General features: G+C 43.9%; 8 protein-coding genes across 28 annotated transcripts; 5 read left to right on the plus strand and 3 right to left on the minus strand.

Moving 5' to 3' along the window:
• Window positions 1-192581: 192581 nt before the first annotated feature.
• Window positions 192582-201515, minus strand: S1PR1 (sphingosine-1-phosphate receptor 1). 7 transcript variants are annotated; one of them, XM_083619326.1, is made up of 2 exons: window positions 201376-201515; window positions 192582-195828 (listed from the first exon to the last, which is right to left on the minus strand). In XM_083619326.1, the coding sequence occupies exon 2, from the start codon at window positions 195680-195682 to the stop codon at window positions 194543-194545; it is 1140 nt and encodes a 379-aa protein (XP_083475452.1). In that variant the 5' UTR covers window positions 195683-195828; window positions 201376-201515; the 3' UTR covers window positions 192582-194542. The 7 variants fall into 7 exon arrangements, with proteins under 7 accessions (XP_083475452.1, XP_083475454.1, XP_083475451.1 ...); XM_083619328.1 differs by having other exon boundaries at window positions 201226-201451; XM_083619325.1 differs by lacking the exon at window positions 201376-201515 and adding an exon at window positions 199977-200992.
• Window positions 201516-207567: 6052 nt separating this feature from the next.
• On the minus strand, window positions 207568-281559 carry LOC310765492 (glyoxal reductase-like). 6 transcript variants are annotated; one of them, XM_083620521.1, is made up of 9 exons: window positions 281430-281539; window positions 261557-261648; window positions 259390-259638; window positions 253884-253985; window positions 230827-230918; window positions 227314-227496; window positions 225610-225669; window positions 220473-220591; window positions 207568-207856 (listed from the first exon to the last, which is right to left on the minus strand). In XM_083620521.1, the coding sequence occupies exons 2-8, from the start codon at window positions 261624-261626 to the stop codon at window positions 220496-220498; spliced, it is 852 nt and encodes a 283-aa protein (XP_083476647.1). In that variant the 5' UTR covers window positions 261627-261648; window positions 281430-281539; the 3' UTR covers window positions 207568-207856; window positions 220473-220495. The 6 variants fall into 6 exon arrangements, with proteins under 6 accessions (XP_083476647.1, XP_083476643.1, XP_083476644.1 ...); XM_083620517.1 differs by lacking the exon at window positions 261557-261648 and having other exon boundaries at window positions 281430-281559; XM_083620518.1 differs by lacking the exon at window positions 220473-220591.
• A 73-nt stretch (window positions 281560-281632) lies between these two features.
• DPH5 (diphthamide biosynthesis 5) lies at window positions 281633-312594 on the plus strand. The gene is made up of 8 exons (XM_083620524.1): window positions 281633-281730; window positions 283319-283522; window positions 283607-283731; window positions 290802-290910; window positions 295893-296013; window positions 303668-303707; window positions 306349-306452; window positions 309167-312594. The coding sequence occupies exons 2-8, from the start codon at window positions 283388-283390 to the stop codon at window positions 309376-309378; spliced, it is 846 nt and encodes a 281-aa protein (XP_083476650.1). The 5' UTR covers window positions 281633-281730; window positions 283319-283387; the 3' UTR covers window positions 309379-312594.
• On the minus strand, window positions 310504-346085 carry SLC30A7 (solute carrier family 30 member 7). Its single transcript, XM_083620504.1, has 12 exons — window positions 345710-346085; window positions 343349-343771; window positions 342672-342773; window positions 337703-337816; window positions 335254-335341; window positions 334142-334268; window positions 331879-332040; window positions 329282-329332; window positions 327203-327338; window positions 317971-318061; window positions 315624-315773; window positions 310504-314415 (listed from the first exon to the last, which is right to left on the minus strand). Exons 2-12 carry the CDS (start codon window positions 343426-343428, stop codon window positions 314368-314370), a joined length of 1149 nt encoding a protein of 382 aa, XP_083476630.1. The 5' UTR covers window positions 343429-343771; window positions 345710-346085; the 3' UTR covers window positions 310504-314367.
• On the plus strand, window positions 345718-357534 carry EXTL2 (exostosin like glycosyltransferase 2). 2 transcript variants are annotated; one of them, XM_083620514.1, is made up of 4 exons: window positions 345718-345956; window positions 349877-350304; window positions 351944-352014; window positions 353750-357534. In XM_083620514.1, the coding sequence occupies exons 2-4, from the start codon at window positions 349911-349913 to the stop codon at window positions 354239-354241; spliced, it is 957 nt and encodes a 318-aa protein (XP_083476640.1). In that variant the 5' UTR covers window positions 345718-345956; window positions 349877-349910; the 3' UTR covers window positions 354242-357534. The 2 variants fall into 2 exon arrangements, with proteins under 2 accessions (XP_083476640.1, XP_083476641.1); XM_083620515.1 differs by having other exon boundaries at window positions 345762-348751; window positions 349718-350304.
• A 4740-nt stretch (window positions 357535-362274) lies between these two features.
• Window positions 362275-461914, plus strand: CDC14A (cell division cycle 14A). Of its 8 annotated transcripts, none has more exons than XM_083620448.1 (16): window positions 362275-364715; window positions 365253-365343; window positions 376203-376278; window positions 378012-378104; window positions 382763-382842; window positions 395340-395406; window positions 397778-397840; window positions 400196-400283; window positions 402466-402696; window positions 404339-404477; window positions 409868-410030; window positions 411477-411592; window positions 412416-412463; window positions 414663-414794; window positions 415396-415720; window positions 461735-461914. In XM_083620448.1, the coding sequence occupies exons 1-16, from the start codon at window positions 364601-364603 to the stop codon at window positions 461765-461767; spliced, it is 1860 nt and encodes a 619-aa protein (XP_083476574.1). In that variant the 5' UTR covers window positions 362275-364600; the 3' UTR covers window positions 461768-461914. The 8 variants fall into 8 exon arrangements, with proteins under 8 accessions (XP_083476574.1, XP_083476575.1, XP_083476579.1 ...); XM_083620449.1 differs by lacking the exon at window positions 461735-461914 and adding an exon at window positions 420554-422802; XM_083620451.1 differs by lacking the exon at window positions 362275-364715 and adding an exon at window positions 364784-365070.
• Window positions 431893-434741, plus strand: GPR88 (G protein-coupled receptor 88). The gene has a single exon (XM_083620159.1). The coding sequence runs from the start codon at window positions 433314-433316 to the stop codon at window positions 434427-434429; it is 1116 nt and encodes a 371-aa protein (XP_083476285.1). The 5' UTR covers window positions 431893-433313; the 3' UTR covers window positions 434430-434741.
• A 17386-nt stretch (window positions 461915-479300) lies between the features above and the next one.
• Window positions 479301-488732, plus strand: VCAM1 (vascular cell adhesion molecule 1). Of its 2 annotated transcripts, none has more exons than XM_083619654.1 (7): window positions 479301-479438; window positions 480854-481129; window positions 482528-482848; window positions 484110-484376; window positions 485008-485274; window positions 485567-485953; window positions 486745-488732. In XM_083619654.1, exons 1-7 carry the CDS (start codon window positions 479381-479383, stop codon window positions 486903-486905), a joined length of 1737 nt encoding a protein of 578 aa, XP_083475780.1. In that variant the 5' UTR covers window positions 479301-479380; the 3' UTR covers window positions 486906-488732. The 2 variants fall into 2 exon arrangements, with proteins under 2 accessions (XP_083475780.1, XP_083475781.1); XM_083619655.1 differs by having other exon boundaries at window positions 485609-485953.
• Window positions 488733-514244: the final 25512 nt, after the last annotated feature.

The raw sequence follows: 514244 nt of genomic DNA on the forward strand, positions 1-514244 counted from the left end.
CAAAGGCCTTTTTGGCCCATCCTCTTTCACACAGTGGTCAGCCAGATGTTTCTAGAAAGCCTCCTCTGTCCTCAAGTAGGAGATGCTGCAATATATACCTTCAACTATGTTTTACAAATGTCAGTTTGCACAGTTATATGTAGCAAGGGATTTTGGGTTGTATTACTCTGATTCTGGTCTGGAGCCACAAAAATATCTTGCAAAAAAAATCTTGGTCCAGTAATGTTCCCTGCTTTCTCTCCACAGGAGGCTGGAAAAGGCGTGCCTATCTTCTTCCCTTTCCTTTCATTCCCTTTCCTTTTTCATGTCTTCTTGTTGCTGAACTGTTTGGTCCTTCACAACAGTTGGTAAGTCACACATTTGTAACATCTTGCTTAAGCATTTTGTTACCACCATCCTTCTCCCTGAAGTTTCTAGTTGAAAGGATCTCAAGCATCAGAGTCGAGGAAAGCCTTTGTCTGAGACCCCATCTGCAACCTTCATTTAAAGCAGTATCTTACCACTTTAAACAGTTACGGCTGTATATTGTTCAGGGTGTTGAGAGTTGTACACTGATGTAAAAAAAGGTAAAGGGACCCTTGACCATTAGGTCCAGTCATGGCCGACTCTGGGGTTGCGGCGCTCATCTCGCTTCATTGGCTGAGGGAGCCGGCGTACAGTTTCCGGAGGTCATGTGGCCAGCATGACTAAGCCGCTTCTGGCGAACCAGAGCAGCGCACGGAAACGCCGCTTACCTTCCCTCCAGAGCGGTACCTATTTATCTACTTGCACTTTGACGTGCTTTCGAACTGCTAGGTTGGCAGGAGCAGGGACCGAGCAATGGGAGCTCACCCCGTCACGGGGATTCAAACCACCGACCTTTCAATCGGCAAGTCCTAGGCTCTGTGGTTTAACCTATAGCGCCACCCGCGTCCCATACTGAGGTAGATAGACCACTAAATAGGCTTAGTCGGTATTGCAGCTTCCTGTCATTCTAGAGTGTCAGTTTGTCCATTGCTCTTCTATTAAGGCAACTTCATAGGTTCTCATCATTATCAGAGATTATTTCTAGAGCACTTAAAACCATAAAGCTATAATATAGCAATAATTAACAGGGTCCTGCTCAGAAGTGTCTAATCCAGGCCAGGACTTTTTTTTCAGCTGGAACTTACCGGAACTCAGTTCCAGCACCTCTCAGGTGGCAGACCCTCCAAGTGTCCCTATTTTCCAGGGACGTTCCTGATTTAGAGAAGCAGTCCCAGTTTCTGATTTGATCCCAGAATGTTCCACTTTTTCTTAGGATGTCCCTATTTTCATTGGAGAAATGTTGAAGGGTATGGTAGGATGTCCCTGTTTTCATTGGAAGGTATGGAGTTATCCGACCCCCCAAGCCGTCTGAAGGCAATCCTGTTTAGGGAAGTATTTTTGTAATGTTTAATGTTTTCTTATGATTTATATATGTTGGAAGCTGCCCAGAGTAGCTGGGCAACCCAGTAAGATGTGTGGGGTATAAATAGTAAAATTATAATTATAGAATGGGACGTCCCTATTTTCATTGGAGAAATGTTGGAGGGTATGAGGTGGGCACCTTGCCATTATAGGAGAACAAGGGAGGCATTCATGAGTTCTGGCATCTCTTTTTCTAGAAAAATAGCACTGATCCAGGCAGACATAAAACTGGACAGCAAAGTAAAGCTTTGCTCCAATTTATCACTTTAAAAAACAATAATACCTTGTCCTCCCTCCAGGATGTGTAATTTCTGAAAATCGGAGAGGGGGGATGCAATTGTTCTGCATTCTCGAATTCAATTACCACTGCTGAATTTTTTCAACAAAGATGTCCTCCTCTTCTCTCACCATTAGTTAACTCAGACTTTTAATGAATTTTGGCATTCCAGATGATGGTATGTGGCAGGGGTGGCCAACTTCCTTTTTTTTATTATAATAAATTTTTATTGGTTTTACAACATATATTAACACACAAAACAACTAACAATTCACAACATAACACATTAACAAACAAACATATAAACACATATAATTTCTTAACCTCTCTTTCTTAAACCCTGTTTCAACGACTTCCCCATACCTCCCTTTTCTGCATCCCTGTTTTAAATTTTCCCAGCAACCCCTAATTTCAATACTTGTAATACAATTTCTGATCTTTTTTCTCTTATCCAGTTACTTATCACTGCAATTCTATTTTACATTACCCATAACATTTTAGCACTCAATAATTTTACAACAGTTCTTAAGATAAACTTTAAATTTCTTCCAATCTTCTTCCACCGTCTCTTTCCCTTGGTCACGGATTCTGCCAGTCATCTCAGCCAGTCCCATATAGTCAATCACCTTCGTCTGCCACTCTTCCAGCGTGGGTAGTTCTTGTGTCTTCCAATACTTTGCTAAAAGAACTCTTGCTGCTGTTGTAGCATACATAAAGAACGTCCTATCTTTCCTTGACACCAATTGGCCTACCATGCCCAGGAGAAAGGCCTCTGGTTTCTTATGAAAGGTACACTTAAGTACCTTCTTAATTTCATTATAGATCATTTCCCAGAAGGCCTTGATCCTTGGGCACGTCCACCAAAGGTGGTAGAAAGTACCTTCAGTTTCCTTACATTTCCAGCATTTATTATTGGGCGTGTGATAGATTTTTGCAAGCTTGACTGGGGTCATGTACCACCTATAAATCATTTTCATAATGTTCTCTCTTAAGGCATTACATGCCGTAAACTTTATACCGGTAGTCCATAACTGTTCCCAGTCAGCAAACATAATGTCATGACCAATGTCTTGTGCCCATTTAATCATAGCTGATTTAACCGTCTCATCCTGTGTATTCCATTTCAACAGCAAGTTATACATTCTTGACAAATTCTTAGTATTGGGTTCCAAGAGCTCTGTTTCTAATTTTGCAGGGGTGGCCAACTTCCAAGAGACTGTGATCTACTCACAGAATTAAAAACTGGCAGTGATCTACCCTTGTTTTTTAGGGGTTTAGGTCAAAGTTGGGTGGGGAAAAGCCCCATTTTAAGGGGCTTCGGGAAGCATAAGTTGCTTAGCTTTGTGAGGAGGGGCAATGTTTTTACATTATTTGGGGGTCAAAGAGGAACAGCAACTCACCCAAGGATTGCTGGGGGGGAAACAGCCTTGATTTGTAAACTCTGTCTTCCGTTCTCCAACAATGGAGGGTGGGGTGGGGTGAGAGGGCAGAAGGGAGCCAGCGATCAACCACGATTAACCAAAACCTTGCAGGGATCAACCAGTAGATCGCGATCGACCTGTTGGACATCCCTGGTATATGGGGTTTTTAACAGCAGGCAGTTTTTGAGCAGCTGACCCTGCTCAAACAGAGTATAAAATATCATCATTGTTTTATTTGTATGGCGCCTTTCCATAGTTAAAACAATGTTCAAGGCAGCTTACAACGTGACAAGATTTATGGTACATAATTAGCAACGTAACAAAAGTCATAAGCAATAAATAAAAAAACACACAACCAAATGGAAAACAATTTCCACATAAATCATAAAATCTAAAACTAAGAATACAGCATTAATATCAATTTCAATTTAAAATGACATAGATAAAACACAAAAGCAATTTTAAAAAAACCAGAGCCCTCACTGCCCAGATAGAAGGAGGCAGGCAAGGCCCTTCAGGCCCTCAGCAGCAGGCGGGTCCCTCGCTGGGCAGCAGCAAAGAGCCACAGTCCTTATAGAGCCCTCCATATTGCGCATATTGACTCAGAAGTGTGTCTACAGTGTTCGGTGGGCTTTACTTCCCAGTGAGCATGTTTAAGAGGGCAGCCTAAGTGGTGTGTCAGGAATTACTTAGTGATCTAGCCATGAAAAAATTATGAATGTCACTTCCTGCATTTGAAACAGGAAGGGAAATCATAAGAAGTCTTTTTTTAAAAAAAAGATTGCCAGCATCCTATTTTTAGGGAACATTTTACAAAATAGCCAGATGTGTTTCAGCCCATTAAGTATGCCTGAACCGGCTATGGATTTCTCCCTGCTCATTAAAGACTTGCTGCACAGTCCCCATTAATTGGTGCTCTGAAAATACAGAAGGATGGGGGAACGGCAAGCCGTCATCTCGCGCACTGCAGTCATGCGCCACTAACAGACTTTATAAACAAGGAGCTGTATCATTGTCCTCCTCTCCAATTCAATCAAGAAACATCATGCTCTTCCCACCCCCAGCCGCCCTAGCACTTTCCACTTTGCCTGCGGTTTTCCTTCTCTTCCTTCACATTTCAGCAATTGGCGCTGCATACTGAGCAGGTGTGGGAGACTCCCAACACCTTTCTCTCATCATTTGTGCCTTGTGCCAATTTGGTTTGAGGAAGAATGGTGTTGCATGGCAAAACACAGTTGCTTAATAAGCAGGTGGTATCTGGCCATGATTCACATGTCAGGCTCTCATCTGTGATGCCAGGAACACAGAGCCAGTTCATTGGCTATTGGAGAAGGCACACTGTGCCCTCGGGACCCTCCTCAATAACTCACAAGGTGCCTGTGAAGTTTTTTTTATTATTATTATTCAAAGAAACAAAACAGCTCAGGCCTAGTGAGCACAGCAACTTTTCGTCTTACCCCAATGAGGCAGTTGCAATGTCTGAAGGTCTCTGTCAGTTTGCATTTCTTAGTATAGTGGTACCTCGGGTTAAGAACTTAATTCGTTCTGGAGGTCCGTTCTTAACCTGAAACTGTTCTTAACCTCAGGTACCACTTTAGCCTTCTCCCACTGCCACCGCACGATTTCTGTTCTCATCCTGAAGCAAAGTTCTTAACCCGAGGTACTATTTCTGGGTTAGCGGAGTCTGTAACCTGAAGCATCTGTAACCCGAGGTACCACTGTACAGAAAGTATTGATCTGATGTGTAGAGATCTTTTCTATTCTACTTAAGAGAGTTCTGGAAGCTTCTCTGTGTGAAAGAAGCTTTATGATGTTTGGGTTATTCCTTCTGAGAAGCTGAGTAGAGCTGGTTTAAACTGGTTCTGTTATCTCTTTCTGTCAAGATCATGCTGACTATAATAGTGAGGTCAAAAGGAGCCTGGGTCTCACTCTCTCTTTCTGTCTCTCTTTCTTTCTGGTGTGGTGTTCTGTATGTAGTGTTAAGGTTTAGTCTTATTATAAGTTGTAAGTTTAAGTTAAGCCTGCTGGAACTGGATTTTTATGGACAGTGCCAATCCTGAATGTATTGGATTTGTCGTATCTGAAGAAGTGTGCATGCACACGAAAACTCATACCAATAACAAACTTATTTGGTCTCTAAGGTGCTACTTGAAGGGGAAAAATATTTTATATTGTATTGGATTTGTGACCATTATGCTCATTTGCCTTCAGTAGCAATAAAACTCTGCTGGATGAAATGCCTCTGGTCTGTTTTTTGGGAATCCTGCAATGTGTTTAAGTTACCATATTTTCCGCTCTATAAGACGCACCAGACCATAAGAAGCACCTAGTTTTTGGAGGAGGAGAACAAGAAAAAAAATATTCTGAATCTCAGAAGCCAGAACAACAAGAGGGATAGCTGCGCAGCCTGCATTCGCTCCATAAGACGCACACACATTTCCCCTTACTTATTAGGAGGGAAAAAGTGGGTCTTATAGAGCAAAAAATATGGCATTACTCTGCTAACTAAACATTGAAATCTACTCTGGATCAATACTGAGTAGAATTTCAATGACAGTCTCTGCCTTCCCACAACTCTCTAAGTCTCCTCTTCCCCTAGGTCCTTCCCGAGCAACCTGAGATTCCTTCAGCTTGTCTGTCTTTGCTCCACTCTCTTCATACCTCTCTGAGTTCTGGTAGACCAGTGGGGAGGGGAGCTGATCACAGCAGGAGGGGGAGACTCCCTGGCTGCTCCAGCCTCCACTTCTGCCTCTGATTCTGAACTGCTCTCTGCCACAGATTCTTCCCGCTCATGAAAAGATGTTGCCTCTTCAGCTTCTGATGCTTCTTCCCCACAGTCTGCCCCCTCTTCTCCCTCATCCCACCACCACTCCCCAGGCTCTGAGCCTTCTTCTCTTGTGGGTTTCCCAGCCTCCCACCATGCCTCTGCATCCAGGAAGTCCAGGACACCAGGCCAAGCTAAGGATCACCATCTGGCCCCTCTGCAGCCCGGCCTTTTGGGAGGCAGCAGGGCAGACAAGCAACAGTGCTCGGCCTAGTAATGAGAAGAGAAGCACTGGGCAAAGCAGCTGCAGCCACTTTCACTACTTTCATTACCTTGGAGGCGGACAGAGAAGGCATTGCATAGTAAAGGGGATGGTGGAGACTGCATCTCTTCTCTGCTGGAAAAAGAAACAAAAATGGGATGGCAGTATCAGCCCCATGCTCATGGGCTCTGACATTTGCCCCACCATGTCAGGTGCTGACACCAAACCTAGGTACTGGTAGCTCATTGTTGCCACTTCCTGAAAACTGAATCATAGAGTGAATGGTGCAAGAAACGTTCACATCGCCAGCTGTCTAGCAATACGGTATAGACATGGGAACTTTGCCGGTGACCTAGGCATGGATTATTCAGTTAGCCAAGCATTGGCAGGAAGGATCCATAACTGGTTAAGGAACAGGAAGCAGAGAGCAAGAATAAATCGGTGGTGGGGAACCTCTGGTTCGTGGGCCTAATTAAGCCCACCAGGCTTCAGAGGTGAGTCAGCCAGAACGTGATGCCAAACCATGCCCACCTTTCCTTGTCCTGACAATACATAATATATTGGACACAGGAAAGTTTGGGCTACAGATTGAAATTTCAAGCTGCAGCTAAAAGGAGGAAGAGGGGGAAGCACAATCAAAGTGCAGTTCTGTTCTGAGCTGAGCCAAAAATTGATGCTTTCTTTTTTCCATTTCCTTTTTCCTTTTGGCCTCTTTTTTGTTGCCCTGCACAGTTAACAGAAAAAGGTGCCAATTGCAGGCGCCAACTTTTGGCAGCAAAGGAAATACCTGGAGCACACTTAGAATGCAATCCTGATTCCTCCTTTGCATCCCAGACTTGATTTCAAGCCAAGGATGCAAAAGAACACACAAACACACACACACCTGCATTGTGGCTTGAATTCAATCTGGGAGACTCATTGTTTTTCTTTCTTTTTTCTGAAGTGTTTTTTCTTGACTTTGTGTGTGAATAACCTGATTGCTACTATAGTCAGCTTGTAGGCACCAATCCTAATTGTGTCTACTTAGTTCACTGGGGCTGTAATAGTAGACATAATGCACTTCCTACTGTGAATTTTAAAAACCAGTGGAACACATTGTTTATTATTGTTCTTTTCACATGGAATGTCTTCATCTGTGCTCCTCACTTGAAGGTCTGAGGAATTCAAGCTGTCAAACATGATAACACGTTTACTACAAATGTTTAAAAACATACATTAGATTGAACGTGATGTTTCAGCAAATGCACATGCATAACCATTCTCTGTATAAAATATGCATTTGGGAAATAAAACACTGCATTATAAAAATGCCTTTTATGAGTGGCATTAGGCTGCCTATAAAATGTTTAATATGACCACAGGAATTCGTAGACCACAGGACACAAAGAGCAAAATAGAGAGAGAGTGTTAAGCCGTCCTTCCCTGATGCCGAAGTGAGAGAAATGAGACAGGATGGATGGCAAGTTCATACTGAACTGCAAAATCAAACCAGTGAGATTGACTGCCATCCTCACTCCACTTACTTGGGTAAAAAAAGGTAAAGGGACCCCTGACCATTAGGTCCAGTCGTTACCGACTCTGGGGTTGCGGCGCTCAACTCGCTTTATTGGCCAAGGGAGCCGGTGTACAGCTTCCGGGTTACGTGACCAGCATGACTAAGCCGCTTCTGGCGAGCCAGAGCAGCACACGGAACGCCGTTCACCTTCCTGCCTGAGCGGTACCTATTTATCTACTTGCACTTTGACGTGCTTTCGAACTGCTAGGTTGTCAGGAGCAGGAACCGAGCAACGGGAGCTCACCCCATCGCAGGGATTCAAACCGCCAACCTTCTGATCGGCAAGTCCTAGGCTCTGTGGTTTAACCCACAGCGCCACCCGCGTCCCCCACTTACTTGGGAGTACGCCCAATTGAATTTAACAAAACTAACCCCTGAATGGACATGGTCAGTATGACAGCCATATATAGCTTTAGCTTTGTGATGGACCATTAGTCATTTCATTAACTTTGTCTTCAAGCTGTGTATCCACAGCACTGACCAGAGGAGAAATGACCACTGGGAGGAAGGCAGAGAGAAGAAGAAATGCCATGGTGCATCTGCATCTGCACAACTGGATGCCTTCATCTGTCCCAGCTGCAACAAAACATGTCTCTCCCGCATTGGTCTCTACAGCCACAGCAAGTGCTGCAACCTTCTAACTGCTTGACCTCACCCCCAAAGGCACACTCCTCCGTTGTCTCTGGACACAGATGGATGCCAGCAAGGTACCACAAGCTGTGTTGGTTTTACTACAAAAGAATAATAGGGCTACCCTTCTAGAAATACACTAACTTAGAGAAGGCAATTGATTTGTTCATATATGTTGGTGGCTGAGATATGCATGCCTATCACATGCTACCATGTACATAAAGATACATATGTTTCCATATTAGCAGACCAAAAAACAGAAGACTGACTCGGGGAAAATAAGCCAACTGCGGTGAAAAGGAAAATAGCAGATGAAAGGGCCAATGAATGTTGAAAGATTTTGAGACATGATCGTACATCCCTGCCAGCAAGTCTCTTCTTATGTGATCCAGCCACAAGAAACCAGCAATTGAGTGACAGCCATGTACTGCATTAATTGACCAGTTAGCAGTGCCCAGGAAAAGGGTCCTCCACAGAACACGTGTTGAAGCACTCAAGGCGCTAATCTTTCTTCAAATTAGGATTCCGAGATGTTCTTATTCCTGATCAACACTTTCAGGAAAATTACATGGTGCAGTGACTGTGCCACTTCAAGTGCAAGTAAGGTCATTACATATTTGAATACCTAAAAAAAAAAAACAACCACCATAAACACCCACATTCTCACATCACAAGTATAAAGCTTAGGAACTCGACTGGAACAGCTCCCTACAATATGTTAGCTTGTCACAGAGAGGTAATTGAGTTGTGTTTTGTTTTGTTTTTACATAGAGGAGCATTCAAATGTGCAATCACCCGCTTGCACTCTCAAGTGATGCCATTCAAGAGGAGCTGAACAATATGCTTCTTGTCTCCTGTCGGAGATCCGCATTAAGATAAGCCATCAACCTTTCAGATAAGAATGGGGCTGCCCACTGCTTTTGCAAAGGAAAGGGTAGTAGCTCAGTGACAAGTCATCTGCTTTGCATTTAAAAAGTCCTGGGTTCATTTACCCAGCCTAGTTAAGGAATTTCGCGCTGTACATTTTTTTGAAATGTTTGACTTCTTTATTGATTTCATTTGCTATATTTTATCTCTTTAAGTCATTTTGAGGCTGTCTTTGAGTAAGGCATCTAACAAATGTAAATAATGCTAATACAAATACTAATAATAGGTAGGGAAACAGGTGGTGCTGTGGTCTAAACCACTGAGCCTCTTGGGCTTCCCAATTGGAAGGTCAGTGGTTCAAATCCCTTCGATGGAGTGAGCTCCCATTGCTCTGTCCCAGCTCCTACCAACCTTGCAGTTCAAAAGCACACCAGTGCAAGTAGATAAATAGGTACCACTGAGGTGGGAAGGTAAATGTGTTTCTGTGTGCTCTGGTTTCTGTCACGGTGTCCCATTGCACCAGAAGCGGTTTAGTCATGCCAGCCACATGACCCAAAAAGCTGTCTGTGGACAAACGCTGGCTCCCTCGGCTTGAAAGTGAGATGAGCACTACAACCCCATAGTTGCCTTTGATTGTAAAGAAGAAGAAGAAGAAGAAGAAGAAGAAGAAGAAGAAGAAGAAGAAGAGTAGTAGTAGTCGTAGTTTGGATTTCATATCCTGCTTTATCACTACCCTAAGGAGTCGCAAAGCAGCTAACATTCTCCTTTCCCTTCTTCCCCCACAACAAACACTCTGTGAGGTGAATGAGGCTGAGAGACTTCAGAGAAGTGTGACTAGCCCAGGATCACCCAGCAGCTGCATGTGGAGGAGCGGGGACACGAACCTGGTTCACCAGATTACGAGTCCACTGCTCTTAACCACTACACCACACTTCCTCTCCGTCAAGGGGTCCTTTACCTTTTTACCTTTAATAATAGCAGCAGGATCAATCCTGGAATCTCTAGGTAGGGCTGAGAATGTGCCCTATCTGAAACCGTGGAGAATTACTGCCAGTCACATAGACCAATAGTCTGACTTGGTATAAGGAATTTCCCATGTTTCTAAACCCTACGTCCTATTTTCAGAAAAATTGTGGCAGATTATTTCCAGATTTTGTTCGATATTGACAACTGCTTGCTGAACTCTCATGGATTGCGCCAATATCGGGACTCTTGTCTACATTATTTCAAGGTTCTTCTTAGCCTCAGGATTTGCAACTAAACCCAATGAGACTGTACTGGAGTAAGTGGTAAAAAGCCTGCTCACATATGATACAGCCATATGTATAGAACCCACCAGTTTGGTTTCTGCACGAGCAATTCATTTTGCAGCAAAGAACACTGCAGCTGCACTCAGAGTGAAGGGCTTTACAAAAATCAATGCATAACACCTGCCATTTCAGTGCCGTCGATGCAGCCCCAGGGAAATCGATATCTAGAAGAGTTTGGTGGGGTGGGGAAAACGATCGGATCAATAACAGACTTAAAACTGAAAGCACTGTGAGATCTATGAACGATCCTATTGATAGTCACTGGTAGGTTCTGATTACCGCTGTACTCTAAGAAAATGAGTCATGCCAATTAGGACAGTTAATACATCACCAACATTTTAAATAGGGGAACCTATATTCGCCTCTCTGTTGGCATTCACCTGAATACCCATCTGCAGGAGATCGTGGAAAAACACGGAGGCTGCTTGAAATCTGTATCGACCATAACATTTGTGGGTGAGGAAGGAGTACAGCTCAGGGGCTGTATACATGCCTTGAATACAGAAGCCACAGGTTAGAGTCCCAGCATATCCGCTGCTTTTCTTCTAGAAAAAAAGGTACCAGTACTGCATACCCTTGAGCACCCCCAGAAAATGTGGCTGATATTTATTTAAATGTGGCTGATATTGTTATGTTTGTGGGGTGCCTAGAATCCCCTTCTAATTTATGGACCTCCCCCTTCTAATTTCTGGATGCCAGATGCTAAATTTAGCAGTGTCAAAATACTGGCCGAACCAGTTTGCTGGAGCCTAGGAGACCGTCTGGGAGAAGAACCATCATGTAGAAGAAAGGAAAAGTAACAGGTGATTAACAAAACAGTTCCTCTGCGCCAGACAGCAGAGTGGTGTGAGCCCCTCCTTCCACTAGGAGAGACAAAAGCAGAGCAGAGTTTTTGGCTTTCACTTGGAGATGATCCAAGCCAAGGAAAAAGGTGTCAGTCAGTTAAATGCGGCAAACTGGAGAAAGGGGATCATAGCATGATGTGGGCTGGGGAAAAATAATTTCCGTCTGTAAGTGGCAAGTAGGAGGGAGAGACTCAGAGCCATGGCTGAGGTTGCTTTAGATCCAAGGTTGCAGCTCAGCTACGGGAGAAACAAGAATCGTCTGGAGTGTAATGTTGTGGACTCTTCCATTGTAGGCTCAGGTTGTATATATGTGTAAATAAACCATATATCCTAAAGACAGTCTCCGCTGTGCCTCATTTCCAAAGGAATAGTGAATCCCAGGTAGGCCCCTAGAACTTCTGGAATTTCACACCACTTGGAGATTAAAGATATCTCTCTGTCTAAGACTCAGGAAAGTTGCTGCTGGTCAAATACTGAATTAGAAGGGCAAATAATCTGGCCTTGTATGAGTAAGCTTCCTAAAAAGCAAAACACTCTGCCCTTGATACTTTACCCATTGGCTCATGAGGGCAATAGTGTTGTTCCCATGGGACTTTCTGCTTTTAATTATAAAGAGAATTGTGATTGCCTGCTGGGGGACAGCAAAACTGTTGTTTGAAGCTGTGGAAAAACTTTCTTTTTTAAAAAACTACACCCCCTGAAAACAAACAAACAAACAAAAACCCTCTCACATCTAGGCTTCATACAGACAGCACTTTCTCCAATGCTACCTTACCTTATAATTTCTGTGTTTTATGTGATATTTCACACAATGTAAAAGCCACTTCTGGGACTCTAGTGTAATCTAGCAGGAGTTTAGTGTTCATTCCATGTTAATTGCTTGCAGGCAGGCAGGCAGGCAGGCAGGCAAGAAGGAAGGAAGGAAGGAAGGAAGGAAGGAAGGAAGGAAGGAAGGAAGGAAGGAAGATGATGCCATGTGGCGGGTGGTGACATGCCCAATGACATCTGCTGTTGTGTCACACCACGCCCATTGGTGTGAATGCAATTTAGCACAACATGGTGGTGTGTTGATGGGGGAGAAACACTTTTCCATAACACTACAGGTAATTAGAAACCAGGACAGAAGCATTAGCCTTCCAACCACCCAAAAGTATCTAGATTTTGCTCACCCATGAAGATTAATCTAATGTTCAAGGGGCGGTTTTCTCTCTCCCCATCACACCAAAAATAACAAAGTCCAGGTTAAAGTATTTAGCCCCTTAGGAAAATTAAGTGGCGTTGTAAGGGGCAGGATGTAGCCCACAAGGAAGCTATTGACATGCCAGTTTGATAGCCCTCACAGGTCATAGAACTAGTAAATGACTAAGAAAATTCATAGATGGATTAAAAAACTAGATCTGGCATGCACACACTCCAAATTTCTTACCACATTTGGAAAGCATGGTCAGTTTTCAGGGGTGAGGCAAACATTTGTGAGGGGGCTAAATACAGCAGTTTTCATTCTTCCAATATGCCCCCTATTCCTTTTTATAAACTGTAAACAACACTAAAAACGAGGGGGGGGAGAAATACAGTTTAAAAAATGATTTTTTTAAAATTATTTTTTTTCAAACCACTTGAAATTTTTGCCCACACCCCATATCCAAAATAGGCCCCTTCCAGTTTCAGGATCTCAAAATCAACCCCTGGAAGAATTTTAGGCCTAACATTTTAATAACTCCACTTTGTTCTGGCACTACACTCTAATTTGGTTCAGTCTGGCAAAGCTGTTGCTGCTGCAGCACTGATACAGTTTTATTAATGTGCTTCTATATATACATTTACCTGGGGTTTGGGAGGAAATGGAGGCTTGTTATATTACTGAATAAGAGGAGTCCATTTGGAACTGTTAACATGGCTTTATGGTTAACTTAATTCCTCCCTCTCAATATTATGTTAAATAAATCTTCACTTGTTAGCTCTTTATGAACCCCACATTACTTATTACCGAGTGCATGATATGCAGAAAGGGGAATCTTAGAAGGATCTGAAGAAAAGGAAGAAAAAAGAGGAACACAGAAAAGCATGCAAAGAGCTGAGCTAATCAATGCCGTTGAACACGGGATGAAATGTAAATGCTGGCCAAGGGACAGCCAAAAAAGAAGGTTTGAAATCATCTTTTTCAGCACTGCAAGGCTGCATTTGCAATAGTTTGCAGCCCTCAGGAAAAGAAGAGCAAATTTTTAAATATAGCAAAGGAAAAGTTTGAAGAATACCGTATTCCAAAAATAAGGGAGAGTGCTGGAGGTATATCTATGGTGGTATGTGGTGAAATTTTTCATGGGGGAACACTTAGGGCTAGAGATGCCAGCTTGTGAGCATCATGCCCTACCTCCCTAAGCTTGGTAGAATCTTCCTGGACTTTGGGAAGCTGGTGGGAAAACTCTTAGACCCACCAGAGTATCACAGCTCCCTCCCTAAGCCAGGCAGAAGCTTCCTGGGCTTTGGGCACCAAGGGAATATTGGGGGACTAGCCTAGTACCCCTGTGGGACACAGGTGGCGCTGTGGTCTGAACCACAGAGCCTAGGGCTTGACGATCAGAAGGTCGGTGGATCGAATCCCCGTGACGGGGTGAACTCCCATTGCTTGGTCCCTGATCCTGCCAACCTAGCAGTTCGAAAGCATGTCAAAGTGCAAGTAGATAAATAGGTACCGCTCCAGCGGGAAGGTAAACAGAGTTTCCGTGTGCTGCTCTGGTTCACCAGAAGTGGCTTGGTCATGCTGGCCACATGACCCGGAAGCTGTACGCCAGCTCCCTCGGCCAATAAAGCGAGATCAGCGCCGCAACCCCAGAGTCGTCCGCGACTGGACTTAACGGTCAGGGGTCCCTTTACGTTTACCTTTAGCCTAGTCCCCCTAGCCTACTGACTGCACATCACTGTATCATTTTCACATGAGAAAATGGAAAAAGAGATAAAGCTGGCAGCTGTAGACATTATGGGGAGGGGGGAACAGAAGAGGCAGGAGGGTCAATTCACTATTTATTGTAGGAAAGACTGGGTCTGTAAGGTTGTATTTAGATCCTTTGTAAAATAGAATAAATAGTGCATTAAAAACTTCCCAGTTGCTGCGACAAAAGAGATCTTTAAAGATGTGGCAGAAGCCCGATTCTTTTCAACTTTTGATGCCTTTTCAGGGTCCTGGGAAGTTAACTCAGAGCAGAATAGTATAAAGGGATGCACCTTCAACACATATCATTGGGAAGGCAATACTCCCAGAGGCTTCCCTTTGGTTTGCAGAATGCATTTGAAGTCTTTCACAGGAAAGTTCAACAAATATGTGACTGCATGTTTCCATGGGCTACGGCATACATCGATGATAAACTGGCCTGAGGAAAGACCATTGAAGAGCATGATCAGAAATGGAGAGGGGGAGCACCAGGAAGAGACAGAATAAAAGGGAGAAAACTGAACAGGCAAAAGGGTAAGCTCAGAACGAGAGAAATAATTCAGGTGAAAATATCTGGGAAAGTGGTGCAGATCAATCCTGATATGGTCAAAACTATAATCACCCTAAAGCAGAGACATCACCTTGCCAACAAAGGTCCGTATAGCAAAAGCCATGGTTTTCCCAGTAGTGATGTATGGAAGTGAGAGCTGGACCATAAAGAAGGCTGATCGCCGAAGAATTGATGCTTTTGAATTATGGTGCTGGAGGAGACTCTTGAGAGTCCCATGGACTGCAAGAAGATCCAACCTATCCATTCTGAAGGAAATCAGCCCTGAGTGCTCACTGGAAGGACATATCCTGAAGCTGAGGCTCCAATACTTTGGCCACCTCATGAGAAGAGAAGACTCCCTGGAAAAGACCCTGATGTTGGGAAAGACTGAGGGCACAAGGAGAAGGGGATGACAGAGGACGAGATGGTTGGACACTGTTCTCGAAGCTACAAACATGAGTCTGTCCAAACTGCGGGAGGCAGTGGAAGACAGGAGTGCCTGGCGTGCTCTGGTCCATGGGGTCACGAAGAGTCGGACACGACTAAATGACTAAACAACAACATAATCACCCTAGAAACAAAAAGGGTGCAAAAATCCTGAGTCGATTCTTCAAGGCTTATAGCAAGGCTTATAGCAAAAACTGGCAGATGTGTTAGAATACTTAAAAAAAAAAAACACAAGGCAAACAAGGTAACAGACCCATAATATTCAGGGAAGTTTTTAATATGTAACATTGTACTGTTTTTAACACTTGATTGGGAGCCACCCAGAGTGGCTGGGGTAACTCAGCCAGATGGGCGGGGTATAAATAATAAATTATTATTATTATTATTATTATTATTATTATTATTATTATTATTATACTGAATTTACAGAGGGCCTTCTCGGTAGTTGTGCCTGCCCTATGGAACGCCCTCCCATCAGGTGTCAAGGAAATAAAAAACTATCTGACTTTTAGAAGATGTCTGAAGGCAGCCCTGTATAGGGAAGTTTTTAATGTTTGGTGTCGTATTGTGTTTTAATTTGTTGGAAGCTTCCCAGAGTGGCCAAGGCAATCCAGTCAGATGGGTGGGGTACTACTACTACTACTACTACTACTATCCACCCCTAAAGGTAAAGGTAAAGGACCTCTGGACAGTTAAGTCTAGTCAAAGGAAACTATGGGGTTGGGGTGCTCATCTCGCTTTCAGGCCGAGGGGGCTGGCATTTGTCCACAGACAGCTTTCCAGGTCATGTGGAACACCATTTACCTTCCCGCTGCAGCAGTACCTATTTATCTACTCACACTGGTGTGCTTTTGAACTGCTAGGTTGGCAGGAGCTGGGACACAGCAAAGGGAGCTCACCCCATTGCGGGGATTCGAACCGCCAACCTTCTGATCAGCAAGCCCAAGAGGCTCAATGGTTTAGACCACAGCATCACCTGCGTCCCTTATCCATCCCTACTCGCAGCTAGTAACCTCAGTTCTCTTCTGTATCAGCTCCTGCTCAGGTGAACCACCACACATACCAAAGATTCAGTTCATTTCTCTATTGGAATGCTCTAGTGTAGTTGTCCTCCTGGCTAAGACCGCAAATGCTTGTCATAAGGCATATCAGCAGATTAGGAGGATGAGGAGCAAGACATCTGATCCCAATAACAAGCGAGATAAACAAGCAAGTGGCCATGGCAAGCCTACTTGGGGGGGAAGCAGGCAGTTGTGTAATTTTATCCAAGTTTGTATTCATGGGAGTCATTGCTCATTTACTGCTAAACCGGTTTTCCTGTGGCCTGCCAAGCCACTCTTTTCAAATTAGGATACGTTGACATACATTGACACACAAATTGGTCACACTGGCAGGCTGGCATAGGATCTTCTCCAACTCCAGTGAGCAGCAGAGGCAGCTCGCTTTGGTCTTCCTTGACACCAGAGCAAGGCAAATATCCAAGGCTAATGAATCAAAAGGCTTAAGCACTCCAATTCTCTAGGCTGAATTCACTAGACTTAACCATCCGAATTCTCATTCCTGAACAACTGTTTTAGAAAGGGTTAATTATTCCCACTAAATGAAGTTCCCATAATTCTTTGAGGGAAGCTATGACTGTTTACAGTAGCATGGTACTGCTTTAAATGTATAGTGAAGATGGAACCTACAAAAATTATGAACTATATCAAGCATCTGTAGCTCTGTAAGCCTTGGTTAGCAGATTCTCTCCTGAGATAATTTGCTGCATTTTAATCAATATTGGGGTAGAATCATAGAGTTGTCAAGCTAGAAGGTGCCCTGGGGGTCATCCAGTCCAATCTCCTGAAAGGCATGAATAGGTGAGAGTGCAATATTTTGAGAAAAGTCCCTTTGCACCACACTCCTGATCAAGATGGGGCAAAGGACCTTGCAGCAGCTGTCTTTAGTTTTAGAACCAGCCAGATTGTAATTGTAATTCAATTAAATACAGTGATGCATTGAATATGATGTACAGTTTGGTCCCGAAATCCATTCATCTTAAGCCCCTGTTTGCATTCTAGAGCCAAATGTGATCATACATATTTTTTTTAGCAGAGAAGAACAGAAAAGACTTCAGGGAGTCTTTGGGTGGTGGTACAATCTTCGTTTTTTTTGATATTGTGAATTGTGGTACAATTCACAATATCAAAAAAATGAAGATCATGGCCACTGGTCCCATCACCTCCTGGCAAATAGAAGGGGATGAAATGGAGGCAGTGAGATATTTTACTTTCTTGGGCTCCATGATCACTGCAGATGGTGACAGCAGCCACGAAATTAAAAGACGCCTGCTTCTTGGGAGAAAAGCAATGACAAGCCTAGACAGCATCTTAAAAAGCAGAGACATCACCTTGCCAACAAAGGTCCGTATAGTTGAAGCTATGGTTTTCCCAGTAGTGATGTATGGATGTGAGAGCTGGACCATAAAGAAGGCTGATCGCCGAAGAATTGATGCTTTTGAATTATGGTGCTGGAGGAGACTCTTGAGAGTCCCATGGACTGCAAGAAGATCCAACCTATCCATTCTGAAGGAAATCAGCCCTGAGTGCTCACTGGAAGGACATATCCTGAAGCTGAGGCTCCAATACTTTGGCCACCTCATGAGAAGAGAAGACTCCCTGGAAAAGACCCTGATGTTGGGAAAGATGGAGGGCACAAGGAGAAGGGGACGACAGAGGACGAGATGGTTGGACAGTGCTCTCGAAGCTACCAGCATGAGTTTGACCAAGCTGCGGGAGGCAGTGGAAGATAGGAGTGCCTGGCGTGCTCTGGTCCATGGGGTCACGAAGAGTCGGACACGACTAAACGACTAAACAACAACAGCAATTGTGAATAGGACTGCTGGATTTGGGGATGAAGAAAAAAATACTGGCAGGGCTCTGCCTCATCTCGCCCTAGTTTGATAAACTCCCATGAGAGGGGTCTTGGAGGGGAGGGACAAAAACGTTGCTTGGGAGGCCTGCTCTGGCCTGCAGACTGGGGATTAGCCATTCCTGATGTAAACCGAATCTTCAGTTTTATTCCTGACAGAAGAGAGCTGTGTTCCAACTTTCAGAAGTTGTGAGAACTTCAGTCCTTAGATCTTGCCTCCCCATTTCCCAATATTATTCCACGCAGCCTTTAAAGGAGAAAAAGGAGAGCTCCAAAGATTAAAAACAAAATTAATATGGACCCTTCTCTAATTACAGGATAGTCATACTACTGTTCAAAGTTGATCAGGCCTTGTTTGTGGGACCTTTGCTAAAGAAATATTCGTCACTTAGCATTATTCAAAAGTCAGGTGCTCCTGATTCAAAGCAAATGGTTATTTTATGGTCTGTCTTTTTGATTATGAGGGTAGGATTTCAATAGCTAATCACTTCCTCACCATTTGGCCTTTCCACACAAGCCACTGGCGATTAAGCTTTTGAAATTTCTCAGCCAAATAACCTACTTGGGATAATTAAAAGCAGAGTCGCCTCCTGTCAGTAACTCTTGTTTACAAGCGAGGCATGAATCACGATTACAAACACTTAGGGCGGCAAACAAGCCATTCGTCTTTTAAGCAGAAAGATACATTATGTTCTGGTTAGTAGCTAGGCATGGGAAAGCTGTAAAGTGTGAAGCTTTGGGGGAAATGTATGATTTGTGGAGTTCTGTTTAGTGACTTCCCCAGCGATTCCAAAATGAAGGTCTCTCTCTATCTGGAGCTGCCAGCTGTCTAATTGTTCCTGTGTCTTTAACTGCAGCTTGACGTACAGATGTGGAGCAAGGGAAACTTTTCACGGGCATAAAGTGACAAGGAAGAAACACAAAAGGGCTGACACCCATTTTTACAAGATGCATACATTGCCATATGTTAATGGATCTCAGGTGCATTCTAGCAGCAAGAGGATTTTTGTCAACTCCAAATAATATTTCTGGGGATGCTACTACACTAGTTGTTTAGTCTGGAATTGACATCCTTGTTCACTTACTTTTGATAGAGAATTCAGACGATGTCCTTGCATTCCAGCACTTACCTGTTTTGCTCTCCTTACTTTTTGTTTTGTTGTGATTTATTCATTTTTTTAATGTAAAACACAGTAGCAGTTCCAACTTGTCTGCTGAAGACTCATAAGGAGCGCTCAGGCTTTCTAGGGCTACTGTGTCTTTAATTAAAGCCATTTTCACCAACATGTGCACGTCTATGGACACAGTACCTCAGTATACGCAGTTTTCATACACATTATTTGGTGGGAGAACTTCATTGCAAAATTCAGAGAAGCGGAAATTCTGTGTTTTGCTATATATATTGTTTCAGAAAGCGTGAATTAGATAGCTTTGCCTTTAAATAAGATCAGACTCTATTTCCTCCTCCTGTCTCTTGTATTTCTCTTTGTCATAAAGTTGTGCAGGGGCCCTTCGAGAAAAATTGGGCGACCCTATTATGCATCAGTGCCTCTCATTGTTATCCTTGTCACCAGATTTTTAAAAGAGAAAGGTGGAGAATTCAAGTTTGCGGCATTCCACCTTTCTCGTGGCAGAAAAACCGAAAGCAGGTTTGGTTTCTCCTGACTGTGAAATTCTGGCATGCCCCCGATTTACCTCCTCACTTCAAAGCATTCATTTAGAGGAAAGCAGATGGAGCGTGGCTGGGAAATCACCTTCTAAATGAAGTCAATGTACCCACCGTTGAACAGAAAATGTAGACTGTAAAGACTTGAAGAAGACTGGTCCTTGGTGGTTTCCGAACGTTTTACACCTGACAGACGTTCTATCCTTCTTGACAGCTGACCTAAGCAGTGGTTAATTGTGCTCTGCTTTGCCAGGTCCTTCAAGCGTAAATTCACAGAACATATTTTTGAAAAGTCGATATGGGGTGGGGGAGAATAGAAGAACTTCAAAGGCCATGGGCACCTCGGTGCATGCATATGCTCACTCTGAATTCAGAACATGAACTTTTACAAAGGTATACATAACAATTAATTTGTGGCATAGATTTCTGGGTTTCGTCTACTCAGCCTGGAGCCAGGCCTCACTTTATTTTTCTATATGCCAGAGATTTCAAGTGTAAATGCTTGCTGGAAATGTCTTTCAGAAAGAAATTCCCCCTAGAATTCTTGCATTAAGTTCAAGCCTTTTATTGAAAGTGTCACTAAATCCTGTTAAATCCTATTTTCACTCAGTCATCAGTAGCTCTGTGCATATATAGACAGAAATAATGCTATAAGGGATTATGCTGGGGGAAAGGAGCCTAAGCTATCCTCGTCACTTCATCCGTTACCAGCAAAAGAACTTGCTGATTCTTTGAAAAGTTCGCTTTAAGCTTCCTGAGTCAAGAGGATATTGACAAAGCAGCTTTTTCAAAAAAAGTTCGTGCTAATGCCTTACAGAAGAATTTTAGCAGGATCAAACTGTGTTTAAAAAGTTGGATGGGCTACTGCCTAAATGTGCAAACTGGAAGCCCAGTCCTATGCATATTTATTCCAAAGCAAGCAACAGGAAGCTCAACTAAATGCAGGGAAGTACCGTATTTTTCGCTCTATAAGATGCAGCAGACCATAAGACGCACCTAGTTTTTGGAGGAGGAAAACAAGAAAAAAAAATACTCTGAATCCCACAGCGATCCCTTTTGCTGTTCTGGCTTCAGCGAAAGCAATGCAAAGCCTCCCCCTGCCCTCATGGCTATCCCAAAAGCTACTCATGGCTATCCCAAAAGCCAGAACAGCAAGAGGGATTGCTGCACGGCAATCCCTCTTGCTGTTCTGGCTTCTGGGATAGCTGCACAGCCTGCATTCGCTCCATAAGACGCACACACATTTCCCCTTACTTTTTAGGAGGGGAAAAGTGCATCTTATAGAGTGAAAAATACGATACATAAAAACAGGGGCTGCCATACATCTGGGTTTCCCTGGACATGTCCAGGAATTTGGCCAGAAAATGGCATCTGGGCGGATTTTCGTCAAATCGGCAAAATGTCCAGAAAAAAAGCTCATCAACTTTGTCTGGATTTTCACTTTGGGGAATATGGCAGCCCTATGCAAACAGTACTGAGATGAGCAGAGAGTTAATCTCTGTCTGCTCCCAAGTGTAAGAAGGAGAGCTCTTGTTGTTAAGATGGCTGACTGTAGTTGAAGGCTTTGGGCCTTAGATGTGTTTTCCTCCTAAAACAAACAGTGTAGCTTCTTTCACCGTAGACCCTTCCAGATATACTTTTTGTTATTCATTCATGAGGATTTGTGCTCCTGGTGATTCTGAGATGGCTATAGGCAATACTGTTTTTAATACTGCACCTGCAAAAGGTTTTGTGGTGAACGTATTGCTTCATTTCCACAGAGTGCCTCTCCCATAACTTCCTGCTGGAATCCTGCAACTTTTTCTATCACAAATGTTCTGGGCCCTTTTTTGTCCCACTTTTATTGTGATTTGGGGCCTTTCTATACTTGCCATTGGTATACTTAGTAGCTAGGGTTTTTTTAATTTAAAAAATGGCATGCTTCCACACAATGTTGACATTATTCAGCTAGTATTCTGGAAGGATGCACTTTAAAATATTCATGTTTTTATTCTACCACAAAAAAAATCTGACTTTTGTGAAAGATCCAGAATGGATCCTCAGTATATTCATTTGTGTGCCATGCAAGGCCGACCAGCCCATGAGGCAGGTGGAGGCAGCTGCCTCAGGCGGCGGAAGCCCATGAGGCGGCACCCCTGCAGGCACTCTTTCCATCCCACTGCCTCTGCCGCTGATAACGGTGGCAGTTTCCAGTGAGATCTCATGAGATTTTGCCAAAATATGCAAGATCTTGCTGAAATTGTCAGTCTACATTTCTTAGTACAGGAAGTAGTGCATGTGTAGAGCTCTTTCCTATTCTAATTAATTCAAAAGGGTTCTGGAATCTCCTGGAAGCTTCTCTGTATGAAAGAAACAAGCAGAAGGTTCATGGTGTTTGGGTTATTCCTTCAGAGAAGCTGAGTAGAGTTGGTTTAAACTGGTTCTCTTATCTCTTTCTGTCAAGGTCATGCTGACGATAGAAGTAAGGCCAGAAGAACCCTGGGTTTCACTTTCTTTTTCTATCTCTTTTCCTTCTGGCATGGTGTTCTGTATATGGTGTTAAGATTTAGTCTTATAAGTTAATGTAAGTTTCAGTTACCACATTTTTTCGTGTATTGGACTAGGCTTTTTGACTCAAAAATCACCTCAAAAAACTGGGCTCGTCCAATACACGGATAGCAGTATGGCAGGGGAGAGAAGCACCGCGCCACCAGCCGTTCAGTTGGCGGGAGCACGGCTTCCCCAGATGCCACAGCGAGTGGGGAGCGATCTGGGGGGTGTTTCCTGCCCACAGCTGGGGGGAGGAGAAGAAAAACTGCATGCCACCAGCCAGCTCTTTGGAGGGAGCGCAAATTTTACTCTGGCAGAGTTTTACTCTTCACCCACTATGAAAAATATCTCTGTCTGGATATGCATGTACTTAAACCCACAAGGATTCTGGTGCAACATCTTTCCATTGAGGAAAACAAATTTGCAATGACAGACTAGATTGCAGGAAAATCCAGTTAATTAGAAATGGATTTCCTTTAGATAAAATAGTGACTGTATTGGGATTTTCCTCTGACATGTATCATTGTAATTGAGGCTTAGTTTCCAAAGTATCAACATGTAGAGTCAAAATATATAGGTTTTTTTCCAGTGACAAACTAAAGCTGCTGTTTGATTGTCTTTTTACAGAGACTCAAGACTGCAGACGGTTTTTTATTTTTAAAAAATGCTTCAAATTATGTCAAAAGAAAACAAGAGTCCACAAAATTGCACACTATGGGGAAAAAACTAATTATAAATGTTCCAGTACAATGTTTAAATGTCTGATTTGGAAAATAAAGAAAGACCAGCTTTTTTATTATGTATGTAGCCTGAATACAGTTTTATTATATCAATGGAATATGATAGTTTCTCCCCCCAAATAGTTTTCTACAAGAACTTTTTAAATCAAGGCATGTATATTTTTTTTAGTGATGTGAAGTTCCTTTTCTCGTTTTGGTTCAAGGAAGACAAAAATGAAGATAGACTACAGCATATCCTTTCCACATATTCTAAATAAATTAATTTTTACAGTACCTCATTTCTTATGGTTCACCCTTTAGTAAATCTGTGAGTACTTTTTAGAATGCACAAGGGGAAGTACATTTATAGGAACTAATATAACGCTTTCCCTTTTAAACATGTATGTGGCTGTAAGGAGAGAAAATCACGGACGACATCCATAATGCCCTCCCCATTTGCACAATGGAAATCCTGCTTGTGCAAGGGGAATCCCCTTCCTTCTTATATGTAAGTGTGTTTGCTTGTTTCTCTCTGTGTGTGTGTCAATGCCTAGAGAAATTTCAGAACACCCAACAGTTGTTAAACAAGTGGCTAGAAGGGGGACGTTTCAGTGCCATACAGAGTTCCTTGCCACTCCCTAAGCCTAGAAGACAACCACATTGAACTCAGTAGGTACCCAAACTGGTCTGTAGACTGCCAATGGTCCACAGCCTTCATTGAGGTGGCCTGCGGCATATTCACATTAGATATTCATAGGGACAATTATCTCAGTTATTTATTGTACTTTATAGTTTACTTTCCATGGAATGTGTTTGAATCCACACCTGGCAGCCTGTTTTACCAGGATCAAAACAGCCTCAAAAAACAAACAAGTGTGCCCTTTCTTCAGCTCCGCCAAGATAATTGTTTCCCAAAGATCAAGAGAGCTTTACCTGATTTATCTACTGATCCCACCAATTAAAGGTTGCAGTCCTAAACTAATTAAATAGTCCTAATATATTCACAACCAGGGTATCTATCTGGCCGAACTAAACATCGTTGTCATTAGAGGATAAACTTGACAATGTAATTATCCTTTCCTCCCCACCACGCCATTCGATTGAATACTTGTCCTTTGGAAAAATGGAAACTGAAAACAAATCTAGAAATGGCTGCTATCAGAATTTCTGAAGCCACAATCTAGGAGTAAGACCTATTGAATTAAATAAGACTTACTTCTGAGTAAACATGCATAGGCTTGCACTGTGACTCTATTAATTTAACAACTTCTAATTTACTCCAAAGTCCTTCAGAGCATTTAGCTAACAATAATTCAGCATGTTGAGTATGATTATTTCTTCAATACTGGGATGCCCGCCAACGATTTTTCCCCCCTCTCTCCAGTGGCAGTGTAAAAATTCAAATGCACAATAGTTTCATTAATTTAGACCTTTCCTTTTGTTTGTTTCACAGTGGGAGGGGGGACTATTAGTTGTAGGACTAAAGGTATGGATATATTTTTTAAGCGTTGGAAGAATTCATAGCCAACAATTCTTTTAAAAATAAAAAGCAGCAGACTCTCTTCTTGGTGCTTTCTCATTTCCTCCAATTTGCGTCTTTCCTATAAATTCACAGATGCCGACAATAATTATGGGAACGTTTTATGCCTCCTCCATGTCTAATGTGATAATGCAAAGTATCTTTTGCATTCATATGCAATGTTTATTCATCCCTTCTTCGTTTGCATAGCTGAATGAAATGTTAGATGCTCATTTTATGAGAATAGCTGCAAACCTCAGGATAAAGACTCTCCTCCCTGAAAGAGAGGGGAGTGGTTGTGGGCGGGAGCCCGAGCACCGCCCAGCAGGGGGCGTTGCCCCCTGCCTCCAGCTCACCTGGCTGGCACTCACGCACCCCCGATGGCCACCCAACCAGGTGCCGTGGAGGGGGCGTGTTCAGCAGCCTTTTGCTGCAGTGCCAGCCTCTCCCTGGCCTCATTCCTCATCAGCGTCCCTTCGCAAGTCATCAGCTAGGAGAGTCATCACAGAGAAGAGCCATGAGGTTTGGAGTCGGGGGAGGGGTCTGGTTCCTTGCATGCCTTTTAACTTTAAGAGGCTTGCGTGCGCTCATTGCTTTACTGCTTTTAAAAACCCAGGCATCCAGGTTGGCCTTGCTGTGTCCTCTTTTCCGTGTAAAAACCTACATTTAACCTTCTATTTCCCCCCACTCCTGGTGCTTTTAATTTTTGGCCAGGATGCTTGTATGTTTTCCCCTCTATTGCCCTTGCCTGTCCACCTGCATGGCTGGTCTGGGTGACTGAGAGGGTTTGCCTTACATTTAATTTGTTGGCCAGGGTGCTTATGTGTTTTTCCCCCTCCATTGTCCTTGAGAGCCTGTATGGGACAGTTAAATATTTCTGCATTGCTGGGGTTGGACTAGATGATCCCCAGGGCTCCTCTCCAATTTTAAGTCGTGCGTGTGTGTGTGCTTGCAGCGTGTGTTTGTGCCTGCCGTTTATTGATTATTACTCTTCTAGTGTGGGTTTAATTTACCCTGCCACCCCTTCCATTGGTACCACTTAAATCGGGAGCCCACTGTAAAATTTAAAGGCTGCTGGGGCTTGGAATACATTGTGCACTTAAACCTCACCCCTCTTGGTTTCTCTAAGCCACCCCCCCCCCCGCTTGATGTTTGGGGGTAGAAATAAGGCAGGGCTGGGGTGGACAATTCAGGGTTTATGATCAGGGAACCATTCCTCAGCACTGCACGTTTAGAACCTTTGAAGGTGTGCCTTTGCCTGGTTCTTGTCATTGGCTGCATTTGGCAGTACAGGCTCCCTAAAGAAAACTGCTTTTAAAGTTCCAAGTTTTATTACGGCAAAAGCCAGTGACACTAAACACCACAAGAACTGCTTTTAAACAACAACAACAAAAAAGGTTTTGGCTTATAATACCTTACTAAAAGTCCAGGTTAACTCACGGTTTATATTTCAAACTTTTCCTTGCCCCGCATCGTCATTTTACTCATTTTACTATAAATTTTACTATAAATTCACAGATGCCGACAATAATTATGGGAACGTTTTATGCCTCCTCCATGTCTAATGTGATAATGCAAAGTATCTTTTGCATTCATATGCAATGTTTATTCATCCCTTCTCCGTTTGCATAGCTGAATGAAATGTTAGATGCTCATTTTATGAGAATAGCTGCAAACCTCAGGATAAATGTTTTGCCTAAGGAAATAAAAGGTAAAGGTGGGGAAGAATATTTAACAACATATTACAAACAATACCCCATGTCTTAAATGTACTACAGGTAAATTGCTTGTATACCTGCTTGTGAAACCAGATTAAATCTAGAATGCACAGAGGTGGAAGGTTGCTTCAGGCTCTTGACATGTTATATCCTGGCTTTTAAGTCTAGTTTGTCTGGTGAGATCAGAGGCGAGGAAACTTCTTCAAACCAAAGGCTGCATTCCCTTGTGTGTAACTTTCTGAGGGCTGCATGCTAACAGTGGGAATGACCCAATCAAAAAGTGGGTGGGATCAAAAGTAGGTGGAGTCAAAGCCATATAAATATTTCATTTGTTCACACACACTCATACACAACTCAGTTACACAAAGCCACTTCCGCCCTGCAGAGGAGGTGGGATTACGGGCATCACAGCCCCACCACGCACGCGGCGGCTGGAGCCCAGCCCCCGAGCGATCAGGGGAATCCCCGGGCGCATCATCCCCTGGACAGCCAATTGGCTGGCTCGGGGGTGTGGCCTGCCAAATTTAACGCAGGGGCGGCCGGGGATCTCCCTCTTTTGCCGCCTCCAACTGCTCCGGTTTCCCACCCACCCACCCTTTAAGGTTTTGTCTTTGACCTTGCTATGGACCTTGGTTGGTTGCCGTTAAGGGGCCTGGTAGGAATTTTTCCCACTTAGCAAATTGGCACCAGCCACTTGGTTTTTCGCCTACCTTGTAGCAAATCGTCACAACGTCCTTGGTATTGGCGGTTAGGCATTGGTATTGGTATTGTTGTATAGATGAAGGGGGGAGGAAGCGCCATCACCTCCCCTGCATATTGAAGGGTAGTCCGATAAAGGATTCCGGGGGGCGTGGCCCTGTCCAAAGCCTATGGAGGTGTGGGCCTAAGGCACGCCTCCGAGGGGTGACGCCAGGGGAGATCCTAGTTGATGTGCATCAGCAGGACTCCCCCTACTGGTGGTTAACCCTTCCCAGACTTCAAGCAAATGGGCTGAAGCCGGATAGTCGGTTAGGACCAATGCCTAAGCTAATGCCGCTCATCACCTATAACCAATAAAGTTGTGGCCTTATTTATAATAATAATAATAATAATTTATTATTTATACCCCGCCCATCTGGCTGGGCCGCCCCAGCCACTCTGGGCAGCTTCCATAGAAACCAAAAATACAGTAAAATATCACACGTTAAAAACTTCCCTGAACAGGGCTGCCTTAAGATGTCTTCTGAATGTCAAGTAGTTATTTATCGCTTTGACATCTGCTGGAAGGGCGTTCCACAGGGCGGGCGCCACTACCAAGAAGGCCCTCTGCCTGGTTCCCTGTAGCTTTGCTTCTCGCAATGAGGGAACCGCCAGAAGGCGCTGGACCTCAGCGTCCGGGCAGAATGATGGGGGTGGAGACGCTCCTTCAGGTATACTGGACCGAGGCCGTTTAGGGCTTTAAAGGTCAGCACCAACACTTTAGCCCATTAACCTTAATTAATTGTGTCATGTGTGTTTATTTCCACTGGGGGAGGGCGGGAACTCGCCACACAAATCCATCCATTCACATCTACGCAGCCCATCAAAACACGTCTTTCCATTCACACACAGAGTGAAATCTAATGAATAGTTACATTCCAATTGTATATTAGTGTGGGAGCTATGGATCAGATTAGTTCATACTGGAATTCACAAAGCTTGTATTTCTCAAGGACATGATTTAGTGCAGGCATAGGCAAACTACAATTCCCATCATCGCTGACCACTGGTCCTGTTAGCTAGGGATGATGGGAGTTGTAGTCCCAAAACATCTGGAGGGCAGAGTTTGCCTATGTCTGATTTAGCAGTATAGGAAGGCGCTTGGGTGAATTGCAGGCTTGGACACTGTCTTCTTCCCTTTCCTCTGATGCAGCCATGACAAAGAGATCAGAAACAGTGTTTCCAAGGCTAAACTAACCGTTATTTGTTGTTACAGCTAACTACAACAAACTGTAGTTAGTTCAAACTGTGGCTCATTATAGCCAGGATCAAACAATGGTTCCTTTACATGGTTTTTCCCCCAACAAACCCTAGTTTAAACCAAGGATAACTCCTTAGTTCTGGTCCCAAGGAGGAGCCCATGAGGCAAGGTGGGTTGGTTCTCACAGCACCAAGGAGAGCTCCTCGTGTTGGCTGGAAGTAAAGCTGGGCCTTTTGAGCCACTGCCTCCAGTCTACCTCTTCTATGCTCTGTCCCCTTGAGTGGACCACTAGATTCTCTTAAAGGGTCAACCCTTTGGACTGAAGATGTGTGTGTCTCATTGGATCCATGGGCTCCTGTGCCAGACTAGCAAAGTACTGTGAGAGACCAAAGGCCCAAAAAGATTGTCCAGTACATTCTTAAAGCTTTGCCTTCTGCTTTGCTTTGCTTCCTTTCATTTCTGTTGCTGTCTCCTTTTATAAACTCCATGTAAATAAGTTCCACCTGTGCTGAAAAGGCAATGTTGAGCTTCCCAGGAAGTAAGCATCAGGGTTGTGCTATTGCACAACCAAGCTCCACTTAAGATGCATAGAAAGCTGTCTTGAACCAGGTCGGACTAGCTTCAGTATTGTATCCTGTGACTAGTAGCTGTCTTCATTGCCTCAGACAAAGGACTTTCTCATTACCTGCTGTCTAATCCTATCTATTTCTTTTCTTTTTTCACAAAATATACTTACATGACGTGCACAGAATTTGAAACACTTGTCAATGCGGCTTACACAATGCCTACAGAATTTGAAACATAGGTTTCAACTCCAGAAAATAAGAATACTAGAGCAAAATCCTCCTGGAGTCAAGTCCTCCTGAAATAAAACTGTTTTGACCTGACATCTGAATCTTTTCAGTGAAGATGCCTGCCTGGTTTCTACTGGGAAGGAGTTTCCTAGAGTTTGGTCCACTAACATGACTCCTTGGTGATGCAAGTCGTGTTTCTGGACCATGGTGGACAACAAATAGTGCCCCCCCCCCGAATCACTGATTTGCTTGGGACGTAAGGGGCAATATCCTGGGCCTAAGTTGTTCAGAGCTTTGTACACTAATAAAAAGGTAAAGGTCCAGTCGTGTCCGACTCTGGGGTTGTGGCGCTCATCTCGCTTTACTGGCTGAGGGAGCCGGTGTACAGCTTCCGGGTCATGTGGCCAACATGACTAAGCCGCTTCTGGCGAACCAGAGCAGCGCACGGAAACACCATTTACCTTCCCGCAGGAGTGGTACCTATTTATCTACTTGCACTTTGACGTGCTTTCGAACTGCTAGGTTGGCAGGAGCTGGGACCGAGCAACGGGAGCTCACCCCATCGCAGGGATTCGAACTGCCAACCTTCTGATCGGCAAGCCCTAGACTCTGTGGTTTAACCCACAGCGCCACCCACGTCCCTTTGTACACTAATACAAGGACCCTGAACCTTATCTGGTGGTAGATGGGAGGCCAATGCAAGCCTTTTGACATTGATGTTATTTGATGGTGGTACCCTGTTCCCATCTGTTCCCATCACCAGACAACTTGCAGCATTCTGCAGTAGCTGAAGCTTCCAGATTAGACCTAAAGGTAACCCCACGTAGAGCTTAGAGCAGAAGTCCTGTCTTGAGGTTACCAGTACTGCAGTCAGGTTGTCCCTGTCCAGAAACTGGTGGTGTTGCGAGGACAAATCATGGGCTATATCATTAAGATATGGTCCTTCTCACTTCAGAATGCTGCTTCTATGTTCTTCTGAACAGATCCTCAACTGCATACAGTTTCTAAATTTGGACGGCCTCATTTTCCATAGTTTCTGACCCCTCTCCACAAGAAAGTGGAAATACTTTGGCCAGCCTATATACTGCAAATGCAACAGATTTATGATGTCATGTTGATGCTGGCTGGAACGCGTGTGATTATCCAAGCCATTTTAAGTTATTACTGCCCAGCAAAGTGACTATCACTGAAGCGAGTCAAAAAAGGGCACAAATGCCATGCAGTTCAACATAGCCTCCCCGGATTGCCTTATTATATTCTGAGAAGCAATTTGAGTCACTACTGGGAATGTGTTAAACCCATATTAGAGTAGCTTAAAGTAAATCCATGCCATTATCTAGTGAACAGGAGAAGTTGCTAAGTAAATACACAGCAGAAGGATAAACACATTTCATCAGAGAGACGTACAGAATGGTCATCTTGCCACTCACCGCAATTTTACTTTCCACTTCTACTGTGCTCACTCGTTAATGGTTCTCTGGATCTGATATTCTACACAAAACTAACCCCTTCAGTCAATGGATAAATATGTGTGGGTGGGTGGAGGGGGGTTTGCCACGAAACCATTCCGAACCACATCCCAACTTGTATAACTCAGGACGGTTTAGACAGGACACTTGCTGCATTGAGCATAGGGATGGGGAAGAAAGTTGACTGAGTTCTCATCTAAAGGTGAAACTACCTGAACTACCTAATCTGCATGTTCCGAAACAATACGCAAACCGAAACAGAGAAAACCTTTGAAATCATCACTTCTCTGAATTTTGCAAGGCAATTATTTAGCCAACTAAAATACACATATAAGGGAGGGTAAATGCAAAAATGCTATCAATGAGGGACAATGGATTTTCACCAATGTGCATATTAAGCAAAATTCCATACACAAATATTATGAGAAATTTGCATTTAAATGCTGGTGAATTAAATGCAGGACTATTTTTAAAAAATCACAGTTTTGGAACTGTTAAGAACTGAACTTGAGAGACACGGAGAGAGACTGAAAATGGCAGGTTTCCTGGGTTGTAGCACCTGCATGAAACCTGGGGCATCTGACACCTCCACTTGGCAAGAAATTGCTATCATGAGCAACTTGTGGGCAGGCGTAGGACCCAGTGTGTAAATACTGTCAAACGACTCTGCAAAACCTGGAGACGGCCTTCTTGTAATCATAGCCACAAGACGAAAAGGCAAGCCACTTGAAGCATTTAAACTGGAACTGAAGATAACCATTTGAGAATAATCAAGCCATGACTGTGGCTGGGTGGTCCCAAAGAGCTCTTATTCTTGATAGTAATTTCACTAGTAAAAAGTACTATGAAATCCTACTTACTCCTCCACTGTGCTATAACCCCCTAACTAATAAAATGAATCTTTAGCTAAGAAAATGGCATTATGCTTCGAGGCCCCCAAGCCCTTCCCTGAAAATAACTTCATACTGACACGTAATTTTAGTTTAAGTTATTGGGCAAAATTTAGGCCACAACTTTATTGATTACAGCAAAGTGAGCAGTATTGGCTTAGGCATGGGCAACAGACTATAACTGACTCCTGCCTCTCTGGCTGGAAGTCTGAAAGGGTAAACACCAAACGAGGGAGCAACATCGATGAAGTCCGACCGAAGCTCACCCCGGGGTTCCTGTGGTCCTGGCATGGCCCTAGCCCCTCGAGGACTTCGGACAAGATCCAAGACCCCCAGATTCCTTTACTGGAATACCCTTATTCATGGAGGGGCAGGTGATGGCAGCACCTCCCCTCCCACACACTTCAATAAGCCAATACCTAACTGCCAAACCTTACAAAGTTGTGACGATTGCTAAGGGGGTAGGCAAAAACCAAGTGGTTACAGCCAATCTGCCAAATGGAAAAAAAATCCTACCCAGCCCCTGCTCCAAAGCAGGTGACCCAATACAAAGCAAGGCCAAAGCAGCAGCACCTAAAATTAGGGAGGGAGGGCGGGTGTTCGGCAGCATGAATCAAGCGGCCCCAGTTACATTGTGCTGCTGCTTTTAGAGGCCCCAGGAATCGCGCCAACCGCCCTGATTGGCCCAAACAGCCTGGCACAATCCTGGGGCCTAACAGTTAAGGCTTGGGCCATGCCTTGCAACAATTCTCCCAGCGGGGGTGCCTTAGGGGCCCATGCGCAACCAGGACCCTCACTAAAGAGGATCCCATTTGTCTCTAACACTCTCTAACCCCCAAGCTAACACAATAACCTCCTAACTAATCAAATGGCTCCCTAACTGATAAAACGGCTCTCTTTCTCCTCCACTCCCTCTCTCCTTGTATCTCTCTCTCTGCTTCCTCGCAATCTCTTTCGCTCTCCCTGTCTTCACTATTTCTCTCTCTCCCGTGTGTTACGGTTACTGTAGCTGCCATGATTAATACAAACACACATTGTTCCTCTTCATGCAAATTTTTATAGCTGGATTAAGCTGCTGCTGCTGCTGCTGCTGCTGTTGTTTCGATTTTTATTTATTTTAAAGCTCTTCTAGGCCACTCTTTTTCTCATGGCTTCAAGTCAAATCGTAAAATAAAAACTGCCTCCAGACCTCAGATCACCACTTTCACTGCCTGTCCAAATTCTGATGAGAAGGACAGGACTCATTGACTATTTATTTATGGATTACCCAGCCTTCGTCTTAAGGTTCCAGAGCAGGTTACAGTCTTAAAAGCCATTTGAAACCATTTACAACCATAAACATTAGCTGGGTCCTAAACACATACACCTCAAGTGTCAAAAGCCAGGGTAAAGATGTGCTTTATTTAAAAAAAAAAAAACAACAATGGAAAGCTAAAAGACTAGGGCCTCTGTTGGACTGGAGCTGAGTTTGTGTGTAGCTCCTTATCGTCAGCCCTGCCTGCTGTAATCAAATGGCACATTCCCATCCACTCCTGGATTTCAGAATCTATAACATTAACCATTCAATTTAAAGCCACAAGGATTTATAAAGACTTTATATTCCCTGCTGTTTTTTATGGCTGGACATTGAATTTTTAATGTATGATTAACTGCAATAGTCTCATTGGAGATCTACAGGCTTTTCAGGCAAATATGTTACAGGCACTGTCAGCATGTGATGCTGATAAAATCTTATTTGCATTTTTCATCTTAGAAGGGAGTATTGTTTTCTTAACAGTAAGAAGCCAATGTGTACAATCTCTGCAGTGGAAATTAATGTAAATCGTGGCAGATGTAGACTTTTGTTTGCTTGTTACCCAGGGGTTTCTGTGGTACTTAAGAACAAATGGGATTAATTTGTTCTTAATCTAAAAAAACACACCTGTGTTTTGAAATACATAAAAAGCTGCTTCTGTGCAGTTTAATGAGTCTAACATTGCACAAGTGTTCTCAAGTAGCATCGTTGGAGGCAGCCCATCAAATCAGCAAATGTGTTCAATCTACAATCAAGTTGAGCTAGGGATCAAGTCTACACATACAGCAGAATGAGATGAACGAATGCTAACACGGGACGAGAGGGCTATACCAGGGGTCAGCAACCTGCGGCTCCAGAGCCACATGTGGCTCTTTTACACCTTTGCCGCAGCTCCAGGGTGGATACTAGCGAGGGGAGGAGGCGCATTGTGCGCCCCAACACTCCCCACTGTGGCGGGCGCTGTACTGGCTGTGACGTCGCATGGGGGCGGTGCGTGCGTTAGTCACGCACCGTCCCGGCGTCACCTGCCCGCCCGCTACATTGTAAGGGGCATGTACACTGGTCACTGCATTGAAAGGGGGCATGTACGCTGGTCACTGTTTTGAAGGGGAGTGAAGAACACACACACAAAAAAGGGTAACTTGTTAATTTAACGTTTATTTCTATGAGGAGGAGTAATTCTGAGGGGTCAAACAAAGAAATAATAATAAAAGTGACAAAAAAGTTATTTTTATAATGACGAGTTTTTCGGCTCCCAGTTTTTTTTTCTTCGGAAATGGGTCCAAGTGGCTCTTTTTGTCTTAAAGGTTGCAGACCCCTGGGCTATACCATACAGGTGGGAGGTGCCATTTTGTAGTGCACCTTGAGATTGAAAATTCCTGGCAAAGCAGAAAGAACAAAATTAATTAGCACACGAGAGAGAGCGTTTCTGATCTTAGCCTATAATCTGAAATGGTACTGCTGATTCACCTCAGCTCTACCACCTCACTCCACTGTAAGCGCAGGTCAAGCCTAAACCAGCTTGAAATTGAGTGTTTCAAGAACCAGTTCTATATCCCAGTGGTTAGCAATCAATAAACCTGACAGTCCCATGGTTCCTCTGAAACGTAATGCTTAGCTTGGTGCTGGTGATCCTGGAGGATAGGAGCCCCATCAAGAGCATAGCCAAGTACAGTGGTTCTTTGGTTCTTGAACTTAATCCATTCCGGAAGTCCATTTGACTCCCAAAACTGTTTGAAAACCAAGGCGCAGCTTCTGATTGGCTCCAGGAGTTTACTGCACTCAAGTGGAAGCCACGTCGGACGTCCGGCTTCAGGAGCCAAAATGTACTAGCACCAAGGCATTTGAGAACCAAGGTATGACTGTAAATAAATAAAAATACTTAACTAAAAGTAGAATTAATCAGAACATTTGAAATTGAATGCTCAGTGAGCTATCAATGAGCTGTGCTTACTGAGTGTGCACAGCAAAACTGCACTGGAAAAAGTAGGAATTTGAGAAAGGTGCTGAAAAGGTTTTCAGCAAATCTAAGAAAACTTGTTTTAGTTTAGCTTTTTTAAAATAAGATGGAATTTCTTTGTAATTTTGAAAAAAAATACTCATTAACCGCATGAAAGGTACACCTCAGTGTTTGTTTGTTTTTTAAATTAACTTCTTAATTTTCAAGTGACTAAAGATTTTCAGATTTTTCTAAGTGTCTAGGTTCAAAAGAAAGTAATTTTAAATAACTGCTGTTGAGACGTTTCATTGTCCAGGCCCATAAAAATATTATTCAAACTTTTGCTGGCAGAACTTTTCAAAACAAAACATAAGTATCAAAGATACAACCAAAATATCTATACAATGTCTTGTGCTACCCAGCACAAGCTCAGCATCTTAGAAAATATGAAATAATCCAAACAGACCTAGAAGCAGAGGGTCATCTCTTCCCACAGACTGCATTCCAGCTTCCATTGGCCTTAGGCTGTTTACTCTCCCTTCAGGAGAGCTTCATTTACATCTTTCTGTTCTCTGTCATGTTCAGAGAAAGACTAACAGCCACCACCCTTTCAGGGTGGCAAATTTGTAACTCAATAGCCTCGTTGAGTGATCAAAAGTTACATGCAGCTTAGAGCAACAGAAAGCAATCAACAGGTAATCATTAACCCATTTAGACGCTCAGAGTTCTTTAGAAAACAACTGTAGAAAACCCCAAATATTAGCAATACACATTTAGCCATTTTCCATTTAAAACCTTTATTAATACACATATATTTTTCATTACTGTGTGAATTAAATCAATTATATTTAACTGTCCTGACCCACAAAGACCACCAGCCATTCTTGACTTACCACAATCTTCTGCACAAACAGGGGTCCTAATAAATTAAAGCTGGGTAGTTCACCAGTTGCTCAGAGTTCACTTAAGATGACATGCACAAGGGAGACGTCACAAAACATGGCAGGATGCCAGCTGTCCAGTATGATCTCACAAGCACTATGACAGACAGAAGCAGCAGAGTCAATGTTTATGGCAAGAACACTAAAGCCAACATTTATGATGAAGTACCTATCAAGTAAAACCCAAGTATTCTAGCTTAACTAGTTTGTGAAGCAGCCTTTCAGAAAGAAAACATTATGTTGTCCGTTTACAGGTTTGTTTGGTTATATATATATATATATATACACACGCACACCCACACACCTAATAACTATTTTCCCCCTTTACCATCCACCTTGCAAACAACCCAATCTTATTTCGGTTTGCTTTAGTGGCTGCAAAGCAATATCCTGGTAAGAATATTGCTGGGAGCAGTAATTGAGTGAAATAGGCTATGAATTCTTCTCCTGTCCCGGTCTAGCAAATACATGGCATTAAAGAATAATTGTCTTCAGTTTGTGGCAACATCAACAGGAGTACTTTACTGTTGAAAGCAAAAAATATGAGATAAAAAAGCACCCGGTACTTTTCATCACCGCTCAATTGCAGCGATGTCACATTTTCTCTATCACCCTTTAACAGTTTTAGATCCAATTCTGGAGAGTTACACTTGGGCCATTTCAAATCAAAGTGGAGTGAAAGTTATAGAGGGAGGGAGGGAGGGAGAGGGGCAGCCAGTGCCAGTTTATGATACCTGGGCAAGTTCAAGAGTGTTGTATTAATTTACAAGGGCCTTAACAACTTGGATCCAAGATCTTGGCTGCCTGATTCCTTATAAGGTAAAGGGTAAAGGGACCCCTGACCATTAGGTCCAGTCGTGGCCGACTCTGGGGTTGCGGCACTCATCTCACTTTATTGGCCGAGGGAGCCGGCGTACAGCTTCCGGGTCATGTGGCCAGCATGACTAAGCCGCTTCTGGCGAACCAGAGCAGTGCACGGAAACACCGTTTACCTTCCCGCCAGAGTGGTACCTATTTATCTACTTGCACTTTGACGTGCTTTCGAACTGCTAGGTTGGCAGGAGCAGGGACCAAGCGACGGGAGCTCACCCCGTCGTGGGATTCGAACCGCCGACCTTCTGATCAGCAAGTCCTAGGCTCTGTGGTTTAACCCACAGCGCCACCCGCCTCCTGATTCCTTATACCCCTGCCCAATCACTGAGATGTTTGGGAAAGTCACAAGATCGTATCCTTTCCACTACCACATTGAGCTTCTCTTGCACAACATAATTTTCCCCTTCTCTCCTCTGCAGGCCCCCATGCACCCTCAAGATTTGCCCCAGAGTGTTGGAGGACCCTCTGGAGCAGATTTTGAGAGTGCTTGGGGAGGAGAAGAGAGGAGAGTCCCATTGCACCCAAGGCACTCTGCACATGTGCAGCATTGGCTGTTAGTTAGTGGTCCCCCATGTGTCTCATGTATGACTCATATCCACCAGGAGCTATTCATTCAGTATTGTGGCCAGGGCCGGATTTAGGTTTGATGAGGCCCTAAGCTACTGAAGGTAATGGGGTCCTTTATATGTCCAGCTATCCTTTGTCAACAACAAATTGTCGCTGTTTTTTGTGTTGAATATATGCTATGTGGGAATTTATGGACCTAATAGGTATCTAAAGCCATTGGCACATAAAAAAATATGTCCCGTATTTTATCAAAGTAATTGTTGAACTGAAATACATTTAAGGAAGAAGTATATTAATAGTGAAATACAATTAAGAAGTATATTGGGGGGGGCAAGAGAGTGGGGCCCTAAGCTATAGCTTGTTTAGCTTATACGTAAATCCGGCACTGATTGTGGCCCAATTCTGAGGAACTCTCTCTTGGTTGAGATTGGACAGACCCCTGCCCTCTTGAAATTCCAGCACTTATTGCAGACTTTTTAAATTTCAACAGGCATTTCCAGTTATTTTTTCTCATTTTATGGTTAATTTTAACTGATTCTATGCCATAGACCTCCTCAACGCCACTTAAAATCTGTGGTAGTAACATAAACAAGCTGTTTTCCCTGTGCACCCTGCCCTTCCTTACTTCCCCATCTGCTTTTGTGGCACTATCTCCTCACAGTGCACAGTCTGGGTTTTCTCCTAGGTCTCTGCAAAGCTTACAGCATCTTCATCAGTCCGTGATGAACGTTTGAACAAGTTGGCCATTGAGTCCAGTGGAGACCAAATTCAAAGGCCAGGCAGGCCCTTATCCTTTATAAGAGGCACAAGTTGCACCCAAGATTGAGGGGGCCTGGTGCACGATGTGCATGCATGATATCGTGTGCAATGCACATTGTGTGTGTGTGTGATGTCATGCGCCCAGCATGCACAACATCGCATTATCAGGAGGGGGCTGAGCGTGGAGCTCCTCCTCTCTCATGCTCAGGAGGAGCCAGCCACAGAAGCTACATTGTGCTTAGCTCCACACTTAGCCTGTTCCACCCCCTCAACACTGAGGGGGCCCAGTCCCTTCCCAACAGATATTGTGGAGCCCTAAAACACCTTGGGACACTGGTGGCGCTGTGGGTTAAACCACAGAGCCTAGGACTTGCCGATCAGAAGGTCAGCGGTTCAAATCCCCGTGACGGGGTGAGCTCCCATTGCTCGGTCCCAGCTCCTGCCAACCTAGCAGTTTGAAAGCACATCAAAGTGCAAGTAGATAAATAGGTAGCACTCCGGTGGGAAGGTAAACAGCATTTCCGTGCGCTGCTCTGGTTAGCCAGAAGCGGCTTAGTCATGCTGGCCACATGACCCGGAAGCTGTCTGCAGACAAATGCCGGCTCCCTCGGCCAATAAAGCGAGATGAGTGCTGCCACCCCAGAGTCAGCCACGACTGGACCTAATGGTCAGGGGTCCCTTTACCTTTAAAACACCTTAGCCACATAGAGTTGGCACCCTTGTCCTTTGCTGTAGCTTGGCATTTTGAACATTGAGGGGTTATGTCTTACCTGAGATTTCATCAGATTAGCCCAGAATTGGCTGCCATTATATTCTCTTCAGAGCCTCGCTACCTTGAGTCCAGTTTGCAGCCCTCCAAAAAAGTGCTTGATGGCTTTATCTGAATTTACTTGTGTGAAAACATTATTTCCCGCCTTTCTAGTGCTCTTGCAGCTTACAACAATTTTGAAACACAATGCTATATGACGTATTAAAAATTTAAAAATATGCAACATTAAAATACAGTTCAAAAGCAACAGTAGCAGAGATTGTACTTATGATGATGTGACCATGTGATGAGCAACACGGTACACAAAAGTACTGCTTCTGATTTATTAATTGTGTGGGGGGTTCTATGTGTATTGCTTGCCTTAGTAATATTAAATAATATTTTTATATTTTTATCCTGTTTCATGCTATTGGGGTCATGTTGCTGCTTTAATTACATTTCGCCACCGATACCATTTCCTCTTGCTTTCTAGCTCAGTCACGTGGTTGATCTTGCCAGTAAGGAATCACATAGCAAATGGAATGATGTCATAACACCAAGTAGCCAATCAGATGTGTCTGTCTCATGACATCAACTGAGAGAAGGAGGGGGGAAGCAGTGAGGTTACTAAGTGAACATGTTCACAAAGGAATTGTTGCCCCAAAAAAATAAATGTTGGGGAAAGGAGGTGGTTTTTTGAACTGCTGAAAGTGTTCAGAAAACAGTCAGTAGTTTCAGCTGAGTTTTAGTTAGATTATTGTTTCATAAAATCAGAAGAGACAGGAAGAGCAGGAAGATCTGACTGGTGAGTTATATGATATCATCCCTCATGCTTCTGATCCGTAATTGCTACCTATGGACTCTGAGTTTCAGGTGCTTGTCTGCAAGATGCTGCAGGTGGGCAGGTCACAGGCTATTCCCTCCACCCATATTTCTACATGTCATAGTTCAGTCTAAGCCACACTGTCTAAATTAAGTCCTGTCTGCATCCAGTCACGTCCTCTATTTTTAGGGTTCATGATATCACCTGCTTCATTTTTCATACCCCTAGTGTGAAGAACAAAAGTCTGCTCCCGCTACATGCAACAATAAAACATAGTAAATTACAGTTCTTGGAACAAAAACTTTTAAAGAGTGGCAAGAATTGAAAGCATGAAGCAGGTATTCTTCATGTGATGAAAAGGTATTCTGGACATAACCCACCAAGACCTTCTCACAGAAAAGTGAGATGAATGGAAATTAGAGGAGAGCATGTTTATTTATTTCTAATTTTAGTTCGCCTTAGGAGAGAGCGCACGTACAATTCTGCATTCATTGTGAGTTGTTACCATAAATACAATACATTAGCAAAGCTGGTTTTGAGTTTGCTTTTTAAAAAATAAATAGATGCCGTATTGTAAATATCAAGAAACTACAAAGGAGACGATAACTTTCTTAATGAGGAAAGCAGACTGTGGGTTGTATTCTGTTTTGTTCCATTCAGAGTTGTCCCACTCTGAGTGGAACTAACAATGGCTACAACCCACTATTGCCAAGGCATCCAGCTGAGGGGATGATTTGCATAAGGACTTTGCAATCGTGAAGATGAGGATAAAGTTTGATAGACTGAGAACCTAGTGAGATCCATAGCTTGACCCAAGCCAGCATGTCATGGATGTATAAGGAAGATGTCCAAAGTACCGCTAGCTCATTTTTAGACTTTGACTGCCCTGATGTTCACAGCTTGGCAATAAAAAGGGAAAAGGGGAAATTGGGTGTTCCAGCAAATGCCACGGATTGGCTTGAAACATTGCCATAAGCAGGAAAGCTGGACCAAGGATGTTGGGAGAGGTACATAGCTGGTGGATAACAGCACAGAGCCATGATGGACACCAAGGACCACACTGCCCTGTTTCAAAATTGGAGAGAGCACTTAGATTTGCTCTGGGCCCCTCTCCATACCTCTGCCATTCCTCAAGATGGAGTGTGGTGCAATACAAGTCAGGACATTAGTCACCGAGGTCAGCTGAAGTTCCTGTTAACTATGTGGAGAAATACATGTTGTGGTCTTAAAATTAAATATTTCATCTAGAAGCCAAAGATCAGGGGGTTTTTAAATTATCATTCTTCTGCATCACCCTTAAATTGTACAAGTATAATTGAGTTCTTGGCAGTTGGTTTCTCAATAAAATTTAATCATGAGAACATAAGAGGCATCTAGGTGGCCACTGTGAGGATGCAACATTGGAGTAAATGAGCCTTTGACTTGATCTAAGAGTGCTGCTCTTATGTTCTTCAAGCTGCCCCTCTGATAAAGACTGTTCCTTATAGGACCCAATGCTGATAGGATGACAGGCACCACCTTATTCTTGGTCAACAGGGAATTTTCCATTGCATTTGATAACAAACATGCACCTTGTAGAGCAGGTGTAGGGAACCTTTGGCCCTCCAGGTGTTGCTAAACTATTATACCCATCTTCCCTGGCCATTGGTTGGGGCAGTTCAGCAACATCTGGAGGGTCAAAGGTTCTTCACACGTCCTGTAGACAGAAGAAACCAGTGGCCCTGAGATGGCAAGTATTAGATTTAGGAGAATGGAGCAGGGAGACAGAAAGTACACTGCATCTTTTAAAGAACTCTCAGCTGGAATCACAGAGAGAAGAGAAAAACATGGAAACAGTCCAATTTTTTGCCATTTGGTTTCTCCCCCCCTCCCCACCCCCTCTGGGAACAGCATAGCTATTTATTATTCAGGAAGTGTTGCATTCAGTACGAATATCTTCAGGGACTCAAGGCCTTGAGAACAGAGGATGCTGGTTTTTAAAAAGACAATGTCTTTCATTTGCTCAGAAGTGACCTTTCAATCCCGTCGGCATAACAGACAACTTCGGAAGACCTGAATGCAAATCGGACCATCAGCACCACTGGGTATAAGCTCTGCTATGGGTTCCTAGCAGCAACATTCACCTACGTATTTTTTTTAATATAAATATGTATCTTGCCTTTCTTCGCTGAGCACTCCATGAGACGAAAAGCAGAAATGTACCATTACAGAGCAAATAATATAACAAAAGTCAACAGATAAAAATGGGGGTGGGTTAAAAGGACAGCCTGCTAAAACCCACATCTGGAGAAGGATAGGGAACCTCCAGTTCCCATCAGCCATAGGTGGCATGACAAATGGACAAGGGTGATGCGAGCTGAGATTCAGCAACTACTGGAGGGCTGCAGGTTCTCCCCCCGCTGACCTAGGTCTTAAGCCACCCAAGGAGCCATTATAGCAGCCTGGTTGAAGCGGATGTTTAGCCAAGGACCAAACAGGCATGAAACAAGGCATTGGCATTCTGTTTTCAAGCTCTATGGGAGGGATTTAACCAAGGAGCTTCCCCTAATGGGTCAGATTCAAGGTGCTGGTCTTAATCTTTAAAGCCTTTGTGGCTTAGGGCCCTCGTATCTATGGGACTGTCTCTCCTGGTATGCCCCGCAGAGGACCTTAAGGTCCATGTATAACCATAGTGTAGAGGTCCCAGGCCCTAAGGAGGTCAGACTATCCTCCACCAGGGCCAGGGCCTTTTCAGTGATGGCTCCGACCTGGTGGAATGCTCTGTCCTATGAGACTAGGGCCCTTCAAGATTTAACCTCCTCCTATAAGACAGAGCTATTCCGCCTGTCCTTTAATTTGAATTCAGCCTGATCTTTTATTTCCCTTCTCTTCCCTCCCCATCCTTTTTTATGAAGATCACCCACTCTGAGACCCCACAGCTAATTCTCCCCTGGCCTCCTCGCTGGCCTAAGTAGGAACAATTCAGCCAGCAAGCTCTGGGCATTATCTAATTGATTTTTTATCTTTGAATTTTATTGTTATTCATGTTTTTATACTGTATTTTATGCTGCTTTTATAACTAAGTGTTTTAAAGTGTTTTAAATTTGTTGTTAGCCGCCCTGAGCCCAGTTTTTGAACTGGAAAGGGCGGGGTATAAATAAAAATGTATTATTATTATTAATGCAACAGGATCAATTAGCACTAAAACAAGCCTTGTTATCCCAGGTGGTATCTGTACTGGATTTGAAATTTATTTTAGAAATGTCATTGTTTTATCCATAGTTTATAGCACTGCAATTCACTGCAATAAGCCTCAGAGGAAACAATTCAGAAATAATAATAATAATAACAACAACAACAACAACAACAACAACAACAACAACAACAACAACAACAATAATAATAATAATGGCAGACCATTATGTTTCCATGAAGAGAATGGCACCTGGACTTCTTCTTTTTTCTTTTAAGGAAGCAGGGTATGAAATTAGATGGCTCTACTGGGGCAGATAGGGATGGGACATTTGGCATTTGTATACCAGAGATATTGCATTGTGCATTCTCTTTCCCTTCCTACAATAGAGGTAGGTCTCAGCACTATCACTGTGTCAAAAGAATTTGCATTTTCATGAGATTTCATTCCCTGCCAATGTAGGATGTCTGTAGCTGCGGCATTACAAACACAGCATCAGATTTGAATTGCAAATAGGATCCTGTTGCCTCCTTGTTGACTTTTTTCCTTCTTCTCTTCGCATCCCTTCCTATGCCAGCATGATCCTCTAAGCCTTCCTCATATATGTTCTCCACGCTCAGGTTTGCGAGAGCTGTACAAAGCAGTGGGACTTTGCACAGGATGAAGGGATGAGAATTATCAGCATGAGCTATACAGGATTTGGTTCCACATTCTCATGAAACTTTTCATTTCTAGGTTTTTGGTTTGTGTGTGTGTGTTTAAAAAGGGATTTTCATTTTTATGGCAAGACCCATCTGTTCCCCTGTTCTCTATTTTACACACTCCTCAGACAGGAAGATTCACACTGAGACAAACAGCAAGAGGAGCACTTGATAATATATACTGTCCACCTAAGTGAAATTGTTACTTCAAGCTGTTTGAAAGTTGAAGAACAGTTGTAAGAGATGATTGCATTACATTACAGAGGCTGGTTGTCGGGGAGAGAGGCGTTCAAGCAAGTCTTTGGTGATGGGGGTCATTTCTATTTCTGGAAGTGCAAATATGACGGATATGAGAAGAAAAGGCTTGACTTTGTCAGCTGATGTCTAGAGGACGGGCTAGAAGTTCGCTCCATCCCCTCCGTCTCAAACCTTGTATAGTATTTGCTGCTGCAGAACGAGAAATGGAAATGATGTACATCACAATAACAAACGAAGGTTTTCTTTTTTCCTGATGAATATAGGTGACCTTTTACATGCTAAGCTACTGTCAGGGACTGGACTGAAGGGGACGAGATTGAGGAGAAATGGTGGACATCAAACACACACACCTTTTGACGCTTCCAGAGAAGAGGAAGGCAGTATTGAATTATAGCAGTGGTTTGAGGAAGGTCACAGCTCAGAGACAGGAGAACAGAAGAGTTGGAAGGTGTGGGAGAAGAGAAGGCAGAGACAGAGTCAGAGCAGAACTCGGCGTTCCCTGAGAGTACAAGAGCAAAGGACTCAGAGACAAATAGCCCCTGGTGGCCACTGTAAGGGGAAGTGTCGTTGCTAGGAAGGGAGGGGGGGTTAGGGTTAGGGTCATTAATGGGATACAGATGGCATTAATGGGATACAGGCGTCATTAATGGGATACAGATGGCATTCCTTTGTCTCTCTCCGTGATGATTGAATAAACTCAGTAAGAACTCTTTTTTGTTTTTCTCTGCTTCTTGCTGCCACCAGGGGAGGGATAGAATTTCTCGAAACCTGACAATTACTTATCATTTATACTCTCATGCCCTACTGATGGGCGTGGCAACTCCCATCATCCCTAGCAATTGACTGTTCTGACTGTGTGGCTGATGGTAGTTGTAGTCTAGCAATACTTGGAGGGCAGCAGTTATGGAAAGGCTGGTCTAGCCAGCAGTGAGACTATATTTACAACCTGAAACAGGGAGACCTGTTTCCGTCTGGAGCATTCTATCCTGCTATCCTACATTCAGGGTTTCTGAGTCCTCTTGAACCAAGGACTCAGCAGTGCATCACTCTCAATTGAAGTTCACAGTCTCTTCTTGTCCCAGCATAGGACAATGGTTGCTTCCTCCGCCTTATATACTTCTCTCCCACTGACACCTGAAGTTTTAATAACAGACAGCCCTATGACAGCCCTTTAATAACAGACAGCCACACACACACACACACACACGGGTCCTAATACCTGTTATATCTTGCTCTTGCCTCCCTTAACATATTTTTTTAACCTCTCCACTACTTCACCCCAATTTCTGACCAGTGTAAATGGCAAAATTCATTCTTCCACTTACAGGCAAGCGGCCTAACAACTGCTACCACACACACTGTGGGAAGTTAGTCATTGGCAAATGGTTATCTGTGTTTGCCCATAATGTGTCACTCCAGAATCCTTGGTGGTTAGCCTTGGTTCCTACTTGTTGCCACTCCTTGAATTTAGAGGAGAGCTTCTTTCTGTGAAAGACCATCTGAGCACTTGATCTTTCTCTCCTGATTCAGTATCATAGTAAATCAGCACCTTGGACAGCGAACAGCAGGGGAAGCAATGTAGAGGAGATTTAAGCTTAAATTTGGTAATGGAAGATGAATGGGAAACCTGTGGCCCTGCAGTAGTTGTTGAACTACAACTCCCATCAGCTCCACCCAGCATGACCAATGGTGAAAGATAATGGAAGTCCAGAGTTTCCCTATTCATGCCATAATGTATTTTGGCTCTCATATGGTCCTAATCCCCTGTTAGCCCTCCATGTGTTTGGTCTAAGCAAAGAGGTGGGCATATGACTAGGGCTAATAAAACCCTCAAATGACAATTCCATGAAGTCTTACTTGGCAGGAAAGAAGTGGAACCCAGCAGCAGATCTAGGTTATTCCGGCCCCCACCCCTGGCATGATGAGTCCACAGTCTCGATTTAGTGGATTCATAACCCCTAAACCCACAGTGTTGTGGTCCTCTGTGCCAACTGGAGGGGGAGGAACTTGCCAAATCAGAAGTAAAGTCTGAAACAACTACTGATTTCTGGTGGAGAGAGACATGTCCACTGCTAACTAGGAAATGGTCCAAGGAGTTTTGGCACCTGAGGCAGGATATCTAAATAGACCTTCCCCGCATAGTGGCAAAGTTGTGATAATAAAGTAAATAACTGGGGATCAGCTGCCCTTTAATAGTGTCCCCTAATCTGGACCCTAAGATAGCCTATTATAGGATAGAGACGGACCTGAAACTAACCCCTTCCCTCCAGACACACACAAATGCTATGTTGTATCATCTTCAACTCTGCCAAATTTGCCCCTCCTCCAAGACTAACCCTCCTGTATGAGAAGATAATATTTTATTCTGCAATCTGTCTTCCCAGATATATTCCCCCCCCCCAACTCTTATTCTGCTGATCCTTGCCTCTAATCATTTCTTTTAAAATAAATAAATCATTATGCATTAGGAAGGGGGGGAGCTAATACCCTACCCTAAGGAAAGATAATGAAAGTGACAATCTTGGAAACCTCTACACAACTTATTCATATCAGCCGATCGTATCATTGATTATTTGTGGAGATGCCCATGACACAGAACTACCAAGTGATGAGGGGGGACCACGTAATTAATTTCAATGGGGGTATATGTGTATGGTTTCTCTCCGCAATTAACAATTAGATGTGCTTTTGTGAAGGTCACCTTGTTAACACAATAAACACGGCCACGACACCCTGTCTCTTATTAATTCTCGGCAGAGCTGCACTTTCTGAGATCTTCCTCTGGTTTCTCTTTTTAGTATGGGGAGGCTTGAATCCCACTAACAAGCACCAATTTTCAAGTGCCCTTCGGAGTAATCTGGTCACACACGAGAGCTGCTGCGTTAACCAGAGTGTTTGCCATTCTGAATGTAAGTGTCTTTGTACTTAAAGTTCGGTCTTAGAAATCAGGACACTTACCTTCTAACATAACTCGTTTCACATAATAGTGTTACCGTTTGTGATGCGCAGATGCCCACGATACAAAATAATCATATATTTATAGCATAGGCTCGAGCGCTGCCTAAGACTGTGATCTGGGAAGTTGAAGCTGAAAGAATATCCCCCCATTCAGAGATAGCCAACGTAGTGATGTGCAAACGTTGTCGGACTACAACTCCCATCATCCTTAAGATGGAGATAGTAGCCAGGTCTCTGCAGCACGCAATTCTGGATCACGGCCTTGGGGATCCTGCCATCTTCCATTCTGTGAACATGACCAAGCCAGCATAGATGTCACTGAGACAGGAGTGTGAATATGCTGGGAATGTGGGCTTGGGAGGGCACATCTTGTTTGAAATTGTCCTACAGCTTCTGAAGTCACATATGTTGTTGTTGTTGTTTAGTCATTTAGTCGTGTCCGACTCTTCGTGAGCCCATGGACCAGAGCACGCCAGGCACTCCTGTCTTCCACTGCCTCCCGCAGTTTGGTCAAACTCATGCTGGTAGCTTTGAGAACACTGTCCAACCATCTCGTGCTTTGTCGTCCCCTTCTCCTTGTGCCCTCCATCTTTCCCAACATCAGGGTCTTTTCCAGGGAGTCTTCTCTTCTCATGAGGTGGCCAAAGTATTGGAGCCTCAGCTTCAGGATCTGTCCTTCCAGTGAGCACTCAGGGCTGATTTCCTTAGGAATGGAGAGGTTTGATCTTCTTGCAGTCCATGGGACTCAGTGGCGTAGCGTGGGGGGTGCAGGGGGGGCCGGCCGCACCGGGCGCAACATCTGGGGTTAGGGCAAATCCATGGGTTAGGGGGCGCAAATCCACGGGTTAGGGGCGCAAATCCACGGGTTAGGGGGCGCAAATTACTTGCCTTGCCCCGGGTGCTGACAACCCACGCTACGCCACTGATGGGACTCTCAAGAGTCTCCTCCAGCACCATAATTCAAAAGCATCAATTCTGCAGCAATCAGCCTTCTTTATGGTCCAGCTCTCACGTCCATACATCACTACTGGGAAAACCATAGCTTTAACTATACGGACCATTGTTGGCAAGGTGATGTCTCTGCTTTTTAAGATGCTGTCTAGGTTTGTCATTGCTTTTCTCCCAAGAAGCAGGCGTCTTTTAATTTCGTGACTGCTGTCACCATCTGCAGTGATCATGGAGCCCAAGAAAGTAAAATCTCTCACTGCCTCCATTTCTTCCCCTTCTATTTGCCAGGAGGTGATGGGACCAGTGGCATATGCACAAATACACACACATAAACACAGGCTGTCCCTGATCTGGGTGGCTCTTCTCTCAAACTGAGCGCCCCACCCCGGTTCCTGCAATCCACCAAACCCTCTGACTTCATTTTTAGACGGACTTTGGAAACTTTTCTTTTCTGGAAGACTTTTTTCAATGCCTGATTTATGCGCTTTTTATATTGGTTTTGCCAGTTTTATGCTAACGCATGCAGATACGTGATTGATTTCTATTGTTGTCCTATCGTTATGGCCGCTCTTGATTTGTTAGTCACTTTGGAGCCAATTAATTTTTTTTAAGTGGGATATAAATGGATTAAAATAAATTAATAAATCAAAAGGCTCGCCTGTTTTTCACAGCTTTTGCTACGATTCACTGCAGTAGTGCTTGTCGAGCATTTTGAAGGGCCGTTATTACCATTGGCAGAGAAGCTGTGCTGTAAAGACTTCTTCGGGAATTTATTTTATTTTATTTTTTTAAATAAATCCCTTAGTTCTGTGCTTCCCTAGGGCCAGTTCGAACAGTGATAGTGGGAGATCCTGTCCACACAAGAGGGGATCATATGCTGTACATGCAGGAGATCCCTGGTGTAATCTCTCCAGCTGGGGATGGTATTCTGGAAAGTCATTGCCACTCAGATGAAAGTCCCAGCCTGGTGGAACATTGGTCTGACTCTGTATAAATTCTATATTCCATGGGCCTCAGTCTAGCAACCAGGATTGTGTCTTTGTTTGCAGCTATGTCAAACAATCAGCAAACACCCCAGTCAGCTGTTTGTTGATAAGAGGCAAGAGGACTTAAACCTAGCTTTTTACTGCTGCTTTTCTAATAGGGCTACTGGTTTGCAAAGTGAAGATTACGGGTTCAATTTTGAAGAGCAAGTGCCAGCCAGTGTAGACATTGGACTACTGAGATGCGCTCTAAGTGGGGCTACCTTTGAAGGTAACTTAGAAACTACAAGTAATCCAGAATGCAGCTGCCAGATGGGTGACTGGGAGCGGCTGCCAGGACCATATGACACCAATCTTAAAGGATCTACATTGGCTCCCAGTACATTTCCGAGTCTAAGTCAGTGTCGGTGCTGACCTTTAAAGCCCTAAATGCCCTTGGCCCTATATACCTGCAGGAGCATCACCAATCTCATCGTTCAGCCTGGACATTGAGATCCAGCTCTGAGGGTCTTCTGGTGGTTCCCACACAGTGAAACGTGAAGCTACAGGGAACCAGGCCTTCTCAGTAGTGGCACCCAACCTGTGGAACGCCCTCCCATCAGATGTCAAGGAAATGAACAACTATCTGACTTTTGGAAGACATCTGAAGGCAGCCCTGTATCAGGAAGTTTTTAATGTTTGATGTCTTACTGTGTTTTCATTTGTTGGAAGCCGCCCATAGTGGCTGGGGTAACCCAGTCAGGTGGGTGGCATATAAATAAATTGTTGTTGTTGTTGTTAATTATTGGCAGTCTGGTGCACTGTAAGGCAACACCTTATCTTTCATCTCCCTGAGCGGAAGATGAAGACTGTACACACATTCAGATCTGAACAGCCTTTATGTAAAAATAAAAATAAATCAATGTTCTGAATTTGTTTCAGCTAATATCATCACCATCACCATTGTCAAAAGCCTTTAACAGCCTGGAACCAGTTTGCTTGAAGGATCACCTTACCCCATATATGCCCATTTGACCACTTCAGTCTGAAAAACTGGCGTTTTGACAAGTCCCATAAAATGTTCATTCTGCCCTTGTAAGGAAACAGTCTTTTAGTGTGGCAGTTCCTACACTCTTGAATTGCCTGCTCAGGCATCTTTGCTGTGTTCCTTTTGGTGCCTGCTTTTTGGCAAGGCTACCCTAAGTTTACCAGATTTTTTTCAATGATTCCGGGGACACTTTTCAACTTCAGTAGGAAAGATAGGGTTTTGTATGGGTTTTGTAAATCCGGGGACTGTCCCCAGGAAATGGGGACATCTGGTAACCTTAGGCTAGCCAAACATAAAGTTGTCGTGTATTTTATGTAATTTTAGCTTATACTGTATATTTCTAACTAAGGGATTTTATTTGTGTCTTGATTTCTTTAAAAATTCTTGTAACTTTGATTTTCATCGACAATTTTAAAGCATGTTTTATCTTCTTTGTAAACTGCTTAGAGGTTTTATTTACAACTTAGTGGCATAGAAATTTTGTCAAATGAATAAATTATTATTCCTGTTGAAGGATCAACCCCTTGATGCCAGCCCAAATACATAACCAAATGCACATTTCACTTACAATGCACAGCATGCTAAGATTCAATAGCCTCAAAGCAAGTCACAATTTCATAGAAGATTTCAGAATAAAAACCTTACTGAGACAGCTCAAGTTAGAGGGCTCTTATACTTATCATGTCAGGGTTTTAAAATAAATAAATAAAAAGATGCTGCGTTCGAGGCAGAGGGGTGAAAACAGAAAAATGTGTTGGACTACCTTTGCATTTTTTTGAAAAAAATGTCATTCTATTGTGTTCATAGGAAATGCTGTCATGTTCTTTTCGAAATGTAGGCCCACATCACAGAAATGTCCTCCTTTCCTCGATTGCTTTTTTTGTGCATATGCCAAATGCTGGCATGCGGGCCACCCTGAGGGAATAGTATTTCAGCTCCAGAAATTTGTTAACATAAGGCTGAGCATGTACCATGCCCTTATTATGACAGCTTGTTCAAAAATGGAAAAGGCGAGACAGAACTGAGAGAAAAAGTTCCTAGCTCTCGCTTCAGCTACATATGCTTAGCCCCAAGAATACAGCAATCCGAGAAGCCAGCCAGCTTTCATGTTGGTGGCTCATAAGACTATATAACAAAGGACTTCCATGTTCACCTTTGTGCTTACTGTTCCTGTGGCAGAAGTTTTCAGACTGTGTTCTGGGAAACTTAGTAGATTCGTAATGGCAAAATAAGTTTCCACGAAAGGCTTAGCTATACACACACACACACACACACACACACAAGCACACACATCTAATCATCTCCAAAAATGTACAACCAAAGCATTTGGACTACCAGAATATGGCCCTCAAGAGGTTACCAATACAAGAATGAGACCCTCAGGCTGAAAAGGTTTCACCACCCTTGGCCTAAATGGACTCTGGAACTTGAATTTTGCGGAGTTGTTGAGAATGCTCATAAGCCCTTTCCCTGCATTACAGATGTGGCGTTTGCCTGTTCGTTTAGAAAATGTTTGAACGGGGGGGAGAGATAGGGTTAAAAATATAGACCAATAGGAAAGCTGGAGGCGGAGCCTACCTGTGTATAAAAGGGCTTAGCCCAAGGTTTGAGTTAGTTGTTGTTGGGAGTTGTTGGTGGGTAGTTGGTTGGTTTTAGTGGGTTGGCTGGTTGGGAAAGGCAGTTGGAGAAGCAGTTGGCAGGCAGTTGGAAATAGAGAGACAGTTAGGGCAGCCGGTTCTTGAGTGAGGAGAGGGAGAAGAGATAGAGAGTGGGAAATAAGACTAAGAAAGTAAAGAGTAACAATGTTTGGAATGCTGTAAAAGTTTGTTTGTGTCTGAAATAAAATACACTCTTCTTTATTTACTTGACAACCTGACTGAGACTGAAGTGATTTTACCAGGGAGGACCTGGTTGGTGGCAGCGGATTAGTGGTGTACGGGTCAATAGTCTGTGAGACGACCGGGGGCTCCATACGAACGTCACAACTCTCAAGGTTCTTTGGTGTCAGGGACTGGTTGGATGAAGAAGAGTGACGGGAGCCTTCCTTCCAAAACCACCCCCCCCACACACACACACAAAGGAAGATGACACAGAACCTGGAACCTGGTGGTGGGACATTGAGGAGCAGTCAGCAGAAGGGATGAACTGGGAGCTGTTACAAGCAGGAGACTTGAGTGATCCAGGAGGCGTTCAGGAGCCAGAGGTCTTCCAGGACAGGATTAGAAGCTGGGAGTCACAGTGTGCATGCAGATAGTTCCTGTCCTGCTGACTCTCCTCCCCCTCTGACCCCCCACTCAAAGAGGATCCTGCACATTGCTGATCAACAAGCCATACAGGCCCAGAGGAAGAGCTCACCCCCAACATGCAGCCTACATCTCCTTGGGAGGGATCCAGAGTGAGAGGCTAGAAGGGAGGAGCAAAACTAGAGCTTTATTTCAGCAGCACCTTAATTGAGTTAAGACAAACCATGGGCATTGCTGTCTTGTTGTTTTTCTGCTGATAAAAAGCTAATTGCATTCCATACCTTCCATGTGTGTGCCTGCCCTATGGATGACCTGGCTTGTTGGCAGCTCCTTCACACCTGGGAAGAGTGGTTGTTAAACTTGCATAGACATGTATCACATTTGTCTACATCTTTGATATCATTCGATATGGCCACAGAAAGAAAGGTCATCTCTTTACCAACCATGCTTTCCCCTCCTGCTAAATGGCCAGCATGCTGCAACGGAGAGACATCAACCCAAATCTGATCTAGTTGTCCCTTAAAAGGGGGGAAGAATCATTTGGCAAATTTCAAATTGTACCTCATAGGAAGATAGGAAGCTGTCATATATCAAGTCAGATTGCTCGTTCATCTAGTTCAGTGGTTCCCTGGGGTTTCCAAAAGGGTTTCTTTCAGCCATAGAACATGGGTGACGCTGTGGTCTAAACCACTGAGTCTCTTGGGCTTGCCGATCAGAAGGTTGGCGGTTCGAATCCCCGTGATGGGGTGAGCTCCCATTGCTCTGTCCCAGCTCCTGCCAGCCTAGCAGTTGAAAAGCATGCCAGTGCAAGTAGATAAAGAGGTACCACTGTGACGGGAAGGTAAGTGACATTTCTGTGTGCTCTGGCTTCCATCACGGTGTTCTGTTGCGCCAGAAGCAATTTAGTCATGCTGACCACATGTCCCAGAAAGCCGTCCGTGGACAAATGTCAGCTCCCTCGGCCTGAAAGTGAGATGAGTGCCACAATCCCATAGTTGCCTTTGACTGGACTTAACCATCCAGGGGTCCTTTACCTTTACCTCTTCCAGCTGTACCTGGAGATGTTGAGGATTGAACCTGAGACGTTCTGCATGCAAGACAGATGTTCTGCCACTGAGCTATGGTTCTTCCTTGTGCTCTTTGCCCTTGTTCTGACCTTTATATAATCTCAGCCTTTCTGCAAGGCAATTTGTAGAACATGCTCCACCAGCCCTCGGGATTCCTGCACCACAGAGAAAGTGGGACCTGCATGTCCTTCAACGTCACTCCTTGCAAGGAACAAAGGCTTTTTTAATGTGCAAAGGACTTCTTAACAGCTATGTTTTGAGTAAGCTAGTATTTAAAAAAAAATATCTAGAGAAATTATGCATAAATTTGTTTCTCCTGCCAATGGAGATTTTGAACACCCTGAGGCAGCTCATTTTTGCAGAGTGTTTGCTGTCAAGAAGCAATGAAGTGCAAATGGAAGCCAATTGAACTTAGCAATTTGTTTACCCGCGAAGACAACAGCTGGAGAAAAATGGAGGATTTTAATAATTAGCCAGTCACATTAGATAAGGGACACACGAGTATATGATCTCACATTATAATAAGGATACTGCTGCAAAGGGATTAGACAGAATTAGTAATTAACCTCCTTCAAGATCAAAAATGTGTCTCAGTGGATCTGCAGACGGCTGGAGACGAGCTGCGCTTAGCCCAAAATAGTACACTTTGTTGGTTTTCCTGACCCCTCTGGCAGTTTTGTACTTACAGTTCTCAATATTAATGTGAAAAATGAACTCCAACAGACCCACTTTTTCTTTTCTCGCCCAAAGAGAAAACTTCATCAAAACAGGAACAAATACCGGTACCTCTTGATGATCTATCGGGAATCCTAAGACATTCAAATGGAGCACGTCACACATCTACACTCCCCCCCCTCAAAAAAAGCAAAAACCCAATACACAAACCAAAATGCAGTTATCCTTTGAAACTCCCAATGTGTGTATTAGAGGAGAGTGTACATTAGGCATCTGTTCACAAAAATGACAGGCGAAAGCGCATTCTGTTACGGGAAATTGCTTGCCAAAATCTGCATATTAGGCAAAATTGCATACAAAATTTAGATATTTGGAAAAATGTGGGATTCTCATGAGGACTTTTTAATTTTTATATTAAAAAAAAAAATGCAGATTGGTGCAGAAATGTGAAGCGAACTTCAGTTTGGGAAAACGGAGAGACTCCAAACAAGACAGGTTCATCCATCCTTACTCATTAGCAACAGTTTCCAAGATGACTGAAAATGCTTTGAGAGATTTCACTTCCCTCAGTACAAACACATTTCTTATGTATTATATAGGAGGGTGGTTTTGTGGGGGTGTTTTTGTTTTTGTTTTTTTGCAGGACTGGGGAGGGGGTTCTGAAACACTCACTAAAACCTCTTTGCCCAACAAACAAGCAGTTGACAGAAATAAGGAATGTGTTACCTGCCCTGCTCTTAAGGCATAAGATTGCTTAGCAAACAATATCATCTTCTTTTTATAGCTGTTTGCAGCCGGCTTCAGGATCCTTTGTATGGAGGGAGCTTGAAAATCTTGCAAGTGATTCCACAGCCATCAGGCTACAGGAGAGGGAGAGGGAGGACTGCAGGGTTCTTCTATTAGTTCTCCTGAAAAACTAGCAATGTTTGGCTCATTCTCGCCAAACCTTTCCATCCCAGCTGGTGGTCACTACAAGGACTCTGTAACTAACAGTGCCTGAGGTTGTTTTCCCACCCTCCACCCTCCCAGTTCCATTTCCTTTTGTGTGGTGCATCTTAGATTTAAGCCTGAGGGCAGGAGCAGTCAGATCACTGATATATGTAAGTCGCTGTGGGAGCCTCTATTTCTTCAACTTAAGAGTGGGATAAAAGATTTATTCTACTTATTTATTTCAAAGTTTGATCTGCTCTTTTCTGAAACATAACAAGGTGGCTTACAAATAAAATACAATAAAATCAATCTATAAATCTATATAAAATGCAATTTAAAACAGCAGCAGATATGGGTTGTTTTAGAGAGAGAAATATATCATGAAGGCCTGTCTAAATAGTACAGGTTTCAGAAGACATCAGTCTGTCTCTGCTAAAGCAGATCCTCCAAGTGTCCCTTTTTTCCGGGGACAGTCCTGGATTTACAGAAGCTGTCCTGGTTTTTTATTTGATCTCAGAACGTCCCTCTTTTCCTTAGGACATCCCTAATGGGAGGATATGGTAGGAAGTCCCTATTTTCATCAGTCATGGAGTTATGCAACATCATCACCCCTCTGAGCCAAGGAGATAAGTAACTATACAACTTTAGAAGACATCTGAAGGCAGGGAAGTTTTTTTAAAAAAAATGTTTAATGTTTATTATATTTTTATATATGTTGAAAGCCAACCAGAGTGGCTGGGGCAACCCAGTCATATGGACAGGGTATAAATAATAAAATTGTTCTTGTTGTTGTTGAGGAATAGGACGTCCCTACTTTCATTGGAGAAATGTTGGAGGGTATGCTAAAGCCCTGCAGCCAGGGCATGGCCTCCTACACTAAAAACTCAGTCCCTAGTGGGTGGCAACCAAACATCAGAGGTGTCAGGAACCACCAAGTTGGATCCAAGGAAAATTCTGCTTCCTAAGGCCTGTGTCAGAGACTAGGTTGAGGAGTACTGCTCTGATGAGGAATGGTGGGAGTCTCCCCATCCCCCTGCTCCTGAACAGGATCCTCAAGCTACCCAGGAGCAGTGGAGCAGTATAGATTTGGAACAGTGGTTTGCAGAGGGGCATAGTTCTGAAGACAAAAGTTGGGAAGAACTGGGTTGTGAACAGCAAAGTGAAGAAGAACTGGAAGAGAGAGAGCTAACAGACTCTCTCCCACTGGAAAGTGTCCAGCCTATCAGCCCAAGGTCACATAGAGCAGATAAGGTGGCTACACAAAAAGCACGGTGGTTGCAAGATCAGGTTGCAAGACTTGGAAGTGACATGGGGGGAAGTGGGGGGAAACCTTATTTGAGAACACCTTCGTTCCGATAATGGATGCTTTGTTTTTTTGCTGTGATCATTGAAGACTCTTTAAATGGTTGCGTGGCAAGACTCTCAAGCCGACCCCCCATTAGGGTAAATAAATTCACACAGACATGGATATTTGGTTTAATGTTTCTGGTAAAAAATTTGGCCACAACTTTATTGATTACAGGAATGAGAGCGGTATTGGCTTAGGCACTGGCAAGACTATATCTGACTCCTGCCCCCTTTGCAGGAAGTCTGTAAGGGTAAACCACCCAAAGGGAAATTGCTTTGGGGGAACCCGCCTGCATCTCCCCTGGTGTTCCCAGAGGCCTGGCATGGCCCTCACCCTTCAAGCGGACTTCAGACAGGAACCAGGCCTCGGATTCCTTTAACAGAATACCCTTGAAACTGGAGGGGCAGGCGGTGACCAACCTCCCCTCCCCCATTCACCATAAGCCAATGCCTAACCGCCAAACCTTACAAAGTTGTGATGATTGCTAAGAGGTAGGCAAAAACCAAGTGGCCCGTGCCAATTTGCCAAATGGAAAAAATTCCTACCCAGCCCCCGACTCAAGCTGGGCAACCAACCAAAGTCCAAAGCAAGGCCAAAGGGTCTAAATTAAAGGGAGGGTGGGCTGGTTTTGGCAGCGTGAAGCAGGAGCCAAGCACACGTCGCGCTGCCGCTTTTATACTTTCCCCCACTATCACCCTTTGACATAATTGGGCAATAGCCCTGGGTGATTCCAGTGCCACCCCGGAGTGAGGGCAATAGCTCCACCCGCGCCAGGGTGGGGGGAACCAGGTTGAGAGCCTGCCCGCAACCAGGACCATCCATTAAGATGATCCCATTAAGTGACTCTTTTCACTTTGTCCTGCTTATCTACGGCCAAAGGAGGGGAGGAAGTCAAGTCCCCAAAGCCTGCCATCCTGCCATCTCACACCGGTCAGGGTAGAAGTTCCACCAGAATTTTCCATCTCCCTGTACAACCTTTTCAGTTGTCCTAGTGTTCTTTTTTGCATTTCCAGGAGGTGCCAACAGAACAAGGGAGCTTGGGATTCTGTGCCTCCCAAGATTCCACTCGGACCCCCCACCCATAATGGCCAACTTATGGCACTACTGCCTTCAGAGCATCGCCAGTAGAACAGCAATAGCGCCGGCGCTTTATTCTGCTGCGCTGAATTCTCTGCCCACAGATGTCCCTCTACAGAATATGAGGCCTGCAGCATCCTATGATCCCCTCAGCCACCTTCCCAGGAAGCCATGGAGTATGGGACTGTTGCATTGAGTTGCAATGGTACAGACTACAGTTTACACCACTTGATCTAAAACTGCCTATTTAATATTAACTGCCTATTCAATATTCTGTTGCTCAGCAGATAATCAATGCTTCTGATGTATTTGACATAATTTCAGTAACAAAGTGGGGTGATGCAAGCATGCAAGAATAGCAGTATTTTTACAGGCATGCAAGAAAACAAAAGAGAACCTCAAATAGACCAGGTTGTTGTTTTTAAGTTAGTTAATAATATAACTAGATATAAATACATTCATAGACTAACATACTCCTATCGAGTTACATAAAAACAACTTGAAATGACTCAAATACCATCAAAGATGTCCATCGGATCATCCCTAGCAGCAACAGGCTTTTTAATAATAATAATAATAATAATAATAATAATAATAATAATACCTGCCGTAAAAGGAATTCCTTGCAAAAGGAATCTGAAGTGTCAAAAAGGAAATGCAAGAGAATGAAATATGAGAAACCGTCAAGTTCAGAATAGGAGAAAAAAGTACAAAGTGATAAAAATCTGTATAAGAATTGGTGAAATATTCATCGGAAATGACAAAAGAAAATGGGAACACAGCCAATTACGAGGATGGGGAAACAAGCAAACAACTCTGCAGAACCTGAGCAAAGGCAAAAAGTGGAATTGTGACATTTCTGTGAATTTCAGTCTCAGAGGAGAGCTTGTGTCATGTTCAGTACACAGTACATTTATCACGAACAAACCTGTACAGTGGTACCTCCGGTTGCAGACGGAATCTGTTCCAGAGCTCTGGTCGGATCCTGAGGTTTCCACAACCGGAAGGGCCACTTCTGTGCAAGTGCACACAGCAGTAGAGTGCTTCTGTGCATGCGCGCGCAGCAAAAACCCAGAAATATGCTTCCAGGTTTGCCGCTTACGTATCCCAAAATTTACGTAAGCAGAGGGATACGTAAGTGGAGGTACGACTGTAATCCATAGCAATTATGGTAGTTTGTTTTTATAAGACCAAAAAAGCCACCCACATTTAATCTTTATGCTGAATTTGCACCATTGCAGTCATTCATCACAGACATCTCCTTCACATCATTTCACTAGGCAGATGCTAAGTAACAGGTTATTTCAGAAACCTGTATCTTGCTCTGACCTGTCTGGAACTATGTGTGCATGGTCATGATGACACAAATTCAGAGCTCAGTAATTCACATTGGAAGTTTGCAGCCGCAAGCCAGTGCTGGATGTGGTTCTGGTATTGGAGAAACCGACCAGTTATGGTTAGGTGACAGTGAAATCTAAGTTCTGTGGGTACATGTAAAGGTAAGCTAAAGGTAAAGGACCCCTGGATGGTTACGTCCAGTCCAAGGCAATTATGGGGTGCGGAGCTATCTCACTTTTCAGGCTGAGGGCCGGCGTTTGTCTGCAGACAGCTGTCCGGGTCATGCGGCCAGCAGGACTAAACCACTTCTGGCGCAACAGAACACCGTGATGGAAACCAGAGCTCACGTAAATGTTGTTTACCTTCCCACTGCACAGGTACCTATTTGTCTACCTGCACTGGTGTGCTTTCAAACTGCGCTTGAGCAGAACGTGGTGGCTCTGATGCTGAGATTCCAGCAGCGCGCCCTGCCCCGCCTGCTCCTGGAGCAGCTTGCCCCGCCCCTGTGCATGGCATATGCGCACAGGGTGTGCACACTGTGCCGGGCACCCAAGCAATTAGCTATGCCATTGCATGAGATCTCATGAAAGTTCCACCAATAGTAGGGGGGACGGGGCAAGGTGCCTGGCACTGCCCTATGGGATTTCACCACCTGAGGCAGCTGCTTCAGTCCGCCTCATGGGTGGACTGAGTGTGTGTGTGTGTGTTCATTCATTCTCTGTTTTCAACCAACTGGAACAACTACTCTGCCTGAAGAATTTTTGTTGAATGTGAGGCCAATGTTCTTTCTGCATCACAGTGCCTATATAGCATACCCTCCAACATTTTTGCAATGAAAATAGGAACATTCTATTCCATTAGTAGCAGCAGCAACAGCAGTACACTGCATTTTATTATTTATACCCTGTCCATCTGACTGGGTTGCCCCAGCCACTCTGGACAGCTGACAACATATATAATAAAAAATTAAACATTAAAAAACTTCCCCATACAGGGCTGCCTTCAAATGTCTTCTGAAGGATGTATAGTTTCTTATCTCCTTGGCTTGGGGTCGCCTTACTCCACACCCTCCAACATTTCTCCAATGAAAATAGGAACGTCCTAAGGAAAAGCGGGACATTCCGGGATCAAATCAGAAACCAGGACAGCTTCTGTAAATCTGCCCCTGGGAAATAGGGACATTTGGAGGGTCTGGTGTAGTCCCCCCCCCCCAGTTTGATTAACAAATGCTCCTTCCTCCTCAATGGTAATAGCATTTCCTACTCATTTTCATGTCCGTCAGACTTGTCTACTTGGACTCTAAATCATCTCATGTAAAATGACCCAGAAGGCCTCAAGTCAAAGTAACACCAAATTTGTAAATATCACTAAAGGTTGGTAAGCCAGCTAATGACAGCAGATAGTAACCCCCAAGCTTGTCGCATTAAATATGACTTTTAATAAAATCATGTTTTCACGTTCTAGCAAATATCAGTGTTGGGCACAGGTTATGTATTTTTCCACCCACCCACCCACCCAGAATTGCATAAAGTAACTTCATGCTCTTATGACGCATTTAGCAAAAGACTCAGGTGGCGTGGACATGAAACTTCCTTGCAAGGCAATGGAAGATCTCCATGAGGGCAGACCATCCCCTACCTCTGCAGAGGGAAAAGGTGTGGAAAGTCTAAATCTCAACAGAAAGTGATCTGAGCATGACAAGGGACTGATGTCAATACCTCCCACAACTTTCAGATCACCCTCTTCCTGCCCAGTTGAGAAAACAAGGTCCAGAGTATAACCTGTCACATGTCTTGGGCTGGTGAGACATTGGGACAGCCCCCATGGTCATCATGGCAGCCATGAAGCCCTAAGCTGCCCCAGAGACAGTGGTCCCAGCAGGGATGTCAAATTCTCCCAAAACCAACCTTCTGGGAGTTCTCGAGACCAGCTGTGTCAGCTCAGACAGGGAGACAACTGGGCAGTAAGGTAAACCAGCAAAATCCCTAATCTGTCCTGATTGCCCAACACCAGGAACACACACTCTAGATTTCCCCCCAACTGAGTGGCTGGAGAGAGAGAGATGAAATCTCTATAGATGACAGCAAATCCCCCTTCCTCACCTTCAAGTCTGCCTTGATGCTGCACCGAGTACCCAGGTGGTCACAGCTGTGTGAGACCAACTCCACCATGCTCACCCACCCAGGTCTCAGTGATGCAGGCCAGATCAGCCTCCTCATCCCTAATCAGATCATGGATGAGGGAAATCTTACTCAGATGTGACCAGACATTCAGCCACAACAGACACACCAGTGCCAGATTAAACCCTGTGGAGACCCTTAGGCAGTCGAAATGGGTTGGGGGGGCTCACAAATTATCTCCCAAGACTTGATTGTAATTTTCTTTCAAGATCAAATCAATATTATTTTGATCCGTTATCACAAAACCCCTAAAAGGCATGGGGTCCATAGGCTGGTGCCCATTCTGCCTATTTGGTAATCCAGCACTGAGCCACAGACCCGAGACCTGGCTGATAGGACAACCGCAATTCCCCTGGTTGGAAGAGAGGCTGACACAAAGCACAGTCACTAACTGCCTGTTTCCCTCATCCAGCCTGCCTCACCCCCAACCCCATACCTCCCCTTGCCCAAAACCACTGTGATTGGGGTTGCCCCTGCTCTCCCTAGCTCCCTCCTTTCCCTAGGTACATCTTACATCCCTTAATTCAAATAACAACAAGCAAGCACAAATTTAGACACACACAACTTAAAAAGCAGCTAAAGGGATTTCAAAGAGTTTAAACAATTAGGGCAATAATAACCGGGGGGGGGGGTTCAGCCAGAACTCACTGGCACCTCAAAAACTCAACAGCTTTGGTTCTGTTACCGGAAAAATCCGAGGGCTCCCTTGGACAAAAAGTAAAGACACCAACCAGAGTAAATTGGAGCAAATCAGCAGCCTGTAGGCTTGGCCTTTATTGAACTGTTGCAACAGGGTGCTCCCCTCACTTGCAGGAGAGAGGAAAGACACAGAAAAATGGTGTGCAAGGCCTTATAAAAACTTTTGAAATTCCCACCCTGTAGATCAAGACCACCCCCAGAAACATCACACATACATTACAGAAAGGAGGGGTTGAGGGAGGAGTTGTGGTGGTAACCTGAGTGTCCTGTCACCTGGCTGGTTCCCTTCTCCCCCTCCCCATGAGTCATTTTCAGAAGACAAAAGGTAGTCACAGTTTCCTGCCCCCTGAGGGAAGATCTGATCATTGTCCTTTGTTCCAGTCCATGCTGAATCCACTCCCATATGCAATTTCTTTGTGATCTTGATTGTTTTCTGTCTGGGACCATCAGGGTTGGCATAGCAACTGGGCAGGGCTCCTGTGGATGTGCTGGGATGTTCAAGGGATTATGGCTGGCCTGTGTCAAACCTTCCCCATTTTGTAGTCCTTCCTTCGTGGAGTAAAATAAAAGTGGAACTGTGCAAATCCGATGTATGGTTGATTTTCTATGAATTTATAACGGAAGCGTAGCGTATGTAGTGTGCGAGTGTGAGTGTGTGTGAAGTTTGTACAAACTGAATGATTGGGGGGGGTTTCCTGCTACAGTTCTGACACCTCCTTTTCTAGAAAAAAAAAGCCCTGATAATAACAGCAACAGAACCCCCAACAACCCCCCCCAAGTAATATCCCAACCTAGTAACCTAGTAACTAGGTTAACAACAAAGTAACCACAATGAATTTTCTTTCAAACTTTTGTCTCAACTTGCTGAGCCTTCTCCCCTCCCTTGCTGAAATCTCTTTCCACCCTACCTGCCTTCTGAAATCTGAAATGGCAGCTCCTCCGAGACCAAAACCAGGATTATCCTGTGGTTTCGGGAATATGTGATGAGAATGCAACCTTCTTCTGCTCATGCTGGAATTATATAGTATTTTGCCATTTACTTCAGCAATTTACTGATTGCGTTGGGTCATAACGCCCACAAAACATATTGCTTTCTTTCTGTGAAATATTGTACTTGCTCTTTGCTCTGGAGAGATCTAATATTTTCTCCCTTTGCACAAGACTCTACAGGCAATTTTTACTTTATCTGATTTATGGCCAATACAGCCCCATGAGAGTTTCGTGGCTTGGCACAAGTGTAAAGAGCAGAAAACTGTAGCCTTCTGTCTCTTGCTATAAATAATGCCCTAAATCAATGCTGTGTAAATGCTAATTTGTGGTCCTGATTCTGCAGTCTGTGGCAGTCATGGATTCTGGCGTGGCTCCAGCGACGTCAGTGGGATTCTTACATCCATATAAAAATCAGTCCGGCAGTGCCAGGAGCAAGGCCTCTTGTGGAAACAGAGGAATTTGACATTTTAGACTTTTTAACTTTGTTCAGTAACTTACCCCCCCCCCTTTACTATCTTAATGAGTTAGCTGAGCTAATGAAGTGTGATATCCCATTAAGCACGTTGGCTGACAACAATTAATTCCTAGGGGCACGTTCTCCATTGATTGATTACATTTATCATCATGGGGTAATTTAAGAAACATGGACTTCTTGTGGGAATACCAAATGGTGGATCTTTGTAAACTTTAATTAAAATGAAATTAGAGGTAGCCATAGGTTAGCGTAGGCAATCATAACCAAGGCTTGCACTGCTTCAGTGATCGACAAAATCTTGTGGGGTGACCTTATTAAAAAACATAACAACCCGTTATCAATATCCTTTTCACAAGCGCAGTCTGCCTGACATCATTTTTTTTTATTAAAAAAAAATCTGTTTGTCAAATGTGATAAATTGTCTATACAAGCTGTAGCTATTTTTTTCCCATGGAGAGTTTAGGGAGAAATGGCACAGGAGGAAGGAATCAGCTGCAGTCTCTGTTAAAGTTACCAGAGGCAGCTAATGCCCTTCTTACAAGTTTGGGATGGAAACTGATCAGTGGAAGCTGGCCTGCTAGGGCAAGTGAAACGCCAACAAGTTTTTCTGATGTTTTCTCCAAAATCTCAATGTCACATTCCTTTTCTGTCCCACAAATCCAGTTAACTGAGAGAGGCCCTTTCTGCCAATCTCCCATTAGTTTTCAGCACTGCTTAGCCAACCCCCGTCCAAAAGTGATGCTATGGCCAGAAGGTCCCCACCAAGCAGAAAAAGTATATGATTGTTTTGGTTTTTTTAAGAAAATCTTCTTAGAGCTACTGACTCTTAGTTGTGGTTGTAAAGTTTTCCCTCCTGTCATCATATTGGCAATCTAGCCATTAAATCTAACTTTACCAGGTCTACTGGTAGGGGAGACCCATGAGCCAATACAGTGGTACCTCGGGTTACATACGCTTCAGGTTACAGACTCCGCTAACCCAGAAATAGTACCCAGAAAAAGAACTTTGCTTCAGGATGAGAACAGAAATCGTCCTCCGGCGGCATGGCAGCAGCAGGAGGCCCCATTAGCTAAATTGGTGCTTCAGGTTAAGAACAGTTTCAGGTTAAGAACGGACCTCCGGAACGAATTAACCTGAGGTACCACTGGACATCTGTTCTGAGCATGCTTGGATCTGTTTCCTTGAAGGCCACACCTGCACAGACTGATCCCAAGAGCAGGATTGTTCCCTGTTGTTTGCTTCATGCCCATTGCCTTTTCGTGCGAAGGACCACTACTGGACACACTGTGTGTCTCTCGTTAGTAAAATAAACTTATTTATTTTTTAATTTATGCGGTGTTTCTTTTATGGATGAGGATATTAGGAGGTTTTTATTTTAAAAAAACAACAACATGTGTTTGCTGATCCTGCAGCAGTAAAGCCTTACGCTGAAAGAGGCAGGGCTTTCTTCAAAAACACGCTAAGACTGATCTATCTACCAGTGACAGGTGTGGGGCTCTAAAATTTCAGTGGCCCCCTTTTCAATGCACCCCCTCGCCTCTCGCACTCGGTTCTAGAGCACTGTTGTGGAACCCCCTGCAGCCCAGTGCCCAGTGCACCCGAACCAATTGCACTACCCTAAAACCACCTCTGTATCTACAAAGTGTGGATTTTGATGGATGGCTGTGTTTTTGTTCACATATTGTTTGGGAAAGTGTGGATTGTAGGTTTGCCTTTTAATGAAGACTAAATTCCTGCCTACTCCCACTGCAAATTCAACCATCGTCATGGGCACCAAATGCAATTGGGATGTTGGAAATTCCCTTCAAAGCATTAAGGAAGTGACCTCATCCAGTCCCTTCCATATTGAGCCGGGAACTCTATGAGTGTCAGCCCCTCATGTGCCTGTCTGGCAATCATGTGTTTGTGATTCTGGCCGGAAATCCCACGACCATAACCTTTAGAGGTAGGGAGAAAGGACCATGATACACCTCCAGTGAGCCACTCGCTCACAGTCTCATACCAATACCGTCCAGCTTCCATCCCTTCCTCAGCTCTAGGGCTCCCCCTGCAGGGGGAAAAGAGGACATAGAACTGTGGAATGCGCAAGACCTTCAAAACATTACTTGCTTGACAGCTTCAGATTAAATTGCAGGAGTACCACCCCCACCCTGCCCTGTTTTGCCTTAGCTCTGTTTACTGTTCAATCAATGTTGGTTTAATAGGGCCAGACAATAAGCTGTCATTGCTTCATTGCTGTTTCTGGCCATGTTATGCCCAATTGCATTATAAAAACAGCAAGATCAGTCCCTCAATGGCATTTTAACAAAGTCACTTAATATGCACACACTGAGATCATTTATCCAGCGTTTAGGATTCCTCCAGGAATTAATCCACTTAGATCAGGAAAATGCAGCATCGCAGGGAGCTAAGTGCTTCCTATACACATTATGGGCCAGAATATACTCTTAGACCTCAGCACCAGCAGCACTTTTGACAGATCATCTGTAAGTGTCCATTGATGAGGCATTAATTCCTTCTTGAGAAGCAAAACACTCATGTTTCCTTTTATTAACCACGGTGAAGTCATTTAATATGTTATATTTAACAAACTCACAGGAGAGCTTTTCCCCCAGCCTCGGAAACCATTTTCTTTTTTTTTTTTAAATGAATATTTATTAAATTTTCCAATTTTATATAAAGACAAAAAGAAAAAGAAAAAGAAAAATATTAAAAACAATTCAGTTTCAATAACAATTTTCAGTCACATGTTTCTTTGACTTCCTCATACCTCCCCTTCTTGTTCTCTAGTTCAATTTGTTAATTCAGCAAATCCTAATCTCTTAACATTCCTTTTAAAATATCACCTTATTTTCCACTCAACTTTTTTTTTTAAAATTTAGTAACAGAAACAATTATGATCCCCATTGTCTTTATCATAACAGCTGGAGACCACCAAAGTTCAAACCAACATCTTTTCAAAGTTCATTAATTTTATAATATTTCTGTAGATATTCCTTAAATTTCTTCCAATCTTCTTCTGCTGACTTTTCTCCCTGGTCGCGGATTCTGCCGGTCATTTCTGCCAGTCCCATACAGTCAATCAACTTCATCTGCCATTCTTCCAGAGTGGGTAAATCTTGAGTCTTCCAGTGCTTTGCAATAAGTATTCTTGCTGCCGTTGTAGCATACATGAAAAAGATTCTGTCCTTCTTTGGCACCAAATGGCCGACTATACCCAAGAGGAAAGCCTCTGGTTTTTTCAGGAAAGTATACTTAAATATCTTTTTCATTTCATTATAAATCATTTCCCAAAAGGCCTTGATCTTTGGGCACGTCCACCATAGGTGAAAAAATGTACCTTCCACTTCCTTACATTTCCAGCATTTATTATCGGGCAAATGATATATTTTTGCAAGCTTGACTGGGGTTATGTACCACCTGTATATCATTTTCATAATATTCTCTCTTAAGGCATTACATGCCGTGAATTTCATACCTGTGGTCCATAACTGTTCCCAATCAGCAAACATGATGTTATGTCCAAGATCTTGTGCCCATTTAATCATAGCTGACTTAACCGTTTCATCCTGTGTATTCCATTTCAGCAGCAAGTTATACATTTTTGACATAATCTTAGTTTTAGGTTCCGGAAACCATTTTCTTTCTGAAAGAAGCAAACGTCTTAAGAATGTGCCGTATAAACTACAAAGAACTGCTTTTGATTGAGAAAAGCAGCCGCGAAGTTGAATAACGGCAAAATTCAAACAGGAAAGAAGGCAAAAACAGGAAGGGAGTTGTGTCCTTGACTTTGTACTGCCAAATGTCAGGCCACTAGCCTGGATTCAGATGAAAGGGAAGTTCATTGTCAACTGAGAAACTTAAGAAGTGGGGAGCCATGCTTATTTTGAGATGGGTGGGAAATGGAAGTGTCAGAGACAAGCCCAGCAGAGAGGAATCTCCAGAGGCAGAGGAATTGGCTGCACCTGAGTCTCCACCATCAGAGGAGGAGGAATTGGCTTCAATTGGCTGAGTCGCCAAGAAGTAGGAGACGGAGCAAGCAATTAGAGCAGAGGCGGGCCAGCAGGAGGCAGGGGAGGACGTGACGTATATCTGGTCTTGGGAGGGGTCAGAAGCCAGTCAAGTCAACTGACTCCAAAGGTGAAGGATGAGTTGTGGAAGCTTGGACTGCAGTAAGCCTGTTGTTGAGAAATAAACCTCAGCTACTTAAACTGGACACTTAAACTACCTAAAAGGGACACGGGTGGCACTGTAGTCTAAACCACTGAGCCTAGGGCTTGCCGATTGGAATGTTGGCAGTTTGAATCCCCGCGACGGGGTGAGCTCCCATTGCTCAGTCCCTGCTCCTGCCAACCTAGCAGTTCAAAAGCACGTCATAGTGCAAGTAGATAAATAGGTACCGCTCCAGCGGGAAGGTAAACGGCGTTTCCGTGCGCTGCTCTGGTTTGCCAGAAGTGGCTTAGTCATGCTGGCCACGTGATCCGGAATCTGTACGCCAGCTCCCTTGGCCAATAAAGCGAGATGAGCGCCGCAACCCCAGAGTCGGTCACGACTGGACCTAACAGTCAGGGGTTCCTTTACCTTTACCTTACTTAAACTGCCAGCGTTCCATGTCTTGTGTGGGAGAAGCACTAAACCTGGCAGCAAGTCAGATGGAGACAAAAAATGGTGCCCCTCCCTTTGCCATCACCTGTTGTTAACATGGCAGGGAATGGGAAATAGGACAGCTATTTCCATCCAGTGTAACATACCTGGACCCTTCCCTCCTACCAAAGGAAGCCACTTTCACATCATTGAAAAGGAGAAGGAAAGCATTGTTCCAAAAGAGGACATTCATTTGCATAGACGTCTGCATATGCTAATTTATATGCCTAGATTCAAAGTTAGAAATAATGGGGGGGGGGGAATCCTCTGATCATGCAAGACAAGCTGCTGCCTCAGCCAAGTGGTGTGCAGCATTGAGCCCATAAGACAGCAGGAAACATAGGAGCCAATTCCTAGGGGCCGAGGTCTCTATGGGCCTCCCCATAAAATATTTGAGGGGGGAGGGGGCCCCAAAGATAATGGGCATTGGCATTCAAATGGTGGGTGGGTGGGTGTGCACGCGCTACATCTTGTGATTAATTACAAGGGGCAGAAGAAGAGTTTGGATTTGATATCCCATTTTATCACTACCCAAAGGAGTCTCAAAGTGGCTAACAATCTCCTTTCAATTCCTCCCCCACAACAAACACTCTGTGGAGTGAGGCTGAGAGACTTCTGAGAAGTGTGACTAGCCCAAGGTCACCCAGCAGCTGCATGTGGAGGAGGGGAGACACGAACCCGGTTCCCCAGGTTATGAGTCTACCGCTCTTAACCACTACACCACAGTGGCTCTCTTATCTGGGCTTATCTGGCCCCTCAAATATTTTATTCAAGTTGGCACATGTCAGGCGTCAAGGAATCTGATCCCTCCCACAGTGGGCAGCCAAGAATTAGATAAACAAGAAGAGTTCTTACCAAGTCTTTTATTCAATATTCACAGAGGCTTAGAAAAGGTGCCTCTCTTGAAGTAATGGTGTTGTTCCAAGTAAAGCCCCACCCCTCCGCCTCTCCTATTATACGTCATCCCTATATTGGCCAATCTGTGCTTTCTGCCTCTGAACTTTCTGTTCTCCTACTTTCAATGCTCACCAGATTCTGGGAGAGGGAGGGTCTGGAATGCTTTCTAAAGACACTGAGTCTAGCAGCTGTCTCTCCCTGGTGCTTCTTCTTGTTCCTGCTCCTCTCCCAATATTTCCCAGCTTCTCCCCTCTGCATCTGGAAGTCACACAGGTTCTCCAAATCTGACTTAGCAGGACAACACAGATGACCAGGACAACTATATGTATTCAGAGGGTTTGGAGTGCTTCAGAGTGCCAGGGAAATTGCCCCTTTAGTTTTCAGAGGGTCAGGTTGAGCCCTCTCACACATAGCTTTTCAGTCAAGACATAATTAAACTGTCTTAGGCTGCATAAAAAGGTAACGGTAAAGGACCCTTGACAGTTAAGTCCAGTCGCAGTTGGCAGGAGCTGGAACCCAGCAACAGGAGCTCACCCCGTCACGGGATTCAAACCACCAGCCTTCCAATCAGCAAGCCCTAGGCTCAGTGATTTAGACCACAGTGCCACCCACGTCCCTTAGGCTGCATACAACGCCACAAATTTAAAGCACCCACACCACACAAAGAACCCTGATAACTATAGTTTGTTAAGGGTGCTAGGAACTATACATCTGTGAAGAATGAACTACAGTTTCTAGGATTATTTTAGAAGGGGTGCTTTAAATGTATGGTATGCATACAACCCCAGTACAGTGGTACCTCAGGTTATAGACGCTTCAGGTTACAAACGCTTCAGGTTACCGACTCTGCTAACCCAGAAATACATCGGGTTAAGAACTTTGCTTCAGGATGAGAACAGAAATCGCATGGTGGCGGCACGGCGGCCCCATTAGCTAAAGTGGTACCTCAGGTTAAGAACAGTTTCAGGTTAAGAACAGACCTCCAGAACGAATTAAGTTCTTAACCCAAGGTATCACAGTAGTTTGAATCAGTTAAATTTGATAAAACATTAATTTTTGCTGCAAAGAACTACTACATCTCCAGCATATAACTGCCACAAGGGTACTTGGGGGAGTCCACCATTCGTACCCTTTACTTATTTTAGCACACTAATGTTACACCTGAACGTACTTTTTTAACCTCTCCTAATATGAAAAGCAATTCAGTACGACAAAAAGCTCTGACTGCAAAACCCATGCTTTCCCTGTGCAATATTTTTAGATTCTCAGAGTGACCCACTTCTTTTGTTGTCTTCTAGAGTGGGCTCGCCAGAGATAGAAAAGACAATCTATTCATAGTTTACCTCAAATTAGCTTCACCTCTCAAGAACATAATGTGTAATGGCAGCCTCATCTTCTTGTCTTTTGCAAATGCTTTTCATACCACAGGAATTAATTGCTTCCAGATAATGTCCGTGCTCATTCTGAGAACTGAGATGGACAGGCTCACGCATGTTTTCTCAGAATAACGGCAGTAAACATTGCAATTCTCTTCTATTCTGAATCGGTGTAATCCGTAGGACGTTCCTTTACTCAGGGGTAGACCACATGGTGCCTTTCAGCTATTGCTGGACTCTACCGCCCATCAGCTTCAGCACAATGGTCAGTTGTCAGGGCAGATGAGAGTTGTAGTTCAACAACGCCTGAAAGCCTGCACATTCACTATCCCTATCCCAGAGCCGGCCCACATTTGAGGCAATGTGAGGCAGCCACCACACAGCCCAGGTAGGAGAGACAGTGGTACACAACACATTTCCACTGCTCCTCAGGCAGCAAAACATGGCATGTCGCCCCTGCCTATACCAATCAGAAACAACTCTATGGCTTTAAATGTTTATTTGTCATCATGTGTTGTAGGGGGATTACTTATCTCTGTAAAAATATAAGACATGACACACAGATGAAAACTTAATGCAAAGCACGTTAAAACTTGTTCTTAACCCACACACCAGCTTTTGCAATCTGAGTGAAACCGTGCAATGAGGAAGAGACGAATGTAAAAATGGACAGCTGGGAACTGGATGAGTTGTAATTTGCACATGCATGGTTGAACACTGATTACTGTGGGAATATTTGGAGATACCATGTTCCTCGGCATGCTCAGATTGGCTCCCTCCACTGAAATAAACAATGTAACTCACTGCTGGTACTACATGGGCATGATATTGAAAAGTCTGCCACAGTCACTCCAAATTAAGGTGAGCCATAATTATTCTTATATTTTTGGTTTCATTGTTATTGAAAAATACCCTTTTTAAATGTGCTTCCAGAATGTCCCAGAAGAAAAATTCTGGGTTTTTTTGTTCAAGTCCTAGATCAATGGGAGCTTTGCCAAAAAAAGAAAACCTCTCTTGAGCTTGTTCCCAAGAAAGAAAGAAATCGAAACTCACAAAAAAGTCAGCTCAATCATCATTTCTGATAAAACAGTTAATGAGTTTTGTTATACAGTTTTAAATTTCATTTTGGAAAGTGTGGCTGTTACAGTTACCTAGCAATAACTCCTGATTGGCCAGAGTTCCAAGGGAGGCACTTGGGGTGGAGTGAGAGACTGTGTGAGAGATTCATTCGGTCTATGAGTTGGATTCTGTCAGGAGAGTTCGTTCTGACAGGTGGTAGAGCTGAGGAGAGCTGAGAACTCTCAGCATATGCTCTAAGGTTCTGGATCACAGAACACTGTTAAAATAGAAAGGACACAGTCCCACACGGTGTTTACAGGAAAAAGGGGTCCTCAGAGGGAATACTCTGACAGGAAAGGGCAGGAGTGATTCCGAGGCCAAGGAGGATTTGGGGGTCTGTAAGGAAACAGTCCAGTTGAAATCCTAAGTTCCTGACGTGTGTGTGGAGAAGTCTGATCTATGAAAGATGTGTAAAAGAAAGAAACCTGAAGCCTGAACAGCATACAGCCTATAACTTGAAACAGTATAAAGGTAAAGGGACCCCTGAACATTAGGTCCAGTCGTGGCTGACTCTGGGATTGCGGCGCTCATCTCGCTTTATTGGCCGAGGGAGCTGGCATACAGCTTCCAGGTCATGTGGCCAGCATGACTAAGCCACTTCTGGCGAACCAGAACAGCACACCGAAACGCTGTTTACCTTCCTGCCAGAACGGTACCTATTTATCTACTTGCACTTTTAGGTGCTTTTGAACTGCTAGGTTGGCAGGAGCAGGGACCGAGCAACGGGAGCTCACCCCGTCGTGGGGATTCGAACCGCCGACCTTCTGATCGGCAAGTCCTAGGCTCTGTGGTTTAACCCACAGCGCCACCCGCGTCCCTTAAACAGTATACATTTTAGTTTAAAGCAACAGCACTGTGCCGTGAATAACCTCACTGTTTGTTACATTTCTGTGGAAGAAGAGGAACCAAAAGTTCGCTTGCAACTTGTCGCTTGTGATTCATTCTCCATTGGGGATTTCGCCTGAGGGAAAGGGAAACAGAGGGATGGCATAGTCAGATGGCATCCCAGTCAGGGGTGCTATCTGAGGGGGGAGCAAAGGAGCACCCACAATTTTTCTAGGAAGGTACTGGGCCCCCTCAAAATTCCATGGCAACCGTGCACACGGAAGGCACCCTATACATCCTCTGGCAGAGACGCGATGGGTTGAAACGTCTTTGCTTCGGTGCGTCTTTTTCACGATTGCCAGGGCACCTTCCAGGAAGGTGATCTCAAAGGAAACTGTCAAAGTGCCTCAGCAGGCCTCTTGGAGGGGGAGGAGACAGCCTCAGGGGGGCAGGACCCACCCACCCCCACATTGTTAGACACAGTTCAGCGCCTCTGCTCCCAGTCCTAACCTAAGATGCTGGGAGTTAACCTGGAACCTCCTGCACTGCAAAGCAGATCCTTTAGCAGGGTTCCATGGCCCTTCCCTTATAAAGAATAGTATTTCTTACGGATGATGCGGCTCACAATTTGTGTCAGAATGGCATTAATGCAGATCCACGTAATATAATGGCTGCAGAAGCTTTACAATCAGGCTCCGCCTGGGGAATCTAACAGCACAGCCCTTACCTCCTTCAAGTTAAGACTCTCCTGAGGAGTTAGGAAAATTGAGAAATGTGGTGGCAAGGAAAGGATTACAGCGGCTCTCCTGTCCTCCTTAAGTAGCTTTAAAGATTAACACTTATTTATGACACAACATGTTACCATGGCAAACTTAACAAAAACCTCCAACAGGAAATCACTTGTAAAACCTGGGCATTTGGTAAGTAGTTAGGGCTTTTTCTTCTTCTTCTTCTTCCTCAACTTGGTGATGCTTTATCATTTCATTTTCAGGCCATAAGCTGTTTCTAATCCTATTAGTAAAAAAAAAGAGGCAGTAAAGCAACCATTCCCCAACAGGCATTTTCCCCCTCTACCCATTCCCTGTGACACTGGCGCTCGGCTTGCTCAAAGAAGATATTACTGTGAACGAAGTTTCGTGATGGGCCTTTTAAAGAGCAACAGATGAACTCAACGACAGACAATGCAACTCAATTTTACAGCAGTTGTCCCAGACCTCTATTTCCACCAGATTACCACTAGCCCTCACTACCCCCAGCAAGGATGCAGGCAGAGTGGAGACAGACAGCAAAGGAAATCTTGAGGAAGAATGACCTGCATAGTTGCCCTTTTAAGTTACAGGTCAACACTGCTGATAGCTGCTAGTTATATAGCCCGGCAGAGTTGCTAATGGGAAGACCCATTGCAGCCCTAGAGAAGAAACTCATTCCAAAGCAGCCTGACCTAGGAAAAAACTTACCTCCTCAGATTGCTGTCTTAAAAGGAGTCGTGACAGTTTCTGTAACTGTCACCGCTCAGTGTGAGAATTGCTGCATTTTGAGGTGGAAGAGAAATAGAGTTTACATCCAATTTGACAGAGACAAGAACTGGCAGCCTTCAGCTATTGTGCAAGGAAAGCATGGAGCACCTGGTTAATATTCTGTTGAGATGTTACCTGTCTGATATAGAATCATAGAATTGTAGAATTGGAAGGGACCCTGAGGATCATCTAGTCCGACCCCCTGCAATGCAGGAATATGCAGCTGCCCCATACGGGGATTGAACCCACAACGTTGGCATTATCAGCACCACACTCCAACCAACTGAGCTATCCAGGAGAGATCTAACCTGGAATCTTTAACAAAAAGGGCCATAGCTCAGTATTAGAGCAGGTAGAGCATTTGCTTTACACATACCCTCCAACATTTATCCTATGAAAATAGGGGCATTCTATTCAATAGTAATAGCAATAGTAATTTCATTATTTATACCCCACCCATCTGACTGGATTGTCCCACCCACTCTGGGTGGCTTCCAATAGATATAAACACATAATAATACATTAAACATTTTTTAAAAACCTTCCCTACACAGGGCTGCCTTGAGATGTCTTCTAACAGTTGTATCTCCTTGGCTCAAGGGTCGCATAACTCCATACCCTCCAACATTTCTGCAATGAAAATGGGGATGTCCTAAGGAAAGGTGGGAGATTTACAGGATAAAATCGGAAACTGCGACAGCTTCTGTAAATCCGGGACTGTCCCTGGAAAATAGGGACATTTGGAGAGTCTGTTTGTGTGCAGAGGCCCAGCTTCAATCCTGACATCTCCCAGTAGAGCCAAGAGAGGCCACTTGTCTGAAATCACGAAGAGCCACTGCCAGTCTGTGTAGGGAAGAGGTGGCCAGTGTGGTGCCCGCTAGATATCACTGGACTCTGCTGCCATCAGCCTCAGCCAGCATGACCGGTGGCAAGGGATGAGGAATGCTGGAATCCAACAACAGTTGAAGAACACCACAATTGCTAGATGGAGCAGTGATCCACCTCGGTGTAAGCTAACTATGTATAAGCCAACATTGTCTTCCCATTCCTGAGAAAGGATGATCACTCAATGTAGACGTAATATGAATACCAACAAAACCCAAGCCCAGGTATTGAAAATCTTGCCTGAGTTTGGGATGGGAAAAACTTCCATTAAGCTACATTTATTGAAGTGATGAGACCTAATTCTCAGCTCCAAGACTAAGGCATGGATTTTTATTTACTTTTTAGTTCCACCAATTAATTTATTCAGGAAAGTTTCTTCAGTAAGAGTACATTGACTGTGCTGCTTTCCGTTGCTTCCAAATGCTTGCTTCCACCAGGTGTGATGACAGGTGTGCAGATTCTGTGAACCGACCACTCTATCAACAATACTTTCATCTGGCAGAATTGGGAAAAGGCAATTGCAACCATTGCAAATCCACCTGGGCTACTAAGATTTGCGCAGCGGGGAGGTTTCTTGCATAGATCACAGCAGCGGTAGTTCAAAAACCCTTGCAATAGGAAGTACTTATTTTTTTTTAATGGAGCACCTATTGTTTTAGGGTTGTCTTGCTATGGTTGCTCCTCGCTATGACATTGGGAAGCACCTGTAGCAAAATGAAGTAGCTAATCTCTGAGGCAAGTAGATAAATGAAGGGTACAACAGGCCCACACAATGGGAAGAAATGGGGGATGAATGCGAATCAGCTTCTATTCGCATGATAGAACTCCCAAACAAAAGCAATGATAGAATCTCCAGAACAACAACCTTTCTCATTGTTTTGCCTATTGTAGCTTTCCTTAAGGACGCATGGCACTGCAATCAATTCCAAAACAAAAACAAAAACGCCCGCATCTGGTTTCCCTGAGAACTTTCAATCAAATCAACATTTGCATTATAAAGTGTCCTTTGTGCAGACATTCCAGGGCACCGAACAAAGTCACAGTAGAAAATAACTGGAATCAAATATTAATAAGCCAAGCCAAACAAATACGTCTTTCAATGGTGTGTGTTTTTAAAGGAACAGCCTTCTGCATTTCTAATAACAATGGGGAATTGAGTCCCTGAGCTGTGGATCAGAGTCAATAAAAATTTGCTCTCCTGACACAGACATAAAGTAAATGGCAAGCTGAAAGAGTAACCCGGTAAACAGAGTTACGGAATATTGTCTCAATCCAAGGCAGCTGTCTGGCGAAGCTGTTAAAACAACACGAAACACCTAGCCAATTTATTTGTCGTTGCTAATAGCCATTAGATTACCAACAGCCAGTCTGTGGTGTTTAAAATAATTTCCAGATCTACCCATGGAAATAGTTAAAGACCAGTTCTGTGGGCCAGAAGGCTACCCAATAAGCAATTGGGGTGGACGTTATGGTCAGTGTGCCAGGTCACTGCTCTGACCCATGGAGAAATGCCAGCATGGCAAGCAGAGCAGCATTTTGTGAGCTATTCCATAATCCCCATTGTATTATTTTTTTAAAAAAACACACACACATTTAAAAACTAATTAAAATCAAGTTAAAAGCTCATAAAACTTATGGAAGTCTGGTTTGGCTTGCCTAAACAAAAATGTTTTAAGCAGGCACAACATATTGTGTAGTTAAGGCAGAGAGATCCATAGAAGCCAACTCCAAACTACAGAAGCTTGTCAACACTGGCTGGAAGTAGCCCCCAAGGGTTGCAGCTACAGCAGGAGCAAAGCAGGGGAAAGTCTGGGGGCTATAGCCTCGGACACACAAATTTTAAGGGGTACGAGCCAACCATCCCCATGCAGGGATCCCCATTCTGCCACCAGGGGTCTGGGCCCCAAAGCCTGGCCTGGCCTCGCCACCGCATCTCCAGCCCCCTCACTGAATCGCCGCCTGGCCGGCATTGGGAGGGGAGAGATTTGCCCACAAAGGGCAGCATTGGCCGGCCAAGCTCCTTGCTGCACGGTGGGCAGGGGTGCAGCAAGGATCCATAAACCCTCCACACCCCATGTGCGTGTACCCGGCAGCGTTGGTAGCGAGGACGGGGCTGGTGTGGTGGGTTCTGTTGACCTTCTGCACCAGGAAAGGACGCAACACCACTGAGCTACAGGGGTCTCTCCAAGTCCAAGCTGAAGATGCTGGAGATGGAACCAGGAAGCTTTTAGAGAGATTTTGGATTTGATATCCCGCTTTATCACTACCCTAAGGAGTCTCAAAGCGGCTAACAATCTCCTTTCCCTTCCTCCCCCACAACAAACACTCTGTGAGGTGAGTGAGGCTGAGAGACTTCGGAGAAGTGTGACTAGCCCAAGGTCACCCAGCAGCTGCATGTGGAGGAGCGGGGAATCAAACCCGGTTCACCAGATTACGAGTGCTCTTAACCACTACACCACACTGCATAAAAGTGCAAAAATGGGCCCAATCGAGCCCAAATTAAGCACTGTTAAATCCCATCCATAGCAACTGGGGAGTAAAGAACATGCCACTGAAATCAAGGAGACTTTAAAGTGCTTAACTGCGTCTGTCATTGCAAGTATCTGTGTGCGTCGTGAAAAATATAGAAAGATGGTATCGTATGTTCCTCAGAAGAGAGCAAGAGGTAGAAGGAAGCACACTAGTTCTCCTGCAAACTTTGGCACACTAATGAGAAACTGCCGAGAGCTAAGAGCTTGAGGGTTACCACCTAGCCAAATGAATCACCTCTGCGCTGCGCCGAAACATCAGAGGAGACCACAGCCGCCAAAGCGAAGCAGCACAAAGGCAAGGAAGGAATCCCTGGTGTGGCGCTGTGGAACGACTGCAGAAATCCTGCCTCGCAACTTCCTGCCAGGCAGACAACTTTGCACTCGGCAAGTCTTCTAATCTTACAGTGAAATAAGCTTTGTGTGCCCTGAGGGAACATCATAGAGACCAGCAACAAATAATAAAAGGAAAATGGTGCACAATTCTTTTATTTGTTTTTTCTCCTCCCATATTCCTGACTCCGTCCCCTCCTCCTCACCACCACCGCCACATTCTCTTTTTCATGCTTGGGAACATGCGTTGACTTTAGAAAAGGCGACCCTTAAACAAGCTATAAAAAGGGAGCTTCCTCATTGGATGCCTCATTCGGCTGTCATAAATTGGGACAAGCCATCGTGTCTCTCTGCTGTGGGCAAGAAAGCAAGCAGGATGAGCAAGAGAAGAGCTTGAGATCTCCCAAGCCCCCGTTTTAATTAAATGTGTTTTGAAAAGGTTTCCGGTGCAAAGCGTATATTAAAAGCGGGACACGGCTCTGCACCCTTAAGAAAGGGCTTTTACACGACCTTATCGTCGTATCAGACAATGCGTTGGCAGTGCCATTAGGACAGTTACACAGTGCCAGGGAAAAAAGAGGGCAAAAAGAGAGCACAGATTTACATGCTCATTTATACGTCACGATGCACACTTAGAAATAACTGCTGTAATTGAATTGGAAGTGGAGAAGGCTGCGGCCGGGTGACCTGAGTCTGCTCTACAGGTGTTAACTCTGGGTGGACAACTTCAAATCCCCTCCTGCTCTCCTTCCTTCTGCATAGTTATCATTAAGCCAGGCTTAGGTTGGGCAATCCTTCAAACAGAGGACCTGTCCCAAGAGAGTTGTCCTTCAACAGCCTTTCAAATAGCCACCCTGAGTGCCAGGGAGGCGGGTGGCGCTGTGGTATAAACCACTGAGCCTCTTGGGCTTGCTGATCAGAAGGTCGGGAGTTCGAATCCCCACGACAGGGTGAGCTCCCATTGCTCTGTCCCAGCTCCTGACAATCTAGCAGTTTGAAAGCATACCAGTGCAAGTAGATAAATAGGTACCACTGTGATGGGAAGGTAAATGGCGTTTCCATGCACTCTGGCACTCTTCACGGTGTTCCGTTGCATCACAAGCGGTTTAGTCATGCTGGCCACTTGACCCAGAAAGCTGTCTGTGGGCAAACGCTGGCTCCCTCAGCCTGAAGCAAGATGAGCGCCACACCCCATAGTCGCTTTTGACTGGACTTAACCGTCCAGGAGTCCTTTACCTTTTTTTACCTTTACCTGAGTGCCACTCTTCTTCTAGACACACTGGAAATAAATCCTGTTGTGTGAGCCATGAACTTCCTTGGCCAGGTTCTCCAGAAGAATCCCAGGGCAGATCTACACTCATGGTTTTTAATGTTAAAAAAGGGTTTTGGTAACGTAGATGGACATATGACGTCCTCCTTTTAACGTTAATGATGCGTTATTACCTTGTCTTTTTATCGCTTAATTTTTAATAGTTTTATGCTGCTATATTGGTGAAACACTGCTCATATGTCCCTGTGTAGTGTCTTCCTTTTCTTTACCAGAGTGGTTATCCCCCGCTTGGACTACTGCAATGCGCTCTACGTGGGGCTACCTTTGAAGGTGACCCAGAAACTACAACTAATCCAGAAAGCGGCAGCTAGACTGGTGACTGGGGGTGGCCGCCGAGACCATATAAAACCGGTCTTGAAAGACCTACATTGGCTCCCAGTACGTTTCCGAGAACAATTCAAAGTGTTGGTGCTGACCTTTAAAGCCCTAAACGGCCTCGGTCCAGTATATCTGAAGGAGCGTCTCCTCCCCCATCGTTCTGCCCGGACGCTGAGGTCCAGCGCCGAGGGCCTTCTGGCGGTTCCCTCACTGCGAGAGGCAAAGTTACAGGAAACCAGGCAGAGGGCCTTCTCGGTAGTGGCGCCCGCCCTGTGGAACGCCCTCCCATCAGATGTCAAAGTGATAAACATCTACCTGACATTCAGAAGACATCTGAAGGCAGCCCTGTTCAGGGAAGTTTTTAATATGTGACATTTTAGTGTATCTTTCATCTTTGTTGGAAGCCGCCCAGAGTGGCTAGTCCGACCCCCTGCAATGCAGGAATATGCATTGGAATATGTATACCCAGCCAAATGGGTGGGGTACAAATAATAAATTATTATTATTATTATTATTATTATTATTATTATTATTATTATTTACTGCATTCTAACTCCAACCCCCCTCCAATGTTATTTGAGGGGTGGTGTTCAGGCAGGAAGGGAGAGGGAGGGAGGAAGAATTGAAATACAATACCAGAGGATGGAGCAGAGCAACCAGCAGCAAGAAAGAAACAGCATTTTGGGAAGTGGTGTGGCTGGGTATTACTTACAATTGACGGGAAAAGCCATTGTTAACATTTTGATTAACAAGTATGCCCTATGACTTTTAGAGCAACATATCTAATACCATTCTAAGAGGGGGGAAATAACATTAAATAGGTCAGTGTAGATCCAGTCCCATAGTGCTTAGCAGTGGTGTCTTTACCCCCGCTCAGTGTACAACCATGGCTACAGGTGCAAATAACACCTCCAGCTAATGGTAAGGTAAAGGTAAAGGGACCCCTGACTGTTGGGTCCAGCCGTGGCCGACTCTGGGGTTGCAGTGCTCATCTCGCTTTATTGGCCGAGGGAGCTGGCGTACAGCTTCTGGGTCATGTGGCCAGCATGACTAAGCCACTTCTGGCGAACCAGAGCAGCGCACGGAAACGCCATTTACCTTCCCGCCGGAGTGGTACCTATTTATCTACTTGCACTTTGACGTGCTTTCGAACTGCTAGGTGGGCAGGAGCTGGGACCGAGCAACGGGAGCTCACCCCGTCACGGGGATTTGAACCGCCGACCTTCTGATCAGCAAGCCCTAGGCTCTGTAGTTTAACCCACAGCGCCACCCGCGTCCCTGTACCAGCTAATGGTAGGGCTACACATACTTCCCAATGGCCCAGCTGGGTTTCATCAAGTAACATGAGCTTTAGTGAACAGACTCCTGGCTCCATTACCTGCCCTGGATGGCACGGTCTGCACACACAGCCATGAGCACCTGTTGAGGTGGAGACAGGTGGTTATGTGAATGAAGGCGCTGAAGATGTAGCCCTCTAAATGGTATTGAACTATGGCTCCCTTCATTCCCAGCCATTCACCATGCTGGCTACAGCTGACAGAAGGTGGAGTCCAATAGCAACTTATTCATTCTGGCACTAAGTGGAACAATGCAGGCCACAGGAATCCTCTTTCAATAAATCCAGATTGTTGCAGGGTGGTTTATCACGTATCGGAGCTTGCCAGCACAGTTATAGGAGCAGCCAGAGCCCAAGGCTGAGCAAAAGAGGAAGCCTGGAAAGAGGTATGGAAAAGCAAGGCCAATTCATTATATCAGAAACAATGTTGATGGTTTTGGGGTTTTGGTTTTACATGTCAATATGGAGCTGGACCAAGACATTTTGGTGCCTGAGGTGAAAGACAAAATGGCACCCTCCCTGTTCCACACATAGAATCCAACCAGACTGACAACTGAATCCTACTTCAATGTTAGAAATAGGAGAAAATTCTCCACCATGCGGACAGCAGGTAACCTTAGAAGGGTCATAGCAAATGAGCTTAGGGAACTCAGCTTATGTGGGAGGACTTCTGCCACCCCCCTAACATCCATTCTTAAGGAAATCAGCCCTGAGTGCTCACTGGAAGGACAGATCCTGAAGCTGAGACTCCAATATTTTGGCCACCTCATGAGAAGAGAAGACTCCCTGGAAAAGACCCTGATGTTGGGAAAGATGGAGGGCACAAGGAGAAGGGGACGACAGAGGACAAGATGGTTGGATAGTGTTCTTGAAGCTACCGGCATGAGTTTGACCAAACTGTGGGAGGCAGTGGAAGACAGGAGGGCCTGGCGTGCTCTGGTCCATGGGGTCACGAAGAGTCGGACATGACTAAACGACTAAACAACAACACCTCAAGAGCAGGAATAACATAAAAGTTTCCCAGAATGACAGCTTAACCCTCCATCACAATGTGCAGCCCCCAGGAGAGCATTCAGGGGTACTGGGTCACTGTCAAGTCAGTTGGGGATGACAATGAGACTTTGCACGGACCAAGCGTTCAGTCTAAAACACTTTGCAGAATCTTCTACAGGGCACAAGGGCTTCATCAATGCAGGTAGAAAGTGGGAAGACCATTGCTTTACATTTACCAGTTATAAATATAGGCCATGTTTGAGCCAAAGTTGAGCCCCATTTATTTTAACAGGAGTCCCTGGAATCAATGGAACATATGACATGAGGTACTTTTTTCCAGCCTAAGGACCACATGTACTTCTAGGAAATATTCTGGAGGCCACATTCCAGTGGTGGGCAGGACCAGAGGCAAATGTGGGTGGCAAAGTTTACCTTTGTTGACAAGGCTGGTTTCTACAAACACACACACACACTCTCTCTCTCTCTCTCTCTCTCTCTCAACTCTCCATTCAGGGAAGAAAGAGATATTATCAGAGTTCAAGGGTACATTTCAGCCAGGCAAAAACACTCAAGGAAGATGTAAAGCAGGGTGCCCGGGCTGGTTCATCTGCAGGTCAGCACAGAGACAAGCAGTAAAGTTCATTCTTTATTCAAGGAAACAAAATACAAACCGAGAAACCTACGGGCAAGACTGGTCCCAGTAAAACAATTGCCAGAACTGACGATCTGTGTCTCCCACTTTCCACTAAATCTCCTCCCCGTCCAGCAGTCTTAAACTCTATGCTCTCTGAGCTCTTTACTCTGCTACATGCAAAGCCCTCCGTGCTCTTGGAGAGCTGATTACCGAAAGACCTGCAAGCTTCTGTGAATCTGTTGCAGCCTTTTCTGCTTCATGTCCTGGGTCTGCATTGCTTTCTGCATCTGGCTCCTCTCTCTCGCTCAAGCCTGTTGCTTGTTCAGCATCCAACCATTCTGCCCGCCCCCCCTCCCTTCATCCTTTGAGCTGTCCCACCACCCACCACTCTCCAAGCTCTGAGCCTTTGTCCCCTGAGGCTCCCCTAGGGGGTTCTCTGGCTGATGCCTCCCACCACTCCTTTTCATCCAACCAGTTCCTGACACAAGGTTCAGTAGGCTGTGTGGTTGAGAAAGGGGTTTGCCCTGGAGAAGTCCCAAAGCTATGTAAAGAGGCTCTGAAAACCTGAGGTTACCACCCTGATATAAAGCTGTATTTTTTGGCTGGATAGCATCCATAGATGCCCCCTGCCCCCACCCCTTTACTAGCTCCCTCCTATGAAAACATTACAATTTATTTCAGCCATTGCAGGCTTCTCCATGCTGTTTTGCTTTCCTGACACTTGCTTCCATCATTGTGTTTTAGTTATATAGCATTTTAAGCTCTTTTGGAGTCCAGGGAAAAGCCTACCTGTCAATCTGGCCTGGCTATAATGCTGGTAGATTAGTTTTTTTTAAAAATGAAGAAATGATCATTTTCATCAGGAGAATTCCTTGCCACAAATAAACAAAAGCTGCTAAGAAGAAGATGCGGGGGGAGAAATAGCAAGGATTTACAAAGGAAATCTTTTGGGGCAGAGACGATGAGTCAAAATATTCCTTAAAGTACAAGAAACCTTCAGGGGGGGAAAAGCCTGAAAATGCCATCTGCACTGGGATGCGGATGCTGAACACAAATAGAGAGGCAATTTGCAGCCCCAGATGTACTAAACAGTGAATTGAATCAAGTTGTCCACACACAAATCATTATGGATGTCCCATGCTTTTGTGCAATGAATGTGCAATGCTGTCAACGCACCTGTATCCACTTAGTTTGCAACAAATTAAGATTGTCCACCAGTTAAAGTCTCATTTAGACTTTCACTGCAGCCCGCAAGGACAATTTACCAGCACAGCATGGAACAGCTTCTCTAATTGTCCCTGACATAGGTCAAATGCCTTCCAGCACTGTCGTCAGGCTGTCCAATTGATATGGAAGCTATGGCTCTCTCGCCAGCAAAATATTCAAATCCTGAGGTGCAGACTGGTGTTATCATGGCCTTTCCCACTATTTGGTAGATGTGGTGGGGGGTCTGTAACAGAGTCCATATGCCTGGCACCCCCCAGCAGTTCCTGAAAAGACTGGTTTGCCGACATCTAAATGCCCCACCTTTGAGGCCAGTATTAAACCCACAACTGAATAACCCAGTGCAGAGCTACCGCTTCCTACTGAACATAGAGCAGTAGGACTCTACAGCAGCTCCTAAGTATACAGTAATTGTTTAATTGTACATTGAAATGGAAAATAACTCGGTATGTGCCTGTTTGTAGACAGCACAGCAGGCATGGAAACTTCCACTGAAGCTAAACAAGAGTTGCAGAGAGCCTAACAGTTAATGATTAAGTGGGGCTGTATCTATGCTGGCTCAATCACACGAAAAATATACTGTTAAAAGTCTAAAGGTAAAGGGACCCCTGACCATTAGGTCCAGTCGTGGCCGACTCTGGGGTTGCGGTGCTCATCTCACTTTATTGGCCGAGGGAGCCGGCGTACAGCTTCCGGGTCATGTGGCCGGCATGACTAAGCCGCTTCTAGCGAACCAGAGCAGCACACGGAAACGCCGTTTACCTTCCCGCCAGAGCGGTACCTATTTATCTACTTGCACTTTGACATGCTTTCGAACTGCTAGGTTGGCAGGAGCAGGGACCGAGCAACAGGAGCTCACCCTGTTGCGGGGATTCAAACTGCTGACCTTCTGATCGGCAAGTCCTAGGCTCTGTGGTTTAACCCACAGTGCTACCCGCATCCCCTTTTAAAAGTCTATGCATATGCTAATCTGCAGGTCTGCATCTTGGGTTTGTTAGCTCTTTGTTCTGAAGCTACTGAAGAGAAAGGACGAGCTCATTCTCTCTCCAGGAAGACAGCCTCAGGCTAATGGAGGCTGTTTGGAAAGGAGAAGCAGAGCTTTGATTTTGAAGCTCTGGATGGAAGATATTCATAATCAAAGATATTTTAACCGGGATCAGTATTCTCGAATGGAGCAAGCTGGGGCAGTAGCCCCGAGTATACGTGTACACACACACATAATTTTAGAGTATTCTCATTCAAAATTAGGATGCATATCCCATGCTTTTCAACTCTGGGAATTCAGAACTTGAGCTGAGAATTTTGTTCCTCGACTTATATCTCCCCTTTATTTGTGGAACCGTTTCGCACTAGATTCCAGAGGAACTGAGGTAATAAAGAAGAAGTTTTGGCGGCACTGCAAAAGGGTATTCTCCCTGCTCATTTCATCATAGATCACTCAGCAGCCGGTCCAGTAGGTCTATGGAATTGATCACTCTCCCTCTCAGCACAAAAGCTCAGAACAAACGTGCAGTTTGGGTGTTATAAAACGCTACCTAGGCCAGGCACATATATCATACTCATTAAACTACAATGGGAAAGTTACAATGGCTCCATAAAGAGCAGAGGCATCTTTGGCTACATACAGATGCAACATTTTCAGAATTAATTCCACCACCCCAGCCGCCGCTGCCATCCTGACACAATGGCTGCTTCAGTTGCTCGGTGAACATACAAATGTAGCAATGTTTTGATGACAGGAAAGGGTGGGGAGGAGCTAACTTAATTTCAGAGCATAAATTCTGCTTTTTTATATATAATGCGAGTTTTTCATCATACAATAAAATAGCAGCTACCCAAAATGCAAATGGAATAAGCTGAATATGAAGTCCTCCCTTAAAAGAAGGGTTGCCATGTTTGTCCTCTTTTTCCAGGACACCTTCTTTTTCAGTGGTTAAATTTGAGACGCACTGCATTCATTTGCTTTGAATGGCTTGGACTACTGCAATGCGCTCTATGTGGGGCTACCTTTGAAGGTGACCCGGAAACTGCAATTAATCCAGAATGCGGCAGCTAGACTGGTGACTGGGAGTGGCCGCCGGGACCACATAACACCGGTCCTGAGAGATCTGCATTGGCTTCCAGTACATTTCCGAGCACAATGCAAAGTGTTGGTGCTGACCTTTAAAGCCTTAAACGGCCTCGGTCCAGTATACTCCACCCCCATCGTTCAGCCCGGACACTGAGATCCAGCGCCGAGGGCCTTCTGGCGGTTTCCACATTGCGAGAAGTGAGGTTACAGGGAACCAGACAGAGGGCCTTCTCGGTAGTGGCCCTCCCTGTGGAACGCCCTCCCTTCAGATGTGAAGGAAATAAGCAACTATCTTCTCTTTAAAAGACATCTGAAGGCAGCCCTGTTTAGGGAAGCTTTTAATATTTAATGCTGTATTGTTTTTAACACTCGATTGGAAGCCGCCCAGAGTGGCTGGGGTATAAATAAATTATTATTATTATTATTATTATTATTATTATTATTATTATTAACATCATAGCATCCTCTTTTTTGCTCTTCAAAATATACAACCCTATCTAAAAGTAATGCTTGACCATTGTCACCCACTGAGGTCAATAGCTCCTCTCACTTTTCACCTTGGATTTTTTCCTTTCTCCTCCCAGCCTCTCACCCTCTGAGAACGTCATTTCCCTGTCTCTCACCCGGGGGCCTCCATCTACCACCCCATGAGTATACAATGTCTGGACTTGAAGAAAGGCCCCAGACACAGGACTCCAAAGAAAAAATAAAAAGAAGAAAAATAAAGAAGAGAGGTGAAAAAAGAAAGCCTGTTTTACAGGGCTTTTGAAATGAAAGAAGTGTCAATCATGAGGCAGGAAATCATTCTGCATATTAAAAAGCGGCTTCTACAAGATGTAAAACAACGGCCTTGGATGTACACATCTTGACTTATTCAGCCAAGGTATGCATGAGCTTTTTGCCCATTCATTCCACCTTCATGCTGCCCCTCCTCTCCTCCAACTTCAAATGGCCATTTTAAGATCCTTCCAACCATAGTTTACTGGCTGAGACATAACAGGAAAACTATGGTTAGCTGAAGACTTCCTGGACTAACTGGCCTGCAAAGAAGGGAGGAAGAGAAGGCAGAGCACACACGCACAATACTCATGCACATCTCAGCTTAATAAGCTAAAAATGTACATCCAAACAATGTTCCTTATCTGAAAACAATGGGTTGGATTAAACAGAGCCTTTCCATTTGCAAACAGGCTTTTGATCCAGTAGTTGCCCCACTAATGGAAGCAGAGGGAAGGCACACCCCCACCCATTCTCCATTTCTCCAGTGCCCCCTAAAAATCTTTCCTCAAGAGTTCAGAGACCCTCCAAAACAGCCTGGAAGTTGGTGAGAGAATTGCAGGAGAAATGAGTGAAAATCACCTCACCTCCTATAAGCAAAGATCAAAGACTCTTCTGCAAACAGAAAGACTTCTACCATCTGCATAAGGAGCACCATTGGCTACAACCCAAAGAAAGGGTTTAAAATTTTATTTTATTTTTTTGCTTTAGAACACATTGTTGATTCTCCCACATGAATTTATGCAGATTGGACTATTAAATTAATGGAATAGCCAACTCATGCAACTAATTGACCAAGACTCCTATAATGGGGTGGAGCGGCCGCCCTAATGATTAGATTGCTTTTAGATTACAATAACATCTGGATATCGATGGTGCAACCAAAATGCCATAAAAATACTTGTGGTCATTTTGTCAGAAGAGAAGCGAGAGGAGGAAAAAAAGCTCTCTAACCATCATTTTTACAGCCCCTCTGAATGACTCTATCCTATGTACTATGCAGAAGCCGTCTGGATAGTAAGAAAACCATAAGTGGAGATATATATATATATACAGTGGTGCCTCAAGTTACATACTCTTTAGGTTACATACGCTTCAGGTTACAGACTCCGCTAACCCAGAAATAATACCTCAGGGTAAGAACTTTGCTTACCAACAGCAGTGGCAGCGGGAGGCCCCATTAGCTAAAGTGGTGCTTCAGGTTAAGAACAGTTTCAGGTTAAGTACGGACCTCCGGAACAAATTAAGTACTTAACCTGAGGTACCACTCTGTGTGTGTGTGTGTGTGTGTGTGTGTGTGTGTGTGTGTGTATTCATAATGTAGCTGGGTTGGAAAAAGAAAATTTAAAAAAATCCTAACATATTTTCTAGATTACCCTTTGGAATGTCTCCTGAAAGTATCTTGACAGCCGGCTGTAATTGATGAGCTGAATTCCTAAGTGTGAGTGCAGAACATCTTTCACTCACACCTCACTGCATCTATGAGTTATGGGGCTTTCAGTCTTTTTCAGAGTAACTTCCACAATCCACTGCTATCTGCGGAGAGTCTCCTGACTTTGCACTCTTGATAAAGCAAAGGGAAAACAAGAGGGCAGAGTAATCATACCATCTGGAGAGAGCGTAGGTGAACATACACACATACACGCACAACCACCTCTGATTGCTATTCCGTTCGGGAGCTGTTGCCTCACCAATATTGTCTCTCCAATTCGGCCACTGGCAAAAAAAAGAAAGAAAAAGGTTTAAGCAAACACCCTAATCCAGCAAGGGATATCCTGACGTAGAAGTTTCTTTTATGCATGAATCCCTTTGCTCGACTGGGAACAACATCTCCAGATTGCATCCCACTGCAATTCACATCCCGGCTGAGATCCAAAGACCTGCTTGAGATGCATCCAAGGGCTTGGGTATGCCTGGTAGGATTTTATTTTTATTTTTTTCTTTGGAAAGCAAACTTCCAATTAGCATCGCCGGTATTCAAATATCCTGTTTCCAGCCAAAACGTCACTCCCAGAGCAGCTCACAGCAATTAAAGTCCAACATAAACAGCACTTAAAATGCAACACAGTGCGTTTATGTGATACATAAATAGCATCTGGAATGCTAGGGGGTTCTCAGCTGGGGTCGGATCCAGACACGGTGGTGTCTTTCCTCCAGCGATGGGAGTAGCCAACTGCAAGCAGTGCCGGCAAAATAAAAGGAAAATATTATCAGAAATGTATAAGATAGAACAAAAACTAATCTGTATTAAAAAAATTACCCTCAAAGGTCAGTACTGTTCCCCTCTGAGATCTGCAAACTATGTAGCTGCCTAGTTGCCATCATGACAGCACTCATCCTGAGTCTGCAGGAGAAGCAGTTCTTCACTGGAACTCAAAATGGACACTTGGTGGGGTGGGGCTGCCTGGCTTCCCCTTCTCCTCCAGTGGCCTTCAGCAATCCTAAAATGTTTGCGAAAGTCACCTATAAGGTTTCTCTGGCATCAAGGGTTGCTGTTCGAAAAACACAGGTCCCCTCCCCTTAGTCACACAGCCAGTGTGGTGTAGTGGTTAAGAGTGGTGTACTCATAATCTGGTGAACCAGGTTCGCATCCCCGCTCCTCCACATGCAGCGGCTGGGTGACCTGGGGCTAGTCACACTTCTCTGAAGTCTCTCAGCCCCACTCACCTCACAGAGTGTTTGTTGTGGGGGAGGAAGGGAAAGGAGATTGTTAGCCGCTTTGAGACTCCTTTGGGTAGTGATAAAGCGGGATATCAAATCCAAACTCTTCCAAACTCTTCTTCTAATTGTCTGGATCACAGCTGCAGATTAAAGGAGAACTACATGTTACTCTCATTAACGTGTGTTACAGTGTTGTCATTTTTTTAAAAAATCTGTTTTGCGGTAGAGGATGGTCCATTAGGGCAAATGGGGCACTGCCTCACAAACCTCAGTCTGCCCTCATCCAGACCCCACCTATCTCTCTTCTTACTCTGAAACAGCCCCCATTGGGGTGTCACCAGCTTCCTCCTTCTCAGCCTCCGTGTTGCTTTTGTAGAACTCATCAGGGAGAAGGTTGGGGACAAAACTATAATTTGTTGGCTCCGCCCATGATGAGCTCTAACTCCGCCTACTGCTGGCCTCTTTCCTTCCCTTCCGACCAGCCACAATAGGCGACAGCCATTACTGCCACTTTGCGGCAGAGCTAGTTTAGAATGGAGAAGTGTGGGGAGAAGGGAATCGTGAATGGCATTTCCCCGCTTCTAATCACCCCATTGGTGGCGCCTTCTGCCCAGATACCCCACACCCTGTGTTTCAAATGCAGCCAAAGGTTGGCAGAAATATCTAAGCATCGCAAATGGCTCCTAGAAACATAGCCTGTGTACGGTTCACCTGACGACAATGGCAGAGCCCTTACTTGGATTTAGCATTCTGTTGCAGTACAATAATAAACTCGTTTAAGATGGCGCTACATAATTCAAAAGCAGTGAAAAGTGACTGCACCGCGGAAGGCAAATTGTATAATGTTGCAGCTTAATGTATTAGAAGTCAGCATTATCTGCTTCTGTCTAATCATAATTCCAGCCGTTAAAGCACCAGGGATACTATCAACATAGGCACTATTTTCTGACTCAATTACATTATGCATTAAAAAGGGGTGGTTTACAGCATCTATTAGACTGCTTATTACCCTTGTGCCATACTCAATTGACCAAAAGAAGGAAGGAGGGGGGCACCCAGCCTCGTCTCCAGAGGGAGGGGGCACTGAAAAGGAAGTCATTGTAGCACATAAATAGGTGCTCACAGAAAGAACTATCTGGGATTCAGTTCATTTCTCCCCAAGATACATTTAGAAATATATCAAAATAAACATTGTGCTTCATCACCTGGTTCTGTTGTTCGTGCTACCCACATAAAGAATTCAAGCAATTAAAGGATCCTCCACACTTTTGCTCAATCCATATTTTGATTGTATAGTGTGCCAATTAATTCCCCAAGGCCCAAGAGCTTTCATCGTTGTTCCATGGCTATGCCTTGCGAAAATCTGATCTTATCCACTGAATCAGATCTTATCAGATGCATGGAAAATCTGAAGAGAGAATTTGTTTAACCGAGCCTCAAGTTGAGCAGGTAAAGTCAGATCTTTTGCAAGGCACAGCAAATAAAGTAATCAGAAGGAATGGTTTTACCTAGAAAGTGAATCCCTTTGGTTCTCTTCTTGCCCCCCCCGGGGGGGACCCATTAAAGCTACCTAACTCAAAAGCGTCTGGATTTATTTGACCACAATTTGACAAATTTCTTACGCAGGCTCACCTTATTCATAGCTGCAGAACAATTGCCCATAAATCAATGGTGATTAAGGTCGTTTTTGTTTTTACCTACCCCAAAACTGTAATCATGGCCCTCGTTAAAAAAACTGTTACAGCTATCTTTCTGAAATTGACTAGGATTTAAGGTGTTAGAAGAGGTGACATTGCCTGCAAATTTCATAATATCTTGCCTCAAAATAACTTTTTGTTAAAAGTTATAGACATTTGCTTAAAAAAACTACAACCTAACTTTAAATGTAGCCAGTCCCAAAGTCCCTGGACCTTTTTTTGCCATGCTTTATTCACTCTGGAGGGGATGGTACACCTGCAAATTTCATGCACTTCTGCCAAAAGGAAAAATGGTTATAGCTTATTCTTATTTTCTGATTCAAGATCCAAACCAAATCTCGTAGTCAGTAGTGTTGATGCAAACATTAAAGAATGATTATTGCCATTATTTGTAGGGTCTTATTTTAGGATTCTTCCCCCCCCCCCAAAGTATGAAGAAAATAGAAACGTGTTAATGGAACATTACCTCTCTTTTTTCATTTTCCACCCATTTTATTCACTCCAGTCAACATTTCAGCAGATATTTGAACTACCACAGGGCATCTGCTGGGCCATAGCTGACTTTTGGTGTAATGGATGTTAGGTGTGATCTAGCAAGACAGCTCTTATGCTCTGATGAAAGTTTTCATTTAGCACTTGCCTAAACCTCTGCTTGCTGAAATATTGGATGGTGCGAATGAAAAGGATGATAAATGAAAATAGTAATGTTCCATTACCATCTTTCTATTCTGTGTACACTTCATTTAGAGTCCTAATTTAAAACCCTACGAATTGTCTTGTTGGAACAGACCGAGGGAAAGGTCCACCTAGTCCAACACTCTTTCTGACACAGCAGCCTGCCACAGATATTGCTGGCAGCTCAGACATAGAACAGAAACAGTGTTTTCCCCCATCTGTGCAAGAACCATGGCTGCCAAAGCACTTCCAGAACAGACCCAGAACCTTCTGATCTCCGGCGGGCTAGGGACAAAGGTGAGAGCTGTTTCCTAGTTCTGCTGGATCTCTCAGCGGCGTTTGATACCATCGACCATAATATCCTTCTGGACCGTCTTGAGGGGCTGGGAGCTGGGGGCACTGTCATACAGTGGTTCCGCTCCTTCCTCCTGGGCCGTGTTCAGAAAGTGGTGGAGGGGGATGAGTGTTCAGACCCCTGGGCTCTCACTTGTGGGGTGCCTCAGGGTTCTGTCCTCTCCCCCATGCTTTTCAACATTTACATGCAGCCGCTGGGAGAGATCATCAGGAGGTTTGGGCTGGGTGTTCATCAGTATGCGGATGATACCCAGCTCTACCTCTCTTTTAAATCAGAACCAGTGAGGGCGGTGAAGGTCCTGTGTGAGTGTCTGGAGGCGGTTGGAGGATGGATGGCGGCTAACAGATTGAGGTTGAATCCTGACAAGACAGAAGTACTGTTTTGGGGGGACAGGAGACGGGCAGGTGTGGAGGATTCCCTGGTCCTGAATGGGGTAACTGTGCCCCTGAAGGACCAGGTGCGCAGCCTGGGAGTCATTTTGGACTCACAGCTGTCCATGGAGGCACAGGTCAAATCTGTGTACAGGGCAGCTGTTTACCAGCTCCATCTGGTACGTAGGCTGAGACCCTATCTGCCTGCGGACTGTCTCGCCAGAGTGGTGCATGCTCTGGTTATCTCCCGCTTGGACTACTGCAATGCACTCTGCATGGGGCTACCTTTGAAGGTGACTCGGAAACTACAACTAATCCAGAATGCGGCAGCTAGACTGGTGACTGGGGGCGGCCGCCGAGACCATATAACACCGGTCTTGAAAGACCTACATTGGCTCCCAGTACGTTTCCGAGCACAATTCAAAGTGTTGGTGCTGACCTTTAAAGCCCTAAACGGCCTCGGTCCAGTATACCTGAAGGAGCGTCTCCACCCCCATCATTCTGCCCGGACGCTGAGGTCCAGCGCCGAGGGCCTTCTGGCGGTTCCCTCATTGCGAGAAGCAAAGCTACAGGGAACCAGGCAGAGGGCCTTCTCGGTAGTGGCGCCCGCCCTGTGGAACGCCCTTCCAGCAGATGTCAAAGCGATAAACAACAACCTGACATTCAGAAGACATCTTAAGGCAGCCCTGTTCAGGGAAGTTTTTAACGTGTGATATTTTACTGTATTTTTGGTTTCTATGGAAGCTGCCCAGAGTGGCTGGGGAGGCCCAGCCAGATGGGCGGGGTATAAATAATAAATTATTATTATTATTATTATTATTATTATTATTATTATTATTATTCTCCTTTCCAACAGGAGCCCACTCCAGAAGTAGAGGGAGGTTTCCAAAATTAGGAAGGAGAGATCTTTTCCTTTGCTGCTTGCTAGCTTAGAGGCCTTGGACAGGGTGAAGCAGGGTTGAAATGAAGTTCAGATCTCTGAGCTGCACCAACCTTCAACTTTGTGTCTGCTCTCCAGGACAGACAGCACACCCACCCAAACACCTGATCCAGCATGTTGCCTTTACCCAGATCCATCCAAGTGAATTTTGTGGAAATATGAATTTTCGCAGAGCAGAATAAATTCATTTTGCTCTTTTCCAAAACCCAGAGAAGTGAAACCAGGAGGGGCATCTGCTGATCAGAACTGGCATCATAAGCAGGGTATCTGTTTGCCCTGATTGGCAGGACCTTTCAGGGTTTAACCTTGCTGCCTTCAAGATCTTTTGACTGGAGATGCCCAAGTCTGAACCTTAGACCTCCTAGACGCAAAGCACTATATAGCTAAAGCCTATATATTATCCAGACATTTCAGGCTCATTATAACCCAGTTTTTGCTCAGGCAAGCAATGGTAAAACAGCTGGCCATTTGAGGCAATGTAACAGGACAATGGGGAAATGAATCTCTGAAAAATAGAGCAGCATCTACTGCTTTTCAACCACCCACCCCACCCACGTACCCCCCTCTCTTTCGTTGCCTCAGGCTACCTATTATGGTGCTGTTCACCTGACCAAGTTGGGGCCATCTGTTTCCTTGCTGCTCGTGTTCCTTTCAGAAGTACATTACACAGTGTATAGAATTTCTTTTGCTGGTTTGTTCATGAGAAAATGTCTGCTTGATAAATGCCCCCTACCTTTAAGAAAGAGAGAGAGAGAGAGAGAGAGAGAGAGAGAGAGAGAAAGCGGAATGCCATTTACAAATGGCAACTACTTCTAAGCACAAGAGTTTTATAATGAATTGGTGCCTTGTGAATATCCATCGATCAACACCCTTGTGCATGGACCCGACAGCTTGCTTAAGTGGAAACCTATTGCAAAAATTCCTATGGTGCTGGAAGGGCTTTCAACAGGAATCCTTCATCAAGTCCTCCGCAGTTGGGTTCTACTTGTATTACATGTGGCACGGGCATGTATCTTCATGGAGCACATTTGTCCATGTGCTGCATGCTAGGCAAGCAATTTCTAAATAGTCACACACAAAATCTGTGCTGCATCAACAGCTTGAGTCCCTGGGAATTGCTGCAGTTTCCCAGAGCATTATCAGGGCAGGTTGGCATCCTTTTAATCAAGTTCTTTTAAAATTTATTTTTATTGAATTTATATACCACCCTATACGCGGAGGTCTCAGGGAGGTTCACAAAAAAAGATTGCAATATATAAAATAAAAATAAAAACAATAACCCAATAATACCCCCCCCTCCAAAGAGCCACATTTTAAAAAGGTATAGGCTGTTGATCAGGTCAGCCCAAGGCTTGTTTTTGCCTGGTGGCTAAAGGTGTATAATGAAGGCGCCAGGCGAACTTCCCTGGGGAGAGCATTCCACAGATGGGGAGCCACTGCAGAGAAGGCCCTGAGCCATATTGAGGTCCTGAGCTGCATGGATTACAAGACCACAACCCCTTGGCCTCACTGATGTGATCAAAAGGAAAGCAGAGCACCAGCTTGGTTGGAAGGAGGCGTGCAAGATGCCATCCAACTGTTCTTAGGGAATCCACTCCAGATATGTGTAGGGTTTACTCCTTAGCCTTCTGAGACAGACAAGCTCCACCTGCCCCTCATTTCCTCAACAGCATGTGCAGAAACTGCCTTCTTGACCATTGGACCAACTATTGGTCTCATCCACTCAATCCTCTGTAGCCTATCTTCCCATGCAAGGGAAAGGGTAAGGGTACATGGGGGATGCGGGTTAAGCACATTCCACAGTATGCAACAGGAAAGGCGAACCTATGCTATACATAATTTCTATTACTGGTGCGTTCGTCTGATCAGTAAAAACTTTCCACACACACATTATTGCTTTGAGGCTCTGTTGGTTGTGGTGTATAATTGTATGACTATAACAAGGAATGGATGCACAAACACATTAGGATGTGGCTTTCCTTATAGCGATGTTTTGCCTCTTTCATTTTATTAAGTGGCACTTCCTCAGTATGTCAAAACTGCATCTACATTGGGAAGAAGCAAATGCATTTCTATTTAAGCTTCAAATTCTACACACACTTGCCCAGGAAGCAAGTCCCATTGAACTCAATTGCACTGCACCTAAATTCATCCATTAAAAAGGGCAGGTGGTTAATCAGTTAGCTTTGAAAACCAGGGCCAAAAAAAAAAAAAACCCCCTCAGTTGAAAGCCCTCCAATTTGGAGCCATGCATAGAATCATTATCAGATCTGCTACCTGCACCTGGAGAAGATAGCAAAAGAACTGGTTCCTTATCTTTAAAGGGCTTTCAGTACTTCTGCTCTGTACGTAGATACCTGCCTAATTATATTCAGGGGAAGCAAGGTGCAGAGATTAGGGTGGCATGACCCCCTCTCTTTATCCTATCTTTCACTTCTACCTTTGCTTAATAAAACCCATTCAAGGCAGTTCTTGATAAGCAAGTTGAGACAAGAGGCAATCAATTGTGGCATTTACACCTTCAAAACTATGAAATATGGCAAAGCTAATGAGTTAACTAACAATGGCACCTGGAGTCTAGGTGTTGTATTTTTGACAACCTACTTCTCTTCCGTAACAGATTTGCTGCCCGTCTAACTCAATAACTGCGCCATGACTGTAGCGAGAAACATTTGGGTTATCTCCTTGATCCGCCCCTACCCTTACAGGCAATGACTTTTATCCCATTCTTAATACTGTTAGTGTAGCCAAAAGGAATATCGTGACTCTTTTCGTTCTGTGTGCCATTTGTGTTATAAACAAGGTGACTGTCAACTGCTGGGAAAAGGAAAGATGCAGTGAGTCTTGTTTTTTATTACTGTATATTCATTCATTTTAAAGGGCATCAGGTAAACCTTAGTCAACCACATCCAGTAAAATAAAAAGTTACAGGCCAATGTACTGGGGAAAATGTGTCCGAATTGCTTCCTCATACATATCCCATCAAGCTGCAACTTGAGTGACATCATCCATAGCTGCTGCTACCAAAAGCATCTGCTGTGATCACTATGCCCAGTTCTGCTGATGTGGCTCAGTAACTCCCCATTAAATTCATGCTGCAACATGCTCAAGGGTTTTGAGTAGCCACCGAGACGTTGTAGATTGGCTTTACATGAAGAAGGAGAACACTGGGTCTTACATGAGCTGAATCAGCACCTACTACACACACACACACACACTATGAGACAGAGACAGAGCTGTATGACACCTGGGCTATCCCCAGCCTTACCATAGGATAGGGTTCCCCAGACTTAGGTCTCTAGCTGTTCTTGGACTACAACTCCCATCATCATTAGCTAGCAGGACCAGTGGTCAGGGATGATAGGAACTGTAGTCCCCAAACAGTTAGAAACCCAAGTTTGGGAAACCCTGCCATGGGAGATGTTTGCACAGTGGTGGTGTATGCAAACTGGCATGCAAATTCCATGCATCATGGTGTCCCATTTCCTTAGTATTTCCTTCCTACACTAGGCTGTCTCTTAGGGCAGACCCAGGTCATCATCCACAGCTACCACCCATCATGGCAGGCTGGGAAGGATGGCAGGATGAGACCCACTGGTGGCAACAGCAGCAGATACGTTCAATACTTATGAAAATATTTTATTCTCTTGCTAATCATGCTGTTTTCAATATACTTAATTTCCTTTAGTAATGTTTTCTTTTGAAATGCTTTGCAGGGTTCTGCAGAGATTCCCAGATGTTAAAACAATAAAACAAAAAAAGCAGAAGATCGGCAGCCTGCCATTTTGCTACAAAAAGCAATGCGTCGCTGGTGTCTTCTGATAAATACAGCAAGAATTCCGGAATGCACTTAGCAAAGTGAAACAGTGGGACTGGCCGTACATAATGTTCCCTTGACTTTCTCTCACAAAAGGAATACATTGGTAAAAGATTACGTCTCCCACACTTGAACTTCCAGCAGAAAGGTTGATTCATTCAGCAAAGGCCAAAAGGCAAACTCTTAGTGCTACGGCTGCTGAAATTCCAAAAGAAATCTAAAAGGTTCTGAACACTTCACAGCTTTTTTTCCCCATGGTACTACAACCCCAAGTGCAATGAAAGTTCAGAAAGATACACGGCTGGACTCTGACAGCGAGCTGGGCATAAATCGGCAATCATGCTCAGTTTGCATCCTATTTAATTTGTGTTTTAATTGTGTCTGTGACCAAAGCTCTCCAAGGTGCTGCAAAATAAACATCATGCTAAAACCACAGTTTAAAAAAAGTGTGGTCATTAATGAAAATAAGATCTCTGCAAAGATTAGGGAGGAGTTTTGTGTTCACAGGGAAAGTAATATAGTGGAGCTATAGTACTCTGCATTTTGAACCCCCAAACCTACTGTTCTTTTCTTGGAGGGGCAGGGTTTTTCCACAAAATATATTCCCTAGGCATGTGCAATTGCTCTGTGCTGGGGTCAAATAATGAGGCAAGTTGGGGTGATGAGCATAGCTGTCAACGTTTCCCTTTTTTAAAGGGAAATTCCCTTATTCCGAATAGGATTCCTCGCAAGAAAAGGGAAAAGTTGACAGCTATGGTGATGAGGAATGATGTTTATGCTCCTGTAGTCAACCAAACACCCCTAATCAGATCAAGGCCCCCACAAAGTCGTCTGCCACTGTGTTGCTCTGGTTTTCTGTACCATAGCCCTGTCTGTTCTATGTCTCTGTGTTTCTGTGCTCGTAATCCATGGACTTTGCAAGAAGGGAATGTCAGGGCTGGTTCAGATGCAGGTCAGCACTCGAGATGCAGAGACAAGCAGAAAAGTCAGCTCTTTCTTCAAGGAAACAGCATACCAGGCAGCAATGCCTGCAAAGAGGACCGGCCCCAGTGAAACAGTTGCCATACTGAAGGTCTTTGCCTTCTGCTTCACATTAAGTCTCTTCCCCAGACAGATGTCTCCCAAGCAGCCTTAAATTACACAGGGAGGGGCCACACAGGTTGTTGGTTCTGTTATATGGAAAGCTCTCTGTGATCTTGGAGACAAAGGGGAGGGGAGCTTGCTACAGTAGGAAAGGCAAGCTCTGTGGATGTTTCTATAACCTCTGGCCCCTCCTTCTCTGCTTCATGTCTTGAGTCTGCACTGCTTTCTGCATCTGGCTCTTCTCTCTCACTCAAACCTGTTGCTTCTTCAGCCTCCCACCATTCTGCCCCCCTCTTTCATCCTCTGACCTGTCCTCGGTGTCCCATCACCACTTCCCGGGCTCTGGGTCTTCCTCCTCTGAGGCTTCCCTAGGGGGGGGTCTCCGGCTGGTGCCTGCTATCGCTCCTCTTCATCCAGCCAGTCCCTGACAGTGAAGCTACTGAAATACTCTTGCATGTCTAGACCCCGCAACCACCCCCTCGTTGAGCTATAAGCAAATCAACACACTAGGACACAGAAATGAGGTTAATTGTTATTGAGCAAATTTTGGCCACAACTTTATTGATTACAGAATGTGAGCGGTATTGGCTTAGGCATTGAATGGACCCGACTATATCTGTCTCCTGCCCGTTGCGCAGGGAGTCCAGTAAGGGTAAACCACCAGAAGGGGAAGCCCCATCAATGCAGACCAACTCGAGCTCCCCCAGGTGTTCCTGATGGGGTCGTGTCTTGAAGAAGAGAAGAAGAGTTTGGATTTGATATCCCGCTTTATCACTACTCGAAGGAGTCTCAAAGCGGCTAACATTCTCCTTTCCCTCCCTCCCCCACAACAAACACTCTGTGAGGTGAGTGGGGCTGAGAGAGTTCAAAGAAGTGTGACTAGCCCAAGGTCACCCAGCAGCTGCATGTGGAGGAGCGGAGATGCAAACCCAGTTCACCAGATTACGAGCCTACCACTCTTTTTTAAAACAAATTAATAATATTTATTAAAGTTTTGAAGGTTACAAAAAGAAAGAATAGAGAACACCATATTAAACAAAAACAAAACAACACATCACAATAATGAAAAAGAAAAAAAAGAGAAAAAAGAAGAAGAAAACACAATTAAAAAACACAACAAACCTTCCCATAACTTATCATTCATTCACTTGTTTCCTTGACCTCCTCACACCTCCCTTTTTTGTATTCTAGTTCGGTTAGCTATTTCAGCAAATCCTTTCCATCTTTTCCAATTTTTGTCCTTATCTTAATATAATGTGGCTTTACTTTCCCTCTTTTCACCAATTAACAATCTGTGTTTTCTTAATCCCTTATAACATTTCTGCTAAAACCACATAACTTCATTCCAACATCCTTCTAACATTCCTTAATTTTACAATGTTTCTGTAAATAAACTTTAAATTTCTTCCAGTCTTCTTCCACCGACTCTTCTCCCTGGTCTCGGATTCTGCCAGTCATTTCCGCCAATTCCATGTAGTCCATCACCTTCATCTGCCATTCTTCCCGGGTGGGTAGATCTTGTGTCTTCCAGTACTTTGCAATAAGTATTCTTGCTGCTGTTGTGGCATACATAAAGAAAGTTCTATCCTTCTTTGGCACCAATTGGCCGACCATGCCCAGGAGAAAGGCCTCTGGTTTCTTCAGAAAGGTATATTTAAATACCTTTTTCATTTCATTATAGATCATCTCCCAGAAAGTCTTAATCCTTGGGCATGTCCACCAAAGGTGAAAGAATGTACCTTCAGTCTCTTTACATTTCCAACATTTATTATCGGGCAAATGATAAATTTTTGCAAGCTTGACTGGTGTCATGTACAACCTGTAAATCATTTTCATTATATTCTCTCTTAAGGCATTACACGCCGTAAACTTCATACCTGTGGTCCATAACTGTTCCCAGTCAGCCATCATAATATTATGTCCTACATCTTGTGCCCATTTAATCATAGTTGATTTCACCGTTTCATCCTGAGTGTTCCATTTCAACAGCAAGTTATACATTCTTGACAAGCTCTTAGTTTTGGGATCTAACAGTTCTGTTTCCAATTTTGATTTTTCCACCTGGAAGCCAATTTTTTTGTCCAAATTATACGCCTCCATTATTTGATAATAATGGAGCCAGTTTCGCACTCTATTTTTTAGTTTTTCAAAACTCTGCAGTTTTAATCTATCTCCCTCTTGTTCCAAAATTTCCCAATATTTCGGCCATTTGGCCTCCATATTGAGCTTTTTCTGAGCCTTCGCTTCCATTGGTGACAACCACCTTGGGGTTTTATTTTCAAGCAAGTCCTTATATCTTATCCAAACATTAAACAGTGCTTTTCTGACAATATGGTTTTTAAACGCTTTATGTGCTTTGACCTTATCATACCACAAATATGCATGCCACCCAAATACATTGTTAAATCCTTCTAAGTCCAGCACGTCAGTGTTTTCAAGAAGCAGCCATTCTCTCAGCCAGCAAAAAGCGGCTGATTCATAATAAAGTTTGAAGTCTGGCAGGGCAAATCCACCTCTTTCTTTAGCATCAGTTAATATCTTAAATTTTATTTGAGGCTTCTTGCCCTGCCAGACAAATCTAGAAATATCTCTCTGCCATTTCTTGAAACAATCCATTTTATCCCAAATTTGCAATGTTTGAAACAAAAACAGCATCCTTGGCAATACATTCATTTTTATCACAGCAATTCGGCCTAGCAATGATAGCTTCAAGTTTGACCATATTTCTAAATCCTTTTTCACTTCCATCCAACATTTTTCATAGTTATCCTTAAATAAATTCACATTCTTAGCAGTCATATTAACCCCTAGGTATTTCACTTTCTTAACCAGTGTTAATCCTGTATCCTTCTGAAACCTTTCTCTCTCAGTCACTGTTAGGTTTTTCTCTAAAACCTTAGTTTTCATCTTGTTCAACTTAAAACCCGCTACCTGACCAAATTCTTGAATCAGTTCCAATACTCTTTTAGTACTAGATTCTGGCTCCTGTAATGTCAATACCAAATCATCGGCAAATGCTTTCAATTTGTGCTGTTTAGCTCCGACTTGTATACCTTTAACCAATTGGTCCCTTCTAATCATGTTTAAGAGAACCTCCAGGACCGATATAAAAAGCAATGGAGAGATTGGGCAACCTTGTCGTGTTCCTTTCTCTATCTTAAATTCTTCCGTCACTACATTATTCACAATTAATTTAGCCTTTTGTTCTGAGTAAATTGCACCTATACCATTTCCAAAACCTTGACCCATCCCCTGTAAATTCTTCTTCATAAAACTCCAAGAAATATTGTCAAAGGCTTTCTCCGCGTCCACAAATATCAGAACTGCTTTGGTATTAATATTCACTTGTAATTTTTCCAAAATATTAATTATGTTCCTCGTATTGTCAGACAAGTGTCTACCCGGGAGAAAGCCCGCTTGATCTTTATGAATTTCTTCTACTAGCACCTTTTTTAGTCTTTTAGCCAAAATATCTGCAAAAATTTTATAATCCACATTAAGCAAAGATATGGGGCGGTAGTTCTTAAGCTGTGTCTTCTCAGACTCTGTTTTCGGTATAAGTGTAATATAAGCTTCCTTCCACGACTCTGGGGCCCTTTTCCCTTCCAATATTTCATTATAGTCTTCCTTTAATGGCTGTACTAACCATTCTTTCAGGGATCTATAATATCTTGAAGTCAAACCATCCGGTCCTGGAGATTTACCTAATTGCATATTCTGGATGGCCCCTTCTACCTCCTGCTCCGTTATTTTGTAATTCAACATTAGCTTATTTTCTTGAGAGATTTTTTGTAGTCCATTTGTTTTCAAAAATCGGTCAATGTCCATTTCTTTCTGGGTCTCCTGTGTATATAATTGTTTAAAGTACCTCTGGAAGCACTTTCTGATCTCCACTGGGTTCTGTATATTCTTTCCTTCCACTTCCAAATTCGTAATGGTATTGAGTTTTTGTCTTTTTTTCATTTGCCAAGCCAGCAGTTTCCCGCATTTATTTGCCGATTCAAATGTCTTTTGTCTCATCTGTTTAATTTTCCATTCTATTTCCTGGTTCATCATTTTCATATATTGTACTTGATATAACTTTATCTCTTTCAGGATCTCCTGCGACTTTGGTTTCACTCTCAGTTTCTTCTCTCCTTCCTTTATTTTCTCCAGAATCTTATCTTTTTTCTCATTTTGAGCTCTCTTCTTAATTGCATTCTGTTGTACCAGAAATCCTCTCATAACCGCTTTGCTTGCGTCCCAGATTACTCTTTTTTCAACAGTGGTGTTCATATTTATCTCAAAATAGTCTCTCAAGGTTTTTTGGGCCTTCTTAGTCACTTCTTCGTTCCTAAACAAGGTGTCATTCATCCTCCATCTAAAGGAACCAATTGGTGTTAGTTTCATTTCCATCTTCACTGCATTGTGGTCGGAGCAAGTTTTAGAGCAAATTTCCACTTTTCTAATCTTCGGAGCCAGCCCTCTAGTTACCCAAATTTGGTCAATTCTTGTCCATGTCATTTTGGCCTCAGAGAAGAAAGTTCCCTCTCTTCCCAGAGGGTTCTTCACTCTCCAAATGTCAACTAAATCTATATTGTCAGTCATATTAAAAAAATGGTTTTGGTAGTCTACCATCCTTAGTAACTACCTGTCTCTGTGCCTTGTCCATATTTGTAGAGACCACTCCATTCATGTCCCCCATCAAGATCATATTGTAATCCATATAGTCCATCGGAGTCTGATGTAACTTCTTGAAAAATTCCGATTTTCCCTCATTTGGTGCATAAATGCCTACTATCAAAAATTTCTCTCCTTGTGTTTGAATTTCAATTGCAACAAATCTTCCTTGGTCATCTTTAAATATAAATTTCGGTGAGAGGCTCTCCTTTGCATAAAGTACTACTCCTCTTTTTTTAACTTTGTCTGATGAAATAAATTCATGGCCCAGTCTTTTATTGTTCAATACCTTCCTGTGTAGCCTTATCACATGTGTTTCTTGTAAACAAATCAAGTCCAATTGTTCTTTTTTTAATAAATGAAAGACTCTCCACCTTTTTACCGGGGAGTTCAGTCCATTCACATTCCAGCTTAATACTTGCAGTGCCATGATGTAGTTACTCTGATTTTCCTCCAACTGCGCCCAATGCTTGCTCTTGTTCCGTCAGTGGTGTTGGTGTCACGTTCACTGGGCAGTCCAGTCCAAAGGATAGTGTTGCTATGTCCACTATTGGTGATCTTCTGTCCTATGCTTTTCGTTCTAGTCCTCTGTCTGGCGGTCTTCTGTCCGATGCTCCTGGCTCTTTTCCAAGTTCCTTCTGCAGATCTTCTTCGTAGTTGTTCAGAAACCTTTCTTTATCCTCTACTGATCTTATTTTTATTTTCCTTCCTTTAAAACTAAAGGATAGGCCTTGGGGAAATTCCCACCTGAAGATGATTTTATTCCTTCTCAGCAGGACAACCAAATCTCCATAATTGGACCTAAGGTCCAAAAGATATTTCGGGATATCTTTGAATATTTCCACTCTTGACTGTTGTATTACCAAAGTCTTGTGGTAATGACAACCCAAAATTCTGTCTCTCTCTTCTTTAGATCGGAGGGTAATCAGACAGTCTCTTATTCTGTTCTTCTCTTTCTTCCCTCCTCTTCCCAATCTAAAGGCCCTCACAATTTTAAATTCCTCTTGTTCCAAATCCCGCTCCCAAAATTCTGCAAGTTGCTGCGTGAGAAAGTCTATCAAACTGTCCTTCTCCAGTTCCGGTACAGCTCTGATCCTCAAATTTGTCTGTTTTTCCTTAAGCTCAATCATAGAAAGCATCAGCTTATGGTCCTGAAGTTGCCTCTGTAGGTCTGGGACTCTCTCTGTTTCCAATTGTGTTACCTTAAATTCCACAGCAGCAACTTTTTCCTTAGCTTCCTCTGCGGTCTGTCGTGTCGAGTTAGATTCCTGTATCAGTTTCTCAATGGTTTCTGTGTTAGTGCTCACCTTTTGTCCCAAACTATTTATACTTTCTGTATTTACATCAATTTTAGTAACTGCAGCATCCACTTTTGCATTTGTGGCGTCTGCTTTCTTGTTAAGTTGTTCCAATGATTCATTTATCTTACCTAATGCAAGCGCTAAGGCTTCTTCTGATGACATTCCTCTTGATTTAGATTGTGTTGGTACAGCCGCAGATGAGGCAGAAGGGCCGGATGCTGACGCTCTTCGCTGCCAAGACTTCCCAGACCTTGTTGTTTTGTCTGGGAGTGTCAAATCTACTTTTTCTTTCCCATCTGCCATAACAGTTTAAAAAATCCAAGGTCAGTCCCACAGTCACACAGTTTTATCTTACAAGTGGAAAATTCCCCTGGTCCAACTCTTGTAACAGTTTCAGAAACTTCCTCTAGAGGGAAACAGTTGCTATCTGTACTTGTATTAATCCAAAATAACACCTTTTAAAACACAGCTCAAGCAAGAAAGTTAGTTTCAATTTTTAGTTACTTTCCCTCCTTTTTAAGATCAGAAGGGGACAGCTGAAAACATTGTATCTCTCTTACTCAGCTAGCTGTCAGCGGATGGTCTATTCACAGTCAATGCGCATTTCAAAGTACGGCAGTCTTATTGTCCTATTTGCAGCCTGTTCCCAGGTTCTGAGCGGCGGAATTTTAGCTTCCTTCCCTCTCTCTTGCAGGTATATATGGTCCAAACTTCCCCCCCCCTCTTCTCCTGCTTCCAAGGGGGGGGTTCACTATTTTTTAGTGTTGGAAAATTAGTCCTTTCCGATCGACTTTCCAAGACTTTAGCTTGCAGGCTCTTTGCTTTGATCTATTTACAAAAGCGGAAGGCGGACTTCCTGTTTGAGCCTCCCCGCTTCAGTACCAAATTAAGTCTTTTTTCCCTTTAAAAACTTCCAATTTATTCTACTCATGGGTAGTTGCTTTTAGAATTAAATTGTCCACAGGAAAAAGTCAGCGCTCTCCGGCAACGGCTGTGCGGCTTTGCTCCGTGGAAAAAGCAGTTGATTCACAGCACTGCACCACTCATCCCACTTCGCTCCGGAGCCCCGAAATCGGGTTTCCCCAAGAGTAGGGGAGGCGCAAAAGGTGCCCGCCGAATCCCACGTTCACAGGCTTCACCCACCTGCGATTTTTGAAGGGTCTCCGCCTTCGTCGTGGCGGCCAGACCCGGTTCCCACAGAGCAAATTCCTCCTAGTCAGAGGAGTTCCGCCATTACCGATGGCGCTAACCCGGAAGTCCTCACGAGCCTACCACTCTTAACCACTACACCACACTGGCTCTCTTGGCCCTAGCCCCGCCCCGGGCTTCCGACAGGATTCACACCCCTGGATTCCTTTAATGGAATACCCTTAAGCTTGGAGGGGCAGGTGATGGCCACATCTCCCCTCCCCTTCATAAGGATACAATGCATATCCGCCAACCTTACAAAGTTGTGACGATTGCTACGAGGTAGGCGAAAACTAAATGGCCCCATACCAATTTTGCCAAGTGGAAAAATTCCTACCAGGCCCCTCAACGGCGACCAACCGAGGTCCATAGCAAGGCCAAGGAGGAAAACCTGCAAATAGGATGGGATATGGAAGAAGCGAGCCAAGAGGAAGCCCCCTGGCTTTCGCCTGAGATTTTAACAGTCCCGACCACGCCCCCAGCAGCCAGCGGATTGGCCAGTTGGTGGCTGACGTGGCTGGGATCCCTGGGCAACGTGGGACTTCGTCCCCCACCCCCAGAGAGAGGGGGTGGCCATGCGGTCCACCGCAACTCCGCCCCACAGTGAGGTGGAGCGGATTTAGCAAAATTATGGAAAGCATTGGATGATTCCCCACCCCACCCCTGTTACAGATGACCGCTCTATTTGAGAAAAAAGAAAAACTCCAGAGCTCTTCAACATTCTGAAAGCAATACTAAGGGGAGCCTCCAATTGCAATGCCTTTTGGAGGGCATGCCTCCCCATCACAGCAAATACCATAATTCTAAGACAACTGGTGAGAAGACACTAATGTTTTGTTTTATTTAAGTACACACAAAGACTTTTTAATTATTTCTAAGGCATAGAAGAGCAAGAGAGAACCCCCACTCCTCCCCTTAAAAATATGAAACTAATATGGAGTTTGGACTTTCAGTCGGCTTAATAAAAGTATTGCCTTAATATAGGTTATGGAGGAAAGCGGCTTCCTTTTACTTCTCCTCCCTCCCAAAAATAAATAAATCCCTGAACCTGCAATTTGGCAGCTTTAATCCACTCTGAGGGGCTCCTGAGCCTGTAAGCTTCTGATTCTGGCAAAAGGGGGGAAATGATAGTAATTTTAAGGATTCCTTGTAAGATTGAATAGGCAACAAACAGCTTCATTTTACGACGAGTGCCTCAAAATGTGAATCACAAATCGAAGAAGAGAACAACCAGCAACAAAGAAAGAGACCAGAAATTATTAGATGGAGAGGGGGGGCAGCGCAGCCATTAGGTGGGATGAGCCCCCTTCCCCCCAGTGGATGCCCTGCCATCTCCACCACCCACAGGGAAGAAGTGCTGGCAGAGGTGCCAGTTTTGGACAAGATCGTGCTGATTACCATCAAGATCTCGCCAAAACCATGCAACATCTTGTGGAGCACTGAGACCTCAGGAAACTCACCTGAAATAGGTGCTGATGCCAGCTCTGCTTCTCTGCTGGTGGCAAAACAGGATATGCTACCCCTGGATAGGAAGAAAAAAAGTATAGATACAAGGTTGATTGAGGGTTCCATGCACAGCCCTTGTATTTATTTATGTAGCACATTTTGTATTCCACTTTTCTTTCAAGGATCTCAAGGCACCATAGATGGTTCTTCCATATTCCATTTTACCCTCCCAACAACCCTGTGAACAATGGCAATTCGCCCAAAATCACCCAAAGTGCAATGGCTGAGTTTCCTCCATCTTAGTCAGATCATCTAACCACACTGGCTCTCAACTGAAAACCAGATTAGCTGAGAATGACTTAGAAATATTGGAGAGTGCATTTGGTCTGATTCTCTTTCTCTCCCCCCCCCCACGCACATTGCATCAGATTCATGCACAGTGACCCAGGAATACAAGACTTATCACTTAATTGGCAATTATAATCCTATAATTAAGTCCGGCGGTGGGGGAATTGTAGATAGCAAAATGTAAGGTGCTGGGTTTTTGGTTTTTTTCATTAAAAAAAATGCTCAAGTTAACACAAACAGCTTATCTGCAAAGAAATAAGCAGATACAAGCAGGGCTGCAATGTTGTCAATTACAGTTTCGCCCTCCTCCCCTCCCCTGTAGCGCCTCCATCAAAGTCCAGCTTCCAGCATCAAGTGGTCCATGTCTCTGACAGGTAATTATAGTACGCTGCCCATCAATCTGGATACAACTATTCATTGGCAGTAACTCTGGAATTAATACGAGTGAAGGTGGAGGTGGTGGGGGGGGTGGAGAAGAGAAGAGAAAGCCCATCTCATCTAGCCACTCTGAACGCGCACCTATAAATCCCATCATTGGCAATCACTTAGGGGAGCAACAATGCAATAAATGAGCTCGTGAAAGTGTCACTTCTGACAGTGAGGCAATGGCCCAAAAGCTAGGGCTGAGTGGCATCCGTCCTGCCAATCTCGACAGAATCCTTCAGACTACACCGCAGCATCAATTATACAGCCGCGGCCACCTATGCGAGGAGGGCAGGCAGGTTGGGGCAACGGATGATAGGAAATGTATTTGATTCTTCAAACAGGATGACCCTCCAATCCGCCCTCCTTCCATTTATTTCTCAGCCTACATTTTCGCTGGTCCAGTTTTCTCCTCCATAAACACAGGTTTCCCTTCGAATCCACAAGCTAAACTTTCACCACTGGGGACCTGGTCACAAGTTACAAATTCCCCTCCATGCCACCAAAGGCAGTTGGGGTTTGATTCTGTTTGCTGAAAGGATGTTGACTCCCCCTGAACTCTTCCTCAGCAGGAGACACTAGGGCAGGAGAAGGAGTTGGATGGGCCAGTGGGAAAACTGTTGATACTGCTACAGCTCATGCAGAAGGAGAAGAAAAGAAGCAAGAGGAGAGAGAAAGGGCAGCGAGGAGGAAGACCTCAACAGTATCACAAAAAGGAGGATGGAGGCAGCAGGAAGATGAGGAGTGAGACTGTTTACAGCAGCCCAGATGGTGATCAGAGAGTGAGCTAGTGTGATCCTGAAGTGAAACTTGACTGTTTATTGTCTTTCTAAAGGACACAAAACTGGTTCTAGTTGTCATCCACAGGGCCAATTTCACGATGTGAGAAAGTATGCTCATTCACTTGTGGGGAATCTAAATGCTTTGAACACGACATGTTTTGAAAATCTAGCCCAATATACTGAATGAGAAAATGGTTCAGATAAGTGGTTTGGTTTATTACTGAATCCCACACTCCCTCGCATACTGATTACTGGAAATCTCTCATGGCCTTCCCCAGCTGGCATTTAAAATACAGTGACAAGGCAAAGGATTTTTCTTCTGAAAGATGGAGTCTTAATGACAGTAGGGAATGCTTTTAGTGATGATTTGTAATATACAGTCATGAAAGCACAACATGGACTGATGGAAGGAAGAGATTTACACATTCTTCTACTTGAAAGCCCTCCTTGAAGTTGGTTAGATTCTCGGCCCCTGTTTTTACCTGTAAGTTCTTACATTGCACAATATGTATTCAAGGGGTCATATTAGAGCTGTCCTCAGACAAAAGCAACCAGGATTAAGTTGCTTTCCCCCCCCCCATACATTTATATTCCCACCTTCTTCCTGTCATACATGTGGTCCCTAGGAAGTCACCCATCCAGCTACTGACCAGATATAGACCTGCTTAGCTTCAGCATGGTGGTGGCCTCATCTGCTTTTAGACCATACCCTGGTTTCTTTGTTTCCACAACCCTTCTTAGGGTGGTCACTTATGCATCGCCAGAATAGACGCAACCAACATAAAAAAGAAGGCATGAGTGAGCACATATCTGCATACAATATGTGTGTGCTGATGTATATGTGTAGTTGAAAATTAAGAAATCATTGCTATGCCTTAAAGAGAAATGCAGTACATCTCACCATAGTGGAGGTGACTCGGACCAGGTGGACTGTGTGCCTGGTCTCTCTGTTGTCTGGGTGCTGAGTGTTGATGGACAAATTCAGGGGCCCTGCTCTTTCTTCTTATGGTTCTTTAGCTGCTAATGGACTTAGACCAAACAGCCCTAGAAACAGAGGATTGTAAAGTAGTTGTTAGTCAATGACTGGGGTAGTGAATATGGTGGCCTCCAGATGTTGCTATTGGGGTTTTTTAATAATATTTTTTATTAATTTTAAATTACAATCCAATAATAGCCTCATTATAACAATACCAAATTATAATACAATTACTAATGCCAGTCATTCAAATATCAAATTATATGATTTATTTCTGCGTTCCAAAATCTTATTAATTTCTATTACATTCCAGTCAAAATAACAATCCCTTATACAACAACTGAAATATTAATAACTTCTGTTCATGTTGGATAGAAGTTCTATCCCTGTCCTTGGGGAAAACTTGCAAGGATAATTACCCTCAATTATCCCTGTTTTTCCTTCACCAATGATCTCCCCGCTGTCGTGGGAGCTGCCTCCATTAAGGCAGACCGGAACCGGAAGCTGAGATGTTGCTGCTACTGCTGTTGTTAAAATTTCAGTACTGCCCTTCATCCAAAGATCACAGGGCGGTTTACAATATAAAAACACAAAAATACATGCCATAATAAGAAACAAAAACAATAACACACACACACAGTTTAAAAGGGCCTACTGTCGGACATTCAATTTGCATCGCCCCACCTAGTATGACCAACAGCCAGGAATGATGGGAGTTGTATTCCAACTAGGGTTGCCTTATATTGAAAAGCAAAAAAGAGGACACATTTGCTGATTTCTACTTTTAACTATAGATCTCTGTGGCGACTCTCATTGTACATAACCATGAAAAAAGAGGATGTGTCCTGGAAAAAGAGGACATATGGCTACCCTAATCCCAACAATATCTGAAGGGCATCACATTGGCTTCTTGTGGCCAAGAAATGATCTGAGTGACAGCTTTAGGCGAGTAGAAACTAAAGCTCAAAGAACTGAAGTGTGCATGTCTTAGAGGACCAGGCATTTGGCTGTTTATGGGGGCCATAGAGCGGCTCACGTAGCAAATTTCTGCTCATGCTACTTATCGTTACACAACTTTATATGGTGGGCAGAACCTGAGAAAACATGAAGTGGAACCTAATCTGGTGGTGTTCACATGCAGCAGATGTATATACCCTCTGATGAAGACTCAACACTCCTGGTGCCTCCTCACTCAAATTCTTCCCACAGTAAAACAAGAACATTGAAGCTCAGTTATTTCTGCTAACTTGACATGGCCTGTGAAATATGCAGCAGTGACGCTACCTTTTTTCTTGCCGTTCCGTTTTGCTTTCCATTCCAGAAACGCGTCTCTTGTTCCATAGAGGTATCCCATATTTTTTCGCCCAGCTATCATGGCTTGTGGAGGTTGAAAAGCGCATTACAAATGGCCCTCTTGTCATTTCCCCCAATTCTCAGAAATCAGAATGGATGAGCAAACCGTTCCTGCATTTTTCTAGACATGCTGCTAAATCTCACATTTGGAAGGAGACAGTCATTTAGCTTATGTTTTATTGCAAATATTTGGAAGCTTACAGGCAGAAAATAAGCCCTGCGTGCTTTTCTGAGCGTGTGTCAGAATGTTGCTCACTTTCTCCTCCTGAACAGCTTTGCCTACTTGAAAACAAAGCAGTCAGTTGTGGTCCTTTTTTAAAGAAGTCCGCAGCAGTAGATCAGTGGGTATTAGTTGATGGGGAGTGCATTAGGCCTCTCATATTTGTTTACATTTGTGACTCCCAAAGGAAGCTGCTATCAACATTTCATAGATAGATAGATAGATAGATAGATAGATAGATAGATAGATAGATACATGTAAAGGTAAAGGACCCCTGGATGGTTAAAGCCCAGTCAAAGGCGACTATGGGGTGTGGCGCTCATCTCGCTTTCAGGCCGAGGGAGCTGGCATTTGTCCACTGACAGCTTTGCGGGTCATGTGGCCAGCAGGACTAATCCACTTCTGGCACAACAGAACACCATGACAGAAACCAGAGTGCACAGAAATGCTGTTCACCTTCCAGCCGCAGCAGTACCTATTTATCTACTTGCACTGGCAAGATAGATATATAGATACATATATAGATACTGTAGGGGCGTGGGTGGAGCTGTAGTCTAAACCACTAAGCCTAGGGCTTGCTGATCGGAAGGTCGGCAGTTCAAATTCTCTCGACGGGGTGAGCTCCCGTTGCTCGTTCCCAGCTCCTGCCAACCTAGCAGTTCGAAAGCATGTCAAAGTTCAAGTAGATAAATAGGTACCGCTCCGGCGGGAAGGTAAATGGTGTTTCTGTGTGTTGTTCTGGTTTCGCCAGAAGCGGCTCAGTCATGCTGGCCACATGACCCGCAGGGGTCAGGGGTTCTTTACCTTTACCTTTATAGACATACTGTAGATAGCCTAAATTTGGTCTATGGAAGTTCTTACGAAAATAACGTGTGTGGGCTTCCTGTGCATAACACCAAATAATATATTATATATTATATAATTATCCATATCCCTCTAGAGAATTGCCACTGGCTTTCGTCTTATTCTTTCTAATTATAACATTGCTGTGGCTGAATACTGAGTTGCATATCCTCTAATGTTTCCGCACATTGAGAAAATATTGATGTTTGCTTCACATGCTATGCCTTCTCATGTGGTTGCTGGCCAGCGTGTTACAGAATCCCGATATTATCCACAATCCAGCCGCTCCCCCGCTCCTCTTTTTGGCAATGTGCAGCACACATCTCAGTCTGCTGCACGAAAACAGGCAATTGGTATTTCTATGAAAGGAAGCAACAGTGAGCCAGATGCCTTTTTGACAGCAAAAAAATAAAATGGCATTGCAGCTGGGGCATCTCAAAAGGAAAGTGGGTAAAAGCCTGTACTTTATGCCCTGTTTCCTGAAGCCTATAATGTCTGAGCAGTTTCTATCCATCAGCAGAGCTCCATCTATATTTTAACATCAATCTACAAAGCAATACAGTTGTACCTTGGTTTTCGAACACCTTAGTTCTTGAACGTTTTGGCTTCTGAACGCCACAAACCTGGAAGTGACTGTTCCAGTTTGTGAACTGTTTTTGGAAGCTTTTAACGGATGGATGTCCAATGGGGCTTCCACAGCTTCAGGTTGGCTGCAGGAGCTTTCTGCAGCCAATCAGAAGCCTCACTTTGGTTTCCGAACGTTTTGGAAGTTGAAAGGACTTCCGGAACGGATTCTCTTCTACTTCTAAGGTACGACTGTAATGTAATTTAGTTCAATTGGTTTACATCAAGCTCTTGTCATGTATATATTCCCAAACGCAAGAATCATCCCATCTGTCCAATTCCAAAGAGGGATCAAACATCCTTCTGGTTTGTGTTAATGGCAATCCATTTCCTACACAGAAAGACCGGCTGGATTCAAAAAGACACAGTATGTGTGCCTAGATTGTGCTGCCTTGTGAAACTTCACTACTGGTTCAGGCAAGTGCTGGTAATATCACAGGCTTACAGTCATACCTCGGGTTACAGACGCTTCAGGTTGCGTTTTTTTGGGTTGTGGACTGCGGAACCTGTAAGTACAGGAATGGGTTACTTCCAGGTTTCAGTGGTCACACATGCACAGAAGCGCTAAATCGTGCTTTGCGCATGCGCAGAAGCCCCGAATTGCAACCTGCATGTGCGCAGACATGCAGACACAGGTTGCGAATGCTGCAGGTTGCGAACGTGCATCCTGCATGGATCACGTTCGCAACCCAAGCGTCCACTGTACTAGGCTGGTTACAACCAGGTCCAAAACAATTATTTACCTGCACCATTGTTTGTATTTAAGGGAATGGTGTGCTATTCATTCATTGGATCCGAATACACCCTTTCCTCTGTGTTTATATACTATAGTAAAGAAGTAAAAAGGTAAAGGACCCTTGGTCGGTTAAGTCCACTCAAAGGCAACTATGGGCTTTTTATTTTGCTTTTCAGGCTGAGGCAGCCGCCGTTTGTCCACAGATAGCTTTCTGGGTCATGTGGCCAGCATGACTAAACCACTTCTGGTGCGACGGGACACCGTGTCAGAAGTCAGAGCGCACAGAAACACTACCTTCCCGGTGCAGCAGTACCTATTTATCTACTTGCACTGGCAGGCTTTCGAACTGCTAGGTTGGCAGGAACTGGGACAGAGCAATGGGAGCTCACCCCGTCACGGGGTTTCGAACCTCCGACCTTCCGATCAGCAAGCCCAAGAGGCTTAGTGGTTTGGACCACAGCGCCACCCGCATCCCTATAGTAAAAAGGACACATATGCTGATGATTTGGCAATTGGTAAACACGTATAATTTGAGCTGTTCATTAATGAATGTAAAGACAGATGGTTGATCATTCTTTTTAAACCCAAAAAAACCCTACCTTTAAATGGTTCACAGCCCTATCTGTAGTCTTTTTTTCTTTTTCTTTTTTTAACATAAATCAACAAGAGCTTCCGCATACAGAGAGAGTAAAAGCTGTGTGCTGGCATGTGGATCTGTAAGCAACTTAGAGAAGTTTAGCAAATATAAACTCACTTAAAGAACCAAGGAAAAGACATCGCAATTCAAGTCAGCTTGCATTCTCTCTGAACCTAACTTCACCTCAATCCACCGGTGAATTTGCCACCAAGTTTACTCAAACCTGCCAGATATTCTAATGACTGCAGAGTATGTCACTGACGAAGCAGCCTGCTGATATATATTCAGCTCAGCAAATTAATACCCTTGTCTTTATTTTCAACCTTTCGCCCCTGACCATATCTTGACAAGCCTGAGCAAGAGCAGCTTCCCCTCAGGTGCTAGAAAACTCATTTCCATTTTTTGACTGCCAGCGAAGGGTAAAAACAAAAACAAAAAAACCCCTATATAATAAACAATGCAGAAAGTGGGAGAAGGGAGGACAGAGGGCCTAGACTTGCCCTCTAGCCTCAACTAAGCAGCAAAGCAAAAGATGAAGCTCACTATTGTTGACACAATGAGAGATCTTTCTCATGCTGAGAGTCCGTATGGCTTACTTGCAGCAGCCTGTGAAAGTTCTCCCCCCATTGTAATGTGAAAGAGCTAAACTCCCCTTCCCTGCCTATCATGCCCCCAATCCTTTTCAAGGCCCCCTGTAGCAGCTAGCTGCATCTTTTTCCTTTTAAAAAACACATTAAATGCAATAGCACCTGCAATATCATTTTCAGCTTGGCCCTGCCTCATAGCAGCTATCCACCTTTCAACAAGAGCCATCAGGGACTGAATTTGGGTCTTGCTGCTGTGTTCTGCAAGAGGCAACATGAAGGCTAAGGAGAAGGAAGATGACAGCCAATGCCATTCTCTGGACTGGTTGCAAGTCATTATTATTATTATTATTATTATTATTATTATTATTATTATGTGCTCACTGGAAGGACAGATCCTGAAGCTGAGGCTCCAATGCTTTGGCTACCTCATGAGAAGAGAAGACTCCCTGGAAAAGACCCTGATGTTGGGAAAGATTGAGAGCACGAGGAGAAGGGGACGACAGAGGACAAGATGGTTGGACAGTGTTCTCGAAGCTACCAGCATGAGTTTGACCAAACTGCGGGAGGCAGTGGAAGACAGGAGTGCCTGGGGTGCTCTGGTCCATGGGGTCATGAAGAGTCAGACATGACTAAAAGACTAAACAACATTATTATTATTATTATTATTATTATTATTATTATTATTATTATTCCCCACCCATCTGGCTGGGTTGCTCCAGCTGCTCTGGGCAGCTTTCAACAGAATATTAAAAACATGATCAAACATTGCAGCCATTTGTGCTTCCAAGGAGGCAAAGCTCCATAACTGAGGTGCCACCACAAAGAAGATCTTCTTCCAGGTCCTGCACTACAAGAATATTCATGCACCGTCTTCTACATGCGAGTCCTAATTCACATTTGGGGATCTACCAGAGCCATGGAAGCCCAAGATTTATTCACACTGCCACATGGTGCATACCAGCTATTCTCTAAGTTGTACCCATCCCATTCACTGTGAAACTAAATCCAAGCTGTCTACACGTCCTGAAAGACAATACATGCATTTTAGCGCCTGATTTTCCTCCAGTGCTGCCTCATTAACCAAGCAGGTTTCTCTCTGCCTCACTGCAGCCCATGACTGGCCACAGTATATTGTTTGCTGGTTCTCCCATTCCATCATTCACAGCTCTAGGAACAGGATCAGCTCTTGCTGTCCACCCTGTAACCTTTTCCTTTATTTGTTTTCACCACCTGGGTAGTTCGCAAAATGAGGTATAAATGGGTAGCACCTTCACACCAGCCGGAGAGAGGCACACAAGCAGATAGAGTGCAGCACCATTTGAATGCCTGACGGCTGTAATGAAATAAATTGCACAGCCCACTTCAATTCATTACATCCTCCACGAGACACCGTTATATGTAAAGTGAGCAATTTAAATAAAATAAAAAAACCATTCTGCTTTTCTCTCCTTTATTTTATTAATCCGGCGCACCGTGTCACTTTTACAGGACAAATCTGATAAGCTTCCATCTTTTGGCTGTTGAATAAATAGGATAAAAATCATGATTTTTCTGGCCCAATGAAAGATGCAAGTGGGCAACATTGAGATCTAGCAAGGCAGCCATTTACTGAGCAGTGTCTTTTGTTTAGATGCTTTCTCACGTCTGCGATATCGATGGCATTTTGTTCTGAAATAAATACAGCATCATTTTACATCCAGCGGCAGCAGTTGTATGTCTCTGCTATGACATTCAGCTCTCCAGCTGTTTCTCACTGCCATCTTCTGGTATTCTGGAAATGTTTAACCGAAAATCATGCAAATTATTCACAATGTAAATTGGTCCGTTGGACACTTAGGTGCCTCCACTGACACTGCGGGACACTCACACTGTCCCCGATCAATTTATTGTAAGCTGCCCAGAGTGCTATTAGGTTACGGAGTGGCATTTTAAAATGCTGCAAATCAGCCTTTGCCAACCATGATGCATTGGCTGCAGCCTTCATTGTCAAAATACAGAAGAAGCACCTATACTTTCTACTAGGGGATGTTTCCCTGCTCACTTTGCTCCTCACCACCTCATTGTCAGGCTTCAGGGTATTGGATTCCCTCCCCCGGTGGCAGTGATTAAGAAGATCAAACAAAAGGAGCGTTCTTACCAGAGCTTCTTTAATAATGACAGCAAGAGACAAATGAACGCATATCTCTCTCAAAAATGGCGTTGCTCCCAGTAAAGGTTCACCCCCCTCCACATCAGAAGTTCAGCCTACACTCGAGTAGGACCCTGGCAGAGACACATGCCTGACTGGCATGTTCTCTCCCTCCTGGTCGATCATTCGGGAGCTTCAAAAGCTTTCTTCAGCCCGACCGATGCCAACCGACACCGGCACACTTAGGGATCTGCAGAGTTTGCACATCATGCGTAACAGACCTCAACAACTCAGCATTTTGGCTAATCAACTTTATTTACATATAAATATACATGGAGCACTGAAACATGGCTCCCTCTCTCACTAGCATCAGACAGCAAAGAGAAAAAGAACAAAGGACAATAGTCCCACTTCACGGAACACAATAACACAAACATAATGTCTCCATCACTTCCCACTCTGTGAAGTCAAAACATATCACGTCGTGTGAAAGACAAAAATCCCATGACTGCAATCATAGATCAGGAATTCTAACACTCCGTACCCATTAATCTATCTCACTCCTACATCAGGTAATCTGAGCTTCTTGCCATTGCGCTTTCTGTTCTAACACTTTCCAAGCCCTTCTAGTCTTGGGCGAAGGGGTGTCAGGAATGCTATCCAAGGACACTGAATCTGCGGGTGTCTCTCTCTTGGTGTTTCCTCTTCTATCTGTTCCTCACCCAGTATTTCCCAGCTCTCTCCCTCTGGACTTGTGCCCTTCTGCAAACCACTGTTCTAAATCAATACTGGCCTCCTGCCCTTGGGAAGCTTCAGAAAAAGAGGGGGCACAGCTCCCACTATTCCTCCTCAGTCCAGTCCCTGACACTCACCAACCACCCAATCCCACTCCCCTGAAACATTACAAAACCTACTTACTCATGTGCACTGAGCGCTTGGGATGTTGTAGCAGGAGCAGCTGCCTTGCTTACGTATGGAACAAATCTTCACCAGGCAGCAAAGGTCCATCAGTGTTATGGCTACCCAAACTTCCATGCAGAGGAAGTTGTACAACCGAGATGCCACTACAGATGAGATCTTGCTCCAGGTTTCTGCACAAGCTACACCCATCAGTGGGACCACAAGCAGCAGCCCACCCCCCACCCCCGCTGATCTCCGGCATATCAATATAGAAAGAGACTTTCCTACAAATACCTAGGCCTTGAGTCATTGAGGGTTTTATATAGTCATCTATTACATGTGCCCCCTTCTGTTCCTGTTCAAACAGGTGTAAACTGTCCTAGGGGGCAAGCCTACAGCGTCCACAGAGGCTCACATACAAGATTACCCTAAGAGTCACTTATAACTCTTTAATTCTATGATTCTGTGATTCATTTCCAATAAAATCATCTCTTTTCTTTAGTTAGGAATGTTGAACTCTCTTTAAAAACAAAAAACCATTACTGCTGAGGTTTGTTTTATACAGGGCAAACCATGGTGTTTTCAAGCCTCTGTTTGCCATACCCCAGGGCCAAAACCTCCTAACATCTTGCAGCTGTTTATTTTTCTCCAAGCCATACGTTTAAAATAACTTGCTCCCCGCCCACCCCTTTCCTCTTTCTCTGTGCAAAACCCCAGGTCTCCAGAATGGAATACCTGGCAGGGATTGCAATGCAAGCCATTACCACCGCCGTAAATATACCGTGTGAGATACATACTCACTTCAGGTAAAGGCGGCATTAACAGTTAATGAAACCTTGAAGCTAATCCAGAAGTATATTAATGGGATTTCTATCTCATTTCACAACTAGGTGACGGTTGCCAGCCTGGGAGGCTCTGGATCTGCAAGGGGGAATCATGGTTGACAATTGCCTGCCCGCAGCTTGTTTCAGCCGCTGTGACCAGCAAAAATAATAATAATCAAACCCCATTTTTTAATATTAGTTTATCTGATAGTGCTCGGGGATGTAAATGCAAGTTTGAAAAGGCTGGAACTATTTTTCATAGGAATGCATTAAATATAGGCTCGGATGGAAATATACAAGGAGGGAGACCTCTCGCAGAGGGGCTAAATGCCTGTGTAAATGAGTGCTTAAAATGGTTTAGCAGAGCTTATTTATCTTTTTTACAGCCTTCGGTATTGTAAAAAAAATGCAGTCACACATTCTTTACTGCTGGCAGTTTTCTGAGCATTTGTGGTCTTGCCAGGGAAAATAGATTGCGCAGTAACTGTGAGCATATGTTTAATAAACATCACCCAAAAACCCCTCGCCCTCCATTAAAGCAACATTAAGGTTTTTATTCAATATGACAAAAGCTCAGAATTCACCGTTAAAGCTGTCGTTTCATTTTTAGCGCCAGGCACCCCAGGAATTGCAAGGAGGAAGGTAATACTTAATAGCAAGGAACCAAACCTCCACGACAGCCTTCAGATCAATTATTTAAAAATATGCATTGCCCTAAATGTCTGAGTTTCAGCCATCCCAGGAAACGAGAGCTCTGGCTGAAGAACCCTAAGAGGTGGCCTTCCTTGCAATGGAGCTCCAGAAACTCGTAGACCTTAATAGGTCCATAGAACAGACACCAAAGGATCCAGAAGAACATGTGTTGCAGTCATCATGAGAAGGCCACTAAAAATGTCCTGTCATGTTTTGAAACCCTTTTTCATGTAATTCAGGTGTCACACGGACTAGGGTGTGGAAACGCATAATTTCTAAGAATCTCCAATGATGGACAAGCTACTTGCAGGAAGGAGTTCTAAACACTACAGGTTGGGTTGGGATTACGTTGTTAGGAATAGTGCAAACCTAACCATGTCTACTCAAGTAAGTCCTATTGAATTCAATGGGACTTACGCCCCAGCAAGTAGTATTACGTCAGGCGTGGAGAGTCCTCCCCTCCCTTCGGTAACTTCACAGATAAGAATTAACAAGCAGTTGATGGATTTATAGTCCTTTTATTATAGCATCTGGGACATGGGTGGCGCTGTGGGTTAAACCACAGAGCCTAGGGCTTGCCGATCAGAAGGTCGGCGGTTCGAATCCCCGCGGCAGGGTGAGCTCCCGTTGCTTGGTCCCTGCTCCTGCCAACCTAGCAGTTCAAAAGCACGTCAAAGTGCAAGTAGATAAATAGGTACCGCTCTGGTGGGAAGATAAACGGCATTTCAGTGCGCTGCTCTGGTTCACCAGAACCGGCTGCCTCGGCCTATAAAGTGAGATGAGCGCTGCAATCCCAGAATTAGTCACAACTGGACCTAATGCTCAGGGGTCCCTTTACCTTTACCTATTATAGCATCATATTGTGAGCACAAATACACAGCTCTCCGCAAGGAGGGCAGTTGGCTACTCTAAACCCTCCTTCCGACCTCCGCAGCATTTTTGGGCGCCAATGGGGAGTTCCTCCCTCCCTCTGACTCCTCTGCTCTCTGATATGTTCAGACCTCTGTGGTGAGGAGGGGTTCCCCACGCTCTCAAGTGACGTCTCAACTAGCTGCTCCCTCCCTTCTGATTCTGCTGTCATTATCTCGTAACTGGGTAACTCCCCCCTAAGATGTTCAGCTCCTGTCTCTCTCTTCTGAACTTCTGAATACTCTGTGGACAAGGGGGGGGAACTCTTCCCCCTCCAGCTGTCCATCGGAGAGAAGCTGGTCTGCCATAGGATGCATTCCCCAGTCCTTGTCTTCAGACCATTCCCTGACATGTTAAGACTGCAGCATTAGTCAGTTATGACTGACTGTATGGTAGTTAGTAGGTGTCAGGGACTGGCTGGATGAGGAGGAATGGTGGAAACCACCTGACCAAGGGCCCCCCAGGGAAAGCACAGAGGGAGAGGATTTGGAGGAAGATGAGCAAACAGGCAGGTGCCCCAGCACAGAGCAAAGATAGGGATCAGACTTAGCAGCTTCGCCACAGAGCCACCCAGACAGCTTTTCTGTTGACAGCCTGCAAGCCGCCACCCCCAGAATAAGGTGTCTGAAGCATATCACAGAACAGAGAGCCAGGGAGAAACAGAGAGGGTCCCTCGGGACTCACTGTAGACAGAGGGAGGGGCCTGACACAGAGGGAATGGGATGAAGTGGGAGGCACAAGCCAGTCAAAGCAATTGCTTCAGCCAGAAAGGAGCATCCCTTCGAAGTCTCAGTGTATCCTTTGTTCTGCTTATGTAATAAAGAAACTTACTGTAAGTTAGCTGGCGTGTCACTGTCTTTCTCTGTTCTGCAAACAACCTGTTCTCTCCTGTTGGCCCTGACAGCAGCATATGTATTATCAAAATACAGGTAAGACCAGAAAATCAAAGCCAAACAATCAGGAAAGTTCAGTTTTCATTGAGGTGAGGAAACACAACGGATGGCACAGCATCCTAATTACTGGTGATGGAGGGGACATTTTAGGCTGTAGCCCTACCATGACTGTGATATACGCAGTAGTGAACAGTAGGGTTGGGTGGTTGCAGTTAACCTGACCTCCCTGCAGTGGAGTCGCTGCTGCTTCCCGAGAGGGAGAGTTGGGAGGTCAGCACTGCGCAAAAACATTGGCAGAACCACCATATTGGCTCTGGTGGTGTGTTTGCACAGCGCCAACCTCCTCACTGCCGAGCCACACCCACTGTCCCTCCCAGCAAACAGCAGCGGTCCACTTGCCAGGAGGTTAGGTAAGACCCACTGTAAGACCAAACATACAGCCCAGCCCAAATGATTCCTAATGTTTCTTCTTCCACATGGAATCTTCTTCAGCTTCAGCATCATCTCCCTTGGTTGACTAAGGTAATAGCAGACGCATCATGGCAACCCCTCCTGGCCAGTCTACAACAGCTAACCTTTTTATGTTAGTGTACAGCGGTACCTCAGGTTAAGTACTTAATTCGTTCCGGAGGTCCGTTCTTAACCTGAAACTGTTCTTAACCTGAAGCACCACTTTAGCTAATAGGGCCTCCTGCTGCTGCCGCGCCCCCGGAGCACAATTTCTGTTCTCATCCTGAAGCAAAGTTCTTAACCTGAGGTACTATTTCTGGGTTAGTGGAGTCTGTAACCTGAAGCGTATGTAACCCAAGGTACCACTGTACATGGTTTTTAGGGGAGATAGATCAGCCTTTACTGAAGACGTGTCCCAGCCTTATATTTGTGTTCCACAGTGCCCAGTTATGTTTGCTTTCTTATTTACTTACTTACTTACTTACTTACTTACTTACTCATTAATAAAATGTATACCCCCAAAACAATCCCAGCACAGGTCACAACTGTAAAAAACGACAACATAAAATCAAGCCTTAAAACCAAATAAATCTAATTAACATGGTACAGTTCACTTCACCTGTTCCTTCACAGTACAAGCCAGACAGGTGTCTGCCGACATCATCCTCCATCACCCAAAGGCCTGGAGGAAGAGGAAAATTTTCTGCTTATGAGTCACTGACGTCTCTTAAATAGGTGAAGAACCTATGACTCTTCAAATGTTGCTGAACTCTAACTCCCATCAGCCCCAGACAGCATAGCCTGTAGTCAGAGATGTTGGCAGTTGCAGTCCAGTCACATCTGGAGGACCACAGGTTCACATCCTTAGGAGTGCAATGTCCAAATTTATGCAGATACTTTGACATAATTTAAAATAGAAGTAGTGATGCTGCACAACATATTGATTATGCGTTTTTTTTATGTTCTTAGAATTGTAGAGTTGGAAGGGGCCACGAGGATGTAGCCCATGCAGGAATATTTTGCAATGCAGGAATATTTGGCCCAGCATGAGACTTGAACCCATCACCCTAAGATTAGGAGTCTCAGGCTCTACCAACTGAGCTATCATCTCCCACTGGTATTCCACAGGTTTTAACGACCCTGAGGAAAAAATGGGCAGCGGGTTACTACTGAGAGTTCAGCACATAAGTGCCCTGCTGCACAAGACTCAAAGGAATATGTAATGCAGTGGTCTGTTTTCAACAGTATCCAGACAGGGGCAGGCAAACTGATTTGACTTTCACCTTTGGTAAAAACTGGATTTGCTTTTAAGTCTTACAAATCCTTTTTGAACAGTCTTGACAATGGAACAAAAAATGTGTACACAGTGGGCTTGTGCTGGATTTTTACCTGCAGATATCTGGAAGTTTAAAAGTGAGTTTTCTTAGGATATGAGTGCAAAAACACCTTAGCTTAGGTACCATGTACTCTTTTACTGTTGTTAGCCGCTCTGAGCCCGGCTTTGGCTGGGGAGGGCGGGATATAAATAAATATTATTATTATTATTATTATTATTATTCACTCCCTATTCACAGCTGCGTCTTTCTCCAAGGTGCAGCCTTAGCATCATTTTTAGAAGCAAAACAAAATAGGGTTTTCTTATTTATATAATGACTGGAAACCAAAACATATTGTGTTTTTTAAATGTATAGTGTGATTTGTAGGTTTGGAGCTGTCAGAGCAAAAAATGCGTCCATCAACTTGATTCAAAATGGTGCCCAGCATCCAAATGTCAACAAAGAGCACTGTGCCTACCTCAGGAACCCTTATACTGAGTTTGGTGATGATATCTCAACAGGAAGCTGAACCTATGCCAAAAAACAGGTGAAGTTGCACTTAAGTGATGTTTTGAACTTCCATCTTGAATCAAAATGGCACCTGGCATCTAAACAATGACAAACTCTACCACCCTGACCTGAGGAACCCTTGTGCTGAGTTTGCTGACAATATCTTGAGAGGAAACGAAACCTATGTCAAAAAACAATGTAGACACACCAAAGCGACATTTTGGTCCACCACCTTGTTTCAAAATGGCGGCTGGCATCCAAACATCAACAAAAGTCCACAGCCTCCACCTGAAGAACCCTTGTGCCACATTTGGTGGCAATATCTCAAGAGGTGGCCAAACCTATGGAGAACAAACAAACAAGCCATTTTCCAAACTCTACAGCAGATTTCTTCTTCCATTGCTCGCTTCCTATGAAACATTTCAAAGCAATTTAACAACAAAAGCATTGAAAATCAAAAAGTATATAAAACAATTTTATAGAGAGAAAACATTACTCCACTTAAAAGGCTTGTTGAAAAGGAAGGTTCTCAGTAGGTATTGAAAAGACAACAGAGATGGCTAGTTGAATGTATACAGTGGTACCTCTGGTTACGAATTTAATTCGTTCCGGAGATCCATTCTTAACCTGAAACTGTTCTTAACCTGAGGTACCACTTTAGCTAATGGGGCCTCCCACTGCCGCTGCACCACCAGCGCGAGGTTTCTGTTCTCATCCTGAGGTAAAGTCCTTAACCTGAGGTACTACTTCCAGGTTAGCGGAGTCTGTAACCCGAAGTGTTTGTAACCCAAGGTGTTTGTAACCCCAGGTACTACTGTAATGGGAGGGTATTCCAATGGGCAGATGTCACCATAATACAGGTTCAATTCCTATATCATATGGAACAGACCTATTGATGAGAGAATATTCTTCAGAGACCACACAATGCCACAATGCCATGTCGTTTGCATAGCTGAAATAGTGACCTCACTCTGAATAGGCTGCCTGACAATGCCACATTGTCATGAAAATCTCCCCCTGTGCTGTTATGAGTAATGGAGGAAAGCTCCCATTGGTAGCAGTGGGAGATTTCCCCTTACCATTAACTGCAATCCAGGGTGCAATATTTGTTGGGATCATGGGTGGGCAAGGTTAAATTACCTCTTCCCCCATTCTGCTGTCCTAAAATTACTGCTCTCATCCTTACTATTAAAGAAACAAAAACCACTGCCTTTAGCAACCCTTAGGTAACAACGATCCAGCCCATAAATTGCAGAGAGAGAGAGAGACAGAGAGGAGGAAAGGGAGATGGAGAATACATGAATTATATATGGTTTTTTCACACCAGAGCTACTTTGCTTCAAAGTGGTACACACAAGATAAGACCATGGCAGGCACACCGTATTAGTATCCTGCCTCGTAAATTGCTCTAGCATTATTGTGCTGGACTGAATGGGATGCTGTTCAAAGTTCATTATTAAAAAGTAAGTTAATAAATTATGAGACTCCTTCAAAACTCGCACGCACAATACTCGGTTTTCAGGGAACAATAGGACGCAATTAAGCAGTGATGGTACAAACAATGCCAGCCACAACGATGGCCTTTAAACCTCATTATACATATCAAAGATTAAAACTGTCCTAATTTCTAGGGTAATTATTTTATAGACTTTAATTAGAAGACAGAAAGAGCACTATTGTGTAGCTAAAGTCCATTAACCAACGCCGTAGGCTTGAAGACTGCCAGCGTTTACACTAATGTTGGCCCTCAAGAGAGATGTATTCTCCACAGCACCACTTTACCCAGTCTAAGTCTCGGTTCTTTAGCTACAAAAAAACAATATCCATTGAAATGAATACGCAATAAAACAGTATAAAAACATGAAAGCAAATAAAACAAATTCAAAGAATCATAGAATTGTAGGTTTTGAGGGAGACCCCAAGAAATCACAGCTAAAAAATCCCTGACAAGTGGCCATCCAAACTCTGCTTAAAAACTTCCCATTGGGGAGAGTCCACCTGCTCCTGAGGTAATCTGTTTGGCTGTCAAGCAGCTATTACCTTTTCCCTTTCCCATCAGAAAGTTCTTCCTAGTGTTTAGTCGGAATCTGCTTTCTTGTACCGTATTTTTCGCTCTATAACACGCACCCGACCATAACACGCACTTAGTTTTTAGAGGAGGAAAATCCATAGGCATGCCACCCGCAGGCATTCCCTCCATAACACGCACAGACATTTCCCCTTACTTTCTAGGAGGAAAAAAGTGAGTGTTATGGTGCAAAAAATATGGTAATTTGAATCTGTTGGTTCAAGCCCTGCCCTCTGGAGCAGCAGGAAAACGCTTGCTCCATCAGGGGCGGACTTTGGTAGTCTTTTACAATATGGTGCCCTGTACAAGGCCAAAATGTGGTGCCCCCAAATGGTTCTTCTTAATTATGGATTTTCTCAATTAGGCGCCCCTTCAGCTCAGCTCCCTGTATGGCATAACTGCCCACACCACCGTAAATCCAGTGCTGTACTCCTTATTCCATGTGACTGTTGGATATTTTCTCTGTGTGAGAGAGAATCCTTTGTTCCAGAAACAGGGAAGTTTCAAGAAGCAGCAGAAGGCTGAAACCATTTGGTCTATGCAAGGATGTTTTCTGTGGGAACTGTTCTTTGGATGTGCACAATGTCACAGGAAGTACTGGTAATGGTTCTGTGTAACTTGTGAATTTCTTGCTTGCATCTTGTGGTGAGAGAAGCAGAGAGAGACTCTTGGACTCTTGTAGCACTCTGAGCATGCCTTGACCACTGCAGTGGTGAATCTCTGTATATATTTGCTATCAACATGTTTTTATGTCTGTCAGGTCAACCTCTACACTTGACTGAATCTTTATGGCATCCATGAATGTTTATTGCCTACTCTGTGTACCTTCTACCCCAAAGATGCTTCCACGGAAGGAGCTGTGTTGAGATGTACCTCTGCTGAGTATGGATACTGGCACGCACTCATAGCAAAAGTGATTCTGGACCCAATCCTTCTAAATCATCCATCAGAGGTTGATGGATTGATCCAACAGTGACAGCCCTTAGGATATTTGAAGAAAGCTGTGATGGCCTGGGATTCGGACTTGGAGGCTGAACCTAAGGAATCCCAACCAGCACGGAGTCCCTGCCTCCGGAACCAGCTGAGCCAGGGCTGGGGCTTGAGCCTGAAGGGTCCTCACCTGTGCTGGATCCTCAGGTGCAGGCACCAGCTGAGTCTGCTCTGGCTCCTGAAGTGATAGAGGACCCATTGCCTGCAGGTGCTCCACTCTCAGCCCCGTCAGGGGAAGCTGAGGTTGCCTCTGGGTCTGGTAACCCTCCAGCCTCTCCTGAGCTGCAGAGGCTCAGGGCAGAGAGGCGGAGGGAACTAAGTTCCCGCAGGAGGAGTGCTCACCTCCAGGCCAGGAGAGGCGAGTCACTGTGGACCGGGGCTGCCCTATGCCTCGGGGCAGATAAAAGCCAGCCAGCCCCAGTCCCAGGTTGCAGGAGCAACGTTGTTGGTAGCCTGTTCCTGCCTGCACCCTGTCCTGCTCTTCTGCCAGAGTTCCTGACCTCACCCGACTCTCTGCCTTGGGCCCAGCTTCACCTTTGATGGACAGCCTCCATTCCACACCCTCGACCTTGGACTGGACTCGGACCTCGCAGCACGATTAACCCTTGGGACCAGCACGCTTCCCCAGGCTGACCACACCCAACGCTCTCAACTGTTCCTCATAAGGCTTGGTTTCCAGACCCTTCATCATCTTGGTCACTCAGGAGTTGAACACACACCAATCAGGGTCCAGCCTTATGGGCTATCCTCTTTTGATCCAACCATGTAAGATCTACCTGTCTTGTCTGCCAGCAAGCGCTGTTGACTGGTGGCCTGATTCTGCCTCAAAGCAGGTGGGGAACACAGGGTGCAGTGGGGCAGTCCTTCACAGCAAGAAATAAACCAGTTTGGGAAATTATACTCATGATGTAATTTCAGGCAACTTCTCACACGGAGAAACCAACAAACATGGGAAGTGAGGCCCACGGTTAGCCCTATCAAGTGGGGATTAAGACATGTCAAACCTCTTTTAAAGGTAGCTAAGGGCGAGAAAGTCTTTTGGTGCATAATAGAGGCTCTGGCACCATGTCTAATCATGTAGTGTTCAGTTTCAAAGAGCTGCAGTTATCAGTCAGTCACACTGCAGGAGCAGGCCTTGCATAACAAATAGCTGCTTTAGTAACATGATGGAGTATCCGGCCAATGTCGAATGAGAAAATGTAGCTATGATGCAAGACAAAACAAAAAAACCCAAACCCTGATGAGTCAATACAAAAATGTGCCATCGTGGGGCAGATAATGTGTGCCAGACTGTTCATAATCAGAATGCCTTTATTTTATTTGGCTTTTACTGTGAGTGGGTTAGGTATTAGTAAAAACAAAAATCTCTGGAGAGATGACAAAACCATCCAAAGGAAAAGGAAAGCAGATTTAAAACTCAAGCAGTTTTATTATTATTATTTTTAAAAAATATTTCATTTAGTTAGACATACATACAAAACAATAATGCACGTACACTTACAGACATAAAAACACATAATGCACATATACTTCCAAACACCATACAAAAGAAAAGTAAAGGCAGAAAAAGGAAGAAATTCATAAAATAAGTAGATGAAACTACACCCTCGTGACTTCCCTCCACCAGTGCTCATCATCTTTTATTCCTTAAAATTCTTGTTTGCATTGCAATTCATATATCTCTACCTTACTTCTCTTGTTAAACTGTCATTTTTTTCTAGATCAACTTTACAAGCTTAATCTAAACATATCAACATGCTGTCTTTAGAGCACTGTTTGCTCATATACTCTTCAAACCATATCCATTGTGACCTTAATTTCTGGTTTGTTTGATATCTTATTGCTGCAGTTATTTTCGCCAATTCTATAAATTCGGATAGTTTATATAGCCAATCCTCTTTTGTGGGTGTATTGTTTCCTTTCCACTTCTTTGCCAGTTTTAAATATACGCAGACACCATTGTTATAATGAATATGTTCTCCTTGGAACTGCGGCACTTAGTAAGCAAGCCTGCGGCATAAATAAAGTTGAAACCTGTTGCAGCTGTTTTTCATGATATATTAGGGAGGCTAAATTGGTGATTTGTTACCAAAGCAGCTTCCTCAGAGCTCTTCATCTTGTCCTTCTCTCACAACATGCTGAAGTACTTCTGACACTGCCAGCCAACAGCAGTCATATTTTATGCCCGCAGATGGTCGAAAGACTTACGAGGGAACTGAAAGGACTGGGGTGGTCAATTGATAAGCCTATCAGTGAGAAAGGGGCAAGAGACACATGACACTGAAGGTCAAGCTGCGTGTTATTTTAAATGTGTGGTTTTCCCAGTGATATTCAGAATTGGTTGGTTTGTACATCAAATCTATGGGGTTCATAATTCTCAGTTGTCTTATGAGCCCTGGCTTTGGTCTAATGATTGTCAATATTTTTGCAGTTCAAACCAAGATTGATTCAAAAGTCCATTTCAATTTCCTGCATCATTTGCATGGTTGGCACAACTCCAGCAGCTAGTCTCCACCACCTTTGTGCATGCTCAATTGTTTCTGGGTGTAACCCTTTATTTTCCAAAATAAATGTCCCATTTGCAAAGTTGAACCCCAGGGAGTTTGCCTGCTGGTTTTGATCAGCACCAGCTACCGTATTTTTCACTCTATAGGACACACTTTTTCCCCTCCAAAAATTAAGGGGAAATGTGTGTGCATCCTATGGAGCGAATGCAGGCTCCTTGGCTTCAGCGATAGCAACGCGAAGCCTCCGAAGCGCAGAGGGAGCGCTCCCTCCATGCTCCGGAGGCTTCGAGTTGCTTTCACTGAAGCCTGAAGAGCAAGAGGGGTCGGTGCGCACCTGATAGCCGCCTGAAGCCTTTGGGATAGCCGCCTGAAGCCTTTGGAGCGCAGGGGGGACTCGTGCTGAGCTCCGAAGGCTTCGGGTTCCTTTTGCTGAAACCCAGAGAACAAGACTCTCCTGGCTTCAGCAGAGAGGGAGAGCTGCGCAGCGCCCCTTCAGCGAAGCGGGAGGAGAAATGGAAGGGGCTCCATTTCTCCTGCCGCTTCGCTGAAGGGGTGCTGAGCAGAGAGGGGGGGAATTTTTTTTCTTGTTCTCCCCCTCTAAAACAAGGTGCGTCCTATGGTCGGATGCGCCCTATAGAGCGAAAAATACGGCACCTGGATTCAAGCGCTGTGTTGCCCTGCAGCTTTTAATCCTGGGCCTTTTTCCTTCCTACAGCACAGAGCTTTTTACTCAGTGGCTCCAGGCTATAAATATGGATTGCGGCAACCTAGACATATTTTTTCCAGAAAGTAATCTTTGAAACCAAGTGAAGGGTCATAATAGGAATGATGTTAACTAGCACTCAGGAAACATATCTGTTGAGAGCAGAATCATGGAACATTATCCACAGCCTCTGATGAAACTGTTTGTCTGCCAAGAGGAAAAGGCAAATTATCCGAACAACAGATCCGGCTCGCACCGTTCACTGTGTCTCTCTGTGCTTCATCAGTGTATTTGAAGGGGGATATGCCACCATTAGATGGGGAAAGCAGCAAGGCAAAATAACTGCAATTTGCAGCCCCTAACTGCATCTCTGCTAACATCAGACATTATCTTCTGATGAGGTTTGAAGAAAGAAGGGGAGAAATCAAATGGGGTGAGAAGAAAAAATCAGTAAAAAGAGATACTTTTGAACAGTCACTCCTATGATTACCAGGATGATACAAATAACGATTGATGATTCCTATTTTCCCCTTGCAAGAATAGACGGAAAGTGTTTTTTGCAGTTTGCTCGGTCATATACTTTCTGGGATGGGCCAGTTGTTCCTTATAGTGTACCTACGCTGAACTGAAAGAAAGAAAATAGCCTGGAAAAACTCACTCTGAAGATCATAAAGGCAAAGTCAAGATAAGAACTTCTGAAGTTGCCTCGTGCTGAGGCAGATCATCGGTCCATCTTGCTCAGTACTTGCTTACACTGACTGGCAGAGGCTGCCCAGGGTTTCAGGGAGAGGACATTCATAGCCCTACCTGGAAATATCTGAAGCTGCAATCCCCTGCATGCAAAGCAGATGTTCTGCCCTGCCCCAGTTACTGGAAAACATCTGTTTTGAAACTCCATAAATGCCTGGTAGAAACCGTGACTCATTCAGCTTTGTCTCTAGCTTAGCAAGCCCCTGAGTCACTTCCATCTTGAGATGCCTTCAAAACAGCTCAATCCAACTAGAAACTGTGACCACCTTCCCTGAATGGCCCTTCTATTCCCCATAATTTGAGCCACACGGAGAACTGGTGCATGCCCCTGGTTTTTTCTATAGAGAACCTGGTACAACCATCATTATGTGACTCTAACAGCCAGGGTTTTTTTTGGGGGGGGGAACCATATTTTAAACAAGAGGTTTGGGTTAGAGAAGGCCTTTTATTATTACGGTCTACAATAAACAGAATACTGGCAGGGGGTGGGGCCTGGTCCCTCCCAACCTCTCTCACTACCAAGGAAACATGATAAACGAATAGAAAGAGAACCTACCTGAGTGACACCGACACAAAACCCTCACACGTTCACCAAGTAAAAGGATGTGAGTTTACTACCCCTCCTCGCCTCTCTGCTCCCCATGCCATATAATGTATACAACATCAATGTCTCACACTGAAGGTAACTGATTTGTAGAAAAGACTACAACCTGAAAAGAGAGACAATGCACATATTTTTGTAACCCTAGAAAAATTATTATACACACACATAAACACATACACTGGCGGTGGGGGGGGGGGTTGCAAGTGCCCTCCACAACATTTCGTATTCAGCCCTGGACAAGCCATAAAATCTCAACAGCTCGTTTACCCCTCTAACTCTCAAGTGTCAGTAAAAGTTTGCATATTGAATGATGAATAAAATATTTTCCCCACAGGGAATGAGCAACACCCTGTACATCAAATGCTGAATGTGTCCTCTGGCCTTCCCCTTCCTGCCTCCCCTGACATTTTTTATTTCCTCCGAGGGTCAACTCTCTCAGCGTCTCAATCACATCTCACTCTAAAAAGTCCTGTTAACTTGGCTGCCTTCTGCAGTTACTCCCAATTTGCAATGGTGCAATAAGAGCATGGACCTTGGAAGAGAATAGAGCATTGGGCATTGAAATATTGCAGAGATTGCTTCCTCTGGCAGGGCAGGGCCACCAGGATGTTGGTGTGAAATAAAGATATAATGGCCATTATAGATAACAGTTTGCAGATGTGCCGCAGTAGACCCTTTTCCAAGTAGCTGGAATCGACAGGTGCAGCCGTAAGCACCAGGCCAGCACAGCTGTTTCTTGACCTGAAAGTGGCTACCTCCAGCAGATGCAGGGTTGCCAGCAAGCATGTGGTCAAGCTGGAATCCCATAGTGAAGCCAGCAGTACAAACTGGTGCCTCCTGGCTGGAGATACACAGCACAGCTGCCATGATTTGCCTAATCACAGTGGCCCCCTTTTACATCCGCGGTGATCACAAACATCAAATATGCACAGATGGGTCTGCAGTCAAAATATTAGAGGACATGCCATGAAGATTCATTTGCCCATTGCCTCCTTCATTCATTCATCCAAGAATATTACAACACAGGGGAACAGACTTGCTACCTCTCTATCCTGCCAAGGAACTTAGAGCAACATGCACAGTGTCCTCTGCCTTGTATGATCCTCCCAGCAACTCAGGTAGGCTGAGCGAGACTGATTGACACAGGGTCATCCAGTAAACAGGTCTGAACAGGAATTTGGGCATAGTTTTCTCCAGTCTAAGTCCCACACTCCAACCTCTGCACTACACTAGCTCTCAATAGTAGCATCACTTTCAAGATCCCTGTGGTCTAGGGTTTTTAAGCCTGGCTGTTTGCCTAATGGCCTTTTATATTCCTTTGGCTAATCTTCGCTCGGCATATACAGAACAATATTGGCTTATTATAACCCTCCATCTTTACCGTGGAAACCAACAGCTGCAAATGTAGGGAATGCAGAATGCATGGATGTGCTTGTTTCGCTTTGCGCCTCTTGTCATGAACTATAAAGGCAAATGACTTCTTTTCCCCCTAAAGACTAGCAGTAATCGAAAATAGAACTAGGTCAAGCAAAGACCAGGGCAGATGGAAAGGGCTGCCAGTGATGTCAGAGGAGGTCTTGATCCAGCAGATTTGCAGAGGAAGAAGAGGGCAGCTCTGATGTGCCGGAGAAACAGCAGCACAGGGATGGAGTCCAGGGCATCTCTCCCAGCCTGCCTTCAGCCTGCCTGCCCAATATGGATCTCAGTCTTTCTTCCTCCTCCTTCTCCCCAGCAACCCTTCCTCAAGACTCCCTTTTCCTGTCACCTCCAATGCACACCCCATCACCTTGGCAACATCTGTCCCCCCCAGGCGAAAGGATTCCTCCCAGATGGCCCACCAACACATTTTCTCATGTTAACAGGTTTGCGCTTCACAAGGCCAGTCTGGCTGGTTTGCCTAAGTCAGCCCAGGGATTCCTTGTCTGGTGCAGCTCTGCAGCTTTTACTTTCTTCCATGTCCCAATTAAGCAAAATCCTACCAATTCCTAGGATCTAGGGGGTGTCCCCCCCCAAAAAAAGCACTATATCAATAGAATCAAAATTTGATTAGATCAGTGGAGGGGGAACATGCACCTCAAGAGCCTAATCCTGTCTATGCAGTCATACCCAAAATGCCATGCCCTCTGCCATTCTCTCCCCCTCTATTAAGTCCTGCTGTTATTCATGCACTCACCTGCTCTTGAGGTCTTGCCCTCATCTGCTCTGCCTTATTTGGCTCCACTTTCCTTTCGTTTCAGCTCAGTCTGTGCATTTTATGAGTGGGTGAAAAGGCACAGCTTTCAATCATTGCATTTCCATTGTTTCCATTGGTTTCCCACAGTTCAGGAAATGTCAGGAGGCACCCGAGCTCTCTGTCACTTAAAGAGAGAAAGAATGAGGGCCAGTGTGCTAAAATAACACATCGCTGAGAACCTGCTTTCAATTGCTACCAGCGGAAATGCAGCTCCCTCCATCCAGCAAGGCATCGATCTCCAATGACCTATCAACAGCTTTGCTGGCTGAAACTAATGGGAGTTGTAGTCCAAAGCTAGATGGCACCAGGTTGGGGGAGCCTCCCCACTTACCAGTTGGCATCGCCCCTTGTCTTTATAGCCAGCCACCACTGTGAGCTGTCCATGGTACTGATCACCTGAAGATAATTCCTGGATCCTTGTTGCATTTTGATGCCGCTACAGATTTCCAGCAGGACCCACATTCTGTGACAAATGAACTCCTCTGCGGCTTTATATGCATTGGGAGAAGCAAATGAATTGAATATACATAATTTTGCCAGATGTCCATAACCGGTTTAAATTGAGCCAGCATACTTGGTTTGTGTGGGTGCAGAACCAGAATTCGGGATTTCCATCCTTACAGAGCCTCCGAAGATACTCACATGTGAATGACAAAAGGCTCGTAAGGCTACAAATAAAAGGCACCATTTTGTTCTTGTTGTTTTAAAGGATGCTTTTAGCAGGGAGAAACAAATTACATTGGATGACATTTCAAGGAGTGAACAGATAATCGAAAGCCAGAAACTGTGTCGAGCAATAATATTTGTAGTGTTGCACATTGCCAGTCTCCACCATTTCCAGAAACAAAAGCCAAGAAATATGACCTGTGCAGCTACTAACTAATAATATTTAGAGGGGTTGAAGATCTGGTTCATGTCTAGGTTTGGTGCAGGGGTGTGCAATATGTTGCCTCCAGATGTTGTGGACTGCAACTCTCACCAGTCCTCGGCAGCAGGGCCAGTGATGGCAGCTGTATTCTGCAACATCTAGAGGCCACTGAATGGAATACGCCTGTTATAGTGGATTGCAGTAGCACAACTAATGTCAGCTGTCAGTTGTGCTGACAGCAGTACAGAGCATCACAGGGTCCCCTGCAAAAATTGCAAATATTCATCAATCAATAACGTCCAGAGTCATAGATCTGATGAATTGTAACAGTTTCATAAAAGCTCATTGGAGCTAATGGGAGGGATGATCTCAACAGTAGCTAAATGAAAATGATCTGCTCTGTGAGATAACCAAATCACAGCAAGCAATTTAAGTGGCTTAACTATATATATATATATATATATATATATATATATATATATATATTTGCAATAATGTAGCAGAGAATTAAGGTGGTATAAGGTATTAAGGTGTGTGTGCATGTTTGTGTGGAATCTCAAGCTGTATTGCACCACTGAAGGAAGGTTTCAATGCACAGAATGTACAATTCAATTTCTTTTCTCTCTCTCCACATAATGTAAAATTAATGTGCTAATTTTGTATGGCCTTGCTAGATTGTTTTCTAATAGCATTGCGCGCTCTTGAGCTAATAAATAATGTGATTGTGCTTTGTTGCAAACAATGACTACAATGTGCCCTCAATAAAAACTTCTAACTTCCCAAATATTATGTGCTTCATCTCATCACCCCTTTAAAACAGGTCATCACCAGACTTTCCCCAAGTACACCTATAATAGCATCTGCATGCTGGGCTGTGAAATCTTGCTGAACTCTGCCACTTTGAAGTCCAGTTAAAACATACAGAAGAACCATGTGGTACAGTCCTGGAAGGAGTGTACTACTTCAGGCTGATGATGAAACTGACTGAAGGAGAAGCCATCAACAAGATGGGTAAGCCTTAATTCAATCTGAAATGGTATAGTCCACCCTTCAGTGCTGCTGCTACAGAAGATAGAACTAGCACTCCAAAGTCAACAAGTACTTAACACGGCAAATCTGCCTTTTAGCATGCTCACAAATGGAGTAAACACAGCTTGGGATCCACCTAGCAAGCCCCCAACAGCTGAAGCCCTGTGCAAGAAATTTTGCCCACACAATGGGGCTTTCCCCCCTCTCTTGCCCCATGCTCCACACACCAAATTGGCTCTGGAGACACCCACACCCACCCAGAACAGCACACAGTGGCAGGAGAGAGGGAATTGTTTGATGCAAAACCCAAATGCTTGTGCAAATGTTCATTATTGTGCGACACTGAATTCTGTCCTCAGATTCCCACCCAAGCCAGGTCAAAGTAAGAAATTCCGTGGGATTTCATCGCTAGTAAAGGTGATGGCCTCGATTTTCATGCAACAGCTTTGCCAACAGTTGCTACCAGCCCTTGGTTTTACGCCAGAGACATTTTATTTATGTATATCACTAGCATTATTTCACATATTTCTCCCACCTTTCCTTCCCATGGGGAGCCTAGGATGACAATAAAACTGCATAAAATACTTCAAAACAACATTGCAATATACTGTGGACAGCAGCTGAAGCCAACAGCGTGAGCCTGTAAACCTGAAAAGATCTCAACAGTGGTTGGTGGGGGGGAATCTCAAAAGCTGCTGTGAGCCTAAAGGAGGAGTTCCTGTGGTCAAGTGGGTAAAGTTTGTGCTGCCTCAGTAGACCTCCAGGTAGACCTTCTAATCATTTGGAACCAAATGTTCTTACCTGTGACTTCTTTGAATAATCTTCCAAGCTTTGGTCATTCAGAACAGGCACTTTATGAAACTGTTGAGGACCAATGTCTGAATTTATATACAGTGGTACCTCAGGTTAAGAACTTAATTCGTTCCAGAGGTCTGTTCTTAACCTGAAACTGTTCTTAACCTGAAGCACCACTTTAGCTAATGGGACCTCCTGCTGCTGCCACACCGCCGGAGCACGATTTCTGTTCTCATCCTGAAGCAAAGTTCTTAACCAGAAACACTATTTCTGGGTTAGCAGAGTCTGTAACCTGAAGCGTATGTAACCTGAAGCGTATGTAACCCGAGGTACCACTGTAACTAGCTGAGTCTCTTCTGGAGGGTTCTTGCCAGCCAGAATCTTAGGAAGATGGTCCTTTCTAGCCCAGGTACTTGGAAAACCCTAATATTAACTTGAGATCTTCAGCATGCAGCATTAAGCTATGGGCACTTTGCACTGGATTCAGCAGAGTCTTATGTAGATAGAGATAATCTGGCCCTGCTAAACCAGGAGTTGATTCTTTCCATGGTTATTGAAATACCTAAGTGTCTTTTTTGTGAAATTGTTGGCACTCCCCCCCCCCACAAACACACTTCATCCCATGAATAAGCCACTTTCTGCTTTCTCCTTTTTCCATTTCGCTTCTGAGTCACCCATGCTCCATTCTAGCAACATTAATTTCTTAATTTCGCAAAATGCTTCTGAGGTCCATCACTTTGCAGTGAAAGGCACCCTTTGCCATGGTAACAGATGCTGAAATATTTCCCTAACTGACACTTAAAACAAGAATGTAGACTGTACTTCAAACTTGAAAGGAGGAAAGTGGGGGCAAGATGGCAAGTAGCATTTCTTCTTTTGTTTGTTGCATATAATTTTCTCCCTGTATTGTCTACTGAACAGCATTTAAAAAAAGAATCAGCTTCAATTATCTCCCTAGGAGACTGTCTTTCCTCCTCTTTCGACTACACAAAAGGGACAGCAGACTTTGTTGTGACACACGAAAATCCCCAGCGTACTAAATATTGTGTTCACAGCTAATAATTCAGAGATGCTATCATCACCTGTGCTGATAGCTTCTTGGATTTCAAAAGAAGCCAAATAGAGAGAAGTATGGCAACAAAGAGATGATCACTTCCTTTTAACAATCTCTCCTCTGGCCAGCAGAAAAATAGCATTTTAAGCAAGTCCCCGTGAACCTCATTCTGTCGTTGATAGCAAGCCCCACCTGCTAGGCTCTCAGACAACTGTTTCAGCGGTTGTTTGCTGGCAGCAAACTATTGTCAGGTCCAGCCTCCTCTCCACCTAAGGGCAAGAACTGAGTGAAGCAGACTGCAGACAGAAGTCCCTCTAAATAGTAAGAGCCAGGACGTTTTATAGGGGTCAGAGCTATCACCTAACTCACTAGAATGTGGCATTAGTCAGCTGGGGGGAAATGGGGGGGATTCCCCACTTGGATTTGCTCTACTTCAACTGACCACCTTTGCCTCCCTTGTAATGACTGTTTCAGTTTCTTCTGCTGGGAGCCAGATATCATAGTCTACAACCCAAAAGGGGGAGGGGGCTGGGAATCAACAACATTCATTTACAGGAACTTTAAAATATAAATGTGGTAACACAAAGCTGTGTGTTCATCCCTCAAACCACAAAAGAAAAAGAGAAGGGGAACAAGCAATAAAAACCCAAAGTGCAAAACTTTATCATCCCAACCTACATGAGTCTGCAGAGGTTTGGCATGGGCGTAGCCGGGGGGCAGGGGGACAACTGTCCCCTCAAAATCAATAAAAATCAATTAAAAAAACATAGCTAACTGAGGTTCTGTCCCCCCTAACATAAGGCCCGCCACCCTAACAAAAATCCTGGCTATGCCCATGGTTTGAGCACCAACTGTTTCATTTTCTTGGAGGAGGAGGAGGAGGAGGAGGAGGAGGAGGAGGAGGAGGAGGAAGAAGAAGAAGAAGAAGAAGAAGAAGAAGAAGAAGAAGAAGAAGAAGAAGAGGAAGAAATTTATTTATATCCCGCCCTCCCCAGCCAAAGCCGGGCTCAGAGCGGCTAACAACAATAAAAATAGCACAGTTTACATAAAATCACAATCAATTAATTAAAATACATTCTAAAATCAATTCAGAATCAAATTAATGGCAACCATTGAGCTAGAGTTCTATGAGGATTACAGAAGGAGGGGGTCAGACTCAACATTCCTGATCAAAGTATGAAGTAATTCTGTGGTGACTCCACTTAACTCTCCCTTATTGGCCTGATCTTATGGCCTTTGAGTAACTTTGGATTTGGAATTCGTTGTAGTGGGGTGGGAGAACTGGGGGGGGGGGATCCACATCTGGCAACCAATGTGCCCCTTTGGTTTCAGATAGGGTAGACGAGTCTAAAAAGCCTGTGACTCAAATTTTCACAGCCCTCTAGCGGCTATGGTGGTTCATTTACCAGAAGTAATGTATTTAGCATTGACACTGGAAAGTGTATACTCAATTCAGATGAAACAAAGGCTCCTGGTGTATATTTTGCTCTAGGGGGGCTTAGTTTGGTCAGAATCGAGTAGACATAATTCCTTTTAGAATCACCATGCTACCTGAAACCAAAGGAGCGCATGTGAAATATGTTGGCATTATTTTCAGCTCTCCTATTGATACAAAAGTGAGAGAAAAGAATGTGTGAAAAGCTAGCTGCCAGATCCCAGCCCCCCAAAAATCCTTGTACTTTTAAGTTTTCCAGCGAAGGGGATAGCTCTGATGTCAGGTGTCGGCACATTTCAGTGTCCTGCCAGATCTCGCGCAGTGCCATAGTCTCAGTGCCAGGGAAGTATGCTTTGATGGGGTTTTGCTCCAATAGGATCAAGGAAGGGGAAGAGCAAAGACAAGAGAAGATAGATGAGATTAGGGACAGCAACTCAAGGCAAGCAGCCTTGACAATGGAAAACGCAACTGACCCAGATGCCAGCAAAGTGCTCCTCCTTTCTTTTGTAAAGGTTGCTCGAAGGCTAAGGCCAGGAAGGCAGAAAAGTCAGATCAACTAAGTCCTAAACCAGGTATCATACCTGGCCAGCAGCAAAGGCTTGAAGAGGAAGATCTACCCATCTGTCTATCATCCATTCGATCCTCACTTGTTTCAGATGTTTAAGTTTCTTCACTCCAGAGTTGCTGGAGAAGACAAAGGTTGCTATGCCATTGAGTTGTTGTGGCAGGAGGTAGTAGTGATAAAAAATTAGGTTTGCCAAACATGTAGTAGACCTGTAGCACAAAACCCAATGCTACATGCATAGGTTTCCCCATCCGGTGACTAAGTAAAACACATTTCAGAGTAGATGAATTCTTATAGTCCATGCATTTCAGATCTTCCCACTTGTGTGGATTGCTTTTATGTGTGTAGCTCTTGGTTCAACTGCTTTTGGGCTTCCACCACCCGAGAGCCACATTTTATACAAGTGAACTGAGCACATCTGACCACATCTCTTCACGTGCAATCAAGTGCTCTAGCTACGTGACTCTCAGTGTTTCAGAATCTAAATTAGTTATTAATACATTTTCTTTCCTAACTTGAACATCACTTGGATGCTGCAAAGCAGCAGAAGAGAAGTTTAGCAGAAGAGAACAACTGCAATATGAATACCTTAACTAGTCACACGGCAGAACAAAATACTGGGTTTAATTTGTCCTCTCTCTTTGCAGAGGAAAGTGTCCAATGTATGCACAGTAGACATTTTTTTAATGCACCCAGAAAACTATTCCCCAGTTAAGAATCAATCCCATAGAAAATATACTTTTCAATGGAAAGAACAAGATTTGTGCTTTCTGACCTATCACTAAATTCAAGAGAGAAGGGAAAAAATCACTTTCTTTGTGAGATAACAGCACTAGAAGTGAGGAAGGGAATGAAACTATTTTACAGAAGAGCTCTGAAACGTCCGCACCCTTAATGAACTTTGTCCCTGAAAAGATCAATATGAAGAATCTGCTGCAGAAGCAAAAGAATCAATAGCTGAGTGCCTGGTAAATCAGAAGAAACCTTCAAGCATGTGTAACGTGAACATTTCCAGAGGGGGATAAGAAAAGAGCAGCAGAGTAACCTGGAGGAATGTGGAATGGGAACTTAAAATGTATATTGCCTGTGAACTTTTCGTTCAGCCACACAAACCAAAATTCCTTGGTTTCTCGAGAAGAACTAGTGACACTTCACACAATCAGTATCACACATTGCTATTTATTCAATGGCAAAGAGATACATCAGGAATGATTGACGTCCATACAAGAGGAGCAGGGAGGGGTAAGAGTCTAACAGCACCTTAAAGACTGAAAAATTTATTATCGACCAGCAATTCATTAACCAGTTTAGTTAAAAGGGGGCTTTGGCTTTAATTTTCCCATTCTGGATTCTGTTTGGCAATATGCTAAAAACTATATTTCAGGATTAAAGTCCAGCTCAATGCACACAGAGACATATGCATCCTTTCAAGAGGGAAGATGTAAGATATCAACACGATTTCTCCCCTTGAGCACTGCAATGTCTTGAGGAAGCTTTTATATTTAGTACAATTTTCCTTGCAACTTGTAAATTTGAACGGGGGGGAAGAATCTGAATCTCAAACATCGGCCAACCCATGCACTGTTTTTCATTATGAGACTGGAAAAATGCAAGGCACATTGTAGTCTCATCTCTGAAGCAAACCCTCTTGAACATTGTACTTGGAGAGTATTGCAATGGGGATGATGCACTGCACAGCTGGTCTAGCTGAGTGAAGATTATTTTCAACAAAAATGGTTTCCTAAACTTTCCTCTTCTCCCCCCTCCCCCATAAAACAGTTCCCCAGAATAATGCCATGGCTTTATGAAAACGCCATGTAGCAGTACAGTAAAGCCTGCAATCTCCTGCTAGCCATCTGAACCGGAGAAAGGGGAGCCAATGTAATTAAGAATATAACGACACACATGATGGAAAAGTAAAGGTTAGACTGTAACAGAGAACGGAAGCAGCGGAAGAGCTGGCTGCCAGGGAGAGCAAATGATCTCCCTCCGACGAGAATGTTTCTGTAAAACAGGACCATTGGAAAATATTTGTGGTGATGGCTCCAGATTTCAACCCCAGGGTCACTTTCAAAATGAAAAGCACTGAAGTCACTATCTTTTAAGACGGAGAATATAGTTAAAGGTTTAGTTTAAGGGGGAGTGAAGATAAGCTCTGGCTATGACCAGCTTCTGAAGCCTGATTAAAAAGTTAATCTGCCAGACAATGACTTTCCGCACTCATTTCATCCACCTTGGGAGATAAGTGTGTCTGTCACTTACTAGAATTTGCCTTAGCAGGATCTTTCCCTTTCCATGTTCAACCAAAGCCCTTCACCAACCAGATTAGGACAAAGTCTGGCTCATCTCATCTAATGAAGGCACCTCATACACCCAGGAGTAATTTAATCACTGCCAACTATCATAACTTATTGTGCGGGTCAATAGTTGCACAACTATTGTGCCTGGAGGCGGTTGGAGGTTGGATGGCGGCTAACAGATTGAGGTTGAATCCTGACAAGACAGAAGTACTGTTTTGGGGGGACAGGAGGCGGGCAGGTGTGGAGGATTCCCTGGTCCTGAATGGGGTAACTGTGCCCCTGAAGGACCAGGTGCACAGCCTGGGAGTCATTTTGGACTCACAGCTGTCCATGGAGGCACAGGTCAAATCTGTGTCCAGGGCAGCTGTTTACCAGCTCCATCTGGTACGTAGGCTGAGACCCTATCTGCCTGCAAACTGCCTCGCCAGAGTGGTGCATGCTCTGGTTATCTCCCGCTTGGACTACTGCAATGCACTCTACTTGGGGCTACCTTTGAAGGTGACCCGGAAACTACAACTAATCCAGAACGCGGCAGCTAGACTGGTGACTGGGAGCGGCCGCAAAGACCACATAACACCGATCTTGAAAGACCTACATTGGCTCCCAGTACGTTTCTGAGCACAATTCAAAGTGTTGGTGCTGATCTTTAAAGCCCTAAATGGCCTTGGTCCAGTATATCTGAAGGAGCGTCTCCACCCCCATTGTTCTACCCGGACACTGAGGTCCAGCACCAAGGGCCTTCTGGCAGTTCCCTCACTGCGAGAAGCCAAGTTACAGGGAACCAGGCAGAGGGCCTTCTCAGTATGGCGCCTTCCCTGTGGAACGCCCTCCCACCAGATGTCAAAGAGAACAACAACTACCAGACTTTTAGAAGACATCTGAAGGCAGCCCTGTTTAGGGAAGCTTTTAATGTTTGATGTATTATAGTATTTTAATATTTTTTTGGAAGCTGCCCAGAGTGGCTGGGGAAGCGGGGTATAAATAATAAATTATTATTATTATTATTATTATTATTATTATTATTATTATTATTAGCTACCTTGAAGATGGGACTCTGGCAGAACAACAGCAACAACACCCTAACCCTTTGTGCTAGGCTTAAGTAGGAATGCTCCAATTTCCTCCAGCCCTTTATTTTCTAAAAATGTAACTCTCCCCCTTCCCCCCACCAATGCCACTGCCCCAGTTGCCTGAACAACAGTAACACTCACTCCAGACTCAATAAACCATGTGGAGTCAACTGTACTTTGAATGTTCCAGGGGAAAGGGGTATTCGTACATCATTTATGACAAATTTATAATGGGGCTAATATAGAAGAGGAATATAAAAATGTGCAGGTCAGGCAATGAGAAATAGGGTTGTTTTTTTAAGTACCAAGTATGAGGACAATGGGATGTGGGTGGCGCTGTGGGTTAAACCACTGAGCCTAGGACTTGCTGATCAGAAGGTCAGCGGTTCGAATCCCTGTGACAGGGTGAGCTCCCGTTGCTCGGTCCCTGCTCCTGCCAACCTAGCAGTTCGAAAGCACATCAAAGTGCAAATAGATAAATAGGTACCGCTCCGGCGGGAAGGTAAACGGCGTTTCCGTGTGCTGCTCTGGTTTGCCAGAAGTGACTTAGACATGCTGGCCACATGACCCTGAAGCTGTACGCTGGCTCCCTCAGCCAATAAAGCGAGATGAGCGCTGCAATCCCAGAGTCGGCCACGACCGGACCTAATGGTTAGGGGTCCCTTTACCTTTACCTATGAGGACAATAGCTGTTGAATGGACTATGGCAAGCAGACTCAGCAAGTTTAACTTAAGATGCTGTCATACCATTTCGGTTGTTGAATAAGACAGTAGTTTTCAACCAGTGTGCCATGGTCAGGGGTGCTACGGGCAACACTGGCCTCTGTTTCTTTTTTCCTTCCCTCCGTCCTCTGATGCTCTCTCGCGTCTCTGCTTCCCAAAGGCTTGCACAGGTGTTTGTTGCAGCAGCCCTGGCTACAAGCTTCCCAGGTGAATGGTGCCTCTGGGGCTGGCCAGGGGGTGCTTCCCAGGCCCCTATGGGGCAGTGTGAGGAGATGCCTCTCTTTGGGGGGGCAGCTCAGAGACCAGGGGCGGCAGCTGCAGCTGCCCAGAGGACTCCCAATGAGAGGGTAGGGAGGAGGCTGAGAGAACACTCCGCAAGGGAGGGTGTTTGAAAAAGGGTGAGAAGCTGCCAGCTCTGCAGACAAGAAGTGACATAACTGGGCTCCAATTGGTCAAGGGAGCCAAGGACTCAAAAAGCTTGAGAACATCTGGAGTAAGAAGTAGGTCTTCAGCACCACGGTTAGCTCCCAGATTCTGCTTGCCTCTTACATGGGGTTCTCCTTAAGAAGGAAAAGTGTTGCTTCTTGTCATTATATGGTGTGTTTTAATAATAATATAATAATAATAATAATTTATTATTTATACCCTGCCCATCTGGCTGGGTTTCCCCAGCCACTCTGGGCGGCTCCCAACAGAATATTAAAAACATCAAACATTCAAAACTTCCCTAAACAGGGCTGCCTTCAGATTTCTTCTAAAAGTCAGATAGTTGTTTATTTCCTGAACATCTGATGGAAGGGCATTTCACAGCGCGGGCGCCGCCACCGAGAAGGCCCTCCGCCTGGTTCCCTGTAACCTCACCTCACAGGGAGGGAACCGCCAGAAGGCCCTCGGAGCTGGACCTCAGTGTCCGGGCTGAACAATGGGGGTGGAGACGCTCCTTCAGGTATACTGGGCTGAGGCCGTTTAGGGCTTTAAAGGTCAGCACCAACACTTTTAAGCCCTGACCTTCCGTCTCCAGATCCCCAGACTTTCCATGTAGTTTTCAGATCCAACCAATCAGTTGTTGGTTCATTGAAGTTACTTACCTGTGGAACATTTTTAAATAAATCTGTACACGTCTGGAGAACCTTACAAGGCCTTGCCCTAGTGGAAATGATGCAAATAGCACTTGTTTCCCACCAGTAATGATGGAACAGGTAGTCCTATACCTGATGGGAAGCACAAGTTTCACCAGTGATGCCAGAGCATCCACCATCTCTGCTTCCGTCCGCTATCCTAAAAGGAAAGTCAAGGTGGCAGAGACAGAACTCTTAGAGCCTGAGACTTAGAAGCCTGTGTAGTGGTGCTATCATCATTTTCAGGGAATGATTTTGTGAATTAGTTTGTCCACGTGGGTCTCTACACATGATGGCCACAATCTATCCAAAGATGAGAGTGCTTTCAAACAGCAAACATAGTGGCCATCTCTCACACAGCCTCCAGGCGGAAAGCACAGTTTAAGCCATCTTCCCCCACCATAAATCCAAATGCAGTTCTCTGAAGGCTTAGCAGTGACTATATAGGAATGGAAAAAAAACTCCAGGGTGGTGTAGTGTGCATATTGGGACCAGTGACACTGGAGTTCTAATCCTTGTTCAGCTATGAAATCCACAGAGAGATCTTGGGGCAGACACTCCTGCCCTTTCTCCCTTGCCCTAGCCTCCACCACAGGGTTGTTCTGATAAAGGATGAAGAAACCATTTATGCTTCCCTGAACTCCTTTGAGAAAGGGTGGCATATAGTAACGAAAACCTGACATAGAAATGCTAAGAGTAGAGGCTGGTCCATTAGGGAGAATGGGGCAGTCCCCAACAACTTCAATCTGCCTTCAGCCAGGCCCCACCTGCCCACCTTCTTACTTGCAACCAGTTCAGGGAGTGACTCTGCCTGTCACTGACTGTCTCCCCCTACTGTTGAGACTAATCTACACTGGACAGTTAAAACATTAAATATGTGTTGTAAACATGTGACACCAGAGGGCGCTGTAGAGTAGCGATCCATCATCAAAGGAGAATTGCATTGAGAGTTATATAACTTTTTAAAAGTGTTTTTACAGATCAGTGCAGATCCAGCCTTCCACCCCATCAATCCCTATCAACACTAAATGCCAAAGGTTTTTTCTGGAGCCTTGCTGTTTTTGTTGTTGTTTGCAGTACACACATACAACTGTCTTGTGTGCATTCAATTGCTTTATATTCCACTTCCCCAAAATGCTCCCCACAGCGTCTGTTTTGAGAGCCCCAAACGGACCCCACATATCCAGCGATTTAAAAAAAAAAGGAACCATGAATCAAGGAGATCCATGTTGTTCTACATCATGCTTCATGAATTTTAACTGAATACAATAAAAGTGAAATTGGATCAACCAAATGCTATGCTGAAACATATTTTCCCTGATGCTGTGATTATCATTAGAATTTAAAGTCATTTTCCCCTACAGGTTATTACCTCCTCCTAGAGATATCGCAGCCGTGCAGCCCCAATCAAGCCTCAATAGCAGGATATACATTATTAAAATAATAATCAGAAGCTACAGTGGTAGAACTTGTTTTCCCTGCATTGAACTTTTTGTGATGGGGGCTTCCCCATGCATGTTTGTATTTACTGGAGTGTGGCATTAATTGGGCGGAAGCAAAGATGTAACTGAGCGAGAGATTCCATTCTCCCATTTCATCTGATGGAAAGGCTTCAACCCAAATTGTCCCTCCTGAGGGAACCCTTCATAAACAATGCAAGTTTAGAAAGAAAAACCTGGTAACTAGGTAGCAGCACTACTGTGCTTCAGAATTTCATTTACAATCCGGATGTGTGTTGACTGAGCCAGTCAAATTTCACAGTGTCGTGAAATAAGACTCAAGCTATAGTGGGCAGGGACGTGACGCTGCAGCATTACTGCAACTCTAGGTCTGGACAGGGGGCAGATCTACACTTAAGGTTTGTTATGCAAAGGAAGGGTTAAAGGGTGTTTTTCATAACGTAGATGGACACATTACGTTCTGCCTTTAATAATGCGTTATTAAAATGTGACACCAGAGGACACTGCAGAGCAACCGACAGCATTCTGACAGAAGAAAACCAACAAGGTAAGAAAAACACTTTAATTTACAAATATCACCTGTGACGTTTTAGAACGATATATATATTATTGTTCTACTAACGTTAAACAGGTCAGTGTAGATCCAGCCAGGGCCTGGGTGAGAGACTACCTGGGAACCTTCTGCATGGCAGCTTGAGCTCCCTGGGAGAGTTTTCTTGCTAACTACCTCTCTTTTCTCTGTGTGAAGAACACAAACCTCCTGTCATGTGACAAAGGAGATGTTTCTGAAATGCAGGAGATCTTACAACAGCATGAGAATCATCACTACAGGGCTAAGGGTATCCTAGATCAGGTGTGGGGAATCAGCAGCCTAGTCTCATGTAGGGGAGGGAGAGAAAAAGGGAAGGGGAAAATGAAGACTAGAGACAAAAGTGATGGACCAATGGACGGGGGGAGAAGCCCTCTGAAAGTGATCAGGTCAGATCTCTGGGGGTTGGAGAGAGAAGGAGGTGGTGAGGAAAGGTGGAAAGAGGCAGAGAGAGAGAGAGAGAGAGAGAGAGAGAGAGAGAGAGAGAGAGAGAATGAGGTGACCTACCTAACACCAGCTCCACCCCTACCCCTACCCAACACAGACATGTGGCCCCTAACAGGTTACCCCTGATTGAATGTGGCCCTTGAGAGAGAGAAATCCACACACACACCATCCTAGATAAATGCTTTGCCGTGGAAGTCTCACTGTATGATCTGCTCTATCCAGAGCCCAGCATGCCTGAGAATAATTAGATCTGGACTGCGTCTTGAACAACAAGAAGAAATGGTTGCGGATACATCTGGAGAAGACAATGGAGAACCAGAGAGGACACACACAGAGAGAGAAAGCCCGCCTTGTGGGAGTTGCAGCAACTGCAGGAAAAATGACAGTAAGTTTTCAGAAAGCTCGGAGACAACAACTAATAATGAGAGATGGATGGCTGGAGCAGAGGCAGCAAGTCCAGATCCCCACCTCTCCTGGGAGCAGGCAAAATTCATCAATTGTCTTCCTCACTGTGGAAGTCAGAGAGCTTCCCGCTTCGGGAAATGCCTGTTTATAATTGATAGGCAGCTAGTTACACTTAATCCATAAAGGAACCCAAGTGGAGCCTTTGTTCACAACCGGCAGTTTCCAAATTATCCACAGAAACGACTCAGTGGTCACAGCCAGCAGTAAAGGAACATCACAAGCCAAGTCTGCAAAGGACTCAGTACCCGAGACCAGGAAAGAGCCCTAATTCATAATTAACACGATTCACAACAGATGGGAAAATGTGAGCACTCCTGTTTGTGAGATGCAATCTCCCGACATTGTGCAAAGCTTGCTATTCGCAGCAGAGTACTCTTCCCAAAGTACCAGCGGTGACTCTGCGTTAAGTGCACTTAATTTTGTTTCGGCCCCAGTTCAGACAAGTGGCCTCACTCAACTGACTGCAACAAATCTCTGCCTTTCTTCAACAGCTACGGAGTTAGCCCCGGGCTCAGAATCTCATTTGAAGGGCCTTGCAATTGCTAAGGAAAGGACTTGTGGCACTTCAAGGAGCCTTATCAAAAGAGTTGAGGATATTTAGAATTCTGTTCTCTGCCATATAAGAGCCAATGTTCATCCAGTATAAATGGCCATGCATTATACAGCATGTTTTTTAAGGGGGAACACAGTGCCAGCTGTGATGTATGCAGGAGTCATTTTTTGTTGTTGTTGTTGTTTAGTCGTTTAGTTGTGTCTGACTCTTCATGACCCCATGGACCAGAGCACGCCAGGCACTCCTGTCTTCCACTGCCTCCCGCAGTTTGGTCAAACTCATGTTCGTAGCTTCAAGAACACTGTCCAACCATCTCATCCTCTGTTGTCCCCTTCTCCTTGTGCCCTCCATCTTTCCCAGCATCAGGGTCTTTTCCAGGCAGTCTTCTCTTCTCATGAGGTGGCCAAAGTACTGGAGCCTCAGCTTCAGGATCTGTCCTTCCAGTGAGCATTCAGGGCTGATTTCCTTAAGAATGGATAGGTTTGATCTTCTTGCAGTCCATGGGACTCTCAAGAGTCTCCTCCAGCACCATAATTCAAAAGCATCAATTCTTCGGCGATCAGCCTTCTTTATGGTCCAGCTCTCACTTCCATACATCTTTTTTTAGTTTACTCCCACATAGAAATGCACATGGAAAAATTTGGGTCGCAACTGGATTTTCCAGCGTGTTGTGAGGCCCAGAGGGGGAAAAGGACTCCTGAGGTGGTAAGTGAAGAATTGTTAACCTAGGGGGTGATTGCTCAAAGTTGTCACACAGCAGGCTGTCGAAAGTAGTGTTGCAGGAATCAAAGCTTTCTTCCTGTACCTTTAAAAGTTTCATAGATAACCATCTTTACAAGTCTATTTTTTAAAAAATATGAATGACTGAACTTTCTCCATCAGCCTATTCACACAAGACTGTCAGACTTCTAACGGGGCATTTCAAAATGCAGGATTTCCCCCAATAACCATGTTCAAGTTTTCATAGATACTCCTCTCATAGAATCATAGAGTTGCAAGGCAGGAGTATGCAGCTGACTCCCTTATGGGGATCAAACCTGCAACCTTGGCGTTGTCAGCACCATGCTCTAACCATGATTTTATTCTGAACCCCTTTCCCATCCCGATACAGCATATTCTGTGAATTGAGAACTGTTTGGGCCAGCTCCTTCCCCGCCTAGCGCCTCATCCTCATTTGTACCCCAGCAATTTGTTGTTCACGTTAAGTAAGGTAAAGGTAAAGGGACCCCTGTCCATTAGGTCCAGTTGTGGCCGACTCTGAGGTTGCGGCGCTCATCTCGCTTTATTGGCCAAGGGAGCCGGCATACAGCTTCCGGGTCATGTGGCCAGCATGACTAAGCCGCTTCTGGCGAACCAGAGCAGTGCACGGAAACGCCGTTTACCTTCCCGCCAGAGCAGTACCTATTTATCTACTTGCACTTGGACGTGCTTTCAAACTGCTAGGGAGCAGGGACCGAGCAACGGGAGCTCACCCCGTCGCGGGGATTCAAACCTCCGACCTTCTGATTGGCAAGTCCTAGGCTCTGTGGTTTAACCCACAACGCCACCCACGTCCCTTCACATTAAGTATATTTGGTTTAATTCACACTGGAATGGGAAGGGCGATGTGTTTTGGTGAAAGGGTTTAACTGGTAGATTCCATTGAAGCTAAATTTAGAGCAAAAAGAGCTGCCTTGATGGGTTGATAATTAACCATTATTGTTCTCAGGTAGCTCTGACTGGTGTTTGAACCTTCGATCACAACTCCCATCATCTCTGATCACTGGCCATGCTGTCTGGGGCTGGTGGGAGTTGTAGTTCAGCAACATCTGGAGGGTGACAGATGTTGGTCTTCCCAATGTCCCCACCTTTGCAATAGATGTTGATCATATATCAGTTTCCTTTGGTATAATCATAACAGGGCATGATTTCTAGACTGATCTCTCATCCCTGTTCTTCTTGGTTCTTCCTTGGGTTTATTGGGTTCTTCCCCAATAAATAATGGCCAGTTTCCGTCATTTTCTTTTTAAAGACCAGCGTATTATTTTCTTTAGCTACTTATTTCAGGAAGATCACACTACTGAAAACCAGCACTGTAAATACCACAAAAATAGGACTTAGGAGCTAGGCTTCTAAGAACCTGAAGGAACTTTCTCCACACACAAATACCCTCAAGAGCAACATAGACAACAGATTGGCATAATCTTTAAACAGTTTGGACTTCAGCAACCTTTGCAGTGCTAGAACGTTTACTGATTTATCATTCTTGACAAGCTAGAACATTTCTCCTAATGCTGATTGACACATTGTGGCTGCATCTTTGCATTCCTCGGCTTTCTACTGAATCACCTATTTGTCTGCTTAAATCAAGAGGAAATGGAGGATTATTCTCAATAGTTTTGTTGCAGCATACTGAACAACCGACAGCTGGTTCACACGTTAGACTCTTAATGAGGTGACATGTATCGTGCAGAAGCCTCCTTTTCGTTGTACTTTGTTGGCTCATGGATTTGCAAGCCAATACAGGAATTCAGAGCTAAAGAGGCTCCAGCCCATGTCTTGCCTTGGTCTCCTGGGAATCCAATAACTTTCATCTCTACCTCATTCATCAATGGTGTTGACCCTAGACACCCTCAAGCAGCCCCACTTCATCTTCTTTTCAGGGGGCAGTGAGATCAAGGAAATGACTGCATGACGCATTTGGGGAAATGATACATAATGAGATAAAAATATGTTTAAAATGAGTATGTATATATATATATATATATATATATATATATATATATATATATATATCCCAAAATGTTTCTGCTAGGGATTATAGAGATAGAAATCACCCAAAAAATGTTTAAATTGTTTATGTATGTAACAACAACAGCTAGGGTTCGATATGTGCAGAAATGGAAGGAAGAAGAAGTTCCGCAAAAGAAGAATGGATAAATAAGATAATGGACTGTGCAGAACTGGCAAAATTAAGAGCAAAATTAAGAGAACCTGATGATGAGTGTTATGTGGAAGAATGGATGTCTTTTTTGACTAGTTAAAGAAATATAGTATGATAAACTCGTGAGCAGGATTTGAGCTATGAGCAACAGAAGTAATTAGATTGTAATATTGTGGTTATAATTTGATAGATATAGATAGATAGATGATAGATAGATAGATAGATAGATAGATAGATAGATAGATGATAGATAGATAGATAGATAGATAGATAGATAGATAGATAGATAGATATAGAGATAGATAGATAGATAGATAGATAGATAGATAGATAGATAGATAGATAGATATAGATAGATGAAAGAGAGAGAGAGAAAGAGAGAGAGAGAGGAACAACAACTCCATGGAAAGGGAGATGAGAAGTCGACAAAAATAAGAGAAAAGACGAATTTGTGTTTTGACTGTATATGTTAAAAATGTTGAAACTTAATAAAATATAATGGGGGGGAGGAAATGACTGCATTGCCTGTGTCAGGGATCATAGAATCATGGAGCTGTGTTGACAGAGGTGATCTCTGCCTCTGAATCACTCTCTAGAGGAATCTGAGACATGCCAGAGTCCTTTTATGAACCTCAATTACTCAGACACCTTTCCTTGTGTGTCTACTAGGCTGATGCGCAGGAGTGAGCAGCTGACAGAACCTTTCTTGTTGTTCACACACCGCAAAGGAAGGATTTAAAGAGCCTTTTCCTTTCATCTGAGTTCAGGGGAAAGTGGATAAGTGATGTGGTGCCCTTGGAAGTGCAGACATTTACTAATTCTCATTGGTGTTCCTTTTTTCAGATTGCCATTGTGTATTTTATTTATATTTTAAAAAATCTGTTGTAAGCTGCCTTGAATATTTTATAGAAAGTCAGGTTGTACATTTTGTTTATGATCCTGATAATGGTCTACCACCATTCTAGGCGTCATAAAATGGAAGTCTGTGAGACCAAATGGGCCCCTCAAACCATCAGTCACATATCCTTGGCGTAGGGGGAACTGTGGAGAGAAAATGGCAGGGTGGTCCAACCTGGTGTTGAGCAGGCAGGCTAGACAACCTTTGGGTTCCTTTGATCCAAACCCAAGATCCACCAGGATGCAGGGGCTGTTGGGATGCAGCCAAGGAATTGGGGACAATTGGCAGGCCCCCAGCAGGCCCAGCCCAGCGGCCGGTGTGCCAGGCAATCTCCAGTCCTTGGATCAGCATGAAACTGCAACCCTAGCTTCAGAAGCCTTCAGAAGCTGGGCACGCACACTCAGCAGAGTAAATAACGCTGCACAACAGAAGTGGCAGGGAGAGGCTGTGTTGAGCATATTTACAAGCAGTTTACTCAGCATAAAAAGGTAAAGGTAAAGGGACCCCTGACCATTAGGTCCAGTTGTGGCCAACTCTGGGGTTGCGGCGCTCATGTCGCTTTATTGGCCGAGGGAGCCGGCCAGTGGCGTAGCGTGGGTTGTCAGCACCCAGGGCAAGGCAAGTAATTTGCGCCCCCTAACCCATGGATTTGCGCCCCCTAACCCGTGGATTTGCCCTAACCTCAGATGTTGCGTCCGGTGCGGCCGGCCTCCCCTGCACCCCCCACGCTACGCCACTGGAGCCGGCGTACAGCTTCCGGGTCATGTGGTCATGACTAAGCCGCTTCTGGCGAACCAGAGCAGCGCACGGAAACGCCGTTTACCTTCCCGGCGGAGTGGTACCTATTTATCTACTTGCACTTTGACGTGCTTTCGAACTGCTAGGTTGGCAGGAGCAGGGACCGAGTAAAGGGAGCTCACCCCGTTGCGGGAATTCGAACCACCAGCCTTCTGATCAGCAAGTCCTAGGCTCTGTGGTTTAACCTACAGTGCCACCCACGTCCCTTATTCAGCATACATCAGGACAAAAGGAAAAACATGTCTTCTCCCCTTCGTGTCCAAAGCAAGCCGCTTAAAGCAAAAGCTATACACAAACATAAGTTCCCAGCAAGCTGTGCTGGAGTGTAAACAGGCATGTGACACACAACAATCATGCCTGTACTTTAGGTGGAATGGAATATCCTAACAGGGGCTTGGAATAGGCAGAGTCTGCCATACTGACTTAGCTGGAGAGGCACCAATATAAGCCTTGCCTCCTTACTCAGCCAGTGCTCAGCTAAGGAGCCCAGGTGAGAGTAAGCCCCCAAAGATGGAGATTCCAGGGGTGCAGAATGGGCAGTACAGGGCAGGGGTGACTTGCCAGTAGTCAAAACTCCTTTCGGCTCAGCCACATGACCTAGCAAGCCAACAGATGTTACAATGGCAAAATGTCAAATGCTATTTTAAAGGCTTCCATTTCCCCTGCCAGGTTTAGGCCAATTCAACCAGCAGTAGCCCCCTCCTGAAAGGAGTTAGGGGTATTTCCTTTTTCATTTCACTTTTAATTTGCATACCGCCTTTCTATATTACTATACACAAGGCAGGTTTTTTTACGAGCGGAGGAAACAACGAAGCAGACAGCAAAGATCACACACGTAATAACAATCGGATCCGATACCAGAAAGTTGCAATAACTTTCAGATCAACTACTTAGGTCAAATAAAGCAATATTCAGTAATCCATTAGAATATAATAGTAAACAGTAAAATTTAAATAACAGCAAATAATAATTAGACAGTTTACACTTATCAATTACAATAAAGAATTACTAAACTGTAATCAATAAAAATAACGGCAAGTCACAATGCATAGAATACCACAAAACGTATGAAACCATGTAAAAGGATCAAATTGAGAAACAAGGACACACAACTTATAAAATTATTTATATATATATATATATATATATATATATATATATATATATATATATATATCCCTGAGCTCCAGTATACCTGAAGGAACGTCTCCACCCCCATCATTCTGCCCGGATGCTGAGGTCCAGCGCCGAGGGCCTTCTGGAGGTTCCAGAAGCAAAGCTACAGGGAACCAGGCAGAGGGCCTTCTCAGTAGTGGTGCCCGCCCTGTGGAACGCCCTCCCACCAGATGTCAAAGAGATAAACAACTACCTGACATTTAGAAGACTTCTGAAGGCAGCCCTGTTCAAGGAAGTTTTTAATGTGTGACATTTTGATGTATTTTTAATCTTTGTTGGAAGCCGCCCAGAGTGGCTGGGGAAACCCAGCCAGATGGGCGGGGTACAAATAATAAATTATTACTGTTGTTGTTGTTGTTGTTGTTGTTCTCTCTATCCAGCTGCTTCTGCTGTCCTCAAAGTCACGATCCAGGAAAGGCTCCTAGGGTTGGAAGCTGGGGCAAGGCAGGTGAAATAAGCTCTCTCCTTCCTACAGTTTGGACTGCTCTGCCTGTCTAGGATATAGAATTGTCTGACTTTAAAAGTTGATTTCATAGTTGTTGTTGTTTTAAAAAAGAAGCAGTTCCCTAAACTTTGTATTGCATTTTAGCCCTGAAAGACTGGCTTTAATCTTTCCCATAACCAGGTTTGATTGCCGTCTAATGTGCTTTGGCCTTTCCCCAATGCACTTTTCAAATGAATTTGCTTCCTGATGTCTCTCCTTTTGTCATTACCTGTGCTACAGTGGGCAGACCGGCAACAATAAGCTGGGAGTGTTCAAGCTCCATAAAAAGTATTAGCAGCACCTGACATCTTAAATCTGTCTGAGGTCGATGCAATTAACAAAGAGCAGCGTTTCCCTGTGTGGTGTTTGGGAAATGACAAACTGTGTGTAGGCTCATCCGTCCAGGAAAGAGTTTATAAGCAAATGCTGGCAATTTAAAATAAATTACGGTTTAATTTCTATATATTCCCCATACACTCACACAATATGGAGTGATTTGTTCATTTGCATCTGGAGTTTGTCCATTTTAAGATAGCTAGACTTTCTGCACCCTACATAGGGGCAAAAAAAAATATGGTTTTTTGTAAAGGTGCCTCTCTCTCTCTCTCTCTCTCTCTCTCTCTCAAATTAAGAGACACTTTTGCTTGACAGATCAGCCTAGTTGTTGGCCAGAGCCAACTCTATTATTAGGCAAAGTGAAGCTACTGCCTCAGGCAGTAGATGCTGGATAGAAAACAGTTGCAGTCCTCTGACTGTATTTTCTAAGCCACCAGCCACTCTGTGGGGGACAGAGTTATGCGTGGTGCTGTGATCGAAACCACTAAGCCTCTTGGGTTTGCTGATCAGAAGGTCGGCGGTTCAAATCCTCGCGACGGGGTGAGCTCCCATTGCTCTGTCCCAGCTCCTGTCAACCTAGCAGTTCGAAAGCACAGCAGTGCAAGTAGATAAATAGGTACCACTGCGGCAGGAAGGTAAATGCGTTCTGGTTTCCGTCACGGTGTTCCGTTGCACCAGAAGCGGTTTAGTCCTGCAGGCCACATGATCCGGAAAGCTGTCTGTGGACAAACACCGGCTCCCTCGGCCTGAAAGCAAGATGAGCGCCGCATCCCATAGTCACCTTTGACTGGACTTAACTGTCCAGGGGTCCTTTACCTTTTTTATTACAGGTAGTCTGCTGCCTCAAATGCGGTGGAGGATGCTGCTATCCCATCACCAGTGCTAAACTAAGATTCAACTCCCTGTCAGGTCCGCTTTTGAATATGGAGTGAGAAGAGGGTGCCATCTTGTTTTCACCTCAGGCAGCAAAATGCCTTGGTTTGGCCCTACCTGCAGTGGCCATTCACTATTAAGTGCCTAGAAACTGTTCTAATAACTTCCCGGAGGGAAGTACTGTTCTGGAACATGAGTCTTATGAATGAGAGAAAATAAAAATGGATGGCGATTGGGGAGAAAGACAAGCTTTGGCCACCGTTTCCACCAGCCGAGCACACAGAAATTAGGTAGAGAAGCTCTTTCCTCTCCCACAGATGGCTTTTCTTTGCACCAGCTACGTTTCTGTGTCAGGCCTCTCTTAAATGTCCCAGAGTCTCATCAGATTAAAAAGGAAAAGGTGTCCAATCGACTAGCAGGTATGAAGTCACTTCCAGCAAGACACTGAAGAAACAAGAGGAGAGAGAATGGTAACAACAGTCGTTTCTGCCAGACAACCAGGAGCCATAGGACACAGTCAGGGTTGTGGAAAGAGGAAGGAGTAACGATGGGAAATAAACTGAATTTCCTTTACATTTAAAGGTGAAGTGAAATAATTTGAACTTCCTAAAATCATACGTGAACTGAAGCACAGCCATCCTTCTCCGAAATTTGTGATGTGGCCTTGCAGGCAAGTAATGCATGCAAAAGTGCATATACTAAAATGTACTTTAAGCAAAACCACATGCACAAACGTGTACACTGGGATATATTTGCACTAAAGCACTGACAATTTTTTGGTGAGTTTAAAAAAAATGCAAACTGGAAAAATGGAGAACTGGACTTAAGATGGGGGAAATGAGAAAGTGAAATTGACAGATTCACCCATACATAGCCCCCCCGCAAAAAAAAATTAATGCCAACCCCCACAACACTTTCAAGAATGGCATACTCCATGCATTATTTTCAATCAAAACTGTATGAACGATATTTTGGAGGACAGCATTTGCATTTTCAACAGGCAAATGAACCTTGTTTAGTCACGGGTGTGTTTCATGAGCTCACACAAGGCTGCTTTATAATCTGCTTGGCAGTGCCTGCTGATTTGCCACCATGAAACCGAAGTGTCAGTGGGAGAAAGTCATTTCAAATCTTTTTTCTCCTCCTCCCCTGGTCCCTAACTCCACTTACACTTCAGTTCCAGCTGAGTCGGAGGACAGCCATCACAAACAAGTTTTTCTTTGGGGGCATTTTGAATCGCGGTAGAACACACAGTATAAATACTGATGCTCCCGCATGCCTCTTACTTCCCCTGTTTCCTACTCTATCATTTGCTGTAAGAATTAAAATTGGATAATTGCTATATAATTTCTTCATCCTGCTCTGAATCGGTGCAAGTCAAAGCTGCTCCAGAGGAGTGGGCGGAAGAGGAGCTCATCCAAAGTGCAGCTCTCAAGGCCACAGAAGAGACAGTGATGGTTGCGGAGGGAGGGAGTCAGAACGCAGAACTCCTCACCCTGTAGCCTTGCTCAGGCATCCCAGTCCCCTTGCAGTTGGAATTGGGTGAGGGAGAGCAGGGACAAGGACACAAGCTCCTCTTCCTCCATCGTAGACCCTCTCACCCTCTCACAAGTTGGTGGGCTGAACGTTTGCAGCAGCTAGCTTCCTGTCCTGCTCAGAAAGGAACACAGGAAGCTGCCAAATCAGGCCATTGGTCCATCTTCCTCATTACGGTCTATACCAGTTGTCATGAACTAGTTGGACACAGAGGAATGGACAACTAGTTGGACACAGAGGAATCAGCTGGGAAACCACCAAGGGAAGAAGGTTCAGAGCACGGGGCGTGGAGGTGGGACGACAATGAATGTCAGGATGCTGTCGGTGGCTCCCGACTGGTTGCCCAGGAAATTATGAAGAAGAGAAAAGGAAGAGTTTGGATTTGATATTCCGCTTTATCACTACCCTAAGGAATCTCAAAGTGGCTAACATTCACCTTTCCCTTCCTCCCCCACAACAAACACTCTGTGAGGTGAGTGGGGCTGAGAGACTTCAGAGAAGTGTGACTAGCCCAAGGTCACCCAGCAGCTGCATGTGGAGGAGCGGAGACGCGAACCCAGTTCACCAGATTACGAGTCCACCGCTCTTAACCACTACACCACACTGGCACCAAACAAGTTTCTAGCAGCCCTTTTTTATTCCAAACTTTACAGAAAAAGGCTATAGAACCCAGCCTCTTGGATAATGGTGCTGTCCCGAGTGAATTTCCACACACACACCCCATCTCACCCACTTCCTCATCCGTCATCCTCATCACCTCCTCTACACGTGCTGTTAAGTGCCCTCTGTCTTCAAGCTCTTTGCTCTCCTACTTCTGGGAGATGATGGGTCTGGAATGCTTTCTAGTGACACCATGTCAGCCACTGCTGCTCCAGCTCTGCCTGCTCATCTTCTATTATTTCCCAACTTTCCCCCTCATCTGCCTCTGAGCTGTGACCTCCTGCAAACCACTGTTGTCCATTTATACTGTCTTCCTCCTCCCTGGAAGAGTCAGGATGAGGAGGCGGTCTCCACCATTCCTCCTTCTCTGCCCAGTCCCTGACAATGAGTGGTCAGAAGGAGACGTCTGGGAGGAGGAGGTGTTGAAAGCTGAAGAGGAAACAGGGTTTAGTGAGTGGGATGAGTCTGTGGCAGAGAAAAGTCCAGAATAAGAGGCAGAAGATGAAGCAGGAGAGTGGGATGAGGAAGCCTAAGAGGCAGAGATGATTCAGGTTTCCCTTCCCCTTTGTCTCCCAGAACCAGAAGAGGCATGAAAAGGGTGGAGCAAATATGGGCTGCATGCAGGCGGTGTCTCTGATTGATTGCAATAAACCCTGGAGAGGAGGTGACTTTGATGAGTGTGGGGAGGAGGGGACTTTTAGTTTCAGCAACTGATTTCATGGGTGTGGGCGTAGCCAAGGGAAGGAAGATGCCCCCCCTAAATAAAAACAAATCAATACAAATCTGAGGTTCTGCCCCCTCCAACAAAAGCCTGCCCCCCCCCACAAAAATCCTGGCTACAGGGCATGACCAGTCAGGCAGCAATTATCCAGGGTCTCTCTTTTTTTTTTTAAATAAATTTTTATTAATTTTCCAACATATATTAAAACACAATACAACTGACAATACACAAACAAACAAACATACAAACACGTATAATTTCATAACCTCTTTTTCTTAAACCTTATTTCAACGACTTCCCCATACCTCCCTTTTCTGCATCCCTGTTTTAAACTTTTTCAGCAACCCCTAATTTCAATTACTTATAATTCACTTTCTTTAATCCTTTTTCTCTTACCCAATTATTTGTCACTGCAATTCTGTTTTACATTACCCATAACATTTTAGCACTCATCAATTTTACAACAGTTCTTAAGATAAATTTTAAATTTCTTCCACTCTTCTTCCACCGTCTCTTTCCCTTGGTCACGAATTCTGCCAGTCATCTCAGCCAGTCCCATATAGTCTATCACCTTCGTCTGCCACTCTTCCAGCGTGGGTAGTTCTTGTGTCTTCCAATACTTTGCTAAAAGAACTCTTGCTGCTGTTGTAGCATACATAAAGAACGTCCTATCTTTCCTTGACACCAATTGGCCTACCATGCCCAGGAGAAAGGCCTCTGGTTTCTTATGAAAGGTACACTTAAGTACCTTCTTGATTTCATTATAGATCATTTCCCAGAAGGCCTTGATCCTTGGGCACGTCCACCAAAGGTGGTAGAAAGTACCTTCAGTTTCCTTACATTTCCAGCATTTATTATTGGGCGTATGATAGATTTTTGCAAGCTTGACTGGGGTCATGTACCACCTATCCAGGGTCTCTTTCCATCCCATCCCATGTAGCAACATGGGAGCTTCCAGATGCAAAGCTATTAAATTATACTATTATAGTCTAATGGAATATTGAATATTGCTTTATTTGATACGAGTTGTTTATTTTAAAATTACGTTTTTATTATGATTTTTTTATTGGATCAGATGGTTATTAGATAAAATTATTATTATTATTTAAAGCCCTAAACATCTTCGGCCCAGTATACCTGAAGGAGCATCTCCACCCCCGTCGTTCAGCCCGGACACTGAGGTCCAGCTCCGAGGGCGTTCTGGTGGTTCCCTCACTGCGAGAAGCGAAGCTACAGGGAACCAGGCAAAAGGCCTTCTCAGTAATGGCACCCGCCCTGTGGAATGCCCTCCCATCAGATGTCAAAGAAATAAACAACTACCTGACTTTTAGAAGACATCTGAAGGCAGCCATGTTTAGGGAAGTTTTTAATGTTTGATGCTTTATCATGTTTTTAATATTCTGTTGGGAGCCTCCCAGAGCGGCTGGGTAAACCTAGTCAGATGAATTATTATGAAGATGATGATTTTTGCTGTCTGTTTTGTTGTTTTTTCAACCGTCTTGTGTATTGTAATATAGAAAGGCGCTATAAAAATTAAAATAGAAATCAAATGAAATGAAAGCAGGTGTGCTACCATTGAACTATGGTTCTTCTCATTTCATGGATTTACTCCCAGGAGCCAACAGTCCTTGACTCTGTTGCATGTAGAGTGAAGCGTCATAGCAACACATGTTATGTTGAGCTGCTGGTTCTGTATTTTGTCTGTGTGCATGCACACACACATATATACACAGCTGTCCCTTGCTTGTTTTGAGGGTGTACGAACTAAAGATAGTGGATTATCATTAAAGGGATTGTTTTGTTTTTTAAAAAAATAATATTCATACTGTCACTGCATTCTTTTTTATTTTAAATGGCTTAGGAGCACTCCTCAGCATAGCTGCCTCTCACAATAAAGCCATACTTTCAGATTTCAGACTGGCCTGTGGAACGGAACAGCTTTTGCTTGAAAAATCTCTTTTCATGCCTAGCCTTCTTTCTGCTGACAGCATCAGAGGGGGCAGAAACTGTAAAAAGGAAAAGGGGGAAAGGTTCGGTTCATTTCTCTGCTCTCGGCTCCCTTTTCTTCTGTAGAAAAGAGCTCTCTGCTGCACTCTAACCAGAACAAATAAGATTTCCGAAAAGGAGACAATTTCATGGAGGATACACTTTAAAGCCAATTACAGCTATAGTTCAGCTTGGGTCTCCAAATTCCCTCCAAGTTAAATAACTCCTCACTGGCATCTTGGACAAAGCTCAATCACTTTCCTCCATCCCTTGAACATCTCCCTCTCTCCTCTTCTTTTTGTTTCGGAGACCTGTCAGTGACAAAATTTTAACGGAAATGAAACTTTCAAAGGCTATTTGCTTGCAAGTGGTCCTATTCAAAAACAGATCACACGAGTGAAATTATTTCTGCTTTGCAATCTACTTTGCACTGACCAGTTGGGGTTTTTCAGTTTGTGTGATTCAGATGACTCAACATAGATATTTCAGACTTGCTCTCACATAAAAGAATGGTAATCTGGCCTGTCAGGAGCAGCCTACCATTGGACAAAATGCGCCATTTGACCAAGACTCCAAATACTTATACATACATCAGTCATCATATGACCATTTCGTAGTTATGAAATGTACTGCTTGAAGACCAGGGGATCAAAAGATGATGAAAATCCAAATCAATGTGAGGTATTGCTTCCAGAATTTTCCAGACATAGTCGGTATTCAGCCCCCATAAGCAGTGCCCTGTCAGAAATCAACAATTTTGCCCACAAAAAATCTCAACAACTTTTGTGTCCAGATCTTCATTTTACATATATATATATATATATATATATATAGAGAGAGAGAGAGAGAGAGAGAGAGAGAGAGAGAGAGAGAGAGACCATATATATAGAGAGAGAGGCTGATCGCTGAAGAATTGATGCTTTTGAATTATGGTGCTGGAGGAGACTCTTGAGAGTCCCATGGACTGCAAGAAGATCAAACCTATCCATTCTGAAGGAAATCAGCCCTGAGTGCTCACTGGAAGGACAGATCCTGAAGCTGAGGCTCCAATACTTTGACTACCTCATGAGAAGAGATGACTCCCTGGAAAAGACCCTGATGCTGGGAAAGATGGAGGGCACAAGGAGAAGGGGACGACAGAGGACGAGATGGTTGGACAGCGTTCTCGAAGCTACCAGCATGAGTTTGACTAAAGCGGGAGGCAGTGGAAGACAGTGCCTGGTGTGCTCTGGTCCATGGGGTCACGGAGAGTCGGACACAACTAAACGACTAAACAACTATATATATATATATATGGGGCAACCCTATTATTGGTGGTCCTGCAAACAGTGCTGAAGGCTTTACTAAATCATTATCAGAAAGAAAGTTATTTAACATGATGCAGCATATGCCGTATATAAGAAATAAGCAGAGAGGAATAAAAGCGAAGTGCAGACCAAAGTACATGAAGTATTGCTTGTCCCCTCAGACTGCAACGTTTGCTGTTCCATTAGCACGGTGTTACACAGCTGAGCATCCATTGGTCTTAGGAAACGGCAATGCCATCTGTTGTCATAGAAGCGGCAGGCATTTTTGTGTGAGCGATACGCAAGGAGTATTATCGTCTGGCCACATTCCAGTGCTTTGGATTGAGGAATACAGGAGGCTTAAAAGCCACTGAACACCTGCCAAGGAACCAGATCTACAGCTTCCACAGGCATTTTCAAATATTTGCCCCAAGATTGTGTGTGTGTGTGTGTGTTGCATTTACAAATCACCCTTCCTCCAGGAAAAGTCCAGGACAAAGCACAATGAAAAATAAAACAACAAGATACATCAGTCAGTCAGTCAGTAAGTAATAAATACCGTATTTTTCGCCCTATAGGATGCAGGCTTTCGCTGAAGCCTGGAGAGCGAGGAAGCTATCCGCTAGCCGTGGGAGAGCTGTGTGAAGTCGCACACCCCAAGCTTTGGGCTTCACGCAGCCCTCCGCTAGCTGTGGGAGAGCTGCGCGACTTCGTGCAGCTCTCCCACGGCTTGCGGATAGCAGCCTGTTCTGGGGGCTGTGTGATTTATTGAGCATTCCCTCTGACTGGTTTTCCTTGCACTTCAAGCAAATTTCAACCCACACGTTCTTGTGCATTTCCCCATCACGTTCCTTATCATAAATAATAATAATAATAATCTGCTTTGGGGTGGGGAGTGGGTTTGTTGCACGAGATAAATCAGCTTTAATTGCACAGGCTGATTTGGCCAGTACGTGACTGAATCCCACTCAAACATAGTGACAGTCTCGGAGTATCTTAAGGAACTGACCAGGTATTGCATCAGGGCAACCCACACTGCTGGCAGCCACCCAGGATAAATGATTTTAGGAGCAGAACTGGAAAGCAAATCAAGTTTTCTTGTTTATTCCTATGCAATGAAAGGACAAGCAGGGGTTGGATTTTGTGCTCAGGATCAAGAAACATGCACCAAGAAATTGACAGAATCTGGGCGGGCGAGAGAATTAGAGTTTCTGCAGCAACAGCTGGTAGCTCCATACTTTGAAAATGGAGTATCGATTCACAATTTATGGGCATTATGAAGTGTCATTTGTCACGAGCTACTTCGAGCCCCTGTGAGAAAAGCAGGATACAAATGTTCTGAAAATGAACTGCTTTTCACACCTATACTCTACCCTTCAGTTGCCATTTATGACCATGCTGTGTCCGGGGTAGAAATAAGACTCTGCTTTTAATTGCATGAAACTGAAAAATGTGTTTAAAAACATACACACTGGAATCATGGAGAAGGATTATGATGAAACACGGGGATCTGGGAAGCTAAATAGGTCTGTTTATGCAATAAAAGCTAGCCAGGTGTGTGAATGTCATTTTTTTCTCTCTCTTAGATCAAAGAAAACGTTCTTCCCATGAATGAAAGCCAAATAAACTACCCATATGCCAGCCTCAGACATTTTTACTGCAGCTGCCTAGCTAAAATCCTGGCTGTCAGGTGAAAAACTTGGATCCTAGGCTGCCCTGTTGTGCTGGGTTTCTTACATATGTTTCTTACATCCTGTGCAATCCTATGCATGCCTACTCAGAAGTAAGCCCTGTTAAGGGTGTGTATAGGATTGAGACAGTTGTAGAACTGTGCCACAGCTGTTTACTGGCTTCCCACAAAATATTAAAATACCGTAATGCATCAAACATTAAAAGCTTCCCTAAACAGGGCTGCCTTCAGCTGTCTTCTAAAAGTCTGGTAGTTGTTTTTCTCTTTGACATCTGGTGGGAGGGCGTTCCACAGGGCAGGTGCCACTACCGAGAAGGCCCTCTGCCTGGTTGCCTGTAACTTGGCTTCTCGCAGTGAGGGAACCACCAGAAGGCCCTTGGCGCTGGACCTCAGTGTCCAGGTAGAATGATGGGGGTGGAGACACTCCTACAGAGTTTCCCACAGTTTTAATACATACATTTTCTACTTACCTTCATCGTTCTAGTGTATTTGAACTCCCCACCCCCATCCCTTCCCAGTTTCCCAATTCCTCCTTGTCCCGCTGCTTATCCAACTTTCTTTCCCTCTTCTTTCAATTTAGTATCCTAATTGTTTATTATTGCTGCTCACATTTCTAATCCTACTCGTACGTTTATCAGACTATTATACTTCTTCAGATAATCCATAAATGGTTTCCACTCCTCCCTTAGCAATGCTTCCTCTTGATCCCTAATTTTTTTACCAAAAAAATTTAATTTTTGCCATACTTGCCAGCTCTATGCATTTTGTCCATTTGTTTTGCCATTCCTTCTTAGTCAGAATTTCTTGATCTTTCCACCTTTGTGCATAAATTATTCTTGCTACTGTTGTCGCCTATAGGAAAAGATTAAGTACCTCCTTGGCAATATCAGAGTTTGTTATACCTAAAAGGAAGGCTTCTGGGGTTTTTTTTTGGGGGGGGGGAGGTCATCTTAAACATCTTTGTACTGCAACTGTTTGCCATTCACTTCTGCAGGATACAAAACTGACAACAACAGGCTCACTCTGCCTACAAGAGAGGAGGGACTGTGTAAAAGAGTAAAAGGGTATTGGGAAATAATTTATAATGAATTGGAAAAAATGTTTAAAACCACCTTTCCAAAACAACAACAACAAAAAACAGAGTCCTTTTCGTTGGGGATAATTCAGATGGAAATTCCCAGGTGTCAAAAAAGGTTATTTATGTATGCCACTACAGTGGCCCGTGTTTTGTTAGCCCAAAAATGGAGAACGAGTGAGGTCCCAACCAAAGAAGAATGGCAACTTAAACTGATGGAATATGTGCAGCTTGCAGATCTAACTTATAGAATAAGAGAACAAGAAGAACATTCATTTAAAGAAGATGGGGAAAATGTTTATTGAATATATGGGGGGAAATAGTATACACTTGAAAACTTTGGCAGCATTAAGATAAATTAAACAGTGTAAATAAGTTTTGATGGAAGTAATAATGGAATACTGAATGGTTTAGTTTATATAAAATATGCAGGGATTTATGTTATGCAAAATGAATCATTGAAAGAGAAGAAGGAAAGTCATTGATAAGACTTTAAGGTTGTTTAAATGAATATTCTAAATTGTAAAAAAGAAAAATGCAATTACATTCATATATATATATATATATATATATATATATATATATATATATATTGTCTTATGCAAAGACAGATTTTGCTGAAACCCATGTAAGGTGACTGGATGTAGCAAAGAACAGATACCCCTGTATCTTTAATACAGGGGTGAGGTACCAGTAGCCACCATACTACAGCTCCCATCATGCCTGGTCACTGACCATATTGGCCAGACGTTGATGGGAGCTGGAGTCCAATAGCATCTCGAAAGCCACAAGTACTCCATCCCTACATGACAAGGGCGATGTCACAGACTGGTTGGACACAGAGGAATGGTGGGCGGAACCAGCTGGGCAGAAGATTCAGACTGGTGGTGGGGTGACAATGAGGGGTCAGAGGGAGAAGAGGGAGAGGACTGGGAAGAGGAGGTGTTGGAAGCTGAAGAGGTAACAGGGTTTTAGTGAGTGGGGCGAGTCTGTGGCAAAGAGAAGAGGCAGAAGCTGAGGCAGAGATGAGTCTGGCTAGTGAAGAGGCACAGGAGTCTCGGCCCAGTATACCTGAAGGAGCATCTCCACCCCCATCGTTCAACCCAGACACTGAGGTCCAGCTCTGAGGGCCTTCTGGCAGTTCCCTCACTGCAAGAAGTGAGGTTACAGGGGACCAGGCAGAGGGCCTTGTCGGTGGTGGCACCCACTCTGTGGAACGCCCTCCCATCAGATGTCAATGAAATAAACAACTATCTGACTTTTGGAAGACATCTCAATGCAGTCCTGTTTAGGGAAGTTTTTAATATAAGATGTTTTATTGTGTTTTTAATATTCTGTTGGGAGCCGCCCAGAGTGGCTGGGGAAACCCAGCGAGATGGACAGGGTATCAATAATAAATTAGTATCATTGTTATCATCATCATCATCCTGTGACAAGCTCCCCTCCCTGCTGGTCTCCCAGGGCCAGGGGAGCCATAAAGAGGGCGGGGAATAAGTTAGCTTCCTACAGGCACAGTCTCAGATTGCTTGAGGGGAAACCCTGAAGAGGAAGGGACTTAGGCAACTGTGGGGAGGTGGGGACCTTCGGTCTCAGCAACTGCTTCATGGAAGCAAGACCTGTCGGAGATGAGTCGCTTTGCTCACCAGGCCTGACGCTCCTGTGGACATCCTGCTTTTGCTCATAAAGAGTTAACTCAGATTTGTTCGGTGCGATTTACTGCTGGCTCGCTTCTGTCAGGTAGACCTAAACCTTCCTCAGAACCCTTAAAGGGGTGGGGTGGGGGGAAACGGCTTGCAATTGTCCATTTTTGTAAAGCATGTTCTCCTTCACAGAGAGCACGTGTTGTGGTGGGGGCCGCCAAGACACTCCAAAGTTGGGGGCGGGCTAATTGACCGTTGGCCACTGATGCGATTGGGCTTCCCTTGTTGTTGGGAAGAAGTTGATGTTGCCATTTGTTGATTGACAGCCAGAAATGCTAAAACTCCTTGCACGAGGCTAGGGCTTCCTCTTTCCGCTAGTGCATCGGTTTGCCCGTCCCCCCCCCTCCCTAGAATTAGGGTTGTTCGCTTTGACCTTGCTATGCCTGTCATGGGGTCGTCTGCTCTTGGGGCTGATTGGCTGGGGCCATTTGGTTTTTGCCTACTGCGTAGCTAATCGTCACAACTTGTAAGGTTCGCGGTTAGGCATTGGTTTATGGTTTGGTTGGTTGAGGGGCATGGATTGGCTGTGCCTGCCCCTCTAATGCTGCTGCTGCAAGGGATTCCGTTAAAGGAATTGGGGGCTAACTATTGCTTGTCCACTCTGTAAAGGGGGCTCGGGCCATAGCAATGAGCTCCTGGTTGCATTTGGGGAGGGCTGAGGGCAGGTTCCCTGCTCCGTCACTACCCCCAAGTGTATTCCCCTATTCTGACTTTCACATCGTGCGGAATGTCAGTCTGTCCCCCATGGCGGGGGCAGATAGTCGCAACCAATGCCTAAGCAACCACTCACAAATTTGTATTTTAATAAAGTTGTGGCCAAAATTATGCCAAAAATCTTAAACAAAAATTCTGTGTGATGTGTGAGTTATTTGAAGTGGCCCTGAGGAGCTCGACACGCAAGGAGATTGACATGCAGGAAAAAATTCAGCTCAGTTCTTGAGTGAGAAGGAGGAGGTCCACTCATGAGACCATATGAATGGGAAATTTTTCCTTTTTCCCAGTGTAAGAGGAGAAGCTGAGCCAAAGCGAGGACTTGGCAGGCTTGTTTGTGTTTCGTTGTGTAAGTGCTACAACACCAGAGACCCAACGAAGGGCAACGTCCAGTAAGGGAACAAGAGCTGAGGTCATGGCTCCAGTAAATCAAAAGAATGATGCACTACAAAACCAAAAGCAAGGTATCACATGACTCACCCCTGCTGTGAGGTTCTGGCTCCTCTTTAAGAACTGTTTTCATATGAGAGTGCTTTGACATTTTTCTCTCTCCTTTCATTTTTGTTTAAAGCCACTCATAATTTATTGCTGCAATATATCACATTTGCTGCTACAGGTTTACTTATTTATTTCAAACCGGGGCTTTCGGCTTTCCAATGACTTATACGCTGTCGGGAAAGAAAAAGAAAAAGCACCCTCTGCTGGGAGAAAACCAGTAACTCGTTTGTTCAATAGGTTTAATTTTTAGCCATGCATAGGGAAGAATTAATAAACTTTATTGCACATAACCAAAGGCCTTTGAAAGGAGAAAAAGAAAAAAAAACCTCACATCTTGTTCATACATAATCTCTTTAGCCATTAGCAGAATAAAATGGGCCTTTACCATATCTGTAAGATCCATCATAATTAAAACCCGTATCTGCTGTGCATCAGTGCACCAATATATCAATTCATTAAATACCATTAAAAGGTTTTCCTTTAAAAAAACAAAAACCTTGCATGTCGTTTACTAGCTGCTGTGGCAAACAGTGCCACCTTATCAGTAATGTACCATCTTTTATCTGTTAACTATTCTATTGCGGTATCTTGTGGCATCTTACCCAAGTATACTGTACAAGAATAGCCGATCAGATTGTCCCTTGGTTCAGTACATGAAGGGCAAAACAATAAGTAACGTGAAATATCTTCAATATCCACGCACACATTTTTGCTCCTACTGTGGTATTCCTCTATACAGCTCCAAAAAACCCCACAAAAAACATGAAAAGCATTACAGTGGTACCTCAGGTTAAGTACTTAATTCGTTCTGGAGGTCCGTACTTAACCTGAAACTGTTCTTAACCTGAAGCACCACTTTAGCTAATGGGGCCTCCTGCTGTCGCCGCGCCGCTGGAGCCCGGTTTCTGTTCTCATCCTGAAGCAAAGTTCTTAACCTGAAGCACTATTTCTGGGTTAGCGGAGTCTGTAACCTGAAGCGTATGTAACCCAAGGTACCACTGTACTTGGAAGTTAGAACCAGCAGACTGGTGCAAAATCTTAACTGCTCTGGAAACACCTTGGACCTTGAGCTTTCCAATAGTACAATGCCAGGTCCTGCGTGAGAATGGGATTTGAATTCTTATATGTCTTTAACTGAGCAAATCTTCAGGTGGACTCTTTCAAGGAGATTATCATTGCCGTCTAAAGGACGGAGAGAGCCAATGCTTATCAGGTTTTGCTTTGGAAGTTGTACTGCCTTTCATCTTGGATTATAGATATTTAAAGCAGGATGGTGACTGTCATCTACCAATCAAAGCTATGGTCCAGGTAGCTTTAAGAGATCAGAGGAGCATCTGTCCGATGCGGATTAAGACTGTTTGTGACTAGGAATTACCTGCAACTGAGCCAAGACCAGCTCATGATGGCAGCCATCTCATCTGCCCACAAGGGAGCAAAATCCTGCTCCCCCTTTAACTACTGAGTCTTCTCCTTTCTCTTCCCAGTACAATTATGCTGATCACGTTACTCTAGATTCAGGAATTAGCAGAATCACGACCGGTAGCAGAGTCCAAATGGGACTTAGCAACAGCAGTGCAGCACAAATCCCACAGTGCTTTCCACCCTTCCAGTTTGCACAGCCAGCAATAGAGAGAGTTTCCACCCAAAATAACTTTTAAAGCTGATTTCCCATGAAGCTGGAGAGCTAACATGATGCCAGTGATGTTACTAGGAGCAAACTCCAACCTTGGCAAGCGGTCTTTCCACCTGCAGAGACTTTTTAAGCGGAGAAGTATTCAGCCACGTGGTGCATCCCCAGCATTCCAAAGCGGTATGTGTTAGGTTGTGGATGAACATATCAGACGGCAGCGATTCTTCAAACAGCTCTTGCTTCTTCACAGGCCCGAACAGAACTGAACTGAAGGGTTCAGCCAGCCTGCTTATATAGAGCTCCAGAACAACGTAATTGTAACAACTTTCTGTAACTATCCAATCACTGAACGTCACTTTCCATCCCTTATTTGCATTTGGACCTGAACTATCTACAGCATCCCCCTGCTGGCCCAGGGTGAGAACTTCAGTACATAACACCCCTCCCCACCGAGATAAGGCGTTAGTTACAATCGTAATGGTTTTCTTATATACAGCACTACACGTAATGGTTCAATTAGGCACAAAAGCATATCGGTTACATTTCACATGCTTCCATTAGACCAACAGTGTTACATGTCCAACAACATAGTCCTTTAAATAAGTTGGGCGCTTGGAAACTCTGCCAGACCACCGGGGACCGGTACCCAGGGCCAGGGGGGCCCCCGATCCTTGCTGAGGCTGTGGAGTGACCCTAGGTGGCGTTGAAACCAAGTCCCCTGGATCCGCTCCTGTGATACTTCCGTCAGCTCGTTGGCTTGGAGGTAGCAGTCGAACCGAGCGAGGTAGGAGTCCCATGATTCAGAGGCTGGGGCAAACGGCGGTAGAGGCACGAGTGAAGCCATAGTTCCGATGCCGACGTGGAGGCAATGGATGGAACACCATGCTCTAGCCAGAACAGTCAGCTCTGAATTGGTTCTGCTCCGTGATTTCGCTCAGTGTTTCAGCTCAGTGACTGTACCATGTGATTCTGGTGATTGGTTAGAACTGGTTCATGCTGTCTTTTTGTTGTTGTTGTTCTAATAGGAAAGTGTATTTGGTCAAAGGTGTGCTGATCTAATTACATTTCCTTTGGATATGAATATTGTTGGCATCTGTCTGTCTCGAGAGACAATAACTGAAGACAAACTGCTGTGTTAGCAGCACCTAAGTGACCTCTCCGGTGCACAAGCCTGGGCAGTGTGTATGGAGGTCCTGGACTGTCCAGATGACAAGACTCCCCAAACCCAAATAAAAGAATGAACTGCAGTTACATACCCTCCAACATTTCTCCAATGAAAATAGGGACGTCTTATTCCATAATACAGTGGTAAAGGTAAAGGGACCCCTGAACATTAGGTCCAGTCATGACCGACTCTGGGGTTGCGGCGCTCATATCGCTTTATTGGCCAAGGGAGCCGGCGTACAGCTTCCGGGTCATGTGGCCAGCATGACTAAGCCACTTCTGGCAAACCTGAGCAGCACACGGAAATGCCGTTTACCTTCCTGCTGGAGCGGTACCTATTTATCTACTTGCGCTTTGACGTGCTTTCGAACTGCTAGGGAGCAGGGACCGAGCAACGGGAGCTCAGCCCGTCACGGGGATTTGAACCGCCGACCTTCTGATCGGCAAGTCCTAGGCTCTGTGGTTTAACCCACAGCGCCACCTGCGTTCCTCAATGCCTTTCATCGAGTGGTACAGTGGCAACTCGGGTTAATAACTTAATTTGTTCTGGAGGTCTGTTCTTAACCTGAAACTGTTCTTAACCTGAGATACCACTTTAGCTAATGAGGCCTCCCACTGCTGCCACACGATTTCTGTTCTCATCCTGAAGCAGAATTCTTAACCCGAGGTACTATTTCTGGGTTAGCGGAGTCTGCAACCTGAAGCGTCTGTAACCTGAAGCGTCTGTAACCCAAGGTACCACTGTAATAATAATTTCATTATTTATACCCTGCCCATCTGACTGGGTTGCCCCAGCCACTCTGGGCGGCTTCCAACATATATAAAAACATCACAGAACTTTAAATACTAAAGAACTTCCCTGTACAGGGCTGCCTTCAGATGTCTTCTAAAGGTTGTATAGTTACTTATCTCCTTGGCTCGGGGGTCGCATAACTCCATACCCTCCGACATTTCTCCGATGAAAATAGGGATGTCCTAAGGAAAAGAGGGACATTCCAGGATCAAATGAGAAACCAGAACAGCTTCTGTAAATCTGGGACTGTCCCTGGAAAATAGGGGCACTTGGAGGGTCTGCAGTTACTCAGATTTGACCGTGCTTGGGGTCACTTTCAACCCTACACTTTTATGATTCTATGCTTCTAAGACTGGAAGGAGAAATAGGATGCTGTCACTTTCCTCCCTCGAGTTCTACCCTCCCATAAGAATCAGCACACTGGCTGAATTGCTTCGTATGGGTTTCACTTTCGCAAATAAAACCCCATGTTAACAGAAACACGGGACAGTAAAGCCTTGCTCAATAAACCATGAGACTTGGCCGTGCTCTTCTGCGTCTCACAATGTTATAGCTAATTCATTTTTAATCAAGCCTCTTTTCCTAGCCCATATCTCCAGATACATTTCTTTCCTTCAGAATGCATCCCTTATCCGCGCAACCAATAAAAAGTGCCTCCAACTGAGCGATTTATTTTTCCACATTATTTTTATGGGTTTTTTTTAAAAAAAACCTTTACAGAAAATAAAACAGGGGGAAACATATGGGTAAGCATATGGGTTTCTTAGGGTTGCCATATGTCCTGAATTTCCTGGACATGCCCGGGATTCAGCCATCGGGAACTGTGTCCGGGTGGAAAAGTCCAGGAAAGTCCTCAATAACTTTTCTATCTGGATTTTCATTTTCTGAAATATGGCATCCATAGGTTTGTATATAGCCTTGTTTTTGAAATGTTTATGGTTATGATGTCCAGATTTCCCTTTTAGGTACGGTCAGAGTCCTGTAGATGTGTTGTCAAGATCTGAAGTGCCACCCCATTGCATAGATGTGTTCTTTTCTTCTGGAGATACTGAAAGAGCAATTTAAACCAATTTAATACTTCCTTGGTTATGGGCTGGTGAAGTTGGCTGCCCCTTTTTCTCCCCTGGAAAGCTAAACGAGGAAGTTGGAAGAGTGATGTTCTTTCCCACGTTCTCTGTCAGCTCTGTGTGCTTTCCGTCACTCAGATTAACTCTACTGGACCCGACTTTCACCTGATCCATTGGGGGGGAAATAAAACTGTATGTGTGCACTGTCCCTCTTTCTGTCTCTGGCACAGTGATACCTCAGGTTAAGAACTTAATTTGTTTTGGAGGTCCATTCTTAACCTGAAACTGTTCTTAACCTGAGGTACCACTTTAGCTAATGGGGCCTCCCGCTGCTGCCACGCCGCTGGAGCACGATTTCTGTTCTCATCCTGAAGCAAAGTTCTTAACCCGAGGTACTATTTCTGGGTTAGCAGAGTCTGTAACCTGAAGCATCTGTAACCTGAAGCGTCTATAACCTGAGGTACCACGGTATGTGGTGGGGAAGGCTGTTTCACAGAAGGGATTGGCAAATATGTACATTTCGATTTCTCTCAATTCCTTATATTCAGACCTCTGCTTCTCCACATCTGTTTGAGATTATTCTTTTTTTAAAGTCCTTGTGAGAATTCATCAGCATTTTGGCAAGGCGATTCCCCCTAATATCAGACGGGTTTTTTTTTTTTGCTATCTCCACTGCTAAATGTATTTCCATGTCTGAGTATACCCGAGTATATGCATTTTTGTACATTTTCCCAGGGAAGTGGGACCAAACTGCTCTGGCAATTGTAGCTCTGTTAGAATTGTGGTCTACTGACTAATCTCAGCATCCCTAACAAACTATGAGCCTCAGGATTATTTGGGGGAAAGCCATGACTGTTCAGAGTATGATCCTGTTCAGAGTATGATCCTGCTTTAAACAGATAGTGCAGATGCGACCTTTGTGACGCAGTTCTCCAAGCAAATAATGTGTACAAAAATGGGCACAAAATGGGCATAAAAACACATATATTAGTAAAAATAACATACAATAATGCATTATATTAGGGGGAAGTGCTTGCAAAACTGTGTATATTAGGAGGGATACGCACTACAAAGCTGAGGAATCTTTGTGAGGACTTCTTTTGAAACAATAATAATAAACCACCGACTGAGGTGGAAATTTGGAGAACTGACCATAAGACTGGGAAAATGAGAAAAAATGAGAAGCCAAAACTGACAGATTCATTCAGCTCTAGCGCCTACTACCTTCTCAGTTGACAAGCTTATATATAGGGAAGTCAGCTGAGAATTGGCACCTGAAATCTCTAGGGGGCCATGCTGTTCTTAAATCAAGCCACTGGACTGAAGGTTTCCTGGCTTCTCAGTTCATTATATTCCTGAGAGGCCAGAATCTTGCCTGATGGCAGGGGACAGGAGAGTTCTTAATAATATTTTCCTTTTCTTTCTTTTTCACTTATTTTACCCTTTTACAATCCCAGTCCTGCAAAAATGTTTCAGCTCCATAGTCTCTATAGATCTGCACAGTGTGCTTTTTTTCTTTTTTAAAAAATGTTTAGGGGTACTCTCATTTTCCTACTCATATTGAAATACTGCCCCTCAATGAGGCCAAACCTAGATTCAAAAAATGTTTAGGGGTATGTGTACCCCTGCGTCCGTCCCCCCCCAGAAAAAGAAGCCCTGGATCTGTACCAAACCAGAATGGTCAGCCACTTTTCTTCAGGCTAGATGTATAAGACCAATTATTTTAACAATATATCAGCGTCGAAGCAATGATTCTTCCACATCAACTTTGTTGGACTGGTTCATGTTGCGCAGGTCTGTGAGTGCTCCAATTGGAGAACAGCCTTTACCAAAGGTTTCATGGGCTTTGAAGACACTCGAACTCAGGACGAAAGGGAGAAACATGCTAAGAGGAAGGCACGCTTGACAAATCCTCACCATGATCAACTCCCGCCTGGAAACCTATGTCCCCACAGAACTGGCCTCCACAGTCCCTTACAGACTCACTGTTAAGACCGTGTTCATGGAAGACAATCTTACTCGACTACAAGTGATTGCCAAAGAAGAAGATGGGTATCATCAAAAATATTCAGTAACATTAATTTTGGGTGACAAACAAGGGTTTCTTTGGTAATGTTTATCATTTCTGTCAAAATTTAATTCCAAAAATCTTGCAAGAGTTGACATTCCCAGCAGAAATGATAATATTTATTAGCTTATTAGTTGTGTTATTTCTTGAGTGTCTTACTCTAGCCACTAGATGGCCCCCTTGTCTTGTTATCTAGATAAAAAGCCTGTTGCTGAAAGTTTGATCAGCCCTCATCCTGATATTTTCCAACCATCTCTACTTTTCCAACCAACTCTAATTATGTCTTAATTATGCTGGAGTGCAGTTAGCTAAGCACAACAATATTACAAGGGCTTTCTTTGGTCAGTTAATTGCTTGTGTACCATCCATCTGTCTGGGACATTTTGTCTAATCTAACAATTTATTTACATGTGAGATCTCTCGTGGATTTTCCAGGAGAAGAAAAGAGCTCAGCTGCCTGCCTGTGTCCTTGCACATCATAGCAGCAACTTTCGCCGCAAACAATTTGGTGATATGGAACGGCTCTCAAAGATGTGTGCATTAGGCAGAACTTTGCTTCTACAGAGATGAACGAATAGCTTTTGTAATGTTCAAGCGTGTGTTTTGAGTCCTTTGGGGTCAAATTTTATTAATTTTAAAATGCATAGTCTGCTTTTCGTTTCATATTATTTCTCAAAGCAAAAAATGACACCCCCACCCCCACACAAAAGCAATTGAAAACAACTAGTCAATAATAGAATGCCAATAATAAAAAATGCAGCTTATCTCTAAGCCAGAAGCCCCTTTCATATGATCACTCCTAATGCAATCAAAGTTGCTTGTAAGGAGAGATTGGTGTCATGCTCACTGGCTGTGCCCCCCCATGCCCTCCTCCAACACCCATGGATTAAGAGGGAAGATCTGAAACAGGGAGTCTGCCCCATCACACAAATTTCCACCCTTAGTTGAGTCCGGCGGGGCGGCGCTTTTTTTAAAGCTCTTTTTTGGCAAAGTTGTTTATTGTTGCTGGTTTTTAGTTTTGCCCTAAATTGTTGAGCTTTTTTTGCAAAGTTTTTGAGCTATTTCTGGGGAGAATCAGCAAAAGCGACACTGCCAACACGGGCTGCAATATGTCCTGGACATTTTGCAGAAACTGCTTGCGACTGAAGCGTTCCAGATATGTCCGGCAAATTCTGGATGTATGGCAACCCTAAGCTCAGCGTTGTATTGTACGACACTCACCATGACCAGGCAGAGTAGCTCCACCTTTTGGGTTGTATCCAATGTTGCTTCAGCTCAGGGTTCAACCACACTTCTGGTTGTCCTGTGATTTGTAGACACAAGTCTGAGAGAGTTTTTTGGGTTTTTTTACCTCCTGCCACTTTCCCCGGGAAAACTTGCTATCTTACTGTTGAATTGGAACAAACCTGAATCGGATTTTCTGTGGGCTGACCTTATTCCAGTTCAGCGGTAAATGGTGGCTTTTTCCTGGGACAAAAGGAAAACCTCTCAAACCCATGCCTAGAAGTCACAAACCAAACGGATGAAATCGCGGGACAAAGGGAAGTATGGATGTAACAGCAATAAACGAGAGAAAGGAGATTCTGACTAAACATCAGGAAGAGCTGTGAACTGCCCTGAGACCTCAGAGTATGGGCAGTATATAAAATAATAATAATAATAATAATAATAATAATAATAATAATAATAATAATAATAATAGTTGTTGTTGTTGTTGTTGTTGTTGTTGTTGTTATTATTATTATTATTATTATTATTATTATTATTATTATTTTCTGGCAGTAAGACCTGTTCAATGGTGGAATGGTCTCCCTCAGGAAGTTGTAAACCTCCTTGGAGGTTTTTAAGCATGGGTTGGGTAGTCATCTGTCATGAATGCTTTAGCTGAGATTCCTGCATTACTGGGGGTTGGACTAGATGACCCTCAAGGTCCCTTCCAACTCTACAGTTCCATGAGTCTATGGACGAAATTAATGGGCCTAAGTTAGCTGCGTCCATTTATTTGGATGGGTCCTGTCTGAAGAGAAATAACATTGAATACCACTGGTAAGGTGGTATTACTTGTGGATTATCTTTTCTGTTTCTTGTTCAATGTTAAAGGTTGAACAGAATACAGTGGTACCTCGGGTTAAGAACTTAATTCATTCTGGAAGTCCGTTCTTAACCTGAAACTGTTCTTAACCTGAGGTACCAATTCAGCTAATGGGGCCTCCCGCTGCAGCCACTGCACGATTTCTGTTCTCATCCTGAAGCAAAGTTCTTAACCCGAGGTAATATTTCTGGGTTAGCAGAGTCTGTAACCTGAAGAATCTGTAACCTGAAGCATCTGTAACCCGAGGTACCACTGTAATTTCCCTCAGAACATGCTCAAATTCACACCTTTCCGTTTCTGCCTGCAGTGGTTTAACCACCTCACTGTTGCCTGAGAGCTGTTTTTGCTGAACAGCGGCTACCAACTCAGGGGGAAACACAGGCTTTCAATGTTCCCTCGCACGTGGTAACGCTTCAGCTTCACGCAAAAACTTTATGGTTCCTCGCCATATGTAGTTTCCCCCCTGTGTGAAACCGAAGTCATGAATCGGAGTGTGTGGCTTTTTATGACTGCAGAAATGAGTGTGTACCAGCCCTGCATTATCACCAAAGAACCTTAAATGCTGACCTGGTTACGTGTTTCAGGAGCCGAGCGGAACCAATAAACGTTCCGACATGAACATAGTTTTGCCATATCGGGCAGGGGACATTTGTGCCATACCTCTGGAATTGCAAAGATGATGATGATGATGATGATGATTAATTAATTAATTTTATTTATACTCCAGCCTCCCCAGCCAGAGCAGGGCTCAGGGAGGCTAACACCAGCAAAATTACAGTAAAAACATAATGGGGGACCAATTTAAAATACAGGTTAAAATGCAATTTAAAATGCAGCCTCATTTTAAAAGTATCCCATGGATCAGAACCGTAAGGGGAGGGAAAACATAAGTGTCAGACTGAGTCCAAACCAAAGGCCAGGCGGAACAGCTCTGTCTTGCAGGCCCTGCGGAAAGATGCCAAGTCCCTCAGGGCCCTAGTCTCTTGTGACAGAGCATTCCACCAAGTCAGGGCCAGTACTGAAAAGGCCCTGGCCCTAGTTGAGACCAATCTAACCACTTTGTGACTTGGGACCTCCAAAGTGTTGTCATATGTGGACCTTAAGGTCCTCTGCGGGGCATACCAGGAGAGGCGGTCCCATAGGTACATGGGTCCTAGGCCCACGTGATGCTGAAAGGACAGTATCTCTGTACAGTGGTACCTCGGGTTAAGAACTTAATTCTTTCCGGAGGTCCGTTCTTAACCTGAAACTGTTCTTAACCTGAAGCACCACTTTAGCTAATGGGGCCTCCTGCTGCCGCTGCGCCGCCGCGCGATTTCTGTTCTCATCCTGAAGCAAAGTTCTTAACCTGAGGTACTACTTCTGGGTTAGCGGAGTCTGTAACCTGAAGCGTATGTAACCCACTGTATCTTTAAGTCAGTCATTTTGTTGTTGTTGTTGCAGTTGTTAGTGCCAGGGACTGGCAGGGCTCCAAAGAGTGTGTGGCGGATGCAGGGGTTCCCAAGGAGAGGGGACCAGTGATTTATGGGATGTCACGCCAACCGCATTGGGAGGAGGGAGAGTCAGGGCAGAAGAAGGCAGAGGAAGGCAGGCAGGGTGTGGCAAAGGAAGACAGTTCAGGTGAGGGATGGATGGATCAGTAGATTCCCCACCTTCCCCTGCCCACTGTCTCCTAGAATGAGGAGGGGCATGAAAAGAGCAGAGCAGAGACGACTTTCATACAGGACAAGTCTCAGGCTGTAGGCACGCAAGCTGTCAGAGGACCATAACTTTAATAACTGGTTCCCAAGTTTGCTTCCCCATCTCTTTTTCTTTTTGTGGCATGTCTTTTAAACTGTAAGCCAAAGAGCAGGGCACATATTATTATTATTATTATTATTATTATTATTATTATTATTATTCTGCAAGTTACTCTATCTGGGACGCGGGTGGCGCTGTGGGTAAAACCTCAGTGCCTAGGACTTGCCGATCGCATGGTCGGCGGTTCAAATCCCCGCGGCGGGGTGAGCTCCCGTCTTTCGGTCCCAGCTCCTGTCCACCTAGCAGTTCGAAAGCACCCCCGGGTGCAAGTAGATAAATAGGGACCGCTTACTAGCGGGAAGGTAAACGGCGTTTCCGTGTGCGGCTCTGGCTCGCCAGAGTAGCTTCGTCACGCTGGCCACGTGACCCGGAAGTGTCTGCGGACAGCGCTATAGAGTGAGATGAGCGCACAACCCTAGAGTCTGTCAAGACTGGCCCGTACCGGGCAGGGGTACCTTTACCTTTACCTGCAAGTTACTCTGGGAATTTTTTCGGCTGAAGAGAAGGGTAAAATTATTTTAAATAAATATTCAGGACTGAATGCTCAGATGTTGCATAGCCACCCAGTACCACACATTTTCACCTCGACGACTGCAGAAAACAACAATTAGGATAGGTGCTATATTTCAGCATGAAATCATTTGAATTTCAAAGACAAATGAGCAGCCTGAGCTTGTCATATCATACATTAATCGGGCTGCATTAGAGATTTGGCAAAATTTTAACGCACTGCAGCTAAAAGAAAAGCGACACAGTAATTGTTCGTTTTCTGTCTGAAGTTTCACTTGTGCCTCAGTTGTTTTAAAGAACTTGGGATTTGATTTCCTTTCTTCGTGCCATCAATTGTTTTTATAGCAAATGTAATCACAGTTCCGGTTGTGGTCAGTTCCTACATCTGCTGCCGTTTAGGAACTATTAATTTTTTAAAAAAAATTAAAAAATGGAAAAGAAGCAATTTAATTGCATTTCCTAATTTCTTTCCTGTCCTGAACGTACAACCAGAAAACTTCTGGTACACCCTAGAGTATCAGTTGCATCAGCTGTGGTTAGGCCACATGGCGGAGTTCTGAAACTCTCCTATGATGTTAGCACTTTGGGATCTCCAGGCCTACCAAACTCCTGTTTCATGTAACCACTGTGCTGGTTCAAAATCTCGAAAGCCCCAGCGCCATTTCCTCCCAGGAGTATACCAGAGCAAGTACAGCCTCAGAGCTGGGAGAGGCACCAATTCTATGAGTCAGTAGCTGCACGAGAGATTTGCTTTTATGCAGACTTTCATTTTCTTGGTGAGGGGAGGCTATCATGTCCTTACACAGAAGATTGATTCAGCTCTCCAGTTCCATGGGTTGAGTCATACAAGGGCCATTTCCACCAATCATTTCCAGGAGCACCTAGTGGCAGGGGGCAGGCAGGATCCTGCTGGACTCGCAGCTAGGAGACATTCACACCACGGCAAACTGGGCAATTGCCATTATTTTCTCAAACAGTTGCTTTTTTAAAAAGCCTTCACAATTGCAGTGGATTGTGGGTAGCAGTCGCATGGCACACTGGTTCATAAAAACGTCATCTCCTCAGGAGAACCACCCAGCGATGATTCACCATACCTCTGAAGAGATTGCACAGGGACCGTATGGATAGACTATTCCAGAAACTTGAGGAGAAGCAAAGGGCCACCCCTACCAGTAGACAGAGTGAGGCAGCCACCTTTTGCAACTGATTGAGGGTGTCATGAAATGGCAGCAAATTATTCATTGCTTAACTTAGTGTTATTGTAATTTTTCAATGCTTCTTTTTAAAAAAAACTGTTAAAATGTTTTGCCTCATGTGGTAAAATAACTGGGTTTGTCTGGGGTACTATATAAACTTGAGTAAAGGCAGGAGGTGTAATTTACTGCTCTGACTCAGGCAGCAAAATATTGTGAGCGAGCGCTGGAAACATCTGCCTCTGTGCCTAAGTGTCTCCCTCCTTTTATTCCTCCGGTCCAACCTACTTTAGTGAGAGACACAGCACGATGCACAAAGCTGACAGTTGTGCAAATGTCTACAACAATTCTGGCAAGACCTACAAAGAAGAAAATGCGCCATCTGATTTTCCTGCAGCTTCCTGATCCGTCTACAGAAACCCTGTAACTTTATTCGTAATTTGATAGCAAAAGACATCGAAAAGGATATTTTGCAGGGAGGAGAGCTCTCAGTTAAAAAATAAACTTTAATTGCTTCGTGAACCCAGGCTGGGGTTTTTTAATAAAACGTGTTGGAATTTTGTAAGGTAGATTCTGAATCAAACACCCATGCAAACATGGGAATATAAGCAATCTTCCTTGCATCTGTGAAGCTCATGGTGCTCTCATTGCTTGCATTGAGAGCAGGGTCAATTGACATTCATGAGGGGATTTGAATGCCCCCTTTTCTTCCCCCTGCCATGGTGAGAACTCTCCATCGCAACTGTGAGTTTCAGAATGAGACAATGTCAACCTTTTTAACCTCAGCTCCACCCTGTGCTCTGCTGAAAGTTGTGGTTACCTACCAGGCTCGTCCATGTAGCTAGAAACAGTTTTGCCGTGCAGCAGATACCTCTGAACATATTAGAGTCGTCATGCTATGTAAAAATGCAAAAATAAAAACGGAGAGCAAGATTACCTTTCAGCTGGGCAGGAGAGGACTCCCCTAGATTAGAGACCATCTTCTTGTCCCATTGCAATCAAGAATGAACTTTTGGTCACATCGTCATGGCATCAAGTCATATGCTGAGAGTTCACAAAGAGCTGTTTTTATAGTAGCCATTTCACCATTGAAATTGTCCCCTTCTGGAGATTCACTATACAGTCGTACCTTGGAAGTCGAATGGAATCCATTCTGGAAGTCCGTTCGAATTCCAAAATGTTCAAAAACCAAAGTGTGGCTTTTGATTGGCTGCAGGAAGCTCCTGCAGCCAATTGGAAGCCGCAGAAGCCCCGTCGGACGTTCAGCTTCCAAAAAGCATTCGAAAACCAAAACAGTCACTTCCGGGTTTCGATCATTCGCAAGCCGATTTGTTCAGGAGCCAAGGCGTTTGAGATACAAGGTCCGATTGTACCATAGTCCTGAGCAGCTTCTGTTGTTGGTAGGATGAGCCTTTTTCTTTCCAGAAGCCATTGTACTGTGAAATACAGCAACATTTTATCTTGTTATCTTGCTCTTAAATAAAATGTAAATTTTTGATGCCTCTTGTGATCCACGAAGCAGGGGCGAATGACTTAAGAGTCTGTCTTTGTAAGATGATGGATATGCAGTGCTCCTCTACATCAGGAATGGGGAACCTGTGGACATCCATTTGTTGTTGGACTTGGTGGTCGACTTTGGGCTCTCAAATCTCACTGGCGCCCCATGGCTCTTGCGCTCTGTTCTGCAGCATTGTTGGGTGCCCCCTGCAGCGCAATGCCCGGTGCAACCAAAGCGGTCACGCTACCCTAAAACCGCCTCTGGTTGGCCTTCAGGTCCCATCAGTCCCAAGCAGCACGGTCAATCGTCAGGGATGATGGCAGTTACTCCTGGAGGGCCACAGGTTTCCACATCCTGGCACTACTTGAAAGCAAGATCAAAATGAACTGCCCCGGAAATGACATGGCATTAATATGAGACTCCAAACTTGCCAAGTATTGGAATATCCTCTTTTAGCCATTTAACTTATATGCAGACTTCGTCATGCAAAAGGCTGGACTGGGTGAATCCCAAGCCAGAATTAAGATTGCCGGAAGAAATATCAACAACCCCAGATATGCAGATGACACAACTTTGATGGCAGAAAGTGAGGAGGAATTAAAGAACCTTTTAATGAGCGTGAAAGAGGAGAGCGCAAAATATGGTCTGAAGCTCAAAATCAAAAAACGAAGATCATGGCCACTGGGCCCATGACCTCCTGGCAAATAGAAGGGGATGAAATGGAGTCAGTGAGAGATTTTACTTTCTTGGGCTCCATGATCACTGCAGATGGTGACAGAAGTCACGAAATTAAAAGACACCTGCTTCTTGGAAGAAAAGCGATGACAAACCTAGACAGCATCTTAAAAAGCAGAGACATCACCTTGCCAACAAAGGTCCGTATAGTTAAAGCTATGGTTTTCCCAGTAGTGATGTATGGAAGTGAGAGCTGGACCATAAAGAAGGCTGATCACCGAAGAATTGATGCTTTTGAATTATGGTGCTGGAGGAGACTCTTGAGAGTCCCAAGGACTGCAAGAAGATCAAACCTATCCATTCTGAAGGAAATCAGCCCTGAGTGCTCACTGGAAGGAGCCACGTATTGAGCAAAGTCTTTCTAAACTGGAATCCATTCAAGGCCAGGCACCAATCCTTTTATATATTATTTCATCGCCTCTTAAGACAGTGCAGACAACATTTTATATTCTGTTTCAGCCAGACTCTGAAGCTGAGGAGTTTGGGAAGCAGACCGGCTTGCACTGATTTATCCTGTCAGTCGGAGTTAGGCCGTTGGTGCAAACGAAATTTCGCTCAGCTCTTTCTGCCTCTTCCATGTAAATGTGAGAAGGCATCAACCTGCAATCTTTTGTAGAAGTCTTTAAACTCTGAAAATAAGCTTCAGTCCTTCATTACAGAAAAGAGAGAGAGAGAGAGAGAGAGAGAGAGAGAGAGAGAGAGAGAGAGAGAGAGATTTGGTAATGCTCCTGCCAGGATGAAAAGCTTCACCATGCAAGAGGCACACCAACAGACTTGGTACTCCCACCTCCCAGCGGTACAAGGGCACAATTGTAATAGGGTTGCTGCGGTGTGGACCCTTATGTGCTGTCATTATCTCTGATCAACCCTCCATTTCCTGGTTGCCTTCATTAAAATGGATGGCCAAGCTACACATTATGTTAGACCCCCATTTTTTTAATAATAAAAAGTCTCTCTTTTTATATATAAATATAGGATGCTATTTCAGAGCATTCTATATTCTGAAGCAGTTGTAATCACCCAATGACATTTTCTTTTAACCCAGAAAAACTTACCCGACCAACTTGCTCATAACTTTAAGAAAGTTTACTGAAGTTTTTCTTTATTTCTCTGTCTATCTGTCTTTCATGAATGTTTTAAAACTCATTTGGAAAAGCTTAGTGCTTTTTGCAAAAAAAAGCAAAACAACAACAACCTGTGTTTCGTCTACTGTTGCTCGGCTAGCATTTCACTGTTTTAAATTGAAGGGGATCTTGTGTTTCAGTCATGTAATATAAGTTGCTTTGAGGACCCCACTTGTGTCACAAAGGCATGCCTTCCAATGTTTTATAACTGAAAATAGGGCCTTGCTTGCAGCACCCCAATTATTATGCTAAGTGTCATTGCCTAGCCCATCTTCATGTACATATTCTTTAGCTTAAAGCAGAGCCGGCCCACCCAGGAGGCAAGGAGCAGTAATTGCCTCAGGCGGCCAAATCCACAGGGGCAGCAGCTCCAGCCTCCAAGGAATGGAGCATTGCCCACTGCGGCTGCTGTGGTGCCGCCAATGGCTATGACACGGTCCTTGGAGGCCGGATCTTACGCCACCTTGGCAGGCCCCACCCACAAATTCTGCCCTATAGCATCCTCTTGGCAAATAGAAGGAAGGAAACGATGGAGACTGTCCTCTGGAGGCTCTGGGCTCTGCACCTGCCCAGCAGAATTCAGAGTACAGTGGTACCTCGGGTTAAGAACTTAATTCGTTCTAGAGGTCTGTTCTCAGCCTGAAACTGTTCTTAACCTGAGGTACCACTTTAGCTAATGGGGCCTCCTGCTGCCGCCACATGATTTCTGTTCTCATCCTGAAGCAAAGTTTTTAACCCGAGGTACTATTTCTGGGTTAGCGGAGTCTGTAACCTGAAGTACCACTGTAGAGCTCTTTCCCACAACTGCCCCGTGGAGGCTGCTGATTTCCACTTCAACCAGCGGGGAAGGTTGATTCGATTCCTGCCCTTTTCCCCAATGTACAGCTCTGTTGCCTCTTAGTTCCTGATGTAGATCTTCACTTACCCCTCCTTCCCTGGCCAGGGGGAGGGGCGGCTCATTTTGTGATTAGTCTCAGGTTACCTGAGCTGTCAAGTTTTCCCTTTTCTTGTGAGGAATCCTATTCAGAATAAGGGAATTTCCCTTTAAAAAAGGGAAACGTTGACAGCTATGCTCAGGTACCAAAATGCCTTGGGCCAGCCCTGGCTTAAAAGAGGTATACTGGAAGCCAACCGCATTGTCCTAACGCATGGCTGTCAGCCGTTCAAAATATACCCCTGCAGCTGAAGCATAAATAAAATAAAATAAAATAACAAGTCTGCAAAATGGCAGCCTGTGCACTACATGGTTCCTTAGGAGTTTCATGGGCATGCTGCCATGTGCCATCAGAGACTGAGATGTACCTTCTGAGCATAGGAGCCAACTCTCTTTGGTCCCCTCCAAAAAAATATTGGAGGGGGCTGGGCCCTCCCCCCAAAGCTGATGGACATTCCCATTCAAATGGTGCGTGTGCACCATGCCATGTGATCAACTATGCCGGATGGGGCTTACCTGGGCACCCCAATAGGTTATTCAAGTTGGTAGCCCTGCTACTGAGGATGCTGTAAAGACAGTGGTGTTCTGAAGAATGGCAACCTTTGCAACTCACTCTCAGCACGTGTACCAGAGCCCAGTGTACCTGAAGTACTGTCTCCACTCCCATCGTTTTGCCCAGACACTGAGGTCCAGCTCCAAGGGCCTTCTGGTGGTTCCCTCCTTGTGAGGTGAGGTTACAGGGAACCAAGCAGAGGGCCTTCTCAGTAGTGGCACCCGCCCTGTGGAACGCCCTCCCATCAGATGACAAGGAAATAAACAACTACAGTGGTACCTTGAGTTAAGTACTTAATTCGTTCCGGAGGTCCGTTCTTAACCTGAAGCACCACTTTAGCTAATGGGGCCTCCTGCCGCCGCCGCTGTGCCGCCGCCGCACGATTTCTGTTCTCATCCTGAAGCAAAGTTCTTAACCCGAGGTAATATTTCTGGGTTAGCGGAGTCTGTAACCTGAGGCGTATGTAACCTGAAGCATATGTAATCCGAGATACCACTGCATCTGACTTTTAGAAGATATCTGAAGGCAGCCCGGTTTAGGGAAGCTTTTAAGGTTTGATGTTTTATTGTGCTTTTAATATTCTGTTGGGAGCTGCCCAGAGTGGCTGGGGAAACCAGACGGATATGGGGGGGGGCAAATTCAGGTGAATTTCCTCTGCTTTGGATGACTCAAGTCTAAGAACCCAAATAAATAAAGCATGCTTTAATTTAAAATAATAATAACAATGCAGATACATTTTAATGTGGCATTATCTCCTTCACAGAGTCTAAGATTACAGCCTGGGATCTTGACTGATGGCATTCCTTTCAGTATTCCCCATCACACACCCTTGCTGCCTATGTAAAAAGATTCCAGCGAGCCGTCTGAGCACAGATCCTCTGAAATCTCTTGAACTTGGTGGGAAAAGCCTCCGCTCACTGAGCCTTTTATGTTCGTTCATCCTATTAAAGCTCTTACCCTTTGTTGTCCTTCTCTGAACCCTCTTCAGGGGCCTCAGCAAGTGTTCTCCCTCCACACAAACAAGTTTAGTGACAAGCCAGACTCAGTGCTGTTTTGTTAATGAAGCCTAGCCAGAATGGTGATCGCAAAAGGTTCATTTCAATTTCCAGAGAAAGCAAGAGCCCATATTATCTGATATTGGAGGAGGGCTGTTGTTTTTTTGGTCTGCCTGCAGTACTTACGGATCTCTTGCATAATTATAGTCCTAAATGGAAGAGTGTTGACAAAAAATAGGAAATAATGTCCCTGTGGAAATTGTCCTGAAAGAAAGTACAGCAGCAGAAACAGTTGTTAAAGTACAGTGGTACCTCAGGTTAAGTACTTAATTCGTTCCGGAGGTCCGTTCTTAACCTGAAACTGTTCTTAACCTGAAGCACCACTTTAGCTAATGGGGCCTCCTGCTGCTGCTGCACCGCCGGAGCACAATTTCTGTTCTCATCCTGAAGCAAAGTTCTTAACCCGAGGTAATATTTCTGGGTTAGCAGAGTCTGTAACCTGAAGCGTATGTAACCTGAGGTACCACTGTACTGACAACTTTGATATCGTTGAATTTGAGGCTGGGAAACAGAAAAGAAAATCTGTTGGACATAATGAAATTCATTCGTACAACATTCTCTTCCTAAAAAGGGAGACTTCTGTGTCATTTGTCTTCCCTGCAATTGATGATAAATGTTGGGTTGAAAAGACAAATCCTTAGGGATAGCTCAGTCTTAATCTCAGGGTTCTGGGTTTGAGCCCCAAGTTGGGCAAAAGATTTCCACATTGCAGTGCTAGATGCGCAGTCTTGCCAATCTGTCCAATGCTTCCAGTTGTTTTATGCATGTGTACAATGTCATTTTGAAAAACTGTTGCTAGATAATGAAACTTTGGGAAATTATCTTTAAAACGATATATGACATGTTAACTATACAATGGTACCTCGGGTTACAGACGCTTCAGGTTACAAACTCCACTAGCCGAGAAATATTACCTCGGGTTAAGAACTTTGCTTCAGGATGAGAACAGAAATTGTGCTCCGGCGGTGCAGCAGCAGCAGGAGGCCCTATTAGCTAAAGTGGTACCTCAGGTTAAGAACAGTTTCAGGTTAAGAACAGATCTCCAGAACGAATTAAGTTCTTAACCTGAGGTACCACTGTATAGGAAAATGAAAAATAAGTCTGGCATTTTTTCATGGGACTATCCTAATGTGAATCATTTGCGGGGTTTGAAAGTAAATTACAAATGCTGTAACACAGTTGAGAAAATCCCTTGGGATATAACAGAGAATATTGCAGGAGTAATGGAAGATACCTAAGGTGCTTTTAGAATCTCAGTTCAAACATTTTGAACAAAAGCTTGACAATAAACTTAAGGAAACCAAGAAGGATTTAGAAAGTTGATTAAAGGATATTGAAAGATCCTTATTAGACTTTGAGGAGACTGAAGGAATTAACTGGTCCAGAGCTTTACGTTTTTTAGCATTTTAAAGGAAGATCAAGAGGCATTAAAGAACAAATCAAATAAGCAAAATCTTCTATAAAAAGTAATGAGCAGTCTCTAATGTGGGGAATGCATTTAATGTCTGGACTCTTGAAGATAAAGTGGACCATTTAATCTCGAGTACATGCCATAATATCAACATTAGAAATTTAAGGTGCAATCCAACAGTGTCTGTGTACTGAATTAAAAAAAAAATTCTTCAGTGCCATTTGAAGAAAATGTGGGATATAGATCGGAAGCCACAGCAGCAGAGCAGGGGAAGGAGATACACCTCAAGCCCCTTGAAGGGAAGGTGGGATAGAAATGCAATGGTAAAATAACACGTGTGTTTTAAAAGGCCAGTCGTGATGGCTGTAATCCTGGTCTTCATATGTACCTATGGCCTCTCGTACACAGTGGAGTTAGATGCATTTCTTTTTCTTTTTTAAATTTTTTAATTAGTTTTTCAATATATCATTTTCAACAACAATTAAACATGCTTTTACATCTTATATATATATTTTTTTTACTTCCATCAATCACATCTGAAAATTTTCCAATCTATTTACTTAGTTTATATTTCTTCTTTTCACTATTACATTTAAATCTCATAACTAATATCTCTCTTCTTTCTCTTCTTCGCAATATTTCATATATTTCTCCTTACAAAACTTCTTACGTCCTACTAGCGTAATTTGTTGATTACAGTTGCTCTTCAAATAATTCATATATTTCTTCCAATCTTCTGTAAATCTCTGGTCCCACAGGTTTCGAATCCTTCCTGTCATTTTATCCAATTCTGCATAGTCCATTCATTTTGTCTGCCATTCTCCTTTTGTCGGTATTTCTTCTTGCTTCCATTTGTGGGCCAACAATACTCTTGCTGCTGTTGTTGCATATAAAAACAATTTTACATCCTGTCTATTAATATCCTCATCTATAATGTCAAATAAAAATGCTTCTGGTTTTTTTAGAAATGTATATTTCAACATCGTTTTCAATTCATTATATATTATTTCCCAGAAGTTTTTTACTTTCTTACATTCCCACCACATATGATAAAATGTTCCTTCTTTTTCTTTTCATTTCCAACATTTGTTATTTGTCTTATACATTTTGGCTAATTTCACAGGTGTAATATACCATCTATACATCATTTTCGGAGTTAGATGCATTTTGTTCCACAGCACTGCGGAGAATGTTTTTCTTCCAGGCAGGTCCTCTTTTCCTGCCTGTCATACACACAAAGCATAAAGGAAGCCTGAGACAACTGAAAAGAGAGCTCCTTTCCCAACCCCATCAGTGTCCAAAAACAGCAATTCTCTGAGCGTGCAATCTATCACAATCTTTTTTGGTATCCCAACAACTTCCATACAAAAGGCTTACAGTGTAATGGAAGCAGCAAGCAGTACTGCCCTTAGATTACAGTAACACATACCAAGTGATTCATGCAGTTTGGTGGGATTGTTTAGCCATCCTGTCACACCCATCAAATCCTGGTCTGAAGAACAGAAACCTCAAAGCTACTTTGTAAGCATTCTTGACAGACAGGAGCAGCAATAGTTCAGGAAGGATTTCAGGCTGCTTATATATCCAGAACCAAAAAATATCAAGGATTTGGGGGCTCAGAGCCTTGCTATATCAGATGAGCATCTTCTCTTCAAGAATGGCCAACCCGGTGGGTCTCTAGATGCTCTCAGGCAGAGAATGTAGAGGGCAGCCCTGTGCTTTTTGCGGGGAACAATATTTACCTCGGGCTACTAACTGAGATTGCTTCCCCCCCCGCTCCCCAATCATTGTATTTAAGGTTGACACCTGGCAGGGTCAAGAGTTTCTGTCAGAAGCCAAAAGGGTAGTCGGTCGATAGTGAACATTCAGATTGGACTCCTGGAATTTCTTTTTCTGCTGAGGATAGCAAGAACAGTAGCTGGATTGCATTGCAGTGATATTTTTGCACTAATTTTTTAGTAAATTGAGTATCTTGTGTTCGGAATTTTATACCGTTAAGAGAAAAGTGGGGTATAAATATTAAACCTGCATAATTGGCTAGCAATGTCCTGTTTTTCTCCAGCACCCAAGAGGTATGCTGTTTCTAAAACATGGGTAGGCAAACTAAGGCCCAGGGGCTGGGGCTGGCCCAATCGCCTTCTAAATCCAGCCCACAGACGGTCCAGGAATCAGCATGTTTTTACATGAGTAGAATGTGTGCTTTTATTTAAAATGCATCTCTGGGTGATTTGTGGGGCATAATAATTTGTTCATTCCCCCCCCCAAAAAAAATATAGTCAGCCCCCCCCCCAAGGTCTGAGGGACAGTGGACCAGCCCCCTGCTGAAAAAGTTTGCTGACCCCTGTTCTAAAACAAGAGGACTGTTTTGGCTCAAAAGTAAACGCATACAAGATGGAAGGGATCACATACTAAGGCTAGGGGAAGTGTAAAAGGAAGCCATTTGCAACTGAATCCAAAACCAGAAGGAAATAGCTGTGGCAAACTCTGCTGGGGGGGGATCCCATAGTGATACCAGGAGAGGAAGGAGCTTTTTCTGAGACTGGTTCGTCTATGGATATGAAAGTAGGGCATGGGATTCTCTCATCTCTATTATTGTCATTTGCACAGGCACCCGCAAAAATGCCACAGAAACTCCACACAGGGTGGGGAAAACCCAATGAGGTGTCCCTGTGTTGCTCTCCCTAATATTGTAAAAAGAGATTCCAAGACTTTCTTTGGCTTCCCTCAAGAAACAGCTCTGCTTCTTATGAAAGAACATGCACTGTTTATTTGAGGAGAAAAACCACAGCTGAGGCACAGACTCTTTCACCACAGTCCTCCATCTTAGTAGCAGCAATGTGTGTTCGCCTATCCACAGTTTTTGGGAGGCGGGTGTGTGTTTGGCTGCCCGAAAGCATTTCAGTGTGAGGTGCGGCTCAGGGCTTAACATTAGTCTCTGCTGGAAGATGGGTAAATAAAGCAGATAGAGTCCAGTGGGAAATGTTTGCTTAAAAAATGAGAATACAACTTGAGCAGAATGAAACAAAGAGGTTTTGCTCCTTTTTTTGACAGACCTTGTTCAGAACAGTTAGATTCAAGTACAGTACACTTCAAGAAAACTCCTTCGCAGCTCGACAGCCTATCAGAGCGTGTTCTGCCTCTCTAAGGATCATGCCACTATCCCTGGTTGCTAGGCAACGCCTCCACCCGCCTCCCTCTTGGCTGGTTGACTTACGGACCACAAAATTAACCCTTCAGTTAGGCAGTGAATGATCTTTGCTGTTGCCCTTCTAACACCACACCCATGCCTCAGGAATGATGGGATCATTCAGTGACTCCTGAGGCCGGGGCCAGCCCAAAACATTTTGCTGCCTGAGGCAGAGCCGCTAATAATACCCCTGCCCCAAACGCACACCATCGTGAACGTGCGGGGCATCCAAGGCCAACCAAGTTATTTTGCCACCCGAGGCGGAAAATTTCACAAACCTGTCTCTTTCTCCCCGCTTGGTAGTATAAAAAAAAAGAAATTAATAATAGCTTAAACTCCTGCCTTTTCGTGACAGAGAAGATGAGCTGCCAAAAAATGGCTGCTCTGCTAAGGCAGAATTACCAGCTGCAGAGGAAACTGCCTGTTGTGTCTCTGCGTGAGTCACGCTGTAAGGGGCAGGGCTGGTCCATCCATGAGGCGAGGTGAGGCAATTGCCTTGGGCAACAGATCCAGCTTCCAATAAATCAGGGGTCAGCAAACTTTTTCAGCGGGGGGCTGGTCCACTGTCCTTCAGACCTTGTGGGGGGGCCGGATTATATTTTGAAGAAAAAAATATGAACGAGTTCCTATGCCCCACAAATAACCCAGAGGTGTATTTTAAATAAAAATACACATTCTACTCATGTAAAAACACCAGGCAGGCCCCACAAATAACCCAGAGATGCATTTTAAATAAAAGGTCACATTCTGCTCATGTAAAAGCATGATGATTCCCAGACCGTCGACGGGCCGGATTTAGGGCTCCTCCCCCCCCCCCCGTTCCTGATATAGATACTCACTCACACCTTCTTCCATACCCTCCAACATTTCTCCGATGAAAATAGGGACATCCCATTCCATCATAATAATTTTACAATTTATACCCCCACACATCTTACTGGGTTGCCCCAGCCACACTGGGAAGCTTCCAACATGTATAAAAAAAAAGTAAGAAAACATTAAATATTAAAAAGAAACTTCCCTATACAGGATTGCCTTCAGACGGCTTGGGAGGGTCAGATAACTCCACACCCTCTGACATTTCTCCAATGAAAACAGGGACATCCTAAGGAAAAGATGGACATTCCAGGATCAAATCAGAAACTGGGATGGCTTCTCTAAACCAGGGATACCCCTGGGAAATAGGGGCACTTGGACGGTCTGTTCTTCACTGGTGGCGGGGGGCACCATTTTGTGGCCCAAAATGTCTTGGGCCAGCCCTGCCTATGGGGCTGGCACCAGATGAGAAAGGGAAAAGGCATGATAGGTGGTACAGTGGTACCTCGGGTTACATACGCTTCAGGTTACAGACTCCGCTAACCCAGAAATAGTGCTTCAGGTTAAGAACTTTGCTTCAGAATGAGAACAGAAATTGTGCTCCGGCAGCGCAGCAGCAGCAGAAGGCTCCATTAGCTAAAGTGGTGCTTCAGGCTAAGAACAGATTCAGGTTATGTACGGACCTCCGGAACAAATTAAGTACTTAACCTGAGGTACCACTGTACTCAGCTGTCTTGTTTCTTCTTTTACAAGACAGACTGCAAGCATCTCGTGTCCATGTTAGAGTGACAACCCTAATTCCATCACCTTCTAGCTACAGTGGTACCTCAGGTTAAGAACTTAATTCGTTCTGGAGGTCCGTTCTTAACCTGAAACTGTTCTTAACCTGAAGCACCACTTTAGCTAATGGGGCCTCCTGCTGCCGCCGCACCGCAGGAGCACAATTTCTGTTCTCATCCTGAAGCAAAGTTCTTAACCCGAGGTAATATTTCTGGGTTAGCAGAGTCTGTAACCTGAAGTGTATGTAACCTGAGGTACCACTGTACTGACAACTTTGATATCGTTGAATTTGAGGCTGGGAAACAGAAAAGAAAATCTGTATCTGTAACCCGAGGTACCACTGTATTTATCTTTGCAGCAGTAGACTGCGTATGCCTTGCAAAGCGTTTTCTTCACAGCCATGAAAAACAGGGGGGAAATTACGAGATCACCCTTCCAGCAACACCTACTTGCCCCTATTTCATCTTGAGGGTAGAACAGAAATCTAAGAAACAAAAGAATTCAAAAAGGTCTATAGTAAGAGAACATTTTCCAGATACAGACCTGACATTTCCCTACCACCACCACCACCAAGCAAAAGAAAAGGAAGTGATCACAGATGAAATCATTGCTTCCGGTACAGGCAGACAGATGGAGAGAAATCCCAGTCTGTTTCCACTTTTTGTCTTTGGGGCATTTTTGGAATTTCCTCCAGGAAGTAAAAGGTTGCGACCTACGAAACCTCTTTCGGTTAGGCAGCGCAGTTTCCCACCATAAACGTTACAGAGAAATGACACAGCGCCTAAGAAGGTGAGGATTATCTTTGCAACCCAACTGCATCCTGTGCGTCTCGGTAAAATTCCAAGGCATTACCTAGAGAGAGGGAAGTGGAGGGGGCAGGAAGGGAGGAAACGCCAACATATGGAGAGATACAGGACCAAGAGATCGAAGTCCAAAGCTCCGAATCACTGCACAACACATCTGCGGCAGTTTTACATCTGCTACAAAACCTGTTTCAGATTGACATCATCTCAAGATGCACAAAATTAAAAGTTTGCAGAAATGTTTTAGAGCAAGAGAGAAAGAAAGAGAAAGAGAGAGAGAGAGAGAGAGAGAGAGAGAGAGAGAGAGAGAGAGAGAGAGAGAAAGAAAGAAAGAAAGAAAGAAAGAAAGAAAGAAAGAAAGAAAGAAAGAAAGAAAGAAATTTGGCTCTCAGAAACTGTTCAAGTTATCCAATTAATCAGGACTACGGGATATTGCTTGGACATTAATCATTTGCAACCAGGAAAATGATTTTTAATATAATTGTGGTGTGTATGATTAATGAGGCATCTGCAATTAAAGGAACAGTGCTGTCCTATATGTCAACTTTGAAGCAAACCCTAATGAAAGATTGCAGTCCAATTTTATGAGAGAAACAAAAGGGAATTGAAAATATTGTTGTAACATTTAACATTATTGTGCAATACATTATTAGCATTATGATATATACTGTAGATGTCTTTTTAATTAAAAAAAAACAAGATATTGAGTATTAGTGCTCTCTGCATGAAAACATCAGGTGGGGGAATATTCTGATCAAGGTGTCAATCCTACACACCACAGGTCGGAAGAAAAGACTGTTGGCCACCACTCCTAGCACAGGCAATTAGGGTAACATAAGTGTCTGTCATTGCTCTGGTTGTGAGGAAGCAAGTCTACACCCTTCTTCCCTTGGCATAGCACAAAAACAGGGCTGGGGAGAAAAAACAGGGACTAGCTTCCTTGCATATTCTTATTCCAGAGCACTGATATATCCATGCAGCAGAACCATGTGCTAATCTTCCCAAATGAACCATTCAGATGGCTGGCAAGGGCTGCTCTTTTGATTTTGTTCATTAGCAGCTTTCAGTGCTGATGTATTCACAAGATATCCTTCTGTCCCGTCTACTGAAGTGAAAGGTCCACGTGGCTAGAGAACAAAAATATACAAGCAACCGAGGTGTTGCGATAGGGAAACGGGGACCAAAAGATTTTCCTTCAATATGTCAGGACTGGAGAGTCACCGGGATACTGAAGATTCAGTTCCAAAAAGTTCTGTGTGTGTGTGTGTGATTTTAGTAGTCCGTTTTTTATACCGCCCAATTACTAGAATTGGAAGTGTTCATGAGAAACAGTGGGGCGTCCTTTGAAATGGGTTGCTTTCTACCCTTCATTACCTCAGACCCGCTAATGAGCAGCTCTTCGTCTTCTGCATTTTTCTTGTGTTGCCTTTTGCAAGCGTGGCTGAACAAACGTTCGCATTGCAAACAGGTTGCAGCTCAGAAATCGCCCATCTCCTTCTGTGTGCAATGAGGCTGTCCCTGCAACTCCCACCCTGTTCTTTCCCAAAATCTGCCACTCAGCTTATTTCTCCAGGCTGAACTGAAGCCATTGCTTCATCCGATGTTACGTTGGCCTGTGGCACTCTCTCTTGCTGCAGATGCAAGGGAAACAATTCACCCCACAGTCATCCCTACCCAGGTTTTAATGTCCTCAGTGTGAAAGTCTGTAGAGAGCATTTGCCTGCTTCTTGTGCTTTAATTTGAACCACAAACACTTCCCTCCTGCTTGAGGCCAGGACATGTTGAATGACCTAGGTCTGGCACTGTCGCATTTAGCCTGATCTTAATTGCTGCAAATGTATTGCTGGGAAAAGGGAGTTCAATTACTCCAATTGCTACCTGCCCTGGTTTGAATGCTGCCTAGTTGAACCGCTGACCAGAATTTGCTGCTCTTGACAGGTCTTTTGCATCTACGTGTTCTGTTTACCACACAAATGTTAACCTGCCTCTCCTGGGCATAGAAATAATGTGAACTGTAAATTGTCCAAAAGACCGTCGTAAGAATAGGTACAGATAAAAATGCGACAGAAGGAATGTTCACGGCAGAACTTGTACAAAACCCTCAGTTTATTAATATTTAGAGGTCAACGCAGCTATGTGCAAACTGTACAACCAAAGTCAGAATCAAGTTAAATTCTATTTTTGTTTTTACAAAAAGAATTGCACTAGGAATACTAGAATGCCGGCAGTCTTATTTTTTAAAAAAAACACCACATATATTCAACCAATATTTGTACATTAATGCATTGAATTCAACAGTCCTGCACAATTACCACAGTAACACTCTCGGACAACAACCTTCAACCGTTGGGTCTGGGCCCACATCACTGAACACCCCACTGCCAATTTCTTTTCAATGTTTAGATTTGGAATTTTCGGCACACAAAACATGAGCTCTGTAACTCAGCTATGGCCCCTCCTTCCCAAAGGAGGAAAAGAGTCACTGCGACTTTTTAACAGCTGCGTAACAAAAGTAATTTCAGGTGGCCTGGCTTTTTGCATCTGCACAACCTGCTGAAATTTCCTTTCCTACACAGCTGAAATACAGCAGCTCTGTTATCCTCCTTTGCATCCAGTCACTCTTTTTGGAGAAGATGACGGAGGGGGGAAAACTTGAGAGAGGAACCAAATAATTTATACCAGGGACTCAGCTACATTCGTAAAGATAAAGGACTTTTTATGCATTATAACACTGCAACACCAGGTAGCGCTGTGGAGTCCAGTTTTTCACCAACGGTATTTCCCACTATGAAGTTTACAATGTGTTTAACTGAATCGCTTCTTTGATGTGTTTAGAACCAGCCCAGGTCCCATGAGATTTAAGGCGAGTCCCAAATTATTGATACAAATGGAAAACTATTACTCTTAGCACAGGGCAGCTACTATCCTGGTTAGCTTCTCTACACACTGTACACACAGAATGTACACACAGAATGTGTACCCAATTAACTCGGGTCAAATATATATTTATATATATATATATATATATATTTACACACACACACAGCCCAGCAATTGATGCTGTGGCAAATTACATTCAATTAACACAACAAATACTTTCTGTGGACATCGGCAAACTTATAAACACCTTTTAAAATTGCAAACGTTCTGGGATCTAAAAGAATCTGGGGTGGAATGCAGACCACTGGCTTCGTCCAAACTTTATCCAGCTTTCAAGGCTTCAGATGCCTCCAAGAGTCATCGCTCGGCCTAAACTATGATAGGATTATTCCGAGAATAAGTGAGACAATAGTTTGTATGGCCCCTCATGCGCCGAGGTGCTATCGAAATTGCTAACAATAAATGCACCTTGTTATTGAGTGGCATATTTATCAAATCAATTTAATGCCAAGGTTCAAATGAGGCCCCTTCCGTTCCAGACACCCCCAGCCTAACTCAAGCGTAGTCCCATTCAATTCAGGGGAATTCAATGGCAGCATGCAGTGAGAGGCAGTGTTCTTCAAACTCACCATTGAAGCCCTCCATGTTCCAGTTCCCACCAACTTTTAATTGAAAGTCAAGTGGCGCTTTGGCCAATCTTGAAGCAAAACACTCAAATTCTCTTTAGATTTACCCAGAAGAGAATCAACAGAGAGATTGGCTCCCCTCGCTGCTCAGTAAGGTGGGGAGGGCTGTTACTCAAAAGAAGAAGGAAAAACCCAGTAAGCTCTTTATTTTATAGGTTCACATTTTTCTGGAGAGGAAAATAGTATTTTCCACCCCCCACCCACTCTCATTCAACAGGGGTTTTTCAGTCTTCGGAGTTACATAGGGCACGAACACTTCCAGCAACCCTAAGTCGCCTCGTTGCAATCCCAAACGACACACAACAAACTTCCAGGGAGGAAATGTTTTCAAGTCACACAATCTGTCCCCGCTCCTCCCCTCACAAGTGCCACACAACTCCCCTTCCAGCCTATCCTTTCCCTCGTCTTGGCGGGAGAGAAGTGATCAGAACCATTCCACGCGTCGGCCTTCGGCGGGCCCACGCCTCCTCCATTCGAGAGCTCCTACGATGACGAGGTGACATTACCCGAAGACACAATAGTTTCTGGAGAGTCCCCCTCGTCTTTCTGCGGGTGGGAGGAGTTGTCGGATCTGCTTCGGCTGAACTCAATTCCCCCAATGATGGGCCTCTTGAATTTGGTCCCGGAGTCTGCAGTGGGACATTTCCAGCATGACATAATCTTGACAAAAGCTCGCCGCATCTCCTTGTTCGTTAGCGTGTAGATGATCGGGTTAGTGGCCGAGTTGAGAACCGCCAGTACTAAGAAATATTCGGCCTTGAGGAGAACTGGGCAAGTCCGGACTTTGCACCGCACGTCCAGTAAGAGGAGAATGAACAAAGGAGCCCAGCAGATAATGAACACACTTAAAACAATGATCACCGTCTTGAGCAGAGCTAGAGACTTCTCGGAGCTCCTGGTGGCTTTGGCCATGTTCTTCCGGAAAGTCAGCTGACGGCTCTTGGTCCTTACCAAGATGTAGATCCTGCAGTAAAGAACCACGATAGACAACAAGAGGCCCGTGAACACCGAGGTGCAGAAGAGGATATAATACTTGTGGTAGAGGGGCAACACGGTGGAACAGCTTTGTAGACGTTGGATGCAGTTCCAGCCCATAATGGGAAGACCTCCTAATATCACAGAGATGACCCAGCAGGCACTGATCAAGAGGAAAGAACGGGAACTGTTGCTGCTGTTGTGAAGCTTCATCTTCAACATTGTAATGTATCTCTCAATGGCGATGGCCAGGAGGCTGAACACAGAGGCGGACAATGCCACAAACATGCTCCCTTCCCTAAGAAACCACTGGGCAGGGGTGAGGGTGTAGGTCTTGTGTCCGGACAGTAAGAGGTTGGCGACATAAGCCACCCCGGCCAGCAAGTCAGAGAGTGCCAAGTTGCCAATGAAATAGTACATAGGCCTGTGGAACTTCTTTGTTTTCCAGATGGTCAGAAGGACAAAGATGTTCTCCAGGATGATGAAGCAACAGATGATGATGAAGACCGCAGAACTTGCTTTGATCCCGGTGTCCGCCTTTTCATTGAGCTTCCCCGTGAAGTTGTAATGCTCTATGATGATCTCATAGTTGAGATAGTCGCTGACTCCACCGAAGGCCTTTACGTGGGGGTCCTTGGTGGAGTCCATGGTGCCAGCCTGAGTTGCAGTTCTCCAGACGGCCACCAAGAGGCGATGTGGAGCAGGTAGTTCAGCAGCTGCCCCGGGCTTCAAGGTCCAAACGTCTGCGGCTTCCAACGTCTAGCTCCTTCTGGGTAACCTCAGTAACCACAGTCCTTAAAAGCAGGAGACACAAGCAAAAAGATGTTAATTTAGGAGAAGTGAGTTATTGTTATTATACTATTGTTGCAAGTCCAAAGTGAACATTCTGAAAACCCAAACATGAAATCCTGCAAGTTTGCTGCTAGTTTGCCCACTGGCAAGTAAAATGATATACCCGATGGGGTATATTATTCAGATTTTATTGGTTAACTAGACCTCATCCAGCGTCAGCTGAAGTGCTAACAGCTTATATGAAACTGTTAACACCTATATCAGGACATAACACCTAACCGAATAAAGGTGCTGGCACTTCAACTGATGGCAGATTGGGTTTATTTAACCAATACATAACACCTCAGTAGCACAGGGGAAGGCAATGGGTAAAAAAAAGCCACACTGACATCCTCTGGTTTTGACACGTTTTTGACACATGTTCACACATTCATGCTTATAGCCATGCGAAACTCTATCTCGTTTTATATAAAAGCTGCCCAGATTTCCACACCCAAGTCATACCGTTTGCAATCAGATCACAGCAGCAAAGTGAAAACTTCTGTCCTTTTTTTTAAAAAAAGGCTCACTCTCGACATGACCGAAATCTAAAACTGCTGACTTGTCTCATAAAACCCGGGGGTAACGCATAAAACAAATTTGACTTTTGAAAGGATTAAACAGAAGGAACCGGATAATCTATCCACTGCACACGCCTACCCAGAGGTAAGCAAGGAGGTGTGTTTAGGATTGCAGTGGAAACCACCCTAAATTAGCTTTGGAAGAGAGGTTTAAAGGAAGGTGTAATTCAGGGGTGAAGAACCTGCTCCCCTCCAGAAGAAATTGGATTCTCATCAGCCACTGGGGAAAGACTGAATTTGAGACATGTGTATTGCATGCAGACATCTCAAGTTCAGTCCCCAGGTATGCTCCAGAAATACTCATCTGAAATGCTGGAGCTGCTGGTCCAGTGTTTCCAGCTGTTTTGGGACTACAATTCCCACTGTCTCTGACCACTGGTTCTGCCAGCTAGGGATGATGGGAGTTGTAGTCCAAGAACAGCTGGAGACCCAAGTTTGGGAAACACTGGTGTGAACAATATTGGGATAGGTGGACCAGTGACTCAGCTTCCCAGGTTCCAGCCCAAGTCGGCATGGCCCAAAGTCAAGGCTGATGGGAGCTGTAGTCAAGCAACATCTGGACGGCCGCCGCTTCCGCATCCCTGGCATAACTTGCAAAAAAATGGGGAAGTTGCCCTCTGTCACGAACAACAACTGAAGAAAGTGTGGTGTCAGCAAAAAAAAAAAAATCAGTAAAGCTAACAGAAAGCGAGGAAATAAAATGCAAGTCTCCCGGGACTTTCTATTTGGGAGTTGAGAAGAGATAACAGAATGGCCTTTGGCTACTGCCTTGCATGCAGTTTGGAGATTTGTGTTCCGTGGATTCCAGTAGCCCAACTCATATCTGTGCAGGATTTGCCATCTACAATTAAGTTAGCAGGAGGAGGAAAATAAATGTAAAAGGAGATATGGAATTGAGGATCAACAGAGCACAGAAGGCACCCACAACATTGTGACCACACTATTGATTGTGGTCAGTTAACTTGACAGAGGAAATAAAGCTAAAACCTTCACTAAGGCTGCAATCCTGAACACACTAGTAAATCCCAGTGAAATTATTATTATTATTATTATTAGAATTCATATACCATCCTATACCTAGGGACTTAGGGCGGTTCACAGAACAAAATCAAAATATAAAACCACAAAATATATAATCAAAATACGCTTAGGAATGCACTACAAGCTTTTCATGAAAGGGAAAAGTGAAGCTCACTCTATTCATTGGATACCCTTCATTCAAGGCTAAATAATACTGACTTTTCAAAGGGTGAGTATCATAACAAAGTCCAAATCACACAAGACCTTTCCCATTGAGTTACAAAACATACCAGTTTAAGTTACACACACACACACACACACACACACACACACACACACACACACACAAAACCCAATTTCAAATGGCATGTACCTTAAGCCTAGAATCAATAGCTGAACAGGCACGGTGTCATTTAAACGTGACGTACCGAAGTTTCAAAAGTACAAATCTGAGTCAGGCTTGGAACCCAAGCAGATCCTCACCTCCAGACCCAGAAATCATGCAGCCCTATACCAGATTGCTATCCCTAGAAACACACCACATTCAAGAATTGAAGATAATTGGGCTCTTACATAAGCCCTGTGAACGCATGAAAGAAAGGGGGGAGGAATCAGTATTTTCTGCATCTTCTTCAAACCTCCACTTAAGTTCTAAACAGGACCTAAGTTCCCACAAGTTGCACGCGCGGTCCAGTCATGCTGCCTCCTCCAGAGTTCCTAATCGTGCAACACCGATGCGCATACAGCTAGTACTTTGCCCAGGATGGGTAAGTTGTGAAAGGCGACAGCTAGCAGAGTTGAATCGTCCCTGCTTCCTGCACGTAGGACAGGCACAGGAATACCATACAACAGAAAGAGCTCTGAAGGTCATCAGATCCCGTGGACTCAAATAGGACCAAACCCTTTTCAGAGTCGATGAGTCCATATGATTGAAGCCGATGGCTGAAGGGGCTCTGGCGGACTTCGGACAAGAGTTGCCGATTGACAAAAGGGTTTGAGCAAGTAAGATGCTCCCACATACGACGAAGTGGAAAATAAACCGAGGGCATCGGACGAAACGAACAGGGTGAAAATTGCTTACTGTTCCCAGACATGGCAAGGTTTTAAACTCACGTAGCTTGAGAACAAAGCTCCTGTCCCTTGAATCCTCCAGTAAATTTATGTCCTGTTCCTTTGACATCCGCTCTCAAGTTTGCCTCCCTGCAGTCCCCCCTGGGAGGGGGGCGGGTGGAGGAGAACACCCTCTTCTAAAAGAAACAAATAGTTGTTCTAGTACCTCGGTTGCACTAAACCATCCACTAACCACTTTCTTGTTGGAGTCTGCCATTTCTAACTCGATACCAAGTACATCAGACAAGGGTCCTAATCTAACCACAGAGCTCCCTTGGGAAAGGTTTCCACAGAAAGCCTTTTAGGAGCCGAATCTTTGGCTCCTGAAAATCACTCATTTTTTTGTGCATTAAAAAAATAAATTGCACAGATATACTTGGGGAAATCTCCGTCTTATGAACACTTCCCATTCTCGAGGCCAGCATATCAACTTCTACACCATCATCAAACTCAGCGATACACCCATACCTCTAAAAAAATGGGATATGGTTTATGCGCTGCCGATATCTCTAGTACATCTTATTCATTCATTCCGATCCTCTCCTGTGCCTCGCTTCATAATGCATGGATCCCAGGCATCGCCTCCTCAGTGGAGTCTGCACTGCCGGCAGTAAAAGTGTGTGCCATCGCAGCCCTTGGAAGTTAGCTCCCACAACTGAAGTTAGCTCATTGCCAAACAAACGCAAGTTCGTTCTCAGTTGCCTGCAGTACCAGCCGCTGACTGGCATGTGGCAAGGAGCCTTCGGGGATCAAATATACAGATCAGACCCAGAACGCTTCTCAGCAGAGGAGACCAGGACCTGCAGGACCAAACTAGAGGCAGTTTGCATGCTCAACTGCTAGGCACTAAGTATGGAGAAAGTTGAGAGAGGAGGGCACTAAGTACACAAATCACAACATCCCTGGGGGAGTTTGCTGCTTCAGATTAACACAGTTTATTCCTAACTTTCTCCATCAATTCAGGGAGGCAGACTGAGGTTTTCTGGCGAGATCCCAGCAAACAGATCCAGGCCACGGCCCCCTCCCCAAGCCCCGATACCCATATAATTCCACGGTGTCCCTTCCAACTCTACCATTCTATGTTCCTGCGCATGCTTTCCTAGAGCCTCACTGAACACAATGGGGTTCGCTTGCAAGTAAGCCTGCATAGGGTTGCATTTAAAAATAAAATAAATCGCAGCCAATTCCACAGAACGCCCCCCTCCCCGCCAGGCCAATCCATTCCCCCACATTACGGAGACGCAAAGCTGGGGTTGCCGTCGAATGCACGCTGGAGAGCTCACTGACGCGAGCACTTGCAAACGCGTGTCGTTCTTACATTCACACATGCACCCAGACAAGCCGGACCTCGCCGAGACCCAGCACCCACAGCCAGCCAGTCCCCTTCTCCCAAATCTTACCTCTCTCGGGCAGGACGCGGGTCTCTCCGGAGGCGGCTGCGCTTCGCATGGCGCGCGTCCCGCCGGCCGCCTCCTTTGCAGAAGAAGAAGAAAAGAAGCCGGGCAGCTCATGGAAAAACCTTTCCCTTTTTTCCTCTTTTTCTTTTTTTTTGCAAAGTGGCGCCCACCCCTTCGCAGTTTCCTATTATTGTCGCGCTTCCCCGCCCTCCCCCTTACTTACGCGGCTCTCCCGCGTTAACTCTTGGCAAGCCTGGAGCGCACGGCGCGCAGACAACCCAGAGGCGCAGCGCTCGCTCTTCGCTTGCCAAGTCCCGGGCAAAACTGGCCGGCGGCTCTTGGGCGGCGGCTCTTAAACGGAGCGCAGCTGCGGAAGAGTTAACACCTGTTTCCTTCCTTCCTTCCTGCTCGCCCCCACCTCCCCCCCCCAAAAAAAGTTCGCGTCTGGCTCTGTGCGGGGACTGCGCGCGCGCAGCGGGAGAGGCGGATTTCACACGAGAGGGAAGTTGTCCGCGGACCACGCGGCTGCCTCTGACCCCTGCCGCCTCAGGGTTGCCATCGTCTGGTTGCAAACTGCTCCTGTGCCTTTAACAGCCTCCGGATTTGCAAGACTGAAAAGGCTCATCTGCATATCTTGAAAAGCTTTTCTTTCTTTCTTTTCTGGAGGCTACACTGCTGCACCAAACCAAGAGCCGGATTTTCCCTCCTGGCCAGATGGGAAAACTCTTACGTGGATCTGCACGTGTTTCATAGAATCCTACAATTGTAGGGGTCATCTAGTCCCACCCCCTGCAATGCAAGAATTTCAACTAAATCATACATGACAGATGGTCATCCGACCTCTGCTTTAAAACCTCCAAGGAAGGAGAGTCCACCACTTCTTGTGGCAGTCTGTTCCACTGTCCAACACTCTGTCACTCTGAGTTACTTGTTTTAAAAAAGCAACCGAGAAGCTTAATAAACAAGGCAAATCTTTCTGCGTCACGTTCACACCACACATTTAAAATACTTGTGTTCCCCCAAAGAATCATGGGGCTTTTAGTTTATTCCTCCCAAAGCTAGGATTCCTGACCATTCCCATGATTCTTTGGGGGAAGTCATGTGCTTTAAATGGATGGTGTGAATGAGACTGCCTCCCCAGCCTCTCTCTCCCCCTTCCTTCCTTCCTTCCTTCCTTCCTTCCTTCCTTCCTTCCTTCCTTCCTTTCTCACACAGTGGAACAGCTTGGAAAGGCAGAATGAAATCAGATCACCTGCCTGAATTTGATAAATTCCAGTATTTCTTCAAAATCCAATGATTCCTTGAGTTTTGGAGGACTAGAAACCTTGGTACCACACTATTTTCACCGCTATACAATTGCATTATCTTCAGATCCCTTCATCTTCACTCATCTCCTCCTTACCTTCAGCCTCTTCTTCATCAGACTCCTTCTCACTTCTTCTGGCAGAACCAAATTCCTCCTTCCCTGCTTGGTCTTTGGCTTGATCCGGCATCTCCAGGAAGTCCTTTAGGAAGGTGACGCGGCCTGTCGTTTCTGACTCTGCTTTGATCTTGGCGATGATCTCAGAAATTTCAAGGCATCTCCCACTTCCTTCAAATTCCTCTCCCTCATCATCTGGACAGTCTTCTTAGATCACTTCCCAACAACCTAGTTACATCTTGATCTGTTTTCTGGGAGGTCAGTTGCACCGAGCAAATTTTATCCCAAACACTCTGGTGCCTTTTCCTCTTGCTTATCACAAAAAAGCCCCCAAAATATTTGAAAAGCAAGTTTGTTGGGCAAGAGCTCCATAATAACTTTAATTGCACAATCTGTCTTTGCCAGTATGCGATTGAATCCCATCCAAAAATAGCAGCGGTCTGGACAGGCCCTTAATATCCTTCCTTTTTGCGCAAGGTCTTGTGGAGAATAGACTCTCAAATTCTGTGGAAGTGCAAGTTGAGCTGTCTTCAGAGCAACTCTTCAGCTGATGGAACCACTAATAAGGAGAGCAGAGGTGGATTGAAAAGTTGGCACAACCACATCCAGCGAAAGGAAAGGGTATGATGTGCTTGTTCATGCATGCATTTGTCACTCAATGATGGCACACGTGAAGCAAATCCACTGAAAAGTATTGTTCTTTAGGTACCATTGGTGACTGGGAAGTTCTGAATGTGGCATTGGAGCTAGGACTGGTCAAAGTCATCAATCATGTCTTGATAGGTAAAGACTGCCATTTTATCACACATGCTTTAATATATCTGCTCTCTTTTCCTCCGGAAAAACAATCTCTCAAAGGACCTGTTGATGACATTTTACCATTGTACTGTTGAGAGTGTATTAACTTATGGTCTGTGTGTGTGGTTTGGGAGCTGCACGGTTAGGGAAAAAACAATGCTGTCCAGGGTTGTAAAGACTGTGGAGAGAATAATTGGGTGCACTCTTCCCACCTTGAATCAAATCTACGCTTCCAGGTGCCATAAGAAAGCTGCAGAGATAGTGCAGGATAGTGCGCACCCCAGAAATGATCTCTTTCAGCTTCTGCCTTCTGGAAGAAGGTACAGGGTTATAAAGACTAGGACTAGCCACCTGAGAAACAATTTCTATCCAAATGTGATTTTGGTTTTAAACGCAGTGTAAGGAGTCTCTATGGGAGTATATTGTATTTAATTATGGGATATCAGATTTTTTAGGGGGCTAACCAGGTTGGGATAGCAGGGATAGCAGGCTTGTTGGTTTCTGAATGTCTTATGTAGATTTTTTTCAGTTTCGTTGTTCTGTATGGGACAATGACAAAAAAGATTATCGTATCGTGGTTTTTTTTAATTTTAAAAATCCTCTTTACCATTCAGCACAATGATCAATGAGATATTCCACTCTTCTTCATGGGCTGATCAAAAGGCTAGCTGCAAATACTTGGGTGGTGTCTCCCCAGGAACCCCATCAGTGGAAGTACTCCTCTCCACCCCCCATAGAGCCCCCAAATTGGCTCGAAGGGACCCCAGAACAGCATGCAAGGGGAGGAGCAGGAGGGTCATCCCATCTGGCAATGCTCAGATTAAATGTTTATAGTGCTGTGGCCCTGAATACCACCTTCTGCATCTATCCTGTTTAATGTACACACCACACGTGAATCGGACCTTTAAAACCTAATAGGATGGTTATAAAGTACGTCTTTCAAAATCCCTGTTGAAAGCAATGGGGGAATGGTGCTTAACTATTCTTCCTGCTCGGCTCCTGTTTGCTTTGGCTAGCTCTCTCCTACATCGAACAAGGCCCCTTAAATGTGTGCACATCAAGTTGGATGCTCCCCCTCCTAGCCATTCTGAACAGAGCATAGGTGCAAAGCTGCTATATACACATATATCAATGTGGAGTAACAGCCGTTCACCTGAACCCCTGTTACTACAAATCAGAATTGTCCTTACTCCGCCTACGAGTTTGCATAAAGAGTGAAAATATCAGGCGTAGGAGTGGCAAAAAAGTATTCTGATTTATCATCTTGATTTGCCAGACGAGGTGGTTAACAGGGAGGTAACAGGAAACTACTCTGTACTGTCTTTGGCAAGCTCTTCTTAAGGGGGTGTGATAAAGCCAGGGAAATTTCTTGCAAACTTGCAGACACAAATGAGGAGGATCAGGTCTTCTACCAGCAATTGCCCAGTAGGGAGCAACTCCCCTTTGGGATGTATACACCTGAACCTAAAAGTCAAATGCCCTTCCTTTTTCTGGCACCCTGCCCCACCAGCTTAGGGGGATACTGATTCACTGCTAGCGACTGTACTGGGATCTGCATTTTATTCTGGGCCAGCCTAGTTAAAGAAAAGAAAGAAGGAAAGTCAAGATGAAGCACGACTTTTCTACTCCTGGCCTCGTCTGTTATTCTCATGATCACTGATCCTAGCTGATGCATAGTGGGACTGCTTCTCTAACTATCTCTCTGCAACCCAAGCGATGGATTTGTGCACAGAATGGCATCAAAAGTTTATTTCCTCTTGTCTAAAACATCTGCACACCACCTACCACTTCATTTTGTAACAAAGTGTAAATATTTCCTCTTTCATTCTTGCATTGCTTGTTGTTTGTGCCACTCCGATATGGTCCCATATCTGAAACCATTAAGCAGCCTGATGTAATTTCCCCTTGTCTCTGATAACTGTTGAAGATCTATAAGATTATATTGGCATTTTGTGTAAAGGAGTATATGATAAAGTGCACAAGATATAGGAGAAATAGGCCTTTATCAATTTGGGGTGGATTTCTGGGGGTGCTCTTCAATATGATGTTGGAGAACTTATAAACCTGCAATCAATATATTACTCCATTTACTTTGAACAAAGGAAACAATAATTATAATCCCTGTTACTGGAAATGTAATTGGAAGGGAGGTTTGATTTCATTAGGCATGTATTGGGAAATTTTTTATGTCGCATGTTATACCATTTTTAATATATGTTGTAAGCCGCCCAGAGTGGCTGGGGAAACCCAGCCAGATGGACGGGGTATAAATAATAAAACTACAGTGGAACCTTGGTTTTCTAACGTCTCCGTTGACGAACATTTCGGAACCCAAACACCGTAAACCTGGAAGTAAATACATCCGTTTTCGAACACGCCTCGGAAGTCGAACTTCTGAGGCAGCTTCCGTTTTGAGTTTTCCTATTGTATTGAGGCTTCCGTATTGAGTTTTCAGTTTATGGACATTTCGGAACTCGGACGGTCCCCCAGAACAGATTACATTTGAAAACCGAGGTTCCACTGTATTATTACCCAGAAGACGGTTTCAGAATAAGCCACTATTGAGGTCTGCTCCTGAGTTGGAGGAGGGCAATGGGTCAAGATTTGCCTGTGCCATACCAACCCAGAGCAGATTCAACAGGTGGGGTGTGTGGGAGAGACTCCCAAAGGAAGTTCTTGATTGATACCTTTGATCAATGACTGACCAATAATCACTATGAGTAATTATTGAAGAAACATCTGTTGCGCCTCCATCAGCTAACAAGCTTGAGGACTTCAGGCCTGGGGACGTGCTCCTCATTAGTCTCAAGGGCTTTGACAATCACTGGAATGTGTCCTGGAACTGTGATAACACCTCTCGGAGGACAGAGAGGTGTGCATGTGTGAATGCATGTTTAGAAACCTCTAGTTTTTGTTGTGTAGTCCAGATTGTACAGTACAATTTGCCTCTGGCCTCACCCACCGATTCCAAGAACTATGTGGCCCTTAGGAGGCTAGCCATGGGGGAATGTAACCTTTGGGCTGAAGAAGCTTCTCTGCCGCTGGTTTCTAAGACCCGAGAAAGGAAACATTCCAGCTTGGCTTGGCGTAAATGGTGAATATGATCCATAACCACAGGATACTAATAATCACACGGGGGGAAATTCCTGTCCTGTTAAATGGAGCTCTATCCTGGGCATTTTTCTCGGCAGTTACAAATTATCAGGGAGCAGAACGCCTCACTTGTGCACTTACTTGCGTGTGTGTTTTGCAAACCATCCGTTTCAATTGCCGCACGCCTGTTTCTGAATGACTCAGATAAAACTGCTCTGTCACTTCCATCACCCGTGGAACCCTAACACGTTCATGTTTTGAGTTGATAGACGTCGGACACAACAAGAGAACCGTTAAATTGCAACTGTCAGAGAGAAAGCATGGAGAATCACGTAAGGAAACCCCTTTGCAAACGGCCTCACGGCTACAGCCTGGACATATTTTGCTAATTTATCGAGACAACTGAAAGGAAGTGAGCTAACGGAGGCTGAAAACAAACAATATGTTCCTTTCTTTGTGAAACTTGTTCTTATGTATCCTACTCGGAGGGATTTGGTATGTCAGAGTAACATTACACAATCGAAGGGATGGAGTGACTCAGAATGTGTGGTAATGGGATATAAAGGTTTCATTTTTAGATAATGTCAGGATTCGAAGCCTTCTGACGCCATGGCAGAAAAGGCATCGCTTCTTGTGAACAAAGGCAAACAAAACAGCACACGATAGTCCTGCAGGAGTAATTGGATGAAAAATGCGCACAACCCTGTACACATCTACTCAGAAGCAAGCCCCGGAGAGTTTAATGGGGCATATTCCCATGTGTGTATAAGATTTTTTCACTGCTGTTCACATGAAACAGCTCCTTAAATATAACCACATTTGAAATTCTGCCTTAACGTACTTAACTTCTGCATTCTGAAGCAGGGGCGGAGGAAGGGGGGCAGGAAGGTCCATCCCAGGTATCATCACTGAGGGGAGTGACATTCAGCGTGCCCCCTGCCCGCAACTCCCAAGCCTTCCCCAAGCCGCTGGGGCAAGGGGCAGAGCTGTGCTGCCTTGCCGGCGGCCTTTCCCCCTTCCCCATTTGTTTTGAACTCTCAGGGGAGGCTTGGGAGTCATGGGTAGGCAGTGCGCCTGCTCTCGGGCTGCTTCCCGGGGGGGGCCGCCCCCGAGCTGTCAAAAGGAAGAGGGAAGGGAGGAAGGCTGCTGGCAAAGCTTTGCGGCTTCCTCCTCCCTGCCCAGGAAGCAGCCCGCCATGGGTGGCTCGCTCCACCCCCTATGGGCGGCTCGCCCCTTGGGACGCTCACCGTGGTGTCCCCCTTGGACACTCGCCATAGGCGGCACCCCCTGGGACACTCACCCCACCCGCCCCGGGTCACTCGCCCTGCCCCCGGGTGCACAGCTTGTGCGCCACTCCGGGGGCCGAAGCAGCTAGCTCCATCTCTGTTCTGAAGAACCGGAGGATGGGTTAATATTTAAAGAGCTTATGTCCACCACCAGTCAACCATAGAGAGCATGACTGCACTACAGGAAGCAGAACCAAGCAGAACCTCTAGTTCCTAGGATGTCCTCAGAAAACGTGACTTCAGTGAACGTTATTCACTTGGGAGGAAAGGACAACAGGGTAAGATACCTCTGTTCAAACCATAATAGAAAAGTAACAAGTTAAGACATGTACAAGGTCGGCAGTTTGGCGACAGGGTGAGTTCCCATTGCTCGGTCCCAGCTCCTGCCAACCTAGCAGTTCGAAAGCACGTCAAAATGCAAGCAGATAAATAGGTACCGCTCCGGCAGGAAGGTAAACGGCGTTTCCGTGCGCTGCTCTGGTTCGCCAGAAGAGGCTTAGTCATGCTGGCCACATGACCCGGAAGCTGTACGCCGGCTCCCTCGGCCAATAAAGCGAGATGAGCGCCACAACCCCAGAGTCGGTCATGACTGGACCTAATGGTCAGGGGTCCCTTTACCTTTTCAGATATGTACTCTTCCAGTAATCCCACCCCCACCCCTTTGGGAACCACTGGTCTATAGCCACTGCAGGTAGAGGCTTATCTACATGCTGCCTCCTTGTCTGCACCTTAACTAAGTGAAGGATCTGTTGCTTACAAGACGTTTGAATTAAAAGAGCTTTCATGAAGCAAGGACTACTACTTGTTTAAAGATCTTTATTGCCAGTAAAACGAGACTGTGATGATCTAATAGGAGCATCTGGTTCTAAACTGATTTAGTGGCTTTCATGCAAAACTGTATGTGGGCATTTCATTAAATTAACCAGATCAGCTCATTTCCACTAGCATCCAATGTCAAATCCTGTTTGCCTCGCACATGGCAAGAATCACAAGGCTGTTGCTGTCTTCTATAATATCATTTTATTTCGATTTAGTTGGGATGAAGAATGACTCATGATTTCCCGAAAGGTATTTTAATGAGGTAGGAAGATGGGAATATTGGGCTGTCTAAAATAAATTTATAGCAAGAAGGATCTGTGTAATTCTGATATCTTCATGGTTTGAGCCATTGCAATGTTTTAAGATTATCCTTTCCATAATGGGTAGGTAAGGTGAATCAGTTTTCTGTCAATATTCATGGAGTTTAAAAATTCCATATCTTCTTTTTGCAGACTAAAGTCAAAGACCTGAAAAGAAGAAGATGTCAAATGTTAGCCTGTAAAGTTATAATACTCTTGGTATACTGCTAATGCAACCATAGGAAACTCAACCTTAGTCCTGGTTTTGGTTTCCTTGCAAATGGCCCAGTCTTCAAACACTCAGTACTTCATTTGGGAGAATGCTGCACTCACAGAGCTCAGGGAATGCTGGATTTCGGCATCACTTGGGAAGACAGGCAAACTAATGCCAGTGTAGTGGAAGAAGAAAAGATCACCGGTGTCGAAGCAATGATTCTTCAACATCAACTTCGTTGGACTGGTCATGTTGTTCGGATGCCTAATTATTGTTTTCCAAAGCAACTACTCTATTCCCAACTTAAGAATGGAAAGCGTAATGCTGGTGGTCAACAAAAGATGTTTATAGACTCTCTCAAGGCAAATCTAAAAAAAATGTAGTATAAACACTGGCAACTGGGAAACACTGGCCTGCAAGTGCTCCAACTGGAGAACAGCCTTTACCAAAGGTGTCATGGGTTTTGAAGACACTTGAACTCAGGACGAAAGGGAGAAACATGGTAAGAGGAAGGCACGCTTGGCAAACCCTCACCATTATCAACTCCTGTTCGGAAACCTACTGTATGTCCCCATTGTGTAAGGACATGTGGATCCAGAATTGGCCTCTACAGTCACTTATGGACTCTCTGTTAAGGCCGTATTCATGGAAGACAATCTTACTTGGCTACGAGTGATCGCCAAAGAAGAAGAAAAAAAGAAGTCCTGTTTTATACAATCTACTGCTACTTAGGCTAACAGGATCTGCATGGTTTCAAAAACCAGCAAAACAAATCTGACCAAGAGAGAGAAAAGTTGGCTGGAATAACTGTATGGAAATGACATGGGATTAGCAAAACACTTCTCAAATCACTTCCAATTCACTTAAAAACAATAGTCTGCATCCAGCTTTTTTGTAGTAACCTTGAATGCCTATAGGCCAAATGACCCAACATACATAGATAGATAGATAGATAGATAGATAGATAGATAGATAGATACATACATACATACATACATACATACTACTAACTTTAAAAGTCCATTTCATTTTAGCATAGGCACTGTCAGAGCTTAATCATGTTTCAGATTGCAAAGGTCATTATTTGGAAACGAATTTGAAACCATTCTCAATTCCCCCCCCCTTTTTTTTTTACTTACACCAGCACAAGTTGATGCTTTCCTTTTGCAAAGGAATACTGTCAGGGGGAGTTATTACCTTCTTTAAACCCAACAGATGCACAGGGAGGGATGTAACCGTGCTCCTAAGGTGCCTGGGTGAATTCATAAGTGTTCTCTAACACTTATGCCTCTTCAAAAGTCTCATTATGCTTTCATTCACTGGGAGTGAGAACCTGAGGAATTCTCTCTCCAGAAGCAGGAACAATGCAGTATGTGTCGACCTCAGACCGATCAGTGCACAAACTGTTCCCTTAAGTTTGCATCACGGTCAACACTGGACACTGCAGAAGAGCTAAGTTTTTTCTTACAGAACTTCTTAAGCATATGCAATTCCACCCAAATAGCTGACTACAACTCAATTCACATGTTAGCAGTGCTAACATAGTAGCTGGTGCCAGAGGAATATGCTTAGATAGCAATACAAATATCAATCCTTAGAAAGAAGGATTCAGGCATGCATGGGTGAAATTTGTCTCCAGTTGGATAGAAGTGGTCACTGATCCAAAGGATGGAAATTTTATTATTATTCTGACCCCCTCCTTTGGCAATCCTCACAGAACTCTAGCCCAATGGTTGCCATTAATCTGATTTGAACTGATTTTAGAATGAAATGATTTTAGAATGTTGTATCATTTTACTGTTGTTAGCCGCTCTGAACCCGGCTTCGGCTGGGGAGGGCGGGATATAAATGAATTATTATTATTATTATTATTATTATTATTATTATTATTATTCACAAACAAAATCATAGAATTTTGTTTGACCCACAAGGGTCATCAAGTCCAACCCGCTGCAAATATTCAGATGAATCAACTGAAAAATAACCTGAATAAGCTAAGAAACTATTGACTCTGCAAAGCAACATCTGGGAAATAGTAAAAGAAAAATCCCGAAGAGCTGCTCCATCATGGGAAAAGGATGCACGGCAGAAGCAGATAAAATGATCCTTCAGCTGTAGAATGAAAATAGGGGCGAAGATTATAGTAGAATTCCCTCAACTTAGAATTGCATTATTGTCCAAACGTGAGCTTCTTTGATATCTCCCAAGCCCTTTGTGACTGAGCGGCCTTTTTGATCATAGAATCAACGTGCCCTACCTCAAGAGAAACAGAACACACAGCATCTTGTGATTTGTATTATATAACTTACCACAGAAGTGGATGAAATTTGCAGGTACATTAGCTTCTCCAGAGTAGATAAAGCCTGTTAAACTACAAATAGCTCCAAAGGCCTTTCTGCTGGAAACCTTTAAGGTTTTATTTTTTATTAAACAAACATCTTAAAACTTTATTTTGGGGTAGAACTGGATGAAATTTGTAGACAAGATCACCCTTTTAAGGTATGAATCCTGTAAAATCTCAGGAGGATAGCTGCAGTAGTTTTCCTGCAAGGGCAGCCGTTACAGGTTTGGGGTAGGTAAAATAGAAATCACTTAATCTCCCAATGTGTTTTGCGGGCAATTGGTCTGAAAATTGCAGCCGTGAGAGAAACCTGCCAAACTGCAGACAAGCAGGTCTGCGAGCTTTCGTGATGGGCACCTTTAAAGATGCCTGTGCTTTTCTTTTGTCTGGAGCAGGGGGAGGAGAACTAAAACGGATTAGTTTTCTGGGTGAAATCAGAAGTGCTTGTGCTGACAGAACAAATGCCATGAATACCATCCTTTATATATTTCCCACTGAGAGGTTACTGGAACTTTGGGAAGTAGGAAACAGATTGGGAACAATGGGAGTGGTATGTAGTATACTTTGATGTACGCTGAATGGCAACTTTGGGTATTATGTGGTGAAGAAAGCAGAGAAACTGCAGTCATATAGAGATGGCTAAAGCAAGCTTTCAAGGGAAATTTAACAGGATCTCATGGCAAAGTTATGCCAGCAAATTCATTCTCTCACACAGGTGCAGGATTTCATAGAAGCCTGAGAAGTGTGCTCAGTAATCAGACATTGGCTTCCCAAATTGGAAGTCTTTGTTGGAGTCATAAAGAGTAAACTGTTTAACTCCCGCAGGGCATTTAAAAGAAGCATCTTTTACTCCACCAATATCAAACATACAGAAGAGATCTGACAACTCGCAGGCCTTGTTTACTTCGGCAAGGGAACTTTCGTCCAAGAGCAGAGCTTTGAAAAGGCAGAGCTCACGTCACCCGGTTGTACCACTTTAAAGGGAAACAGGCTGGTGTTTACTACAGTATATCAGGCCCATAGTACATATATTTTGACTCTGAGGCTTCTGAACTTATAATTTCTGCAGCCTGCTTACTGCCTATAGAGCGGTGACATAATTATCTTCTAGCTTAAGTTGTGGGCAAGGAAAGGAGCCGTAGCAGCTTCAGTTCTCTGCAATCAAATGTACAGCTTGGTCAGAAATGCCTTATGTGTGCATTTTACAACCACCATTGGCATTTCTCAACTGGAGGGTCTGAGCTGCTTTTCAGTCATATAATAAGCAAGCTGCAGTGAAGAAGAAAAAAAGACTGAACAAAAAGTGGAGATTAAACAGTCTACCCTCAGAAAAATCAGACAGGAAACTCTGTAGCTGGGCAGCCATCAGCCTCACCCTTCCCTTTTGACTTTTTTCGTTGTTGATCTTTCCTCTTTTCTTTATTGTTTCACAGCCATTTCCATTCCCCCACTGATCATCGGAGCGGTCTAGCAAAAGATGCTATGTTGTGGCTTAAAAGTGTTCAGGACTTCTGGCCAGGTGTGAGGACCCAAGCTAAGTGGGATTTCCCCTGAAAGCTGATTTTTTCTTATCTGCAGAAATAACTCTCAATTTCACTCCTGTCCTAAGTAAAAGTTGTGATCGAGTGCAGTGGACTGCCTGCAGTTTCCAGTTGAGCAAAACCTAAGCTATCTAGAGTGCCAAACTTAGCATCATAAAGTCATGCTAGGCTGGCTCCCAAAAGTAATTTATTTATTCAGGGGGTGCCCCACAATAACTTGCATTCGGTGGGGAAAAATAAATCTGAGCTGAAAGTTCTCATGGGGAAATTTCTGACTTGAACTTGCAATAAGAGTGCATAGCAAAAATTGTCCCCTGAAATCCAGAGTTAGTGGCAGCAACTGTCTCCCACCCTTCCTTCTTTCAAAAAATGTGTCTAATTCTGCCATCACAGACAGTGACAGCCCAGAACCCAACCACATGGTGGGTTGGACTCCAACTCTATCAGCCCCAGCCAGCATAGCAAGTGGTCAGAGAAGATGGGAAGACCAGCCAACTCTGCCTTTAAAATCTGCAAGGGAGGCTCTGCTTGTGATCCTGCCTGATTGGCTAGGGTCTTCTCTGTGGTGGCCCCTCAGTTATGGAAATCCCTCCCCATTGAGCTATGTCTGTCGGCCTCATTGGTTTTCTCCCTCCCTGCCCTCCACCAGTTGAACCACACACTTGACTGTCCAAGCCTGTTTGGAAAAGGGCGATTGGGACTGATGTCTTTATCATTTCTGCTAGCTGAGAGGTTCTGTTGTTTTACTGCAGTTTTTGCAATAGTGTTTGTAGTAGTTTATTCTGTTGTAAGGCTGGATTGTATGCACGCCGCCCTGGTCTCCTTTGGAGTAAGGGCCAGGCAAATATATAACAGGTGCAGAACAGCACCTATATTACACCAAACATCCCCAAATATGTTCTGCCCAGGATGTTTCAGATAAAGAGTGAAAGAAGCATGAGTGATTTGCGTGTTTCTAGATCTTGACTCAAAGGAGCTACAGAAATGCATCCCCTGTGGAAGGATGCACATTGGGATAATGGAAACCTGTGGGGAAATGTACATTTCTATCCCCTGGGCAAGACCCAAATGCACAATGAGAAGCCTTCCCTCCCACTGCCTTTTTGGAACATTAAAAGAAGATTTAAAAATACTGTTTAAAGCGCATCACTCTTGAATATTGGTCACAGAATAAATAACGACTACAAAAGCCATTTTTAAATTGAAGTGGAAAACTTGCGTTTGTGAAAACAACTTTGGGGTCCCATCCTATGAACTTATGATTCAAATGTCAGCCCCATTTGTTTTACTGATATTAACATTTCTAGGCTGTGACACTCGAGTTTAGTCCAATGGGACTTGTTTGCAAATAGGCATGCACAGAATTATAGTATTAATCTGCTTCATGATGAAAATCAGCAAACAGTTGACAGATGCATGGGGAAATAACAGAGGAAAGTTACCAAGTGCCCAAAGAAGGAAATTAGGAATGTTGTATTTGTTTTAAATGGGTACGGTGCATTTCTTAATTATCTCTGGCACTGAAGGATACGCTCTTGGGTATTGTATTAAGAGGAAACACGAGGTGGGGCTCCATTTGTGCTTTACATACTCCAAATTGTCTTTCGAAACAATTTCTTTTGGCCGAATGTTTCTGTTTCTAATACAAAAAGGACATGCACGAGTGGTATTGAAATTTGAACAGTGGTACCATCTGACACTCCTAACATAGCTGAGCAGCTCTTTCTTCCTCTTTCTTTTTAAACCACCACTTTCAGGTCACTCGAAACATAGATAAATCAATCAATCAACAGTCAAGCTGCTTTATTGCTGCTGCTATTTATTAGTCTTATTTATGATCATCATTAGGGACGCGGGTGGCGCTGTGGGTTAAACCACAGAGCCTAGGACTTGCCGATCAGAAGGTCGGCGGTTCGAATCCCCGCAACGGGGTGAGCTCCGGTTGCTCGGTCCCTGCTCCTGCCAATCTAGCAGTTCAAAAGCATGTCAAAGTGCAAGTAGATAAATAGGTACCGCTCTGGCGGGAAGGTAAACGGCGTTTCCGTGTGCTGCTCTGGTTCGCCAGAAGCGGCTTAGTCATGCTGGCCACATGACCCGGAAGCTGTCTGCGGACAAACGCCGGCTCCCTCGGCCTATAGAGTGAGATGAGCGCACAACCCCAGAGTCGGTCACGACTGGACCTAATGGTCAGGGGTAGCTTTACCTTTACGATCATCATTTATATAGGCCCAGCTTACAAAGATCCATTAGCCTGGTAGCATGATCAACTATTTGCAGGTAAATCACACAGGGGTGTTCTCTAAGTTGGGAAAGAGCTGGCTATGCCCTCCCACAACAGACCATTGCTAAGCCACAAATGACTAACATAAGTAGGCATGTACAATCACGCTCTTGTGAACATTTCGGCAGGCTTAGGAACTTTGGAAATCATCAGGTAGGCTGCAATCGTGCTTTAAGGAATGTGAATCACTTGGAACATTATATAGTTCTAAGGTTGCCAACTTCTCTTTCCTTTTTCTTTTCTTTCTGCTCCCGTACATTTAACAGCAGAAGTTCAGCAGCTCAAACGTTTCAGTACATTGAGCATACCTGGAAAAGATTTAACCTGATTTGTGAGTGGGCGTCTAGCCCAAGAATGGGTCCAGTGTAGCAGAGTGGGGAAGAATTGGCAACCTTAGCCAGCACCTACCCTGTGAGGTTGTGTCAATATTTTATTTGCCAGGTGGCGAACTGAAATGGAGAAGTTTGCGGATTGACCTTGCGCCCATCACTGTCTCAGTCTAATATGCCTGACAGTGTTGTTTTGAGGATAAAGCAGAAGAGAGGGAGAACCTTGCACAGCACCTTTAGCTTGCTGGGAGAGTAGGTGGGGTGAAAATGTCATTTATAAATAATACTATTATAAAAGCCAGGCCTTGAGATATGCTGATAAAAGCGTGTTCTTTCGCCCCAGCAAACAATACAAGCAACACGCAGACCAGTATACTAGATAGCACTGTAATTCTTATTGCATAATAGACATGATTTAGTAACAAAAACAAAACGTGTGAACTTGTAGATTCTCTAATATATTTGAAATCAATTGAGCACACCTCTGCCAATCTTTGAAAGTCCGTAGAAGTATAATAAGTCTATGCTGAAACAAAGTAATAGATGCTATCCTGTGGGCTAAGCGGTAAAACTTTTTAGGCGTTCTTTCGCCCCAGCTCTATGAAAACGTGCCGAAACCATCTCCAAAGGCAAAAATTTACTTCTTCTCAAAACTGTTTATCAAGCAATATGAAACTTCACAGGCCGAAGTTATTTCCTGGTCAAAAGAACCGAGAGCAGCTTTTTCCTTGTTTTCTAAATGCAGCAACATGCCAGAAAGCTTGAGAAAAAATCTCTACCAGTTAATGGAAAGCTACAGCAAGCAGAACACAGGAAGACTCCCAGTTTATACGAGAAAATAGTATTCCGTTCCTGCGATGATGCGAGGAGGCTTTATTGATAAGTGTAACACATTATGTCTGCAAGGAAGGTGCTGTGGGCCAAGTTGGGATCTGCACCTGTGCTGTGCTTTGCGCATTGTGGTATAGCAAGTCTTCAGATCCTCAGGGATCCTCATGGTTTTTGTCCAGCACCCTATTTCTAGGGATCTGCTTAACCTGCGGTGCTAACTTGTACAGCTGCACCATCCTTACTTTTGCTAATGAGCAGTGCCATTTTGCACTAACGTCCCAAGTTTGTGTGCTCTCTCTTTAACCTTTGTGATCCAATAACTGCCATGTGCTGCTTAAGAACTGAGAAGGAAGCACTTTGACAGAAGAGAGAAGAAGAGTTTTCCCTTTTCCCTTCCTCCTCCACAACAAACACTCTGTGAGGTGAGTGGGCCTGAGAGACTTCAAAGAAGTGTGACTAGCCCAAGGTCACCCAGCAGCTGCATGTGGAGGAGCGGAGACATTTGATATACCACTTTCTCACTACCCTAAGGAGTCTCAAAGCGGCTAACATTCTCCTTTCCCTTCCTCTCCCACAACAAACATTCTGTGAGGCGAGTGAGCTGAGAGACTTCAGAGAAGTGTGACTAGCCCAAGGTCACCCAGCAGCTGCAGGTGGAGGAGTGTGGAATCGAACCCAGTTCACCAGATTATGAGTCCACCGCTCTTAACCACTACACCACACTGGCTCTCTCTAAAGAAGAGTTTGGATTTGATATCCCACCTTTCACTCCCTTTAAGGAGTCTCAAAGCGGCTAACAATCTCCTTTTCCCTTCCTCCTCCACAACAAACACTCTGTGAGGTGAGTGGGGCTGAGAGACTTCAAAGAAGTGTGACTAGCCCAAGGTCACCCAGCAGCTGCATGTGGAGGAGCGGAGACATGAACCCGGTTCCCCAGATTACAAGACTACCGCTCTTAACCACTACACCACACTGGCTCTCACAGCTAACTTTCCCATATATAAATGCTTAAACCTTCACATTCGATCTTCTGCAGCACATTCTAAATGCAACAACCAATCGAGCTGTCAGTTGCACTAGAGAAGGCTGGGCCTCATTTTTTCTTGCTTTAGGTAGCTTTACTCAAGACTTGCCCTCCCTCTGCACTGTAAGGAAGTCAAACAAATAGTTGTCAGGAGCAGCAATGGTGGTGAAAAGCTTTGGGGTGGGGGAGAAATCACAGAACATAACTGTTACTTTCAGTAACTGTTCTTTGAAAGGAAGTGTGCTTTCACACAATTTCCATGTGCTGGTCGCACCTGCCATTACACCCTCCTCACTGTCAACAAATCAGCTTTTTAAGGTTAGAACACAAGGTCAAATGGTTAGCTGGATCTAATCTCCAGCCAACTCAGGCTTGCCCTGCAAAAATAATAATAATGCAGAAATACTCAGGTGTAGCTTAGAGAAGCTTCCGCACTTTTGCTGTAGCTGCAAAGGTGAATCCTACAGGAAATACAAATTGCCATTTAAGAGGCTTACCCTGGCTTAAAGACCCCAATTCTGTGATGGATGTGTGGCCACATTTGCACATCTTGCCTAAAGCACAAAAATGTAATGTGCATCACACAGTGTGTGTGTGTGTGTGTGAGAGAGAGAGAGAGAGAGAGAGAGAGAGAGAAAATCAGATGAATCTTCTCTCTTCTCCCTTAAGAAAGAGGAGAAGGAGGCGGAGCGCCCAACATTGGGAACTTTCCACCCTTCATGCCGCCATGAACAGGCATCCATGTGGAGCACCTGCAATATGTATTATGCAATAAAGATTTGGGGGAGCGCACGGCCATCTTCTCCACCACCACGAGAACAAGATTTTAGGGGCACATAAGCATCTAAGTATTATAAAGGTAAAAGGTCAAGGACCTTTGGACCGTTAAAGGCGACTATGGGGTTGTGGTGCTCATCTGGCTTTCGGGCTGAGGGAGCCGCCCTTTGTCCACAGACAGCTTTCCGGGTCACGTGGCCGGCATGACTAAACCGCTTCTGGCGCAACAGTACCTATTTATCTACTTGCACTGGCATGCTTTCGAACTGCTAGGTTGGCAGAAGCTGGGACAGAGCAACGGGAGCTTACTTCATCGAGTGGATTCGAACCATCAACCTTCCAATCAGCAAGCCCAAGAGGCTGAGTGGTTTAGATCACAGCACCACCCACATCTAAGTATGAAGGACATGCATATACTCCCTGGTGAATATACTGGGGAGATGTGGTCAGAGTCCCACAGTTCACATCAGCCATTCAGGGATCTGCCCTGCACATTGTGTTTGTTTATTATAGGAAGCATCAAGGTTGCCATAGAAAACACAACAGCAAAGAATATAAGTAGCTCCTGCTTTCCAAAAAAATAGTAATAATAATAATAATAAACCTCTTCACAAATTAAACTTCTTAGGTATACAGCTGAAAATCTGCAATGCATGCATGTTTGCAAGTAATTTTAGCATTTCACTCATCAACTTGATCTGTTCTTAAGTACAGGTAGTGTTGGTCAGCCGTAGTCGAAACAAAATTAAAAAAAATCCTTGCAGTAGCACCTTAAAGACCAACTAAGCTCATACCAATAACAAACTTAGTTGGTCTCTAAGGTGCTACTGGAAGGAATTTTTTTATTTTGCTCTTAAGTACACACTCCCGAGTCAAACCTTAGTTTGCAGTCACGTAGCATGTGAAAAAGCCCAAACTTTACTGGAAGTGAGAGATGGACCAACGGAACCCGTAGGAAAAGTGTCTCTGAAAAACATGATCAAATGTAATTTAGGGTGTGGGCCTTAAGGCATCCCTTCAAAATGTTTTCAGAATCTCCCTCAGGAGTTGTAATCAAGGGGAGAAACTTTGTCTCCGCTCAAAGTGTTAGCAACAAAACTTCAGGGACAAACAACAATACCAGCTCGCTACAAGCTGGGATGATAAAAAAGCAAGGAACTTTTGTTTTGTGATATGGCTAAAACAGCACAGCAGTGGGGAAACTGCTGCAGGAAGTCCTAAAACAATATAAATCACAGTCAGACTTTCCATACACTTCTAGACACAGGAACTCCGAAAATATCAGACAAGCATGACTGCATACCTAATGCCAGGCTGATAATTCAATGGGCAGAGGCTCTGTCTAAAACATACACTACATATACTTTAATGCAAGTTTTAATACTAGGTTCCAATGTCAAGTGTATAACATCATGTTTACCCCGAAATCCAACCTAGATGAAAACTAAATTAACTTGTAGTGAAGCTGAAACAAACCCAAGAATCAAAACATCTAAAGGCTTTCCAAATACTGTTATAAGCAGGAGCAGTGGAAGATTGACAAGTGGATAAATCAATGGAGTTCACCCTGAGGGGCATTTAATGCCTATCAAGATCTGCCTATCAACCTCCATACAGCCAAGAGGAATGGCTGGGCTGAGGATGAAGAAAAGAGTCCTGGTGAAGTAGATTTGGCACTATCAGCAGTTAACCCAGTCTCCTAATACTGTAGAACCAATTGATCAGATTTACCATGGACATTGGGGCCATCAGGTAAAGATGATACCCACTTCCTATCCCTTAATCTTTGTTTCTGCATCCCCTGAAGCATGAGCATCACATCCTGAAGACCTTGAGTTGAGGTTGGGGTGCTGAATATTGTTCTCTACTATCTGGAGATGGGCTATCACGGCTACCAGAATCTTCATGAAGACCCTGGAGGAAGAATGGCAGGACCCCGTGCCAAGGAGTGTGGTGGAGTCTCCTTCTTTGGAGGTCTTTAAGCAGAGGCTTGACAACCATATGTCAGGAGTGCTCTGATGGTGTTTCCTGCTTGGCAGGGGGTTGGACTCGATGGCCCTTGTGGTCTCTTCCAACTCTATGATTCTATGATAGTCTTTATTCCCATAGCTGAGCCTCAGGAAGTGATAATGCAGGTAGGCCTCTATCGAAGCTCGAAAATCTCCCCAGATCAGGCTCATCTAGATCTATTACAGATTCTCTATACTGAAGGTATTTTTCTTTAGAACTCGTTCACACCTATTTGCATAAAAATTTGCTCTGGTGTCTCTTGACTTTGGGGGGGAAACAGAGATGACCAAAGAGCAGATACTAGCTCTATGGCACTTATTGCCATAAGATGTTGGATGGCCTTGGCAAAACAGGCACAATTTTCCGGGGTTGCTTGAGTACAGAAGAACCAAGCGAATGAACTAGAGAATTCAAAATAGCAGCTGTCGTTCACTTTTTGCAGAATTTACGGATCTGAGGCTGTTTCTCTGCAGATGCTTGCAAATGCTGAAATTTTAGTCCCCACTGGTGTCAAGGATAACTTCCAGTCAGAAGGAATGGGGCGCTTCTTACTGGAGTTCTGGAGCACATCCTGTGCTGGCATGCATGGAAAGGATGAGAGGGATCTAAGGAATGCTTCATGCCTGAGGGCTGTTTCTTAGGAAATAGTGGAGGGGCTTTTTGCGTCAAGTTTTACTTGGAACAGACCCGTTGACGGAAAAGAACATGACTAAATTAGGCCCAAGGGACACGGGTGGCGCTGTGGGTTAAACCACAGAGCCTAGGACTTGCCGATCAGAAGGTCAGTGGTTCAAATCCCCGCGACGGGGTGAGCTCCCGTTGCTCGGTCCCTGCTCCTGCCAACCTAGCAGTTCGAAAGCACGTCAAAGTGCAAGTAGATAAATAGTTACCGCTCCGGTGGGAAGGTAAACGGCGTTTTCGTGTGCTGCTCTGGTTCACCAGAAGCGGCTTAGTCATGCTGGCCACATGACCCGGAAGCTGTACGCCGGCTCCCTAGGCCAGTAAAGCGAGATGAGCACCGCAACCCCAGAGTCAGCCACGACTGGACCTAATGGTCAGGGGTCCCTTTACCTTTACCTTTAAATTAGGCCCATGAATGTAAAGCCTATACTCAAACTTAGTTGAATACCACCCATTATTATTACAGTATTTATTTTTTTTTAAAAAAATGCTAGATACAAAATGACAGGGCTTTGCTGGAGCAGAAAAAAGAAGTATCAAACTTGTTGGGAAGGCTGAAGAGTGATGATGTCAAACTGTAAGGGCTTGGGGGAGAAAAGTGTAAATTCTACCTTCTCCGTTATTAAGCTACATATTACCACACCCAAACAGTTTGTACAGCTAATTATCAAGGCAATATATCATTTCATTTTGCATTACTGCATGAGAATACATTACAAAAGCAGCATTGTCCCTTCAGATACTATGGAACTTACAACAACAATCCAAGCTTTGACATCTAAACAACTGGGGTTGGATCCCAGGAGACATGTCTCCCATCATGCATTCCATTCAGAATTGCAACATCATCTTCTGCTAGGGAAAAGTCAAAGACCTAAGGGGAATGTATATGTGGTTAGTGGAACACATACAAGGCAACAATAAAAACCAACTGCCTGCTTCTTAAAAACACACCAGCATCCTGAATCATAATTTTGGTTCAAGAGTTTGTATCTACAACCAGATAGTTAGAATGTCATAGCTCTACTTAATTTGGAAAATATTTGACTTCCTCTCTATGATGTGTCTAGGCTCACATATTTGATCTATTTAGACTGTTTTACTAAGCCAGGGATGCCCAAACTTTTTTCAAAGAGGGCCATATTTGATGAAATGAACATGTGTGAGGGCCAACCGAAGTTGTTGAGCTTTTTTAGGATTGAATGAAGTTGTTGAGCTTTTCTTAGAGTTTAGGTTTACCGCGAAGTTGTTGAGCTTTTCTTAGGATTTTACCCCAGGACATATGCCACCAAGGAGGCTGGATTAAATCGACTGGGCCCCTGAAACGGACTTTGGATATGCCTGTACTAAGCCATTTCTCGTCCATCACTGTTTGTTCCCAACTTCCCACACTCTCAGTGCAACATAAACTGAGCATGAACGTAATGTAGGAACTTAAGAAGAGGCTGCAGGACACATTTAGTCCTGCATTCTGCTCTCAAGTGGCCAAAAAGATGCCTTTGGACAAGCCCACAAGCAGGATCTGAGCACAACCAGTGCGCCATCAGAATGAGTAGCCAATGGTAGCCTTATCCGCCATGAATTTATCTAATCCTCTTTTAAGGCCACCCAAGTTAACAGCCATCGCTGACTCTTGTGGGAGACAATTCCACAGAATTCCATAGCTAGCCCTAAAAGCAATGTGGTTGGACCCTGAAGTCTCATCTACAGCTATAATTCCACGATCTGTTCCAAAACCAAGGGATGCCCATAAATACCATCTGTTTCTTTCTCCCCACACCCCTGTAAATCACCTTTAACGATTTTGGGAGAAATGTAGGTCAAAACACCAAGTCAAGGAGAACTTGGGAAAGAAAACCACAATGAAATAACAAGTCTTACACTTTCAAGACTATTTAATGAAGCCAGTGTTCATTGGGGGGGAAACACAGTGATGACATAATATACACAGAATGTTGATGAGACTAAGAGCTTCTGGGAGAAAGGGGATTCCCTGGCTGGGAGGTTTTTAAAAAAAATCCCTTCTCCTAGCCAGACAAAGAGCTATGCCTCCTTGTAAATATGCTTTCTGAGAAGCACAGGTTTAGTTCCTGGAACACACCAGTTGGCACGTAGAACTGCTAGAATGGCTCCTGGGGGAGGATAGACACAGGCTGTAAGGAAGAGACTCTTTCCTAGAGTTTACGAAGTTCGATCACAGGCGGCGCATGTCATACGGTGAAAGACCATTTCCTTGCCTGCCTCCCCTTTCCCTCGCTTGGTTCCCTGAACTGGGAATTCCTGTAAGCTGTGTGCATGGATAAAGGCAGAGACGGCAGCATTGGACGTGCAACTGTTACGCTACGCACCCGGCATATCCTGAGCAAGTCCTTCTCTTCCCTTGGCTGTCTCAGAAGCAATAAATCCCTTCTTCCCCAGGACTACCTGAGGTGTGTTTTTTAGCAAAGTTTTTAAAAGGACGGGATTGCAAGCATTTATTTCTTCAAACTGGTAGCTTAGTCAACTAAAGCACTGGTTCGCTGTTTTAACTGGTGAAGACCAATTGGAGTATCTGTGGGACTGTTCATGTTCACTGCTTTCCCATGCTTTCTGTGTTGCCTCCCCACCACCACCTCATTTGTGCTGATTTTCTTTGGCGGGGGGACACTTAAATAATAACAATAACAACAATAATTTTATTATTTGTACCCCGCCCATCTGACTGGGTTGTGCCAGCCACTCTGGGCAGCTTCCAACACATATAAAAACATAATAAAGCATCACACATTAAAAAGCTTCCCTATACAGGTAAACTGTATTACCGACCGAAACCCTTAAAAACAAAACTGCAACACTCGGTTGCCAAGTGTGAACTGACAAGCTAATCAGAACCCTCCTTGCGCCTTCTCCTTCTAATTGCTTCCTGTTCAGTGTAGCATGGCCTTAACAAACCCTAATTTTAGTTGCTTTTATCTGCTGCACTTGCCTTCAGTTTATCTGTTTGTTCCGGCTCATATGCTGATTGTATGATTTTATTGGTTCAGTCACTGTTAGCTGCCCTGTGTGATGCAAAATGCATTGGAAAGGGTGGAATATACATTTTCTAGCATGTAAATCGGGGTTTCCCAAACCTGGATCTTCAGATGTTATTGATCTACAACTCCCACCTTCCCTAGCTAGTGGTCAAGGATGATGGGAACTGTAGTTCAAAACCAGCTGGAGACTCAAGTTTGGGAAACGCTGATGCAAATAAATGTCATGACGTCTCCCTCAGTTGACCCATAACAGCTGGTCTATGAACGCAGAGGTTCCATTTAACTATCAAGGATAATTTTATCTATTTATTTATCTATCTATCCAGCTATTTCCCAGCTTTCCCCTTAGGTTGCGATAAGACTTACATGCATTTGCTAAACCCCTTTTATAGCCATCTAACCTCTTGGCCATCACAGTCTTGCATGAGTGATCCTCTGTCTCACTGTGTACAGTGGAGCTCATTACCAAGTAAGTGTGCAGCAGACTGCAGCCTTAGTTCTTCAAAAACCCTTCCTGAAAAAGGGGTTCAGGAGCAAGTATCTGCCCAACATCTCCCATGCTGAAAACTAATGTTAAATAAGTTTTGTGCTTCCTTGCAACCTTCCTATCCTCTTTTAATAACCCTTTCGAATCTTTGTCATCAAAGAAACCAACCGCCTCTCTCTGGCTGATTTCCTGCTTCTGATATATTTAAAGAAATGTGTTGCTTGTGTCAGTGTTTTTAGCAAGGTGCTCTCCAATTTCCTTATCACCAACTGACATTTGTTTTGCCAGAGTTGGTGCCCCTTTTTATTTTTCTAACTTGGCCAAGACTTCCACTTTTTAAAGGAAGCCTTCTTGCTTTTTATAACCTCCTTGACTTTGCTCACCAATCACACTTGCATTCTCTTGGACTTGTTTGTATCTTTCCAATTTGTGTTCACCATTCTATCTGTACTTCTGGTATTAAATAACCTCCAATTGCCCCATAGACAATTGTCTCTTGAATGTCCCTTTCAGCTTGCTTTCAACTTACCCTCATTTTTGTGTGTATGTGTGCACACTAAGTTCTGTCTTTAGAAATTACATGCAACCGTTTTGCACACCCAAAACAGCTTTCCATTCATTGCACAATTCAACAACACATAGGGACCTTCCAGACTGCCATATTTTGTGAGTGGGATTAAACTGCATACTGGCAAATTCAGGCTGTGCCATTAAAGTGGGTGCGAAGCTCTTGCACAACAAACCCAATTCCTCTCACTTCAAAAAAATCCAGACTTTTTGCAGTTAGGAAAGTGATGGGAAAATGCACTAGAAAGTATGGGATAAAACTCCCCCACTGTCAGGGGACTGCCATTGGAACAGGGAAGGGAGGCAGAGGGGCAGTTGAGATACAGGGAACCTCTGAAAATCTTGAGAAGCAGTTCCTCTTCCTGCGGTGGGGAAAGCCACACCTCCAGTGGGGAAGAGGGGAAGGGACCAGAGGAGGATGCTGGGAGCCCCTGTGCCACACCTTGCCAGTCTGAGGGTGGAGAAAGCCACACCTCCAGGGTAAAGGAGGGGAAAGGGCTAGAGGATGCTGCTGGGAGCCTCGGCACCGCTCCTTGCCAAGCCCACCTTGCGCAGAGGTGTAAAACGCAAAGAAGGAAGGAAAAGGCTGGGGGTGACTAAGCTCTTATGTTGGGGGAGGACCCGGAAACGACCACTCCCGGATTCTGCTAGCGATTGAGACAGACATGAACTGATGGTTCTGCACTGTAAATAGTTTTGCACCAAAATAAAACCTGTTAAAGACAGGTCGGAGTCCTGCCTGGTTACTCACAAGCAACCACCACTAACATCTGACACCCACAAACAAATCAGAATGACTGCTCAATAAACAGCTGGTACTGTATATATCCTGTCCACAAACTTTATGCAAAAAAAAAAAAACCCTCAATACATGTACTGTCCAGAAGCAATGTTAAGGGTACAAGGGTCTTAAGCCCCCACCCCCCACATCCTGATCTGGTTCACTCTGCTTTCCACCCCACCCATATTGCAAATATAATTGCCTTTAATCTCCTTAATTGCAGGGGAACTGTCCCCTTCTAAATCTACACTTTAGTGTTAAATATTTTCTACACTTTGGTCTCCCAAGAACTAAAGCTAAACTTCATTCTACTCCTAAGCCAAACTTTTTTCTTTTCGGGAACAAATATTCTTGTGTTCTAACCAGAAACAGATAAAGAGAACAATCTCTCATAGTGGGAATTGACAACATCAAGTGGAGCAAGCAGAATCAATAATAAAAAAGAGGTATCTAATACTTTACCTTTAGAAATGTTACTAAAATCACGATTTTTAAACATTTTAAATTCAAATTCTTCCTTTTTTCTGCCTAGTAAAAAGAGGAGAAATATCCCCTCTATAAGGAACTTTGAGTTTCAGCAGGCGGAAGTATGTTTAGGTTATGACTTATAAGGCTAAATCTTCATTTTAGCCTACCTCATTTTAAAACATACAAATTTAGCTTTATCCGTTTCAAATTTAGCTTTAGGTTCCCCTTTTAGCACATGATGCCCTTAATACACTATATTACATTTATTTAAATAATGCAGTGATTACACTTTTGTTTTTCTCATGGAGGTGCCTACTTCAAGTGGCTCCTTGCGATTTTCTCAATGTTTTGTCACTAGGATTGTGATGTTTCGGATCAATCAGCAGCTTTTTAACCTCTCGTTGTTTCCTTACACGTGTGCTTACTAAAGTTCTGGTTCATTCTCATGTTATTCCCAAATATTCTATCTTATGTTAATAGACATGGCATGGCAGAAGAGGAGTGTAAAATAATGAAAAGTTATGTCCAAAGTGCAATAATTCATGTGCATCTGGCACAAGGCAATCTGCTCTTACCTGACAGTTTTCCAGGACCCTCTCTGGTTTTGTAGACTTTGGAATAGTGACAATGCCATTCTAGAATGAAAAATAAAAACAATTTATATATTCCTAAAGTTCTATTTTTAAAAAGAAAACGTAAAGAGGGAGTGGGAGAATGAATTAGAACTATCTCACCCAAGTCAATGTGTCTAATTAGTGCAAGTTGTCAGTGAATCATCTCCTTACAAATGTTAAGTTAACCTGAAACAATTCAGCTTAGTTGAGATGATAAGCATGTGTCTGGAATGTACCAGGTGGGGAATTCTAATGACTGAAAGCTCTTCCATATAAAAAACCCTGCACATGGAAACTAGGTGTCAGGGAGAAGTATTTTAGTCTACTCTTCTCCCTGATGTGCTAGTTTCCTATGAACCCTGTAAACCCCTATCCTCAGTAGTACAGCCCACATACAGATTTACTCCCTTCATCTGCTGTTTGGAAGCGCTAGGCCAGGCTTCCTCAACCTCGGCCCTCCAGATGTTTTGAGACTACAATACCCATCATCCCTGACCACTGGTCCTGCTAGCTAGGGATCATGGGAGTTGTAGGCCAAAAACATCTGGAGGGCCGAGGTTGAGGAAGCCTGCACTAAGCCAAAATACCTCCTTTAGCAAGACGTCTGCAGTCACTTTTGGGTCCTATGTGTCTCTGAATATAACTATATTAGAAGCCTCTCTATAAAACACTAATACTGAAATGACTTGCAAGTATATCTATTCAAGGGAGGAACCATTCGCTCATCAAACACAGTTCTGCAGGTCAAGTTTGGGCACAGTGGCATTGACAAAGAATTAATCCACACATCCTCCCTACTTCTTGCAGGCCAGTATTTCAGCCGCCGTAGTTCTACATTGACAGAAGAAGAGGATGCTCAATCTTTGGATCTCTTCCACTAACAGATTGCTTGTGTAACACTGGCAGGAACAGCCAAGCTAAACTTAGTCCCGGGGACAAGGTATCTTTCAATCTCTCTACCCAACAATCGTCTAGACTTCAAGCCAATTACTTTAAATAGCCACCGAACAACCTTGAAACATCGGTGAGGGCACTAAGAGACACACGAGGTATGTCTACTATTACTGGGCATGTTTTATGTGGGTGGGCAGGAAATACATTAATGTTTAATAGGGTATTGTATTTTAGTGTTTTATTGGAAGCCGCCCAGAGTGGCTGGGGAAACCCAGCCAGATGGGAGGCGTATAAATAATAAATTGTTGTTGTTGTTGTTGTTGTTATTCCTATTATTCCTATTATTATTATTATTACAGACAAATTTTTAAAACAGAGATAGGTTCAGGGACACCAGCTCCTAGGAGCTGAACCCCTTTGAGCCTTCTCCCCCCTCAATATGTGTTAGCAGGGGGCTGAGCCCCCCTCAATGTTTGTCCAGGTGCAATGCTGTACATGATGCTATCACATGAGCCAGGAACCTGGTGGCTCCTCCTCTTCCTGCCATGGAGAGGAAGTGGTCCCCAGCCTGTGACAGCAGCAGGAGAAGGAGGAAAAGGTGGAGGAGCCACAGGAAATGGAAGCCAAGCTGCAACACAACGCACAAACATCACATGTCACATCCGGGTGTCACGCACAACATCGTGCGTGACGTCAGCCCCTTCCCCCAGTATCTATTCGGATTCGGCGCACCTGGACGGGACCAAGAATGGTGGCAACTTTAGAACTTACCTGTATGCTCCAGTGTATACATATTTGTGCAGGAGTTCTGCCATATTTCTTTGCAAGCTGAATTATGTCTGGATGACTAAGGGCTTCACCTTTAGCAAGTGGGCAGTAGCCTTCGAAAACAATATTCCTGCTTTGGCAGTAATCCACTAATTCTTGAGGCCTATGGAAAGGGTGGTATTCAACCTTTTATAAAAGAGAAGAAACTTTGCAGTTAAAACCATCGCCAGCTTTTAATCTATCACAACTCAAAGGTCAAGCAACTGAAGTGTTACTTCTTATTTGGCAGAGTGCTATCAGTTTAAAAAAAAAGAGGAAAGAAGAAATTGATATTGATATTTTCTCTTCCCTTCAAAATGCCAGGGGAAAGTCCCTTGGGTGGAAACATGGTACTCTGGAAAATTTGTACGCTGACTGCCAACCTCCTCGGAAGTTACAGAGATGCACCAACTCTTTGCAGTAATGTTTGAAGCAGTTTGTTGGGTGCATTAGAACTCTGTCCCAAGACAGCAATCATGCAAGATCATTGCCTCTTTCTCCTCCTCCTCCTCTCCCATGTTCCTATGAACAAGAAACTGAGATAACACCATGTTCTCAGAAAAGAACAGCGCAGCCATATATGACCTGCCTATCACCAAAATGCCACCATACAAGTACCTGTCTTCACCTCAGTTGTACAATTCCACCTCTTTGTAGAGCAAATTCACACAGTTGCTCTTCTACCATCATGAAATGATCTCAGCACATGATCTATGTGGAGATGAGTCTTGCAGAATAGCCTGGCAAGTATTCACCCAACCCATATGATCAAATTTGACTTCATTTGTAAGGCTTTCATCAATATCTTCAGTTAGGTTAGTTGGTTGTGCATAAATCTTAACAGAGGGTTACAGGAAGAATTCCCCCCCGGAGCAGCAGGAGCACGTTAATGAATCCTACCTGAGAGACAACTTGGGGAAACATAGGCTTTCTTAAACAACACACACAGCATGGCTGAGGTATCCTTAAAATGGAAAATCCCATTAATTTAAATTTGTATTTTTTAAAATTCTTACTTGAAATTTCTTATTTAGCAACTTATCCAGTTCTTAAGTATATATATTTTAGAAGAGCATATGTGTCTCTTCCCTCCTGACATATATGGACTGGTTACACAGTGACATTAATCCAGCCAATATTCTGTAAACTTTATGGTATAAAGCAAACAAAAAAGGTCAGGTCCAAGGAACTTAAACAGTCAAATGGGGAGAAGTGAAGGAGAGCAGTGGAAGAAGAAAGAGTACCAGGGGCATGAACATAGAAAGTTTTAGAAGGGACGGGGAAATGAGCAAAAAAAGTGTGTTGGATGCTGAAGCCAAAAATGGTCCCACTAGGCAAGCTGGTCACAACCTCAAAAGAAAAGAAAAGGAAAGGGAAAAGGACAATATGGTCCTTGATTTCTCATTAGTCTTAATTAGGCTTGTGATTAGTGTGCATGCATGCACACACACAATTTTAAATGAATAGATATGGTGAAATCTCCACTGGTGGTTATGACTATGCAACCCAAGTGTTGTTAGGGATTAGAGCAGAATGTAAAAGTTTACTCTTTCATAGACTGGGAGAGAGGTGTCACAGTATACCTGGTCAATGCTGACATAGAAACCTGTCCTTTAGTTACAATCATGGGTCAGGAAAATGTGGAGTTTATTAAAAAAGGAGTGTGGGCAGAAGAAAGAAAGAAAAAAGGCATATAAATTAGCTTGCTTGCACAAATCATCTGTGCAAGGAGCTTTGCTGGTGTGCTCTGTTTGTGTGCCCCATCCAAACCGACGTTATTGGTTGCAGTGGCTCAATGATGGCGCCCCACTTCTCAAAATCAACAGTCAATTCCTTCTGAGGAATAGGAGAATAGGAGGAGGTGACAGGCAAGAGGAAGAAGGACTAAATATGTGTGAATATGAGACGAATATAACCCCAAGATTCTCGCAAGAAGTCATTCTGTGGCAAAACATAGTAAAACGTGAACTATTCTGATGTTACCCCTCCCCGTAATTGAAGCATGGATGATTAAGCAAATCAAAAAAATGACACTGTTCCTGGACAGAAAAACACAACCCCCTCATGTGCACACATCCAACATAAAGTCTCTGGAAAAAAAGCTGCTTTAGCTGTCACACGTCTTCCAGTGACCTAACCGTTTTGCGTACTTTTGATGGAGAAGACGACACGATATCTTAGTTTAGCACCATGACATCAACACAGGGAATGTGGAAAATTTCGTCCACCCCGAGGAGGATGAAGGACTGCTTCCTGTTTCTCATCTTTAGTACATGTTGTCTTTCCAAGCAACAATAGTCAGGAACAATAGCCTGGCATCTGCTCAATCCAGACTCTGAAAAAACCAGGCTCTCAAAGCCTAGGCTGAGTCAGCCTAAACCGACTGTGATCAAAAATGACGGGCTGGATAAGAGACAAGGTTCAAACAGCAGACACATCCATCTCTTCAACCTTTGAAGTTTCTTGACCTCTCTGTGGCATTCAGCACCACATGTTTACAGTTTGCAGAGACATGATGGAGGTGGCTGATTTGCCCATGCTGCTTGCACCTGAACAGGCTATGGGACATGCCCAGTATTTACTGTTGAAGACTCTGAGGAAGAATGGAGAAGCGATACTCCAGGTGGAGCTTTCAGACTCGCTAAATGCCAGAGAACTAACAGTGTGTTATTTCCCAAGGAAGAAAAATGAGGGGAAAGTGCAGAAAAGGTCAACCATAAATTATCAGTACATTGGAATACCTTGATGTGTGTGTGTGTGTGTTAAGAAACCTGCAGATTATGGAAAGGATGGGATAAGAGATTTATAAAATTATGCATCATATGTAAAATGTTGATAAAGAAGTTTCCCCCCTCTCTTACTAGTACTAGTATTATAACAGAACCCCTAGTTTGGAATTACAGTGGTACCTCGGGTTACAGATGCTTCAGGTTACAGACACGTCAGGTAACAGACTCCGCTAACCCGCTTACCTCGGGTTAAGAACTTTGCTTCAGGATGAGAACAGAAATCACGCGGTGGTGGCAGCGGGAGGCCCCATTAGCTAAAGCGGTACCTCAGGTTAAGAACAGTTTCAGGTTAAGAATGGACCTCCAGAATGAATTAAGTTCTTAACCCGAGGTACCACTGTATTCAATGAAACGGATTGTCAGGAGGTTCAGGTCTCCTGGCTCTCACTGGATGAAGGACTTGAACTCTGCCCAAACCTTTAATGCTCAAATCAGTACAGTACATGGGCAAAATAGGTGCTATACGTGGCTAGCAAGGAATACTGACCCAACCCTTGGGTTCCATTATATAGGAATGGGGCGGGCACAGCTTCAATGTGGGACTGAGTAGTGGCTGCTGCCTTGGGATTTGCCCTCACTTTGTTGGGTGTGTGGTGCTGGATTCATGCCCTCTCATGCTCTCCATCATCTGCCCAAAACACCAGTTTGCTAGTCAAAGCCTTCTAACCACTATGCACAGTATACTCACCTGGTTAACGTGCGGGGTTACCTGGCAGTCTTCCTTCAGTTGTTCCAAATGATCAATAAGAAAGTTGCTTACTCCAATAGACCGGCATAAACCTGAACAAAAGCAAAAAGGTGCTACATGTTTATAACATTCTGCCATAGTGGGAGAAAAGAGAGGGGCCTAGTGCACGCATTATAACCAAGTGGCCCAACTGAAAAGAGGGTTAGGTTTAACAGTGCTTCAGCCTGTTAAACATGGAAATGGGGTCCACTCCCACATACAATTTCTGTAGTCCACTCAGGGAACCCCTGACATCAGTGAACACGCAGAGCCGACAGACAATTGCTGACACCGTGTGTGTACTTTACCATTTAAAATCTGAATACTTTTGGTACCCAAATTTAAGTAGTGGAGCATGCTTTGGCTGTGTCCGAATGGCCCTGTGCAAATAACCACCTCTCAGCATCAGTCAGCCTTCATATGAGATAAGAAAAGGTTGCTACCTACATACAAGCTCTCAGAAGAGGGTGGGCTATGAAAATAAATACATTTCAGGAATGATGAAATGATCATCAAGAGAGAGGAAGATTACACACACCCAATTTATGCATAATAAGAGTTCTGAGTAACATCATAGGGTAATTTTTTTAAAAAGAACAACACTGAACTTGCAGTTTGACAGAATTATCTGAGGGCACAATTCAATCAAGATCCCTTTAGGAAGCAGTTTTATAATCTAAACACACAGGGGGCTCCCTGGTGGATTCAAGCTCCAGGCTAAATTCTGGGAAAAGCTGGTGTAGTGTAAGCAAAGAACAATTGGACTTTGCCAGGTTGAAAAGGAGGAAATGGTGTTCTGAACAGCCTGCCAAGAGCTCAAAAGAAGTGGAACATGCGTAGAAGACTAATAGGGTGTAAGAAAACACAAGGACAAACAATCCAAACAGACTTCTGACTACTTTCAGGTTATTGCTGCAAGGAAGACATTCAGTAAAAGAAAACCCACAGAAACTATACTTATGAAGTCAGGAATTAAGAGCACAAATCTATAGCTGGGTTTTGCATTTTCTAACGCTGCCTGCCATCAAAGGGCCATAATTACATGCGTGCAGCTCAGCATGCTTCCACAAAATTATGTGTGTATATAGAACTGTGCCAATAGTCCCAGAAACAGCTAAAAAGAAGGGGGAAATTTGCCCTAATTTGCTAAACTAAAGCGATTGTTGCTGTTATGTACTGATGAGTATATTTCAGTTGCGTAAGTGGTTTCATCTGCCATGGGCAAACTGATAACATCCAGAAAGTTTAAGGCAATCTCTTTTCTCTGAATCCATCTCATGTCTTTATTGGCAAGGGTTGCAAGCTTTCAAGCTGCACAGAACTCTTGTTTCAGAATGAAACTATTATATGGGGCAATTATCAGCCATACTGATTTTCTTGTGCTTCACGGCAGTGCTAGATTAGTTATCCTGTGTATTCTACAGAATACTGCAATGGAAAAGTACGAGGTCATCCTGCTTCCTTGAACAGTGGAGACAAGGGTGGTTTCCTCCCTTCCCCAGAGTCCTGACGAACAAGGCTCAAGCTCATTGATGGAGGAAAATTTAAGACATGGGTAACAAAACATGGAAGCTACTTAGACAGCCCAAACACAGCACAAGGGGCTTGTGAAGACGACACTTGGGCAGGGAACAATGGAAGAAAGGAATAGCTCTGAGCAGCCATCAAAATGACCGGGCATTGTTCTTGGCTAAGAAGCAGCCATGCACTAATTTTGATTTCTGTTTTAGAGAGCGCATTATGCTAAAGTGAGCAAGTTCTGGTCCCTTAACCCTACCAGCCCAACAAAAGAAGTTTTAAAAACAATTTCCAACACTGTATGGAACCTACCTAACAACCTTCAGTTAAGTTCACCCTCGAATAATTCTGAATGGTGTTCACGCTTCTGCCACTGTAGAATTCCTGGGAGAAGAAAGTTATCCAGAAAAGGGTTGTTCAGAGAAAACCTCTCTCTCTTAACCAGATGAAAAACAGGAGGTGGCTAGTTCCATCACACCCTAGTTGTGAGCTTACTTGCAGTACTTCTTTATTGGGTAAAAGGACTGGATGGACCTTTCATGTGAGGCAGTACACAAAGTATTATATTTTTTATGAATAGCCAGGGACAGACCATTGGTTCCAAAGTTCACATAGCTCACTTCCCCGAGAGCTCAGGGTAGACAACAGCATTTTACTTCAATGACCGCTCTATTATAACAAATATTATAAAGCTTTTAAAACATGAAGTAAAAGTCTCTGTGTGTGTGTGTGTGTGTGTGTGCGCGCGCGCGTGCGCACACACCCACCAAAAAATGCCATTAGGATCTCCTAAGATACGATCTTAGATATGATGTATGGAAGTGAGAGCTGGACCATAAAGAAGGCTGATCGCCAAAGAATTGATGCTTTTGAATTATGGTGCTGGAGGAGATTCTTGAGAGTCCCATGGACTGCAAGAAGATCAAACGCATCCATTCTTAAGGAAATCAGCCCTGAGTGGTCACTGGAAGGACAGAACCTGAAGCTGAGGCTTCAATACTTTGGCCACCTCATGAGAAGAGAAGACTCCCTGGAAAAGACCCTGATGCTGGGAAAGATGGAGGGCACAAGGAGAAGGGGACGACAGAGGACGAGATGGTTGGACACTGTTCTCGAAGCTACGAACATGAGTTTGACCAAACTGCGGGAGGCAGTGGAAGACAGGGGTGTTGTAATCTTCAAAGCCATATCAGTCAGAGGAATTTGGCACTCTCCAGGTGCCCGGCTTTGATTCCATGTTGACCTCCCTGTCAGCGACTCCCGGCAAGACAAGGCGAGGTCTCTATCGGCCGATCCTCCTCACGAACGTGAGAAGAACACAACCATCCCTCCTTCCTCACTCCCTGCCATCCCCAGGGAGGGGAAAGAGACAGACAGAAATGTCTTTACATGCCTTTATTTCTGTCTTTCCAGCAGTACAGAAAACGTGTCTGCACTCCTCAGCAGCCACAGCAGAGAGGGAATAACTCCTCCCATGTACTTCCAGTACAGGGTCATGTGCCACTCTGAGCTAACATCCGGTGCTCAGTGCACATAATAGACTGTCCCTGGTTCCCACGGTACAGTCCCAAAACATCAACATCCTGTTTGGCTTTCCAGCCATCTGGAGCACTCAGCAGCATTGCTCCTTTTTCGTAACAACCTCCCCCAAAAGAATCAATGTGTGTTGCGGCAAGCAAAGCGTGATCCAGAGAAGAAAACAAACAGTTGTTATACACATAACACTCCCCTGTTGTTTCAGTTCCACCCTTGGAACTCCCCACCACTGGTTTCCCCAGTGTACCTCTCTGGTTGTCTGGCTTCCAAGGAATGAGTGCATCTGCATTACCTTGGCTAGCAACTCTCTGTTGTGTCTTTGTCTCTGACTTGGACACAGTTCCAACCTGTCCTCGGTTGTATACAACAGCAACACATGCAACAGCTAAGTTAGCTAACTCTTCTGAGTACCTTTTGGGTGGTTCACCCTTTGTGACTCTCTCAGACCTGCGTAAGAGGTGCTGATCCTCTCTGCTCACTGGTTCAGTCTCAGGACTCTTAGGAGAACCAGTTCCAACAGTAAACAGTGGCTCATCCTTCACCTGTGAAGGTCTATCCATTGTGTGAGATTTCCTCTCAATGACTGTGACAACAGAGCTGTCTGAGCTATCACTGTCACTCTCAGTACCACTGTACTCTTTGAAATCATCATCATCATCTGAATCGTCCTCTGTGGGAAATGTGTGTACTATCACTCTCTCCTGTTTAGGAGCACTCTCTAGAAATTTTGTGAGAATCACCTGACCAGATTCAGACAAAATTACTCTGTAGAGACCCTTTTCATATCCCACAAAAATGCCTCTGGCATTCTTTACTCCACCTGGAGCTTCTGTCCTCACATGAGACCCAAAAACCTTGAAATGGGCAACAGAAGGTTTTCTCTGGAACAGTTTCTTAAAAGGAGAACTTCCCAACTCTTTTGAAACCTTTCTCACCCACGCATGACAATACGACATGAGTGACTCCGCCCAGAACTCATGTGGCAGGTGTGAACTAAGCAATTGCGCATTCATCCCCTTTTGCAATTCTTTGTTCACCCGTACACAGACACCCCTGTTCCACGCTTCCGCTGAAACAGCAACCTTGTGTCTTATCCCTTTCTTGTGCAGGAACCTCTGGAAATCCTGTAAAAGAAAAATCTGCTTCTCATCTGTCAAAAGACAATCAATGTTAGCATCATGCATATCTTTAACCTTGTCACAAAACTCCTGAAACCTTTCCAAGGCTTCCTGTGGCCTCTGTAACACATAAACCCAGACAAAGTTAGAGAAATGATCCACACACACAAGATAAAATCTTGCATTGCCTCTAGATGGTTCTAGAGGACCAATCACATCAGCATACACCCGCTGAAACGCTCTGCCGACCTTGGCCACCTTCTTGGCGCTCGTTTTGGTCACACCTGCAAGAGAAATCAAGTTAGACTCAGAATTACATTCCATGTAATCACTTTGCTCAAAAGTCAACAAATACAGTCCATCTTTCTCTCTGGCAGAAAGATACAACTCTCCATCTTTGAAGATGTTGCAGCTCTCAGCATCATAGGACAGTTTCAGTCCTTTCTTTGCAATCTGCGAAACACTCAGCAGATTGAACTTCAATTCAGGAACCAAGTAAACATTGTGTATAGTCAGGTTCAGACTCTTAAGATACACAGTCCCTTTCCCGGTCGCTTCCAGCTTCTGACCGTTGGCTTGTTCCACAGCGAAGCTTTGCTTCTTAAACGTTGAAAAGAGCGCCTTGTGTGGGGATATATGAAAATTACAGCCCGTATCTATTATAAAAGAGTGTCCAACATCTGGCGTGGTTCCTTTCGCCATCAGGGCCTTTGCAGGTTTCACCGAAGACGTGGTATGACCTTTGCCTGCTGCCTCAGGCTTTGCTGAGCGGCCCTTCGCTCCCTTCGGCTGGCGTGGCTTCTTGCAGCTCCGCTGAAGATGCCCAGCCTGTCCACAATTGTAGCATCGGACAACGTTCAAAGCTACAGCATTCTCTCCAGTAGCAACATCAGTGGGGGAATTAGAACTCCGTTCTTCCCTCCCCCTGTCCTTCACCTCCACTGCAGCAAGCCTGTCGTGTTCATTCAAAACAACGGCAGTCACCCTCTCCGCGGTTAAATCGTTCGCCGGAAGGGAACCCAGCTGACTGGCAACCGTTTTGTAAGTCCGATTTAAGCTGTTTATCATCATGAAGCAGAACACTTCCTCCTGCAGACGGAAATTGCGTTCCACCATCTGTTGACGCAGATATTTCATTTCCGTCAGGTGCGCTTGAACATCTCCATCAGGCGCAAGCCTCAGATTGGTCAGCTTCTCAAAATACAGTAACGCTGAAGAACCAGCATCCCTCTGGTGTGTTCTACGCAGCGTTTCCCAAATCTCTTGCGTGTATTCCAAATCCTGAATATGCACAAGTTGATCATCCGAGACACACAGAATTATAGCCGTCCTGGCCTTCACATTCTGTGATTCCCAACCTCGGGTTGGTGCTTGAGGGATGGGGTTCTCAATCACCCCAAAAATCCTCTGATTCTGCAGCAGGGCCTTCATCTTTACAGACCAAGATGAATAATTGTCATTAGTCAGGGGAGGCGGGTAAGGCAAGCCCCCCCCCCTTTTTGGCATCCATTTTGAATCCAAGTCTCAGCTCTTCACCCTCGAGCTAGTAAAATCCAAAAGCTCTTTTGAGCTGTTTTTCTGCCTCTCTCAGGCAGGCAATCTCCAAGCTGTCTCACTGTCCTTGCAAAGAAGCGAATTCAAAACAACATTCGCTTTCCCATTGCTCTGACTGAGCCAGCCCCAGGTGTCAGCAACTTTCCAAGCCGACTGACGGTCGTCGCCCAGCAACTGTGCATACCTCTTCTTCTTATCTAGCCACAAATATGTCTGGTATGCAAGCTTAGCTCTCAGAGCTGTTTTTCCAAACGCAGCTCTCCTGTGAACCAGCTTCAATAAATCAATCTGCATTCACACTCTCAGCCCGAAATTCAGCATACCTTTTTGGGGCTCCGATGCTTGGAAAACACCCCCTCTTGGTGTCCAGCCGTCTGTTCAGCTTCTGGCTGCAACGCAGACGTTATTTTCTTTCCTTGGTGCAGAGGATGGCACACGATCCATCAACCTCTCACCTCTCATGCTGATTCCCATGGATCAGATAACCATCCTCTGCTACCATATGTTGTAATCTTCAAAGCCATATCAGTCAGAGGAATTTGGCACTCTCCAGGTGCCCGGCTTTGATTCCATGTTGACCTCCCTGTCAGCGACTCCCGGCAAGACAAGGCGAGGTCTCTATCGGCCGATCCTCCTCACGAACGTGAGAAGAACACAACCATCCCTCCTCCCTCACTCCCTGCCATCCCCAGGGAGGGGAAAGAGACAGACAGAAATGTCTTTACATGCCTTTATTTCTGTCTTTCCAGCAGTACAGAAAACGTGTCTGCACTCCTCAGCAGCCACAGCAGAGAGGGAATAACTCCTCCCATGTACTTCCAGTACAGGGTCATGTGCCACTCTGAGCTAACATCCGGTGCTCAGTGCACATAATAGACTGTCCCTGGTTCCCACGGTACAGTCCCAAAACATCAACATCCTGTTTGGCTTTCCAGCCATCTGGAGCACTCAGCAGCATTGCTCCTTTTTCGTAACAAGGGGTGCCTGGTCCATGGGGTCACGAAGAGTCGGACACGACTAAACGACTAAACAACAACAACAACAAAGATACGATCCTGTTTAATAAATTGGCAATATGATCACTCACAACTTATGAACAGACTGCTTACCAACTTAGACTTTGCTTGGATAAATATGACAATATTTGGAATGAGTTTATATAAAATGTATAATAGGCTATTAATAGGCTATTTTATTCAGGCTATTTTTAAAATAGGCTATTTTATTCAGATAAAAATTGCAACTTTAGAAAAGAATGTATGGGTTAGGGTATTTTTTCGCACATATCCATATATTATTTCTTTCTCTACAGGTGTTTGTGCCTTTTCGTTTTTCTTTCCTTTCATTTTTCTTTGTATCCCTTCATTTATTTAAAATCGAAAACCTTTCAATAAAATATTAATACCAACAAACCTTTAGGAGCCAAAGCAAACAGCAGAAGATCAAAGCTGAACATTTCCAACTTTGGAAACCAGAGTGTACGCAAATTCCAAAAGATACCTTCAACAATGTCATTGCATGAAAAAGCCCTAAATCCATATTGAGGCTGAGAGAAAAGGGGCTTTTTCCAATGGCACCATTTGAATAGCAAACGTCTTGGACCACAACAACAGCCTCTTAACTGCTACATGCACTGTGTTTATGGACATGATAGGCTGGATCTTTTGATTGCTCTTAGGGACTGCGATATGACACAGAAAAGGAGTCAACCTTAACGCGTGATGAGGCTCAAGACTAGCAGCGCATTATCAGGGAAGGCCAGGACTTTAATGTGTTGCTGCACCGAAGCCTGAGGGAGCCGACAGCTCCCAGAACACGGAGGTAGCATAAATCCAGCAACCTCTCACTCGTGAAAAGGTGAAAATGGAACAGCCACAAGTTAATCTGAAAAATACAGCATGAGACAATTTCGAAAGGATTATTAACATGCTAATGAATTGGCACACAGCCACCCTATGCGTGGAATCACCACTGATTTGTCTTGTCACGGGAATCATACATAAATGGAACAGCTAGAGGGAAGGAACTCCTTGTCCGTCTCAAACAGCTGTGTTGTCGAGCTCAGCATGCTTGCATAATTCCCATTAATGCTAATAGGATTCGGGGATGTATAATGGGGTGGACACCTACCTTGATCCGGGATTTAAATATAAATTTATATTAACATAAAAGGAACATTTGCAATTCAGATGCAGCGCTCACCATACCATTTGCATGCTAGAGAGGAGCAGCAAAATATGGCAATGCATCAATTTTACTTGTTATATGTGAGCTGCACGCATTCATACGCGCAAGCGGCAATATATGGCCTTTAAATCGGTAGATACCTTGCCCTGAAGGTCCTGGAACGAGGAAGATGTTCACAATATGAGGCCATTTTCCCGAAATGTCAGCGTTCACCATGCACAGCCAACTTACCCACAAAAGTATGGATGTACCTGCAACATACTTCCATGAAGAAACACATAAAAGCATATCCGTCCATTGGGGGGCGTGGTCTAATCTTTGGTTGTGCATAGGCCTGGCCAATGTATTGATACATCATCCTGCAGACTGTCTTGCCAGAATGGTGCATGCTCTAGTTATCTCCCACTTGGACTACTGCAATGCGCTCTACGTGGGGCTACCTTTGAAGGTGACCCGGAAACTGCAATTAATCCAGAATGCGGCAGCTAGACTGGTGACTGGGAGTGGCCGCCGGGACCACATAACACCGGTCCTGAGAGATCTGCATTGGCTCCCGAGCACAATTTAAAGTGTTGGTGCTGACCTTGAAAGCCCTAAACGGCCTCGGTCCTGTATACCTGAAGGAACGTCTCCACCCCCATTGTTCAGCCCGGACACTGAGACCCAGCACCGAGGGCCTTCTGGTGGTTCCCTCATTGCGAGAAGTGAGGTTGCAGGGAACCAAACAGAGGGCCTTCTCGGTGGTGGCGCCCGCCCTGTGGAACACCCTCCCTTCAGATGTGAAGGAAATAAGAAGCTATCTTCTTTTTAAAAGACATCTGAAGGCAGCCCTGTTTAGGGAAGTTTTTAATATTTAATGCTGTATTGTTTTTAACACTTGATTGGAAGCCGCCCAGAGTGGCTGGGGAAACTCAGCCAGATGGGCGGAGTATAAATAATAAATTATTATTATTATTATTATTATTATTATTATCATCATCATCATCATCATCATCATCATCATCATCCAGGACCAGTTTGAGGGCCAGAGCACAATGGTGCCTTCACCCTGCGGTCTATCATGGGTGGTGCTTGTCTGCTGCCCAGCGCCTAACCTTCCTTCTCCAGCTGCCTCCTTCCTCCCTGCGACCCGGCGCTGGCGGCAGTGGGAGTGGCAGCAGTGTCACCCCAGCACCTCGCAGAGCCGGGGCTGATGCTCCTTGCTCCTCCCTCCATGTACCACACGCCAGAGGGAGCTGCGGCGGTTTCGCCCCGGCACCTTACACGGTTGGTGCTCCTTCCTTTCCAACACTACACTGGTGATACATCACAACGTTGAAAAGCTGATATCACCCAGCCCTAGTTCTGCATGTTATATATGGACCCTCACTGCCTATTGCACAGCATCCCCTACACCTCTGTTGTCAGACATATGCTGACAAATGACAAAAAACCTCATACAGGTGACCGTCAACATTTGCTGGTATTTTTTCAAGTGTTTAGAAATTCAGAAACTTCACCTGCCAATGTGCACTTGTGATCCTTAGTTTAGACACAACTGCATGCCGTCAATGGCACTCCAGCTTCTAAAAATTAGTATTTTAATAGATAGCAAAGGAAATCTTTGCAATGTGGCTTTTTACACAGTTGTGTTAATATCAGCACTTTTAATTAAACTGTCCTTTACAGGTTCCTACCCAAAGGAGCTTATAATCTAAAGTGAGACTTAATTTTGCTACAGTCCCAGCAACACAAAGAGCCAAGCGAAGGGCAGGCTGAAAGACAATGCAAAATCCAGGGGGAGATGGAGATGTCCTAATTCTTGGCTTCCAAAAGGCATTTGGAAAGTAGACCCGTTAATCTTGAGCACTGGGCTGTTTGACAACTTTCATTTAAACTAACGATCATGTGCTCAATATGTGTCCTGTTAATTGGGTTACAACCCACGATGCAGCAGTTTGCATAATTTGAATTTAATCTGCGAGAGCAGGTCAAGCTCTCAGAGTTTAGGCCTATGGCAGAAGAGAAAACGAGTAAATAGATTCACCATGGTCCACACAACTAATAAATCAATATTTCAAAAGAAGCCTGGAACAAAACATTACTTCCAATTGTAATATGAAAAGGAATGGGGCAAAGATGTTCCACTTTGTATTGAAAATCTTAACTGACGTTGACTTGAAGAATGAAAGAACTTACAAGAGCTGGCAATGAGAACCGTCGAAGATACAAATGTGTTTTAAAGTGTGGGTTGCTGGTAGATCACTGTCCTGCTCTAAGATCAGAGTTTAATTCCCCAAAGCACATTATTTTTCAGTGGTCTGCTCATTTTAGTTTCAGGTTTCTTAATGAAAGATAATAGTTACATCTCTAGCCTTTTTTAAGCCGCTAGTTTCTCATTTGTTTGGTTTCAAGCTGGATTTCCCAAGTTTGCTTTCCATTATGTCAAGAATGCAACTGATTCAAGCCTCCCCAGACCCAAGCAAAATGAGGTTTGTAGTGTTCAGTGTGGGCACAGGACTGGTTTCATGGAAGCGTAGAGTTGGAAGGGGCCATAAGGGTCATCTAGTCCAACCCCCGGAAATGCAGGAATCTTTTGCCCGACATGAGACTTGAACCCACGACCACGAGATTGACAGTCTCATGCTCTACCAACCCAGATGGGTTTCATAGCTTGGGGAAAGATTTTAATTTCCTTACACCATCCCTCACAATTATGGTATCACATGAAAAAACTTGAATGGGAATTGGATGGGGGGGGGGGGAAATGGTCGATGGATGCTGCATATTCCCCTCCGGGTCGCATTTATTTGGGCTGAGCCTTCCCAAACCCCAGTGTGACATGAGAACAAGTTACCAAGTTAGCCAATTGCACAAAGAAAATTAGGGCAGGAAGAAAGGAGGAAGATCAAGATGGAAATAGCAAGAGTGCATTGGTACAGACACACGTTTAAGGCGTTTGATGTAGGTCCTAGAGTTGCCTGTGTCACCCCCAACCAATGTCAGCCTTGTTGTTGTTTAGTTGTTTAGTCGTGTCCGACTCTTCGTGACCCCATGGACCAGAGCACGCCAGGCACCCCTGTATTCCACTGCCTCCCGCAGTTTGGTCAAACATGATCATGGATCACTGCCTTGTCGTGGCGAAGGGGCTTGAATAACTCGGAGAAGCTATGAACTATGCCGAGCAGGGCACCCAAGATGGACTGGTCATAGTGGAGAGTTTTGACCAAACGTGATCCACCTGGAGCAGGAACCAGCAAGCCACTCCAGGATCCCTGCCAAGAAAACTCCATGGACAAAGACAACAGGCATATAAAAAAATGTCAGCCTTATCCAGTTAATGATTGTGTTGGGAACAACTTTAAACATGGTTAACACCAAACTGACTCCATTAACAGCTTCAAATGCTGGTGTCGAATCCTTGCTACGCATAGAGCCCATGCATGTGCAATCTTCGTGTATGTAGGCATGCAGAGATAATCCACTGAAGGGTTTCCCAAACTTGGGTCCCCATCTGATTTTGACGACTACAACTCCCATAATCCCTAGCTAGCAGGACCAATGGTCAGGGATTATGGGAATTGTAGTGCAAAACCAGCTGGTGACTCAAGTCTGGAAAACCCTGATCTACTGCAAAGCCAACTGTTTCTTTCTGGATAAATTGTGTCAATATCACCCTGTTCTAGTTTATTCACAGTCCTTAGAACTACTCCCATCAACCTTTTAGACAAAGCTGCTGTTGTGAATTATGACAAAGGAGGTTCAGAAACAACTCAGTGATAATATTTCATATGCACCTATATAACAGCGGTCCTACTAAGGAGATTTTGATTCGTTTGTGTTAGAGAAGACTTGGTAATGTGTAATAAAAACTAATTTTCTTTTTAGCAGGTATCCAAGAATACTGATGATTTCTATGCTTCCAAAAATACAAGTACCTAGCTGTCTACTATCAGGGAGATCAGTCATTTGGAGCTGAGGATCTATTTGGAACATCTATCTAAATATTAAGGTGTTGTTTTTAAGAGCTTAATTTAGATTCATTTTTATGAGGTTTGTAGTACATAATCCCATCTTCTATCAGGAAAACAAAATACTTTATCATCAAAGTTGAGAAGCTCTGTGTTCAAGAGGGTACAAGCACTGCATACTGATATATCAAAGGAGGATAATATGTAGGTTTTACAAATTAATTAGGTTTACATGACGATTTATGTTCACCTACTCATTTCTTATTTGATTTGATGGATATTATTGTTGGGGAAAGGGGGCCAATTAAGCAGCCTCTTTCCAAATATGACCGGCTTCCTGCAGAGTTTTCCAACAGCGGAGACTATGAAATTGGAGTTACATCAATATACGTGCAAGTCAAGTATTGAATATACAACTTCAGGCCACCTTTGGAGTGATTTATTCGGGACTTCAAAAATATCCCTGCAGGATCATTCTATTAACAGAGACTGATTGTGCTTTGTTATGAGGTTGCCGTTAATGGATTTATCACAATGGTTTTGTTTGAAAGTGCCTGAAGTCGGTGATTTGACAAAATAATGTTAATGTTCTTCTGATGGCTGTGGATGGTCTCCTAAACTGGCAGAGATGGGCACAAGATGAGCGCTTAAATTTCTATACAATTCAGGTAGTTCTGTCCCTATAATTCCCAAATGAAAAGCTTCTGGTTTATTCATTTTTATGCAAATTGCAAACGGATAAAAATGTTGGCGGATTACTTAAAAACCTGCAGTTTCATAAGAGTATATATTTAAAGTAGATAATTAAATGAGCAGATTAAATGAATTTGCATATGCAGGAGGTATTTTAAAAAATTAATTTAAGGAACCGCAGAAAAAGGGGGGGAAGGAAGTCAAACTTTGAAATGTGAAAACGATTGTGGAACTAGTGAAATGTATAAGCCTGGCGAGTATAAATAAAAACTTTTTTTTTTAGTTGAGCGCTTAAGAATTGCGTGCGAGAAACTGCAGCGTTGCTGTTAGTACACAATGGGCAGGCTGGTGGCAAGAGACTGCAAGATTTCTCCCTGTGGATTTGATATGGGTTAGCGGTTCTGCAACTTGCAGCTATGTCTCTGTGTCCATTTATGTTATACTTGTAACTAAGGTAATACCGAAGACACAGCACGTTTCCATTGCTACTACGTCTGGAACCAACCAAGAAAGCGAGGAGAGTGCAGGCAGTGACCATTCCGTGCACATCCAATTGATGTGTGACCGCCAACATCCGAGTCCTTTCAGAGCCGGAAGAGGGCAGAACAGGGGCATAACAGGGGGACGGAAAGGGGCAGGGCAGAACGGGGCAGGGCTTTTGCGTGCTCCGCCAACACGAGTGGGCCAGGAACTGTGCAAAATGGTCACCATGTGTATAATAACATTATTGATGGATTATCAGCACACCAGCATTCTGTAACATTCCGTGGTTTAGAACTTATGTACTTTCGACGGGGTGAGCTCCTGTTGCTCGGTCCCTGCTCCTGCCGACCTAGCAGTTTGAAAGCACCTCAAAGTGCAAGTAGATAAACAGGTACCGCTCCGGCGGGAAGGTAAACGGCATTTCCGTGCGCTGCTCTGGTTCACCAGAAGCGGCTTAGTCATGCTGGCCACATGACCCGGAAGCTGTACGTTGGCTCCCTCGGCCAATAAAGCGAGATGAGCGCCACAACCCCAGAGTCGGCCATGACTGGACCTAATGGTCAGGGGTTCCTTTACCTTTTTACTTTCGGGTGGACTTGGTTTCAGAGAAGCAGTAACAGGGCCGGTGAGGAAGTGCAAGCCAGGGAGCGCATACCATTAAATGCCTCTGAGAACTGTTGGGGCAGCCTAAAATATACCTGTGTGGCCTGAAGAAAAGCAGAAGTGAGGAAGGCTAGGCCAGAGAGCACATACCATCAGTTCCAGACACAACTATCAGCTGAGAGAACTCTGTTGGTCTATATTTTGGACCATTTGTTGTAAAAACTGTAAACGGCCATAGGTACCATGGCAGGAAGGAGGTATATAAATGCAGTCATTCCATCATTTGACGGCCGTTTACTCAATCTGTTTTTCAAAATACCAAATCAGCTTCCTTTTCTGTCAAAGAGGAAGTTGAAACGTACACGTGCTGCTGTGTTTCACATCTCAAAACAGCCTTTTAGAGAATAGCCTTTGGCAACTTTTATGACTAGCTTTACTAAATACTAATAATAATACCCACCCATCACAATAGGGTCCCAGGTCACGTTATAGCAATTTAAACGCACAATATTTAAAACAGTTTCAAGCAAATTCCTGTGACGGATTGGGCTGCTGGGGCATGCTCTCAATTGCTCTTCTGATTGTTCAAATTGCCTCACAGGCATGAAAGAGATGCACACATGGATTCTTCCAGCTTGCTCTCTTCCCCATCCCGTCACCCACTCTGACCCGCTGCAGGGCAGAATGAGAGTTCTGCTTGCTCCAGAGGGCCAATAGGCAGGGGAACCAGGGAGAGAAGGACAGGCTGTATCAGTTATGCAGTTGCAGGCAGGCTGCAGTATTTTGGCTGCAATCTGGAAACTCTAGTGACTGACAGACTTACCGTATGTTAAAGATGCTCTCAAGCCAACATCATAATTGTCTGAGATGGGGGAATGGTATTAAAAATAATCAACTGAAGCTTGGGCCTATCTTTCAAATCCCCACTGAGCCATGAAGCTCACTGACAGTTCTAGGGCTCATGAACTCAGAATTGTAGAGTTAGAAAGGACCCCAAGGGGCATCTGGTCCAATGCCCTGCAATGCATCAATGACAGATGGCCACCCAACCTCTGCCTAAAAAGCTCCAATGAAGGAGAGTCCACCACCTTCCAAGGCAGCCCATTTATACAAAGGTGAAAAACTTCAATAAATATTTTTCCCTTCCAGTAGCACCTTAAAGACCAACTAAGTTAGTTCTTGGTATGAGCTTTCGTGTGCATGCACACTGTGCATGCACACGAAAGCTCATACCAAGAACTAACTTAGTTGGTCTTTAAGGTGCTACTGGAAGGGAAAATTTTTTTTTTGTTTTGACTATGGCAGACCAACACGGCTACCTATCTGTAACTGTTTCAAAAAATATGTGGAGCTAGATCCGACATGCATATACAGTCATACCTCGGGTTACAGACGCTTCAGGTTGCGTTTTTTCGATGTTGCGGACCGCAAAACCAGGAATTACTGGAACGGGTTTCTTCCAGGTTCTGGCGATCGCACATGCACAGAAGCGCTAAATCACGCTTTGCGCATACGCAGACACGCCGAACTGCAACCCACACGTGCACAGATGCGCCGCTGCGGGTTGCAGATGTTGCGGGTTGTGAACGTGCATCCCGCACGGATCATGTTTGCAACCCGAGTGTCCACTGTATTTTGCTCATGTTCAAAAAAATCCAAAGGGGCGGCAGAGGTAATCCCAAGCTAGTGCACATTCATTCATTCATTCTTTTTTTATGTTGCTTTTCTACCCTCCCCCCCCCAGTGCTCAAAGCATCTTACAACAATACATTTGAAAATCAAATGCAAAAAGAATTTGCTAATGACATAGCAAATCACGGTAGCAAACATTATAACATACAAAAGAATTTTCAGAACTGTAAGTATAACAAGATTACATAATGAAATGTTTCATTACATAATGAAAATATAATTACATAATGAATAACAAGATTTATAATGAAATTATTTTAGAATGTTTTATCATTTTACTGTTGTTAGCCGCTCTGAGCCCGGCTTTGGCTGGGGAGGGCGGGATATAAATAAAATTTATTATTATTATAAACAACACAAACAACACCCAGCATCCAGTAACAAAAAACTAAAAATAATTTATGGTTTCAATTTGGTCCCAAGAGCTCCCCTCCCCTGATGTTGCTCATGGTCCATTTCCTGGAGCAACTTGCAAGGCTTCCAAACGCAAGAGGCAGTACATCTGGAAACAGACCTCCCATGATGTTCCCCCTGCTGGCCACATGCCATTTCAAGAAATCAGATTTGTTACCTAACTAATTTGGGGGTTTCTCAGTCACGACACGCTCAGCAGGCCTCCTGGAAGAGGTGGGAGCATGCAAATCACAATTTCTCCCAGACTGCACCCAAATTTCCAGGGTGTTCCACCACAAGTAGGAAAGGCAGCTCCACTGGGATGAGTTTGGGAGTCCATCAAATTGCCTGACCTCACCACCTCCTTGGGCCAGCCCAGCAGGAAATGAGGCTGAACACTTTGAACGCTGCCACGCTGCATTTTCTTGCCAGAAAAAGCTTCAAAACAAACTCCATGTGAAGATTAAAAAGAAAAAGGAGGGGACCTTCAGAGTAAGATGGACAAGCTGATCTCTTACCAGTAAAGATTTGTAAATAAATGGTCTCAGCACCCAAGCTTTGTTTGATTACAATAGCTTGCCTTATCTCTCTTGAACACTGACATGGGTGTTTTTATCAAGGCTTTCAAGCCTTAACTGTACTAAGTTCAGACATCAAAACACTTTTTAGAACGTTTACTAGCTCTCTTAACAATTTCCTTAGGTGATGATGCCTCCCTCATCGCACGCCAAAGCAAAACATGCTGCAGAAACAAGCTTTGAATTTGTGCGTTATCACTTTTCTCCTGGCACAGGCTCTGTATCAAAATGAATAATAGGCAGGCATTCAACAGGTGTAGCCTTTCCTGAGATGGGGATTTTGTGTGTGTGTGTGTACACTGGGTGAATTTTTGCATTGTATGCAACTGTAAACATTCATGTCACACAAGAAGTCATGCAATTCAAATTTGTCACACGATTTCAATTTGTGGGACTGCGTAAGGAAACTTCCAGCAGAAAGAGGGGTTCTGCATGGCAACAGAAAAAGTCACCAAAGTGAGAAAGTGTTGAATTTTGCCTGCAAAGGGAGAATCAAGAGTGCCAAGTGAACTTTTTCCTAGGTCTACTATGATGATATATAGTGTAGTGTAGTGTAGTGTAGTGTAGTGTAGTGTAGTGTAGTGTATATACTATGAGATATTTCACATTAGGCAGCGGCATAACTCCTGTAGAAAGGGAGAGATTATACAAGCAATCAGTTGGAGGATGGAAAATTAGACCATACGAAGAGTTAAAAAGCAAATTAACAGGTTGGTTGCAGTATCATGAAATTAACGCCTTATGGAAGGAAGACAAAAAGATTGGAATGAATGAGAAAAAATCTAAGTTCCAGGTAGAGATAATAGAAAGCAAAACTAAACTGCTATCTAAAATGCATAATCAGCTATTAGATTGGGACACCAAGGACGAAGAGGTCAAGGAGGTCATGGTAAAATGGGCAATAGACATCGGATATAATTTGGATTTTGACAAATGGACGAGGTTGTGGACTAAAGGAATGAAATTTACAGCCTGTACTACCCTTAGAGAAAATATGGAAAAGATGATGTACCGTTGGTACATCACCCCTGTGAAATTGCAAAAAATGTATAAGACTGGTGATAAAAGGTGTTGGAAGTGTAAATCCAAAGAAGGAAGTTTCTACCACATGTGGTAGAAATGTGAAAAAGTTAAAAAAAAAATGGGAATCCATATACAACGAACTGAAAAAAATACTTAAATACACTTTCGTTAAAAAGCCCGAAGCCTTCCTTCTGGGAATGATCGGAGATGAGATTAAGAAAGAAGATCATATAATGTTTCAATACGCAACTGTAGCTGCCAGGATTCTGTTAGCACAAAATTGGAAAACCCTAAATATCCCGACCGTTAAAGATTGGCAAATTAAATTATTTGAATATATGGATTTGGCAAAAATGACGCAGAACATCAGACAGCAAAAAGGTACAAAGTTTATTGACGATTGGACCAAATTTATAACATATATGGAAACAAATTCTAGAGATATAAAAATCACAGTAGGTTTAATATAACCCTTGCGATGTGTAGACGATATAAAATGAAAAACTGCAGAATGGATTTAATATTTACCGTATTTTTCGCCCCATAGGATGCACTTTTTCCCCTCCAAAAATGAAGGGGAAATGTGTGTGCGTCCTATGGGGCGAATGCAGGCTTTCGCTGAAGCCTGGAGAGCGAGAGGCATCGGTGCGCACTGACCCCTCTCGCTCTCCAGGCTTCAGGAAGCTATCCGCAAGCCTTGCAAGCCCGGCAGGGGTTCCCGTGGGCTCACAAGGCTTGCGGGCAGCAGCCTGCAGCCCCGGCGAGTGTCCGCAAGCCTTGCGCGGCAGGCGGGAGGTCCCGCCGAGCGCGCGAGGCTTGAGGCGGCAGCCTGTTGCCCAAAGCACTGGGAGCCCTCCGGAGGGTTCCCTGTGCTTCGGGCGAGTGTCTGCAAGCCTTGCGCGCCCGGCAGGAGCTCCCGCCGGGCGCGCGAGGCTTGGGGCGGCAGCCTGCAGCCCGAAGCACAGGGAGTCCTCCAGAGGGTTCCCCGTGCTTCGGGCGAGTGTCTGCAAGCCTTGCGCGCCCGGCAGGAGCTCCCGCCGGGTGCGCGAGGCTTGGGGCGGCAGCCTGCAGCCTGAAGCACGCGGAGGAGCCCTCCGGAGGGTGCCCCGTGCTTCGGGCAGGCGTGTGCAAGGCTTGGGGCGGCAGCCGCGGCTGGGGGGGGAATAATTTTTTTTTATTCATTCCCCCACCCCAAAAAATGAGGTGCGTCCTATGGGCCGGTGCGCCCTATAGGACGAAAAATACAGTACATAACCCAAAACCGAGATGGAGGGAAGTCAACCGTTATTTGTTGTTAATTAATGTTTGTCTTCTGGTTTGTTCATGTGTTTTGTTTTGGTTGATGTTTTCTTTTTTCTTTGGTGTATGTTGTTTCTTTTTCTTTTTCTTTTTTTTGTTGTTTGGTTATAGAAAATGAATAAAAAGAAGTAAAAAAAAAATACAAGCAATCAGTTGAAGGAAAATGAGATGTCTACCGTATAGAGAACTTGTTTTTAAAAAAATAAAAAGTATTTTTTAAAAAAAATCCATTATTGTAAAAGGTGCCAATTGGACAATTCGCACTGAAAAGTTGTGCAGAAATCTTTTAATTAATTCCCTGCATCTTTGCTTACAAAAATGTGTAGCTTCATGTCATGCTTCTTAAAAGCTGCTTTGCAAATCATTACTGTTTAAATGAATGTCACGTGAGACTTGAGTTTGTTTTCTTGAAGAGATACCATCATACAGCATCCCTTATCTGATCAAACAGGGTGTGGTGCAGCGGATATCACCCATAAACCACCTCCAACCACAGGAGGAAGCTCTGACCTACATGAATCTCTATTGTACTGTTACTTAAAAAAATAAAATAAAAAAGGCGAAAGGAATTCAAAAGTTAGTCCTGTGGCAAAAAAACCCCCCTGCTCCCTCACAGGAATGAGTGAGCATCCATTGCTCAATTCCAAAATAAGTTGGGCTGCTCAAATCAATTTTTTTATGAGCATCTGCAGCCTCCCCTGCCAGTCCCTTGCCCTCCTCACCCAGAAGAGGAAATGGGACATCCATCAAATGAAACTTCACCCCACCCCAGCCCTGTCCACAATGGGGACACAGGACAACTCAAAGTAAACTGGCCTATCTCACAAGCCTGCACCTCAAGGAAACTCTTTCCATACCAAACCGCCCTCGCCCAACAGCAGCCGAGAAATTAAAGCACAAGTTGTTGCTGTTTATTGCGGGTATTTACAGCCCAGTCTTCCAGCAAATGTGCAGGCCTGTTTAAATAGTCAGAATCCACAAAATCAATTAATAGGACCCAGCAGCCACATCCATAGGGCAACCTTTGGATTATATTCCTGCTGTTTTTCTCTCTGCAACAACCCATCAACAGCGAGCAGCTCCAACAGCGGCTGTGGGTTTGTAGCCCAACACTGAGAGCACAGTCATTATCTTGGGTTGCGAACGCTGAAGGTTGCGTGTTTTCGGGTTACGGACCACGCTGAACCCGGAAGGACCGGAATGGGTTACTTCTGGGTTTCGGCGCTCGCGCATGCGTAGAAACACTATAGCGTGTCACGCGCATGCGAAGACGCAGCACCGTGGGTTGTGAATGCTGTGGGTTGCAAACGTGCCTCCCGCACGGATCACGTTCTCAACCCGAGGTTCCACTGTACTCAAAAAGGCACCAATGGTACCTTTTTGAGGTTGAGGGGCAGGCAGGGAAGTTCATGTTTGGGCCACTCACCAGAGTTGATGGTCCAAGAAAGGCTCCTTAGCTATAAGGACACCAGAGTGAAGGGAGGTCAAAGTCCCTCCCCCTGTTTGCCTCCTTCCTGCCACTACTGTTACACGCCAAGGTTAAACTATTGCTTAAATTACAAATCCCAAAACCTCAGAGGCTATCAAAGACCATCTTCCCTAATTTCTCAAGCAGGCAGGCGCGAGGGGAGACATTTATAAATAGCTTGAATTGCAGCTTTTATAGAGAACATTCCCATTAACTTTTATGGCTCTTAAGTCACATTCTCATTCTGTTCTTGGAATGCCCCATTCTTTTCAAGCATAAACAAATGGAAAACCCTTTAAATAAAACAATGTACGCTTAGAACACAGTTTTTGTGACAATCAAAATAAACTCCTAGAACAACTGTGTAATAAACCATAGTGGTTGATTATTACTGTCTTTTTAAAAAATAAAATAAAAAACCTAGAAAGCGGGAACAAGCAGATTTAATAAATGCATTTCATTGCTTTCACTCAGTCTTGTAATTTTTGCTCCTGATCAAATGCCTCATCTTCCAGTCTTCTTTTTAATAACTCCACGTGTTTTAATTTTGCTAATTGTTCACACTTCTACAGTATGCTTTCAAAGGGTCAGTGAAAAAGGTTTGAATCCTTGTTTGAGGTACTGAATAAAATACGGATATAACTGGGCCTGCATGAGGTGGTTGGTTGTTTGGACAGTATGGCTCACCAAGTGAGTCTTCAGCTGGGGCAAGACTTGAAATAAGTTCTTCCCAGCTTATCTTCTTACAGCACAATCCTGTGCATCTGTACACATAAGTTGTTCTACTGTAAGTCAAAGGGGACTTACTCCTGTGTAAGTACGTTTAGAATTGAAAGCTTGGTCACAGTGCTACACAAGCACTCAGATGTGGAAAATAAGTGAACAATTAGAAGGAACAATGGTATTTAAAAAAACTGCTTCTAAACCCCAGGCCAGGACCATAAGTCAAAAGGGATGATTAAGCATTATCTGAGTGTCAACTGAAACTTTAGTGGTTAACCATGCAAGCAAATTATTTAATCATTTCTTCCCTCATGGGGTACTGCCTATAAACCTCCAAATTTATTAACATTTGCATATCACTTCAGAAACACATGGCCAGAGGTTAAAATTTTCTGCATTGCTTGAGGCAGAAAGGGGTGATTTGTGGGACGCAGGAGCCGATGGACCAGATAACAGAAGATTCAGGACAGAAAGGCTACTTTAATTGGAATGAGATTTACATGACGTTAATTTAAATAATGTCGCTTAGGGTGGAAATTGTGTTCGGCATCCATAGGTTCTGTAATGAAGTTTCATGCAGGGGTGATAAATCGAGGATGTGCCTAACATACAGTTTTAATTCCTGACATTTCGCTCGGCCTAGGTGCAGATAAACAGCCAAGTTAAATTAATGCACATGATGAAGGAAACAGTAGAGAAGAGGGGCACGAGTTGAGGGGGGGGATTCAGTTCAAAAATCTCCCAAAGAGATGCTTTGTAAGTTAACTAACCTGAGGGTGGGGGGGGGGAGAGAGAGAGAGAAAATCTGTTTCAATTCCTCGTTCAGGCAGTCAACTAAAACCCTTGCCCCAAACCACCAACAGAAAATTGCTACACCAATAATATCCCCACCATCACCACAAGCGCTCCTTGGTCCCAATTAGTATCTGCTTTTTAATAATCTGCAACCAGACCCACAAACCCACTGTAACAAGAGTACTTGGGTTTGATGCCATGACACAAAGCTACTTCAGTTCAGCGGCCTTGCCTTTTTTTGGCATTCAAGTCCATTTGAAAACAACGACAAGACTCTGGTGTTTCGGAAAACGTTTCTTGAGGTTGTCCCTCCTCTCCCCGATTACAGTCATAGAAAAAAGAAAGAACACCCTCTTTGAATTCTGTGTTTTTACATATGAAGACATAATAACAAACCTCTGTTCCTTGGCAGGTCTTAAAATTAGGTAAATACAGTGGTACCTCGGGTTAAGTACTTAATGTGTTCCGGAGGTCCGTTCTTAACCTGAAACTGTTCTTAACCTGAAGCACCACTTTAGCTAATGGGGCCTCCTGCTGCCGCCACGCAGCCGGAGCACGATTTCTGTTCTTATCCTGAAGCAAAGTTCTTAACCTGAAGCACTATTTCTGGGTTAGCGGAGTGTGTAACCTGAAGCGTATGTAACCCAAGGTACCACTGTACAACCTCAGATGAACAACAACAAATGACATATTACACTGTGTCATGATTTATTTATGGCTCTAGACTTGGGGTATCCAATGACACTGAGGTGGGCTGTTCTCTTGATAACCCACTTGGTCCTTCCCCTCGGGTCTAGGTCACCACCCCCCAATCTGCTGTGTCCCACTCCAGGGTCAGAGTCCTTCAATGCGTCCTGCTCTTGATTTCCCTCTGTGTTGGGCCTGTCCCACGTCAGACACTTCCGATCCCCAATCTCTTCCCACTCCTTCTCCCCACTGGACATTTCCAGAGAGCTCCGGACAGCACTGCTGCTTCTCATTCCCACCATCACCATCTTATAGAGGCCTACTCTGAAAAGACCGTCTTTAGGCCTCTACTTCACTCGACCAAGAAAGGAGCAAAGTTCATCAGGATTGCTAAGTGTTCAGATGTTTAAAAAGCATTGCAGGGAAAGGGTAACAAAACTCCAGAGTGGAACACTGTTCTGTGACACCTCTGAGGCCTGGTATGAATGACATCAGATCATAGCTGTCAACTTTTCCCTTTTCTTGCGAGGAATCCTATTCGGAATAAGGGAATTTCCCTTAAAAAAAGGGAAACATTGACAGCTATGCATCAGATTGCCCTAAGATATATCCCGAGTGGAAAAGATGGTGAAAATGTGTCGTGATATCTCAACAGAAACACACTCTGCATTTTTGCAACTGTGAAAAAAATCAGCAGCAACTATCAAAGTCACCCCACCTTTCTCATACAACTCTTCCATGGCTCGCCAGGTCTCTGCTCTGACTTCTCGATTGCTTTTACCGGGGATGTGTGCGTCAGGCCAATGCACCAAGTAAAGATCTAAAAAGAAAAAAGAAAGAAAATCCAATGTTGCTTTTCATGAACAAATCACACCAAACTTATTTTAAAGAACCATAAAGCTCCCAATGAAAAAGTAAATCAGCTGCTGAATTGGGAAGTTGCAGTCTCCACCTGTGAACTACTAGTACAAAACACCAAATGGTGCAACCTCTGCTAGTTTTAATGCAATTTCAGTGCAAATGTTCCCGTGAAGCAGCCTTAATATGCAGGTAAGCCCAGTTTCCTAGATGCTCAAAGACACAGCCACTCCGCAGACAAAAAGCAGTATACAAAAGCAGTTTTGTGCTGAGCTTGAGAAACTGCAACATCCCAAGCAGAATGACTTAGCAGCCCTGAGAACTGCAAGACCTCTGGCCTGTTCCAATATGTGGAGCTTTCATCCTTCCTCGAATCAGTGCCTCTACGATTCTGCATGCAAGCTGCATCTTGGTCATCATTGGTTCTTTCAGTGCATACATTCAAGCTGCATTTTGCAGGGTGAATATATACAAGTGAGGGGCATGTTCAATTACTGTACAAAGAGGCTCTTCACCTCAGCAGAACAGAGAGTATCTTAAGCATCAAGTTTGTTGGGTTCCTTAGAAGTCCTTTCAGGCACCGGCACACCAGAGATTGTCATAATTTGTGCAGTATTTATACAACAAAGCGACACAACTTTGGATGTCCCAAGGTGAACATATTGCATGCTTATAAACCCCTCCCTCCCCATCTTCTTGTAATACCTGGCAGGAAAAAACAAACCAGGAAACTTCTTGGGTGCTTCATTAACTATCAATCCCAAAACTGAAGATCCATCATGGGATCTATTTCTTGGTCACGTTAATGCATGGCGAAACATCAGGAGCGTGTTACGGAATGTTGGGAACTGGCTTTTCAAATTAATAAATTGGAGAGTGTTTAACAAGTCTTACACCTTGCTCACCCTAACAGCTATGAGCAAATCGTTATTATTTTTCTCTTTTTACTGGGGAAGGTCTGAGGGTTGACCAAAGCCACCTACCCAATTTGCAGGTGAACTCAAAGTTCAAATCTAGTCCTCTACCCACATGACCACAGAGGCCCAAATGAGATGACCAGAGATTTTCAGTGCATTGTTTCTTATGGGCAAAGTTCATAATGTCCCCTTTAACACCAGATAGGAAAAACAGCCACTTAGTCACATGAGAGCTGGTGGAGGAGTTCCATCATGCTTTTAATAGCAGTAAGACACATGCACAAATGGATGGACTGAGCTGAGGAGTGAATGGAATCCTGTTCTGCTGCTGACACTGCAGTAGTGTGAGCAAATGCTTAGTCATCATTTGGAGTGGCTTAATGTGCAACCTCAGCAAACAGCATTAAAAATATATATTTTTTTGTCTTTAAAAAAAAGGAGGGGCCACTTCTCTTGACTTTTTGCCCTCTCATATGTCTAGCAATTATGACATATGCATACATTCCATCAAGCATGAATGGTGTGGATATCTGTGTCCACGCTCCTCTTTAGAAATAATTCAAATATAAGTGATCCCAGTGTTAAAATAAAAGGAGAGCACTTAAAAAAATGCACGCAGCTCCTGTTCAGACTTGACAGCAGCTAAGGAACAGCTAAAGGATGCACACCCAAGTACAGGAAGTCAACTGAGAATTGGCTCTAGCACCACTGACCAAAATAATAATTTCAATTCTGCTTTATGCTATGAACAGGCTTTGAAAAGAGTCCTGCTGCAGGTTAATATGCTGTTTTTGTTGCCCTTTGGGGTTCATTATGTTGTTCTGTTTGTTCTTCTTAATGCTGCCTTTTAGGTATTATTTCAACTGCAAGCCACTTTTGAAAGCCTGAAAGGTGGGTTATCCTTCGCAGAGCAATAATTGTCTGAAAAGCAGGATAAAAATACAGTAAATAAATATACAAACCAACCAAAATCTTTAAAAGGAAACCATGATTCTATCCAAAGTTAAGCAATTCTCGTCTTTGCAGTACTTATGCATATGTGGCAATATGATCCACTGAACTCAGTGGAACTTATTTCTAAGTAAATGCACGTCGGATTGAACTGTAAGTCCCACTGATCCCTGTGGGAATTATGTTTAACTCTCCTACTGAAATCAAGCCTTAGAAAGATCGTGTCTACATGTTTTAAACCCCAGCATTCAGGGGTATGTGTGTGTGTGTGTGTATGTATATATATATATATATATATTTGAAACTAAGCCTTAAGATTCAAGTGTTTCCTGGACTCAATATTATCTGCAGCAGAATAAAACTGCTATTTCACTGTGCAAGAAGCGCTGTAGCTTTTAGCCCAACACAACAGCTATGCACCAAAAAGTGAGTAGGAAGCCAACATTCTTCAGACACACATCTTCTGCTCACTACAGGCAATCAAATTAATGTTACATGGTGGCAAATCAGAACCAAATGCCAAAAACACAAAATAACCTAACACATCTCAATGTATACAGTATTTTGATATACAGCCAATTCTGCTATTGCAAGTCAATGGCCATCTCATTAATTTTCCGTTGTTGTGCGTTTCCCGGGAGTCGTTAAAGCTTAGAAGAAAAAGTTCCATTCAAAATGCAAGGCTGACTTTGCATCGTTAGCAGTCACCAGCATGCTTGTGAGTGGAACTAATATTTGCAATTCCATCCGAATTCCCAACAGAGTCAAAGGGAAGCTGCTAACAAAGACCAGAAAGTGAGTCAAAACACACATGGGAGAGAATAAAACAGATTATACATTCAGCAAAGCACTGACCATAGTCACGAGTGATGGAGAGTTATCTGCAATGAACTTTCCAAACAAATCCCATAGTATGCAGCCTCTAAAGCCAAAGCCAGAGATTTTATATTTCTGCAATTTCATATTGATTCAGTTAGGATGCTCACCATCAGAACATAACTCTTATACGGAAAAAGTGAAAATCATAGTCCACACACACACACACACACACACACACACACACACAATGTAATCAGTGGAATGTATCTGTTAAAGCCCTGTTCCACAGCTAAATACAAATACAGCTAAATACATGAGTTGGACTCAAAACCTGCAGATGGCTTTTGCACAATGAGCATGCACCCACAGTTCTTTAGAAAAAACTCTAATGCAAAATCAGGAAATGAGAAAACCTGCACAAGTCAGCATGGGCCCAGGTGTCACAGCAGCTCAATGTTAGACGGGAGACATCTTAGTGCAGCCTGCCATTTTGTACCAACAATTTGGAAATGATCCCTGTTCCAAACCCACCAAGATCAAAAGGTTTCTGCACAAGTGTACAACTGCCCATTTGCTAAAGTGGACACTCGTTTTAGCTCAGGAATTATCCCCTGGTAGATTGTGCATTATGATAATTAACAGGTAAGCAAATGCATTCTTGAGATCTTACAGTTCAAATGATTGGAGATTTTACGTTTGTTTGTTTTTAATCCAATTTCTGCAGATACCCCCACCTGCTCCAATTGCCCCTGAAAGTCCTCCACCTTGGAAGTCTCTCCTTGGCTGCCAAGGGTCATGTGGTTTGTAGTCAGAAATCAGGCGCACCGTGTGTCATGTGCTGCCAAGGAGAGTCCCTGCAGAGGCGCTCCTAATCCATTCTCAAGTCCCCTGCTGCCAACTACTTCTCCTCCATTTCCCAAGATAAGAATAGGAGTGGAAGGGATCTAGCAGAAAGGGAGGAAGCAAGGTGAGTTGCAAGTCCCATTAAAAAATGCAACCCAGCTTGAAGAGGGCTACACTATGAGTGGGAGGGAAGCTGTTTTTTAAAGGCACCCTGTGCCTCAATACTTGTCACGCACCTTATTTGAGCTTGCATGCAGTAATGCCTTAATTCACCATACTCATGCATCCAAACTAAGGGCAGGTGGCACCCCCCCCACTATCTACAAAGCCATTGGGGTGCATAAGTCACAGTTCATATTGCACAGCGAGTGAGGATAAACATCTCTTTATGCAGCTCCTATTCATCCTAATGGGACTTGGGGAGAATTTTTCAGTAGCTTTTGCCTCTTGTGTTGCCCGAGATGGCAGATTGGCAAGGCAAGTTATTTTGAGACGACTCTGAACTGCCATCGGATGCAACAGCACCAAGTCCCACAGAAGGAAAGTTTATGTAGTATAAAAACCACTATGGAGGACATAGCTATGTGAACTGCAAATCACCAAAAAACAGTTTTACTGTGGCAGGTAGGTCACAATTGTTGGACAGGGTAATTAAGAACACTGTACTTTGAAACACTCATGAACAAGTGGCCATCCGTAACTTCTCCTGAAGGAATGGTGATGGGAGGAAACCAGCTCATCCTTAACTGGGAAAGTGCAAGCAGAAAGCCTTTAGACCTGCCTTCCAAATGTTGCTAGGCTACATCTCCAATCAGTTCCAGCCAGTATGGCCAATAGTCAGGGGCACTGGGAGTTGTAGTCAAGCCACATCACATTGGCTGCCTCTGTTTTAAATCAGGTATCAAGGCACATGCTCCTTAAGGTTCTATTGGGCAGCTGGCTCAAGGACAACTTCTGCCATCCAGGGGAGAAAATATATTTTTGCATGGAAATACTTCTGAAGCAGCAGATCCAAAGATGATGAGGCATCTTTGAAGAAATCCCCCAAACAAAATGCAAGTGTTCAAAGAGCAGCAACAAAATTTAAGGAAGTAACAAGAGGAGATGCTGTGTCATTGTGAACTTAGTTCTGCAGAGCTATTGCAACAGCATTGCAGACAAACACAAGTGTCGGGATTCTGGGTCATGACACACTGCCAGTTTTCTTACTTGGAGCCAGTGCTGATGTAACCGGGGCAATATCTTAACCATGGTAAAGTAGTTGGGTACTGGACACAGAACACACATTCCCCCGGACTGAATTCTTCCCTTCTGCCTCAACCATTGATGTCAACAATGGTTAAGGCCAAGTGGGTTCCCCACTTAGCTGTCTTCAAGAGCTGGTTAAGGTGGGAATCAGGTTAGTCTTACCTATCACCAAGGCTTTTTTCAGCTGGAACTCACTGGAACACAGTTCTGGCACCTCTCAGGTGGGCACCATTGCTACTCTAAGAGAACAAGGAAGGCGTTCACAGTGAGTTCCAGCACCTCTTTTCCTAGAAAAATAGCACTGCCTATCACTAATGCTTCTCTAGCATATTTACAGTTAAGGGACACATGAAGAATTAGCTTTGAGAGGCTGTGAAGAACCAGCGCATGATCCCATAGCCCACTCCTAAGCTCTTTGGCATGACTAAGAAACCTGTCCATGATGAAAAGCCTAAGTTTAATATAAGAGGTTTGGTAAAAGCATTTTGCTGCAAGGACACCAGCTGAGCAAGAAATGCACATGCTAAATATTAATCCAGATTTCCTAACAGGATACTGCAAAGAGAATTAGGGGGAGAAATGCCATACCTAGATACTCAACACCAAGTCTCTTGCAGGACTCTAAGCAGGCTTGTTTAGTGTTCTCATAGCCATAGTCTGTATGCCAGAGCTTGGTAGTTATCCAGAGATCCTCCCGTTTCACACCGCTCTCCTTGATGGCCTCCTGCAGGAGCGATTCACAGCCATATCTCTTTGCCGTGTCAATATGACGAATGCCACATTTCTGAAGCGCATACACCACAGCATCATGGGAGTAGCCACCATAATGGGATGTTCCTTGAAAACACAAAAGGCAAAATTTCCATTATTTTATGAATATGGTCTTGAAAGACCTACATTGGCTCCCAGTACGTTTCCGAGCACAATTCAAAGTGCTGGTGTTGACCTTTAAAGCCCTAAACGGCCTCGGCCCAGTATACCTGAAGGAGTGTCTCCACCCCCATCGTTCTGCCCGGATGCTGAGGTCCAGCGCCGAGGGCCTTCTGGCGGTTCCCTCATTGCGAGAAGCAAAGCTACAGGGAACCAGGCAGAGGGCCTTCTCGGTAGTGGCGCCTGCCCTGTGGAACACCCTCCCATCGGATGTCAAAGCGATAAATAACTACCTGACATTCAGAAGACATCTTAAGGCAGCCCTGTTCAGGGAAGTTTTTAATCTGTGATATTTTAGTGTATTTTTGGTTTTCTATGGAAGCCGCCCAGAGTGGCTGGGGAAACCCAGCCAGATGGGCGGGGTACAAATAATAAATTATTATTATTATTATTATTATTATTATTATTATTATTATTTTGTATTTCAAATAGGACTGCAACAGTGACGTGGGGTGGAAATATTTTCAGTGTTTTTTCCCCCCACTGAAAATCTTCCATTGCATATGTCCATCAGCAAGAATGAAAGGAGGCCAACTGCAAATAACTGTTAGGCAAGCCTGGCAGTTTGAGAGTTTTTAGCTTTGTTTACTAAATGCAAGTAAAAGTAAACATGAAAAACCAGATCACTCGTATAAGATTTTCTGGTGCCACTGATTCCGCCCCCCCCCCCATGCCAATTACCTCAATTCCAGAATTTTTTCCAACACAAAAAAATCTGGAAAAGCCCACATTGCTGGGATGCAACATATAACAAGTGAAATGAAATGAAAATGAAAATAGATCAAGTTAAAAATTGATACCCAGGGATAAAATCCTATATTTCATTATTTTGGGCACATCTGTCACCACCACTGTTAAGTTACATCACACTTCACAACCTGCAAATTTTGCAAGGGAACTGACGATTCTCTATGAAAGCTGTCTAGCTTCCTGTCTGTGGTTTCCAGGTTTCATTGGGAAGTGTGAAATAATTTATTTTACATGGATTGTGCTTGCAGTGTGGAATGTTGTCAGTCAAAACAGGCCTAAGGTGCCTCATTACTAGATGCAATCTAGTAGTATTGATGTATGACTTTCTTTGCATCCTACATTGAAAACTCAGCTTCTGCTAAGAAGGCATACCCCGTGATGTGCCTTTCCATGTGAGACGTTTGTGTGAAAGGGATCCAACAGAGTTTTGAGTTTAACTGATCTGATAGATAAACTCAACCCATCCCCAATGGCTTCTGCCGGCCTTTGCTTTCCACGCAGGAAGGAAACAAGCGGTTTGCTTTCTCTGTGGCAAACTATGCTGCAATTGTGATATGCACTGGGCAAAATTCATTTGAATTGCTCATCTGTTGATGATTGGCAGCTGAGTGTTTCAACAGATTCCAATGAGGTGACATTATAATAATAATAATTTATTATTTGTAGCCCGCCCATCTGGCTGGGTTTCCCCAGCCACTCTGGGCGGCTTCCAACAAATATTAAAAATACATCAAAATGTCACACATTAAAAACTTCTCTGAACAGGGCTGCACTGATGGACATGACAGTTCCATCTATAGTTTAGAAAGTTTAGAAGTGTGAGCAAGTTGCGGGAAGGCATGGTTTCATTCAAAGAATCTATCTATAGTGCACAGAGAAAACTAGTGAGGGTAGGGTTACACCTTTTTTACCAGAAAAACCTACACATACCCCATGCCTCTAAAGTGGAGCGGGCAAGCACACAGGCAGGCTAGGAGCCACGGTCAATTCATTTCCAACAACAGTGCAAATGAAATTATAGTAGCAAGTATCCAATTCAACTCATGTGCTGTTTTTAAGGTTTTCTTCTGCCTACCAAAAATCCAAGTTCTGTTGCACAGATGTGCGTCCATTTTGTTAGTTCTGCAAAACTTATGCTTTTTCATAATGTTTTCAAACAGCTGAGAACTGTCAACAAAGGAAGGAAAAACAAAAGGAACTGAAAGTCATTGTGACATTTTGAACCTCTCTTTAGCAATCATAAGAGCTAGAAACTTGTATTTTTAAAACATAAAGCGTTGCAAAACACATACAATGCTCTGGTTCTTAAGAACAGGAAAAAATTGTTTGCAAACCCAAGAATGCAAGTGATTTTAAGGGTTCTGAATAGGGAATGACGTTCCTGGCAGCCTAGATGCATGGTGGTAAGGTGACATATGCAAGCATATTGCACAGTACACAAGCCAACAGGAGAGGAAATGGCTTAGCCGGAAGAGCAATTAGCAGGTGGACTGCAAGATAAAGAACATGTACCCTTGCGGGTACAGCAGGGCCTGCGTTTATCTCATAATTTCTGGATATCTGTTTTTTCCTGCCTACCGCCCATCTGCCTACCAGCACAACAACTCGAGGAAGAACCCACTCAACTCTCAGCCTTCAGTCAGCTCTACACTAAGTTTCCAAGCTCACCCATTTGATATGCTAGTTCTGTGGGGCCTTATATATATTTTTGTTGTTGTTTAGTTGTGTCTGACTCTTCGTGACCCCATGGACCAGAGCACGCCAGGCACTCCTGTCTTCCACTGCCTCCCACAGCTTGGTCAAACTCATGTTCCTAGCTTTGAGAACACTGTCCAACCATCTCGTCCTCTGTCGTCCCCTTCTCCTTGTACCCTCCATCTTTCCCAACACCAGGGTCTTTTCCAGGGAGTCTTCTCTTATCATGAGGTGGCCAAAGTACTGGAGCCTCAGCTTCACGATCTGTGCTTCCAGTGAGCACTCAGGGCTGATTTCCTTCAGACTGGATAGGTTTGATCTTCTTGCAGTCTTTTAGTACATGCTAAGATTTGTGCATGCGCTTCTGAATTTCTCCATGCAATCTTGCACCCTTGAATGTGATAGAAAAATACCACATACTGCAAAGGCTCTTCCATACTTCCCGGCAGCAGCTACAACTGAGCCTATGGCTGGTCGCTCACCATGTACCCTGCCCAGTTCAAACGTCATTCTCCCCATGATCATTTTCCACATACACCATCATGTAGATAATTTCCGCCATTTGAACGAGCCCAGAGAGATGGTCACGTGGGTTAATTTTGTTCTCATAACCTTAGTACATTTTGTTCTACTGCCCCAGTTCCTGAGATTGTTTAGTTCACTCTGTATAGTTTCCTGATCCTTCTCTGTATTAACAATGCTTTTAGTCATCTGTAGTTTGCATTAAGTAATCTCCCCTCTCCTCCCGCAGGCTGAAAAGTAAAATACTGCAGCGAGGGCAAATGAGATATCTCAGCTATATAGTTTACTGACGTGTCTTTTTTAAAAATTGTTTTCTTCCCTTTAACCAGTGTCTTACTATAATTATAATAATAAGAATTTATTATTTATACCCCGCCCATCTGGCTGAGTTTCCCCAGCCACTCTGGGCGGCTCCCAATCGAGTGTTAAAAACAATACAGAATTAAATATTAAAAACTTCCCTAAACGTCTTAAAACAAATGCACAGATATACAAATGCAAGGGAGCATACAACTCTCTTGTTACAACAGCTCCCTGGCTACTGGTCCGTTTCCAGACAATATTTAAAGTGGTGGTTATGACCTATAAAGCCCTAAACAGCTTAGGTCCAAGCTATCTGAAAACCCACATCCCCTTAGGGAAACTTGCCCGATTTTTGAGATCTTTGGGGAAGGCCCTACTCTCAGTCCCACCACCCTCACAGACATGTTTGATATAGCCATGGAACAGGGTCTTCTTGGTGGCTCCTCCCAGACTTTGGAACTTCCCCCATAGAGATGGATGGAGCACAACTGGTCCCACCCATAACACACACACATACACTTTGAATCCATTGTGCACACAAAACTACCCTCATAGAATCATAGAATCATAGAGTTGGAAGAGACCACAAGGGCCATCGAGTCCAACCCCCTGCCAAGCAGGAAACACCATCAGAGGAAACACCTGACATATGGTTGTCAAGCCTCTGCTTAAAGAACTCCAAAGAAGGAGACTCCACCACACTCCTTGGCAGCAAATTCCACTGTCGAACAGCTCTTACTGTCAGGAAGTTCTTCCTAATGTTTAGGTGGAATCTTCTTTCTTGTAGTTTGCAACGATTGCTCCGTGTCCGCTTCTCTGGAGCAGCAGAAAACAACCTTTCTCCCTCCTCTATGTGACATCCTTTTATATATTTGAACATGGCTATCATATCACCCCTTAACCTCCTCTTCTCCAGGCTAAACATGCCCAGCTCCCTTAGCCGTTCCTCATAAGGCATCGTTTCCAGGCCTTTGACCTTTTTGGTTGCCCTCCTCTGGACACGTTCCAGTTTGTCAGTGTCCTTCTTGAACTGTGGTGCCCAGAACTGGACACAGTACTCCAGGTGAGGTCTGACCAGAGCAGAATACAATGGCACTATTACTTCCCTTGATCTAGATGCTATACTCCTATTGATGCAGCCCAGAATTGCATTGGCTTTTTTAGCTGCCGCGTCACACTGTTGGCTCATGTCAAGTTTGTGGTCAACCAAGACTCCTAGATCCTTTTCACATGTACTGCTCTCAAGCCAGGTGTCACCCATCTTGTATTTGTGCCTCTCATTTTTTTTTGCCCAAGTGCAATACTTTACATTTCTCCCTGTTAAAATTCATCTTGTTTGTTTTGGCCCAGTTCTCTAATCTGTCAAGGTTGTTTTGAAGTGTGATCCTGTCCTCTGGGGTATTAGCCACCCCTCCCAGTTTGGTGTCATCTGCAAATTTGATCAGGATGCACTTGAGTCCATCATCCAAGTCGTTGATAAAGATGTTGAATAAGACCGGGCCCAAGACAGAACCCTGTTGCACCCCACTAGTCACTCTTCTCCAGGATGAAGAGGAACCATTGATGAGCACCCTTTGGGTTCGGTCAGTCAGCCAGTTACAAATCCCCTGAGTGGTAGCATAGTCAAGACCGCATTTTACCAGCTTCTTTACAAGAATATCATGGGGCACCTTGTCAAATGCCTTGCTGAAATCAAGGTAGGCTACATCCACTGCGTTCCCTTCATCTACCAGGGTTGTAATTCTGTCAAAAAACGAGATCAGGTTAGTCTGACATGACTTATTTTTCAGAAATCCATGCTGACTATTGGTGATCACAGCATTCCTTTCTAGGTGCTCACAGACTGTTTGCTTAATGATCTTCTCCAGAATCTTCCCTGGTATTGATGTCAGACTGACTGGGCGGTAATTATTTGGGTCCTCTCTTTTCCCCTTTTTGAAAATAGGGACAACATTTGCCCTCCTCCAGTCTGCCGGGACTTCGCCTGTTCTCCAGGAATTCTCAAAGATGACTGCCAGTGGTTCTGAGATCACATCTGCCAGTTCTTTTAATACCCTTGGATGCAGTTCATCTGGCCCTGGAGACTTGAATACATCTAAACTAGCCAAGTATTCTTGTACTATCTCCTTAGTTATTCTGGGCTGTGTTTCCTCTGCTGAATCATTTGCTCCAAATTCTTCAGGTCAGGCATTGTTTTCTTTATCGGAGAAGACTGAGGCAAAGAAGGCATTGAGGACTTCAGCCCTTTCTGTGTCCCCTGTTTGCATTTCACCATCTTCTCCTCTGAGTGACCCCACTGTTTCTTTGTTCTTCCTTTTGCTACGAACATACCCATAAAAGCCTTTTTTGTTGCTTTTAACCTCTCTAGCAAGCCTGAGTTCATTCTGTGCTTTAGCTTTTCTGACTTTGTGTCTACACGTGCTGGCTATTTGTTTGAATTCCTCTTTGGTGGTTTCCCCCCTTTTCCATTTTTTGTACACATCCTTTTTTAATCTTAACTCAGTTAAAAGTTCTTTAGATAGCCACCCTGGCTTCTTTAGGCACCTTCCATGTTTCCGTCTCATTGGTATTGCCTGAAGTTGTGCTTTTACTATCTCCCTCTTAACAAACTCCCAGCCATCATAAACTCCCCTTCCTTTTAGTATTACTGTCCATGGGATCTCACCCAGCACTTCCCTAAGTTTTATGAAGTCGGCTTTCTTAAAGTCAAGAAATTGAGTCCTAGTATGCTTGGCTGTTCCTTTCCGCTGTATAGTAAACTTCAGAAGAGCATGATCACTCGCGCCTAATGATCCTTCCACTTCTACCCCACTAACCAGGTTATCAACATTGGTTAAGACCAGATCAAAAAATGGCTGTTCCTCTTGTTGCTTCTCCCACTTTCTGGACAATGAAGTTGTCTGCAAGGCCAGTGAGGAATCTGTTTGACCTTATGCTCTTGGCTGAGTTTGACATCCAACAAATATCCGGGTAATTGAAGTCCCCCATTACTACTATCTCCCTTCCTTTTGCATGCTTGGCCATCTGTTCCAGGAAGGCATCATCTATGTCCTCCGTTTGGCTTGGGGATCTATAGTAAACTCCCACAATGAGGTCACTGTTATTCTTCTCTCCCTTAATTTTGACCCAAATGCTCTCACTTTGGCTTTGAGGTTCTAAATCTTGGATCTCTTCACAGGTATACACATCCCTGACATATAACGCCACTCCTCCTCCTTTCTTGTCTGGTCTGTTTCTCTGAAATAGATTGTATCCCTCCATTATTACATTCCAATCGTGGGACTTATCCCACCAGGTTTCAGTGATGCCTATTATGTCATATTTAGTTTGCTGTACCAAGAGCTCAAGCTCATCTTGTTTATTTCCCATGCTTTGCGCATTAGTGTACAGACATTGAAGTCCATTAATCATTCCCCCCGTGTCTCTTATTTAAGGATTTTTTTTAAGGTTTTTTTTTTTTTGGAGTTAGCAGGAGAGACCTTGCTAGCCCGAGACCTCCTTGGGATAGTGTTGCTTCCTAATTACATGGTCCTTAGATTTAATTACTTACCATTTTTCTACCCTTACACTATTTATTCTAACATGCCTTCCTGGAATTCCAACACTAAGGTCATAGCCCTCGTTCAAGTGCTGAAGTGGCAATCAATATGATACATTCTAAGCAATTAAATATTTGTTAATTAAATAATTGTTAGCCTTACATTTTGGTAATTTATTTTATTACATTCTGAACAATCTAGCCAACTGTGCCTTCGTGTCATTATTTATCATGACTACTTGCAATGACAACTTAAGAATGATTGCCAGGAAAATAGTAAATTCAACATTGACAGGATGTGTTCCATATTAAAATGCACAAATTGTATTTCTATATAATGATACATGCTACAACTGTATTTAAATGTTACCAAGGAAGTTAGGAAGTATCCAGAACCAACACACTACAGGCATGTAAGGAAATGAATGTGCTTATATAATTACACCATGGAGATATTAATGGAATGTTGAATTATATAACTACCATAGAAAAGCTACTACACTTTTTTTCATAACAAACTCTTCCCTTTTAATAAGCTGGTGTCGGTGCCAAGGAAATTAGGTTGTAGCTATTGTGTCTCTTTGTGTCTGAATAGCCACTTCCAAGCACACCAAATGAATGGAGTTCATTCAGAGGTCTTGCAAATGGGCTCAGACCCCTTTCGTGCATAATAGAGTCCAGTAAGAAAATTTAGGGCACACAGATCTTCTACAAAAGCCCACTCCTGTATGCAAAAGAACCTGGATCCTTGGTTAACACTGCTCTTTGGGTGTGTTAAGTACGGTATGTTTGAAGGAACTGGCTAGGAACTCCAGATATCATATTTACAGACAGCCCCATTTGCAGGAAGCTGCAGCGAAATTTCATGAAACAGGCAAACAAACAAACAAATGAACCAGCCTCTTTCTGAAAACCTTCAGGAGCAGCTTCCCTGCTGGTGAAATCCATACAAATCATAAAACAAATGAACAAATCGTAGATTTGTAGAGCTGGAAGGGACCCTGAGGATCACCTAGCCAAAAATTAAATATTGCAGATGGCAGATAGTTCCTCCTCACCTCCCTTCCAAATTAACAATTAATATACCAGCCAGCAGACACAGACTGGAAAATTACATAATTGCCACCAAACCTTAATTGAAAAGTTGCAGCAATGGCAGTATTGGGGGCGGGGGGAGGATGGCCTCTGAATCCTGAACACCACCGCAGGGACCAGCTGACAGCCTTCTGAGGATTGAATTCTGCCTGTAGGCTGCCAGGTTTCCAGCCTTTATCCAAACCATGCCAGATTCATGCAAGAGGAGAAAAGCTTTAATTCTGGAGTCTTTTCCTTCTCACAGCTTTTAAAGTGATTTCTATGAGCAAATAGCTATGATTTTTATTAAATGTTAATATATAATTATAACAACAACAACAGAGCAAAATGTAAATAAACAATGCTCCCACCCACTCCATTATCAAACTAGCTTGCCTGAGAGTAATAGTCTCTTTCTTCTTTCCACAGAGGTTCGGTACAAGGTATTACTGGAATCCACAAGTATTTGACCTTTCCGACCTGGACCAGGGTCCAAGATGCTTATCCAAAAATGTCCACCCAAAATTTGAGACATAGATGAAGACCATATTTCTAAGGCAGAGGCTAGCAAACCGGTGTCATCAGTCTACAAAATACATTTCTACCCAATGGCATTGAATGTCTCTGGTTTTTCTTCGCCTCATGAACAGCTATTTTTATGATTTAAAGTTGCAATCCTGTACACACTTACCTAGGAGTAAGCCCAACTGAACTCAGTGTTCTAAGTAGACATGTACAGGATAGTGCTATGATTCTTACTAATTTGCAAATGTACTAAGGAATCACAATCTCATTCTTGATCTCCTTTTCCTTTCAAGCAGATGGTTTTAAAACTTAATATAATTATGGTAAATTGTGAAAGCAGCTATATCTGCAACAATCACCTTTCCTCCCTAATCTGGCTGCACACTTTCTGTTCCGTGTATAGTTCTGGATGGAGACCTCAAGAAGACTGCACAACACTCTGAATGTTGAACAAAAGCTATAAAGTGGTATCCATCTAAGACAAACCCAGAATAGACCAAATGGCTAAAGTGTGCTAAATTAGTGATGTCCTTTAATTTCAATGGATGAACTCTGAGGACTAATATTGGATAAAGTCCACAAAGATTATAAGTAACAAGGTTTCATGTTATTGACTCTTAGGCAGTTATACAATATTGTCATCATCACATTATATAAACAAAGGGACTGCTCTTAAGTTTTTCAGAGTTATGTTTATCTTTTATTCATGTATTTTGCCTCTGCTGAGAATATCCTATTTCTGTTTTTTAGCCCTCTGAATTAATTTCCTGACAAAAAGGCTTAGAAGTTTTTAACTGTTGAGCTTCCTACAGTACAATTCGGAATGACACCCCAAATATTTACAACCTTTATCTATATCCTCTGAAATGTTGTTCCCATAAAAACAGGATGTGTGCTAAGGAAACCTATAGGTAGTTATACAGAACTCATTAACCTTGAGTAAAACCATCTCGTGTCTTTAGCTCTAGTTAAAACTGAGAAGAGTCCTTGAAGGATGTGGCCATAAAGTGGAAAGCTGATCCATAAGAGCATACGCATACTAATTTATTTTGACATCCATTCTTTCAATTCTGTGGAGTTACTCAACATTTGGACTACATCGTGGGAATGTTTTAACTAAACCTGGATCGGCCTTTCAGTTCCACTGTTTTGCTTAAGATATGTATCATTTCCAAAGCAAGTCTTGCATAAAAGAACCAGGCAACTTCATTTTATTTTTTTTGATAAAAAACAATTAAAGCACAATTACATCTGTACAATCATGTTTCAGTAACACAGCTTTAAAAAAACACAAGCGACCATGAAATGTTCAGCATGCTTCTCTTTCTTTAAATCCTTGTACAGACTATCCTTACAGCAGAGCAATGCACTAAATTTAATTCTTTTAGGAAATAGTGACCGTGTGTGAGTTCTGATATTTAGAAATTAATTACACCAGAAGGGTCTCGCTAATACATTATGCCAACTTCCAAGAAGACAAGCTCATACAGGAACACAAGCAGCTTGTCTTTTACAAATTCAGACCGTTGGTCCATCTACCTTAGATACTGTCTATACCAAAACTTGGCCCTCCAGCTCTTTTGGGACTACAATTCCCATCATCCCTGACCATTGGTCCTGTTAGCTAGGGATGATGGGAGTTGTAGTCCAAAACCAGCTGGGGGGCAAGTTTGGCCATCACTGGTCTACACTCACAGGCAGTGGCCCTCCAGGGTTTCAGACAAGGTGTCCTTCCCAGCCCTACCTGAAGATGCTGAGGATTGAACTTGTAACCTTCTGCAAGCAAAGCAGATGTTCTATCCCTGAGCTTCAGCCATCCCAAAAACATACAACTCTGTATATGTACAACTAGTTCTCAAAATATTTGCCTTAAACATTCATAGAGGCATCCCGCTAATCAATCAATCCTGATAGAATGTCAGTCATTTCATTTCCAACACACCTTTTACTTCTGAATTTTTCATTTGGCACCCGAGACTGTTAAAAAGCAGAAATAATAACAGAATGAGAAAAACTGAAACACTAAGGGGGCAGACCACGGGGCATACATAAAGAAGCCGTAAACATTAGCATTTAGGATGAAGATAATACCTTAGCTATGGTTAGTGCATAATTACATACTTGGAAGTAGGGTGCTGTTTTATTTTTGGCACCAAAATTACTCCAGAATGCATTTTCCACAACGAAATTATTGCTTCAGAGGCTAGTACACCCTTCTACATGTCTCTAATGTAGGACATCTGATCAGTTAATCTACCCTTCCTTCTTTTTTCAGTTCCCCAAGTGGTTTCTCAGCATCCCACCACAGCAAGTCTAAGGAAATGTTTATGCGTGACAGCTACAGGGATGACCTATGGCTACGTAGGAGCAGGAACCATGCTCCTGTGTATTAACAGTATTTCTGAGAGTAGCATCACTAGACAGTTGAGTAGGCAGAGGGCTCAGTTCAAATCCAAGCAGGATTCAGATGGAGGACGAGGCAGATCCCACTTGATGGCCTAAGCTGTGAATGGAGAACCTCAACCCCAGGGGCCAAACGCAGCCTTTGAGCCCTGTCTGGCCACACCTTACTGGCTCTGCTTTGCAGTCTCCTTTATGCCAGGCTAGAATGAGTGCTTGAACTTGTGCTTCTTGCTTGCTTGCTTGCTTGCTTGCTTGCATGCATGCATGGAGGACCAGAGTAGCTCTGCTTGCCCTGCTCACCAGTGCCATTGTGGTCCCTGGAGGTTGGGCCAGAATGGGACCTTGGGCTAAAAAAGGTCCCCTATCCTTGGCCTATGCAGATGCTAGTAAGCAGGTCCACACAAATGTAATATGGGAAGGTCAACCCCAGGACAGAATGACCTAGACAAAGACCTAGAAACATTTATAGCCTGGGCAGAGAAAACCAATGGGATGGAAAGAGGGAGGCTAGCCCCAAGAGACAGCCATTCATACAACAGGAGGCTCTTGGGTGAAGACCACACTGAACCTGACAGACAGCACTCACTCCAGTAACAGAGTAAAGATTCAGAGCATGCTGCATAATACACTAGTGGCCAAAATTGTAGAAACCTTTTGGGGAAAGTGTATTTCCAAAGTTTGATGGCTCATACTCAGTGGTTTCTTCCCACTACTTTTTTTTTTTAGCAATTCCATAAAATTATATATCAATGGAATGACAAATTTCTAAGTGTCTAACTTGCTTTAAATAAAAAAATTAAAAGGTATTTCTGCAGCTCACTTTAAAGTATTTACCTGCAGTAAAGAGGAGAGGATGTGAAACCAGAGCACAGAGCACTGAAAGCCAGGTGATTAAAGTCCCTTCTATGCAGGAAATTTCATAAGCTGTGCTCCAGCACAGCACACTTTTATTTAAATGTCTTTATGGAGAAAGTGCCAAAATCTTGAAGCCTTTTCTTTCACTCAGCACTTTCCCACCGTTGTGAGAACTATTTCTCATTAACAACCAAATTGTTTTTAGATGCTCTGCTATAAGATGTTTCCTTAGAAACCGTTTGGTAAAAGGCTGTGGCTTTCTTCCATAGAAAATCTCAAGCAGTGAAAAGGCAGATTTTCTGGCATAAATCAAATCCAATTTCCAGGGTTCACTAAACCTTTTCTCCTCAGAATAATGTTTTGTGACTAGATCTGAACAGTTAATAGTGCACGAAGAATTGCTGGTGTGAACCAGTTTTCAATGATTTCCACTCTACTCCTTTTGTTACAGCCAATTGAAATAACTTCCAGTACTTCTTATACCTGGACGGATCCTTGGGCTTGCCTGTTCTCCTTTTCTTCCCACCATGAGATAGGAAGAAACCAAAGAAGTATTGTTGGATCTGTTTTTCACATGAGAGAGATCAAAAGAATTCACAGATTTTTTACTTTCAGCACAGGATAAATTCCTTTCCTTCTAAGATTAAGCCTTCAGATTACCTGTCTGAAATTTGTAAACTAGCTCAGTATATTGTTTTGCTGCCTATTTAGAATACTGTGTGTGTGTTGTGACACAATTTAATAGCCTGAGACAATTAATGTCTCAACTGCAGTAGTTGTGGCACTTTTTCTACCTAAGGGATGCTATTACATCTGACTAATAGCATCATAATTGCATTATAATTCTGCATACTGAAGACTATGGATCTTGAACAGAGAAGACTCAGTAGCCTCACAGAACTGCAGTTCACAGTATTCCTGGGGAAAATTCGCTGCAGTTAAATCAGTATGTAGAAGTACAATCAGTTGTAAACAACTAATGCATTCTGTGTTAATCACACACATTTTTATATTTATTACATACTGCCATAAATTGTATATCCCTAGGGTGCAGGAATACTAACATAATAAAAAATGCTGAGCCCATGAGAGAGAGTGTGATACAAATCAATTTTAATCATCATCATGTAACTTAAATTCCTTTTTATTATAGTGCCATGGCTGTGGTGGTGGTGGGGAGAGAACCCATATATTGCAATGATTCCTACTTAGGACAATACATTAGCTGTATTTGCATGTAACAATAAGCTATCGTTTAGAATGAGGAGAATGAGCCAGAATGAGCCTCGCACTCATGCGCCCTCCTCTAGTGTCACTGCAAGGATATCAGAAGCTTTCACTTGTGCTTTTTGATTAACCACAGTTTAGCCTTATTCTAAAACAATTGTGGTTAATTTTAACTATAGTTTATTTTTATTTTTAAAAAACCAGCTTCATAGCCTATAGTTCAAAACTGGGTTGTTTCAACAAACCATTGTTGTGATAAATAAAGGTTTGATTAATTGAAACAAGCTGTGGTTAAGCAACAAACGGAAGTGAAAGCTTCTGATCTCCTCCTTGTGGCCATGCCGGAGGAGGGAAGTAAATGCACAAGTTCAAGGCTTTGGTGCAGCTTGTTCTTGTAATAAACTTGAGTTTATGTCCAAATGAAGCCTTTTAGTTTCATTCACACATGCAGGGTCCTATTCAGCAGGATAGGCACATAGCATCAGAAACTGAGTAGGTTTAATCTCCCACTTTTCCTTCCCCCTATAAATGTCAGTCATGGGAGAGAGGAAAGGGGCATATTTGCAGTCACAGCTAAGGTGAGAACTAAAGCTGGTGGTGACCCAATTTCTTGCAAGGAGTATGCTTTTGTTCTTCCCTAACAGTCTTGCCAACCCATTTACTTTGGTTCACAGAACATTCTGGAAGGGGGAAGACAATGAGAATATACCTTCCCTGCCCAACTGCCCAAGCCAAACTAAAATGACCAACTTACTTTAGCCCCAAGACATTCACTTTGTTCAGGGATAAGGAAGATATGCTTTAACAGCAAATGGCACAAAGGCCAATTTTGTGATTCCTGATTTACTATTTCTACTATTCTGCTATTTAAGTATACAATGGTATATGAAAACCTGAAGCATGTAGTTAGGGGCATTAAGGCTGCAGTCCTATGCACGCTTACCTGGGAGTAATGTGAGCGCTTCTGGTGCACGAAAACAAGAATATATCCTAAATATGTCGGGCAGCATATTAATGCTCTTTGGTTCCCCAAGAGCAAAAGGAAAGGTACACTACATAAAATTCAGAAGCTACCATCTCATTAAAGAAAGACTGCTTATTAAGTGGTACTGCCTTACCCATTTCTCCCTTTTAAACTGAGAAGCAAAAAAACTAAGCAAGGCATTGATTATTCTTCTGGGATTTCATGGTAAGCAACCTGCAAGTGCAACTTTCTGATACGCATTATTGGGGGGAGGGATTTTTAATTCAGCCATCTACATACCATAGCTGTCTCCCTTGACAAGAAGCACCGATAAACCCAAGGGGAGCAGAAAATCAGCATTCTCCCCCTGACTCAGCTGAAGGCACAATGGCTGCAACCCAAGTTGCAGCCTCACGTGATACAGCCATTCAGGTCCCGTTTTTGTACATAGCCTCTGGCTAAGAAAGAAAAGCCATGAACTACAAATGTGGCATGTGAAGGGGGGGGGGGAAATGCTAGAAAGCTTCCATAGATTTTAGAAGTACTGTAGGAAAAAGACAAACACAGTTACCAGGTTTAAGGACATTAACCAAGTGTTGAAACAGTTCAACAACTTTGTGTACCAACACTTTACAAAGAAATGCACGCCTGTGCATTTTCTACAAAGCCTTTTTCAGTTCTGTATGAAGCACAGTATTGAAGACTGACAACAGGAAGCATTTACCTATTTCAATTGCTCTTAGGCTGACTCACAGAATAGATTCGAATTGGTTAATCTGTGCTGTAAGTGGACGAGGAAGTACCGTATTTTTTGCTCTATAGGACGCACTTTTTCCCCTCCAAAAATGAAGGGGAAATGTGTGTGCATCCTATGGAGCGATGCAGGCTCCTTGGCTTCAGCGATAGCAACGCAAAGCCTCCGAAGCGCAGAGGGAGAGCTCCCCCCGCGCTCCGGAGGCTTCGTGTTGCTTTTGCTGAAGCCACCTGAAGCCCCCGGAGTGCAGGGAACTCCTGCTGCGATCCGGGGGCTTCAGGCAGCTATCCGCAAGCCTTCGGAGCGCAGGAGTTCCCGCCGCGCTCCAAAGGCTTGCGGATGTTAAGTGGTGACACTCCTTGACTCCAGAATGAGTATAGTCATACCTCGGGTTGAATGTGCTTCGGGATGACTGCGTTCAAGTTGCCCTCCGCAGCAACCCGGAAGTAATGGAGCGTGTTACTTCCGGGTTTCGCTGCTTGCGCATGCGCAGACACTCAAAATGCCGTCACACGCATGCGCAGAAGCGGCGAAAAGTGACACACGCGTGCGCAGACGTGCCGTCGCTGGTTACGTTTGCTTCTAGATGTGAACGGGGCTCCGGAATGGATCCCGTTCACATCTAGAGGTACCACTGTATCCACAGGCCTGGCTTCTGCCTATCTGAACCACTTTCTTCTTCTCACCTCAGCAGACTGGAGGAAAACCCCAGAAAAGCACGGGCAAAGCAGTGCCACATCCTAGCTTTCCGAAACTTGAGTCTCCCACTGTTTTTGAACAGCTCCCATCATCTCTGATCACTGGTCCTGCTAGCTAGGGATGATGGGAGTTGTAATCCAAAAAAAAAAAGCAGGCGACCCAAGTTTGGGGAAAGAAGGTACAATGGGCTTTTACGATTGTGAAGAGCTGAAGTAACTTTGTTGAAACTTTCAGAGTTGTAGCCAACTCAGTTCCTTCCAAAGCAGACCCATTGAAAGGAATGAACCTGTTAGTTGTGCCCATTAACTTCCATGAGTGTGTAGGACTAGCATTCGATACAATCCTGAATTCTCAAGGTTACGTTAACAGTTTGCTACTAATTGACTCTGGATAATGGAATAAAAACTGAAACATGCTCTCATTTCAAATTAAAAGTTTCCACCCCTTTCTATTTTGTAGCACCATTTGGATCTGTATCAAACCGGAAAGTTACCCAAGCAAAACGGTTTCAAAAACAAGAAGGAATGTTGTTCCCAAAGCCTCGACTCCTCCACATAGGCAGAAGAGTGGAAGAAAGAGAAATGGAAGTGATGCAGAAATAATCCTCCCCTCCTTTCCTGTGTTAGAAAGCAGTATCAGCAAGTATTCCATATCCAGACTACAGGTGGGGGAAATCACCCAGCAGCAATATCAAATTTCTAAGGGAAAGCTGTACATGCCAGGACAGAGGGCATACGTTCGCCAAGGGTGTACAGCCTCCATATTCAATCAAAATAATAATGTAAGAATTCAGCAAATAATGTTATCTAATTATCTACATTAATTAGATAAAAACCACACTTTTTTAAAAAATAAAAAATAAAGCAGAAATATTTTAATTGACCAAGCTAGCAATAAAATTAGTTGAAATTAGTTGAAATTAGAATTCTTTCCCATAAAAGACTAACTCATGGCTTTGGGATGGGTGGGTGTCACAGAAGATCATATGGATTTGTGCCTGAAATTGCTTAAGAATAATTCTGATAAAAACAACTTCAAGACAGCAACTTGGCTTATGAATCTCCTTTCCTTTATTGTCATTATTTTTCAAATATGTATGCAGAAGCTATAATTGAGTGAATTGCTCAGCTAGCCACAAATCCTTGGCATTAGAAAGCAGCAAGAAAATACTTGGCCATCTGTTTCTTATACTGTAAAATCCCCTGAATTTATTCCACCATATCCAGATGCTTTTCACAAAGTCAAAAAAAATCTCTAACCAAGCCTCATGAACTGATCTTCCTTCATCATGGCAAATTCAGGTTAACAGAATGGATTGCGCTATTTATGTCAATAGATTCATTTTCTTCTACTCTGGATAGTGAAAGACATCCAGGGTTGTGTCTAATGGTGACTTTGGACTTGCACAAGGGCTTCCAATAGCACAAGGCACATCAGTTTTTCCAATTCCTATTACTCATTGCATCCTCTGTTCCCAAGGTTTTCCACAACCCTGAAAACAACCAATCTTAATACACCTCCCCTCATTTGGCTAGTATCTATGAATATTATAGTTAACCTCATATTCTGGATCTTTCAGAGATTGCGTAGATAAACCAAGTTGCACTTTTTGATTTGATTTGATTTAATACTTGTATTCTGCTTTTCCAGCAACAGAGCTCAAAGTAGCTCACAATAATCACATTTAAAAAACAACAAAGACTGCAATAGCTATAATATCAAACACAATAACATATAAATAAAGCAAACAACAGGAATAAAGTCATCAAAACAATTAGTAGAATTCAAGAAAATCATAGTAACTTAGTATTGCCAGGATACTTCCCCCAGAGAAACACCACGAGAAGTTACGGGGGGGGGTGGAATCTTATCTAGGATGGTTTTCAATTTTATCTGCTAGGAGTTGTTAGGCTAAGAGACTCAGTTTCATTCAGTCAAGAATAAGCAGGAATTGGAACCCAGAACCACCTAAGCTAAGTTCAGGAATTGAAACCCAGAACCATCTGAGCTAAGTTCAGAACTCTGTGTACTACACTAGCATTCTGGCGGCATGTTGTTTCACAAGCTTAAGCTACTTAAAACCCTGAAATTCTAATAATTACGTCAACCAGAATTCTTTTTTATTTAAATAAAAGATGTCAAAACAAAAATTTCCCCTTCACAATAAGGAGACAAAAAACTGTGCAATGTTTAAAAGGCAGCTTTTAAAATGCCACAGAAACCAGGGCCATTCTTTTAAGAACATGTATCATATAAAGTTCCAGAATTGTTACATGGTGAACAGCTTTGCAACTACGGGTTTCTCTTCTGTAATTTAATAAAATACTTATAGAATTATCTTGCTAAGAATACAACTAATGAAATACTTCTTAAACACCAGGAGATTCCATTTATTAAGTCCCTCGCCTCCTACAATGGCTTTCAACAATAAAGGCACATTGAATGCACTCTGTGGCTTCCAAAAAGCTGCTCTGGTTGCTGTATTATTTTTTCCAATTGTTTTTAGCCGTTATGCTGCAATGAAGCTTTTAAAAAGAAGTTTTACAAGGCCACAGAAGCCTTTATAAAGGGCAGGAAGTGACGCCTGCTTACTTATTAGAATTAGAGTGTACGATGAGCACCATGTGGTCCTATTTCAAAGGGGTTTCAAGAAGAGGAGATATTCTGCAGATTTTAATTAAACCAGCGGTTCTGAAACTGTGTTTTAGGGACCCTGGAGTTCCTTGGGAGATTTAACCGGGATTTCTCAAGAAGATCAGTAATTTTGGACAAATATCCCTAAAAACAAAACTTGTTCCTAATCATCTTAAATGACACACAAGCACAGAATCACCTTAAGCATTTCACATTGCATTGCAGTTGCCTTGACGTATTATTTACTCAGGTTTCCCACGCCCACAAAGCACAAAGCTCCTGATTTCCCACTTTCTACCAGCTTCTTGGGTGCCATGATCACTGCAGATGGTGACAGCAGTAACGAAATTAAAAGATGCCTGCTTCTTGGGAGAAAAGCAATGACAAACCTAGACAGCATCTTAAAAAGTACAGACATCACCTTGCCAACAAAGGTCCGTATAGTTAAAGCTATGGTTTTCCCAGTAGTGATGTATGGAAGTGAGAGCTGGACCATAAAGAAGGCTGATCGCCGAAGAATTGATGCTTTTGAATTATGGTGCTGGAGGAGACTCTTGAGAGTCCCATGGACTGCAAGAAGATCAAACCTCTCCATTCCTAAGGAAATCAGCCCTGAGTGCTCCCTGGAAGGACAGATCGTGAAGCTGAGACTCCAATACTTTGGCCACCTCATAAGAAGAGAAGACTCCCTGGAAAAGACCCTGATGTTGGGAAAGATGGAGGGCACAAGGAGAAGGGGACGACAGAGGACGAGATGGTTGGATATTGTTCTCGAAGCTACCAGCATGAGTCTGACCAAACTGCGGGAGGCAGTGGAAGACAGACGTGTCTGGCGTGCTCTGGTCCATGGGGTCACGAAGAGTCGGATACGACTAAACGACTAAACAACAACACCAGCTTCAAATATTCCTTCAATAGGAAGAGGACACTGCTCTTCGGGATTTTACTTGAGACTTCAGCAAGGAGTGCCTTACTATCAACGAGAGTTTTGCCACTAATTTTAGCAGACACAGGGCAAGTTCTTATTGCATGGGCTCTGCTGAGCAGCCAACCCAGATGCCAGTTTTGGTAGCTGCAGGGTGTGCGAGTGTGTTTGCGCACGCACAGTCTTTTTAAAAAGTTAACAGCGGGATCAGTTCCAGAGAAAGCCAAGTGTGTCGTAATGCAAGGAAGCCCTTTTCCCCCCACATCAACTGCAGTTCAATGAACAAAATAATCCCTTTCTCCACTTCTCAAAGGGGCGTAGCTAGGGAAAGAACATTTATTTGCTCTGCTCCACTGATGAGAGAAAAAGACTTTCCAAACTTCATAATGAAAACTCGCATGCCTGAGCAACTAGGGAAGAGTGACCTCCTGCTAATTTTATGTAGTTCTTGAATGCAAGTAGCTGGTGAATACTAAGCTGCTGTTGAATCACCGTGAACTGATGCAGCATAGTGGCCATGGACAGGCAGAGAAATATCGTATTTTTTGCTCTATAAGACTCACTTCTTCCCTCCTAAAAAGTAAGGGGAAATGTGTGTGCGTCTTATGGAGCGAATACAGGCTGCGCAGCTATCCCAGAAGCCAGAACAGCAAGAGGGATTGCTGCTTTCACTGCACAGCGATCCCTCTTGCTGTTCTGGCCTCTGAGATTCAGAATATTTTTTTTCTTGTTTTCCTCCTCCAAAAATTAGGCGCGTCTTGTGGTCTGGTGCGTCTTATAGAGCGAAAAATACGGTAACCCTTTCCTTTTCTCTTAGCCACAGGTAAAGGTTTTAATGCTCCCTTTCATTGCCTATTATGCATGCGAATTTCCACCCACCTTTCATTTTTTTGAGTTAATCACTATGTAGGGGTTATTAAGATAGTGAAGAACTTTGAACACTTGAAGTGTACTACATAAAAGCTAATTAGCATTATCATTATCATCACTGGATGTTTGGATGCTTGACTGATGAAAGGAAAGTGATTAACTAAGGCAAAAAGGACCAGCAAGGAGATATTACATCACCAAGGACCATTTTCTGATGCCTCGCTGCCAACATCTACAAAAACAAAAGCCCTCTTTCCCCCACAATTTTCTGTCCTTGGGTTGTGCATGGGGAAATAATTCTACAGGAGGAGGAACAGGATTTAAGGTATGGTCACAGAGCCAAGTATCACCATCCAAACATCTCCTTAATGAAACGAGGCTCCCAGTAAGGGTGAGCTCAAACCACCAACCTTCTGGTTAACAGCCAGACGGACTGACCTATTGCTTTTCACTACCAAGTATCCAGAGGCCTAACCTACCTCACAGGGTTCCTTGGAAGATCAAAGGTGGGCATATGATGATGGTGAATGCAATGAAGCAAATAAAACCATTGCAGGTGATCTGTTGATTATCCCATAGGGTTTGTACTGCAAGGGCAAAACACTGTTTGTTCCGCTCATGCTGTTGCCCTTTCTTTTTTCAAGTTTTTATTTATACTTTTCAAATTTATACATTTCATTAATTATACAATCATTTCATCATTTCAAGGTTTGACTTCCTTAAGCCGTTGCCCTTTCTTGTTTGCAATCCACTTTGTGATTCGTGAGAGGGAAAAGAGGCGGAAACGGGTTTTTGTCTGTGTGGTTATATTATTACATCATAGGAATATAATGAGTGTCATCAACAAAGCACACGAGGGGGTGGCTTATGTTATGTTATAATATGTTATATTGTATTACATTAAAGGTAAAGGTAAAGGTACCCCTGCCCATACGGGCCAGTCTTGACAGACTCTAGGGTTGTGCGCTCATCTCACTCTATAGCGCTGTCCGCAGACACTTCTGGGTCACGTGGCCAGCGTGACAAGCTGCATCTGGCGAGCCAGCGCAGCACACGGAACGCCGTTTACCTTCCCGCTGGTAAGCGGTCCTTATTTATCTACTTGCACCCAAAGGTGCTTTCGAACTGCTAGGTTGGCAGGCGCTGGGACCGAAAGATGGGAGCGAACCCCGCCGCGGGGATTCGAACCGCCGACCATGCGATCGGCAAGTCCTAGGTGCTGAGGTTTCACCCACAGCGCCACCCGCGTCCCGCACTGTATTACATTATATCATATTATATTTATTATACTTTATTATTATAGGAATATAATGAGTGTCATCAACAAAGCGCACGAGGGGACGGCTTATGTTATAATACGTTATATTGCATTATATTATATCATATAATATTTATTATATTTTATTTTATTTTATTTTATTATAGGAATATAATGAGTGTCATCAACAAAGCGCACAAAGGGGCAGGTTATGTTATAATATGTTATATTGTATTATATTATATAATATTTATTATAATAATAATATGAGTGTTATTAGCAAAGCGAGCGAGGGGGTGGCTTACGTTATGTTATAATATGGTATATTGTATTATATTATATAATATTTATTATATAATAATAATAATATAATGAGTGTTATTAGCAAAGCGAGCGAGGGGGTGGCTTACGTTATGTTATAATATGGTATATTGTATAATATTTATTATATAATAATAATAATATAATGAGTGTTATTAGCAAAGCGAGCGAGGGGGTGGCTTACGTTATGTTATAATATGGTATATTGTATTATATTATATAATATTTATTATATAAGAATAATAATAATATAATGAGTGTTATTAGCAAAGCGAGCGAGGGGGAGGCTTATGTTATGTTATAATATGTCATATTATATTATGATAGGAATGTAGTGAGTGTCATCCACCAAGCGAGCGAGGGGGCGGCCTGCGCACTTACCCAGCCCCAGCATGGGGATCTCTAGGCCGTTGGCGAGGCGGGCCGAGGGCCCCGCGAGCGCCTTCCCGGCCGCCCACGCGCTCATGGCGAGCCGCTCCCACCTCAGCGGCCCAGGCGCCATCCGCGCGCCGCCGCCTCCTCCTCCATCTCCTCCTCCCCCCACGACGAGACGCTCCTCGCTCGCTCTCTCGGCTCCGGCCGCCGCGAAACTGTCGCGAAGCCGCTCGCTTTACGGCAAAGCGGCGGGGATGCCCGGAAGAGGCAGCGGCGGCTTGAGAAGCGCTCCGCTGGCGGCGCACGTGTGAGTCCGAGCGGGGAGGCGGGAGCAAGCGGGGGGCGGGGGGGGGAGTGATGGGACTCTCCGGCCAATGGCAGGAGCCGCAGCAGCCGGTGCTAAGCGAGCCCTGCTTTGCATATTGGCGCGTGTACAGGTGTGCGTGATGGTGGTGGTGGGGTTTCTCACGTAAGCTTGCAGTCCCGTGTCCTGGCCGAGGTTGCCACCTTAGGGGTTGTCCCGTGTCCCAGTGTATGTCCTGTATTGGTACGGTGTCGTGCTACGTTTGGGGCTGGGGGGGCTATTGGGTGGTTGTTTTTATTTTTATTATGTATTTTGTGGTTTTATATCTTGATTTTATTATGTGAACCGCCCTGAGACCCCCGGGTATCAAAGGTAAAGGGGCCCCTTGACCATTTAGGTCCAGTCGCAGACGACTCTGGGGTTGCGGCGCTCATCTCGCTTTACTAGCTTCCGGGTCATGTGGTACAGCTTCCGGGTCATGTGGCCAGCATGACTAAGCTGCTTCTAGCGAACCAGAGCAGCGCACGGAAACGCCGTTTACCTTCCCACTGGAGGGGTACCTATTGATCTACTTGCACTTTGACGTGCTTTCGAACTGCTAGGTTGGCAGGAGCAGGGACCGAGCAATGGGAGCTCACCCCGTCGCGGGGATTCAAACTGCTGACCTTCTGACCGGCAAGTCCTAGGCTCTGTGGTTTAACCCACAGCGCCACCTGCGTCCCTTACCCTGGGTATAGGGCGGTATAAAAATTCAATAAATCATCATCATCATCGATACAGTCTTGTGCTGTCTTTCCCTTTCGCCGAGATTCCTGCATCGCAGGGAGGGTTGGACTAAATGACCCTTGGCTCCCTTTCCATCTCTGCGAACCTGTGATTTGGGTCTTTCCAAAGATGTGCATTTGAAAGGGTCATGTGTGAAAGGTCTACCAATCCATTTCTGATCCCGATTCTTAGTGCTGGTTTAACCAAAATGCATCATATGGACCCCAGTATCCATCTCCTGACTCAAACATACCCATCACCTGAGACCCTTTATCCAGGTGCTTCTCTGAGAGGTTTGGAAGATGGCAACAAAGGACAGGGCCTTTTCGGTTGTAGCTTCGCATCTGTGAAACGCTGATAGCAACATTCTTTCGGCGCCAGGTTAAAACCTACCTCTTCTCCCATGCTTTTGTAGGAATATGACTACCGTGCTTACTGGTGTTTCTGTGCTATATATAATTTTAGAGGAGGGGTATTGTTGCTTTATTGCAAAACTTGATGATTTCTTAATTGTTATATAACCCACCTAGAGATGTTTTGCACTGGGTGACAAATAAATAGTAGCCGTATATTACTTTCTTTTACTGCTTATGGAAACCTGTAATTCTAGAAATAAATTTTGCTGGGGGAAAACCTTATTTGTTTATTTATTGTTGTTGTTGTTGTTAATTGAATGTATATACCGCCCTATACCCAGAGGTCTCAAGACAGTTCACAGAACAAAGGGCAGTTCACAGAACAAAATTATTTACAGTGTTCCATTAACTAACAACGATGCACAGAATTTCTGATTGCTTTTTTGTTCTTTTTTTCAACTTTTTGGCAGGTTGCAAAGCCCTCCACCCTGGAATTGGTGTCTATTCTTTTCCATTCCTTAAATTTAATAATAATAATAATGCTTTATCTGATTGGACTTGGACTTGGAGATGCCAAAGATATTACAGTTAAAGGCCTGGAGGTAATAAAGCAGTGTAGCCGAGTGTACCTAGAAGCCTACACGTCGATCCTCACTGTTGGAAAGGAAGCACTGGTACGTAGATGCACCCTAAGTTCTTTGGAGGGAAGGTGGGATACAACTCTGGGTGAAATAATACCTCCTTTCTTTCCCCCCTAGGAGGAGTTTTATGGCAAAGAACTGATTCTCGCCGACAGAGAAACTGTAGAACAAGAAGCAGATACAATCCTGAAGGGTGCACATCAATGTGACGTGGCTTTTCTTGTAGTTGGAGATCCTTTTGGGTAAGGGGAGGCAACACATCTAAATATTCCTGTTACTAGTGCCATGTTAAACCTTAACCCAGCGGTTCTCAACTTGTGGGTCCCCAGATGTTGTTGGACTACAACTCCCATCATCCCTGAGCTCTGGCCTTGCTAGCTAGGGGTGATGGGAGTTGTAGTTCAACAACATCTGGGGACCCACAGGTTGAGAATGGCTGCCTTAACCTCTACTTGGCTTATGTGGCAGGGACTGACTTTCAAACCTGTTGGCTTTGAGCCCACTTTGGAGAAGCAGCTATGCTTCTTTGGAATATAAAAAACTGGCTGCCGCCATCAAGGGTGGGCAGAAGGGTATTTCGGGACCTAATGACTGATCTTTGGGGTTTTTGCAGTAGATCAGCAAGGGTTTCGGACTCTGAATTGGTCTAACAATTACATTACTGCCATGCTCTGTACGTGGGGCTGCCTTTGAAGACCCTTTGGAAACTGCAGCTGATGCAGAACTCAGCAGCCAGGTTGCTGACCAGGGCAAGACAGTTTGAGCTTATAACAACAGTTCAGGCATGGCTTCACTGGCTGCCAATTAGTTTCCGGGCTCAGTTCAAAGTGCTGGTTTTGACCTATAAAGCTTTATACAACTCAGGACCCCAATACCTCAAGGACCACCTCTGTCTAGGACCTTTGTCACCTGCAAGGGAGGTGCAGAGGTTAACGTGACACGAGAACAGGCCTTTTCAGTGGTGGCTCCCCCATTGTGGAATGCCCTCCCCAGAGAACCATGCCTGGTACCATCATTAGCAACTTTTAGGCGGCAGGCCAAAGTGTTTCTTTTTACCCAGTCTTTAGAGGGTATTATGTATACTTGTGGCCTCTTACCTATTTTTAGTGAGGTGAGTTGTATTAGACCTGCCTTTTTATATATGCTATGATGTTTTTTGGATTTGCTGTTATATTATTTCATAAGACGCTTTGGGTTACTTTCCGGTTTGTTTTTTTAAAAGTTACGAATGTTGTTATTGTTGTTGTTTAGTTGTATCCGACTCTTCGTGACCCCATGGACCAGAGCACACCAGGCACTCCTGTCTTCCACTGCCTCCCGCAGTTTGGTCAAACTCATGCTGCTAGCTTCGAGAACACTGTCCAACCATTTCGTCCTCTGTCGTCCCCTTCTCCTTGTGCCCTCCATCTTTCCCAACATCAGGGTCTTCTCCAGGGAGTCTTCTCTTCTTATGAGGTGGCCAAAGTATTGGAGCCTCAGCTTCAGGATCTGTCCTTCCAGTGAGCACTCAGGGCTGATTTCCTTCAGAATGGATAGGTTTGATCTTCTTGCAGTCCATGGGACTCTCAAGAGTCTCCTCCAGCACCATAATTCAAAAGCATCAATTCTTTGGCAATCAGCCTTCTTTATAGTCCAGCTCTCACTTCCATACATCACTACTGGGAAAACCATAGCTTTAACCATACGGACCTTTGTCGGCAAGGTGAATAAGTGAAATTATAACAGCAACAATGACAACAGCTAAAAAACCTGCCACATCCTAATTGAGATTATTTTTAAAAGTATGGGGACAGCAGGTCAGGGGGAAGAAGGGTTTGAAAGGGTTTACGAACATGCTTCTGGTCCCGATCACAAATTCCTCAGAGCCTCCTTTAAATCTTCGCATCATAGAATTGTAGAGATGGAAGGGAACCCAAGGGTCGTCTAGCTCAACCCCATGCAATGCAGGAATCTCATCCATGACAGGTGGCCATCCATCTACCCATCCATTCGAGCTACTTTTTTGCTCCTGGTTCCAGGTGGTGGACCTCAAAGCTCTAGTTGAAAAAAACAAAAACCCAAATCAGGTCCCACAAGCCTGAACTCTGCCCATCCCAGGCTTATACGACTGAAATTAACGCTTATGTTAGGTCTGCAATGAACATCTGCACCAAGTAAATGCAACATCTTGACGCAAACATCCCATAGACTCGCACGCTCCTCCTCTCACCTTTCGCACAAGTTTCTGTCTCTCTCCCACAGTTCCTTTAAGCATGCTGCAACCGCGCATTCACACTGGCTCTCACCTGAATTTGAAACCAGCGTTTGAAAGTGGATTTTCGACCTTTGGTTCCAAGTGAATCCAGTGAGTGTTGACCCTTGTCTGTGCCAAGCCACAGAAGGGGAGGAGCGGGGAAGCATAGGTCATGTTAAACCAGGGTTGCTGTCTTATTGTGGATTATTATTCACGTGCATCGGGCTGGTGCATGCTAACCAGTGTTAGAAACTCAGATATATAAGCTAGGCGCCAAATGGCTCATTAAACCAGGCTTACAGTCATCAAAACAGAATGCCTGGCTGCCATTTTTGGGTCAGATGGCTCAAAAGTGGTATGTTTCAATGCAACTTTTTGGTTCCTGAAATACATTTTGATTTGTGCAGATCCCCAGGCATGCACCTCCAGATGGTGGAGACGTCAGACACCGTTCTGGCACCCGGGCAACTTCCCTTGGTCGCAAGTAGCAGATAGCCAGGTGCAAAATGCGCCTGGCAAATTTCAAGCACTGGAGAGGATGCTAGCTAGCCATGGTGCACCCCTGGTTTCCTAGCTATGGTTAGTAGATCAGGAATCTCCCGTCTGCCAAAATACGGAGCACATCTTTCGAGTGAACAGAAGGCATGTATTCCTATATAAACTGTCCCATCAATAATGAGGTGACAGCCCTAAAATCCGTGGCAATTGTCCAAAAAGCAATTTGACTGGATTTCCCCCTGCATGGCTTTTCTTATTCGTTGCCCAAGATGCTCGATTATACTTGTTTGAAAGGCGGTTTCGGTTCAATTACGTTTTGCAGCTCTGAGCCATGTGTTTGCTTTTGGTGCTGCGATGTTCCTCACACACTTCTAATGTATACTGCGGACATCTGGGTTGTGGCAAAGGCCTTATCGGTTTGGTCTATTAAGCCTCTTAAGTTCTGTTTTCCTATTCCCCCTGGAAGCCACAGACCTTTCTGCTGCAAGGAGGCCCTAGCTAGTCAAGCATCATCAATCTGTAATGTCAAGCCATACAGGAGACAAGCTTTTTGTCTCCAGCTGGTGATTCAAAATTAATATTGCCATGTTAGCCGCGGGGGGCGGAGGGGGCTGGGAAAACGTAATCACCGTGCACATCATGAGAGGGCACCCTCCTTATAAAGAAATGTATGTGTCAAGCGGGGGGGGGGGAGTAATTAATGTAAATATACCACTAGGGAATATTAGGATACCATTTTCCTCCTCCCCTCTTTTCTAATTGAGCTGGTACTTAACAGCAGATGATGCCAGGCTGAGAGACTAAAGTCATTACTCCATTCATGGAAGTAACAATGTTATTGAAATTTTGCGCCTTTGTACTGCTGCAGCAAAAATATTTTTTGCATGTCAGCCCAGTGGTCAGAGATGATGATGATGATGATGATGATGATCATTATTGAATTTATATACTGCCCTATACCTGGAGGTCTCAGGGCGGTTCACAGAATAAAATTAAGATATAAAACCACAAAATACCTAATAAAAATGAAAACAACAACCCGATAGCCCCCCCAAAAAAACACATTTTAAAAGGGCATAGGATGTCAATCAAATCAACCAAAGGCCTGGTTAAAAAGGAACGTTTTTGCCTGGCACCTAAAAGTGTATAGTGAAGGCGCCAGATGAACTTCCCTGGGGAGAGCATTCCACAGACGGGGAGCCACTGCAGAGAAGGCCCGTTCTCGTGTTGCCACCCTCGAGGAGGAGGCACATGAAGAAGGGCCTCAGAAGGTGATCTCAGGGTCTGGGTAGGTTCATATGGAAAGAGGCAAATCCTTGAAGTATTGCAGTCCTGAGCAGTCCTGGGAGTTGTAGTTCAAGAACATCTGGGAGCCGAAGTTTGAGAAAGGCTGCCATACAAGAATAAATCTATTGAAAGCTCCTTGTGCTAAGCAATCACGGTATCCATTGTATTTGATCAACAGTTATAATCAACAGGAAAGTACTCTTGTTCAAAGGCCCAAAAGGACAGAAATAGTTTGAGCTGTCGCCAGAACCTTTGCTGTCTGATTTCAGAGAAACCCCTATTCCAAGCTCAAGTATAACACTAAAGATGGTTCAACTATTAGGGGTTCCCTGGCTAATCATAGAATTGTAGAGTTGGAAGTGATGCCAGGGTTCATCTACTCCAACCCCCTGCAATGCAGGAATCTCAGCTAAAATTGTGGCTCAGGGGAAGGATAGTAGCAGGGTTTTTCAGATTGTCTCCATGCTGGCGCTGTGGGTTAAACCACAGAGCCTAGGACTTGCCGATCAGAAGGTCGGCGGTTCGAATCCCCGCGACAGGGTGAGCTCCCGTTGCTCGGCCCCTACTCCTGCCAACCTAGCAGTTCAAAAGCACGTCCAAATGCAAGTAGATAAATAGGTACTGCTCCGGCGGGAAGGTAAACGGCATTTCTGTGCACTGCTCTGGTTCGTCAGAAGCAGCTTAGTCATGCTGGCCACATGACCTGGAAGTTGTACGCTGGCTCCCTCGGCCAATAAAGCGAGATGAGCGCCACAACCCCAGAGTCGGTCACGACTGGACCTAACGGTCAGGGGTCCCTTTACCTTTACCTATGTCAAAATCATCCCCTTGAACTGGGCTTAGTGACAGATAGTCACCGTGCCATCTCTAAGGGTAGCTCCACACAGAACACATTGTGGTGGTGAAGCTGGGACGTTCCTAAGTTTCGGGCTAAACCTTGTCCAGGAACAGCGATAGCTGGCAGTCAGTATTCTGGGCCACTGGGCCACCAGAGCTTCTGGTGACAAGCTAGAATCAAGAAGTGACCACAGACCTTCTATGGGAAAAGCTGTAAATCCAGTTCCCTTTGTCTAGTGTCTAAAAACTCCAAGTGACACAAAATGTTAGGAAAGGAGCGGGGTTTAGGCAGAGAGAGACTTTCTGGGGCGCTTTTGGAAATTCAGTGCCTGTGGCTGGAAAAGGGCTGCTTAATCATGCTCCCCCACCAGATGCTGTTTCTGTTGCCTGCTCACCTCCATGGAATGAGCAGCACTGAACTAAGATACCTTGGGGAAAAGAGGGCAGCTGAAGCCATTGTTCAGCTTTGCGTTTCTTATTTAAATGCATTTCCACACCCGGCTGCCTAATGCAGTGAACATGATTGATGAATACTTGAGCAGCAACATTTACAAAGTCGGGGCTTTCAGTAATCATAGATGCTGCGGGAGAGGTTATGTTTTGGCAGCTATCTTTGGATGGGTCTGCCTTGCAAACGTCGCAACCCCACAAAATAGTTCAGATGGGGCAGGCCATATAGATTCAGACGACCCTTTTGAGCAAAAGTGAGGATGGCAATCTGCTTTCAACAGGGGATGCCCATCAATCTGTTCCTTAATTTGCATGCTGTTTGTCCACTCTAGTACTCTTCCCTTGACTTTGCCCAACCATTTGTTTCTGTACTAAAGAGAGTGGATTTTTTAAAGGAAAAATAAAAAGTTAGAAGTCTGTCTGGCATATACAGTACAGATCTAGCACTCCTGAGGGGTGACAATCCATCTTTCCCGAAGTTCTCCTCAATAGCAAATGGGAACAGTTAGAAAACAAAACCCCTTTGGCATACTGGTGCAAGTTTAGAGCATGCATGCAAAGTTTCTCGTTTACAATTGCACAACGGCTCGTTTGCACAGTAATTAAGAAGAGGATGGGAGTTATGCCAGTGCTGCTCTGCCTGCTGATGTTTGCCAGTCAGCAAGATGCTCTGCAATCTTCTGTAAGAGGCAAAAAAGAAGCGGATGTCTAACTAGCAGGCAAAACTGCGTTATTACAGCGTTATTCAAGTTAAACTGCAAAAAAAGCTGCCTCCTTCACCTTCCGCATGGTTACATTGCTAAAGTGTCTTGACTGCAAACTTAGAACCTGTGTCTGGTCTTAACTCATTGTACTTCTGGTCCTGAGCCGTTTAAGGCTTTATCGGTCAAAAAGTGTACAGTGGTACCTCGGGTTAAGAACTTAATTCGTTCTGGAGGTCCATTCTTAACCTGAAACTGTTCTTAACCTGAAGCACCACTTTAGCTAATGGGGCCTCCCGCTCCCGCTGTGCCACCAGAGCACAATTTCTGTTCTCATCCTGAAGCAAAGTTCTTAACCCGAGGTACTATTTCTGGGTTAGCGGAGTCTGTAACCTGAAGCATCTGTAACCTGAAGCGTCTGTAACCCAGGGTACCACTGTACAGATTCACCCTCAGGATCTTTGCTTGTTTGTGTATGATGCATTATGTGTCTTTCGCAAAGGACGAAACAGGAGAACCAACCTTGAGGTCTGAAGAAAGAGGAATGCACTTAATTGCAGTAAATAAAAAGTGTTTCTTTTCCTCCAGCACTTTGAGTTCGCCTCTTCCTTTTTCTTTTTCTTTTACTTCCTGTGCTTCCTATATGCGTACAGGCACTTATTTATTTGAGTAGCTGTGAGAAGTTTGGTAGAAGCAGGACATTTTTTTCAACCAGAACTTACTGGAACTCCGTTACGGCACCTCTCAGGTGGGCGCCATTGCCATTCTAAGATAACTCACTCATGGCGAGTTCCGGCACCTCTTTTTCAAGAAAAAGAGAACTGGGTAGAAGTACAGTGGTTCCTTGGGTTAAGAACTTAATTCGTTATGGAGGTCTGTTCTTAACCTGAAACTGTTCATAACCTGAGGTACCACTTTAGCTAATGGGGCCTCCCGCTACTGCTGTGGCGCGATTTCTGTTCTCATCCTGAAGCAAAGTTCTTAACTCGAGGTACAATTTCTTGGGTTAGCGGAGTCTGTAACCTGAAGCGTCTGTAACCTTAAGCAACTGTAACCCGAGGTACCACTGTATTCTTAAACGGCCTCCCCACACATAATAGACACACACAGTGCTCTTCAGATGTTTTGTTGGACTACAACTCCCATCATCCCTGCCCATCGGTCAGTACTGGCTGGGGGCTGATAGAAATTTGGGAATCCAAGGAACGTTTGGAGGGCACCAGGTTGTGGAAGGCTGTTTTAAGTCAGTGAGGCCCAGTTCAGGCCCTCTGTACACCCCATATAACCCACTCCCTCCTTACTGCAGGGCGACTACACACAGTGACCTCGTCCTCCGGGCGGTGAAGTTGGGAGTGCCCTACAGAGTCATCCACAATGCCTCCATACTCAACGCCGTCGGCTGTTGCGGCCTCCAGGTAACTCCTCTCGCGCACGTGGCATCCCGGCAGCGGGAAACCACAACTCTGTTTACTTCTCTGAACAGGTTTCTGCAGAGCGCGGGCTTGAGGCACGCCTTCCAATCTGTAGGAAACAGCTGTGAGGAGTTGCACACTTTGTGGCCAGACTTTCTGTGGCGTTTCCTTTCTCTCTCCTTTTTTTATAAAACAGCATGATGTAACTGAGCTTCTAAGAAGTAAAAGCTTTATGAATGTGGGCAATGCTGTTCTGTATGCCCTGGAAACGGTGGATAAATATCAATGGCTTAAAAAATTAAAATAAAAAAGTCAAATTTAAAAAAAAATTAAATCAGATTTTTAAAATACAGTGGTACCCGGGTTACGTTACCTTTGGGTAACGTAATTTCGGGTTGCAAACGCGGCAAACCCGGAAGTGCGGTTTCGCCATGCGCAGAAGTGCTCTTCACGCATACGCAGAAGTGCTCTATTGCGCTTTGCGCATGTGCAGGAGCGGTGCCTCTGGATACGAACTTTTTGGGGTAAGTACAGACCCCCGGGACGAATTAAGTTCCTATCCGGAGGGTCCACTGTAAAATGCTTTTGGAGCAAAAATCTTTCTAAAGATAGTTTTCTATTTAAGTTACAGTATAGTCCAAAGGCTATTCATCAGGAAATAAGGATTTGTTTTGAGTTTTTCATGTGTGTTAAAACTCAGTCTGGCATTGTTTTAACAAAAAATTGTTTAATCACATCAGTTAACAAACATGGATACGTATGCTATGATGTTATTGTTTTAGTTAAATAAATCGTTTAAATTGTTATTAAGGAAATGATTATTTTTCTCCTTCCAATAAAGTACAGCAGAAAAGTTGTCCAAATATAAACACCTGTCTATGTATTTCTAATGGTATAACCAAATCAGTAATTTTTGATATAACTGTAAAAACTACTCTGAAAATTTATTATTCCAAAAATGAAACCTTCATCTGGTTGTAAATATTAAGATTATACCAGCAAGAATGAGTCTCTCTGTAAATTTTTTTGATTTAAATCAAGTCTTACTGACTAGTGATTTAAATCATGATTTAAATCACATCTACACTCCCCAGAAGCAAATATTGGAGAGGCTAAGAGAGGTTCTCCGCACTGGGTGTCGTGAAGCTGGGGAAGGGGAAGAAGAAGAAGAAGAAGAAGAAGAAGAAGAAGAAGAAGAAGAAGAGGAAGAGGAAGAGGAGGAAGAAGAAGAATTTATTTGTATAGTTGCATCTGGGGCTGGAGCTGAGAAACAGCTGAGCCTCAGGTACACATACGAGCCACAAAGGGTGGGTTTATTGCACTTTTCATCCTTAGAAGGCGATTTCCACTACGTTTCAGATAAAGGAAAGGGAAGGTTCCATGTCACATAGCGCCAAACTAAATTGCCACAAGAGACATGGCAATGGTCCCCAGGGAAGGTAGCTTGCAAAGTGGGCTTAGACCATTGGAGAAATCCGCAGAGGGATGGGTCTGTCAACGGCTCCTAGCCCTTCCCCCTAAATGGAGCCTCCATTATCAGTGACAGTATACCTGCGAGTGTCAGATGCCGGGGACAAATTTGATTTGTATCAGTGGATTTGACTTGTGCCGATAGATTTGAAACAACAAAAGTTAGGGGCGCTTTCTTAAACGATAGGAATTTGATGTTCATAAAATAAGGGCTGACTTCCTTTTTTGCATTTTAGTTTAAGTCTGATTTCGTCGATGCAAAAGACTCCTGCTCCATTAGTCTGGCCTTGGTTACTGAAAAACAGGAAACACCTTTGTAGGTTTTTCTTTTTCTTTTTAAAGAAAAGGAGCTTAAGCTGATGGCTTGCGTCTGTTTGGGAAGGCTGCAGCCGAGTGGCTCTCTAAGCTGCATGTGTTTAGAGTTCAAAGTCATCACAATGGGGCCTGGCTGAATAATGTTCAGGAGTGACGGAGAATTCTGTGGACTGAGCATTGGAGCATGGGCTTGTTTCTGTCTCGTGATTTTTAAAACCACTTTCATTGACCCAGCGCGAAGGAACTGATAGCTGTACGCTTTGGCAGACTGTGATCAAGTCTGGGATTCAGCAAAAGACAACAGGGGGCGGGGAGACCTTTGACCTAAATAGGTAAATACTCAAAATACTCAAAAGTTAAAATACTCAAGCCGAGTATGAATCAAAGGGTTAAACGTTGCCTATTGACTTTTCCCCTTATTTGGAGTAATGCAGTGGTCAGCTGACAGTAATTCCTGGTTGTATTTTGAGCAAATTCCCACCCGTCCCCGCAAGTTACTGGCAGGGCTATTTTGGTTGTGAAATGCAAAATCTGGATTTCTCATTCTCTTTCTGGATTACCCAAGTGTTGTATTTGAAGAGGACGCCTTGTGTAATATTCCAAGAATCATTGACTGAGCAAGAACCATTGACCAAGGGGCAGGGACGTCGCTGGACCAATGGTGTATAAGATAAACGTTCTAACTTAGCCGCGTGGGGTGATAGGCAACTTCTGAATGGGGACAGGTTCCCCATTGCTGCCCGCTCAACCAACAAGCCTCATCTATGAAAGAGCCACAGTACTGACATGTGAGCTGCCTCACGCTCTGCTGAATAAAATTTGAGGATGCGTCAAGATAAAAAAAAAGTAAAACAAAATAAAACACATTAAAAACTACGCATAAAAATATACATAAGGGACCAAAAATAGTTAAAATGTTTTCAGAAACAAAACTAAAAATAGGAGAAATATATGACTTCAGAAACTCAACAGGCATTAGCTGAGATAAATTCCAAATCCCTTTTCATGAGACTGTAAGCCACGGGTCCCAAACTTTTTTCAAAGAGGGCCAGATTATTTTATGATTTGAGGGCCGACCAAAGTTGTTAAGCTTTTTTTAGGATTGAAGTTGTTGAGCTTCTTTTACAATTTTACCCCAAAGTTGTTGAGGTAGATAGAACTTTATTTGCATTAGCCGATGGCCATAGCAATGATAACATTACAATATACACAGAAAAAATGAAAATTAGTATAAAAGCACAGTTTAGGGTCCGGAATCAACAGTCAGATAGTGGCCCTTCAAAGTTCTTGAGCTTTTTAAAGGATTTTACCCCAGAACATATACTGCCACGAGGCCCCCAAAACGGACTTTGGCCATGCCTGCTATAAGCCTTTGCAGCAAAAGAGACTATCTTCTGAGCCTTGTAATAAAAATCATATTTTTTTCTTTCATTTTCCAACACTTCAATTTCTTTAAACATCCCCCCCCCCCCCGGCTTCAAGATCTTGGATCCAACAATTTAAGAATAATGCATTGAAATCAGTTGCTGCCCATAAAGTTTGCGTTCAAGAATATAACCAGTGTTGCTCCTTCGGAAATACATAATTTGCCTGGAGCTGGTATGCTCCCAAATCTCTCCATTGGTTCCAACTGTTCAAAACAGAGTTGAGAACAAACTTTCTTGTATTCTGTTTTCAAGGGAATGCTTCTGGCTACATTTCCAAATGAATTCAGCCCCTGCACCGAGAATCCATAATGCAGTAATACATCAGAAAATTTTTGAAACTAGAAACTGTCCAGCGCTCGCACCATCTGTTCCTCAGACACATGAAGATCTGCCTTATCTTTATCTATATGAATTATTCTGCACCAGCGATTCAGCATCCTAATCTGTATTAAGCCCAGGACGGTGTCAGAACCTAACTGTGCCCTAATTAAATAAGCAGGAGTAGCTTTGAATATCCCTGAAATCATACATAGAAAAACGGGCTTTCAAGTCTTTCGACTAAGGTGATATTTACAAAGCAAAACTCAGCATCTTTGGGAGTAAAAGACTCCTTTTGGAACTTGAGAAGGATACAAGTAGTTAAGATTCAAAAGCACCCTGTTTTTAAAAATCTAAGCAACTCAAAAACCAGCATGAAAAAGTGAGGGAGCAAAATGTTATTCTCTCCACATCCATGTCAAATCATTGCAAGGTTCAACTTGGAATTCCCAAAGGAGCATTTTACTCTGAAAAATATTGACTTACAAGGAAAAAAAAAAGTTTTACATCAGAGATCACTGGATCCTGTTTTGTTTTCTTTGAGGTGCTTTCCCGGTTTTTTTCTTTCTTTCAATGTTTACAAAGCCCAAATGTCTCCACCAAAAAGTGCAAGTTTTTCTTAGAACAAAACCCCTCATCCATTAAAACTAGTCTTATTGATCCCAGGCACCTAAGACTTTCTTTAAGACTTGTACACAAACAGCTACTTTAAATTTATTTTGTGAAATGTGCAAGGTCGTAGGATCCTGAAGGCAGGGGGAAACTACCTCAAAATATCAGTTATGATTTATCTTTGTTCTGTTTGTGTACCATTTTCCTCTGCTATTTTGCATTGGGCACTGTTCACAACCAGCTCATTTTCTTTTGAATCCCTTTTGTAAACGTTTCGTGCCAGCTTGTGATGTCGAAAATAATTTATTTTTAAAAAGTGTGTTTACCATCCTATTTGGAATCTTGAAACACAGGGCTTTAGGTACGACTTGAACTCAGGCTGGAACAAGCGTTTCACTCACACACACACACATACATACATACACTGTGGCAGCAGCTCATTTATCTTCTGCAAAGGTGTGATGGAATAATTTTAAGTTGTTGGTGAATCTTGCATTTAACTATCAAGCAACCGCTGATTTTTCTCTTTTAAAAAAACAGTTTTATCAGCCTCGCCGCCACTTCAGACCACAGTGTGACATTCCTCGGGGGCATTGCTGTTTTTAATTTGTCAATCCTTTTATCGTTATTATGAGCCACTTTTGAATTCAACTTGGAAAAGCAGGTAGCCGTCTCTCCCAGCGCCATCTGGAGATACCAAACACTGAGATTTGGCCCTTCCCATCAAAACCTCTCTATATTGCACATCGCATAATGCCATGTCAAGTCTTGTGTCTACAGTCTTTATTCTGATAGGTGTCTTTCTCATTATCATCTCCCCACCTCTCCCTCTTTTCATGGCAGCTCTACAATTTCGGAGAAGTTGTGTCTGTCGTTTTCTGGACCGATACATGGAAGCCCGAGAGCTTTTACGACAAAATAGCCAAAAACAGAAGAAACGGCATGCACACCCTCTGCTTGCTTGGTAAGGACCACATCCTCTTTTTTAAAAAATATTTTTATTCAGTTTTACATTTAATATTTACATTAGTATATAAATCATAATCATATACAGTCACACCTTGTGTTGCGTTCCGCTCTTCTTACGGACTTTCAGCTTACGAATGCGGCAAACCTGGAAGTGTTTAGTTACGGGTTCGCTGCATGCGCAGAAGCGCTCGATCGCGCCGCACACATGCGCAGAAGAGACACTCTAGTTGCGGACTTTCGGGGTGCGAACGGCACCCCCGAAACGGATTAAGTCCACAACTAGCGGTACCACTGTACAAATAGGATTTTCTGAATCCCAGACTTCCCTCTACCCCTCCATGGGTTCCATGGTTATTCTCTTTCAACTGCATTGTATAATGTCCTCCATATTTCCTTAATAGTCAATTGTTACCATAGTTCTTGTTACATTGCAAGTTTTGTTAAAATCCTGCCAATGTTTTTAATTGTTTACAGTGTGCTTCTAAACAAGTTACAAATTTTCCCTGTTCTTTATTAAATTTGATGTCTTCTTGGTTTCTGATCTTCCCAGTCATTTTCGCCATTTCAGCATAGTCCATCATTTTTGTTAACCATTCTTCTCTGGTAGGGACTTTGTCTTCCTTCCATTTCTGGGACAGAAGTATCCTTGTAGCTGTTGTTGCGTACATAAACAGTTTTTTCTGCTCCTTCAGTATTCCTGAACCGAAAATTCCTAGTAAAAAAGGCTTCTGGTTTTTCCCCACAAAAGTTATTTTAAACATTTTTTTCAACTCATTATAAATCATTTCCCAACATGCTTTCGTTCTCTTGCACGTCCACCACATGTGGTAGACAGGGCCGGATTTCAGTTTGATGAGTCCCTATGCTACTGAAGATAATGGGGCCCTTTATATGTTGCTGTTTTTTGTGTTGAATATATGCTATATGGTAATTTATGGACCTAACAGGTATCTCAAGCCATTTGCACATGTTGCCATGCAACCAATCCATGCAGAATGTAGGCACCCTGTACATAGAAATGAGCAAACCAGTGATATTTTAGGAAACAGGCTAGCAGGCAGGGCCCATTACTTACATCACAGGAGCCTACACAACACAAAACACTGTTGCTGTATGTAGGTTTTATTTTATTTGTTTTTTATCTTCTATTTTGGAAATGTACATCCAGGTTTATTTCCCCCCTTAAATTTTTTGGGACCCCCAAGAGAGTGGGACCCTAAGCTATAGCTTGTTTAGCTTATACGTAAATCCGGCACTGGTGGTAGAATGTGCCTCCTTTTTCTTTATACTTCCAACAAATATTTGTAGCTGCTCTGTGCATTTTTGCTAATTTAGTAGGAGAAGGACCACTTCCTTATATCACACTTAACCAGCCGGCATTATTTAGAACGCTCAGTAGCTGAGCAGCTATTTGATTTGAAATACTTTATTGTCACTTGTACAACTTGTATACAGTGAGATTACACGAGCACCCCCCACTCAGCTCTCTTAGTCTTAATTCCCCTCATTTACTGACGCACACCCACCAAACCCGAAAGTCAGTTGCCCTGTTGTTACTTTTTCATTCAACAGCCTAACAGCCCATGGATAGAAGCTGTTCTTTACCCTGTTGGTGCGACTAATCATGCTTCTATATCTTCTGCCTGAGGACAGGAGATCAAGAAAGTGCCGGCCAGGGTGTGACTCATCCCTGAGAATTTTCCTCACTCTCCTGAGGCAACGTTCTTCCGCAATGTCATCCAGCGGATTCACAGGACAGCCCATAATATCTTGTGCTGTATTCACCACCCTCTGTAGGCACTTCCTATCCGATGATGTCAAACCGGCATACCACACTGTGATGCAGTATGAAAGGACACTTTCTATTGTGGACCAGTAGAAGGAGATCATCAAATGTTGATTGACATTGTTCTTTTGCAATACCCTGAGGAGATGGAGTCTCTGTTGGGCTTTCTTAACCACTTGTGTTGTATTTATTTTCCAAGTAAGGTCTTCACTGAGATAAACTCCTAGGAATTTAAAGGAAGAGACTCTCTCCACACTGCCCTCCCCGATGTACAGTGGGGCTGGTTCTCCTCTCTTCCTCCGAAAGTCCAACACCATCTCCTTTGTCTTGCTGATATTAAGGTGCAAGTTGTTCCCTAGGCACCATGTAGATATTTTTTGGACCTCCCCTCTATACGCTGATTGAACATGAGATGAGTCTGCTGGATTAAGGCAGTGGCCCAGCCTTTTCTCACGGGGGCCAACCAGTTGCCTATGGGAAACCAGCAAGTGGGATTTGAGCAACAAGAGCATCCTCCCCTCCTTTGGCTTCCAGCAATTGGCATTCAGAAGCATCACTGCCTCCAGCCTTTGAGGCAGAGCATTGATAGTAGCCATGGATTGCTTTCTCCTCCATGATAGCCTCTGCCTTGCTGTCCAAACACAGAAGCAACAGCATCAAACAGTAGACTCAAAAGTCCACCGCCTTACGCATCCTCTGCCTTTATTCTTACCTGCAGCAATTGCATCTTTAAGAAATAGCAAAGCTGAGCAAAACCCCCAAACCCTTCCCTAGACATAGGAAAACAGCATGTCATGGAGCTGAGCCTCTGCCTCTGTTGTTGTGGTTTTCTTCCATGTACAGGTTTTTGTGCTTTTTCTCCTTTGGGAGACATCTATCCCAACCCCACTGTCACAGCCCAAAGGTAAAACAGTCCAGCAGAAGCTTTTAACCGGTAGATTCTGCTGAATTCTGTAAACTGGTCCTTAGCCCGGTGATCATTTAGTTGTCTGTTAACACCGAGAAAAGGAAACGAGCCCTGCCCATGCCATCAGCTTCCTGGCTTTGAGGTCTTAAGTTGCAATCATCATCCAGCGAAAAGGAAGTTTTAGCAAGTTCATTTCTTTACTAGGACCGCCAGGATTTTTACTGTGTCTTTTGCAGCAGCTCCAACAGAAGGAAATTAAGCTTTTCCTGGCATGAGGAGAAACAGGGGGAAAGCTTCATAGCGTAAGCGGTTGTGTTCCACTCTACTCTTAAAAGCAGGAGAGCTTGATCAGTAGAAACAGGAGGCGATCCCACAGTCTCTGCACTGGGGCAGGATTTATTTTAATCATACAGAGCTTTTCAGACTAAATCCAGCCTTGCATGAAACCCTCCAGTGTGCGAGAGAGGTAGAGATTATACAGATGCATTCAATCACATATGGAATTTTGATCAGGATGGAAATCAGACTGATGCAATTTGCAAGCAATTAGATCATTCCGTGCTGTTTAGATATTGAGGTTGATCGGGGAGAATTGAGTTTCTTCCGACTGGCAGGATCCTTGATTGCAGCCTGAACGGAACTATTCTCCCAGTGCTAAAGCAGGTTTTCTACGAGTTTACAGGACACTCCAGATACTTTATGGGACATAACTGTTTACTGGGGTTCCTACAAGCATAGACCGCCCCTGTGGCTACCACTGCTCTCCTTGATTACAAGCCAGGATCCCAAAACCTCCCAAGTCAAAAGGCGATTTCCATGTGCACACCGGAAAGAGCTGCATTTTGCCAGCATATAGGCATATAGGTCCAGTCACGGACGACTCTGGGGTTGCGGCGGTCATCTCACTCTATAGGCCGAGGGAGCCAACATTTGTCCGCAGACAGCTTCCGGGTCATGTGGCCAGCATGACTAAGCCACTTCTGGTGAACCAGAGCAGCGCACGGAAACGCCGTTTACCTTCCTGCCGCAGCGGTACCTATTTATCTACTTGCACTTTGATGTCCTTTCAAACTGCTAGGTTGGCAGGAGCAGGGACCAAACAACAGGAGCTCACCCTGTCGCGGGGATTCGAACTGCCGACCTTCTGATCGGCAAGCTCTAGGCTCTGTGGTTTAGACCACAGCACCACCCGCATATAATATACACAGCGCCAGCATATAGTAAGTTTATAAATCAAGTCAGAACATGCGTGCAGAATTTTCATGCATTCCTGGAATTGGCGTCTGGAAGCTGTCTGTACATCAGGACTTGATTGTAAATCTTCTCTAACTGTTGAAATGTATGAAAACCTATACGGTGGGGATTTTGGAATGCATTTTAGAGAGAAGTGGATTTAATAGGTGTTAAATGCTCCCAGCCACCAGTGTGAAATGTCACCATGGCCTCACCATACAGCTTAATCTGTCCATTTTGCATTTCATTGATCCTTTCTCTCCCCTCCATTCTTTAAGAACTGCAAGAAGGGAGAGTTGACAAGCAAGCATTATTGTGGGTTGTTTTTTAATTACCTGCTGACTTTTTCAAATAAATGATGCAAAAAATCTTACAACATTCAAGTTAGGGCTTCTTCTGCTCCCCTCTTTCTGTTCCTGCGTTTCTTTGTCTCTGCAACAATTTTGCACTGTCAAGTGACTGGTTATTGAAGGAGACATTCCGGCCGTTGGTTTAAATATTAAAATGCACTTAATTGAGGAGCTGGTGGAAAGTGTGTTTGCTGGATACAGATTAAATCAAAACTGCAATTGACTGAATGAAATGAAATTGCCACTGTGTATAAATGGCAGGAAAAAGATTATGATCCTAGCTCACTTCCCATAGAGAGATGGTGGAAGGAAAGGTCTATTGATATTGGCATTCATAGCAATAAATTGCAGGTATGCTCATAGAAAGCGCCATGGTGTTCAGCCATTGGTGGTGGTGAGAACATGTCAGAGAAGGCCATGGATCAACAAGATCCTAAGTAAGTTGTGGACGATATATCAATACTTTGTCTCTTACCAGTATGGACTCCAGACCGAGACAAAGGTTTCATATTTTGTCACTCTGTAATATATCAAGAATGCACGGCCCAGCTCGCCTCGCAGACCCGGCTGGCAGGAAACAGCACTTTGCTGCAAAGCAAAGCCTTTACTGCAAAGTAAATGGCCATTTCCTGCCTGCTGATCTGCAAGGCATAAGCTCCTGTTGCCTCTCAGCTGGCATTGCAGAGTAAAGAGGCAGCTGGAGAAATCCCTTTAGCACACAGCGCTTGCGGGATCAAGAACTAGGCTTGGGAAGTCAGATTCTCATCAAGATGTGGACGCTCTTGCGTTCAACCGTGCATGCTGGGGCAACTAGAGTGGGGCAATTGTGCACATACAATTTTAGAAGGTACTAAGAAACTTCCATAAAGAGGGCTGATCGCCGAAGAATTGATGCTTTTGAATTAAGGTGCTGGAGGAGACTCTTGAGAGTCCCATGGACTGAAAGAAGATCAAACCTATCCATTTAAGGAAATCAGCCCTGAGTGCTCACTGGAAGGACAGATTGTGAAGCTGAGGCTCCAATACTTTGGCCACCTCATGAGAAGAGAAGACTCCCTGGAAAAGACCCTGATGTTGGGAAAGATGGAGGGCACAAGGATAAGGGGACGACAGAGGACGAGATGGTTGGACAGTGTTCTCGAAGCTACCAGCATGAGTTTGACCAAACTGCGGGAGGCAGTGGAAGACGGGAGTGCCTGGTGTGCTCTGGTCCATGGGGTCACGAAGAGTTGGACACAACTAAACAACAACTAAGAAACTTCAGTAGCAGAAGAAGAGATGTGGCTGGAAGAAATTGCTTTGGCTGTAGCTTCTATCTATAAAGTAGTGTGAAGTAACTGTCTTGTCAGTGCAAGGATTTCTGCTTGTGCCATGGGGCTTCACCTCTTCTCCCCACCCCTACATGCCTACTAAATCCATCCTAGGCATTTCCCAAGTCTCCAGAGCAAATTTGGGAATGATGGAGGGGGAGGAGAAGAGAGGAAAGTCCCACTGCACAAGAAGAAAGCCTTGAGCTGACAGGACTACGGAGTTGGATACCCATTAATTTGCAGTGGGTCTGCTCTGACTATGGCTTAGTTAGATGTCACTCCCTGACTGTTAGCATTTACAATTTGGCCGCATCTTCTTTTAACCATCGCCTTTGTCTTGAATTTTGTTGGGACTTGCATGCCTTCTCCTGTGTATTGCGCCTGTTCTGTTCTTGTTTGTGTACAACTTGAAGGTTTGCATTGGGCGAAAGATGTAAAGTGAAGCAGAAATTCCAGGTAGGAGAATCGAGACTGCAAAAGCTAGGAAACACATTGGGTTGTATCAAGCCAAGTCATACTTGGCATAAGCCCATTGAAATCAATGGACATGAACCATAGCCATTGCAACTCATCAGGAGAAAAGGCAGTGATAGAAATAGTGACAAAAATCTGCCGCACAATGTTTCAAAGCCCTAACAAAAATTAGATTTGTTATTTGAGATGGTTTACCGAGATCTGAATACTTCTAAGCTTAGGGAACTTTATGGAAAGACAAGAGGCACAGCTGCATATTTAAATATACAAGAGAATGAGTTAGTGCTCAACAAAATGAAATGAGCTCATCTTACCAAAATCTGCAGTCCACCTAATTCAATAGGAAAAGGTGACTAATGTGGTTGAAGGCTTGCCATGAGTCTTTTTGGGTTATTTGATTGGAGACAGGAAGGCACAACTAATGGGGCTTGCATGTCCAGGCCCCTGGGTTTCTGCCCATAGCTCATTCATGCCGCTCTAACTTAATAGACGTTCAGTTTCAAAAAGTTTCATCTCCTCAGTGAAGCACGATACAAAACATAGTTTTCCACTTAGAAGACAGCGAGAGGAAACGCCTTCGTTGATCTCGCCCGTTCTAACCCCAAATATGCTCATGTAGCAGTAAGTCTGCCCTAAAAAATCAACAGAGCTTGTTTCTTGGCTGCAATCACAGTTTTAACTTCCTACAGCTGATGTGTATTTAAGAGAGTTCAATTAAAGGATGCTGTGTCACTTTCCACAAGAAGAAAAACCATTGCAATGAATTATGTATAATAGATAGTGTCTTAAACATAGTCTTATATGTTAATAGTGAACTCAGTCTGTGGGTACCTAACACCGGAACCTGCCTTACACTGCATCGCAACAGTGGCTCGTTTAGCTGAGCCACACTGGCTGACTGGAGGGTTTCAGGCAGCAGTTCCCTGCCAACTTGTCCTGGAGATGCCAAAGATTGACCCTGGGAGATTTCTCATGCAAGATGGATGCTGTACCACTGAGCTGCAGACTTCTCCATGCATCTCCAAATTAGGACCAGCCAAGCTGGATCAGGAACAATTAAGAGGCTTGGGGCTGCTTGGGATTTGCAGAACTACACAGAGCCTTTGGGGGAGAGAGAAAAACCTAAGAACAGCCCTGGAATGATGGCTGAATGGGTATCACAGGGGGAAATGGAATGATGACTGGCTGGCACAGTCAACATGAAGAAGAAGAAGAGTTTGGATTTGATATCCCGCTTTATCACTACCATAGGGCGTCTCAAAGCGGCTAACATTCTCCTTTCCCTTCTTCCCCCACAACAAACACTCTGTGAGGTGAGTGGGGCTGAGAGACTTCAGAGAAGTGTGACTGGCCCAAGGTCACCCAGCAGCTGCATGTGGAGGAGCGGGGAAGCAAACCCAGTTCCCCAGATTACGAGACTACCGCTCTTAACCACTACACCACACTGGCTCTCTGGGTGTGCATGAAAGAGAGATATCTTTCTTATATCAAACGCAGCTCAATAAAAAAAAGTTCTCCGTCTTAATGCTTGTGAAAGTAATACACAGGCAATTGACTTAAAGTGTATGTCCCGTTTTGTTTCCCTGCAGACATTAAAGTCAAGGAACAATCGCTGGAGAATCTCATGAAGTAAGTTGTTTCTTCAAAAGTGTGTGGTCTGCAACTGATAATTCACAGCTTAGTGCTGGCATGTAAGTGAAACGCATACTAAAACCATGGTATAGAGAAAGATTTTCTCCATGTTTCAATTTAAGGCGTGGTTGGGTGAGGTGGAGGGAGCCAGTAGCCCTCAAACTGTTACTGGACTCCCAACTCCCATTCAGCACCAACCCAGCATGGCTAATGGGCCCCCACCCTTGAGTTAAAAGGACCGATCAGCTGCCATACTAATCACATTTTAGGCCATCCGGCTTGCTCTCTTAACTAAGAATTGGAGTTGGTTTAGGAATCCTGCTTAAACGGTGGACATGAATGGTGAACACGGGTGCCAAAATATCTCTGTAGACTTAAGGAGGAAGTGCCCTCTGCTGGTACCCAGTTTGGTTTTGTCTGCAGTCCATCCCGCAGGATGAAGTGACTTGCTTGAGGCAGCACTGGGATAGGTGAAGGCAAGAACCAGCGTCTAAATGATGTAAAGCAACTCTTCGTGCTAGCACTGCCTGTCAATATAGATAACGCTTAGAGGGATCAGCGGTCTGAGTCAGTGTAAGCAGCTTCCGGTGTTTCTGTTGCAGGATGGGGCTCATGTGGCAAAGCAGCGGTGATGGTTGTCTTGGTGCCTTTTAGCATTTAATGAATAATTTTTTAAGATTAGTGCAAAGCTCATGGTTTAATAAGTCTGTTCAGTTTCTCAGGTTCCATATGCACTCCGTATCTCCAGTAATAAGTGCCCAGAGTTAGACTAGCTAGCTATGACCCATAGTAATTTCATCTGTGGTACAGTGGCACCTTGGTTCTTGAACAAAATCCATTCCAGAACCCCGTTTGGCTTCCGAAATTTTCAAAAACTGAAGCACGGCTTCCCATTGGTTGCAAGAGCTTTTTGCACTCAGCGAAAGTTGTGTTGAATGTTTGGGTTCTGGAAAACATTCGAAAACCGGAACACTTACTTCCGGGATTTCGGCGTTTGGGAGTCGAAACGTACGATAACAGAGGCATTCAGGAACCAAGGTTTGATTAGTTTCGTTTTTCTCCTGATCGCTCAGTATTTCTAATCTAGGAGAGATCAGTCGAGTCAGCTTCCTCCTTCCTCTCCACTGGAACTATTGATCACCTCCAGACACGTCCTCACTTTGGTCTAGATCCACATCCACGGAGTCTGACAATCTCTGGTGGAAATTTACCTTGGAACTTCTTCATAAGCTTTGCTCCTGCCAACTCCAGGGCTGGCAAACTTTGCAGAAAACAACCCTTTGAGAGCTGGCTTTGGGGTCTATAATTATGTAACTATACAGTATATGGTAGAAAAACACAGGCTTCCCTTCCAATTTGGCACGGATAGCGTGCTCTCTGATGTATCTCGGCAGTTACAGTAGATTAGCAGGGGTCTCAAAATATACGTGACTTGTGATTGTGCCGAGGAGGCAGCGCGACATGTGGCACCTCTCAGATGAGGAGGGCATTTTCAGTTTACTCACGTAGGCTCTAATTCCTAGCTTGAAAGATTCAAAACAGCCACGCAGTGGCTCTGATTCACAGCACACGCACAGAGGAGACTTTCATCAACACCGACCGACTTAATTGTTGGTAGACGCTTCTTCTGCAAGCCGGCAGTTCTGGGATGCTGACGCCACAAAAAGAGCGTGCTAGTAGTGTCTGCTGTTCCTGTGGCTGTAACATACACCTGGATTCGGCTGTTTAAAATCTTGGAAGTGTTTGCTTTATGTCTCCAGCTGATCAGAGGGCAGCGCGTATAACACTCGCCTGCTTCTCATCAGCGACTGCCCGTAGACCTCCTTTTTGCGGTGTATTCCTTGCCAAAAACATGATGGATGAGACAAAACATGCACAGGCTTCTAGCGAGGGTCTAAACTAAATGGGCCTCTACCCTCGTACCTACAGGACCGCCTCTCCCAGTATGTCCCACGGAGAGCCTCAAGGTCCATAAATAGCAACACTCTAGGGGTCCTGGGCCCTAAGGAAGTTAGATTAGCTTCAACCAGAGCCAGGGCCTTTTCAACACTGGCTCCGGCCTGGTGGAACACTCTGCCTCATGAGACCAGGGCCCTGCAGGATCAGATTTCTTTCCGCAGGGCCTGTAAGAAAGAGTTGTTCCGCCTGGCCTTTGGTTTGGAGCCAATTTGATTCCCTCCCCCTCTTTCTTTTTTCTTTTTCCTTTCTCCTGAGGCTGCATTTTAATATTTTGATGTTTCAATATTTTAATGTTGTATTTTAATCTTGTTTTTAAGTTGTATTCATTCAACTTATTTTTATTATTGCTTGTTAGCCGCCCTGGCTGGGGAGGGCGGGGTATAAATAAAAATAATAATAATAATAATTATTATTATTATTATTATTATTATTATTATTATTATTATTATTATTATTACATTTGAGAGCCATTTGGCTGCCAGCCCCTCTTAAGAGCTTCCAGAGAGTGAATGTGAGACCTTGGTTTGATGCAACAAAGAAAGTTTTATCTTGAAGCTTAACCATTTTGGGCAAGCCGTGTTAAATTCAGCTTGGCTTTACTGTACAGGGACCCCACTACTTGACTGGGATACAGGGGGGACAGTTGCTGACCAGACTACCGTACCTTTCCTTCCATCAGGGGGAAGAAGATTTATGAGCCACCCAGGTATATGAGCGTGAACCAGGCAGCGGAGCAGCTTCTCGCTATTGTGCAAAACAGGCGGCTACAAGGCGAAGAACCAGGTACGCACGTGAGCTCTGGCCGCTAGCATTTGGAGGCTGGCCCTCCCCTCTTTTGTCCAGACCGCTGCAGCATCAAATAACTCGCAATTTGTGATGGAGATGTGGGCCCTCTTGAAATTGGCAGGCTGGAAATTGCCTACAGAGGCCAAGCATTCGCTGTGGTTCATCAGCCACAGTGAAGTGAACTTCAAGCAGGACCGGAGGCAGAGCGCTGTAGCCACAAAACGTTGGCCTGCACACAAACCAGCCACAAACTCCACAAACCAGTTGGTTTTTTAAAAAAGAAATGCAAATCCCATATGAACATACTTTAGAGTGAATCACTTTGACCTTACTCTGTTCGCTGTACGTGCTTTTCCTGGAGCTACTAGTTGCTGCAGAAACAGCGGAGGCACATTGATCCTGGGAAAGTTTGTCTTAATAGTCAACTTTCGATGGATCTAGGAGTTCTCGCTGGTTAATTAAATGCAGAGACTTTCCATAGGGCTGTAGGGTATCAAATGGCCAAGTAGTGATTGGCTGGAAGCAATGACAAAACGCTCTGCAAAGTCCGGCTAGCTCACATGCACTGTCTTTCTGAAACAAAACGGGAGGCACAGTTAAGAGCCCAGAAAGGATATGAAAGAATTAGCCGTTATCAGTGGAATCAGTCTCTTAGATACTCACGGGAGTGGCCTCTCTAAACAAGCCCTGTTTGGAAGGAGGCAAGTCAATAAAACTATGACACACACAACTCATAGCAATCCAATCAGTGGCGGACTTTGGGCTTTCACATTTCAGCAGCATCCTATGTGACGCCAGAATTTGGCGCAGTAACAGACGCCTCTTGCCTTCCGTTCCAAGTCATGTTTGCGGCGCCCTCTTGGCTCAGCGCCCAGTGCGGGTGATCTGGTCAAGCATCCCTAAATCCGCCTCTGATCCAATCAGGCTCCATGCAGGGATGCAGCAGAACTTAACAATATCTGCAGATACGTCGCAGGCATATCATGGGTCCTTTTGCCTTCCTACGTAACACATTCCACTTACCCTTCCCTGTGGGAAGTTTTGATACCAGCAATACCTTCATATTAATCACAATTTACCGTATTTTTCCATGTATAAGACGACCCCTATTTTTGGGGACTCCAGATTAAGAAAATGGGGGGAGATTGCCCAGAGTTGTTGAGCTTTTATGGGGGGGGGGGTTGCCAAAAATTGCTCACCCACCTGACCAACGCTGCCAATCGCACGCGTCGCCAAAGCTGCCAATCGTCTGCCCGCTCGCCACCAGCAGCCACCAATCGCCCGCCCAATTGTCACAGCAGCAGCCAATCATCAGCAGGTTTTGCCACAGCCACCAATCACCCGCCCAATTGTCGCAGCAGCAGCCAATCATCAGCAGGTCTTGCCACAGCCACCAATCACCCGCCCAATTGTCGCAGCAGCAGCCAATCGACAGCAGACCTTGCCGCCACCACCAATCACCGCTGACAATCTCCTGCTCGTGGCTGCAACCAATCGCCCATCCCCCCCTGCACTGTCCGTGTATAAGACGATCCCCAATTTTAAACATCATTTTATAATTTAAAAACATTGTCTCATACATGGAAAACTACAATACTTAGTAAGGTAAAAAATGGTAAAGGACCCCTGGACACTTAAGTCCAGTCAAATTCAACTATGAGGTGCGGCACTCATCTCCACTTCCAGGCTGTGGAAGCCAGCGTTTGCCCGCAGACAGCTTTCCGGGTCATGTGGCCAGCATGACTAAACCACGTCTGGCACACATAACACTGAAGAGTGCCAGAGGGCACAAAAATGCTGAGCTCAGTCTAATAATAATAATAATAATAATAATAATAATAATAATAATTTATTTGTACCCCGTCCATCTGGCTGGGTTTCCCTAGCCACTCTGGGCGGCTTCCACAAAGACCAAAAATACACTAAGATGTCACACATTAAAAACTTCCCTGAACAGGGCTGCCTTAAGATGTCTTCTGAATGTCAGGTAGTTGTTTATCTCTTTGACATCTGATGGGAGGGCATTCCACAAGGCGGGCACCACTACCAAGAAGGCCTTCTGCCTGGTTCCCTGTAGCTTTGCTTCTCGCAATGAGGGAACCGCCAGAAGGCCCTTGGCCCACGGCCCTCATACTAGCATCTTCCCCACACTGCAGCCCTGTCTAAGCTTCTCTTGCATATTCTCCATGGTTCTCCAAATGGTCTTGGACTCCAGAGCCATCATCCCTAAACACTGGCCATTGCTGGTTGGGGCTTATGGGATTTCTGCTAAAACGCCCGGAGGACCTCAGGCTCCCCAACCTGCTCTGGTCCTTTTGCTGATAAATCAAAGCAGTTACTAGGTCAGGAGGGCAGAATCAGTCTTTTCAGCTAGGCGGCCTTCACTTGATGACTCTTTATGAATGACTACTTACCCCACTGGTTTATACCTGCAATTCAATACCTTGAGAATGAGAACTTGCTTCTTGGGCTTGACACTTCTCACATTTGCCTCATCCTATTGCGAAGAACTTGAGCAATGTGGGTTGGTTTTTTTTAGAGAAGTCTATATTAGTCTTCAGAGGACAGTGTCTTTTTTTTTAAGCAGCGTGTAACTTTTTTTAGGGAGAAAGCATCACTTCCTGCAGAAGTGTGCCAAGCGCACCAACCTCTTTCACTATGCTTCCGTAATATTCTTTGTTCTCTTTAACCCCCCCCCCTTTGTTTAACAGAAATTGCAGAAAACACCATCTGCGTAGGCTTAGCAAGAGTGGGCGCAGTGGATCAAAAGATTACTTCCGGTACTCTACAGGAAATGACTACGGTGGCATTAGGTGATCCTCTACACTCTTTGATCATCACTGGAACTTTGCATCCGTTGGAATTAGACATGCTCAAGCTCTTTGCAGTTGACAAATCCATTTTTGAGCACATGGCTGAATAAATACTTGTTTTGAGCTGAATCTGGTGTCACTAGTTAGCCATACGTTTTGCAAGAGGGGGAAGCCCACCCCGACTGCCCAAGTAGACTGCCAGAAAGTCCTGTTGCCAGTCCCTATGAAGACACCAAACTATTTATCAAGGAATACAACCCGCGGAGCAATAATCAAGTCTGGTCGTTTGGCAGGCTGCCTAAATTCGGTATGAAATGCATTTTTTTAAAAAAGTTACCTACCAATAAAAAGCCAGTTCAGAATGAAACATGTAAAAATATGCTTGCTTTTGTATATTAGAGAACTGTTTCTGCACATCAGTATAAATAGTGTTGGTTGTTCTAGATACAGAGTCAGTCTTCCACCGAAAAATCCAGGCCTGTCTGTGCTGTGGCTTCTCTCACAAAATGTGTGCTCTCTATACGTTTTAATGGTCATTCTGATCAAAGCACCAATTTTTTTACTTAGGCGCTAAAACCCTCAGTAGCCTTGGAACTGAACGATGCTGAAGCTTTGAGAAATGAAACGCATCGTGCGTTTTATCGGCTTACATATGTAACACATTAACAATGGCTTGCATCCAATGTTATCCATATGTGAACAGACTTCTGCTTACACAACAAGACTTGGATTACAGGATGTAATAGACAGAGGGGAGGGGGAAGAGACATGGTATTACTGCACCAAATAATGTAGCAATTCTTTTGACCATAGCAGTGCATTCATGGTGGTTTAGATTTTGACCTCACCACAGCTGAGATAGACTAAGCTTGGATCCAGTGTTCCTCTTCTGTAAATCTTCCATTGACCTTAAGTGCAGCAGAGATTTCTCTTGTCATTGAAGGGGGGGGGGGGAGAGATAAAACTATTTTCATTAATACTCTCTACAGACTCTCGAGCAACCTTCCACACTGTTCTGAAGGGCCTCCCAAGTCTCCAGAACAGGTTTACAGGGTAAGGGATTGCCTCTCCTTCTCCTTCCACGAGTGAGAGCTTCGGACGTCACAAGATTTGACTCCCAACTTCTAGTTCTCACATTACATTTGTTCAGGAGATGGTTTGCTTGAGGGCAGCCAGGAATGTGCAGATTGCACCCCCCCCCCCAAAGGAACGAAACACACAACATTTGAAAAACGTTTGCAAAAGGAAAAAGTTTATTGATAGGAAAATTGATCCCAAATATTGTCTCAAACATATTAGCTGTTTAAATATTCCAGAGACTGTATTCAAGTAGAAAAAGATATGCATTAGAATGTCCAGTATTGCACTTACGGCAAGTCAGACTGGCTACTCGCTTTAGCGTTCCCAAACCAATTACAGTATACACAGTCGTCAATTATCTGTAGTCACCTCTTTGAATTCACTGAAACAGTGAAGTCCTTCAATTGCACCGGTACATCATGCGTTGAGAAATACAACAGGCTGACTGACACAAGAGCCCCACTTGCTGTGCAAGTTAGGAAATGGGGTTTCAGCACTGTTTTCCCATTCTATCAGATCTAAGTGTTACAATTTTGGCAATAAGATTGCTATGCCCATCAATTCTTTTATGGTATGCCTCTGGGACGTGAACTTATGTGAGCACTGCTTCTGTTAAACACTTGCCACAGAAAAGTGATCACAGGCCAGAATTAGAACTGTTCAGGTAATGGGACGGTGAAAATAAATAAAATAGTCCATATCCACAGTGGCATTTTCAATTCCAACCAAATGCTTGGCGTGGGCCTGTGCATTTTCACGAGGCTTGGTGGCAGCATTTAATCAGTCAATGAGACACAATTCTTGGAGGGTATAAAGCAGTTATCAGAAGACTGAAGATCAGGTCAGGGTAGGAAACAGCACTTAGAAGGGGCACGCACACACAAAATGTTGCAGGAATACAAAAAAATACTTTCGGCAGCAAGAATCAATGCGACAGCAATGTAGAAAATGGAACCAGGTTAGCCAAGTTTAAGAACTTGAGCTGAACTGCCATATTTGAATGAAATCGTGCTGCATTTCCCCTCCCCCTCAAAAACGCTCCTTTTATTTGCACTGGCATAACCAACTTCCAATCTCCATTTCCTCACATCTATTCCAGTATCATTCACCTGGTCAAATGCAGTTAGCATCCATTCTTCGGTTTTTAACCCTTTGCACTATTCTAAAGCCCTAGACCACGCAATATTTCATTTACTAATCAAGACTGCCAGTATCTTGATGTAATTGGAAGCTTTCCTTTTTAGAAGCGACCTTTATCCTGTAAAAGCTTCGGGAGTAAGAACACCACCTAGGCTGTTGGCTACCATCTGTACCAACATCTGCCCTATGCAGTGGTTTAATGTTGTACAATACATTACTCAAAAACTAGACCGATCCTATGACTGCGTAGTGTGCCGACATCCAAGCCTAAAAGTATAAAGGACACTTTTTCTTCACTTCATACAACTTAAGGGCTTGGTTGACAACAAGCTCCAACTAATATAAACCTCCTCCCCTAAACTGAAGACCTTACATTATCGTTAGAGAGAAACGTGGACATATGTTTATTGGGCAAGCACCCCTATTGCACTAGAATCTCACTTTGGCAGTTGTGTAAAAGCTGTGCATTAATTTAACCTCTGCTGCCAAAGTTAGATAAAAGCAAATTTCAAACCCACGTGTTTGGCAAAGTATGATTTAACTCAGTATTTGTCATTTGGGTGAGAGAAGTTAGAACAAAAAGGACTACTTCCATGGGGAAAGGTCTGAAGCAAATTAACACCAACTCAAAGGTTGAGCAATTTCTAGGCTCTCGGGTTCAGCCGCAACCAATGATTTAGTGTGTGCTCAACAGAAGACACAAGCAAAGTTCTGAAATATCGACAATATGCACGGGGAAAAATGGGGGTTCTTTCTTACCTTTAATTAAAAGCCATTTTACTGAAATGGGTTCAGAGCCTATGGCACTTCACATTAATCTACAGAGGTCACCGTATCTCTGAAAAGGAAAAAAATGGAATTTGCTATAGCGTGTGGAAAAAGGGCACGTGCATTTTCTACAGCGTATGCACCCACGGGGTAGGTTTCTCACAGTGCACTTCTCACATTATATGGGAATCTTCATGTGTGAAGCAGCCCTGATGCGTCTTGTGGAAAGGAATGGATGTTACTGAAGAAGTGTATTGGGCCAGAACTCATCTTCAGACCTTGAATTAGAGACTGTGTCGGATACTTGCATTTCTAAATTAATAGCAAGCAAGTAAAAATAAGATTGGCAAGTAATGGAATACACACGCTGAGTTAAGAGATACATTTTAAAAGATTATTCCCATAAAAACCAGAAATTCCACATTACAGTCTTTTTAAATAGAAACTAATGTACCAATACAATTCCGTTTTAGGCATTTCTGATGCCTAACTTCATTAAAAGCCATGAATAAATCTCCCTCCAGCTAAAGCTAAGCCAAGTGTGTGTGTGTGGGGGGTATCTAACCATCGGTTAGCAGCGACTTTTGTTTTTCTAAGCAAACTTGTCTTGACACACAACTGTTCAAGCAAATGGCCTTTTGAGGGGGACGGAATCAGGTGATTTTCATTCATTTGAACATATGTGCGATCATCTTTGTTGATTAGTAAAAAGGGACTTGCTTACTACCATACATTCCAATTCCAACCAACTTCAGCTTCAACATTGGAAACGAGAGATGCGTTTGTGAGATCTTTGTTATTCCGTCATGAAGCGCTCTGACAGTTGCCTAGCAAGCCTTTATACATTACACTAGCATTGCAGGATAAACCCAGGAAATATATTGCCCAAGGTGAAGTTTAAAAAGAAACTTAGTTAAGACAGAAAATGAAAAATGATGGCTGTGAAGCAATATTTAGCTGAACCACACAGTTCACTCAGAAGACTCGCCTAAGGTATTAAGTGCTGAAGAACCTATGGCTCATTTTCAAATCTAATGCAAAAAAACCCTTTCAAAATATGCAATCAGATTCAACAAACCAAATTATATTCCATGATAATGTATACATAATGCATGGGCTTTATTGCATATACTAGTTGAACTGGTGGATTTCTGGCTGAAGAGCTTGTGAATTAATTCTGAACATGGACTGTGAAGCAAAAGTTCAGATCATCTGTTGACTATCATATACAAACCTTCATTCTGCAGTTAAAGTATATCTGCCAGTCAAAGCCTCCAGCATCAGTCAACCAAAGAGGCAATGCATCCTTTGTTTTGAGTGCTTCGTTATTTTCTAATTACTGTTAAGAATGCGAAGGTGCTATCAGCCTAGATTTACGTCCTGGTGGTCAAACGTTTTGTAAACAAACTCTGCGTAATCATTTTATCTTTGTATTGTAAAATTGAAGAATCACCTCCTTGGAAGTTTAAAAATGTAACAGAGAGAGAGAGTCTAATATCTACCATTATGCAATTACACATAAATCACACCAATCACAAGCAAGAGTCCTATTGGGTACAAGTAGTAGCCATAAAAATTAATAAAAATCCCCGATGTTCAATATCTGTGCTGGCAGATACTTTGACAGAAAAGGCACTCTGAAAACCCAATATGGTTTGGTTCGTTAAGTTTGCAAAGTACAAACAGTCTTACACGTTGTAGAATGTCAACCACTGTGACATTTTAAGAAAAAAATAAAAATTTATTTTCTACCCACCCTCCCTGTAGTTAACACTGGCTTTCTGGGAATAAGCAATAACTTCCAGCAGCTTCACAAAAAGCAAAACCAATGATTGCAATACCACATTATCATTAAGTTTGCTGCAGGGACAAACTTGGCCAGTAAATCCACAAAGGTTTGGAGCTCGTGAAAGTCAATCCCAAGTAGTCCAGGGCCACGCAGTTTCTCGGTTTTTCTCTCCCTATCTAGCCCACAAGGCAGCAGAGTCTGTTCAGTTTTGGACAACCGTAGAGCAGACGGGAGCAGGTCTCTGTTCCAAAGGAAGTACAGTGTCTTTTAAATCATGACAGTACTAGAAAGCTTTGGTCCAACGAGACGGTCGAGATATTTGCTACATAGCGGCAAAGTCAATCTGTACATAGAGCTGCCTCACTCCAGCCTGCGAAGATGGAAGGAAAGAAATACATTGGAATACAAATTCTAGGGGACTGTGTGACCCATGTCAAAACCTACCAAACATTAAATGGGAATGGATTCTCTTGTGCATTTATTACATTTTGATCCCTCCCTTCCTCCAAGGAGCTCAAGGTGACAGATATCATTCTCTTCCTCATTTATCTTCACAAAAGCCCAGGAAAGTAGTTTAGGCTGCAAGGACGTGACTGGCCCAAGGTCTACCAGTGAACTTCATGGCTGAATGGGGTTTTGAACCCCATTTCCCCAGGTCCCAATCCAATGCTCTAACCACTATGCAACACTGGCTATGGTTGTGAAATTGGCTAGCAAAAGCGTGTGACGCATGGCACGTCTAGAGAAGCCCACCAGAAATTGATGCAAAATACACCCTGCACAAATTCCTTTGTTTAGGAAATTTAAACGGAATATCCAATAGTTAGCTGGGTAGTTCAGATCAAATTGTGTGAAAATCTCTTGGAAAAGTAAGAAATCAAGATAGCAAACTTTCAATAAAAGAATGGAAATGGTTGACTGAATACTTACAAACAAACTGTAAACAGATAAGAACATTGGCAGGATTATGGTAATAACCTGCAGCTTTATGAGTATACATTTAAAGCAGATGATTAAATGATTAAGGTAAGTAAATTTGGAATATGCAGAAAATATTTTTTATAAAAATTTAAGGAACCACAGAAAGAGGGGGAAGGAAGTTGAGTTTTGAAATGTTCAAATGATTGTAAAAATATTGAAATGTATAAAATTGAAAATCATAAATTTTAAAAAATAAGTGTGAAAATCTCTCTTACACACACACACACACACACACACACACACACACGTGCTTGTTTGTCCCTTACCCCTTTAGACTGCCAGTGACCTGCAGAGCTAATGATCTAGCCAGCTGGACAGTTCCTGTTCCTTCTGACATTTAAAAAAATGTAGGCTAGCCTAGTTATTCATACATACATTATACATATGCACACTAGAATTATCAGAGCAAAAAACCAACGTGAAACAGCATTCATAGCAATCACATATTGAAAAGGACCAATCTTAGACTGACCGCAACAGAACACAAAACGTAATCACCTTGTCCTGTTATTCTTTACTCTTCCTTTCCACAAAAACAGCATTACCCCGGCTGAAACAGCGCTGCTCCTACATTTACACGACACACATCAAACATACCTGAGTAAAAATGTTGTGAGTCTGGCTTAGAATCCACTTTGCGTCAGCATCTGGAGCTACAAACAGTTTCAAAGTCCCTATGTAAACATCAGTACAAAGGGTCCAGAAATGAGGGTCGTGTAAACTGTAAACTCCTTGCAACTGCTGAACCTAAAATACATAAGAGGCATTTAGAAATCAATTTTTTAAAAGGAAAACGAGAGAAATTTAGTGGTATACAAAAGAGCCCCATGAATGAACAATGTATGCATATTTCTTTTGTTTAAACTGAGATGCAACAAATGTACTTATAGACCCATAGAATTGTAGAGTTGGAAGAGACCTTGAAGATCCTCTAGTCCCCCCCCCCCCCGGCAATGCAGGAATATGCAGTTGTCCCATATGGGGATGGAATCTGCAACCTTGGCATTATCAGCACTAACCAACTGAACCATGGTTGTCTAACTGCATTGATAGCCCACCTTTTTCTACCAAGAAGTGCCAGGTGATACACATGGCTCTCCCACTTTTCATTTCATACCCACAACAACCCTGGGAGGTAGGTTAGGCTGAGAGGAAGTAACAGCCCCACAGTCACCCAATGAGCTTCATGGTCAGGGGGGATTTGAACCATGGTGTGGGTTAAACCACAGAGCCTAGGACTTGCCGATCAGAAGGTCGGCGGTTCAAATCCCTGTGATGGGGTGAGCTCCCATTGCTCGATCCCTGCTCCTGCCAACCTAGCAGTTCGAAAGCACGTCAAAGTGCAAGTAGATAAATAGGTACCGCTCTGGCGGGAAGGTAAACGGCGTTTCCGTGCGCTGCTCTGGTTCGCCAGAAGTGGCTTAGTCATGCTGGCCACATGAGCCGGAAGCTGTACGCCGGCTCCCTCGGCCAGTAAAGCGAGATGAGCACCGCAACCCCAGAGTCGGCCACAACTGGACCTAATGGTCAGGGGTCCCTTTACCTCTAAGGGACGCAGGTGGCGCTGTGGGTAAAACCTCAGCGCCTAGGACTTGCCGATCACATGGTCGGCGGTTCGAATCCCCGTGGTGGGGTGCACTCCCATCGTTCGGTCCCAGCGCCTGCCATCCTAGCAGTTCGAAAGCACCCCCGGGTGCAAGTAGATAAATAGGGACCGCTTACCAGCGGGAAGGTAAACGGCGTTCCGTGTGCTGCGCTGGCTTGCCAGATGCAGCTTGTCACGCTGGCCACGTGACCCGGAAGTGTCTGCGGACAGCGCTCGCTCTTGGCCTATAGAGTGAGATGAGCGCACAACCCTAGAGTCTGGCAAGACTGGCCCGTACGGGCAGGGGTACCTTTACCTTTTACTTATCCCTAGAACTGTGGTCCTAGTCCAACATTCTACCCAGTACACCACATTTATTACTTTTATTTATAGCGCTGGCATCAGACTGTATGGCATCCTATAATAAGAAGGCCAAATTCAAGCCAATTCTCTTTTTTACCTTGAAGACCAATAAAGCAATCCCAAACCTAGGTTCCTCTGGGAAGAGATCCATTTCTTCAACTTCCTTCCCATAAACTGGCTTCCAATGCACAGAGGACGAATGGTCCTTTGTGCCGTTAGAAACATTACTGTTCGCCCAATTCAGTATGACCTTCATACTGAATGCACGCTTGCAATACATTGTGTTTAAAATAATATGCTTGATTTTATCAGGACTGTTTTGGCTAATACACATAATCCCTTCAATTAAACAAAGGACCTCACTGCTTACAGCTTGAAACCTGAGAACATGTGAATGAATTACACAGGCAAGCTTTCTTCTGCTGATTTAAGTGTGCAGAAGGTCATCAGATGTTCAAAGAGGCAAATAAAAATATTTCTAAAACAGACTATATAGGCCTATGATGCTGTGTTCCAATACCTTCTTGGAACCATTATATTTTACACAGAGTGATATCCAAGAAGTATACAGCTACAATGCAGAACATTGCATTCTCTGCCCCTCTCCACCCCAGAGTATGTTACAGGCTTTTTTAAGCATGTGGGGAAGGTACAAAGAGCAGTTTCCATCATGAAGCACCCAGTGACTCAAGGAAAATACTAGACGCTATGCTTGTAGGATGTCAAGCATGCACCTTCACTGTTCAGCCTTAAATTATGAGCATCGAGAGCATCAAATATCAGCTAGTATCAGCCCAATGCAGTACAGAAACTGTACAAAATCAGAAATTTGTTCTATCAGGTAATTAGATTTGTTTCATCGTATTACGCTTTTGATCACTCAGGAAGAAGACGTGTACAGGATTTGCTGGAGGACAAGTGTCCTTCAGACGTCCGGCTCCTGCGATTCCATTATCCAGGAGCATGTTTAAAACTTATGGAAATATTTCAACTTACTCTTTGATAGCATTGAGGCAGACTGCTTTCCAGGGACGGTGGAGTTCGCTGCATCAAAATTCCAATGGACTCTCTCAGAAGTGGAACGACACTAGAAAGGTTTACAGAAGTCATCTTAAAACCTACACTCTTTTTCTTTTAACAAAGCATGCAAAACTATTCTTATGCGACACATGAGAAATAAGTACCTCCCAACCCTCAACTCCAAAAAGAGATTTTTTTGGGGGGGGGTTAACCTGCCTTTTCAAGCAGTGCTGTAAGGGAATATGACAGGAGACAAGAGGGTTTAAAACAAAAAAACATGACAAATTGAAACCAGGGCTGTCAACCAACAGAATTTTTTTTCCAGACCAAAAAAAAGTGAATGAGAGAAAGCCAGGACTTTTGATTTGCTCTAAAGCTTTATTCTCTAAATGCACATGTCTTGCATTAGGAATACTTTGGGGGACAGCGGTAATTCTGATGAAATGGCTAAGCTGCTCTTAGCCCACAGAATATAATGGGGCACAAATGTATAAATCTACAATTATAACTGTTGTTGCGTATTCCAACAAGAATACTAGTAGTGTTCTACTTGCAGTACAATATTCATATAGGCAGCTGGTTTAAGAATAGGTTGAATAAATTCAACAACCAAATGTATCCCTATCGTGTTTTATGACTTCCTTGATATTGTATGGGGGGCCTGGAACTGGTCTGTGACCGAAATAATAAAATTCAATTCAATTCAACAACGACGCTACCCATAGCAGTTTTTAGGACTTCCACCGCATTGTAATCCTTACTGACAGAGACCAACTAGTTGTGAGCTGCAGGAAGTGAAGCCATTTGCGGTGTGTGTGTGTGTGTGTGTGTGTGTGTGTGTGTGTGTGTCTGCAAGACAGTCATTGGGGGGATTCTCACAGATTCCCACAAAGACTGGGCAACACACTCATCATCCTGCAACCCGAGTACGCAGTTCGGATCGAGCTCATTTCAATCTCTGGCCAAAACAGTATGACGACCCGCCACAATGACATGTTTTCATGGTCATCGTAACCATGGGAATCGGTTCAGAAGCCAAGCCACGGGCACAATGCACGCAATCAAACGGGCCCTTGTGAAAGAAACATGTCACAGGTCACACACAGTTTTATCAAGAACTGTGCAAAAGAAAAGAATGCCCCATTGTTGCCGGGGATTGGATATATAAGCCCCAGGGGGAGAGAAAGACTAGCTGCAGAGTGCTCAAGACGCTACATAAATAATGCCAGAGGCCGAGGGACGGAACGTAAGCCGTTACAGAAAGGCTTCAGCTTGCCCAGAATCAAACAGGAAGCCTGGGGCAGCCAGGGAGATCTCCCAAGTTCTTCGGACAATACTGCTTCAAAGGGGGTGGATGGAGTGTTGGCAAGGCAGGGATCCAAGTAATGACATGCATTGTGCATTTAAAAGTTTGAACCTGCAGAGCTTAAAAATACACTTGCATCCAGAGATGGTTTGTCAAGAGGGAAGGAAGGCAAGCAGCGCAAGCTCATGCTTCTGTGACTCTCTCGCTACTTCCTGTAAAAATCCAGTGTTCAGGAAAATATCGTATCTTTACACTTCTAATAAATAAGCTGTTTAGCAGACCAACATTATTTCCTTGCGGGGGGAGGGGGGAAATCAATGCCAAGTCTATCAGACAACAGCCTGTGGCTCAGGGACTTTCTAGAGAATAACTGTGGGGTAAGAAATACCCCAGATACAGGATCTGCAGGATCTTCCTGAAATCTATATGGAAGAAATGAAGATTTAAAACACACGCACACACATTGTTGATTCTGCAGACCCAAGATCCATTACAACGGTAATTACAATAGCCATAAAAATGTAGAAGAAATGCAAGAGACATTCTTGTCCTTGCGTCTGGCTTGGGGAATGTTTTCCTTATGATCCAAGATAATAAGGGCGGGAGGGAGGCGAGGAGACCGACCATAAAACAAAATTACTAGGGACTGGTTCAGCCATAATGAAATGACTTGTCGAAAACAGCCAGCTGTGCGCTTCTTGAAATGAGACAACCCAAGGATTTGAGCAGAGCTCAAGCTGAAAGCATTTGGAAGCAATTAGAGGCTTCTTCCGCTAACTGCAAAAGCAACAATATCATGGAACCGGTAGACGCAGAAAGGTCCCATGGTGAAGGTACATCGGATAGCCAACAAGCACAAGTTCCCCTGCTTAGCATTTCTTTGGCTCCAAAGCATAAGCACCATCTCTAGGGGGCTCCAGAGGGCCTAAGGGGCACCCATAATCTGGGGCTCTAGTCGGCACCCCTGCTCCAAAATGAAGGTGTTACTAGATGGCTGGGGGCATATTATGAATCTTCAGACACCAACTACATTGTAAACGGGAACATGTGTGTGTGTTTTTACACATACTGCACAGCATACCTATGAGAAATAAAGATATCACAATTATCAGCCATTTTGAATACCCTCTAACCTTCAATGGCACAGTCCATATTTAAGTGCTACCCTGCATTTTCTCTCTCTCTCCATCTTTCCAGCAAATACACCGAGATCATTACGTAAGAACTAATAACTGTATTAATGGTGAAATAATGAGTGTGGAAAGAACAAAAACTTAAGGCAGAGATGAAAAAGCTTGCAATAGGTTGCTTCTTCCGTGTGTGTGTGTGTGTGTGTGTTTGAGCTCGAATAAAAGAGCGAGAGAGGAATACCCTCCACCCTGTCTGGAACAAAAAAAGAACATTTGAACTTCATTTGAGCACATTAAGATTGAGGAGTGGCTTGAAAGCTCTTGACTCAAAGTTGAATCCCAATGGCACCTTTCCCAGGCGCTTTGGGTCCTCCACAAACTGCTGCTCACTGGCAGTGTAGCAGAGAAAAATGCCAATGATCCATACTTCCAGGCCAACAGCTCCAACTTCTTGGAGCCAGTCCCAAAGTATGTTATATCCACACCTTAAAACAGCCAAATAATGCTATGGAGGAAAAACATTCCTACCATCACTTCCCAGGCTGAAATACAGATGACATTGGAGCCTACTAGACATCCCTAAATCTCATGGTGGGCTCAGGACATCCAAAGACTCAGGCTTCACAACCCACAACACACTGCACACTGAGCTGTTTAATTTTAGTTTTAAGCCCACTTCAGAACAACTGCAACACAACAGTCCTTAAAAGGAAATATTCAAAAGGAACAATGGGAGGAGAGGAACCAGAGGAACTATTTCTTTTAGCAAGAAGGTTACGAGATTCTCAATGAAAACTGTGGAATCATCAATTCAAGTAATTTAGGAAAACTCAAAAGAAGTTTTTTGCTAGATGACCTCATAAGCCTTTTTCCAAAGGTCTGTGGCGAAGTGTCGGCGCAGGAGGAGAAACTGATGTCAGCCCATCCTACTGCAAACATTCACACAGCTATTGAGTAATAAATTCCCATCAGAGGCAGTGTGGTTTGAAATTAAAATGTTTGGTATATGTATTAAAACAGACACCGGGAAGAATGTGGACAAAAAGCCAGGCGGATAAACAGCAATAGTCAAATAAAAGCCTAAGAAACATGGCTGGAAAACTGCGGCTCGCGATTCTGAATCAGAAAGCAAGCCCAGGCCATAATTTGCCAGATCAGATGCAACAGAAAACTATGGTATGGTGGAAAGGTGAGCACACAAGGGTAAAGTCTTGCATGCAAACCAAGCTAAAATCTTCATGGTGGGTGTTGGGGGGAGTATAATGGGCAATATCTAATATTTACCACTGAAGATGAGACTTCCCTCTCCTTCCCGCTGAAGTCTCCATACCTTCCCAACCTGCTCCAGAGGGTCCTCCAACACGCCAGAGCAGATTTCGGGAGGGGGCTGCAGATGGAAGAGTGGGAAGTCCATTGTGCAAGCTGGACCCCCTTGGATGTTGCCCACTGGAGGGGAGGGTAATGGAGTCTGCAGTCGATACAAATAGGAAATGAAGCACCAAGGAGAGCTCAGCAGAAGCTTTCCCCTTTCTTTTAAGGCATGGACTATTTAAAACTGTCCTGGGTAAGATTTCTACCCAGATTTCTTAGGGAACTTCCGGTTGGTCAATAGGAAGGGAGCGATAGAAAGAAAATGTGAAAGAGGGGGAGAGAAGGAGCAACCTGGAAGAAGGAACAAACAGGTATCAAAGTCTCAAAATTCAGTAGCATCTGAAAATCTAAGTTGGAAATACTTGACTGACCTATCTAATTTGGGGGACGCAGGATTTAATTTTCCTTTGCAACTTCAGAATAGTGCAGTGTTTCGACTACTGAGCTAGCTAGCAAGGGCTGGAAACATTTACATTTGTATCTAAACCATTTCAGAGTCCATCTACCTTGTCCAAAAATGTACCATGGAAATTACACTTGAAATACAGCCACTTTTGTAAATTAAGAATGTGCACCACCATTAAGGTACATCATTCAAAGGCTTTATTTCTTGGCCCACTTAATATGCAGCGCATTCATTCTTCCAGCTCGGTATAAAGCTGAGCCTTTGGTGTTTCCGCATCACCATTGTGGCTTAGACAGTGGCTTTCTTGAGAACTCTTGATTAATGGTATTCTGTGTCACACAGCGAATCCTATGTACATAGAAGATTCTAGAGCAGAGCCAACATTCTGACATCTTTGTTGTGTGCTGGGAAGCATATCTATTTTTGTTTGGAAGGAACTACATGCCTGCATAAATCACTGCGGTTCTTGGAAAAGATTAAATTGCAATCTGATAACAAGTTTGGTTGTTTTCTAGGGACAAGCTAAAGGACAAAAATAGTTTCTGTAACTTGTAAACTTTTAGGTAGGATGTTAACGGAAGGTCTTTGACAGCCATCCTTAAATTCAACCATTTTCCATTAAACTTGTACAAACAATAACGTGCAGCGTTTTTCTTTAGTTTTTAAAATATTGGGGCAATGGATCAGGGACCTTGTTTGAGACAACCACAGTTTTCTTTGTAAGAATGCTTATGAAGAAACCCTCAGTTTCCCCTTTTGAGTGAGCTTCATTCAGCTCTGCACATTTCCCTGACTTATATTACACCAACCAATCAACTCCAGTATGCACAAGTGGGATACACATGTTCAAGCCTCACACTGGGCAAATGATGGCTGAATTGCTAGGGATTGTACTAGATAACCCTCGTGATCCCTTCCAACTCTACAATTCTATGATTCTGTGATTCAGCAACTTCTACAGTGAGATATTTACACTAATTTGACTTTAGTAGAGAGGAGGTGGGCGCTGTGGTCTAAACCACTGAGCCTCTTGGGCTTGCCGATCGGAAGGTCGGCGGTTCGAATCCGTGTGATGGGGTGAGCTCCCGTTGCTCTGTCCTGGCTTCTGCCAACCTAGCAGTTCGAAAGCACACCAGTGCAAGTAGATAAATAGGTGCCACTGCAGCAGGAAGGTAAATGGCGTTTCCATGTGCTCTGGTTTCCGTTACCGTGTCCTGTTGCACCAGAAGCAGTTTAGTCATGCTGGCCACATGTTTGTGGACAAATGCTGGCTCCCTTGGCCTGAAAAGCGAGATGAGCACCACACCCCATGGATAAATTTTGACTGGACTTAACCATCCAGGGGTCCTTTACCATTCCTTTACCTTTGCTGAACCTGTAGTAAACTGGAAATCAAGTGCTACATTGGCAAAAAGGAGAGTTGCTACTGTTTAATCCCTTTTTCTTTTCTTTTTTGGAGGCAAGTGTAATACTATCTAGACAAGCCCTACACAGGACTCATGGATCACTCTCTACTAAAGAAAATAAACGGACACCATTCACACATATAAAGCAGCAACGTTCAGACACAAGTAGGAGAATATTTCCGTCCCCCATGATACACCACTGCTGACTGGAGAGTCACCATAATCCAACCTAGACTTCAAAGGGAAGCTCTGCTGTAGAATTGCTGGACTAGGACTTACTAGACTGGATAGCTTAGTTGGTTAAGGAAAGACGTGTGGATCCAGAATTGGCCTCCACAGTCACTATTTACGGACTCACTGTTAAGATCCTGTTCATGGAAGACCATCTTACTCGGCTACGAGTGATAGAAGAAGAAGAAGAAGAAGAAGAAGAAGAAGAAGAAGAAGAAGAAGAAGAAGAAGAAGAAGCAGCAGCAGCAGCAGCAGAAGCAGCTGATAATGCCAAAGTTGCAAGTTTGATCCTGCATATTCCTGCATTGCAGCAGGTTGGACTAGATGATCCTGGGGTCCCTTCCAACTCTACGATTCTAATAAACTTCTAATAGTTAATTCAATTCTATTTTATTCAGACTTAATTGGGTCTGTGGACTTCTTTCCTACTAAAAGTATTACAACTAGCAGAGGAGGGGCGGATACTATTTTCATAGTACAGTGGTACCTCGGGTTACAAACGCTTTGGGTTACAAACACTTTGGGTTACAAACTCCGCTAACCCAGAAATAGTACCTCAGGTTGAGAACTTTGCCCCAGGAAGAGAACAAAAATGGCGCAGTGGCACTGGGAGGCCCCATTAGCTAAAGTGGTACCTCAGGTTGAGAACGGTTTCGGGTTAAGAACGGACCTCCAGAACGAATTAAGTTCATAACCCGAGGTACCACTGTATCTGCAACTGTCGGTATGTCACTGTCTATTATTATCGCACGGCCTTTTGGCCCAAGACTTGACATTTTTCTCACTGGATACTTGCCAATTGGAGATAACTTTTCATGGATATAATGAAGTGGGCTCTAGCCCATACAAAGTGTGCTCTAGGCCCCCGTAATTTGAGAATTCTTTTCATTTTATAACAGTAATTAATATTGGAGTGGGACCTGCCATTAGCCTTAGAATACCGAAGACGTTGTTTAAAGAACCACACATCAATTGACATGCTTCCGCATAGGTACAACCATAATACAGATATTGCCCGCTTGTTGCGCAAAAAGGCCATGTTGCCTCATTCCCGTGTTGCATGACACAAATCTGGCCTGGAATCAAGGCAATGACACTGCACTATCATAAATCCGGAACTTAGATTGATAGCTGGTGCTGGTATCTTTTAAAAGAGCCACAGAAACGTGATTCACAAGTCAACAGAAAGAAGTCCGAATTTGCAGCCGTCAGCTTTAGACCCCCCCAAGTTTCAAAATGTAAAGAGCTGGGAAGCACTATAAATCAATGAAAGCCAGTGCTGTCAACGGGATTCAGATTTAGCGCCAAGAATTTAAGGTGAACATTGGGCCTGGGTTATTTTGCAGCGGTGCCTCTCATTCAGAAATTGCTTCCAGCAGGCAGAAGTGGTGTTGTCCTGCAGCCAAATTTCACCCTTCTCCTCCACCTCCTATCCATACACCCTTTCCCCAGCAGCTGGTTGCTTGCACTCTCTTGCGCTACCAAGAAATCATCTGTGCACCATGCTCATCTCCCAGAAATTCTCACTTCCAGATCAGAGAGAAACAAAATATTACACGAACTTGATTTAGATGCTAATGGTGTATAGGCTTGAGCTGCAACTTTGCTTTTCTTCGTTACCCTTGTGGAGTATTAAGGACTATCCCTAACTAAATACAAGTAGAGGCAAGAAGGCAAAAGAACCCACGTAGAGAAAATACACATTTTGTGCATCTCAGGTTATCAGTTTCCATCTTTTAGCAAACAGGTAGTTTTCATACTGAAAACTATGTATTTCATGTGCAAAAGATTCCCTTTCCCACTTAGAAATGTCTACATACAACAGTTTTTGTATGGTTCAGCAATGAATAAAAAATTAAAAACAGTTCTTGAGCCTCATCTTCAAAAGCTAAATAATCAGTATAGTCTTCATTTGACAGAATGGAAGACAATTTTGTTCATCACCTCAAACAAGTCCATGCCCGGTTTAAATCTGAAAGAAAGGGTACTAGCTCAAGTATTCTACTATACAATAGCCCCACCTTTTTTGAAATCTCTTCAAAAACACACCATAATGCTGGTCTCCAAAGGTAGAAGATGTCCCTATTCCATGCCTCCCCAACAGGAACACTGACAAAATTTGTGAGAGAAAGCAAAACCTTCCAAAAAGGCTTAAACTGAATTTAACACGCTAAGCCTTCATCGCTGACTCAGCCCACAAATGCAGATATAAGACTGGTAAATCAGGGAAACCACACATCTAAGATAATCGCACCAATATATATATATTTTAAGAAAATTGCTGCTCCCCTTCTCCCATCACATAGGAGCTTAGTTTTAGTGGAAGCACCTAGCGATCTAAACACCACAAATGTGAAGTACAAGTTGTATGACTCAGGCCTACACATATTGGGCTCTATACACAAAGGCCAAAGTTCTCGTCTAAAGAAGTCTTGAAAGCTCCCTCTATTACCATCTTAAGACAGGAACATTGAAGACAACAGCTTAGGGGCTGCCAACCTATTTTGGTTCATGGGCAGGTCTGTGAACTGGAGAAACTGCCGCGACCATCAAGCACAAATTGCAACCTATTCCATTGGGTCCAACAGAATGCTTCTTTCAATCCTAATTCCAGCAGGGGGAGAAAACCTTTTGGTTGCTTTGGAAACCCTATTGCGGGCTTATCTGTGCCCGTGGGCATCACACTGGCAACCGCTGGTTTAGACTCCTATTCTCACTCCGAAAGCTTTCAAAAAAATTGCTCCTAACGTGCAACTTAATGAAGAGTTCTGCGTGACTGAAAAGTCTGAATGCCTTGTCAGCTTCTATTTAGAACCGTTTCTGAAAGCTATGTTACACAGTGGAACACTTCCCCGCTTCAGAAATCCATTGCTGCGTGGGGTACTTTTTAAATAAGCTTGAGACATTCCACCACAAAAGGCAGCAAGAAGCCTCAGAAGACAACGACGGATATTGAGCAGCTTTTTATGAGAAGTTTGGCAGCTGAGTTTGGGTGAAGACTACACTGCGTGCCAGCCGGCAGGGCTCCATTGAATTTGAGGCCATTCTTGTCCATTTAGTAGTACAGTACATTGCTTATATAAACAACACACAACGGAAAGATGCTTCACAATGGGGGTCAGAAAGGCCATTTTGCAAGCCTAAAATACGCAGAAATTACATGCGCAAGCAAGATTGGCTGCCGACAGGAGAAAGTTTTAGGTGTGGAAATAAATGGGTACACGATGGGGGAAAGGGGGAGAGGAACAAGTAAGCGATAAAGAGAACGGATGCTGCAATTATAGCAACTAACAATCGAGGCTGCAATATTTGCTTGAATTCCAAACCCTAGAAAATGACCACCCATCCCAGCACTTACCTTACTCCTATAAGCATAGCTATCAGCATCGAACAGATAGGATCAGCTATCATTAAACCATAGTTCTGCATCAGTAACGCAGATATGATGACACCAACACTTCCAAGTGTGTCAGCCACAATATGTAAAAATACACCTACAAACAAACATACGTTAAGATCAGAAAGCATATTAATGTATTTTTTTCAACGTAAATTTCAGTAGGCCTTCAAATAAGTGGCACAGCCGACAATGGATAGCAGACAAACAGTTCCTGTGTAAATATTTACTATGATACTCATAAAACTACAGGATACGCTTATTATCACGTTACATTTGCAGGAAAAATCTACTACAGCAGATCTCAATTCCATCCTGCAAAGGTAGTGTCAGAAGCTGTGAGCCACAAGTGGAATCCATACTGGGGCTTTTCCCAGTTTCTAGAAGATGCACTGCAGGCTATTTTCACATCACTCAGACAACACAAACAATCCAAGAAGTGGTACCCATGCCAAACATACTATGGAAACAGCTCCTCCATATGATCAGGAACATTTTTACAAGAGGAGTTGCCATTTATTTACATTATTTGTGGGTCACCCTCTAAGAAAAGTCACTTGGGTGATTCACACGATGAAAGAAAAACCCTATAATAAAATAGGTTCTTTTCTAAAACAAAAACAAAAAACTGTAATAAAATAATACATAACAATAAAATAAATTTTCACTACTTGTCTATATACCAGTTTCCCAAATGGTTACATGTCCCTTCATAGTACGCAAAGCATAAGGAAAATTGTTGTCACAAGATCTAACACCCTTTTGAGGGCCTGAACTTTTTGCGGAGCAATCATTTTTCTCCAAATTAATAAAACACCAAGCACGATTAAAAACCCACTGCTGATACATTTTTATGAGCTGAAATGTTTTAATACATTTTTATGAGCTGAACTCGAAGAACGCCTTGCCAGAAGGAAGTTTTGTGAAAAAACACTCCAAAACATTTATGATCCCTTCTGCATTTCAACTGCTGAAAATACTTTTCGTGTGCCAGCAACAAATTCTTTTTCCAAATACACTTCTTAAGTTTGTATATAAATATAGGCAAGTTACACAAATCCGAACAAATTCAAGCCACCCCATTTCAATGATATGTAGAACCTATCCCAAAACTAAGCCTAGGGATCCCTCTGCTGGTAGCCGAGGGCATAATCTCCCATGAAGGATGGAGCAGTTCTAACAGGACTTGAAAAGCTTATCTGCATTGCATTCTTAAAGGTAAAGGTAAAAGGACCCCTGACCGTTACGTCCAGTCGTGGCCGACTCTGGGGTTGCGATGCTCATCTCGTTTTATTAGCTGAGGGAGCCACCGTACAGCTTCCAGGTCATGTGGCCAGCATGACTAAGCCGCTTCTGGAAAACCAGAGCAGCGCACAGAAACGCCGTTTACCTTCCCGCCGGAGCGGTACCTATTTATCTACTTGCACTATGACGTGCTTTTGAACTGCTAGGTTGGCAGGAGCAGGGACCGAACAACGGGAGCTCACCTCTTCGCGGGGATTCGAACCGCTGACCTTCTGATCGGCAAGCCCTAGGCTCTGTGGTTTAACCCACAGCGCTATCCGTGTGCATTCTTACTTCATTTAAAAAAGCAGCTGCTATCTTCAACCGCTTCTGTCTGTCTGATTTTGGGGGCACATGGATGGAGCTGGAGGGAGCAGAGGGAATCAACAAAGCTTTCGTTTCTCCACATTCTGCTAACAGCTCCCTGCACCGGATCAAAGCACATTCCATCAGTGCAAAGTGATGCAACTCACAACTGCTCCTTCCTGTTTCCTTCTGAACACAATAGGACATAGGCTAAGTGAATTCTCGAGTATGATGTAGAAAAATAGGGGTGGTTGGCTTTTGCTGCCCAACTCCCCAAGGGGCTGAGTCCCCCAAGTCCAGGATCGGTCAGAAAAGAAATGTGTTTCCTCATTGTTAGTGAATTTCAACATAAAACTTTTATATATATAGTTTTGTTTCTTCCAGATTCGCACTATGCTATTATTGCTTCATTTCCACCGACTGTTTTAGCACACTCTGTTGATAACATACCTTCTAAAATCTGTTTGCTAGATCCTGCAGCCAATTCAATGGGATGATTATCTGTAAAACAGCAGGAAGATAAAATGCATTTATCCTCTCAATGTTATGCGAGTTTCTGTTCAGCGCTGAAGTTCTCTTTCAGGGATCTTATTATTTGCAGCAACAGCTTATACAGCATCACCTTCTTAATCAAATGGAACTGGAAATCCTTTTTTTTAATTAAAATAAAAACTGAACCTAGAATGTTTTTTTAAGTGAAGGTATAGAGGGAGAAGGGAAATCAATGAATTCTCCAAAATCCAAACTTTCCAAGCGATTTCATGTTAGGTTCTGTTTTGAGGTGACAGAAGAGAAAGATGGAAGAAGCAAATTAACAACGCAGGCACAAGCCGTAGAAAGCTGTTGTCTGCCAACTTGGGACATAATGTCACGATTTCCAAACAATGGGTCGTATCTAAGTGCAGATTACTATTAGGCTGAGAATCCAGAAGCAAGTCAAACACGGCCAGAACGTGTAAAGTTTAAGGCCTTAAAAACAAACACTTAGAAATCAGACATGAATTATCTCATATTACAGGAGTCCAAATTATTCTGCAGCTAAGCCACTGACGTTTTAATTACCTGTTTAAAAAAAAAAAAAATGGGAGGCTGAATACTAGGCAATAATTACTCAACATCTACACAGCATGATTTTTTTTTAAAAAAGATCCTTTTCAGCAACCTTCCTTCACTGTCAAAAATGCAATCAACAATTCTGTTATTAGCCTACGCTTCCATCAAGCTCAAGGCAACATACATTGTTGTGTTGCTGTCCTGAGTCATTGTCCTCCTTCACCTTCAATGCAGTTAAAGAAAATGTTGCCATGAGCCTTAAAATAGAACTGATGCCAGTCCCCATTTAATCTGGATTTTAATCTGTGTTTGTTTGTTCTTTTCAAATGACAGCAAGCAGCTTCAGATACAGATTTGCAAGGATCCATTTGAATAAAAGAAGATTTCTTCTGCATGTAAGTATACGCTTGTGTGCTGTTTATTGTTATTATTTATTAATTTGTTAGTCACTTTATTTTGCCCAGAACAGCCCAAAATGCCTTAAAACCAAACAGACAGACAATAAAAACCCTACATATATACATTAAAACCAAGAGGGAAAAGAAATACATTAAAAACACCCCATCCCCTTCTAAAAGGCAACAGATAATTAAAGGCCAAAGACCTAGTTATAGAGGAAAGTTTTTGCCTGATGCCTAAAGATATATATATAATGAGTGAGGTGAGTTTCCCCTGGGAGACCACTGTGTGCTATTAAGAGCACACCTATGCACATCTGAGTGGCATACACATGTATTAAATAACATCAAAATTTAAATAAATACATACATATGGCACATAGTTCCTAATCACAGCAATTTCCCTTGGAGCACACACAGCAAGAAACATAATCATGTGCACATATCACAAGCAACATGGGATACTTACAATCTCTTACATATGAAGTCTTCAGAAAACGTGTTAAATGGTCAGAAGGCAACATTCAACTGTTTACATATAAGTCGTACCTTGGTTTTCGAACAGCTTAGTTCTCAAAGGTTTTGGCTCCCGAATGCCACAAACTCAGAAGTGAGTGTTCCGGTTTGTGAACTATTTTTGGAAGCTGAACGTCTGCCGGGTCAAACCTGTGTCCAGGGCAGCTGTTTACCAGCTCCATCTGGTACGTAGGCTGAGACCCTATCTGCCTGCGGACTGCCTCGCCAAAGTGGTGCATGCTCTGGTTATCTCCCGCTTGGACTACTGCAATGCACTCTACATGGGGCTACCTTTGAAGGTGACCCAGAAACTACAATTAATCCAGAACGCGGCAGCTAGACTGGTGACTGGGAGCGGCCGCCGAGACCATATAACACCGGTCTTGAAAGACCTACATTGGCTCCCACTACGTTTCCTAGCACAATTCAAAGTGTTGGTGCTGACCTTTAAAGCCCTAAACGGCCTCAGTCCAGTATATCTGAAGGAGCGTCTCCACCCCCATCGTTCTACCCGGACACTGAGGTCCAGCACCGAGGGCCTTCTGGCAGTTCCCTCACTGCAAGAAGCCAAGTTACAGGGAACCAGGCAGAGGGCCTTCTCGGTAGTGGCGCCCTCCCTGTGGAACACCCTCCCACCAGATGTCAAAGAGAACAACAACTACCAGACTTTTAGAAGACATCTGAAGGCAGCCCTGTTTAGGGAAGCTTTTAATGTTTGATGTATTACAGTATTTTAATATTTTTTTGGAAGCCGCCCAGAGTGGCTGGGGAGGCCCAGGCAGATGGGCGAGATATAAATATTCTTATTCTTATTCTTATTCTTATTCTTATTCTTATTATTCTGTGGCTTCCTACTGCAGCCAATCAGAAGCCACACTTTGGTTTCCAAAGGTTTTGGAAGTCGAAGGGACTTCCGGAACGGATTCCATTCGACTTCCAAGGTACAGCTGTACAATCAATGTTATCTTCCTGTCCAGAAAAGTCAAGAATCTTGCAGTGCATCCATGCAAGGGTTCCACAATGAAGACGACACAGCGTGTACATGTGTATCTGTGAGTCTGCTATGTCATATACACTTACCATGGCAGTAATCTTGACTCTGCGAATCCCCATGTCCATGGCTGTGGTCATGAGAATGCCCATGCCCGTGCCCAGGCTTGGAATCATGGCTGTGCCCGTGTCCTCCATGACTGTGCCCATGGCCTAGAGCCCCGTTAAACAGGGAATGGCTATGTTCATGCCCTGCAAAAAGAAATTTGTTGGAGTGACTTAGAACGCTTCTGTGTATTGTCACAACTACTAACTTCTCTGGGTTACCCCTGTAAAGTCATTCCTGTTTGATGAGGAAGGGGCAGCCTTCTTAGGTTTAAGAAATGTCTTTGTAGGTAGCTGCAATTGTTAAGTCTGAAAACAAGGAAGCAATAATAGCTTCTTTCAATTGTTCAATAAACAAGACGGAAATGGCCAAACACGTTTCGGTGCTTGAGGCAGAAAATCCATATGGTCCCCAATCCCCATTGTTAAAACAGAAAACTTGTTGCTCCAAAATCTACCTGTTCAAACTGAAAATATTTGATACCCCAAAATCTTCCACTGAAGCAGCCTGCCTCACCCTGAAACAGCACCCTTAATTACTGTATCTAATTAAAAGTAATCTTAACTGATTGATTGTATGTGTTTAAATTAACTTATAAAATAGCTTTGCAGGGGGGAAAGTATAATATTTCTTCTCAGTTGATGCATGTATGAATCACAGAAGAGGTTTTGTCCTTTTTCTGTCCCCGGAGGGGATACCTCTAAGATGGCACATACCAAGAGGACTTACATTTCAGTCAATTAATTGATCAAAAATATTGTGATCAACTAAAAATGTGCCCTTGCTCAATCTAGCCAATTGACTAAGTCCCAGTTTCAGACACAATTATCATAGGGCATAGGCCAGGCATGTCCAAAGACTGTTTCGTGGGCCTAATCCAGCCCCTGTGGCAGTTCATTTCCTGGGGTAAAAATCCCCCAAAAACCTCAACAACTTCAATCCTAAAAAAAAGCTCAAAAAAGCTTAACAACTTCAATGCTAAAAAAAAGGTTAACAAATCTGGCCCTCTTTGAAAAAAGTTTGGACACCACTGGCATAGGCCAATAAACCAATTCAGACATCAAAGGGAACTGTGCACTAAAGCCAGGATTGCAAGGGCTCATAAGCACCCAGCTCTATCTCAGGCTGATAAACCATGGCTTGAGAGAGTCATGCCTGAACCTGACCAAAGCATAGCTCCATTCTACACTAGTTCAGAACAAAGCCATAGCTAAAGTTCATATTTCTACACAATAGTAGTTTCATCACAAGCTATCGCCTGCTTAAGCACTACAGTTCCCCCATGCATGATATTTCCCATCATTTGCATATTTCCAGATCGCAGCTTATATGCTCCTTTCTAAATTTAAAGCAATACTACGTGCCGCATATTAAAAATTCATTTCACATATTAAGTACAGACGGCAATGAAAACCAGTGAGTTGTAGTAGCATACTGTATAGGACTTAATGAGTCGGCCAATAAAAACAGCAAAGAAGGTTCTGGTTCTTAAAATGTCAGAACAGATGTCTAAGAACATGCTAGTTTGGGAGCAGAAGAGGTTTGCACCACTACAAATTCTAGCCCACTCATTTTTTACAATGCTGGTGCTAAGGAGGCAAGGCCTTCTAGTGGCTCTCTAAGCTATGGAACAACTCTTTCTTTCTCCTGAAAAATCCAGTGGACATCAAAGGTATTCCAAGGCTTTTACGATGCTGGTGAAGGGTGACCAGTGGTTGCTGATACTGCAGCATGAGAGGCACAACACAGCTGTATAATGAATGCACAAATCTCACTGGGACTTTGCTGTACGACAGAACGTAGTACTGAGCCATCTAGTGAAACTGGAGACAAAATGATTCATTAAAGGCCGCTCCAGATTGGTGTTTTGTTGGAAGTGCATTCTGCAGCATGTCTCTGTTGAAATAATAGTGCGCTGGTGGTAGATTTATACTGGACCGTCCACAAATCATTGCATTACTATAGGGCAGCAAAAATGGGACATCCCAACCTCCCTGCACCCCCAAAAAACCAACCTCAGAACATTTGAGGTATAAAAAGGTACAGGATTTAAGGAGGACGTTCTAGTACATCCACTGAGTAGAAATTAAAAAGTATGTTCAACCCAAAGCTTTTGCAGGCACAAGCAAAATTGAAAGTGGGGTCGTGTCTGACTGCCCCAATAACATCATGAGCACAAATCATCATGAATGTGTAATAAAAGGGATGCCTGGAGAGGCCCGTAAGATTATTGTTTGAGCATCTTACCGGAACCATGAGAGTGGCCGTGTCCTCCGTGTTGGAACACAAAAATTCCTATCAGGTTTACAAGAAAGCCGAGTATAGAAACTGGAAGAAGTCTTTCATGATGCACGTCAGGAGGTTCAAGGGCTCTCTGCAACAGGGAAGCAGAAAGTTTGAGTGTAAGTCATCTACAACATCCACTTATAGAACATTCTCAGGGTATCCTACATATCAGTGCTCTGTGAAGCATCGTCTGCATCCACACATAAGGAGAGTCTGCTGAATCAGGCCAGCATCCTGTTCTCACAGTGGCCAACCAGATCCCCGTGGGAAAGCCACAAACAGGATCCGAGCACAAGAGGACTCTCCTCTCCAGTGGTTTCCAGCAACTGGTATTGTGGAGGCAGAACAGAGCCATCGCAGCTAGATCCCTTCCACCAAAGAGCTCTCAATCAAGTTGAACCATGGCTTGTTTTAATCCCCCAGGGATGCTGCACACATTACAAAAAACCCACAGCCTGGTTTCTCATGTGAACTGTAGCCATGGTTTGTTTCAAACCAACTACAAGCACTAAACCAGAAATAGGTCAAGAGCAAGTCTTGGCTTATTCCTGGCATAGCACTCATCTAGTTTGGGGGGGAAAGACTGAAGAATGAAGTCAGCAGATGAAGCTGCCATTCTCTTCCCTGGGATACATGAATGTTTAGTATGGATACAAGCTGCTTGGAATATCTCACTTGTGCTACGTTGCTCCTCATTCTTTCTGGAGACTGCACCACTAGTTGGTCTTTCTGAGAGTAGAAGTGTTGGCTGCCCATAGCCTAGCCCTCTGATAGGGAAGCATGCTGTGGTTTGTGCCTGCTATTTAATGATCATGGGGCTAAAACTGGGCTGTCTCAAATCTTGTGAAAAGATGGTTTGGGGATGCATTTCCTGCATTTGGAGGCACTATTGAACATATTTCTTTGCTCTGGCAGCACTGGTGATATTGACTTCAATGCCACGAGATGCAGGCTTACAGTGTCATGCAAACCAGGCATCTGTGGCACCAACTTCCAAGTAAATAACCACAGGACTGAACTGCACAAATCAGTTTATTTATCCGGAATGATTTATAGCCATCTTCATAACATACCTCGACACCTTCAGAGAAAATGAAGAAGGCTGTGAAGATCAGAAACAGACCGTTGACAAAGCCAGCTAGTACCTCTGCTCGAACATACCTAGAAAGATTTTTACAAAGATCTTAGTAGCACTCTGCATTAGCCCAAATTCCACAACTATTGAAGTCTTAGCTTTCCCCCCGTAGTTGAAAAACCCAGTAATAACTGGTGGCCGAATAATCTGAATAAAGTGATAGTTTTAAAAAGAATAACTAATGCAAGAATTGAAGCTCCTAGAATGCAAATAAGGTATACAGACTCCACACCAGAACTGCATCATAACAAAAGCCCCTACAATAATTTTTCTAAATGAGAAGTGCTGACCCACTGAATGAGAAACAGAGCCGTGAACACTGCTTTCAAACCAGCTGGCACCATTTATTGAGTGAGAAGTTCCAAAAGCGCTGCTGCTCACCTGATCTGCAAGCACAACTCTCACCAGGTAGCGGAAGATTTGCTCCAGAGTGGGTGCAGTCCCCCATTTCCTGCAGCAAGGCAACGTTCAGCTTGCTTCTTGCCAACAAGCACCACTTTGTATGAACCCACACAGAAAGCAGCCCTTAGCCAGGTCAAAAGCAGCACACCAGGCCCTGCTTCTCATTTGGCAGGTGCTGCTCCCAGGCAGCGTATGAAAGTTCATTTTTCCTTTCTTACTGAGGCCAAAATCAGATGTGCCATGTGTTTGCTAAAAATGTATTTGCCAGTTTAACTTGGAACGTGTGTCAACTTTATCGTAAGATTGAGTGCATGGAGGATAGAAGTAAAGCCAACTTACCTCCTCATGCTCTGCTGCCTGTAGAGTTGCCTTTTCCCCCACCCCCCAAATCAGCTCACTTTCATTATCAGAGCTGAGTTAGGAGGAGGAAATTAAACTAGTGGGGGGCACCGTCGGTGTGGGTTTTGCTATAGGCCTCTGCATGCTTGACTGAGCAATAAAAGTGGACCCCACATGAACATTACAGTGGTACCTCGGGTTACATATGCTTCAGGTTACAGACTCCGCTAACCCAGAAATATTACCTCAGGTTAAGAACTTTGCTTCAGGATGAGAACAAAAATCGTGCTCCGGCGGCGCGGCAGCAGCAGGAGGCCCCATTAGCTAAAGTGATGCTTCAGGTTAAGAACAGTTTCAGGTTAAGAACGGACCTCCGAAACGAATTAAGTACTTAACCCGAGGTACCACTGTATAGCCAAATTGATATGTGTGTTTATCAAAGATGTGAGCATCTGTTTTGGTCCTCAGAAGGGTTTGTGCCAAGTTCAGGGAAGCCGAAAAGATGATATTGAGCCCGATGTGGCCTGCCAGACAGCTACTGATACAAATCAATTAGTTACCATGAGCCAGCAAACATGATGCACATGTGCAAAGCCTGAAACTGAAGAGGTCCTTCAGGCATCATGACACAAAGGTCTCATGGGCGCATAATGCAAAGCCATAGTTAGAAAGATTAGGTGGTGCAGAAAGACCAAGCACTCTGACCTCACTCTTCCCTTCACCAAGCACAGAAAGGAGGCTTCGGTCTTAGCGCTGCATCCAAGCCAGCACTTTCCCAAACAAACCACAATCAGGAAGCCAGGAACTAGCAGGGGTGCAACGCACAGAAAGCCTCGGGAGCAACACAGCACCAGTCAGATTTTCAAGGCAACTTGTATCCATACTAAACATTCATTGTGTTCCCTAAGCAGAGAGAGCTTCAGATTTCTGGAAGCTTGCACATGTCCCTGAGAGTGGGAAAGTGTATCCGAACCAACAGCTAAACAGTCTGACATTAATCTGAGTCATATTTTCATTAACATTAAAGGCTAAAAGTTCCCAAGTGTCTGAGACTCGGCCCTCCTACCAAAAAGGTAGTACAATAGGTACAATAGAAATATTTACAGCCTAATTCCACCAGCCCACTTCAGTACAACTCCTAAAAGCAACACTGCCCTGTTTAGTTTGATTAGAGTATGCTGACATTCTGTCATCTATTACCATCAGGCATTAGAGGCAATATATAGGTTTCTTAGGGACGCGGGTGGCGCTGTGGGTAAAACTTCAGCGCCTAGGACTTGCCGATCGTATGGTCGGCGGTTCGAATCCCCGTGGCGGGGTGAGCCCCCGTCGTTCGGTCCCAGCTCCTGCCCACCTAGCAGTTTGAAAGCACCCTTAAGTGCAAGTAGATAAATAGGGACCGCTTTATAGCGGGAAGGTAAATGGCGTTTCCGTGTGCTGCACTGGTGCAGGCTCGCCAGAGCAGCTTCGTCACGCTGGCCACGTGACCCGGAAGTGTCTTCGGACAGCGCTGGCCCCCGGCCTCTTAAGTGAGATGGGCGCACAACCCCAGAGTCGGTCACGACTGGCCCGTACGGGCAGGGGTACCTTTACCTTTACCTTTACCTTTATAGGTTTCTTAGAACATCTATGTTTTCTCCACTTACCCATAAGAAAAGGCATCATTTGATCTCCACTTTGAAATTACTGACGCTGCCAGTCCAGCTAACAGAGCAGTGCAGTCAAAGAACATGTGAAAAGAATCTGATATTAGACCTAAACTGGAAAAGCAAAGAAAACATTTGGTTAGGTACCAGAAGTTATAGCACATTTGAATGCTTCAAGGTCAGTTCCATTAGCAACTCCACTGTGCGCAAGGATTGCTCAAAAGCCAGTGTTCCTTTGGAGTTTTTACTTAAAATATTGTTTTCTTGCTAATACACATTTACACGGTATCTAGTTCATTCAAAAACTCTATCCCATCAGAACCTATTAAGAAGTGAGACTAATTAATAGATCTTATGCACAAAGCATTGGGAAAATTCAGTACAATGAACTACAAGATGATTAATTTATTAGCCAGAGGAAGGAATTAAGTGTACTGTGACCAAAAGTAAAATCCTGGATAAAATATTTGTAGTCTATCCTGGATAAGACATTCAGATGAAATCAGAGAGTGTAACATAGCCACCAACACTTTCCCCACAATAGAGGCAAGGCAATAGCCTCACCTAGCCATTCCTGAACACCTGGAGGAGTTCAAAAACATATGTGTTCACTGATTCATGGCAAATTATTTCCTGATCAAGCACATTTAATGGCAAGTCTTCAGCAGGTGGTAAAAGGCAGGATTAATTTGAAATTCCAATCAGGAATGTTAATGAGAGCTTTACAGTCACTTGTTATTACAATCCACTGGTGAGAAATTGCCTAGCCCATCTACAGAGCTATAATGATACTGGGTTATAGCAATGAATCAGTTTTCTGCCAAAATATGTTCAAAATTACCTGCAACTGTTGGGGGGTTTTTTACCTTTGATGTAGTTAAAAATAAATCCTAAGTTGAATCTTTTTTAAGAGGACTGGTTCACACAGTCCAATGAGGTAATTACTGTTTGTTCCTAGGGATCCAGTCATACAGATTGTAATATATGATCTGTTAGATCTCCAGATATAGCTTCCCTGTGCTAATATCCACAACTGTCACTGCTTGGAAAAGCTTCATTTTTCTAGCAGTTCAGCAAGTCCCTGTTGACTAGTTTGCTTCAACACCAGAAACAAGCAGGCTCAAAAGAATTAGCAAGTTCAGCTCCAATGAAATGGTTATTTTCCTTATTATTAATCTGCGTGTTGAAACAACCATATTCTCTGATTTATCAGTGAAGGTAGGTTTGGATCAACCTAAGAAATAAATAAAAAAGGGAACCAACTCCATAAAAATTGTTACCAGCCCACCCAGGAATGTAAACCTGTGTCTCACACGGCATCTGAAGCAATTTGGCAAGTAAAAACTATTACTCACCTCAGGAAAATAATTACTCCTATGGGAGTTTATCCTAAATTTGGAAGCAGGTCTGCCTGGAGTGAGTCGTTTTATTAAGTGATGTTAACCTTCCTCTAACTTAAGCTGTATTTATATTAGCATTACTCCGTAAAAGCATCTGAAGAACATAGCATTCATCAGCTGTTCAGAAACACTAGCAGAATGCATTCTTATGAAGCTCCCAAAGATGTTAAAGCATTCTCAGAGGACCTTCCCCTGCCTTGTGTAGGGAGGCAGTGAGTGACCAGGAAAATGTCTTTTCTGCCATTGTACCCTGCCTGTGAAATGCTCTCCCCAGGCAGGCTTGCCTGACGCACACTCTGATTCTTTTTAACACTGTGTGAATAGGACCATCTTACTTGCCCAGGCCTTTAAGTACCAACATTAGATCTTTAAACTGCTTTGAGTTTTACTTAGTTTTAAATATTTCTGATAGTGTCATACCTCTTGTTACGTTCGGTTCAGGTTATGTCTTTTCAGGTTGTGTCCTGAGGCGACCCAGAAGTACCGGAAAGGGTTACTTCCGGGTTTTGCCGCTCGCGCATGCGCAGACGTGCAAAATGACGTCACGCGCATGTGCAGAAGCAGCGAATCGCGACCCGCGCATGTGCAGACGCAGGTTGCATTCCGTTCAGGTTGCGAACGGGGCTCCGGAACGGATCCTGTTCGCAACCAGAGGTACCACTGTACTGGTATCTTATGTGGTATGTTTATTTGAATTGTAGGCATTCTCTGAAAGTCTCTGGACTAAAGAACAGAAAATAAAGACTGTCATAAAAACAAATTCATTCCCAGTGGCTCATAAATACTTTAGTTCTGAAATTGTGTGTTTCTATTTACATTGTCAGAATGAGCTTTCCACTAACCATAACCATAATTTAGATTTAACCCACTTCATCTCTCCTAGTATTCACAGAAGACACACCCACAAGAAGCAATATTTAAATATTTATTATGAATATACAGTTTGCTACAAAAATAAACGGGGCTCTTAAAGACACAGTCATGCAAAAATTCGCAGAGCAGCTTCTAACAGCGTTGGGGCCTGACAGATACCAAGCTTTTAAGTATAAAAGATACCATGAAGTCAGAGACTATATGCATACAAATATAGCCTGTCATACCACAAGGTGCTAGGATGCATAGGAACCCTAATAAAAGTGTATCATGGGGACTAATAAGGCATCTAATGACTGCTGGTCATAGATGAAAGCCATTCCTGAAGAAAGCGTCAGTGAAGAGCAGCTGGGTTGAGCTCTGCTGATTGAAGGTGCCCTAAACGCCTTCAAGCAGCAGCACCCAAAACCCACTTCCCCATTTTGTGCTCCAGATGGCAGGGATCAACGCACAACTCCTGGGGTAATCCCCACTCACTTATACAACCTCCAAGTTTGCAGGAAGGCAGTCAGCTCATCAAGCTTGCCAGAGGACACTGCCATGCTCATCACAGTGGAATAAAGTCTGCTTCAGGGTTCAGACCCATCATAGGGACAAATAGGTGTCTAGCATTAAGGTGCAAATATCTCATGCATATTGGGACGGGGGTGGCACTGTGGTCTAAACCACAGAGCCTAGGTTTGCCGATCAGAAGGTCAGCGTTTTGAATCCCCACGACGGGGTGAGCTCCCGTTGTTCGGTCCCTGCTCCTGCCAACCTAGCAGTTTGAAAGCACGTCAAAGTAGATAAACAGGTACCGCTCTGGCAGGAAGGTAAATGGCATTTCTGTACGCTGCTCTGGTTCGCCAGAAGCAGCTTAGTCGTTCTGGCCACATGACCCGAAGCTGTCTGCGAACGAACGCCAGCTCTCTTTGCAAAGTAAAGTGAGATGAGCGCCACAACCCCAGAGTCGTCCACGATTGGACTTAACGGTTAGGGGTCCCTTTACCTTTATCTCATGCATACGTGGTTTATATATTGATTTTAAGTCACAACAACTTATTTTCTGACTTAAGAATGCCAAAGCCTTCCTTCTAGAATCTTATGGCGAGCTATATTGTTGCAACAGATACATGGTCAAATATTTCTCAGAGCTCTCTGTTCTGAAAGGTGTCCATGCTGTCAAAAGCCGGCATGGTTCTGTAACCCAACTGCTGTTCATAACTTCAGGCTCTGAACTGCAAATACCTTTGCCACCAATACATTTCTGAAGGGCACCAACATGAAGAGAACCCATGCTATTCATGCATATAAACCTTTAAAAAGCAGCCCAAACAAATAAATATTGAATAAGTTGTATTGATACTTCGTTCTCTCTCTACTGTACTGGTTAAATGCAGGAAATTCTTTCAAAGGCTTTTTGTTTGCCCGTTTCCCAGTTGCCTGTAGCACTAACACCACCTCCTACATACATGTGTTTCTTAACACATATATAGCAGTATGTGCAAAGTATGATATTTGTATTTATTCTGCAATATATTGACAGGTTCAGAAGCTGCCATAACTTCCCAAATTATCTGTCAGTGGTTTCCTATAGTGCTTTCACTGTCTACAGAAGGGGGAAAGCCATGTGTGAACCTGCTCTTAGTGTAGCGTACTTGATTTGCTTTGATGAGCTACTGGCATCATCCATTTGGTCACTACAGTGGTACCTCTGGTTACGTACTTAATTCGTTCCACAGATCCGTTCCTAACCTGAAACTGTTCTTAACCCGAAGCACCACTTTAGCTAATGGGGCCTCCTGCTGCTGCTGCGACGCCGGAGCACGATTTCTGTTCTCATCCTGAAGCAAAGTTCTTAACCTGAGGTACTATTTCTGGGTTAGCAGAGTCTGTAACCTGAAGTGTATGTAACTTGAAGCATATGTAACCCGAGGTACCACTGTACAGGATACAAGGACACAGCTTCTTAAGAAATAAGGGATTGATTATATAGCTTCCACAAGAGAATACAAGTGCCATAAACTATCAACAACTTTCCCAAATTTTGCCGGAGAAAAATAAAGGCCTACATATCAATCAAGAACCACTACAGCATCATTACAGCTGCAGAAGTTACCCTTCATGAGTTAAAGGAACAGCATGCTGACATTTTGCCTTTGGCAACTTCTAATCTACAGGACCTGACCAGTTAAGGTTTACTTATCCTGCAGCATTTTCTCCCTGATCTTACTATAGCAACCGTTCTACACAGAGTACACTGCATAACTCCTCAGGAGTACCAAATCTAGCAGATCATGTACTCAGAGGCAACGGTTATGCAAGCAGTCCCTCCAACAAAAACCTTCAAGCCAGCCAAAAAGGGATAAGGGCTCCAAAACATTTCTTTCCCCACGCCTAGTACAGTCACCTCCTCTTCTTGAAACCCTCCCTGCCTTCTTTTCTTCCTGAAGTTTAAAACCTGCTCTTAAAACAATGTGTACCAAAAAGACCGCTTCCCATAAAACAAACACTGGCTGCTCAGCCTTCCAAGGAGGAGGAATGAATGAGATAGTCCAACACACACCCTCTTTTCCCAGGGCCAATGACACTCTCAGCCATCATCACACACCCGGCGCTGGTGCTTCCTCAGCACCAGCCAGAGGGAGACGTGGCAGCAGTAGCAGCGGAGCTGAACAGGCACCGCCTCTCCTGCATCCTCCCTCCCTTCCCGGTACCTGTTGCTCCAGATGCCATACAGCAGCTCCACGAAGGCAAAGGAGAGGTTGAGGCAGAGGAAAAAGAAGAGATTTCTTGACGTCTTGTCTGACAGGATTGACCTAAAGGGCGGGCAGGAAACAGGGCGAACTTAGAGGAGGAGGAGAGCATGGGGGTGAAAAAGAGAGTTAGCCAAGAAGCGATGCTGGCCAGGGTCTTGCCTCTCTCAAGGGAAGAAAAGAAGCTGGTACTCTGGGACAGCTCAGTCCCTAGAGCAGGAGACTCTTAAGCTCAGGGTCCTGGGTTCGAGAGCCCCACTTTGGGCAAAATAGTCCTGCACTGCAGGGGTTGGACTAGATGACCCTGGGGGTGCCTTCCAGCTGTGGTCACCCCCCACCCACGTCCTTACCAGGCTGGCTAGCTGGGAGCCCCCCCCCAAGCGTCAGTTACAAGCCACCCCCCATGCACCTGTATCTCCACCTCCCGACACCCCCCCCAAGGGGGGGTCACATGCCGGACAAGAAGGCCTGCCAAAGCAAAGCCTCCTCCTCCTCACACAGCGCAAAGCCTCGCCCCTTCCCCGAGGCAGCCTCCATGCTGCCAAGCCCTCATGCTGGGCTCGCCTCCGACCGCATTCCCACGCACACGCGTGTGGACGCGCGTCGGGCTGCTTCTTCCCCGGCCTCGCGCTCCTCACCTGAACCAGCCCGAGAGCTTTCGGAGCAGGTTGAGCCTGGGCGGCTTGTACTCGTCGTCCTTGATGGACAAAGGCAGCATCTTCCAGGGTGGCGGGCCGCGCGCGGGCCGGGCGGAGGGGGAGCGGGACCCGAGGCCTGGCCTGGCTCGGCGAAGCGGGGCTGGGCGGGCGGGCTTGGCTTGGCTTGGCTGGCTGGCAGGCGCCCCCCTCCCGGCCCCTTCGCGCTCGCTTCTCTGCCAGGTGAGCCCAGCAGCCGGCCCCTTCCGCCAAGGGAGACTTCCGGCACAACCGGACCGAGGCGCCGCTACGGAGCCTGCGCGGTAGGAGCGGAGGCCGAGTTGCGTCACGTGGGGCGGAGAGCGGGAGCAGAGGGGGCGGGGCTTCTCGCTCTGTGGGAGAGGCTGACTGGAGTTTAGTCAGGGCCTGGAAATAATAATAATAACAAAAATAACAATAACAACAACAATAAGTTCTCCAACCTGCCCCAAACTCATAACTATTATTATTATTATAACACTGTGTTCCATTGTTTTGCCTGCTTCTTTACAAGAGACCTTTCCACTATTAGTATCACTATTAGTATTAGTTCCTGGCCGTGAATAATAATAATTATTATTAATTAGATTTATATACCGCCCTTGCCTGAGCATCAGAAGGAATTTTACAGTAAAAAAACAACAACCACAAAAATACATAAATGAAGCAATGACCCTCCAACACACAGCTTTAAAGAAGGCCACAGACTGCTTAGTTAGACCAAGGTCTGGGTGAAGAGGAATTGTTGTTGATATTATTATTATTATTATTATTATTATTATTATTATTATAATACTTGTATCCCGCCCATCTGACTGGGTTGCCACTCTGGGCAGCTTCCAACAGAATATAAAACGGCACACAATACATCTTTAGCCCTGTATGCCCCCATCACAGAGGAGCCAACTCCTAGTGGTCTATGGCCCCCCAATAAAATATTTGAATGGGACAGCCAACCCCCCCAAAAGTTGATGGGTATTGCCATTCAAATGGTGTGTGTGCACCACGTCATTTGAGCGATTAATAATGATGATGATGATGTCTTTATTCTTCAGGCTATACAGTATGGCTTAAGTTACACACATACACACACATATATGTATATAACGTGAGCATAGGACTGCACTGACACCCCAACTGATCTTGCTCCCCCTTTTCTGATACCAGGGGAGTCCCAAAGTCCAGCACAGAACTAAATGTGTCTCTCTGGCCTCAGCTTTGCAGCATTTCTCCTCTTTCTTCAGCCCATCTAGTTGCTTCTTAGTCAGCTAATTGCAACCCACCTCACCCCTCCAAAGTGAAGCAGAGCACTAAAAGGTAAAGGACCCCTGGACAGTTAAGTCCAGTCAAAGGCCACTATGGGGTTGTGGCACTCATCTCGCTTTCAGGCCAAGGGAGCCGGTGTTTGGCCACAGACAGTTTTCTGGGTCATGTGGCTGGCATGACTAAACCGCTTCTGGCGCAATGGAACACCGTGATGGAAACCAGAGCGCACGGAAACACCATTTACCTTACTGCCACAGTGGAACCTATTTATCTACTTGCACTGGTGTGCTTTCAAATTGCTAGGTTGGCAGGAGCGGGTACAGCTATGCGAATAGTCTACAGTCATACCTTGGGTTGAATGTGTTTCAGGTTGAGCGCTTTCGGGTTGCGCTCCACAGCAACCCGGAAGTAATGGAGCGCATTACTTCTGGGTTTCGACGCTCGCACATGCGCACTCAAAATGACATCACGCGCATGCGTGGAAGCAGCAAAACGCGGCCCGTACACGCGCCGTCGCGCCTTACGTTCTATTCAGGATGCGAACGGGGCTCCGGAAAGGATCCCGTTCGCATCCCGAGGTACCACTGTATATGAATTTTGAACTTCAGCAGTTCAAAAAATGGGGGACAGGCATCTCTTCCCTCTGCCCCAAATCGCATACATGGAATCCTAAACTGGGAGCCAGTATTTTGGCACTTTAAAGGGTCACCGTGCAAATCCGGCAGGATCACAACCTAGCAAATCACTAAGAGTTTCTTTTGACCTCTTCTTGTAGAAGTTGGAAGAGAACCCCGGGGGTCATCTAGCCCAACCCCCGGCAATGCACTAAGAAGCTCTTAGTGATTTGCTAGGCTGCAATCACACATGACAGATGGCCACCCAACTTCAAAATCGAGTGTTTATTTTTTAAAAATAAAATCTAACGCCACTCTTTCCAACCCCCATAGCCATTAGCGATTCTAAAAGCGCGCTGCCCTTAATAACATCCGGAATCCATCAGTTCTGAAGATCCCGCTCTCCAAGAGGCGGGATCTTCTTCCAACAGGAAGCACAACGCACCCAAAAGGGAAGAGATCGCGGGTCTTGGTCCAGCCCCTTTCGCCTTCCTCTCGCGCTGCGATGGATGTTTGCGATCGCAGCTGATTCACCGGGAGAGCGGCTCAAGATCCGCGGGGCTGCGCGTGCCCTCGCTTCCTCGGGAGCCAGCCGCCCGGAATCTCCGTTGTCCCGACGATGTGAAATCCCGGCTTGGCTCCCGTCGATTGCAGGTTAGGCGACCGTGTGAAGCCGCCAACACGCGAACGAGGCCGGCGGCGGCGGCACAATGTCCTAACCGGGATCGGGGGGTGGGGTGGGAATGATGCGGGAAAGAAGCAGCATTTCATGTTCAGACCGTGAAAGAAGAGACCGAAAGATCTTCTGCATCAAATGAAATGCCTCTTCCTAGCAGCTTATTTTGTGTTTGTGTGCGCTTGGCGGTGTTTGTTTATTGGCTAAGCGGGCGGGTAGCTCGGGAGACGATTTTTATTTATTTTAATTTTTTACAAGGCAAGGAAATGGGCTGGTGGCCCGCATATTGCACGTGCTGCTGCTTTGAACAGCTCCTAGGATCAGGCAGCGGGTCCCTTTATTGGCAGGGAGCCAAGCCGCACCACCATTGCCTGCAGGATACATGCTCTTTCATTACTCCCCACCCGTCGCCCTTGCAACTATTGCTTTGCTTAAGGTTTTGTAACAGTAGAAAGGGGGTTGGTGGTTCCCCCCACCCCAAAGTGTGCATGGACCCCCCCCCCTTTGAATGCTGTTTTGCCTGCAGCCCAGCAAAACCCGTTTGCAATTTTGCATCTGCAAGCAGCCCCTTGGGATCTCAGATTTAGGAGCCCAAATCTTGTAGCAGGGGATTGCTCAGCGCTGTGTCCCACTAGGTGCGCTTGGGCTTGGCCACATTCATATCTGGATAGCCTGAACCCATCTGTGCGCATTTGGGAACAAGCCCCGTTCAGATCAGCGGGGCCTCGTTCCCAAAGTGTGCACGGTTCGAGGCTGCAAGTTGGAAATAGTGCTGTGTTTTAGTAATGATGGACCTCCGGGTATAGGGCGGTATATAAATTCAATAAATAAAAATAAATAAATGATTGCAAGCACACTTCTGTGGAAATGAGCTCCGCGCAGGTCAGGGAACAAGTTGCTCAGTGGAGCTTGCCTAAGAGCATACCGAAAGGGTTGTCAAAACAAGGGATCAATCTGAGTTCTACACTACTCTAGTAGTAGTGCATACCTATGTGCGATTGCCGCTCATATTTAGCCCCCCTGAAAATGAGACTACGGTTATCTCAAGGTATAGTGTACTCAGTGCTTTTTTTTAGGGGGTGCTCAAATGTATGCAGTACAGCGGTACCTCGGGTTAAGAACTTAATTCGTTCCGGAGGTCCGTTCTTAACCTGAAACTGTTCTTAACCTGAAGCACCACTTTAGCTAATGGGGCCTGCCACTGCCACCGCACCACCGCTGTGCGATTTCTGTTCTCATCCTGAAGCAAAGTTCTTAACCCAAGGTACTATTTCTGGGTTAGCGGAGTCTGTAACCTGAAGCGTCTGTAGCATGAAGCTTCTGTAACCCAAGGTACATCTTTTTAGTGGGGGTTGTTAAAAAGTGTGGCACTTACTGTAGCAACTTCGCGGTGAGTGCTGGCACCTATTTTTCGGGGGGGGGGAGCAATGAGTGTGCTTCAGCAGAAAATAAAACCATCCAAAAAGCAAGCAGTTGAGACAGATACATGGGAAGACAGAAATGGGGGGAGGGCCTTAAGTACATCACAAGCTAGAATTACCATGTTTTCTGTGCATGAGCAAAGTGCTAGTGCAAACTACCTGATAGTTCTCACTTTGATGCTTTCCTAGCGCAAGTAGGAGAAACAGCCCAGAAAGCTGCTGTTAAGCTTGACAACTTGTTTATGTCTGAACCTGGGACTGTGGTTTGTATTGCTCGGTCCCAGCTCCTGCCAACCTAGCAGTTCAAAAGCACGTCAAAATGCAAGTAGATAAATAGGTACCGCTCCAGCAGGAAGGTAAACGGCGTTTCCGTGCACTGCTCTGGTTCGCCAGAAGTGGCTTAGTCATGCTGGCCACATGACCCGAAAGCTGTACGCCAGCTCCCTCAGCCAATAAAGTGAGATGAGCGCCACAAAACCAGAGTTGGCCACGGCTGGACCTAATGGTCAGGGGTCCCTTTACCTTTACCAAGGCAGCTTAGATGACTAGCCTTCAAATCTTGTTTGTTGTTGGCTGACGAATCCTGGCTTATTATGCAGCAGCAAACCGCAGACCCAGGTTCGGATGTGAGGGGAAGTCATGGTTAACTGTTTCCCCCTACTCATGTTGGGGGAAGAGCTACTAGGAGCGGTTAGTTAGCGTCGGCATTTGAAATTCACCAGGCCCATTTTGCCTCTGCCTATTGGCCACTTGCAACCAAGTAAAGATGCCCGGGCGCCAAGATGGCGCCAGATATCTCCACCATCTGGAGGTGCAGGCCTGGGGATCCTTGGATTTTGCCTGTTTTCACACACTAGCAACACATCCTGTAGAAGTCTATGTCATGTTTTACCTGCGCAATCAGAACAGGAACCAAAAAGTCGTATTGAAACGACTTTCGAGCCATCTGGCCCCAAAATAACAACTAGACATTACATTTTGGTGACTGTAACCCTGGTTTAAGAAGCCATTTGGCACCTAGCTTATATATCTGAGTTTCTAACACTGGTTAGCATGCACCAGCCCGTTGCCCGTGAAGAATAATCCACAATAAGCCGGCAACCCTGGTTTAACATGACCTATGAATGTTGCCAATTATTTTTTCACTTGGGATTGCATTATAGCTAGAAGTGTGATCCTCAACATAGTTGGCTGTAACTGTATATTTCCAGTGCAGCCTTATAATACCTACTTAGAAATAACTCCCACTGAGATCTGTGGGACTGACTCCTGGTAAATGTGTAAAATTGCAGCCTTAGCTGCACAATGTGTGGGACTTACATATAAGCAGGTGACCAGGGAACGGGGAAAATGAAGACATTTTTAAAAATACAAAAATTAGACTGATGTAGTATCCGTAAGGTCAGCTGAATGCCAAGATGGAGGTTGTGAGTTGAAATAGCCCCTCCCAGGTGCTACAGATTTCAGGTTTCTGAAATTCCTAGGATTCCGAATGAAGAAGCAGTGGCTCTGAGAAGTTTAAGTCCAGCTTGCAACTCAGTTCAGTCCCAAACCTTAAACAATTATGGGAGTTAATAAGTCAGTGATGGGAGCATCACATATAGGGCTTTCAGAAGTTCCATCTTTATTGAGCTGTTGTTCGTCTGGCTTCCACAGCATGCCTTTGCTTCATATTAGATCTAGCAGCAGAGCCTTCCATCTAACATTCACAGAAACCAAAGGTTGCTTGCGTTCTCACTGAGACACAAGGGATTGTGGTTAATTGTGGTACCCAGTAGCTCCCTCAAAAGGTACCTCCACACTGGTTCCAGGAGACCCTCTCTGGTCCACAAAGTGCCTGGTTCATCTTCTGATGACTCGGTGTCTAGGACCAGCTCAAGGCTAGGCTTAACAGAGTATTGCTTAGCATATATCCTTGATGTGGCCAAGTACTGCTCTGACGATACAAATGAAACAGTTGGCTCCTTCCGCTGCTCTTCTCCCAGGTGACATTTGTTCACTTAGGCACTTTTCCTATTGGTTTTTTCCCCCCTGTCCAAGTGTATCTGTTTCCATATGCCTATTGCTTCTTTTTGAATTGCCTTGTGTCTTCAACGATGAGCCTTTGAAGTTTCAATTCCCGCATCAGAATTGGATTGTTCTGCTTTTATTGGATTGGAACTGTTACGTTTGCCTAAAAGCACAGATCAATGATGGCACAAAGGGTTCATGTATATAGGAATGGAGAAGGAATCCATTTTACACAGAGTTTGGTGGCTCTCCAACCTTACTGTTTGTCACATCACAAAACCTCTTGTATTGAGTGCCTGCTTATGTCCGAGCTGGGGGGGGAAACAAAACATTGTCAAACATTCAGAGACATTGATATGTGATTTAAGACCCATAGCAAATTCTCCACTAACTTGTCAAAATCTACCTGACTTTACTAACCCTTCAATTTTAATTTTGTATTTTGCGAGGTTTGACCATGACTGACTGACTTCCCTCCTTCCTCACTTTTTTTTAAAAAATAAAGGTTTTATCACACCTGTAAACTACCTGGAAGAATTATGGGGGTCCGGCTACTTCACTTCTCTTCTGTTGTGATCCTGCTGTTGCTCCTTGTGGCAGGTGCGTTAACTGCTTTGCTGCCAAATATTAAGGAAGACAAAATGCTCAATTTGCGGAGGGAAAGAAAATCACAGAGCCAGATCGCCTCGGATTCCTTTACTCTCATTATGCAGACGTACAATCGAACCGACCTTCTGCTGAAGCTTTTGAATCATTACCAAGCTATCCCTCATTTGCACAAAGTGATTGTTGTGTGGAATAACATTGGAGAGAAAGCCCCTGAGGAAATTTGGAACTCCCTGGGACCGCACCCCGTCCCAGTTATCTTCAAGACACAGACAGTAAATCGCATGAGGAACAGGCTTCAGGTTTTTCCCGAGCTGGAAACAAAAGGTAATTATTGGTGTGTTTCTCTTCTCCCCCACCCCAGAGACTATTACTGCTTTACACCATCATTCTCACTTGGGGGGGGGTGTTTTATAGCTAAGTGCTATTTCTCACCATGCATCTTCATCACTTGGTGGCTACAGCATCAAGCGATAACTTCCGTGGGTGAATGCACAATCACGGATCAGATTCTGCAAACAGAATTTCCATACATCACCTAAAACTACGGATGTCGCAGATCTACAAAATGACTCGTCTAACTGTATTAACTTGTCCAGCTTGTCACATTATGAAGTAAGCTGGGACACGGTTGGTCTAAACCATCAAGCCTCTTGGGTTTGCCAACCATAAGGGTGGCAGTTCGAATCCTCCTTTTTGACACAGGGCTAGGTGCCAGAACCTCTGTGGTTATGTTGCACTAAAACAAATGCTGCCATCAGCATGAGTGGAACAACCTCCCTTTTCTTTCCCCATGTGCTGTTCTGGAGATTCTCCCTATCCCCCGAAGTTTTTTTGAGGTGGGCATGGGAAAGTGGGGAGGTAAACCCCATTGTGCTAATGGCAGGGGAACAACTTGGTGGAATCCAGCTCCTAGTTTCTAGGGCATTTCCCTTGTGCCTAAGACCCTGCAGCTGTAGCGTTCTAGGTACCAAGTAGGATTGAAGGCCTCTTGAAGAAGACTCCAGTGAGATTGCCCCCTTATTGCTAGTGTTTGAAGAAGCGTTCAATCCGCTGATGTCCTCGGTGGAGAGACCAGGCAACTTGTTCTGGATTTTGGAATCTGCCTCGGAAAGAAAAAAAAGCAAGCAACCCTATTTCCTGGATTTTTTGCTGAGCCAAATTCCAGTTCAAGCCATGGAGTGTTTTTCCACCTTTGCCTAAAATGCAGGTGCTGTTGTTCTTTTCTTCAACAGAGCAGCTTGCACATTCAGTTGTGCGTCAGCAATGGATGAGAACTCAAGCGCTGTACGGGCACTTGTGAACCAGCCCTGGAAGGTCAACATTCCTAAACCTAAGAGCTCTTACGCTGTTGTTGTTTTATGTGACAGAGAGACACCATCAATTCTTCCTCCTCCGTAGCACCCTCACAGTTCCTGCACTGACCTATTCTGACTCCCTCTCCCCAGCTCCAGTCTTCTGCTTTTCACTCACTCCTTAACAGCGGTTGCTAACATGCTTCTTCTAACACAGCGTTTCACAAACTTGGGTCTCCAGTTGTTCTTGGACTACAGTTCCCATCATCCCTGACCACTGGTCTTGCTAGCTAGGGATGATGGGAGTTGTCCCAAGGATGTATGCATATAGAACTGCCCCCCTATTGTATAATAGCATGCAAGGGGCAGTTTCACCATCTCCTGCTCACCTTTGGGAAGCACCAGCAAACTCCACATCTCATTTTGGGCACCCTGGGATTTTTCCCTTTTTGTTCACGTGATTCAAACCAAGTCTGCAAGATCCTGAGCCTTGAAAACGTTCCCTAGATTGTGGTTCATCTCTCACCCCGAAAAGCAAGCAAAGTTTTCTGTCCCCCCCCCCCAGCAAGCGTAATCACAGTGAATATTGTTCTTATTTGTCATACGCCTTTTGCTTAGTAATGCCTTTCTAAATGTGTGTTCTCATCAAAATGCATTTTCCCTCTGTTCAGCTGTTTTGATGATGGATGATGATACGCTAGTTAGCGCCCATGACCTAGTTTTCGCTTTCTCCATTTGGCAGGTAATGTCTGCATTTTGCTTTGCATGCTTTGTTTTTAATTGTACTGAATTATTATAATGCTTTTTGGTATTTCTCTAAGGGTGCGCAGTTACCTAGGAGTAAGCACCAAGGAATGTAGAAAGACATAGTTTGGAAAGAAAAAGATTTGTGTTTTCACATGTTCCTAAAAGCAGTGATCCCCAGAGACTGTTAACTTCATTTGTCTACCACTTTATATTTCAAAGAAAAAAATCACAAAAAGTAGTTTACAACTTACATTAAAACATCAAATAAAACAATGTTAGAATAAAACATTACAGGAGAAAGTCAACTATAAAGTATACATTCAAAGCAGGAATAATTAGCAGGAAACTAAAATACTGTCTTTAAAGATTTCGAAATAGAGCATTACAAAGAAGGTGAACTACAGAATGCACATTTAATGCAGCAAAGTTAACAAAAAATATCTTCAAAAGAAAATGTTACTAAAGGAAGTCAAATATGCACATTTAAAAGAGCATAATTATCAAGAGACTAAAAATTTTACTTTAAGTGAATGGATTGCAAATCTGTCAAATGCTTACCAACTGACCACTGCCTCCAGCAAGGCCTCTATTACATCAAATGCAAGCCATTACTGTAGTGATAAAAATGATATAGGGCACCTGCAGACATCCTTTTTATTGAGCACTTATCATGCTTTGTGTCCATGATGCTATTGGAGAGGTCACACATGATCCTGCTTTCACTGCTTGCACCTACAATTGGAGTTTCAGGGTGGTCACACTGACTTTATTTCCAGTCAGTGCACATCCAGTAACTTGCTTCTGAGATTCCTGACACTTGATATAGTTTCATTTGTTCAAGTGTATTTTTGCAGGGGCGACACTAGGCTTCATTTCACCCGAGCCAAAGACTCAGTTTGGCACCTCCCCATGCACATTTGTGTATACACACACACACACACACACAGAGAGAGAGAGAGAGAGAGAGAGAGAGAGAGAGAGAGAGAGAGAGAGAGAGAGAGAGAGAGACTGGGAGCTTCAATGGCTTCCTTCTAGAGGTTTCACCTGGGACAAAAAACCCGGCTAGCCGTTCCCCCCCCCTTTGGCCACGGCTCTGAATTTTGCCTGTTTTTGTTCCTCTATATCCCCTCTGGAGAATGGGAAAACATCTCAGAACAAACTGAAGCAGAAAACTTCCACCACTAATGTACTACTATTGTGTCAAGAACACCAGCCAGGAGGAGCCCTAAATGTTCTTCAGTATCTGCCCATTTTATGGGCTTCTGAATTGTTCCCACTAGGAAGTCTAATCAGATGCCGTTGTGTTAGCCTCATTGCGAGAAGTGAGGCTACAGGGAACCAGGCAGAGGGCCTTCGTGGTAGTGGCGCCCGCCCTGTGGAATGCCCTCCCATCAGATGTCAAAGAGATAAACAACTACCTGACATTCAGAAGACATCTTAAGGCAGCCCTGTTCAGGGAAGTTTTTAATATGTAATGCTTTACTGTTTTTAACACTTGATTGGGAGCCGCCCAGAGTGGCTGGGGAAACTCAGCCAGATGGGCGGGGTATAAATAATAAATTATATTATTATTATTAACATTTCCCTTTGATTCAGCGCACGAAAGCGTGCAGTTTATTGTCACTTCTTCCACTTAGTCTCTTCCCAATTGATTATAGAATCCTCTGTGATCATTCGGAACGAGGCTCCGAATGAACCGTCATATAATAATATTTTCTTTTTCTTTCCAGCAATTCCCAGATCAGATAGTGGGTTTTGTTCCTCGAAAGCACTTGCCCAGCTCTTCGGGGATATACAGTTACGGAAGCTTTGAACTGCAGAGTCCTGGCAATGGCAACGGAGACCAGTATTCCATGATTCTCGTAGGAGCAGCCTTCTTCAGCAGTGAATACCTCGAACTCTTTCAAAAACAGCCTGAAGCTGTGCACGCCATGATAGACGAGACTCAGAACTGTGATGATATTGCCATGAATTTCTTAGTGGCCAAACATACTGGGAAGCCCCCGGGCATGTTTGTGAAGCCAGTCGACATCAGGAATTTGGAGAAAGAGAGTAACAGCGGCTATTCTGGAATGTGGCATCGGGCAGAGCACTTACTCCAGAGGTCCTACTGCCTCAATAAATTGGTTAGTATCTATGGCAACATGCCCTTGAAATACTCCAACATCATGATTTCTCAGTTTGGCTTTCCAAACTATGCTAATCACAAGAGCAAAATGTAAGGACACAATGCAAGGAAATGCTTGACGTGCTTCCCAGCGATTCAAACGGTAAGCTAAACAGAGAAGGGCGTACCTTATTCGGAGCTTGTCTGCAAAAGCTCTTGGAGGATGTGAGGTCTGGTAGAGCATCCCTTCTCTCTGCTCAGCATGCAAAAACCTTCAGTTGGAATAGAAACAGCAAATAGTCTTGTGGCTCCTTAACAACTCACCAATTTATTGCGGCCTAAGCTTTTGTGGACCGCTGTCCACCTCATCTGTCCTATCAAGTGCTGTCCTGAGTTACAGGTATATATATATATATATCTTCAGTTGGCTTTGTCATTTATCCCTCGCTCAGTAGCCAGTCGCCAAACTACCCGCATGAAGATACGAGTATGCCAGAAGTACAGGTGTGTTTGCGTGATCAGTGTCGCTAATACATCTCCTCTAGCAGAAGTTGAAAGTCCGCAGGAAAATGTATTACTTGCCAACCTCACCACATAGATATGTGTCAGCATTTGTGACCTGAAAGAAGGAACCAATTTTCATAAAGTTTTCCCGGCAGTCCTTATTCATCAGGGGCTAGCAGGCCAGTGGCTATTTGCAAGCCTCTGTGTGACGCTTCATTAGCAGACCATACTTCAGTGTTGCTTGTAAGAATATAAGAAGTGTCCTCTTGCATCAGGCCAGAGGCCCATCTAGTCCAGCACCCTGTTCTCACAGTGTCTCTCCAGATGCCTATAGGAAATCCACAAGCAGGACAGGAGCACAACAACACCCTTATGCTCCCAAGCAACTGGTATCCATAGACATACCACTTCTGATGCTGGAGTCAGAACATAGCCATTACAACTACTGGTCATTGATAGACAAATTCATTGAAGATTGGGCTAACCCCCTTTTGAACCCTTCCAAATTGGCCGCTATAACTACATCTTGTGGAAGTGATTTCCATATTTTTAACCACCTGTTGTGCAAGGAAGTCCTTCCATTTGCCTGTCTTGAACAGTAGTGTAGCGGCAAATTCAGAAGTCCTTCCATGATAGTTGCAGCCAATCGTGAACAAGGTTCTATAATTATACTGTCATCTTATTATGATACAATAAAGAACGATTAGGGATGCAGTACAACGATCTGTGCAGATCTCTCCGTGCTGCCCTTCAGCTAGGCCTATTAGGTTCTGTGCACATACATGGGCAAATGATTTGCCGTGCTGCAATATCTTATTTTGGAGGGACTTGGTTTGTGTTTTTCATGAAGTTCCATTGTACATATCGGAACATGAGCACCATAACCTTGAAACTGAAGCACCTTTTGTTTTCAGTGTTCCTAAATGCTTAGCTTTGGAGCATACAGAACAATTTGGTGTTCTCGCACACCTTCTCAAGAGTAGGGCTAGGCATATATTGTCCAAAACCAGTTTGAGGTCCATATCACGGTATCGGTTTCATAATTTTTGACCTGGCATTATATCACGAATCATGGTGTGTGTGTGTGTGTGCACGCTATGCAAAATGTAGGAAAAACCACGAAGCCAGCCTCTGCCTCTGCATAGCTCCATCCTTATTTCGGACATGATGATGATGGCATTAAGATACATCAGTAGATCATGATGTTTAGCCAGTGATATATCATGATGTTGAAAACCAGATATCGCCCAGCCCTACTTAAGAGAGACCCTAGTAGCCAATCCTCAGTGGATGACTCTCGTCATCTCTGTGCTGATTGGAGCCAATCAAAGGATGAGAAGACTTCTTCTCAGTGGCTAAAAAGCAGCGCTTTCGTGCTGATTGGGCACCTCTAGGATGCTGGAGACATGACACCCTATTGGGGCCCAATAGGGCTTTGACCCCAGACCACTACACTTCTGGTCCTGTACCCAACATTCCTCTTCATTGAATGGCCCTGAAGTTCTAGTATTTTTCACACGCAAACTCACTTTTCTAAACTAAAATACATTTCTCCTCCAAAATAAAAGAAATAAATAGTAGGTCCAACTATTCAAAGCCAATCCGCACATTTCTTCGCTTGTGAGGTCTTTCTCCTCTGCTCCCTTGAATGTATTTGCTTTAGCAACACCTGTTTGCATTTTGAGATCACTTTGCTGTACTTCTCAAGCCAAGGGCTGCAGGGAATTGTTTGCTGAGTTTTCAGATCCTGGCATAACTAGAGGAACATCTCCAGGCTCGTACAACTTGTGCTTTGCTTGCTGTACTTGAGTCTGAAATGTTCCCGTGTCTCCCAGCGCAAGGGAGAGATGAGGACCAAAATGCAGTTTCAAGCTTGGCTCTCTTCCAAAAATCCTGTGAAGGCCAGCTAGGTGGGAATCTTTGCAGGGAAATCGGAGAGCAAGACGGGGAGAAGTCAGCACAACAGAGAGACGTAACGAAAGCAGGAGGGGAAGTATTTCTGGGTCACTGTCTTCTCCTCTTCTGTCACCTTGTGTTCAGTTACATACACGCCCTATGTGCACAGCCATGGGTGGTGGTTTATTTTCTTTGTTAACAGCACCAACACTCCGCAAACATACGAGCTACATTTTTAACCTCCACGATGTTTAAACACACATTTACTGTTCAGAACAGATGTGCTGCACTTAAAAAAGGGGGGGACATCCAGTTGTACACATGAAGATCTCTCAACTTGATCAGCGGGGTCAAGTGTGCATAAGCCTGTTGAATTGCAGCCCACATCCACAGTGTATATCAGCTACAATGGTGGGCCTCCTGCAACTTGCAAAAATCTAAACCTTGCCTACATGCACCGCAAGACCCGCTGCAAAAACAGCAACTTGCATTGAGCATCTGATAGGTTACACCCAACCTGTAGATCAATTGCATTTCTTTGTGCAGTGCCACAAGTGTGTATTCAGTGCCACGCAGATGTCTGAAATTAGCCGATTGCTTCCGTCAGGAATTTAAAAAAAACAAAAAAACTTGCCAGGCTCTGGAATTAGAGCTGTGCTGCCCTGTATATTAAGGTGCCATATTTTCTACTTCCATTCATTCAAATAAGCTTACTTTTAGGTCAGAGTGTTGCGTTTTTGTTTCTGTACTCCGTTCAAAAAATGAGCCAGTAATGTACTGCGATGTTGAAAATATTTCTATTAGCGAACACAGTGGCAGCTAGTTGCAGATGTGGCTGTCTAGTTTGATTGTATTTGATGAAAACTCTCTTTTTCTCTTCCCCATCCCTCAAGTTTTCTGTGTTTTGCTCTTTTATATTCACATGCTGTTGGGTTGTGTGTGTTTTGTTTTGTTTCGTTTGTTCTTTATTTTCTAACCCGAAGAAAGGTAAATAAAGATGTGTAATGATGATAGTGTCATGTGGTTATTGGGCAAAAGAAACTTGGACGGAAAGCAGGCTGACTGCACTTGTTTACCCAAGAAGCCTACTGAATTAAAGGGGCTTAAGGTAAAGGTAAAGGGACCCCTGACCATTAGGTCCAGTTGTGACTGACTTTGGGGTTGCGGCACTCATCTCGCTCTATAGGCCGAGGGAGCCGGCGTTTGTCCACAGACAGCTTCCAGGTCATGTGGCCAGCATGACTAAGCCACTTCTGGCAAACCAGAGCAGCTCACGGAAACGCTGTTTACCTTCCCGCTGGAGCGGTACCTATTTATCTACTTGCACTTTGACTTGCTTTCGAACTGCTAGGTTGGCAGGAGCAGGGACCGAGCAATGGGAGCTCACCCTGCCACGGGGATTCGAACCGCCAACCTTCTGATTGGCAAGTCCTAGGCTCTGTGGTTTAACCCACAGCACCACCCGGGTCCCTTACAAAGGGGGCTTACTCCCAAGTAAATGTGGCGTAGGGTTGCAGCTGTGCAACCTGATCGGAAATAATGGAGGTAGAATGATTTCCCGTGGCCCACTACTTAAACAGCTGTCGCTATTTTTGACCCGCCAGAAAACAAGTTCCTGGGTCTTCATCCGATATCACGACTCCTTTGCTGGTTTTTTTCCATTTGACCAGCAGATGTCGCGCTTAGGAGTTTTTCTACTAAATGTCACCGGCACTATAGAGGGCTTAGCTGAAGAAGTGTGACAAGATATACGCATAGTTGTAGGATTATGCTGCAAATGCTATGCGTTGGTGAGTGTGCACTGATGTACACACGTAAAACAAATTCACACAAGCGTCTTCCACAAGGGCAGACACCAATGCCACTCAGCGAATGCAGCTTTCTCCCAATTGAAGTGCAGAGTGTTTGAGGACAAGGAAACCAAAATGCTTGCTTACAAAGCTATTATACTACCAACCTTACTGTATGCTTGTGAAACATGTACCACTTATAAACACCATCTCCAATTCCTCGAAAGATTCCATCAACGGTGTCTCCGAAAAATTTTACACGTCACTTGGGAAGACAGGCGAACTAACACCACTGTACCCTGGCAAAGATCACCAGTGTCAAAGCAATGATTCTTCAACATCAACTTCGTTGGACTGGTCATGATGCCTGATTATTGTCTGCCAAAGCAACTACTCTCTTCCTAACTTAAAAATGGAAAGCATAATGCTGGTGGTCAACAACAGAGGTTTAAAGACTCCCTCAAGACTCTCAATCTTAAAGACTCTCTCAGTCTTAAAAAATGTAGTATAAACACCTATAATTGGGAAACACTGGCCTGCAAATGTTCCAGTTGGAGAACAGCCTTTACCAAAGACGTTGTAGACTTTGAAGATGCTAAAGCTCAGGATAATAGGGAGAAACATGCTAAGAGGAAGGCACGTTTGGCAAACCGTCATAGTGATCAACTCCCGCTCAAAAACCTAGGTCCTCACTGTGGAAGGACATGTGGATCTAGAACTGGCCTCCACAGTCACTTACGGACTCACTGTTAAGACTATGCTCATGGTAGACAATCTTACTAGGCTACGAGTGATTGCCAAAGAAGAAGAAGAAGAGATAGATAGATAGCTATAGATAGATAGATGATAGTCAGACAGACAGAAATATAGGAAACATAAAGGATCATTATCCAAAGTCTAGCATAATCAAGAGACTATATAGTTCCAAACACTATTTTAACCTATATATTTCACAGTAGACTGTTTCCTTTAACAGATAGGTTACAAATGGAATATTGTTGCCAGTTCATATAGACAGCAGATCAATCAGAAACATTTGCTGCTGCCTTGATCAAGTGCTGAATAAACAACATGTATGATAAATTCCCACATAAATGAAATTTGAGGGGAACCATGTTTGAGAAAGAGGGGACGTCTAGTAGAGATGAGTGGGAAAACAACATCGAAAGACTGCAAGAAACAGATAAACAAGCAATGCAAAGACTTTCCTAACAGTAATCCACAACTGGCTGGACCAGGGTTTCCCAAATTTGGGTCTCCCACTGTTTTTGGACTACAACTCCCATCATCCCTAGCAGGACCAGTGGCCAGGGATGATGGGAATTGTAGTCCAAAATCAGCTGGCAACCCAAGTTTGGGACACCCTGAGCTGGATTTTCACTGGCGTAGCCTGAAGTGTTGGGAAAGTCATTTAGGTACTTCTGCCTGGTGTAGACTTGATATGGTGGGAGGTTTTTTTCACCTGAGCCAGATTCACAGGCCAATCAGATCCAATGGAAGCCCGGTACTTGTGAACAATAGGCTGTCCTTAACTTGGGGGTGGGGTTATAAGGAACAGGTTGGTTCCTTCTAGTTTCTAACTGTCATTGTGGTCCCAAGAGTCCGGGAGCCCAAAGAGTAAGGTGAGGTCCTGGTCATTTTATAATGGCAATTCCCTATTTTTTATGTTTGCACAAACTCTCACCTGGTCACAACACCCAAGGTCTCAGTGCCTTCCTATAGCACTGGTTGGGGATCTTTCTCAGCTTTGGCGTTGTATCAATAACACTTCTGGCTGTTATTTATTTTCAGGAAAATATTAATGTGTCTGGGAAGGCTATGCAGGATGAAAAAGGGGGCATTCATAAGATTGTATCATTTATTATTATATACCCAGGATAGCTAGCGTATCCTAGGTTTTATTTTCTCAGTAACTTTAGAACTACTTCCTTATCCAGTTTTTAATAGGTTAGTCACATTTGCAACCTCCCACCATAGCACTGCTTTGGACAACTTCACCTGCAGATGTCACTTATCCCCACGCTATGGAAAGTGTCTCTTATTGACATTTATTTGCACATCAAGCTGCTGAGTGCTGAGACAGGACGGGCTTTTTGGGTCGGCTAGAAATCCTCTATTTTTAACACTTTAACCACTGCAACTATATACCAAAAAGTGAATTAACTATGGAACCTCCCATATATAAACATATGGAGCAGATGAGGCCAAGGTTATGACTGTAGGTTGTAACTAACAATTGAAAACTGGAAGTGCCAAGTATATATATATATAGCGGTTTACATGGAGGATTTGCATATACAGTACAAACTCCAGTGTTTGTGAACACGTCTCTGCAAGATGGTCTAATTCTTTATGTGAAAAAACTCCTTACACTACCCAATGGCCAGAACCCAAAGCACATTTTCACATACCTGAGACTAAAGAACACCAATACCATTATTATTATTATTATTATTATTATTATTATTATTATTATCATCATCATCATCATCATCATGTGTTAGCTGCTCTGCAGCACTTGTTTTCATGTTCATAAGAGTTATAGGACTCTATCAGACATTCTCTTTGCACTTGCTATGTCTTTCATGCTTCTATCAAAGCTACAACCCGTCTTCTAATGAGAAAACAGATGCATCAGCAAGGCTGGCATTCTTGGGCAGCTGCGGAGAGTCCACTCCAAATGCCTGCCCTGGGCTCCCCCTTTTCATTATTTCCTAGACAGTGGCGGGGAAAGGGGAGCGGAGGAAGCCCTTTCACATTTGCTCATCAGTCTCTTTATAACCACCACTGTGATGTGAAGCAACGAGTTCTATAGTCTCAAGGTGGACGATCCCAGTTTTGTTCCCACCATTTAAGGACACACTAGCTGTAAGAGTGCCATCCGCTCAGGTTATTATCATGGGTTACTGAAGATATGCCTTCGGCAAATTCTGAGTTATGTGCAAAGTCCAGACCGTCTGAAATGGTTCAAGCTTCTCTTCATGTAAACACATTTTATAGGAGCTGATCCTTTCGCACTACACTTGTTTTTGACAGTAGCTTCTTGCATCTTAGCACTTCCTGCTATGCTTTACATATATTGGGTAATGTTCTGCAGCTTTAATAGGATTGTAAAAGGTGTCACATGAAATTGTAATGGCACAGAACAGAGGGGTATCATCGTCCGTTACAGCCTACAGGTAGATCCAACAGGGAATTGCCTTTTTGTTGTAAGTTATGTCGGCTGAGTAGCTTTCCTTGATCTTTAATTCTGAATGTGAACACAGAAATAGGTGGTTTATTTTTTGTGATCCTGAGGGTGTGTATGCGTTGGTAATGAAGCTCATGTACACAGGAAACTACTGTTACTTCAGTATGGGTTAAATCTGATTAACAAGATTCTTATGAGGCCAAGACTGTAATCCTAAACAGAATTATGTGGGAGTAAGGCCCACGGAATGCAGGAATCGACTTCTGAAGAAACATGCAGAATTGCCTTGTACAGTCTCAAATTTACACATTAAAGAAATGGTCATGGCTATTTGCTTACATTGGCAAAAAGCCCACTGATCAAAGTGAAACCTGTGTCTACGTAAATCACGCCTAGAATATGGTTTTGCTGTAACTGAGATGGAAAGTCCCTGTTAAAAATGTCACCTTGGCCACAGACTCACCCAGTCCCCTTAAACCAGCCCCTATTTGTCAGTCTCAATGGCCTACTTCATAAGGTATTACAGTAGGAGCTCTGGATTGCCTGAAATGTGCTATATAAATGCCAAACATGCCTTGACAGGGGTTGAGAAACCCAGTCTTTCATCTTCCCACCATTAATCTAGGGCAATTGTTTTATGTATTTATTTTGTGTTTTGAATGAGACTTGCTTCTAAGTGAACATTCGCAAGCTCATGACCCCCTTTCCTTTACCCTTTGCAGCCACAAGCCTGTGCGCGTTTTCCTGGAAGCTGCTGCTGCTGTTTCTTCTTCTTCTTCTTCGGCAATCCTTCGTAGCTGAGTAAGATTGTCTTTCATGAACATGGTCTTAACAGTAGTCTGTAAGTGACTGTGGAGGCCAATTATTCCTTCCATACGTCCTTCCACAGTGGGGACATTGGTTTCCAGATGGGAGTTGATCCCGGTGAGGGTCTGCCAAACATGCCTTCCTCTTAGCACATTTCTCCCTTTCGTCCTGAGTTCGAGCACCTTCAAAGTCCACGATGCCTTTGATAAAGGCTGTTCTCCAATTGGAGCGCTTGCAGGCCAGTGTTTCCCAACTGTCAGTGATTATACTACATTTTTTTACGTTTGCCTTGAGAGAGTATTTAAACCTCTTTTGTCACCCATCGGCATTATGCTTTCCATTTTTAAGTTCGGAATAGAGTAGTTGCTTTGGAAGACAGTAATCAGGCATCCGCACAACATGACCAGTCCAACAAAGTCAAAGTTGGTCTCAAATGTAGAATAAATGTTGATAATTGCACAATGTAAACATGCATGCATAAGTATATAAACCACATGTCTGTAATAGTACAGGAGAGCAATCCAAAAGCCATCTTGGCTCTTCTAAAGACTCTAAATATTTCCTCTGCTTTGCCTGAGAACACTAGGCAGGTAGCAATCAGGGGAAGTTCCTGAAGGGATTCCTCTGCTATATCTATGAACCTCCTTTGTACTGTCATGGTTTACCCAGATGCTCTGCATTGAGGGATGTCTGACGGGCATCCTAGTTCTTATGAAACACTGTTTTTTGTATAAACTGTGTCTGGAACCATGTAAAACTTGCTAAATCCTCAGGAATATCACCCCTTGGCCTGCCTGAGCCACAGTAACCCCACCTTATGCGTGATGCAATTTCTGACCGTTTGTAGAGGGGATGTCTTCCTTCTCCACGCCAAAATGCAAACCCTTAAAAGAGATGTTTCTTCTGGGCTCTGCTCTGGGTCTCTCTTACCTCCTTGCTAGGAGGGGAGGGAACTCCGTTGCAACAAAAAAAGGAAGAGCTGCCTTGCTTTCGCTGCCTCCTGCCTCCTCCATCCATCTCTGACAGATCCTGGACTTGGGGGACTCAGCCCTTTGGGGAGATGGGCAGCAAAAGCCAACAACCCCTATTTTTCTATATCAATATTGAAGAAGCATTGCTTCGCCCCGGGGATGGATCTCTGCTGCCTGGAAGGTAATACAACTGAGCTTCAGGCTTGATTGGGATGGTTATGGGGGGACGGCATTCCCCCCCCCCCATTTTTTTATTTGTTTTCACAACATTATGAACAAACACATAAAACAAACAAACAAAAATCATAGCCTTATTAAAAATTACACTTATTAACATTGTTAAGTGACTTCCTTGCTTCCCCTTGGTTGAATTTCATTGCATATTCATTTAACGGTTTTCCAAAGCACAGTTCTTAAAAAAAATTAACTTAAACATTAACATCCTTAGATCTTCACATTTTGAAATTAAACATATTAATTCACCACTTAAATAAAATCCTAGGCCAATTAAGTATCTGCAAGCTGTTTTCAGTTAATTTAACTTAACATGTTTAACTAAGTAATCATTAAATTGAGGGGGGACGGCATCAGTTGCACTGAACGGCGGGGACCGACTCCGGAGTGAAGGTTGCGCCCGATCCTCACAACGAAAACAACACACTGAACGAGGCGACCTCTGACAAAACTCGCGTAGGCCCGGTGCCGCGGCCCGCCGGCTTTTGGAGGGGTTTTCGGTCTAAAGTGGAAGGAAGGAGCGGCCTCCCAGACCGCCTCCCCCCCTTGGCAAGGCCCGAGGCTCGGAAGCGGCCAGGCGGGAAGAGCCCTGAGGTAAAAGCGCGCGCGTGTAACAAAGCCCTGGTAACGCGGTTGCTACCGCCGGCGCCGGCTGCTTGGTAACGGCGCGCTGCCCCTTTAAGCCGCCGGAGGGCGGGACGGCGGCGAAGGAACCCCTTCCACGCCACCCCGCGCCCTCCTCCCTTCCCCTCAGGCCGGCTCCGTGCTCCTTTCCACCGCCACTCGCGGCTTGCTGCTGCTGGGGGTGGGGGTGGCTGCCGTCGCCGCCGGAGCAGCGCCTCGCCGGCCGGTTGCCTCCTTGAGGCGCGCGCGCGCACCTCCCATCCCATGCGGGCGGCGGCGGCCGCACAAGTCCAGAGCCAGCCAGGCGGCGGCGGCGACGGCGGCTGCCCGTTCCCTCAGCATGCCGCGCCGCTGCTGCTGGCGCCTCTGAGTCCGGCCGAGCGGCTGTCCGGCCGCCGCCGCTGCCGCCCAAGACGACGACGACGACGGAGAAGCCGCCGCCGTTCCGGGAGGCACTCATGAGCTCGGAGGCGCCTTCCCGCGCAGCCACGCAGCTCCGCGCCCTCTTTCGCATGGAGCCGGCTCCGCCCGCCTCGTCCGAGCAGCTGCTGGGAGCCTCGGAGTTCCTCAAAGGTGAGGCGGCGGCGGAGGAGGAGGAGGGGTCTCCCCTCCCCGAGTAGGGGTCGCCCTTCCGTCATATAAAGGAAGGGGGCGCGACGCAACAACTGCCCCCCCCGGCTGTCCCGGGAGCGCCTGGCCCGGGGCGGGGGTGAGAACCGCCTCTTTCCCCGGGGCGAAGTTCGGCGCGCGCCCCGCAGCGAACGCGAAACTCCCCTCAGTCCCTGCGGGAGAAGCTGTTTCGAGGGGAGCACTTGCAATCCCCCAAATCGCGAGGCGGGCGGCAAGGGTCCCCCCATCGGCGGGAGGGGAAGGAGAGTTATGGAGGAGGCGGATACGTCGCCGCCCAGCTGCGAGATCTTGGTGGCAGGTAATGCTTGCTCCGGAGTGAAACCCGATCAAATGCGTAGGGTTCTTTCTTTCTTTTTTCTTATTTTTTTACGGAGGGACAAGCGACTCTCCCTGCCCGCTTTGAACTAACACCCAAGTTCCAACGGGACGTATAACTTGAAGATCTTACTTCATGGTCTCCCTTTTTCTTTTTTCTTGCAGACAGACTATATTTTGCTACTTTACGAACCCGACCCAGAAGCACAGTAAACACGCACTATTTCTGTACGGATGAGGAGCTTGTTTATGAAAAGTAAGTTCGTATCTCTTCCGCTGTTGTTTTTTTTAAAATTCCTCCTTCGCCTTTCTGCTCACTTTCGCTTTCAGCGTTGTTGGCCCCCCCCCCCCCCCCCGTCGCCAAGTGATTGGGAAAAGCTTGGGGGAAGAGGGGAGAACAAACTTAAGTGAAATACTTCTGTATAAGTTAGCGGTATATGTGGCCAATTGGTTGTTTTTATCAAACCAGTCCTTGAGACTTAATTGCGTTTTAGTTGAATTTTAAACAGAAAATGGGCGCCCCCTTACCCCACCTCCGGTTTCCTGCTTTTTTATAAAATGGATTCTACTGTGGCCATAGGTCTCTGTGTAAAGTATTATTCTCAAATCAAATTCACATCTTAAAGAAGAAGCCGGTTGTAACTGTCTGCAAATGTTGGGTTAGAAGTATTTTCTCTACAATTCGATGAAAAAGCAAAACATTGTAGATGCACTACTGATCTACAGATCTGCTAAGTGCATGATAGTGGTTAGCAATGAATATATATTGAGTTTGCAGCATTAAATGTGCTGTAAGATGGGTCATTCAGTTTTATGGTAAGTGAACCTCAGTTCACTGAACTTTGGAGCATGGTTGTTAAAATCATTACTTCATCAAGCTGCTCTTGTGACTGTTTTTGTACACTGTGATTAATTCTGCCTGCTGATTGATACTTTCTGGGATGAAACAAGCACTTCAGGAGTTCAGAGAATAACAAGAAGAGCTTTTAAGATAGTATCTTTCTTTTTACACTGCCAACTTTGGTTGCAGCACTGCCTTCCCCCTCCCAGCAATTTCTGTCTCTGATGTAATTTAGCCATGGAGTTTGGGCACTGAAAATTTACAGATAATTCTACTATAACAGTAGCTTCAATCTACTTCAGTAGTCAGTAGCAGCGTAATAAAATGGAAATGAAATAAGCAAGGGAAGGCTCAAAACCTTCGTAATTTCTTTAAGTGGTATTCATTGCCTAAGTACTTTTGCACTCTTCAGAGTACAGTCTGTAAGAAGTGATACTGCTTTGCTTTCAGTGAGATTTAGGCTGCAATCCTGACACAACATGCCTGGAAGTTAACCCCCTTGAATTCAGTAGGACTTGCCTCTGAGAAGACACAGGATTGCACTGTTATGACTAACTTCTGATAGATTGTGTCCTAGGCATCCTTACACAAATGTTTATTAGTGAAAGACAGATTAGACTTAACATTGGAAGGACCTATATTTAGCAGTGCAGTCAAGCTGTAGATATACATAGCAGTTGTGTTAACAATCCCTGAATGCTTTGTTTGTCATTCTTATCACTCTTCATTTTCTAAAGTGGCTCATGAACCTGCTTAAATTGGCTGGCAAGTTTGTTTTAAGTTCATTGTCGGGATGCTGATACAACCTGTGTCACTCTCATTTTCTTAGGCGCTTCAAATCCTTGTTGGCCAGTCACAGATAAGCCCTGACACTTGTGTTCTAGAAATATTTGAGGAATTGCACACTGCTCTCTGAGACTGAAAAAACCCGCTGTGGGTAACCAGATTGACATCATTTGCTGGACACACTTAGGATAAGAAGAGTGTTAAAAAAAACCTGATGAAAAACATGGATGGCAGCATAGCTCCTAAAGCAGAGTATGCAGGGGAAGATGGAAACACATGTTTAGGAGGAGGAAGGTAGTACTGTACAGATTTCTGGAGTAGGCCGTAACCTGGGCTGCTGTCCAAGGTGTCCAAATAAGTAGGATTAATCCTTTGAATAACGGACAGGGCTAATGTGTAGTGACTGACAGGACTAATGCGTTGCAAACTTGAAACAAAATGCACGTAGATATTCAGTGATGTGGGATAGGAAACATTGCAGAAAGTTTCATTTTCTAAAAAAAAAAAGCGTTGCTTCATAAAATAAGTACTTTGAGGAGCACATCATTTTTTATTTTAACTACCCTGAATAATTTGGTATACCATAAGTAACATAGGTGCTTTTCAACTAAATAATTGTGGTAGTGGAAATCAGCACAAGGAATTCCCCCTTGTGCTACAGGACTTCTGAATCCTCCTTCCCCAGCGACTTTCACCCCCCCCCCATCTGCTCTGGAGAACCCCCAGAACAACACACAGTGGGAAGAGAGGGGAGATAGTTCTATCAGCGTAAGCATTTCTGGTTGCCCAACAGGACTATCTCCTTTGCGCTATGTTGAATACAACCCATAGGGTGGGATCTGACTGTCATAATTGGAGTCAACCCACTGAAACAGGCCACCCTGTTTACAGCACAATCCTGTACAGTGGTACCTCTGGTTAAGAACTTAATTCGTTCTGGAGGTCTGTTCTTAACCTGAAACTGTTCTTAACCTGAGGTACCACTTTAGCTAATGGGGCCTCCTGCCGCCGCACAATTTCTGTTCTCATCCTGAAGCAAAGTTCTTAACCCAAGGTACTATTTCTGGGTTAGCGGAGTCTGTAACCTGAAGCGTCTGTAACCCAAGGTACCACTGTACATGTTTATTCAGAAGTAATTCTCATTGTGAAGTTTACTTTTAGGTTAGTGCAGATAGGATTGCAGTCTTAATGCTTCCATCTGAAACACTCCAAGACCATCATTAGGTGAAAAATTGATATTTGCCCTTAAGGCTTTTGGAGTCAATTCAACTCCATGAATGAATGAAAACACCACCACCCCTATCACACGTGATAGAGTCAAAGTGTTCCTGTCAAATGCTGTTAATAGATTAGCTATTTGCCATGTCTACAGGTGCTTAGCATAGGACCTGCTCTGTTTATTTCATGTGAGAAAGGTGACCATAGAAGGTGACAATTACTTTTATCTTTTATCTATTTTCATAATCGACAACACACTCACTTGCCCAGACATTGCCACAAACTGTGTTGGGGATCAGTAGTACCCTACAGATTTACAAAACTCCTTTCTGAACTTGATTTTTGCAACATTTCCTCTTCATCTACCTTATGAACCAGCAAAATATTTTTAATAGATTATATCCTATGGTGGCTTTGCATCAGCATATGCACTTACTGTGAAAGGCAGGGCTCATACTGATTATCTATTTCCCCAATGCCATCCACACTCTTAACATCTACTTGGAATTCAGGGATTATTTGGGACAGTATGGGATCACAGAATCATAGAATGTGCATAAAAGCTGCAAGTGTTAGGAGGGATTGATGGAAATGGAAGTGCTCCCTGCACAAAGCCACCATTGGATATAGCCCATACAGTGGTGCCTCGGGTTAAGAACTTAATTCGTTCTGGAGGTCCGTTCTTAACCTGAGATACCACTTTAGCCAATGGGGCCTCCCGCCACCGGCACACAATTTCTGTTCTCATCCTGAAGCAAAGTTCTTAACCTGAGGTACTATTTCTGGGTTAGCGGAGTCTGTAACCTGAAACATCTGTAACCTGACGCATCTGTAACCAGAGGTACCACTGTAGTTATCATATTGCCCAAAACTTAGCAATACAACTTTGGGTATTCCAATTGCAGTTGCTAAGGTTACAAGCAGCCATCACCCTTAATCCAGTATGCAGCAAGACTTGATGCCCATTCTCAGTCAAGGACTTTTAACTGGTCACTTTTTTCACAGAAATGTCTTTACAAAATGGGAGTTCTCAAATCAAATTCACATTACAAATCGAATTACCATCAAGGGTATGATGTCACTGGCTTTCCCCCAAAAGGATAAATAAAGTCTTTGGAATTGATGTCTGGCTTCAGCCCTGGACTACCAGTGTCAGAGAGGAGCTTCCTCCTCGGTGTGACCTGTGGAATATGTTTACCCACAATCTTCCACAATGCTGTTTGCAGCATAATAATGTTGCAACTGATGAACAATTAGGGCCACTCAAAAGACATTTCCAGTGAGGCAAAGTATGCTTTCCAGACCTTCAAAATAATGCAACAAAATTTTGGTTATGTGGAGGAAGGTGCTCCAAGAGCTTGAAACCTAGGCCCGTCAGGGGCTGAGAACCTTAAATTTACATGGTTCTAGATGAAATATAACAACTGATAATCTTCTTGCCAAAGGCACACAAAGTTCAGTAGTGGGGAGGGATTGCTTTGGTTGGCTCATTGAAACAATCAAATTAGAAATTGCCCCATAATACCTTGCCTGCAAATCCAGAAGTCTTTCAGCAGCATTTTTGGTTTATAAAATTCCTCTGTACAGTATGCCTGTATTGCTATACTGATCCATTAGCTGAAGTTTCCAACATTTAAAGAATTTCACTAATGCATATTCCTATTCCAGATGACCTACATTCCCTGTTCACTTTTATATAGCTTTAATTATACTTAAACCACCAGGAAGACTTAAAAAAATGATTTCTTAGTCGTGCAAAAAATAGGGGCTTTTTTTGTTTGGCCACATAACGTCACTTAAAGCCTACAGCTCTTAAAAATAATTGTATTGTAATCATAATAATTCAGTTGAGGATCAAAACTTTTAAGGGATATTTCAAAATACTCTGTTTTGTACAACAAATTACCTGCCTGTGGTACAACAAAAGAAGCTCTTATTTGAAGTAGCTCATTTTAAACCTAGCATCAGGAGGGATTCTGTAGGTTGTGCACTCATATGAACTGCTTATTGCAAGAAATGAAGAACCCTGGACTTCATTTGGGACCTAAAGCCATAGTGACATAGCTTTCTTGCTCAAGAAGACTATCTTCTTTTTCAGAATCTGCTTTTTAGGTTTATCTTGATTTCTCTGCAGATTAGTACCCCGCCCCCCGCCAAATTCTAGCTCCATTACAATTGATGTAAAGTTCAGTTAGTCAGTGGTTCTAGGAAAGTTTCAGGTACTATGAGAGAGGAAAGGCCTTGCTCTTTGTCTTATTTTGCTTGTAAAGTGCGCTATACTCCATTTCCTCCCTAAAGCTGAACTAGGATTTTTAACTGGCTGGTGCCGCCTGATTCAAGAGCATCAGGAGACTAGATAGTGCTTAAGATAACAGTGTATTTTTTCCAACTTTAAACATGCTTTAAAGCCTATAAACACTGGTTTCTTTAATAAATCTCGTTTTATGTTTGGCAACCAGAAATTTGTGTCTAGGGCTAATCTTGCTCTGCAGTCCTACTTGCTTTACCCGCTTGAACCACAGTTCAGGGGTTTGGAATCTTCCCTAGTCACAGGGATTCAGATTCACTCTCCAATTATTGGGAGGTCAGCTGGTTTTGCTTTATACTGGGTGGCCTACCAGTCTTGGTATAATTGATATGTGGCAACTGCTGCTCAAAATACTTTGCATACTAAAACATGCGTAACTGAAGCATCTCCATCCAAAAAAACAAAAAATCACCCCTTTGTGGCTTTCTTCTGAAAAATGTTCCATTGCATGGTCACTACTGTCAGCTGCCTAATCAGAATGATTGCATGCTACAAGAGCTTACTGCTGGATCATACCAAAAGGCTAGCTAAGAATGCTGACCAGCGGCCAACCAGAGGCTTCTGGGAAGTTTCCAAGTAAATGAGAGCAGCAGTCATCCCATATTGATGCCTCCAGAACCTTGTAATAAGGGGTATGCTGTTGGCATTCATAAAGCTTCTGCTCAGCTGTCAAAGCTAATAGACCTACTTCTCAGTGAATTTGTCCAGTGCTTTATTAGAACTATTTAAGTTAGGGGCCATTGCCCCAACTTGTGCTAAGGACTTTCCCTACATTAATTATGCTTTGTTTAAAGAACTATTTTCTCTTCTCGTGTCCTCAGTTGACTGCCAATGCAACCACAATGGATGACCTCCAAGTTCTGGTACTATGAGTAAAATCTTGTCTAATTCCTCCACAAATGCCCTTTAGCCATCTTAAAAAATAACAACACCAAAAACCTAAAAAAAAAAATCCTACTCTTCAGTGTTTCAGCATATGTTAAAAAAAACCCCTGTTTCCAGATTTAAGAACAGTCCTGATGAATCAGGCCAAAGGCCCATCTAGTCCAACATCCTGTTCTCATTGAAACCAATCATATGCTTCTGCGAAGCCCACAAGTAGATCCTGGGTGTAGTACCATTCTTCCCACCACCATCGCATGATGCCCTACAACCGGGTTTTCAGAGCCATACTGCCTCCAACAGTGAACACAGCCATCATAGCTAGTAACCACAAATAACCTTGTCCTCCATAAATTTGTCTAATTCTCTTTTAAAGCCATCCAAGATGGTGGCTATCACTATTTCATATGGAGTGAATTCCATTGTTCAGCTATGTGAGGGTTATTCTTTTCTTTTCTTTTTGTCTGTGTTCCCAAACCACACACACTATTCCAAGCTGGCACTGTTTTAAAGTGTTTGCACTCCTACCTACCAGAACATGTCCAGAGCTTTGGAAGACTTTGCTTTTTGTCCCATGATCCTTGCACTTTGGTGTTTGCCTCCGACATCTATATGAAGCTCTTGGGAATGGTCCTTAGGAGCTTTGGGGCAAAGTCTCGTAACATTTATGTTGGGAGGGGCTGTACATGATCTGTACCATTGTCTTGGTGGACTGGGTGAAGGCCAGTAAACTGAGTATGAACCCTGAGAAGATGAAGGCATTGTGGGAGATTGGCCTGTTATTGATGGGGTCACACTCTCTCTGAAAGAACTGGTACTTGGCTTGCCGTAACAATTTATATTTGGCTTGCTAGAATATATGACCTTTTTTTTTTTCATTTGAGTAACTTTTCCACTGTTTTAATGGAACTGCCTTGCCCTTTAGTCTTCTTGATTCTGTCATTGCTATCAAACAACATTTCTTGGCCTGTCTAGCCTAAAAAATAAAATAAAAAATAGAGGTATAACTTTCATAGTTGTTTTATAAATTGCTCCATTTCCTTAAAGAATTTGACTGTCTTTAATGACACTTATCACGGTTAAATTAATTCTTTTTTTCACTTTAATGGATGTTATTATTTTAAAACTGAATTACTTTGCTTGAGAGCCATGGCAGTGTTTTGCTAATGATAGCGCTGTGACTGTTTCCCACTTGACCATTTACTGGGCATCACTTGTCTTTCCTTAGCAATGCTGATCAAAACATAATTTAGAGTACATCTGCAGTTTGGTTCACAGCAGGATTAGAGTGGAGAGTGGTCTTAGCATACTTCAGTCTCTGCCTGGAAGGCTTCTCTGACATCAGAGTATATCTGTACAGGCAGTGGTGTAGTAGGGGTGTGTGTGTCGCCCTGGGCACAAAATTATGAGGGAATGCAACCAGGCACCCCCATGCAGGTGCCGGCTTCCGTGGTGATCCCCACCCCAGTGGGGACCTAGAAATCTAGAAACTTTTAATCCAATTTATGTCGACTAATCAAGTAGTCAGTTGGTCTGTTGCATTTATTTGTTAGAAACCATTTTCATCACAAAAATACAAAGATACAACCAGTTTAGAAATACATTTTAACATAAGTGGTCCCTGGCACATGGTACGCCATGTTCTACAATGGAATTTTCTGATCTGCCAACGCAAATAGAAACTTCCTATGTAGTGCATTTATCCCCATCCCATCAACAAATACCAGATTTTTCTCCAGATTTTCTATTATTCCAAAAGGAAGCTCTCTGGAGAATTCATTTGAGAAGGCTATTCCTGAGAGAATTATGTGGGAAGCAATACAGTAAGGAAAGATCTAATCAGTGTGAAGAAAATTTAAGCCACCTTTTTTTTGGCTGTCTTCCTGATTTGTGCGTTTTTTTAAATCTCAGAATCATGCTGAGCTTCTGTTCTAGGTGCAGAAGGATGATGGAAAAGTATATGTCACTATTTTTGGTTCAAAGTTCCCTAATGCCATGCCTATGCAACATCATTATTTGAACCACCATTAAGGCCCATTCAGTCATGCACCATAAGCAATTTTTAATGTGTGATGGTATCAGAAGGTGGCCTTGCCCATCATAAAGGTTCTTCTGTAGTGCTATTAATGTAGTACATTTGTCATCGTCAACTTGGTTATTCCTGTCTGTTGGATCAAGGGACTAATCAACCGTATTTTGACTTGCAGAAAGTGTTCCATATTGGGGCAGGTCTTGAAGATGCTTGCAAATGCAGTTTCCCATTTGTTGACAAGCATGGATTTACATTGTTAATCCCCTATTGTGAGATATCTGCATTCTCAGTATCACATATTTCGTGTTGACTGTACTGGCTGTCAATTCAGTGCCTGAAACATCTGAGTACAGCCTGTTGTTTCCTTCTCCTCTTTCTGAAGGCAGGTTAAGGCTGTTGTCCTATAATCCAAGTAGCACTTTTGAATTCACGTGCATAGGATTAGGACCTAAAACCTTCTTTTCCAGAAATCACCGGGTTACTGTTTTCTGTGCAAGTCTACTTTTTATTAAAAAAACTGTTTACTGATGTTTCATTGCATCTAATACCACTGTCTTAAAATCACTGAATACCATTGTGAAATGTATATGAACACTTAAATTTTTAAAATAGGTATATATAGCTTCGTCCCTATCCTGCCACCTATTTTCAGGAATTGAATTGGTTCCCCTGAATCCTCTTCAGGTTTTTTCACATGAAAGAAAGATCTAACTTTAACAACTAAGCCTTACGAGATCTACAGACGATTTAGGCAACTTCCTGCTTCCTATAAATGTAGCAATCAGCAGCAGCTGCCTTTCTTTGTAGCCACATTGCTTTGATAACTTTTGAGTTCAAGTTTGTACCATAACTGCCATGTCTCAAATGCCAACTATTAACACTCCAGCTCTGCCAAGTCCAATTAAATATTTTATGATTAAACATCAAAACATGTCATGCCCAGGAAAATGAATGTGCTTTTATACTGTCTAATGAAAATAAAAAGCTGAATAGGCCAGCTATTCTTTTCCCTTAAGCCCAGTGTATTGAAAGTGATTATTCATGTTAAGTTGACATATATGTCTTAAATAAATGTCTTTGCCCTATTTTTACTGCTTATCTTGTAATAAATATGGGGAAAAGTAAAGTAGAGGGGAATGATCTGCAGCCACAGGGCTGATTTAGTCAGACTGGTAACTAATTAATGAGTTGGGAATTTGTCATTGGCTTATTCTTCAAGAAGAATGCTAGCTCTTGTTCTGTTCTTTGCAAGCAGATCTAGGCTTGGCATATCACACTTGACTGGTTAATGCACAATAGGCTTACATGGGCAGCACATTCTCTAGCTGGTCTGTATCTGTTTCAATTGGAGGAAGCTCAAGAGAACCTTAACTCCTTGTGCCTCGCAACTAAACTGCGTTGCTCCTTCTGAAATCTTAACATCCACCTCAAACACACTTTGAAGATACTGGATCTTTTAGGTGTTCAATCAGCAGAGAGACTATAAACCATGGGTAGGCAAACTAAGGCCCGGGGGCGAAATCCGGCCCAACCACCTTCTAAATCCAGCCCACGGACGGTCCGGGGATCAGCAAGTTACTGTATCTGGCGGTGAGCTACATCATACAGCTTATCTGTGAGAGACTCTGAATTCATTTATCAAAATGTCATACAGAGCCAAGTACCTCTTTGAAGCTAGCAAGTCCCATCAACACCAAAGTGGCATGTTTTAGCTTAATGTGTCTGTCTCCGGAAAATGAAAACTTAGCTGCACCTTCCAACATTACAGAGCTGTGGGACTATATCTGACATTAGCTTTGTTTTGTCAAATACCTGATGACATCATAGGTATACAAATCTTGTGACACAAAGTAATTGGATTCTGAAAACAGGACTACTAAGAAAATGTTAATTAATGGAATACTTACTCAAACTGCTTGAGTGCATACTTTTCCCCAGTCTATAAAGTGCTGCTTTTGCACTCTTTAACCTGAATGGGCCTATCCTATATGTGTGTGTTATGGGCTGGCAACGGTTACTAAGGACTCTTGGAAGCATGGCACTCGGTTTGTGAATCAGCTCAGGTCCTGTCCCTCTTTTACAACAGTAATGCCTCATCTTTATTCCTGGAAGGTGATCACAGCCTCCTGGACTCAAGTTCACTCTTTACAATACATTAGTAGCAGCAGCTTATTGTCTATTATATTTTAATTATTTCACTCCATTTGGAGTTCTTTTTTTAATCTAAAACTGAGTTTTCAGTAATAGTAATAATAATAATAATAACAGGACAAGGGTGAGATTTTGTCAATTTATTTGTGTAAGTACGGTAGCTATAAAATTAGCAAATGCAGGATTACACACCGTAATATAAAGTATATATTGCAGTCCAAAAATGATTCTGAAGGGGCAGAGTATACATATTTTCCTTATCTCCTGACAAATCAAGATGGTGATGTTTCTGGTTTCTGAACAGCCGCACTTAAATCAGCCAGAAAAACTATATGGCACCCCTGGAAAATTGTTAACTGTCTGTCTGCTGATCTGACATGGCCATTGAATATTCCGTATTTTTTGCTCTATAAGACTCACTTTTTCCCTCCTAAAAAGTAAGGGGAAATGTGTGTGCGTCTTATGGAGCGAATGCAGGCTGCGCAGCTATCCCAGAAGCCAGAACAGCCAGAGGGATTGCTGCTTTCACTGTGGAGCGATCTCTCTTGTTGTTCTGGCTTCTGCGATTCAGAATATTTTTTTTCTTGTTTTCCTCCTCCAAAAACTAGGTGCGTCTTATGGTCTGGTGCGTCTTATAGAGCGAAAAATACGGTAATCAAAGTGGTCCTTCAACTTATCTGTGTGGAGCAGACATCACCTTTTACTGTAATCTCATTGTCTCACCTGCCCTTACACAGTAGAACCAAGTGTTAATTGTGCTCTGCTGCTACATGCTGTGCCTCTAGGTTTCAGTGGAGATGTTGCTAGGAAGGGAGAGCCTTCAAATAGTGAAATATTTGACAACAGCAAAAGGACTAAAGTACAAGTTTTTTGACCATTGGTATATATTTCTTCTAGTTTTTATGCAGATTTTGGACCTTTAAATGTGGCTCTGGTACATCGATTCTGCTGTAAACTAAACAAGAAATTAAAGGTGAGAACATTATATTTTCTTCTAAATATTGGTTTTTTTGCTAAAATTTAACAAACTGTTATTATTAACAGCCATTTATGATAATTAACAGAATTGCTGAACTTACATTAAGATTGTGTTTTTCTCTCTCTGAATAAAGAAAATGACAATTTATGCTCCATATGAAAATTAAACTATGGATTTGTTTATGCAGTTCCATGACATCTAAAATATATACCACATATATTAACGGTATTCTTCCAGTTAACTCACAAGATGATCTGAAACTTTGTTGGAGGAAAAATAGTTTGAAAATGATTATATTTCATAGAAATTCATGCAGTGGCTTGATTCACATATAAAGGTAAGCCAGGGTGAAACAAACCATAGCTTACAGGGAACAAGCATGTATGCTGTTCAAATTGCAGCCATCTCTCTTCCTTTGCTGCATTAAGAGGAAACCAACCAGAGTGTTGACTCACAATTACATGCAAATCAGTGCTTGTGGTTTGTTTTTTCCCCTCCAAACCACAAGAGCAAGCAAAGAATATACCATGGTTTGTTCCTGGCTTTGTTCTAGCTGTGTGTTTGAAGAGAAGCAAACTATGAGTTGCTAGTTTGAATATAACACAAGGGTTGCCAAACAAGAAAGGGATGAGTGCGATTTGAGCATGTGTGCTAGGATTCTGTTTTGTTTCTCTGTTGAGTGTGAAATAGGCCGTTATCTCAACGTAATAAGTTTAAAAATTTATTAAGGCATAAGCTGTCTTGAACCGTGATCCACGCAGCCTATGTCGTAGTAGATCACTCTTCTTTAAGATGCTTCATCCCTATGCTGAGCACAAGAGTAGAAAACAAGTCACTGGTTCATTGTTCTCTAACCCCTATTCATGTGAGAGATTTAACATTTGATATTACTGGTGTTTCTGCACAGTAAGCAGCAAGCTAAGAATGGAGCCTGGTGATTGATTTACATGTTCTGGACTTTTCATTCAAAGGTGTGACTGTCTTGTAAGCATTCCCTCTGTCTTTATTGTTGTTGCTGAGTGAATACATGAGGAGACTGTTTGTTCCAGATGTCTTAAAGAGGTTATTTTGGTGTCCCAGTTCCTCAGGCGTATTGTCTACTAGAATTTAGACATTCAGTAGGTTTTATTAGAAGATGAGCACAGGCGATGGGAAGTTAGCCACAGGAATGCCATCACCTGTGGCTGATGTAATATCCAGACCATCTCAGAAAGAGGCTGAAGAAGAAAAGTAAGAAAGACAAGTAGCCAATTTGCAGGCATACTGTGATTGTCTAGGGATAGATGAATCTGTCAGTTTTGTTTTCCCCCGTTTTTTCCTTTTCTGATCCTAAGTTTGTCCCATTTCTGCAGCAGTTTGTGATTTTTATTTATTTTTAGTCTGCATAAAATCTTGTGAGGATTTTTGTGCACATTTCTCCTAATATTTGCATTTTGTGTGTACCTTTTGGGGATCTACATAAGAAAATTCAGAGAAGTACAGATTTCAAAAGATTAAATGTGTTTGAGTTCACATATTAGTTCGGAAAATGCAAAATTAAGTTTTAATGTGAACCAAATAAATGTATTCTCCCATCCCTAGTTGAGGAGCATTTGACCAGGGAGTGATGTGATTTGAAAGAACTGCCAAGACATACAAAGCTAAACTGGTATTAACTGCCAGTATTTCATTTGCTTAAATTTGTGGTTCTGTGCTAACCATCCCTTCGTACTTTTCTTTTCAAACAGTCTTTCAGTCTTTCAAGAAAGAAAATAGTGTATTATACCAGCTTTGACCAGCGGAAGCGAGCAAATGCCGCATTTTTGATAGGTGCATATGCAGTAAGTATCACTCAATAAGTCTGTCTGTCTTGCTCGCTCTCTTGCAGGGACTTGCTGACCTATATGTTTCTGGCTAAGTACAGATACTATAAATGCTAGTATCACTGTCCTTTTGTTATAATTCTTCTACAATCTAGTCCAGTATTTAAAAGGTGGGAGAGATTTACCCATTCTGCTGAACCTTTGTCTCTTCTGTTGCTCCCTTTCCTGCTTCTGGTCTTAAGCAGGGAAAGGAGGTAAAAAAGATAGTGACATTTAGTGGTACACTGTGTTCACATAATACAGCATTGTTCATTCTTGTGTCCAATTTCCTTTCAATATCTTCCTTGGACTGGGAATCCAGACTCTACAATTGGTCCCAGGGGGTTCAGTCTGCTGCAGGGAGTTTTTCCCTTATTCATTCTTCTTGGATTCAAGGGAACCAGCAGGAGAGACTGCCCTACTGCTTTCATGTTGAGCTGTGCACACAGTTTTGACCTCTCCTTTGTTAAAGGGCACTTTGTAAATTATGTTTGTTATAAGATCTACGGCTGTACTGGTGAGGCAAGATGGAAAAGTTTGTGTTGGCTTTATTTGGGAAGCTTGATATTATTATTATTATTATTATTATTATTATTATTATTATTTGAAGCATGCATATAAAATGTTGTAGGTTATTTATCTGTATAGGTAAACAAGGTAAACGTTTGAAGTTTTGTAGCAGTACGTCTTAAAATAATGCTCTTTTGGCTAAATGACAGTAAGTTACGTTTTGGATTTATGCTGTTTAGAAATGGGTCTCCTGTATAGGGAAACGGTGTGTGCCAAAAAGAAAAAAAGAAATATTATCTCTACTGAGATCATCAACATTACTTTGGGTATATGAACTTGTATAAGTATATGTCTCAATCTTCCTGTATGGAGTAATGGAAACAAAGGGGCCCTTTGTGGAGCAACTGAGCAAGAGACAAACAAATGAACTAGTTGAGCTTTTTCTAGAGGAGCATAACATTTGCTTTAACTTCATATGTGTGCTGAGAAACTCCAAACAGTAGTCATATGGGGATGGTATTGACATGGAAATGAAATCAACGAAGGACCAGTACTTCACAAGAAGGCAAGGAACAGTTGCCACAGCTACTGTGTTTCGACTCATAGACATTGAAAGGGAGTTAGCTTTAAATTACATTCTTGTGCCTATCAGCCCTCATTGGGCAGTAGGACTTGAACCCAAACTTTTTGGATGTCTCTATACATTTGTTCTGTGCTTCTATATGGAAATCCTTCAGCAGCCCCAAATAGTTCCGTATGGTATGACTCAAGGGGGTCCAAGGATGATGGTCTGTAGAATGTGGCCTGGGGGATTTGTGTTTCCTGTTCTGTAATTCAACGATGCCATGATGAACTTGGTGTCCCATTTGTCATCCTTTCTGGCTATAATGTTGGAATCGTTTCTAAGGCTGTAATGGCATTTATATTCTGCACGGTTGAGATTATACTTCTTGCTGACAACCTCATCCTGGATCTGACAATGGAAGCCTTCTGTGTTTAAATAAATAAATAAACCTGGTTGCTATTGCAACAGGCGTGATCATGCAGAATCATTAGCGTTGAGAAGATAGTGCAGCAAAAGTACTGCAAACAGTGAATTGTGGTAGAAATATTCCTTTTAATAGTAACTTATAAAGCATGTAGAAATCTCCAACCTCTGTACAGCACTTAGATTGTTTGACTGCAGAATTTATTAGGAATTATCTAAGAGACACAGTGCAGAAGGAATAAGGAATGAAGAGGAAAACAAGGACGGAAACAACTTTCCTGTAGCTTCTGCTTCTCTGATTGATAGATGGGGCTAGGCTTGCCTGTCCCTTGCAATTATGTTCATCCTGAGAAGCCTTGGCAGAGCTCAGAGCATGCTTCCCTTTGGCTCTGCCCTCCCACAGCACTCCTTGTGCCATAGATAGCAGAAACAAACAGCCAGGTTAATGTAGAACTGCACACACACAAAGTGGAGCAGAAGAGCAATTATTCAGCTAGGACAGACACGTCTGCCTGGCTTGTGTATGACTGGCTAAATTAATAACATTAATGGTTGAGTTAAGAGTGCCACTGTTGCATCCCTTTTTAGCATGGACAGACTCTAATGGTCTGGTATACTTTCCTGTAGAAAAGTCAGGTGTGTGTTGTTCATGATGTTTTAACAAGGATTGGGGATGGAGACGCAATCTGTATCTCCAGTTGTGGGGGTAAGGATTCTGCAGGGGTTGATACTAGGCACATCATAGCCTCATCTAATAGCTGTTTCCCAGGTGTGGGTGCAAATCAAGCTTAAAGGTGAGACAGGTAATGCCAGAAGTGGGTCAGTCCTGCTTTGCACAGTATGCTTCTTAGGATAGTAGGCTGCTCTTGGAAGGAAAATAGAACGAGAGTCTCTCCACTCTTGCCAAAATAACCTTCAGTTGAATTACTAGTGCTAAACTTGCATGCAGCCAACATTTTCCACTCATTTATCTCTCCCTTCATGTGCTAGGTTTATTATGCATAATGCTGCTGTTTCGAAAAACAATGTTTCCTGATGTTTGTGTAGGCTAATACATGACATTCTGAACATTGTTAGTTTAGATGTTTGCTTTTTCACTGCCGTAATGCTAAAATATTAATGTGTAAAATGAGAATAGGCAAACACTAGATTAAATTCTAGAATAGAACTTCCACTGGTAGCTGTGTACTATAAACAGCCACACAATGTGACTTACGTATTTTCCGTTGAACCCAGGTCCCAGGAACACATATTTCCCTCTCAGCTTGCTTTATTTATAATGCTGCCTTGACTGTTGTTCAAAATGCAAGGTGGGAGCCTCATTCTTTCCCCCCATTTCCTCCACACTGTTAGCAAACTGTGCTCCTAGTTCTACCTAGCGAGGTCTAGTTAACATTTGACTCTACCATTGTGTGAAACAAATCACTCATAAAACCAGTATCATGTCCTGGTGGCATAGAGCACATCTGGTTGAATCTGGGACTCATAGTGTTTACAGTGGAAAGTAATCGTACTGTATAGAGTGGTTTTTCCCCCCAGGCTGCCTTAAATGCAGCTCTATAAATCTCCCAGGATACTTTTGTTAGTTTCAGTAGAACTCTTGGTATAACGTCATCAGCTTTAGCAAGGAGCTGTTTAGCAGCCACTGGTGTGTGAAGTAACAGAAAGCCTGAAATGATTTTGCATGTGCTACTGAGCATTTACTCTACTGGCTCAGAATTTGCAGAATGTAGTTTAAAATTCCCTTGAAATGTCCCTATGCAGCATCCTAATCATGGAATAGTTCATTCTTTAGAAACAACTTTTCAGGAAACTGAGAGAATAAAAATACGGTTTGCAAAACAGTCCTAGAAAGGTTTCCTTGAATCACGTTATTATCTACTACTGTTAGCAATGAAAACATAACGTAAGTTTTGGTAAAGGACACAGTTGTCTATATTTGTTAGTAATTTATTCTTTCTTAAAAATTTATATGCTGCTTGATGGTAGAAAAAACCACAACCTCAAAGCAGTTTACAAAAGATAAAACAGTAAAATCAAGAAAAAAGCACAGCCATACTTTAAAACATACAGAAGTTAAGATACTAAAGCAGATTAAAATGACCTCAAATTTCTAAGCATATTGGTTTTTAACAAGTGCCAAAAGGAATACAGTGAATGCGCCTGCTTGCTCTCAGTAGGCAGGGAATTACAGAGTGCAGGCGCTGCCACACTGAATGAAAGAGTTCTTACAAATGCAGAATAGCACCTGTAGTAGTGCCAGTTCTGACAATTGATGCAGTTGAGTGGGTAAGGCGATCTTTTATAAAGACAGATTTCATTCATAAGTTTATTAGCACTTCCCCCCCTTTTTTTCTACTGCTTACTTCTGTAAGCCGTCATGACCTACATCTTCACTACTACAAAAGAGAAGGAAGTAATTTGATTTCCAAGAAGCGTACTGAATGAGAATAGGAGTGCTTTATTATAAGAGAGTCAGGAGAAGAATACTGTCTCGAACATGACCACAGAAGTCAGAGGAACTAATCGTTTCTGTGGCTTCAGTGGAAGTGTTCTCGTCAGTATAGCAGTGGATAGAACTGAACTCAGGATGTTGCAGCAAACTGGGTGGAGTTTCCTGAAATGGTGCTCATAATGCAATCCCACTCATACAAAAACATGCCCTAAAACATGATTTATTGGAAAGCGAATTGCAAGCTGTGGTGCTTCTATCAAACATGAGATGGGCATATCTACATTAAGAATAATGTATGTTATCCAACCATGCTGCTTAGCTAATGGTAAGAATTATGTTGGTAGAAAGGTGAGGGAATATATTTTGGGCAATTCTTCTCCCCGCTGCAGCCCTTTCCAAATCTTCTGCAGCAGATCAGGGGAAGGGGACATCTCTGAAAACTGCTTCCCTCCCTGTTCCTCACTGTCTGCTGAGCAACAGCATTGTATACAGCCTATTGGCATTTCTCTGACCGATTGAAGCATGAAAATACTCTTTTTAAGTCTGTGTAGCAGATGCTAAAGAATGGCAGGTCTCATCCAATTCACATTAAGGTCTTGTTTTGAGAAAATATATCGTACCACTGCAAATACCATTTTAGCTTTTCTAAGACAGTGTGTTGCTCATGTTGGTTTTCTTTTGCAGGTAATCTCCTTAAAGAAAACACCAGAAGAAGCTTACCGAATACTTTTATCCGGATCTAATCCACCATATCTTCCATTTAGGTATGGCTGCCGCAGTAATAATATCTAACATTTGCCTAGCACTTCCAGGTATAATGCATTATCTAGTTTCAATCCTTAACAACAACCCTATAAGATCAGTTTGTATTTGTTATCCCCCACATTGCAGGGGGAGCCTAAAAGACAGTGGTTTGCCTGCAGCCTCCTAGTGAGTTTGTGACAGAGGTGGGAGTCAACCCAGGCACTTCCTGATTCGTTGCTCAGCCTCTTAGCCATTACATTATGCCAGCTGTAGTTACAAATTAAACAGATTAGCTTCAAAGCTTCTAAATAGGTGTTTGAGGCTGGCATATTGTGTTGCAGTCGCTGCCTAGCATTTAAATTACCATGCTACATGGATGATGTTGTGTAGCTTCTTTCGGGCACCATGATACTCCCCTTAGTCTACATTTCTCTTGCTTCATTTTTGGACCTGTTTTTCTGACTGCTTTTTGTTCCTTTTGCTTGCTACCCACCAAAAGTCCAAAGAGCTGTACATGCACTATTTTTTTTTTCTGGCTCCCTACTGCATTCTTTCTCCCACACACCACCTTACCACCTCCCAATAACAAGTCTCTGGAAGCACAGACCTTTGGGGTGGCAGCCGTATATTTGTGGAAGCTCTACTAGCACAAATGTTGACAGATTTTGGGCACCAGGTTAAAATGTGCTGTTGTTTTTTTAATCCTCCCAGGCATTTGGATCCTAATATTGTTGGGGTTCTTGTGGCTATCTCAGTTGGAATCCTTGTGTTGTGTGAGGGAAGGGCATTTTTGCTTGGTTTTGGTGATTGTGGATCATTGGTTTTAGTGTGTTGTTGATTTTACACATTATACATATTTGTGGTTGCATGAATGCTATTGTTGTAACTCACTTTGAGACTTTTCTGGTAGAAAATGACAAATAAATTCAATGATTAATATTACTTGAATGGTTTTGGCTTCATTGATAAAAATTAGCTAAACTTTCGCTTTTGTGTTCTTTACTGTGTCATTTGGTACATTTCTGCATATTAAATATGCATGTCTTCTTTTCAACCAGATTTAAGAAGCCGTGTCTCCAGGCTTGTATTATGGGCTTGTAACTTCTGAGGAACTGATTTGCACTTCACCGCAAAACCTAGAGAGTTAGTGTTTGGCAGATCTAGTTAAATAGAAAATGTAGGTCCAGCATGGGCTTGATGTGTCTGCCACAGCCTTGGAGCCTTATTGAGACAGATGTGAGTCACAGATGCCAATGAATTAAGTTTGACCATTAGGTAGATAGTGACAGAAGCCGTTCCTTTGTCATTATCAGAATGACTTTCTACCTTCTGCCTGAAAATGTAGGAAAGAGTTCAAGGATAGGTACATAAGGCTGGCATTTCCTGACAGTCATTTTCATTAGGGCAAAATTGCTGCTGATTTAGCTGCTTAAAGAAGCTGGCTGGGTGCCAAGCATCAAAGCTTTCTCAGCACAGAGCTATTTGTAATACCTGGAGTTTAGATAGCTGCCAGGAATGTATTCTGAGCTGTAGGCATCAAATATTTAAAGCAAGGGCAACTTATCAATGATAGCAATGCTATTTTGAAGCCTACATAGCTACTGTGTATGCTCACTTGGTGGGGTCAGTGCATGGAACATGGTAGTTCTAACACATACACTGTTTAGTTATTTACTTGTTTTTTTTAGTTGAGAGCAGAATTGACTTGTGCTGCTTGGTTACTTTTCTCCTGGAGCCTGCTTATTCATTATAGGCCTCCCAGTGCCAATTGTAAAGCGTTTGACACAAACTGCTTGTTTCCCCCTCTGAAATGTACCTGAGAAGGGTCTGGAAGCGCGGCTCAAACATGCACAGTCTCTTCATTGTGTTCCCCTGCAGGAATACCCAGTTTTCCCTACCTAGGTATGATTTCAAGAGAAATGCATGTCTGAATCTAGTTGAAAGGTATGAATGGAAGAACAGAAAAAAGATACATATTTCCATGATCCAAATCAGCTTGTTGTTTGTTCCGGAACAACAAAAATGCTTTTCTTCATTTGTAAAGATTCTCAGTTTAAATGACTGGATTCCAGGATTTCTCAGTCTAGTGATCCAAGAAGTTCCTATAATCCAAGATTATAAGACACTTTTAGGAGATTTTTACATTGTGATATCTATTTAATGTGGAGGGTTCTTGTGATTTTGTTTATAAGGCAACATGCCTGCCTCTTGTGCTTCAAGGAGCATTAAGAGAAGCTTATAAATCATATAATTAAAAACAAAGCCAATACTGAAATAACCAAACAACCATAAAGTTCTCCTGGGCCTAGAATAAATAATCAAAAATAAGAACCAATTCTAGGAGGCTATCTAGACCTGATACCTGATTATCTAAAGTGAATCAGATTGCTGGGTATCTTGAGATAACAAATTCTACAATCCAGATGCTGCTACTGAGAAGACCTATTCTCAGCTATATTTTCGGCACCTCCTAGGCACCAGGACACAATCATTGCACAATCGAGTCTCTTGGAATATGTAGTATTAGTTTTCATTCAAATAGATCTGGTTTCATTTAGCTCAATGACCTGGAAAATCTTAATCTGCTTAGAAATTCAGACATCATTTCATTTTAGGACTGTAGGGGCAAAAGACTGCTGAAATATCAGTATTCAGCTAGATCATATATACTACGCAGCCTGGTTCCAACCTCTGTGCATGGTGGAAAGACAGAGGAGAAGTTAATGCTGGCTGAAGGGATTAATATTGCATTGAGGGCACTTAACGTTAGGTTTTTAGTCAAATCGCTTTATCAGTGCCAGACCTTCTAGCTTCCCAAAGGATCTGTTGCAGTGAAATACGACTGCATTCTTTCACAATAGGCAGTGGTACCCATTTTATAATGCTCAATATTTTGTTTTATAGAGTTTTCATATATGGAAGTGCATACCTCCAGTTTTTCTGCTTAGCTTTTGCCCCTTCATTAGGCAATACAAACCACTGAGGAGAGTCTGCCACAAGCGAATTGCTTTCTATGCAAGTGACTGAGACTGCCAGTAGACTGCAATAAGGGGAGGTTCAGCCGAATCTCCCCAGTGCTCCCTTGTCTCTGCCTCTCCGCATTCCAGTGGTGCCAGATACAATCACCTGTGGCCGGCCCAGGCTACAACAGCTGAGTAAACATTGACAGCAGAAAAGGACCAAGCTGTATCGGGAAATAGGTGTACACACAGCTGTCCTTCCTGTCCCAATTGGAAGCCATGGGTGTCTTCCAAAGCAGTCACTTCCACTCATTCAGAAAACTCTTGATTTTAGTTATTTCCGCTCTGCCTCTTTAAGGCAAACTCTCACAAGGTGGTTTACAATTAAAATGTCAAAAGCAATACAACAATGGAGTATCGTAACAATACAGCGAGGGGCATTTGAATAGAAAGAGTGACAGATATAATTGTCAATAAAAGGCTTGGTGGCATATAGAAATCTTTGAATCTCCTTAAAGGCCACAAGAGGGGACCCACAGAGTTCACAGCAATTGCACAGGTGTGGGACCACCACAGGGAAGTCCCTGGTACCCACCAGTCTGGTCAACTTTAACAGCAGGCAAGAGAGCATTGCTTCATCATGTTAAAGTATATCTGGAATGTTATGTCTGTGCTATCCATGGCTTACCCAGTGCAGTTTGCTGCCTAAAGCAAAGGACAAGGTGGCCCCCACTCCCAATTCCACATAGAGAAGCTGGCTGGACTGGCAGTTTAATCTTTCTTCAACACTAGTCATTGCATAGCATCCTCCACTTGACTTGAGGGCAGTAGTGGGTACCTAATGGGTACAGAACAGCTTGGGTGGCCCCTAGCATCTGCTGCCTGAGGTTGGTTGCATTTCTGGTAGAGCTTGTCTTAGCACCAACCTAAAGCAGTTATGCACACGCAAATCAATGAGTTGCGGGGTGGGGATTGGTGGTTAAAACTTGAGTGAAATTATGGGTAGTATTGAACTAAGCTTTACCCAGAGTAGACCTATTGAAATTAATGGATCTAATTTAGTAACGTTCATTAATTTCTCTGAGTAAAACTTAGTCTAATACCACCCGATTGTTTTCTTAAATGTTTGGTGAAATGCCATAACTTTATTTTTACTTTATTCCAAACCCACCACCACCACCATTTGGGGTCTTAGTGAACCACTTAATGGTTTCTCTGCTTGCTGTGTCATTTGTAATTCCATAGAATTTGAATTGTAAATACAATACAACCTAAGAAATAAAAGACACAGTGAGAATACAATTAACAATCAATATTCAGTGCAGTGGATGTGCATCCACAAATCCAGACACGCCGTTGGCTACCTGAATAAAGCTCACAAACCACTGGCGGCCCACAGTTTGTAAACCACAAATGGTATGGCCATTGGTTTTATAGGGACTGACACTTTACCCTGTGGTTCCTGGATAAAAAATATATGTGCTGGTAAGTTTTATATCTCTCTTTGTAGACACTCATTTTATACATGAGAGAAATGACGGTTAACTTGAAACTTGGCATTGGTAGGTGCATTTCTTTCAAAAGTAGGACGGGGAATATTTAAGGCTGACTTCATTGCAAGAGTTTAGTAAAGCACATACTTTAAAAGATCACTATACACAAATGGTGTACAGCATTAGAGAATGTTTGGCACGTGAAAGCATTTGTTTGCAAGGGTAGTCTATAGTGACAGTTGCTGCTGTGGAAGGGATATATGGTGTTGCCACAGCTTTGTTAATAGTATATGGCAAAGACTTTCTGGGCTTGCCTGAACTTGCTGGATTCCTATGCAAAGGAAAATAAAGACAAGTCTTTCTGAAAGCTTCCTTTCGAAAAAACATTGCATTAGTATTGGCAGGTAAATTTTTGATAGGAAAGCTTCTAGAAACAACGAGACTACCTCTGTAATTGCAAAGTCTTCCCTTGGTTTTTTTATGGTGTTATGTGGCTCTTTCAGTGTTTAAAAATCAGGACCATCCAGCTTCTTGATAGAGTTGCTAAAATTCCTCCCATAGTGTCACACACACCCCTATGCCGGGGGGGGGGGGGCGGCGACACTGACTGCTATAAAGATAATTTTACCTAAACAGGACCTTCCTGCATAACTTTTATTTATTTTCCCCCCAGATGTTCATTACTTACTTTTGAGAAAAGGCAAGAAATAGTGACACAACAGAAGGGTGTAAAATTACACATGAGATGGAGAAAGCAGATAGAGAAAAGTTTTTCCCTTTTTCTCTTAACGCTAGAATGGGGGTCAGCAAACTTTTTCAGCAGGGGGCCGGTCCACTGTCCCTCAGACCTTGTGGGGGGCTGGACTACTGTATTTTTCGCCCTATAGGACGCACTTTTTCCCCTCCAAAAATGAAGGGGAAATCTGGGTGCGTCCTATGGGGCAAATGCAGGCTTTCGCTGAAGCATGGAGAGCGAGAGGGGTCGGTGTGCACCGACCCCTCTCGCTCTCCAGGCTTCAGGAACACATCCGCAGCCTAGGGAGTCCTGCGGGAGTTCCCGCAGGGCTGTCTAGGCTGCAGATAGCAGCCTGTTTCCCGGAGCGCCGGGCGCGCTGAAAGCAGAGCACCCGGCGCTTCGGGAACACATCTGCAGCCTAGGCAGCCCTGTGGGAGTTCCCCGCAGGGCTCCCCACGCTGCGGATAGCAGTCTGCCGCCCGGCGCGAGGGGCGCCTTGAAGCAGAGAGCCCCTCGCGCCAGACAGACATCCGCAGCGTGTTGGAGCCCTGGGGAATTCCCTGCAGGGCTCCCCACGCTGCGGATAGCAGCCTGCCGCCTGGCGTGAGGGGCACCCTGAAGCAGAGCGCCCCGCCCGCCGGACAGACATCGGCCAGCCCCATAAGCTCGGGGGAGAGCAAGGAGGCGCAGCGCCGCCATCCCGCTGCTCCTTGACCTGGTTCGGTTTCCCCGACCTGGTTTTGGGGGGGGAATAAAGGGGAATTTTTTTCCCTTTATCCCCCCCCCCAAAAAAACTACCGTATTTTTCGCACCATAGGACGCTCCGTCCCATAGGACGCACCTAGTTTTTTGGGGGGGAAATAAAGGAAAAAAAATTTCCCTTTATTTCCCCCCCAAAAGCAGGTCAGGGAAACCGAACCAGGTCGAGGAACAGCGGGATGGTGGCGCTGCCCCTCCCTGCTGTCCCCCGAGCTTGTGGGGCTGGCTGATGCCTGCCTGGCGCGCGGGGCGCTCTGCTTCAGGGCGCCCCTCGCGCCGGGCGGCAGGCTGCTATCCGCAGCTTGGGGAGCCTTGCGGGGAACTCCTGCAGGGCTCCCCACGCTGCAGATGTCTGCCTGGTGCGAGGGGCGCTCTGCTTCAGGGCGCCCCACCCGCCGGGCGGCAGGCTGCTATCCGCAGCTTGGGGAGCCTTGCGGGGAACTCCTGCAGGGCTCCCCACGCTGCGGGTGTCTGCCTGGCGCGAGGGGCGCTCTGATTCAGGGCACCCCTCGCGCCGGGCGGCAGGCTGCTATCCGCAGCTTGGGGAGCCTTGCGGGGAACTCCTGCAGGGCTCCCCACGCTGCGGATGTCTGCCTGGCGCGAGGGGCGCTCTGCTTCAGGGCGCCCCACCCGCCGGGCGGCAGGCTGCTATCCGCAGCTTGGGGAGCCTTGCGGGGAACTCCTGCAGGGCTCCCCACGCTGCGGGTGTCTGCCTGGCGCGAGGGGCGCTCTGATTCAGGGCGCCCCTCGCGCCGGGCGGCAGGCTGCTATCCGCAGCTTGGGGAGCCTTGCGGGGAACTCCTGCAGGGCTCCCCACGCTGCAGATGTCTGCCTGGCGCGAGGGGCGCTCTGCTTCAGGGCGCCCCTCGCGCCGGGCGGCAGGCTGCTATCCGCAGCGTGGGGAGCCCTGCGGGGAACTCCTGCAGGGCTCCCCACGCTGCAGATGTCCTCCTGGCGGGAGGGGCGCTCTGCTTCAGGGCGCCCCACCCGCCGGGCGGCAGGCTGCTATCCGCAGCGTGGGGAGCCCTGTGGGGAACTCCTGCAAGGCTCCCCACGCTGCGGATGTGTTCCCGAAGCGCCGGGTGCTCTGCTTTCAGGGCGCCCAACGCTCCGGGAAGCAGGCTACCATCCGCAGCCTAGACACGGCTAGCGGAGTGCTGCATTAATCCGGAAGCTTGGGGCGTGCGGAGCTCAGCGCGCCCCAAGCTTCTGGGTGCCGGCAAGGTCTCCGCTAGACGGCTAGCGGAGACCTTGCCGGCACCCAGAAGCTTGGGGCGCGCTGAGCTCCGCACGCCCCAAGCTTCCGGATTAATGCAGCACTCCGCTAGCCGTGGGAGAGCTGGGTCTCCCATGGCTAGCGGATAGCTTCCTGAAGCCTGGAGAGCGAGAGGGGTCGGTGCGCACCGACCCCTCTCGCTCTCCAGGCTTCAGTGAAAGCCTGCATTCGCTCCATAGGACGCACACACATTTTCCCTTGCTTTTTAGGAGGGAAAAAGTGCGTCCTATGGTGCGAAAAATACGGTAGGTGCGTCCTATGGGATGGAGCGTCCTATAGGACGAAAAATATGGTATATTTTATTTTTTGGGGGGGGACAAATTCCCATGCCCCATAAATAGCCCAGAAATGCATTTTAAATAAAAGCACACATTCTACTCATGTAAAAACACCAGGCAGGCCCCACAAATAACCCAGAGGTGCATTTTAAATAAAAGGACACATTCTACTCATGTAAAAAGCACTGGTTCCTGGACCATCCATGGGCTGGGTTTAGAAGGCGATTGGGCCGGATCCGCCCCCCCCGGCCTTAGTTTCCTACCCATGCGCCAGAACTTGGGGTCATCCAACGAAGCTGAGTGTTGGAAGATTTGGGACAGACAAAAGAAAGCGCTTTTTTCACACAGCCCATCAACTATGGAATTTGCTCCCACAAGAGGCAGTTTTGGCTACCAACTGGGATGGGTTTAAAAGACGGCGAGACAAATTGACGAAGGAGAAGGCTATCAGTAGCTGCTAACCACAATGGCTACGCTTTGCCTCCGTGCTTGGAGACAGTATGCTTCCAAATGCCAGTTGCTGGAAAAATAAATACATAGGTACCTCTGGATGCGAACGGGATCTGTTCCGGAGCCCCGTTCGCATCCAGAGCAGAACGCAATGCGCGGGTCGCGATTTGCCACCTCTGCGCATGCGCGTGACGTCATTTTGAGCGTCTGTCCATGCACGAGCGGCGAAACCCGGAAGTAACGTGTTCCGTTACTTCCAGGTCACCGCGGAGTGCAACCCAAAAACGCCCAACCTGAAGCAACTTCAATCTGAGGTATGACTCTACGTACCAAGTGAATGATAGCTTATAGCAGTGCTGGGGAACCTTTTTTCCAAGGCTGCATGCCAATGGTGGATGGAGCAGAAACAAAAATGGGAGGAGCAGTAAATGTAAATATTATATTTACCTAAAGTAGACTAGTTTTTACACACACACACACACACACACACACACCTACCTCACTCTATTCTTTAAGGCAAGCAGAAGTTGTTTTGGGGGTTGAATGTCACATTCTAGCCAGGCAAAAAGAAGGAAGGAAGAAGATGTGAAGTCAGGCCATTGGTGGATGAGACCTAGAGAAAGTCATGGGGGCTGGAGAGAGCCCTGGGAGGCCACATTTGTGTGTGTGTCCCCCCGCTCCAGGCCTGAAGTTCTCTACCCCCGGCTTATAGGTTTGTAGTGTCTGAAATCTTGAATATACGTTCAGTCTTTCTTCAGGAGAATAAGTTGTCAGTAGGAATAAGGATTTACCCACAAAGGATAAGATCTCTCACTACAATATAAAACATGGACTTGGTATCTGGGCAGCAGTATTAGGTGCCTTGTAATCAGACTTCGTGAATAAAGGGCTTATTGTACACAGAGGGATAAAGCCAGTATTTACATGCAAGTGGGAATGGAACGGCTGAAAGAAAGTGTAAAGGTGGTACGAGGTTTCTAGAAAAAACAGCTTTCAGGAAGAAAATTCCCCTTTTCCACTTCACTTTCCGCTACCTAGGCACAGAATCTGCAGCAATCTTAGTAGCACCTTGCACAGAGTCAGGGCTTGTGCTTGTGAGAGCACTGTTGCCATAATATACCAGTCGGCCTGGGGCTAGGGCCTTTGTATATACTGTTCTCTAAAGCTGAAATTCAGCACCAAGGATGATACATCATATGCCAAGAGAAGCTGGATTCTGCTGGGTTTTAAACCTTGAAAATATACACAGGTCTGTTTCCCACCCTTACTCATAGAAAACAGGAGACTGTTTGTTCTTACCCTATCTGTTGGGGTGTGATGTTTCTCCAGCCATTGGCTGTCTTTGCAGTTATAAGCCCCAGAAATTTGCTTTTTTCAGTGAAAGCTGACAGGTCCTCAAGATGCTGAACTGAGTGGACCACGCAATTAAGCAGAAGAGCAAAACATGATAGTGATCAAACAGCAGTAACTGAAGCCTTTAAACACTTGGGTTTATTACATTCCAGTAGAAATTATCATATGAAAAAATATAGAAGGTATTCTCTTTTGCACACACTTGTGTTAAAATGTGATGTGAGGAGTATTCAAGTTAACGGTTCACATTGAATATTGTTTATTTTGTTTCATAAACTTTATACACCTCTGAAATGTAAAAAATCCTCAAAGCGGTTTATAAAAAGATAAATTTACTAGCAATTAACAGCAAGAATATAAAAGAAATCAAAATATTAAAACCAGCAATAAACTACAAAAACAGATTAAAACACAAATTACCTACCCAGAGTTTTATTTCAAGGTCAACGTTGTTGCAGATCTGGAACCTGGTACTCGAGAAAGCTCAGCTTTGGCCCTAGAGCTGCCATGTTTAGTAAAAAAGAAAAAAAGGGGGGGGGAATCAATTGTATCTTTTAAAAAAATCAATTGATTAATAGGATGGCATACTTTCAAGAAATGGTTTCGGTACAATTGACAAATGATTATCAAGTTGCTTTGTGGCTTTATTGTATAAAGGCCTGAGTGTGAATAATAATAATTATAAATTAATCTGGTTGTCTATAATGGCAGCAACTTCTCGCTGATGTTACTGGTGGTTCTGGTTCTTGATAAAGAGCAGGCCATTCCTGGAAGCACCCTTTGCCTCCAAATCCCATCAACTCCAGGAGCAGATCAGCTGACCATGTCCAGGGCATTTCCTGTCAGGACAGCTGACTTGATGGTTGTTAGAGACCTTTATATAGCAGCTTAGAAGCTGGTACACAATTGTCTGAACACAGCCATCCCCCCCCCGCCCCCGAGAGAGTTGTATTATTCATAAGCAGATCTGATTAAAACTCGTGATTAATCAAGTAACGCTTTTTACGTCGGCCTTGCAGAGTGCATCAGAGAATGTGCATGTTATGCTTTTCCTTCTTGAGAGTAATTGCAGCCTGCTTTCACACATCTGGGATTCCTTGCACATCTGGCATTCAGATTTTGCATTAAACATCCAATCATTGCCTATTGCAAATTCAGGTTCCCTTGAATTTACAACATCCTCCATTAGCTAGTGTGGTTAAAATACTTCTTAATTCTTTTAGCATTGCTTGCCTTAGCCGTATTATGGCAACTAAAGGGGAAAGGACAGCTGGACATATAAAGGGCCCCATTACCATCAGTAGCTCAGGGCCTCATCAAACCTAAATCCGGCCCTGAGAGTAGGCCTATTGAAATCAATGTCCATATCTAACTTAAGGCCTGTTAATTTCGTTGGAGTGAATAAGCAGTTGCTCCAATACTTGCCTTCCTTTCCCCTCACCATCCTTTTTCCCATTTGTTATTTTATCTGTTAGATTATCTTTTACAGACAATCCCTGTCTTAGAAAATGTTAGGTTCTTTGTACGATAATACAGTCATAATTATAATAATAGGCTTTCAGACTAATACTGGTTTCTTAGCAAGTATCTAGCCTTTTTTCTTCTTTAACTAGCCCTGGCTAGACTGTCCAAAACACAGTAAAGCGTCGCTGAATGATGAATGATTAAACAGGAATCTATATTTAGATTTGGATTCTCAAAGCTCAGGAGGTCATGTCGTCCGTTTGACTTTTCCCACGCAAACGTTTCAGGCAAGCATTATGTACGGACTAAGTTTCAGTAGCCAACATATGGTGCATTAGCAAAAGTCTTGCTTCTGCTGTTTGTGTGAATAGACTTTCCAGATAAATGCCATACATATTCTAAATACAGTATTACAAAAACCTCATTAAATAGTATTGTCAATGGATATTCTGCAGTGCACGGCCAAGGTTTCTCTTTAACTTGGTTCCTATCGCTTCTTCTTTTGTAGCAGTTAGTAATATATGTGTGTCAGGGAGAAGATGCAAATAGCCCTCTTAGAGGTCAGGGGTGTGGGTGCACATTCAGACATATCTAAGAATACTTATAATGGAAAACTGCAGAGTATTGAAATTAGAGTTGAAAGTGAATTATTCTCCCAGCTATTTGTGCTGATCCGGTGAAGCACAGCCAAAACTGCTATCTACATTGTAGTTCTAATTTCCCAGTTGCGATGGCCACCCTAGATTTATTAATATCTATTTAAACGAGGGGGAAATAGTCCAAGCAAAGTCTGTGGAGTATCCATTTTAAGTAGAATTGCCAAACATTTAGGAAGATACTGTTTCAGATTATTTTTATGCTCCATTTTTGTCTTCAGTGTTATACTCCCTTTTTTTTTTTTTTTTGCATAAGTATTTTAAATGCTGAGGAGTGGTGAAGTATACATAGAGAAGCGGAGAACTATCATCTTAATTGTAATTTGAAATACTAGTCCTGTGTGCTATGTATAGTCCCGATTTTGAGTAGTCTCATATATGTGTAAGGCTTCATAGAATCTTATGAAACAAACAAACAAACAAAACCTATTTCTTAATCCGGGAACATATAGTGAATATAATAGTCTGAAAAGCTGGTTTGGGGGAGCACCATTTACCTTCTCTTCTTTCTGCCTTCAGCTTTCTTTTGCATCGTGTTCCATTCAGTCTCTGGAGGGAACTGTGATTTAAAATAGTAGCAGTAAAATACACTTGAAAGGTGTCTGTAGGATTAATTCCAGAAGCGTGAATTGTATTTAAGTAGCCAGAAGTGCAATGACTAAGGTGCTGGACTGAGGCCAGGGGACCAAGGTGAATATCCCCACTCTGCCATGAAGCTCACTGGATGACCTTCGGCCAGTCTCTCTCTCTCAGGCTGGCCTACCTCATAGGGTTGATGTTACGGTAAAGCTGAGTGCAATGCAGGAGAAACATGTGTGCTTCCTTGTATACATGGTATACAAAGTATACATGTAGCTAATAATCAATAATAAAAATCAATTACTTTCTATTTGAGTTCATCCTATTAACATTTTAGATGAACTTACCATCAATAAATTGAGGAGAATTGTGTGTAGAAGTGTTTTCATGTGTAACCTTCATGCTGAGGTTCAAATTTCAGAAATTTAAAATATTGCCATTTACTAAAATGGGGTATGATAGGTAGATGTTTTTGTATTTATCTGGAATATGCTGATATTTCTCTTTTCATAGGGATGCCTCATTTGGGAACAGTACATATAATCTAACTATTCTGGATTGTCTACAAGGAATAAAAAAGGTAACGTCACAAAATGCATTTGAAAGAGAAATCATATCCTAAGGCACATGCAGGTAAAAAGGTAAAGGACCCCTGGATGGTTAAAATCCAGTCAAAGGCAACTATGGGGTGTGGCGCTCATTTTTCTTCAGGCCGAGGGAACTGGCATTTGTCCACAGACAGCTTTCCGAGTCATGTGGCCAGCATGACTAAGCAGCTTCTGGCTCAATGGAACACCATGACGGAAACCAGAGTGCACGGAAACACCGTTTACCTTCCACCACAGTGGTATCTACTTGCACTGGTGTGCTTTCAAACTGCTAGAGCTCTGAACTGCTGACAGGTGCACTATTCAGTTTTAGCAGATTTTTTTGTAGTGACCTATAGTGGATGCCCTCATTGGACAAAGCGACAAAACTGCTATATCAGCTAGCCCTGCTATATTATCAGCTGCTATATTAACCCACTCTGACATTAGATGTGGCATCCATACACGTGACAGTGTCTCAGGTTTTTGCTTCCTTCCTCCCTTCCCTCCCAGCAACTCCCCAGGAAGTCAGTTTCGGGCGGGTTATATCAGAACCTTTATCCTTTTTAGGTAAAATAACTGCCGCATCACAACCACCACTGCTCGGGATGGCATGAGTGGCAAGGCTTTTTATATACAGTGGTGGCTCCACAACTCCATTCAGCCCCAGTGCTCTCTTGACTGGGAGTTAGGATTGCTCCCTGCATTTAAGCTTTTAATATATACCATACATTCAGTGTAATTTCAGCTGTCTCTCCAAGTATAGGGCCCAATGTTTCTGATTTTCGGAAACCAGAATAAATTAACTAAAATGCATTTTCAGCTCATCCTGCTCTGTGCTTCTAATGTTATCCAACAGAAACCAACAGCCTTATCATTGCCTTGTTAGAAGTATAATGATAAAAAATAATATTTGCTAATGCTGCTTCTCCACATCATTTAGATCTAAATAATGCTTTGTAAGCAGCTCTTGTATATTTACCATACCATAGGTACCCAGTACGTTTCCAAGCACAATTCAAAGTGTCAGTGTTGACCTTTAAAGCCCTAAACGGCCTCTGCCCAGTATACCCAAAGGAGCATCTCCACCCCCCATTGTTCTGCCCGGACACTGAGGTCCAGCTCTGAGGGCCTTCTGGAGGTTCTTTTACTGCGAGAAGCAAAGTTACAGGGAACCAGGCAGAGGGCCTACTCGGTGGTGGCGCCCGCCCTGTGGAATGCCCTCCCATCAGATGTCAAAGAGATAAACAACTATCTGACTTTTAGAATACATCTGAAGGCAACCCTGTTTAGGAAAGTTTTTAATGACTGATGTTTTAATGTATTTTTAATCTTTTGTTGGAAGCTGCCCAGAGTGGCTGTGAAACGTAGCCAGATGGGTGGGGTAGAAATAATAAATTATTATTATCATTATCATTATTATTATTACTATTATTATTAGAGATGAATTTTGTAAAATAGCTCAATCATGCCCTAATGGTTAATTGTAAATATAGAGATAGATAGATAGATATAGTAATAGATCCATTTTTTTCAAATCTCTTACCTAGCCAGCATAAAGGAATAATAATCTAGCAATTTAAATCTTTCATTGATTCTTTTTAATAATATCTGATGATCCTACTGAACTATTTGATTTGTGTCTGTTCTTTTGAAAATAATTTGCTAGATATTTAATTTGTATACAGTGGTACCGCAGTTTACGAACTTAATCTGTTCCGGAAGTCCGTTCTTAAACCGAAACTGTTCTTAAACTGAGGCACGCTTTCCCTAATGAAGCTTCCCATGGCCTGTGCCCTTCCACCGTTCTTAGACCGAGGTAAAGTTTGCAAACCAGGACACTACTTCCAGTTTTCCAGAGTTCGTAAACTGAATAGTTTGTTAACAGGACTGTTCTTAAACCGAGGTACCACTGTATTAGTATCAGGAACAGAATGTTTTTAACAATACTATCTACAGTTCATGTAGATTAATTCCAGATCGTTTGGATAGGATGGTATGTCTTACAACCAGAAAGTATATTACAGTTCAACAAAATTGGGAATATGGGGACAATTGATTATTCTGATTAGTGTCCTTAGAGATGCATCAAATGCATAGACAGATATTTTCATTTCTTGCTTTACTAACTGAACCCCAAAGATAAATCTGTTTAACTTAATTGCTATAGTTTAAAGGTTCAGTGGCTAAGGCAAGTAATAGAGGAGACAAGGGAGACTCCTAAAAAAAACCAAGAAAAAATCCTATGAAAACTGCCTTCCTTTTGTCCCATATATTTGACCAGCTCGGTGCTCATTGAGATTTAAATGGTTCAAAATGTCCTTTGGGTGGTTGCCTGTGAACTTGACTTTTTTTGCTTTCTAGGCCTTACAGCATGGATTTATTGACTTCAAGACATTTGATGCAGATGAGTATGAGCATTATGAGGTTTGTGCGTCTTCTGAACTGAATAGTTTGCCTGAGTTTCAGCATGCACTTATTAAGCACACGTAGTTCTGCTTTGTGGCGAAGCTTGGGTTTTTCCTAAATTGTAGGTGCCGCATAATTGGTGCATTGCTGCTTTCTTTCCCAATTACCTTCCAGTTATTGATGCATTTCTTTTTCAGTAAAAGAGCAAATACAAAGAAGTGAAAGGCTGCTGAGCGCCATGGCACGATCCACCTATAATTTGATTAGAGCAGGGGTCAGCAACCTTTTTCAGCCTTGAGCTGGTCCACTGTCCCTCAGACCATGTGGTGGGCCGGACTATTTTTTTTTTGGGGGGGGTGAACGAATTCCTATGCCCCACAAATAACCCAGAGATGCATTTTAAATAAAAGCACACGTTCTACTCATGTAAAAACACCAGGCAGGCCCCACAAATAACCCAGAGATGCATTTTAAATAAAAGGACACATTCTACTCATGTAAAAACACGCTGATTCCCGGACCCTCCGTGGGCCAGATTTAGAAGGCGATTGGGCCGCATCTGGCCCCCGGGGCTTAGGTTGCCCACTCCTGAATTAGAGGATCTCTATTGCATGGTACTGTGCAAATGCCATCCTTTAAAAAAATGAGTTCTCAATATAAGGGGGGGGGGACTCCTTCTCTTCTCGTTTTCTCTTCACTTAATCCGAAAAGGGAAATGTATTCTTAGGGTAGTTGACCAGTGTTAAATGCTACTTATGTCTACCTGGTTTTTAGCTTGTGGAGTCGTGAGTAATGGCTATTGCATGCCTCAGGTTTACTGCTGCGTCATTTTACTGGGCAAGTAATGTCACTTCTATTTGCCTTGCACAGTATTTTATGTGTTCTAAGTCTGAAACATTGTTGTTTGAAGAGAGTACTTGAGAATGTGCATTTAGAACATGTCTGGTCAAGTTTTTCCAACAGGAAGAGTAGGTAGGTGGATTAACCAATGGTCGCATTGTGAAATGCTTGCACTACTTGTTAAATATTAACTTTGGGGTTAAGTTTTTTTAAAAAAACCTGATGCTTCCAGAAGCACCACCTCTTGTCCTTCAAAAAAATTAATTTTGAATCTTTTCTACATAAACTTTTTCATTTAAAATTTGCTGCCTTCATTTCATCTCAATACAAATTGCTAAGAATGACAGTGTCACTTATTTTTAATGCTTACAGAGATTTAGCTTCACGCTGTATCTAAGCAAACACTGGCCAGGATCTAAAGAATTAATAATAATAATTATAAAATGTGTGTGCCGCTCTTCAGCCGAAGATCTCAGGGCGGTTAACAACAGAAAAATAAAAAAATGAGAACACAAAAATACATAATAAAACAAAAACAAAAGAACTGCTTAAGGCCTTACAAGAGGGGACTTGGACACACCTCGTTGAGTTCTGGAATTCTTTTTAATCTCGCATGCCCTATGACATCCTCTCTTTCAAAAATAACTTGCTCTTCAGCATAGGTGCTTGCAGTTGCTAGAAAAGCAAGTCTTAAAGCCACAGTGGGCTCATGAACCTAGTTCCACATGCAGTTCCTTGGATCCTGGACCCTGTTATTCACTTCCCTTAAATCTGCCGTCTGCACCCAATTAAATACGCCTAGGCCTATTGATGACCTTGGAGTTCTGTTTGTGTGTATGTAAAATAGAGGAGTGTTTTACAAAATACACAGCAGTGAACTATCACAGCCAACCCTGTCTCTGTTACAAGTACACCTGTAAAATTAAGATTTTATTAAGTGTGCACTTTAAAAAGGAACATGAAGTGGCTTTAATACATTATTGTGGTACTCTCAACATCTAGGTTTAAAATGGAAGCTATTGGGGATGGATGGTATCCAACTTGGTTGTTCCATTTGTATCCTACCTGATGACTTCAGCTGACACACACCTCTGCTTCATCTCTGCTTCACACTTGGCATAATAAGAGGATGAAGCATGAAAGGGATAGTTGGCAAGAAGCTTGTATTTACCACATTAAAAAAACAAAACAAAGCTAATTGGCTTTAATTTGTCTTCCCTTAAAGATTAGTTTTGAAAGTCTTAATCATGTCACAGACTTCCATTGCCGCTCTTAATTGGCGATTAGTCCCTGGAGGAAAACAGATTGAGACACTTCTTTGGTCCTGGAAGAAGTGCTTTGGGTAAAATTTGAGCAAACAGACAAATCTTTCCACGTAGATATTGCAAGCAGGTAAATTGTACAATGTCAATACAGCTCTCTCTTATGAGCAGACAATGAATGACTTTTCAAAAGCTTTGCAGAAGAGGATGTTGTTCAAAAACTATTGTGAAGATAAATATTTTTCTAAGTCTCTGCTTTTGTTTTCACTAGCGAGTTGAAAATGGTGACTTCAACTGGATCGTCCCGGGAAAATTTTTGGCATTTAGTGGACCACATCCAAAGACCAAGATAGAAAATGGTATCTGTTTTTCCCTGTCTTTTTTGTAGAGTTACGTGTATTTTGAATGACTAGTAAATTGACTATGATCCATTGATCCACATGTGTGAAAAGTAGATATTGAGACCTTACTGTATGCACAGGAACATTGTATGCACCCCTTTGGAGAACACCATGCTATTTGTGGAAACAATAGTTGTGTAGATGTGTTAAAAAGATACAAGGCTGATTCCAAATGGGTGTTTAATGTAAGCTCATGTGCACAAGCTTTTTACAGCATCTACATGCTGCCATTAGCATCAGTATTGACCCTCCTTATTTAACCTTTTCTGCGGAAGATCAAATACGTTTTTTAAAAACCCAACCTGTTGCCAGAGACCCATTTGTGCTATTGAGCTGTTGTCTGGAAGTACCCATAGAGGCCAAATGAACATTGTTTCATGTCTGAATTTTTAAAAAAGTTATAATTATCTTTAGATGAAAATAGCTTATAAGTGGGGAAGACAATGAACCTTCCTTCTTTCATTCTTAAAACTGGCAGTTCGCATGAACTACAAGTTTAATTACAAATGACCTACAAAGCTAACATCTGGGGAGAAGTCAGGCACTGCCTATGAGGACTATTAAACATAAGAGTTGAAAATGAAGGCAGGACAGTTGGTGGGACTAGCCCAGCATCTATAATACCTAGATAATGGTCTTAGATAGTTGTAAGGATTCCTAAGGTTATGTTTGAACATGCTACATAAAATATGAGTTCTTTATTGCCAATGAGGCAGATTCTGGGGCAGAATGATCTGCCTTCCTATGAGGTCTCTGCCAGTGGAGTCCAGGCATACAGTATTTCAGACTGAGGACTTCATGAATACATACGCTATGATTCTAATCTAAAGTGAAACCTATAAGGTGGCATTATTCCCTGTTTTAGATACTGTACTGGCTAAAATAATACTCACTTCTTTTAGACCAATATGCTAGTTTTCTATTCTCCTATTCAGAATGAATGTTTTATTCCTAAAAGCAAAAAAAGCAAAAATCCAGACTCAAGTGGTTGGGCACTCTTTTTTTTTTTGTAAATCATTTTCCTTTTGATGCCCGATTTAAGCACAGGGAACATCTTGCTATTAAGATTTGCCCTAGGATATTCTTGTATCTCAGACTCTTGTATCTAGCCTTAAATTTGTTCTGTTTTCTTTAAACGAGCCATAGCTCTTATCAGTTTGGTAGCTACTGAACTATAAAACATATCTTCAAAAGCTATATAAAAAGGAAACTGTGGGGGGCAGCATAGAAAGGAAGAGCATGCATATTTATATGTGTTGCTGACTTGCTGAGTTAGCCGAGGGAAGAAATAGAAAATACATTAGTTGTTGTATCCCACAGCTGTAAATGTTCTACTCTAATATACAGATACCTGGAGAGTTTTGTGTTAATGCTTGTTTTAATCAAGTCATTTTCATGGTGATGAGGAAGATGCAAGAATGCTGCATTCTGGTCTACATCTAATTGAAGAAGGGGTTTTCCCACTCATTCTTCTACCCTGTTAGTTGTTCAGCTTCTTGCAACGTTAGCTAATATCATTAGTTTGTTCCTTGTTCACATGTCACTGTTACAGGCTTAGCAATACTGTGCAGGCTCCCAGGAATGAGCCTGCAGACGCTTTGCTCCTCCTCAGTATTTTCTGCTTCATAAAGATAAGCCAATGTTTGGCTTAGCATGACATCTGAGCAAAGACTCGCAGCTGTCTCCACACCAACCATGAGCTATAAACCAAGATATGGCTACACCTCATAGTTAGGTGAGAGTGCATAATACCAACATGCTAGGGCAACCTTGACTATGGCAACACAGCAGATTATATCTATATATCTATATCTACGTATATCTATCTCCAAGGAAAGACCAAAGCAGTGAACATTTGCACAGTCTCACTAAGCTATATTTGGCTTAATGCGTTGTGCAAACTAAGGTTCCGTGACTGAAAGTTTATTGACTACAATTTTAGGCCGCTCAACTTTGTATACTTGCACAGATTTTCTTAGTAACGTTTGCTTTCTTTTTACAGTATGTTGATTACATTAGTAATGTTCGTTTTTAAACAAAAAGTGTTTAAAGTCTGGTGTTATAGTTGTTGTCTGCACCACTAGGAAGTTTTTGGAGGTCGTATACAAACAGCCAGGCATTCTCGCTCTTCCTGTTACAGGCTACCCTCTCCACGCACCGGAAGCCTATTTCCCATATTTCAGGAAGCACAACATAACAACTGTCATAAGACTCAACAAGAAGATTTATGAGGCAAAGCGTTTCACAGATGGTGGGTTTGACCACTACGACCTGTTCTTCATAGACGGAAGCACGCCGAGTGACAGTATATTGCAACAGTTCTTGACCATCTCTGAGGAAGCAGAAGGTGCCATAGCTGTGCATTGTAAAGGTGAGTTCTTCCTAAAGGAAAAGCAATCCAGTGGTATTGTATTCTGGCACGAAGAGGAATAAATAACCAGGTTTGAAAATAGCATCCTCAGATCTTAATTTTAAAAATGCTGCTTTGGGTAAAATAGTCTAAATTATGAAAAGCTTCGATTGTGATTTTGAGCAGAAATTTCATAATGGTTCCCACCGTTTTTAATGCAGACCCTATTTTATTCCACTGAGTGATGCTATTGCCTCTCTTTTTAGTGAAGCGTGTCTTTTCAATATTTTTAAAAATTATCTTGTAGACATAGAAATTACTGTTCTTATGCTGTTGGGATAGCAGTGATAAATTTCGCCATTTGTCTATGGTGTGCTGTGCTCTGCTCAACTGAAACGATTTTTATTTGGAAAGCAGGGATGTAAAAGTATAGTGTTGCCCTTTCCTCTCTCTGTGCTCCTTTCTTATTAATTAGCTGAAAGCAGAGGGCAAGGTGCTTTTTTGGCTTTTGTTCATTTTCTTTTAAAAAGCCAGTCAGCTTCTGTTCTTGGGCCCACAACCATCCTAGAGATTCATTTTCCCTACTGTCTTCTGAAGGGAAAATATCAGTGTTTCTTTTGAACTGGAACAAACTATTCCAGAACAAAACTATTTCTGTCTCAGCCTCTCAGGCTGACCATGGTTAAAACTAATAAAAGACATTTCACAGGAGCCATGTACTAAGCTAATGAAAGAACCTGGAGAGGTAACAGCATTGGACACCAATTGTTGCAGTGCTCTGTTAGCTGAAGATTACCTTGGCTTCTTCATTGCAGCTTGTGCCTATGCAATTCTCATGATCCTGAATTCACAACCCTAAAAAACACATTCTGGATAAAAATGCATCCCCAGGAAATCATAAACTGCTAGCTGAGGCGATGAAGATCAGCTGTGTTGGTGGCTTTTTCATTAGGTGCTGAAATCCTAGTAAATCTTGCACTAAACATGTGTGGGGTGGGATGGGGTGGGGAAAAGAGCAGCTCTAATAAACCATGTTTTGTTTTGTTTTTTTAAAAAAAAGAATGCTTAGGATGGAGGTACACTGAGAATGAATCAGAAATGTAGCAGAATAAATGCAGATTCAGTGTCACCCTGTATTGTGGCACCCTCCAGCTATGAGCAGCCACAGCAGTGGCAGCTAATGATGTGTGACAGAAATACTCCCATGTTCCGAAATCTTCACACCATGTAAATAAATGATCTTTCCCATTAAAAGGGAAGGGAGACCTTGACAAGGTAATGCCTTTTTGTGTGATGCCTCGGTGGCAAACATCACATATAGTTCCACTTTTTGCATACGCCTTCAGTTTGACTTGCGCAGCAAAGCAGTATACCTTTGTTCAGTAGATTTACCCAGAGCAGGAATAGAAAGGGCAGTGGAGGTTAAGACAGGAATTAGCAGGGCTCTGTGGGATCTAGCAGGATGTTTGTACTACGATGGATTCCTGATGTTTAAAATAGACTTCAGTAATGTTCTTTTGTAAAACATTAGCACATGGTACAAGGAAACAAGTTTTATGAAATATCACACATTTAGAGGAATTCGTTGATATTCTTAAACGCGTGTAGTTCTGTACCTAACATCAATTTTATGTCTCTTCCCCACCCCATGTTCTCACTGTAGCTGGGCTAGGAAGAACAGGAACACTGATAGCCTGTTATATAATGAAGCACTATAGATTCACACATTCTGAAGCCATTGCCTGGATACGAATGTGCAGGCCAGGTTCTATTATTGGACCCCAGCAGCACTTCCTTGAAGAGTAAGTATGACACCTCTGTTAATCATATAATTTGCTGTTCCACACCAGACACTTTCCTCTCTCTGTAGAGCTTAGCAAGTCTGCTGCATGAATGCCAGATTATTCAGTGACTTTCTTAGAATTCTTTCGGCTGAAATTGCGAGTATGATTCCTGCTCTGTACACTAATTTATTACAGCTCCGATTTATTGTGTTACGCCGAGTATGATGGCTATTGTAGCTTCAGGGCATGGGTTAAGAAGTTGTAAAGTACTTTAATCCTCCTGCGTGACTTGGGCTGAGCATAGTGAGTCAGTATTTTGTGTGCATTTGTAATGTGATATCTTTGTTGATAACCGCAGACAGCTCAGTCGGTAGAACATGAGACTCTTAATCTTCGGGTCATGGGTTCGAGTCCCGCATCAGGCAAAAGATTCATGCATTGCAGGGGGTTGGACTAAATGACCCTCATGGTCCCTTCCAACTCTACAATTCGTATGAATTGTATGAATTAAGGTATCAGGATGTACTTACAATTCTGTCATGAATGCACGTAACTTCTTTCAAAGTGGAATACTGGCCCTTTTCTCCTATGTGTTCTTGAAGAGGGAGGAAAGATCTAAAATATATTTTCTGGATGCACTCAAGCCGTAGTACCCATAGAAAAGAAAACCAACAAGAAGTAGTAGGGCTACCCACTTCAGATGATAGATTGGCCATCTGAGTTGCCTTAAGGGATTTGTAGTTGTGATAGTGATGCATTTGGTAATGAAGTCGTAGTGGCGCTAAATATTGTAGCTGGTCAGGGAAATGTGTCAGCAAAATGCAAGGTTCTGATTCCATGCCACACATTCTCCATCGTTGTATTTATCCCTCACACATACATGCCACATTACTCATGAAACCCACACATGCTAAAACACACACACACTGCAATGCATCGCCCAGGGGTAAAGGTTAACACAGAGCTATATTTTTAAAAAAATTGTATTCGTGTTTTAATGCTGCATGCTGCATTTTGTTTTCCGAAGGGTAATCTACACATCTTTTAAATAAATAGGTGCTACACAGTCTCTAACTCTCCAAAGAAAACTAATTTGTATGTATATGGAATGTCCCCTTACCCTTCTCTGTGGTATCAGTGGCATTGAGGTTGCATTTCTGGGGGTGGCGCAGTCACCTGAAGCCCCTCTCTCACTCGCTCTAGCTTAAAGTTGAGAAACAATCTGAACTTGTCCTCTATGATGAGTCTCTTGCCCTGTTGCCCCATACATAAGAGGTAGGACTCACCTAACTAGCTCCATCAGCTGAACCTTGCACAACAACTTCTGCTTGCTCCATGGGGCTCCCTCCCTCCCTCCCTCCCCTCCCCATATGCTCCCTGAAATTGGATCTGCGGAATTGGGAGAACCACCATAACAGTACATGGAGGGAGGAGAAGGGGGTATCATTCCGTCTGGCTTGCACAGACAGCGCAATTGGAAGATGTAATGGCGTTGCCTCCCATTCCTAGTCTGTGTAACCTTGTTACAACGACTGATTAGCCGTGAGAGGACTTTTCAGCCCCACCTCCCATTCATGGAACCGTTGACAATTATCTTAGCCTTGTCTTGAATCTGCTTCACTTGACTAATGCATATATAGGCCCCCTACATTAGCTAGGCACTCATTTGCAAGATGCAGCTTAATGTGACGGTGGGCAACCCCAGGCCAAATGTGGCCATTCCTTGACCCTCTCAGTTTGGCCCTCTGGACTCTTCTCTTGCCCCCGGTACATTTGCCTGGCTGGAATGTGTCCTTGAACTGTGATCATTTCCCTTGCTTGCCCAGAAAGGAGGAAGGAGACTTTGGTAGTATAGGTATATGTCAACCTCCATCTTTCACATGGCTGGAATGTAACCTGTTGTACAAAAGGAAAGAGCCACATCCATTGCTCTGCCCACCTTTACATCTGGCCCCGCATATCACTGGTATGTAGCCCCAGTAGTTTGCCCATGAGGGGATGAAGCAGCCCTTTGGCTGAGAAAAGTTTACCACCAGCATTTTTTTGGCCATTTCCCCTGGGAATAAGTCACTATTTACAGCCCAACAGTAATTAAGCAGAATATGCTAGATATTGTTATGTGGTATCCAGTTATCTGACAGGATTAATCCCACCTCTGATTATATAACAACAACAACAACAAATTATTATCATTATTAATACTCCGCCCATCTTGCTGGGTTTCCCCAGCCACTCTGGGTGGCTTCGAACAGAAGATTAAAAATACAATAAAAGATCAAACATTAAAAACCTCCCTAAACAGGGCTGCCTTCAGATGTCTTCTAAAAGTCAGATTGTTCTTTATCTCCTTGACATCTGATGGGAGGGCGTTCCACAAGGTGGGCGCCACTACCGAGAAGGCCCTCTGCCCGATTCCCTGTAACTTCACTTCTCGCAGGGAGGGAACCGCCAGAAGGCCCTTGGAGCTGGACTTCAGTGTCCAGTGGAGACTCTCCTTCAGGTATACTGTGCCGAGTGCTGTTTAGGGCTTTAAAGGTCAGCACCAACACTTTGAATTGTGCTCGGAAATGTACTGGTTACTGAAAGGTGCAGAGCTAGGAAAGCTGAGGGCATATTGATATTAGCAAGACAGAATGTAGGCGTTTTAACATCCAAGAATGACCACATGAGCACATTGGCAAATCGGCTGAGAAAGAGGTTTCAGAGTTTATCCTCTTTGCTAAAGGTCGCAAGTTTAAATGCCAGAGATGAACAAAAGTTGCTTTCTCACAAAGCGATGATTCACTGTTGGAATTTTGGCTCTTTTCAGGGAGGTTTTTTTATTAAAAAAAGTTCAGTTTTTAATGCTTTGACACAAATAACTATCTAGAACAAACATCATAAAACAACAGTGAACGATGCTCCTAATTCATACTGCCACTGTTTTGTAGTTTATAGAAAATAATGCTTTTGACACAGGGAGTTCTGTATTCCTGGCTGTTCCAAAAGGCACATATTCCCTAACTTTGGGATTTAAAAGGTTAAACGCATTGAGTCCCAGTTCTTTTTGTAGTGATAACTTTCTCACCTTTGCAGTCCCTGGATCCCTATGTGAGACAGAAGAATAGCACTCGAAAGCATTTGAAACCTGCTAGAACATATTTTAGTTTTCAGTAGGAAAGCCTGAACAATAATGTTCAGGTCCAGGTGAAGAACCCATGTTTTCTCATTAGTGTCAAGAAAACTTCCTTGCATTCTTTTTTTCAATTGTGTCCTGTACATCTGAGAAGAACACAAAATCCTTTGCTTGCATGAAGCTCTGTGTTGATATCGAAGCTCATCAATGAGCATGCAAATTGCTAGACTGGAGTCCTAACCTTCCCTGTAAGAACTGTGCTGTTTAGAGTAAAAAGGATGTCGTTGCAGAAGCAGGGTGCAAAGGAACTTGAACTGTTCAGGGTCTCTGTTCTTTTAGATTGTGTTTTTCAGTTGCCCAAAATACTCCAAGCGTTACTTCTGGACAGTTAGCCTCCTAACAAATAAATGCTGGGAAATAATTGTAAACAGTTGTTCACATGCACTTTGCAATGTATGAATAAGATAATCTAAAGGAGAAACAAAAGCTTCCTCGATACTTAGGAGAAAGGATAACATATATTTCACCTCTTAATCTTTGTTCATATGTGACACAGATTCCCAGCATGTTATTTCAAGAGTTAATGGCTTTCATCATCAGCAGTATAATCTCAGATCACACTTAATTATACTGGATATCAACTTCCTCACTCTAAGCAGAAATAACTCCCCCCACCCCATCTTTCTAATCCTGACCTATTCACCAGTTATGTAACCTCCCTGTGGGAGCTTTTCTCTGAGTCAAAGTATGTGGATAATGCTATTTCTTTTGGCTCACTTCCAGAGTTGTCACACTTGGTTCTACTAAGCAAAACTGCAGGGGGGGGGGAATTGCTTGTGGAGGAAATCAGTAAAATTTAGCATAACAAAGTTTAAAAAAAAAACCAGCAACACCCAGCTACATTATTTTTCATAAATGAAGAAAAAGGCAATGGTCACACAAAGTAACTACTTTTTTTAGATACATTCTGTTTATATGTGCATCAATTTAACATATTTATATTTTCATCAGTTCATTTCATGAAAACATTTAAAAGGTTACCGTATTTTTCGCTCCATAGGACGCACCGGCCCATAGGACGCATCAAGTTTTTTGGGGGGGAAATAAAGGAAAAAAAATGTATTTCCCCCCCAGGCGCTTGTGGTGCCGGCAGCGGGGAGAAGCGCTCTTCTCCCTGCCGCCCGCCTTCAGACCAGGTCCGGGGACAGCGGGGAGACGCGCTGCGCCTCCCCACTGTCCCCGGAGCTCGCGAGGCAGGCAGCGGGGAGAAGCGCTCTTCTCCCTGCCGCCCGCCTTCAGACCAGGTCCGGGGACAGCGGGGAGACGCGCTGCGCCTCCCCACTGTCCCCGGAGCTTGCGGGGCAGGCAGCGGGGAGAAGCGCTCTTCTCCCTGCCGCCCGCCTTCAGACCAGGTCCGGGGACAGCGGGGAGACGCGCTGCACCTCCCCACTGTCCCCGGAGCTTGCGAGGCAGGCAGCGGGGAGAAGCGCTCTTCTCCCTGCCGCCCGCCTTCAGACCAGGTCCGGGGACAGCGGGGAGACGCGCTGCACCTCCCAGCTGTCCCCGGAGCTTGCAGGGCAGGCAGCGGGGAGAAGCGCTCTTCTCCCCGCTGCCGGCCTTGAGCTCAGGTCCGGGGACAGCGGGGAGACGCGCTGCACCTCCCAGCTGTCCCCGGAGCTTGCGGGGCAGGCAGCGGGGAGAAGCGCTCTTCTCCCCGCCGCCCGCCTTCAGACCAGGTCCGGGGACAGCGGGGAGATGCGCTGCGCCTCCCCACTGTCCCCGGAGCTTGCGGGGCTGGCGGCGGGGTCTCCCCTCTCACTCTGCAGGCTTCAGTGAAAGCCTGCATTCGCCCTATAGGGGACACACACATTTCCCCTTCATTTTTGGAGGGGAAAAAGTGCGTCCTATAGAGCGAAAAATATGGTATTTAAAATGAACTTCTAACAACACAGTTAAATTAAAAAATTCACAATTTTGTAATGCAGTATATTAGAATTGATTTTTTTTCCTGGTTATGATAAACTTTCCCAATCAAACGTCTGAAGAAGCAAGAACACCCAAAAGAAACTCCCAGATAAAATTATTTAAAATAAAGTTATGTATACTAAAATGAATGATTTCCAATGCTACAGTATGTGTAACCAAGTTGAAAGTCCTATTTTACTGTACTCTACCCTGGGGCTACTCTGCAAAGAAGTCTTAAAATATTTTTAGAAATTAATAGTTGTTTATACTGTGACTCTGACATGCATTTTGCTGGAACTAATTTTGCCCTTTTTTCACTGTTAAATAGAAAGCAGTCAATGTTATGGCTCCAAGGTGACCTCTTCCGATCCAAACAGAAACCAAGATTAGTAGATGAAGACAGCATGAGCAGAATTCTGTCTGGCTTGGATGACATTTCCATCAGTGGGACTTTGAATAAAATAGAAAGTAATTTGGATAAATACGTAGAGGTAAAATTTCACTGGAATTATCTCCTTAATATCCCAAGTAGAAAAGCCGCAATGGAGTAGTTTTTGAAATATAACAATGCTTGATACACATCTTTTATCCATCTATCTCACTCTTGTGTGTTCAGAGCACTTCACAGGTTCTCAAATAACTTCATATATTTTACTCCTGTAAAAAGTGTTCAGTATTTTTATTACTATAGTACACTGGGGGAGGTGTGTGCAAGAAGACTGAGAGAGAGCATGTCTAAGACTACCTAGTAAGTTCTTAGAATAGATGAACATCATCAATGTAAATCCCCAATTGACCTCTCCAGTGCCCTCATATTGAAATTAAATAGTGTGGGAGACAGCACAGTTTCCTGGGGACCCCATCAGCACAAGTGTCATGGGTCCAAGCAGTCTTCCCCCACACTACGTCCTGGAGTAGGCCTCTTAGCTATTATGTTACCCCATGATATATATGCTAAGGATTGCAGCCAACAAAGCTTTACTCAGAGTAGGCTCATTGGGATTAACAGACCCGAACTATTTCAACTACTCTGAGTATGGCAAACATTAGATACCACCTTCAGCGCCCTCACATTATATCTTGGCCTGACAGTAAGTTCAAGTTTCCAGGCTCAGTCATAACTGGAATACAAGCTAAGATGTTCTTTGTGAAGCCAGCATGGAAGAGCACTTGGCCCCAGCTTGGGAACCACAACTTATGAAGCCAGGAACGTTTGTCCAAATGTGTTTCAGTGTTAGCACATTGATTGGCATTCAGGTTAATTGCAAGCTAATGGGTCCCATCCCCCCCACGACACAAGGTATGTTGGAATGGAGAGAAAGCAAAATGCAGATGTGGTAACACTATGTCCAACCTTGGTTGTGTTAACTGATGGGACGGCACTACATTGTGCTTTTGGCCTTTGTCCATCTTAGAACCTGGAACAGGATAAATCCAAAGTTGCCTGAGGGCAGGTGTAGCTTTGCTTTTATAATTTGAGCTAGAGCAGGCATAGGCAAACTCGGCCCTCCAGATATTTTTGGGACTACAACTCCCATGATCCCTAGCTAACAGGACCAGTGGTCAGGGATGATGGGAATTGTAGTCCCAAAACATCTGGAGAACCGAGTTTGCCTGTGCCTGAGCTAGAATATCTCCTCTCAAACCACTGGTCAGCAACTTTTAAATTCCAACCTGCTAGATAAGATGCACTCAGCTGCTTATGTGTGAAATATCTCTGTTGTGGAAAGCGGGCTTTGAGAGGGCTTTGTGGGAAATGGCAACTGGAGCCCATGGGTTATCTGTGTAGTTGATAATGGGCCCAAAACAATATGGCACAAGAAGGAAAGGTATATTGCCTTCAAAGGGCTGGGCCCCAGGTAAAGTAAAACAAAAACAAATATACACAATCCTGTTTTGAATCTCCTTAATTTTGTTGAACTGTACCTATTTTCCAGAATGAACTGGAAGACACTTCAGAGCAGGAAATCAAGAATGGCATGACGCAAGGGGACAAACTTCGTGCCTTAAAACTTCGGAGGCAGCCACGTTCAGCTACAACAGGAACTCTTAGGTGACCCATTCACAGTTCTCGTGTTCGGGGAGCTATCTAGATTAGCAGGTGGTATTCCACCAATACTTTAAAACACCTGATTTCACAGGTCCAGCACTAAAAGATTTGTTACTTTGGACAACCACGCCTGTCTAGGCTTTGACAACAACTTTCCCGGGACATGGGGCAAGAGGCTGGGGACATCTCTTTGTCTAAAGATGTTAGTTTTAATGGGAAAAGAGGCTTAAAATATTTCATAGAAGTCAGATTCTGAGTTACCTGAAGAAATGTAACTTCATGTATGAATGTGGCCCACCCACATTCTTACTCTGCAACATCTATCTAGGATTCAGGAAGAGGCATCTAATCACCTGCTACCTGATCTTTTTGTTTTTACTTGACATGCCAGGGACTGAACCTCTGACCTTGTCCATGAAAGGCTGTGTCTTTCTTCTGAATGTGGCTCTCTGTGCCTTAAGACTGTTGAAGGAGGCCCTGCTTTGGGTGGTCACTATCTGAGGGGGACAGCATGAGATTGAGGGCCTTCTTAGTGCAGACGCATGCCCTGTTGAGCTCCCTCCTCAGGGACATTGGACAAGATCCCAATCTTCCTGAGCATGGGTAAAATGTTTTTCATTTCCTTTCCTTTTTGGGAATCAGTTTCCGGATTGAGAGAGAAATGTGGTGAACAGCCTGGTACTTTGTATATTAGTAAACTCCTGTTTCATCAATATGTAGTATTCTTGTTGGTTCTTTAATTAGTTATACTGTATATATTTTAAGGATTTTAGGTTTGGCTGTATAGTGGGAATACTTTTGATTTAAAATGCCATTGATTTTCTAGGCTTGAGGATATGAAACTGCACTCCAGATCCAGGTCCCAGCCTTTCAGGTACTTATTTCCATAGTTCACAGAGAAGCAATTTGGATTATATTTTCACTGACTTTTTGGGAGATCTTGAAACCTCCTGTTTCCCCCTCGCCCTCTCACTTAATACTGATTGTCCCTGTAAGTTGTGTGTGTTAGAACCGCTTCTCATATCAAGATTCTTGTTCAGAGAACTGTTGTTGGAATTCGCTCCCGTTAACAGCCTTTTGCAGTGGGACATATTTTATACCTACTTCTCCTTGTGAGCCTGCTGTGGGTATGTTAAATGTCGGGAATGTCGCTTAGCCATTCTTGTGTCTGATTCACAAGTAAATATGTATATAAACGTTTCATCCCTTAAAATTATCCTACACTGAAAGTGACTTTGAGCATCATTCCAGCGAGCAAAACGTGTATTCAGAAAGCTGCCCTGACTCATCTGCTTAATGGCTTTAAATGCATTCTTCCACACAGAGAAGTGTGGACTTCTGAATGTGAGTCTTTGCAGTGATGTGGTAATTGAAACCAAATCTCTAAAGCAGGGTTCGCTAATCTGTGGCCCTCCACTTATTACTGGAATACAATTCCCATTACAGTGGTACCTCGGGTTACATACACTTCAGGTTACAGACTCCGCTAACCCAGAAATATTACCTCGGGTTAAGAACTTTGCTTCAGGATGAGAACAGAAGTCGTGCAGCAGCAGCACAGTGGCAGCAGGAGGCCCCATTAGCTAAAGTGGTGCTTCTGGTTAAGAACACAGTTTCAGGTTAATGTGATGAATTTATATGTTTAATGTTGAATTGTAAAGAAAGAAAGATGTTAAGTGATGAAGTTAATTTTATAAGAATATTGGTTTTGGAAAACCGTTAAAATGATATACAATGAAATCCAATCGGGGATACGAGGAAGTCACTTAACAATGTTATTAAGTTTGGCTTAAATACAGTTGAGATTTATGTTTGTTTGTTTGTCAAAAAAACTTTTTGGGAAAATAAATAAAAGGGGGGGGGAGAACAGTTTTAGGTTAAGAACAGACCTCCAGAATGAATTAAGTTCTTAACCCGAGGTACCACTGTATCCCTGATCCCTAGCCATGCTGGCTGGGGCTGGGAGTTGGGAATGCAGCAACATCTGGAATGCCAGAGGTTTCCCACCCCAGCTCTGAAGCCTGCTCCATACATTGTAATATATTCACTTGGGTGGCTCTTCATAAGTCAGATTATCTCAGTGAGTAGTTGCCCTTACAGTTGGATAACGAAAAAACTCAACATCCTGAAAATTGGGGATGGGGTTGATGCATGCAACGTGAATTCTGTGTGTGCCCCTTCATCCGAAAAAGTTTATTTTTGTTTTATTTCTTTATAGAAATATTTTATACCCTCCTTTTTTTCAATTCAGCAAAAGCACTGGGGGAAATTACAATTTTGCATAAAAAATTGAAACAATAAAATAAACAGCGTTAAAAAAAAAGTGAAAGCACAGCGGAAACTCAGGTGAATAACAGCAAGCGCCACACAATTGAAACCTGGTGGCTAGGCAGCATCAAATGCCCACCAGAAAAGTACCTCTTTTTTCTGGCTCTGAAAAGAGCAAGAGCAAGCCAGACTTCTCTAGGAAGATAGTAGGTAAGAACCAGCAATCTGCCTAGGTTAACATCTCGGCAGCTTCATTCTGTGAAACTCCTCTGTAGTTTCCAAGCCACCTTAAAGGCAGCCTCATGGAGAGTTCATTACCACTCCTATCGTTTTGATGTCATGGCTTGCCGGTCACACAAAGCTGGTGAAATTCATTTCTGGTCACTGTTGCCACCCAGACATCCAAAAATGCACAGCATCTAAGAGTACATCCAGACTGGAGACCTTAGTATTCAGGGCACAGCACTTTGCATGAATTGGTCCATATAACAGTCTTCAGTGTTTCCATCTCACCAGGCTAGTTTGTTTGTTTGCTGACCATCGCTAACCTCAGACGACTAGAGTGGTGTTTCCACTGCCTCCCTGGGATTTGATGGAACTCTGGGAGAAGATAATCTGCATCTTATCAATATACTGGGGTCACTATATCCCAAATCCCCAGATGACGTCCCCAGTGGTTTCAATCCTACCAATAGGTAGCCTAAGTATTAAGCTTGCGTTTCTCAAAATGTTGGTTTAAGCGAGATGTTTCTGTCTAAATGATTAAAACATACTTTTGTTGTTCTTCTTCTTTTTCTTCTTTCAGACTGAATACCGCATCTATCTCTCAGGGATCTGTATCTCCTTTGAAGTCCTCCAAAGTGGCCGCTGCTACATCACCTGCAGCGAAGAGAATAAGCAGAAGTTCTCACTCCTCCTCAAGCCCAAATTTTAAAAGGTATGCCTTACTCTAGTCTATCTTTTCCTTTGCGGGGTGGGGAGATATAAAGGAAGGGCAATATCAAGTTTTTTTGGAGGGGGAAATGGATCTCAGTTTCATAGATTCGCATCTTGGTCTTTGTGATTGGACTCCTGATTGTGGTAAATTAGTTTGATAGTCTGAACAAGTGGCCTTGAGTACTAATGCAACTGTGGCTGTGATACTGAGAGGGCCCTGTATTAAAATATCGACATGCAGGGGTTTCTGCAGAGTTTCCCCCCCCCCCCAGCACTTTTCAGCTGTTTATAGAACCAAGAAATAGATAAGTGGCAAATGAATCAGCCAGGAGCCTGGAAATTCCAAATATCCATGGTCATCTCTTACGCATGGCTTTGGGGGTGGTCTTCACTTACAATTCCAGGCCTTTTTGATGGTTGCTTCATCGCTTGCCTTACGGGAGAGAATGAAGCTGTGTATCACCATCACTTAATTTTGTGACAAAGGTTCTTTTGTTGTTTCCTCCCCCTTAGTACCTTTTATAAATGTGCCTTGCATTAACCATCACGTTATGTACATTTTGTGTGTGTGTGTTTTTACCCCGCATGTGTTTTCCGTTCAGCATTTCCATAAACTCCAGGCTAGCCAGTTCTCTAGGGAACCTGTATGCCGCTTCAGATGATGCCGAGGGCAAATTGACATCATCGTCCTCTAGGACAGGTTATTCTGTAAACCAAATCTGCAGTCACTTGAATGGCAGCGCGCACCTGCCTGCCAGAAATTACCATGAGCAGAACAACAACATGTACAACAGGAGCGGCAGTAGCACTACCAACCTCAACAGCTATGCCAATTCTCCCAGCGTCCTGACAGACGAGTACAGCACCTACAGATCCTTTACGGGGCTCGCTGCTTCTCCAGCAAGATACCTGAGTCGCTCAATTCCTGTAAGTTCACAGCCAAAGCAGCCCTCCCAGGAACCCGACAGAATCTCCCTTAAGCCTGAGCTCTCTCTCTCAAAAGGGTTTCTAACCATTCTAGATCTCTGTTTCTGGTCTTTTTTTCTTACCTAGGACATGCAGATCTTTTCACCTTTGCCATTTCCTCTAAGCCAAACCAATAAGCTGCTCTTTACTTCTTCAACGTTTGCTCTAAAAAGCAGATTCTTTTAACTCTCTAACGTCTTCCATGAGTGTATCATTCTTGCATTAATCTATCCATTTCAAATCATTCATAGTAAAACTCTGAAAACCTGAACCTCACCTGACAGTGTGAGGTCTTCCTGAGTCATTAGATGTATTTAAAGGTAGCATAAACAATGTTAAATAGGGCATAGCATTCTCACCATTATAGAGGAATCAGACCAATTTGTAAAACGATGTAATGGACTAAAACAATGAAAGTCTTTTACTTTCCCCAAAAACAAGCTTCCCTATTTTTATATCTTCTAAAACTTTTCATCTTTATGGTGCCTTTTTCCTATGTGTGAATGAAATGTGCAGATAACTTAAGAACATACTATCATTATATTTTTGAAAGTTTCAGACAGAAAAGCCAATATATGTTTCTTTTACATTCCATAATCTACCTCAAATTGTACATGCTGCAATTTTTATTTTTAAAACCCTTTCTTTAACCCCCTTTGACTTCTTTGAATACTGTTTAATGGTCCAGCACAGCAGTGCCTAGGATCAGGCTGCAGAATTATTGCGACTATTAGTCAATACCGTAGTATCTGAAGCCAAACCAGCACCCCTGCAGCTACTTTGGCATGAGTTATCTGTCATAAAGGTCATTTGAGGTTAGTGTGGAAACCTGCTTCCCAGAACTGAGAATTGGGTTTCTTCATATTAATTTGTTCCTGAAGATTTGTGATGGTGCTCTTGAGAGCATCCAGCGTCTTGCTTCACTTAGGGATAAAAAACCTGTAATTTTTCTCTCTTTGGAAATAATATTGTAATCCCAGAAGTTTATTGCAAGAAGTGTCTGTGGCAGTTGCCTTTTTTTTAATATAAAAAAGTGCATTTGTATTTAATTGAGTTTCTTGTGTCAGAACATTGTATAAAACACCATAAAATGCCAGCAGTTTTAAGATGTTATAAAAGGAAGGCACCATGGCTGAAGCAGACCATTTCTCAGTGCTTTTTTCCTGGCATATACTACCTTAAGTTGCAGGTGTTCTAAATTACATTTTGGAATATTATTCTGTAGCACAGACATGTGCTAAATCTCCTGAATGTTTGAGTTTGGTAGAAAGGTGGAAGGGAATATATATATATTGCATCCTATTGTGCAAAGGATGAGAGCTGATATATGCAGTGTCAGTGATCCTTAACAAACAATAATGGACCGGACAACTAGTTTGTCACAGTTTACTTACAGTATGATTCCCATGAATAATGGTGCACAAGGAGATCTGGTAGGGTCTCTATAGCTGCCATGTTACTGAAAAACAATACAGTTGTGGCTACTCAAAATCATGGTAGCCCTGTTAGGTACATTCATCCTCCACTCTCTGTCTGCCACTAAGTGCAAATTGAGACAAAAGAAAGTTAAGAATTGGACGGGGAGGGGAAAGAGATAGGTCTGAATTGGGCTGCAGGCCATACTGAATGCATTTAATACTGAATTGGGCTGTAGGCCATACATACTGCATTTGATACTGAATTGGGCTGTAGGCCATACATAACTGCATTTGATATTTAATGACAGTTCTTGGCTTTTATTTATCTTGCTCAGAAACATCTCTTGTTTAATGCAAATTGATTATATAGCCGGGAATGTATCTTAATAGCCCTTACCTCTGGTTGCACAGCGGGCTATGATAGGTAGATTACATTTCATATGGGGGGATCTGCATACATAAGCTTAGATTAGTTCTGACTGTACATAGCAGCCTGCTTGATGGCATGATAGCAGAATGGCACACACTTTAGGATAATATAGCATTAGTGAAGCAGTTTAGGGCCTGCACCTGTTGGCAAGAAAGTCAAAAACAAATGTACTGTGTCAAAACGTTGATCTTAATCATAAGTGCCTTGCTATACTTCTAATCAACGTCACTTAGACTTGGAAATAGCAAAGTAATTTGGGGGGGAAATGTAGATGCAACAAATTCACTGCCAAAAATTGAGTCCTCCTGGGATCTGTACCTTTTTTTGCTCCCTTCATCTGAGTAAAAGCTGGCTTAGCTCTTCCTTATGAAAGTCTCTGAAAAATCTCAAAAGCATATACAGTGGAACCTTGGGTTACATTGCGGATCCGTTCCGGAGGCCCCGCCACAACCCGAAAACAACACAACCCAAAGTGTCACGTCTGCGCATGTGCGCGATTTACCGCTTCTGCACATGTGCAAACGGCACGAACCTGGAAGTAACCCGTTCCGGTACTTCCGGGTTTGCACTGGTCTCAAGCCAAGGGTGACATAAGCCGGAGGCAATGTAACCCGAGGCTCCACTATAGAAAGTTTTTTTATTATTATTATTGCTACAAAGAAGATAAGGAAGGCAAGATGGGCGTTTTGAGTTCCAAAATAGAAAAATCTTCCCCACTACGGAGACCACAAAGCAAAACTTTTACATTTTAATTCTTCATTGCTTGTGCCGTATTCAGAAATTTACACACTGGGTGTATTGCTATGTTCGCTTTTTCTTTTGTCAAATGGGCAGAGACTGGCTCCAGCACTGTGAATACGCAGCACAAGTCAAGGCTGGTTGAAACATCCAGTGTCTGCACATTTTCTTCACGTGGTTATTTACATGGGTACAGCACGCAGCCTGCCAGCAGACATTTCCGTGAATATAGATACAGCTTTCCACCAGCGGCTTTGATTACTACTAAACGATGGGGAGCATGTCTCTTTACATAGGTACATGCACACATGCATAACCAAATGGAGAGAAGAATCTGGGCTTGTTCTGATAACATGGAGCATATTCTACTGTGTAAGGGTTTTTGTTTTTAACTTAATCCGGAAATGTTATTCAAACGAGTAAACACAATGATGGGAGAAATAGCAGAGCAGCAGGATGCGAGCATTGACAGTTGACAGTTCTATTAGTTGACACTTTATTGCACTGACCTTTGGACCATTATAAACCTGCGGAGGCTTGCGTACAGCTTTCTCCCTGCTTAGATGTCTTAGTAAATTACTCCTGCAATTGAACGAGGTCTTTTCGGTGTTATCTGTCTTAGCTGGCATGTGGCTGGAAGGGTTTCTTCTAACATATTTACCTGGAGGTAAGTCCCATTGACTTCACTGGAGCTTACTGCCAGGTACGTGAGCTTAGGTTTGGGACAAACGATGAGCAGTCTCGTGGATAATACTTGTGCCAGTTGCAAGAATGAGCAGGGTTTCAAAAGTGGCCCTTTGAAATCCACTTTCTCTTCTCAGAGTCCACAGGGCTTTGTTAATACAAATACCGGCATGCAATATACACTAACTACGGAATGCAATTTTATGGCTTGCTCTTAACTCTGCTAACTTTCTCCCCCATCCATCTTTGCTGCTTGCAGTACTGTTGATTCTCATTTGTACTTCCTACTGCTCCTTCCCCTTCTCTAAGACGTATAGCTAAAATGTTTCATTGTGCTTTAAAGTGTGCTGCTATTTCAAAACAAGTTAGCCATGCTACACTCACTTCCTGAACAAAGTTAAAACCTGAAGGGCGTTCTTTCATTGTTGAAGCTAAAGTGAATGCGATTAAACTACAAATTACTGCAATTTCATCTTGCCACTTTCTTTATGGAGATGAATTTTAGAGGTGATTATGACTGCGCCTTTTGTTTTAAAGCACTTAATGCAAAAGGCAGTGAGAATTCTTAATTGGTAGCAACAATGAAAACGTGGAGTACTGTGGAACAAAGTGGGTCTCTGAAGATTCGTCAGCTGCCAAAAAGAAAGAAAAAAAAAGAAAAACAATACATTTCTATTCCTCATAATTTAACATTCATCTTTAATTACCATAACACAAAAGAAGTATGCTATAGTAGTTCCGTTGGTTTTTGTGGGACACACTATACATTACAGGAAAAAGAGTCCTTATTTAAAAGATCCTATTAGCTGAAGTGCTTTTCCAGCTCAATCTTACTGTTAATTTTTGCTGTCTTTGCATGGCTGCAGCTGATACAAAACCACATTAAAATTTGTGTCCTCAAGGAAGAATGCCCCTTGTGTATCTGCATGAGTCTCTCTACTGGGGTCGCCTCCTTCCTGATATAAAGGAGGAAAGGCCAGATCAGAGACTCTTGCAGAGAAACACCAGGAAGTAGATTCCTCTGAGGGCGGGTAATTCTTCCTCTTTCACACTCCATATCAGTGTTTCACAAACTTGGATACTGAACTACAATTCCCATCATCCCTGACCACTGGTCCCACTAACTAGGGATGATCTGATTTGTAGTCCAAAAACAGGTGGAGACTTAAGTTTGGGAAACACGGCTCTAAATGTAAACTTGCCTGGTTGTAAAGGCCTGAGCATGCCTCCCATTTTAAATGGGGGTGTGCCTCAGCTAGCAGACATTTGGGAAACCTGATTTTACCACTTCCCTTTTACTCTTCCAGATGTCCATTTGTACTGTATTTTTCATAGTGTAAGTGTATTAACTTTGCTTCCTGGCCATGCCCTGGATCTCTCTAGTCAGTGTTTTTTGTTTTGTTTTTAGAACAAAAATAATCATAATGACAAGCTTGTTTGATATGGAAAAGTTGATTGTTAATTGAACCTCACTGTGTCTCTTAACTGAATCTTAACGCTGGTTTTTGTTTCTTGCCTGCACAGTCCCTTCAGTCTGAATATGTTCAGTACTAAAGCCTTGTTGCTTCGGTGAAAGCTGGACAATTCTTAAAATTCGGTTCTCTTCAAGAAGAGCAATGTTGTGGGGAAAACAACCAGCCCAAGGGGACAAGACCTCTTCACACACGATTAGAGCTAAAGACACCAAAATCTCTGAATTACCTAGAGACTTCAGTTAGTGACTACTACGAACGCACTGAAGTTAAAACTTACGACTAGTACAATTTTGTGTATAGATGCAAGATTTTAAAATGGAGAATATTTCTAATGGATTTTAGCAATATATTTGTAATTATGGTTCTCGATAACAGTGTTATTATAATGTGTGTATATAAGTATATATATATATATAAATATATATAAATATATATTGAGTAAAATATTTTGTGTGTATATAAATATCTATAAATTGTGTAAACATAGCCTATATTTTGATTTAAGCTTCACTTTTTTAATCCCTCCAAAACTGTGTGTATTTTTAAATGTCTTGTTTTACATTTCAAACATTAGCCAGCACCCAGAGGAAGTAATGGGTGAAAACCACTGCTGTGTACACCTGGAGGGGAATGGGTTTGCTGATAAGGGGCAGCCCCCCTCCCACCTCAGCCTTGTGGGTTGCTCCATCTCAGAGGGTCCTTCAACTTCTGCAGCATGCAACAAGGTGTCAGAAGAGGGGAACTAAAAAATCTGTGTGCCTATTTGGAAGCCCCCTGTTCATATCTCTTGAACCTGGCCGTTGAGAACAGAGCTGCTTGCTGATTTTATTTTCATGCACTGTGGCTACAGTATTATAAATAATTTTTAATAGTGGGAAGAAAGTTAATATCAGCCTCATTGCTTTGGCTTTGAAAATGCTAATGTTTGAAATGGACATTTTTCAAAGGGATATAGAATGCCTATGAAGCAGGCCTGTTCTAGCATCCTTAATTAAGTGTCTTTTCCATGGAAAGGGAAAGTAATTTTTAAATAAATAATTAGTATGTTACCTTGTTAACATTTTCAGCCCAGTAATTTGTTCTGCAAAGACGTTCTGTTCTTTAGAGCCTTGCCTTTCTGTATTTTCCTTTTCTGTATAATTCAGTTCTAGAAACCGTACTGTATCAGAATGCAAAGCCAGGATGAAATATCCATCTATGTATAGTGAGCAAAGTGTTTGTGCATAGCACGGAAGACATGTATTGTCTGAAGTTGTAATAGTTGCAAAGATTTTGTCGCTGCATATTTAGACACGGAGGCAGGAGTTGCACGTATCCACTATGGATTGCAGATTCACTGTTAAAACTATGCCCCTCTTTGTGTTTTACTCCTTCCATGTTCAGTCATGCTGTCCTACTTACTATACCGGTAAATGCTGTTGCTTTTCGCTCATGTCTCTTTCCCAGTTCAATTTAATCACGGAACTATTCCAAACAATGCTATTGTAGGTCTTCACCATAACCCTTCAAAATTAGTTCTGAAATAACCACTTCTGATATTTCCGTCTACAGTATTGTCAGTGTCGCTCAGAGTGCAATAATTGGGAAAGTGAAATGGTAACGTTCATTTCACTTACAATTCATATTATGTGAAGAAGAAACCTCTGCACTCCTTGGTCATGTTCAAACAATCACATCTCAGCTTAATTGGCCAAGATAAGAACAAAACCTTTGCATTCATATGCAGCCCCATTGCTCATCTCTTCACAGGGCAAACAATCAAACCCAGAGACCTCTAACCATAATTTCCTATTTCAGCCAAACCAGAAAATTTATGAGCAATAGCTTCAGAATAAATTGGGATATTAAATCAAGGTTTGAAGTTGATTTAATTTCCTGGCTTGTTGCAAAGCTGGTAACTATAGTTTTCCACTTCTCTTATTTAAACCAAGATACTGTTGTCTAAACCAGGACACCGCCCCAGGAATGTATTTTTTTGGTCATATCAAGGAGAGATAATTACTGATGAGTTTTTTTTAAAAAAATAAATCATTATTTTGAAGGGAAATAGTCCTAATTATGATGGATAAATTCTTCTTGACTGAAGCTGGTTTAATCACTGAATTCAATATTTTTTTATCATATGTACATAAAATGTACTGTATATGAGTAAGCGATAGGCAGATTCTAAGGTAATTCTACCTCTATAAAGTTTGACATGTATTTTGTTACTAGCTTATGTTACTAGAAAGATGTACTATTTTTGCAATGTAGAAATAATAAACGCTAATAGATAATAAAAGTAAAAATTATGCACAACTTAATTTCTTTGTTTTAATCAGGTGCTGGTGCACCCAATACTTCAGTTTTGTGAAATGTATTTTGAGGATCCCCTAGAATCTAAAACCTCCTTCCCTCAAATTCAAGCCTTCCTTCACAATAACTGTCAATGTGGATTCTTTCGCTCTTGCAGCTGCCCACTCCTCTCACTGCTCATTTCTTGAATGCTGGTCTTTCTTGTTCTGGTGGCAACCTTGTCTTAGGGACCCCTCGCAGTCTTCCTGTTCCTGGTCTTGCAATTGAGGCCAGCCTTATTTCTTCCCAACCATGGCCAACATCTCTTCTAAAGCATTCACATTTGTTTTAAACCATCCTCTCAATCTTGTTGTGCTAAAAAAAAAACATGTCAGCATCGTGTACAAAGGTGTCCCCTTGCTCTGTTAGCTGGAAGGTGTTTGGGAGACCTACCAGGAGGCTAACCATGAGCAAGTAGAGAGTGTTTCTTCATAGAGAATAGGAAAACCCTGTACAGTGGCACCTCGGGTTACAGACGCTTCAGGTTACAGACGCTTCAGGTTACAGACTCCGCTAACCCAGAAATAGTACCTTGGATAGTACCTGTTCAGGATGAGAACAGAAATTGTGCTCTGGCGGCGCGGCGGCAGCAGGAGACCCCATTAGTGCTTCAGGTTAAGAACAGTTTCAGGTTAAGAACGGACCTCCGGAACGAATTAAGTTCTTAATCCGAGGTACCACTGTATAAGCAAGGCCTGGGGAGTAGCTATCTGGCCTGAAATTAATAAAGAAATATTAGAAGTTCCCACACATTTCCACTTCCACTTTTTTACTGCTGAATCGGAGCAGACATCAATCAGAACAAAAGCAACTTTTTGGTAGTGTATATGCACGTTTATATGGAATTCCCAAACAATGCCTTACCATTTCAGTCTGCTCATAGCAGCCCGGTTCGCATGACAGTATATGGCAAGCCATATTATGGCTTACCTTACCACGATGATGTGGGTACCTAGAGAGCAACTTGAAGCCTCTTTGCTGCTTCTACTCGGTCCTTTTTGCTTTCTCAACACACTGAGCTGTGTGGATGTGGGTGTAGATATTCTCCTAAAAGCATCTGCTTTACATATTCTAGTGAAAATTAAGTCCCACTTTTTCCTCCCTTGTAAAACATTTTATACCACTGAAATGATTTCTCGCCTGACATTTTCCTGCAGTTTAGCGCTATTCACGCATCTAATAAAAGGATGCCACTTTTCTGGAAAGAGGTTGCTGTAACGTCGACCCTTCCATAGATCTTTTACTGCAAGTTGTTTCATGAACAGCACATGCCAAGGTCTTCCTTCTCGTATTACCTTTTCGGAACAAATTCACCCAGCCTTTAGGAAGGAGGCCAGAAGACTCTCAGACCCTGTCCAAGCCTTCCCAGGAGGAAGGTAGCGTGAGGGCTGGGGGCAGTGTCAAATGCTGGAGAGAGCTGCCCCAAAAGGCCTCGGGGGTGGGAATGCATGTTGGACCATCTAGATTTAGGCATTTCAATTTCTTGTTTAGCTGTTTTCCCCTATGTGGTCAGCTGACAGCATAAGTGCCATAAATGGCACACAGAGAGATCACAAATTCCTTGTGGCATATGCAGCAAGAAGCTGGAGAAACTACAGTTGTGGTCTCTGGTGCTGAGTTGCTCCCTTGTTTGGTATGATTTCCGCTTGAATCTGCTAAGGTATGTGAGGCTGTACATACATACAACTGTAATATGTGCCGGAGTGGCATGACAGTGTTTTTATGCTGTATACCACACTGTGATCATCAGAGGAAAGGCAGTACCGTATTTTTCGATCATATAAGACACACCGCATAAGACGCCATATAAGACAGACCGTATTTTTTGACCATATAAGATGCATATAAGACCATGTAAGAGGCACCCAATCATAAGACACACCTATTTTTAGAGGAGGAGAACAAGAAAAAACATGTTCTCTTCCTCTTTGCTCAGCGCCTCTCCAGCAAAGCAGGAAGAGAAACGGACAGGACTTCCGGGTTGGCGCCATCGCCGAATGGCGGACTCCCTCCGAGCTCCGGAGGGAGTCTGCTCGGCAGGGGCTGGGTTCTACCGCACCGGCGATGCGGGGACCCTTAGAAACCACGGCCACGGAGGCCGTGGACATGGAGACTCGGCTTGCACCGTTAGCGCCCTCCCGACTCGTGAAGGAGCCTTTTTAAAGGCTACGGATCGGGTGCCGGGGAGAAGCGTGGTGCCTTGAGTTTTCTGCTTCCCCTGCTGAGCGAAGCCGCATGCCATCCGGCGGAGAGCGCTGACTTCTTCCATTGAAAATTCGGACTTTTCAACAACAACCCGTGAGTAAATTTGGAAACCGGGCTCAAAAGGAGGAAAAAAAATTTTTTTTTTCGAATTGGATACGAGCGGGGGGGATCCAAAAAGGAAGTCAGTCCCCTCCCTATTGTAAACTTTCCAAAACAAGGACGGGGAAACCAAGACCCAAAAAGGCTTGCATTGCTGATAAAAATCCAAAATTTCACGATGGGGAACTACAAGAACTGTGCTGGAGGAGGAACTGGAGAAGGGAAACGCAACCCCCCCCCCTGGGAACCGGGGCGACTGAAGAGAGAGCCTGGTGAAAGGAGTCGGAGATTTTGACAGCTGTCAAAATAGCTGTCAAAGTCGAAAAGCGGAGTGGATTTTATTATGAGAACTTGGCTGGTTAAATTTGATACAATTTGCTACAACTTGTTAAAATTTGGATACAAAATGGCGAATATGGATAACAAATTGACTTTTGGATTAGAGGAAACAAAGTCACAACAATCCCCCTTGAGGAGCTTCGGGACATTACAAGGATTGGGAAAGTGGAAAAACACCAATGGAACTTTACAGGACTGGTTATCTTCTGGGAAAGCTGCAAAACGGAAATAACATCTCGTCTTCAGGGTGTTTTCTTTTTTGTTTTTTTAAAGGAGACAATAGATTTTTCTATTGAAGAAAGGAAGGGACTGAACGTAAGGTTTTGCCCCTGAATAACAACCATCCCTGCAGACTTACCAAACTTTCGAATTACAACGTTTTAGCAGCGGAACAAAGGGAAATTAGACTACAACCTGGAAAGAACAATGGAGGGAGTTCTATTACAGTTTTATTAAAGACTGAAGTTAAAGTTTTGAAAAATAATGATAATAATAATAATTTTGATTTTCAAAAAAATTTATTTTTAATTTTAAAAAGAAATAGCCAGCAAGGAGTTGGGGAAAAGTTGTGATTTATGGCCTTAAGAATTCCAGGCAGACACTAGGGGTTGATGGTCAGGGGGAAATTAAACCGGAGACAGGGGGGGGAGAACTAAAACTCCAAAGGCTTGCCAACTTTGTTATTTTTTGCTGAATTGGTCTATTATTCATTATATTTTTTTTTTATTTTCTACCTTTTCTGTTTCTATTATCTGGGGTGCTTCTTTTATTAAAAAATGGAAATTGTGGAATGACATGGGGTGGGTCTTGGGGAAAGAACACTGGGTTTTTTTTCTTTTTTTTTTTTATTATTATTAAGGGTAAAACAAATTAAGTTTCAATTTGAATGGGGAACTTGTTTGGCCAACAATATGAAAGGGGAATATGGTAGGGGTGGGGGAAGGGGGGAGTCCCGTAAAGTGATATTTTTTGTATTTTTGAAAAATTTTAATAAATATTATTTAAAAAAAAAAAAAAAAAAAAAAGGAAGAGAAACGGACAGTGCTCTGTTTCTCCTCCCGCTTCGCTGAAGGGGCGCTGCGCAGAGAGGGAAAGCGGCGCAGCGACTCTCCAGCGAAGCAAAGACAGGAGAGCAAGAGGGATTGATCCCTCTTGCTCTCTTGGCTTCAGCAGAAGCAACGCGAAGCCTCCGGAGCGCAGCTGTTCTAGCTTCAGGGATAGCTTTGCAGCCTGCATCCGCTCCGTAAGACACACACACATTTCTCCTTACATTTTAGGAGGGGAAAATTGTGTCTTATAGAGCGAAAAATACGGTATATAAATTTAATATTATAATGCCATTTCCACCACCCCCTCCAAAAAAACAAACCTGATTGCACACTGCCTAAATGACCTTACTGAGTCAGACCACTGATGCATATATCTCAGTATTGTCTACACTGACTGACGAGACTTTCCCAGCGCCATAGCCTTTCAATGGCTACTAACTGCATTTCTTACCCCTTGTGAAAGTGATCTCTTAAGAAAGGGAACACTTCTCTTTTTTTAACATGCAGAGAACAGGAATTGCTCTGCGGGGTTTCGTCTTTTGTTCTAAGTGCAGGCTGGCATCTTGGGAAGGGGAAGTTACGGAAGAAGAGGTGGCGGGAGCAGCACGTCAGACTGCCATTGTCAGGCTAGCACTTCACAGTTTCAATGGCGGCTGTGCTTTTGCACTCGTTGCTGCTCAACGAATCCAGCTGTTGTGCTTGCCTTTTTGAAGTAGCAGACTTGAGGAGCCTGAACAAGAGAGCTGGCTTAGAGAGGCGGGTTCGAACCATGCTCCTTGTTCCAGTGCAGTGTGGGGGCGTCAGGAGGTGGCTTTCAACTCCAAAAGCCGGGGAGGGAAGAGAAGAAATTGCCGTTCCCAAGATTTGAGTAACTTTTGTTTCTTTGAAATGGTTTTGCCCACCCAGGGCCCATTCCCACTTTTTGCATAGCAAATGCATACAGCATAGGGAGGCTGTACAGTGGTACCTCGGGTTAAGTATTTAATTCGTTCCGGAGGTCCGTTCTTAACCTGAAACTGTTCTTAACTTGAAGCACCACTTTAGCTAATGGGGCCTCCCGCTGCCGCCGTGCCGCCGGAGCCCGATTTCTGTACTTATCCTGAAGCAAAGTTCTTAACCTGAAGCACTAAAGTTCTTAACCTGAAGTACTTTCTGGGTTAGCGGAGTGTGTAACCTGAAGCGTAAGTAACCTGAAGTGTATGTAACCCGAGGTACCGCTGTAATCATGTCAGTCTTTGCAGTTGGATAAAGGCTAAGCCGCAGGGGTCAGCCAACTTTTTCAGCAGGGGGCTGGTCCACTGTCCCTCAGACCTAGCGGGGGGCCGGACTATATTTTGAAAAATAAAAATAAAAAATGAACGAATTCCTATGCCCCACAAATAACCCAGAGATGCATTTTAAATAAAAGCACACATCCTACTCATGTAAAAACACGCTGATTCCCGGACCACCCGTGGGCCAGATTTAGAAGGCGACTGGGCCGGATCCGGCCCCCAGGCCTTAGTTTGCCTACCCATGGGCTAAGGTGTTCGATGGATCTGTGCATCTGGAAGCAAACATGCACCGTTGGGCTTCCTGGTGCACTGCCGAAGCATGCACCCTTGATTTTTTAAAAATTAGGGTTTTTTTATTATACACCATAAATTGTAAAAATGCAAGGAGGTGTGGCAGATGTTCACAAGCTACATATCCCCTTTGACATGTTTCAGCTGTTTTTACAGCAAAGAAACCTCTCCACTTTTATAGCATTTAGCTCAACAGACAACACTACTATTATTTGCAGCTGATATCCAAGTCTAGCTTTGATTGTGTATGGGCAGAGGAGTCCGATGATAACGGCCATCAGTCACAGCCAGTGGTATATAGTCTGAAGCCTTATTTTCACTATTTGCACACCAAAAATGGCTCCTCCAGATGTTGTTGGACTCCGACTCCCATCAGCCCCTGCCAGCATGGCTTAAGGGTCAGGGATGATGGGAGTTGTAGTCCAACAGGTGGAAGGCCACAACATCCCCATCCCTGTCCTGAAACAGGTGAGGTAATACAGAGCAAGCGCTTCTTTAAGCATGTGCGGAGTGTTTTTTCCCCTCCTCCAATTAATATCTACAGCTAGATGCACCCCCTACCCCAGATACAGGATTATTTGTAGGGAATCTACAGCAGATGGGGATGGATCACATTTTTTAAAAAAAGATTCTAACAAAAACAACCTGCTCTCTGGTAGAGATAAGGCTGCGAGATAAACCTACCTTGCTGTTGTACTAGAGGTTTTTAACTTTGCAATTTTGGATTTTGTTTGCTTGTTTAACACACAGGAGCATACAGGCATCTGAAGGCAGCCCTGTGTAGGGAAGTTTTTAATGTTTAATTATGTTTTTGTATATGCTGGAGGGGGTGGGTGCTTTAAATGTGTTTTAAACGTATGGTGTGTACAGGTGGGTGGGGTATTATTATCATTATCATTATTATTATTATTATTATTATTATTATTATTATTATTATTATTATTGCATGTGTGAGCTGGTCCTCAAAAATATACAGAAGTGTTCACAAAATCTGTCCATAGGTAGATAAAGAGAAGATGAGTGAATGAAAATGCCTTGGTTTTAGAATGCTGCTTCTTGGGATATTTCATTCTTATCCACTATTTTATTAATTTATTGAATAATTTACTTTCAAAATGCTGTCCTTCCATTGATGCAAGTTTGTATTTGCTGTACAGTCTTTTTAAGTTTAATAAATAATTTTGTTTATTTATGACAGTGGCCAACAAGGGAATAGCAAAAGGGGAAAAAAGAGCAATCGAAAATCTCAGTAAAATATGCGCAAAACAGAACAGCAGCATTTAAAAAAAATCAGAGTTGACAAAACCTTACCAGTGGGTTCACGTTCTGTCTGGCCAAATGGATACATATTCTTTCCCTGGGAGCAAAAGAGCAGTAGGTGGCTACAGATGAGCCTGCCTTGGAAGGGCCTTCCACAATGGGAGCATCACAATGAAGAACCAGCATTATCATTTGTGCCTCCCCCCTCCCCCACAAAAAAAAAATAAAGGGAAGAGAGGATTTGATTTTAGTTCAGTTGTAGTTGAAAATCAGTATTGGGAACTCTGAATTAGGGATAGAGCAATTTGTCAATTACAGCCCTAACTGTTCTCGATTCTTCCCAAATTTTAAATCCAGTTCTCCACATTTCTGCAGCAATTTGCAATCCTCATGAAAATTCTTCCGCATGTTGTTGTCGATTTATCCCAATAAGCACATTTTTGTATGCAGCTTTGACTTACAGAGTCCAGATTTTTGCAAGCAATTCCTCCTAAAAGAACGCATTTTTGAATGTTATTTTCTCTGATATATTCATATTTATGGGTATTTTTTTACCTTACGCATATGCATTTTTGTAAACCGTACTTGGTTGGAGAACTGCATCATTTATTATTATTTTTGGATGAATGCGGATGGCTGTGCTTCAGTTTTCGTATTACAGGTGTCCCCCCCCCCCCAATTTATGTGGGGGGTTACATTCTGGGAGCCCATAGGCATACGTGAACTTGCATAAAGTGGGGAGCACCCTCTAAAAAACCTCTTAAAAGCCTCAAAACACCCGTTTCTTCCTGCTGTCCACAGCTCTCTCTCCACACAACTCCCTCTCCAATGAGAGTCGAAGCTCTGGGGCCGGCTGGAGGCTGGACGATGCGTGGAAAAGCACCCGTGCAGCTACTGCTGCCCTACCCCAAGTGTCGGCTGCTAGACGGGGAGCTGAGCAGCCTAAACAAAGCCCCACTGTGCCTCAGGTCTCTTTGGGGCTTCCTCCGCCCTCACTGACATCTTCTCCAGGCTCTGAGGAGATCTCCAGAGCTCTCCTTCCATTTCCTGGTTTGTTGTTGTTTAGTCGTTTAGTCGTGTCCAACTCTTCATGACCCCATGGACCAGAGCACACCAGGCACTTCTGTCTTCCACTGCCTCCCGCAGTTTGGTCAGACTCATGTTTGTGGCTTCGAGAACACTGTCCAACCATCTCGTCCTCTGTCGTCCCCTTCTCCTTGTGCCCTCCATCTTTCCCAACATCAGGGTCTTTTCCAGGGAGTCTTCTCTTCTCATGAGGTGGCCAAAGTATTGGAGCCTCAGCTTCAGGATCTGCCCTTCCAGTGAGCACTCAGGGCTGATTTCCTTAAGAATGGAGAGGTTTGATCTTTCAGTCCATGGGACTCTCAAGAGTCTCCTCCAGCGCCATAATTCAAAAGCATCAATTCTTCGGCGATCAGCCTTCTTTATGGTCCAGCTCTCACTTCCATACATCACTACTGGGAAAATCATAGCTTTAACTATACGGACCTTTGTCGGCAAGGTGAGGTCTCTGCTTTTTAAGATGCTGTCTAGGTTTGCCATTGCTTTCCTCCCAAGAAGCAGGCGTCTTTTAATTTCGTGACTGTTGTCACCATCTGCAGTGATCATGGAGCCCAAGAAGGTAAAATCTCTCACTACCTCCATTTCTTCCCCTTCTATTTGCCAGGAGGTGATGGGCCCAGTGGCCATGATCTTCGGTTTTTTTATGTATTTCCTGGTACCGTTCTATTTATTTAATTATTTCCTGGGGACGTATGCATGCACGGCTGCGCACGAGTCAGCTGTGCGTAAGTGGGGGATGGCTGCATTTCAGAAACTGCGGATTGGGTCGATTTGGCTTTGAAATGTGACCCGAGTCGCCTTTTTGTCCTCCGTACAGTCTCTGAATAGGTATGTATCTCCCCATGTGCATTGAAACACCCACCCAGAAAGTATAAGGTGTCTGGAATTTGCATCAGCTACATGTCTAGTAGACAACTTATTGGGAGTAGCAGGATTTATGTTGGGGGTGCAGGACACCCGCTTGTCATCATGCTCCGTCTGGTTCCGTCTAGCAGATTCGGAACGAAATGTCTCCCCAACAGTTGTTTTAAATGACTTTCTGTTGACCTCAAGCTCTCGGGAAAAAATCTGTCAAAATTTCAAAACTAGGGAATTAAATAAGAATAATAACAATAACATCGTTGACTGAGGCCTGAGGGCTTTCCACAGTATAAATAGCCTGTGGGGAATTTCCAGTCGTTTCTAGACAGGCTTTGCAGGGGTGCACTCTCAGGAGAGAAGGCCAGGAACGATGAGAAGCTTCCAGAAGCTGAGCTACTTGCGATGCGATTGGTCGGTTTGCGGAAGCCACGCCTATCGCTCTGTCGGTTGCGTCTTTCGAATACGCCATGATATCCCAGTGACCTCTGTGAGCGCTTTGATTTCAAATATTGTGATCATTCCTACTTTTAGTTAAGTATTTTATTTGTTTATTTATTTACTTGATTGAGGGGGAGCAGCTGCCCACCCCCCCGCCCCCCTGACCAAGCCCATGAGCGACTTCCACCTTGTTGGATTGGGGCATTTTGGTGCACCCACCTTGGGCATTTTCAGGCAAGGAGATCACTTCATGATTGTTAATTGACAGCTTTCAATATAAGGACAGCACCTGCCCCCTCCCTCTCTTAGGAAAAGCCATGTACTGCATCCCTCCTATTTTGTACCTTTCTCAACTCCGTTGCCACGACGCTTTGCGTTTACAAGGACAGGTTTCTGGAGGTGGGGGAACCCTATGGCAAAAATACACTAGAGAATCGGCACAGTAATATGATGAAGACTCTGTTGCCAAGGAGCAGAATGTTTTAAGCAAGAGCGTGGTTTTTTCCTCCCCATATTGCAACTAAAGATTTGATCTAAAATTAGATTTTTATTTTTTTATTTTTTTTTTTAAAAAGGGGGGAAAGGAGGAAATAAACCAACCACATCCTCACGGAGGGGAGTCAGAGGAAATGGAAGTAGATGTGAGCAAAGGAATTTCTTCTCCATCCTGGAAATCAGTGCTACAGGAGAGGTCCAGGAAGAGACCAGAGGGGGGTGATTTGAGAACTCCGGTGGGTGGCGATGGAGGCAGGGGGAGAGAGATCTGTCTCTGTAATTGCAGGCTTTTCAGTGCAAGCTGGGTTCTTTCTTTTTCTTTTCCCCCTCCCCTCCCCTCCCTCTCTCCTGCTCTCGCAAGCCTGAAACCTGCTGAATAATTCATAAAGATGAGAAGCGCCGAATTTCCCCAGGCTGATAATACGGTGTGCATGCTGTAAAGCGAGAGAAGATGCTCCACGTCTTCAGATGAGCTGCTGTTGCTCTTGAGGCCGTTGCCCAGAGGGTGCTGGGACTCCTGGTATTTCCACAGCTGAGGCTTCTTTTTTTCTGCCTTGCTTGCTTCCTCGCTCGCCTGCCTGTCTTTGGGCACTCGTTGCTGGCTGCACTCGACCAGGAGAATCTAACTTTGCTGCAGTCATGGAGATTTGGAGGCAAGCTCTGGATTTCGCCTTCCTTCTGCTTGCCTGGCTTGCAAACACCAGCCTTGGATCCATCGGCAAGCTTCTTCTTTTGTGATCTGGCATACTTGCAGCCTCCTCTGTGTAGAAATACGGTGAAGAAGACTCACGTATCCCTTCTTTCACCTCTGCCAACAACTGACTCTGGAGACCTGTCACGATCTGAGAAGTTGGTGTTTTTCCATGAGATCCAGTCTTGCTCTTTGCCTGTTTTGGAGATCACCGTCTACATTCTGGGACGTCATGTATGTTTGGTACTTTTCTGACGATCTGCTTTGGCTCCTGCTGTGTTCTGCCTGGTCTAGGAGATTTTCCTGGATTTCTTCCTGGCTCAGCTTAGCCTTCTCCAGAACTGAGCAGTGCTGAGGTTGGTCTGGAGAGCCTCATTTGTGTGCCACACAATGCCCAATATCTCCTTCTCCTCTTCTTCCTCCTTCTCCTCCTGGAGCTCTAGATCCTTGCAACAACTGCTTTGCGAAGAAGACTCCCTGGGGACGAGGATCTCTTTGTCTCTCTTCTACTTGCTGCTAGCCATCTACGGGACCATATCCAACATCATGGTCATCTACCTGGTCTTCACCTTCAGGAAACTACGCACCACCAGCAACGCTTTCATTGTCAACGGTTGCGTTGCGGACCTGAGTGTCTGTGGCCTTTGGATGCCGCAAGAAGCGGTGCAGGGACTGCTCTCTTCCGGGTCCCCGACAGTGCGGTCAGAAGGGTACCGCTTGCTCCGTGCTGGGCTGGTGGGCCTTGGGCTCATCGTCTCACTGCTCTCCCACCTGCTGGTGGCCCTCAACCGCTATGTCCTCATCACCAAGCTGCCCATCACGTACCAGGCGGTTTACCAGAGGAAGCACACGGCCTGGATGATCAGCTTGTCCTGGGGGCTGGCCCTCCTCCTTGCCTCCATCCCCCCAGGACTGCAGATGTGGCAACCCAGCCGGCAGGAGTCTAGAAACGGCACCAGTACCAAGAGCTCGAACTACGTGGGCCTTCTGGTAGCCCTGGCTGTCCTCAGCCAGACAGTCCTCCTCCTCCACTGCTACATGGGGATTGTCAGGAGGGTGAGGGGCAGCGTCAAGCGCGTCAGCGTCCTCAACTTCCACCTGCTCCAGCAGCTCCCCTTCCCAGCAGCCCCGGCAGCTCCCCGCCGGGCCCGGCGCCTCAGCAGCATCTCCGTCTTGCTCCTCTGCCTCGCGTTCCTCCTGGCCACGCAGCCTCTGGTGTGGGTCAGCCTGCTGGGCTTTTTCTTCTGGCCCATGCCCCGGGGGCTGCAGATCGCCAGCTGGCTGCTCTTCTGCTCTCTCTCTGCCTTCAACCCGCTGCTCTATACGTGGAAGAACGAGGAGTTCCGCCGCTGTGCCCGCTTAGTGCTACCCGGAGGGGAAAACCCGGCGGTGGCGGTAGCTGCCGCCGCAGCCACTACTGCCCTCCCTACAGTGTCTCTTCCCTCTCAGGAGCCATCGCAGCTGGGGACCAAGGTGGAAAGTCTAGGCAGCTTAGTGCTTCACTAAATCTGCACGCTCTTAGGTGAAAAGGTGTTGGGAGACATTAGCCTTGGACTCAGGCAGGGGTCAGCAAAGTTTTTGTGGCTTGGGCCGGTTCATGGTCCCTCAGACGCCGCGGTGGGCCGGAGTGTGTGTGCGTGCGTGTGCGCATGCACGCTCAAATGCTATTTCCGGCACTCCTTCCTGTGCGGAGGAGGGGTGCACAGCTTCCCATTGGCTGCAGGAACTTCCTGCAGCCAATGGGAAGCCAGCCAGAGTCGTGGAAGGCAGTCCCCACTCTGCTCTGCACCCGTTTAGTGAGGCGCAAAGGAGCTGACCAAGCGGCGGCAGGGGTCCCCGAGTGGGCGGTGGGGGTCCATGAGCCGATTAAACGATCCCCACGGGCCACTTGTGACCCATGGGCCTTAGGTTGCTGACCCCTGGACTCAGGTATCACATGTGGGCTGTTGTCAGCAGGTGGGGATGTTGTCCTTTACAGAGGTTGCTTCCAGATAACCTGCTTAGCCATCATTTACGTTGATTCGTTCGCACAAAGTCCACAGGGAGGTTAGATGATGCTAGCTATTTATTGAGCGTCCTTTCCAATTGGTTTGCAGTGAGGTCAGGTGACCTCATGCTGGGCAAGTGTCACGCCAAACTTTCTGGTGCCACTGTCCTCATGGCAAAAAAAGTTCCCTTTGGGAGAGCAAGTGGTTTAGTTGCTCAATATCCATTTTTAATGGTACAACCTGAATTTGCCTGGACGGGACGAAATCCCATCTGAAAATAGCAACTGTCTGGAAATGCCCTTATTAGATTTCCCCCCCAGAAATGGGAAGTCTGGATTAAACAGGGCATGGCCGGGGGCGGGGAGGAGGATACAACTGAGGCTGCATGCACGAAGAGCGGCAATCCCATAATAAGCAGCCATTTGGAAGCACCCACCAAATGACTCACTGAGCTACACGGTACTCCACTCCCTACGGAGAGGCTTTTAAAAAATAAAATAATGCACAGACACTTGTCAGCTTTAAAATGTATATATTTGTATCAAATCTCTTTCACACTTTGTGGAGCTTTTCAGAAAAAACTCAGTGCAGTCAAGCAGATGAAAAGGTCTGATTATATACCTCAATTTTTGGCCTCTCCATGTCTTCACTGTTTCGCCTGAATGTTTTGCATTCCGTCTTGGCTTTTACAAACTACCAACGGAGAAGACTGGCTTGTAAAGGAGAGATTGCCTTAGCCGATGGATAAAGAGCACACGGTGGCCATGGATAAGGTGCAAAGGATCTTTCTGAAAGATTTTGGAAAACAGAGGGAAAGACTTTCCGTCTGAGCCATTGGAAACCTATCACCAGAGGCAGACAAGGCTTCACTTCTTAGAGAATCTTGGGCATTAATGCAGCAGATACATCACTTAAAGTACATCCCCCACCCCAAAGACTTCTGGGAACTGTGGTTTCTTAAGGATGCTGGGCTATGTAGTTCTGTGAGAGGCAAACTACATTTCCCATGATTATTTGGGGATGTTTTTCAATGTACGCTGGTGCTGTCTTTCTGCTTGGTTTACGAACGGTGGACTTTTGGGGGGGGGCACACCCAAGGCAGAAGTAATCTGCCCCTCAGTTCGTAATTATCCAAAGCAAGTGAGCTAGGGCAAATGTCTCCCCTTTTTAGGGTTGAGAACTCCCCATGATGAGAAACGACGGCAGAGAGCACAGAGGGGGGAGTTAAGGCAGCTGCTGTGAGGGCCTAAATTCTCCAACCAAACAGCTCACTGGGCAACCTGTGTGCAAGTAGCCATTTTGGGTTGTATCCGACTCTACTTACGATAGACCCAACTGGAATGAACGAACTGAAGTGAGTCATGCCCATTAATTTCAATGGGTCGACTGTGAATGGCTAGCGTTGAACGCACTCCTACAAGCTTAACCTACCTCATGAAAGGGGTTGTGTATGTGTGACAGGTGCCCTTAGGGCGTGAGGAAATGGCAACAGTGAACAGAGAGGTTCTGTTCATAGAAGAGGAGGGTCTCTCCTAGGATCCCATCAGTGGAAGTAAAGGTTCCCAATCTCATGAGCGATGGCTCAACCCTAGGAGTTGGGTGGATGGGGGGTTCAGTCTAATTTGCATTTAAAGGTGAAGCTTCCCTCGTTCACACTTCCCAGTACAATAAGTGGACCAAAGCACTTCTCTCAATTCTGCAGTGGTGTTTTCCAGGCAAATAATGTGTACTAAAATGCATATATTATGGAGAAATGTACGTAAAGATGCATATATTGATGACAATGGCATACCTCCTTCCAAAATCATTACATTAGAGGGAAACGGCTTGCCGGAAAAGGTATATATATTAAATAAAATTGCATACGAAACTTGTGTTAGGAGAAATTCCTCTAAGAACATGGGCGAATTTTCATGACGACTTTTTTTAAAAAAAATCACAAACTAATATGTTTTCATGTTTAGCTTTGTAAAAATCATACAAAATCCAATAAAAATGATATTTTTAAAAGACTAAAAAGAAAAGAAATGTGGAGAACTGCTCAAGATTGAAAAAATGAGAAAGAGAAAAATCAAAATGGACTCTTTCCTCATCCCTGATGTCCCTGAATGCAGTCATTCACTTCCAGCCATTTTATGGAACGGCAGCCGTTTTTTAATGGGCAGGAAAACTAAAGCACTGCCATATCCTGAAGCTGTTGACCTAAAACATTGCCAGACTTCAGCACTCACTATTCCTGACCATGCTGGCGAGGGCTGATGGGAGTTGGGCGTCCAAACCATTGAGAACCACCATGTTGGGGAAGGCCGCTGTAATGTTACAGTCCCAGGCTTGCACAAATATGCCTATGCTGTAGTAATGATGAAACCCCTACTGCTAGCTAGCTTTCTTGTGGAGATCTTGGAAGGAATGGAGCTGTGTGGCCAATACACTCTTGGTCCCTGGATCACAGGAGAGAGAGAACAGAGTGGCTTCTGGCTGAGTCTATGAACGTTGACCAAACTTGGTCTACATTACATTGGTTGTGGTAGCTAACATGAAGTTCTCCAGATGTTCCTGGACTCCAGCTCCCGCCAGCCCCAAGCCAGCATGGCCAAAGGCCAAAGGCCAAAGATAATGAGAGTTGTACTCCAACAACATCTGGAGAGCACAGCATTGCCTACTCTTAATAAAGGTAAAAAGGTAAAGGAACCCTGGACGGTTAAGTCCAGTCAAAGGTGACTATGGGGTTGCGGTGCTCATCTCCCTTTCAGGGAGCCAGTGTTTGTCCACAGACAGCTTTCCAGGTCATGTGGCCAGCATGACTGAAGAAGAGTTTGGATTTGATATCCCGCTTTATCACTACCCGAAGGAGTCTCAAAGCTAATAACATTCTCCTTTCCCTTTGTCCCCCACAACAAACACTCTGTGAGGTGAGTGGGGCTGAGAGACTTCAAAGAAGTGTGACTGGCCCAAGGTCACCCAGCAGCTGCATGTGGAGGAGCGGGGAATCAAACCCAGTTCACCAGATTACGAGTCCACTGCTCTTAACCACTACACCATACTGGCTCTTCTGGCGCAACGGAACACCATGACAGAAACCAGAGTGCACGGAAACACCATTTACCTTCCCGCCACAGCGGTACCTATTTATCTACTTGCACTGGTGTGCTTTCGAACTGCTAGGTTGGCAGGAGCTGGGACAGAGCAATGGGAGCTAACCCCTTCGCAGGGATTCAAACTGCCGACCTTCTGATCGGCAAGCCCAAGAGGCTCAGTGGTTTAGACCACAATGCCACCCACATCCCTTTACCTACTCCTAATAGAAAACGTTGATGCAGGTTTCTACAGAATATTTTCCCCGGCACTGAGCCAAGATGGGATGGCCATCTGGCCCCTTCCATCCTATGACTCAGTGAACAATCTCCTTGAATAACAAGGGAGAACTATTTATACAGGTACAGATTTACCAGCTCTACCTATGAACAAAAGCAGGTTTCATCTTTCCTAATATGGAATTTTCCAGCCCGCTTGAATGTTGCTCTCTCTCTCCCCAGAATGCAGAGGCTGATGACAGCTGACAGTGGGTAGGCTGCTAAGTTAAGCCTCCAAGGGGGCACAATGTGAGCTAGTACTGAACACATGTCATTGTTTGTGCTGCAGCAGCAGATCTAAAAGGCAGAATTAACGTGCTGGGTACAAGGCTGTGCTCCCGTGCTTTCCGTGGGAAGGATTTGGGAGGGTCCAGCTTTGTGATCAGGCAAAGCCGTTATAGGATATACTTAAGTCGTCAAAATGCTTTTTAATATATTGTTTTCATATTTATTTTTTATTTGTTTTTAGGGCACAATATATCACCATAACAGTAAGAATTCCATATATACTTACCTAATATTGATATTAGGGAAGCGGGTGGCGCTGTGGGTTAAACCACAGAGCCTAGGGCTTGCCGATCAGAAGGTCGGTGGTTCGAATCCCCGGGACGGGGTGCTTGCTCGGTCCCTGCTCCTGCCAACCTAGCAGTTCGAAAGCACGTCAAAGTGCAAGTAGATAAATAGGTATAGCTCTGGCGGGAAGGTAAACGGCGTTTCCGTGCGCTGCTCTGGTTCGCCAGAAACGGCTTAGCCATGCTGGCCACATGACCCGGAAGCTGTACGCCGGCTCCCTCGGCCAATAAAGCGAGATGAGTGCCGCAACCCCAGAGTCGGTCACGACTGGACCTAATGGTCAGGGGTCCCTTTAACATTACCTTTAATATTGATATTATCCAAATAGATGTATTATTATTTCTAATGCACTTATATAACTCTCATTTCCCCCCCTCCCCCCTCAACCTACTGTATTTTGTATAAATGAGTTCCAAATTTCATTATACTTGGTCATGAAAAGTCTCCATCTATAAGCAATCCGCTTCTATGTGGAAACTGCAGTCAGGCCTTGAGTCCATTGAATAAATGGAGCTGTACATTTATTGTCCCAACACAGCAGTATCAGTCTTTTGGCCATAGTGTGGGCACAGAGATATGTTGCCCCCTTGTCAGATTCCCTATAGCTCAAAAGAATATTATCCTTTGAAAATGTTAGCCTTTTTTCGCACAGAAGCAAAGATTCTTCAAGGCTTGGGAGAACCCTGTCTTGTGTTGCAATATTGCAGTGATAACACTAAATTTTGCAATTAATACGTTTCATTCTACTGCATTGCCGTTCCAACCTAATTGCCAACTTAATCTCAGAGCAATTTCAAAAACCATGGCACTCAAATAAAGTATTTGGAGACTCGGGATCTCTGGGTGCTTTTTAAGGTTGCATGGAGCATAGGACAGGCAAATATTCAGAAATATTCTGCTTGATCCACACTTTCTAGGCACAGGGGTGAGTGGTTCTCCCGTTGTCCTGCTCCTTTCCCAGGGAAAACCCAGTCTTTAGTGATAAATTGGAACAGACGGCAATCCATAGGAAACCCGAATTGCCGTTTGCTCCGATTGAGCACTTAAGAGCAGTTTTCCCCCGAGGTAAGCAGCGGCACAAGAGGAACTGTAGATAGGCACAAAGAGTGAGCAGGGGGAAATGGGCGTTCAGAGGCTTTTCAGAGGGTGCCCCCCCACTTTTCGCAATTTCATTTATGGGGGGGGCAACGTAACCCCCATGTAAGTGAGGCAACACCTATATTCAAATGTGTTGATATCCATGATTAGCTGCCTTTTAATAGCCTGTTACTTTGACATAAACCAGAAAGAGGTGCTTCCAAGCTTCTCCAGGTGACTTTCTTGAGCATCCATCCAGATTTCCTTGCATAAAGCTTGCACAGAGGTTAGATAGTGTGCAGTCTATAAAGAGCAATCATTCTGATTTGTTTCGGGGTGGTATTTACATGACCATGGCTATTCATCTTGATTTGCTTGCATGGAAGTTTTGCACTTTCCCATTACAGTCATACCTTGGATCCCAAACACCTTGGAAGTCAAACTTTTTGGTTCCTGAACGCCGCAATAAGAAGCCGTGCCTTGGTTTTGGAAGTCAAACGGATTTCCAGAATGGATTCCATTTGACTTCCGAGGTATGACCGTAACTGGTTGGTTAGCCCACATTTTTTTAGTCTATATTTCTCTGTCACTTTTCTAACTGCAAAAGAAATGTGTTGCTTCTTCTGAAGTTGATTTGTTGCACCAAAGCATTTCAACTGCGCAAACCTATGCAACTGAATCCCTACTGCAAAACATTGACAGTCTGGAGGCAACTCCAGATGCAGACAGAGTTGGGGGTGCTGCATCCTTCGCCTTGCCTTGGGAAATGTACAGTATGTCTAAAGGTTTTCCTTTCCTGTCTCTGTTCTTCACAGTACAGCATCTAAAAGGATTTGGGAATCAAAGTAGATAGAGATAGAGAGATACAGAAATAGAGAGATAGAGATAGAGATAGAGATAGAGATAGAGATAGAGAGAGAGAGAGAGAGAGAGAGAGAGAGAGAGAGAGAGAGAGATAGCCTTTAAAAAAAATTCTATAAAATGCCATCCTTTTTCTTGGAGGCTGTTTTTAAAGAATGTGCACTTTCAAAGAAACAAACAAATGGAAACCTAAGCAAAATCTCACCCGTTTTCAATGTCAAGCTGTAACCGTACTTCAAAGTTGGCAGTAAACAACCAAGCATCTGCTCAGAACTCGATATTTAGCAGAGTCGTGACAGCTCTCATCCTCTGTTAACTAGTTACACATCATGCATTTCCAGTTTTATCTAATATCCACAGACATTCCAGGAACTATTGAAACTGATGTGTGTTGAATTTTGGGGTGGCCCTAGCCGTGAAAGGAACCAGAGTGGGAAGCCATTTTTTCTGATACTGCGGCTCCATTGTCCCATGTTGATGGTAACATTATGTGATAACTTGTCTGCATGAATCCAATGGCCTGGTTCCCAGGTCACTATAAGCTCCAGTTTATCTTAAACCATGGTTTAATTGTGAACATACTGCTCCCCTGCCAACACAGGTGGCGCTGTGGTCTAAACCACGAGCTTCTTGGACTTGCCAATCAGATGGTTGGCAGTTTGAATCCCTGTGATGGGGTGAGCTCCCATTGCTGTCCCAGCTCCTGCCAGCCTAGCAGTTCGAAAGCACGTCAAAGTGCAAGTAGATAAATAGGTACTGCTGCGACGGAAAGGTAAACGGTGTTTCCGTGCACTCTGGTTTCTGTCATGGTGTTCCATTGTGCCAGAAGTGGTTTAGTCATGCTGGCCACATGATCCGGAAAGCTGTCTGCGGATAAACACCAGCTCCTTCGGCCTGAAAGCAAGATGAGTGCTGAACAGCTTTTCTCCCTGTCTCAGATGTGTGATGCACATATGACTCAAATAAGCCAAATTGTGACTTCTCAGCTCATCTGAACCTAGACGGAGACATGTTTGTTTGTTTTGAACAAGCCACAAGTGGCAAGCCAGAAAGGTTTATGTCTGTATTATGGCTCATGGGCAATCACTTGTTTGAAACAAACGAACTATGGTTTGGGTTCAGATGACATGGCAAGCCATGGTATAGCTTGTCTGAATTGCGCAGGGACCCACATAGCAGGGAGAGGCACATTCATAACCATGGTTCAACACAATTTGCTGCTTATCATGACATGCAACCAAGACCATAATGTCCACTCAACTGCAATGCTTTTCCATTTACCCAGTTATGTAGTGTTGATATGTCACATGTTGTATATGGTGATATGAACACATGACAGATGGGGAGAAATTCTATTCAGTTTGCCTTTGAAGATCTACTTAATTTGCACTTTCAGAACAATTATTTATTAATCTATTTTATCAGATTTATATACTGCCCTTCATCATAAGATCTCAGGGCGGCTCACAGAATATGTGAACCGACACAGCCATTCTTTGAAATTTGCACTTCTCCAGATTTTGCAGTTCTCCAAACAAGTAATGTGTACAAAATGGCCGCTTAACGCCCTTCGCCAAACCTGATATTCAAACTAGCCAATCCATGGCGGCCTGGGGGACATGGTTTTGGGGAGTGGACCTGAGGGAAGCAGGCTTCACTCAGGTCCACCCGCCAGCCATTTACAAAAATGCATATACTGGGTAACGTGTACCATCACATGCATTATATTGGGGAAAATTGCTTTGCAATTTTTTGAACTCAAATGCTGTTAAATTGCATTTTTAAAAATCAGACTGGTGTGAAAATGTGGTGAACTGAATTTCAGGCTGGAAAAATTAGAAACGGGGAGAAACTGAAATGAACAGATTCACCCAGTCTTAGAATAGGCACCATTTCTGCAGCACAACATCATTTCTGAGGTGGCAGATTAAGTACGGGGTCGTTTATTTCCTCCTCCCCTCATTTGAACAGTACAGCGAACTGTTCAAGCATCCTGCACGATCAAAAGTGCGTATGTCAAAAATCGTTGCAGTCCTCTTGCCCAAAGTTGCCCATTGACCTCAGAAATGCAGCATAGAATCTGGTTTTCCCATTTTCTCCACGTAGCTAAATTCTGTAGCCTGAGGCTTGCTAGGAACTTTTATGACATGAAAGGAAGGAAGCCTGGCGTGTGGGCTTCTGACTCATTCAAAAGGGTAACAAAGACCCGCCGTGACATCAGAAGGCTGACGGTGAACAGAAATAAGAGTTTACTAGGTTTTGGGGCTCGCTTAGTGCCAGCAGGAACATGATGAGAAAGAAAAGTAAGGTTAAGCAGATGGAACAGAGGCAAAGAAGGAACCTTTGGTGACACATTCATTGTACAGGAGAGACCTCAGGTAGCATGTGAATCATAGATGCTTTTGTTAATACACAGAAGGCTTTTACTTCATTTTATGGAAGATAATGCATTAATATATAACCTATGATTCTAGGCTGCCTAAACCCGGCTGGTGGCCGATACTCCTGCCATTTACTGACAGGCCTAGAGAGAAATGAATTGCATTCGCGTAGTGGCAGCAATGGATCGCAGAATCCAATCCTTTCCATTATGGGGCAATGCGATAAGGCCAGAGTGTCTGCTCTACACCATAGAGTTGGGCTAGAGAGACACAAGCTGCTTGGCTTTCACCCAAAGTGGAATTTTTCATTTTACCCCTGCCTGAAAGCAAAAACAGCCTGCAAATTGGTTTTTAAATTTTCACACGAAACAAGGCGTGACATAGAAAGGCAACGAATTCCCGCCTTTGCTTGAACACTCCTCTGCTAAAAATCCAGTTCCGCTAATGTTTGTATTATTTGCTTCCTTCAAAATGCGGTAAACACATTTTGCCGCTCCCTGCCCATTTTTCTGAGTTCTCTCGTGATTGTGCCCTTGTTCCTTCCATCAGCTCCTTGGGCTCTCTAGACGATCTCGGGTCGTGGAAAAAGTAAATAACCCCTTCCCTTTACATAGGAACCGGTTCTAAGTGATCGGAATATCTTTGAGCCATGGAAGCTTTTTCTTGACATCTATAAGGAGTGAAGCTAGATGGTGCTGTTCCTCAGGCAGATTCCGCCTAGCAGGTTGGCTACGTTGAAATTGAGAAGTCATTTGTCTCTGGCATTTTTCTGGAGGTTGCTTTCTCTGTTCTTTTTTTAGAACAGACAAACCAACAGGCACATCTTAACACACAAAGCCACACACACAATACATCCATGACCATTGGCCATGCTGGCTGGGACCAATGGCTGCTGGTGGAAGACCACAGATTTGCTGCACCGGCTTTGCTCTTTGAAAGTTTAGGCCACAGTAAATTTTTGAAACTGAGTTAATTTAAATCAGTGGGATTTAAATTAAGCCACGACTAACATGACCTATTGATATTTGCACTATGGATTCAGTTAACTTGGTCTTGATTCAGCCATTAGTCTTTAAAGTAACACGAGATCTTATTTACTATGAATTATGCTTAGGCATAGGGACGCGGGTGGCACTGTGGGTTAAACCACAGAGCCTAGGACTTGCCGATCAGAAAGTCAGTGGTTCAAATCCCCACGATGGGTTGAGCTCCCATTGCTCGGTCCCTACTTCTGCCAACCTAGCAGTTCGAAAGCACGTCAAAGTGCAAGTAGATAAATAGGTACCGTTCCGGCGGGAAGGTAAACGCCGTTTCCGTGTGCTGCTCTGGTTCGCCAGAAGCGGCTTAGTCATGCTGGCCACATGACCGGGAAGCTGTACGCCGGCTCCCTCGGCCAATAAAGCGAGAAGAGCGCCGCAACCCCAGAGTCGGCCACGACTGGACCTAATGGTCAGGGGTCCCTTTACCTTTTATGCCTAGGCATGAGTGAGGTTGAGCTAAAAGAGACACATGCTTGAAACCTTAAATGAGTTATTTTAAAGAAGTTCAAGGAAGAAACGTTTTGTTCCCCTCCTGCCTCTTGCAGCCCATTGAAATCTTCTCAGTGTGGTCTACTGGATAGTGTGGAACAAGGTGCAGTGGGCTGCTGGGCAAAGAGGGAATTGCCCCCAAATCAGTCTTCACCCAATCCAATACTAGGTGATTCTCTGCTCCTGCAGAAGCGTCTTGCAGCCCACCCTACATTGCCCAGGACGGGCCCTTGACCCTTAGGATAGGAGCTTGGCTGCAGAGGAGAGGAGGGAACAGGAAACTTCTGTGAACTTTGAACAGACATGTGCTTATGGATGAAACATTGGCTGCTGCTCCAGCAGTGGGGCAAAATAAATACAAACTGAAATAGAAGGCATGGTAAATAATCTTTCTGGCTTTGATAATTCTGATAGGGTTGCCATACATAGTCAGGATTCGTCCGTCGAAATGGCGTCCGGGTGAAAGTATCAAATAGCGGCTAAAGTGTCCATGGAAATCTGGGCCTATGGCACCCCATATTGGAAGTGTTGATTTTTCGGCTCAACAACTTTGGCCAAAGAAAGAGAGACAAGGAAGAGGACAGGCAGACTGCATACCCGCCAACATTTTGAGTCCCGAAACCAGGTTGCGTGTCTTCCCGTTGGTGCTCCCATGTGACCCACACAAGATCACAGAGCCAAAAAAACATGCTTTCTGGGGGGTGCTGTGTGCTGTCACAGTGCCCCAAAACACACATTTTGGGGCATGGAGTGAGATTGCAGTCCTGAAAGTAGAGCTGTTTTGGGGCAAAATCATGGTGCCCCAAATGGCCACTGTGCTCTCGTGGGGGTGGGAAACGGGATGTCCCAGTTTTTCTGGGACACTTGCAGGATATGAGACTATCCGTCTAGTTTTCTTCAACGATTTCTGACAGGTCTGCATAAATTATATGGCTCCTCCTCACCAAGCCAAGCACACCTGACCAACCATGGATGGTGGCCCACACCAAGGTATCTAGAAGCCACCTTGTTTTTCTGCCTGTTGGGAATTGAAAAACAAACAAACAAAAAACAAGGGATGCTGTCATGCACCTAGAAGGCCATGTTATGTGGATGGTTGGCTGCCTTGGGGCTGGTGGACTCACAAGTTGTGCAGGCCAATCTATATTATTTTCTTCTGTAGTTTTTTTGACATAGCCATTGCTAGCAAATACTACCTGTGAGGCCCTAAATCTAAGCTCAGACTTTACCTTCATTAACGGGCAGAGAGCTGAGCTGAGAGCCAAACTAAAGGAAACACTATGGATGTGTATCTCTTTTGCCTTTAAAAGTATGGGGAAAGTATCTATGGGAAGATTAGGGACACGTCTATGGCAATGGAGGAAAACTTTCATGTTTGTATTGTACGCTGCCCCTTAACAGGGCAAATAGCAGCTATCTTCAGGAAAATGGTCCCCACAAAATTCTCCCAGCATTGTTGTTTCAGTCCTCCTGCCCCTGCTCTTTACAAAGATTTAGACTGGAGATTCAGTCAGTCATCTCCAGTAGTTTTGAGTAGCCAAAACAAGCAGATTCCTACCTTATTTGGTAATATAACGATTGCACTGGAAATCCCTGCAAAGATTAAAGTAACCAGAACAATGGCTGCACTTAAAAGAACAGGACTTAAAGTAAAAGAGATGGAAATCAGTAGGGATTTTCCCACTCAGAGTGGGAGAGATTAGTTTACAGGTCCCTGGGATTGAAGTTTAATGAGCTCCCATGGTCCCAGAAGTTGTAAACAATGCCAGCAATGTTATCCTGTGGAGGATTTTTCAAACTGAGATCATCAACTCCTACATCTGGGGTCCCAAATATGCCCCTGGGTACCATGGCGCTCTCAGACCATGGCATCTGTTGAAGCCCTATAGAATCATAGTTGGAAGTGGTCCCAAGGATCATCAATTCAACCCTCTGCAATGCTGGAATCTAGGCCAAAGCATCCATGTCAGATGGCCATCCTTCTGTCTTGCACCCCCCCCCCTTTTAATGGCTTTGGGTGTGGAGTTGTTTGTTGCTTGTTTTGGCGGGATGTTGTCTGATTCCACCCACCAACCCTGTGTATTTTATTTTTGTCAGCGTTCTGCCTGGGTTTGGGTTGAGGGGGAAACGTTCTGAACATTGCCATTTTCTCCCTGTTGGTGAAATGGGCATTTTGTGGTGCGCACAACAGTTTCTTAGGTTTTTTTCCTTCGATAAACATGTCCCTGGGTCTGCAGAGGTTGCAGACCCTTGCCTTCATTGAAAGCTAACGGTTCCAGGAAATGGCCACAAACCATGTATGCTCTGAGCTTAAAGAGAATGAAATCTCTTTACAAAACCCTGTGCCAAAGAAGCCCTAATTTGGCAAGACAGATTAACCTTGTGAACTAAGGATATTTCCGTGTGTGTGTGTGTGTGTGTGTGTGTGTGTGTTAAGCAACATGCAGAACACTGAAGCCCTGACTTCCTGACTCCTGAACATCCTGCTTATTTCCCCCTTTGCTTTCAGCGTAGTCTGAAAACTGTCCCTAAGTAACTGAATCTCCTGATGTGGGAGGAAATAAAGCAGCCACACCTCGTCTTGCTCAGTCCTTGCCAACTCCCTCGCTTGTTGTGTGACATGCCTGGAGTCTAGCCCTTGTGCAATGGGCCAGAGAGAGAGAAGGGCCTGTATACTGCAACTGCTTTATCTCCTTTGGCCCCCAAAGGCAAAGAAGTGTCAAAAGATGTAAAGGGATAGCTGCATCCTCCGGCTTCGAATCCAGGCACCCTATCATAGAATCATAGAGTTGGGTCAATTGGTCTAACCTAGGGTTGCCATCTTTCAAAAAGTGAAAATCCGGACACAAAAGTTGTTGAGCTTTATTGGGCAAAGTTGCTGAGCTCTTTTTTTGCTGTGGGGAGAAAAGTTGTTGAGCTTCTCTTAGTTTTGCCCAAAGTTGTTGAGCTTTCCCTCCCAAATCTAAACAAAACAAAACAAAACATTTTTCAGCTACCGTATTTTTTGCTCTATAATACGCACATTTTCCCCTCCAAAAATTAAGGGGAAATGTGTGTGCATCTTATGGAGTGAATGCAGGCTCCTTGGCTTCAGCGATAGCAATGCAGAAACAGATGCAATATTATACTTATATTATAATTAGTTTCATAATTATATATTATATATTTTTATAGAAAAATTATTGTTTTAATACAATTTATTGTTGTTGATGATGATGATTTTGTTGGGCTCCCAACAAAATATTAAAAACACAATAAAACATCAAACATTAAAAACTTTCCTATACAGGGAAATTGCAGCTTCCTCCCAGTTTGCGATATATATGGCAGGTGTGCAGTTCAGCAAATCGCATGCTGGGAGCCCACCATCAATTCTGACCCTTGCTGGCTCCTAACAATAAAACAATGAACAGGGTGGGGATACGATGACTACTGCAGTCGGCACAAGATAATATCACCAAGGCAGCTATCTGTAAACAAACAATAAATATCCATTAAAAATGGCAAAAGTAGTTTCCTTCCCAAATCGGTTTTATCTTAAGCAATAGCAAACTCAGTAAATAAAGAGTTTGCTTGTAATACACCAGTGATTCAGTGCTTATTTCTTCTCTTTCAAAAATAGATTTTATCTTGAACAATTGCAAACGCAGTAATAAAGAATCCACTTGTGATATACCAGTGGTTCAGTGCTTGGACATCGTTCTGGTAATCCGACGTTTTGTCGCTAAAGATCTTAGTCATCGAGCTTTGTAGTAAATAATATACAAGAGAGACAGTATGTAAAGGACTTTAAGCAGGGGTATATCTGTCCCCATCTGCATGTTTCCATCGGGGGGAGCATAGAAGGAGGATGATGTCTTTCAGTTTGTTAAACCTGAAGGAGGTTGATGACTAAGCTCTTTAAGCGACGAAACGTTGGATTACCGGAACGACGGCCGAAATTCTTACTGAGTTTCTGTGAGAGGGGGGTGTTCTGGCATGTGGCATTGCCACTCTTCTCCCCTGTTCCAGAGATGGGGAAGACGAGTGGAAGGCCTTGCAGAAAGCCCCTTCTCTTGATGCCTCCTTCTCAAGTTTACAAGAGAGGGACACATTCTAGTTGTGGTGGAAGTGGTGGAGCGAACAGTGGGAGTGGGGAGGGGTGCAGTGGTGGGGCAGGGGAGCCATTCTTATTGTGCCTCAGGTGGCGAAACAAGATGGGCCAGCACTGGTGGAGGGGGGTGGGTTGGGGTGGCGTCTCATTGGGAGCACTGCTCTGACCTTTGTAACCTAAACGGCTGTGGCCCTGTATACCTGAAGGAGCATCTCTGAGGGTGGACCTTCTGGCGGTTCCCTCATTGCGAGAAGCGAAGTTGCAGGGAACCAGGCAGAGGGCCTTCTCGGTAGTGGCGCCCGCCCTGTGGAATGACCTCCTGTCAGATGTCAAACAAATAACCAGTTGTGCAACTTCTGTAGACATCTGAAGGTAGCCCTGTATCGGGAAGTTTTTAATGTCTGATGTATCATGTGCTCTTTTATATTCTGTTAGAAGCCGTCCAGAGTGACTGGGGCAAACCAGTCAGATGGACAGAATACAACAACTTCTTCTTCATCATCATCATCATCATCATCTTCTTCTTCTTCTTCTGTTGTTGTTGCTGTTGACGTTGTTACTATTACTATTATTATTAGTCCCCTGATGTCTGGTGTCAGCCCTGACTGTGGCAAAATCCAATCTTCCTGGTGTTGTGTGATTCCTTTATTTAGTTCTGTTATGTACTGAGTTGAATAGGATCCAAAAGGCAGCAGTCTGATTGGTCCTAGAACAATAGGATTCAGAATGCAGCAGTCTGATTGGTCCTAGAACAATGCAGCAGTATGATTGGTTGGCAGGAACCACCCAATCATGCTCCAGATAGAAGTGAATCCACAACCTGATTGGCTTACAGTAGAATTCCGGAATTAGCCAATCATGTGCAGCCCATTGTGTAAAGAATGTATATAAAGCAGATACCTTGAGGGGACTTTCATTCATTCCTCCTCACCACTATGAGCTGAATAAAGAGCATGAAATCACTTTGCGACTCTGAGTACTGTATATTTCAAGTTCCTTCTCAGTGCAGAATATCTCGTCTTGCTGTATGCCAAGTTCTTATTTGACCCAAAGAGCAAGCTTCTATTTAAATTGTTGTCAACTAAGCACTTGAAAAAATAATGCAGAACTCATATCAGGCTAGGCTCGCCCGCTGTTCTCAAGTACCTTGGATCCTCTCCAAGATACTGCTGTGCAGAAGTTTGAGGAAGAGTTAATATTAAAAACAAAACAAAAAAGAAATGATATTTATAAACTATGCATTCTTATGCTATATGGCTCAAGTTGAATCTAGCATGGAGGCTGGAGGCACACAATTCCCTGAGCCCTGGACAAACAAGAGACGCTGCCAGCATTTAGTGATGAGGGATGCAAAGATTTCCTTGTTAAATCTGATACCTATTTCCAGGAAATAACATCTGTGCACACTCTGTCCTCCTCACTTCTTCCACAGTTGCTGCCACTCATAAAACAAGTTCCTTTTGCATCTTCCTTAACTGCTCCGACCTATAATAAAATATGGCTTACTGGCTATTTTCCCAGGTGCGTTAACTTTGGGTTTGTTTTTTTAGGAAGTGCTTGTGCCACATGCAGTAGTGCTGACTTTGGATTCCCAGATTGTGGACTCAGCTATGCAGCTGCAAATATAATGTTTTAAGTGCATTATACAAATGTGGCACTAGATGGCGCTGATGAGCTAATGGCAAATTCCATATATATTTTAAAACATTTAAAATTAAAAAAAGCTTTTTTCCCAGCCTCTATCTTCAGATCTGAGCCCCTTCTCCTATCCTTCCCTGCTTCCCAGCCTTTGAAATTAGCAACTGCAGCAGTTTCCCCTAACCTGATGGAATCTTGTGTGGGTTTATGGAGGGAGAGTGGAATGATTGCAAGGTGATCATGCCATGCAGCAGAACTAGCGTGGCACCAGCATGTCAGGGTTAGCCAACCCTGTGCCCTCCCAGTGTTCTTGGACTACAACTACCATCTGCCCCAGTCAGCATAGTCTGTTGTCAGGGATGATGGGAGTTGGAGTCAGTAGCTGAGGCCATGGTTGGGCTGTGTTGCTTAGTTGGCTGAGTCACTGCTGCGTAGCATGAGCCCGTGTGGCATAATGGTTCGAGTGTTGGACTGGGACCTGGGAGAGCTGGGTTCGAATCCCCACTCAGCCATGAAATGAAGCTCACTGGGTGACCTTGGGCCAGTCACCCTCTCAACCTAACCTTCTGGAAAAGCTGTCCAAATGGAACTGAACTGAGTTTGGTGAGCCTTACTTCTCAGAAAGTGTACTGAAATATACTCGGAGTCGAGAGTGGATTTCATGCTCTTTGTTCAGCTCGTAGTGGTGAGGAGGAATGGAAGTTCCCCCAAAATATCTGCTTTATATACATTATTTACACAATGGGCCCCACGTGCTTGGCTAATTCCGGGATTCTCCTGTAGGCCAATCAGGTTGTAGATTCACTTCCACCTGGAGCTGGATTGGGTGGCTCCTGCGGACCAATCATACTGCTGCATTGTTCTAGGACCAATCAGACTGCTGCATTCTGAATCCTATTGTTCTAGGACCAATCAGACGGCTGCATTCTGAATCCTATTGTTCTAGGACCAATCAGACTGCTGCATTTTGGATCCTATTCAACTCAGTACATAACATGCACATAGGATTGTGGGAGAGAGGTGATGCTTGGCTTAACTCTTCTATCGAAACCAAAGCGCTTGGCTTCTCCTGGATCATGCGCTCAGCACCTAGAAACACCCTCTGCTGCCTGACTCTGGGGCACATATCTTCAGAGAGACACCCTTGAGGACCTCTCTGTAAACCTCCCATTTTATGGCTCCTTTTGGGTTTTCCCTTTTTCTTTCTATGAGCGAGCGATCTGGCAACTCATTCAGCTCCTGGGTTGGTTTATCAGCATTGCCAACACACCAAACGGCTGAGCTGATATAAGCAGCGGCACACCAGCATGAGATTGCCCACCCAGATAGCTCAGTCGGTAGAGCGTGAGCCCAACTTAACCTCAGGGTCATGGGTTTGAGCCCCACACTGGGCAAAATATTTCTGCATGACAGGGGGGTTGGACTAGATGGCTCTTGTCGTCCCTTCCAACCCCACAATTCTATGATTTATTATCTATGTTCAGAGGTGCTAGATGTTCAGAGCCAGGTGACCCCGCAAAACCCCAGAGCTCCAGTGTTTCCTGCCAAATTCCTGCTGATGAATGTTTACTCAGCAGACTGAAAAGAAAAGGAGGGAAAATCCCTTTCTTTTCTCTTTCCTATTGCGTATCTAAAAACCGAACTGAGGCAAAAGTCCAAGCCTTAGCTCCAGAGTGGGGGGCCTTTGGAGAAAGGGAGTATTGCTAGCAGCAGAGAGATCGGATCAAAATAAAAGCTGGTTAAAAAAAGGCTTCAATAAACATTCAGTGGATTCAAATAAACGGTTCTGCAAAGGAGTTGAAATTTTCTTTCCCACTTTTAAAGATCAGGTTTACGCCTTCGCATTTCCTCTTTTTTGCTAGGCTAGGGTATTTCCACGGCTTCATAGACCATTCAAAAAATATCTGTAAGTAAACAGGAGCTTAAAAATATTTTGTATTAAGATGGCTACCAGCACAAAAGGCTGGGAAATTCCACTGTTCCTGTGTTTTGTTGATTTTGGGAGCACTGCCCAGCCCTGGATAGCATGACACCCAAAAAAATAACGCCGTTTAGACAATGTAAAAGAAATAAGCTACTATATGGGGCTGAAAGTATGTTTACTAGGAGTGCCTGAATATTTTCATAGGTACACGTCACATTAAAATCACATTTATATCCCATTCTTCCTGCAAGGAGCTCTTGGTTCCTCCATCCTCATATTTATCACTATTAAGTACCGTTGCCCTCAATGGAAGAATTAAGTCCATGTTTTAATATATTTCCCATTGAAATCATTGGAACGTTAAAGGTGCTTAGCTTGGATCGTGTCCATACTGAAAACGAAGCGTTCCATCATAATACAAACACGGCATGTTGTTTTCTGAACAGTTTGGCAAATGTTTTCTACTAACAGTGAAATAAAGAATGTCAGCGCACTGAGCCATAGGGCTTTTGCAAGTTGCACCGGTTTATTTTCAGCTCTTTTCACTTTATGCCATATGTTCAGGAAAGTATGCACTATGTACAAGGAAAGCCTAATGGTTCTAGGATTTCCTTCCTTGAAGGAAGCTATACCAGAAAATAAATTATTCTCCTACTGTTAAGGACAATGTTTCCCCCACTAACACTATGCATACAAACACATTTTTAAAAGTTAATTATCACAGTTTTATTAAGCCCTTCCACTAAAGGATGAGAGGAAAGTACACATATAGACCATTCCCCAATTTTACCTTTACAAGAGGTGGGTTAGAGAGAGAGTCAGTGAATTGCTAAAAGTCAGCCAAAAAACAGAAACTGACTGTAGTCCTGGTCCAGCAAAAGGACACAGAAGCTGATTCGTTCTGAGTCAGATCCACTATATTTTATTTTTAAATTCATATCCTTCCTTTCTTCTTAGACCAGGGCTCATATGTTTTCTTGACCATTATTCCTCGCTGTCAGGTCTAAATTTACAGAGCCAGTTTGGAATCTGTTCTATGTACTATATAATAAGTGCAGTTCTAAGCATGTTTACTCAGAAGTTTCATCAAACTCATTAGGCTAGCTATATTTATTAGTGTGTTTAGGATTACCGCCAGATTAATATTTGTGTTTCATCATTAGGTATCGGAGAGATTCCCTCTCTCTCTTTTATTAAATTTAGATGCTCCATTTCCACGCATAACACCCTAGGTGGCTAACAGCATCATTTGACATGGTAAAGTCAAAGCAAAAGAAATTTTAGAAAACACATTTATTTCCATCATTTATTTACTGTCTATGCTGCCCAAAAGCAAAAGTTATTGCTTTGCAATGAAGGTTGGTACACAAGATGATTGACTGATAAATAAATAAATAAATAAATAAATAAATAAATTATTTATTTATTTATTATTTATACCCCGCCCATCTAGCTGGGCCTCCCCAGCCACTCTGGGCGGCTTCCATAGAAACCAAAAATACACTAAAATATAACACGTTAAAAACTTCCCTGAACAGGGCTGCCTTAAGATGTCTTCTGAATGTCAGGTAGTTGTTTATTGCTTTGACATCTGCTGGAAGGGCGTTCCACAGGGCGGGCGCCACTACCGAGAAGGCCCTCTGCCTGGTTCCCTGTAGCTTTGCTTCTCGCAATGAGGGAACCACCAGAAGGCCCTCGGCGCTGGACCTCAGCGTCCGGGCAGAACGATGGGGGTGGAGACGCTCCTTCAGGTATACTGGACCGAGGCCGTTTAGGGCTTTAAAGGTCAGCACCAACACTTTGAATTGTGCTTGGAAACGTACTGGGAGCCAATGTAGGTCTTTCAAGACCGGTGTTATATGGTCTCGGCGGCCGCCCCCAGTCACCAGTCTAGCTGCCGCATTCTGGATTAGTTGTAGTTTCCGAGTCACCTTTAAAGGTAGCCCCACGTAGAGTGCATTGCAGTAGTCCAAGCGGGAGATAACTAGAGCATGCACCACTCTGGCAAGACAGTCCGCAGGCAGATAGGGTCTCAGCCTACGTACCAGATGGAGCTGGTAAACAGCTGCCCTGGACACAGATTTGACCTGTGCCTCCATGGACAGCTGTGAGTCCAAAATAACTCCCAGGCTGCACACCTGGTCCTTTAGGGGCACAGTTACCCCATTCAGGACCAGGGAATCCTCCACACCTGCCCGCCTCCTGTCCCCCCAAAACAGTACTTCTGTCTTGTTAGGATTCAACCTCAATCTGTTAGCCGCCATCCATCCTCCAACCGCCTCCAGACACTCACACAGGACCTTCACCGCTTTCACTGGTTCTGATTTAAAAGAGAGGTAGAGCTGGGTATCATCCGCATACTGATGAACACCCAGCCCAAACCTCCTGATGATCTCTCCCAGTGGCTGCATGTAAATGCTGAAAAGCATGGGGGAGAGGACAGAACCCTGAGGCACCCCACAAGTGAGAGCCCAGGGGTCTGAACACTCATCCCCCACCACCACTTTCTGAACACGGCCCAAGAGGAAGGAGCGGAACCACTGTATGACAGTGCCCCCAGCTCCCAGCCCCTCAAGACGGTCCAGAAGGATGTTATGGTCGATGGTATCAAACACCGCTGAGAGATCCAGCAGAACTAGGAAACAGCTCTCACCTTTGTCCCTAGCCCGCCGGAGATCATCAACCAGTGCGACCAAGGCAGTTTCAGTCCCATGATGAGGCCTGAATCCCGACTGGAAGGGATCCAAATGGTCCGCTTCTTCCAGGCGTGCCTGGAGTTGTTCAGCAACCACTCGCTCAATCACCTTGCCCAAGAATGGAAGATTTGAGACTGGGCGATAGTTGGCCATCATGGCCGCATCTAAAGATGGTTTTTTAAGAAGCGGTTTAATAACCGCCTCTTTCAGCGGGTCTGGGAAGGCTCCCTCACGGAGGGAAGCATTCACCACCCCACGAAGCCCATCACCCAGTCCTTCCCGGCTAGCTTTTATAAGCCAGGATGGGCAAGGATCCAGGAGACAGGTGGTTGGCTTCACTCGTCCAAGCAGCCTGTCCACATCCTCGGAGGTAACAGATTGGAATTGATCCCACGCAACTTGACTAGACAGGACTCTAGCACTCTCCCGCCCCGGCCCTGCTCCCACGGTGGAGTCTACTTCTTCCCGAATCTGAGCGATTTTATCTGCAAAAAACTTTGCAAAATCATTGCAGGAGAACATGTGGCCCGTACTGGGCCCCGATGTTGCAGGTGGTTCCGCTAAATTGTGAACCACCTGAAAAAGTCTCCTGCTGCTGTTTTCTGCAGATGCAATAGAGTCGGTGAAGAAATTCTTCTTCGCCGTCGCTATTGCCACTTGGTAGGCTCGACGTTGAGCTCTAACCTGTGTCTGGTCAGATTCGGAATGAGTTATCCGCCACCGGCGCTCTAGCCGTCTCAACGATTGTTTCATTGCCCTCAGATCCGTGGAAAACCACGGGGCTGTCCGGGCTCCATGCAATCGGAGAGGGCACTTCGGAGCCAAACAGTCAATAGCCCTGGTTAACTCCGTATTCCAGCGGGCCACCAGGGAATCGGCTGAAAGGCCATCAACATGGGATAAAGCATCCCCTACCACTCTCTGGAAACCATTTGGATCCATTAAGTGGCGGGGGCGGACCATCCGAATTGGTCCCACCTCCCTGCAGAGGGGAAGGGTTGCGGAGAAGTCCAGTTGCACCAGGAAGTGATCTGACCATGGCACTTCTTTCGTTTCGCTTTTACTTAGTGTCAGATCACCAACATCCATAGAGGTAAACACCAGGTCCAAGGCATGTCCGCGACTATGGGTTGGGCCAGACTTATTCAGGGACAGCCCCATGGAGGCCATGCTTTCCACGAAGTCCCGAGCGGCCCCTTGTAAGGTTGTGTCGGCATGGATGTTAAAATCCCCTAGGACGACCAAACTAGGTGTCTCCAGGAGAACATCCGCCACGACCTGAAGCAGCTCGGGCAGGGAATCCTTGGTGCAGCGGGGAGGTCGGTACACCAAAAGGAATCCTGTACTGCCCCTGAAATATACTCAGAGTCGCAAAGTGATTTCATGCTCTTTATTCAGCTCATAGTGGTGAGGAGGAATGAATGAATGTCCCCTCAAAGTATCTGCTTTATATACATTATTTACACAATGGGCTGCACATGATTGGCTAATTCCGGAATTCTACTGTAAGCCAATTAGGTTGTGGATTCACTTCTATCTGGAGCATGATTGGGTGGTTCCTGCCAACCAATCATACTGCTGCATTGTTCTAGGACCAATCAGACTGCTGCTTCTGAATCCTATTGTTCTAGGACCAATCAGACTGCTGCCTTTTGGATCCTATTGTTCTAGGACCAATCAGACTGCTGCAGTTTGGATCCTATTCAACTCAATACATAACAGCCCCTATTGCCCAACTTCCAGAACATGCACTCGGAAAACTGGGTCTTCCCAATAGGACGCCTGGTGCAAACTAATGACTTCCTAAAAATCACTCCAACCCCCCCTCCCCGCCCACATGACCTGGGTTGCTGTGCGTAAGAGAAACCTGGTGGACAAGCAGCGGCAAGGACAGGCCCATCTGCTTCATCCAACCAAGTCTCTGTTACACATGCCAGGTCAAGTCCTCCATCCATGATCAAGTCATGGATGGCAGTGGTCTTATGAATCATTGACCTGGCATTGCACAGCAGCACCTTCAGGTCATGTGGGTATCCCTTGCTGATTCTAGTATCCATCCGGTCAGGACCAGACCCGGAGGCAGGAATAGTCCTCAGACAACGACTAAACCTGCCCCCTCTGTAATGACATGGTCTAGTCTTAGCGTAACTCCTCCTCCTACCCGTGATCACTGAGATCGGTTGTCCCAGTGCATCCCCCCCTGTGGAACATGCCCCAGCCATTTTGTGGGCTGGGGCCCACTCCCTGGCAGCCCTGGCCCCTCCCCCTAAGGACAAAATAACACCTTAAACAAACAAACAAAACCAATAAAACAATACAAACAAAAAACTGTAAAAATTACAAAAACAACAAAATCAAAAAAATTCCCCAAGCCCAACCAAACATCCACCCCACCCCCCACATACAAAAAATTCAAAAGAAATTTTTAAAAACATTTAAATAAATAAATAAATAAATGCTCTCAGGGTGGCTGACAGGCAAAAGGAAACAAATCAGATAAATGGCTTAGGACCGCAATACCTCAGGGACCCAGATTCTGCCCTCATCATTTGAAGTCCTCCTTTGTGTGCCTCCTCCATGCGAGATCCGGAGGGTGGCAACACAAGAAAGGGCCTTTTCTGTGGTGGCTCCCTGTTTATGGAATGCTCTTCCCAGGAATGTTCAACTGGTGCCTTCATTATACATCTTTAGGCGCCCGGCAAAAACGTTCCTCTTCAACCAGATCTTTGGCCGATTAACACCTGAAATCCTTTAAAATGTGTTGGGGAGCAGGATTATTAGTTTGCTTTTGTTCTTATATTTATTATGTGTTTTGTGTTTCTTTTATTGTATTTTTATGTTGTGAACCACCCTGAGATCTTTGGTTGAAGGACAGTATACGAATTTAATAAAGAATAATAAAGCCATAATCAAATCTAAGTCATTTGAGAGAGAAAGAGAGAGAGAGAACAGAGTACCGTATTTTTTGCTCTATAAGACTCACTCCTAAAAAGTAAGGGGAAATGTGTGTGCATCTTATGGAGCGAATGCAGGCTGCGCAGCTATCCCAGAAGCCAGAACAGCAAGAGGGATTGCTGCTTTCACTGCGCAGCGATCCCTCTTGCTGTTCTGGCTTCTGAGATTCAGAATATTTTTTTTATTGTTTTCCTCCTCCAAAAACTAGGTGCGTCTTGTGGTCTGGTGTGTTTTATAGAGCGAAAAATACAGTATATCAGGCTTCCTCAATCTCGGCCCTCCAGATGTTTTGAGACTACAATTCCCATCATCCCTGACCAATGGTACTGCTAGCTAGGGATCATGGGAGTTGTAGGCCCAAAACATCTGGAGGGACAAGGTTGAGGAAGCCTGGAGTATATAATAACAGTCAAAGTTACTAAGCCTACTTTTTCTTTCAAATTCAAACTGTGGTAATGTGATATGGTATCAACGTCTCCTCTCTCAAAGGTGCTTTTTTTTAAAAAAAATCCACCCAAATCTTGTTTTCAGCTCACATAGATTCCCCACCCCCATCTCAGCCTTTGTGACTAATATCACGCATGACTCAGCCCCATTCTTCAAAGGCTATCTCTTCATGTTGCTGATCAGAGGCTCATGTACATTGAAATGAGTCAACTTCTAAACTTATGCCTGACTCCTTGAATGATTTCCCATTCAGTGGAGGAAGCTGGAGTTGGCCCGACTGCAAACCATAAATGAAAGAGAAAGGATTACGTGAAAGAGAAAGGAATCATTTTCATCCCTTGAGATAATGTAAAAAGTGTTGGTAGGAACATACTGGATGTGTCATTAGTGAATTATGTAATTTAACGTTTGCATTTTGTGTAAATATCGTTTCGTGCAGGTATGGAATGAAATTTAAATAAGCGTTAAACGAAATCTAACAAAAAGAAATTCCAGATTCTGTTATTCTCCCTCTCTCATGAATAGCTCGGTTAGAACATGGTGTTGATCACGCCAAGGTTCTAGGTTTGATCCCCATAAGGGACAGCTGCATATTCCTGCATTGCAGGGAGTTTCCCAAACTTAGGTCTCCAGTTGTTTTTGGACTACAACTCCCATTATCCCCAGCTAGCAGGGTCAGTAATCAGGGATGATGGGAACTGTAGTACAAAAACAGCTGGAGGCCAAAGTTTGGGAAACCCTTGTTGATCCTCAGGGTCCGTTCCTATTCTGTGATTCTCTATTATTCTCATAAAATTAGAACCCAGGGCCAGTCAATAAAGCTGAATATTAGAAGATCCAGGAGAGAGGGAAAAGGAAGTCCTTCATAGATTTGCCTAATTATACTATGGAGCTTTTGATTTCTTTTTACTTTTAATTTGCTTTTAGCTTTTCATGATTTTATTGTTTGCTTTTATGTTCTTTTCATATTCTTGTAAACCGCTGTGATATATGTTTTATGATGCACTGATATATAAATATTTTTAGAAATCAATAATAAATAGTTACCGGGAAGAGGTGTAAGCACCCTGCAAGCAGATCAGGACGAATGCTTGTTGCCAAATAACTGCCCCCTAAACAAATCAGAATAAATTGCTCAATAACAGGTGGGTGTAGGTCTAATGACAGTGTAAATTTTGTGCAGGCAGATCCAGACGAATGCTGAATAAAACAGGTTATCCAGAGCGCTGTGTCCCTGCCTGCTGTGATAGGTGTCTTCTGTTCTCGAAAACCCAGGTGCTAATAAATGGTAAATCAGCAGTTTAACGAGAAGATCTTAACTAATTTGCCCCTTCCAATCAATAAGGAGGCTTTCAGTACTTCTGATAATTGAACCATAAACATTTAGGAAAAGATGAACCCCACCCCATAATAGGCAGCCGCCAGTGTTGATCAGAAGTGAATGTAGTCTGTCCTCTATTGTTCAAGATTTGAGAGGTCAGCACAAGAATATTAAAGGTGAGACAGATTTGTTTTTTTGTAATGTTGCCAGGTTCTTGGTATTGGAAATACATGCTTTAAAAAAAGAACCATGCATCCTGTAAGATGAAAAGCTGCCCTGGAGAGTATCAGTAAACGTTGCAGCCCAGCCAAGAAATGACAGTCACTTGCGACAGCTTCCTTTTGGGAAATTTTAAACTGATAACTTCTTAGTATAAAAGAAAAAATAAATAAATGTCTGCTCCAAACCCTGGGTGTTGTTAAGGAAGACAGAAGCATTATTGCCAAGAGAATAAGCTGTGAGGGGTGAAATCTCCATTTTAGATTTCACTTCATCAAACTCCTACGTGCAATTCAGGATTAAAAATATGTAACACAGGGTTTTTAAAATAGGGTTTGCAAAGATTTATTGAGCTTTTGTGAGAGAGAATCACTGAAAAACAGCAACACTGTAACAGCACAATCCTGTGCAAATCTACTCAGAAGTAAGTCACATTGAGCTCAATAGGACTTGCTCCCAGGTAAGTGGGTATAGAATTGCAACCTAAGTATTATTCTGGTCTAATATATATGCACAGCAATAATGAAAGTACTGTACTTTATGGCAAATCTGCCACTGAGGGGATTCATACAGTATTTCAGAGATTTGCCCCCATCCTCCCCATAAATAGTTTTTATATATTGTCAAAAGAGAATCCGCCTTTGTGTTGTATTTTCCATCTTCCAAACTTGGCATGTTATTGACAGGGCCAGATTTAGGTTTGATGAGGCCCTAAGCTAAGTGGTCTAAACCACTGAGCCATTTGGGCTTGCAGATCAGAAGGTCAGCGGTTTGAATCCCTGTGACGGGGTGATCTCCCGTTGCTTGGTCCCTGCTCCTGCCAACCTAGCATTTTGAAAGCATGACAACGTGCAAGTAGATAAATAGGTACTGCTCCGGCGGGAAGGTAAACAGCGTTTCCGTGCATAGCTCTGGTTTCGCCAGAAGCAGCTTAGTCATGCTGGCCACATGACCCAGAAAAACTGTCTGCAGACAAATGCCGGTTCCCTCAGCCTGTAAAGTGAGATGAGTACCACAACCCAAGTTGTCTGTGACTGGACTTAACTATCAGGGGTCCTTTACCTTTACCTTTTAAGCTACTGAAGGTAATGGGGTCCTTTATATATCCAGCTGTTCTTTGTCAACAACAAGTTGTCGCTGTTTTTTGTGTTGAATATATGCTATATGGTAATTAATGGACCTAATAGGTATCTAAAGCCATTTGCACATAACAAAATATGTACATCATAGGAGCATACACAACACAAAACACTGTTGCTGCATGTAGGTTTTATTTTATTTGGTTTTTATCTTATACAGTGGTACCTCGGGTTACAGACGCTTCAGGTTACAGATGCTTCAGGTTACAGACTCTGCTAACCCAGGAATAGTACCTCGGGTTAAAAACTTTGCTTCAGGATGAGAACAGAAATCGTGCGGCGGCAGCGGGAGGCCCTATTAGCTAAAGTGGTACCTCAGGTTAAGAACAGCCCTCAAGAACGAATTAAGTTCTTAACCCGAGGTACCACTGTATTTTGGAAATGTACATCCAGGTTTTTTCCCTTTAATTTTTTTTGGGGCCCCCAAGAGAGTGGGGCCCTAAGCTATAGCTTGTTTAGCTTATCCATAAATCTGGCACTGGTTATTGACAGTAGGACATGCAAGCTGGAAGGAGGTATGACACCTGCAGTTAGTGCATTATTTTGGCCATTGGTCACCTTTTATGTTCATTGTGTGTGCAGAGGGCAATGATTACATCTTTTTCTCCCCACCTTAGGATGGTTGGAATGAAGAGTGCCACCCAACTTGAGAAGAATAATGGGACGCTGCCGAAGATTACAAGATGAGAGACAGTTCAGAAGAGAGGAGAGACTCGGACTGCTGCAGTTAGTGGGGATGGGAACCTGTACGAAAGCAGAAGAAGACTAAATTTCATTAAATTAAATCTGAAAACAAACCTAGCGCATTGAATCGGCTTCCTTTTAAATAACGGAGAGTCAGGCCGCAGTCCTGAATCTCATCAATTTACAGTGGTACCTCAGGTTACATACGCTTCAGGTTACATACGCTTCAGGTAACCGCTAACCCAGAAATAGTACCTCAGGTTAAGAACTTTGCTTCAGGATGAGAACAGAAATCATGCTCTGGTGGTGTGGCGGCAGCAGAAGGCCCCATTAGCTAAAGTGGTGCTTCAGGTTAAGAACAGTTTCAGGTTAGGAACGGACCTCCGGAACAAATTAAGTACTTAACCTGAGGTACCACTGTATCAGTGAGACTTGCTGCTGTGAACCCTTTCCCAGAACGTCATTTTTACAATGAGCTCGTGGTGATTTGTTTGTGCTCATGATGGTATCTGAGGTGGATCTACAACCTTTTCCAACACTGTTTGCAGCTTGGGGGCAGACATACTGCTTCGTTTCCTATCAGTGCATGTCCCTAAACTTCACACCGAAATCCTTTAACTTTTCATCCCACAAATGATCCCGTAATGCAGTAAGGATGATATGCCGAATGTCCAGTATAAATCCACCTCTAATTCACTATTATTGCATCAGTGATGTGTTACAGAATACACCCACGAAATAAACACCAGTCTGGAGGGCCTCCAAGAAGACATAAAGAAGATTACTCTGTAAAAGCATTCATCAGTATAGAACTGCCTTGAACTGGCAGGGGGCACTGGAGGAAGGTGGGACTCTTCCTTTTTAAAAGAAAAAATATTTATGATTTTCAATTTTACACATTTCAATAATTTTACAATCATTTTTACATTTCGAAACTCTACTTCCTTCCCCCCTCTTTCTGTGGTCCCTTAAATTTATTTTTTATATTTTCTGCATATTCCAAATTAACTTAACTTACTCATTTATTCGTCTACTTTAAATATATACGTTTATAAAACTGCAGGTTATGGCAATCATCCTGCCAATGTTCTGTTTACGATTTGTTTGCAAATATTCAATAAACCATTTCCATTCTTTTATATTTAAAAAAGTTTGTTATCTTGATTTCTTATTTTTCTGGTACGGTAAGTTTCACCATTTCTGTGTATCCCATAAGTTTTTGTATCCATTCTTCTTTTGTCAGGACTTCTTCTTCTTTCCATTTTTTGGGCAGGTGACATTCTTGCCATGGATGGAGCTCCTCCTGTCCCCTTTTGTTGGCACCCTTCTGTCTCAAGAGACAATGGAAGAGTGCACCGTTAGAAAAAAAAAATATTCAGGGCACAAGCCTGGGCAGTGTGTTTGGAGGTCCTGGATAGAGGTAGATTTAGGGGAGCACAAGTTGTTTGGCCACACTAGGCATCGAGCCAAGAAAGCGCTGCAGGGGCACCCCAGCAATGACTTAGAATGAAAAGCGAGAGGCGGGGGGCACCGAATTTTGGCCTTGCACAGGGCACCACTGGAATTTGGAAGCCCAAAGTCTGCCACTGTCCTGGGCTGCCCAGACAACAAGACCCCTCCCCACCTCTTGGCCTCACTGATGTGGTCTAAATGAAAGCAGAGCAATATGTTTGTCACCAGCTTGGCTGCAGGAGTTGCCAGAAAGAGGTGTTCAAGGCGCCATCCAACCATCTTAAGGACACCGCTCTGGATTTGTGTTGTGTTTACTCCATCGCCTTTTGCGTGTTCAGAGCCAGAAACCTCCCCTCTAAATAAATTCACACTTGACCTAAATTTTGATTTGGTTTTTGAATTGAGGCCGCAACTTTATTGATTACAGAAAGAGACTGGTTGCATAGGCTCTGGTTCGACTAGCTTCCTGCCACACAGGTAGCGCTGACCCGGGGCACCAGCACAGGTCAGCCAAGGGTGAACACCTGGATAAGTGGAAAGCTGGGAATGGGCTAACTTTGCCACCCAAATGTCCCCCTGGACTCAGGCACGGGCACAACCCCCTCTCAGGGGTTGACCAAACCATCGAGTCCCTGGATTCCTTTAACGGAATACCCTTCACATAGGGATGGCGAGAGCGTTCTCCCATCCCTATCACCTGAACCAGAGCCTATCCACAACCTTACAAGTTGTGATGATTTGCTATGCGGCAGGCAAAACCCAAATGGCAACAGCCAATCAGCCAAGTGGGGGAAATTTCTGCCGTGCCCCTGTGCCAACGACAGACGACACACAACGGCATAGCAAGGTCAAGCACAAAGCCCCCAAAATAGGGAGAGGTGGGCGGGTGTTCTGAATGCATGCGCCAAAAGAGGAAGCTCTGGGTCACGTGCATGGGCATAAATAGGTCCCTTGAATCTTTTGGACTGCGTCCCATTGGCCAAATTATACCCAACTTTGAGGGACCCACCAATCGGGTGTTGTGGCTTACCAATTGTACCCACCCACAACACAGGGTGTCGGTTGTCCAGGCCTCACCATAAAACGTGCCCTCTTTAAGGGAGGACCCAATTTCTGCTCCCAAATATGTCCGGCAAGGCAGTGGGTTCAGGGTTTTCCTCGGGGTTTGCTCCCAAAGCCTTTCTTACAAATGAGTATACAGTGGTACCTTGGTTCTCGAACTTAATCTGTTCTGGGAGTCCGTTTGACTTCCGAAACTGTTCGAAAACCAAGGTGCGGCTTCCGATCAGCTGCAGGAGCTTCCTGCATTCAAGCGGAAGTTGTGTCGGATGTTTGGCTTCCAAAAAATGTTTGCAAACCGGAGCACTTACTTCTGGGTTTGCGGCATTCAGGAGCCGATTTGTTTGACGACAAAGCTGTTCGAGAACCAAGGTACCACTGTAGCAAGGCAGCAGAGATTTAAGGTCTGTGTTTTCCTTCTTCCCGATGGGCTACCTTCCCAGGTTGACAAGCCTCATCTGGCCTTCACTTCCCTCTACAGCACGTGCAGAAACCACCTTCTTGACCATTGGACTCATTTTGGGTCTCGTCCACTCAATCTGCCAGAGCCTGTCTTGCAGTATATACAGCTATATTAAAATTGCTGGTGCTTGGAGCTTCATTTGCATCTGTCACACAGGGCAGGGGTTTATAACCTTTTCACTCCAGGATAGATATTTATAGATTGTGGCTAAGGAGACAGGTATTTGGCTTCTAACTTCAGATGTGGGAGCACACTGGAGCCAAAGTAAACAGGAATGTGTACACAGCCTAAGACAACTCTTGTCTCCTTGTTTTCCTAATATATTTATTGCAAACAGTGAATCACTCTGTGCATTTTTAAAAAATCTTCATTGTTAACCTGTTTAATTGCCTTCCCATTGGGAAATATGCAGCTGTGAGTCATTTCAGTTTTCTTGCTATGGTGGCGGCCAAACCTTTTATCTTTTGTCAGATTGCTGGTTAATAGTTCAGAAATAACTTTCATCAAGTCCCACCCAGGCCACCCATTCCAAGCACAGTTATGTCCCTTTAGCAGTCACGGTAACTTTATCCTGGCAACTTGTAGTTTAGACACTTCCATTTCCCAACATCCTTAACAAATGACCATTCTTGGGCATTTTCCAGGGCCCGCTTTAACGCTCTCCCTTCAGCTCTTCTAGAGGGAAGATACAATAAAATACCGATCGAACAAAGATTATGTACCTGTAACAGCAATGAAATCGAAACCATTGGGCATGTCATCTTATACTGCCCATTATATCGAGACTCAAGAAAAGAGCTGATCGAACCGATTCTGAGGAAAATACCTCGTAGTACAGACAACACCTATATCAGACACCTCTTAGCTGACAAAGAGCCCGAAATTAACAGGCCCGTGGCAAAGTACTGTTACATTGCAACAAGAATAAGACGAGCAATGATGTCAACAACGGAGTTCAAGTTGTAAACATCGAAGGAACGATAATAAACAGTAGTGACACCTGAATTGAATTTTAAAACTTTGAAAGTCGAAACCTGGTCATAAATATAAGCACCAATTCTGTGAATTGGCCATATTTCTACTGTTATTTGTAGCACAATACTACTTTTAAAGTCATATTTTTATAATTTGCTTCCTGGTCACTGACCGTATTAAAGATATTTGATTTTTGATTTTTTGACCATTCTTGGGATTATCTCTTGATTGATTTGGGAAGAGACCTGCTCACTCTCACAGAGGAAGAAGCAACAACATTCTATGTTGCAGATATTAATATTGCGCAGTTTGAAGCGACTGGAAGCGTAAGAACTGACTCCTTTTGGAAGAAATTGTTGTCCAGGCCCATAAAAGTACTATTCAAACTTTTACTTGCAGAACTCTTCAAAAACAGAACATAAGCATCACAGTTACATCCAAAAATATCCATACAATGTCTTGTGCTGCCCAGCACAGGCTCAGCATCTTAGAAAATATGAAATAATCCAAACACACTAATGAGGAAAGGTTTCTCTCTCTTTAACAGCATCCATTTCCCATGAGAGCTTCATTTACATCAGGGTTTCCCAAACTTGGGTCTCCAACTGTTGTTTTTTTGGTACTACAATTCCCATCATCCCTGGCCACCGATGCTGATAGCTAGGGAAGATGGGAGTTGTAGTCCAAAACCAGCTTTGCCTTTGTTTGTTGGTGAACACAGCAAAGCATTCTTCTCACTCATAACCTATTGTGGTACAGTCAATAAAGCTACTACCTGCATTATGGTTCCTGAAATCAAGAATATTGTTTCCATCCATGTTTGGGTACAACTGGACACCATTTTGAATCAAAATGGTGGACTGAACCTTTCAAAGCTGCACTGATTTCTTTTGTTTCCTAGAATTCCCAAGAAGCACTGGGTACGAGTCTTATAGTCTACTCTAGTCTAGTCTAGTCTAGTCAGTGCTTTTTTCAGGGGGGATGCAGGGGTACGCATACCCCGAAACATTTTGTGAATCCAAATTTGGCCTCATTGAAGGGCAGTATTTCAATATAAATGAGAGTACTCTTAAACATTTTTTTATAGAAAAAAAGCACTGAGTATAGCATAGTATATAGTATAGTATAGTATAGTATAGTATAGTATAGTATAGTATAGTATAGTACAGTGGTACCTCTGGTTAAGAACTTAATTCGTTCCGGAGGTCTGTTCTTAACCTGAAACTGTTCTTAACCTGAAGCACCACTTTAGCTAATGGGGCCTCCTGCTGCCACCATGCCGCCAGAGCACGATTTCTGTTCTCATCCTGAAGCAAAGTTCTTAACTCGAAGTACTATTTCTGGGTTAGAGGAGTCTGTAACCTGAAGCATCTGTAACCCGAGGTACCACTTTATACCAATATCTATAGCTATCTTCGAGTTTTAAGAAGAGATCAGAACTTTGCACTCCCAACTTTTCCTGGAGCAGAGAATGGCTTTTGGGTCTGTACACCAGAATACACTCAGTCTGTTACAGGCAATTTATACACCTATGTGCCATAAAATATTGGGCCTTGATTGGAAGTGACATAGAGAGTCTTGTTGGTGGTGCCTAAAGTGCACTTCCTGTTTCACATGGCAATTCATCAGTTGATGCTGTGGTCCTGAAGTGGCAAATACGCGTACACAAACACCCTAAGAAGACATATGTGGCTATTGTTGTTTGCTTGGACTGGGAAAAGGATGATTATGGAAGTTCCAGGAGTGTGGATGACCCTTCTTCTCCTACCCCCAAAATGCCCCACAAGAGTTGGAAGGTGGCTAGCTTAAAGAAAGTCCCTAAAACTCCCTTGGACTTTATGGAAGAGAAAGATGTGTGTAGCTTAAAATAACAGAGAAAACCCAATCTTCAGGGCCATCGCTTTCTTCCTGAGATGGCACCAGGTGCTCAGCATTGTCATAGGCAGGATACTGGATCATAAAGTGGTCTTGCTGACGAATGAAAATATCTTCCAGCATAAGAGCCAGGGTTTCTCTCACCCCAAAGCCAACTAACACCAATCTGAGTGCACACATTTATCCAGACAGCCAACTCCAGCCAAGTCAGCGCACCAATGTTCTTTTCAACAGCCCTTGGAGGAAATCTGCAGGGACAACAGGAGGATGAGGGCTTCCTTCGAGGGCTATTTACCTTTGCCATAGCAGCACATGGGTCAAAATAATGGTCAACATGAAAATGCAAAACAAAGAAGTCAAACGAAGGGAGGAAGGTCAGTGATCTGATGGTAAGAGGAAAGATAACAATGGAAATCTTGTGGACGTCAGTAATTCGGTTGGTAATTTATAGATACAGCATCTCCTCTTCTCTGTTTTGCTTGGACATCCTGCTTCTGTTCTATGTGTGCCCTGTGTGATAATTCGATTCTGAAAGCAACTCCGGTGAGAAGAATGCACGACATGGTGCAGAATTTGGGAAAACAAAATGCCCCCCACAAATGTTTAGAAGTGATGGTGGGTGATGTTGAAATACGAAGTGAAATCTCCCATCCAATATATGCCTAAAGATTGGTCTAGAACAGGCTTCCTCAAACTCGGCCCTGTTTTGAGACTACAATTCCCATCATCCCTGACCACTGGTCCTGCTAGCTAGGGATCATGGGAGTTGTACGCCAAAAACATCTGAAGGGCCGAGTTTGAGGAAGCCTGGTCTATAAGCTAGTGTGGCTAAGAATCCTTAAATATTATTGCACACCACCCCAATCTCCACAGCAATACGAGAGCCAGGGATCCCAGTGCCTGCCCTTTGGGGATGAGGCAAAGCGGAGACTGTGGTGTCTTTAGGATATATGGTTTATTTACGCATATATGTAAAGCCTCTCCTCCTCCAGGAGGGGAGGGGTTGTGAGGGGGAGACAATTCCCGTGTCATGCAGGGGGCGCTCCACCCCCTGCTTCAACTCCAGGGTTGGCACACCACGCCCCTCCCCAGTTGGGCACCCAATAGGGAAGCTCGGCGGGGGCATGGCTTGCCGCTCAACCGTGGCCGTGCCAGCCATCCCCGCCATTGCATACACATTTTCTTTGAGTCACCCACCCTCCACTCCCTTTAGATTAGCTTTCCTGAGACTTTGCTATGGACCTCTGGTTGGTCGCCCTGTTTAACCAGGGGGCCTGGTAGGAGTTTTTTCCAACTGGCTACCTCGTAGCAACCGTCACAACTTTTGTGGTATTTGGCAGTTAGGTATTGGAATGTGTTGTTGGTGTTTGGGGGGGGCAAGGTGTGGCCATCGCCTTCCCCGACAATTTTGGGTATTCCGCTAAAGGAATCCGGCGGTCGTGGATCCTGTCCGATGCCCGTGTGGCGGGGGGCCATGGCACGACCCTCGGTGACATCACGAGAGAGCCTATATTTGTATTAGCATCAACAGGCTCCCCCTACTGGTGGTTAACCCTCGTCAGACTCACCCCTCTACGAGTGGGTGGAGTCTAAAGTTCCGGGGTCCAATGCCTAAGCCAATACTTTCTCACATGCTGTAATCAATAAAGTTGTGGCCTTTTCCTTACCCATTAACCTTACATACTGTGTCCTTATTCCCCAAGTGGGGATCGGGTCCTCGAATCACAACCTGAGCCTGTGATGTGGAGGGGTTCATGGCAATACACTCCAGTAAGGTCTCTTGCTTCTCCCATAGGCACAGCACGATTGGATCCAAAACAGAAATCAGCCATGCTCTCTGATTTCTTTCTGTAGCCTGTTGCAGTTTTTGCCAGCTATCAACTGCTATCCTAAAAACGCTGGCCTTTTATCTCCTACTTCACTAGGGTACATAGGAGCTCACACCCCTCTGCTATTGAGGGCAAACTGCTTTGTTCTTTGCCCATCTCCCTGCCCGTGTTAGGTTAATAACTCAGCCACCATCACTTTCTCCATGCATAATTTTACATGCTTCCATCGTGTCTCCTCTTGCTCGCATTTTCTCTACACTCAAAGGTCCCAAATGCTGCATTCATGGGGGAATGAAAGCCAGCCCAAACACAGCAGAGGACAGGAAAAGGATGTTTATGCTGGCGTTAACCCACCTCCCATGTGGTAGAAGCCTATGGCTACATTTCCTTACAAATTCCCATCATTTGGCGGGCAGCTAGCTAGTAATAACATGATATTTTGTCTTAGTCACATGATATGAAATATTTGGTCCCCTGGATAATCCAAACATCAGCTTTGACGTTTGCAAATCACCCCCCATCTTCGTAGGCCTGCGGACTTTGCTGTTCCAACTCATTAATGCTAAGAATGTTTCGTTTGCAAGGGAAATTTATTTAGCCCTTTGAAAACCCTCTATGCCTTGGCAGACAGTAAGGGCCCAAGTTCCTACCTGGCAGGAATATCTAAGAACTTGCAAATAGTGTGGTAATAATAATAATAATAATAATAATAATAATAATAATAATGATGATGATGATTTGATGGTCCAGCTAAATTCTGTGAAATGGAGGCTATGATTTTTGAGCAAGCAGCCAGAAAGAAAACCATCTTACAATTTTAGACCAAAGAGCCGAGGTTTTAATCGAAATCATTTTGTCGAGAACACAGTGCCCCCGCAATTGGGCCTGTTCCATCGAAAATACCTGCCGCAGAGATTTTAAAGAACATTTCTTTGTTCGCCTGTTTGTTTAAATATTTATAAATGGCACTTTCATAGAAAATATCACTAGGTGGTGTACAGCATAAAAACACGCAACGCTGCAAGAATGTCAAGAAAAAACATCAGTAGCGTGCCAGTAAAACGGTTGTTGAAAAGGTCGTCATTCGAAGCCGTAGCTACAGTTTTTAAAAGACACCTAAGAGAAAGCAGGGATGTCTTCCAGCAGACTCCCACTGGCAAGGCGTTCCAGAGGGCACATGGTGTTGTTGTTGTTGAACTGTAGCTGTTTTTAGAATGTTTAACTATTTTAGAAGGTTTTTGGAGGTTTTTTAAGTATGGGTGTGCTAGGTGCCTTGGGCTCCTTTGGAAGAAAGAGAAGGATATACATTCAATACATAACAGCAAACAACAACAACAATGGGTCCCTGGCGAAGGCCAGCCAAAACTCAGGGGCACGGGGGACCACCCAAAGTGTCCCATCAGAAGAACTCAGTGATCAAGATGGACAATGTTTGATTAGAAGTGAAGGGCAGTGTGGTGTAATGGTTAGAGTGCTGCACCTTGGAGACCAAGGTTCAAATCCCCACTCAGCTGGGTGACCTTGGGCCAGTCACTCTCTCTCATCCTAGCCCACCTCACAGGGTCGTTGTGAGAATAAGAATGGAGGGCACAAGAAGGGCATACGCCACCCTGAGCTCTCTGCAGAAAAGGTGGGAAGTAAATGCCATAATAAATGAATAAAAGCAAAATTCCTAAGTGCCTCTGCATAGAATTGCAGCCTTGGCAACTCAGTAATCTCTGCTGTTGACTCTCCCACTGTCCAACAGTTCTTCTTACAGGTACTTTTATCTGGAAAGTGTATTTTTAGGATAGGTTCCCTTTAGTGTGCATAGCAAAAGAGGCAGAAATGTGTTCAAGTATGAGCAGCTCGTAGCCTGATAAGAAATATACGCAGCCCCATCTTGCAGACAAGCCAAGTGAATGGCGACATGAGCTGCTGAGATTGAGTTTCCCTTTCAAGAGGCTTGTTTGGCTGGGCATCAAAGACAGCAGTCCTTGTATTCAGATATACATATTTGAAGGAAAATGTTTTGCATGACTGTGTCACCCTCTATCAGAGCGCAGAGTGAGTGCTCTTTGGAGATAAAGAAGCAAGTTTTCTTTTCAAAATAATGTGATGTGCGTGTGAAATCCTGGCATACGCTGTCTGGCTGGGTGCTGGATGATGTTGAATAATATTTCGATTGAGCGAAGTGACTCATTTGATCCCTTACCTATGAAAAATTCTCAATGTATCAATGTGCTCTCAAGACCCTGGTTTTCAGCCAAATTGTACTTTGAGCGACATAAGAGGGTTTTTATTTTATACAAATCAGATACACATCTAAGCTAGTGATTAACTTCAGGCTGCTCCAGGCTGGTGTACTTCTGCAAGTGTATTCTGCAACATGTCATTGATGAAATTACAGTGGTACCTCGGGTTACATACGCTTCAGGTTACAGACTCTGCTAACCCAGAAATAGTGCTTCAGGTTAAGAACTTTGTTTCAGGATGAGAACAGAAATCGTGCTCCAGCGGCACAGCAGCAGTGGGAGGCCCCATTAGCTAAAATGGTGCTTCAGGTTAAGAACAGTTTCAGGTTAAGTACGGACCTCCGGAATGAATTAAGTACTTAACCTGAGGTACCACTGTATAGTGCTTTAGTGATAGATTTATGGAAGTTAAAGGGCTGATCTGGAACAGAAGAAAAGGAGGTGAAGGCATCTAAACCAATTAAATGTTTTCCTCTCAAAGACTTCTTTTGCTTGAGACAATGCTTCTGCTAGCCAAGTTTGTTTGAAAACAGGATGCGGACAGAAGGTCTGATTTTAGAGAGAGCATTGTTAACTAGGTTCATGCCCATTTTCACATTTTAAATTTGGGATTTCCACAACGTGCATTTGGTGCCAACAACAACAACAGGGCATTTCCTTACTTTCCTTTTTTCTGGTTGTCATTTTTCTTGTTACAGCTCACTAGATTCATAGATAAGGTTTCGTTTCATCCACAGAAGAACCTCTGTTTCAAGGAAAGGTGAAAATCAGGACATGGCTGGGCTCCTCGATGGAGGACCCTCTCACTCGGGCCTTCACCACCACCACCTCTTTGCCTCTTCACACACACACCCCACACACATGAGGGCCACAGTGTCAGGTGTGGAGAGTCCTCCCCTCCCTTTGGTAACTTCACAGATAAGAATTAACGAGTGGTTGAAAGATTTCTAGTCCTTTTATTACAGCATCATGCTGCAGGCACAAATACACAGCTCTCCGCAAGGAGGGCAGTTGGCTACTCTAAACCCTCCTTCTGACTTCCGCTGCATTTTGGGCGCCAATGAGAAGTTCCTCCCTCCCTCTGACTCCTTTGCTCTCTGATACATTTGGACCTCTGGGTCCATGGTGAGGGGGTCCCCCACACACACTCTCAAGTGATGTCCCAACTAGCTGCTCCCTCCCTTCTGATTCTGCTGTCATTATATCGTAACTGGGTAACTCCCCCCATAGCTGTTCAGCTCCTGTCTCTTTCTCTGCTTCTGAATACGCTGTAGACAAGAGGGGGGAGCTCTTCCCCCTTCAGTTCTCCATCGGAAAGAAGCTGGTCTGCCATGGAAAGCATTCCCCAGTCCTCATCTTCAGACCATTCCCTGACATGCAACAACTCCCACCTCCACAGTTGGTTTTGCGTGGACAGGCGGAGTCCCCCAAACCCTGGGCGGCCCCTGTGTGGAATAACAACTCAAGACAACATGCTATGGGATTAAAATTGGCCACAACTTTATTATGTTTCAGTTGTGGGTAGACCTTGGCTCAGACATTGGGCGTTTATCCCTCCTAGTCCCCCACCGGGGATCTGGGGAACATCAGGGTTATCCAGTGTGTGGGGGGGGGGCTAGCTCTGGAGAACATATGTTCAAGCAGAGACAGCCTGCCCCCGTTCCGCCGCCGTCACAGGGGAGAGCAATGATGACCTCTAGGCGTACGGCCAACGCCTCCCCTCAAACAACCCCTTTAATGGGGAACCCTGGTATCGCCGCTGTGAAGAGGAGGGGGCGTGGGTCGCCACTGCACGCCCCCCCCACCCCCATTTAGGGAAGATAGACTAAAGGATTCCGCCCAAGGCCTGATACCGCCAAAGTTGTGACGTTTTGCCACAGAAAAAGCAAACCTGCCAATGCAGGAGAATTCCTTTCCAGCCCTTCAACAGCGACCTTGACGTAGCAGCACCCACATACCTGTGGAGAAAAGGTTAACCTGCAAAAGAAGTCTTAACTGAGGGTGGGAGAAGCTCTGGAGCCAACTGACGATTCCCAGGTAAGATCCTCCCCCAATTGTGTGGGCAGAGTGGTCCCTCCCCCTACCTGGCCTGATCACCTTGCCAACGCCTCCCCAGGTGGGATTGGGCAACTGGCTGAGGTAGCCGGAGACCTCCAGGTATCCCACCTGGGGAAGGCGAAGCCAAGCCTGTGCTAATGGTGCCACATAGGGTCCAGGGGGCTGTGCGCGACCACGCAAAGGGTGGCCCCCATTTAATATGGGGAGCGGTCATTGTTTCAAGCTGAAGTTCCAAGTTGGGGGCGGGGGGACTCAGGAGAAGCCAGGCTTGACCTTGTGACATACTTCCGGAAGCCAGTGTCACTCGGGCCATGTGACATGGAGGCGGAGGGGGCATGTGCAGGTGTAAGGCAAGAGTGTGGCACCCAAAAAACCCACGTTATTTGGTCCCACGCTCTCGCACAAGTAAAAAGCAATACATTCCGGGATCCAACCAATCAGAAGCTGGGATGCCTTCTGTAATTCCGGGGTATCCCGGTCAAATTGGGATGGTTGGTGGGTATGTTCACCCTAATGGTCCATTATCCACTGTGAAGAGGTCAGCTGTATTTTGGTAAATCTATCAGTCTTTCTGTCTTTCTTGCCTTCTTGTTTCCACCTCCTTTACATTCCAATCTACATAGAAGGCAGGAATTTCCCTTTATTTCTGAGAGAGAGGAGGATTTATTAGTTTGAAGGCGGTTGCTCAATGCGTTGGGAAAGAGGAATTTTCACATTTTCCACCAGAAGGGCTGGTGGAGGGTTCAGCTTCAGCCGTTCCATGAAATGGGGCAAAATTCAGAGGGCGGCCAACTTTTTGGCCAGTCTCTATACCTTCGCCATTAAGAGTGGATTCCTCTTCAGACATTAGCAGGTGATTGTGGTTATTCCCAAACTGCAAAACTTTTTCCACCTGCTGATTTGTAGATCAAGCTTGGGTTAATGAGCAGACCAATATGTTGCTTTCCTGGTCAGCTCACCTACAAACTAGGGATGAATATTGGAAATAAGGATACAGAGAGAAAATGCAGAGTAAAGTTAAATGATTCAGATTTCTGCTCTGTCTACCGAGGTGGAAAACGCTCATTTAGTTTCGGTTTCCTTCAGACAGCTTCATTTCCTGGTTCCATTCTGTTTCTGAATTTTGAAGTCACCCCATTGTTTCCACTGGGAGGGCCACCCAAGTCTAGATTAAAGTAATTTTCTTTTAAAGTCCCTTCCTGGAATTAGGAGCAACAACAATAACAAAAATCCCTTTCAATTATTTGGCTATGGCAATCCCTGCTAGGCCACTAGAGGATAGAGAAATAAAATCACAGATTACTTTGGTAAAAGAGTGAAAGAGCTTTAGTTACCAGCCATTCTAGGGTAATTAAAGTCGATCTCTTGTGTTTCTACCCTTTATGAAATCTCTAGTTTATCTCTTTAAAATATAACCTGTGGCCAATTTCTACTGTGTATTAGGGGTATTATGGACTGGGGGTGGGGAGCAGGGGTACTGAGGAATGACAGTTTTGGTGTGGCATTTTTCTATATTTATTCGTTACAATTCTATTCCATCCTTTACATCAGAAACTCAGGTCAGCAAACATAACCTGTTCTTCTGCCCCATTGTGTGGGCTGAGAGATAGTGCTTAACCTAGGTGGGTTAGCGGGAACATCTAGAATATTGCCAGGGCACTTTTCAAAATAGTGTGCAACGGTGTTCTCCATTACTGTTATGTATTGAAGTTCTCACCCTGGCCACCAGGAGTATCGTGTATATAGTTTTCACTCAGGTCCACATCAGTTACTTTAGGCGGAAAACCCTGGGTTGTTGTTGCTACAATGTTGACAGCCTATAATATTCGGCTGAGCTGTTTGCTGTTCAGTTCTGTTCCAGCTTACAAATAAAGAGCTGCTTTGGAGAAATCGCTGCATCGTCTGCTATGTCTATCCACTATTTAACAATTACTGTCCCTTCAATGTGCATTTCCACAGACCTTTTATTCATTTATTTTAATTCCCTAGTCCTTTGAAAGAAACTGGGGCAGTGATCTACTGATATACAGAAAATATATGCTGCACGTCCGCGTACGAAGGCAGCTTAGTCACTGTACAGCTTCCTATTTTGACTATTTTTATTCATACATAAGTTATATACATAGTGAGGAAGAGGAGCACAGCTATGCAAAGTCAGTAGGTCTGCCCCAAGAGGGGGAAACCGAGCTCTGTGCACACATGTGCTCAGGAAGTGCTTGAGAGGTGCCCCTTTGGCACAAAACGGATTATAACCATTCCAGCGTCACAATGACAAAAAGTGGGGGACAGGGATGACATGGGGATGGTTTCTGTATAAGTAAAAGTAAAAGGTAAAGGACCCCTGGATGGTTAAGTCCAGTGGATTTCAACAATGGGGTGTGGCGCTCGTCTCGCTTTGCAGGCCTAGGGAGCTGGTGTTTGTCCACAGACAGCTTTCTGGGTCATGTGGCCAGCATGACTAAACTGCTTCTGGTGCAACAGGACACCGTAACAAGTGCCAGAGTGCACGGAAACACTGTTTACCTTCCCGCCGCAGTGGTACCTATTTATCTATTCATGCTGGTATGCTTTCAGATGGCTAGATTGGCAGGAGCTGGGACAAAGAGACAGGAGCTCACCCTGTCACGTGGATTCAAACTGCCGACCTTACAATCTGCAAGCTCAAGAGGCTTGGTGGTGTACAGCACCCCAAAAGATGCAGAGAGAAAACACCCATGAAGCCAGTGTGCTTCATGGCTAAATAGGGATTCGAACCCTGGTCTAATCCAGCCCGCTAGCCTTTGCACCACATTGTGTTAAGTTGTGGGTGAACATATTAGATGACACAGTGATTCTTCAAACAGCTCTTGTTTATTCACAGGCCAGAACAGAACAGAACTGAAGGGTTCAGCCAGCCTGCTTATATAGAGCTCCACTAGAACGCAACAGTAACCACTTTCTGTAACTATCCAATCACTGAACGTCACTTTCAATCCCTTATTTGCATATGTGGACCTGAGTGAAAACTATCTACAGTATCCCCCTGCTGGCCCAGGGTGAGAACTTCAGTACATAACACATTGGCTCTTTTCTCAAATGCTTCAATGGTGAACAAAGTTTCGGAGCGAAACGGCTTGTCAAATTCCCTTCCAAGTGCATGACACATTGATAGTGCTTAGCAATTATACAGAGCTTCTGTCACGCTCAAATTTGCAACGAACCAGAAAACAAAAGGATCCATCTTGTTTTCATGCTGCCTAAGTTTGCAAAAAAAAAACTTTTTTTTCCACATAAGGAAAACTGTCACCCGCGGTGGCCTATCCTGTTTCACCGCCTGAGGCAAAACAGGAAGGTGCCGGACACCCTGCCAAACCCCTCACTTACGAGGGCTCCTGCAAGATCTCTCTCGAACCTGGCAGCCACCACAACCACTTCTCCTCACTTCTCCAGTGACAACAGGATGGGTGGTTTGCCTGTAGAGGCGCCTCTTGGATTCTGCCGCCTGAGCCAGTTGCTTCAGTCTGCCTCATGGAGGGGCCGGCCCTGCTATCACCTGCTCATACGAGGGTGGGGAACTAAGCAAGATAATGGACCATGCAGAACTGGCAAAATTAACTGCAAAATTAAGATAATCTAATGATGAGTGTTTTATGAAAGAACGGGTGCCTTTTTTCGTACTAAAAGAAATATAATAGTATGATGAACTCACTGAGCAACAGAAGTAATTAGATTATAGCATTGTGGGTTATGATTTAATCGATAGAAGGGAGAAACAACAACTCCCTGGAAAACAGGATGGGAAGTCGACGAAAATAAGAGAAAAAACATAATTGTATATTGGATTGTATATGTTGAAAATGTTGAAACTTAATAAAATATAATTGGGGAACCAGTAGACGACAAACAAGTGCAAGCAAGGACTCAGCAAGACTCTTGTACCTTGTGGGATATTTTTAAGGGGATATTTATTGAAATTATTCATGGCCACGTTCATGGAATGTTTCTGGCCTTTGTTTTTAAGCTTCAGTTTTAAAATTGGTTTTTAAAAAATGGTATTTTATATTTTGTCATGTAAGGTGCCTCATAAGGGCTAAGTCCTAAAAGTAATTAAATAAAGGAGTGACGAGGGGAAGAACACAAGAGTGGGGGACCTCAGGCCCAGGGGCCAAATGTGACCCTCCAGACCTCTCTATCTGGCCCTTGGAAATCTCTCAAGCCCCACCTCGATTCCTCAGGCCACACACCTCACTGTTCCTACTTTGCACCGTCCTTTGGTGTTTTTGCCTGGCTGCAATGTGCCCTTGAAGTCTTGCATGACCGGATGGATGAGAGAAGTCGGCGCAGAAGCTAGGCAAACGTAACAAAAATAAAATTTGGTGCTCTGCCTCTGGCCCTGCCCAGCTCTGAAATGTGGCCCCTGGGAGGTTGCTCAGAAAGGACTGTGGCCCTCAGCCTGACAAAGATTGCCCACCCCTTTGCTAATGAGTACGGATCAGGCCCTCAGCCTGACAGATCAAGGGACCGTGAGCCAGTAAAGCAAATAAAAACGGGAACCTTAATATAGGAATTGTTACAACAGCCCTGTAAGGTTGGCCAGTGTTCGCATTCCCTCTTTGGGGGTTTGGGGGGGGTACTAGAACCAAGCGAGAAAGAGAGAGGCTCACTTAAAGTCCTGTATATGTTGTCACTTGAAGTCATTTAGGGTCATTTAACCCTTTTTTTCACCATTTCCCCTCCTGTAGAACAAGCCCTAAAATTCCTTCCTGTAGGCAGATGAAGATGATGGATTTTTCGGAACTGGCCAACCTGACTGGAAGAGTCCGCGATCAGAAAGAGGAGGAGTATCAGGAAGAATGGATGAAATTTAAAGACTATTTAGCTAACTATATTAAGATAGGCTAAGGATTCAAATATGTAAGGATAAGATTTAAGATGTTTAAAGTTAAATTAGAAAGAATGAAAGATGTTAAGTGATCAAGTTAACTTTTTGAGAAAATCGATTTTGGAGAACTGTTAAAATGATATATAATGAAATTCAACCAAGGGGATTTGAGGAAATCACTTAATAATGTTACCAAGATTTAAACAGGATGTATGTATGTCTGTTTGTTTGTTTTGAAATTTTGAAAGTTAATAAAAAAATTGGAAAAAATAAATAAAATTCCTTCCTGTTAGATTTTCATTTTTCTCCCACACTTAAATTTATTTTCTCTTCCTTTCTCTCTCTCTCTCTCTCTCTCTCTCCCCCCCACTCCCTTCTTGACAGAGAGCCTTTTGCTTTTCTTTCATGCTGTTGTCAGGGGTTTTTTTGTGAGAAACGAAATATAGCTCAGGAAGCAGTAGAGGGAGAAAAGGCCAGGGAGCGACTCCAAATCCACTCCTCGCTGAGGGGGGTTTCACTTTTCACTCTTGCTTTATGGGGTTTCCAGGCATGGAAATTCCAACTTTGTCTTGCCCACCTCACCCCTTCCCCACAGCCGCCCCTCCTTCACTGTATATAAAGAAAGAAAGAACTGGAGTTTCCTCACACTGCTTTCCCTCTCGGAGTAAATACTTTCAAAAGCCTTGGCTTTCACTTCAGAAGGAGCAGCATCAAGGTTTTGAGACTGGTTTCCTTTTCCCTCTCGAAATCGGTTTAAGACGAAAGGCAGCCAAATGTCAAGAGGAACTTTGTCAGCGTTGACGGCGCTTTTACTTATGGCTGTCCTAACTTGTGAGTTGTGTGCTTTGCTTTGGTTTTTTTGGGGGGGAGGTGGGAATTCTGTGCTTTTAGATATATACTAACATTGCTATCTGTTGAGTTTTGGCTTTGCCTACCCACCCTGCCTTTCACTTCAGAAAATAAACATGCAGCTGTAGTTTGTTTAATGTAAGGCTTGTTTTTAAAAATTGCATGCTCAGTCTAGTAGTATGAGACACTTAAACTGTTACCTTATAAATGAATGGTTTCAATGAAAATAGCATCACTCGTGCAAGGAAAAAATTTCAATGATAAATCTAAATTATTTATGTGCAGAAGAGGGTCCTTAATAAGAGGGTAGTCCTAATCCGTATTTGAGAGTAAAACCTGCAGTGGAACTTACTTCTGAGTAGGGGTGGATCAGTCCATTTTGGTTATCCCTGTTTATCATTTTTCCAGTTATCCACATTTTGCATTTTAGTGTGAATTTCTGTTTTAACTAACATATGCATTGTTGCAAGCAATTAAGTTCTTTTCACCGATATATTAATTATTATGCACACTTTCCCACAAAATATGCAATTTTTTGTTCGGTGAACTGTATTGCAAAATTCAAGTAAGTGTGAATTTTGAAGGAGAGCTGCATGCATTTTTGTTTTGGAAAGCGTGAATTTGCTTCAGCTTTAAATGTGAACGGAACAAAATTTCTCCTCCATCCCTGCTCCTGAGAATTAGAGACTTCATGCATAAGATTGTGCTGACAGTCTGATCCTGCCTGTGTTTACTCATAAATAGCATAAATTCTTTCCCCTGAATTCAGTAGGTAGCCATGTCTGTTAAAAATGTCTACTCAGAGGTAAGTCCTAGTGAATTGAATTAAGAATGTCTACTCAGAAGTAAGTCCTATTGAAAGTGGGGTTAGGATTGCAGCCTAAATCTTGCTGAGTTCAATGGGATATATTTCCAGCCCGGTAATTTTACATTGGAATTCCTGCCCAAGTACTTATGTACAGATCATGCAATTTTAGAAATGCTGTTACAGTTGTATGCAAAATCAATTTGTGTATTAAACAGGTCAAGTGAAATGAATTAAATAAGGCCTTTGGGGCAATAATTCACCTGCTGTCGGCTGTTGAAAGCAGTGGGTGACAGGTGGATCTTAGGCTGCCAGCAAGCATAAACTTGTATAGGTTTATAAACTGTCACAACTGTAGATTTAACCCCAGACATCTGAAACTCAGTACAGCATTTGCTTAGACAGTTGTGTGTCCTTGCTTGGCAGAATGTGCCATTGAATTCAATGGGGTCTGGACTGGAGCTGACTTGTTGAGAATAGACAATCTGATGGATTTAGACATTGCCTATATGGTGGGGAATGCCATTAGTGGAAAATATAAAGCCTAACTGAATTAAAGAGATTGACCCTGTTTCTTTCCCTCTTCTTTCAGCTAAAGCTTTTGAGGTGGAGGACATTGTGCCCGGCCACCAAGTTGCTGCACAGATCGGTGAAGACCTGGAACTATGGTGCAACACAACTGGCTGTGATCGCCCCACTTTTTCCTGGAGGACTCAGCTTGACTTCCCGTTAGGTGCAAATGTGAGCCAACGGGGAAGCAGCTCAGTCTTAACGATGAAGGTTGGCTTTGAAAACGAGCACGAATATCTCTGCAACACTAGATGCGGGGAGGTCAGGAAACAACAGAGGGTGCAAATTGACATTTACTGTAAGTAGTATTCCTGCACAACCCTCTGAAACAATCACATTTCAACCTACTAATAACTATAACCCTTAGCGCCGGTTTGTTTTCTCTGTTTTAGTTGCACCTTGCTTTTCCCATGGTCTAGATCCAGGATTTTATATGTTCATTGTTCCATGTGCATCTCATTTGATCTGTGCTGGTTTCTGGATTTGTTTGTTTTGCTCAAGACAACCCAGATTACAGAGAAAGGTTGCACACCAGTTTATACAGTGTGAATAAATTGAGTAGCATTCTCCTGGGGTGAGGGGCCTGCACCCCCTCCTCAAAAAAGTTCAGTTAAGCAATTTTGGACCCACCGCTGTATATGAAGTCGCTCTTAGAGGCATGAAGTGTCTTTTATTAGTTTTGGCTGATCTACGACCTGCAGCCCTATCTGGACACAAAGAGCCTTGCTACCATTATAGCTCAGCTGGTTAGAGTGTGATGCTGATAATGGCAAGGTTGCAGGATCAAACCCCATATGGGACAGCTGCATGTTCCTGCATTGCAGGGGGTTGGACTAGATGATGCTCAGGATCCCTTCTACAGTTCTATGATCCTTGCTCTAATAACCTCCCACTTCCAACACTGCAATGATTTATATGTGAGGTTGCCCATTAGATGGCCCTGCGTTCTAGTATTGTGTGAGAGGAAGACAAAGCTTCCCCTTACCTGCTTTCTCTGCAGCGTGCATTAGCATACTGAATAGGCTGTGTTGAACAAAATCTCCATGGAAATCCTTCTTAAGCCTCATTGAAGTGAGCAGGAGGTGAACAGAGCACAGTCAAGCTCTTGAAGAGTTTCCGATTGAATATTGTCGGTGAGGGGGAACGACTCCCCTGTACAATGGTACCTTGGTACTTGAATGGCTTGGCTCCCGAACGCCGAAAACCCAAGAAGTAAGTGTTCTGGTTTGCGAACTTTTTCGGAAGCCGAACGTCCTGCAGCCAATTGGAAGCCAACCCTTGGTTTTCAAATGGTTTCAGGTGTCAAACAGTCTCCCGGAACGGATTAAGTTCAAGAACCAAGGTCCCACTGTACAGATGGAGCCATTATAATTTAAAACACATGGTAGAAATTTTCCATGTTGCTTTCTAAATACACGGAAGCAAGTGGGTCCTTCATATTTAGATGCAGCTGAATTAGTACTTGTTCAACAAACATGCAGAATTTGGAAAGTTCTTTGTGTCAGGGAAGAATTCGCATATGAAAACCCCCTCACTGCTGCTTCAGTTTTCCTTCAGCCGTGATAGGTCTTAACTTGAGAAGCAGATCATACTCAAAACACCAGAAACCTGAATCTAGGGTGTGTGCACAACATGCAGACATTCCACTTTGAGCCTCTCTTGAGTAACCTTTTCTCCTTCTGTCTCCTCTTTCTAGCATTCCCCAGTGATCCTGTTATAGAGATCAGCCAGCCGCTTATTCTGGGGGAACCAGCCACTATCACCTGCCATGTTCCTAAAGTGTATCCCGCTGACCGGCTGGAGATCTACTTGGAGATCGAAGGGGAGGTTCTTCGGATGACAGAGTTTTCCCGAGAACCCCTTATCAAATCTGTCGAGACGAAAAGTGCGAGCGTGACATTTACTCCCAGTGAAGAAGATAATGGGAAAGAAATCACATGCAGAGCTGAACTGCCAATTGATGAGATGGAGTTTGAGCCCAAGGCGAGGAAAACAACACAAATACTGCATGTTAACTGTAAGTAAATTGAGACAATTGGCATTCAGGTCTATGTTATATGTACAGGAGTGAATCAAGACCTAGGGTGCAGCACTGATTAATTATCTCATCATCATCATCATCATCAGTGTGGATGTGACTTAGTTTTCATTTTTACACACCGTAAAGGTAAAGGTAAAGGTAAAGGTACCCCTGACCATTAGGCCCAGTTGCAGATGACTCTGGGGTTGCGCGCTCATCTCACTCTATAGACTGAGGGAGCCGGCGTTTGTCCACAGACAGCTTCCGGGTCATGTGGCCAGCATGACTAAGCCACTTCTGGTGAACCAGAGCAATGCACAGAAATGCCGTTTATCTTCCCGCCACTTTGACATGGTTTCGAGCTGCTAGGAGCTGGGACCGAACAATGGGAGCTCACCCTGTCACGGGGATTCAAACTGCTGACCTTCTGATCAGCAAGCCCTAGGCTCTGTGGTTTAGACCACAGCGCCACCTGCGTGCACTGTAGTGTGTGACAAATTTAGTGACACAGGGGAACAACCTTGCTGAAAAAGGCCTGTTGGGTTAATAATACAGTGGTACCTCGGGTTACAAACACCTTGGGTTACAAACACTTTGGGTTACAGACTCCGCTAACCCAGAAGTAGTACCTCGGGTTAAGAACTTTACCTCAGGATGAGAACAGAAATTGCGCAGCTATGGCGCAGTGGCAGCAGGAGGCCCCATTAGCTAAAGTGGTACCTCAGCTTAAGAACAGTTCCAGTTAAGAACGGACCTCCGGAACGAATTAAGTACTTGACCTGAGGTACCACTTAATAATAAATCTATCCCATTTTGGCTCTTGATTTGGCCATTGTTTAGTGTAAACTACTTGCTGGTTTTTACTACAATTAAGCGATGAGTACATCTTGCTAAGTAAAGAAAATAAATAAACCATATGGAAGCAATAATACATATGGATCAATTTCTTCTGAGAGACACTAATGCTTTGTGACACACAAAGTAGATCTTTTGGCACTGGCTGCAAAAGGAAAATTAAAACTGGAAAGAGTTAGATGATATTGCTATGATCTATTTTGGAGATGCAGAAATTTAATCTGATTTTTCTTTCCTTTATATTATTGGTGTTGGTTGTATTGTTGCTATGTTTGCATTTTGTACACTATAATGTAATGGTCAGAGCTTTTGGCTAGCACAATAAACTTACTGAACTGAATGAAAACATTTAGCAACATACACTAATGACAGGTTTGCAACGTGGTTGTCTCTCCTCTCGTAGATGCCCCCAGACTTCCAGACTTCTCCATCCTTCCTGCTGGGTCAGTTAAGGAAGGAGAAAGTGTTACTTTGCAGTGCTTTGCAAAGAGCAACCCTGCTGCCAAGGTCACCATAAGGAGGAAATCAGCCAGTGAAGAAGTGGTCCTTGATAGCAAGGATGGAGTCGTCCACATCCCTAGAGTGACTCCTGATGATGCAGGAGACTACGAGTGTGAAGCAGAGAATGAGTTTGGGAAAGCCAAAAGGGCAGAAACACTAAGTGTGGAATGTAAGTTTGAATAAATAAGCAATACTTAGCATCTATTTTATTTATTTGTAATTTACTCAATGAATTTATATACTGCCTTTCTGCTCAGGCACCCAAACTGAGTTTTAGAGCTCTCCAGTTTCGCAATTCGCCCGTTGACTCTCTGGCAGATAAAAATAAAAACACAAACGAACACAAACAGCCCTCTCCCCAAGTCCTCTCTTCCTTCTTACAGGGCAGATGGTGTCTGTTGGCCCTGGAAGAGGGTGGATTTTGTATCTGCCTGCCCCGCTCTCTGCCTTCTCACAGGGCAGAACGGTGTCGGTATTACGTTTCTGATGCCCTTGCCCTGTAAGACAAGTCAAGACTGACCAAGCGCCCCTCTTCTTGCCTTCAGATGTGTTTAGCAGAAGACCTTCGTGTTCTGGACAGCGCTGATGTTAGCATAAGCTGCTTCGTGAAAGCTTTTGCTTTGAAGAGTGTGGTATAAATAACTGAAATAGACAAATTAAAAACCAAATCTCCATATTCCAGCTGTGGGGCTAAGGTTGTGAGGTTCGTCTTAAGACCAGCCAGGGTATCTGCAGAACACACCTCACATCTTTAGTCAAGGCTTGGATAAAGTGCATCCTTTTTGCATTTTGTTTTCTAGATGGACCAAGAAATACAAGGATTGTCTCTGTGCCTTCTAGCACAGTGAAGGAAGGAGACACCGTAACTCTGACTTGTTCCACCTATGGGAGTCCCACCCCAAAGGTTTTCTGGAAAAAGCAGCTTTTGGACGGAGGCTCTCGGCTCATTTTGGAAGGTGCTACTTTAACCATAAAAGCCGTACAGGCAGAAGCTATGGGACTTTATGAGTGTGAAGCAGTTAACGTGGCTGGGAAAGAAAGCAGAACTGTGGAAATAATTGTTCAAGGTAAATAAAGGTTTACAGCGAAACAAGTTCAGCTTTGATTTCTAGGGCCAGATTGTGTGCTCTTCACTTTTGGTTAAGGGCAGAGATGAAATTAACTTGCCTGCTAAATCCTTCTCTTCAGTTTTTAGTGCTGGAATACTCCCCAGCTCTGAATGCTCAAATGTTTGCCAAATATTTGAAAAGTTGAGATATGTATGTGATTCTTGATTTGGCAGTATTTGCACAGTGTAACTCAACCTTTTTATCTGGATTGATTATGAATGCCACTAAATATATCCCCCTTTTTCTCCAGTCTTGTCACCCTCTACTCCAGAAATGTCACATTCTACTCCAGAATTGTCACCAACTGCTCCAGAATTGTCACCCTCCACTCCAGAATTGTCACCTGCCACTCCAGAATTGTCACCCGCCACTCCAGAATTGTCACCCGCCACTCCAGCATTAACAGATCAAACTGAAACTGTTGCTGAGGTGGAAGATTTCGCCATTAAGAGCACAACCTATAATACTCAACATCAAGTGACTGACAGCAAAGGGGACGATCTGGAAAAGGAAACTTCCCTCACCACAAACGGAAGAATCTTTACAACGTATTCAGCTTCCAGAAACAATACAATCACGTACGCAGTGAAAGTTGATGATGTTGGAAACAGTACAGAAGAGGACAAAATATTCAAAGGTAAGTAATTCACTGCCCCTCCCCAACTATTGTATCGTCACACCAGAGATGTGGCAATCATGGGAGTTGTCAATCAATACCTGGGTTAGCCATTTTGGTTCTCTCCTTTTCTCCAGTTTTCAGTCTTAAATTCAGTTCTCCACATTTTGCAGCAATTTGTGTTTTTGTGTGTGTGTTTTAAAAGAAATCCACAAGAAAATTCATCACCATTTTAGCATGAATTTCTCTTAACAAACACGTTTTTGCTTGCACTTTTAATGTGCACATTTTTGCAAGCAATTTGCATTTTTGTATGTTATTTTTACTAATACCTTCATTTCTATGCACACTTTTGACCTAGCCTATCCATTTTTGTCATTATTATTTACATCACAACATTCGGATAGGTGTGGATTTTGAAGGATTCATATTGAACATACTGTTTCAGAAAGTGCGAATTTTGTGGATTTGACTTACAAAGGTGTACCAAATTGAATTTTTCCTCCATCCCTAACAACGACGCAAACAACTGAGTTGGAGGAGGGAGCAAGAGTGATGTTAAATTCAGAAGGGAAGGGAATTATTTTGTTAGGACAGAGCTAACCAACATGGAATACTTTGCATGATGTTGGACTACAACTCCCATCAGCCAAAGCAAGCGTGACTAAAGGTCAGGGGTGATGGGAGTTGTAGTCCAACATCATCTGTAGGGTTAGCTACTCTGTGTGAAGATGTATTGTCTTTAAGGTAGCACTATTGATATAGTAACTCAACTTCACTCAACTTCTTTTTCTTCCCCCCGATTTCTGCAGAGAGAATAGAAGAGCTAGATTACGTGACTCCTGTGATCATTGCTGTTTCTTCGTTAGCAACGGCGGCTGGGCCCATGGCAGCCCTATTGATTTACATTTTTCGAAAGGCGAAAATCAACAGATCCTACAGCCTGGTGAACTCCCTGAAACCAAAAGTATAAACAGAGCAAGAGCAACCACATGTTTTCTGCAAGATTAACAGGCGGATAATGTCGTGCATTGCTTTGATGAACTTCCTCATCATAACTCAATGTGATAAACCAAAAATACGCACTTTCGTGAGAATCACCGTGGTGTAGTTGTTAAGTGTGTTGGGCTAGGACTGGGGACACCCAGGTTTGTCCCTACGCAGCCGTTAATCTTGCTGGGCTCCCTGGGGTCAGTCACTCTCTCAAGCTAACCTACCTCACAGGGTTGTTGTAGTGAGAAAATGGGGATAGGGCTATGGGTGCTGTCCTGAGATTCTTAGTGGAAGGACAAGGTATCTGAAGAAGTGTGCGTGCACATGAAAGCTTATACCAAGAACAAACTTAGTTGGTCTCTAAGGTGCCACTGGACAATTATTATTTTTTTAAAATATATTTCGACTGTGTCAGACCAACACGGCCACCTACCTGAAGGTTTTAAAATGTGATATATACAGTTTCACATCTTTTGGTAGCTAAGTTAAGGGATCTGTGGGCAATGGCAGATTGTGGGGTTTCAAATTTCAGCACCATAATTTTATTCTACATCATAGTTGTGGTGCCCCCAAAGCTCTGCACCCAGTGGAACTGAACCACTCAGGCACCCCTAAATCCACCTCTGTCTGCGGGGCAGATGTTACCTATTAATAAAAGGTCAATCGCTTGCTTTCGAACTGCCTTCACAGAAGGAAATCCTGGAAGCATTAGACCATCCTTAGAAATAGCGTATATTTTATAAAGTCACAGATCTGAGGGGGAAATGCCCAAACTTGCCATGGCCCTATTAGTTCTGTGCCAAAGCATTTCCTTCCACATATAGCGGAATAATTGCCGGATGGTTCAGAAAGCAAGATTGGTGAGTTTATATTATTACAGAGTGTGGGGTTCCCTGCCCCTCTAATCCAACTGAAGTTAGGGATTTTAAAGACCCACTGATTTCAGTGGAGGTTATTTTAAAAGACACACTTAATCTTTCCATTGAAATAAACTGTACTTCTTACAGTTGGGCAGATCCACACCACACATTTGAACTAACGTGACATCGTGTCTGTATACATACCCAATACTTTCCGTCATTTTCAGCAATGCAATCTGGTAGTTTCATGAACCTACAGCAGTGTAAAGTGAAGTTCTATGAAAAAGACTAGGTGGAACTCTTAACATGTTCCTCAGCACCCATGCCAGGAATCTGGGGAGGGGGGAGCTGCAACAGTTAAGCTTGTTTAAAACTGTCACAACATGGTAGTGTGTAGACAATGTTCTGTGACGTCATTCTCTATGACTGAATAAAACTAAGGCTGCGATCCTATGCATGCTTCATAGGGCATATTTATCTGAATAAATATGCTTATGATCACATGGCAGAACGTCCTCCACTCATATTAAGTGGAGTTCAAAACATTTGTTGTCTCCCTAAATTCTAACTACAAAACAACAAAACTGACTTTTAATGTCTACTTTGAAGGACGCTCTCAACTGTAATTTTACAAAAATTAGCTTGTACAATAGCACTCATGAAATTCATTCCCAGTGGAGTGATGATATGTCCTTCTGAAAAGATTTTCGACACCCTCACCTGCAATTTCATGTTCTTGGTACTTTTACGTCTTGCACAGTATTATTTAAATCTGTTTGTAGCAACAAAGTTTTTTTATCCTGTGAATAGAATATTCGTGTTTACATTACCTCCGCTCCCATTTGTAAAATGTTGTTCTGCTAAACAGCAACGTAGCCGAAGTTCTGTAGCTAGTTTATGTGTTATTATTACCTTTGTAAATAAATGTCCCTTTCCTTGCTTTGTAAGGGTTGCTGTTTTCTTTTGGCCCTTGCGAGATTTCGTAGAATTGTTTAGTTGTTTGCTGTAAACCGGGGACAGGGAACCTGTAGCCTTCCAGATATTGTTGGACTCCAATTCCCATCAGCCCCAGCAAGCATGGCCAATGTCTTGGGAGGATGGAAGTTGTAATTCAGTAACATCTGTGGAGCCCAAGGTACCCCAGCTCTGCTGTAAACCTTGATTTGCTTAACTACACCTGACTTCAGCACTGCAGCTCTCTCAATCAATGGAAATTAGCTAGTAGGACTAGGAACTAATGGATGTTGATGTTGCCCCACAAGGTGTCTGTCTACTTTAGCAGTGGCAGTTGTGCTAATGTAATTGACAATGTGAACCTAGGGTGTGAAGGACGGACTATCTGAAAAGAACATCGGAGGGTGGTGGATGAGAAATTTCACAGCAGGCCTTTCAGACCCCCAACATGTAACCAATAGTCACCAGGGCGTCTGCAGGATTTTTTCCAGGTTGAGGGCAAAATACATACCGTACATAAAAAACTAGTGTTTGAGAACAGACTACCATTTCTGGTAAATTCCAAGCTAGGTAGACCTGGCCTCTGAGAAACTTCTATACCATCTCTACCCCTCTATTGTTTCATGATGAGTAGACCTGATGTGTGTGATTGTATCTTGCCAATGAAATTCTTAATCTCACTTCTGGCTCCCATCAACCCGCTCTGGCCCTTGATTAATTGCACCACTGATGCAATCAACTTTAACTTGCATTTCCCCAAATGGCAAGAGCAGCAGGAGAAGGGATGGCTACACTGCTAAGTGGTCATAAACTCTGCATCCCACCCCCAGTAAAATGGATGTAACAATATTGGGCTTCTTTGCAGAGCTGCCATAACCCACACTCTCTCGATAAACCCCCATACCTGCTTATATCCCACTTTTTCTTCCCAAGGAAATAACCAACTTGATGTCCCCATTTTCACTTTTATTTTTACAATGATGAGAGCTCTTTCTCTCTGCCTGGGATGATCCTATGGCTGTTGGGGAGTGCTTCTGAATATTCTCCTATGAAATATTGGCATTGGCAGGGAATTTTTTTTTTTAACGTTAACAAATTAAATATTAAAGTTTACAATATTTAATAAATTCTGAGTAAGACCCGAGTAAGAAGACCACTTTCTGCTATGGAAAAGAAGCAGTATTTCCATATGAGCCTTTTGCTCTTATCATTTTTGGCCAGTGACTAAAGGGTTGGAATGTCTTACAGCAATTGTGTGATTCTTGGGCTTATGACTGCTAGCCTAAGTACATTAGCCAGGTCAACAGCAACCATTCTGCAGATTAGGAATCCTTGATCCAACTTGCCTCTTCCCCAGTAAGCACATAACCTCTTTTAGGAAAGCTTCTCTTCTGCCAAGATTCCAGCATTGATTCTCAGCAGCTTTTGACATATCCCTTCATGCAAACATTTGATAGTTTGTTTAGAAAGAGAGGAATGCAACCACTTTTTGAAAATGTTTTGCTGTTTCTGCTCTACTGACGCCATGTCACGTACACAGAAAGAGCCGGCAAGGGCTCCTCCAGATGGGTCTAATCTTATACATTCACTTTGAAGTTAGATTGGTGTTAAATTGCCCTTATTATTTCAATCAATGCGACAAGGATCCTCACAAATGTCTTAAGGCAGTGGTGTCTTAAGGAATATGGCAGGGAGGGAAGGAACATGGGAGTTTACTGTATTTCAGCTTTTGTCCAAAGGCTACCCTAAAACCACGTGGTAGGATGAATAAGACTGACCTTTCCACTACGCACTGTTTCAGACTAAAAATGCGAGTGGCGCTGTGGTGTAAACCACGGAGCCTCTTGGGCTTGCCGATCAGAAGGTCAGTGGTTCAAATCCCCACGACAGTGTGAGCTCCTGTTGCTCTGTCCCAGCTCCTGCCAACCTAGCAGTTTGAAAGCACGCTAGTGCAAGTAGATAAATAGGTACCACTGCAGTGGGAAGGTAAATGGTGTTTCTGTGCTCTCTGGTTTCCGTCCCAGTGTTCCGTTGCGCCAGAAGCGGCTAAGTCATCCTGGCCACATGACCCAGAAAACTGTCTGTGGACAAACACCAGCTCCCTTGGCCTGAAAGCGAGATGAGCGCCTCAACCCCAAAGTCACCTTTAACTGGACTTAACTGTCCAAGGCTCCTTTACCTTTTTACCTACCTTTTGATTCAGACTTATGGTGTGTGTGTGGCTGGGTGTGTGTATTCTGCAACGTGTCACTAGTGATGGATTTATAGCGGACCACCCATATGGACCATGCACACATCATTCTTTGTCTTTAAACTGGACAGCCCTTCAAAAAGATGATGGTCCGCTGTAAAGTTGGACATCTTACCATTATTTTCTGATCTGCCTTTGCCCCCCTGCAAAGTTCCTTTGCCTTCCTGAAGGCGCTGGTCCCCCAAGTGAAGGAAACCAGAAGGTGGAAATTTGCGCAACATTTCAACACTGGGATGATGGGCTGGATTTTCTAGATAGCATGTCGAACAGAGAGAATGCAATGCAAGGAAATCTGTTCTGCATCTCTGCACGCTGTCAGTAGGAAGAGAAGCCAAGGGGGCAAAAACTGGCAGTTCTCCTATCAAGTGAAGTTCTCTACCGAATGTTTAAAATATATGAAGAGAAATTGCCCAGTGGTACCATGCACTAGAAATTCATGATGCTTTTCATAATTTATAATGAAAGAGTAATTTAGAATGCTATTTAAGCCATTGCCAAGCATTTAATACCCTCCAATATTTCTCTGATGAAAATAGGGACCTTCTATTCCATAATACATAATACTAATAATTTTATTATTTATACCCTGCCCATCTGACTGGGTTACCCCAGCTACTCTGAGCGGTTTCCAACATATTAAAAAAAACCATAATAAAACATTAAATGTTAAAAAACTTCCCTATACAGGACTGCCTTCAGATATCTTCTAAAGGTTGTATAGTTGCTTATCTCCTTGGTTCGGGGGTTACATAACTCCATACCCTCCAACATTTCTCTGATCAAAATAGGGACATCCTAAGGAAAAGCAGGACATTCCGAGATCAAATCAGAAACTGGGACAGCTTCTTTAATTCCAGGACTGTCCCTGAAAAATAAGGACACTTGGAGGGTCTGGCATTTTATAATATTTGCATGGAAAACATCAGCAGTTCAGAACAACTGCAGCAACATGAATTGTCAGGGAACACAACAGCAATTCTTTCTTTACATTATGACTGTCAGAGCTCTAGGAAGGCTCTACTTCTGTGTTTTCCTGTGAAAGGATAGGCTCCGCCACAAAGGTTTGGCTCTGAGCAAATCCCAGTTCCATGAGACATAAGAAGCTGCCTAATTGGTCCATCAAAAAGAAGACAATCCATTGGTCCATCTAGAGCAGGGGTCAGCAAACATTTTCAGCAGGGAGCTGGTCCACTGTCCCTCAGACCTTGTGGGAGGGCTGAACTATATTTTTGGGGGGGAAATGAATAAATTCCTATGCCCCACAAATAACCCAGAGATGCATTTTAAACAGAAGCATACATTCTACTCATGTAAAAACACCAGGCAGGTCCCACAAACAACCCAGAGATGCATTTTAAATAAAAGGACACATTCTACTCATGTAAAAACACAATGATCCCCGGACCACCCGCGGGCTGGATTTAGAAGGCGATTGCGCCGGATTCGGCCCCCGGACCTTAGTTTGCCTACTCATGATCTAGAACACCGTTGACATCTCTACAGCAACTGGCAGTGACCCACCAGGAGTTAAGGACCCCAAGAGACGAAGGGTGGTTTACAATACGAAAACACAAAAATACATACTGTAGCAACAAATGAAAACAATAACCCCCTCCACAGGTGAAGGCCTTTACACATGTTTAGATTATCACTAACCTGAAATTACAGCCTGGAAGCCTTCACCTGCCTCAGTTGCAACAAAACATGTCTCTCCCTTATCAGTCTCTACAGCCACAGAAGGCGCTGCAACCTTCCCATGGTTTGACTTCATACCCAAAGGCACACCCCTCCATTGTCTCCTGAGATAGATGGATGCCAATACATTTGGAACTGCAGGGCAAGATTAGTTATGATCACTTTGAGTTCAACCTATGAAGCTTTCTTTAGGTATCCTTTTCCCCATTCTCATAAGGCTACGTGCTGCAATTGGTTGATCATCATATCTTCTTGTATGTGTGAGTTCCATGCATGCCAAAAGATTCCCATAGGTTGAACTCCTTCTCCTCTTCGCCTTCCTGGATACAAGAAGTTCTGGGGAACACTGCTACATGACCTGCAATGCGAAACCCCTCTTGTAGGGTATGAATGGGTTGATTAGCTAGTCCTGAGTTGATTAACTAGTACTGGGCGATGGCCAGTTTTAATTGGCGAAATAATATTAAGGGCACACTTTTGTTTGTTTTAGGGTATTTTGGTTCCAGTGTGCATGCGAAGGAAACCAAAGAGGAACATACAAAAACTGGCTTTTTCTTCTTCACGAAACGATTGTTCACTCTTGTTTAGAAAGCAGTACATTTCCTTTAGCATCTCAAAATGGCACCTACTGTATCTCTGAAGCTTGGATAATGTGCATGTTATCTAAATGAAATGGATTTGCTTGCAGATGATAAAAGGAATGGAAAATCTTTTATCATCTGTAGGCAGACCAACATTTTAATTTTATTTCAACATGTTTTGGAAGTTGGATTGTGTAGCAAACAGTTCAAAGATGAGGAAGTCCTCAAGAAAAAGATACAAATCACAGTACATTTTGAGTTATTGACAGCACTCGAGGGGACCAAATTACAGGAACAATCTAGGTCAGTATAAATCTTCATCCTGAATCAAAGATCGTTTGAAAGATGTTGATTGTTCCCAGTTGATTGTTCCTATAGGAAATTCGCAGTGTGACAGAACTGGATGAAACTAATTTTAATTTACACTTTTTCCAGGCGCCTCATCCAACTGGCAGCTGAGTCATTCATACAACAATGCTTCTGTGGCGACACAGAATCATAGACTATAAATATGAATTGCTTTTGTCCATGTCAAAGGGTCATCGTACCTGAAAATGAAACTGTGCTGTTGAGAGAGGAATATCAAATTTGACAATCACATTCCTATTGTTTACTTTTAAGTTCCACCAGTTTAAACGGGAAATGGTTGCAGAGATGCTGAAATTTCCCATTAAAACCAGTGGGACATGCGTTTTTTTAATTATTTAAATATTTTTATCAGGAATTTCAACAAAACATTTTATCAAAAAACATATCATCCTTAATGCCCCCCCATTTCCCCCCTCCCCATAAAGTAACCCACTTTCCCTCCCCGCCCCCCAGACTTCCCTCAGCTCCTCTCTCTGGTTTATCAACAAATGTTATTCTCTGCATGTTACAAAGTTGTATATATCCTTAATTTTTCTGACTGGCTATTGTCAATAAAAAGTTTGTGTTTATTCAAAACCTGCCAAAGAGTCTAGTTTGTTTTGTTCTTTCTTTAGGTACTTTGTAAAGGGTTCTCATTCTTCCTTAAAGTCACAGTTGTCCTTATCACGTAGTTTATATGTCAGTTTCGCCAATTCCGCATAGTCCATCAGTTTCTCTTGCCACAGTTCTTTGGTTGGGGTTTCTTCATTCTTCCATCCCTGTGCTATTAAGACTCTTGCCGCCGTTGTCGCATACATGAAAAAGTTTTCCAATTTCCAAGAATCTAGATTTCAACAAAAAATCTTAAACAATGAAGTGAAAATTTTATCTAAAATGTATAAAATATTGTTGGAATGGAATACTGTGGACGAAGAGGTTAAATCTGTTATGATTAGTTGGGCTAGAGATTTCGGATATAATATTGAATTTGAGAAATGGACTAAATTATGGAAGGATGGGTTAAAGTTTACAGCTTGTACAACGATTAAGGAAAATGTTATGAAGATGTTATATAGATGGTATATAACACCAGTAAAACTTGGTAAAATGTATAAAGTGTGTAATAAATGTTGGAAGTGTAAGGAGACAGAAGGAACATTTTACCATATGTGGTGGGAATGTAAGAAGGTAAAAAGCTTCTGGGAGATGATCTATAATGAGTTAAAGAAAATGCTGAAATATACTTTTGTTAAAAAACCAGAAGCTCTCTTGTTGGGAATACTGGATAATGAAATTAGTAAAAAAGATGTGAAATTAGTTTTGTGTGCAGTAACAGCAGCCAGAAATTTGCTGGCACAGAAATGGAAACAGGAAGAGATGCCCACGAAAGAAGAATGGAGGATGAAACTGATGGAATACGCAGAAATGGACAGATTGACGGGGAGAATTAGGAACCAACGTGACCAGAGATTCTCCGAGGACTGGAAGAAATTTACAGAGTATATCAAAAATGTCTGTGATGAGCAAATAACGTTGGTTGGCTTTCAAGAAGCTCTGTGAAATTACTGTTAGAAATATTGTTTTAAAAATATGATGTGATTAAGAGTATTTGAGTGCAATATAATATTGGGAAATGTGAGACGAGGATAAAAAATAAACGGAAAATTATCAGACAAGCTGAGGGAAGTTCTGGAAAAAAGGGTTTAAGTTAAAAATGGATGTATAATTTTGTAAAAATGTTTTTTTTAATGGAAAATCTAATAAAAAATATTTATTAAAAAAAAGAAAGAAAAAGTTTTCCAATTTCCTTGGCAGGTCTTTTCCTACAATCCCTAACAGAAAGGCTTCAGGGTTTTTTTTACAAATGTTAATTGGACCATTTTCTTCAATTCATTATATATCATTTCCCAGAATTTTTTAATTTTACAACAAAATCCCACCACATATGATAAAAGGTCCCTTCTTTTTCCTTACATTTCCAACATATATTTGAAGCAGTTTTGTACATTCTTCCTATTTGCATTGGTGTTATATTCCATCTGTACATCATTTTCATATAATTTTCTTTCAACAGAGAGCAATCTGTAAATTTTCTTTCAACAGAGAGCAATCTGTGGAAAAAATTTCCACAATTTTTCCCAGTCTTCAAACAGCGTTTTTTAATTATTAAAGGCAAGATTTAGTTTGTTCTTTTCATAGGTGGTCTGTTTCACAAGGCCTTCCAGCATCAACCTATCTGTTCATTCTGTTAATTCTCAGGAATAGGATAGTACCATACTTTCAGGGCAAGCATGATGTCACTGGGATCCAGATAATAATTTATAGTGGAACGATGTCAAAAATTAAATGAACATAGAATGCAGCTTGTTAAAACTATGAGCCAGGATCCAACCAAAGAGAACCACTATTGACTTCTATGGGAGAGAAATAAGTACATTCTTAAGATTACCTAGATTGTAATCTGGTTTTTTGTGTGTGTTCATTTGTTTGGCCTTAATTTGCATCTTAAATTTTGATTTCCATCAGATTAACTTTTACTTCTTTTCTGATCTTCCTCCTGGTGTTTTTATTGGGCCCCTACAACATGTCTGGAAGCAACAGAACATGATATTAGTAATTTGACTTACCATATGGTTACTCTATGCCCTCATTCATTTTCTCCTACACAAATTGAGTGTGCGTGGATGTTTACTTTGGAGAGCCACTTAAAGGCTGTCTTTCCAAGACGTCTATGCTTAAGAGAGTGTCGGTGAGAAGGCTGACAGAAAAGAAGGACATGCCTCTCTCAGTATCATATCAGAACATGCCGGAATGATGACCATGTGGTTTGGAGCTGATACATTTCGTTTCCAAGTGACAGAGAGCAGAGCTATCAGTGTGTAGGGGTGATGTCTATTGATCATCATGCACAAATATGATGAAGTTGCATCGTTGCAAAAAAATTATTGGGATAGAAAAGGAGCTTGGCTGCAATCCGAGGTCATTTGAAGTTCAAGGGATTTGGGCCACCATTTTAATTAGAAACAAGATGCTACCGAAAAGCAGTGAGTGATATCTAACTAACACATCCTGTTGGCGCAAGGATTTCCATTTCTGCAGTTGGACTTTCCCCTTTCTCCTTCCTCCTTGTGTGCCTCCTCAGATTTGCTCTGAAGAGTTGGGGGACCCCCTAGAATAGATTTAGGGGGTGCAGAGGAAGGGGGCAGTGGAAATCCTCGCACTGATGGGACCATGGCTTAGGGCTGCTTCTAGGCCATCAGTATTTTGGGGTTGGATTCGATCTCGTGCCACCAATTTCACTTGCACCATACCCAATGTCATTCATCCTCCCTGCAAACAAATCCAAATTAATGTTCCTTAAAAGCCAATGCCGTCTAATCTCCCTACAAACAAATCAAGATGAATGCTCAGTAAGCAGGTCTTCTGGAAGCACCAATCTCACAGCAGTAGTCCATTTATTTGCAAATTCATGACATTTTCACACAGGTCTTTCAAAGGTTGCTTTTCAATATTCTTTTCAGCCTCACCTTCAGGGTTTACATTTGTTTGTTTGTTTGCTTGTTTCAAAAAACTCAATTAGGTTTAGAACTATAAACACCTGAGATATTGCACAGCTACCGTTTGCGATTTCTGTTTCACAGCCGTTATGATTAATTGTGTTGGTAGCACAATCTTCGGAAAGTGCAAATCCCGGTTTTGAAAAATGAAATGGGAAAACGCCGGGTGAGCCAGCTGCACTGCAGAAGACAAGCTCACGGGCAATGAATCACACTCAAGAGTTTCTCAACCTGATGATGAAAAAACCCATCACGAAGAAGACTCTTAGCTGAACTATTTAAACCTGAAAAAAAAATTTCTTTCCAGTAGCACCTTAAAGACCAACTAAGTTAGTTCTTGGTATGAGCTTTCGTGTGCATGCACACTTCTTCAGATACACTGAACCTGGACGCACTTGTACCAGGCATTACAGCTTTCGGTGTATGTCGTTTTCCTTCGGCTCTACACAGCGTTAACAAAGATCAGACCAGCCCCCCCCCCCCCCGAAAGCATGCAGGTCCCATGAGAAAAACCTGAGGCTGCCTACAAGTAAAACAAGTATACAGTGGTACCTCGGGTTAAGTACTTAATTCGTTCCGGAGGTCCGTTCTTAACCTGAAACTGTTCTTAACCTGAAGCACCACTTTAGTTAATGGGGCCTCCTGCTGCCGCCGCGCCGCCGGAGCAAGATTTCTGTTCTCATCCTGAAGCAAAGTTCTTAACCTGAAGCACTATTTCTGGGTTAGCGGAGTCTGTAACCTGAAGCGTATGTAACCTGAGGTACCACTGTATATAAAAACATAATAAAACTACACAGGGCAGCCTTCAGATGTCTTCTAAAGGTTGTATAGTTATTTACAGAGGTACCACTGTATATCCTTTCTCTCAAGTATACAGTCACCCACTTCTGTCTTTTCATATAGCGCTGCTCTTTCTATCACAGCTGACAGAGCCAGCCTAGTAAGACCCCCATCTGCAGTAATAATAATAATAATAATAATAATAATAATAATAATAATAATTTATTTAATACCCCATCCATCTGGCTGGCCTTCCCCACTCTGGGCAGCTTCCAACAAAATATCAAAATGCAGTAATACATCAAACATTAAAAGCTTCCCAAAACAGGGCTGCCTTCAGATGTCTTCTATAAGTCTGGTAGTTGTTGTTCTCTTTGACATCTGGTACACATTTAAAGCAGTATCATCCCACTTTAAACAATCGTGGCTGCCCTCAGAGCATCCTGGGAGCTGTAGTTAGTTGTTAGGAAAGCCCCTGTTCCCTTCACACAGCTATAATTCCCAGAGCTCCATGGGGAGAGGGGCTGATTGTTAAGCCACCATGTCCCCTACTATTTCAGAGCTCTGAAGACCAGCAGGAAAGGGGAAGGACTGAGGAAATTTAACAAGCGGGGTGTTCGTGCAGTCTCACAAACTGTTTTGTGCTGCTTCCTTGGGGACCCTGGTGGGTTGGGAGCATATTGAGCCCATCGATAAGGCAGAGACACGCAGTGCTTGTGGGGCAGCCATGTCGGCTCCTGTTTGTGCATCTTGCCCATATACATCAGCCAGACATGATGTACATGCTGTATCAAAATGTCCACACTGGCGCTGAAAACAAAGGGTACAGGAAGTGAGAGGAGAGCAGAAGTCTGCACTGGACAACAACGGATCAAAATAAATACTCTTTGTTTTGTGTAATAAAATTGGATTATTAATATTGTTGGTTGGTAAAATCAAAGACGTATCAGGAGATAATCTGTGAGTGCCCCACAAAATTTTTATTACCTAGGGACCTCCACAGGTTTTAATCTGGAACTGTGCCCAACCAAGGGTGAACTTTGGGTTGTCAAATGTCAACAGTGCCCTGTGCAGCCCTAAAATTCGGCACGCCTCCCTCTTGTTCTTCCACATTGTATTGGCACCCTCTGCAGCGTGGTGCCCAGTGCGAGTGCCCTGGTCGTGCCATCCTAAAACTGCCCTGGCCCAATCTTGGGATGTGATTTTGGCACAGGAGAGAATCACGCCCTTTGTCCTGCTCAGATGGACCACAAAGAAACACTTTCCGTAAAACTATAGGAATATCTAAATCAGGCCTTCCTCCTCCAGCTGGCAAGATGACTGGGAAAAACTTCCCCTGCCATAGAAGGTCACAGCATACCTGCAAATTCTGGGTTTCCCCCTGGCATCGCTGGGCTGCTGCTGCTGCTTGGCCGGAGCCTTAAGCTGCTCTCCCAAACCATGGGCCTGGGAAACAAGAAGGACATTGTATTTTCCTGGCATAAGCATCCACTCTAGGGGACAGGGGTCCATGGGCCGTCTCCATTAATGTTCTTGTGGGGCACAGTCCCCTCTATATTTTTTCTCCCCCCCCCCTTGTCTTCCCATCTCCCCTCCTTCCTCAGTCTCCTGCCTCCCCCCAGCCACATCCCTCCTTCTCCTGTGTGGCACAGAGCAGCCCAGAAGCAGAAAAGGGGAAGGCGATCCAGAGGAGGCAGGGCATTCCTGCGGTGGGGACATAGGGCCCCTGGGGGGCCAGCCTGAGCACTGGTGAGGGGCCAGCTGACCCAGGGAAGAAGGGAGGCAGGACAAGCACCCCTGCCATGCTGCCCGTGCCCATGTCACCACTGCCTGCCGACGCTTGCTGCTCCCGCCTGGGCAGGCCATTGGCCTGGGTCTTCCTGCTGTATACCTGCTGGGATTGACAAGGCATATGACCCTCACCTGACAAATAAGAGCGTACGGATCTTGTCCGGAGATGTTGCCTCCAATGCCGCTTGCTCTGCTCGGCTGTTGGCTCTTGCCCCAGCTGCACGGCAGCTAACTGTCAGATTCTAGAGCTCCCAGCTAACTTTCAGATTCTAGAGCTCCCAGCTAACTGTCAGATTCTAGAGCTCCCTATTGGTGGCTCTTAGGTAATTCCAAAAATACAGAATCCATTAACAGAACACAGTGTTCATTCGTAAAGCAGTAACATAAATCTCCATTGCTACATATTGGGTGTGAATTTCAGCGGTTGAACGTACAGGTTTATGGCCATGCTGTAGTGTAGTGCTTATGTGACTGTGAATAAAAGGTGGCTAGGCTAATCGTCCCGGGGTTTGGGGGGGAGGTGACAAAACTGATTTCCAATAAGTGCCACCCCCTTTATTGGGTCTTGGGTTTGCAATTTTGGGAGAGGGGAGACTGCCGCACTGGGAAGATGGCAGGCTGGCGAGGCCCCCTAGATTTAGAGGCCCAAGTTGCCCTGCCCTCGCATGAAGTCTTGGGTTTGCAATTTTGGGAGAGGGGAGGTTGCCTGCTGGGGAGTGGGCAGGCTGGTGAGGCCCCCTAGATTTAGAGGCCCTAGGATTCAGCCTGCCTAGCCTATACATAAATCTGGCACTGGCTATATCCAATACAGGAGCAGGGCCGTCTTAACAGTTGGCACTAGGGGTGCATGGCACCAGGGCACCGGGCTCTCAGGGGCGCGAGACCGAGAGTCCGGGCCGAGCGTTGGAGTCCAGGGAAGAGCCGCCGACAGCCGAGCGGAGCAGAGCCCGTTGGTGCGCTGGCAGGCTCTTCTGCTACAGGCAGCTCTTCCCCAGACTCCAATACTCGCCCCCGAACTCGCACCGAGCCGCAGCAGCAGAAGAGCCCGCGGCGCTTCGACAGGCTCTTCTCTGCTCGGCTGTTGGCTCTTTCCCCAGCTGCATGGCAGCTAACTGTTTCGGCGGCGCACACAGAGCGCCGTGTAACGTTGTGGTGGGATCCGCTGCGCGCCAACAGCACCGAAGGCAGCAACAAAACCCAAGAAATAGGAGCGTACGGATCCTGTCCGGAGATGTTGCCTCCGATGCCGCTTGCCTTCCCCATCATTCTGCACTGGCACCCCACGCTGGACGGTGCTGGGAGTGTGCACTGACAGCAGAAAAGCCAGCAAAGGAACCCGCAGCTTGGCGCACGCAACAGGATGCATCGCACAGCGCCCACAATGTTACACGGCACTCCGCGCGCAGCCAAAACAGTTAACCGCCATGCAGGGGGGAGGCAACGGGCAGACAGCACGGTGACTGTGCCACCTGACATTTTGTCATCCCCCAGCATGGAACCCGCACCCCCTTCATATTCCCCCTGTGCGTGGGGCGCTGGCACCCCTTTTGGTTGGCTCTGTGAGTCCCTGCGTCCCACAACCGTTCTAAAGGTTAAAACTATTTCCTTTAAAAAAGGCAACAACTTTGCTCCCCCCTAAAAAAATGTTGACAACTCTGGGCAACCTAGGGGCGCTGGGTAGATCTTTGCACCCCAGCGCCGCATATGCTTAAGACGGCCCTCCACAACGGCCCGACCCCTGGCTCGGAAGGGGGGGCAAGGGGGGCAAGGGGGGGCGAGACAGGCCTGCTCCACCATAGCCCAGCCCTGTTTTGCTCAGGTTGGCGCCACAACCTCCTGGCACATGTGGAGAATGGATTCCCCATGGAATTAACATATCACGACTTCCAGGGCGGCTTCCCCTTCTTCACTGCGCCACAGCGGACGCTGTGGCCTGCCTGTCTTAGGACCTGGGAGACAGAAAGGAAAATACAAAACAGAGGAAGTAACCAACCAGTTATTCACAACAGAAAATATCATCTGGGGACCACAGCTGAGGACCTGCCAAGCTATCAACAGCTGTGGACAAGTCATGCCAGGGAGCTAAGCCACATGCATCAGTGACGTGTGATAATAATAATAATAATAATAATAATAATAATAATAATAATAATAATATTTCTATGCCACTCATCTCCTCTGGGCCTTGGAGCTCCTCCTATTTTCAGAGGTCCCTCTCATCATTGCTAATGGGCACACTTGTCTTACCAAGTTTTTCACCATCATCTGACAGGCATCCCTCTTGCAGGGCAATATAAGGCTTGCTTGCAAAGCAGCACTTTGTGACATCAGCTGGCAAACAGGGGCCAGGCTGCTGGGTTGTCAGGCAGCTGAATTAAGAAAAATAAAAGGGGGGGTGTCAATGTGTGCTGGGATGAGGCCACCGTGGGTCAGGCCAGAGGGTGCTGTTGGGGTGTGTGGTTGTGCTTCTCCTTGTTGTGCATCTTGCTCCCCCACCCGTCTCTTTAGCTGCTCGATAGAAGCATAGCATGGCAGAGTTGGAAGGGACCCCAAGGGTCATCTAGTCCAACCCCGGCCATGCAAGGATCCTGCCCACAGCAGAACTACCCAAACTGCATAGAAATTTATTCATGTATGTGACTACAGCGGCAAGAATGTTACTCACCCCAAAATGGAAAGAAGCAGAAGTCCCAGCAAAGGAAGAATGGATATAAAAACATGGAATATGCTGAAATAGTGAAACTTGCTGGAAGAATAAGAAATCGAGACAACAAACTTTTTATAAAAGACTGGATATGGTTTATTGAATATTTACAGATAAACTGTAAACAGATAAAAACATTGGAAGGATTATTGTGTATATACGGTATTTAAAGTAGATAAACAAATGAGCAAATTAAATGAATTTGGATATGCAGAAGATATTTTTTTTAAGTAACTTTAAGGAACCGCAGAAAGAGGGGGGAGGAAGTCAGGTTTTGAAATGTTAAAATTATTGTAAAATTAAGGAAATGTATCAACCTGAAATGTATAAATAAAAATTTTAAATAAATGAATAGAAGACGCAAAAAGGGAGAATGCCAGGGGAGGGGCCATCTTATCTTGTATCTTTTGCAAGTGAGCAGGGAAGTCGCATCTCTGAGTGGCCCTCCTTGATGGCATCCTCATCACGATCCTCCCGCCCCGTCTCATTCCCCCATTTAATATGGGTTTGCTCTTCCCACTGAGAATTTGATGTGTAAAAACGACAACACGGAAACCTTCAATCGGGATTTCAATGAGGAAGGCGTTGTGTGGATACTTATTGCATTTCTATCCTGCCTTTTTCTCCAAGGTAAGGTAAAGGTAAAGGACCCCTGGGCGGTTAAGTCCAGTCCAAGGTGACTATGGGGTTGTGGCGCCCATCTTGCTCTCAGGCTGAGGGAACCGGCGTTTGTCCACAGACAGTTTTCCTGGTCATGTGGCCAGTGTGACTAAACCGCTTCTGGCGCAACGGAACACTGCGACAGAAACCAGAGCGCACGGAAACACAGTTTACCTTCCTTATTTATCTACTCGCAATGGTATGCTTTCAAACTACTAGGCTTGCAGGAACTGGGACAGAACAACGGGAGCTCACCCTGTTGTGCAGATTCGAACCGCTGACCTTCTGATCAGCAAGCCCAAGAGGTTTCAGTGGTTTAGACCACAGCACCACCCTACTGTTGACTGTGGAGGGTGATAGAGAACACGGACGTACCTAGGGGTTGGTCAGGTTGACCCCTGTCCAGGGCACAGGCCCAGTGCGGGACATGAAAATTGCACCTCTCCTCTCTGGCTTGGAGTGGCTAAGAGCCCATCTGCTTGTCTACACGCTCCAGGGACTGCTCCTCCCCTAATCTGGGTGGCCGGATGAGGGGTGCAGGCTCCTTTGGGTCCCTCAGCGGAGAAATCCTATCGCTGATCTGGGCTGTCACAGCGGCCCTGCAGAGCCTCCCCAGTCGGCCAGCAGCACTATTAGACATGTACGCAGAGCACCTAGCGGGGCTCAGAGAAAAAATGGAGAGAGAGGCCAAGAGTTGCAGGAGGAGGGAAAGGGGAAGGAGGGAGGCCGAAAGGAAAGCAGGGAGGGGAGGAAGGCAGACTGATGGAGGAGGAGGAGAGGCAGAACAGAGCCGACCTCGGAGGCTGTGGAAGAAGTCATTGGTGGAGTGCAAAAGGCAACAAAAAGCAAACTTAATGGGTTTCTGGTCCATGGTTTCTCCCAGCTTCAGAGGTGCCAATATAGCTCCTTGCCAAGAATGCAAGGGAGCTGAAATGTACTCAGAGTCGAGAGTGGATTTCACGCTCTTTATTCAGCTCATAGTGGTGAGGAGGAATGGAAGTTCCCCCACAATATCTGCTTTATAGACATTATTTACACAATGGGCTGCACGTGATTGGCTAATTCCGGGATTCTCCTGTAGGCCAATCAGGTTGTGGATTCACTTCCACCTGGAGCTGGAGTGGGTGGCTCCTGCGGACCAATCATACTGCTGCATTGTTCTAGGACCAATCAGAATGCTGCATTTTGGATCCTATTGTTCTAGGACAAATCAGACTGCTGCATTTTGGATCCTATTCAACTCAGCACATAACAGGAGCCTAGGTGTGCTTCTGTTGGAGACACAAGGACCAGCAAATGAATGAAAGGAAGGACTCATAAGCTTAGAGCCCAGAAGACTATAAATCACTTCCTCCCTTCACACATGTGCCGTGCTGATCTTAGGATAATATTTTTTTATGTAAAAAACAACAACCCCACCAGTGATTAGATGTTTAAACTCCCCAGGATAAACGGTGCCAGCCAAGCAGGGGAGATCAGCTTTGTAAGAGCACATGAATACAAATCTGGAAATCGAGTTAAAAATAAGCTGTTCCCATGGGGACTAAAGGGGAGGCTGGCTCACCCCATCTCTCTGTATTTCTATGCAAAATGGTGACAGGAGAACCAATATTCTCCATAATTAATGTGCAAAGATGCAAAAATTCTGGAACAGAGAGTCCTGCTTTTGACATCATTCCGCTGCTTTTTTTTTTGGCAGGGATAAATACCGATAATGTTTCTTCCTTCTAGAAATCAGCACTTCTTACCGTGGGTAGGTAATATCCAGCTTACCTTGCTGCCTGGTGCAAGCTCCAAAGGAGCGTTTACATGGCGGAAATAGAATTAATTCCTGGGGAAATATTCTGAGCAATTTGAAAAGCAGCATTTAACAGCAAAGCTGCTAATTGTGCTTCAACTGGTGGCCACTAACTTCTAAAGAATTATGCCCAAAAGACTAGCTCACTTGAGCCAGGCTCAGCCTAGCCAACTTCACAGCATCGTTGGAAAGAGGGAGAGCCATGTGTGTTACCTTGAGCTCTTTGAAGGAAAAGTAAGAAACAAACACAATAATAAACAGACCAAAACAGATTTGGACTGCACAGCCCTAGAGGATTTCTTCAAGCAGTCAACTGTCTTCTGTAGGATAGGATACATGGGCATCCTAACTGAAAATGGGACTCTCCAGCCAGAGTTAAGCACTCTTAAGAGACTTAAGTGGTGCTTCGCTCCTCCCAACCTACTAAATTCAAAAGGACTTGAAAAGTGCCTAATTTTGGCTGCTTATTTATTTAAGTTGTTGGTATGCTGGGTTTTTTTTCCAGGCAGACCTCACAAAGCATTTTACATAATACAGTGGTACCTCGGGTTAAGTACTTAATTCGTTCCAGAGGTCTGTACTTAACCTGAAACTGTTCTTTAGCTAATGGGGCCTCCTGCTGCCGCCACGCCGCCAGAGCCCGATTTCTGTTCTTATCCTGAAGCAAAGTTCTTAACCTGAAGCACTATTTCTGGGTTAGCAGAGTGTGTAACCTGAAGCGTATGTAACCTGAAGCGTATGTAACCTGAGGTACCACTGTATTATTAAAATAATAATCACCAATAGCTATTATAAAGTAGAACTATTATACAATAGAATAACAATCATCAGTATCACTTATACAGTAGAACACCTGTTTCCGTATCTGCCCTGCCTTCTACCCTCAGGGCAAGACAGACACCCACAAATTATTAGGAAGGGAGGCACCATCTTTGGGAGCTGGCAGACGACAGCTCACCAAACTGCTTCTCCGAGATTGTGATCAATGTTATTCCAGCTCTATTTGTGCCATTTTGAAGTTAACAGAAAGCAGGGGTGTCATGAAACTTCAAGGCAAGCTGCATTCAAAGACCATCAATGAAGCACACCTCTCTGTGTAGGATTCATAGCTGTCAGCTTACAGATTTGAAAATAAGGGACCAGCAGCCTCAGAAATAAGGGATCAGCAGCCAAAATAAGGGATTTTCAGAGCACAAGTATGTTCGACTTCTGAGCCCCGCCGAGCCAAAGGCAGAAAGCCCAGTCAGCAGCCAAACGAAGCCTGAAGCGGTGGTTCCCACAGCGCAGCAACCCAGCAAAGGGGATGCAGCAAGGGAAACCACCGTCACCTCTCCACTGGGAAGCGCTGAGCAAAGGCGAGTCCCCAGGCAACGCGGCCATTTTTATCGGCACAAGGCATGCAAGCTCCACCCCCAGTCGTTCTTATACTCCTTATTGGGTGAGCAACGCAGCCAAGCAACACAGTTGGAGCCTCCCTCCTCCCTGGCCGGCAGGGAGGGAGGGAGAGGAGCTGCTTCCTTTGAAACCCGGGAAATTTAAGGGACATCATCAATATGGGACAGCAGCGGGACACGGCACTGGGATAAGGGACTTTCCCGCCAAATAAGGGACGGTTGACAGCTATGGTAGGATTGCTTACGCCACCACTTCTAAGCACACAGGTCATCCTAGAAACTGAGTTCCAGCAAGTTCCGGCTGGAAAAAAGTCATGTGTATGCACTCAGCTATACAGCTGCAAATAAAAACGTTTTAAAGGTGTTGTAAAGTGTAATATGGGACGCGGGTGGCGCTGTGGGTAAAACCTCAGCGCCTAGGACTTGCCGATCGTATGGTCGGCGGTTTGAATCCCCGCGGCGGGGTGAGCTCCCGTCGTTCGGTTCCAGCTCCTGCCCACCTAGCAGTTCGAAAGCACTCTTAAGTGGGAAACCCACTTAAGAAACCCAGCCAGATGGGCGGGGTATAAATAATAAAATTATTATTATTATTATTAGGATTGTCATCTTCACTTAAAATTGTCACTTTCCTCCTGGTGGCAGCATATCGGATAATGACCATCTGGACAGAATTTCAGACCAACCATTGCAAATTCTTCGAAGCAGTAACTTATTTATGATCCACCCTCGCTACCCGAGCAATATTACAGATTAACCTCTCCACTTCCGCTGAACTCCTGCGGTGCCAGCAGCATGAAATCCAGATTGGCATGAACTATCTAGGCAACCGCAATGTACATTTATAGAGCAGAACAGAGATGTCTCATGCCTTGCGCTGAGCAGAAAGTTAATATATTCTCTACATCTTGTTTAATCTTCTTTACCCTAATTGTTTACTGACAATATAGTTGCACTGGGATTAGCTATGATTAACTGTGCCTCTTAAGTTAATACAGGAACTTTCAAAACGTGTGGGTTGTTTTTTAAAAAACAAGTTACTTACCAATATCAAAATGTATTGCACTTAATATTTTAATGACCAATTAATTTTCTAAACTGGGGTACAAATACACACAGCATGGACTTTGGCGAAGTTAAACTTGCTAGGGCAAAGGAACAAACTGTTTTTAACCGCTTATAGCGAAAGACCATCACTAACAAAATGAGGAGGAAAGACAGATTTGTCAGTTATAATAAAAAGGATAAAAACAGATCGACAGAACGTAGGAGGACATTGAAACAGGAATGGCAAAACATTCATATCTCCCTCTCAGGTTTAAGGGGGAGTTATACTTATACCAATACTTACTTTAAAAAATGTTTAATTCCCTACACCAGCTTTACAGAAGTTATAACAAAATCTGCAAGGCTCAAAAATACCTCAAAAATGTAAAATGAAGACATGACCGAGGCAGAAACAAATAAGCCAGCTCCATGGGAGATATTGATGCATTTGTTTAACTCTCCGGCTGAAATCCATTGGATTTAAAATTGTGTAACTTTTGCTTGATTGTGGGCTACATGATTTGTGAAGCTAACCTCCTCTTTCCTCCGTCATGTTTATGTTGGGGTTTTTGCTTCGTTTCGCTTATGAAAGACTGTTTTATTCCTGCAAGTATTTAAGCGGCTGCAACCACACAACTTGAACAGCTATAGCGGCAAGATTTATGGGGTGGAGAAAGGAGCAACATTGCACATTTTGCAAAATCAATCACGGAATTGTACGTCTGGCAAGAATGCCCTGTAATCTAACTCAGTTTGCTGAAATATGTCCCCTTCCTTCCCAAACATTCCTGGGATGTTAGTCTAGCAGTTGATGGAAACCAACTCAAAGACTGCCAGATTGTTTGCTAGACCAGGGATGGATCTAGGACTCCAGCTCGCATCCACCTCAGCCAGCAGGGCCAATGATTAGGATGATGGGAGTTGTAGTCCAATGATATTCTCTTGTTAACTATGCTGTTTTAAATGTTCATTTTATATTTGACTTCACTTAGCACTCTTTTCTTTTGAAATGTTTAGGATTTTTTTTTTTGGTTAACTTTGTTTGTGTTAAATATGTATTCTGTATTTGACCTCCTTTGTAATGCTTTATTTTGAAATCTTTAAGATAATATTTTATTTTCCTGTTAATTATGTTGCTTTTACTATATACTTTATATTTTATTTTCTTCAGAAATGTTTGATTCTGGATTGTTTTATTGATGTTTAATATGCTGCAAACCGCTTTGAGATTTTTCTTAAAAATATAAAGCGGACTAGAAATGAAATTATGGGACGCGGGTGGCGCTGTGGGTAAAACCTCAGTGCCTAGGACTTGCTGATCGTAAGGTCGGCAGTTCGAATCCCCGCGGCGGGGTGAGCTCCCGTCGTTCGGTCCCAGCTCCTGCCCACCTAGCAGTTCGAAAGCACCCCTAAGTGCAAGTAGATAAATAGGGACCGCTTTATAGCGGGAAGGTAAACGGCGTTTCCGTGTGCGGCGCTGGTGCTGGCTCGCCAGTGCAGCTTCGTCACGCTGGCCACGTGACCCGGAAGTGTCTTCGGACGGCGCCGGCTCCCGGCCTCTTGAGCAAGATGAGCGCGCAACCCTAGAGTCGGTCACGACTGGCCCGTACGGGCAGGGGTACCTTTACTTTACCTTAGAAATGAAATTAATAATAATACTGAGAGAGAACCACATTGGCTACCCTGATATATTGTCAGTAGGTTAGCACTGCTGAGGCAGTAGCTCAGCTTCACTCTTCTTTTATTTCTCTTTCCTCCCATCCCTGCCTTAACCGCCCTCCCAACCTGGATTTTTTTTTAAAAAAAAGTGTGCTTGCTGCTCAGCTGTAATTTGTGGAGATGTAGAAGAGTCCTGGTTCACTTCAAGCTGGAGATCTGGTGCAGTGGCGTAGCGTGGGGGGTGCAGGGGGGGCCGGCCGCACCGGGCGCAACATCTGGGGTTAGGGCAAATCCACAGGTTAGGGGGCACAAATCCACGGGTTAGGGGGCGCAAATCCACGGGTTAGGGGGCGCAAATTACTTGCCTTGCCCCGGGTGCTGACAACCCACGCTACGCCACTGATCTGGTGTGGATCATGTGATTATCCCTTTGAAGTGTACAAAATATCTATATATTTTTAAGCTCAGCGCTGGCCTTCCTACTCAATTATTGGCACAATCCCTTTTCAGTGAAACCAGCTGGCTAAACAGGAAATGACGCACAGCCCCACCCCTCCCCACAAGGAACAGTTTCCATATACTCAAGAGAATGCCCTAGGTGTGCTGTTGTGTAGAGGTTTGTAAATTTTCAAAAGGATTATTGTTGTTGTTGTTGTTGTTGTTGTTTTGTTGTTGTTGTTGTTGTTGTTATTTAGTGGTCCAGCAACAACCTGTGAGCTTCTAAGACTGAGGGCAAGCGTCCTGTCCCAAGCTGGTAGCAGGAATATTATTGGGAGGGGGCATCTGTGATCCACATACCCTAGAACCCCACTTGCCCTAGAGCCATTGTGGCATAATGTTACAGCATGGGTAGGCAAACAGGCCCAGGGGCCGGATCAGGCCCAATCGCCTTCTCAATCCGGCCCGCGGACGGACCAGGAATCAGCATGTTTTTACATGAGTAGAATGTGTCCTTTTATTTAAAATGCATCTCTGGGTTATTTGTGGAACCTGCCTGGTGTTTTTACATGAATAGAATGTATGCTTTTATTTAAAATGCGTCTCTGGGTTATTTGTGGGGCCATAGGAATTTGTTCAATTTCCCCCCCCAAAATATAGTCCGGCCCTCCCACAAGGTCTGAGGGACAGTGGACCGGCCCCCGGCAGAAAAAGTTTGCTGACCCCTGGGTTAGAATGTTAGACTAGGAACTGGGAGAGCAGGGTTCGAATCTTCACTCAGCCATGAAGCTCTCGGGGTAAGCTTGGGCCAGTCACGGCCTCTCAGCCTAACCTAGCTCACACGATTGTTGTGTGGATGAATCTACACTACCTTGAGTTACTTGGAAGAAATAGGTGGAATATAAAGGTAATAATAATAAAATAGAAGAATTCCCAAACCAAACCTTAGCTTAAGCTACCTTGGCAACCAGTCTTTATAGGTCTTTAGGACAAAATGGGATCAGGAGTTGCTTTCTTGCAAAAAAATGAAATGGAAAACTTACGCCTATCTGATATCAAATCCCACAAAGTAAATACAGTGGTACCTCGGGTTAAGTACTTAATTCGTTCCAGAGGTCCGTACTTAACCTGAAACTGTTCTTCACCTGAAGCACCACTTTAGCTAAGGAGGCCTCCTTCTGCTGCTGTGCCGCCGGAGCCCGGTTTCTGTTCTCATCCTGAAGCAAAGCTCTTAACCTGAAGCACTATTTCTGGGTTAGCAGAGTCTGTAACCCGAAGCGTATGTAACCTGAAGCGTATATAACCCAAGGTACCACTGTAAATCACTCATATCACTATGTGGCAGATTGGTTAGCATGGCAGACATGAACCCAAGTGCCTAACTATAAAACCAAAGACACTTTTATCCCAGGAGCACAATTCAACACCTTCTGTCGTTCATAATAATACTTCCACTCTGCAAAGGATGATTTCTGCAACCCTCACAATGCACTGGTAATGCAGGTCTGAGTAGATGCTGGAAGAGACTCACTCAAGGCCACATACTGTTGCAGAAGCAAGAGATGTGAAACTTTTAATTCAGGGCTCCTGCATTGACTCTCTGGTCATTGAATTAGTGCTACTTTCTTTGAAAGCAGATACCCACATTATGCGTGTTACTTTTTCAAGCTTCTCAAATAGACGATGGATAAATTAGGGCCTTTTTTGGAGGGGAGGAAAACAGAAGAAACTCAAGGGAAAAGTCTTGTGATTGTATTTTTTTTAAAAGGATACTACTAATAAGTTATCTGCTGCCCCCTTCAGGCAACTCCAAACATTACAAATACAGCTGAACAGCTGTTCCTTCTGATTACGGTAAGGAGAAAATCAACCCACCCCAGCTTCTGTCACTACATTGGGACACATTTGGAAAGGGATTACAGACAAGGTATCTGTCTGACGGGAACGCAAGGTGAAAATCAGCTAACACCTGCACAAACCAGGAGAGTTCCTGGAAGCAGATTTGCCTGGAATTGTGACATTTTGGCTCCTGGTCATGTAAGCCCTGCTACAGAAGAAGTCCTCCCTTGCCCCAGTTGGGCTTCCTATTGCTGCTAACAGGGTAGATTATCTCTCTCTCACACACACACACACACACACGTCAGTAAGCCTTTCAACCGATGTCAGCGACTGGGCTCAGTACCGGGTTCTGCCCCGACTGGGCTAGGCGACAGGAGCACTTTCAGAGATCTTCCAATCCTGGACTCGCAACTGTGCATTGCGAGCAACAAACTCATGCAGAGTATAAATAACGCGGAAGCTAGCTGTGAAGCATAACTCCTTTTATTTCTAATAGCTACTACAAACTAACGAACTACTGGCTTGCACGAGTGTTACATCTCCCAGTCAGCCATCTAGTCACTACAGTGGTGCCCCCAAGACGAAATTAATTCGTTCCGCGAGTCTTTTCGTCTTGCGATGTTTTTCGTCTTGCGAAGCACGGCCCGTCGCAACTGCGCCTCTTCAAGCGGCTTTAAGAAAAAAGCGAACGAACTCGCAAGACGTTTTCGTCTTGCGAAGCAAGCCCATAGGGAAAATCGTCTTGCGAAGCAACGCAAAAACCGAAAAACCCTTTCGTCTTGCGCGTTTTTCGTCTTGCGAGGCATTCGTCTTGCGGGGCACCACTGTACATAGATAAGACTCTCTCCACACAGAGTCAGGCAGTCAAGCAGAAGAGCAGTTTCTGCCCCCTCCTTTCTCAAAACATCAGATCAGGAGATTCTTGCAATGGGAGGGGTGAAAGTATCAACAACACACACACACAAAACACAACATGTTGTTGTTTAGTCGTTTAGTCTGGTCCAACTCTTCGTGACCCCATGGACCAGAGCACGCCAGGCACTCGTGTCTTCCACTGCCTCCCGCAGTTTGGTCAAACTCATGCTGGTAGTTTCGAGAACTCTGTCCAACCATCTCGTCCTCTGTCATCCCCTTCTCCTTGTGCCCTCCATCTTTCCCAACATCAGGGTCTTTTCCAGGGAGTCTTCTCTTCTCATGAGGTGGCCAAAGTATTGGAGTCTCAGCTTTAGGATCTGTCCTTCCAGTGAGCACTCAGGGCTGATTTCCTTAAGAATGGATAAATTTGATCTTCTTGCAGTCCATGGGACTCTCAAGAGTCTCCTCCAGCACCATAATTCAAAAGCATCAATTCTTCGGCGATCAGCCTTCTTTATGGTCCAGCTCTCACTTCCATACATCACTACCTGGAGGAGGAACCAGCAAGCCACTGCCAAGAATCCCTGCCAAGAAAACTCCACAGACAAAGACAACAGGCATATAAACACAACATACCCTCGAACATTTCTCTGATGAAAATAGGGGTGTCCTATTCCATAAAATAAAAATAGTAATAATTTTATTCTTTATACCCCGCCTGACTGGGTTGCCTCAGCCACCCTAGGCTGCTTCCAACATACAGTGGTACCTCGGGTTAAGTACTTAATTCGTTCTGGAGGTCCGTTCTTAACCTGAAGCACCACTTTAGCTAATGGGGCCTCCCGCTGCGCCGTCGTGCAATTTCTGTTCTCATCTTGAAGCAACGTTCTTAACCCGAGGTACTATTTCAGGGTTAGCGGAGTCTCTAACCTGAGGCATATGTAACCTGAAGCGTATGTAACCCGAGGTACCACTGTATATAAAAACATAATAAAACTACACAGGGCAGCCTTCAGATGTCTTCTAAAGGTTGTATAGTTATTTACAATGCTTCCGGGGGGGGAAGGGGTTGGTACTGCGTACCCCCAGAAAAAAAAGGCACTGGTTACTTATCTCCAGTACGTTTCCGAGCACAATTCAAAGTGCTGGTGTTGACCTTTAAAGCCCTAAACGGCCTCGGCCCAGTATACCTGAAGGAGCGTCTCCACCCCCATCGTTCTGCCTGGATGCTGAGGTCCAGCGCCGAGGGCCTTCTGGCGGTTCCCTCATTGCGAGAAGCAAAGCTACAGGGAACCAGGCAGAGGGCCTTCTCAGTAGTGGCGCCCGCCCTGTGGAACGCCCTCCCATCAGATGTCAAAGCAATAAATAACTACCTGACATTCAGAAGACATCTTAAGGCAGCTCTGTTCAGGGAAGTTTTTAATCTGTGATATTTTAGTGTATTTTTGGTTTCTATGGAAGCCGCCCAGAGTGGCTGGGGAAACCCAGCCAGATGGGCGGGGTACAAATAATAAATTATTATTATTATTATTATCTCCTTGGCTCGGGGGTTACATGACTGCATACCCTCTGATGAAAACAGAGACATCTTACCATACCCTCCAACATTTCTCCAATGAGAATAGGGACATCTTAATGGAAAGCAAGACATTCTGGGATCAAATCAGAAACTGTGACAGCTTCTGTAAATCCAGGACTGTCCCTGGAAAATAGGGACACTTGGACACACACACACATACCCCTCGGCATGACCCTGATGTTGTACTAACAACACGTAACTGATCAAATTAAAACAACTATCACTATGCCCACCTCTGCCTTCTGAATTCCAACTCTGCACATGGGGCAAAGTACAGACAACGCTGAGGAGATTTATATTCAATACTTTTATATATATATATATTTTAAATAGCCAGAAATTGCAGAGGACTGGGAGAGTGCCAAGTGTGAAGGGTTTGTGGCATGTCTGCCTTAAATATTCGCACTGATTTTTAATGGTGTTCTTATCGCTTCTTCTCTTTCTCGCACTGTGCTGTGTTACAGCTTGAATTCTGCGGAACTCAAACTGGGCTACAAGAAATGCAACGTAAGAAAGAAAAGGAGCAACGAAA

The sequence above is a fragment of the Podarcis filfolensis genome (genome assembly GCF_964270895.1).
Source record: "Podarcis filfolensis genome assembly, chromosome: 6".
Classification (NCBI taxonomy): domain Eukaryota; kingdom Metazoa; phylum Chordata; class Lepidosauria; order Squamata; family Lacertidae; genus Podarcis; species Podarcis filfolensis.

Excerpts from the sequence above, each read along its gene's own strand:
- S1PR1 (XM_083619326.1), bottom strand. The coding sequence starts at position 195,682 with ATGGACTCCACCAAGGACCCCCACGTAAAGGCCTTCGGTGGAGTCAGC.
- LOC310765492 (XM_083620516.1), bottom strand. The coding sequence starts at position 281,550 with ATGGCGCCTGGGCCGCTGAGGTGGGAGCGGCTCGCCATGAGCGCGTGG. Across the intron at positions 225,670-227,313 it reads GTATACACTGGAGCATACAG|AATGGCATTGTCACTATTCC; the intron begins GTAAGTTCTAAA and ends TTTTCATTCTAG. Across the intron at positions 207,857-225,609 it reads GGGTCCTGGAAAACTGTCAG|GTCTTTGACTTTAGTCTGCA; the intron begins GTAAGAGCAGAT and ends TCTTCTTTTCAG.
- DPH5 (XM_083620524.1), top strand. The coding sequence starts at position 283,388 with ATGCTTTATCTGATTGGACTTGGACTTGGAGATGCCAAAGATATTACA. Across the intron at positions 303,708-306,348 it reads TCGCTGGAGAATCTCATGAA|GGGGAAGAAGATTTATGAGC; the intron begins GTAAGTTGTTTC and ends TCCTTCCATCAG. Across the intron at positions 306,453-309,166 it reads GCTACAAGGCGAAGAACCAG|AAATTGCAGAAAACACCATC; the intron begins GTACGCACGTGA and ends TTTGTTTAACAG.
- SLC30A7 (XM_083620504.1), bottom strand. The coding sequence starts at position 343,428 with ATGCTGCCTTTGTCCATCAAGGACGACGAGTACAAGCCGCCCAGGCTC. Across the intron at positions 342,774-343,348 it reads AAGCTCTCGGGCTGGTTCAG|GTCAATCCTGTCAGACAAGA; the intron begins GTGAGGAGCGCG and ends CCCGCCCTTTAG. Across the intron at positions 315,774-317,970 it reads TGCCTCAATGCTATCAAAGA|GTTCAGCAGTTGCAAGGAGT; the intron begins GTAAGTTGAAAT and ends TATGTATTTTAG.
- EXTL2 (XM_083620514.1), top strand. The coding sequence starts at position 349,911 with ATGGGGGTCCGGCTACTTCACTTCTCTTCTGTTGTGATCCTGCTGTTG. Across the intron at positions 350,305-351,943 it reads TCCCGAGCTGGAAACAAAAG|CTGTTTTGATGATGGATGAT; the intron begins GTAATTATTGGT and ends CCCTCTGTTCAG. Across the intron at positions 352,015-353,749 it reads TCGCTTTCTCCATTTGGCAG|CAATTCCCAGATCAGATAGT; the intron begins GTAATGTCTGCA and ends TTTTCTTTCCAG.
- CDC14A (XM_083620448.1), top strand. The coding sequence starts at position 364,601 with ATGAGCTCGGAGGCGCCTTCCCGCGCAGCCACGCAGCTCCGCGCCCTC. Across the intron at positions 364,716-365,252 it reads AGCCTCGGAGTTCCTCAAAG|ACAGACTATATTTTGCTACT; the intron begins GTGAGGCGGCGG and ends TTTTTCTTGCAG. Across the intron at positions 382,843-395,339 it reads CCACCATATCTTCCATTTAG|GGATGCCTCATTTGGGAACA; the intron begins GTATGGCTGCCG and ends CTCTTTTCATAG.
- GPR88 (XM_083620159.1), top strand. The coding sequence starts at position 433,314 with ATGCCCAATATCTCCTTCTCCTCTTCTTCCTCCTTCTCCTCCTGGAGC.
- VCAM1 (XM_083619654.1), top strand. The coding sequence starts at position 479,381 with ATGTCAAGAGGAACTTTGTCAGCGTTGACGGCGCTTTTACTTATGGCT. Across the intron at positions 479,439-480,853 it reads ACTTATGGCTGTCCTAACTT|CTAAAGCTTTTGAGGTGGAG; the intron begins GTGAGTTGTGTG and ends CTCTTCTTTCAG. Across the intron at positions 485,275-485,566 it reads TGTGGAAATAATTGTTCAAG|TCTTGTCACCCTCTACTCCA; the intron begins GTAAATAAAGGT and ends CTTTTTCTCCAG.